Source organism: Coloeus monedula (genome assembly GCF_965178545.1).
Source record: "Coloeus monedula genome assembly, chromosome: 3".
Classification (NCBI taxonomy): Eukaryota; Metazoa; Chordata; class Aves; order Passeriformes; family Corvidae; genus Coloeus; species Coloeus monedula.
In genome coordinates this window covers 37457094-38033809 of record NC_138783.1, presented here as the reverse complement: position 1 = coordinate 38033809, position 576716 = coordinate 37457094, and the positions used below count along the sequence as shown (strand labels likewise).

Here is a 576716-nt window from a genome sequence, read left to right as displayed (position 1 = left end):
CACCATCCTTGGAGATACTAAAAACCTGACTTGGTGTTCTGAGAAACCTGAGACGTCCTTCTCACCTTTTGTCGTATGTTTGGTGCCAAGAAGAGACAAAAGTCTGTGTGTTACATTGTGTCTCTGAAGTAAACCCTAAATATTTCTGATGATGCCTGTGAGAGACTGAAAAGATTGATGTCTTGAGACATTTTAGGGTGCATGTGTGTGGGGGAAGGGGCCTTGCCTGGTGAGGCAATGAACCCCCCAACCCTCCCCCACCCCTAGAGCCTGTATCCCAGCCTGGCAGTGGCTCCCAATCCCTGGCACACTGGAGGCAGTGCTCCATACCCCACCTCTGGAGCCTCTACCACAGCTCCTGAGTGGCCACGATTGGAATTCCCACCTGGGGCAAGTGCCCAGAAAAGCAAAAGGCTATTTGACGTGGAACATGCACCTAGCACATGTCTTAACCCTACCTCCTTTTGGTATTATTATCTATCAGCTGAACACCACTGAAAACCAGGAGTTGGTAGCTATGTGTGTCCTTTTCTGAATTTTTTTTGTCTGTCTCTTTCTTCTTCTTATAACTCCATTTTCTTGGAATTTTCGAGTAACTTAGTATTGAACAGGCTTAGAGTTTGCTAAGCTGAATGGGCTAAATTAATGCTTTGAGAAGTGTTTTATGTTGATTGAATGCTGCTCTAAAACTTTTGCCAAAGTTCTCTGGTTTTCTGAAGTTGCCAGTAAAGATTTCCTTGTTGTTTTTACCTCTTGAGAATATCTTGTCAGTATTTCTCCCATGTGTTTAACTCAGAGTACATGAAAAACTAAGCCCTTTTCAAAGTCTCATCGAGTGAGGGTTTTTTTGGACCTTACAATGCCAAGCTCTGGCATGTGATATCTGCTGTTTCAGTGGGTGCCATCATATCAAGTATCACAACTGTTTCGTATTACTTATTGACAAGGGACCTAAGTAAATGACTGGGATTTGATTTTCAAAGGTTAGATTCCCCTTGACAAGAGGGGATGCAACCAGCCCTCACATTGCAGCCTATAGCTTTGGAAATCCATGTTAACTTTCTAGTTTTGCAACAACTTTGCACCACTTCGAACAAAAAGCTTGCTTTGTCCTGACCTCTGATGTAAGGCCCCAAAAATTGGCTTTCCTGGGCCCTTTCCCCAAGTAGAACTTCCCTGTTATCTGGCCACTCAGGAGCTGGGTTAGGGACTCCAGGGTTGAGGTGTGGAGCATTGCTTTTGGTGTGCCAGGGATTGGTGGCCACTGTGGGGCTGGGATACAGACCCAGGAGAGTGGGGTGTGCAGGGCAGGGCGTTGCCTCCCCAGATCAAGGCTCAACCTGCCCCTTCCTGCACACACCCACCCCTGAAATGTTTCAAGCCAGGAATACTTCAGTGTCTTACACCTGGTTCCCCTTTTTAAAAGAGGAATTATAATGCCATTTTTCTTCTACCTGCTGTCAGCCTTCAGACGTGCGTTTTGTAGGTCAGGCTGTGCTGTGTGTGCGTCACTCTGAGCACAACAGGGTTCCGTGCTCTCTCACAGTCAACAGCCTCTGAGCAACCCAAGTTGTGAGTTAATTAAAAAGGAAAGGCTGCACAGTCCTCTGAGTGAACAAAACTTGCAGTGGGGCCTTGGCTAATCTGAAAGCACCAGGGATGCTTTTTCCTGTAAGAGGAATCAAGACTCCCGTCTTTCTGTCTTTTATTTTATCTGACTTCCATAAACTGCTTACTTCCCAATGCTTTAGTTTTTAAAAGTGGATATAGTGCTTTCTAGTTTTGCCTTTTCAGCACACTGTCATTACTGAAGAATAAGTATGCAAGGTACAGCAGAGCAACTCTTGCTCCATAGGTAATGGGCAAAGAGCTATCACAGATGAAACTGACTTTATTCAACCTGGAAACATAATCAATGTATATAACTAAAGGAGTGAAGGTTATTAGTTTTTTTTATTAGTTTGCTACATGATTTGAACACTTCGTAGAATCACAGAATTGTAGAAAGGCTTGGGTTGAAAGAGACCTTAGATATAATCCAGTTCCAATCCTCCTGTCATGGGCAGAGACACCCTCCACTAGACCAGGTTTCTCAAGGCCGCATCCAACGTAGCCTTGAATACTTCCAAAGACGGGGCATCCACAGCTTTTCTAAGCAACCTGCTTTAGTGCTTCACAACCCTCTGAGTAAAGAATTTCTTCCTAACATCCAATCTAAATCTCTCCTCTTTTAGTTTCAAACTGTTCCCCCTTGTCCTATCACTATCTGCCTGTGTAAAAAGTCACTCTCCCTCATTTTTATAAGCCCCCATTAGTACTCCAGGATAGTTAGTGCTGTGCATTTACAATCAAATTTTTAAAGTTCAAAGCTAGAATTTTCAAAAATACTTCTTCACCTTGCTTGTACCAGACTAAGGAGTTTTCCACTGCCTTAATTCAAATCCACATTAGACTAAAACATCTCAACCTTTCAAAAACCAAAATTATCTGAAGACTCTTTTACCAGTTCTGTTGCTGACTGAATGATGGCAACAAAAACAACAAATGGTTAGAATCTAGTGAGTGTTGTAGGGTCTACATGGGAGGGCTTCTCACCACCAGTTCTAAAAAAGTCTTCAAACATATCACAGGGAAAAACTCCCAACTTATTTTAAGACCACATATGGCATATGAGAAGGCATGTGGGATAAGTTCCATTTGGAACCAAATCTGTCAAGGTATGTTGAAGACAACAAGATGGGCTTCTTCAAGTACATCAATAGCAAAAGGAAACTACAGAAAATGTGGGCCTGCTGCTGGGTGAGGTGGGTGCCCTGGTGACAATGGCTACAGAGAAGGCAGTTACTGAGTGCCTTTGATTCAGTTTTTACTGCTAAGGCCAGCCCTCTGCAATTCCAGACCCTGAAGGCAAGAAAGTCTGAAGAAAAGAAGACTTTCACTTAGTGGAGAAGGATTGGCTTTAAGATCATTTAGGCAAAACTGACCTCACAAATCCATGGGTCCCAATGGGATGCACCCATGAATTCTGAGGGAGCTGGCAGATGTTACTGCTGTGCCAATCTCCATCATCTTTGAGAGGTCATGGAGGAGAGTAGTCTGAGGACTGAAGGAAAGCTAGTATCACTCCAGTCTTCAAAAAAGGCAAGAAGGAGGACCCAGGAAACTGGGTAAGAAAACAGTGGGTTTAACAGAGTAGGCGCTTGTGAAGTAATGTGAGGAATCTGTACTTACACTAACTCAACCTGCTCAGAGCTGTTGAAAATGTCATTAAAAGGATTATTCTCTAAATTTCAATCATGCCTCTCACTTTTTGATAGTTAGGAGTGAAAAGAACATTCTTTGGATGATCACAACCATCTTTATAGTAACTAGTGACAGCATTCATTGTTGGCAGTCTAAGAGTGTGATCAGATATAAAAGGTAAGATAAGGGAACTGCTTTGAAATAAGAGGTGTAAGCAAGTACTGGAGATATAATATGAAACCAGTGAGCAATTTATAATGCAATGTACAGTGTGGTAAAATTTTTGTTGCATTCTGAGCTGTTACAGGAGAGACACCTTGTTTTCTAAAATTAAACTGACAGTTTATTATATAGTGAGATGTTTCTCAAGATTATGTGAGTGGTTCTGATGTTTCCAGCTATAGACAGCCACAGATGCCTGACTGTATCTCCTGCCCTTTGCATGACTCTTGGTTCCAGTCAGATTGCTGCAGTTACTGTTACTTTCTCTTCCAACGTTGGTTTTATTGTGTTGTGGAAGGCATTTTCGCCCAATTTTCATGGCCTTTCAGTTTAATTTCAGGTCAATGCATATTCAATTCTGATAGCCTACTAAAATCAATAAGCTTACTATCTTGTTTTGATAAGACAAAAATCTGTGGAAGAAAAAATGTAAGCATTGTAAGTGACTATTCTCAGCTCCTTTTCTCAGAAATTATTTTAACAGGGAGCCCTGTAGCATAAGACTCTTATTGCTGTGTGTACTACTACATGCTCTCTGGATGTGACTAGATCCCTTGAGCACCATGACAACTGATAAACAAAACCTGGTAAAGGCTAAGCAATCACAAAAATAAGACATGTTTCAAAGCTGGTTAGGATGATACCAACAAAAGGATATAAATGATGGGCTGAAAATGTAGTTTATTTTTGTGCTTTGTTTTGCTGTAATGACTCACAAACACTTATCACCTCTGTATAAGAACAGGAAATGGAGAAGAGCCGTCATTGTTCCACACCTGGCTGCGGCTTCTCTTCCTCAGTTTAGCAAGTGTGTCCAGCTCAGGTGTGCAATCCTTGAGAGTCTGTGTTGGGAGGAAATGGTTACAACTGCGAGATTTGGCTAATAGGAGGGAATAGTTTCCCTCAAATTGATCTTGCAGCTGGAAATGATGAAATGTTAGTGTGGGAAAATTCCATTTATTATGCCTTATGTTGTTTATCGTCTGCCTGTTTTGAGAAGTAGAATTCCTGTGGAGAGGTAACACACTCTCAGACACATGTGGAAGACTTTTGTTATAGCAAGGCAGGTGAGCCCCCACCCTTGCTGTTGGGTAGGATGAACTGAGCCAAAATGAGCCTGTGTTGCCTGTGTGTTGCTAGTGACGTAGTGAAATAAATCTAGTCTTTGCATTTCAGCTGTGGTTTGATTGCTGCCCTTGGTTACCTGTATGTGTCAATTCCCGCAGGCTGGGAAGTTCAGAGCCATGACATCTTGAAGCTTTGCAACCTGGTGTCTCAGCAAGAACAGGCCTTCTGACCAACTGTACATTTATTCTTAGAACCTGGTTCAAGACCTGAGCTCTGTCTTTAACTTGGTGCCAGAGAGGCAAACAAGAGCTGTGACTCTTTTCTTTTCAATTACAGCACTAACAGTTCAGTCTGAAAGTACATCACTTGATTACATCCTTTTGTCCATAAATATTCTTTGTATCCATTGTGCTCATTTGTGAGCCAAGACTTGTTTTACAGTGTTCCGGAAGCTTTATATACACTGTGGTCTGAACCAAACCATAACAATCGTGATTTATAGCCTAATGTCTCCCATAAAAAGTTGGACAGTGAAAAAGAGAAATATTCAATGTAGATGGAAGATCTCACCCCACACCTTTCTCACTGGTGAGAAATTACTGCAAGTGAGAAACTGAGTTGACCTAATTTGCTTCAATGATAGTGATCTGCTACCTCCTTACTGAGAGCGCCTCTAGATAATTAGGGTAAAATGAGACTTTTTATCCTGGCAGATAGTTTGAAAGTCTTCCTGGTATTTAATATTTAGCATCTAAACAAAGCAGAACAGAAGTACACAAGCAGAGCTCTACCGAACAAGGATTTTGTTGTGTCAGAGGCATTATGGAATAAATTTGTCATTAGTAAAGTCCAGAAACTGAAGCATTAGAGAGAATTTCCATGAGTTTCAGTGGTGTATTGAAATTTGCTGTATTTTATTGCAATACCAAAAGTTTTTTACTGAAAAAAAAAAAAAAAAAAAAGGAGAAGGCACACCTTTAATGATCACCTAGTTCAACACCCATGGTTTGGGCTGTACTCTAAGCTTAGTTTTTCTTGCATTAAATTTTTTCTTTATTTTCGTCAAATTCTTCAAGTAAAATGGAAATTTAACTTGTACCTTTACCCAAGTCTGAGTCCAAGACATTTGGAAACTGTGAAGATGTTCCAATAGCATATAATTATATTTACCTGCTTTTGCACTTCCTATCATCAAGCAGAAGTGCCTGGTTGGAGGACAAATTGCCACAAACCCCAAGCACTCCAGTCTGCCTGGAAGGCACCTGGAAGGGTTTTAGTCTTCTTGCTATGACTCCAAACTCCAATTATCCTTTTTCAAGTTCCTACCCCTGAAGAAGGAGACTAAAACCAGATTGTTCTGTGTGATTTCATAGTACATCTGTAACCTGTGCGTGTCCAGAGCCTTGTAGAGCTTCACTGGAATCATTCTTCACTGAGATACCAATGCTGACTCTGAACCTTTATTTGCCAGCAGAAGTACTTGTGGAACTGAAGTCTAATCTAATTAATTAGGCACAATCTACCTTCTCTTAGGTAGTAGATCTCTTTTAGTCTCAGTTGTACTGAACTAATTCTGCCAAGGAGCAATTACATGGACAGTTATGCCGTTGGATGTGAAGAGCAATGACCAGCCTTTGGGCACAGGCCAAGGAAAGAAAAATTTTCATCAGCCACAACCAAAGACAGGATATGTGACACTAATCTTGTGGTATTTTGAATAGAGGTCATGAACCCAGACATTTGTGGAAAAGAGCCTACTATTGAGTGCACAGCAAGATTTCAGATTAACTTCGAGCTATAAATACTGAAAAGTCAGGAATGAGTGGTTGTCAGGATTTGATCTAGTCTAACAGGTAGATGAAAGGGAGAAGATGAGTGATATAAACCTCATGCTCAACTTCAAGACAGTTCCCTTCTCCATAAGAGTGGAGATATTTCCCTTGGTTATTTTGGGAACCATTCTTTTTTCTTCTTTAAAGAGCTGACATTGTATTAAATTATGTGTCAAGTCCTCCACAGATCAGTTCTACCCACTACTGACAACCAAGCTGAATTTATTAAGCTTTTAGCCTGTGCTGTGTTTCTTAATGTTGGGAATTGTTTGTCTTTTGGATGTGAGTTTTCAACCGGAGGTCTCTGCATCTCTAGATCCTAAAGACCTATAAATGGCCCAAGAAAGTAAGTCAGGTGTCACTTAGCTGAGTCAAGCCCATCATTTTGTTGGAAAATGATTTAGAGGTTTGAGATTCTATAGTAAGAAAAAGAAAACCCACTGACATGCTTTAGTTACATTAGACATTAGTATTATTGTAAATTAATTTAATTAATGTCTTTAATTGCTTTAAGTCATTCACTTATTAAATGTAGTTCCTGGACTGCTAGGTGTTTGTATTGAAGATGTTTGTATAAAACAAAGCTGACAAAGCACTCATTATCTGAAGCTTTGCAAGAAAAATGGTGTTTTAGGAATATGAAAGAAGTTGAAAACCATGTCAAAGAGATCCTTAGTTTTGAGGGATGTATAGACCACACTCAAAACTAACTCTCATGTGGCCTGTGGAATTACCCTTTGCTTTCCAAATCTCCATGAACCACTACAATACACCAGTGTAAATGTGAGGTTTCCCTCTTTGGTATCAATTTTTCCTTACTGATGTTGCAAAGCTTTAAAAAACTAAATATTTTTCTTGATTTTTGCATGTCAGCTGCCTACCTGATTTAGCTTGATTCCTTGCTAGATTCCCCACAGAAAATCTTCCTTATTCTGGGGTAGAGCAGCCCCTCTGAGTCAGTAGGGAGAGGCAGCAGGGAGCGCTGCCCACGACTCCACACACAGTATGATTCAGATCTTTGTGGGGGTGTCTCTAAATGCTGTGTAAAAGGCTCTTGCCTCCATCATGATGACATAATACAGGGTTTTAACTTACCGACTGTAGATGTGCTCTTTTTGTTTCCAAACGAATAGTGAACAGACTGCAGATACTATAAATATTCTATGTAGTTTCTTAATAAACCCAAATGGCTGTAAATAAAAAAGGACCTTTCTGAATTAGTGAGTAAATAGTAATTTCTCAAAGCTCTTTTGCTCCAGAAGACCTCAATTACAACTTCAGAGTATGTCAGAAAACATTTAATCACCTTCTAGAGGATTCTGTGATTCTGCTTATATTGACTACACCTCCCTATTATTCCTCTGCAAAACCTACCCTTTTGATGAGTTATCATCTTGGTTTTGTTTCTGGTTTTGATAAAAAAACCCCAAACAACTCTAGGAGGAGTCTTGCTGCCTGTCCACCGGTCCTTCTTTCTGAGCAGAAAATTTGCTGTTCCTTCACTCCTTGTTTTCAGGGCTAGGAATGGTGCTGACACTTCAGTGGGATAAGATCTGACATCATCTGAAGTCACTAGCAATAGGTTTAAGTTATAAATGAAGACATCTAAATGAAAATTATCATTTATGGGCCGAGTGTCTAAGCTCTCATCTATGACAGATCCACTCATAGAACCCATGTGGCATTGAAAGCAAATTTTCTGACCAGACACAAGAGGTCCAACTGACCAGGCTATGCAAAGGCATTTTAAATGGTCTGAAATACCCTAGGGCTTCTCCAGAAATCCGCACATTTCCCACAGGTCCTTGGTCATACATGCCTTAAAATATAGCCTCGGATATCTCAGGTATGATCCCACTACTGTTTGTATGTTATGGATTTATATGAACATGATTCTAGATTTACCTATTTCCTTAAAATTTCGTCTGTGGAGGAAAACTGAACCCAATATTCCTTATCCAGTACACTAAGAGCCTGTTAAAATGAAGGACTACAGGGAACCAAAATTAAGCTAAAATTAGTGATTCTACTCTCTGCAACATGAGGACTTGAGTCTAGAACCTCATTGAGGAGCTTAAAAATGTGGCCCTGTAGCACCTAGGAGGTGCCACCAGGAAATCTGTGGGACCCTACACACCCATGTGTGTGTGCTAGGTGGCTTAATATGCCTGATATGTAGCTTAATCCACTAGCAAAAAGACATTGACATGACAGCCTTACACACAGGAGTCAGGCCAATCTAAACCCGTGCTGTGTTCTTGGATGTTCCAGAATCCAGACTCTTAGATGAAGAATGTGTAGTGTGTGCAACCATTGTGCCCTTGTAGCTGATCCCTGAATACAGGGAGAAATGCAGAGTACATTTAGATAGTCTATACGTACATCTCTTGCTCTTTCTTCCTACTCCAGGAAAAGAGGGTTGAAATTGTGTGGCTGCACTGATTGACAGAAAGAGTAAATAATGGACAGAATTGGCAGCTGTTTTGGGTTTTTTTTTTAAATTTATTTTTTTTATCTCCTGAAGGTTTTTGCTTGATTTCACTCTGGTCAAGAGGATTCCTTCTCATTTTGCCAAGACGTGAAATCCCAGGGTGTTTTTACTTACCTTTTATTTACTTAATATATAAACTTGTGGCAGATCAGATGCCATTCAGTAGCCACCTATGATGAAAAATGAAATCTGTAATGCAGAGACTCCCTCCTACACCAAAAGGCAGCATCCCTATTATCATTGGCAGTTTGAACCTAACTGGGGCTGTACATGTATGTCTTGCATAAATACATCAATTATACAGATGGCTGCTGCAGCATGGGATGAGGCTTCTATCTTGTTTTGTGGCAGCATGGGGGATTTAAATGGTCTCTTCCAAGTGCCTTTAAATGCTATGCAGCCTGAGAATGGCTGTCCTCTATTTCAGTGCAGCTATTCGGTTAACAATTCAGGTATGTTTTCTTCTGCTGGAACCCTTGCCTTGCTCTTTTCTCTCTGTAATTATGGAGACTTGTATCTATATAATCTAGAGGAAATGTCATTCCAACATGAAAACCTTCATTGTGGAGTCTGGAAATCATGCAGCAGTTTAGCAGTTTGAAGTTTAGAAAATAGCACATTAACATTTAAAAGAAGTGTTAAAATAATAGGCTGCTGCTGAAGTTCAAAGCTGAGGACGTGAATTTTTTTACAAAGGGCACTTTGCATCTTCAAAGAAAGAATCATGGGCTTTTGAAAACCCTAAGTTAAATCTTGCAGGCAGTGCCAATCCAGTAAACATAAATGAAAAGGGCCATGAGAAGAATTACAGAGGCTCCATAGCAAGCTATGCAATAGTTGCCTGGAATGAGAGCATCTGGAAAAAGAGGTCTCTTAGGCTTAGTTTACTCATCCTTTCAAAATCAGCTAATTTAACACTTGGGTGGCCAGGGAATCCTCAGTAAAATCCGAAACATTTGTCTCTACATGAAGAAAGAGCCATTATCCTTCCAGCAGCTATGGTCTCTGAAGAACCATAGGAAGTGATTCAGCCCTTATTGCTGTCACGTCTCATAGAGCAGAGAAGAAATATGGATGCTACGAGCAATATTTTATCATGTTTTCCTAAAGATCACTTGGGTGCTTGCTTCTTCTTTTCCTGCTGCTTCACACTGTAGAAAAAGAGGTCTACCAGTATGTCTAAAGGGAAAAGAAACTAGACATAAAGATGAGGTGGTAAAAAAACCTGCCTTCCAAGTGTTTTCTTCTAAGACATTCTCAAAAAGAAAATTTCTTTATTTTTAAATACTTTGTGTTGCAGTTTATCCAATTAAAACTGTGAAGACACTGCTTAAATGCAACAGATAAGTGAGCTGGGAGCCACTTGGAAACTAGGAATGTGTTAACTACTTGTGGCCTAATGAGAGACTGTGCTTACTGCTTACCCTCCAAAAGTACACAAATCTTTTACAATACAGAATTCCTAATGAAATAATGAATCTCTAAATACAAAGAAAGGCCTTTAAAATTAAAGGAACATATTTTTAATACATATGCTGGTTTTTAAAATATAAATAGGCAGTGATGTTTGGGGAAGAATAAAATAAACTTCTTCCCATGTACTTCTGATGAGAGATAAAACATTTTACAGTGTCATTTGTGTGACAGAACTGTTCACCTGTGTATCCCATTACTGCCAATTCAAGTGAACGTTTTACCATAAGTTCAAGAAAATAATTATAGGATGGAGTGGAAATTTCAAGTAAATTTTCCCCCTTTGTGGAACAAACTGAAGGTTGGTATGTCTTGATTTCTTAAGTATATCCCTCCTAAAGGATCACAGTGGGTTTGGAACTTAATAAATAAGTTTAATCCCATCCTGCTTGTGCAGTCTTTCATGGCATAACAACTCCAGGGAGTTGTATGTGTATGTGTGGTATTGCATGTTCACATAAATCTGTAGCTGCTATTTTTTACCTGTTCTTACAAATATGCTGCCACCATACCAAACTCTCACAGCACCTGTGCGTGCTGGGTCTCCCTTCACCCACACGTATGGGCACTACAGAACTGGTAAGGAGCAGAGATCCCAAAAGGATTCAGGTTCCATTGGATCGTAAGGAATTAGGAACCACGCATTGCGGAGCCACGGTCCTCTCTTCAGCTGCTTCAGCAAGGCCCATAAATGCTGAGGCTATGGAGTGCCCCCAGGGTTTGGGTGGGAAAAAAGCCCAGGACCTCAGTGGAGCAAATCCAGGAAGCCAGAACTGAAAGAACTGACAGAAGTGCTGGCTTCTTGTCCTTACCTCGAAGTCATGAGGTGGTGTGTTCTAAACTGGGAATACTAATATTTGCAAGACATCAGACCAAACCTCTCTACTTTGAGTCTTCCATGGAGCCATGAAAAATACTGCAGATTTTAGCTCTGTATCATTAAACTATAAAGCATCCCATACAAACTACTTAAAAGAAATATCATCTAGGACAAAAGAGAAGCAATATAGAATCACAGAGTAGTCTGTGAAGTGGAAGTGACCTTAAAGATCATCTCATTCCAAAATACTCCCATTTTATTGATTGTGTCTAGCCCTTGTGGTTTTATCACTAGTCTCATGATAGCTAGGTGTTTTCTTTAGCATATAGTCTTATGATACAAGTGCTAGTGGCAGCATTAGAGCAGGAGGAGGGCAAATATTACTGGCAGAGTCATGGAGGAATCCTGAGCCTACTGAACCATTTTCAGAGAACCTGGTTTTGCAGATGCCTGCCTGTGTCCCAGAGGAGGGTGTGAGAAGTTCATCGGTGCCTGTATTTGCATATGTGTTGGGAACTGATGTCCTTTCCAGAGGTCATTATTCTGACGAGCAGAAATACTTTCTTTGTTTGACAATTTGCATCACAGCAAAGCACCACAAATTCATCCTCACAACTAGTATAGTCTGGCTTTTTACTTGAATCTCTATTCTTTAAGGCAGTATGATTTGTAGTGCCAGCAAGTCTGTTGGATCAAGAGAAAAAAAACCAAGGTAGAAAATCTGCTTACCCGGGTTTAATTTTCAGGAAGTCATGTAGGACACGTTATGCTCCAGAGATTCCTACTGCTCTGGAGAGTGTTCAGTGTATGCAAGCAATTACAGGCATGGTGTGTGACATCTAGGAGGTTCTCATACCATGGATTGGATTATATGACTGTAGAGATGCCTTTCATGACTTTTATTCATATTCATTCCATGAATAAAAAGTATGAGATGTTTAAAATACCTTCTAGTTAGAGACAGCTTTTCTGAAAGGAATTTGAGTAAGAAAGACACATTATTTAAGAAGATCAACAACAAAAAAAGATGTGGTGTCTGCATATTGGCCCACTTGCTGTGTACTGGCCTAAGGACAGACAGAATGGATCATGATTTGTATGCATGTTCTTTGGTGATTCCTGCAACTTCAGATGCCATTCATTAACAAGCTATGAAGAAGACCTCATTGTTTCTGATACCTTTTTAACATAATTATATGTAGTTGAGAGAGCCACATTCAAATTTACTGTAAAATTCCTTCTTAGTTCCAAGAAAATGAGCACATAAGGGAGAATCTAACAGAATAAAAAGGACATGGGATGATAGCCTTGTTGTAACAAAGCCCTCTGAGGTGGCATAGGTGAGGGGCACAGAACTAAATGCATCAGTAGCACATCAAATTCTTTCAAATAACACCACTTTTCATTCATAGGTTTCAGTTCAATTCATGCACTTTTTTGCATTGAAAAAGTTAAGATGATGGCAGAAGTTGTTCAATAAGCAAGTGTTTCTTCTGGAGGGTCAGCCAGAGAATGAATCAGAGCATAAAACTCTAGAATCTATATACCTTTCCCCCCAAAAATTGGTACTTGAGGCCACCTAGTTCCTTGCATGTGGTGCTTTTGAGAGGTGGTCTCTGTATACGGGACATGATCATGTTGTTTGAGGATTATTTGTGGGTTTGGTTTTTTTTAATTGTTCTCCACACAAACTCTATATGCAGAAAGTGCTTTAATACAGGTGACTTGAATGCCCTACCAATTTATGATCTACAGCAGAACAGGCTATTAGAGCCATTGTATTCACTTTTTCTATGTCTAATCCAAGAGTATCCAGATCAATCCCTGCAGTAGGTTTTTTGATAGTTTATATCTGCAGATTGTATAAAATACTCTAAAATACTGAATATCTACTTGAAATTTAGCAGCAGAACGGCTTTCATGGTGTTGCAGTGACACCCAATTTAAGAAGAGTGCTACTTCAGGGCAAAGGGAAAAAATCTTTTATGTACTATGTTTAAGGATGTAATCTCACCTTAAATTCCAATTTCCTGCTGTGCTATTGTGTAAAGTGCTTAGACTAAATCTAATTAATCCTTGCAGGAACCTAGTTCTATGAACATAAAATTTTCATTAATTTCCAGTGAAATAGCAATTGAAACATGACAAAAAGACTTCCATTGATTAAATAGTGAATTAGGGTTTACTATTTGAAAAGAATTGGAATCACTAGCTCTTAAATTTATGGATTATAATTTATAAACTAAGGCATGTAGGATTGGTGAATACATTAAAACATGAAAAAACTAGCTTAAATTTTGAAGTTATATATATTACATATACTTTTAAATATTTCTGGTTCATTGCCATTTAAACAAAGTGAATTATAAAGGAAACAGAAAATAGGTTTGCAGTATTTCCTCTCACTAAGCAACTTTTAACAAATATACTGTAACACTAAGAGAGGCACAACTACTTGAACTAGACTTATGAAATGGACTTTCAAAAAAATTCTGCTTGAGAGTAGTGAAAAAATGCAGAATAACATTTTCCTTTTTAAAAAATATGTTTTAGAAGTCCCTAGATTGCTACTGAAATACAGGAGGAAAAAAAATCCCAAAGCCTGTTTTATCTTTTTGATTGATTGATTCCTTCACAAAAATATGTCCTTCTCAACTTGCTCTAGCATTTGATCAAAATGTCATTGTTCAGGAATATTAAATGATATGCCAGTACAGTCTCTCTCACCCTGGGCTGTGCATTCAGTCTGGATCATCGAGATTAGCTTGCACCAGCTCACCTTAAGTCACACAAAATAGCACCTACTTCTCCCAGCCACAATCTCAGGCTGCTGCAAACGGAACGGAAAGGAAAAGGCTTCTTCAGGCTCTGAAGGCAAAGAGATTGAAATTGAATTTGTGCAGTGATCACCTTCACACAGCATGTAAAGACCAGAAGTGAGCAAGGTGAAGGGCAGCAAGGACAGTATCTATGAAAACATTGGTATTAAAGGAAGAGTAAAAACTCTGGGTGCCCACTTTTCAGTGGGGCAGGGAATTTAGTGAGAAATTCTAAGGAAAAGACTGATTCACTCATTGCAGTTTTCATCTCAGTTTTTTCATTGGAAGGCTTGTCCTCAAGGCTCCCAGGTCCCTGAGCCTTCTAGCAAGATCCGTGGGAGCAAACCAGTACCCACAGAAGAGGAAGGAAGTTAGGCATCATTTAAATCTCCTGTGCATACATGAGTCCATAGAACCAGATGGGATGCATTTAAGCTTGCTAGTGATATTGTGATGCCCCACTGCATCATTTGTGAGATGCCATGGCAACTGCGGAGGCTCCTCAGATCTGGAAAAAGGCAGATGTCACATTGTTTTTAAGAAGGGCAAAAAGATGCATTCAGGGGACTACAGACTAATCAGCTTCACCTCAGTCTCCAGGAAGATGATGGGGCAAATCCACTCAAAATTAATTTCTAAACACAAAAATAGACAAGAAGGAGATTAACAGCAGCCAGCACAGGTTTATCATAGAATCATAGAACCACAGTGTGTCCTGGGTTGGAAGGGACCTTAAAGATCATCTAGTTTCAACTCCACTGGGACGCCTTCCAGCCTTCCACTCAAAACCCCATCCAACCTGGCCTTGATCACCTCCAGGGATGGGGCATTCACAGCTTCTCTGGGCAACCTGTTCTAGTGCCTCATCACTCTCACAGTAAAGATTTTTTTCCTAGTATCCAACCTAAACCTACTCTCTTTCAATTTGAACCCGTTCCCCCTCCTGCTGTCACTGCACGCCCTCGTAAATAGTCTTGCCCCATCTTCTCTGTAGGTTCCCTCAATGTACAGGAAGGCCACAATGAGGACTTTTCTTTCCCAGGCTTTACCTGTTTTTCTAGGTTTACCAAGTGGAAATCATACCTGATCTTCCTCACTGCCTTCTGCGATGAGGTGATGGGTGCTGTGGCCAAGAGAAAGCAAGTGGATGTTGTGCACATCGATTTTAATGACGTCTTTGACACTATCTCCCACAACCTCCTTATCATTGAATTTGGAAGATAAGGGCTGTATAAGACAAAATGATGGGTGGGGAATTGGCTCAACTGGTGGAACCAAAGAGCTGTGATTAGTGGTGCAATTTCCAGCTAATGGTCAGTAACTAATGGGGTCCCTCAGTGGGCAATAATGGGACCAATCCTGCTTAAAGTATTCACTAACAACCCAGGTGATGGGACAGAGTGCATCCTTAGTAAGTTTGTGGACAACACCAAGTTGGAGAAAGCAGTCAATGTCCTGAAGGGCAGGGCTGCCACCTGGAGGGACCTGGACAAGCTGAAGATATGGGTTACAAGGAACATCCTGAAGCTCCATAAGAGAAAGATACCGCATGTAGGATGGAATAACACCATGTAACACTACAAGCTGGGGCTCAACCATTTTGGAAGCAGCTCTGGAAAAAGGGTTGTGGGGCTCCTTTGTGAACAAGAAGCTCACCATGAGCCAGGAGCATGTGTTTGCAGCAGGTGGCTGCATTAGGAAAAGGGTCACCAGAAGGGCAAAGGAAGTGATCCATGTTTCTCAGTGATTTTAAGACCACATCTGGAACAGTGTGTCCTCTTTTGGACTCTAAAGTGTAAGATTGGTATTGATATACTGCAGTGTGTCCAGCAGAGACCGCCAAGCTCGTTAAAGGACATTGAACACAGGCAATATGAGAAAAGCCTGAGAAAGCTGGGTTTGCTCAGCTTGGAGAAGAGAAGCTGAAGGGCAGACAGTGCTTCTGTCCACATCTAGCTGATCAGAAGATGATAGAGCTAGAGTCTTCTTGAGGGCACACAGTGATAGGACAGGAGGCAATGGGTGCAAGTTTGCAAGGTGGGAGATTACAAATAGATATTAGGGCAAAAATATCCCGTGGGGATGATCAAATACTGATGCGGGATGTCCAGAGAGGTTGTGTAGTCTCCATCCTTGGACATGTTCAGAATTGACTGGGCGCGGACCTTAACAACTTGATCAGTTTAGATCTGTTTTGAGCAGGGAATAGGACAGTTTGAATTTTGGAGATCTCTCCCAACCTAAGACATGATTCTGGTATTCTGACAGTATTCTTGAGATTGTGAGGGAAAATTTCTATCTCCTGGTGTGCTGATTGCCACAGAGATATGAACATTGCAAGCCAGAAAGTCTCTTAACAATGGTTTTGAGGTGTGTTTTCTTTTTTTTAATTTTTTTCCTTTTAGGTAATAACTATTTGTAACTAGAAAAAGTACTGACATTGAAAGTAAGAGAGTTGGTTCTTCCTGGAAAAACTTTTCTGTCAGTTATAGAGACTGCTAAAGACTCCTCAGTCACATAAATTGTTAAGGCTGGGGAAACAAGGCTGCACCAAGATGATCCTGACATAAAAAATGGAAAAAAAAAAGCAGCATGAAAAAGACGTGCTAATGCAGTGAAGAGTCAAAAAATAGAGTCCTGGAAGTTTGCTGTCAGCAGAAGATTAGGAGGTGACAGTGACAGTATCTGCTAGAGGAACCACATTTCTATTAGCAATAGTTCAGGCCTTATCCTCCCATAAACCATCGTGGACATCAGCAGGTTTCCAGTGCTTCCTGGGCCTGGCATATTCTTGCACTGGTTCTATGTTCAGAGTAGTCAGGCAAGCTCTGTTTTGTGGGCAAAATAAAAAGCATTTAAATTCACAATTGTGCATCTTCCACATTTTGCCCTCACACCATCCTGTGTATATTTCAGTGTCCTATGGAGACTTCTGAAAATTAGGAGTGCATGTTTCTAGAGTAGAGTATCTTTTGCCTTGGAACAGGACTGTATAATTTAGCTTTTGCAAAGCCTTTTCGATTTTTCTTCCCAGGATGTAATGGTTACACTTACGCTAAATACAGGCAAAGTGGTTATTTGCCACGAGCAACTTAAAAGAATGATCACATGAATTGCTTTCACAGGCTTTTTTTGTTTCTTCTTTTTTTTCTTTCTTGAACAAAACCTCACTGTTCATTAGTTTGCAAATAAAACACAGCTGGCATGAACAGACCTCACTTATGATTGCCTGTACTATCAGTTCACATGCATTTAGTTGATTTTATCAAATGACTGTAGGTAAAGGGAACCTCAGTAGGTTTACAGAAGAGTAAAATTAGTTGCTATGTATTTCAGACATAAAATACGATTTTTTTAAAATGCCGGTTTTGTGGCCAGCTCTACTTTGCTCTTCCAAAGAAGAATTCTCCTTTTATACAGCAGTTTCAAGGCTACGTTCTGCAGCCACTGAACTATTTTGAGTTTTGCCTGCACAATGTCATGAGATTAACTTGTTCTGTGGGTGAAACCCAGTAGCATTCCATAGGACCTTCCCAGCTATGCACAAGGACTAAAACCCCCAGGGCTGAACACAAGAGTCTCTACAGTTAGTGAATGGGACAGCTCCACCTCTGTGACCGAGTCCAGGGGGTCACACAGTGCATCACGTTCTTTGTCGGTTCAGCCTCCAACTCCAGTTGTTAAATTAGGAGTATCCAATTTTTCACAGCTAATTCATGTTCTTAACTCGGTGTAATTTTATGCCACAAAAATGTTTATAAATATAGACTGAAAAAACAATCTCATTAGTCAGATGAAGGTGCTACTAACAAGACAATGAACAGGAATCAGTTGTGTGTTCTGCAGCTGACATTTATAGTGGTCTCACTGCATGCTCATTGTAACTTGAGGTAAAATACAGATTTATTATTATAGATAATAATGATGTGCAAGATCCAGTTAAACTAGCAACATATCAATAGATGACTGAAAATAAATTGTCTTCCTCATTTTCCATTAAATCTGTAAACATCTTTAAGTGCAACAAATTGTTCAGATGACCAAAATCGTGTTATATACATATTAAGAAATATATACAATCTTCCATATATATTTATTCATTGGCAAATTCCCAGACTTGTGCAATTCATTAAAATACAATTGGGAAATTAAAGCAAAAATTTTTGTCTAAGTATTTTCTTGAAGAAGTGGAGAGACAGAAACGCACTTCTGCCTCTGAGAATGAGCAAGGCAGAATTATTTCATTCAGTCAATAATTTAGTGAGAAATCTCATCAAACAGTTATAGGACTGTACCTTTAGTTTTAATTCTTCTTTGAGAGTGACATTTTCATTTGTACAGAAAGACAGGATAAGACTAATGCATTGTTTCAGTCTCATTTAGACATTACCACACCTCCACTTCTCTCTTTACTGAAACAGAATTTACAACTGGTCTTCACCCATCTATGCGAGAGTAAGCTATTTTCTAATCTGAGTTCTACTGTAAGAACAATTCTAGAATACATTTACTTCTTTTAATCAATAGAAAAGACAACACTTTTTAATCAAGATAACACTAAAAGTTTGAAAACACTCCACATTTTCTGGAAACAGACTTTGTCCCTGAGGCCCTAGTTTTTCCTTCACTAGTTACCTTGTGCAGAGCACAGGATGTACCTGACTTTATTCCTCTTTTTTCTTAAAGTGCCTATATCAGATATGCTGGTGTAAATACTTTTATACAACAAAAGTATTAATTTCCTCAAAGATGCATGAATCTGTTCAGAGCTGATATGTTCTTCCTGACTACACTTTCAAATCACACTATAACCATATCACCTCTCTTGACGGTGCATTTATAAAGTTTTCCTTCAAACTTAATTTGAGAGAAAATAGATTTTGAATTAGAGTATGAAAAGGGAGAAAATTAATTTAAGGCTTCTGATGTAGGTAGAAATATACATTCCTACACGAAGACTTTTCACCATTGAGAGCTGCATTTAGTCATCTAAATTAATATAATTTTTATGCATTTGAATGACTTTCAGGAAAATTTTTTAATTTTATGGATTTGATTGATTTCCACATCAGCTCAAATGCAATGCTTTGTAGTAATACATGGATAAAAATTATTTTAATAGGTGTGAGTTATTGTCCATACATCAGGACTCAACAAGTACCAGTACCTGGCACAATAATAGCTCCATTGACTTTGCAACCACCATGCACTGCAGAGTCCCTTTCAGGTAATGCTGTGGTGGTAAAATCCACACCTAATAGTTTAGCACTGTTCCAAAAATCTTCCATCATTTGTGAGGAAGGATCCAATTCTGGAACACTTCTCTCTGTGACAGTGGTGAAACACTGGCACAGGTTGCCTGGAGAGGTGGATGCTCCATCCCTGGCAATGTTCGAGGCCAGGCTGGATGGGGCTTTGAGCAACCTGGTCTAGTGGAAGGTGTCCCTGACCAGGTCAGAGCAGTTGAAATTAGATGATCTTTATGGTCCCTTCCAACCCAGGCCATTCCATGATTCTGTGATTCTATTCAATTACTTGTGTGAGCTTCATTGGGAACATATGAGAACAAGGATTCTTAAAGTGATATTTAGTTTTTAAAGAGCAGATATAATTTGTAAAATGACTTTATACAAATTCCAAGTCTTCTCATGAGTATCAAGAGTGATAGCAGCTCATTTTTATGGCCAAAGAAATGGTTCCAACATTTAAATTTATTTTATGAAGCTAAACCAATAATTTTTGGACTCTATTCTGACTCATTCCAGCAAGTGATAAACCAAGATCTATCAATTTACTTCTAATAATAGTTTATCTATTAGTCAGACAACAAATTTTGACTTTCAAGTCACAATTTTGAGTACTCAGAGAAGCCAGAAAAAGTAGGATTGTCAAGGAATCAAATTTTATATCCTTTCCTACAAGTTTCAGAGACTCTTGAAACTCCTTATTTACTCTGAGGGAAATTTTACATGTGGATATAAATGTATATTGATTTTGTGTTCCATATCTTGCTGTGGAAGTCAGGAAGAATGACAACACATATCAAAATTGTTTCAGACTTACAAACTTATGTTTCAGGTAAAACCTACCTATTAATGATTGCTACTTTTAGCCACAATGTTTTTATTTTCTGCTACCAGGTTATATTTGTCCCATCTCTTTATTACCTCTACGAACAAAGTTTTCAGCTTCTTATCAGCCTACTACTGTATGAGTCTGAGGGTACTGAACTTCTGAGATTTTCCAAAATCATGTGAAGAACATGAAAGCAGCTAAAATAATTATCACATTTGTTGCTTTGCTGTACTTTACATAGGCTTATGGTGAGCAGATAGAACATTTAAAATACTGTGGTTCTTTGATATTTTTCTATCACTCTAGCAACATAAGGGTGATGTTTAATACATCTTCATGGCTTCAGAAGCAGTATATTTGCTGTAAAAATTAATATTACTACAGAAATATTTTTCATAATAGCCAGATCAGGAAACCCAAACTGGAATGTAACAGCAACCTGAATTCTTCATTGTCCCATTTCAATACCTGACATGGATTTACCAGAGACCTAGCTCCTCTACACTGAACAGCACTGCTAAGAAATGCTAAGAGTAATGTGCATTTCAAGTCTAATGTTAAAATAAGCTCATTGACTCTGTACTTGCACCCAGATCCTTAGTCTGATTTAGAGATAGTACAACCATGTTGTGTAAATCACTGTAATGCTCTGTAGTACAACCCAAAGTGTAATCTGATCTGCACAGTCACTGTTACGATGTCTTACCTGGAAAAACGGAAATCCAGTTGGAATTTGAGCTGAGTTTTAAAATAAAGTGGAAAATAATATTTTTATTTTATGAACTGCAAATATGAAGTGTAGGTACACTATTTATGGAATTAATATCACCTGCCTTTGCCTGAAGTGAGCTACCTGATCTCTGTTACAGTCAGTGAAGGTACAGTCACTGAGTTCTGTTGATCAGCTCCCCTGACCAATAAAGATGTCTCTTTCAAAAGAAAAGGAATAATTTCCTAGAACTCTATGGACTACTGTGGGTATTTAGAAAATTGATTGTGTGCAAACATCTACACTGGATTCGCCCCAAATTAGGCAAAATAAATCCCTCTCTAGCTATCCAAAATTAGATCTTTGAACTAGTGATCAAAGCTGCTTCTAAAGTCAGTGAAAGGAGACAAGCACCTCCATAAAGCAATTAATCTTATCCTTGGACATGTGTTTATCATCACATATGGAAGGAAACATATCTCCACTATAGGGAACCTTGAAGGTTGTCTTAGGTTAGACGCCAGCAGTGGGTTTTGTTCGAGATTAGATGTAGACGTGAGTCAAGTATATCAGCTACCATTACAGTCAAAAGGGCTCCTTCTTTTGGTTTAGCATCATTTGAGATGATCTAGGATATCCTGTTTAGTGTCCAGTTGCCACTCCAGATGATCACAGGTCATATGCTATAATCTCCAGTCTGTTGCAAATGTGTAAGGTGTGCTAAAGTGCATCAAATGACATTTTATATAGATATTTTGTTAAATAAATGAGGTTCAATGAATATTCAATCTTTTCTAAAGCAAGAATATTGTGTAAAGTAAATCTGTGAGAAATCAACCAATTGTATTACATTATGTACCTTAAAATTGACCACAAAAGATGAACAGAGTAGACATACTGTATTCCCATTCTCAATGTAGGTGAGTATGAAAAACCTGTGAGGAAAGTCTCTAATGTTAATATTTGCTTTTACACAAATATTCTTCTCTCTGGTTTACAAATTTGATTCAAAGACACCATTACAGTCAGTACACCAGTACATCCACAGAAATGCAATGTTTGGCTTATGTGTGGAAAATAGAGTGTCTGTCTCACCCTCTGTTCAGATACAGAAGGGAGGAAAATACCACTCCAGAGCCTTGATGAGCTGCTGTACACATAGACTCACTACATCTTCTAAGAAATGAATCCTGATCTTGTATAAAGAATGCAAAACTCTCACTGAAGTAAAAAAATACCTCATTCATATGTCTGGAAGCCGGATTCAGCTCTCAGAACTAAAACAGCTTGCACCCACCTGCTGCTTTAATTCTGAAACATATTTTCAATTGATATCTTGTATAAATCATGAATCAAGAGCAATGTGCTTTACTATGAAGACAGTATTCCAGTCATGAAGTGTGATCCAAGTGGGAACTCCCAAAATTAAGCAGGAATGACTGAACATTATGTCTATGATCTTGGTTTTCTCCATGACAAACTCTTGCATTGACTATTACACATTTACAAGGTGTCAGTTTTCATTTGGTTATTGTTGTTTAAAGCAGGAGAAGGCTTGCTCTTCTGGCCATCGGTTCCTCCTTTGGATGTGTCCTGGAAGAAAAGCCTTGGCATCCACAGTGACATTAAAATTCGTTTATATTCATTCCGAAAATTCTGGTTAAGAAGACCATATATTATTGCATTAAGGCAGCTGTTGAAATAGGCCATTAAGTAGCTTATAATGAATAGCCATTCAGGAACTTTTGGTGCCATTTCCGTAGGATCAATGGCTACAGCCAGTCCAATGAAGTTTAGAGGTGCCCAGCAAAAGGCAAAAATCACAAAAACCACAAACATAGTAAGAAAGTTTCTGAAGTCACTTGGCTTCAATCTTGGCTTTGTTTCTGACTTGACTCGTCTTCTGACTTGAAGCACTAAAACCCAAATTCGAAGGTAGCAGAAGCTGACAATGGTGATAGGGACAATGAAGTGAATGACCACAACAGCTATCGTATAGTAGGAGCTTGCAGTCTGGACAAACGTGCACGAATAGATGCGTGGATCATACTTCAAAGAGCCAACAAAAAAATTTGGCACAGTTGCAATCACTGTTAAAATCCAGACTAAGGAGACATACAGCATTGTGTTCCAACAGCTGTACACTTTGTCATAGGCAAAACTATGACATATGTAGCAATATCTGTTTATTGCAATTGCAGTGATGTTGAAAATGGAGCCTATTACACTCAGTCCCATCACAAAGCCACTCGCTTTGCAGTGCGTTTCACCCAGTGTCCATCCATTGTGGAAAATAGCTAAGAGCACCAGTGGGTATGGATACAAGGCCACCACCAGATCAGCCAAAGCTAGGCTCACCACAAATGCATTACCTGGAGGGAAAGAAAAATACATAGACATAAGTCTGAAAGCAAGCATAGCTGTGAACAAGAAGAAAAATGTTACATTATTTTGGGTGTCTGCAATGCTAAACTATTGATGATGTCAGCAAGCAGCAGATATATAGGACCAATAGGGAAATGATTTTACAATGTAACTTAGAACACCATAGAAATATCTGTAGAAACATGTTATTTCAAATCTGTTGGTAACTGGATTATAACGTCCTTGCTCTTTTTGTCTTTAATAAACATAGCCATCAGTGAGCCATTACATAAGCGCATGTTGGTTTAAGTGTAGCTAACTCCACAGCTGGATTGAATAAAATGAAAATGAAAAAAACATCTAAATTGTGCCAGGTAGGTAAGCCATTGTGTCATTCTAACCTATCACTGGAATGCTAATGGGCTTGACAACTATCAAGGAGAAGGATATACAGAGACTAGGTCAATAGCTATTGGAAGGATGTGTTGTTTTATGCATACTCTAAATTGCTACAAAATACTCTGTAGTATAGATATTTTCTGCATGAATGGCCTACCCATACTGCAGTTATTTTCTCATTGGATTGTCTAAGCAAGAGTGAATTGCCTTCACCAACCTCCACAGAAAGGCGTATTTAATTAAACAAAGAAAACTTCCATGCATGCAACAGAAAGTATTCAAATTTTCTGCTGATGACATTATGGGAATATAGGTGATATGTTTAAGCCATATTGTCTCTCTTTAAACAGTGTCCTTTTCATTAGTTTGAAATTTCTAATATTGTATCTAAGGGTATTTTTATAAAACAGTGAGATAATAAACTACATTCCTGAAAAAATGTTCTTTAAGAACTTCACTCTAGAAGATAGAGATACTAACTTTGAATTCTTGGCATTTAGGTAGTATAAAATGTATATAGTTTGTATGGTTTTGTATATGGCTTTCATACTCTTTTTTTTTTTCCTGAAAGTCCTTCACAGCATGAACCAATATGCAAAAAATCCAAGCAATTTTAAAAATTGTGCATGGAACATCATTATTTTTTTGAAAAGAGCAGTTAGATGCTCCATTCTACAAATTCTGAGCTTACTAGTCCTCAACTAACAAAGCAGTTCTCCACACCATTTTAAGAATGGCATTAACTGGAAGTCATAAAAGCAACAACCATATAGAAATATACTCATCAAACATGACAGAATTTCACCTCTGCTCTGTTTTCTCCACCTGCTTTACATCTGTAGCTTCCTGAATTAAGGAATGGGGAGGTATCTATCTCCCATACACTTTAGGGGACTACCATGCTCATCAGAATTTGCACAACAGCGAGTAAACTTAATGGAAAGCAGGATTTTCCATCTGTACCTGCAGGAATATTGGCTCATCTCAAGAGTGGTGCACAACTTATTTTAGATGGCTCCTTTTTATATATTTAGTAGCCTGTTTTATATATTTTTAAAAGCTTCACAAGTGTTTCCATAGCTGCAGCTTTATGATTTGTGAGGAAAGACTGAACAAATTAGGGAGACAATTGAGTGGGACATGATAACTTCAAATAAGCAAAGCAGGAAGGATGTAACCTGTTCCCATGACTGTTGTGAATCCAAACAAACTTCAGTCACAACAAGGAAGTTTCAAAGTAGGTGGCAAGAAATAGATTTTAATGGAAAGAAGAAGGAAGTGTTGGAACACCTTGCTTTGAGTCTGCCATTGAAGGTTGTAAGAAAACATGAAACAAGTATGTGTCAATACTGGCCTAGACAAAGATGATCCCTTTGTACAGGAAGGATGAGATGACTGTGAAGGCCTCTTCTAGACATATGGTAAACAGACAAAAAACCAAAACTAACAAAAGAACAGGGGCATCTTTATCAGAATGTATTTACATCATAGCAACAAGCATTTCTCTTGTGTTTTGTCATCACTGCTGTATCTGACATTTGAAGATAGAGAAGTCAGAAGCAGGAAGGAAGGAAGGAAGGAATTCGGAAGGAAGGAAGGAATTCGGAAGGAAGGAAGGAATTCGGAAGGAAGGAAGGAAGGAAGGAAGGAAGGAAGGAAGGAAGGAAGGAAGGAAGGAAGGAAGGAAGGAAGGAAGGAAGGAAGGAAGGAAGGAATTCGGAAGGAAGGAATTCGGAAGGAAGGAAGGAATTCGGAAGGAAGGAATTCGGAAGGAAGGAAGGAAGGAATTTGGAAGGAATTCGGAAGGAAGGAAGGAAGGAATTCGGAAGGAAGGAAGGAATTCGGAAGGAAGGAAGGAAGGAATTTGGAAGGAAGGAATTCGGAAGGAAGGAAGGAAGGAATTCGGAAGGAAGGAAGGAATTCGGAAGGAAGGAAGGAATTCGGAAGGAAGGAATTCGGAAGGAAGGAAGGAAGGAAGGAAGGAAGGAAGGAAGGAAGGAAGGAAGGAAGGAAGGAAAAGGAAGGAAGGAAGGAAAAGGAAGGAAGGAAGGAAAAGGAAGGAAGGAAGGAAGGAAGGAAAAGGAAGGAAAAAAGACTTTTTTGTGTTTTAGAAGGCCTTTTGGAGAAAAAGAGAATTTAGTCTGGGGTGTGTTCACTAAGATTAATCTAAACTCTAAGGCCTCCCAGCATCAGCTTCTACCTGAAATGTAATTGTTCAGTTGAAATAGAGTGGGCATTCAGCTCTTTCAATCATATTTGGAAATTTACTGTAAAGTACATTTAGCGAGATATTTTCAAAGTTTTGAATGCAATTTACGACTTGAAAATTCTAGGTGAAATGAATAAATAGAGTTAGCAAGGAACTTGTCAAAAACTTAATTTACTAGTTTACACCTCAGAAGAAAAATGGTCCAATATCTATAAAGGCCTCAGGTGATTTGTCACTTCTATAGCTGTTTACAGGGTTGAATGTTCCCACTGTGTACTGCAAAGTAAGGTCCAGTGGTATTTTTCTGTCTTTGTGCATGACTGCAGAATTAAGTTTAATGTTTATTATGGCAATGAATAATCTACAGAAGTAGAGAGAAACTTTCCTAATTCATAAAACATAAATAATTCACATTTTGAGAAACCAAAAGTCTTAGACATCTTTTATGCGCTTGGAGAAAATTAATGTTCCTTGATACACCTAACCCAGAGCTTTTAGAGTGGCCTAAATTACATTCATAATATAACTAAAGAGGTAACTTTTTGCTGCTTGTAACAAAATAAAAAGCACAGAATTCTCATCTAGCTGGAATTATCATCATTGCTTCTGGAATTTACTTGATGGACTTTGTTCCTAGATTTCAGTTTCATAAGAGAAAGAGATATATTCATTTGTAAGAAAAACATTTGCTCACTGGAATGGAAAGACCCCTTAATTACAAGCAGTAGCTACTAAAAGCCAGATGTCTTGCCAGGTATTCAAAAAGATCCACATCTGTGCTGTTTTAAACACTGGTAGTTGTATGCATAAAAAAGAAAATAAGTTCTGATATTTGCTTTGCATGCAACAGAACTAGATCAATATTTCATGAAACATTCCTGCTTATTGGTTTTCTTACTACAACTAACAGGAGAAAGAGAACTGCCACACCCTCTTGCAATCTTGATATGACTTGATGTTGTAAGAATTTACTCTCAGAAAAAATTTTTGGTAAGGCCAAAACTTTTAAGGGCTAAGCATCTGCCTTCTGAAAAGACAACTGACTTCTAATGTTTCTACCAAAACCAGAAGCAATTTCAATCAGCAACTATTTTTTAAAGGGTTTTTTTCTGTCTTTGGTTTGAAACTGGTGAAAATGTTTAATTATACATCATAGTGTTGTTTGGGGTTTTTTTTAGGTGGTGTTTTGGTTGTTACACATTTGTTTAACAAGTTGTTCTACATTGCACTCAGACATCGCCCTCTTCGATCTATGGCACCAGCAGCAGGTGGAGCAGAGAATTAAGTCTTTCACACACTGACATTTGAATTCCCTGTGACAGTACAAGCCAAGACCTAGGGTAAGCTTTGATTTACTGAGACATGGTAATTTGGTATAATGTTCAACAGAGTGTTGCTAACAGAAGGTGTAACATAATGCTCCAAACAAATGCCAGATGGGTGTTTGTTTTCTTTGAATATGACAGTTTAAAAGCAGTGATATGCTCTTTTGTAGTTATGTTTCATGATTTCAGATATTAGCAAGGTATACTGCAAACTTTGATGTAAGGGAAAGGGACAGGCAATAGATTTCCACCAGAACAGCATATTTTAGAGACTCTAGCAAAAAATATAGCATAAAAAATGAATCAAAGCTGGTCTTTGGTTTATGGAACATCCAGGTTATTTCTTTTTTAGGAAATGTGTGTTGTATGAAACAGTTCAGAATAATTGGTCACTGTAATTATCCTCTTACATGTACAAAGAAAAACCCATCACTGGGAGTAGAATCATAAAATCATTCCAATAGTAAAGGACCTTCAGGATCATTAAGTCCAACAGTTAACCCAGCACTGCCAAGTCCACCACTAGCCCACCTTCCTCAGTACCACATCCACACCTCTCTTAAATACCTCCAGGGATGGTGATTCCACCAGGGCTTCCAGTGCTTCACAACCATTCAATGAAGAAATGTTTCCAAATATTTAATCTAAACCCGCCTTGACGTAACTTGAGTCCATTTTACTCTTGTCCCTTCACTTGTTACCTGGGAGGAGAGACCAACCCCTGCCTGGCTACAACCTCCTTTCAGGTAGTTTTAGAGAGCAATAAGGTGCCCCTGAGCCTACTTTTCTCCAGGTTAAACACCCCCAGCTCCCTCAGCTGCCTCTTTCCCCAGCTCTGTTACCCTTCTCTGGACATGTTCCAGCACCTCAGTGTCTTTCTTGTAGTGAGGGGCGCAGAATTGAATATGGGATTCACCAGTGCTGAGTACAGGGGGACAGTCACTGTCTTGGTCCTGCTGGCCACACTATTGCTGACACAGGCCAGGATGCCATCACCTGGGCACACGCTGGATCGTGTTCAGCTGCTGTCACCAGCACCCCCAGGGCCTTTTCCATCAGACAGCTTCCCAACCCCTGCCCCAGCCTGTAGCGCTGCCTGGGGTTGTTGTGACCCCAAGGACAGGACCCAGCACTTGCCTTGTTGAATCTCAGACAGCTGGCTTCAGTCCATCAATCCAGCCTGTCCAGATCCCTCTGCAGGGCCTTCCTGCCTTCCAGCAGATCAATACTCCTGCCCAACTTGGTGTTGCCTGCAAACTGACTGAGGGGTGCACTTGATCCTCTTGTCCAGATCACTAATAAAGATATTAAACAGGACTGACCTGAAGAAGAATGCAGGACTCACAAGAACAGAAGCTTAGCATGTTAAAAGGACCCTGAGATTGTGGCTTAATGACTTGCAGACTCCTGGACTGGAACAGACCTGTGTTCTTGGCCCTACATCTGAAACTATGAGTTAGTGCTGGAAGCTACACTTGCAGGAACTGAATTTTAGGCTTATTAGGCAGAGCCCTCAGGTGTTGACACAGACTTACTGAAAAGAGGTACCTAAGTTGCACTGTTGTTTTTAAGATCATTATTTTGGCATGGTTGGCCTCTAGGTATGAGTGTAACCCAAAACAAAACCTCCACTTTTCCTGCGTGCTCACTCTTCTTCTTCCTCTGGTTAAATATGGGAACGCCAGTTCTTGCTGCGACATTGCTGCCTTGGGTTTCCTAACAGACTACAGGTGCAAAAGGCTGTGCTGTTAAAAGCTTAGTAAAAAGGCCTGAGGTTTGTAACCCCTGGGTGTGCAGTTTTGCTCGCCTGTGGCTTCCTCTAGTGCCGGTGGGGACGGTGGTGACTCTCTGTTGCCACCTAGTGCAGGAGCCACAGCAGAGACAACACACTGCATCGTCTGGCAGGGCAGGAGGAGAACCCCAGCGGCTGGTTCTTGCAAAGCAAAACGCTGATCGTTAATCAGATACTACATTTATGGGGTGATAAATACTTTTCTGGGCTTCAGATACTTTCTGAGATTGCAGGAACCTTTCCAGTACTGGGTATTTTCACAGAGAAAAGGGGAAGCAGAAGAGGCAAGACAGGCTCTACTACTAGAAATTTCACAGTTGCCTAGTGGTTATACTTCCACGGTGTAAGAGCCCTTCTTTGAAAAAGGCTTGAGCTTATGTCTCCCATAGTCCCCAGAGAGTGCCCTACTCACCAGCCCTGCTGCTCTTCTGGGGTTAGCGTGCTTGTCTCTTTCTAGGTTATGTTCAAGAATTTCAGCCTAGAATCAGAATACACAGATTATCACTTGTATTGTAGAGTGCTCTTTATCAGTATGCTCATAAAAAAAAAAAGTAAAAAGTCCTTCTCATGACTTAACAGCTGAGAAACTGAGATAGACAGGTGCAGGAACTCTCCAAGACACTGATTAGGAAGAATACTCGAGGTTCATGAACCTTGCTCTTATTTTTCTCTATTAGAGAATACCACCACTGTTAGGCATACTCTGGGAAAAGTGGCACTTTTCCGGTCCAGCTTTCTTCTCCCAAATGACATCGTAGTGGCACACTGATGCTGAGGGATGGAGCCAATAGAACAGCTAGAGCTATGAAGCAAAGCTAATTTTATTAAAAGCAAACAAAAGGGGGTGGTTGCTGCACTAGGTAGTAAATCCTTAACAGATAATGCAGATGTAAAAATTTTACTTGTGTTCAAGGGAAGACTGGAAAAGTACTTGTAAGAGACATAGTTTGAAGATTACTTAACAGACATACCATGCTAGGTTTGGGAAATCCTCTCAGCTGGAAGGAATCACAAGTTTTAAGAATACAGAAGTATCATACAGGGTTGCTCTGTTCTCTTTTTCTCCTCAGTGCCTGCTTCCATCTACAGTTAAAGACAAAGTATGAGTCTAGCTATGCCTTTTTCTGTGTCCACCCATCTGAAACTGAGCTGCATTTTGCAGCAGGCTCAGGGAAGATCCCTTATATCCATGCCCTAACAGTGAAGTCAGGCTCTTGCCTTGAGGATAATCTAGGATGGAAAAGGCCCATGTTGTTGCTGAGAGAATCACAGACTTTGTAGAATCATAGAATGGTTTGAGTTGGAAGGGACCTTAAACATCATCTCATTCCAACCCCCCCTCCCATGGGCAGGGACATCTTCCACTGGATCAGGTTGCTCAGTGTCCCATCCAGCCTGGCCCTGAACACTTCCAGGCACTGGGCATCCACATTTTCTCTGGGCAACCTGTGCCAGTGCCTCACCACCTTCACAGCAAAGAATCTCTTACTAATATCTAATCTAAGTCTACCCTCTTTTGTTTAAAGTCTCCCCTTTTTCAGTTTAGATGTCTCTCTCTAGGCACTTTTGCTTTTCATGTGGGGAGCAAAGCCAAGACATTCACTCTGAGGGCTTAGCACTATGGGCTATGGGCACCAGTGGCAACCCAGCCTCAGACCCTCCAGTTGCTGAGCACAATCGCTAAATAACAACAAAAACAGACTGTTTTTTCACTGGTTCATGAAAGAAGTCGTGTTTTCTGTATCTGCCAGTACATATCGGCTTAATTTTCTTCTCTTGAAGTAATCACAGCTGTTGATTGCTTCAACTAAGAAAGAATAGGAACCCTACTTGTACAACTGCAAGTATGAAAACGCATTTACTGCTGACAAAGGGGCTAATATGAAAAGCTGTAAAATACAACAGGTGCAATCTAGTTAGATCCTATAAAGAGCTTGGCAACCTATAATTTATAGTAACTTTTTTTTCAGCACTATATTGCATGTCATAGAAAAAAAGGTGAAATATGTAGCATTTTATAGGATGTTACTTTGTTAAAGAAACAAACAAAAACCCTACCCCAAAACTTGTTCCAGATTGACTATAAAAGACTGAAGTGTGGAAGAAAACAAAGTAAGGATATTTCACTTCTGAAAACTCTGGAAAAAACTTTATTATGCCCTGACAGATTTTAATTTCTATTGTATGAAAGGCTAGTTCATTCCATCACCTTCATTATTACTTTCATCTTTGTTACTGTCTAGAAACTGAATTTTTTCGAAGGCAATTATGGTTTGTTTTTTTTTTTTTCTTTGTTACTGCAACAAAACGTTGCTCAAGTCCTTAGAATAACTTAACTTCCACCTTCTTTTAGAAAGGAAGGCAGGAAATTGAAAAATGAAAATAACTTTGTTCAAACTAAAACCATGTTTTATTTTGTTAAGCTGTTTGGTTTGTGTTTTGTTTTATTTTAATATTTTCTAGCCGATTAGTTGAATTTAAAAATCCCAAATAAACAAACAAATCTCAAACATTAAATAATTCTATTTTAAAATGTAAGGCTTAAGATATTACTGAAGATACTCAGGCTATCAGGCTGGTATATGAAGTGAATAAAATTGGGGACTACTGGAGACTATAGGACACAGCACCATTTTGCCAGGAGATTTGATTAGCCATGATAAGGTGCACCCTGTAGTTTTGCCCTGTAAACCAATGTAAACAGCCCAGAACTTCTAAATGTGAGTGTAGATGTTGGGATCTCCACTTACAGAACCGAAGTCATGCCAGTGGCAATTTCCACAGTGGTTTGCTCAGCTGCTCCGGAGGGCTGCAGGTGAAGAACTTGCAGCATGGGACAGCTACAGAGACAAATACGTGCAGAGCATGTACCTGTCAGCTGGTTCCATCAGCAAAAAGAAACCAAACCTAAGCCCATTCTTGCTGCTATGTACTTTTAAGTGTTCCCGTGTTCAACTTCCAGACACAGTGGGGGATCCCAGAGTTTTATAAAATAGGATCTGATACACGGCAGTAAATAGAGTACACAGGAACACCTAATTGGAGAGCACTTATGTTGACAAGTTGCCAATGCTTCTAACAACCTATGGAGTCCCTTCATTATGATCTTCTTTTCTTCTCCTTTTTCCTGTTTCAGCAAGTAAGAAAATAGATGACACTTGACGAAAATGGCCGTTATAACCTTTCAGTAAGGAAAAGTCTTACCCTTTTTGTTCTGAGCTTTTGGAAGGCCTCATCACTGTACATGCATAGGGAGATGAACATCTTCAGAAGCTGTTGTCAGTCTCTGGCATCTGCTTCTTTTGGAAACAAGGTCTTAAAGCAAAGTACAGTGACATGATTCATCTTATAATGATACTCATAGGTTTGTAAACAGCATGTGAACAGATGAATAAATAAAATGCTTTTACAGAAGATGATTGTGTATTCTCTTCTGAAGCATTAGCTGCTTTGTGCTCCAACTCAATACAGACAAAGTGAGTAATGATCATTTGCTGAATCAAGGTCTTTTCTGAGAGCCAGTAGAAGCCTTGAAAAATCATAAGACAAAAACTGCTGTGGCTGGGGCTGCAAGTCATGATATTGTTGAGATAGGTAAATGAAGGGTGGTAGGCATGCAACCAATATAGCCATAGAATCATGGAAGTTGGAATTGATCTCTGGAATTCATCTAGTCCAACCCTCCCACTCAAAGAGGGATAGACTATAGTGGGTTGTTCAGGACCATGTCCAGTCAGCCTTTCACTGTCTACAGCCACAGAGACTCAACAAGCACTCAGGGTGACCTGTTCCAGTAAGGAATGAGTATACAGGATATTTACTGTTTCACTAGGGAATAGAGGCAAGATGCTGTCAATTTTGCAACCAATGAGGGGTCTACTTGATCTACTAAATAGCAGAGGGTACCTAAGATCATACCTGTTACTATGCATGCAGAGACCAGACATGGTGAGTAACAGTGAGCTAGATTTGCTTGGTCAGAAGAAGAGGCACCAGTGCAGATTAGAGTTGATGGGGCTTTGTTTTATTTATCCTTCTGCCTTCAGATTCCTTGTGGCAGCAGAACTGAACAATCTTTGACTGGACATAATGGCCTGAGCCAAACAGAGAACCTGGACCAAGAAACATTTCCAGACCAGTAAATCTAGAGACTGGTAAAGGTACAGAACTCCAGAGGGGTGGAGCATGGAGTGTGGTAAGGGCTGCACAGAAAGAGGCAGGAGGCACCAGCTCCCAGCAATTTTTGGAAAGCAATTCCCATTGGCTTTAGCAAGGCTAGAATGTTCCTCCTTATCTAGATACTCACATACTAGGTTCAGCTTACCCCTGTTGCAGAATCCTGTTCCACATGCTACTTTGATGACCTTTGACTGCAACTAGCCTTTCAGACCACCCCCTTGTGACAGCTCTAGCTGGTACCCCAGTGAGTGACCTGGTGGCCTGTAACCCAGAAAGAGAGCTCTGGGTGACTTCTGTCTGCCTAACCTCCTGAGTCACACCTCTTTGACTGCGTGAATACACTTGCAAACTGGACCAAACCAATATAATCTTTACTAGATCAGGCTCAAATGGAAATCACTATATATACTACACGAGAATGTTTGAAGGTGTTTGAAGGTCACCTGCTTCACTATTTTGTTTGGTCTCCATAAGCAGGGCAGATATTCTTCCTTCATCTTTAACCAGGAAACTGACTGTACAGCAAGTTTTACAGTCTTTATGGTCCTAGACTACCAGGTGTTTCTTAAGAGTCACTAAAGAGGATTGCATTGTTTTCAGATTATCTAGCTAAAGGCATAATTACAAGGCCTCAAATTAGTTAATTTTTATTCTACTTTGAAACAATGGATGTCCAGTGCTGCAACTGGACTCTGGATTGTGTAGTTGGTGTTTCGTACCCAGGAATCATAAGTAAAATCTTATAACCTTTCAACCCACTTACCAGTAAATAATTTTTTCTAGGCAAATCAGTGTGATCAAACCATCTTTTTACAAGGCTTGCCTCAACATCTAATTAACATGTTACACATTTTGTTCTAATGACTGCAAAAGGAAGAATAAAAAAAGAAAGGAAAGTCTTGCTTAACATGAAAACTGATTCAGAAAGTAATCTTTTGTTAGGCTCTAACCCCACCTATGAATCTAATAACAAGTACTTTTGCAGTCACTTTAAAAATATCACAGGTAGACTTTTTGTCCTTGAGTAGGAGTGCTCTAAATTTCCACAGCACAACACTCACTTTCTGACACTGTATTTGCCAGTAAAACACCTGGAACATAATGGTGTACTATCTGACTTGTGGCAGGAAAGTTTGAATTTTAAATATTCTTTCTGTCATGATCTCTAACATAACAAGACAAAGGCATATAAAGATACCCGTCACCTATTAATCAAATATTTTTTCCTCTGTAACAATCCAAAAATTACACCCTGTGCATTCCATAAGTAACAACTTATTTCAAACAAGCTGGTTGGAATGTTTAGTCTCTTGAACATATTCCCAAGCGTCTTAAGAACCATAAGTGGCAGTTTACAGAAAGAAGGGATGAGGTAACTCCCAGTTGGCACATAGTGACTATGCCACTTGTATGTCTTTATTTGTCTTGAAGAAAAGCAGCATGCTTTAATATAACAGCCTTTTATTTGTCAGTAGAAAACCCAAATAGAGTTGACTGCAGAGATTGAAGACTCTGGCTCCTGTCAGCTGACTACTTCTGAGAACATATTTTCAAAGTCCTAAAGATTACATCTCCAATGAACTTCACCACGGACAGGATCTGCACAGAATGGGCATCTTGACTAGACACTTTTTTTCTTTAAACTATGTGGATGATATTCAATAAGTAGGACATAAAAATACCTAGATTGATTATTATTACATATATTCATAGGTGACAGACATCTCACAAAAGTTTCTTTTCCCTATTTGCACTCAAATGAAATGGTGTGAAGACTTGAATCATTTGGAAAAATGGAACTGGCTTTAGAATGAGAGGACACTGAGAATTTCAGGCAGTGTTAGAGCAAATCATAAAGACATGAGGATGCCACTTATCGGTTCCTGTCTTCTTTGCAGTGATATATTTTACAATTTGCTGCTAGTTCTAAACTTAGAATTAGTTAATGTAATTATATTTGCAAGGCTGAGGTACCAAGCGGATATTTTTCCTGTTAGACTGTTAGCTTCAGTAGCTGCATGTGATACCTTCTGACAACAGTTGTTGCCTACGTTGTGCAAATATGGCAATGTAAACCAACAGGTAAGCAGATGTTGTTCTATAGCAGAAAGATGACAGTGTTTATGGAAGTACCATATAAACTATTATAATCTTCATAAGGTATTTAAACATTGAAACTGATCCAAGCCCATAAAAAACAGCTGAAAAAATTATTGAGTCTGTCAGAAGGGTTATGTTTTTTCTGCAGACATAATTTAAGCAGCATTTATTAAACAGTGTAATCAAATACCTCTATAATTAATAAATAATTCAAAAAGAATTCCAGCAATCAAGATTCTAGTAATTTGATTAACATGTTTAGGCTGTTGTTATCTGTTTTCATGTCGAGACATAGCTATCCCATATGGAGCTGAAATGTCAGGAAAATGCTGACTCTCTGATATAGATCAGTCCTTATCAGTTTGGAGATGAAAAGTAAACCAGAAGATTCCAAAGCAGCTACTGTTCTTAGGGAGGACACACCACAATGTTGCACCCACAGTGATTTAGACAAGTTTCTGTGGGCTTTTGCTGTCAGGAAGTCTGTTTTATGCCCATATCAAGGTGGAAGGTTAAAAAGCAGAACAACTGCTCAGATTGATTTTTAGGAAGACAAAAATTGCCATAGCATTACCTCCTTTCTGCAAATGAAAAAAAATGGTTTTGTTTTATCAGCTCAGAATAACATAGCTGTTCTCATATTTATTCTTGGGAACAAGGCTATGTACCTGACAGTCTGACCCAAGGTACCAGTATGGGCTTGTAAAGGATAACTTCTAAGAAGCTAAAATCTGAAGCATATCTGAAGGCAGTGGTATTCATAATAGATCTGAATTGGAGTAGGAGTAGAATTTACTCCTAGAGGCAGAGAATAGGTTGTCACCAGTTTAATGGAGTGAGTGTAGTCTCCTATAACATCCTCAAGACAATGATTCAAGTCATCTGGTGAATATATATCTGCTAAGAATAGATGAAAAAATTAGTCTTTTAAAATGAGCTGTCCTAGCACTCTGTGGGGAGGTTTGGTCTCTTAGCTCTTGGCTGATTGTGCCAAAGAGCACCACGAATCCTTGAATTGCTTCTGCTGGTCCATCCAAGAATAGAGCTTTACCGCAGAGAGGTCATTCCTCATGCAGTCAGTGAGTCTTGCAAAAGGAATGTCAGTCCAGAGTCCAGGAGAGAGCTGGCAGGAAAGGGAGTGCTCCTAAGACACGTCGGAACTGCCATAATACAGCTGCTAAGAGCTCCTTCTAATTTCCTGTATCTGAGAGTACATTTGCATTGGTTATTTCAAGGAGATGAAGGGAAACTTATTCATACTTTGAGTTGAAAAAAAAGAAAAAAAAAGCTGTGTGACTGTATTAGACTTGGCCCTATGGAGAGCCTGAGTACAGTGTTGCAAGAAAAGCACTGCACTAACAGCATCCTTTGGTTTTCCTTTCCTTGAAACATTGAGTGGACTTGTGCCAAATGAAATACACAATGTAAATACACCCTTAGATACTTTTTTGCAGGTTCAAGAAAACATACCTCTGCAGCTCAACTGAATCCTTATCATTCTATTTTCTCTAAAGATAATCACACCAATACTTCCGCTTACTAAGTGGGATAGGACTTACTATTACATCCTAAAATAAAAGTATCTTGCAGCTGATCTTGGCAATAAACTTCCTATTTGCTTATCAATAAATTGAATACTTATTGTACAGGATAAAAGTAAATGATAATTTAGAGCAATGATAATTTGGCAATATGGCATTGCCAAGTGCTTCAAAGGAGGATACAAAATACCCTATGGCTGCAGAATAACCTGCCTCAGGTTAAAATTTTATCCTGAACAGGATTCCCTGATATGCAGATTGATAGAGAAGTTATTTTTCTAATTTATGATGTTTCTGTACTCCCAAATACTTCTTTCAATCCCTCTAGGCTCATAATCACCTCACAAACTTTCTACTTCTGAAAACTAAATACTTTTTAAGAATTTTAGTACTTTAAAATTTTGTGTCCTCTAGATTTTTTCTCATCTAGAACAATCTTAGGTTTCCACTTTTCACTTTTTCTAAATTTACCTGCAAGATTTATCTGCATTGTTAAAGTAATTTTCCTATTTTGCAAAAACTGATACTGGCTTTTCACTTTGCTCTTCTACTTTTGGATTATTTACAGGTTAACAAAATTTAAAATTATTATTTCACGTCTTTGAAGACTTATTTTCTCATTTGGTTACTGTCTGAATGAAGTCCCAAAGAAAAGAGAATGGAATTGGTGATGAACTTATTCTGTTTCCTCTCCAAGAAGAGAATAGAAGCATAATTACAAGTATGAGATGAGTCACAGGCACATGACTGAATAGTTCTAGAAGTTATATAGAAAGATTTGGAGTATTGATCATTTGGAGGTATTTTCTGAGAAGAGGTTTCATATCTTCACGGACAGACTTCACCTAAGCATATGGGATACCAGCTTGCAATCCAAGCTGGCAGAATGAATAAGAAGAACTTAAAATTAAGAGATGGGAAGAGAGCTTGAGAAAAAAATCATACTGTTTCTTTATTTAACACCCAGGGCAAGGGGATTTTGGCTTCAGGAAGGTGGTGGCAACAAATATAGAAAATAGGAGCTCAAACATTGTGGAGTTCAACTGGAGTGGTAATATAAAAAGCAGTAGAGCCAGTTAAAGGATGCCAGGAACCTATGCAATAAAATAGGGGATCCAAAACCAGTAAGAAATAAAAATAAAACTTTATAGAAACAATTCTGTTAGAATGGAATTGCACCAGTGATTGGAGAAGAGAAATACTAACAAAAAGGTCTATTGTCTTCATAAAAAAAAGAGGAAATGAAGAGAGAAATTGAGAGAGAGAGAGAGAGAAAGGATATCCTGGTAAAAGCCAAAATTACATTGGGGAGGAGTTCTAAAGACAATGTGCAGTGAAGAATGCAGAAACCCGCAGCAGGATGAGAACGCCTCTCTTTTAGCAGGAAAACACGAATGGAGCCAATTTAACATCAGGACAATGCAGGTCCTCATATGTAAAGGGGAAAATAAGCACAGAGCAGCTGAGTTCTGGACATACACCCAGCAGATTTCAATTCAGAGTCTGTTTGCCAATATACCCCAGCCTTTGTTTTCATGAAGAACAAAGACATCCCTGAAGAGCCTGCCATAGAAAATAAGGTTGTGTTGAAAGCAGATGAGATTATTTTGGTTAAATTAAATGGAAGAATAAACAAAGCAGACATCACTAAGAAGGGGGCTTGCACATTTTGATAAATAAAAGAAGCTAATTAGGAAAGTGAAATCAGCTGTATTGAGGAGCTTAGGGACTTGAATGTGGAGGAAGGCTGGCATTTCTTCATATTAAAGGTACAGAAATATTCTCTGTAACTTGCATCAAAAAGGGGAAAAAAAACATAACAAAAAGTTCCAGGTCTAGATGGAGAAAAAGTTGTCTCAGTAAGGATACTGGGGGCAAGAAATGAGGCTAGAAGTACAGGATGTATCCACCAAAGAAAAATGCTAGACAAAGCAAAAATGGATTAAATGGGAACTGACAAACCCCCTAAACTTCACTGACTTTGCAAAGACTTCTAAAATGGCTAAAATGCCCTTTCAGCACAGTAACAAAAGAGAAAAGGAAAGATAAGTTACTGGGGAAGGGGGACCCTGAAAATCAAGTTAAAATAGCTCTGGTTTGAAGAAAGATTTTGGTAGACCTTTTAATAAGGACAATAGTGGTGGTCTTGGGGACAAGGCAGGTGAGGAATTAGCATATCTACAATAAAGCAAATATATCAGAGAGATTGAATATACTTGATGGCAGGAATTTTTTAACATCTGTTATCTCAGAGACAGTGTCGTGTTCAGAAAGTACTGAGAGCTACATGTGGGACCTGTAAAAAGGGGCTGAAATGTTCTCTAGTCCTCACTGCCAGTAGGGAAGTGCAGATTTCTCTCAGGCTTGAGTGATTTGATTTCTCTCAGAGCTTGGCTCCCACATGCATCCCAAAGAGCAGTGTTGCCATGACTCACTTGCAGCTGTGGTTCTCTCACACTTTACTACCCATTTCCTCCTCCTTTGCTCTGGTGCTGCACAAATGCTGTTTCTTTTTGCATGAATGGTGCTCCCAGTAAGTCAGAAAAGCAATTAGGGAGTAATGAGAACAGTAAAACAGTGTTGCCACCTCTGGAAGATTCATTTGTCTACCATAGAGTATGTGCTAACATGGCACCTGTATTCAAGGTGGGAAATTGTTGAAAAGGAAGAATGAATCAAGAAATCTTTGGGCTCTTAATCTCATCTTAATTGTAGGCAAGGCTGGAGAGACAAGCTCAGAGGGATACGAAAATTAAACATGCAGATACAGACAAATGGAATAAAAGTCAATGTGAGCTTACACAAAGTGGCTGTACCAACTAATCAGATCATCTTAATTTAATAAAAGTTGGGCTTGGATTTTCTGGACCTGGGAGGTTGCTCTAAACGGATCTAGCCTTGGAATCACCAGGGTACCACTTACAGTTTGCTGCTACCACTGCCTGGATGATGATGAAAGAAAATTGTTGGACCAGAGGGAGATAACCTACATTGAACTAATTTTGTCTGTTTCAGAAGTATTATGTCACAAAACACAAAGAGAACTAATGAAATTTTGTGATAATACGAAGTTGAGAGCATACACTGATACTGGGAAATGTCAAGATCTTTTTTTGCTTGAGGACTAAAAGAGCAGAAAGTAGATAGAGTATAATAACAGGAGGTATGAGGTCAGGTACTGAAGGAATAATTGTGTAACAAAAGAAAAAGAAGAGCTGCATCAGCAAGTGACTGCACCAAGAACAGCCATCTATATGATGCTACCACATAAAAGGGAAATGTGGCTTCAAGGCATACCAGGTCTATTTTGTCCACCCAGGAAAGGACAGAACAGAATAGAATGTTAATACTTTCTTGAAAGTATTGGTGGTACTTCACCTGCATTACTGTGAACAGGTCAGTTTTCTGTTTAAGACAGATTAATTTGGTTTGGATAAGTGATCTGGAAGGCCTAAAAACCCAGGGAAATGAAGAGCACACCTACTTAGAGGAAACTAAAAGCATTTTACTTGTTTACTATGGCAAAAAAAGGTTGAGGGGTAAATATGTGTTTACTCTCCATTAATATTGCACAGAAGTTCTCAACAGGTGAAGAAATGATCCATTCACATTAGATGACAATTGTAATTCTACAAATAAAAATATCCACTCTAAGTTAGCAACTAAAAATCACAGTTAAAGTAAAGTAGAAATGAGTTTGAGTCATGGTAAGAGATGGAAGAGTTTTATTTTAAGTGTTGGGTTCAATGAACTTTTGCGAATGCTGAAGCTCTGTTCCCATCAGTTTCTCAGCATTGAGCACCTTCAAGCTGAATGTGGGAGGGAATGTGAAGGCCAAACACACACAGTCCCAGAGCTAAGAATTCCACAGATCCAGGTTTCAAGAAGACAGGAGTACAAAAGCTGAAACTATCAGAGAGGGATCTCATGCTCTGCTCATCTAAATATGTTCTTGTCAGCATCACTGCTGTTATTAAAGGACAATTTTGCCAAGCAGTTTCAGAAACGGGTTTCTCCAGTGTAGTTTTGTAAGAGATGGATTCCATCACAGGAGACAACTGTCCTGTGTCCCACTGGACAGGAATAATAATAGGGGAAGAATAAAGGAGGGAAAGAGAACTGGTGTGGCCAAAGAGACGAAGAATAACTGAAAACGGCATTTAGCAGTGGGGATAACTTACCTTCAGCTATATCACAGAAATGTGGATTGAAGGCTATAGAAAGGGAAAGAGCATGGAAAAACACTACGAGGCTTGCTTACATTGCTGAACATGTTTATTTAGTAGACAGATGAGTACCAAAATTATAATTCTACATGCAGGATTATTTTGTACAGGTGCACATATGAGAAGCATTGTCCAGCTCTAGAGCCACATACACATTAGACAGAACTAAACATGCAAATACACCAATGTTCTTACAGGTAAAAGAAATATGAGTTTTGATTTCATTTGTGTTGCAACAGCACCTTGATATTCAAATGGAAATCAGAGTCTCATTGTGCTGTGTTAGCTGTTATATATAGAAAAGAAAATAGTGGAGAGGATGAGGAGGGCTGACAAAATGCACTAAAAATACCACTTTCCACTAATGCATTCTTTGGAATTGCACCAAGGTTAATATTAATATTCTGCCAAAAGTCAAAGGGTCCCAAGTCTTCATTACTCTTTGAAATGATACTGAGTTAATGTGCCTAATTCTCACTTCTCACTGATTTTATGCTGGCTTTAGTGCCAGTGAAGTATAAACAGTTTGCCTTATCTCCATTGTCTGGGAGATGCCTTGCTGGTTCCCATCTTCTGGAGTGCTTCCTACCAGGTTCTTATCGCAGCCCATAATGTTATGTTTACAGCTATGGCTATACAAAAGTATCTTTAAAATTCTTAAAAGCATCTAGTGGTTTTGATTTACTTGATGCACCTTCAGGATACTTGATCATCCAGCAGTGGTTGTTGAGCACATGTAAACTTCACCGCTTCAAAAATTCAGCAATTTAAAAGCTGTCTTCAACTGGCTATGTTTAATTGGAAACACACAAAATCAATAATTGTTTTTGAAAATTCAGAACACATTTGACGTTTCAAAGAGAAAGACAAGCTAATTTAATTTTATTATTTCCACATACAAAGTTTTATTTATTTTTGTAGTGTGTTAGATGAAATTACCCTCCTCCCAAATTAGAACTGATAAAAGCATTAATTTCTGTAAATTAAATCACTTTGAAAGATCAGAAGTTGCTCAGCCTCTCACAGAAAGACTGGATGCAGTTATGTAAGACAAGCATGTTGATTCATACCAATTATGCTATGCATTACTTGGAAGAGTGTTCACAGATTTTCCCCAAAACCAAATTTAAACATGGGAAAGAGGCTTCTGGATGATCTGAAACAATCATTCTGTTGTAAGGCTGGCAAAATTCCCATGTTTGAGGAGTGAAGGAGCAATGTCCAGAAACACCAGTCTTAGCCATTCCTTATTTCTCTCCTGCTGAACATAATATGTGTCAGCCCAAAGGCTAATGGGTCATCTTATTTCATTCCATTCTTGCACCTCCCATTATATAACAGTATTAGAATAGATTTTCTTTTGGTCATGCTTTAATTTTAAGGAGAGTGATGCATAATTACATTGTTTCCACTTATCAGCTCTCTCTGTAAAGTCTAGAACAGAATAGTGCTGAAAAATCCTGGAAAAACTGCTAAAGTCCTGCTTTACTTTCTGAAGGTAAGATTACTTCTTGTGCTACAGAAGTGGGTAGAGCTGGTTAATTTATTTCTTTTACACCTATGACTTATTTGAAGTCCCAAACTCTCATCCAAAAAAAATCTCTCATTAGCTTCTTCAAAGGGAACTGAGTGCTCATGATACTATAGCTCTTCCTTTTTCCTTCAATCATCTGGATGTCTGCCTGTCATAACCTTCCCCCTAACTTCATCTTTTTCTTCTCTGACAAGGTCTAATTCCTTTCATGCCATTTTTCCTCATCATTTCACTTTCTACCACATTCATTCCCCTTGCAAGTACAAATGCGTCGTTTCTTGTTTGCTCAGAAAGGAAAACTGCAAGTTCACCTGTTTTTCCGTCTTCTTTCCTTGTCAGAGGCTAAGGGCTCCCAAGTATTGCCTTAACTCTCCACCATTTTCCCATCCCCTCTATCACTCCGCCCACATCAGTTTTTAGTCCTCTTCCACTCTGCTTCCTCCTTAAGAAATTTTACCTGAAAATACTTCTGTGGATATTTACCAAACTATGCCCTTTCAGTTTCACCTCTAAGAGCCATCTCTCCCTGATGTAAAACTAAGAACTGGCAATTTAAAAGGTATTTAACCTTATGAAGATTATGCAGAAGGAATTCCCTGCTATTCTTCACAGTACTTATCAAAGATAAAGAGATTGTTGGGACAGGGTCAGTGACATCACATTAAGGATGATCCTAGAAGGAGAACAATTAGCAGGTATTTGGACTAGACGTTTGCCTTTTTTTTTTTGGTTTTGTTTTCTGAACAGTCCTAGGGTGCCACTAAGTACTTTGATCAGTATCTTGAAACTTACTCTTCCAGGCATCACTCTCTTCCAGTCCACACCCTCTCCTTCGCTGTAGTTTGGGCGAAGGGAACGTTTCAGAAGAGAGCCCCTCTCTTCCTCCCCCCGGAAAGGATTTGATGCCGCGGGCCGGCCGCCCTCTCCAGCAAGAGCCTGTTCCTTCGGGCACTTCCGCCCCGGAGCCCATGCTCTAATCCCTGGGGAGCACTCCTTCCCCCGGCGCCGAGCGGGCCGGGGAGCGCCGGTGAGTCACGGCGTGTCCCGCGGGACTCCCTGCCCCGCCGTGGCGCTGCGCCCAGTCCAGCCCAGCTCAGCCCGGCTCCGCTCGCCCGGGGCAGCGCCCGGCGCTGCTCGGCGGCCGCGGTCCCGCTCGGGGCACGCAGGGCTCCGGCTCCGGGTCGCGCCGGCACTACCGGCCTCGGTACGGCTCTGCCTCTCTCGGCTTGCCCAAGCACAAGCGCAAGGACCAGCAGCTGCCTCCCTAAGTCTTCCCTCGCTTAGCCAAAGCACCCTTCCAGACAGTCTCAAGTTCGGGGCTGCTCGGTGGGATGTGATCGCTCCGCCCCAGGTAAACAGGATTTGCCGGCATCCCCCGCCTGCAGTTAGACGTGCAGCGACTGGGGAGCGCCAAGACTTATCCTCCATAAACTGCTTTTGCCCCTAAGTAAGATTTAACTTAAAGCAAGCGCGAACGAGCGCCTACTCCCCGTCAGCAGGATTTCCAGTCACCGCACGTGAGACACGACAGCGCTTGGGAAGAGACACTGGTTTAAAAAAAAAAAAAAACACAAACCAACACCCCCTCCACCCCGGGGAGAAACAAATCAGCGGCTTGTCCCTCCTTCCCCGCGGCAAGGGAGCACCCGCTGACACAGAGGACCGATGGCAGAGCCCTCTAGTTCCGAGTGCGGAGGACGTAGTGCTTCGGACTTCTGCCAGCTCCCGGCAAAGTTTGGTTACCCCGACCTGCGTGCGCATGGCAAAACGAGGGCACTCGTGTCTCGAAGGAATGAGCAGTTCCGGGAACAGCTAGGTACTATGAGAACTGTAGTAGATACACCACAATTTCGGGGGTAGCACTTTATACCGCACCGACACCCAGCATCCAGCCGAGTGCAGGTGTGCCCAGCTCTGCGCATCAGGAAACATCCCCCGGCTCCGTCGACGGGGAGAGGAGCAGCGGGTGTAGGATCCGCACGCAGCGAGACATGCGCGAATCAGGGAAGTTGGCCAGGAGGCAAATCCGCGAAGTTGGTGCTTAACTACAGAGTTTTGTAGCTTGAAACACGTGAAACGAGCCCGGAAGAGGTGAGGAGAGAAAGCCAGCAAGTTTAGCAAGTAAAGGCTGCAGAGCAACATTCTAGCACACACAAGGAGAAACCTTAGACACGATTCAAAGAAAACACCCCACTTTTATTTGTTGCGTTCTGGTTGAAGCACATGCGGTGAGGAGACAAGAAGACGATTTCGTGAAAGCCTACCGTGCACTCTGATGCAGGCTCCAGAGAGCTGGCTGAGCCGCTTCCCCACGCATGCACAGCACCGCATCTTTAGGACTCTTGAGCAAGTTTTAAAAGCTTCTCCTTCATTCCTCCGACCGCTTTCGACACGCTTTTTGTCTCCGGTATTTTAAGCAGATGGCACCGATTCCCCTCCTCGGGAGCTCCATAGACACCAGATAATGCCTCATTAGGAACCACTCCACGACCTGCATTCCCGGACGGAGCGCAGGACGGAGCCCGAGGGGAGCGCGGGGGGTGACTGAGAGCCTGGGGGTCCCTGCACACACTACAGGGCAACAGATGGGGCTCTGGTGCCCCGCCTTCAGCGGGCGACCCGCCCGGAATTGACGAGCAGGCTGGACTCCTCAGGACAGCTGGAAGCTAGGACCAGGATGTCCGCAGGACTCCGGGCGCTCGCCACTCCCTGCCGCCGCCGGGACAGGGTGCGGGGACCAAGCCCTTACCTGAGTTCCGAAGCTTGCGGTTCTTGAAGACGGAGAGGATGACCAGGAGGTTGCCCAGGATGTCCACCACGGTGGTGAAGATCAGCACGCTGGACAGCACCGGCACCACCCAGGCGGGCCGCGGGACGCCCGCCGCTGCCGCCTCCCGCTCCGCCAAGCCGAGGCGGCCGCGCCCACCCGGGTCACAGCAGTTCCTCAGGGAGCCGTTCTCCAGCATCGCGGCCACCCCGTCCCGGCGCCTCCCCGCGGTGACCGGCGGCGGCCCCGCGGACTGACCGCGCGGGCGGGCGGGAACGGCTTTAAGGGGCGCGCCGGGCGCTGCTCCACCGGGAGGGGCGGGGATGGGGCGGGGTCAGAGCCCCCTTCCCTTTCCCGGGCGGTGGGGGAAGCCCGGGGGCGGGCACGGCTCCGCCTGCCGAAGGAGGGAGGGAGGGAGGGGGTGGCCGGCGGGAGCGGCGGAGCGAAACGGGGAGCGGTGGGGGCTGCTGGGGCGGGGACAGGGGCAGCGGCAGCGGCAGCGCCAGAGGCAGCGCCAGCATCCACGGGCAGCGGAGGCGGCCGTGCTCGGCCATCCCCGGTGACAGCTTGCGTGGCCGGAGAGCCGCGGGGACAGGAGAGGGCGGCGGAGAAGCCCCTGTCCCGAAGCGCTGCTTCCGCCGCCGGGCTCAGCCGCGAACATCCTTCATCCGCCGCGGGGAGAGCGCTTGTTTGGGGGTTGTCTGTGTATTGGTTCTGGGGGGTTGGTCTGGTTGTTTTTCCCCTGCCCCGCGGCTCGGACCGCGGTGTTCCCGGCAGCGCAAGGCCAGCGCTCCCCCCTCCTCTCTCGCCGCCAGGCACGCCGTGCGCCCAGACGGGTGTTCCTGGCACATTCCTCCCGTCGGTCTGGCAGCAGATCTGAAGGGGTTGTACACTGCCTTCACCGTGGCCTTGTGCCTTGTGTTTGAGCACAGCGGTCTGTCAGGTCGAGACTAAGGGCAGCGCCCGTGGGGCGATAATTGCGAGCGCCACGGGCCGGACGTGCCCGCGCCGATGTCGGCTTCGGAAGCTGGGCGCGTTTCGCGGGATTTTCCTTTCGAGCTGTAGGGCAGACAGAAGGGCATCGACGGGCTTCACTCTGAAATTACGCTTGAAACATATAGTTTCCTTTGGACCCTCAAAGTGACAGATACCATATGCTCATTTGCGTTAAATAAATAAGCGAGATGCGTGCGACAGAGGAGGGCACAGCCCGCGTGTCGCCGTGCCTGGCTGCCGGCGTGGCTCAGCCGCCACGTGCCGCTGGCAGTGTGACACCGGGCTCACACAGCGGGTGCCGGCAATTAGGGCTTCTCTCAGCAGACGTAACTCGGGAGGGTTTTGTGCCCTACTTCACATTATTTTCAGGCCATCCAGGCCACATTGTAACGTTGTCCTGCTTTCAGAGGAAGGTATGCCCCTCAGTTTTTCAGGAATTAAATCCTGAAGTAACCTGCCTTGTGGTGTTAGTTTGGAAAAACAGGACAAGTTTCTGTATTTTCTAACGGCAAATAACTTTTTGTGGAACATTGCTTCTTTGAGACTTACGTCTACACAAATGTAATCAAAATGTAATCTACTGGTGTAATCAAGATGCTAAAAGTTACTGTGTGGACTTCTTTTCTTGTCAAATTAGAAATAGTTTATTGTTGTCCATTTTAAATGCCTAGTAAATTTAGACATACCAAAGTAGTCCTGGTTGGAATGAACATAGAATCGTGCATGTGGATTTTTGCACTAGTCATACTTACACCGATTGAAAAAAAGAAAACAACCCTTCAGATGCTGTCTGTTTAATGTAGGCAATATGTAAGGCATCCTGATCCTTTTCAAACTAGAGATGGAGTTATCACAGCTTCATGGCTTGAACCAAAGAATAACCTTTTTTTGAGAATTATCATTCCTGAATAGTTATTTTGCAGTTCTGCCATAGGAAAGTAATAATTGCACACTTGACAGGACAGGCTCATTCTTGATAGAAGCAAAAATTAACTTGATTTTCTTTTTCCTTCTCCAGAAGTTTAAAAGGTAGCTGATCCAAGGAAATGCCTATTTTCTGTATTCATCAGTGCTAAGGAGGATTTTTCATTAGTGAATAATGATCTACCTTTAAGAATAGCTTTTGCGTTACAGTGTTTCCCTTTATCTGCCCCTGTTCCAATTTCCTCTTTCAGAAAGTCATTATCCTCACTGCCCATTATCTATGTACTGCTCTAGACTTATGGACTTGTTATGGAAAACTTACACATATTACCATTTATTTTCATGCCTGAGACTTTTTCTAGGCATCTTTCCAGAATCTGTGTAAGTGCTTTCAGGAGAACTGTACCATTTTTTTGTCTGTCATTACTACAGGATTTATCTTTAACTGTTTGTCAAAAGCTTAAACTGTCCCTGAGCATAAATGTGGCTTTTCAAGGTAGGCTTTGCTCCTGGCATTATCCAGGTTTGCAGTTTGTCGCCACAAGAGGAACAGTGTATTTCTCCCTGTCACACACAATTGTTATGTATCATCGCTCACTGTGTTTTATAACTCCCCAAAGTGTGCCAAGTGATTTAGAGAAAAATTAGAAAGCTATGGCCTGAGCTTGGCCTGAAGTATGAGCCTGCTACAAAATGTGAAACAGAGTAAGTGTTGCTGGCTTTGGAACGAGTCTGACTTCTGTGGCTGCACTGGCATTTGATAGTAGAAAAACAAGCAGGTAGGATAAAAATGGTACCTTTCCTGCCTCAGCAACCCATGAAGAGCATGCTCTTCATCTGCTCTGAATTCCCACTCTCTTCATTTGTATCAGGAACATAGTTTTGAATTATTATTTAGAGTTGTCTGTAAAAGGATAAATTATACATATTAATCTTATTTGCTTTGTAAAATGATTGATTAAGCTGCATTAAACGATCTGTGGATGATCTTACTCAGCTTTTTAGAAACCTTATTTCAAATCAACCAGGTTCTTTTTGAAAATGAAATGGATTTTTCAGCCTATTGATTGTAGCAGTTAATATGAAATAACTCATGGTTGCAGAAAGCTGTTCATCTCAAGGAAAGAGACATATTCTTCACAGTTGGATTTTTAAGACCTTTATATTTTTACATTTGGGGAAATTTTCTTCTGTGTCTAGGAAAATTAACTGTGTCTTGTTTTCCTTTTTGAAAGCAATCTAAAGTTTTCTAAAGGCAAACTCTGTTTGTGTTGCAGGGTAGGACCAGGAATTGCCTGAATGGTGGAACAATCAAATATTCCATGCATTGCTCTGCTGCCTGAGGCTGAACTCTCGTTTGTCTTTTTCTTTTTTCTTTTCATTCTGAAGACAAATGACTGCTTCCTAGAGATACATTCAAGCACTTTGTTTTTGTGATTTGTTGATTTGACTTTCTGAATCTGTAATTGGTCACAGAAGTCAAAAACTTTCATCAACACAAGTGAAATTTCAGGACAGAGGATCCTTTTGGCAAAATCTTTTGAATTTCAGGTGTTACACAGAAGAATAAACTGTATTTCTTCTATGTTTGTTATATCAGCACACATTTCTACCAGACCAAGGGGCACTTGGACCTAGAACACACAGTCTCCAAATAGTGTTTCTACTTCTAACTATCTCAGTTTGAGTTGACTGTTCTCACAGTGTACACTGTGTCAGCGGCTTGAGTCTGGACTTTTATACCTCTTCCATTTTTATACAATTTGGGGTATTTTTATATAAGTCTCTCTATAGTTTTCAGTCAGCCCGAGCCCACTGTTTAAATAAAAGTCTGTTTTCTTGTCCACTGTTGTCATGAGCCTGTGCAAGAAAGGTGTATCTTCTCTAATTAATAAGGGTCTTTCTTTTCTGTAGGAACAGAAGATTCACTGATTAATATTTTCTGGTCTGGGTTTCATCTTTTCCCATGCAATGTTAATACTTTTAATGTAGCAATCAAAGCCTTACTTAGAGGAACGTTATTTTGTCCATAATTTTCCAACCCCCTTTTTAACCTGCTGGAAACTGCCCATAAAATAGGATCTGCCATCCCAGTCTCAACAATTTATTGGTGTTTTAGTCACACTGAATTTCCATAGCACATAACAGGATCCTTTTGCTGTGAATTTTCAATAAAAAGAGTCACCCATTTTTGAAGCTTTAATCAATAGATTGGATAAAATAAAGATGTTAAGTGGGAAGGGATTTAGGTTGAGTACCTCACAACCTAAGAGAGAGAGAGAAATTGAGACCTGCTTCCGAAGGACTGTGAGCATTCATTGCACTGTGATCATTGGATGGGTGTGGGAAGTCGGTGGAAAAGATAACCTTGTGCATGTGTTTCTGCCAAAACTGGAGAGGAGCTTTGAGGACTAGCTTAGACCAGATATTGCGGTGTGAGGTGATTAAAGGGAACTCTTGCCTGGGGAGGATTACTCCAAGGGTCATGGCAGGACTAAAACTACACGTCAGATCTCTTGATTTGGATTCAGTGTCAAATTTCAAAACATTTCAAAGCCATCCTATCTCTAAACATGCCCTCCTATTCCACCTTCCCCCTTCTTTAGTGTAAGTAGATGTATGTATATATGTACTTTATATACAATGTATGTACACACACATGCTCTGTGTACATCACAAGCTGCTGTTGCTGTTCCTCTCCTGGGACTGTTCTGCCAATATGTGTTGCGCTTTTATGGAATAAACTGATTTTCATTCATGACCTCAACTAATATTTGAACTTACATTTTTCAGAGGTGAAAGGCTAATTCCCTAATCCTGCATAACCCTATGACTAATCCTTTTTAAGATGAAAACCAGAGCCAGAAGAACATAATTGGTTTATATTATTAGAGAGAGCTACCACAATCCCTATGTTTATGTAGCATTCAGGTGCTGTTATCTCTGTCCTTCAGCTTGTTTTTTGCAAGCAGCTGCTAGTTTTGTCACAGCCAGAAGGCCTAGATGGGCTGGGGAGGGAGTGATGCACTGGCAATCAGGAGGCTCTGAAGTCCTGGTGGTGACTGTCCCATGAATCTGTCATGGGACTAGGGCTAACTAACTTTGTTTCTTTGCCTCTTTTGTCACATTAAAATGGGGCTAAGGAAAGTCTGTTATGCACTTCTTGGAAGGGAATTGAGAGTGAAATTTGTCAACGTTTTAAAATAAATTTAATTTTGCTATGCAGCTTATTGTCTTTTGTTTAAGTTAATGCAAAGCTGTCACGAATGGTCTAAGCTGCATAAAAACAAGCCCGTAGCTCTCTGCCAATACCAGCAGTAGCAGATGGTCTGCCTCACAGGGTTGACCATGCATTCGACATGAGCTGAAATTTGAAACCAAGGAATAATATGGTTTGGTGAATCAAATGAGTTCAAAACTTAAATACAATTTTTTTATAAAGATAGAGGTCAGGTTTCATTCTTCAGCACCAGTTTCCACCAGTGTTGTCCCCAAGACAATATGAACTGTGCTGTCTTCAGCTTTCTCATGGTGTCCAATTGTCAACTGAGATGTGAAGTATCACCTGAGATCAGTCAGGTGGCTGATTCAATATACACAAAACACAGTTACAACTGACTTTTTCCCAAAGGAGTGGAAGTCTGGCTCTTCTACCCAGTTCTCGATTTTCACAAAATGTCTGGAAGTAAAACAACCTCAAAGTTCGAGGCCAGGACTCAAAACTGGTGCAATTTAGCAAAAGTTTAAAAGTTGTTGTGAGGGGCTAAGAATGGGCCAGATATGTTAATAGAAGGGCTGATTATCTTAAGTCCAATTTTCATGGGAAGTTTAAGATACAGTGGTTCTGTAATAGGACACTTCCATCAAGACTACCAAGAGCTGTATCCACTAGATGTTCCTCTTACATTTGTTCTTCTGTGCCAGGGAAATAAGAACTGGGACTGGAGTGGAACATGATGGACCCCTGGAAATAAAATATGAGTCAGGCTTGGTGATTGCTTGATTAGAATATATAATTTTCTGATAACCACTATCAAGCCAACCAAATAATGTCCTGAGCTGAATTTGTTTTCCCACTATTACCTATGATTCATAGGTAGTGGTTGACCCTGGCTGGATGCCAGACACCCACCAGAGCCTCTCTATCACTCCCCTCCACAGCTGAACAGGATAGAGAAAATATAATGAAGGGTTCATGAGTTGAGGTAAGAACCAAGAGAGATCACTAGCCAATTACCATCACAGGAAAGACAGACTCAAATTTGGGATGTTATCTGGATTTATAGCTAAGAAAATCAGAGCAGAATAATGATAAGTAAAAACAGACCTTAAAACACCTTTCCCCCACCCTGGGATCCTTCCCAGCTCTACCTTCTGCCCCCACAGCAGCTCAGGGAGACAGGGAATGGGGGTAATGGTCATTTCATCATACATTGTTTGTGCCCCTGCTCAGGGAGAGGAGTTTTTCCCCTGCTCCAGCATGGGGTCCTTTCCACTGGAGACAGTTCTCCATCAACTTCTCCAGTGTGAGTCCAGCCAACAGACAACAGTTCTCCACAGACTGTTGCAATGTGGATCACTCTTCCACGGGGTGCAGTCCTCCAAGAACAGACTGCTCCAGTACGAGTTCCCCACAGGGTACAAGTCCTACCGGGAAACCTCCTCCAGCATGGGCTCCTCTCTCCGTGGGTCTGCAGGTCCCTGCCAGGAGCCTTCTCTGCCACAGGTCTTCCATGGGTTCGCAGCCTCCTCTCAGGCATCCGTCCTCTCCAGCGTGGGGTCCAGCTCCTCCAGGGGCTGCATCCCTGTGGACCTCCATGGGCTGCAGGGGCACAGCTGCCACACCATGGGCTGCACCACGGTCTGCAGGGGAATCTCATCTCTGGTTCCTGGAGCACCTCCTTCCCTCCTTCTCCACTGACTTCGGATTTTGCAGGGCTTTTCCTCTTATGTTCTTGCCCCGCTCTTCACTGGCCACAATTACATCTGTGCAATAACTTTTTTTTCCTTCTTAAATATGTTATCATAGAGGTCTTACCATCGTTTCTAATTGGCCAAGCCCTGGCCAGTGGCATATCCATCTTGGAGTTGGCTGGCATTGGCTCTGCTGGATATACAGGAACTTCCAGCACCTTCTCACGGAAGCTGCCCCTGTAGCCCCCTACTACCAAAAGGTGGCTATGCAAACCCAGTGCAGCAAGAGTCTGGCCCTTTGACTTTGATGATCAACAGGACCACCAGTGAGTCAGCAGTAGCAGATTTTGTGGTGCCATTCAGTTGCAATGTAAGATGGATCATGTCTCCCAGGACGGGGAGACAGAACAATAGATCATGGCGTAAATTGAAATTTACTGTCTGGATTCATTGCTTTGCCTGAATAACAAAAGCTGACCCACTGAATAATCTACCACCCAAGGTATAGCTGCTGTTCAGGGGCAATGCTATGTGTCTGTCTTCAGTGGCAAAGAACGTAAAGGCTAAACACCAGTTACTCTAGTAGTGTTTAGGAGGGAAACATTATTGTAACAGATGAAGTGATGCAGTGCTCTTGTGATGGCTTTCCTTCCAGGTGAGTTTCATCTATTAAAGTTATTGAGGTGGTTTTATGTGTATTAAATAACTCACTGCACTAGAGTCTTCTTCTACTTAATGTTGAAAATATACACCTAGTTTAGGATTTTATTGTGTCAGTTTCAGAATGAATTCAAAAGAATTTCCAACTGCTTTTTCATCTGGGTGATAAGTAATAATCATGCTTTTCTTCTGGCAGTCTACTAGCACAAAGGACAAAATCACATAGGACAAAGCTATATTTATAGTAAATGTTAACTATTCATGCATTGACTGGAATTCATTAACTGTACAAAATGCCTGGAGGTATGTTTGTAGAAGTAGCTCAGAATTGTTTTAGCTCAGTATGATTATTAGCTCAAACAATAAGAAAGTAAATACTGTTGGAGTTGGTATGGCTGGCATGAAGGATATGACTGAAAGCAGAACAATAAATGAAGAATTCAGGAAGCAAATTGGAACATGCTGTGTTGGCATTATGTTTAAAACTAACATAAAGGAAAGAAGCGTATCTAGCTTTATGAAGTGAAACTTGGCTCGCAGTAGAGGAGGGCTGCATGGTTTACAAGGAAATGGTACGGGCCATGGATGAAAATTTGGAAAGGAAAACATGACAAAAATGGCCGTTTTTTTTCTCATTTTGAATTTTAATTAGTACATTACTGAAAACAGGATACTTGAAAAATGCACTGTATCATAAGGGGCTAGGCAATTCAAACTCTCATACTTTCAAGCTTTCACAGAAGGGAGGGGAAACAAAAACCAGCTCCAATTTTTAAAGTTAAGGTCTCTAAGGTAGGATATAAAGAACAAGAGAATATATAGTATTTTCCACTAAAAATCTTAGAGGGGCCACATTAAAAAACCCACCAGTACACTACTGAGATATGCAAATTGACAATACACCATTCTTTTGTCAGGAGAAGCCTAATAATCATTTCAACACCCGTTGGTGTGGGCAAAACTTGATCCACATATGGAACATATCTGTCCCTTAGACATAGTAAGTGGTCATCCAAAACTGTGTCGTAGGGTGGCACAAAGAGGGCTGAATTCAGATTTTACCAACACTGATTTTGCTATTTGTCTGAGACGTGACTTCGCAACCTTAAGCTGCAATTTCCTGGATTTTTTTATATGTCATGTTCTAGATGTTTTTTTTAAGAAAAAGCCACAAAAATTGAATACTCTGTTATTCAGACTACTGACCTTCCTATGGGCTGCCACTGATAATGAACATTATATATTTAAATCTTCTCTAGAGCTCTCTTCAAATTGATCACATGACAATTTGTTGTAATTCTCTTTTTTTTCATCAACATTACATTAGTCTGAGGCTATTGACTTTCTCCCTTGCTGCTGATCCCTTTTTCTCTCCCCAGGTACCTCTCTGTACCTCATTATCTCACCTTACTGCTTTGCTCACTTTTCATTTCTGAAAGTCTAGCCTAGGCTTCTCGAGCAGCCTGGCCCCTGTACCAGCATTTGCCAGCCAGATTGTCCTAACTGACCAGCTCCTCTATGTCCTTCTGACTTTCATTGGATTGATTTTTGTCCTCCCCAGACTAAGTGAAGGAAAATTCCTTGGTGTGCTCTAATGGTGTTTGCATGGTTTGAGGGAAATGAGAACTTAGGGGTCTTTTTTTGTTTGTTTCCAGTCATAAACCCAGTCCAGTCACTCTCAGGACAGAGGTTTCAGGGGAGACTTTGGGAACCAGCTTTCTAATGAACCATGAAAAATCAGGTCAGTGTGAGCAGTATGGAGGGGATGAAATACATTCAACCACTCTGCTAAGGGGGCATTCACAATAGTCACTGAGTGGAGAGAGAAGAACCTCTGCATGTTTGGGGGGATTCCCCCAAATGGGATTCCCCCGTTTTAGCCAGCATTAGAACTTGAGAAGAGCTCATACATCTTCAAGGAGAATAGAAGCTACGGACAGGACTGCCCTGTAACTTTGGAGATGACATGACATTAGCCTAAAATTTGGGTCCAAGCAGCTCAGTTCCATAGGATGAATCAGCAACAGGGGGGCATGGTGGGGTTTGGATATCTTCTGAGGGTCTGTAGCAGAAGGGTTGGCGAGGTTTGAGATTACTTGCCTGTATCTTCTGGGAAAAGGAGGTTGAAGAGAATAGCAGCTCCAGAGCATTCTCTCCCAAGTGTCTGCCTAACCACAATGTGTGTGATTTGCAGTCTTAGATCCATATATGTGCATGTCATTCTGCTTTGTCATTGTAAATTTTTTTTTTTCTTTTTTGGCCACCTTTTGGGACAAACTGGACCTTTTTTTTCAGTCGGTTTTTTACTAGCTATGATTACCATTTCTTGGCATCACAGTCCTTCTGTCTCTATATTTATAGTAGAGTTTCTTCATTCCCGAATTTGTGTCTCAATGTTTGAAGAAGCTTTCGTAATTTTACAGGAATTTCCTTTATTAAAACCTTTCCAATCTTGTTTTCTTTTTTTTTTTCTTTTTCTTATTCCACGCTAGCATAATTTTAGAAAGCTGTTTCAAAGACTTCCTCAGAGGCCCTTGAAATTACAAGCATTTTCCTGTCTTTTCCCCTGTGTTTGAAACATGATGGCTCACACTGTTATATAAGTTCCCTGTTTCAGTCAGGGCTTTTACGACTGTGGAGACTACATTTTTTCAGAGACCATGGGACCAGGTAGGTGAAGCTGGAGGAGGATAGTCTAATGGGTCTAGTAAAATGGCAGCATTTATATCACCTTGTGCAGTCCTAACTAAAACTGAGTCACGGTAACATGACCAAGCAATGAAAAGAAAAACTAATTGGAAAGGCTAAGGAGCATGCTGGAAGACCATAGAATAGTTTGGGTTGGATGGTGGTAAACTTCCCAGTCTGACCATTCATGAGACTCTCTGGAAGTCACACTCCCAATGCCAGAGACTGGGATCGAAGCCCCTTCACAGCAGGCAGCTCCAGTGACCCATGGGACCTCACTTGACTCCAGACACACCCCACGCTCACACACAGGCAGATCAGGTTTCCTTACCCTGGACTTCAACCCCAGATTTGACCTCAGGTTTTACATAGCAGAGTCTTAGATGTCTTGTTCCATAAAGCAATTTATTCATGGCGCAGTAATACAGAAACAACCCTAGCTGATGCCATCGAGAAGGGATCCCAAACAAAGGAACCCCTGGGGCATTTATACCCTCACAGTCCAAGCCCATGAAAGTCTCAGCTCTTCCTCCAGATCCTTAAGCTCCTGCTGTATCACTGAGTGTCTGGTCACCTGACTGGGCCACAGGTCCCCACATCTTTTGTTATGCAATTGTCAGGAGTTCATGGCTTGGGCCTAAAATGTCTGTCCCCATCTTCCTTGTAGGTTCACTTTAAGTATTGAAAGACTGCAGTAAGGTCTTCCTGGAACCTTCTCTTCTCCTGGCTGAACCATCTCAGCTCTCTCAGCCTGTCTTCATAAGAGACGTGCTCCAGGCCTCTGACCATCTTTATGGCTCTCCTCTGGACTTGCTCCAAGAGGCCCACGTCCTTCTTGTGTTGGGACCCCAGAGCTGGACACAGCACTCCAAGTTGGGCCTCATGAGGGCAGAGCAGAGGGGCAGAATCCCCTCCCTTGCCTTGCTGGCCATGCTGCTTTGATACAGCCCAGGATATAAGTGGCTTTCTGTGCTGCCAGCTCATGTCCAGCCTGCCATCCACCAACACCTCTAGGTCTAAGATATGCTCTTATTCTCTGATATAAAATCGTCTTGTCTTCCATGAGACTGGAAAGGCTTCAGAAGAAAGGAAAAATTAGCCTAACACTGTTGTGTCATAGGACTCTCCTGGTTTTGTAACTCCTACAGAAGCACTGCCATTTATAATGCCCACAGGAATACACCAATACTTCTATGTTGCCATGAGGTTTTGGCACTTGAGTAATAGTGCCTGTGAGCCTTAATCTTCACTTTGCTAGTTCTGCCTACTTGTACTTCTGGTACTGCTATCTCACGTCAGATAGCATGTTTAAAGCAGAATTGTTAAGAATTTTAGTTGTTTAGGGGAAAAAAACCTCAAACGTTAGACTGAAATAAAGTATGTGCCTCCAAAATTTGTTTGTGTCAGTAAAGCCTTTCTGAAATTCATGTTTATATAGAGCAAAGGTTTTACTGGGATGAAGTTCGCACTAATAGTTTTTAATATTGAGACTCTAAATCATTGTACATGAGGTCAGGATCAGGACAGGGCAATGGAGGATCTTCTTCAAGGCTTTCACTTTTTCCCAATTGGTTTTGTGATGTGAGAACTTGCAAAGGTCTAAGGGCAGCCCACTGATATCTTCTAGTACTGGTACCAGCCTGCTAAGCTTTGAATTCCTATATTCCACACAATTTACACAGGCACCAAAATCACCCAGATCATTCTTCAGGCATGAAGTCCAACTCAGCTCACCTTCTAAATACCCTTAGCATTTTTGGCAATTGATTAAAATTCACCCCAAAAGTTTAATGGCCTATTATAATGCACATTTGCAATAATTTCATTCATAAATGTTATTTTTAAAGGTATATAGTAAGAGATAACATCCTTCCATAGAATTTACTAAAAATTCACATACATACATATTGTAAAGTAGCTTGTGGTAGTTTGGGCACAAAACACACACGAAGACCATTGCAGCCTGCATAGAGAGTTACAGATTAATTTGATATGGATGGCACAATTTCAGAGTCACTCTTGACCACTTTTTGAGCAAAAAGCTGTTATCTTCCTAAGTGTAATGTCTATCTTGCCCTGATGTTTGCTGTCTTCCTTCTGTAGAGACTATCCAGATAATTCCATCTTGTTCCACCCCAGGTTCATGATTTTATTCTTAGTCGTTTTAAAAAGCCTACACAAGCAGCACTACACAAACATGCAGTCTTTTAAAATGCAACCCTTACATTTGTGTACCTACCTTTGCTTTTCAGCACTTGGAATAGTACGTTCTATAAACAGACAAAGTCATATCCATGTGCATTTTTATATTACATACACACTTTTATGAGTTGGTGATGTATTGATCATATTCATATGAATAGATTAAGATATGTCCTCCATCAGTGAGAAAACTAGACAAGGCAATTGACCTATAAAAGCATTATATCTATCCCATTTCAGGTATGATAATAAAATAAAGTTAAAATCAAGTGAAACGAAGTCAAGGAACTTATAATTAAATACATTTGTAGTGTTCGAATAGATTCCTTTTCTGCTCTACCACTGGCAGATGAAGCAGAAAGGATTGTTATTAATAGTTATCCAAGTTACTCCAGCTTAAAGATTCTTATTAATAGTTATCCGAGTTACTCCAGTTTAAGGGTTGTCATTAATAGTTATCCGAGTTACTCCAGCTTAAGGGTTGTTATTAATAGTTATCCAAGTTACTCCAGTTTAAGTACCTCTCCCCATAGGATTTCCTAGTGATCTTAAAGGCCTGATTAACTGCATGTTTGTTTTTTTATTTCACATAATTCATCAGCTAATATGGCTATACTATTGTTTTTAAGTACACATTTAATTTTCATTATCCATTTCTTATCTATTATTTATAACTGATAAGTTTGTTTTATCTTAAATTAGCAGTACTTACATATGCATAGGCTTCGATCACCTTTGCCTTCCTTTCGTTTAGTTGTTTTGGTTGGTACATTTCATTTTGTTTTGTTTTTTCATTTCCTTCTCTGTACTCTGAAAAAAATATTGGTTTTCACATGTCACCTAAAATCAGACATTATAGTGTTAACTTCAATATTCAAGAGCTAGATCTCTCCAAGTTCAATGAAATAGGTGATCCCTCTTATCTCTCTCCCACTGACGGGTCACACCTAATTCACTGTACTTGCAACTGTTAATTATTTACATGTGTTACTTTGTCCTTTTTATTTTTCCCTCGATTTTGTAGCCAATGGAACCCCCCCTTCTAGGTTTCTTTCATGCACCTCCTCACATGCCTCACTGAATTTAACAATATTCTCTGTGAATTTGAATGGCTCATTTTCATTCTAATTGTATGCCATTTTCTTGTCTTGTTCTGCAGTTTTATACACTAGCTACTCTAGCAATTAGGTACTCTTTTGTATGTGGCTCTCTTTTTCTTTCAAAACTTTTCAGAATGAATGTTAGAGGAGTCTCGGAGCTGATGCTGCCTTTTCTTTTCTTGTTTTCTACTTCTGGGATTAGTACCATATTTGGCTCTCCTATTCATACAATGCCTCACTCTTATCCCTCTTTCTTAAGTCCAATTGCTGCAGGTCATCATTAGTAAATGATAAAGCCCTGACTCATTCTTGTGTTTATTATCTCTTTGAGCCTTTTGTTCACCTCTCAACATTTTTCTTGCTTATTCAAATCTCTGTGTTAATTCAGCCAAAGAAATGGTTTCCAGTCTGATTCAGTACTTGCTGCTGCTCTAGTTGGGTTCCCCTGCTGCTAATCCAATGGTTCTCCCTCATTTGATCCATCACTCCACGAAGGTATGCCTGTTTAAGAGCACTGTCATTTTTCTAACTGGTTTAATTTGCCTGGAATTTCAGTTCCTTGCAATAGCAATTTGCTTTCCCATCTCCAACCCTTCCCATTTACTACAATATTGTTGCTTAAAAGAGCTGTTGGTTTCCTCTGCATGTCTGTCAGAGATGGGTTTGGAATAACGAACAGTGTGGTGAATAACAATGCAGCCGTGGTGAGTTCCTCTCCAGTTTTCCCAGCACAGTTATTATTATCAGTCCCTACTCTGGTTTGGTCTGGATCACTCTGTCTCTCTTCATCCTGGTGTTTCAGGTGTCCTAAAGAGCTGTAGCAAACCCATTTTGACTTTGAAACTGTGCTGATGGGGCGGCTGTGTGTTCCACTCATCCTTTAAGGTCAGCCCTGGCAGGAGAATAGTAGGGGTCAGCAGCCTGTCTGATTCCAGAATTAAAACCTGCACCTCTGATACTGTCTTTTGGTTTTCTCTCATTCTGCTGCCTCTCACTCAACATTCTAGATTTACTTAGCCACCTTACACCATTTGAGTTTACAGGATAAAGAAACAGCCTTCTGCTTTTCACAGCCACACTCCTATCTGCTAAATCTGACACTTTCCAATTTGGCAAATTCTTCCAAATTGAAGCCTGTTGTTCTAAAACAGCTCCTCAGACCAGGGTCATTTGAGTGCACTTGAGCAGTTGCTACCAAGCATCCGGGAAGTGGCGGCATCCTCACAATCACATTCCAGTCCAATATTACAGGGATGCTCTCAATCCTAGATGCACGTGCAACATTCAGTAGTGCAGCAGCTTTGGGTGGATGTTTGGTCCTGCCCAAACATTGTCTCACAGCCAGGACTGGCAACTGCTGCTCTCTTCTACTGGTGCCTTCTCAGTCACTTGGACTTAAGTTTTGCCTTGAAAAATACATCCCATCAGAAACAGGCTGAGTGGCAGAAGGTCTGCAAAGAGGAGCTAGCATCTGATCTCAGAGGAGGGATGTAAATATGAGCAAAGTTGCTGTTTCTGTCTTCATCCGGTTGCTGACATGCTTCTTTCCTCTCAGTGTGGCCAGCAGTGGGAGGTGAGAAGGGCTTGGGGAGAGTTCCTCAAGTTTTGGGAGTGTAACTGATCGGTTATAAATTGAGTGCTTTCACACGTTAATATTTATGCAGTGTGTCCACAAACAGCAAAGGAGGGTTAAGTTGTATTTTAGTGCAATGCAGATACAAAGAGGTGTTGTAAGACTTCAGTGGCACAGCTAATATGAAAAAGTGATTTTTTTTTTTGTTTGATCAGTATTCAAGGGAGTATCAACATATAAAATCTTTAAGTTTTCATGAATGGCTGAAGGTACATTAGTTCCTTCATCAGTTTCACAGCCTGTTGCAGACAGATTTTAATGAAACTGCTTACTGTGCTATTAATTATTAAACGAGACCATATTACCCCTAATGGGCTTGAACCACCACTAAGAATGTTTTAGCTTTGATTTTGACCATACTAATAATAGTCTCACCTGTCTTGTTGCATGGTACTATTACTCTAATGTTTTACTTTCTGACTACTCTAGAAGCTGAACTTACTTTGGTGACATAATGGTAGGATATATACAGGTTGCAACACAGTTTTGATCTAGATTCCCTTTCCAAGTTCCATTATACCAAATCCATTAAGTGCTTACATGGGCTGTAAAAATAACTATCAGAAAAAAACAGAGGTGCCATATTTCTGTCTCAGTGGCTCAGCAGCAGATCTACTGAGTTCACAAAAAAAAAAAAAATCTATTTTTTAGTCCTGCAAACTAGGTTTCATCTTTGATAGTCAGCAAGGCTCTTGACTTTACAGTTATCAGCACTGCTAATAAAGAAAACTCATTGAAATTATCATTACCATGCTGTGTTCTTTTCACTGCATCTAAAATTGCTCTGACAGCCCCCTGTCTCCCCATAAAGACATTTCTGAAATTATTTGAGACCATGATTAGCCAGGACAAACCTTACCTTGATTTCCAGAACCCCTGTTGAATAAACAGGATTCACAGTTAAAAAATCCTGTAGTTTTTAAAGTCTGGAATTAAGCAATAACAAAGAAAAAATGCAGAACTTCAGTCACCTTCCAGATTTCTTTACTACTTAAGTTAATTTAGCACCAGTTATAATCTGGAAAAGAAGTATTTATGTTTGGATATGATTTAGACTGTGACTGAATACCTTGGCAAGAAGTAAATGGTCCTCTTTCTGGTGATCTTAAACCCTCCTAGAAGAGACATGATATCCATATGCTGGCTTGCTCTTTCATATATGCTTTAATAAGATAAAAAGATTTTTAAAAAATAATTTAATTACCTTTAGGCAAGAGATCAGTATTGTCACTGGCAGAGTTCATGCAATTCACCTATTTAATCACAACCATTTTCACAAACTGACAGACCTACATGTAGCAGGTGTACAGGGAGTACACTCCCTATATATTAGCTGTCGAGTTTAGACAGCAGCTAGATCAGAAGGAAAAAAAATTAATTCCTGTTTCTTCAGAAGCATCTCTTCCTTTCCACAAAATGGCTATGAGGATGGATCCCGAAAGGCAATGATTTTTTATTTTTTTAATTAAAAAAAATATTTTTAAAGGGCACTACGGAGAGTTTGTTACTGCTTGTGGACTCTTCTCCAGCTTTAGTTTTTTGAGTATACAATAAAAAGATAACAAGGGTACTGTAGGGCTTGTGTTAAATTCTCTCTGTGAACTGGCGAATAACTCCCTGTGCTCTGAGCTCTGAGTTCTGTTATTCTGGTCTGCTCCCAGCATTGCAGCACACAGCAGTCCAAAAACTCCACCATCTAATATGATTTTGCAGGTTTTGTTAGTGTACACAATACAGCTTCAAGGTTTTCCAAAAACTGTGTGAAACCAAGTAGATAAAAATTTCCCCTCTGTAGGATTGCTGACTGTGGACGTAAAACTGCTCTCAAGGTCTCCTGAAAATGGATAGGCCATAGCTGTGGTTTCATTGCAAAGGGTTCAAGCAGCTGTTAGCTCTGCTTTATCACCACATGATATATCATGCTGCTCTGGGCATTTATTTTTCCTGTATCCACCACACACAGTGTGCCTGCAACTTTTCCTTGTCAGGCAGAATTAAGTTCAGAGGTGCTCTTGAAGCTAGCAAGCTATTTTACATGCCAGGAAATTGGAGTCTAATAAATTGGTGTAATTTACACAAGAAAGCAAGAGTGATGAGAGGTGTCAGAAAAAGTAGCCAACAGGGAAGTACATGAAAATAATTCAAGACTGCAACAAGACCAAAAAGTTGACTTTACCAATGTTCTGTTTAACACCCACCACAGGGTTTTTTTGAACCAGTTTTATTTTCATCTGGCAGCAAGCCAATAACTTATGCTGTATGGGCTCTTCATTGCTTTGGAAGACTGAGCTGGAGTCTCATTGACCTGATCAGTCAGTGAGGAAACAATGGAATTTTAATTATTGACTCTTCAGTGCTGATAAAATGAGTAGAGGAATAGAGAGCAAGGGTGATATCTGGATTCCAGATCTGTGGTTGTTGGTAGTTACACAAGTAATATTTTAACTTCTAAAATAGCACTGCCTTGTTATCTGCGAAATCCTGTTTTATCTTTCTTCCCTTTTATTACACGAAGTTTGTCATTCTTCTTGCACCTTTAGGGTATTGCATAATGATGTTGCTTCTGTATATTTCATCTCCTCGATTGTTAAGTTGTGCTTTTTCTAGTTGCATAGCAGAGCTGTTTGGAAAGTTCTGCTTCTCCTGCCCTGCGAATGCTTTTCTGAGCTTACCTACCAGTCTGCACATCTCTTTTCATTCAAGTACTTCCCTAAAAGTTACTTCCATTCTTACAAATAGTCAACCAACTACCACTGAGTGGGAGACACTAGACAGTCACTCCACACAATAAAAATATTTGAATATGCAAAAAATTGTTTTAGTAATTTTCCTCCTAGAATAGATGTCTCCCTTTCCTTATTGTCTAACCTTTTATCCCTTTAGAGGAATAGTTGAGATTACTTCTGTTCAGAGATTTATTTCTTTCCATGGAATTTTCCAGAGATTGTTGGAAAATCAAAAATATGAATAATCGATAATGCTGGGAATGTGATAATACTGAAAATGGAAGTAGGAAAACCCCCAAAGTCAGACAAAAATAATCTCATTTTTATATCACTATAGTCACATTTTAATAGCTCATGTCACACGCAACACCTACTTTTAAGAGTCCTCATATTTCCTCCATTATCCTAGCTTTTCATTACAGCTTTTCAAATTTAAATTCATATTTGGACATGAATAGCAAGTGTATACAGCATTCTGGGTGAGTCATATCTTACGCAATGCTTCATGCTCCATATGGGAAACTCCTGTACTGATTTACTGCAGGATAACCTTTTTCACTTTGGTGGCTTATGCTTATCCTGAAGAATAATCAGTGTCATCTCTTTCATTTGCTTCCAATTGACGACTTTTCATCTTTCAGACAAAATTCTCATTAGTTGATTGGTACCCAGAGTACCATTTTTCACCGTTCAATGCTCAACATATTTTGCTTACCAAACCACCCAGTTCTTTATCTGTACCTTGGTATTTTCTATGCTGCTAATACCAGCTAAATTTGTGACTATGTCAGTGAATTTATCCTCTGTTTCCAGTTTGTCTTCCTTCAAGAATGTTTGTTGTCACTCATTCCTTTGCCAACATGCAGTTTTTATGCCTCACTTGCAATACAACTTATAGGCCACTAGAAAGGCATGAGGTTATGAAAGTCTCCACTTCCAAATCCAGCAGCTGGCAAAAGTTCAACATGACTGCAGAAAAGAATGGATGGCTTGACACAGTCCAGAAAATGTGAGGCAAAGAGCCAAAGACTTCTTGCATGGAGTCTGAACCGCTGCTGTAATATGCATCGGCTCATTGCAGGAGTGACTCATCTGAAACCAAAGATGGTCACCTTATGTAGTAATGTGATGGAAGAGCTCAAATGTAACACTGTTCCCTGAACAGAAGATTACAGTGAACTGGACACCCCAACCATCCCCAAGGAAACCTCAGGAGCAGTGACTGTTAGCTTGATAGTGTCTTACCACCGGAGAAGTGACTGGAGAAGAAACATCAGTAGAAGGTGCAAAGCTATGGTGGTGTTGAAGAAAGGCTTTCAATACTCTCTTCTGTAACATTGTCATAGAGAGGGGTTAGATCAGCAGATAATACAGTAGGTAGAAACCTGGAGAACAGCTGAGTGCAGAGGATTGTGATCATGGCAGGAAGTCTAGTTGAAGGCCAATAACTAATGATGCATCCCAGGGGTCAACACTGGACCAGTTTTATTCAACAATTTTATTAATTGACTGGATGGTGGGACAGAATGTACCCTTAAAATTCTGCTGATGACACAGAACTGGGAGGAGTAGCTGATATGCCAGAGGGTTGTGCTGCCACCCAGAGGCATCTGGATGGTCATGAGAAGTGGTCTGACAGGAACCTCATGAAATTCAATTAAGAGAAGTGCAAAGTCCTGCACCTGAAGAGGAAAAACCCCAGGAACCTATATATATATATATATATATATATGTATATCATACTTCCAGCTGGGAAGAAGCTTGGCAGAAAGGCTGAACTCCAGGTTGAATGTGGGCCAGCAATGGGCCCTTGCTGCAAAAGCAGCCAACTGCATCCTGGGCTGCATTAGCGAATGCATTGAGGGAGAGGAAGGTGATCCTTTCCCTCAGCACTGGTCGGGCCATATCTGAGTGCTGTGTTTAGTGCTGGGCTGCTCAGTACAGGAAAGACATGGACACACTGGAGAGAGTCCAGTCAAGGGATGATGAAGGGACTGGAGCATCCCTTCAGAAGAAGAGAAGGTTTAGAGGGATCTCACCAATATCAATAAATAGCTGAAGAGAGGGAACAAAAAGGATGGAGCCAGGCTCTTTTCAGTAGTGCCCAGTGCCAGGACCAGAGGCAATGGGCACAAAGAGAAAGACAGGAAGTACCTTCTGAACACCAGGAAACATTTCTCTCCTATGATGATGACTGAGCACTGGAACAGGCTGCCCAGAGAAGTTGTGGAGTCCAAGCATGTGGTTTGTTGAAAGTTTTCAAGAGTCAGTGGGATAAAGGTCTGAACAACCTGGTCTGATCCTTCTGTGAGCAAGATGTTGGGCTAGAGGCCTCCTGAGGTCCCTTTCAACCTGAATTATTTTATGAGGCTCTCATATATTTATCTTCTATGATTATTCTAGTATTATCCTGGAGATAGTACTCTGATTTGTTACTCTAGCCCATGGCTACTTTCCCAGTAATGTAAATTTTTCAAGTACAAAAATGCACCCATGATTAGTTCATTGCAGAATCAGGACAGCAATGGGCATAAGAGCCCATACATATAACATAGTTGCATGCTGTTTCATATCTCTCCTATGTTTTTCAGATTTCAAATGATGCATCTGATTGCCAGCAACAAACTCAAAATCTGTGAAAAAGAAAAGTGAGACTGCCTTTTTATTGTTTCATTATCTGCATTAAGAAAAATAAGTTTCATTAGAATTTTGTTTTCAGTTGAGGAGAGCTGAGTGTGTCTCTCTCTTGCTTGGTACACCAGAACTAATGCAGCTAGTTAGAAAAAGAAGGTGTTTTGCCCAGATACTATCCTGTCATCCCAATAGGGGGAGCAACTCTGCTAAGCAAGGAAGTGCCATTATTATATATCTTCTTGTCTGACCTTGGTTACATTTTAAGCATTCTAGAGTCAAGAAATGCATTTCGGCTTGCTAATTTCTCATTGTGATAACAAGGCCAGATTTCCTTTTGAAAGGGAAGGATAATCTCTTTGCTTGCTACCTTTGTTGTGCATTTTCGCCATGGTTGTAGTGAAAAAAAAGGGAACATTGAAGAGGTATATGCAAGTGATACAGTAGAAATGATGGAGGTATGCAGTGCTTCATTTGAGTCAATGCAAAAAAGGCAATGTCAGCCATCACCAGGTACTTAAATTAATTTTAATGACAATATAGAGGTGCAGAGCCAGATAGAGCAGAGAAGCATTAAAGGCGTTTAGATAAGTTAGATGGATTCAATTTGTTCAGACCTACTGAAGTTCACTCTAAAGTCATTAAAGAATTTAACCATTAAAAATTGCCTGCAAGAATTTCTGTAAGTGAAGAGATCCCAGCAGACTTCAGAGAGCAAAATTTAAAATCAACAAGATTAAATTCAATACAGGTAATCATGGAGAATGACTTTTAGCAATAGGAAATCAAATGCACAAACCTAAAAATGATGAGTAACCCAGATGAAGAGATGCGGAAAAAGGATTTAGGGGTGCAATAAATCTGAAACCAACCAAACAAGTTATCATGTCAAAGAAATTGAGGCACAGTGCAATGTTTTATCCAGAAATACAGGTTGTGTTGTGCATTAATAGAAGAGGAAATGATAACACAGAGTTGGGGCTTTTTTCCCATCTACTAAGTACTTAGCTAAGGTAAGCCTTACTAAAATGCTTCTTATAGTTTGAGCATCGTGTTTAAAATGTACACAAATTCTGATTGCTCTCAGAGCTCTTTCCAAGAATAATTAAACAATTAGATAACATGACTTATGAGGAACATCTGAAGAAATTGGATATGTTTAATCTAGAAAAAGAAAACGTGAGACAAAGTATAGAGACAGCATTCTGGTTGTAACAAATTGCTATAAAATAGACAATGAGCAATTGTTCTCCACATGTGCTATGATTGGAGGAGACAGAAGTAATCTGATTTATTACAGTAAAGAAAAATGGGTTCTTATTTTAAGAAAAGATTTTATTTGGGGCTTGGAGACAGATTTCTGTGTGGAGGTAATGAAAAATCTAGATTGAGGAAGGTAAACCAAGCTCAGACTGGAGGCTTAAGGTTTGCTACCAGAGAGCTAGGTAAGGCAAGGTAGCAACAAGGCAAATTTGTACTCTAAAACAGAATTTCTGGAGGCTCTTGACTGTAAATCAAAGGAGGTCATAACTCATTCATGCCCTCCCACAGACACGCCTGTAAAATGTGCAATTACTTATTCATGCGCCTGGCAATGCTGATGTTGAAGAGAGTGACTGAATAAGGAATGACAAGCTGTGTGAAACATGAAGCCTGAAATTGAACGGAATGTATATTGAACAGTGAACGGACAGCAAATGGAAATGCAGACTGCGAGATCCCTTCCAACATAAAATAGAAATATATTCACATCACTAGTGCTTTTTTCTGCATTATAATTATGTTCTCATTTTGTTCCATTACCTGTTTGCATCAGACCAATGCCTGCCTATGAAAGCCAGTAAGGGTGAAATGTTACTGTCAAGGAGGTTTATGTGACAAAAGATGTCTGGATTTATGGAGGAAAGGAGGGATCTAGGAGCAGAGAAAGAAGAAACAGGCTCTCTATCTACCCAAGTGTCCTGGGGTGACTGTATGATACTGTATTCTCTAACCAAGTTAACTGGGTTTGGTAATAACAGATCAGCAGGTGTTGGAAAAGATAATTAAGATATGAAGTTTACAGTACTGTGAAATATTCTATAAGGATGGATAATTGTATTAGAAAAACACCTCTGATGCTCAGTGGGGAGCAGCTCCCTGCCTGAAGAGTCTCCAGGAGTATGAAATACAGTATATAAGTACATCTAATAAATAACAAATACCAATCAGCTCAAACCTTGATTTGCCTGACATCCCTGTGAGTCAGGTATGCAGGTCACATGTGCATAATGGATTTAGTTACTGCTTGAAGAACTGGCAAAGTTTGTGGAATCTTGCCTATATGTTCAAAGGAAATTTCCTTCTGAGTTTATGTGTCTGTAAATATCCATGTGTTTATGCATACATTTTCTTTGACAAGTAGACTACATTAAAAACTATTGTAAAGAGCAGGGAATAAGAGTGTGTCATTTAACATCTCTTTACATTAAAAAAAGTAATGAAACATCCAAGTTACTCATTTAAAGAAAAGTATATCACTGTTTATCTTCATGTATTGCAGAACATAGTGCCTTCATGAACCAAATAATTTTATCAGTGAATTCATGAAATAGTTTATACTGTTAAAGGAAAGCATGTCTTTAAAATGAAGTGGGTTTTTTTCTTCCTCATTTTTCTCTTATAACAGTTGTATCGACACATTCCTTCAGAGGAAAATAGTTCATGGATTATTTCTTAATTAATAGGGCAAGAAAAGCGAAGAAGGAGGGTTTACAGCAGGCCAGTGGATCTGTATGTCCCAAAGCCTATCTATCAACATCAACGTGTGTGAATGCCCCTGCAAACAGAAAGGATGACCAGTAAATCTAAGGTCAGCATGAGTAATTTTTTTCCTGAAGGATTAGTTTCTGGACTCACAGTTAAGCCGAGGAGCAGAATGATTCTTCAGTTTCATCACATTCTTTTCCATCTGCTTTAACCTAAATACAGGTAACTGGTGGCAGGCTGCACACAAACACAGGGAATAAGCCAGAAGGCATTTGTGTTAATTCAGCACTCTTCGTCATGCTAATTCTTTGATGCCTCAAGTGGCTGTTCTTCCAGAATATCTGCCAGGTGATGTGGAGTATTTATGAATATTTGAAGAAGGTTTCTTGCTCATTGTAATTATGCTGATGCTAAACAGCAGAGAGAAGCAGATCAGTTTGCTGTATCATCACTGTGCTGTCACATTGTCATGCAAAGGCCACCAGGGTCTGTTGAACGCGTCAGCATTTAGGGTAGTTTAAGACATGCAACATAGTTCTTCTTCTTAGAAATTAAAATTCTGGAGGAAATAGGTATGTAAGATGCAATCTCACTGTGAAACTCCCCCCAAAAAATTATCTCTATTTTTATTTATTAATTTCTACTGTTTTTGTTGACCCTTTACTTGAGGGCAGCAGGGATCAATATAATGAAAATAGGATAAAGCTTAAGAGAACTGTGTAATTCTATATATCTAAATTTTTAGAATTCATTCTTTAGCATAGCAGGCAAGTGTCTTCTGTATTGAAAACTAGGTGTCAGAGAAACTTAGGGCTGATTCATCTGACTGTGATATTTTCAACTACTGCTGAACTACTTGTTCCCAATCCCAGTAACAGTAAATTAGTGAAGCAGGTGAGATGATTTTTCTGATAAAATTGCAGTGGTGGTTTTCTTCTGAAATAGGTATTTAATAAAGCTCAAGTGAACCACATCTGAAGAGTGCATTCACCAAAGACATCTACAGTAGAGTTGCATTAAATCTTTGATGGCCTCCTTCACGCCCACATGCTTGTTCTGGCTGGGTGCAAGAATTGTCCTGGGCACAACACAGACCTTTAAAGAAGCAGATAAGGGAAGTAGATTGGCTTTCTAATAATAATTACATTGCAGAATTTCCTAAATTTAATGATATGCATTAAAGATATGGTGGTTTGAAACTGTTTGTACAGGTACTAGATATGAAACCCGGAATAACTAGTCTCTAATAGGGCAGAATGCAGAGTGAAGAACATTTTGCCTAGATTGACATCTACACTTGCAAAACTGGTTTCTCTCTTGAAAGGAAGCCTAGTCTCACTATCTCTAAAGTAAGGCAAGATTAGGCTGGCTCAGAGAGTGCGAAGACACTATTGCTAATTTGTAAGACCTCTTGGACTGCAAAGATTAAATTCCGGTTAGATAAGGCAGACATGAAACAGAAAAGGTGAGAAGGTGGCCAGGCTGAGGGGGAAAGCAAATATCCAATCTGTGGGAAAAAGATGCATCTACCTTTGCTAGCTCAGATCAGTGCTCCAGCTGCAGCCCTCCATGACCTGCTGACACAGCAGCCACCACCAAGAAGGCTTTTTTGTACTTCTTTCTGGAGATGTATTGTACCAAACATATCTGCTTCATAATGCAGCATGTGACAAATACAGTCTTCACTTTTTTTTTCCTATGAAAGAAAACAGCAACACAGCTCTGCATAGTTCAGCTCTTTCCCATTTCAGAGACCACAGCCACAGTCTCAAACTTAGAGTGTCTTAGGCAGGCTGATAGCTTGTGCTCTTACGTTCTGGCACAAGCGCCTGCTCACACAAGGGTTGTTTGTTTCTATAAAATCTCTCCAGGGGCTCTTGGGGTTTTTGATGATGTATTTTGTAGACTAGAAGAGAAGTTTTAACAAAGATTATGGCCAGTGCTCAAATGCTGATCAGTACGCATACATGGGCTATATTTTTGTATAGAAACACAGAACTGGGGTCATCAAATCAAATCAAACCCAGTCCTTTGTAACTGAGGTCAACCATGTAACTTTTGTCAAACACACAAGATCCCAGATCCCACAACACCCCTTTGGTCCACAGTATTCCTCTGCCATACTGCAAATATCCTTTAGTAGACCAGCTGCCCAGAAAAAAAATGCGATATGTCCAGGATGATTCACCAGAACTGGAAGAGTTTGTCAATGTATACCTGACATAAATCAGTAAGCATTTTCACCATGGTCCATGGGATTTTGGAGCCAGAGCCCCAGTAACATTTATGCCTTCAAATGATGATGAGAGAAATCTCATGCACAACATAGCTTGGTTTATCACAAATATGACTAAACTGAAGTCCATCCTGTCAAATTATAGTTATAACTGAAGCTGTATGGAAAGTAAAAAGTCATTTTCTTCGATGACTTGCTAATTAACCAAGCTGACAGATATGTATCACAGGGAAGAGGGTGTCTGACTGGCAATTTGTCCTCAACAAACAGAACTGTTTCTCACTCTTGTTTTTCTTTTCTATTTTTCTTTTCATAGCTTCTAATAGAAATTAGTTTTATAGTCAGAACTGCAGTTAAACAATGCAGTTTGCATCAGATAGTGATAAAAGTTTATGTAATGTCTTCACCATGTTCTAATGACTCATATAGGTGTTAATGATGAGCAAGACACGACTCAAGATCACTAGGTCTCTGGGTTCATGTATTTCATGTTCTATTTCCCAGACTGTCAGTGAGAGTGTTACCATGCACTGCAATCACCACTGCTCATTACACTGAGTGTCACTGCTTCTCATTACACTGTATAATGGGCACTAGTTTAATCTCATTGTGTCCCCCACACAGATACTTGTTGCTTTCTCTTGCTTGAAGCATCATTGACTGTCTCAGGTCATCCCACATTTTCCTGAAACTGGCTGATCTCATCTGTGGCACCTGAGTACATGAAGCTTGGTGAAGTATGCACCAGAGTTAAGACAAAGGATTCAGTTTGAAATTAATTTCTTTAAACTAGGGTGTGGATGTCTATATGTTAGCTGTGTGTCTAGGCTATAATTATAGTCTGGAGAGCTCTAGGGTTCCTTTCAGCTAACTGCAGTTCAGTACATAGTGTTAATGTGACATCCTTGAGGCTGCCCAGAATCTCTGCTCAGGGCTGGCAGAAGTGACAATGGTCATACAGCAAACCTGTGCCCTTTTGGCATTGCACCTCCAAGTAACAACCCCATACCACCTCAAATAATACTAGAAACATCTGCCTAGGCAGGTAAGTCCTATTCATTACAGTCAAGGGAGCCTGGACAGAATGATTCACTTCATCTTAAAGCAGGCATGTAGAGGTTGGTCGTTCAGGAAGCTCTACTGACTAGGACTTCAATTCAGGTTTTGGAAGACAGCTCACTGCCTCTGAGTATCTAAGGTATGCTGGCTTGGCACCAGCTACAAGTCCAGAACAGGACAGCTTTTACACAGGTTCTGTGTTGCATTAGCAAATCCCACACAGGTGCCTTAAATAACACGGGGTATCTGCAACAGCACTAGAGCTTCGTGTTTATACAAAAAACATGAGGCATGGAAGCCCAAATACTGTGAAGGAAGCTTAATTTGTGTGCAGAGATGCACAGAAGTGTCTAAGAGTAAAAGTCAGCCTGTAATTGCTCTCACCCAAAAGTGGTGGGTTGACCCTAGCTGGACACCAGGTGCCCACCAAAGCCACTCCATCACTGCCCTCCTCAGCTGGGCAGGGGAGAGAAAACAGAATGAAAGGCTCTTGGGTTGAGATACTGGCAAGCAAAGAGAACTCACACATTATTGGCATAGACAATACAGATCTGACATGGGGAAATTAGTTTAATTTATTGCCAATCAAATCAGAGCAGGATAATGAGGAATAAAACCAAATCTTAAAATCATTTTCCCCTCACCCCTCCCTCCTTCCTGGTCTCAACTTCTCCCCCAATTTCTCTACCTTCTCCCTGACAGTGGTGCAGGGGGCTGGGGAATATGGTTGCAGTCAGTTCATTACACATTATCTCTGCTGCTCCTTCCTCCTCAGGCGAAGAACTCTGCACACTCATTGCCTTCTCCAGTGTGTGGTCCTTCCCATGGGAGACAGTCATTCACTAATGTCTTCAATGTGAGTCCTTCCCACTGGCTGCAGCTCTTCACAAACTGCTGCAGTGTGGGTCCCTTCTATGGGGCACACTCCTTCAGAACAGGTTGCTCCAGTGTGGGTCCCCAATGGAGTCACAAGTTCTACCAGCAAACCTGCTCCAGTGTGAGCTCCTCTCTCCATGGGGCCAGGAGACTGCTTCCCTAGGCTTTCCGGCATTTTGAAAATCTACACTGTTGCAGAGGTTTTAAAGGCATTTAGCACTTTGAATTCAGAACAGCAGGAGCTGCTGTGAACTCATAATAAGACTCAGAGCTATGAGATGATCCACTCCACTTATTTAATTTATATTATCTAAAAAGGAATGCTAGATTCTTTGCTGGCATAATTTGTTGCATCTTAATTGACTTATATATGACTGGTGGGTTTTGGTTTGTACTGGTTAGGATTAGAGTATGTGAGTCTCAGTTCTAGAGAACTTGAATAAACAGAAATTAAATAATAACCTCACAATCTCTACTGATTTTTGTAGGAACTGGAGCAAGGACTTAACTCTTGGACTTGGCAAGATCAATTCTGAAATGAAATTAAGGTGAAACTGAAATAAAATATCTATATTGAAGACCTTTTCTATTCTAGGTCTCAATTCTATTCTAAATTGTGACAAAATCTTTCATTTAAGCAATGAATTTGTCGAGGAAACTGAACATGAGAATGGACTGGGCCAATCACTCACTGAGATCACTATTGTAGCTAGGCACCAAAAGGTAGCCAGGTGTTGTGTGCTCTGGACTCTATTAAGGGGAGCTGCAGATGGTTCTCAGTCTCAGCATTTAATTAGTTATGAGATCATTAAATGAATGTAACTCATAGAAATGTTCTGTGTTGAATCATGCATGATCAACTGGGAGTAGGATGCACAGAGAGTGATATGTTCTTAGGCCCCATAGGAGAAAATTAGCAAGTTATTAATGCTAAAATTTAAAATAGAGGTTGATCTGACCTTTGGAAAAAAATGTTCCTGGTGCAGAACTTTTCTAAACTTGAGGTATATTAAGGCACAGATGTTTCCTAACAGCTCATTAAACTGAAGTGTATCTGTTGTCTCTTTTTGAACCTGCAGATTTACAGAAAATTGTATTAACCAGCTTCATAATTGACAAGTGAACATCTTTTTCATAAGATGTCTTTCAAATTAAATATGAAAGGAATTGGCCTGGGTTACAAAAAACCTGAATTCAATATGAGGTTTTTTCCCATAGGTTGCTTTTAATCAGGCCTCAAGTTATGCGTAATACTTCATGGCTGATTCTTTACTTCTGTAATTCCATCAAAGTCAGACACTGTCAACTTACACAAGTGCAGCTCAGACAGCAGTCAGATGTTTCAAAAATTATTTCTAAATGGTGGGTCTTTTATTCATGTGCATGTCCTTTTCCTTTTTATGACATAAGTACTGGGTTTGTTCCTCTCCATTTTCAGGGAAAATGGGATGAGGGAAGACAGGCTGTGCATAATTTCTGGTGTGAAGTCCACCAGGCCTTGCCAAGTCAAATTCACTATTTAATGTGTCCTTTCTGCTTTCTAGCCAAATCCTTATCTTGTTGAAATTCACATGGATTGTTAGCACGCTTTCTCTTCCCAAACAAAAATTTAAGAAACTACTGAATACTTCAGCCTTCTTTGCATCATCTACTATATGATCTGCAAATAATATTGAGTCTTACTAGACCTGTGCTCTCCTTAGTTTTTTGCATTTCAAATATATTTGTAGGAAACTCTTTTTTTAATTGATTTTATATGATTTACTAAGTGAAACTATTTTTTTCCAGCTTTGGTTTTTTACTCAGAATAGCTTATGTAATTCTTTATCCCTTGTCATCATCATGCTCTGCAGATCCACTTGATATGAATCTCTACTGAATTTCAAGTTTTTAAAGACCTCTAATGCAATCATAACAATCTCTGTATTTTCCTTCTTCAATAGGATGGTTTGCTGTGGTACATCTATCTCAGTAACTCCTGCCTTTGATATTACTCTTGGATGACCCCAGAGAGTCGTACCTCATAGCTTCTAGAGTTTGACACAAACTGAAGTTTTTGTTGATTGCATGAAAACATGACAGCAGCAGAAGATTCACAAAATCATTCTGGTTGGTAGGGTCCCAGACATCACTAGTCCAACCTCTGCCTAAAGAAGGGTCAGCTAGGAGATCAGACCAAGTAATTTCAGTTACTCACGGTTTTGTCCAGCTGGACCCTGAAAAACCTTCAAGGATAAAAATTCCACAGCCTTTATGGACCAGCTTTTCCAGTACCTGTCTGTCCAGATGGTGAAAAAGTTCTTATATACAAGTGGAATCTTTCTTCTTACAGTTTATGACCATGGTTACGTGTCCTCATGCCATATACAACTGTCAAGAACTTGGCTCCATCTTCTTGAAAACCTACCCATAGGTACTGGAAGGCTACCATAAGGTCCCCCTGAAGCTGTTTTTTCTCCATTCTGAACAAGCCCAGCTTCCTCAGTGTCTCCTCACAGGATAAGTGCCCCATCTACTCTGCTCTCATGAGATCCCACCTCGATACTGAGTCCAGCTTTGGGGTCCCCAGCACAGGAAGAATATTGACCTATTAGAGCAAGTTCAGAGGAGGGTCACCAAGCTGCTTAGAGGGATGGAGCACCTCTCCAGTATGGAAGAGCTGAGACAATTGGGATTGTTCAGCCTGGAGAAGAGAAGGCTTTGGGGTGACCTAACTGTGGCCTCCCAGTACCTGAAGGAAACCTACAAGAAAGATGGAGAGATACTTCTTCTCAAGAGCATTTAGTGACAGGACAAGGGGGAATGGCTTTAAACTGCAAGAGAGCAGATTTGGATTAGATATTACAAGGAAATTCTTTACTGTGTGGGTAGTGAGTCACTACTACAGGATGCTCAGAAAAGCTGTAGATATCTTATCCCTGAAAGTGTTCAAGGCCAGGCTGTATGTGGCTCTGAGCAACCTGATCTAGTGGAAGGTGTCCCTACCCAAGGCAGGGAAGTTGGAATGACATGATCTCTAAGGTCTCTTCCAACCCAGGACATTCTAGGGCTCTATAATTCTAGGATCTCCTGAGTATTTTGGTCCTATGAGGTACTTGAATCAGTTTATCTACATCTCTGTTTAGACACCCTGAACAACTTCTCTCCTCAATACTGTCTCCCATGGAATACCATCTCTGACCTGCCTGAGCAGCCTGAGGTCTACTGACCAGAACTCCTGGCTGTGTCCTCTGCTCCTTGCTTTTCTCAGTCCCTCAAGCCCTTGAAGGACACTATTTCATTAACACTAGAGCTAAGATTGTCACCAGTTCTTCCTTGATAGTGAATAGCAGATGCAAGTGTTCATCATCTCTTCCAGAGACATGGAATCCTGCGCAATCTTCTGGATTGCTTGAATCTGTTGTATCTTTTCCACTGTGTGTCAAGAAGATTAAAGATACCGTTGAAAATCCCCAACAACAACAACAAAAAAGTTCAAAAAAAACCTAACCCCCAAAATCCTCTCTGATCCACAGACATCTTCAGTTGGTTTCAGAGTTCTTCCATGGTTGTAATGGTGCTGACACAAACCAAATTTCTGTCGTTTATTTAGTGATAAGCACCACCAAAAGGCCCCAACAATTACAGTTAGGTTTATTACAGTTTATATGCAGTTTACATGCTCTTTACATGTAAGCATTTTGGCCTAAGTGTGTAAAAATAATATTTACAGATTTTAGCTCATCTAAATGTCATATCATTTTGTTATGCCTAAATAAAGAGTGATTGCATAGATTAGAACCCGGTTATTTAAAGAAAATCTTGTTCAGCATTGGGTTCTCTGAACATTCCCCTTACTGTTTCTCTGCTCTCAGTGGATAACAGCAATGCCTTTTTTGACAGCGTAACATATGGGCATTCTGTGGAGTTCCTGGAAGGAGACAACCAGACAGATGACTAAGTACGGGCTTTCCCAGATGCTTGTATTTGAAACTGTAAAAAGGACAGCACCAGACAGAATCACTTGCCTGTGTGAACACACAAGTGCCATGAGCCAATGCAGCTAAATTAGAGTGTTCACACAGAGACAGGCATACTTCTCTAGTGACTTGTCCTCTATAAATACCCCAGGTGGCATCTGAAGTTCAACTTACCACAGGCTGTCTTTTGCTTGATGACAGTCAAAGTCCTTATGCAATCACAGGATCACAGGATAACTCACGTTGGAAGGGAAATCAGGAAGACTCTTGTATGCAGTCTGTCATATCAGCATAAAATGTATTTTAAAGCAGCATACAAATCCATCATTAGACAATGCAGTCAGGCTTGGGTGAAGGCAGAGGGTAAGTTGGTGACTCCTTGCCATGTAAACAGGAAAAATCTGACACCAGGCACATGAATAACTTCTCTCTCCCAGTAGAATGTCCCTGGGTTTTCCCTTTCTGTATTCCACAATGAACTTAATTCTAAAACCTAAATCTTTAGAGAAATAGATGGGATAATTCCTGTACTCATCAAAATCTTCCTTGAAAATCTGAGCTCCGAAGTTTGGTTTGATAGCTGTTTCGTATTATATTATATTATATTATATTATATTATATTATATTATATTTTGTAAATCCCAGGGGCAGTTAGATGTAAGATCTGTACCAGAATTATGACTGAGTCTTCTGTAGTGGAAGATCAACAATGACCAAAATTAGCGTGGATTTACATTCAAGATTTTGAGTCGAAATTATTTTCTGTTCCTTTACAGCTGGTGGGAATGTCTAGTACAAGAGAGCATCAAGAGTCTGTTTACACCTCCACATCTCCTTTAAGTGAAAGTTTGGTGAGGAGAGATTAAAGGCTGTGGTCAGCACTGGGAGGGCACAGGGAGCACCTCCTGGGCTAGAGGAAGCAGCTTTGGGAGAACAAGAACCAGGCAGTCCAGATTGCTAGAGGAGTCCTGGTGTTCATGCCTACTCAGTGGTCATCTTCAGACCTTTGCCATGGGTAGTGCTCATGCATCAATGTGTAAGGCTCTTTGGGGAGTCCTCCAGGCTGTGGAGTGATCTCCGATCAGAGCAAATGGCTTTTGGAAGCACTGCTGCCTTTTCTGCTGTCACTGAAAGGAGTATTTCTGCGGCCAGGCATTCTCCAATAAAGCATTCAGCAACACACAGCACTGAACAACACACTCTACAACAAACTCTGCACACCTCAGCTGTTGGAATTGCCTTGGGTGGGAAGGAACTAAGAAATAAGGCTGATGAGCATAAAGTAAAAATCTGTCAAGAAGGAAGGACTGAAATAGGATTTGTATTTCTCCATGTTTATTTTTTTCAGCATAGTAATTGTGTACTCAAAATAAAAATAAATAAAAAGTTATAAATAAAAAGCTATAAATAAAATGTAGTAAAAATGTAATTAATATTAATTTAGTAATTATTTTAACATAATGCAATAAAACGTTTTGCTGTTTTATTTTGAAATTGCAGCATATTTGTTAGATTACTTGGTGTTCTGAAGAGAAGTGGTATGTGAATATACTCTTTGGTTCTGTGTTAGCTTTTAATGCCCTATTTGGATAATTAAATTGACAACAGCTTAAATGGTGCCACATTAAATCTTGCCTGGTTAAAACAGCCATTAGGTTGTTAGAGAGCTTTCTTGTGACCTGTGTCAACCTAATGTTAGCACACCTGAAGGCTTAGCTTCCAATTTAACCCATCTCAACACCGCACTTCAGGACCTGCCTATCCTATATCCTGTGGGGGCTGAAATCACAAAGTGGGGCCCTCATTGTCTCTGGACTTCTCCCTGAAAGATAAGACGAAATACTAGTAGCCTACAACTGGCCTTATGAAACTTGGAAACACACCCAAAACACAGATAAATGTCTGAAATCTCTGAGAGCTAAGCATTGTCTGATGAACTGAAAAGAAGGTATCCAGGTATTTTCACTTTGAATAGTACCTCTGTCCATACTTCTAAATTATTTTCTAGTGACCTCAGACTGCCTGTTATTATTCCTCTTTTTTTTTTTTTTTTTTTTTTTTTAACTGGATGTGTCGTAAAGCATTGCTGGTGTCTTTTTCTGCATCTTAATACCCCTGCCTTTTTACGATGGGAATGGTAAAATGTGGACTAAGGCTTCCCCACTGCAGTGAAAAACTTTATGGAACAGAGGCAGTTTAGAAGTATCTCCTCCAAGAAAGTGTAGGATTCTTATGAGGCCCAGAGTAGCTGGAGCAGAGACGTGGCATACATGGAAAAGTATAGTGTATGTTTCTAAACCAATAGATACAGCTTTACAATGTGTCAGCATTAACTCCAGGACTAAAGAGGATTTTAGTCATGTTTGGCCTTTCTATGATCAAAATAGCTAGTTCTCCTAAAGTCTGAGATGCTTGTATAGTACTAGTAAAACTATTACATGTTCCAGAAGAGTAGCTAAAAACAGTGATTATCTTGTCAGAAGTAAAGGTTTCAGAGAAATGAGTGCCAGTATATATTGATTCTGATGGAAAATATCTAAAATCTACCATGCAATTCCTACAACAACAGGCAGTTCGGAAGAAAGGCATCATCAGCTTATGACTCATCAGTGTCCTTTGAGAGGTCAGAGAGTGTGGGACATAACTGTCTGTGGGCTTTGTTTCTTCTTGGCAGCAATGGAGCCACAGAACATGGTCAGCTGATGCAAAACCACAAATAATCTCCCAGACTTTATTAACAATTGCATAATACAAAGAGACAATGTCAGTATAGATGAAAACCCACTAAAACCTGGAAGAGGCAGATCATCAAAGCTGGCACACAAATGTGCCCGTAGCTTTCTGCACCAGCTTGATTTGCTGTGTTTCATTAGTATTACAGCACTTTCAAAAGGGAACATGCTGATGAATATCTGGACAATGGAGCAGATTTTATGGCTCTGTTGATATGCTAATTGTAGGACAGATATGCCAAGAAAGTAAAAAAGTGATGATGAACATTTACCACTTGTCTAAAAGTATGCATGCAGCCAAAGTGGTCTGAAGTATCTTAGGTAAAGGACATAATTTATAAATTTATTTGGTAAATGTTGAGAACATGATTGATGCTGTCAACTTGACCAAACACCCTGCAAAATCTTTTGGCTTCAAAGAGCAGTTCTGTTAATGATCTTTCTCAGTGTCACTTTACTGAGCTCAGTGAGTCTATCTGGAATCCCCCATTTGAACATGACACATTTTTTATTCTCTAGCAGTCTTTCACACAATACCACCCTGCAATGGGAAGGCCACAAATCAAGCATCAGTAGCTATCTCCATTTTCTTCAAATCACTACCTGAAATGCAGGAGACTCACATGAACTATAAGCTCAGGAAATAATTTTGGGTGATTAATTTTACAGAATGTTGTTGCAATTAACATCTATCACATCCTAGTGATAAAGCTGCCAGGACTGAGCTGAACATTTGACAGCTTTGCAGATTGTCATGTTGGCTTTATGATTAATGGGCAAAGAAAAGTCCACGAAGATCCAATTGAGTCGGCATAAAGAAAATAGCATTAGAGACATCTTTATGAACTTCTAGTATGTTCTCAGCATGAAGAGTCCTTAAGTGATATACAAATTTTCTGCACAAGTAGAAAATAAATTCAGTCTGAGGAAAAAAGCTACAACTTTTTCAACTTTTTTTCTGAATTACTTAAAGTACTTAATCATTATGTTAAAAAAAAGCTTCGGAAAAACTTGGTTTCCTTTTAAGACTTGGTACTAGCTATCAAAATTTTTGGTCCTGATACGATATAAGATTGCTATTACAGAAATTATACTATAGTTAACACTTTTTCCCTAGATTTTCTCTGTTGTATTTTTTTAGGGGTTGTTTTGTTTGGTTTTTGTTTTTGTTGTTGTGGTTTTTGGAGTTTTTTTTGGTGGTGTTTTTTGGGTTTTGGCTTTTTTTTTGTTAGTTTGGTTTTGATTGGTTTTCTTGGGTTTTTTGGGGGGGTTTTTTTGGGGGGGGTTTTGTTTTGGTGGTTTTTTTTGGTTATTTTTGTTTGTTTGTTTTGTTGCTGTTGTTTTGGTTTTGTTGCTGTTGTTGTCTGGGGGGGTGTGTTAAATTCTATTTCCCTTCTGATGATATCTGAAGTGACTGGAATCTGCATCCAGACTTTTATGAGACTAAATGTTCAGTTTTATTTTTACTATTGCCCAAAACTTGATACGGAGGCTTAGGGCCCCTGAGATCTATGTGAAATTCTGCCCAGATTGATACAACATGACAAGAAAAACCGTGAGAAAAGGGGAAAGTCCGGTAAATCACATCCCTCTAAAGAAGGATGGAGTCAATTAAAGATTGACCAATTTTATATTACATGAGTAGCCAGCAGGATGAATGACTGCATTGTAATATTTTTTGTACGCCGTCCTGACTGTTTTCTAGCCCTATGGTTATCTTGCAAATGCTCCTGGTCTGTCAAGGCAGGACTTATCTGACCACCTGCAGGTGTTTGCATTGCAGGCCCTCACATCTGAGTTAGTCACCCTGATTCCCCTCTATAGTCATGATTCACCTTACTCTGGTTTGATGTCTGTAAGGTGGGTCATGTGAATGCTTCTGGGGAAACACCTGGAAATGCCTCTCCATTGCCAGCTGAGATGTGAGTGTCTCTAGCTGGATAAGATTTATGTTAAACAGGCTCCTAGATGTAGTACAGGGTCAGATCCAGAACCAGGACTCCATAGCTATTAGTTAATCAGTACTAGAAATTAGTTATCAGGGTTATACAATATCCCTAAGAAGTTTAGGCTTATTTTAATGCTTGAAGCACTCAGTCAGTATTCCTTTTACATACCCACAGTATTAGGTCATATCTATGGTCTCTGGGGTTTTTGCTGACCACAGGCTGCAAAAATCTCTGCTTATAATTTTAAAGGTGTCTAGGAGAGATTCCAGGCCTCGTCTTCCTGAACGAGATCATTCTACATTGGACTGTATTCTCTTCTTCCTTCTTAAGAGGACCCTGTCCCAGTTTAAATTTCTAATTGCAGGATTACTACTGTAAGCCAGCGGTGTCCCTTCAAACATAAATCCGAAAATACTGAGCAGTCTGTATGAAGTTATATGACTGCAGCCTGACTAGATTATACACGAACACATCTTTGTGTGTGTATGGATTTATGACATGCTCAGCCTTATTATGTGAACTTTGCAGCTGAAGGGAGGGGATTCTGCTCTTTTAACCCACTCTCCGGGTAAGACCCCACCTGGAGTACTGGGCCCAGCTCTGGAGCCATCAGTACAGGAAGGACATGGACCTGTTGGAGTGAGTCCAGAGGAGGGCCATGATCAGAGGGCTGGAGTATCTCTGCTATGAAGACAGGCTGAGAGAGCTGGAGTTGTTCAGCCTGGAGAAGAGAAGGCTCCAGGGGACCTTATAGAACATTCCAGTACCTAACGGGGGCTACGAGGGCATGTAGTGATAGGACAAGGTAGAACAGCCTCAAATTGAAAGAGCATAGGTTTAGACAAGATAAAAGAAAATAAAAATTACCGTGACAGCATTGCAGCACTGGAACAGGTTGTCCAGAGAAGTTGTGGATGTTCCATCTCTGAAGGTGTTCAAGGTCAGGTTGGATGGGGCTTTGAGCAACGTGATATAGGGGAAGGTGCCCTTGCCCCTGACGTAGGAATTGGAAACTTAATGGTCTTTAAGATCCCTTCCAACTAAAGCTATTACATGACTCTGTGAACGTGAAAATTTTTGTCCCCATTGAATGAAAAAGCAATTTTCAGCTGTACAATGCTTTCTGTAGTAATTTTTCTCTCTTTCTCTTTGTTGTCATACCCAGTGAGCAAAAGAAATAAAAAAACCCTGAAGATTTCCTGATAACTGGGGTAACAAAATTGTTATGTTATTTTAATAATAGGAGGAAATTGCAAGAGTCTTTCAGCAGAAGTTGATAGAAGTGCAATTAGGAAGGAAAGTGTTTAATTTCCCCATTATATCAAATTTTTATGTTCTGCTTCCCCCTTTAATTTAAGGAGCAGAACCATGACATCATGATAAAAGTAGAGAATGTTTCAGCAAAGAATCATATGGAGGTTTTTTATTCATCATGTGTCCTAAATGAGGAATAAAAAAAAATATTATACTTCACATCTCCAAAAATCTGAGAAATATTTCTCAAGCTGCATGCTGTGGTTACTTGGGAAGCATTATCCAGCTGACCACAAGCCATGGTGCTGTCCTAAGTTAGGGTAGGGTTGTGTGTGAGCATGCATACTTCCTCAATCTAGCTGTCCAAGGGTCCAATGTTTGCAGGAGATTAGAAATTGGATTTGGAAGACTGGGCAGCTTGGTGGACTGCCTGGTCCATCCCCATCCAAGCCCAAAAAGGTGATTCTAGTAACTTCTGTGCGTTACAAATATTTGTAGGTATCTCATCCTATAAAAGCTTGGAGAACTCTTGAACAGTGGACTTACTGAATGCGAGCCACCTAAATCAGTTGTGCTCTTCAGCTGCTCATGGTGCTGCACTCATAGTACCATGATAGCTCTACTTCTGATTTGCTAATGAATGTTCCCCACAGTGACACCAATAAAGGCCAGCTATTACTATCCTCATTTGTATTTGGGGAAATGCAATATAGAAACTAAGTAGGATGCACATCCAGAGGCAGAAATCGACACGTAGGTGTTTGGAGATGAGACAAGAGTCTGAGCTCCCACAGCAATCAAAGAAGAACAGAGAACAGTGAAAATCACCCAACAGCAGGCATCTCTAAAGTGCTCAGTAGCTTACATTCACTGTACTGCTCATGCACTGATTAATACCAATATTAGTAGTAGTAGTTCATCCATTGGCTAAAATGGAAACTTAGACACTGAAAACAGTTCAGTTATTTCAACATGGGTGTCTGGGGCTGTCTGAGACATCTTTGACATCCAGATGCTTTGCCAAAAGTACATGGGCTCTACATATCAATTCTGTGCAAATGTGTCAGCTCCCCCACAGCATCTCAGCTTGTCAAGACTCATACCTGGGGTGGAAGGGTCAGGGCTATCAGAAGTAGGTTGGGCATGTCATTTGGATGTTGGAAATACAATCACTGCAAACTGATGCATTTGTTTATAGAAGGGTCCACTTGCATTACAAATCAATTTGGCTCCCTTAACACCAACTTGTGGCCCTTGAGATGCTGTAAAGGCTGCCTTACTGGTGGTCACAAGCCTTTTCTAGGTGCTGTGACAGCCTTGGGTGTCTGTACCAGGCACCATGGCACACCCTAAATGACATTAGATGTTTCTGTGTGGGCAATTGAATCAAGCCTTTCTTGTTTACCAAGACACTGGTTTGTCCTTCTTGTTGATATAACACACTGGCAAACATATATTGTGTGGGCTTATGGCCAGATGCCTGAGGTCCCTCTGCAATCTTCACGCTCATTAAATATAATTTTAGTTTTTCTACTTTAGATATTAAATAATAGCACATTTGAATTGGTAATGGTTTTAAACAGAGGCATTTCAATCAGAAGCAGCAAGCCTGCACTTTCTTTCCTTTTTCTTTTTTTCTGGCTGATGCATTTATACAGAACTGAGTTGGTTGAGCAGAACAGAAGTAACTTCTTTGTGTTTGTGAAATGTCAGTGTGACATCCTGAGCATGGGCTATTGGAATCTCAGGAGAAGCTGAGTGCAGTGAGTAACTTTATTTTGTCCAGAAGTGGAGCTGCAGCCATTGGTGAGATGTGTATGACGCACTATTGACATGCCTTACTTGCGTGCTTTCGTGTGTGATGGGGCAAAAATGACTCACTACTGTGTGGGCTGGCTATCAGCTCAGCTGAGCTTTCTAACTTCAATGCGACTTTGTAATTGACTCTGACAAGTCCATATCTATCTTTTATATAATATTTTATAACACTACACCCTAAGGTCAAAATAAAGTTCTGCTCCTCTTTTTTAACCTTCTTTCACAGAACATGAAAAAAAAAAAAAAAAGGACTAAACCAGCTGGAGCTAAGTATTATTTAGGTGAATGTACTGTAAAGTAACATTTTTTGTCTTTGTTGACAAATAAACTCAGTAACAAATGAAATAATAAACTCTGCAAATGTCAGAAGACCCTCACTGCTTGTTAGGGAATATAAAGCTGGTCAAATGTTATTCCTGGAGTGGGTGGTAGGTGCTTTTATTGCTAGCTAGAGAAGTCACTGTGAATTTGATTGTGAAACAACCAAAGCCAGCCTTCACCGTTCTGCAGTGCAGGGTTGCCCTTATGTTATGGAGTACCACAGCTACAAAGAATGCTAATGTTTAGAGGTAGGGAGCAAAAAAAGACATAATGACTTTGAAATAAAATCTTCTTTATTCATAGAATCACAGATTGGCTTAGGTTGGAAGGGACCTTAAAGACCATCTTGTTACAGCCCCCCTGCCATGGGCAGGGACACCTTCCAATATACCACATTGCTCAAAGCCCCATGCAAGCTGGTCCTGGACACTGCCAAGGACTGGGCATCCACAACTTCTCTGGGCAACCTGTGCCAGTGGCTCCTGCCCTGACAGCAAAGAATTCCTTCCCTGTATCTGATCTAAACCTACCCTCTTTCAGTTTAAAGTAATTCCCCTTTGTCCTATCACTACATATCCCTCTAAAAGCTCTCTCTCCAGGTCTCCTGTAGCCTACTTTTAGGGCTAGAAGGTCCTAATGTCTCAGAGACTTCTCCAGACTTAACAACCCAAACACTGTCAGTCTGTCTCCATAGAAGAGATGCTCCAGCCTCCTGATGATTTCCATGACCCTCTTCTGGTCTCACTCCAACAGGTCCATGTCTTTCCTGTACTAAGGGTCTTCAGAACATTTTAGGGTGGGGTCTCATCAGAGAAGAGCAGAGGAGCAGAATCACCTCTCGACCTCTTGTCCACACTGCTTTTGATACAGAGCAGGATACATCTGGCTTTCTGGGCTGCAAGCACACATGGATATGGGAAAGTGTGGATATGTCACTTGAGGACATGGTTGAGTGGTGGACATGATTGTGGTGCTAGGTTGATGCTTGGACTTGATGACGTTAGAGGTCTTTTCCTTCCTTAACCATTCTGTGATTCTGTTGTTGTCAAGTTGTGTTGAGCTGCTCATCAACAGACACTCTAAGGTCCTTGTCCTCAGGGCTGCTCTCAGTCCATTCTCTGCTCAGCCTGTGTTTGCGCTTGGGATTACTCTGACCCAGGTGCTGAACCTTGCACTTGTTGAACTTCATGAGATTTGCACAGGCCCACCTCTCAAGCCTGTCCAGATCCCTCTGGGTGGCATCACTTCCCTCCAGCACTGCACAACACAGCTTGGTGTTTTTGGCAAAGCTGCTGAAGTTGCCCTCAATCCACAATTCATATTGGTGACATAGATGTTAAACAGCACAGCCCTAGTACCAAACCCTGAGAAATGTCACACAACACTTGTCTTTCCTTGTGGACATTGAGTCACTGACTGCAAAACTTTTGAGTGTGACCACCCAGCGAATTCCTTAATCCACTGAGTGGTCCACCTGTCAAATCCATGTTTCTCCAGTTTAGAGACAAGGATGTCATGTGGGGCAGTGTAAAATGCTAATGCTGTAACTCACTGCTGAAGGCCACCAGATTTTTCAGGCATCATTTGCCCTTAGTAAAGCCATATTGGCTGTCACAAATTGCCTCCTTATTTTCCATGTGTCTTAGCATAGTTTCCAGGAGGATGTGCTCCATGATCTTGCTGGGCATCAAGGTGAGACTGACTGGCCTGTCAATAGAAAAATGGAAGCTGTGTTTCCCCTTTTCCAGTCAGTGGGAACTTCAGCAGACTGCCACAACTTCCCAAACATGACAGATAGTGCTTAGCCACTTCCTCCACCAGTTCCCTCAGGACCTCTGGATGCATTTCATCAGGTCACACGGACTTGTGCCCCTTCAGGTTCTGTAGATGTTCTCGAACCTGATCTCCTGCAGTGCATGGTTTTTCACAGTCCTTGATTTTGCTTTCTATGACTTGAACTGTGGCTGGAACACTTGCTGGTTTGAGGCAAAAAATTCCTTGATTTCCTTAGCCATTTCCATATCCTCAGTAACCAGGTCTCTCATTTCCTTCTGGAGAGGGTGCACATTTTCCCTACTCTTTCTTCTATCTCTCACATACCTGTAGAAGCTTTTCTTATTGCTCTTGATGTCCCTGGCCAGGTTTAATTCTCTCAGTGTTTTAGCTTTCCTAATCTGACCCCTGGATGCTCACACAATCTCTGGGACAATTCTTCCAAGGCTACCTGTCCTTCCTGCCATCCATCCTCTGTGGGCTTCCTTTTTTGTTTGAATTTGTCTGCGAGCTCCTTCTTCATGCACACAGATCTCCTGGCATTTTTGCATGATTTCCTCTTTATTGGGATGCATCATTCCTGACCTTAGAGGAGGTGATCCTTGAATATTTCTTGGGCTCATCTTCTCTTGAGTGCTTTGACCCTGAAGACACATAAGTCTGCTCTTCTGACGTCTAGGACAGTGACCTGGCTTTGTGCCCTCCTCACTACCCTAAGGATCTTGAACTCCACCATTTCACGATCACTGCAGCCAAAGCTGCCCTTGAGCTCCACATTGCCTCCCAGGCCCTCCTTGTTGGTGAAAACAAGGTTCAGCATAGCATCAGGGAACAAGGTCCAGCATAACACCTCTCCTCGTTGGTTCCCATATTAATTGGAGAAGGAAGTTATCATCAACATATTCCAGAAACCTCTTGGATTGCTTGTGCCCTGATGTGCTAAGGACGTCAGATGCCCAGACTCTTGAGACACTGTTCATCTATTTAACTTTACCTATCTTGGTCTTGAGTGTGTCATTCAGGACAGTCCTCTAGTCATCTATTATCCTTTGGCAAAGAGAGTGACCAACATCATACCTCACAGTTGATTAGTTTCTATTTAGACATCTCTTTCAGAATAGGATGAACTCTCCTCTGGAGATGCTGGTTTCTCTTTTACTACTTTAGTTTGGGACTTAGCTTTTAGAATGAGTAAAGTTAGAGAAGGTAAATCCCATCATTAGGTGCTATTTTGAGGAGGCAGGTAGGTACTAGCTTTTTCGGGTATGTTTGTGCAGTGACTGGCCACTGGTTTTTACAAGCAGACCATGGTTTATGATGGAAATTCTCCAGTGCTACTGCAATACCTTCCAGCTTTTAAGAAACCTTACTAATGTCATTGGGTATTATTGTAGTTCAGTTCTTTGGGCTGATATTAAGTACTGTCTAGCCCAAAATGAGGATGTGTATAGATCAGAAAGATGAAAGATCAGACTGAAATAATGAAGATGCATACATGTTATTTGTTGCAAGATAGATTGATAGATAGACAGATAGAGAATGGACAATAAAAGAGGCAATTTTTTGTTTTATCTCTACGTATTTATCATGTCTCAGATACTGCAGCTCAAAAAAAGAGAACACATTTAAAAAGTGACGTGGTAACATCTGAAAATTGTGCCTGAGAAAGTGAAGACAGAATTGGATTCAGTGAGACCAGAAGTATGAATGAGGAGAAGGAAACAGATCTGCTTCTGGGAGTATCCCAGTGGCTTGGTTGAAGACTAACACGGTGTCATGCAGGCACTGAAATCATAAAGCTTTTTTATTGTGACTGTGTAGCTAAAGTAACAGAAAGCTTGAGACTGTGACTGATAAATAGCTGGGTAATGAAAGAGTTGCCTGCAGCCCATTAAAGAAATGATGAAAGACTGAAGCTTGCCACAAGGTTTCTGCAACCTGACATAGATGAGGTGGTGAAGACTGGGAGATATCCTGATCAGACTAACAGATAACTAGTGAAAACTGAACACATGGATCTTGCATGCATATGTAGCTTGGGGCTAAAGATATTCACCAATTAAAAATGGTGTGATGAAAGATGGTAAGGGAAGATGGAAAATGCGTGAGATAAGTACAGGGAGCAATGTAAGTGGCTGGGAATGTGCCAAAGATCATGCAAAGTTATTGCACCAGCATTAGTGGGAGGTGAGAAGAGGACCACAGGAGCTAGAATAAAGGCATCAGACCAGTAAGACAGTGCAAACATAGGGGCAGGATGGGAAGGCAATGAGGGAGTATGGCTTTTAATTCAGCAGAAGGGAACTGCAATGCAAAGAAAGTGAGCAGCCGTATGTGCTGGAGAGTTTATCAGCTTTGGGGCTTACTGTACCTTCCCATCTGTACATTACCGTCTGTGCACTTTAGGTGGTCTAATTCTGCTAAGAGTCAGGATGATCTAACAGGATGGGAAGGAGCATGGAAAAGGACATCGAAGGGTTGGTGATACTAGTGAGTCAGAGGGAGAAATTAAAAGTTTCATCTGCAAGATAAAAAGAAGACAGGACAGTTTTGAACAAGAACTTTGAATTCTGATGAGAGTGGAGCAGGGAAAATGATGTAGTGCAGTCCACAGGCTCCATGATGATAGAACACATGGTAGGGAGCATGAAAAATCTTATGTTCACGTGAACACAAGCTGCTTGCCCTCTCCCCTCCCCTCCCCTCTGCTCCCCTTCCATCCCATCCCCAACCTTTTCATCTAGCTTCCAAACACAAATCCCTAGCCACTGCTTCCCACCCATTTCTTGACCTATTTGCTTTGTCTGAACACACAGATGGTATTTATTCTTAACTGTGTGGGAAGACAGCTCTAACCACACAACCCTTTCTCAGGGTTTACTAGGTTTACCCAACTTGAAGTGGTAATTGACCTGCCACAGCTTTTCAGAACTTCTCCCATGGGAAATGGGGATTTCTGGTTACTTCTTAGGCCCCTTAAGTGGTTTGCTCAGGGCTCCAAACATCCCTGCAGGCCTGTGAGTTGTTGTGCTGACACCAGTGAGGAGCATGAGACAAGCTTGAAGATCTTCCCGCTTGAACAGACCTTGAACAGATCTTCAGGATCTTGAACAGAGCACCTAGAACTATAATTCTATATATGGTACGTATGAAAATTACATCATTCCTTGGCCAAAGTGTTCTAGTATTTTGTTGATTTTTCTAACTGTATCAAAAGGGTGGGAAGACAAATTTGTGATGGATGAGGTCTTTTGCTAAAGTAGCTCCCATAATATGAAGCTGCCTACCCTTGACCGACTTCTCCTTCTTGGGGCAAAAAGTTTGCTGTTGGTTAAAATTTACAATTTCTTCTAGTTAATTTCACAAACTTCTAATTACAGACAGAGATTTTACAGTCTTTTAAGAAACCTTATTTTATGGACTACTTCATAATATAAACCATCTCTCCACAGTGATAGACACAGAAAGTCTGTAATTTGAATATTTGATGTGTTAATACTGTCTTTGGATGAATTTTAAATCTCAAGTTGATTACAGTCATCCTTCCCATAGGGCAATAAAAGCACTGTTCCACTTTTTAATACATCTGCTAATCAAACACTAAATATTCCCTCCAAACAAATCAGTGAGGCTCAGGAGAACATTAGAGTAGGCAGTCCAAGGGGTATTTAAAACATCAGATGACTGTATGAGATAAGAAGGCCTGTGTAGGCTGACAAGTTTAATAAGCACTGCAATATTTAGTAAGTCTCTTTCCTTAATAGCAGTTTTTCTAATGGAATAAGGTATCCAGGAAAGTCTGTCATTACTTTGAAGTACACATTTATTTTAATCTAATTCCACCCAGTTGCGTGTTCTACTCAGAGTGGTCTGAAAATCCACTCTCTTATGAGATGCCTCTTTCTGAACATTTCAGCATTTTCATTGTGGCTGCTCATGGTCTACTACAATACCAAAGCTCTTTCCAAACCTGAGAGGAACTTGATTTTTTTCATACATATGAATAAATATGCCTACATGGATTTGACTATAATTAAAATGTCCTACAAATGTCCTTGCACTTTTCTATTGATTTTAAATATACATTAAGATAATGGCTGTCCAGGAAAATGTAGGACAAGTTTTCAGCTTGACTTTGTCTGAAGTCTAACTTCAGTATGACTAAAGCAGAAAAGAGGAAAAAGTAATGACTCTTGTAGTCTTTTCCCTACTTTTCATGCAGTATGTAAACCTACATATATTTTCCATCTTTAAAAAATCAAAAAGTCAAGGAGTAACTTGCAGTATGTATGTAGTTTGCAGAAGAAATACTTGGAAAGAGGAACTTCTGTGCTAACCCCAAAATTTGACACAAATCATTAAAATTAAAATTTTTGTTAACAGTGTGTCTCAAGCTACTTAGCCACTTCTCAGAAAAGAGTGATGAAGAAAGCAAATAGTAATAATGCTGACAGGGTTTTCAAAAAATCTATTTGTAACAAATTTCAGTGAAAAGTAAGTACAACACTTCCTCCCTTCCCTTCCTTTCCCTTCCCTTCCCTTCCTTTCCCTTCCCTTCCCTTCCCTTCCTTTCCCTTCCCTTCCTTTCCCTTCCCTTCCCTTCCCTTCCCTTCCCTTCCCTTCCCTTCCCTTCCCTTCCCTTCCCTTCCCTTCCCTTCCCTTCCCTTCCCTTCCCTTCCCTTCCCTTCCCTTCCCTTCCCTTCCCTTCCCTTCCCTTCCCTTCCCTTCCCTTCCCTTCCCTTCCCTTCCCTTCCCTTCCCTTCCCTTCCCTTCCCTTCCCTTCCCTTCCCTTCCCTTCCCTTCCCTTCCCTTCCCTTTCTTGATGTAATTGAGATGAAATATTTGGTTTCTTTGGCCTGTTCTCTTCTGCAAAATGGTGTACTTCAGACTTCAGGGAGTTACTGAGGATTTTCTGATTAACATGACAGTGAAAGAAACATCAGGAACTAAGTAAAGGGTTTGAAAAATGTCCACAGGCAGGACTATTCTTCATCATGTACAAGATGGTAAATTATCCTTTGCCAGTGTCTTGGTAGTGCTCACTGTCCCAGCCCACTCAGTGCTGGCCAGTGTCGGAGACAGGATGATGGACTTCTCAGCATGTTCATTTCCATTAGCCCAGTTTACTGGGGATCTCAGGTCATTGTTTCCAGTCTCCTTCCTCACTTTGATTCCACAGGGCTGGGATGGAGCTTGTGGTAACGAGCCTTGAAGCTAGTGGTAGTGAAGAAAAAAGGAAAAATGTGGGTGATTTTATATCCAAATCGGCTTCAGAATACAGAGCAAAACCAGTTGGTTTGCAAGGACGAAAGTAAAGGTAGGATCAGGGATTTCACAAAACCAGAGAATTTTCTGAGTTGGAAGTGACCCAGAAGGATGACAGAGTCCAGCTCTTAAGTGAAGGGGCCATGCAGGGGTCAAACACACAATCATCTCTAGCTTTTTCTACTTTTTGCCACTACTAGCACCCAAAATCTTGTTTATGAGCGAAGAGAAAGCACATCTTTTATCAATATATGTATATCCAATTATTTAATTTTAGTATACTCAAAGACTTATTCTAATCATTGTTAGTCCAGATAGAATCCACACATGGTAGCTTTTCCATCATTCCATGTCTTGAAGTCAAAGTTGCATAATCTTCTCTAAATATTCTACAGGAAGGAAAAAGAAGGAGGTAAGACCTAATGCCAAAATGACATGGTAAAACCATAGAAGTTTCAGTTCTTCAGGAAGGCAAAGAAAACTGTCAGTCAAAAGTGTGCTCCCCCCAAAAGCAGGAGCAGCTGTTAGGCATTTGTGGTGAGTGGAAGGTGTCCTCAGTAGCAGTCTAATGAGGACTCCTGCACATCCCCTCTCCTCAGAGATGAAATGGGATGGGCATACAGAGCCTTACAGACAGCTTTCATCTCCTTGTGTCTCCCTTAAAATGCCAATATGCCTGAGTACCCATCTCATATCCTGACCATTTCTCCTCCCCTCTAACTTGAACTCCATCTTCATCACTTTCTGCTTTACTTGCCTCACCTTTCAAAGAGGGATCCTATATTCTATCCTAAACCTTACTGCCCCTCTCCCCGAACAGCTGTGATCTCTGTCCCAGCTGGAGCAAAAACTGCTGCCCACCAGCATCCCCACAGTAGCTCTTCACGTGAAAAGCCTCCCTACCAGCTTTCCAGGGATAGGACTTCCTTCCTGCCATCAGAAAAACAATTTCTATCTGTGTCATTTGAGGCTTGGATGAGGCCCTGGATATTCCATTTAGTCACTACTACTGATATTTAGAGATACTGTATGTGTTAACCTGCTCTGTCACCACTTCCTATATACCCTTTAATACTTGTGTGGGACTATAACACTGTTGTCTTTAAGAGGAGATCATGAGGCAATGGGAGAGGCCATATGATGTTCAGGTTCAGCTGTAACTTGCTTATACAGATTTCCTGGTACTCCAGCAGTTTGTCAGATTTAATTTTTAGAAATGCAGTGCATTTCAAATAAATACAAATTTCAAACCTAGCAGCACAGAGCAAAATTTCCAATACATGAGAATATCTATGGAATGCAATAAGCTAAGTTAGATTTTATTATTATTACTATTATTATTATAATTATTATTATTATTATAAATTGCTCTGACGTGGAGAGAAAGGAGCTTAGAGGATAGTAGTTTTATAAAGAAAAAAAGTGACAAAATTTTGCACTGAAGAAAAGAGAAGGAAATTATTTTCCTTCTAGAAATAATGTAATTGACACAGAGTGTACACTTTTCACTGTTTTTTAAGCAATGTATTTTTTATTCCCTTGATTATTCCTCCTCCATCTTTCCCATGCATCCAGGATGTTTGATAGGTCCCTGTGAGTAGTAAAATCACACATTAATTCTGCGGACTTACCTATCCTTAGTCAATCAGGCATGAGTCCTAGAATTTCTGAGCAATACATTTTCCCAGATCAGATAGCATTTTCTCTGTTCTCTTCCAATTTGGACTCATTTCCAAATTATCCTCTGCCACTGCTAAGAATCTCACTTGAGTGAGATCTGACACTTTAGGCCTCAATGTTTCAGAGATGAACTCACAGCTGGTATAAATCTAGAAGCTTATTCTGTTTATGAACAAGTTTCTGCGCAACAAATGTCTGCAATAGCAGCAAACTAAACCAGGGACTAAATGTCTCTACTGCTGCCATATTCACACTGGTATGAAGGGGGTGCAACAAATGAAACATTAACCTCACCCTAACCAGTTTATATCTGTCAGCTTAGCCAAAGTAGCTCATATAACTATCAGTGTGGTACAAACTCTATTCAAACAGATCAGGCTAAACTTCAACACAAGTTGTTTCTTAACTACCATGTAATCCATCCACACTGTGTCATTCAAATTATTTGTGCACAGGCACACCAGATGATTATGATGAAGCTTCTCTCAACAGTCATGGGTTTTGCTCTTTTATTTAAAATCCTAGGCCTTGGAGCCAGATGAATGCCATGGAATCTTAGTTTCTTCATCAGAAATCTTAAGGGTGAAAAAAGCAAGAAAGCAAACAAAAATCCTTAATACAAAACCTAATTATTTTCAAAAGTAAGAAAGTAATTAAAAAAAATTTGAATATATTGTTCGTAGATGTAAAGATTTTCATCCATTCTCAAAACTTCAGGATGCTTTAATTAGATGTCACCCTGATGTCTTATCTCCATGGCTTTTTGTAGTTTGAAAAACTGTAAAATCAAAACAGCAAAAAAAATTTATGTGACAGATACTAATCCCATCACTCAGGTACATTGGGTCTATTTATGCCTCTCTATTCATGCAAGCTGATCACACCCAGAAGCAAACACTAAAGGAATCATATTACCAGTAATATAGAGCAGTTTGGGTTGGAAGGGACCTTAAAGACCATCTTGTTCCAACTCCCCTGCCGTGGGCAGGGACACCTTCCATTAGACCAGGTTGCTCAGAGCCCCATCCAACCTGGCCTTGAGCATTTCCAGGGATGGGGCATCTGCAACTTCTCTGGACAACCTGTGCCAGTGCCTTGCTAGTGCTTTTGCCCTAGGAAAAACCTGCTCTCCCGCAGAACAAAGACTTGTCAGAGGAAAGGAATTTGAACTAAGCCTGGAAGAAACATGCTAGATGCAATAGCTCCCCTCAGAGCTTTTCAGTGTGCACTGGATAGAAGCTCAGATTGCTCATTTCGTGCATATTTTCCTGCAAAATCTTTGTCAGAACTGCACAGGAAGCTTAACTTAACATCCTTAGATGGAGGAGGAATAATCAAGCTTAATCGAAGAGATTCCCTGTTAAGGGATAATCTTCTTCACAAAGTGTAACGTTGCGATGTACTTTATGGTCTCTGCCCATTCTTATTCTTTCCCTGCCAACAATTCCTTCAGCACAGCTATAAATCCCATTAGGTGAGGTCACCAGCTTGAATGAAGAAAAACGTGTTCTTATGTACATTTTCCGGTGTCACCCCAGACAATGCATTTTTATGGTAGGCATTTGGGTGATCCTCAGGAACAGAAACCATGTCAGTTATAAATACTTTTGGAAAAAAACCAAACCTGTCAGACCATTACAGGCAACAGAGTTGTACTCAACTGTTACTGCAGAACTATCAGGCAGCCATCAGTTGCTGTTGCTAAAATTCAACCCATTGGTCACTTTGCTGATAATCTTTGGAGCTAGAAGTAAATCTTGAGCGGGTGCCACATGAAGAAAGGTAAAACATTAGTGTTAACGTTCTTATTTTCTGGAAGGAATGTACCTGGTAAATTATGGGCAAACAAATAATTTTCACTGAAAGAAATGGCACTTGTTTCTTTAAAAATATCAGAGAGACTTTACTTAAAAGTACCCTTTTAAAATGTAATACCACTTGCCCTACTTTCCCCTCCTTCTGACAAAACTGATGAAATAGAACATACCTGAATCGTCACTCTTTGAAAAATGACACCTTTAACTTTTTTGCACTGTTGCTATTTGCAGTATCCAGCTTCAGATTGTTCCTGTCTTTTGAAAACAACATGCAGCTGGAAACCTCCTTCCAATTCATTTAGTAGTGAGGCCAGCTTTTGGTTTTAATAATTATTATTGACAAGGTTTAAGAGTTTGTTCTGCATAAATGCCTTTGGATCTTTTTTCACCGCTTCTGTAGAAAGTTGTCTAAGACAATAAATGCTTGTTACATTGAAATACCAGTGCATTCTGTAAGCCCTTATGATTCTTTTCTCCTGTACTTTTATGCTGCATGTCTGGGTGCACTGCTGCCAACAGTGCATTTAATACATAGCAGTTTCATGCTCCTTTTTTCTTGGAAATTGTTCATTATGTGCTTGTGTTACTTCCCTTCTTTGATGGAGTTCCACAAGAAACTTTCCTAGAACCAGAAGACAAAAGCAGAGGAACTCTCTAAGGTTTCACAACAGCAGAAACTTTCCAAGAAAAATTAGCAGTCACATGTCAAATAGGAAAATTACATTCCCTTTGATTCTAGTCACGTTTGTTTGCTAATCCATTTCTTTTCTGATATTCCAATCTTCTGGGCAGAATAAAAACCAGCCTTTTAAAAATTCTTCACGTGAGAAAAAGGTGTTCTATTTGTCCTTGTGGATAAATGAGTTCTCCCTACTGTGAATTTTTCTTTTGATCAGCTTTGCTGCAAGATGATTAACACTCATTTTTGGGCTAGTAACATGTTTCCAGTATACCAGTTTCAGTGTCTGGAGCCTCGTCATCCTGTAAGTCTGGAGAGTGCTCTGCATGCTGAATTAGAGAGGCTGAGTTGCTGAAGGGGACATGTTATATTTGTTAGAAGCTGAAAATGTCAGGCTATTGTCCTGGAAACGGATACTTTCAATATAGAAACATCACTTTGGAGGAGGGTTTTTGCATCCTTTTTAAGCTTAAATTCTTGTGTTAATTTAAAATGGAGGCATCTAATTACAGGTCTGAGAAGGCACAAAGTTTGAATATCTTAAGCATGAAAAAATCTGTAAAACATTTAAAATAATTTTTCTGTAACCTATGTAGCATATGTGTAACAGCTAAATTTATTTGGCAGGCTGAGATTTGCTTCATAGGCTTCAAAACTTTGTTTCCAAAACATTTGAACTTAACATCTCTCAGTGTATGCTTATTTGGCAAAATTTCTGAAAACTTCAGCTATCATCTATCATGACAAAATTCTAACCTTGCCTAACATAGATGAAGTTCTTCATGCAAAGAAGTCAAGAAAAGAAGACCCAAAACAAAGAGAAGCAAATACACTGGAAGATATTTTCAAATGACATTTATGTATGGTATTCACTTCATTGTGATTGTTTTAGGTAAAAACCAGCAATTGTCCACACAGAAGGTAATGTAGAGAATGTCTGATACTAAGAGTAAAACTGTCATATAAGTAATTTGCTTTCAAAATCATGCATGACAGGCTTTTTTTAAAAATCAGGACAACTCTGAAATTCAGTTGGTTATTATTTTAATATTTTTCTATTTTTAATTCTACTTAAAACTAGAATAAAACATGTTCACCTTTATGTATTTAATACATGAGCGACTCAAGCCCTGAGGAAAGTGCTAATTACACCTAGCCACATCACATTGTGGGGAAAGTAGATACTCTTGGAGCTTAAACTGAGATTTATGCCTTTATAAACATAAGGTTTACATCATACATAAGATTAGATACATCTTGGACATTCCTATTATTAAAAAATCTGCAAAACAATCCTGGCTATCTGTATGCAGGACAACCTCATTAACGACATCCCATGGAAGAGAAGCACTGCAATTGAAAGGATGTCACTCCAAATGAATTTTCCCAGCAGAAGCTACTGCTGAATCATCTTATTTCCTGTATATTGAAACAAATTGAAAGCAAGGACCTTCCTAGTCACAACATGCTACTGGAAATTCAGTATTAGAAGCTATTCTATGCTTTAAAGGCACAAGTAGTGAAAGATGCCTTAACTGCAGATACTGCATGTGCTGCTCCCTTTTCAGGTGAGATATACAGGAAGGCAAGAAAGTGTTCAGATAGATACAGTCTTTTGGAACTCAAGTGCATTAAAATGCTCAGAGTCTGGAAGAGCATTTTGAGATATACCTTCAGGTAACCTAAGGCAGAAACTGGGAGTTTGCTGAATTAAACATTTGTCAAGAAACCAAAGTTGTAAAGCCAGCTCTGCTATCCTCATTATGTGTGGGATGTGTGGATCTTGGAGCATAACTGGCTTTCAGCAAGCTGCAGTGTGGCTCTCTCCAAGTGCTGTGCTGGGAAGCTGTCCAAGGGATATTGACTTCTGGATTTCTGGATCCAGGAAATAGTACTGTCAAGTCCTGAGGGTAAAATTAATCCTTATTTAATTAAGAATTTTGATTAACTGAGTTTGGGTAAACAGGATGGTAAAGTAACCAAAATATTTTGAAAGCAAAATATAAGAACTGAAAGGCAGGTCCCCTGCCAGCTACTTGTCAGTAAAGATACACTCTTAGTCTCTCTGCTCTTGCAGCTTCTGGGGATTAAAATGCAGCCTCCTGGCTGCAAAGGGATCAGTGTGAGCAGAGATGGGAGAACACTTTGGTAGAGCTTGTGCAAGGCAGCTGTCAGCAGTGTTTCATAGCATTAGCTGTGCTACCAACTATGTTAGAAGAAAAAGAATGAACCTTCATACTGGGTCTGCTGAGATGAAGTTAATTTTCATAGCAGCCTGGAGGACACTGTTTTGGATCTGTGGTCAAATCAGTGTTGATAACATATTTTAGCTATTGCTGAAACGTGTTTGTCCAGTGCCAAGGCCTTTTCTTTTTCCTACTCTCCCCTCCCCAGTAGGTTGGCAGTGGACAAGAAGTTGGGAGAAGACACAACCAGGACAGCTGACCCAAGCCAGCCAAAGGGCTGTTCTAACCCTATGTTGACATGCTCAGCTATGAAAGCTCAGAGAAAGACAAAGAAAATGGGATGTCTGACATTTGTCTTCCCAAGTAACCATTGCAGACAATGAAGCTCTGCCTTCTAGAGATGGCTGAACATTCTCCTGGTGATGAGAAGTAGTGAATCAATCCTTTTTTTTGTTTGTTTTGCTTGCACGTACTGCCTTGCTTTGTACTTATTAAACTGTCTTTATCTCAGTCCATGAGGTGTTTTTGCTTTTGTTCTTCTGACTTTCTCTCCTATCCCTCTTGGGACGCAACAGGGTGGAGCTTACCTGCTAGCTGGGGTCAACCCACCACAATCTTGCAACAAGGCCCTAACAAGTTCTTCTCTCTGCCTCTCCCTCCAAACCTTCACCCTTAAACATTTTTCCCTTTCAACTCATACAAAACATGTCCAAGAGATACTCAGTAATGGACCAAAAGAAGAAACATGTAAGTATGCAGTTGAGTACTTATAATTCAGGCGCACAGCTGTGAGGTCACATGCAAAGGAGGCACTCAGAAATTAAGGCTGGCATCTTTTGAGTGAGCTGCTCCTTTCATTCTGATTTGTCCAAATGTTATTTAACACATGTGATGTAACTGCTCTGATTGTGTGACTGACCTCTTTGGAACGCTGTGCCAAAGGCTGTCCTCAGTGGTAGCCATGCAACCGCATTGATTTCCGTGTGATCGCACAGGCATGTTTGCAGACACAAGATCACCTCAGCGGCGTGCCCTCCTCCACTGCAGAATCACCCACTGTTTAGGTCTCATTTTTGTCATCAGAGCTGGTTGCTGCTTGCATAACTAATGTGTCAGTGTATGAGTGATTCTGTTCTCCAGTCTGTACAAAGGCATGTTGTCCTTTGTCCATACCAGGTCATCCCAGGAGAGCTTCCTCCTAAAATCCTTTGCCTTCTCACTCATTAGCTTATCAGAATCCTCTTTACAAATCATCCAATAAAATTTGATTATTTTACTTTACAACAAAAAATAATTAACTTAAAATGGAAATTATTTAGAAATGTTTTGAGGCACTACCAAAGTTCTTTGACAGAAATTTTTGTAGGAGGTTAGTGTTCAGATCATTCTGAACTGTCTTGCTCCACAGATAGATAGAAAGGCCCTATATGCAAATGTGGGCTGAACAGGCCCCTGATCCAAAACCATATTGATTCTTAAGGAGGGTGGCAAAGGTCCCTGCTCCAGGAAAAAAACCATGCATTTATTCCCACAGAGGATTGAACAGACCCCCACGCCACAGACAGCAAGATGCTTTGTACTAACACAGACTGAATAGGCCCCTGTCCTAAGGAGGGACACATAATGCGTCCAGCTCTGGAGTCCTCAGCACAGGAAAGACCTGGATCTGTTACAGGAGGTCCAGAGGAGGGTCACAAAGATCATGAGAGAGCTGGCCTACCTCTCCTGTGAAAAAAGGCTATTAGAGCTGCGGTTGTTCAGCCTGGAGAAGAGAAGGCTCCAGGGATGCGTTCTAACAGCCTTCTAGTACCTAAAGAGGGGCCTACAGGAAAGATGGGGACAGACTTTTTAACAGGGTGATAGGACAAGAGGTAATGTTTTTAATCTGAAAGAGGCTAGATTTAGACAAGATGCAAGAAAAATGAGAGTGGTGAGGCACTGGAACAGGTTTCTCAGAGAGATGGCAGATGCCCCATTCCTGGAAACATTCAAGATTGGGCTGGATGGGGCTCTGAGCAACCTGCTCTAGTGAAAGGTGTCTCTGCCCATGGCAGTGGGTTTGGACTAGATGACTTTTAATGGTTCCTTCTAATTCTCTGCATTCCTAGGAGTGGCTAAACAGGCCTGTGCTCACAGGACTGACACACACCAGTTTTTCAGGAGGGTTAGAGAGGCCCTCACCATCAGTTATAGTTATCACAGTATGTCACCACTCTCAGACTGTGTCTCTTCCTTTGTCTGAAATTCCCTGCTCCTTTGCAAGTAATTTGTACCATTACTATACATAGCCATCTCCTCAAAATGTCTTTTCAAAATATACCTGAATGTCTTATGCTCAGTCCAGAAATGAAGGACAGTTTTATAAATACCTTGATTTCTTCCGCAATTATCTGTCACTGTATGCCCTCAGCAGCTTTAGTGACCCCTTGGAAGCAGAAGGATAAATAACAGCAGTGAGGAGAAAAGTTTAATAAATACCCATTAGCATCTAGCATCCACCTTACAACCCATGAGACACAATTTAAATGATGGATGCTTCTACCTTGGTCCTCATGGCCAGGCTTCTTACTCACCCAGCTATGCAGAACAGCAGGGATCAGTGTTGCCAGGGAGCCAGTTAACAGTGTCTTGATACACTCACAGCCCAGGACATAGAGTGCAGCAGGCTGCAGGCTGCTTTAATAAACTCACAGCACATTGCACCTACACAAGAGCAGCTGCTCCAGTCCCTTGTCAGCCCTGCCAATTTACTCCAGTAGGTATCAGGATCCGGAGAGTACTGGCACTGGCAGTGCTGACTGCATGCATCAGAGCAACCAGCACCAGACTCACGGCCTATTTCCTGAGAGGAGCTATGTGATCCTCTGTACAATGAGGTGTTAAAGATGAGATATATATAATTTTGTCACTATGTCATCAAATTACTTTGATGGGATTTAAATGTTTTTTTGACTGGCATCCTGCCTGCAGGATTTCTCAAGGGCATTTTCTTCCGTTCTTTGCCCCTTTATGGTCAAGATGGGTTTTCCACATGCTACTTGAGTCCTGAAGAAATTAGACATTGATTTTCAGTGGAAGTTGCTGTTGCCTAGGCCCAAGTCACCTGTTCTCAGAGAACAAAGTGAACTAACACCTATGTAAGAGTGTTGGAATAAGGGAAATAAGCTTCCATGGGAAGCAGAGGACAAAAATAATAATTCCATTTGGTTCACTTTCCAAAAAGGCTTGATGTTTTAAATCAATTCAATGAACTTCAACTGTTTGAAATATGGATATATACTCTTAGTAAAACACACTTGTTAGATACCAAATTAGGTGTCTATCATTTCACTTTTCAGAGGACCATTGGTGTCTCACTGAGACTGGACATGTCACTTTTAGGAAGTAGCTGTAAGATGGAAAGAAACCTTTTCTTGGAGGAAAATAACACCAGAATAAGGTTAAAGAACCTGCTCTAGGCTGAGTTAGAAAGACAAATCTTATAAGGTAAAGGTCAGGTAGCAGATACTGTCTGTGTTTCCCTCAAACTATGCTTAGCATCTGTGGATAATAGGCAACAAAAGTCCAAACTGCTCCAAGCTAATTTATGTCAACAAATGAAGCATAGGCATCCAGCACACGACCCAGATGAACCAGCTCTCCAAGGATAGTGCTCAGAGCTAGTTACTGGCTCCTGCCCTCAGCGTTCACCAACCAAGGAATGAACTGCTGTCCTTTGTCTCTCCCTCTCCATCATCAGAGATTACAATTCGCTCCTTTCTGTAGATTTACACTGTAATAAAACTGCCTGCCCTTAGAAGTGTTAAATAATCCTGATCATAAATTCTAAGAGAGGTATTTTCCAAAACCAAGATAATTTGTCAGAAATAGGAATGAATAGGTGGGGATGGGTTGAGGATGGGAACCACCTGAGCCGGGTGCAGTAAATAGAATAGGCTTTCCTCTGTGCTCTAGTCTTTTTCCTCGAACTGAGACCTTGCCAGAGTGAACAGCTGCATTTATGTAAGAACACAGTCCTGTTTAGGATGCTGAGGTGGAGTATTTTCCTAGAATAAATAAAAAAGAAAAAAAAAGCCTGAACTTTATTTGCTATCCATGCTTCATGTATAAGAACAGCAAAAATAAAGGCTCCTGTCCCTGAACAGGAATTTGCAAGACCAAGACCAAAGTAATCTTGGGAGGTGCATTTCACATGGCTGTCATTCCATTGCCTGAATAGCTGTTCGGGGACTTATTAGTCACAACAGACTATTCTGTTTGTCTTCCAGTTCCTCCATTAGAAGAGCATGAGTCTTATGTGAGGCTTATGTCATATTTGCTGTGTTGGTGCAGATATGCTGTAACCCTGATATTCTATGTTCAATTTATTAGTAAGGTGAAAATAAAGTATGAGTCACCAATGTGTACTTGCAGCCCAGAAATCCAATTGTATACTGGACTGCATAAAAAGGATTGTGACCAGCAATCTAGAGAGGGGATTCTGCCCCTCTACTTGGCTCTTGTGAGACCTCACCTGAGTGCTGTGTCCAGTTCTGGGGCCCCCAGCATAAAAAAGACATGGGGTTGTTAGAGCAGGTCTAGAGAGGAGCCACGAAAATGGTTAGAGAACTGGAGCACCCCTCTTGTGGAGATAGGCTGAGAAAGCTGGGGTTGTTCAGTGTGGAGAAGAGAAGGGAGCCTATAAGAAAGAGGGAGAGAGACTTTTCACAAGGGTATGCAGTGACAGGACAAGGGATTTTAAACTGAAAGAGAATAAATATACACTGGATATGAGAATTTTTTTAATGAGGGTAGTGAGATACTGGCACAGGTTGTCCACAGAAGTTGTGGATGCCCCATCCATAGAAATATTCAAATCCAGGTTGGATGAGGCTTAGAGCAACCTGCTCTAGTGGAAGATGTTACTAGCCATGGCACTGGATTTGGACTAGATGATCTTCAATGTTACCTTCCAACACAAACCATTCTATGATTCTATGATACTGTCTAGTTCACTTCCCTTTAGGCAATTAATCCTGTCTCCAGTCCAGCTCCTTATATTTTATGGGGGAAGTGGCTTAACCATAATTTGAGTTTTGGTAGAGGTAGGAGCACTTTAAAGGTAAAAGGAAAATGCAGATTTGAGGACATATGAAAGGACAAGAATATTTATGAATGATGTTTTCTGTGGATGCATATGATGTGGCTTCAAACTCAAGTTAAGCAGATCCTGTCCTGCATATGGCACAGTTCAGCTGCCCTTCCATTCAATGCAACTCCTTGTGGAAGTGCCACAATTTACCCCAGAGGAAAACTAGCATGCAGCTACATCTGCCCAATCCATGGGGCAGTAAGTTGTGACTCAGAGGCAAGAAAAAACGACTAGAGAAGAAATCTATCATCTTATCTATAACCTTGGATAAAAATCTGTGCTAGATTTCTTTACATAAGCTCACAAACTAGAAATCCTTTATCCTGAAGATGGACTTACTTGAATGCTGCCACTGCATTTAAGAAAAAGGCTTACCAATGATCTAATGGAAAGGGGGAATCAATTTGTAGTTTACAATGAGAGAAAGCTCTTTATTTTCTGTCTCAAGGCCAATAGAGCAGTTCGTAGAGCAAACCCTTATACCTCTCAAGCTCTATCACACAGGCATTTTACTGCTATTCATTACACGTAAATGTCTCTTTGTCCCAACACAAACTTGCAGCTGTCAACACAGCCAACACTAACTACCAGGAAATGAATCTGTCTGAGAAGGAAATGTTGCAAGCTATCAAGTCCCCACAATGTGCTAAAACATCCGTAGAGGCAGGCTGCCAGGAGTTTATTATAAACTATGGGCCATATGTTCTTTTTGGCTTCCATAGTTTTGAGCAAGGAAATGTGTCATCAAATAATCCCGAAGGGAGGGGAGAATGAACTGTGCAAGGGAAGAATCGTAATGATACTTCACTGGGATGGTACCCCAACGTCTGCTTTCCTGAAGAGTGTGAAGGCTTAAAAGACCAATAGAGATATAAAAAGGGGCTTGTTACTAGAGTGTGGATAGGAATAAACTTGGCAGGAACTCCACCATATGGCAACCTCAGGAGATGTGATGGGTGTCTGAGGAAAACCTGCTATATCATTCATGCTGGTTCAAGAGACAATAACTTTCTAATGTATGTATTGCTCCTGACTCTAGTCAAGAGAAGTATGTCAAGGCATGTATGTATGACAAACTCAAGATGAAGCAGACAGGTGACCCTACCATACAGGTTTGCTGACCATGCTGTTAAACTAGCTCCACATACATGCAGAGTAGATATGATAAGTGTTGAAAAAGAAATGATTCTGGTAAAATAGATCCACATAGATAGGAGACTGAACTGAGGCTAAATCAATCTTTACCATCTCACGCTGGTAACATTTCTTTACAGGCTAATATTTTTTATGTTAATACCAGACAGTGCAGGTATCACTGCCTCTTCCACCCCAAGTCCTGCTGTTGCAGAATACTGAACTCCATGGGTTGTGGCATATTTTTCTTCATTTACCTGACAGCTGATATCACTGGTACCCAGAATTACTCTCACAGTTCAGTGCAATGCCCTTTAGAGCTTGAAAACAGTTTGACAAGCAGACACTAAGAGTGAATCAGCAGTGCCTCAGGTGAGGCGACCAATGAAAACAGAGATTGTGGGACATGGTAGGAAGCTCCAAGCATATGCTTCAAGCATAGGCAAGGTGAGGACAGAAGCTGAGTGTGTTCTTGCAAAGATGAGGTTGGCCAATTGATGACAAAACAGAAGCACACTTATGAAAGACAAATAAACCAAAACATATTTCACTGAAGCATGACTTAACTAAAAGGAGGTAGATTTAGACTAGATATAAGAAACAAACTTTTTGCAACAAGGGTGGTGAAACACTGGAACAGATTGCTCAGAGGTGCCCTGTCCCTGGAAACATTCAAGGTCAGGCTGGATGGGGTTTTGGGCAACTTGATCTAGTTGAAGATGTTCCTGCTCACTGCAGGTAGTTTGGACTAGATGACCTTTAAAGGTCCCTTCTAACCCCAATTATTTCATGATTCTGTGATTCTGTCTGATTCTCATTTTTTCTTAGCTGCTTCATAGACTTGTGCTCTAGGAGGAGTCTTGGCTGACAGAGCAGAGGGAACAGATTCCACAGCACCTCCTCCTCTGGGGTCAGTTAAGTTAATTTTCCACAAATTGAATGTGTTTTGTTCACAGCAGTAATTAGTAAGCAATCCTTCTGTCTTCGTATTGATCCACATGCTTTTTTATTCCTGTTCTTCTTATTTTTTTACTGTTTTCCGCTTCTGTCCTAGGGAGGAGGGAAGTGAGCAAGCAGCTGGGGGGGAGTTAAGCATTAGCCATGGCCAGCCCACCACAATTTAGCATCCCTACATGGCATACACATGACAGTCTTAACCGATTGTGTATTTTTTCTTCCATATTTTGCTGTCCCAGCTTTCATCATTTTTGGAGTCTCTGCTGACTTTTAGGCACTTAAAATTTTGTCGAACCAAAGACCTGATCTGAAACCCACAGTTCTATGTGTTTACCTCTGACATTTTGGAATAAATATCAGCAGTCCTAATTTAAAAAAAAAAAAAACCTGTTTATTATAAGCACTCTTAGAAATTAATTAATTAAGAACATTCAGCAATTCTGTGCTTTGAGAAAGTACCTATAATTCAGCTGATGGTCTCATAACACTGTTGTGCTTTTTGAAATCTCTCTAAATATCTCTTCAACTTTGCCCAGTTAAAATAGTATTGGACTTTCAGCTTTTGTGTGTGCTGTAGAGACCAGGGTAAGGGATTGCAGTTCATTTCATTGGTATTTGCATGATCAATCTCCTTGATGTGACCAAGACTTCCCTTGTCCTCTGGAGCACATACAGAAGGCACAGATACAGTGTTATGCCAGGGCCTTGAAGGAGCATGTACACCTTGTAGTCAGGTATTGTTTGAGCTTATAAGGTTCCTCTTTCCTGCACATGAAAACCATGTATAAGTGCTTTGGGAGACAGTTCAACAAGATGCTTTTATTTCAAACTTAAATGCCTTAAGTATCTTCTAACTAGGCATGACTATGCTAGGAAATTCCTTTCTGTGTCTTGACTCCCAATATGCTCTGCCTCAGAAGTGTGTTACTTCTTTGTTTTTCTGTATTGGAACGAATAGAATCAACATGGTGCAGCTGTGACAGTGACTCAGCAGAATAGCTGTGAATCTTCATGTGCATGACATTCTGTGACAAAAAGAATCTCACATTTTGAAGATTTAAAATGTCTTAGTTTCATTAATTTTTTTCTCAAGGGGAGCTAAAGTTATTTTGAATAGGAGACAGTAAAACTGAAATTCTACTACACCAATCTGTCAAGATGGTAAACATGGAAATTATATCAAGAATAAGTTACACTTCAAATTTTATTGAATTCATAATTATTTTCATACATCCCAGGCAAGACTTAGGAGTTTCTAAAGCAAGGCTTAAATGTGAAACATATGGCAGATGAAGTGATGCTAATAACAATGGGGACTAATGAGAAGAGAAATGTTTTGTTAACAAGTGTATCTTACTTTGTAGATTTTTCCTCAGGATTAAGGAATAAACTTGGAATTTGAGATATGGAGGAGCAAAATGATATAAATCTTTCAGCATCTGAGTATTTAACCTCTAAAAGCCCCAGGTGAATGGACTGCCTTTTACATTTACTAGGAAAAAATGGAATCAATGATTGATGGAATTATCGGTTCTGGTTGGACTTTTTGTTTGTTTGTTTGCTTGTTTTTTTGGGTTGTTTCATTTCCTTTTCAGAGTGTCTTAAGAATTCTACAAGCCTGACAAAACCAGTAAGATTTGCCTGCTTGAAAATACGCGTCCAAAGTGGCTTTAGGTGGTTAAGTTTTCATCTGCAGCTCTGTCTTTCTGCCTCTACAGCAATGTACAAGGGTTTCTAGATGTTTAACAGGCCTCTTTCACTTATGTTCCCTCATATCACCTCAAAGAAAGATATACAACCTCCACTTGACTCTGTTGCACCAAAGTTCCCCATCTGCAGATATTTAACTTCCATACTAACTGTGGCAGAGCGAAAAGACAGCCTGCAAACAAGCTCTGATACAAATGCATTCTGACTTTGAGTTAGCCAATAATCTATGCTGAAAGAAAGAGGCACTAGCAAGAAGAGGTGTTTTCCCAGACCTTTTAGGTTACCATATTGTGGCTGATGGGGCTTTAGCATCTGGAGAGGGACTAGGCTAAGGATGGAATATATCATTAGGTTGGGAAGGGGCAGCAGTGACAATTCAGCTTGGGAAGCAGAACACAGTGGATAGCTGCCATGTGCAAAACCTGAGGGTTTTCAGCTGTTATGTGTACCCTAATCTTCTCTATCTCTGATGTTCCCGGGACTGCTTTCTGGGATGAGGACTGATGGGCACAACCACTGCCTATCTTTCAAAAAATTTGAGATGATCCTGAGCCCCTGCTGAGGCCAGTACCCAGATCGGTTATTGGCTAAGAGAGTGCTCATTGGTCTTGCCCAGAGCTTCCACAGTCCAAAGGTCCAGGGCCCCGTAATGTTCCTATCTATCGTTTGGGTCATTATAAGTAGACTTAGCCAGTGAGCTCACTTTTGGGAGTGCCCTTGCCTTTCACCACTTTACTTTCTGCCTTTGATAACTTCTGAACTCCTGTTCACACTCCTACTTCTTAGGCTTCGTGGGCAAACTGCATCAAACTGCAGGATAAAGACAAACACCATCCAATACTCGTGTGACTCCTTTAGAAAAGTGTACCTCTGAATAGTCCAACCAAAGCCAACATTGTCCCTGCTTGCCAGTATCCCAAGTTCCTTTCAGCACCAACTATCTAGTCAATGGTTTCTGAATTTCTGGAGTACCTCATCAATATTTGTCAACTTACATTTCTTGTACCTTTGATATTCTATTCCATCATGAACTTCAACTTTATCCTCATTAAGTGCAAAGTCCTTCACCTGGGGGGGAAAAACTCCATGCACCAGTATATGCTGGAAAGCTTCTTGGCAGGAAAAGACCTAGGAGTGGACACCAAGCTGAAAACAAGCCAGCAATATGTCCTTGCTGCAAAGAAGGCAGATGGAATCCTGGGTTGCATTAGGCCAAGAATTGTCAGCCTGTTGGTCTCCTCTGCTCAGCCCCACCTGCAGCATTGTGTCCAGTTCTGAGCTCCTCAGTTCTAGAGAGTCAGGGACACACTGGATAAAGTTGAACAAGGGGCTACAAAGATGATTAAGGGGCCGGAGCACCTCACATATAATGAAAGACTGAGAGAGCTGGAACAGTCAAGCCTGAAGAAGAGAAGGCTCAAGGGATACCTTAAAGGAAGGTGCAAGGAGAGCAGAGACAGGATCTTTTCGGTACTGCCCGCTGATCAGAAGCAATTGGCAGAAGCCAAAACATAGCAGGTTCCCTCTGAATATCAGGAAACACTTTTTTTATTGTGACATAACTGAGCATTGACAGATTGCCCAGTGAGGAATCTCCATCCCTGGAATTTTTCAGAAGCTCACTGTACATGGACTTGGGGAACTAGGTGTAGTTAGTGCCACTGTAGTGTGGGGGTTGGACCAGATGATCTCCAGAGATCCCTTCCAGTCTCAGCTATTCTCTGATTCTGCAAACATGTGGAAGCCTTTCCTTCAAAGTGCTACTATATAAAGGCCCCACGGAGTTGCTGCCTATGGACACATGTGGCAAATTCCTGGTTATTTGTAGCAAATTATCATCATATCATAGTGATTTTTTCCAGACTCAAAGGCTCCATCCACAGTGAAAAAAACTCTGTTTTCTGAAAGACTGTATTTTAGCTGCCCAGAGGAGGATTAATCACAGTGTTAGTCTTATCCTGTAGCGAAAAATCCGCTTTCCATCTCCTAGTGACATTCAGTTGAGATTTAGGCACTGAAAACTAGTTATAGGGTAGGTATTTAAAATACTTCCACAGACAATGGAGACCTGAATCCTCATTCAGTTGCCTCAACACAGTGTGTAATGTCATTGGGATTTCCTGGGAAAAACACCTGCATAGGGCTGGCTACCATGATAAAGAGCCTATAGGAAACCCGTATCTTTTCAAAGAGGTTGTTGGAGGCTCAAATGGGTCTGCACATGTCTGGGTATATGAATCCCTACACTAATCAGTACAATCAAGAGTAGAGTAGAAGGCAGCTTGGTAGAGATCAGCCACTAGGAGTGGGGTCCAGGTATCCACATCTAGTCTGAGTGCCTGTAGCTAGTCCCAGCAGCACTGTACTCACAATGTGTTCATGGGGCTGGTAGCTCTGTCATGGTACCTAGAGCATACCTACATACTCCTGAAAGGCTACCTAAAGACCACGAAGAGTATCCTGGCTTATATACCTTGATTTACTGGCACCTGACAAAATAGTGAGGGCAGTTAAATTTCTGACTGAAAGTGATGGCATTGCAATGAAATGCAGTTTGGGGCAGGTCCACGTACCTTTATGAGGGCTCTGTTAATAAGGATATATCCTAGTTTAGGGAACAACAGTTTTCAGGATTCAGAGGTGGCACAGCTTGTTATACCTGCTCATTGCAAATGTGTGGATAAGAGCATTCTTGAATTACAAATTCATCTTCCAAAAGGTGAAGAACTGACTCTGTGTATCCTCACAGTGAAAGCTGAGCACAGGCCGAAGCAAAAGCATTTGGTTTGTGTGGGAGGAAACCTAGGCCAGTGATACAGAATTACCTCCCACACTTTGGCTGGTATGTGTCACACTTTGAAAAGGGTATTAAACATTAGATGAGACAACAGGGAAACTTTCAGTCAACTGGCATTTTGTTCTGCTCTGTCTGCACCCCCTACACTTCTCTGAATGCCATTCCAGTATTTCCCTTTTGGCAAAATTCTAAGTTTGTTAAATCTACCATTGATCCAGTGAAGTTCCTGCAGGTCTCCTTGTTCTGCAGGTGACACCTGGATCTCTCTGTCAGGGTCTTGTGAGGGCACTTCTCTCCCCATTCCATCAGCTTCCTTCCAACACCTGGCCTTCATCTTACCATGAGCAATCTAGGTGCTGTCCCATGTGTATGCCAAGATCCTGTGATTGCAAGCTTTGCTTACGGATGCAGGAGAGCTCAGCCTTGAAAGTGTGGTCTGTAAGGTGCAGAGGGTAAGGACATATGACATGTTCTACCTTGTCCTATTGTCCATCTGACCTAATCCTGCATATCAAGAGAGCATGTGAGCCTGGCCTGTGCAGTCAGTGGTTTAAGGGTATTGGTGATAAATCTTTGTGTTGTCCTTTTACTATCTCTTAATGTACTTGCTTTCCAAAGACCTTACCTATTAGCCTTTTGGACCTGCCATATTTCTACCTGTATATGCATATGGATACATACGCATGAAATCTAAGGGCGGAATAATTTTCAGGTCAGCTAGTCCACTAAAGATAAAAAAGCAACCCAATTCCTTCACCTCCTTGTTAAGTCCAAGTATGTATATTACAACAAGCTATTTCATTGCTCAGAAAAAAAATCCCCATATCCCATCCCACAAGGATAAAATAAACATACCCATCCTCCTTACAACAAATTCTGTAAGCCCACATCAGAATACTGACCACACTATATGGTTTTCCTTTCCTGGCTTTGGCTGGTCCTCGGTTTTTAAGAGAAAACCAATATAAAAGAAATCTAGGCCTTCCAAAGGAAAGTACTACTGGGGTAAAAATAATTTATGCTAGTGCAACTGAAAACAAAATTTGTCCCATTTTTATCCTTTTTCTCCCATCATCCTCCCACTTCTGTGTTTCATTTATCCTCTCCCTCCTGCTGCAAGGTTTTCCTTAAATCATATCTTCCCTCAAGGCTTTGCTATGTGTGTTTTCCAAAAACATTTTGTGTTTGAATTCCTCTGGTGGATTATAATTGTCTGAATGAGGTAGCACATTTATCAGGACCCAGACCCTGTCTTTTAACTTGGAGTGGAGAACTCGGAAAATTTACAACACTATGGAATTATTTACAAGTTTAAGCTCTGTGCCTTTTTTTCCCCTCTGATAAATATGATTTTTGTTCTCATTAATGATCATGGCAGCATGTCACATTTATAAGCTGTTATTGTACCTTCTGATTACAGCAGCACCTCTAAGCCATGGATCTGAAAAAGGTTTGCAGTCTCGTCATACTCCATTTAAGAGACAGGTAGTTTATTATTGCTTTCTGAAAGACACTGAACTTCAGTGGTTTACTTAAGATTTGTCAACAACCAGGCTAAAACCTAACCCAAACATCCCTTGTTTCTTTATGAACAACTTTTAGTGAGATTCAGCTCAGAAGTAATTTTAGGATTGGGATGTGCTCTTGAATGTAGAGAGATGCTGAGTTAGACCAAGCCTAGTATTTATATAATAGAAGTCAGGTCAAATGAATCATAGCGTTGGTTGCCATGTCATTACAGAAACTTGGGAAGTTTCTTAAGGCAGAAAGAAGACTGAAAAAGGATTTGGTTGTGCTTCTCTTGACAAAGTGTTCCAAGTCAGAGGACCGGTGCTGCATTGCTAGCATGCCCACAGGCTGGGCTGGGGCTGTCTGCTGCCCAGGAGCAGCACACGGCCTGACTGCCTCCTGTTAGACCAGCTGAGCACGACTGCTTCAGCTTTGCTGCCCTCTGCCCTGCACAGACCTCCAACTGTGCCCCCAGAACTCCCCTCTCAGGGTGTGCATAGCAAACCGTGGGCTTCACACTGTGAAAACATCTTCCTACTGGGCTAAGACCCACAGCCTCACATTTGCTATGGATCTGAACAGGGGAAAACCGCAGGTGAACTGAGTAGGAATTATGGCTTAGGGTCTTCAAGGGACTCATCACGTTGAACTTGGAAGAGACCCAGCGCCTAGGGCTGTGTAGCCTTTCTCCCTGGCTTCATGGCAAGATACTCTCTCAGCAGGATGCTTCCTCAGTTTTGTATAGCAAGGCAGATGTGTTATATGATGTAGTCAGACAAGAGTATATAAGCAAAGCACAGAATTTTGTGTATTGATTTACACATCCTGAACATTGCAGCTCTTTAGAGAATGGCCACATAAAGATTACTCAACCCAGGTCTGCTCTGCTCTAAAGCTGCTGAAAATGACCAATATTTAATCAACTCAGACAGTAAAACTAATGGGATGAGAAGAAAAATATTATCACATTTTTAGAAGAATAAGGATGTGCTATTTGAACTTAAATACTGTACTTTCATGCTTTCTGAGCTTTTCCTGCAATTTAAAAGACATTTTCAGCCTGTGCAAATGTGATGTGGATACTTAACTAAGAGTAGAACCCTCAACAGTTTGAACTGAGATAGTACCAGCTAAGACAGTTGCCTTAAGCAACTAAATGTTGTATGAATCTAGTCCAAGAAACACAAAAAAATAATCAAATTTTGACTGAAATTGTCTGGACTGATAACTCACTAAATGGCATTTCATATTGTTAGGTCAGCATCAGCTGCATGGCAAGTGAAATTGCAGGGTTCTTTTGAAATCGTATTAATGAATAAATGAAGGATGTTCTTATCTCACGCATGAATGGTAATTTCATGGTGAGGAAAAATAGTATATCATGTCCCTCTGCCTCACACTGCTGGCTAATCAGTCCTGATGATACTGGGGATTCCCATGCACTGAAGTGCAACCAGCAGCAGATGAACTTAAATGGAAGGACAGGATCTGGATTATTTCAGAAGGATTTCCCTTTTCAGCTAGATGTCATCATTACTGAAATTCAGAGAGGTCAAATCTTGTTTTCTGATGAGCTAAATGCTGATTGCTGCAGTTGTCCCAGCAGCACAAAACTGTCCAGGCCCATACTTTGCTCCACATGGGATATGACTGAACGACAGCCTCAATAAACTGTTAATGTATTCACTCTCCAGACAGGTCAAATCGTAACTAATCTCATGCTTGCTGCTGTTACTTTGACAGCTAACTCATTGTGGACCATGCAGCTATAATTTGATCTGATAACTACCATACAGAGGAGGTGATAAAGGCATGCAGCGAGTCACAGGAGCTGTGAAAGGAAGGGGTCAGGCTGAACAGGCCCTTCTTTGAGAAGGGTGGACCCCATCACAGGAAGGGCTTCTGTGCACAGGGGTTGCTGTGGGCAGTGGGGTAGCTGAGGACAGATATGGCAGCCTAACATTGTCTGCAGTCCCAGGATCCTGGCTTTGCAGTGAGTGTCAGCCAACCCTCCAGACGTCCAAACTCGTCTAATGAATGAGGTGTTCCAAGGCAGCTCTGCTGATGGATCTAGACTCAAAATAAAACATTTCTTTGTCAGGCAAAGTTTCATTACACCCATGGCAGCACTCCCACCACAGTTTTTAGTTTGGAGATCTTTTCTACAAAGGCAGACTTGCCAGTGTGTTTTCTGCAGCATTTCTTCTCTCTGGCAGAGACATAAAGATCTTCAGGAGGCATTTTTTTATTTGTTCCCACTGGTGAATACCCTTTTGTGCATAAAACACCTTCTCTTTTTATGTAATTTTGCTATTAATACTGTGGTTGTAATTATGCTTTTAGTAAATTTTTATTTCAACTCATAATCCCTCATTTATTGTCCCTTCCTTACTGAAAGAGGAGGGGGAAGGGGAGTGACTTATTTGGAGCTTAATTTCATTGCTGGGGCTAAACCCAGCACATTTAATTGATGCCCAACATCAAGGGCTCGACAGAGAAGTTGAAATAATATTTTGATGGAAGTATTTGTGTACTGCATACAGAACTCTCGGTTTACAGTGCTCGATCTGTTCATGTGGGTGTGGTACCTAGCCCAGTATATCTTCCTGTATGTGCTCCTCCTGATAATATTTGTCAGGGTAGGGAGAGGGAGTAGGATTGCTTTGGTGATGTACTGTGACCTCAGTTTATGACATGATAACGACAAGGACAATAAGGGTCATTTGGGATGTGAATTTGGTGTTGTTCGCCTGTCCTGGCCTTGGCTGCTGCCTCTGGCAGTTCATTAATAATAGTACCCAGCTGATGGGGGGAACAGGAGAGGATGACTTTTCCCAGCCTTTTACCCTCTTATCCTCATTCAGGTCTGCTACAACAGTTTTTGAGAATTTTGAATTCCCTTTGGTTGTTAAGGACAGCATATCCTTGCTGCTAAATTGGCAGTGTCTCTGTATGGTCTACACTGTGTTAAGAGTCAGGACAGAGATTTCTAGGGAATTTGTCCAGAGACCTGTCACAGGGGTGGATTGCCCTGAGTAGCATGAAATATGAGAGAAAATGGGCCTGCTTTTGAAGAAGTATTCTGCTCCAATGATTTGGAAGTTGATCCCTGAACAAATACAGGACCCTGATAAAATGGCAGAATGTTTGAAAGAAAATGCTGTGGCAGTTCCAGAGAGGAATGAAGATGTGCTGGGCCCTGGCTACTGCCTACCACATGCTGTTTCTTACTGTACCGCAGCTTCAGGGGAGGGGAAGGAAAGCAGACCGACAGGCACAATGGCCACTGACACTGCAGCTGAACCAGAGGGACAACCCATGCCAGTAGCAGCTGCCCCTGTTAAGGAGAAGTACAAGACCAAATCAATTCTCATAGGGGGTGATGAAGAGGAAGCAGGATCTTCAAAACCAGTCAAAGAAACGGGACCAGTGATAATCACCTGATCCCTATCCCTGAGGGAGCCCCTATTGAGCTGGCTGCTCTGATGCTGGGACATTGTGGCCAATGGTGTGGCACTAGATAGTAGTGAAGCCAAACAACTGGGATCCCTCTCCCGGGATGCTGGTATTGACCAAGGAATCAGGAAAAGACCAGAAACTTGCAGCCTCTCTAGACAATTCTTGTCAAGTGTGAGGGAAAGATATCCATGCAAAGATGAGTTTTAGTGCGCCACAAAGGGTGGAACAACATGGCACAAGGTGTCTGGTACCTGAGAGAATCAGCTGTGCTGGAGATAATATTTTCAGATAATGAGCAATTCCCTAATAATCCAGACAGCATCCAGTGCACATAAAACATGACGCAGAAATTCGTATGGAATGAACCAGTGTCATATCACTGGGAGTGATATCATTGAAGGAGGGAGAACCAAAAGTGGAAACTTTGGTTGGCACGCTCCCGATATAAGAAGAAACTATCTCTGCCCCGTGAAGGGCCTGCATCTCTTTTGTGGAAAGACTGATCAAGAATTTCCAGAATTTAAAAGAGGAAATTAAAGAGAGCCACAAGAAACTTAGAGACGAGATTAAAGAGGAAATTTTCCATGCTCCACCAGTACAGACCAGAGCCTCTGCTATCAAAAGCAGGTGCCTCCCCATTCAAGAGAAGGGGTACACTCCCCGAGGTAACCTGTGGTTTTACCTATATGAACGCAGAGAACACACGAGGAAGTGGGATGAAAATGCACCTCTGCCCTAGCAGCCTGGGTTGAGAAGAAGAATGACTGCCATTGTAGTGCACAAGGCTCCTCTTATTTTCTGAGAAGTTAACAATGAAAAAATTGAACAGTACATGCAATAACAGACTCTCCTTCTCCCTGCCCTTGATACGATCTGGCAGTCTAGGAAGGCACTGATGGAACAGGTTATGTTATTGCCAATGGATTTCCCCCATGCATTGGATCTGGAATCTGAGATAAAGGATTTTCCTGAAGCATAGGAATTCAGGGCTGGGATTAGATACTGAGGATACAGACTGTACTTGAGGGGACCAAACCTTGACCAAGGCTGCAAACTGACTCTCATGACACTGAAACCCACAGGTTTGATGTGAATTCTTTATTGGCTGCAAAACTTCCCTAAAGAAGGCAGGACAAATAATGAAGTAGCTCATGGTGGCTAATGAGCCCTCATGTCCCAAACCACCAGATGCTGCCATTCACTGGATATTGGAAAGGCAAGGCGTGGGAGTAGAGAATATTTCATGGTAAAGCAGCAAGTGAATTTTCCAGTCTTTCTTCACTGCCACAGGTGGGTCACAGATCCAGTGTGCCGCATCAGATGATGAGAATTGCTTATCTCCTCACTTTCTCTGGTCAACACTTATCTTTCCTATAATTTCCGAGACATGGCAATGGTCAAAACGGGTTTAAAACAGCAAAGCAAAGTTTGATTACAGGAGTCTGCACTCGGGTTTAACACGTCGCCTTGTTCCAGGAGAAAGCCACAGCGCTGGGCTGCAGGACACATCTCAGCATGTTTCCTGCAATTAGGGAAAGAGCTGTACCGAGCCGCTGAGGATCAGCAGGGCTCTGCCCTCGCTTTGCTGCTGCTCCCAGGAAGAGCAATGCTAATGTTCTGAGGCCACCTACTGTTTGCTTTCAACACCTACATGTCAATGTGTAGGATGCTGTCCAAGAGAGCAAGCTTATCCTAATGACCAGAAAGTATAGTCCTTAAGCACGTCAAGATACATCAGAAACAGTACTTGCTCTATTTTAATTGCACTGCTTTATAAGTATAATCATCCGCAGCTCGTTAAGATGATTTTTCAAGGAAAATAAATATTACGATCTTGATCATTTTTTACTTTATTAATACCCTCTGCAATCTCTCTCTGTAAGAATACCCTTAAAAGTGCCAAACCCTCCCAGAGCTTCCACTTTCAAGTGCTCAGGAGGAGTCTGGATGCACAGAATGAAATCCTAGCTTCACTGACTCACAAGCAATTATTCCCTTTTGCATGAATAGAGCTAAGTTAGGGTTTTTCTCTCTCTCAGTTCATCATAATAGGAATTTGCTGATCCCATGCTGTTAAATCCATCTGCTGCCTCAAGCTTTGACTTGAAGCACAATGAATAAAAGAAGGAGAGCAAAAAGGAGGAGGAGAATCAGAAACTGTTATCCACAATATACCCTAGACTGAAAGCCTCAAGCTGAGCCCATGGAGGCCAGCTACTGCTGTACAAATGGAAAGAAAGCTGAAACGCCAGGCACTACAATCTCCTGCCTATTACTAATAGCAGGATTCAGTTGACTCTAATACACAGGGACTCCCTTCCATTTACACATTCATTACACATTCTCAGATGCTATTTAGGCATTGACTCCCAGTTCATGTTGTAACACAGGTCCCACTTCTCTTCCTGTTAAATGGGGTCAGCTGGGTGCTTAGTCCTCTTCTTTTAGTCTCATCTAATGTGCAGTGACACATTCAGGCCTGTTCACACCAGTATCTCTCACCAACATTTGGCTTGTAAAGGCTTCAATGCATCAATGCATCAATCAATCAATCAATCATCAATCAGTCAAAGCATCAATGGCTTACTCTTTTTTGTCAATTCTGCTCCACTAAAGCTCCCTTCTATTTAAACCACATTCTCCAGAGACCTTTAGGAATACATTTTCCCAAATTTCTCTCTCCTCTGTTAGCTGTACCTTGGTTGGATAGCAGGTCCCGCTGTGCAGAAGCACTGCTGCTGGGTGCAGTCTCCAGATCCTAACAGAGAAGTTACCTAGCAGGTTCTGCGGACTTCCAATCACGTATTTCCAAGGAAAATGAAACAACTTGGAGCATGTATAATCTCATATACTTTTTAACACATTTAAAATATTGTAGATAGAGGAAAATATATGGAAAAATATTATTTTAAACCTCATTGTAATAAATAACAATGTTTGACGAAGTCCAAGTAAGTCACTTTCAGAGACTGAAGATCCTAAATTCTTTATTGGTTTCTTCACTCGTTGTTAAAACAGACCTTAATATTATGACTTAAGAGTCAGTGGTACATGAGTGGCTGGGAAATTTGCATTTCCTTTCCTCACCATCAATGCAAGATAATTAGAAGTGGCTTGCCCTTTAATTAAAAATATTACAACTTTCTTCCCTAAATTCACCTTGGAGGTTTACAGGACCATGCTGAATTTAGAAAATGAAATAATTTCTGAAACAGCTACATGCTACCTGGATACCAGCTACCATGACCTGATTATTCTGGATTTGTAAAGACAGAGATGGTCCCAACTGTAAGACATATATTTTCTGTTTTTTAGTGGACATAGTTTTCAGTCTAAGAAAAATTATCAGTAAAATAGAACAGGAGAACAGTGTAGCCATGAGAAAGCAGATGAAATGGGAGTATTAGATTAGACTTACACTGTAGAATGAGGCAGGGCTCAGAGGTGGCATAGAAAATGACAGCTTGGTGGCTTAGGCAGTGTGCTCTTCAGTGGTGGGCACCAAATTGAATATGCCTTAGTGGCTGTGTATAACAAATCATCAGCATTAACAGTGTAGCAGACAGGAGCCCTTAAGCAAACAGGATAGTAAAATCCCACAGTGTTGGGCCCAAGTCCCTTCTTCAGCAGAGGAAAGAGGTCAGCCAGTGGACTGGCAAAAAATAAAAACGTGAAAGTAGGGAAATAGCACTATGTAAAATATAAAAAAATGCATAAAACTAAAGAAATGAAAGGGGGGAAATATAATAGTGCTAGCAGTAATGAAACTCTAGCAATAGCAAAGTCCTATTGTTAGGTGATAGAATGTAAAGCTGATGTACTGAAGGTTACATATATGGAAGGAAATGTTAAGAATATTTCCATTCTAATCCAGGTTTCCATTCTAATGCTAAAGATAGTGATATCTCTAACTCTTTAGAGCATTTAGCTTGCTTTGGCATTCCTCTTAAAAGTCAGTACTGTACTGCAGAACATGAACTGTGTGGATTAGGCCTTTGGTAGGTGAGGTTACATATGTGCTATCTTTTCAGAGTCAACACACTTGAAACTGCTAGAGAACATTTCACTCACTTACCCACTTCTGTGTAGCCACTGTGAAGCCACAGAGCCTCTAACATGGAGCGTGTGAGCCTGGTGTCCAGTGTCCACACTGCTTCAAGGCAGTCTGAGAGGAAGCTGTCTACCCAATTCATGCATCTTGGCAGCAAAGAATGTGGGACCCCTATAGGAAGGACTAGCAATAAGCCCCAAGATTTATTTTATGACTGTCCTTGATAGAGATCCAAGCAGGAAGGCAGATCACAGTTCAGAATCAGAAAGGAGGGAGTCCCGTACACAGTGTAAAGCTGTTAAATGTAACATGAATCACACCTCAAACTTGAATGACTGATCCTATCAAGTATAAGCCCATTAGGAGTTTAAGGCATTGAATTGCTTCATTCAGTCTCTCACTCTATTGCAGATCAAACTATAGACCAACACAGTCGCCACAACAAACAGGAATGTGCAGACAGAACGACTGATCAGGGTTGCTTAGTATTCTTAGTCCATCCAAGCTGTGTTTTAATACAGCCAACAACAAAGTTACACATGTAAATACCAGTACGAGGTGGTAACACCATGTAGAGAACACACAGCATGGCAAAGTAACTCCTAAGCAGCAGCAGTTGTGAAGCAATTTCCTGACTGTGTTGAACAAACAGATGTGGTGGTAAAAAGAACTAGTATTACTGAATCTGTAATCAGGACAGTAATTGGTAAACGTTGTAAGACTGCTCTTTTCATTGTGTATTTGGGATAAATAAACCCAGCACTGGAGTACTGCATCCTTTCAGGAGTGCTTAATAATATCTGTAGATGATCAATAGAGAGCCACATAAATATTTGAGGGCTGAAGGAAATTCTTGTCTGGGACCAAATTAATGAGCTTAGTGTTTTTAGTTTGTTAGAACAAAACCTTACAAATTACTTGTTTTCAGTCTATAAGACCAGTACTTAGTGTGCTCTCATGACACAGAGGAATGCTGGAATTTAAAGAATTAGAGAGAAAGAACTAAGAATCAATACTAGAAGATAGAAATAACCATTTGCAATTAAGAAATTAGGCAGAACTTTTTCTATTGTAAGCAATTGACAAAAGGAACAAGACAGCAAGGGAAGGAATGGGACCTCTGTTCTCTGATATCTTCCTTTTTGGGCTAGAAGTCAGTCTGGAAGGTTTCCTTTAGTTTGGCACAAGGCCTGTCTGTGCATACCTGGGTGAAATGCAGTGGCCTGTGTTGCGCAGGGCTCAGTGTATCGCTGAGTATTTTACCTTATATGCCTACAGCTGTGTCTTCTCTTGCCTCTGTCTCCAGCTTGCCTGCATAAACACTGAGCATAGGAAACCTGGGCACTATTATCTATTATCACTGTTTATCTTGTCCACAGGCTCTCTCCTTGGGTACAGGCTGCAGTGATCTCTTCAAGCACTAGCACACAGCTAACAGATAAGCTCTCTCTTGTCTTATGCTGATCCCACATGCTACTTTCACATGCTACCAATGTACTGTGCAGGCAGCACTGCAGACCTAAAGGGAAACAAAACTGTTGTGAATGCACATGAGTTTGCAAAAGAATAGAATAGAATAGAATAGAATAGAATAGAATAGAATAGGCAAATTTAGTTGGAAGGACCTACAAAAATCATCTAGTCCTTGTGCCTGACTAATTTAGTTGAAAAACTATGTCCAAATGGTTCTTAAACACTGACAGGCTTGGGGAATGGACCACCTCTTCAGAAAGTGTGTTCCAGTGTGTGATGACCCTCTCATAAAGAAATGCTTCCTCATATCCAGTCTAAATCTCCCCTGGTGCAGCATTGAACCATCCCTATTCATCTTATCTCTGGATGATATAAGGAGGAAGACATAAGCATGTGTCTCTCTGTTACTGCGGGGATTACTGTAACATGCATATATCAAACCAGGAGTCCTGAGGAAAGGAAGTATGTATGGACAGATTCGTGGTAGATGTTTCAGAGATGTTTATTTCTCCAGCCGCATGGCCAGGGCTCTCCTCAGGAACTGCGCAGTCACGGGACCCCAGGGTCCTTGGCCACCCTTGGGAACACAAACCAACCAATGGGAAATGAGGCTGACCAGAGGCAGGGAGACCCCGTGGTTCCCCCCCAGGGCCCCTCTGCCAGGGCTCCATGGCAGGGGAAGAGACCCCAACATCTCTCCACTTCCCCTCCTCCAGAAGCTATAGAGAGCAAAAAGTTGCCCATCATCCTCTTTTCCTCTAAACTAGACAAGCCCAAGGATCTTAGCAGCCCTGCATAGGACATTCCTTTCAGCCCTTCCACCAGCTTCCTTGCCATCCTCTGGGTGTGTTTAAGGACCTGCATATCCTTCTGAGCTCTCAGCTCAGCACTGCACACAGCACTCAAGGGGAGAGGATACCAGTGCTGTATACAGCAGGACAATCACCTCTTCTGGCCAGCTGGTAATGTTGTGTCTGACAGACCCCAGGACAGGGTTTGCTCTCTTGGCTGCCAGGGCTCACTGCAGGCTCACACTGAGCTGCCGCCAACCAGCCCCCCAGATCCCTATCTGCAGGACTGCTCTCCCCAGTCAGGTCTTCTGCACCACTTACTTGACTTAACGACACACTGGAATTGCCTGCTCCTGATCTTATAAAAGATTGTTCTTAAAGACTGACCAGCCTTGGAAAGTGAAAATACTTTGCTAAATATCTTTGTGAATATCTCAAAGCTTGTGCTTCTGAAGGCCGGGGTAGAAACTTTGCTGTCCTTTATTCTTATTTCACTGAAAATTTTAAACTCAACCCTTTTGTCATCACTGTGGCCAATACAGTCTCCTGCCATCACATCAACCACATCACCACTAACTGTAAGGACTGTGCAATCAAACCTCTCCCTTACATACAGTGTCACACCTGCTATCTTGCCTCTACTCTGGGACTGGAGAGGACCCTCTCTCTTCTCCAATAGGATGAGAATTTCCCCAGTTTTCTTTATCCTGCTAGCCCCAGAAGGAAGGTAGGGAGAAGGTTACACCCAGTGTACTTATTTAAATGCTTATACAAATATAACAAAAATTATGTGTACATACAGCCACATAATTCAAGTACATGTGACACAGAAGGTCCAAATAAACTGTAATACATGCAGTTTTATTAACAGTCAAAATTTCTAATTAACCCAAGTGTAAATCATAAAGTTCTGTAATTGTGAGTTCCATGCCTTGAAAGTCACCTGGAGATTCATGGATATTGTCAAGTTATGCGAAGTTTGCAAGACTTATGGACATAGGAACAACTGATGTCAATGAGCGATATCTGGCATCTCCTTGTAATTAATACTCCCCAGTCACTAGCAGTAGCAAAACCACCATCAAGATTGACATTTTGTTCAACCAATATCCAAAAAATTTTTACCTATGGTTATTGCATCTACAGAACAAATCATGTACAGAACTAACCATGTGCACTATGCATTTACTATTTTACTCAAGACATTGCCAAACTAAGGGGAAAAAACCAAAAATTAAATATTAGTTTATAATTTACCGTGCCCTAATTGATTTTTGTCAGTGTTTTAGTCTCTACTATAGTAAGTCTCAAGTTAAAAGTAACTCTCAATGCCAGTTCTTCCCCAAGGAGGAATACGGGTTAGGAACTTCACTTGTTTCTCAATCAATTTTCTCCTTTTTCAGAGCATTCCCTAGGAAGCATTCAAAGACTGTGTGCTTGCATATGCACACTGTGGTCTTTCAGTATAAAAAGGGGGCTTGTAAGAAAGATGGAGACTTTTCACCATGGCCTGCAGTGACATTACAAGGGGCAACATTTTTAAATTGAAAGGGGATGGAGTTAGACTGGACATCAGAAAAAAATATTTTTACATTGAGGGTGATGTGACGCTGGAACTGGTTGTCCAGAGTTATGAATGCCACATCACTGGAGGTGTTCTCGGTGAAGTTGAATGGGCTTTAAGCAACCTGGTCTAGTGAAAGATGCCCCTTCCCATGGCAGGATGGGTGGAACTAGATGATATTTAAGGTCACTTTTAACTCAAACCATTTCACAATTCTTTGATTCTGATGCAAAGGTGGGAAAGAATATGAGGACATAATGATCTGTATGTGTGAATAAGTTGATAAAAGCACTCACCTGGGGAAGTGGTTGAATCACCATCCCTGGAGGTATTTAAAAGACATGTAGATGTGACACTTATGGGCATGGTTTAGTGGTGGATTTGTCAGTGCTATCTATATGGTTGGATTCAATGATTTTAAAGGTCTTTTCCAAACTAAATGTTTCTATGAGCTATGATTCTCTATATGCAGAATAAAAAGAGAGTGATGCATTACTTATCCTCTGAGGAAAGGACAGTTTCTATAAATGTGGGAGTGGTTATGTGTGACTCATTAATTCATCACTCCCTTTAGTTGTCTTGCAAGTTTATATCAACTTGAAAGTCATGTCCTTTTTTTTAGTGTGACAAAATTCCCTTTGAGACGAGTTGGTCCATTTGTATTCCATGGTGATCATTATAGCAATTTCTTGCCTGCTGCTAGTATTTTAACACAGAAGGCCCAAACTGCTAGCAGTTGCATCCTGGGCAAGTCCTTTGTCTGCAGTAAAATAAGATTGCATGGACTATTAATTAGTGCAAAAATTGTCCAACTTCTGTATTGTTTTGGGAGCATGCACCAATACAAGAAAAAAAAGCAGTTATTTGATAGAACAACCACCTGGACACCTTAACAGCAATATGAACACAACAAACCACTTGAAAAATCAGTGTCCTTGAATTTTCTTTCACAATTGAAAATGTCATTTTAAGTGTCATGATTCATAGCTACTCAAATTCTGTACTTTACAAAGAGCATTTATACATTAACTTGTAATACAGGTTGTTAAAAATGAAGAAGTAGTGCTTAGGGTTTGTTTTTATTAGGATAGATCACACTAATTAGCCCTGGTATGGAGGGGAGGAGAAGTTTCTCTTGAATGCTCTACTCTGCAGTGCATTATTAATTTTCTCATTCATTCCTTTTTAGCTCATTAGCTTTTAAATGTTATAGCCTAATGCTGAGGGGAGGTTGCAAGTGTCTGCTCCCTCTGCCACCCATTTCAAGCCATCTCACAATCACTGTCATTATGGTTAATTTATATTGCAGTGGTACCCAATCCAGGGTAGGGATGCTACCATCACAGCTTGTGGTGATGACAAGATGGAACTCTTAAAGAATTCTTTCTGTATTGCTTTAGAACATTTTAGGCTTAAACTGAATTAAAGAATGAATTAAAACTCAAGTAATTCTCCCTTTTTCAAAGAAAACTTATTTAGCAGATAGGACTAAGCATTATTCTTTGTAGGCAGCCAGCTCAAGAAGGAAGATTATCAAAATACTAATGCAAGAATTGTGGACTGACATCCGCAATACCAGATATCCTTTCAGGACCTTTGAGCTGCCAGCTTAATTTTTCAGGATATACCTTTGACGAAGGAATTACTGAGCTCACACTTCTAGAAGAGATCTTCCATATGAGATTGTACAAAACTTTATGGCCTGAGGCTGTAAATAATTAATTTACACTATTTTTTTAAAAAATGCACCATGCAATGAATGTCATAGAGCTCTAGTCAACTGACCTACGATATCTTAGGTATAATTGTTCAATGTACCTGTAAGTCTTCCTTTGTCAGTGGTGACTCTGTTAGGTACACTGCAGAAAGCAGCTCCTTCCAACACTGCGCTAAGGAATAAAAGTACCAGGAGTTGGTGTTTTTAGGAGGCAACTGAAATATGTGAGTTGTCTGAGAGCACTGTGACCCTGCTTTTATGTGTTAGAGTGTACTACTGAAAGGATTATATGGAGTGAGAAGGGATTATTTTCAAGCAGGTATGGTTTCTCCCACACTGTGAAAAACATATGACTCACTTTGTGCTAATCACACAGTATTTCTGTAGCAGTACGTGATAGCAATTTCTTCAGTTCTTGTCAGTAATTTACCTTCCTAATAAGGTGGAACTGCTGAAAGGGAACCAAGAATCAATAGATGTTGAAAGTCAGTGAAATCTGAAATGTGAACCTAATGATGAATCTCTTTAGCTTTACACTTTCTCCCATGCTTCTCCCACCCCTTCAAATCCCTTTTAAAATCTCCAATTATTTTAGTCCCTGCTTAGTACAGGTCTCAGAGGAGCATCTCTGCCACATCTACCTTGCTTGCAAAGCACATGGGAAACAACTATGCAAAGCATGGCTCTACCCCTAATAATGTGTGAGATAAGTTCTGGATAGACATCACTGCGCTGAATGTCCTGCACAGCACAGAAACATTTTTCCCATCAAGACATACCCTTTGCATGCACTATATCACACTGTTAAGGAAGAAAGCTTATTTCAGGTCTTGCCAAAATCTATGCAAAGTCACAAAAAGTTTACATTATTTGAAAAAATGTACGGCAAAGGTCTGATGCTTTTCTGGTCTTTACCTTTCACTCCTTTTCATGTCTTCACAATAGCATTGCCACCATCAAATGCCCTTTTTCCATGTTGTTTTTTGCCTAAAAATTAGTATGTTTATAAAATAGCTTATCTCCTGCTTTCCTGATCCCGAACATCATGTTTGAAATCCACTCTACATGCCATACTGCACAAGTTGACACAAAATCTGCTCTCTATCCCTTTTACCCCAAACTGAAAGCTTTGTAACCACTCCTTTGGAGAACTGATGATACAGGTCCTGAGTCTGATTGCACCAGCTGGAAGCACAGTGGCCTGGAGGGCTAGAGCATTGCATTTCAGATCTGTATCCCTGTTGGAAACAAATCTACAAGTCTGGATTGTGGGTCTGTTGCTGGAGACTTTCCTTACAGTTTTATAAACTGTACCTATTCATTGTGATCCTCTCTTTTAATCTACAGCTGCTTCATCCTGATGGATGAGTCTTGCACAGAGCTGTTTGCACCAAATATAACAGCTGATTGCTGCCAAAAAGGAGTCCCAGTTCTCCCTCCTTGGATCACATTTTTGCTCTTATCTTCTGCCAGCCTCTTCTGTTGTTCTTTAAGCTTTTAATCACCCAGTAAAAATGGGGGATATTCTTCTGCTATCTTAGCAAGCCAGGTGGATCACAGTATGCTCCAGTGAGCAGACTGACATTGCGCTCATTCACAAGAGTGAGTGCATGGTTTGGAGGAGACAAGGGAGGAGCCTTACTGCTTTATTTGATGGATGGGATTGAATCAACTTTGATATCTGCTGGATGCATTGACGGTGGTTTATGGTCTATCACAGGCGCACCTTATCACATGCCTTCGAGTCCACTGGCTGGAAATAAATGACAGTCAGTCACTAGTTCTCTATGGACACATCCTCACTGGGACCTGGAATGCAATGCAGAGATACAAAGCTGGTTAACACCTGAGGCAGTAAAGCTACATGATGTGGTACAAAGACTTCATTAGTAACAGCACAGCCCTGCTTCTACCATGCTGTGTACAGGGCAGGGTTCCTTGCTTCTTTAGACTGACAGCACATCTGTTTGGAAAGCAACTGGCCCCAAACAACACAGCTGCAGAGGGAACAACTGCCACAGATGTACCAGGTCTGGACAAATCCTCATGGACAATTAGGTGACACTTGGAGAAGAAAACACTATACCTATTAAAATGTTTCAAGTAAAAAAGTGTTCTTTCATTTAAAAGTTACTTTGTTAACACAATTCGTGAATAATAATTGTTCTCTTGCATTGAAATGATTTTGTCTCTTTGTTGTGATAATAATTTTAGTGAATTTCACTCTAGCCTATTAGAAATTAAAAGTTTTCTGCCTCCAGAAATTAAAAGTTCAGAAGGTTCATTTGAGAAATGCAGAGTGCTAGAATAAAAAAATGACCATGACTTCATACTGTTGCCACTGCTACTCTTTATAATAAATGGAAAAAAAAAAATCACCATTTTACTTGCAAGTTTGAGCAGTGGAGGCATTTTTGTATCAGCAGCTAATTTAATAGGTTATAAAGGAATTATAAAGGTTCTAAAGGAGCTGGACTTGATGATCCTGATGGACCCCTTCTGACTCAGTACATTCTATGATTCTATGATAAAGGATATTGATGAGAAAAAGACCTGCAAGTTGTATGTTTCTGAACTCTCTTCCAGATCAGAAAGCTTCTTAGTCCTAAATGTTCTATTATTCCCTTCCTGGAAATATCAGCTTTGTTTCTGAGTCAGCCAAGACCACCCAGGCTGATTTAATCCCCAACCCAATGCATCTCACTGACAATTTCCACAGAGCGGAAGGAGGTCAGGCTCTTTCATCGGGCCAATTACTGCATCCCCAGGTGCAGGATTTGGAGGTGAGAGCTCATCTCAAAATCAACAGTCTGGATGGTTCTCTTCATTACACAAAAAGTAAACCACATCCAGCCTAGTATTTATAATATAATTGTTGTGGTTTAAAGCAAGCTGGCAACTAAGCCCCACAGAACTATTCGCATTTCCATGACATTGGCATGAATTCTTCCCTTTTCCCTCTGCCCTCAAATCAGTAATCATTTTGATGTGTTTGTTTGTTTGTTTGGGGTTTTTGTGAGTGTTTTTTGTTTGGTTTGGTTTTTTGGTTTTATTTTTGCTTGTTTGTTTTTTTGATTGTTTTGGGGTTTTTTTTTCAGAAACAAATCGCTGAATTAAAGCAAACAGGGAAAAGATATACTTCTTGGCTGGAGAGTCAAGTTTACATAACACATTTCTTCTCAAGCTTTTCTTTTATTGTGTTTAAGAGTCATTAAATAATTTTCCAGCATATCCTGTCTGACTCTTATCCATTAGCAGTAATTCCCAACCATGTCTTTTTTTCTCTTGATTTAGAAAGAAGGAAAGTCTATAAAAGAAAGAAACTCTGCCTTTGTAACAGACATGGAAATTTCTGGGTTGTACAGCTGACTGGGCATTTAAGAGGTCTGGCTCATCTTGCTTGTGACCTGTGTCTTAGTAGTGTTAATTGATGAACAACCTGATAAAGAACTAGGCATGAAAATCCCTCCTTCTCCTTTTCGTTCAAGCTCTTTCCTACAATTTTTCTTCTTTTATCTTCTGTTATATGGAAGCCTCCTCAGAGATAAACACTCTGAGTCAAGGTTCATGTTAGTCATCACATTAGCCACTCTACATGGAGTAGTGGAAGTGGAAAAAGAAAAATGGGAGAGAAGACTTGAGAAACTGGAGCAGAAGGTAGAAACCCCAAAGCACCTCAAACACTCCAGAAATCCTGCCAACTTGAAACATCGGTGGCAAGGATTTTGTGTATTCATGAATGCAAATGGACCTTCTGGAAAGGAAGACACACCAAAGGTAGCAATTTTTATTTTAATATTAATGGATTGGACACACTAGGCTTAATAGCTATATTTAAATGAAGAAGAGTAAGACAGCTAGACAGTCACAGACATTTGAAAACTACTGTGCTTTGAAAAGAATGATGCATTTGAAAGGCATCAACTTGATATGAGAAGCTGAAAGAAAGGAAGGGACTGCTGCATCATTTATAACAGATTTGAGATTGCAGAGCTGAATATGCAGTTTTGGAGGGTTTGCAGAATCTGAGTCCAGATGGGATATGAGGGACTCAAAGGAGAAACAGAACTGCTAAGGCTCCTTTTTTAAGTTGAGGAAAAGCAATCAGATTTTGTCAGGCTGCAGAAAATAACTGTTCAGAAGGAAAACAGAATAGTGCATAGTGGACTGCAAGATCAGCAAGATCCTAGAGACTGTGAAAACGAAAACCAAAATCACATATCCTGAGAAAGGATTTTAAAAGTACAAGTCGAATATATTTGCATGATAAAAAAGAAATGAGAATTTATTTTGAGGATAGTCACCATGCCTCTGAGAAGCAGCTATTTTGCAAAAGCCTTCAAAAAAAGGATGTACTTAAAGAAGAATATTTCCAGTTGACTTAGAGAATCAGTAATCTTTGTGAGAGCTGGTCAAGATACAGGTGCTTCCAGTGCATAGATATTACTTTGAGGGCAAATGCAACTCTCACAAACAGGCTACTGGGGCTCTAATACATGGCATACTGTACAGAGACAACTGTATCTGTTGGAACAAAGAGGTGAACTTCAGATCTTACAAGAGGGAATAATTCTTTGAAGTTCTTTCTGAAAACAGATTACCTTCCGTTTAGGGGGAACACAGCCCACATCAGGGTTAGGGACAGTCTCACCTAACTTGAGGTGTCTGCGGCGCATGTATCTACACCTGACCTGCCCCATTGGGCCCTCTTCTGTGAAATGGAGAGGAAGAAGGACTTTTGTAATTCAACCAATTCACTTATGTGTCTGCACCAGGACACACTGATTTTTGTCCTTGAATTGTCCATTCCTCTCTGCCTGTTTGGACATTGGAGGAGGGTGGCTGGCTCAAGTATAAGCACGTGAAGTCTGATAAATCCCACTGAAGGTATCAATGACAGGGATTGTTCTTTAGAAGCACTGAAGCCCAGAAGGTTTCAATCACCCTGTCTTCTCTATTATCAGCTTACAGTCCCATACAAATATGTTTTAAGGGAAACATTACATTTTATGTCAACCTTGTTTTTATCCACAGAGGGAAAAAATAGTATATCCGTATCCAAAAATAATGATGGGTTAAACAGGCCGTTTTCTGTATGAATATACATTTACTAACAATGGAGACAAGGGCTACCACTTCTGTTAATGAGATGATCATCACAGTCAAATTACTGTATTTCCTTGTATTTCCTAGGAAGGTTAGATTTGCAGTTTAGGAAAACAGAGTTTTTGTGCATGGGAGGGCACAGTGGAGCTGCTTCTTGCAGGATGCTTTGCATTTTTCAGGGTAAAGCTGACAAACAAGGATTTATTGTATATCATTGGAAAAGATGAGTTTTCCTTACATCGATGAATTGATAAATCTCTTTCTGGTAACAGGGGATAATGAATCACCACATAAAGAGCAGAATCAGCCATTTTGTAGTCTGTCATGTTTTTGAGAAAAATGGTATTTTTCTGCCCCCAGTAAGAATCTTGCAATTATCTTTTCTACGACTGTCTGTCCCCAGAACTGCACAAATTTTGAACATGCTGGGTACAAAACTAGAATTGTCCTTTCGTGTGCGAATCCTTTCAGCAAAGATACTTTTGTGGATATTACTGCCCAGACATACAGATAGACACCATCATTCTACAAAGGTCTCCTTCATTTACCATGTATTTAGAGGCGTACAAGTGGGAAGGACGGATATCAGCTCTATTGTTCCATTCTGCAAGGCTTGAAAAAGCTGTGCTTGAAAATGGCTCTAAGCCCAGACTGGCAGGTAAATTTCGCCTAGCAAACAGCTGTGGTGGTGTCAGGACTTACCGTATTCTTTGAGGGTGTCTAACAGCTCCTTCCCCATTGGAGTGGGTGGCACTGGCTGTGTGCCTCAGTTCCCAGTGTGCATGCCATGACTGTGGGCCAGCAGGGGAGTCAGGGGCCTGGGCTCTGCTCTGCTTGTTGTTCATCAGGGCCAGCAAGTACCAGCAGAAAGGTTGAGCAGGCAACTGGAGACATCAGCAGCCCCACAGCAAAATTCACATAAAGCTATATAAAAGCCCTAGGCCGTGTCTGTGTAAGAACCAGGACTAATGTTGGTTGGAGGGGTCTCTGCAGGTGTCTTCTCCAACCTCCTCCTTGAAGATCACCAGCATTAAAGCAGTGTGGCTTTACTAGCTGACTTGAAAATCTTAGAATGGATAATTTTCTTGGACAACTGTTTCCAGTGCTGATGAAAAAATTAATGTCTAACCTGAACTGCCCATATCCTGGTCTGTGACTGTTGCTAATTTTTATATATTCTCTTACTGCTGTTGCTGAAAGGAATTTCTGCCTCCCCTTCAAGTCCTATAGACTGCAGTTAGGTCTCTGTTCAACCTCCTCTTCACAGTACCAAACAATCCCAGCTCCCTTAATGTCTCCTTGTTGGAATTCTAGGTACTGACCGTAGGTACAGCCATCCTTTGGACTCTTTCCAGTTTCTCCACAACCCTCTTGGTCTGGAAGACCCAAAACCAGACTGAGTTTTGCAAGGTGTGGTTTCACCAGGGCCAAGGAGATGAGGCTACTTGCCTTTTTCCTGTAGGCCTTGCTCCTCCATGTATGACACTGTTCTGCAGTTTGTCTTATTTGTGAGGAGAGCACACTTTAGGTTGATATTGAGCCTTGTGTCCATCGTAACTCTCAGGTCCTGTTCAACACTGAGCCAGTCTGTTTCCCACGTGTATTCATGTTTGTAACAGTAGAGTTACTCTGCCCCAGACGGAATGCTTGGTATTTCTTGCTGAACTTCTTGAAATTTCTATTGGTCCCATTCCTGAATTTAACAAGGTCCCCTTGAATTAAATCTCTCCTGCTTTGCATATCAAGTGCCTCCAATTTAACTTAATCCACAAATTTGCTGAGGCTTTGTCCTGCCTCATTGCCTGGGTAACTGATGAAGATAATCAACCCCTGACATATTTCATCCATAACTGGTTTCCCACTGGGCACTGAGCCACTGATTACTGCCCTCTGATTCTGGCAGTCCAGCCCATTTTTAACACATCTAATAACCTGTCCATCCGGCCTGTGGTTTGGATCAGTCCCAATAAGCACTCTTCCCTTCAATGCCCCGGCAGGGCCTGGCAGACACAGCAAGTTGTGGACCATTCCCAAAAGGCCCTCTGGGCAGGAAACAACTGCATGCTAGTTGGACATAACATTAGATATTCACAGTTTTAGTTTGTTATTCAAAAGGAGAAACTGTCTCATAAAATAATGGATGCTATAGTTGGGTTTTAATTGAAGGCAATTTTAAAGCAGCAAATTGTCTTTTTACTAAATATTGCATTCAAGCATGGAAGTCAAGAAGGTTCATATGAGATCAGATTAAAAATTTTCAGGGGTTCCCTGAAAAGAGTTTATTCTTTCCCAAGAGCCTTTCTTGTAACTATTCGGGGCTTATTTCTCCAAAAAGACCCAGAGTAAGGAGACATCAGGTATCTCTTTGTTCCTTGATATGACAGCTTATAAATCTATTCTATAGAGAAGGGATAATCCAAGTGTTAAGAAGCTGCTGTTTCTGTCTCAAAAATGTTTTGCCATGTGGTAAACAATAACTAGATTTAAATTTGAATGATAATTCAAGAGATAACACTTTCTTTGGGAGCAGGAATTATGAAAATATTTTGGTATAAGTATTTTCAATTATCTAGGAGGTTTTAGCCACATTTTAATCCTAATTTTAATTTTTAATAATATTTAATATCAAATGAAACCTCTAAAGAAAAAAATATTTTTGCCTGAAGAAAACCAAATCCAACAACATTGAAATTGGATTTTTGGACAGATTAACATTATCTATATCTTCTTCTACAAGAAAAAAAGTTCGGCCTCACTGGAAGGGCACTTATTGAGAAAAATGTAATAATTTTTCTGGCAATTTCTATTTGCTTTCATGAACAAAGAACTATGTATTTTCTCTAACATTAACCATTTCAGTTGTGTTGGTAGAGAGAATGGAGTGATGCTAAGCAGAGAAAGACCTGGCTAGCCTAACTTCCCCATCAGTGTCTTAGGAATCAGCATCTGGAGATTTTGGCTCAGTCCCAAGTAGGAAAGTAAAGAAAGCAAAGATGCAAAATCATTGAAATTTATGATAAAATTGTTATTGTATGTCTGCACAGCATCATGTCCACAGAAGTTTACCCTCAGCAGGGTCTTGAAGCAGAACTCTGATAATAAAAAATAATAATTCACTGGAAAGGAAGGAAAGCAGAAATGCAAAATTTGAGACTATGGGTATTTTTCTTGCTCTGCTACACCAGTGGAGACGATTACCTGCTGTGTATATTTTCAGGGGATAAAACCTAACAGTATTCAGACAAAAATATCTAAAATGTAAAGGGTAAGTAAACCTTGTGCTGGGTAACAGCACATTTCAAAACATACGGATGACTTTGGCGTGTCTGAGGGAGAGCTAGTGCATTTAAATGGAAAGGCTTTCATCTCAAACCTGTCTTTTCAATGACTGAACTGTTCATAAACATTTGGACTTGCTTTGAAACGGATGTGTTTTTTACAAAGGGGTTCATCAAAGGACGGCGTGTACCTGTGCATTTTTGTCTCCCGCACAAGAGTTTCAATCCATAGCAGTTGCTCCAGTTTGGGTAAACTATCTGAAAGTGAATCAGTGCAAATGTGGTGCACTCACAACTGCTCCAGGCTAAGCAGTCACATGGGAATAGCTATTTTGGCATAACGATTCTGGAAAAAATTATCTGCATGAAGATATTTACTTGGGAGTAAGTATTGAAGCATGAAATAGATGCTGTCCTTTACCTTCATAACATATATTATTCTGTCTTAATTGCTAGATGTAGCTGGGTACACTATAAAAATCTCATTTTCCATCCAAAGATTAAATATAGGGTGGAGACGCCATAACAGGGTTAGTGAGAAAAGCAAAGCTTTCACTAAAAACTGAGCTGCTGCATCAGGTGCATCATGTGTTAGCTCACACATACGATGGTGAGTAACCCTTTGAAATCCTTGCAGAGCCTCACCTCTGTTTTTAGTCACTGCATGATCTTCACCTTTTTTGCTTTGAACTTTCTAGTTGTCTGGGCAGCAATATCATCCCCTTTTGAAGTATGTGCTACAGTATTAGGGTAGAGCTCCAAAGTGCTTTTCACATCTTCAGAGTGGCCAATAAAAGTGTTTGGGATTCTTTTGGCTTTTTTTTATCTTGCTTTTTTTTAATCCCAAACCAAAGCATGCCATAGTCCCAGTTCCTCCTCATCCTTTATAGCTCTGCTGGCACAACAGTGAGGAAGGGGAATTATGATGGCCAGAAAACTGCACCATGAGTGAGAGTAGGTTTGAAATTAATAGGAGCACTCATTTTAACCCCTAAAAATCTTTTAAATAATTTAGCCTCTTTGTTCAAGGAATATCCATGTTCCATACACTGCAGATCCTACATGGCTCATTGCTTTTTAGCCCGAGAATGAAAATGGCCTCACCAATAGAAAGTTATATTGATTTTATTAGAATGTTATTCAAGAACATTAGAAAATATTAATGTCTTTTTATAGTTCTGCTTTTTAAGACATTTTCTATTTTATGTAACAAGGATCATTAACAGTAAGAGAACAGTTCTGTTTTCTTGTGCATGTTATTAAACATGTCATAATATTTCAGGTATAATACACAGAACATTGAAATGAAAAACCTCACCTTTAAAAGCTCTTTTTACCCTCATCATTATACATGTCCAAATTCTATACTCTTACTTTCAATAAATATGAATTGAAAATATTATTCTGGAAGCTGCACGGTTAAGAATAATGGAGAAGTTTACATAGCAATATACTGCTTGCCAGGAATAAGGATACCAGCACTAGTCCCTGTATGTTAGTGATAAAATAAAATAGGAATACTAATGTAGACTTATGCTAAAATAAAATGTGCCACCAGACATTATGCATCACAGGAGATAAGCCTGTTTTCCACTCTTCCAGACTGTTGTTAATCTCATCTTACAGGACTAGCACATTTCTCCTCATCTTTCCTTGCACTTACCACAGAGGTCATACTCTATTACGTTGTTCATTCAAGCAAGAGTGGTAGATGTCAGAGGGGTGTTTAAGGCTAGGAAGGGGTCTAAACAGAGGTAAGTGGACATTATGATCAGAAGCATCCTGCTCTAGGCACACACGTAACAGCCCATCACTCCTCTGTGTGAGTAAAAGAACCATAATTGGCCGCCCTTTATGTAATGGACTGTTTTCATTCTGCCTTCAGCCGCAGAGACATTAATTTGCTAAAGCTGCAGTGATTCAGCAGAGCTTTGCACTTAGGTGAGACTGAAGTATTCTAGAGGCTGTGATCTCCAGGAAGCGTATTGCCTCTCCATTTTCCCTTATTAGGCATGCAGAAGTCATATGCATATTATTATCCCTTCATTCCCTCCCCACCACTGTCTTCTTCTCATACTGCCTTGAAGTTTGTTCCAGTCTTGTGATGCATTCAGCAGGTCTCTGTACAGGTGCATGTGTCATCATCGGGAGACCCAGTTGTCCTATGGCTTGGGAGAACAGCACTGTAGTAAACCCCTAAAGGATGCAGGTTTTTGAAACTGTGCCCCAGGAACCTGTGAAGAGACCAGTGCATGACTCTGAGCCTTCAGAAAAAAGGGGAGCTGGAGGTTAAAGAGAAATATAGTTTGGGGAGACAACTCTGTTACAGGAAGAACAGTCAGAAAGGGACTGCAGTGAGAAATAGGAGCTGATACCTCATAGAAAACTGATTGTTAGTCCTTGCTGTAGCCAAGGTCAAAACCACAACCTGTTTCACCAAGGCAATCAGTAGAAGGGCTTTTTTCCCTGCTTTGATGTCTGTTGAATTCAACAGTAGAAGCTTAAAACCTGGTTTGTTATCACTCATCCCCATGTTACCCTTCTCCTGGTTCAATGCAATTGCCTCACTCCAGAAGTCCCTCCCTGCCCAGCCAGCCTGGAAGCACAGCACCCCACACCTGTGTAATGTGTGAGGGGCCAGCCCCAACACCCTGTTCAGCAGCTGAGATGCCTTTCCCAGCTCCTTTAACCATGCACGTGATTTTTCAGCACAGCTGTGTGCATTTGGCTCTTTTCTTCCAGGTGAGTGGGTTTTTGTACATGATCAGGAGGTGACTTGACCTTTGATAAAGAGATCTGAACACTGTGTTTGCCAGCGGTTCACAGGGTGACACACATGGTATTTTTAGTCTGTGCTACGTCCGGTTTCTTTCTGTCCATGTGTACATAAAAGAAGGAGAACTCATGGATTTGATGGATGTGCTTGATAATTCTTTTCAACCAGAACACGCCAATGTAGATATGTATTAAAAACAAACAACACCCCCCTCCCCAGCCCCTACTGGTAAACACACCTCCATGTCTACATTGTTCCCATTGCCAAGACCCAGTGCTTCCAGGGTGCTGGCAGTCTGTGCAGGAGGAGGCTCCACACCCCAGCTTTCTTTTGTCACAGGTTCATGGCCTGCAGATACTGCTGGCAGGTTCTCAGGGTTTGGATTGGCTTTCTCTTAGGCACTGGAAACAGCAGCAGCTGCTGAGTGCTGAGCATTGCTGATAAAATCGTCAAACTTGCTAGCATTTTGGTAAATAATGCTCTTGCTGGAGACAATCTAACACACGGAGAGAAACCTGGTTTGCAGATGCAATCCATCCTTCCCAGCAGAGGGCACAGAAGGCAGGACATGCAGTGGACTGGATACTAGAAGGGCTTTTGGGATGCCCTTGTCAGGGAAAGGACTACAGACTGTATTAGCCCCAGGGTGGGACACCAAGAACCCTTTTGGGAAAGTCAACACATTGCTGATGGGCACCTTCATGTCTCAGTGCAATTGTGTCATGAACACCAAAGGAGAACGAGGGCCAACAGAATCCACGTTTAAAAGAAGAGGGCAGCAAAGAAAGTAGAGTGTTGGACACAAGGAAAAGAGAACAAGTGAGGCCTGGGAAAAGAAGGAATGTATAGGGAAATGGAGATAATGACCCAAGCAGCCATATCACTGTTTACTTCTATCCCCTTAGTCATATGCCCTGCCTCTTTACCAGCCATTTTTCCTCATTTTGGATCTTCAAAGACCTCTGGCTAGGGCATCACCAAATAGGATGAAAGAAAAAACTTATCCAATACCAATTCAATGTGAATAAGCAGACACTTCTTTATTGGGGGTGCCAGGGACACAGGAGAGAGCTCCTCTGAAATGTGTCCCACTCAACAAAAAACCCCACCCCTTTTACATACTTTTTCTGCTAAATCATTGTTACCTAAGTTCTTTTACACACTATGCATACTATGCCCGCTCTTAAATTTAATCTTTACATTGATTGGTTCCAATAGTTAATAACTTCATCAATATTCACATCCTAAAACAGTCATTGACTATTTATGCTGAGGTCTACTCTTCAGAATCCTTGATATTAAAATCAAGATCGGATGCGTAGAGGGTTTCCAAGCAGCGTAATTGGTGAGTGTGATTGTCTCCACAGTTTCTTGACCAAAACATGAGGGTCGAGTAACTTCTTGGTGAGGTTTCTATGGTTACACAGCACTCCTTATATTTCTATACCTTATACCTCACAATTTTCTACTTAGAATTATAGCTAACCCTTTAATATGATTTAATTGATTATTTGATCAAAATATTCATAACCAGGGGATTAGGAAAATCATGGTGAATCCATTAATCCAGGGGAAGGTTTTTCCTCTATGTTTTTTATTACTTTTGGTATCAAAAGAAAGCCTTCACCAGAAGATTAAAGTGTTAGTTTAATGACATAAGAAGAGACTCCTATTGGAAAATAGAATTTGATAAGGAACTGATGCTCTAACAAGTCTGTGAGATGCTGACAACAGTATTGCTTAAGGCACTTCTATAAACAATGTGCTGATAAAGTTCTCACTCGCCTGGTGAACTGGACTAAAAGTCTATCTAAAAAGACAGGCTTCTAAGACTTTACATTAAAAGTTAACTGCAATTTTCCACTCCTTGAGCCCACATGGAAAAAGAAAAGCAGGACAAGACAAGATTTAGGATTTATTCCTTGCGTCCACAGGTTGTCCCTAAATGTAATGCTTTCAGAGGTCTGCTCAAAAGGCATATTGGGAAGCCTGACTTGGAGGCATTCATGGAAGCCCTGCATGAGCAGTGATCTACCACAGCCTTTTTCTATAAGAAATTACTAATGAGAATGGAGTTTCTACTGTGAGGGACACACAGGGCCTCTCTCTCGGCCCAAGTGAAGCAGCTTATGTGCTCTTTCCTGTTGAGGATTCCTTTATCAGGGAGTCTCGGAGTTGGAAGTTCACCTGTGCAGTTGACAGACTGTTCTTTCTTAGTTCTTCCTGCATATGCCATGCCCTGGGGCTGTAGCAAAGATCTGTAGTCCTTACACAGGACAGGCAGCACAGGCAGGGGTACTTAGCATTCGGCTCTTCGCCTTGGCTTAGTTTCTTCTGCTGGAATCTTATGATGGATCACTAAGTACTTGTGACCCATCCATATCCTGCTTAGGATCTCTCAGCTTGTGCATACTTGGTGGTCCTTCATGCCTGTGTTTCTATTTTGCTTTTGTGATGAGTCTTGGAAATGTATTTGGGCAACATACAAAGCCAGCTTTGTGTTGTGACATGAATGAGGATTTGACTGTTCATTGTATGAAAATTGCATCCATAGCATAAAGTCCAAGCTGCCAGGACAGACCACAGACAATGTGTTTAAAAGTGATATATTTTTCTGCTTCCAGGTGGAGGGAATGAATTTCTCATTATTTCAGGTTCCCCCAAGAAATGGGAAAGACAAATGTCATTTACAGTAATAATAGGAATTTAATACAGGAGTAAACAAAATGGTTGTTTTTTTCTTCAAGGAGTAATTTCATCCTGCCAGAGGGACTAAACTGGTATTCTGGGAGATCCTTTGCTTGTCTATCATAAACAGCATTAATCTGTGTATGTCTTCTTGTCTGCTGCAATCACCCCATGGGTTATGTGCTTGAATATAGGGTTGTATCTTGAACCAAATGCCTGTCTATTATGGAAGCCTCTGGAGAGAGAGTTCTCTGTTAAGAAGTGCCACTGTAGTACATTTATTTTTCTTTCCACCATGTTATTTAATAGACCTTTAGTAATTGTAACTGCCCAATGCAGATTTACTGTTTGACAAGCCATGATCTGGTGGTAACTAAGTGGTGATGACTAAGTGTCCATTTCTAAGGAGAATGCACAAATTCATTCCAAGAAACCTGAGCTTGTTATTCTGAAAACGGCACAGACAAAGACACTTTGGTTCCTGAAACATTTTGCTCCTTTCCCTGCGATGGCCCCTTTGATACCCTCCAGTAACTTCTCATTCTCCCAAGGGTGATTATCAGTGTACAAACAGGAGTTGCAGTTTGTGCAGTTTGCTGTGAATATAAGGCATAGTTTTATTTCTCTCTGAGACCTGATAGCTATGGCAGATCAGGGTACCAACAAAATGCTATGGGAATTTTTCACCTCCTTATTAGTATATATGTGATATTGAAGTCAATCACAGCATTATCTTAATTTATTCCATCTTTGATTTACTTACAGAGCACTTTCCAGCAGACAGGGAAGGCCTTGGTGATGAACTGCTATTGCCACCCCCAGGGCAATAGCCTGGAAACCTACTCAAACAGAGACCCCACAAGTTTTACTAGCGGATTTTCTTCAATGTGGTGGTTTGCTTTGGTTTGGATCCCAGTGTTTTGCTGCTTCTGTCTCTTCTTCTTGTCCAGTGTGTGGTGAGGAAGCGGATTGGTTTATCGAGAATTGCCATTATTTTTCTGTGACATCCCACACTGAGATGGTTTATTTTCCCTACTGGAGTAGTCCTGAGTTAGTGGAGGGCATTTAGCCTTAATGTTTTCCAGGTCACAGACTTGGTTTATTTAGTAAAAGTGAATGTTTTCCCCATTTGTTGGGTTACTCTGTGCAGCAGGTGAAACACCTCTGAGTCATTCATACCTTTTAATATAAAATATATTCAGACAGTATCTTTCAAACAAGTCTTGGCAGTCTCTTGGCAGTTTAGTTGTAGAGGAGCCAAAATTCTCAGTGTGCTTTGATAGATTTTGTGTTCTATTTTTCCTACACATAGCTGTTCCAGTTTAGGCATTTAGGGGCAGGTGCTCTGTAGCTGGAAGAAGAGACATCCCTGTAAGCCTTCTGCCTGAGCCTCTGTGTGGCAAGACTAAATCCAGGTTATTTAATATTCTGCTGTGGGTATGTGATCGTGCAACCTCCTGTTGTCTGACTCACCCTTTGCCTGGATGATGTTGTCCAAGAACCTTGTGAAAGTTTCTGCCTTTTCCTCTTACCCCATAACAAATCAGAGCAACAAATCTTACATTTAGAACTTTCTAGTTGGGGATTTTCCTTCTTGTTTCCAGTGTTATTTCAAGTTGGTGCAAGTCATCATCATTTTTATTAAATCTAGAATAGAAGCTGATTTCCTGGCATAGTTACTTTTCTTTCCATGCTTTCCCACTCCTTTCTGCCTTCTTCCCTGCCTGCCATCCCACCCAATACATTTAGGCTCTAATTTCACACATACACTTCCGACATCAAGTCGAGAGAGTCTTCTTTCACTACGTATTCGACATTCTTCCATTAAGTGCTCCCTGAAAGTAGAGTTTTTGTTTCCTCTTAGCAGTTTCCTTAGAGAGAAATGGGTATGAGATGGATGTGCAAGTACCACCTAAGAGAAGAAATGAGAATTTTGTCTGACTGTAGTGCCAGCATTACTCTTTGAGGGGTCAAAATGGCATCTAAGTGGTTCAGTTCAGCCATGAGTATATACTGCTATACTGTAAAACTCCTAGTTTTACATCTATGAGTCAACAATCAGCTGTAAGCCACCTGTTGTGTCTGCATTCTGAATGACATATATCTGCATATTTGCTCTTCCTTCCCTTCCCCCCTCATGAGTACTGCAGAAGTACAAGCCTGTATTAACAATGTCAGCTTCAGTTCAGTTTTTCAGCTGTCTCTGTCAAACATTTTGGATTTGGGGTTCATATTCTTTAAAAATAATTAGCAATTGCTGAAGCTCATCTGTTTCTCATCAAGGAAGGATGGTGAGGTAACTGAAGGGTCTCAGTTTATGATCTTCTCATAAACAAACTTGAAAAAGAAAGATTCTTGGTTTGTTTTTAAATAAGCAGGATCCACTGACACAAAATCTTTAAACATCCTTATATTTTAGAATATAGTGTGCTGCCACGAGAAAAAAAACAATGAAGTGCATCCCTGCCTCCAGGTAGTCGTTGCATATAATGATTCATCTACTTAAATGTCAAAGCAGATGCTTGAAATCAGACTCTACTTGAATGCGGAGGAGTGGCCTTCTTGTACCCATCCCCAATAGCAGTGACTGGATATGGTAGTTGCAGTGTCTAAAATTTCACTTTGCTTTTTTTCTTTTCTGTCTCATGTTCCATCCTTTTATTTCTCTTAATGTGGAACCTAAGGGGCCTCACAGGGAAATAGTCTTATCCTAGACAACAAAGAAATCAGAAGTTTGTGCTGAATCCACAATTTTAGGAAAAACTTGAAGTGAGATTATAGACAACTGGCCTCCTAAACAATGCTTCACTTTTTTATTTTTAAGAAATCCTCAGGTTTAAAATTTTTTTTTTTTCTTGCTTGATGATCATAGGTACTTAGCACTTGTCACTCATACATGAGACATCAGAAAAAGATGTGAGATTGCAGTTAATTTTGTTCTTGTTTATCAAGAACAGTTGACTATAAATAGCATTTATTTCAGGTTTAGCCCTGTACCTCTTTGAAAAACTTACATGAAATTCAGCAACAGCTTAAACATCATTATTGGGTGATGACAGACACTTGCATTCATGTAAACACAGAGAAGATTTGTTCCCTTAGGAGTGGATAAAGAGGAAATACACACTCTTTTCTTCTCTCCTTGACCCATCTGTAAACAAGAAAAGTGTAAAAGGGAAGTAGGAGCAGTTTCCAGACCTAAATACCTGTGGTAGCTAACTTGGCTATTGCACTATTCAAAAATCCAGAGTGCCAAAGGGAAGCACTTAGCTAACCTGTACACTCACTGAAAACATTCTGGTACTTCTTAAGAGTGAGTTAAAGCATTCTCTCCACTGACTAAACAAGGTGCCTCAGTACTTCATACATCTACAGACTGGTTCATAACATCTTGACACTGAGCAACAAAAATACCAAGAACCAAGAAGCAAGAAAAACTAACCACAGAGTATGCCTTAAAATGGGCCTGAATTGGACCTGCTTTATGGGCATTGCTGATTACAATGGGAACAATGACACCTTTCAGAGATTGTTAACAAAAGAGGCGAAGGGAGGGGCAACGATGCAGCAGTGTAATAAGCAGAACTGTCCTCAATACTGATGGAGTCCTGGGGAACCCCGCTTGTGACCAGCCACCAGATGGATGTAGCTTCAGCTACCACCACTCTCTGGGCTCCAAAATCCAGCCGGTTTTTTACCCAGCAAAGAGTGCGCCTGTCCAAGCCATGAGCAGCCAGTTTCTCCAGGACAATGCTACTAGGGACATTGTCAAAGACTGTAATAAAGTCTAGGTAGACAACATCCACAGCATTTCCCTCATTCACTAGGCAGGTCACGCTGTCATAGAAGGAAGGAGATCAGATTGGTTTGCTGCATACGATGTGCAGAAGTCCCACTCCATGCAAAAATATAACCTGTTCCCAGGGATTGAGATTGCCACTGCCACACTCACAGTGTAAAGGCTAGAAACACAATATTCACTGGTTTGATGTCATAGCTATGAATTATGAATATTTCTTAGTCATCGCCTCCAGATTGGAATGCTAGTAAGGAAGTGCAATTTGTCCTATTCATTTACTGTGGGTGTTAATACAGAAAGGCCTTTTAACACATTTTTAGCTATCAATGCAGAGAAGATTTTCATCCATAAGCAGAAATCTTTTAAATTCCTTACTATGCTTTAAGCAGCTATTATGATGGTTTTAGTTTCTTTAAAAAAAACAATCATTTTGGCTGCCTGTGTTTAGGATGCCTCACTTTAAGTCTGATTTTCTGAGCTCTCAGCATGGGCTGAAAGCTTTTGTAACCACACTATGCCTCAGAGGTAGCTTCAGAAAGTCTGAAGAATAATCTGCACACAGATTTTTCTGGTCACACAGGTAGCTACTGGACAGGTACAGCTCATGGGCTCAGGGTATCAAGCAGCAAACCAAGCCCCTAAGCTCAGGGGTTTTTTGAGGTGTTTGGTTTTTTTTCCAGTGGCAGTTAAGTATTTGCATGCAGTTTTAACTAGCCTGGTCTCTAAAGGCACATGGTATTCCAAATCTCGATGTACATGCTTGTTTGCATGTATATATGTTTATGTGTGTGTGGATGCAGATAACACATGCAGGTGCTTTCTGTACAGCTTCCAGTATCTGATCCCTTTTCCCTGAATAACAAGAGCTTCAGGAAGCCAGACATCCACTGCTGAGTGCCTGGTTCAGACCCACCTTGCTGTGTATCTGTTGCTCAGTGGCCTGATGTTTCCTTTCTTCCTTCAAAAAAACAATCCCTTCTCTTTGCACAAGTGCATATAGCTGACATCCAGCCCCCTCAATGACCTGGTGTTTCTGCAGCTCTGACAGCTGCTCTTGAATCCATTTAACCAGTGAAAGCTGTAATTTATTCTGGCAGCATGCCAACCAGGTCAGTCACACCCAGGAACTGTATGTCTGAACTTCAGATGAACCTTTCCCAAGAACATGATGGCAGATGAAGACAGTAATGGAAATTAATGTAAATGAACATCAATACAAACAGTTTTACAGGGCCTAATAGTCAGATCAGAGCTGATCACCCAGACAGTTGTTAAACACCCTAAAACACTTAGTTGAACACTGAGCGTATCAGCCTCTCATTCCAAGAGCATGGTTCAAAAATAGGGTTGGGATTTCAACTGTAGTAATGTAATTAATCTTGTGCGAGACAAATGTCATATGACAGAAGGTAACCTGAAGTCAGATCACTTAGCTAAACCAAAAAGCTGGTGCTTCTTAAAGAGAAATTGATACAAATTAAGTGAATACTGCCAACTTATATTATAAAGGAGTACTGAGTTTTGTGCTCCATAACATAGCAAACTTAGAGTGTAAGAACACAGGGTGACACTAACAGCCCATATATCCTGTCTATGAAGGTAACTAGCACAATATGCTTAGAGAAAGAACATAAGAAATAGGATAACTCAAAGTATGTAGCGATCCTTACTAGTAAAGAGGACTGGGGAACTCTCCTAGGAAATACCTGAACCAGAGTTTTCCTTTAAACAATTTCAGTTAAATAACCATCAAGGGATCTGTAAAACATTTGCTTTATAAACTTCATATGATTCTGTTTCTACTGTAAGCACCAATTGCATTTTAGACTCCATAACTTTTTAAATCAAACTTTTCTCAAGTTACTCTATATAAAGTACTGCTTTCCATTTGTTTCAAAATCATTGCTTAAGAATTTCATGGAGTCCCTCTAATTCTGTCTTAGGAAAAGCAGTGAATAATTGTTTCCTAGGCATGTTATCTGTACAAGTGTTCCATGTTTCTAGTGTTTCCAGGTCTTTATCATAAAACATTTTGGTATTTCTCTCTAAGATGCAATATCTTAAAATACACCTTCCTGTATGGTGGAATACTGCTATTGATGTCCTTTTCTGCCCTTTCTGCAGTTCAGCTATGGCCTATGTGAGATAGAAGACCACAAAAACACACAAGGGTGCTTTATTGATTTAGAAAGAAGTATATTTTTACCTGTATTTTCAATTGCTTCCCTAATAATTCCCAATACAAATTGCTTTGGAACAACATCTAAGCATTAAGTTGATGTTCTCAGAAGAAACCTCATTTTCACAATGACTCCTGACAATGACTCCAAGATTTATTTTCTGAATAAAAATGCATCATTAGAACCCACTATACACAATTAGAGTTATTTTTTGCAATGCGCAGTACCTTTCATTTATCAACATAAAATTTGATCTGACATTTCTGCAAGTGTTTGTAGTCATCTAAAATTTTGACTATCCTGAATAATTTTATATTATTTGCACACTTTGGTACAACACTTTTGTGAATAATTTGTGAATATGTTTAACTGCCCAGATTCTATCACAGAGCCTTCTAAAATTAATTTTTAACTCCGTGATATTAAAACTCATGGCCTCTTATCTTTTATTTCTGATGTTTTAACCAGGTTTTCTCCTGAGGGATCTGGCTTTGCACATTAGCTTAATTTCTTTGATGATTTTTTTCTTGTAGGACCACACCGGAAGTTTTTAAAAGACACTAGGTACAGCACATTCACCAGATACTTGTTACAACATCCTCACTGACTTCTCCAAAGAATTCAAGTAGATTTGTGACAAATTACTTCTACCAACCAAATCGATGCCAACTCTCCTCTAATTCTTTTCTCTGTCACTGTTTTGAGTTATTTGCTTAATGCAGTGGTCAATCTTATGGGCCTGTAGTTACCTGGAGCTAACTATCAAATTTGGCATCATACTTGCTGTCTTCCATTTCCCTGGTGTTGTTATTAACTAAAGCAATAAGCTCATCACTTAGAAGTGCAGCAAATCTGTAACTGTAGAACTCCTGGGGAAATTCTAGGAAATTCAGATATCAATTCACAATTGGGCAATCCTGGCCCACTACAAAACATGTTTACCTTTACAGGAAACAAATTTTCACTTATTGACCTTATCTAGGGTCAGGAGAAATCTCTTCAAGAAACCTGAGATGTTTAAAGCCCTGATTAAATGTGTAGTTTCACCCCATGGTTTGGTTTGTGTGCTTTCAATAAAGTGGTACAAAGGAACTTGAGTTTTAATCCATGTTCCTATTAGTATTTTGTTCCTAAGTTCCTGTTGTAAATAGATGGAGTTGGATAATTGAGAGTTAAGTATTTCCATACTGAGCTAAATTCTAATTATCCCTTATACTGTAAGTGCTCCGTTTATTTTGGGAGACAATGGTACGTAACTTAGCAAAAGGGCAGCAAAATTATTGCAATATTAATAAAAATGCATCACAACAGTTGTGGAATAAACTATTAGGCTTTAAATCGGAGAACTAATTATAGGCCTATTATCCAATATGGCTACAGCTGCTCTGTGTATTTATACACACAATTGCTTTCACATATACACCAGGAGGACTAGAACGAAATAAAATCCATTAAAAAAATGGGAGTTGGAGTAAAAGCAAAGATTTCATTTCCATACCAAGAAAAATGGAACCAGGCAGCTGTTCAGTTATTTTGGATTCTTGTTCTTGTTCTTGCTTGAAAATGATTAAAAGATATTAAGAGCACCAAAATGACATGTCAAGATAATAAACAAGGTTTTCTTGGTGATCAGCATCTGTCATCAGAACTCCTATTGCTCTCAGTAGTATTTCTCTTCTTAACAGAAATTGCTCCTTCCAATAAAGATTACATTTTATTTTCAGTTTCACATACTTCTTTTTTTTTTCTTTTTCCCTGAATATTGAACTTTTGCATTGCAAAACTCTATATATTCAAAGAGGAAAATAAGAAAAATGATTGGTAATAAGGGATCTCACGAACTGTCCACTTTAACTGAATGAAAATCCAAAGCCCATGTGTGCAAAATGTTTATAGGTTTTCAGGAAATCACTACCAGTATAGTTATGAAGACCATGTTGGTCTGGCATCCAAGTTCCTTCATTTCTGTTGTGGCCATGCACAAACATTTCTGTCACACTTCTCTTCTCCAATGTGATATTCAATTGCATTCTAACCTAATTCACAAATTATGTTTTCAAATGCCGCTTATTTACGGCTCATGTTGCACTTTGAATTGGGGTAGTTTCTGTGAGCACTAGAGGGTGCTTTAGCCACTCTAATCTGCTTTCAGAGAAAGTTAAAAAAACCCAAAACTACAGTAACTTCTTTGAGGAGTAACATTTTTATGTTACAGGCAGGAATTGGGAGAGGGCAAAAGATGAAAAGCACCTGTACAGCCAGCAGCAGTTCCATAATCAGCCCCACTGCAGAGTTATCCAGCTTTTGCTTGCACTGCATTCTCAGGACAGAGGCTTTGCCACCCCATGCTTTAGGAAATAATCCAACATATTCATCTGGAATAACAAGCCACATGATCTCCTCAGGCAAAAAGAGTGTAGGGAGGAGGAATGCCTCTGCTTATCACAGTCACCACAGGCATGCTGGCTCCTGATAGCACCATCTTATCACATCCGGAGCAGCATCTCCCAGGCAATTTGCTCCTCTCTGTGCCCAGACAATCAAAGTAGCTTAGCTTTGAAAATAGTTTATAGGACAAAAGCAGGTGTCCTGGGATCCTGCCCTGAGAGAAAGCCATGCTATAATTGACACCATGAGTCTGAAGACTAGAAGAATCCACTTGGTGTGAGCAACAGCAATGAGATTGCAATAGGTGGTGGTGCAGAGGCTGTTCGTTAGAGGGACCTGCACAGATGGAAGCACGTGGGAGGGAACCAGGCATCAGAAAGCAAAGGAAAGGGCATATACAGGCAGTTGGCCGCTGAGACAACTTCTGTTTGAGCATTGGGCCCACACCAACGCCAGCATCACTACCCTGGTTGTTACAGAGCAGCCCCCACTACTGTGAGTCACCCAGGTCATGCCCAGAATCTCCAACCAGCCAAAACACTGCAGAGAAAACAGCTTCTTCAACTTGACTCTTGTTTCCTCCTTGAGCTTTATTTTAGTTAAAGCTCCCTTTTTATACACAGCCTCAATGTGGTTTCCCTGAGCTAATTTCTCTATGCATCTTGTTCTACTTTGTGGATATATTCTTCTGCCTCTTCATCCAGACAGGAAAGCAAAGGTTAGAAAAAGGACAACAATTCAAATACACACTGATGAAAGGACCAGCCTTTCAGGAAAAAAAGATACAAGAATATTGATACAGCAAGAACAAAAACACTCAAGTAAGCATGGAGATATCTGACTGCTGGACAGAACAGACATCTGCCTTGCTGCTCCCCTGGCTGGTGGAGACTTGCTGTTTGCCTGTCAGGTTGCTCAGTGCTCTAGCTAGCAGGAAATTATGAAAGTTCAGTGATTTCCTGACAAATAAGGAAAGAAGTAGGAGTACCATTTGCTCATCTTTGGCCTTTGATGTGATTCTATTACATGGAGGAGAATTCAGAAGGGCTCTAAATCAATAGGGAGAAGGATACTTTTAATTGTCACTGAGGCAGCTAACCAACAGAACAACATTTCATGGGAGACATTGTTTTGACTGGGATAAGTTTGAGATGATTAAATCAATGTACGTTATTTCAGTGCTGCCCTTCACATACCAGGAACTTGACTACGCTTTTGTAAGAGTTTTAAATTACGATACATTGCTTCCCAACTGGAAAGGGGTGTTGACAACATTCTGGAAGACAGCTGAAAGGTCAGCTGAGATATGCTGACATGGTTACAGTCAATTATAGAGCATTAACTTAAAATACACAGCTTGGATTTTGTTCAGTTTCTCAGGACCATCACAGAACCAGGATGTGTATCTCTGCATTATCTGCAAGACTTCAAATGCTTATCAAGACACGCATGCTAAATGATCCTCTCCCAAATCCTGAAAACTCATATTAACACTGAGTTCTTCAAGAAGCAAACCCTTAAATTCAGTGAAACATATGTCCCTAACTTGCCGTAGCCCTATGCAAAACTCAGTCACTGGCTTCTGCTGTTGAGGACCAGGTGGCTGTGGCAGTGTCTTTGTAAGAACTCACACAGCAGTTACTGCAGTAGTCCTGTGGGATGCAGCAGGAACACCCGACACAGAGGTTTTCCCTATAATAAATCTCAAGAGGTCATTGTTGTATCACTACAATACATACTCTAATTTGGTGACCTAGCTGAAAGCCCTGAAAGCCCCTACAACTGTTGTCTTGTGTGCTGCCAAAAGTGTATCCACTATCCTTTCTAATCTATCTGTGCAGGAACATGGAAGATCTCTTTCAGTTATTTAAAACATTTGTAGTTTGAGTTTCTAGTGAGTGCTTTTGACAATTTGAAGTTTTTCTCTTTTGCTTAGTTTCTCTAAGCAATGAGTAATTCCCCTTCGCATGATAAACTCTATTGTCCCCTAAAATTAGTCCCCTGTGAAGAAACCACGTCAAAGCAGTGATCTAATGTCAAAAACACCTCTGGCTCTTGAAATCAGAGCAAACAAGAAAGAAGGAAAAGAAAAAGAAAAATTAAAAACAACTTCATTGGCAATTTGGAAGAAAATTTATTTCTTCCTACAGAGTGTATGATGAGTAATTCCTTTGCAAATGCTAAATTCCCTCAGAAAGTGTTCTGGAGTAATATTGTTGAAGTCTCATGCTTTCAGTATTGCAGTCAAAAAAATGAAATGGTCCCTTGATTAAAAATATGACTTAGGAAAGAAAAGAAGCAGGCATTAAAATAAGAAATAAATACTGAAAATGATGGATTAGTGCCTATAAATCACCCATCTCTCCCTCAGTGGTTCCTAGCAAAGTTCAGCTGCAGACCTGGCTGACGAGGGCAGGAGTGCTGCCATGGTGCTCCACAAGGCAGACATACTCCAATACTCCAGGAGGTTTCCAAACAGGATCTGCTCAACACCAAGGGGAATTTTGTATCTGTCAGACTTTTAATTTCTTATCTACATGAATAATAATTTCTTTTTAATCACAGAAGGAATTAATTTTGACCACATTGACTGGCTTTTTGTTTACCACAGACCAAACAGCTTTCCTGGGTATACTGTCAGTTCTGTAACTTCAACCTGAACGACAGCTTATCTTTCAGAGATACAGATGGAGGCCTGTTTAAGAACAGACAGATTTGAGATCAGAGTGATCTTAAGATGTCTAGTGATGGGCATTCAATCCAAGCTCTAAGTGAGTAATTTCTCGATGTCAGTTCCCTGCCTTGCTACAGAACTAGCCTGAGATAGACAAAACTTTGTTTTCTCTAGTAATTTTTAACAATCTTTTGATAGCTAAATAAATGAGTCACTGCAAAGTTTGGACCTCAACTCTTATTTCAGTTTTGCGGATTTTCTGAATGCTTTCCAGCTTCTCAACATTCCTTTTTGTGATTTGAATGAGTCTTAGTAAAGCTGGAAATATAATCTGCCTACTATCAGTCTTATGCAGCCAAAGATTGCTTCTCAGCCATAGATCAAACTCCTACCATCACACCTAAAGCACTTATTCAAAGCATTGTCTACTACACTATTTCTGAGTTTAGTTCACTGAGACACAATACCAATTCACAGGTGGTAAAAAATCATGCTCAAACGCATTTAAGGAAATGCACCAGCTGCAAGGGTTAAGACACATGAGAAAAGACAATAAGGAAGGACGTTGTTGGGAAAATGGCTGGAAATGCTCTTGGAAAGAGGTGCTCCATGCCAGAGAACGTACACCTGAGGGGACTGCAGCTGTGGTGACTCATGTGGGGGGTATGATCCCCTCTGAGGAATTGTGGGCAGGGAGAACCCTGCGGGACTGCATCTTGTAAAACAGCTTTTTCCCTAGCTTTTTGTGCAATTTGTGGTGTTTTTCTCTTCTTTTCTTACCTAGCTATCTGAATAATCAACAGTTATTGTTAAAAAGCAATGAATTATACTAAATAAAATCCCTTAAGTAGAGACTGATTTGAATATGACAACCTCTTTTGTATCACCAGCTGGAGCAATGCTGGCCTCTGTGTTCTCTGGACTCTCACTTGGGAGTGCTGCTCCCACACCTACCTATGTCCAGCCCAAGGGAACAACATGACAGGGGGTCAGATGCTGTAGTTTCTTTGAAGAGGGTAACTAAACCACAGCCTCCAACACTCCAACTCACCAGGCCTTTGAGTACTTTTAAGAGGAATTATTATGTTCTTCTGAACTTTTTTCAGTTTGCTATTACTCATAATCAATTTTTCTTTAAATGGCCTAAATTCATCACGGAACATAACAATCAAAAGACATCAACTAGCCTTACCTCTGGCGTAGGAAAAATGACACCATTTTCCACAATGAGAGGGCTGTGCAGCACAGACAAAGCCAGGCACTCGGCAGTGTCACAGTGCTGTATTTTCCTGCAATCTTAAAACACGGCTGTTCTCCTGGCACCTCTTGCTCTGACTCTGCTGCGAGCTGAAGAAATCCTGCATCTCCTGTAGACCAGCGGAAAAAGTAACATTCCTAAACATTTTCAGGTTTTCAAGGGATGGAAGGAGGAAAAGTGGGTTTGTGGCCAACCTGGCTAATCCTGGGTGTTGAGTAGGTCTCCCTGCCTCACCAGCTGCACTGATGCACAGCTTGAGCGTTGCTGGTTCCATGAGGCTACGTGTGGGTGCGTTAAAAAACAGACAGTAGGACAGCACGTGATAGTGAAACTTTGAAATGGAAAAAGGCCTTAATCAGAGCATTGTCCTCTTGCTTCAGGAGTAACTTTTTTTTCCCCTGTAGAGTAACATGGTTTTGAGGTTTGCATTAATTAATCAGTACTATTAAAAATTAACACTAAGCAGGGATTATCTAAAGTGATTTTTCCTAAAAAGACCTACTAAATTAGATTTACATTTACAATAATTAATGAAAGGCAAATAATATCTATACATAGCAATGGAGAAATTTCAGTAGAATAGAAAACATTTTATTTCTTAGGACACAAAGCACAGAAATAGATAGAATCACAGAAGGTAAGTTGAAACCCTTAAATTCTCCCCATATGTCATATATTCCAGGCCCTGGTCCTCTTAATGGCTCTCTCCTGACCTCTCTCCAGTTTGCTTTATCTCTTTCTCTCTCTTGTAGCAGTAAATGTTAAACATTTATATTAAATTAAATATTAAAGCAATTAGATTTTAATTAAATATTAAAGCAATTATATGAAACAACAATAGGAAATTATGCCCTGGAGGCAGAATCCATAGGATCCAAATAGAAGTTCATGGGTGAGATGATTATTATCTGGAATCCTTAATGGCCACTGAAGACAAATAATCTGTTCTCAGAAGGTGTCCTAAAGTCAATATTAACATTAATTTAGATGACTTTACATCCTAGATCTCTTCACTGAACATAAAATATCCAAGGATGACTGGCTCAGAGGGAAGCACTGCCACTGCAGATGTCTGAGGGTAGATGACAAAAATCCTTCCCCCATGGTTGTATTTTGGTCTGAGCTGGGAAGCAAACACAAGGCACAGTTTTGGACTGGAAGCTCTGAAGGCAGCAGCTCCAGTGCTCCAGGTATTAATCTTTGACCTCAAGATGCACAGAAACTGTTAACTCTACTTTGCTTTTGGAAGGATGGAGAATGACATGAACTTGTTCTCCTTGCAACACACCAATTCACAACTAACTTTAAGTAGCATGTTTAAGTTTTCCTAGCAAACAGTTCTGAGGAGAAATCTTCCCTGTTTATATTAGGGCAGTGTTAATGCCTCAACAGCTGGATTGCAAACATCCCATTCTCAGGGAGACCTCCAAAGTTACTGAAGACAACTGGAATGACCTAGCAGACTTAACAAAATCAGCATATCACCTTTTATGTGGAATAAGGCTTAAATACTCATGATGCTTGAATCCTCACACATTGTTCTGTACAGATATGATCGCTTTCTATCATTGTGTTAACACTTAATGCATTTAATTTTCTGTTATTTGAAATACATGCCTGAAAGTGACTTAAAAAAATTATCTTCATATTTCTTTTTCTTTTTTTTTTAATATATATTTGCCATATAAATGATCTTACAAACACTGCCATGTAACTGCTCAGTAGGCAGCTGTTCTCTCTGCTTGGCCTGTTTACAGCAGCATTTTTCTGTAGAGGGCAATCTGTGACATGTCTGAGCAAGCCAAGAACTAGCCAAGTGGGACAGCTGGAATTGGCATCTGTGGTTTTTTGTACTTTCTGTCGTCACTGGGCAATAGCTTCAGAGTAGCAGTGTCCACCGAGCTCCACGGATTCACCCTGGCTTTTAACGCCCAGCTCCTGTGGCAGGTGCCGGTGGCTATCCAATGGCTCCTGGAAGCTCAGGTTATGTGTGCTGCAGAACATTATTCCAAAGGTACTGGAAGCTATAAGTCACATGAAAGCAGTGGCAGACTTACAACTCACACGCTTGTGAATAAAGACTCCCTTAACTGGCTTGCACTTGATCATCCCTGGCCATACCTCCCTGATAAACAAACATGGAATCACAGAATCATAGAATGGTTTGGGCCTGAGGGACCTTAAATATCATCTAGTTCCAACCCTTTGTCATGGGCAGGGACACCCTCCACTATCCCAGGTTGCTCCAAGCACCGTCCAATCTGGGCTTGGATATTTCCAGGGATGGGGCAGCCACAGCTTCTCCGGGCAACCTGTGCAAGTGCTTCAACACTCTGACAGTAAGTTTCTTCTGTGGCAGTGGCCTAAGAGACACTGTAGGGTTTCCCTGCCACGGCTGGTCACCACATCTTTAGGTGTCTGGTCATTAAGTCCCATAAGGAGCCCTAGTGGATAACATCTCCTCCACACCAGAACCAGGGGTATGGTTTCAGGTGCTGGAAGGAAGAAATTTAAGTAGTCTCTGGAAGCCTAGAAAAGCAAGTTTAAGTGGGTATATGAGCTAAATATATGCACAGAAAGACCCTCGGTACCGCTGGGGAGAACATACATGTGAAGAAGTTAAATTAAGAGAGGAAGAACTTGACATTCACCTGCTGTTACAATTTCCTTGCCTGTTCTCCTATGAAACCACGCATTTCTCTCCACAGCCAGGAGTCCTTCCTGCAACAGGCTGATGTGCCTTCTGGAAAATGCTTTCTTCTTTGTGCCTGTGACTGCTGGCTGAGAAGAGGTAGGGGGTTTCTAAATTGCTTTCTTTGAACATTAGAGGAAGTCACAGTCATTGCACTGATGTTTTGTCCCCCATTGCATGACAGGGTGGGGGGAGGGAGAACAAAAGCTGCAAGCAGGAAAGGTTTTACCAGCAGGGAAAAGTCTGTCTTTGATCTGAAAATGAAGATGCTTTGTAAGTGCTCAGATAGGAAGGATTGTCTCCTTCATGTCCACCTGACTGACCCCAACAATACTACGAAAGCCCTTCAAGTTTTTCTGAAAAGCTGTAAATGCCACAGCCAGACATCCATCTCTGATTTTCACGTTGTTTTGCACTACAGGTTTTTCTGTGCAAATAAAGGAAAAGGTTCTGTGTGAAAAACCTCAGGTCCATTGAAATCACTAGAGCTGTCATTTTAGTGTCTGCTCCTTTTCATGCTTTCTCATGAGGCGTTCCCCCCTTAGTTTTTAGACCACAAAGGCTTCTGGTGCTGTGTGACTTCATGCACCAGCAGCACTGCAGTGTTAACAAGGGGAGGGGTTCCACTGTGACCGATTGGATACGCTGCATGTTTACAAAACCTGCTACCAAACCACATGGAAGGAAGAAATAACTTATTTTTGGTTGATGTTAAGGGGACAATCAGTGGTGCTAGTTCTATTTTTGACATAACACTTAGGTGCATTTTGACCTGTTTGCCATCTCAGTTCTCATCTTTTCCATCCTAATAGAAATACTGATGTCATTTCATATGTCTAGCTTTGAACATTAAACTGAAGCAAGAATTTTACATCATGTAGTCGTGGATGTTCTCTAAACTATACTCACTTTCTCTTATAATGCTCTGCTCCATCTCACTATGACAGTGAGCCTCGCTGAACTGCCAGGCTACTTCTGCTGCCACAAGTATTTCCCTGAGATTGTGTCAAGATCTCTTGGTAATGGTGGAAAAGAAAAAAAAGAGCTCCTCTACAAGTAGAAATAGAAATAGAAAATTAAATAGGAAACTGGCTAAAATAAGGTAGTCTTCCATGCTAGGAAAAGAAGAAAAGGGTATTCTTGAGGGAAGAGACACTTCCAATGTTGATTTGGTATTTTTCCTTTCCATAGCTTAAACTTCTGTTTTGAAGATTGCTGAGAAAGGGGTATTTGTGTGCTCACTAGGGGTGACTGAAACACTGCTCTGAGTCCTAGCTCTAATGGGGCACACACTGCAGGCAGCATCCCTCCTCCCCAGCAGCATGAGGGGCGCTCTTGGCTGTGGCATGGCAGGGTGTTCAAAAAGCTCAGGAAGGACCATCTCCCCTTCTTCCTACACTGAGCTTCTGAAGCCATACTTCAGTCCAATCCAAGGCAGCTTAGGCTGTGGAGCTGGACAGGTGTGATGAAGAAGGAATAAATGGGGTATCCCTGAATGCAACCCCCAGCCAGACTGAGTATCATGCCCAGCACAATGACATCTCTTTCCAAGGGGCAGTGCTAACACATAAACTTGACCTTCTCCCAGCTGGTTCCACCTGCCAGTGCCATGATGCTGGAGCACAGAGATGCCCATGACAGGCACATTGTGGAGTGGGATGCTGCTTTACACACCCACTCCTTGTATTCCCACTAAGCAACCAGCACAGGACAGCTGGATTGTCCCCTGAAATTGTCTCAGTTGATGGAGCTCACTGTCTAGATGGCTACACAATGCGATGATGCCTTTTGCATTCTTTGAGGATGTGGATTTAATTAGGGAACTGCCTTAGCTTACATACATCAGCTGAACAACTCTTGGCAAGAGTGCTCTGCAGTGCAGGTAGGGGCCTCTATGCAGGAATTTCCATGTAATAATGAAATTAATTTAAAGACTCCAAAAAAGTAGTATTTTCTGCAACACAAAGAAGCAATGAAATCCTACATTCCTTGAAGAACTGGTGTATCTTATCTTGTTCCCTCCTTTGAAAGTAGGAGAAAAATCAAGAAGCAGTCAACACAGCTGGGCTTTTCTTTTTGTTTACTTGGAAAACTTGTTTTAACCATCAACTTTAGCAAATTTTGGCAGTTACAAACCTGTACACTTTTTTTTGTTGTTTTGTTTTTATAGCAAAAGAACACAAGACAATACTGCCAACAGCAATTATGAAGGAACAATTAGTTTTCAGATGAAGAACTATACCCACTCAAAGTGATAAACCTTCCCTTTTGCATAAGGTTGAATTTGTTGTCATTGGAAAAATGACATTTCTTAATACCTACTTGAAATGGAATAAAAATCATATCTCTAGGTTTTTTGTGCAAAACATACTCATTTAAAAAAGTCAATAAAAAAATCTTAAAACCAGAAAGAAGTTAAACAAAAAGAGCTGAACCCAAAAGAAAGTTACAGTACATTTTGAAATGATTAAAAAGTTTTTAGATCTAAAATGTTTTTGGTTTTTTTTCTGTTATCTTAGAAGTTTAAACCAACTTTGATGACTCTTCAGAATTATATCAAACAAACAAATAAACAAAAGAAATTAAAGCAACCTGATTGGCATCAAATATCTACAAAAGCCTGGTAATTTGAAACCATTATATACATTATTTTATAAACTTCTTTTTAAACACCAAAACATACATCTTTTACAAACCAGCCTGCTTGAGACAGGTAAAATTTACAAGACAATCTTTTCCAATACAGTGCTTTAAAGAGAACTGCTTTCACTCCTAAACATCTTTGTCATCTCCTGAAAAGCGGCAGTATGGGCTCATTGCATTGCTGATTAATAGCGTTTCAGGTATTCCTATGACAAAAGAATGCTACAGTTCTGAGGGCTCCAATCTCTTTCCATAATACAGTTCAAGTGCACTCTTAACACTGGTAAAGATTCCTTATGGCCTTTGTGTTAATACGACATATTTGCAATTATTGCTTTTCATTATTACATAACGAAATGAATTTAGTTTCATTTCCTCCCCATCCGCCCATCCCTTGGATGATGCAGCTAATTTACTAACTGAATGGCCCTTCTGATAATGGAGATGTTAAATGCCAAGTTCATGAAACACAGGCTAAAAACCATGGGTAATGGGCAATGGTCTAAATTTCTAAGGCTCAAATCACAGTTTGGTGTATTGAGAGGAACAGAGATGCAAACAGGCAAAAAGCACAGTTTTTACCGCATGGTAAATGATGGTAAACTGTCAGGGAATGAAGCTGAAGATGTAATTCTCTTGTTGGAAACCAATGAAATGCCCATTATTACTGAGTGAATAGCTCCAAACATTATCTACAAAGCACAGATGTACTTTCATACTGGTTCTGAAGAGCTGGCCTCCTCCATTATTAGGATGTTTCCTTTTCAAATGAAGCTTAGCAGAACTGGTCCAGGGCACCTAAAACTCCCATTAATGCAGTTACTATTCCCTGTAAGGATATACTTACTATAGCATCCATTTAGCTTTTTCAAGCAGGAGCTAGATGAGGAGTAAAGTGGGTTCTTAGCCATTTGTCCTGTCCAGCCCACATTTTTCTTTATGATGGAATTTATTGGAGACAAGCGGAACAACTTTTATGTCATATTCTCAAAATTTCTCTGCTGCCTGGATCACAGAGACAACAGGCTGCTGCCTCCCTATTGATCAGCATTTCGTGATATGCTTGTATTCACTGTGCTGCAGCTGCACTGAGTTTCTGACTAGAGAGGGTACTGATACATCAAGGCTCTCACTACTTCAGACTACACTAGAGAATTTAGAAAACATGAGAAAAAATTCCAAAGACCAAAATTTACATTCTTAGTGGGACATGCAGAGCGGGAGAGCCTGCTTGACAGATGGAGCACACAATTTTCAGATTCAGGAAAACAGTGGCAGTGAAAAGCCTTTGACTCCTTCCAGCTGTTTACTGGAACTATAGGTTAAAGAACCCCATGGCATAGTTCAGGATCAAAGACATCACTGAGCTTAAGGAAAAGAGCTTGATTGACAGGAAATCACAATTCTGTAGTGAATCTCTGTGTTCCAAAGTCCTCCTGGTTGCCTTCATATGCTGTATCCTATAGGAGGGTCCAAGAGGAAGGCAACTTTATGGTGGTCTTCTAGTGGGGTTGTCCATTTTGTCCCATGGGAAGGAAACGTTTCTGCAGCTCCACGGTGTCACATTTAGCCCTTTACTCTGCTTTAAGATACTGGTCAAGGACAGCAACTACATCCAGTATCTACAGTTTTGGGGGGGGGGGGAGGTTTGCCCTTCTTTTTTTTTTTTTGAATGTTTATAATACAAAGGCAAAATAATTAACATACTTAAGAAAGGTACGTAAGCCTAATTTTTTCTTTTGCACAAGGCCACTTAATGTGGTATTGGCAGCAAAAATCATGTTGTAGTCACAGTAAGGCTCTTTCCATTGCCAGAGTTATTAAAAAGGCTGGCACTGTGCATGACATTCTCAACTTAATCAAAATGCAGAGAACAAGCACCCTTTTACTTAGTCTCATACACTCCCGGCAAAGTTTGTGATTCCTGATATAAATGTGCATTTGTATTTTAACAAGTTGCTTTTTCTTTTGCTGCTTCTTTCCAAAAAGCAAAAACTTTCTTGATCCTAAGTTATAAGCCAGTGATACTCAAAAGGACTTCATTAAGCCTATGAGATCATCTGCTACAGATGATTATGAGAGAAAACACCGTGTAGTGGAGCCATCTGCAGGGATATAGTTTGAAATACAAACACACAGGATAAGCAGAGATGTGAGGGGTAGCTCTTGAAGAACCAGGGACCTGGGAATGACAGCAGCAGTGATACAAAAATCATCATATGGCAGAAAAAGGAAATATATATTGGAAGTACTAATATGAACAGTAACTCTTACATTATGTTATGAATGTGTTCTTATGTTCCAGATTAGAAGCTTGTGACTTGTTTGTGTGGAGTAGTAATTAAAAGGAAAATAAAACGGCTTGGTTTAACAAGAGATGATAACATGAGAATCACTCCCTAAGAGGTATTTCACCTTTAGATCTGCATTTGGGTCTTATAATTATCAAAAAGAGCCTGAACAAAACCAGAAAGGCCACAGAAGTACCAATATTCACAGAGGGGAATCTGAAGATGGATTTGGAGGGGAGGAGATATTGAGGTATAGAAATCATGAACAGGACAGAGAAGGCTGAATGGGTGATCCTTGGCACCTTCCCAACAGCACTTTAATAAGTAGGTGTTCAGTGAAATGAAATGGCAACAACATCAAACAGAAAAAGTACTATACATTGTATTTATGCATATTTTACTAGTAAAACTCACTACCAACAATATATTACTGAGGCAACAAGCTTGGTAAGAAACATTGATTTTTTTTTTTGTATGGCAATCACTAGGCTCCCATCATGCTGTCCCTTGTGACACTTTTGATATGTCCCAGTAAAAGTTTGATATTGGTGTCTCAGGCTAACGCAAGAACTTTCACTACTGAAGACAGGTGACAAGTACACCTAATAACTAGCTGGGGGCTCAAACAGAATTAATTGCACAATGGATAAAAATGTCTCAAACCAAAACTGAGTAGGAGCAAACCTCATGTAAACTGCAGCCCAATGCTAAGAGAGCATCACATTCTCAGAAGGTCATACAAGCTTTAAAAGTGCGGCTAAATTTGCAGAATTGCTTTGCCAACTCTGATGCTCCTAACTCTTGAAGAGACATCAATCTAATTGCATTTCCTTTCCTGTAACATAGACTTCATGAACAATATGAGTTATCCTCTTTCCGTAACTCTAGGCTTGCCAAACCATTTTATGGCCTTCTGGCAAATCCCTCAGTTCCTTGCAATCACAATACAAATTTCCATATTTTTTTCTTCTTAAAAACACAGAAGTAATATCAGGGGAAAGGGTTTGAAACGCACCATGAGCACATTCAGAATATATCACTGTTACAGAAGCATGTTTACTTAGAGAAGACCAAGTGACATTCATAAATTCAATGGACAGGACCTATTTGCAGACAAGTACTTGATAATACTTGTATGTGCAGTACATTCTTTCTAGAAGTTCACTCATTTTATTCATACATCTGCATAATGAGCTGTTTTCTACTGAAGAATTGCTGTATCATCCCAAAGAAAATATCCACACCTATCTTTCACAGCTATATGAGCTATTGGAGGGGAGCAGCAACACACTGTACCTACTCCAAGAATTCTAGAAATCCTGTTTTATTAAAAGTGTTACAAACTGCAGTTATTTAAATTACATTCTATTAATAATTTCCTTGTGTTGGGGAAAATTTCTGAATAAACCCTTTCTGTATGTCAAGAAATGGCCCACAATTTAATTTCGTGTGAAACTCACGTCAGTCAAGAACATGCCCTGGCATACAACTGCTGAAACTATCCAGTTAAGGTGATTGACCAAGGGACACGACGTGGAAAGCAGCACAGAAAACCTGCTAATGAATCTGTTCATGTATCACAATGATTTAGGTATTCAATAGCTTCTCAGAATGACAGAATTATGCCATGGAAGGAATGGATGACAACCCAGCAGTAATGCAGGCGTGTAGACTCACATTCACTGGTAAGTTACAAAGACACTGTAAAATGCAGTGGTAAAAACATCTTCAGAGCACTGAGAAACAGGTGTGTATATTCGGCTTTAATACATTGAATGAAAACCCCGTATTTCCAGATTGCACTTGACTGCTCAGGCCAAATCAGTGTCAATGGCCATTTACTCCAATCAGGCTGAGGGAAGCATAAAAACATACAGATGCCGTGGTTTTCTTCATACCACAACAATATTCTGAAGTTGGCAAACTACCTTTGGATGTCCTCAAATCCTACAAAATGATGCACCCAGTAGAAAATCTAGGGACAGACCTTTGGCCACAGTCCATGCATGCAGCTCCACTGACTGAGTCAGTCTACAGAACCTGAGAACTCAACCCGTGAACTCCAGGGATGGACATTTGCCAAAAGATGTTATACTAACGACATGAGGTTACAGCAGCCTCATATGTAACTTAATTGCAACTAATTTTACTGCAGTAACTGCAGCATGAGGACTGCTGTTAAAGAGCTGATTACCCAAGCAAGAAATTTCCAAAAATTGATCAGTTGTGTCGGTTACCCCATGTTTTCAGATCCATGTTCACGTTGCATACATGTCAAATGAGGGTGTGCATACACCAATGGGGCAACACCAGGCCACTCCTGAGCCAAACCCTGACATTTTGGGAAGACCTCATGGGTGAAGCTATGCACATGCACCTGACATTAGGCTTTAAAAATGACAACCAAAGTAAGCCAATTTGGAGCAAATATAAACTGCATGTATGTGTCTTGCTCTGCACAAAGTAGAATGAAATGCTATGTAATAAACAAAGTATAGATAAATATTTATGGACAAGTAACTGATCACTTGTCTTTGATAGGTCTATTTGTAAATGTTGCTTTTTTTAGCCATCTGATGTGTTGCATGCAGCAGCCCCTGCAATCAATTGCTTTCACTCTTTGCTGACATAAAATTTCATGCAACAGTGCATCCTAGAATGATTCATACCAGTTCCTTAATACTGTGGGGAGATCATAACACTGTAACACTTTTAATAACAGAATGCCAAAAAAACCCCCAAAACAACCCGACTTTGTGAGAGAGAAAGAAATTATTTAGCAGTTATTTTTTCCCCCGCCTCAAAAGCTGAGTTTTACTCTTGGTAATAAATAGAAGGTACACACTCTCCAGATTGTCTGTAACAATTTTGTGATGTATAATACTCAACACAATTGGTCTCTTTGTGTCTGCACATACAGTATCATTTCTGAACAAGTTAATAATGGGTTATACTGTACTTTTCTTTGCCCAATATATATAGATACACCTTCAGCAAAATTTCTTCTCAATATTTATACTATTAATTGGACCAATGACAAAATTAAAAAAAGAAGAGGAAGAGGAAGAAGAGAGGAGCTTCCTTTACACTTGTGTCTGATGCTGGGTCTCCACAAATGGAATGTGAACATTTTCTAGGTTGAGTTCCTCCACGCTTTCAAAGTCACTCATGGCTACTTCGGAGTCATCAAAGCCGCAGCCGGCTGAGACATCAGAGGAGGAGGCGTCTAGAGAGTTGTGCAAGGATAAGGGCATCTTACCTGCACTAACATTTTCTGTGTTCTGGCTTGGGCCAACAGCAAAAGTACTAAATTCGTTCCCAGTTTGAGATCCTGTGGCATCTGTCTCATTGGGGAACTGGTGAGGAGGGAGGTATTGGCTCGGGTGGAAGTGCGGCCGTCTCCTGCAGTCAGGGCTGAGAGTACTTGCCATTGAGACTGGCTGCGAGGGAGGGAGGGTTTCATATTGGTCTGGGTAATCCTCTGGAAGAGGAGGTGGTAACTGGTCCTGGCTCAAAAACTCCTCTTCGTGAGGGGGAGGGTAGTCGCTGTCGATGTCGTAGCCACCAAGGTAGTAATCTGTTTCCAGTTCTCTGGTACTGCCGTGATGAGCCGAGCCTCCATCTGTCGTCTCAAAATTGGGCACCTCCTCGATGTCGGACAAGCGGGCACTTGGCATCCAGTCAGAGGTATCCCAATGATACGCTGCAGCAGGGAAGAGAACCACAGTGCTCTGTTAGGATGAGACCACGGAGGAGAGCAGGGTGTCCTGCATGCACTCGCCCGAGTCCTCACAGCACATTCAAATCACAGCATGCGCCACAGGCCACAGACACAGGTCAGCCATGCTCTGACCAGAGGGGTAGAGGGGGACAATAAATTGCATGATGATGCTAATGCAAACAAGCAAAGAAACGAAACACTGCCACTCTCAGAAATTTTGCTTTTTAAGATGCTACTGGGTTATATTAGAAACTATGAGTCCAAGAAATCAAAATGTCTCAATTACTGCATTTAATAGTTATTTGAAAAAAATATTTAAATGCAGTCAGCATGCTTATGGCATCTCATCTCATCTCCCCTTCCACCTCTAATGACTTCAAGAAAGAAAGTGTGCAAGCAAATAATCTGATTGAGTGAAAACTGAATTTTGAAACAAAAAAAGTGGCTGACCATTCTCATGCAGCTTTTGAACCCGACAAAATTCAAACAAAAGAGTACATGTGATGCAGTTAAAGAAAAAAAGATCAAGTCAGTGCTCTGCCCACCCCGGCCCAGTCCTACAGGCAGAAGGTGTCCCAGAAAAATCACCTCTGTTGTAGTTCTGTCCTTGATCCATTACAGACACTGTCAGACACAAAGTGAAAAGCAAAAACTGGTAACTTGGAGCTTGTCACCAGCATTGTATTACAAAATACAAAACTGCATGCATATTTCTAAAGTACAGCTGTCTCGGTGTCAGTAGGATTTTTAATTGTTCTTTATTTTAACATACAAGATAAGCTTGCCTGTCAAATGCAGACATACATAAAGAAATGTTTATGTCGTCTATTATTTTCCTTTTCTATCATAATTATTTACCCTCACTGAACAGATACGGATTACATTAGAGCTGTAATTCTTAACACAGAAAAAGGCCATCCACCATCTATATGGTTTATAATTGCAAAGTACATTTTTCTCTCACTTGTTCACTTTGAAACAGAAAAATAAGAATCTACCATTCTCAGGGCCGGTTCAAACAAATCTGGGCCCACCTGGGCTCAGATACCATGGTGATGGGCACGGTATAAGAACCTGAATAGAATAGAATACAAAGCCATTTAATGGGGCTATCAGCTACAATGCTCCGCAACCCCATACCCACCTCCCACCTGCACTGCCATGCTAGCCGGTGGGGAGGGAGGCATTCCAGTATGGAGAGGGTGCAGGGGTGGGGGAGAGAGCAAGGAAAGAGGTTTTATGTGAGACAAGAGCGGGGAATAAGCTGCAGCGTTTTCTAGATGGAGATGCTCTTGTTCAGCCGCATGTTATTGGGCTTCATGCAAGAAGTCATCGGGCAAAGTCTCTGGATGACATTGCTGGAGGAGGTCTGGCAGCAGAAATAGACCTTTATGGCATCACAGCTCATAACCTCTGCGGCTCAGACACAGGTGAGAGCAGAGACGACTTCTCCAGCCCTTCACCTACTAAGACCACACTTGCCCTTGCTCATCACCACATGGTGCACGTGGTGATGGTGATTTCTTCCTTAGCTCAGTAGCCAGGCAGGAGCTCTCCACCTGCTCTGCCATCCTGGAGCGAGGAGGGCTGGGGCTACTGCAGGTTTAGCAGCAGTGTCTGAACCGGCCCTAACCTCTCTTCTGCACTTCTCTCTTTGTACAGTAGATTTTGCTGTGTTTGGGTCAGCGTGATGGCATTGCACCCGAGATGAGTCAGGTTCCTCTGAGTTGTGTGGATCAAGATTCAGGAGAACCTCACTAATTTGCTGACTTGCACAACCCCAGGCAGGTCCCTGGGGTAGGACCCCCATCCTCCTGTGAGTCTGCGGCAGTGATTCTGCCCAGACCTCCATTGTGGCTAATTATTCACCACTTCCATCAGCTCTGCTGCAGAGCACCCAAGAATCCTAAGTCTCATATAAGGAACTGGGAATTGGGCAAAGTATTTTCAGTGACAGGCTCTTGAAACTGCTGCCAGACAGGCTTTTTCTGACCTGTAAAGGATGATAACAACCCAGCGTGTTTGCTTAAGCTTTCCCTTAGGAAGACAAGGTCATTTACAGTGCCTGTGGTTTCTTTTCAAGGTTGTTGTTTTTTTTGGTTTTTTTTTTTTTTTTTGAGTGGGACTTTCTATTGAATTAACCTTGGCTAGTTAATTTTTTTTTGATACTGAGAAGAATGGCACTCTTACACTTCAGGAAATCAATAAATGTGCTATGGACAAATACTGAAGAGGTATCACTAGCTAGGAGTTAAAGTGTTTTTCAAAATTACTGTGACACTGGCTCAAGAAAAAAATCAGTAGTTTCACAAAAATAATTTACTTAATCATCTTTAAGCATTATGCAGACTAGATTAACTGAAGTACTCAAATTCTGTCTCAAGTTTGCTAAGGACAGAGGAAATTTCTGACTTGTGGATAACCTGAGTTGATGTTGAGTTGACATTTGCCCAAGGGTAGGAAAAATACTGTAAAATAAATAGAAGTAATGTTTATCTATGATAACACGACATTTCCTCAGTGCTTTATGGAAAAAAGAAAATAGTGATATCCCCGCATTACAGGTTCACTTATAACATGATATGCCTGAGGTTACCCAGGAGGTCAGTGGAAGAGGTGAGTGTTGGCCCCTTGGAGCACATTGCCATGCTCTATTCCATGGGCACATCAACCCCACGGGAGAGTCACAGCATCCATGGAGCTGTGCCCACACATCTGCTGTTTGGCAGGGGTACCTGGGGGAAACCAGCCACCAGCCAAGCACCTCCATATGATACTACTGGAGTACATAACCCAGTTCTGCTGCAGCATGAGATACTTTACAGACTTCCTGTGTCACCTTCTGTGTCCCAGTCTCTGCAGCCAGGATGATCTCAATGATATGGCTCCATTTTATCAGTCTATTATTTTCTCTGAAGACAATGAGAATAAACAAGCAGAAATATTGACTTGAACAGAAGAGGATGAAGGCTTGACACCTTTTCTACCACCTCCAGTTTCACACAGATATTTTGTGGTACAGTCCTCTGGCATTTTCATGTTTGTTGGTGAACATGATGATCTGCAAAACCCAATCCCTGCCACAGGATTGCTGGTCAGTGTAGATTAGTGAGGTTCTGCTGGAATGTTTCACAATGAAAATAGGAAGCATTGTTGTATAACAAGAAAGAAAAAATTTAAATACCTTCATTTTCTATAGTGTCAACTACATTGTTGACAAGCTGTATGACAGTCACTATGGAAGCTTGCAGGGGAGGGAAAGCAGAAAATAAAGGGAGGGGAAGGACAGCTTCAGGTTAGTATTTAAAACACACATCATATGTTACCACAATAAATTCTCTCAAAAGACAGAACTGACATTGAAAAAAAAAAAAAAAAAGACTGCTGACCAATGCATGATTTATGCAGTGGGTTGCAGGACATTTCATTTCAGATAATCCCATATATCTTCGGAGTGGTGATAAATTCCAAACCAGCATTTCCAGAAAGGCACATGGGATGATGTGTATCACCTCATAAATTCAAGCAGACTGGTCAGCTGATTCAATTAACCAAAGCAGTATCTTGTCTACCTGACACTAATTTCTAATTCATTCTTGCTTAGAGGTCTCCAGAGATGGTGCCATGTGCTCCAAGGATCATTATCTTTTAGACCATCACACCATCAGAAACGGTGTTAAGCTCAATATATTTCCTAAGAGGAATGTTTTACTTATTTACTGTCTGTGCCATGCCATGTAATACCTCAGGGAGGTTAAGCAGCACAGCTATAATTAGGAGGGCATATCCATGTAGCTGTGGTTCAAATTTTGACCTGTGTTTGACAGAAGAGTTTCACAAATGCTTTGTGTGCTCTCTGCAGATGTTGTACGAAAACATACTTTTCCCTTAAAATAATTAATACAGACTGTGCAGTTGTTTAATGTAGAGGCCTATAAGGTGTGGTGCTCTAGATGATCTGCATTTTGCACCACCTAACACCCCTGCCTCTGAGGACATGAAGTAAAACCCACCAAAACCAAAGGGAAAGCTCTGGATGAGTTGGCACTGGATTCATCCCTCTTCCTTTGTCTTTAGTTATGAGAAAACCATTTACTTTGGAGCAGGCTAAGAAGGGGACCAGAAATGTGGGGCAAAACATACTTTTTTTTGTTTCACACAGCCAACAGACTGAGAGGTCACAAGAAATGTGTTTACAGTGCAGACATGTGTTGAATATTTTCACATCTTTGCTAAATTTTGGGCATGGGAACAGGGATATCATCCAATTTCCTCAGTTTTTGTGAGGGCTTAGCAAAAAGAGCCTTGATAAACCAAAGGACCCATGTTCTGTGTCTACGATCAGCATATTAATGCCACTAACAGCATTGGTAACGATACAAAGCAGACTTGTACTGGCTAATGCATAATAAACATTATAGAAAAATAAGGGACTCCATGTAATTAGTGCTGCATGGCTGGGAAAAAAGATGGAGGGCAGCTGGAAACTCTTGGAGGACAAAAACTGAGAGTGAAAAACAGAAGGTCAAAAACCAGGGCCAGCACAATTTTCCTTGCAACTAAGGGTTGGCTCTGGTGGGAGCTGTGCAGAGAACATTCACAAAAAGGAGGGAACCCCACCCCATACAGCTGAGTGCAAGTCAATGTTCAAATACAGCATTGCTCAGATTTTTGCTTTTGGACAACAAGAATTACTGCTAACTACTCATAGTAAGACTAGTGGGGGGCTGAGCAATTTTAGTGAAGGAGAAATAAGGTGGGGGTAAAAATATGTAGCTTCAAAAACGTCCCCCATGTGAGTTTCCATGGTCAGACAAGCCCTATTGACCCAGCAAAAGAAGGGTCCAAGAGCCCTGGAGAGGGTGAGTGGAGGCTGCCTGCCTGACACAAACTGAAGAGGATGGGGCTGTCTGCACCTTCAACGGGATTCATCCCAGTGCTCCACTGCTGCAAGATAGGTTTCCCCAGTCAGATGCTGCTACCCAGCTTCACAAGTCAGTGTCAGCACAGCCATTTGTACATCTGTGTGACACAAGCCTGTCCCCTCTGCTAGCCTTTTGAGAACCCAGCAGCATTGCTCTTGGCTTTGGAGGAAGGGGTTTGAAGAAGGAGCCACTGTACTATCTCCCCCAAAGAGCATGGATGCTGAACTGCATTTCTTGTGGTTTCACTGACAACCTTCTAACCTTCACAGGTATGTGAAGTATAAAGAATTAAAACGACAAGAAGAGCAAGGATTTATGGCTTCAGGAGGCATATCCATTAGCCCTTAAGTACAGGCATGTATGCATATGCTTACTTATGCCTGACTTTGCCTTTTAGGCTCTTTCACTGCAAACCTTCCCTGCTGCAAACCAGAGTACATGGTCTTGCATCGATCTCCGCAAATGACTCAGAAGATTTAAGTTTCTTCCCTCCTTCTCCCTGAAGATAGGGATTTGTTTGAACCCCAAACTAGAAATGTTACCTCTAAAGGCCGTATTTTAAATGCAGCTTTCACAAAAAATGAGTGGGCACAGAAGGTCCAATCCAGCTTCTGTGGGTACTGTGTCACTGATTTCAATGGAGACAGGATCAGGAGTTTGAAATGTCTAATTAGAATTTGGGAGATATAAAAAGTAACAATGTACAAGAAAGGACCACTTGAGTAATTATCCCAAAGGTAGCTATATTGTAAATACATATCCTAAAAATAAAAATCCTAATATCCTAAAAAAAAAAATCCTAATATCCTAAAAATAAAAAAAGGCTAAAGGGTTTTGTGTTTTTTTTTTTTTTTTTTTTTTTTTGTTCAGGGGCAGAAAAGCATTGAGAAGCCTGACAAAAATAATTGTAATGCTTCAGCCAAAGGAACTGCAAGTGTACTGCTATCAGTGCTTTTTCCAGCATTTCAGAGTTCCTAGAGAACAGCTGCATGTCATGACTGAGGAACTGAATCTCCAGACAGTTCATTAACTGGTGGCTGAGGAAACCAAGTATGATTTCTTTGTGCTAGTCTTCTGTGTGTCTGAATAAGGCTTCCCTGACATCCACCATCCCTCCCCAGCAGAAACATCTTGACTTTTCTCAGACCTAGCGCTCAACATATATGGGCCACAGGAACAAAGGTTTGCTCTGACTTTGTGGGCCTCTTTGGGGGTGTGTATGGCTCTGCCCAAGTCACCTCCTGAGATAATAACGCAGGACATGAGAGGCAGGCACTGAGTATGCACCAAACAAGGATTTAATGGTGCTCTATTGTTTGCTGAGCTGTGATTGCCAGGGAGGAAGCCAAGACACTGGGGACAGGCTCATCCTCTCATTGCTGAGGCTGAGCACCAGCAGAATTTTGTTGGGACCATGAATGAGACCTGGCAAATAGCACAGAAATCGCTTTTATTTGACTGGTGAAATAGGAAAGTCATGCTCTTCCAAAACGGAAAATTATATAAATTCTACAGTTTCACTTGTGACCTATTAGTCAACTTACATTTGGCAATGTGACTCTGCTGTATCATACCTCTAATTCCATGTAAAGCTTGGTCCTGATACAACAGCCGCAAGCATCAAGATTTTTATTACGTTCCTATAATTTCGTAAGTGGAACACAAAGTGAGGGTTTAAACCCATGACTTTCTTACTTTTGGCATCATTAAAGGGTTTGAAGATGTCACATAGATGTTTTAATAATATGAGAAAGAGAGATAAATAGCTTTTCCCCGAACATAATAAAGATGAAATTATTTCTTACCATTATCATCACCGGAATCAGACTGGAAGGAGCTGAGGGACTGTACTTCAGAGTTGCTGCCTTTATTACTTCCTGAAAAACAGGTCACTTCTTCAGCGTCATCAACCCCTTTACCTTCATTGACAGCAAAAACAAAGCAAAATGGTACTCTCTAGGTATGCACATTTATCTATTTATACCATGGACACATTTAAATCCTGCCTTCTATTATTTTAGTCAGAATAAAATTATTTCCTTCACACAGAGGACGTGACCTATTCGTCAAGAAGGCAGTCGGTGAAAACACCTAGACTTTTGAAGTGTTTGAATCCCAAAGAGTCTTTCAAGTGGCTGACAACACTGCAATCAAGGAAGAAACATCTGTATTTAATACTGCCTTTTTAGATGACATATAGTCTCAACAGCAAAGAAAATGATGACTTAAGGAATGTGGTATAAAACAGCTTATACAAGAGATTACAGTTACATTTATCTTTACTGTTCATTTTCTAATTTGAGAGCCTCATTAAAGGCTCATTCAATGCTCAGTAAAGTTACTGTGCATCTTGTTATTCTTATCAGTGGCCCTTGGATGAGATTCTCATAACTCCATCACCGACATATAATAAATTATGCTTCAATTTACACTGCTTTTCATCAGGGACGTTCAGTCTTTACAACTCTACTGTTTAGAAATGTAACTGCAACCTATGGTATAAATTCTCCTGTAATTAAACACATATGAATAAACACATTCAACTACGCATTATATGAGCAAAAATAATCAGGAACACAAAAAGTTATCCTCCACTATAAGTACTAAGCCAATTACAAATGAAGAAGCTCAGGTGCTACCAACATGGAAGTACAGCTCTCTACTTGCCAGCTGTAGGTATTTCTACCCAGCACGGCACACCTCCATACGGTAAGAGCTGATATGCTCCTGCTGAGCAGCAGGGTATGGAGCTAATGGAGTGAGTGCTGCAGTAACAAAGCTGCACTGCTTCCCACTCCTTGACAGCTGAGGTCTGTCTCTGCAGTATGGCCTCATGGTGTGCAGAAATTCATACTGGTACCAGCAGTGGCACAAACACACAGGAGAATACAGAACAGAGCATGTGTGGGGGCTGGCGTGCTGATGCTTTCCATCAGCATAACTATATTTAAGGGTTTAAAAGGTCAGACACAACACATCCCTGAAATACAGCCCAAATATATAAAAATTAATTCCATTTTTCACTACAAGACCCTAGCCAGTGTGTTGTCTCAGATGAAAATGTGCCAATCAGGGAAAAGGCATACAATCAGAAACTCCGTAAGGTTTGAAAAGACCTCCAAGCTCATCAAGCCCAATCTTTGACTGAACGTCACTATGCCAACCAAACCACAGCACTAAGTGTCATGTCCAATTGTTTCTTGAACACTTCCAGGGATGGTGACTTCACTGTTGCCCTGGGTAGCCCGCTCCAAGGCTTAACCACCCTTTCAGAGCAAAAATTCTTCCTGATGTCCATTCTGAACCTCCCCTGGCACAGCATGATGCTGTCCTCTTGACCTGTTGCCAGTTGCGTGGGAGAAGAGGCTGACCCCCGTCTTGGTGCAACCTCCTGAAAGGCAGTGCCAGATTCCTCTCTCTATTCCTCAGTTCCTATTGCTTTCAACTACAGGTCTATGAAAGTTTCTGGATTGTGTAGTTTTATGTGACAGCTTTGGATAAAGCTGTGTTGCAATAGGGTTGAAGATCATAGAATCATAGAACAGTTTGGGCTGGAAGGGACCTTAACGATCATTTGGTTCCAATTTTCCTGCCATGGGCAGGGAACCTTTCACTAGACCAGGTTGCTCAGAGCCCCATCCAACCTGGCCTTGAACACTTCCAGGGATGGGGCATCCACCCCTTCTGTGAGCAACCTGTTACAGTGCCTCACCACCCTCACAGTAAAGAGTTTCTTCCTAATAACTAATCTAAACCTACCCTTCTTCAGCTTAAGGCCATTCATCATTACAGGCCCTTGTGAAATGTCCCTCTCCAGTCTTCTTGTAAGCCCTTTCCAACAGGTACTGGAAGATGCATTAGGAAAAACTCCTAAGAGAACACATCTTTAAAAAAAATCATATTTGGTGAAGCAAACATATGACATGCTCTGACCTGCAAGGATAGATGATGCAGGGCCTTAACTCTATCCCAGAAAACTGGTATTCCCTGACATGACAGAAGATGTGAAGTTTGCTGCATCTCCAGCAACTCCTTCAGGAATGGAGGGAGTACTGTGTTATCAGGTGAGAAACCATTCACAGCACAAATAGGGTAAGTGTGGGGATTGAAAATTATGTGATGACTGATACTGAATGCAGAGGGGAATGCAATGGCCCAAAAAGGTGATCCCATATATCAAGCAGTACGTGATTTTCTGTTTCACTTCACAGACACTGAAAGTAGAGAATATTAGTTCATTTGTCCCTGATGCAAAACAGGATTTCTTCTTGCAGAAGGTTTAAGTATTTTTAACTCCCTTGGGAAACAAACAGCCTGAACCTAACAGAGCTTATATTTGAGAATTCTGTCCCAAACTGTTTTTTTTCCAATAGAAAGATGATTGCATTGTATCACTTGAAGAATGCTCAGACCACTTACTCGTATGTGCTTTCAGAACAAGTGAAATAAATGCATTTAGTCATACTTAATGCATAGAAATAGAGGTCTTGTATGCCTGGTTTAATTATAAACTTTCAGAATTAAACCAGATCACTTCTTGGAGAAATGTAACAATTGACATATGTTAGGCTGGAGCATTAAGAGTACCTGTGCCACTGTACTTGCTGCACCCTGAAAGCAACCCTTACCGATGGCAGGGAAGAACGAGACCGGCACACAGTGCTACTTACTTTCCGTCCCAGCATCCCACGTGCTCTTTCTGATGGAGTCACAGTCGGAGCGACAGGGAGACACAGCAGGCAAGTTTGGAGCTACACTGCACACCACCACCCCCCTCCTGGCTGTCAGTATTCGGGGGGACTCAGGATGAAACGTTGTCATCTCCTGGTGCTCAACACCAAGCCCATCCACTATCTTGTCCAGGTTATTCCGTGAGTCACTCTGGAAGCACGGGGTATAGGCCATTGGCCTCACAGGCACCTGTGGAGGCCCAACCTCTTGGTAGATGTTTCTGCTGTCTCCACTGTTCCTGATGTTCTTGAATTGAATGCCATTGCTCTTGTTGAGCAGGGCCGCAGTAGCCGGATCCTGTACGAGGGTGATGTTGTTGCGGGAATAGTTCTTCCTGAAAACTTTCTTGCGAAAAATGATGAAAAGAACGATTAGCACAAATATGACAAATAGGACCACGGCTATTCCTATCAGCTCCTCCTTGCCAACATAGGAATGCCCAGCTTGTATATTGGGAACCACCACGGGGCGAAGACCACAGTATTGACCCACGTAGCCAGGGGTGCAGTTACACAGAAATGAACCAAAGATGTTGACACAGGAGCCACCATTTTCACATTCTTCTCTTTCACACTCGTTGATGTCTTCTTCACACCTTAAAAGAAGAAAACGAGAGTCTGGAATCTGGAGAACATCTAGCAAGCAGTCCAGCCTGTGCATGATGCCTTAACTTGTCAAAGAGGTGCCATTAGTTAACACCTTGTGGTACTTTGCAAATTATCTTATTATTTCATATTGTTTAATGGCATTTATTTTTTTCTACAGCTATTCCATGGTTTTTTTAAAGACAATAAAATGGAAATATCAAGAGGGAAGTAAGAGTTTAAAACACCTGATAGATACCAAGAAGGGAATAAATCGTCTGATAGGAAAAGGTTCCCTGACCTTAATGAGGCTTACTGAATGTAACAGAGAATCTTTTTTTTTTATATTGTTTTTGGACTACCCCATGGGTTTCAATACAAAATATTAGAGGAGGATTCAAGGAGAAGATTGTTGAGAAAAAAGATAGTAAAAAAATCAGAGTATTTATGGAAGAGAAGAGAAGAGAAGAAGAGAAGAGAAGAAGAGAAGAGAAGAGAAGAGAAGAGAAGAGAAGAGAAGAGAAGAGAAGAGAAGGATATATTGACTACGTAAAATTATTTAGGTCTGGAGATAAAATAAACAAATATTAGAGAGGTGGAGGAAAAAAAAGAACAGGAACCATAAAGAGAGAGGAGAATTGGAAAGAATCAGAGGTAGCAAAATGCAGAGGAAAAAATACAAACAGTAGACAAACCAGATGAGAAAAAAAGCATGTTGATGGGCAGGTCATGATTTTCTATGTCTACACCAAGTATATGATCAAGGTAGGGATTTTAAAAAATGACTGCAATAAATTAGCCTTTTATGTCAGGGATAAGGTGACCAAATAATTGATCCATTTTCAAAACAAAGATTACACAGCAGCTTCCACAGGTTTTACAAGATAAAAAGCTGGCAACACTTAGACAGGTATTTCTCAGAGAAAACTGTATCGAGATAACATCCTGAATCAACAATTTAGGAGGGTGAGTTCAGAAAAAACATTTCTGAGCATGAAAGACTCAGATTTGAGAAATCAAAGGGATTTCTCAGCTGTCATTAGCTTAGACTTGGAATAAGTGCTGAGGTTGGGGGTTTTTTTTTTGCAAGGTGAACCATAGCTTTTGGGTACAAAATGCCTGATCAAAAAACCCACCATCACTGAGCCAAAAAGCTCCCAATGCCCACCTGGGGAGGGACACTTACGTTACTCCTGTCAGGCCATTTTTGCAGTTGCAGATGAAAGCATTGCCGATGGGATCACATGAGCCTCCATTCCGGCAAGGATTTGGGAAGCAGGCTGTGATCTCTGACTCACAATTCCTTCCTGTAAACTGGGAGAGGCAATTGCAATGGTACCCTGGGAGGTGAGGGACAGAGAGAGGGAAATTAGACTCCTACCACTGAGTCTGTCTAAAAGCAAGAGGAGCCATTTGGCTGCTTTACACTGAAAAGTAAATTGTACTGTGGGGGCCAGGGGATGCTTACACTCATTCTGGTCTGTCCATGTGGTCCACACTAATGCTAGTCAAGAGTTTGTTTATCTGAGATGCCCAGACAATCAGAGCTCATGTCTACAACCAGGGACCAGAAGACTTGCTGCAGCCCAGACCATCCTAATTGTCATGATTCAGGTAAGAATAAACATTATCCATGAACATCTTTTGTAACAAGAAATATTCTAGATCAAGGATGTATTTCCCAACATTTTTGAAAAAGTTTGCTGATAGCGGCAGTCTATTCTCCTTTGGGGCCTCGCTGAGGAACAAATACATCAGCTGAGAGCTTTTCCACCTCTGCCCTTTACAAGGACGACACAGTGGGGATGTGACAGTAATAAAACACCAGTTTTATAAAGTGCATCATCAAGGCAGAAACTATAAACTTCAAAATACCAGCTGACCTGGGCAATACCAGCCCTAATCAGAGCTGATTATGTGTGTGCTATCAAATTCTGATTAATCACTGACTGCAATACATCAGACATAACAACACTCAAGTGGAGGGGGACCCTGTCAGGGATTGAAGTCCCATTTCTGTTTTTTGCCAACACAGGAGCAGAATCAAAAGAAAAAAAAAAAAAAAAAAAAAAAAAAAAAAAAAAAAAAAAAGTTTTAAATACATCAGTTCACCCTGCCAAGTATCAAATGACAAATTTCTTTTTTCCTTCTCTCCTTGCGATTTCATATGGCATAGTGCCATTAATAAAAGCCTTATTTAAGGTCACAAAGAAATCCTGTGAGGCAGTGCATCACTTAAGGTTGTGAACTGGATATGGAAATCTGAGTGCTTTTTTGCTTGAAAAGAGCACAGAACATGTAGGCTGTGAAAACCATGAGATGATCCTTGGAAAAAGAAGACTCCTAAGTTAGAGTTGTCAAGCTAGCAAATTTTCCTGGACGTCTGTAAAAAAACTTTGGCCGATCTTTTAAAAAGCTCTTTACACAATCCAAATGTCCTAAACAGATGTGCAGTCAAGGTTCAAGATCCAGTTATGGGGTTCACATAGTTACTGAATGTAGCACATTAAGCAACCGAAACAAGGAACCTTCCTGCCATTAATACAGCTGCAGTTAGAGCTGAAATGGTTGAGCACAACTCAATTCAGCATCAAAATTATTGGCAATCAAGCTGATGTAGTGGAAGTATCATCTGTCAGTGGTGAGCCTTTAAAACATATTTTTAAAAACTTTCTATATCTATACATATGGAAAAAAACCCCAAACAATTGTTTTAAAAGTTACTCTTTCTGCAAACATGGCAGGAATTTCCAGCACAGTTACAAGGAAAAGAATTTCATGGAAACAATACGGAAAAGCCCAGTGGAGGCATAAAGAAAAAGCAATTCTGCATCTAGACTCCCACATCTTTTATGTCCTATACGGTTCAATTCACCTTGTTCAGTTACTCTAATTGAATTCTTTCATGAGGACAGGCTTTTCAGAATAAACTTGGAACCAGACTTGCTGGCATACTCCGTTAAGAGTCCAATACTATTTAATTGAAGATAAATGAAATAGATAATCAAATATCATGCTGTTTCACTGTCCTACTACAAGGGAGACAGATACACTGATCTTTCCAAGGTTACAGAGTTAAGAAGATAAATAATTCAACTTTTGGGCTTCCCAGAAAGCACGTTTAGTCAGCATCAGCAGGATGGGATTATTTCTTTTTGTGTCTTAAAAATATCTCACTCAGACAATGTGAACAGCTTTCTGGACCTATAGAGATCTGGGTCTGAAGAATTACACACCTGTGACTGTAGGTAGAATTCACAGCCATGAATAAATAAAGCTGTTTCAGGGCTCCCTTTTTATGACTGAACAGTGACATCTATAGTCCAAAAATTTACAGTAATGTTTTATATGTTTTTTACAGTCCAAATGAGTTTAAATGAAAGGAGAATGTTCAATTCAAATATAAACCATTTTATTCATAATCAATTCTGTTGCCTTATATAACAACAGATTATATGTGTTATCTGGTATTTTATAAACATTCATAACTCTAAAGTGATGCTAAAAGCCAAGTTTCTGTTGTTTTTTAACTAAGTTCTTAGGTGCCAATCATTTGTAGGACAAAGCCTTTAAACCACTTACATGTCCTCATGTTTGTTTCAGCTAAGTTCTAGGTTCTCATTCTGTAACATATTTCTACGTTTGTTCATTGTAGAAAACTTGAGAAGTATTGATTTGATTTAAAAAGACACTTTTACCACCAACAATAAAAGGAACATGGATTTATGCATTTTATCCTAAGACGAGATGAAATTGAATGCACCAGATGGGTCAGAGCCCTGTCCAGCAGTGGACAAACAGGACCAAAATAGAAGTCCGCTTCTGAAAGCCTACGTTTTTCACCAAATTTGATTTAATGATGGTGGAACGCACATCAGATGTTAGAAGACTACAGTATTCACTATAGATTCTAAGTATCAAAGGTAGAAATAAAAAAGGCACTAAAACAAGACAGTGTTAAATTACCATATTTATTACTGGTGTTTCCTCTTGTTGGATTCCCTGCCATACACCTGCCAAGTCCAAGCCACTGGCAAAAGACACGGGACACACATGCTCAGAGCTGCAGAGCATTCACCCGGGAGGTCTCCAACACAGCAAAGCATATGTCAAAATTCATGGAGTAGGGAAGAGAAGAGCTGATATGATGGCTCAGTAGACAGCATATAGCAGCTCAGCCAGAAGACCAGCCAGACCTTTAATCCTTCTCCAAACCTCTCAGCAGAGGCTGTAATTTTGCCTGCTACTGCACACTTTAGCCACATGGCTGTGGACAAAGGTAAATTGTAAAGAAAACCCTTCTGGCAGGGAGTGCATCTTGGGTCCAATAAAGAATTTTTATTATGCTTTTAATTTAATATCCTGGTAATGTACCATCCATTTCTTCCCTCCTGGTTAGAACAACAAGCAAACTTCTCACATTCAAGCATGAGAAAAGGCTCAGTGCCCTGTTCTCTCACCAAGGGATGAAAAAACTCTTTTAAAAAATGTAGGGCTTGATCCTGTTTAAAATGAAAGCACTGAAGTCTTAGAAATTCATCACTATTTAAGATGATACAGCCCATCTGAGTTTCCTCCAAGAGGAATGAATATTTCATTCCCAGAAATGTTGATCTGCATTCTCCAAGGCAGCAAATTTTGTGATGTCACCACAGTATTTCTTCAGAGGAAATCAGTGGAAAAAGATAGGAAAATCTGGAAAATGCCTCTGCAATGCTTCTAGGGTGGGACCACAACATTCTCAGCATGTGCCATAGCAGCATGTACCAACAGCTGACCTAAGAGCAACAACAAGCTATGAGCAACAATACAGCCTTTTTAGGTTGTATCTACATTAACAAGTCCTGCAGAGCAGCATCAGTGGGTCTGCGGAGCCGAAGAGCTGGTGCTGAGGACCCAGCATCCTCAGTGCATGCAGCTCAGGACTTTGGGACCAGCTGTCTTCCAACTCAGCCTGGTCCTGCCCTCCGAGACCTTGCCTCTCCACAGTGGGAAGTGAAGCACAGGGAGAGATGATGATCAGAAGATTCGCATCAAAGGTCATTCACGACCTAAAACATTTTGTAGACATAGGTCTACACATTGTCTTGGGCTTACTGGTTGTTTTATAAGGCTTCTCTCATGCTCCTCCACCCGTCTGAGTACTGAGTAAACTATGAAATTAAATCTTACCTTCTCACTGTGACTCAAACAGTTCCTCTCACTGCTCTCTTGGCATGTCCCTATCCAGAAGAAAAGGTATTTTTCATCCCAGACCTTACTGAAGAGCAACATGCAGTAAGCCAGGACACTACACAGGCTCCCTGCCTATACCTATGCTTACTTGGCACTTAAGAAGCCGAGGCAGTGGCACAAGGCAGGCACGGTGCCACCAGCAGATGGGGTGTCGTTATGTAGCAAACATCTCTGCTGGTAGTGTTCCAGCCTGAGCATCTGAATGTCTGTCTATCCTAAGGTTTACTTGGCTTTATTAAAGAGGATGCTCCGAACTGCTGCCAATTTTTTTTTTTTTTCTGAACATGTGCATGCTCCTGTTTCTATTTATCCCATGCAAGAGAGGCTGGCTTTTATCTGTTAACGTGCTTTGGCTTTTCCATTGTGTAGTTTCTCTCCTTGCTGTGCAGCTAGACCTGACAAACTCCACATCCAGAAACAGCCCTGCCTTTGGCATTGACCACACAGTGTTACATAGCAAGCTAACTGATGAGAAATACTGAAGGTGAAGAGGACCTCTCCCAGCATTTGTATTTTGGTAGGTCTATAGGCAAACCAGGCCACCTTCAAGAAGTGTGTGTTCTTCAGCCATACACAGTCCTGCCACTCCAGATTTAATTTATCTGTCTTCAAACAGCTGATTGCCTCTTGCCACTTGTTGGTATGAAAATGAACCTCAGTCTTTGCTGAACCAGTGCTTTCTATGACAGGATTGGCATGGATGTGCTTTGAAAGTGTGAATTTAAAACCAGATGCCTATAATCATAGCTATAAAAAGATTAAACACCAACAAAATTTCTGAAAAGCTTTCAAAAATTAATTGATGTGCATTTGGTATACTCACGTCACAGTATGTTGGGTTGTTTGTGTGTGTGAAAAAGCAAGATCAAGAACATTAGTAAGACCAGGCCAGTTCCATGGTATTATTACACTAATTTTTCCCTTATTTATTTCTTATGAACTACCTGATCATCAAAACCAGCCGTGCTGCCAACAGCATTTAAAACATGTATTAACCCACCACCCAAGTGCCATGTTGTATTTTCTCCTCCCTTTGGATTATAACTCTGTTCATGAAAAAAGAAAAAAAAGAATAGAAGAAAAAGTGAAGAGTGGGGAAAGCAATGGCTTTGAGTCCTCATGCTCTGCCCACTGAGTCCTTGACTCAGTAGATACTTCCACTCAAATGCTTCACGTTCAAATAAAATCGCCTACTCATATAAGCCATTTACTTTAATCAAAGCCAGATGTATATAGGACTGATCAAATTAAAAGGAAGTAACTATACTTATAATTGCAGGCTTTACAAGCATGAGGTTTCTTTCTGTGGTTGAAAACCTTGGTGCAGTCTTGGCATGTGATTACAATAAATCTTTCTATTGCTGAGATTGCTCATGCTGTTACTCATGCAGATAAACATACATTTACTACTGGCAGCCCTGGAAGTGCCACACTATTATTAAGGTTGTGTGACATTTCCCATTTTAAGACCTCATATTCAGCAGCTTTCAGCTTAACCACACTTTAAACACTTGGTTGAATTTTCTTGGGAAATTTCAGTTTGAAGAGCCAAGCTGTTTCTGAAAGTCACGCTGTTTGTCAGGTTTCAAAATGCTAACTTTCTTTAAAAATAGCTTTACTGACCCATACTTATGGATAGGGACTGAAAAGTCTGGAAGAATGTGGCCTACACTTCAGGGCTGTGGTTTCCACTGTCTTCCAGTAAAATTATTCTAAAACTGAATATGTATCTTTCTGCTACGAGTCTCCTGAGCTGTCAGACCGAGTGAGTTCTCATCTGCCAGCCCTATTTAAACATGCACTGGATCTCCCCATGGGGCCTCTGGATGCGCAGTCCCTCCTCTTGAACCACTGGCATCACTGGGCAACCACTGCTGCCATGAGAGCAGAGGTTCCTGTCATGGTCGCTTTCTGCTGCTCAGAAACCAGAGTCTGAAAGCAGAGAGTCTTTTCAGTACTCTTGGAGTTCTCACCTGTGCTGTCTGTGTTCTCTTGCACAGGCTGACATCCCCATTCTGCCCTGCTCCATATGCAGAGAGGTCAGGCAGAAAGAGCCAGCGCGGGTTAGCTTAGCCCTGTGCCACCCCTGCCCTGCAGCAGGCGCTTCGAAGCCGCTGGGAATGCATCCATCCAAACCATAACAGCAGCAGCACGGACACATACATGATGCATATGCTAATGCAGACAGAGCACTGCCTTAGCAATTCCCCACACAAGGCCACGATGTGACCCTATTCCCATAACCACAAGATGAAGAAAAAGGTAATCGAGGTATTTATTAATGGCAAGCAGGGCAGCAGGCACTTCTACTGAAAGGAAGATTTCACAACAGGAACACTGTTATAGAGGTTTGTGTCGTAGATGTTCGATTTATGCAAATTATATGTAAATTAGACATGGCCTCTTTAACTTCTGGTATGTAGCCAGCAACTCTTTCATGTTATAATGTTGCGTAACCTTTGCTTGACTGTTTTCTTCTTAAGGTAGCTATAAATCTCAGCTTTCTTTTTTTCTCTCCTAATTTTCTTGTAAAACACAGTAGGTTGTCCATAACAAAAAGGATGTTAATAGTATATGAAATCTGCTTTGTAAAATTTAAATTAGTGGATGTATTTATTAAAACAAATCTTATGCCAAGTACTCTCTGTTTAGGAAAAGGAACGTTATTCTCCACAAACTTAAAAAGGATGATAATATCATAGAAAATACTAGTCAAGAGATCCTGATGCTACTGAATGCCCTGCAATTGGGAAAAGGACCTTTGCATTGTGTATTTTTGCATTCTTCCCCTCACCAAAAGAGAAAAAAACTGCTGTTTTCATTCTAAGAAAATTCTTTAAAAAATGAACAGGGTTTTTTTTCCATTTTAAATGGAAGTCAGCTTCTCACATCTATGTCAGCAAGTGCAATGCTTGATGGTTCTTAAATGCACATTACCATTTGTAGCTCTGCATCTAGGATTTGCAATGCTGTTGGACTCCTGTGCTTTTAAATTTAATTACATGGCCTTTCTGCATATGGAGGACACTAACAACAGAATTGCTTTGCCTAGTGGAAGCACAAATGCCCATGCCTTCTCCTTATGGGCTGGGCTGTAGAACCACCGACATACAGTCAGGGCCCACTGCACTGGAATTATGGCTTTATAACAATCCTTTATTTACACACACTGCTGAGACAGTAAAAACACCAAACAGATTTTTTGACGGCAGGCAGCCAAAACATCCCTGCAGGGCACATGCCCCTTGCCGAGGCAGGAACCAGGCAAGTTAAATCAGTTCTGGGACTGCTTTCCAGCAGAGAATTTTGTTGACATGAAAATGGTATTTGCCATTCCAGTAATAAGATGGGTCCAAACTTCAGTGCCACTTCTCCCCTACCCTGTGTCTCCCCTCAGTTTGAATTGGCATGCACATGGAGCTGGGAAAAAAAAGAATTACTGTAAAGAGTTTTGTTAGAAAGGTTTCAATTTACTCATCATGAGATTGCTGAGCAATACTGTAAGTAGACTCACAATAGAAGGAGCTGTTCTCATGTTTCCTAGGATGTGAGGCGAATGGTTAACCCCATTTAGTAAGTATGGACTCTGAATCAAAGCCATCACACATATGTTCCTGTACATCCTATCGCCATATTTCCTGGAATTTCAGTAATCATCCTTAGCAATTCTTCCAGTGGTTGCAGCATCGTTCTGTTTCAGGAAGATTTTCTTTTGCCCTTGTTGTGCAGCCCTCCTTTTCTCTCCTTCTCTTGGTAAATAAAGACACTTAAGGACAAACACACACGCAGCAACATTTCTCCTCATGCCCCACAGCACATCCTGGATTGCCAGGGCTGTGCTTCATTCCTCCCAACTGTCCTCCCATCTCTTTCCATCAACAACAAAGCCGACAGCATCCCTGATGCATCATTTGTGATAGCATGGGAAAAGAGGTGGCTGAATCAAAGCCAAAGATCCAGAGGGGATGCTAGCTGAGACAGCCCAGCAAGGACAAATCCACATTGTCAGGACTTACTTTATAAGGGTGGGGCTATACAATTGAGAAACTTATCACAGTTTTGCTCTAATCTCTCCACATGTCGGTCTTGAACCGATCAGAAGTTTAGGTTTAGAAAATCTGCACGGTGGAGGGGACCCAGAAAGGAAATATGAGAGCCAATCTTGAACTAATGAAAAACAGAAATAATAAGTATGGATGCAAGGGAACTGCATGGATACATTAAAGCAGAAAGCCCTGGGACAGTGGTTAAATGCTCCATAAAACAAGAGTTTAGCGGGAACTTTCCTAGGGAACCATGACCAAAACCCACTGACAGTAAGTGGATGGAAAGCTCTGAACTTGCAGAAAACCTCTCTGTTGAGCACCCTCCTTTTCAGAGGAAGTTTTATTCTGCCAGAAAAGGTGTGCAATGCTGCACGCTAATATAGTATGGGCAACTGGAAGGGAAACTCCTACACTGCAGAGAGAGAACTGCCTGAGAGGGAATGTTTTACCTATGTGCCATTTGCTTTTCTCTTGCTAACGTGCTGACTGTTCTGGTAACTTGTGCACTGCAGTAAGTCACTGGTATCAAATCACACAAACCACCACATAACCACTGGATAGGAAACTCCAACACAAGCACAGTTTAAATCAATGCTCTATAAAATTTGGATAATATTACTTAGACCTTAGAGCACTCAGGCCTCCAAGAAAGCTGTAAAATACAGTTCAGGAGGGGTTTATAATGGGCCCAACTTGCTATTTTCAATGCAGACATGTAATCAAATTACTCACTTATAAAAGGACGAAGGTGTTTGTGGACAGCTCAGTAATTATTTGTGACAGCTTTGGAAACAGAGTAAGGCAACACCGCTGTTGCCTCTGTGATGGACGTTTGAAATCACCATCTTTGTGTACAGCCCTCAGTGCTGTAAGGATGCTGTAAATGGATCCTGAAAAATCCAGCTGAACATTACAGTAATTGTAATTCTATTGGTTTCTATAGAAATAGGATTATCCTAACAGCCAATAAATCAATTTCCTCCTGGAACACTAATGCAATAAGAAGGGGCACCATTTCACTGTTATTTATAGAGCAAACAGCTTTTACCCAATTTGCAATACCTATCAGAGTTTTATAGAGTTCATGAGATTTTTCAAGCATGTTGCTGCATAAAACCATCTCTGGCAATAAATTACAGAGGGAAATGGGGAGGGGGAAGCCCACAAAGTAATGAAAACATTTACCACCAGATGGCACGGCAGTACAGGTGCCGCCGTTCTGGCAGGGATGTCTCTCACAGGCATCGGGATAAAGGACGCAGCCAAGTTTCAATTCCGTCAGGCCAACCACTTCTGCGAAGCTGCTGCGCTTGTTCTGGAGGGGCAGCTCATTGTTATTTAGGACTACTGAGTCCAGGCAGCCCTGGAAGCCGCTCAGGACCTGCGTTGTCCTCTTGTCAGTCAGGCTGCGGATGTTATCCACTTGGACCTGGGCGCCGAAGTAGACAGAGCTGTCTGTGCTGAGCGTCTGGAAGTAGAGGGGGGCCTTGCGGCGCTCCACGTAGCTGTCGTCCAGGGACAAGCTCGTGAAATTGCGGTTCAGCTCCAGGAAGACCGAATGCCAGCTTCCATCATTAACGGCCCTGCCAGAAATTCCCAGGATTCCTGGGCCACTTCCGCAATCCAACTGGAACCAGAGTTTGCCATCGACAATCTGCAGGAGGAAAACAGAAATCAAACCGCTTCAGGCACTTAGCTGTCTCAGAATATGCTCTCGCAGAGAATCTGGAAGCACAGAGAACTTCTAGACAGTCTCTGCACACTGTTAAAGCTGCTCTCCCACATGACACTAAAATAGCAAAAAACTGTGCCTTTATCATCAGCAAAAAAAATATAAAGTGGAAAATATCAGCTTACTTTGCATTTGCCCAAAGCCAACTACTGCAGGAAAACTGAAAATATAGAAAATCATATGAGTGCAGAACACAGGCAAAACCTGGGATAATTATATGTTTTATTGAACAGGATATGGACTTGAGGACCCTTATTCTGCTCTTGAACAGCTGTGTCTTTCTCAGCAAGTCCAAGAGCTTTGATTCTGCTCCCAGTGGTTGACGTCACCAAAAGGACAGTCAGGGCACAGGATCACCTCTCAGTCTTTGAGAGGCTTGTGGCGAAGTCAATGGTCACGCTTTCAGCTGGTGATGTTAGGTACTCTGATCATGCAAACATCCTGTGCTTCTGTAACCTTTAAGAGCATCTCAATGAGGTGTGGAGTTGTCCCTAAACATCCTAAGTTCAGCTTCTCTAATTACAACAGTAAGATACTGGTTGACCAAAAGTCAGTTATTTCCCAAAGATGCTACACAACCTGCTCTGTGTATACCTCATAGATGACATAAGATGGGTCTTACTTTCCTTTCTTTCCTTGTATTTATGCTGAGCTCATGGACTTAGAGAGTTTGTAGGGGATTTCTCACTCTCCCTCCTTTCCCTCACCCATCCCAAGTCCTCACAAAGGGAAAATCTGTGCTACTCTGCTGGTGCAGGCAAAGTGAGGGAATAGGTAGGAAGCGCTGCTTTCCTGATTAGCATTTTACCCAAAGATTTTAGGTTTCTCTAACAGATGGCAAGTAAGTTTAAAATGGCTGACAAGGTTGGAAATAACTTCTTATGACACATTAATTGGATTCAAGTTCTCTGAAAGCTCTTGCAAGTATTTTACCTTTATGTCATGCTCTAGGAAGCTCTAGGAAGTATTTATTTCTGCAAATCCCATTTCAAGACAGTTCTGTCACATTATTTATCCCCCTGAAAAGTTCAGATGCTGTGTCATTTTTCATCCTTCCAGGCAGCTCACATTGTCCTCTCACTGGTGTATCTGTTACAGAGTCTGACTGCTCCCCCCAGTGAGAGCAGAGTTGCCACAGCTGTAAATGCAAGAGCCCCACAGAGCTTTGGTGGCCTGCTGAACCGGCATGGTGAATGCAGATGTGAGGACGCTGCAGTGCGCGCATCTGCCTTTGGCCATTTTTGGCCATTTCTAGCATGAATAGTCTTGTTAGCTAGAGACATCCCTTGGCATGTGACTGCATGCTCAAACTCTTTCTCAGCCAGGCTCCCTGATGTGGCTTGAAGGTAAATGGGAAACTCTTAATCTACAGGAGCAGATTGTGCTGTTGTGTCATTATCAGCATTTTATGTCCTTGGAGGCTGACAAAACTACCTGGAGAAAAGCTAAGGGTAAAATCTTGAGATGGGTAGATCCCTGGATTTCCTCCTCCTTTGCAAATGCTTGGTTTCTTGACTGGCTGAATCTGAACTGGACCTCAAGCCAAGACACACTGGGCAATCAGGGTATAAACCACACCCCTCCTCTGCTCGGCAATTGCTTGGCAGTGAGGACACAGAGGTGCTAAGCATGGAGCAAGCTCCCTGTAGATTCCATCTGCCCACTTAGTCTGCATGGTATGAAGGGCTGTAGAGAAATGAATACACACGTAGAAGGAGCCAAGGGAAGGAGCTAGAATTAGCCCCTGCTATGAACAACTGGCTGTTCTGAAGTCCCTGATCTGTAGGCTATAATGAAACTGAGAAGAAATCAGATCTATGACTGCAAATACATGCTTAAGGGATGGATGTTGCTTGGTACTCCTACAGCGCAATCAAATAAGGCTAATGGATGTGTAGAATAATGAATCTGGATCATTTTTCACTAAAAACCATTTTCTTACAGGAATCAAAATTCAGCCGTAAACAGTTTCTGTAGATTGAAATTGGGTCTGTTAAAGCATACTCTCAGGAGGAATCCTGGTAAACAAGATGCCCTGATAAGCAGAGAATTTTTTCTCTCCAGAGATGGAGCAATAGTTTCTTTCCCCCATGTGCAACAAAATAGTCCAAAAACCCTGAAGGTGCTGCTCAGAAAGTGTGGTCTGTCTCACCAGGAATACAAATCAAACAGAAGAATGCATGCCAACATATTACACTTTGAAAAACAGCCATCATTGGATAAGCAGATAACTCGCTGCTTACTCAAAAGGCTTTTTCCTATGGAAACTCTTCTACTGATTGTGTATAATATACATATACCTCCCCTATGACTACTTATGCCCTGAAGGACCTACGGCCTGCATGTCTATTACTCTTACTCACAGAACATGTTTTTCCAATTATCTTTATAAATACAACACCACATTTGAGCACCTGGGATAAATATTACACCATTTGTATACAGGAAACTATGATCTAAAAGATTTGCCATTAAAATATGTTTTATACATCTTTCTCATCCACTTTTATTTCTTTTTACCAGCAGATGATCTGACATACACAGTAAATATATATTGTCTGAAGGGTTAAGTTTCCTTCCTGTTATTGAAGAAACACGAGTAACCTCTACCTAGAGTGAAAGACGGAAAGGATGGTCTGATGCTTACAGTACTAGCCTAAGACATGACAGATCTGCATGGGAATCCACACCCTGCAACATTCTTCCTCTGAGATCTCAAGCAAGCCATTAGTTTCAGGTCTCCAGCAGTAAAAGAAGGGTAACGTCATTTCCCTACCTCACACCACTGCTTTATGGATACATACATTAAAGACTGTGTGACATGCCCAGATACCCCTAGCAATGGGACCATGAAAGTACTTTCATTAATCAGATGGTCACAGCCTTGCTGTAGAGGGGCTGGGAGGAAATATTCATCCCCCTATGGACCTCAAGGAGGAGTAGGATGAATAGGAAGAACTGGCAAGGAGTAGATGCTGCAAAGGGCTCCACTCTTTACTACTTAGCAGCTAGACTGGCCGGGCAGGGAGGAGAAGGTTCTTCCACTTAACAGGTAAAATTGCTGTCCCCACTCCTAAGAGCAGAGAATTCAACCATCATTCAGCAATTAATCCCTGGTGTTCCTGTGATTCCTTGTAACCACTGAGATGTCAGGGTCACTGCTCAATCCTCAGAGAGGGTTTTTTGATTATAGCCTGGACCTCGGTACCAAGAAAAGCTGAACTTCAAGCTAACTTAGGGACATTCAAGCAAAAAGTATGGACGTCCAATGAATATCCAGGCTCTTGTCCAGGCTCAGCAGTTACCCAGACATTAACCTCAGTGGGATGATGGCTGGTCTAGTTGAGAGTCGGTAGCATCAGACTGTCAGTCCAGCACTGAATGTGTGGCATTGCTTTTTTTATCCATCTCTGTAGTGCAAGACAGCAGAGAGCCTGAGTTGTTCCATCTCACAGCAGAGACATGCAAACTGTGCAGCCCCTCACCAGTGCAGCCCATGGCATCAGCAGAGACCCTCTGCACCATGAAAGCAGAGAGACACTGCTTCATCCTAGCTGGGCAGAAAATTCCCACAAAGCTTCCACTTCCCAGAGTTTTCTAGGCTCAGTTATAACAACAATGACAGGGAGGTTAATGTAAACTTAAGCATATATGCCACAGGATTTCTCACCTGTAGAGAAGTAAAAAGAACAGAGAAGACTCCAAAAGCTGATGCAATCTGCTACATTTCAACAATTTCATTCAGTGAGCAGAATGGAGCCAAACACACACTGTAAATTATATTAGAGTATTAGTCTGGCTAAGATGTTTGGCTAACATCCATATTTGTGTATCAACACAGGTAATAAAATGATCAAATGGTTCTTCTGAGACCACCTCTAGCTCGCACAGTCCATCTGCAGTCAAACACCATGGATACAGCATGCTGCCTCCTAATCTATCTGGGGAAATATTTCGTTAGCCGAATTGCATTTCACGTCAGTTTGTGTAAAATGGTGTATTTAATTAAAATATTACTTGTTTCAACTACAGCCACAACTGGGATAATATCCAAGCTTCAGTCTTATCCAGCATAAACCATGCAGCAGTAATGCATTAAAATGTATAATACGTACTTCACTAAACCACACAAAGTTACCATTAAGTGTGTGGACAGAAGAACATATGCCTGCCTTTTACCATTTAGCAGCTGTATTTACGGCATGCTGGGAAAGTCTTTCTTTACCTATCTTTAATCCTTAAAATTTCACAAAATGAGATGAATCTCCATTATATTCCTTGGAGGAAAAAAAAAAATTTGAATTCTCTTCTGCAATAGCCTTGTAATGCTTTAAGTGGTTAAATCTTACTTTTCCCAGTTGGCTGCTACATAGGTAAAAAGGAAATGGTGATACTGTTTTTGGGACACGCAATCTTTCCTAAGGAAAAAAAACCCAGCATTGACCTGCATCTCATTTTGCTCCAATTGTCTTAAAAGCAAGAGTGTGCAGCAAAAAAAAAAGGCCAACCTCTCAAAATCGATGGATGAGTTGCTTTATTTGAAACAGCTGAATAAAAACCACCCTTATTTTATTATATCAATACAGTGTAGCTGGTAGGCTTGCAGCAAAGTACTAGACAAGCAGTTTGCTCTGCGGAATTGATTATTCATCCAGGAAGGACACTGTGTTACGGTTATGAAATATTTCCATCTCTGAAGTTATTGTGAATGTGTGAGCTCCTAAAATTAAGCTGGTCATTTAAACACCGAAAAGCATATTGCAGCATTAATGTTTAAACAGACTGCAATGGTAGAGACTTGCTTCAAAACAATCAATGCCACTGTATGCCCCAACAGCACAGGTGTTTTTTCTGCCTGTCTTCCCATCGGTTCATAACTTGTGGGTCTAAATTTCTTCTACCTCCGCCTTCATTTGAAGCTCAGTGATGGTGCTGGGCCCTCTGGTGCTAATCCAGCACATACTTAAGTAGATGCTTAAAATTAAGGTATGTGAATAGTTCCAATTGCTTTCAAATACAGGAAGTTAAGCAAGTGATTAAGTGCTTTGCTGGACTGATGCCAGAGTGCTCAAAAGAACACAGGATTTCTTCCTTTATCCTCTATTTGGAAAGCTTCTCCTCATGTTTAATTTAATTGAAAGCAATGCTCAAATGATAACAACTTCACATTTATAGACCTCTAATTAATCTGCTTAACAGCCTCATTTCTGAGCGCCTCCTTACATCCCACCATATGTACCTGGTTAAAGCAAAAAAAAGGAAACCTTACTTCTGGTTTACTAATGAAAAAAAAGTGTGTTTAGAAAGTCCAAGTGTAACTGACTTGAAAACACCTGAGTCAGGGATCCCCAAAGTGCAGTCCATGAGTCAGCTGCCATCCCTGAAGAGACCTGATAGGGCTGAATCCCTTGAGCATGATGCCATTTGTCTGCCACAGAGCACTTTTGTGAGAACTTAGCCTGATACTCCTGGCTAACAGACCTTCACAAACTAAACTCTGACAATTCCTGATCTTTAAAGTGGTACCATTTCTTAAAAAACTACGCTGCATATAATGATTTTGCTTCCTTTAAACCCCATGCATGCAGAAGCCCAGGGCCAGACCTGGGAAAAGGACATACACACTGCAACAGTGAATCCTGCCCTACTTAAAAGCTGAGCATGAGGCTTTGAGAAGGTAATTCCCTATGTCCTCCCCTGCTCAATGCATAGGAGAAAGCAGAGGCTTTGCATCCATATACGACCCCGGACCTCACTCATTGGATACGTGAGGTAGCAGCCGCATCTGAAGCTCTACTTTCTCTTTCTTTGTTTCTTAGACCTAGGAAGCAAAACAGCTTGACATGGAGGTTGCTCACTGAGATTGGAGCACAATAACCACCACTCTTGTTGCTGTTCCTTGAAGTATTATTTTTAACTCAGCATCTTTCAAAGCAAAATAATTAGGTGATTATGTGAAGTGGTGACTGAAAACATGATTCCTACCTCACAAGTGAAAACTCAATTCAGGTGATTGCAATGAGGGGTTCCCTTACTGGATTGGTTTTGTTTGTTTGTTTTAATTTGGTTTTGGGGTTTTTATTTATTGGGTTTTCTTTGTGTGTTTGCCTTTTTTTTTTTTTTTTTGTAGCAACAGTAGTAGCATCAACGTTTCTATTTTGGTGGCAAAATTTCCCTGCTTCAACTGGAGATTTCCACTCAGTTGTCTATGATCTGGATATGCTGTGCTCCTTAATGATGAGAGCTTTATATACAAAACTCTACCAAAATGAATTCTCCTATCACCATTCTAACTCCAATTCAGGCCACCTCTGTATTATCTCCTATTGTTTTCAGCTGGCACCTTCCACCAGGGCCATTTGTTTTTTTCCTAGGTATTTTTTGAAATTACAAAATTGCAAAAATTACCTACTTACATATGCTAAGAGCAAGCATGATGAAGACTTCAAAGAAGGTCTTCCAACCTGCAGGTTTGGTTGGTTTTTCTTTAAACAAAAAAATATGTTTGAAAGTTCAAACTGCATTTCTACGCATCTCAAAGCAGAGGTTAATTGTCTTGTACAAATCTGAATAATGCCTACAATTCCTGGTGAATGACAGACAGTACTCTTGCTCATGAAAGAAATACTTCAGTCTAACAGCTGTAAAATTATTTGTTGCCCATTAATAACTCATCTAGCCACTTGAACATTACCTATGCATTCAGCCAAAAGTACCCTAAAGATTGCAAATACAGACACAAAACGCTCTGTGCCATTTCTCCCACTGCTGAATTATAGAACGTGGCTGAGTTACAGATGTCAGTGTTTTCATTTTGTACCTTAGAGGCTATAGCAGAAATACTATATGTGCAGGCTCTTGGATGAGCCTAGTACTCCCTTTCCATCCAGCTTTTATTTGCCATTCCACAGAAACCAAAAAAAAGAATAAAACTGCATGGAGAGCTTATCAATTAAGTATTGATTTGGTATCAATCTCCATTGACCCCATGACTCTCTCAACAAAGAATCTTAATCCACAGAGTGCCGAGACCTTCACATTCAGTAGGAGACATGTTCTAAGCAGTTGGTTCCTGGAATTAAATTGCTAACAGTGAGGGCATATCCTCTAACCACAGACAGGACAGAAGGGAAGAACAGCAATTTCAGCAGGCTTCGTTTTGACTACATAGTCATATAAATGGCCAAATCTTGCATCTCGTGCAGACTGGCTCCTGCACACAGACACACATAATGTGCTTATAATGAACAGCACCCAGTGGGGAATTTTCCAAGTAAAGTACCACTAACAAGCTGCTTTTCTGATTGTTGTTGTTGCTGCTGTTGTTGAAATTGTTTTTCCCTGTTAGAATCAGACTTCATCTTCTCAATCTACAGCTGAAATGAGAACAGCATTCCCCAAATCAAGAGCCAAGAGAAAATACAAAATCAAGAAAAACAACTGCAGAAAAGATAAGTTATTTTAATTACCTTCAGAATTATACAGGGATTTGCTCTGGTGTACATTATAATCCCATTGCTTTGCAGGGTTCGCAGACGGAGAGCCAACTTGAATTCCTCTTTCTTGCTATTTTCAGAAACACGGTATTTAATGTAGCTATTCCCAGCAAAGCTAAGGGAAGTGTGGCCTGAAACAACCATTTTGAAAAGACACATGTGCTTTTAGTGATACATGAAGTAACTCCTCAACTGTTAAATAATTGAAGAATTTATAAAGGTAATGAGAATGACTAGGAAGAAATAAATAAACCCCATCTTTGATGAGAGAAAAAAAGCTGTCATCTACTACAAAATATTTCTGCATTTCCTTTTTTTAACTATTTTTCAGGGCACAGAGGAAAGTTCTATTTCTCCATACTTAAAAAACAAAGAGGTTTCTCCAAGTATTCAGCATATTTCAGCTTATACACTCCTGGAGGCACCAGTCTTCCCTCACTGGTAACAGAGAGAGTCAAAAATGACCACACCTGTACATAAGGCAGTTGAGTTATGGGTGTAAAATTACATGTGGGCAGATGTCAGCCAAACCCTTACAGTGAGTTCCCGGCAACCAGTGCCCAGGACCACAGTCCAGTATCTGCTGTGCTTTCATCAGGCAAACAGCACAAATCCTCTGCCCTGCAGCCTGGGATTCCCTGAAGTCAACAGAAAGCACTACTTCACTGGCCATCCATCCACCTGGCTCTTCATATCCCACGGAAGAACACAGATGCAGAGAACTAACAAATGTCCTCAAACTTTCTTTTTTGGGATAGTGTAGTGTTTTCATTAATAAAGGTTGGAATTTTGGTAATCTAAATAATAAGCAGAGGAATTAATTACAGAGCTTTGCCCATGGCAGGAAAACATCTGGCATAACATTCTCTAGGAGAAATCCTGTTTTCTCAGCAGCCTGTTTTACTGAGCTGGTATTCAAGCAAGCCAGTGGGAATTTCCAAACAGAAACTGGATCAGAGTCTACATACAGCCCCATAGCTATAAAGACAAGTATTTACAGGGCTTATAAACAGACACACCAAGTGCCCGTGCTGAGATGGGTTAAGCAGTGCATTTTCTGTTGACTTCACTGGCACCTCTGCCTACAAAATGAGAATGGCAGCACTTTATTGTGCAAGTATATCCCCCTTTATGGCTGTGACATGCACCTGAACATTCGCCAAGCTTTCCTGGTGGGCACTGGCAGATGAACGGTCTCCGGTTGGCTTCATACCCCACACACTGCATGTCCCCTGGACACGGCTTCTCCAGGCAGGGATCGTTGGACCCTGGGCAGAGTCCTCCTGCAATAAGGTAAAATACTGTCAGGGATCCACAGTGTAAAGCATGATCTGCTGAAATAAAAGACTAATGAAAGACAATTATTGATCGCACACTTCAGTACTGGAAAAAAACCCAAACAATAATAATAATACAATAATAATAACAACAATATTAATTTTATACTGTTATTAACAATAACAGTAATATTTTTAATAAAAATAATAATTGTTAATAATAATAACAACAAAAAAGCCCCAACAAACCTTCATAGAAAGGAACAGCTTTTGGACAAGTACACAGCAGAACTGCAATCGTTCTTTTTCAAAGACTGCCCTTAGCCCCATGAGAACATACTATAAAAACGAACTATTATGAGCAGTAACTGGTTTATAATCAGTATTATAACTCTCAGGCCATTTATTTTCCCACAAAGCTTCCTGCACAGGGGCTTTAGAGATATGAGGAAAAAAAATCCCTTGAAGCTATACACTCCTTTTGCCCCAGCACATCCACAAGAAGCTAAGTTAAGGAGGTAGAAATGGTCACAGCACCAAGCCTGCCAGAGCTCAAGAAGCATTTGGATAATGCTCTCAGGCACATGGTGGGATTCTTGGTGGTCCTGCGCAGGGCCAGAAGCTGGACTTCGACGATCCTTGTGGGTCTCTTCCAGCCCAGGATATTCTATGATTCTAAGCCATGCCTGGGCTACAGTGTGACACCCGGACTTTTCAACATCATGCTACACAGGACACACTGCCAGCTTGGTCACACAGCACAGGCAAACTTGCCATTTCCTTATGCTCCTCCTGACATTTCTGAGATCTCACATCCTATCCAGCTTGCCCAGGCTACCAAAACCTGCCATCCTTTCTTCTAATCTGCAGGGACAGAACTATACTGACTTTTAAATTTGCTTAAAATACTTGAGTGACACAATTATATGTGCGTTTTTCAAAACCACCTAAATTCTTTACATCTATCAAACTGAGCATGTCAAGGACTTACTTTAAAGCCTGCCATGTTAAAAGAATTTTTTGCATTTTGTGGGGTTTGGCTAAAAATTCTATATAACTTCTAAAAGTTATATGGAAAGTTAAAATCTGTTTCGATTGCCCTAAACTTAAAAAGATTTGCACACACTGCCTATAATAATACAAAACACGATAAAACTACTGCTGCTTAATATATGAATTTTCAGCAAATGTGACTTCCACAATAGCTAGCCTCTTCTTGGTTGCAATAAAGTACTTGGGAGATGCAGGGTCAGTTTCTACATTTGGGCATTTGTGTATGGCTGGAATGAAAGTAGACTTCAAGTGCAGGAAAAAAAGGCACTCCTGCCCTTGCTTTTGTTGATTTGCAGCTGCAGCATGAGTGGAGGGAAAGACAATAGCTGGAAATGTGCAGACACCTCTTCTTTTGTTTATCAAATTAATTTATTTAAGACATGCAGGTAATCAATTTAATGATCAAAAGCACCTTCCTACCCATCACTTTCTGAATATTGGCAGCTCTTTTATATTTCAGGATCTATGCTGTAGGATCCTTACCATATTAAAAAACTGGTTTATATTTGAGCACGTTGTTTTATTTACAGTTTATAAAGGAAAGAACCTGTCATGGAGTACATCTCTGAAAGTAATGAAATCTTATTGCCTTCACACTTTTGTACAAGCCAAGCAGGGCTCATAGTAAGCATAGCTGAAATTACCTGACACTCTAAGTATTTTCAGGGAAAAGAAAAATTACTACTGTAGCTTTCAAAGTGGACATGGACTGACTACAAATATGGCAATTACTGTAAATGTCTTCCTTGATGTACAGCACAGTCAATTTAATGTTTAACATCCTCCCCTCCTTTATCAAACATTTGTTTGAGAGGTCTATGCAATGAAAGATTTACAGTACTGCCTGTAGCACTGTTAGAAAATGATGCATGGCAATCTTTATTAATCACATTAGTAGGTAACATTAACAGGAATAACAGCTACAATACACAGCTACACTTTCAGCCTTACAGAATCAAGAAACAAATGTCATTTAACAGGGTTCTGCACTACAGAATTATATTTAATTTAAATGTAAGATCTGTAGAATTTAACAGAGAATATAATGTTTTCTACACTTTGATTTCTTTGTTTAAGAATAAAACTCCACACTTCTAAGAATTCAATGGTAAATAACAATTATTTCTGAAATTGTAACAGGTTGTTAAAAATTCTGCAGGCTGCTTTGTATTTTCACCTTGGTTGTTTTAGCTACTTTAACTCACTCTTATGTGACAAATACACAGCATTCTGGTGTCTGCAGAGTATATATCTTCTTTGAACAAACTTGAACCTTTTGTGAGGCTGCAATTCAAGTGAGCCTCTGTGCAGCTGACAGACATACCATTTGGACTAAAGCCCCACAGCTCATGAGAGCGCAGCAGAAAGAGGCACTGAGATTTCCAAATGCGGCTCTGCAAATTTTCACATCCCCTAGCCTATGACTGTATCTTTGACATGAAGCAATAAAGGAACAGCTTACTTTGTTATCCATCTCTGCCAGGTTTTTTATCTGATTCAAACTCTGATTTGTACTTTAGAGCCATCCTTCCACATTCAAAAAATAGATGGAAAAGATCTAATGTACTCAGTGCAACTGTGGAGATAACGGTTTATCCTGAATGGCCAAGAATAGTCCTTTTGGTAAACTACAAGAAAACCAACTCTTTATTCATCCTGCTGCAGCAGGATTTCATAGCTGTCACAAAACTTTAAAATATCCAGACTTGGGAGAAGTGCTTTATGCCTGTCTGTATGGTTATAAGTACATAAGCTACAAATCTGCATTATCGCATTGCCCCAGCTAACACGCATTTTCAGGCTGATTTCACAACTATGTGGAGCAAAATTGTAAAATTGTTCAAGGTTACGTTGTCCACATCAAAGATTTACAGCCTGAGTTTAAATAAAATTATTCTAATGTTGCATTTCCACTCCAAAGAGCAGTCTATTTTCCATCCAATAAAAGATTCAAGAAGTATTGGTTTGAATTATCTTTTTTTTCTAGGCAGGTCCAGACAATCCACAGCATTCTACTGAAACTCACATTAGTATTAATAAAACTGTTCTCTACAAGGTATCACAGAAACACACGAGCTAGCATCAACCAGTGCGTGGCAGCAAAAGGTGGAATAGACCCACTTGATTTTGACAGATCATCTTCAGTTTAATTCTCTAAAAGAAGATAAAAGTATTTCAATCTTTTAACCAATATACTGAGGAAGAAAACACTGTTCCATTGCAAGATGAGAGATTTATTTAATTCCTATTCCTTCAAAAAAGCAGCACTCATAGGACTGTAAATATATTTTGAAAATTGAGTGCTTCAACAGTTTTAACTTAAGCCTTGTGGTATTAGGTGGTTTTCTATCAGCCCATTCTTCTCAATCTGTATGAGTATTAAAAAGACTCTGTTTCTCTTACTTGTAGAAGAAAGCTTGAAAGGAGGGAGATTCCTGAAGGCCAGAGTTGTAGGAAGCTTGTAAAGCAAACCCCAAATTGCTACTTCAAATAATAATTAGTTTACTAGGGAGAGAAGACTGGCAACTCATGATCTGCAATCTGTTTTAATTTTTGGAGCACAGTGACCAGGTATTGTAGACAGTGATTATTCCATGCATGTCAGTGCAGACACTATGGAATTGTTTCTGCACAAGCCAGCAATAGGTTTCAGTTGGTTCAGGTGCCCCTGGAGAACTTTGTGTCACACTGCACTTCCCAGGGAAACAGATTCTCTCTGAGTTTTAGAATAACAAGACATTTGAACTCTTTCATGCACTCCTTGATCCCAGCTTCCATTAGGGCTCCTTAAGTGATAGACAGCAACTCCCACTTACCCTGGTTCCACAGTCATGCCCCCACTTCATGCTTCAGCTCTCCCACATTTTATATGAGCTTGTGCATTCTCAGCATGGGCTTTACTACTGGAGATAGTCACAGTGAGAAAACCTTCCTTAGACAAGTGTGACATCAAAAAGACTACGGCCAGATCTAACAAAGTTATATGCAGTTCTTTGTTCCCAAACACACACCTTTTTCTTCAGTTTTCCAGGAGAATTCCAGGCTCATTAATATGTATGTGTGTGCTTCCTGAATATGGGAAGAGCAGTGCTGTACACATAAGAACTGGGTTACTGATGCCCAGTCCACCCAAGACTCTTCTGGATGCAGTGTGTGCTCTGTGGAGCTGAGGCCAAAAACCATCTCTGAAGAATAGGTCCTATATTAATAGCAGATCCTCACAGTCTATGATCTCCTTTTGTCAGAGCATCCACAAAATACTAGAACGGGCTTCATAAAGTTTGAATTATCTTGTTTCATGAGAAAGTGGTCCAAGACTGCTATTCTCTTGATTAAATAACATGGATGTGTCTGCACTTTCGCTGAACACTCCTGGGTCTATTAGAAAAATTCTTTCAAACTATTAGGCCAGAACCATATTAAACACTTGAAATGGAATTCATCTCATCTAACTTTAGGGCATGATTCATCTGACTGATTTTAGACATCTAGGGAGAGATGTATCACATTATTAAAAAATACCTCATTCTTCCCACTATCTGCAAATAGGGCCTGGAGTGACCAGCACAGATATAGATATATGCCCATATTTGTCAAGATTATTTCAATCCAGCCTTCTCCCATGAACATATTAATGTAACACCACTTTTTTAAGACTGTAATGCAGAACAACTCCACAGCAAAGTAGTCCCAACAAAACCTGTGGCGTCCCTGCACCTTTGTCTCAATACAAAAGAATTACTCTGCATCATGAAAAAAATATGGACTAGATTTTTGCCTCAGAAAAATGAGAATGCCATGAGAACTATTTTACAGGAATATACTTATTCAATTCCTCCTACTTTTATTTCCCCCAGCACTGACAGATCTTTGCAATACCCCATGCCATGTGATGGGAGATTGGTAACCACATAGCCCCTATGATCACGCTGACACAAACCCCAGTTTGTGACAATATCTTTCATACAAACACAAACAGATGAACCAAAAATCTAAGGAGACAGTCTGTTATTGGAAAACTCTTTAGTTCAATTTTATTGATCTAAAAGCTGATTGATGCACATGAACTTTTGAACTTATCCTTCCAGAGCTGAGCTGCTGAACCTCCGAAGTTCACCCACTGCCTGCTTTACAGTCTCCCTGCATTTTCACATTAGATAACTCTGTTTGCTCACAAAGGTAATCTAGGTAAGTTATGCACAGCTGGCATGCATAAATTGTGCATATCTGTGACATCTGCCAGTGGGAAAAACACTCCAAGTATGATACATATTTCAAGAATGAGTGAATTAGTTCAAACTCAAGCTTTCTGGCCATAATTGAATCAGATCTCTGGAAACAAATGCAATATTTTAATGGCTTTTTCATAATTCAAGCTATTAATATTTACTGGATGTGGAACTCTCTTAGCAACAAAGGAAGTATAATACTTTTATTACACTACTAATATCTAGCTAATGCTGTCTCATTAAACGAGCCTAAATAAATCTGTGCACTTTTTCCTGACTTGCCGCATTTGTGCATTTATTTACATGAACTATTGATCTAAGAAGTATTTGCATTTTCCTAACTCTTTTACTCTAGTCTTTAGCTTTCATGAAAGCCAAACTACCCATACATTCTCTAACTAATAATCTCTCACCAGTCTATGTTGTCTTCTATGTGACAAAACACACTGTGTTTACCTAAATACCAAGGTATCTTCTGTGGCTCCTTTAATTAAAAACAGTAGAAGATGATGAAGCATTAACCAACGAGGAGAAGGTCCAAAGCATGAATTTTTGCTTCCCACCAAGGTGTCTTATTTCCGTGCAAGTAACAGGCACCAAGGTGTTCACCTCTTTGGCAGCTATACCTAACTCCGCAGCTCTAGACATTTTTTTACTACAGGTTGGATGGCAGGCTGGCTGTGCTTAACCCCACCCCAAATCATGTGGATCCCCCTTGGGAAATCAGCACATAGTGGCTCTAACAGGAGCAGTGGGAATGCCTTCAGCTTTTCAGCAGGACCAGGACAAGCTGCCTGTTGCTAACATTCCCACACAGCAGTCTTCAAGGCCATGATAAATGGCTCAGAGGCTGGGGACCACAGCCGCTCTCAGAACCACACTGCGTTTCCAGCAGCCTGTCATCCATTTTGAAGATTGACTGGTACATGACAGAAAAATTTGGAAATCACTGTCCCAGCTGAATTTCTGTGCTTCCATTGCAAACTTGCTGTGCCAGGAGAGCTGCTGGGTCAGAACTGTACTGCATTGCAAAGTCCCCTTTTTTGGAGTTAAACTAAGGGATTATGAGGCACAGGGAATAATACATCATTATTGACTTTAATAGGTAGTGAAATGAAATGATAAACAGTGAAAATTTTGGCTGCCAAAAACCCAATTTCTGACTGTGAGGACTATCCCCATGGAGATGAAGATTTGTGATTTCTTGATACAAAAAGTGAGACTAAGCTATAACTTAGAGAATATAAAAAAGTTTTGCAGACAGTATTCCTGCACTGGCTCCTGGACCTGGCTGAAGGATATTGCAGCATTGTCTCTTTTAAACCTGTGAAAATCCTTTATTTCAGAGCCTTTCATGTGTAACAAAATGCTGACTTTTGTTATAATAGATATGTCTATTTGAAACTTATAGCACTATTACATAAAAAGTGGCCAGATAGTCTGCTCTTGAATGTATCTCAGATAGAGAACCATGGTATTTTTTCAGAATTGAGCTTCTATGGCATTATTATCCATGTGCTGCAGGAAAAAAAAAAGATTTCTGGTTAAGTTTTATGCAATTTATGCCTGTTTTCATCCCCATTGAGGTCAGTGGTAAGGTAAAACATGAAGCCCTGCTGACTGCTGCAGAAACAAAGGTTGGTTATTGAGGGATATGGCTGCTGAATTCTTGTACTGCTCTGTGTGTGTGTGCATGTGTGCTTAAGATGAGGGAGACTTAGATGTACAGATTTTACAGTAGCTTTTTTCTCTGCTCTTATATGAAGTGGAATGAGGAGCAAATAGCCTGGCAAACAAAAGAAATAGAGCCAGTATTATAAATGCCTGAGGCCTTAAAATCCAAGTGCAGAATCATACAGAAGATTGGCTCTCTAGTCTATTTGTCGTATGTTCATGTGAAATCTCTGCCAAAATGTGGAGCAGCCTGAAACCCACCCTACCCCCTACAGTAGCATTAAAGGTCAGGAACAGCACTTGCTAATATAATACTTCATTGGTTTCCATGGCTCTCTGCAACAACAGGACTGGAAAAGGCCTTTCCACCTGCTCGGCTTAGGTCAGAGGTGCTATTCCTTGGAGACTGCTGGTGCATTGCTGCAGACCAGGCTGCTCTGCTGTAGTCACAATCCAGTTTATTCCATCAACTGTTTGGGAAACTACATCCCTCTCTCTCCTCTTCCTTCCTCTCCCACTCCTCCCCCACCCCTGGAAGCTGGCTGATGGCTCTGATTACGGAGCCTCCAGGAAAGCAGTCTTTGTCGTAAAAGGCCAAAGTTCATAAACTTCCATTTACATCAGTAAACACGAACAATTCTTCCCGAGCCTGAGAAATCAATTCCCACAACGCATCAGCCAGTCATGCTTTAGTGGACTGAATTGAAATGCCCCTTCTAATCTGCATAAGAGGAATAAAATGGATCCTATTGCATAATGTGCCATGATGGGAGGGGAAGAGGGAGCAGTACTCACCATTGCACATGCAGCGCACATTCCTGTAGAAGCGGGGACACACAAAACTAATTCGTGCTGTGCTGTAAGTCATCAGGGAATGTGAATCAATAGACAGGCTTTGCTCACAGTGCTGCTCCTGACAATCCAGTCCAGAGCAATTCTTCTCCAGGATAGCAGAAATACGAATCACATTTTCCAAGTGTCTCCTCGCATTGGTAAGCTTCTGAATCAAATAGGCAGGCTTATAGAAACCACCGCTGTGCATCTGAACAGCAAACAGCATGTCAAGCTGGCTGCTGCCTGCCACCGGCTGAATGCTGATGATGTGGAGGCTGTCCTGCTTCTGGGAGAGCACCGCGTTGCGCAGGGTGCGCCGGAACCCGTGCATGTGCAGACCCACGAAGTCTTCTGGGGAAACGTTCTCAAAGCGGATGGTCACCGCGTTCTGCAGCATTTCTTGTAGCAGCTGCTCAACGTGGACCACAACATCGATGGGCACCTGGAACCGACCATCGCTGACAGAGACATTCAGGACGTACTTGCCGTTATCCAGCCCTCCAAGGGCAATGATCTTCCCGTCATGGCTGTTGACCTTGAACAAACTTTTCTGCTCTGATTTCAGCGTGTATGTGAGGACATCGTACACATCCTGATCTGTGGCATGAATTTTCCCAATGACTCCCCCAGGAAAATCATCTTCCATGGTGACAATGAAAATCTCCAGTGGAATGGCAGTCGGTTTGTGAATGCTCTCTTCAATAACCCTCACCTGTATGTAGGTGTGGGAAACCTGCTGAGGCTTCCCAGAGTCCTTTGCCTAATGTAATTTAGAAAAAATAAAAAAATAAATCAAAAAAACCCCCACGCATAGAACACAGCCTACAACCTTAACTTCTTGCTATGTATATTCTCATAACATCAGTAGTTCTGAAAAGAAATTCTCAAAAGAATTTCTCAAATGCATTTGCAAAATACATGTGTAAAGAAGTGTCTCAGCCATTTCTAGCGGTGGAACTTACAAGCTCTTTAGGGGAAGCACAGATCTCTAAGTGGATTGCAGAGAGAAATGTGTCAGTAGAATGTCTCATTACTCAAACTGAAATCTTCCCAGGATCCCACAGCTATCACTTGTCATCTTCATAACAGAGAATATACCAACAATGTGGTATATTCCGCACTGAACAGAGTTTGGGCTCACTTCTACCCTGGAAAAGAGCCTGAAATACCAGCTTTCTGCATTGCTTGGTGTGCTCCAAAGCACTCCAGACTGTTAGCTTGTGTGGATGTTAGGGAGTTCAGCATTTTTCTACAGCATTTTGTACTTCCTTACCTGAAGCAATCAAGAAACATGCTTGACATAAATGAAATTTATCATCCTCCAAAAATGAAATAGGTGCTTGTGTTGTTACTAATGACAAAATACGAGAGCAGAACTGCACTTGGACAGATGACTGTATGACCCAGAGCAGCTATTATAGCATCATTTGCACTTTTTTCATAGAGAGCAAAAGAGCAAGTATGACAAAAAACCCAAGGCCATCTTGACAGAAAGGTGTGCAAACTTGAATCAGTGTCCTTTTCTACAGTAAGAAAAATGTTTTATTGTAGCCCCTATTAAGATATACTGCTCCACACATTTATTTGCTCCAGAGAATAACAGAAGACTAAACTGCCACTGGGAAGAGATGTAGCACATGTTCAAAGATCTTTGTATTTGGACATGGGGTGCAAAATTTACAAGCTGAAGAAAAAAATGGCAAGATGACAACAGTAATATGGATATTACTAGGCATAGATTAGTAATCCTAAGACACTCTTAAATTCATTCATCTTCACTCCTAAAAGAGCTGGGTGGAATATTTAAAAATATATATATTTTATATATTTTTATATATATATATATGCAGACAGATACCCATGCACATGCCGAAGAGATTACGTCTCATTTCACTTTCTATTTTAACATTAATTCTTAATAAACCTAATACAGAGGTTATATAGTAGGATATAGTGGATAGTGGAAAGAGATATAGTGGAAATACAGTGAAAAAGAGAAAGGAGCACTCTGGCTCCTTTCTGGATGGAAAGAAACTATTCTATGGTCTATATACAACAGGAAACTATAAAATATGTTTTCACTGCAGAAATCCCTAAAGAAAGTAATACTGGGAGGAATTATGCCTCCACAATCCAACAGCGTGGTTTTCTGAGCATGTTGGTGCATCTCAGGCATGGTGGTCTGTCTAATATTTCATTGATATGAAATACGTGGATCTCTAAGCTAGAGGATGCTGCTCAAATTTAACTCTCATGCCCAGTTTTGGCTACACGAAAACTCTGGCTAGCAAATTACCCTGAAAGCAGGGTATTTCATGATTAAGGCATGGTAAGAAAGAAAATGTGACCATTTTTTATTTTCCTACAGGGCTAAAAAAATAGGTTTCAAGGATATTAAATGGCAAACTTGTAAAACTTTTGATCTGAACTGTTAATTAGCATCAGACCTTGTATTTTTTGAGTCATAACCAACAACTGCAACTAAGGATGCTGCTGCTGTGAATGGCATTAAATGTGCTTGTAAAGGAACAGATAGGCTGTGTTTAGAGATATCAACCCCAGCAAAGCAAGTGGAGGAATTTGAGACATAGCTTATGGGACCATGACTCATTTCAGAGAAGAGGTTGATTCCCCAGACTTGCATATTTACTGAACCCTAATACATCTTCTCTGGCAGGCCTGAGAAATGTGGACAAATTACTTTTGGATTTACAGGTTTTGGCAATCAAAATTACCCTGGTTACAAAGCTTCTCAACAATTATTCTAAAGCTAAGTTTGAGCCGGACTTCTATTGCATGTCTTATTTTGACATTCTTTAAAAGCTAAGTTGACCTTGGAAATGCGATTTCATGAATTCTTGGAAGGCTTCCAAAAATTTATGATTAAATTTATGACTTAAAAGCAGAAACGATTTTCCTTCCTAGAACAGTATTTTTCAGTCACTTGTTCTGGGGTGTATTTATATGTATATAATGCATTTTTGCTCATTTTCCTTCCTTAGCTACAGAAAAAAAATGATGAAAATCTTAAACCATAACAGTTGCTGCTCAGAAAATTCATTTCATGCCAAGGAAACTGGAAAGGTGGCTGGCTACCTATTTATATTTATATGAAACCAGGTTTAAGAACATCAAAGAAAATATTCCGTATTGTGCATTTGCAAACTGGAATGTGTGGTATTTACTTGCAGAATCCAGTCCATCAAAACCAAGCCATACAGGCAAAGTACAGGTTACCTACCACTAAGAAGTTTTTTTGTTTCAGTGTAGATGTAAAAATGAAGCCTTACCTGCACGCAGAGCACATACTCAGTTGAGACCATGTGCTTGAAGATGACTGCAGACCTCAAAACGCCGTGAGGGTCCAGTGTAAACTCCTCCTCTTCATTGCCAGTGAGGATGGTGAAGGTAAAAGGGGGGCCATTGTGAAAAGAGTCTTTGTCTGTCACTACCAGCTGCAAAATGCTTGTGCCCACTGGTTTATTTTCCTTTACACATATACACAGCGTATAAAGAAAAGGATTAAAATGATACATATTGCAATCAGAAAATACCACATTTTGCTATTGAGAATATTCAACTGAATGCTCTCTGCCCAAGCTGGCATTTCACAAGCTGTGGTTTTTTGACACGGCTTAAGCCCCATGGACCGGCGGCAGAGATGAAGGTACCTGCCACACCTCCAGGGCCTGCTGAGCTCTGTCTGATACTCTGTCTGATCAGGACTGACTAAAGTCAAGACTCACAGCCAGAGCAAGGGGTAAAGAAGTGTGAACTTATCCCAGAGCAGACATTTTGAGGTTAGAGTACCTGGTGCAGCAGGGATGAATGTTAAAACGCGTGACAGATGCTGTGGTTAAGGAGCCTCAGCAAACAGAAACTTACCAAAAGACTCAAGAAAGATTTGTTTATACTTTCCTTTAGATAAGATCACTTGATACATGTTTTGCAGATAGATCATCAAGAGGTACTTAACTAAAACCAAATGCCCGTGCATTTTAAAAGTCAGAGAAGTTTTTGATGTGCAGGATAAACTTACTTGAATTACAGCTGTGTAGTTAGCTGGAGTAAACACAGGGCTGTTATCGTTCACATCAGAAATGTCCACATTGACCGTCACAGATGAAGACAAAGGAGGGGTGCCACTATCTCTTGCCTGGACAACTAATGAATAACCAGATATCTGCAAAAAGGTGAAAACACTAAATCATTATGAAGGCAGTCCTAAATTTTAACCCAGCTTCTTTACATTCAATGCACCCCCCCTTCCATATTCTAAGGAAGGCTGTTTGGCCTCATTACCTTACGACCCTTAGTATATAACATTATCCTGTTTATCGTGATACTGCACCTCAACTTCTGTTTTATAATGCTACCAATAAACACAACAGCTTCATTGTATCAAAATAACTGTATCAGATAAAGCAGTCCTGAAACGAAGGGGCAGACAGAAAATAAATGACAGATAATATCTGAACTCAGCTATTAGTACTGTAAGCTTACATTTTCATCTCTCCTAGGTGTCAGCTGCGAAATGTGACCTGATTCTATTTATCTTGCAGTTGGTTTCCAAGATATTATATAAATTGCTTATTAGAGCCAGCGTCAGTTTGACACATACTTTTTCTAACACAGTGATGGAGAGCCAAGAAAACGTTCACAGGCAGTTGGCTTAAACACACTTGAAAACATTTGGGAGTACGAGGGACAAAAGTCTCTGTAGCAACATAATATTATCTACCATTCTGCAGAAGATAAGTAGGCTTGAGTCTACTTGTTTGCAACAGACACAAACAACTCAGTGCAGTGCAGGCAGTTCAGCGCATCATCCATGGGCCCTCTACACACATATGTGCCCGTGTGTGAGGTGTGAGCATATGTGACAACTTGCAAAAGCTCTGTCTATGCACAGTTTATGGATGACAGTTGGATTTTCCGAACTGCATCCTTATGTTGGCTTCCTTAGGTCTTAAAACTGCTTTTTACTGTATATTGCTCCTTGCTCCACAGGGAAAGCTGCTGACATGTCTGCCCCTGAATCCTCCCACAGGGGAGCAAGCGAAGGGCAAAACATGCCAGATACAACACTCTGCTGCACCCTCTCAGTGCAGGGCTGGAAAGGGGAAAAGCAAGGTCCTGCTGAGAGGAACAAGATATTGTTAAAGGGGCGTTTTTTGGAAGGGTGTGGGTGGGAATGAAATCCAAATACATTTGAAAAATAACACCTTTTTTGTGGTAGGGAGGAGCTCAGATGGAGCACACAAAATAAGGGGGCTCGTCTGGGATGTGGGACCAATACAAAGCAAAAGAGAGTATGTTTTTGGGGGGGTTGTATGGGGGAGATAGACTGTCATTTGGTGGGGTCATAGTGACACCAGAGGGAAGAGGAATCCTGAACCGTGGAAAGTCAAGAAACTTGAGGAAGAGAACTAATCTTTTCTTTTTAACTGTAATTTCCACTGCTAGCTGAAGACAAGACAGAGAGCTTTGTAGAATCTTTCCCTTTTTTTTTTTTTGGGTGTTTGCTTTCATTTCAATGAATCCCAGAAAGGCAGATGGCAAAAGTCATGGTCTCTATGTGATTATGGCTCTGGAAATAAGTTTCCTTAAACCACTGAAATCTGGGAGTCAGCACTGCCTTTGGGGATCTACAGCAGATGTGGCATAATAAATAACTTTCCCTGAAGGGGTCAGAAACACCTGTGTCTAGGAAATGTGCCAAGGAAGCAAAAAAAAAAAAGACAATATCGCAGCTTATTTTAACTGAGGGAAACTTTGGAAAATGCAGACCTAACACAGCTGGCATTACACTTGCACACGCTTGTGAGGGTGTGTGTGTCTGAATGCAGCCGTACCTGAGTGCACTTCAGAAACTAAAGAAAAGTCATATTAAGAAACTCAGCCTGTACTTTTATTGCAGCCAATTTGTAACATGTACAGCCATTGTTACTCCCCTGTTCTAGACAGTCTGTGGTGAAGCCATTCTACTATCAAACACAAACAATTTAATCCTGCCTTTGTGATAATACAGAAGGGGGTTTTTCCCAATGTTTTAAGAAGCAGGTCTGCTTCCAGTAAAGAACTTCTCTAGCTGAGCCCATATTCTGAAGGCAGCAGTCTGCTTCCCCAGTTTTGTGGGTGCATTGCTGGGAGGCAGGAGGCAGGGATTTCCTTATGTGTAGCCATGGATTTCTGAAGCCGTGTAGCACTCTCCTGCCCTGCTAGTAGCACAGGCAACTGCATTTGTTTGTTTTTTTTTCCCAAAAGCTGCTAATTGCTAGCTATACCAAAATGGTGATAAATAATCCTGAATGAATAATGGAGTGAGCAAACAAAGCAGCAGAATCTGTTTAATGAAGGAAGCACTCTTTCACTTTTGGTACAGCCTGGCTACTTCATAACATCCCCTCCCCAGTGACATGTTTTGCAGAGTGCTAATTAATGGCTGAGGCCTCAGCTCGGTGCTCGGTGCCACAATCTGGAGGATTTTGTAAGCACTCTGTTGCACACACAGCTGCACGTGTGTGCTTGCACGCACAGGGGAGAGCAGGCAGCTCATTAACACAGCAGCAGCTCCCGTCGGCACCATGGGAGAAATCCAGTGCTGCTTCTCTCCCCTGATCTGACCCCAGCTGCTGTGTGGGTGCAGGGTGGGAGTAGCAGCAGAGCAGTTGGCTTGTAGATAGGATTGGGAACAGGGCTAGCATGGAAAGAAGTGGGGAAACATTTGAAAAACGTGTTGGAGAATCTTAGGCTGTAGAGTATAAAATGAGACTGATGCACATCTGTAACTCATTGCAAGTTAAGAAGTCCCACATGTCTTACCCTTTCTCTATCCAATTTCTTTTTAACCTTCACGAGTCCCAAAACAGGATCAACCGAAAATTCATTGTCTTGATCCCCATTCACTATGGAAAAATGAATCTGGCCATTGGGAGGACTGTCCAGATCTTCTGCTATCAACTTTTTTTGAGAGAAGAATAAAATATTAGCAAAGCAAATATTAAGTGATCTGTATGATACATTAATTGCTCAACACTCCAAAAAGTAAATTTCATTTTCCATCAGACCAGTTACACCTGAACTGCACACCTCTACAGCATCAATCCAATAGGGTTTTGTTAGGAGGTTTCGCTTGGGCCTTTTCAAAATTCTAGTCTGAAAACATACAGAATATTTTAATATTCCATCACTTTCTCTCTGGATCCTCAAGTTGCAAGATGAGAAGACTGTGAGGTTTGGGGATGGCACACTGCATGCCAGACTATACAAATACTATGTATTTGGAGCTCTGAGCAACCTGGTGCAGTGAAAGGTGTCCCTGCCCACAGCAGGGGGGTTGGAACTAGATGATCTTTAAGATCTCATCCAACCCTATGACTCTCTGACTATTTCACTGAAAAGTTGAATTCTGCCTTTCTATTAAAACCTGTTTTTTTCTAGCTGACTCATGAAATGCAACACCTTAAATAGGCCATCGCTCTTTGACAGCATAACAGGGTGTAGCGGGTTCAGTTTGTAAAAAGAAATAGTCAGTACCACTACTACTTTCTTTTGGGGAGAAACTGACAGCAGCTTGGAGAGCAGTAGCAGACGCAGAGTATTGGCTAGAAAATGGTTTGGGGGATTCAAGACATAGAAATGATCATTATTAGCCAGTGCTGCATTTTGTCAGGGGCAGAGGGCTTCATCACACCTAAATGCCACCCAGGGCCCCACTCACCATGACCACGGAGTCCCCAATGGCTGCGTCCTCGCTGATGACGGCGCTGTAGACAGCCTGGCTGAACGTGGGCGCGTTGTCATTGACGTCCGTCACATTCACGTTCACCGTCGTAACCGCGCTCAGGGCTGGAGTGCCTCCATCCTTTGCTTCCACTACTAAGTAGAAGTCCTTGCACGATTCGAAATCCAAAGTTTCAAAAATGGAAATCACTCCTTTGAAGCAAAGGAGGGAATGTCAACAGCCAGCAAAAACCAAAACATGCCGTGGAGTAAGGGATTTGACTGTAGTAAACAGTACAGCATGCTATTTATCACCATGGCACACATAACAACACTAACTGCAAGACTGCCCAATCCAATAAAAATGTTTATTCGGGTTTCTACTGCTGTCGTTTGATTAAAGAATGATGCCAATTGCACTCTGCAGAAAGGACCTTTACAAGGCATGAAGCAATGAATGGTTCCTCATGAAAATAGCTTCCATTATATGAGTATCATAGATGAAGAAGTGGGAGCCATATCCACCAATTTACCATTTCATTCACAGAGCCTGTGGGAGAACTGGATGCTGACTCTGGAAATCAGCCCTGACAAGTCAACAGAAATTCACTCCCACACAATTAACTTCTCATGAATTAAATACAAATGAATGGGATATGAATACCTTTGAGAAATCAGTTGTCTATCATTTAAGTGATTAAACAGAGATCTCCCCACTCAACTAGGTTTATAAATTTTGTGTTACTTCACCACACAACCAAAATTAAAATTCTCTGTAACTTGATTGACTCCATGCACCCAGACTCCCTCTAGGATAGAAATGATCTGATTTCTAGTGTTCTTATAAACCTCCAACAATCAGTTTCCTAACCTTCTTAGGAAATGTATTTCAGGACTTTATAATCATGACAGGTAGGAATTCCTTCCTATCATTTAAGCAAAATAATTAAAACGTAATTTAAGCCCATTCGCAACTTCTTTTCTTATGACTGGGCACGGAGTACAGTTTATTCCCCTCTTCTTCACAGCTACTTTCTACAGGCAGGAAAACTAACAGGATGTCTACTTTCTACAGGCAGGAAAACTAACAGGATGTCTTCTCTTTTCTAGCTTAAACAGCCTTAATTCCTTCAGTCTTTTCTCGTAAGTCACATTTTACAGACCTCAAGTCATTCATTCCTCTTAATCTTGTTTGGGCTCTTTCCAAACGAATTCTACCTTTCAGCATGACTTGCTGAAAGCAGGAGCCCTGAAGAGAAGCTTCCAAGTGGCTAGCAGAGAGTTCCCACTGATAAATGGTGTGAAGGACATTATTTTTCAACCTCTGATCAGGCATGCTACATCTCCACTCTGCTGTCTAGAAACTGAGCTCCTGCCTCTAAACTGATAATAATGGAGCTGTCACACATTAGTGAATAATATATAGTTTTAGTTTTGTTTTTTTTTTTTCCCCTGTGTGATTAAGCTTCATTATGGGTTTTTATTGATTTATTTCCTTGGCTTCATTGTCAAATGTGAAGTTAAGTATCACTGCCTAGGCGTATTTATGTTTAAATTTTGCTAGCACTAATCAACATGATGAAGATGACAGACAACACACAGTTATGTTAAGTCCCTCACATGAGAGGCAGCAGTCCCTGCAGAGTGGAGAGCCATTTTTGCACACAATTATAAAAATGACACAATGCATAATTTTGAGATTTTTCCTGTTACTGAGCTGCACTCGAACAAGTGTTTCAAAATCAAGACTGCTTTGCTCTCAGACTCTGGTGGCAGATTTGTACTGGGCATCCTGAATGCTATGAGAATAAGGGAATCCATTACAGGAAGCAGAGAAGAATGCTTACTGTTGATGGAATAAAAACTCAGTGAGGATAAAAAATATATTCCACTAAGGTAATTCAGAGAAAATGAAACATTTACACCAAATATGACAGCTTTGCTTGGTATTTCTTAAAGAGAAGCAGTGGTGTATTTCTAAAATTTGTGATGTATAACCAAAAAGACAGCCCAGGCCATGGCTGAAGTCAAAAAGACAAATCAGAGCAACCTAAGTCAAGGAAGCTGCATAAATGGCAATCACGTGTTACGACTGAATTGGTCCTAACAGGTCCTGGTAGCACTGTTTGATGCTTTCTAAGGGGCAGACAGTTGAGGCTGTACTGAGCTGCTAAGCAAATAAACATTGCAAGTGTTCAGAAGTGTTTTGCACAGTTTGGTTAATAGGTTGTCACACCTATATTGGCTTCAACAGACTTACTTATGGAGAAAAGTATTCTCCACTTGAGCTGGGGCAGCCGAGTGTGACCATAATTGACATCACTCTCCAACCTAAAATTTCTTTTTAACCTGGTAGTTAATTACACAATGACAAGCTGTGAGTCTCTGGCCTTGGGAACCTTTTGGTCCAAGAGCCTTCCCCAAAGCATGCATGTTTTTCTGATGCTTTCATTTAGCACTGCAAGTAATAGCCACTTTACAAACCTGTTTTTGAGTTAATCCTGAACTTCCCTTTCTCATTCCCTGACCTGATGAGATAGGCAATCTCAGCATTTGTACCAATGTCTTGGCTTGTAGCAAAAACGGAGAGGACCTCGGTGCCAGGTGAGGTGTCTTCAGGTACTGTCACAAGATAATCTCTTCTTTCAAACACAGGGGGGTTGTCATTAATGTCTAGCACTGTAATGGTAACAGTGGCAAACGAGGATAAGGTCAGCACAATGCTTTGATCTGAAGCCTTTACAGTGATGTTATAGGAAGACTGAAGCTCTCTATCAAGTGGATGCTCCAAAATAATGATTCCTGATGACCGGTCAACTGAGAAGTAACCATCTGCAGAGTCTGACAAGGAATAGGTGACTTTTCTGTTCACGCCTGAAAAAGAAGCAAATGGGAAAATGATAACGTGAAATAAAAGAAAAATCTCTTCCCATCTAATGGAAACCCTAAGCAAAATCTGCTATCACACTGAGTATTTCCAGTGGGGGTAGAGGTAGGAGTGCCTGTGGTACAATATTGCTGAAAGTTTGGGAGATCAGGACATGCTCTTCTCACATGACAAATCCCTATGGATAAGTTCCTTCCCTCATCATGATACTTTTTAAAAAAGATTTCTTTGCAGAACTGCTGTGTATTGAAACTCGAAAGCAGAATCCAGATATGGTCCTTGTCCAGAACAGCTTATAATTGAATTAGATGAGACAGGCAGAATGCTGAAATTGGAAATGCCTCAGAGCACATCTTGAAGGAATAGAAATGTACATAAGGGGAAAATAAACCCACAGAAATACATCAGGTGGCACAGAATGTACTTGCTACCTGTGCTGCCATGATTCCACTGCTGAACAGAAAAATATTATCATAAAATGATACCTGTTAAACAAAAGCTGCATCAAAAAACTCCTGCCAGAATACGAACATTTTAAAAAGGAAAGTCCCTCAGTCCCCCAACCTGAGAGCAAAAATTGAGTTGTACAAAGATATCCCAAGTTTTTAAAATCCTGCCCATCTTTCCCAATATAAAGCACTTATCCACCCGACTGCTGAATATGCAGATCCATGCTAAGGTTGTTGTCAGTAATAAGGCCTGAGGGGATGGTACTGACTTGGTTTCTGCACTACTGTGGGATAGCCATTTCAAATCTAATTAAAAGTGAACACAGATATAAGCTAATTCAACTCCCTTGATGCTAGTTGATTTTGTGATTTTGTCCTGGGTGCTTCAGTAAGAGATTATAACTAAAACACAAAGATCCACTAAAATGGAGAGTCTCTGTTTTTAACATCTCTCACTTGAGCATTTGCTGTTGTTTTTGTTGGAGAACAGACTTTACAAGTCTGACATTAATCATATGAACAAGAGCTACCAATCCCTCCTAGGCATATTTTGTTAATTTAAAAATTGTGACAGTATTATTCTGCTTTCCAGCAGCAAAGCATTGTAGAAATGTCTGATCAAAAGCAGCACAAATCACACTTGTTTTCTGCTTGATGTAGCAGGAGTTGAGCATCCACACAAGGGGGAGCTGGGAGACTCTTTGTTCAATCACACACACATAAAAGCTAGAGCAATTACAAAGTCCCAGTCCCTGCTTGAAGGGCATTAGGAATTACTTTTTGGCTCTTCAGAGAATAAAGTTTTTATGCAGTGCTTGAGATACCAGAGTGTATTTAAAAGGTTCAGATGTCTTTAAAATACGGAACAAATTAAATGGCAATATTGCAATGAACCAGGCTGTTAGGTTTCTTGTGTTACTTTGTTTTGGTTTTTTAATCACAGCAGAGCCTCTCTATCCACTATGGTATCACAAATGTGAAAAATAAAAAGTCAAAGAAGTTCAGCAAAACAGCAAGGCAGTCAAGGAGGTGACTCTTGTCTTACAGATGCGGAACTGAGCTCTGCCCATGAACTTGCTGGAGATTCCTTCATGCTGAAACACATAGGCTCTGAATACCCTACAGCTCCTGCAGAGCACATTTAACCCTTTCCCTTAGTCTCTTGATACACACATCCAAACACTCTGTCAGCTGACAGTCAACTCAACTAACAAACATGAAAAAGGAGTAAAGCCCTCTAGAAAGTGGAAGATTTTCAGGGTCTGAATGGTTGGAGGTGTCTACATTTCCAGCTGGGGAGGCTCTCCTTCAGCTAGACATCCTCCATGAACTTCCACTTACAAAAAAAGGACAGACCCGACTATAACAATTAATGAGCTAGTAATTACAGATGATCCTCAGGGATGCTGGAAAATGGGATTTTTTTCCCCCCGATTCAGAGCATGCAGTTGAACACCCAACTTACACAAGTTTTAACTGTAAAACTATTTAGTATTCTGCACCAGCCGCTCTGCCAGTTTCTAAGCAGTATTAAACACTTCCCTGAGGCAGGGGCCTTAACACACACCTTCTACACATCTGTGACTGCAGGAGAGCTTTAGCCCGGTTTGCACTTTTCTCTGGCACAAACTCCCCATTTGATACTCACTACAGCACACCTGGGCACAACACAGAAGATTCAGATACCACAGTCTTTAAGGGCACAAATAGCTAGAAAGGAGATGGCCAACCCAAGACTTGTGCCTTGAAACACCACCAAACTTCAGCAAGGGTATCTTGCAATGGGGAATGGGGAGAGAGAATTTGGTGCATGTGACACCACGGATGGTGAGTTTATGTACAGGATGTGATAACTCCAGTAAATGCAACCTAACATATAATCCAGCCCCTCTTCTTGTATTCTACTTCCTAAAAGTGATGTCCATGAATTAACAAAATATTAATAATGTTTTTGCAAGTTACTTCCAGTGATCCTACAATGGAGAAAAATCAGATATAGATTATGGTGTTCTGGTTGCTCACTCTAATATATGAGATTCTAAGGCAGACACAGAGAAAGTAAAATCTTGAAGGTAACTGCTCTTATTTTTGCTTCCTGGAAAATGAGAGAGGAATACAGAAGTTCCAGAGATGTATGTTATCTTGTACCAGTCTGGTATGATGAAGAGAACAATCTTATTTTTCCCACGGGATGTGAAAGAAAAGCTCTTACAGGTGAAAGCGCCATTTTATGCAAGGAGAGACAGATGATCACGTCAGAAGATCTGAGCTGGGATACAGGTACCAACCTTTGGTGGCTTTTGGCCCAAATGCTGAAAGGAGAAAAAAAGAAGGAGAAATACAGAGGGAGATCTTAGCGCCATGCTGACCCTCTCACAGAGTGTTTTGAGGGGTGGAATTAAATACTTGCTTCTTAGGGGTAAAATCAGTGAAAAACTGCGGCAGAAACAGTACTTTGAAGAAAGTGTTGAGTTACATCAATAGCTGTTTCCACTCAGCTTTCTGACCCAAGGCTGGAAGAGAAATGGGCATGAGGCAAAGGGGAAGTAGGAAGCTATTTCTACTGAAATTCAAAATTCTTAAGTCCAGAGGCTACCCTCTCCTGACACACCAGCGTGTGTCAGTGGCATCGCCGCCACAGAGGTGATGGTAAATTCTGCTGTGACTATAGAAGAGATGCCTTCTGTGGAAACAACTGCTTCAATGCCATGGTTCTTGCACTGGTAAAGACAGCAATCCTCCCACACTGCTTGCCTACAGCTGTTGGGGGATTAATGTTTGCAAACTGTGTTGTGTCAACTCACTTACTCAAACTTCTCAGATTTCTAAGGTGCCAATCATGAACATGAGATATTTGAAGACAGAAAGCCTTTGCAGGAATCACTATTACAATACGAGGATTGCAGTACATTTTTTTTTAATAAATGAATAAGGTAGCAAATTTTCTATTTAGACTTGTATTAGCATATGATAGAATATTGCCCTTTGCCAAATCTCTAGTGTGAAGAGCTTGTGAAACATACACCCGCCTAGTACCTCAAATGCCATTCTTCAAATAGGCTTTTATTCTTGGCTTCTTCAGTACTAAAACAAAGGAGCACGCACTGAATGTCACATCATGACAGCTCCTATGTCATTACTACTTTAAATAGCATCAGGAATATATAATAACTTCACTTCATAATTCAAAAATATCAATATCCTTCTTGTATAAAGCACAGAAGCACAGAATCATTCAGGTTGGAAAGGACCTTTGAGATCATCGATTAGCCCAGCACTGTCAAGCTCACCACTAAACCACATCCCTGACTGTCACATCTGCACGTTTTAAATACTTTGCAAGACTGTAACTCAACCACTTCCTTGGGCAGCCTGTTCCAGTGCTTGACAATGCTTTCAGAGAAGAAATTTTTCCTACTCTCCAGTCTAAACCTCCCATGGCTTAACTTGCTGCCATTCCTATTGTCCTATTGCTTGTTACTTTAGAAAAGAGGTTTCCTACTTCACTACAACCTTCCTTTAAGCTGCTGTAGAGAGAGAGAGAAGGTCCCCCCTGAGCCTCCCTTTCTCCAGAATAAACACCTCCAGCTCCCTCAGCTATTCCTCACAGGACTTGTGCTCCAGACCCTTCCCCAGCTCTGTTGCCCTTCTCTGGACACGCTCCAGCCCCTCAATGTCTTTCCTGTAGTGAGGGGCCCAGAACTGAACACAGGATTTGAGGTGCAACTCAACTGAAAATTGTGGAGTTATAACACATTTTGATCCAGACTGACACCAATTAAAAGGCTGAGCATTAACACAACACACATAATCCCCAAATGACAGTAAGTTTCTGCAGTGGGCAATACCTTTATGCATCACACATAAAGTAAAAGTTACACATATTAAAGGCCACATATAGTGTTTCTCCTTCCTGTTTTAATCTGCCACCCTGAACTCATTATTTAATGTGTTTCTCCAAGTACAGCTAGACCACTCATTTTTGTTTATGTCTGAAAAATTATGATTAACTTTGTCATCTGCTCATTTTCATCTTGAAAACCTATGCAAAGAAAAGTAATAGCAAGTATTAAAAATAAACAAACAAGATGTAGACCAGAAAGCAAGCTGTAAAAAATTTATTTTTCATTTTAGCAGTATTTGCAAACATACAAAGCAAGCTATCTGATTATTGTGCTTCCTCTTGCCTCTTTTATGGTGTGATGATTAACACAGGTGTGTACCTATGACCTTTCCTGACTACCCAAATGTTAACCACAAGGCCAATTACTAGAAGATAAAAGTCCACAACTTTGTTAACAGCAAACAACACAAAAGATGAATTCTAAACCAGATTTTATAGTACTCTACTCCATCATTTTGAGATGAAAGAGAAATCTTGCCTGAAGTACCTTGTTGAACTGTAGAAGAATATATAGCCCCATAGGGAAGATATTTCAAGTGATTTTTACAACTTAAGCAGACAACGTGGCTGAGCTCAATCCATAACACCGCTACCAAGAGAGGCTTTCACTGGTTTTCCCTTTTCTGAGGGGAAAAAAGTAGCCTTAATACCAAAGGCCTTTATTCACACCACTGCTCCAATGGAGTCAGGGTACTATGGGATGAGGGCAGGGCAGAGCTGAAGATAATCAACCCCTTACTGAAGGGAAATACTGGACAGAAATGGGAGGCATAAACTGTTGGCAGTGTGATACCATCCGTGGGTGTCTCAAACCCTGCTTCCCATTTCAGCTGGGTCAGGTGGGAGGTAGGGACTTGGATGGTTGGCTCACCCTCTGTCTCCTTCCTATCAGACATTTACATTTCCCTGGGTACTGGCCTACATCACTTGACATGTATACTTGTTTTCTTCAGTGCTCCCGAGTCAATTTTCCTGAAGTCGGGATTTTGGCTATACCTGATTTAGGGTTACACATTGCAGCTGGCAAAATAGAGAAACATAACCAGAAGCAGTGGAATGCAAGTGTAGAGACAGATAAAAACCATATATACATATATAAAAGCATGACTAGAACTATCAAGGCTGAAAAAGACCTCTAAGATCATTGAGTCCAACTGTCGACCCAGCTCGAAACCGTGTCCTCAAGCAGCGCATCCACGCACATTTCGAACATTTCTAGGGGTAATAATTCCACCCTGGATAGACTATTCTAAAGTCTGTCAAGAAATTTTTCCTAATATCCTATCTAAACCTTTCCTGGCAAAACTTAAGGCCATTTCTTCTTGTCCTTTCACTTGCTGCCTGGGAGATGAGATCAACCCTACCTCACTACAAGCTCCTTTCAGGTAGCTGTTATGAGCAGGAAGGTCCCCTCTCAGTCTCCTTTTCTCCAGGCTAAAGAACTCCAGCTCCCCCAGCCACTCCTCATCAGACTTGTGCTCAAATAGTTTGTATTATATATATATACATACACACCATATTTATATAAACAGTTGTGCTCAAATTTGCCTCTGTGTATATATATATATACATAAACATGCCCACATACATATGTATGTTTCAGTGATCCAGTTTAAATACAGGGTTTATTCAGTCAACATAATCCAAGAGGTACAGTTTTTCATCTAGTTCTTTGCCTCTATGTTTTTACCAATGTCCTGTAAATCTCAAAAATTAAAGAAACTACTAGAAATGAGAGACTGTAAAGACAGCTGGAATCTCGAGAGGTCATCTAATTTATCCCTGCACAAAGACAAGATGGATGCAATTTATCCCCAAACACAGGCCTATCCTTTGATCAGGAACTTGCATAACCTCCCTGGATAACACACCTCAGTGCCTCTTTTCTTACAACTAAAAATCTTGTTCTGACTTTTTACCAAGATTGAATAAAATTAATAAAAGACAAGGGGAAAAAAGAAAGAACAAGGGTCAACTTCCTTCCTCAGAGCTACTTACCTGACAGCTAAAGACTGTTATACTTTATCATCTCAACTTTTTTTTCCCTGGCAGGCCCTCTCAACTGTTTCCTGACTTTTCTTCCAGACTTGTGATCTTTTTTGTCAATCTCGTACATCTTCCTGGAAGATGTAGCCCACATCTTCTTGGAAGTGCTGTACCCAAAACAGCACAGCCTTTCAGGGCAGGATTTGCCAACACCAAATAAACAGAAAGAACTACTTCTATTTTCCAGCATTACTCTGGTTTACCCAACTCATTTGTATTTGCCTTTCTACACTATTAGGAAAGTATAAATACCTTCAGCCCATGGGTCACAGTGATACAACTGCATCTCTGCAGTTCTGCTGCCCAGTCAGTCACTACCCAAACACCACCAGTGCGCTTGGTTTTCTTGCCTAAACACAGGATGTCATTTATCTTGATGACATGCACTGGGTTTTTCCATACTCCTTATCCAACTGTTAAACACCACAACTGCAGCTTCGACACTATCCAGGGAAACTTGCAGCACCACTCTGCTTTCTGACATTTAGCAATACAGTCCTTACGCCTACTTATGTGTTCAGGAATCAAAATAGGAGCCATGCTGCACCCAGCAGCTTTTGTAACTTATCCCTCCAGTGTAATGGTTATGACAAACTCCCCTGATAACAGTTTGGTGCAGACCATGTTTCCCTGGCTTGCACATAAAAATATTGTGCAGTACAATGTCAAATAAACTCACTAAACCTAAGCCATTAACACCCATAATATTTATTTCTATATGGCCTCCTCACATGCTGCAGAAGGAAATGAGATTGGTTTGATGGCTGCCGGTTGCTGAGCACAAACTAGCTTTTAGTCATCTTGATACACACATCTCATTATTTTAATGCAAGGAGGGTGACTGCATTCCCCTGACTACCTACCAGAAGCTTTAAAAATCTGGCCCTCTGAGGGATTCAACAGGGTCATGCTGAATGTTTTGATAGAGGTTTTCTATCAAAATCCCCAGGTTTATTTACCTCCTAACAATAAGTCAGTCTAAACTGCAAAGAGCCTATTATTTTTTTACACAACAAACACCTTTCCAGAGAGAAGGAGTACAAGGGTACATCATCATGGACTATTACTATTCATTGAATAAGCTCTGAGGAACAGAGCCCAGAAGCAAGTCACTCACTAGGCTATAGAGCAATGCTCACTCATGCCTTTTGTGTGGGTTTTCTTTTTTTTTTCTTTGTTTGTTTTGTTTTGTTTTTTGGTTGATTGGTTGGTTGGTTTTTTCTTTGTGGCTGATTCCTGAATTCTTTCTGAAAACAGCTTCAGTGCCAGTGGAAAGGCTTCCCTACTTCACCTACAGCCCTTACTTCATGCAATGAGGTTTTGGATTGCTAGAGTAAAAGGGATTAATAATTCATATCTCCTTCATATCCTGCATTAGAGCCCTAACCCTGGTACTATTTTAAAAGTCTGTGAGGCAACGATGTGGGTGAAGATATAGGAAGCACCATGTATATTTTAAAGAGACTGAGTCATCCTCTGTAAAGGATCTTGTAATATTTATCTTACAAAAACTCAGACAATACCCAAAAATGCCATCTAGCTGGCCTCATTGCCGAAGTTAACTACCTATTGGCTGCTGAGTTTTAGTAAATCTTCCGTCCTATTATCTCTGTTATTCATATTTTGATCCCTGCTTTCGTCTTTTTCAGATCCTGAATGCCCCAGAAGTTTTAGATCCCGTTTAAGGGATATGCCCAACATTAACAAACACGCAAAGCAAAGGTTTGCTGTGTACTGCGTTTGCCAGAAAATGCCAAAATCAGTATCTGCTTTAGCATTTCTATTATTTTGTTACTCACCATTACACATCATTCAGAGAGCTGTCCTCCAATCAAGCTATGACTGTCTTGCACTTCTCTCTGACGTTTTTGCAACCTCACCCAGCAACACTTTACATTTCCCCAAGCCCAGCTGTGAGGCAGCTGTGACTGCAATAGGCTCAGTTGCCCTAATTCCTTCAAGACCAAAGCCCACCATTGATAAGGCTGAAGTCTGTACTCTAGTTCCATGCATGTATTCTTGAAAGTGGTGACCCATTGAACAGCCTGAGTGATTTTTTTCTGTGCTGGGCTCACCAGCATCTTGATGCCGCTTTCTGAAAACCAGTGATAAACCTCAGAGAACTATCGATATTCCCTGGTTGCTATTTCTGATAGATACCTCATTTTTATTGCTTTAGCTCTTTCTCCTTTTTTTCTCATTGACACCAAGAGAGGACAGGAAGAAAAAGAAGATAAAATATGCTTGCTTCCCCATCCTCTTGGAGGTAGGTACACTCTTAAGCTGGACTGGCTGAAACCTGAAGGAGAAGTCATATTACCATTCTTCCCTAGAAAAGACATTTCTTATTTCCTGTGCACTTGACTTGTGAGCACACATGGTAGGGGCTTGGGCTTTTTTGGACAAAGCAAATATTTATTGAAACATCAAAATCAGTGAGGTCAAACCTTGCAGGAAAAATATCAGTTTTGTTACAGATTTCTTTGAAATCCAAGATAAAATTTTCCATCAGAAGCTGAAAGAAAATGTCACTCCTGTCACCCCAGTTTGCCAGTTTCCCCATCTATTCTTGGTGGAGAAGTTTGGGTTTCAGAAGCAGAAGTCTCCTCCTAAGAAGGTCAAACAACTTCCCCCAGAAAGGCTGAGTCTCTTCTGCTGAGGCTTTTCCACCTTTTGCGAAAAGGTGAATAATTAGCTCCCCGCACCAAGAATCAGACTGATTAGAGACTTGATTGATTTAAACTCTCCAGATTAAACACAAATACACTAATCAGGTGACAACAGTGTTGTTATCAGGGGGCCGGGGGTGGGCAACCCGGTGTGCCACGACCTTCCTAGAGAGAGCATCCTGCAAAGAACAGCTCTTCCAGGGGTGCTGACTGGCTTCCCTGGGCAACAAGTGATTTCAGGAAGTCTAGTGATTTCTCAGCTACAAGTGATTCCAGCTCCTGTGATTCAGCCCTTCGTGAAATCACCCAAGGCAAACTTGGGGACAGAGAGACAGGAGCCTCGCATAGCAGTTCCACAGAGGTAGCTTTTATTGTCCAGCAGCCCCTGTGAAGGGAAGGCCAGGGACAAAGGCTCCCTACTGAGGGGCAGAAACAGGGGGCTTTTATGGGAAAGGCAGGGGGTGGGGTAGAAACCAATTAACCAGCCGGTACAGGCTACTACCATATAGAAACGAGGCATGCTGGGAGTGGTTCACTTTGTCACCATGACCCAGAGGAAGGCTGCTTATCTCTAGGGAAGGTCGTCTTGCCCTGAGGCCTCTCTCCTCCAAGGGAGTGCAGAGGGCTCTTGTGCCAAGGGCTCACAGCCCTCCACACAACAGAGTCCTTCTCATAAACCCTGGTCCAAATAATATTTAACTCTATACAACTGCTTAAAGAACACAATCAAACTCAACCACAACTAAGCCATATAACCTGGCTGTATAAACATATCTCTGGGCGGGTCTCAGATCCTACCCTGGCTTCCTGAATTAGGTTTTCAACACCCATTTTTTCTCCCACACCCACCTAAGTACCAAAGCTTCAAATGCTAAGAACAAAGAACAGAAATCCAGGCTCACCATTCAAATCTACTGACCCCCAAACTACCTGGATGTTTCTTTCAGAATTGGTGAATAAACCTTATACCATTCTGCTCATGAGGCTACAAGCCCCACAGAAGCTGGGACACATTTAAAACTCCGGGCAACCTACACACAAAAGCAAGAAAACACTTTGAATAAAGTAGCACACTGCTTATTGTTTTTCTAGGTTGCATTACTCAGTGCTATTAAATCTGCTGTAAGATATGGGAGGGTATTTCCCCAAACTACACTTTCTTTTAACGTACAACAGATCATGGTGAGGATGTTACGCTGTTTTCTGTATTCACAATGCAGGTCTCTGGTTATTCCCAGAGGACCTCCAGGATGCTCACGCTGCACAGCACTCAATCCTTGGAGAACAGCATTCTCTATCCTTGGAGGTAGCCAAAAGTCATCTGGACTGAGTCCTAGATAACCTGCTGTAGGTGTCCCTGCTTGAGCGGGGTGGTTGGACAAGATGCCTGCTATTCAAGGAAGAAGCAGATCAGTCTCATCAGTGACTCTGCGAAGCTCCTAGATTTGCCCTCCCAAACCAAAACATGGATACCAGATGGCTCTAGCAGAATGCACGTTACCACAGCTCCTGCGTGATGCATGGGCATGGGACCTAGGCTGGGGAAGGGCTTTGGGGGTGAGGGGCAGCTGAACACAGAGCAGGGCAGTCAGCACACTGCCATGAACTCTGCAACCACATAAAGGCCACTCCTGCCAATTTTTTACCTACATGCCTGTGTTCTCCTGCCTGTTGGCTGCACGCAATATAAGCAAGGTGCTGGCTTCAAGATTGCCCAGTCCATCTGTACTGGCTGGTTGTGCAGGGAATGAGGAAGATCTGCCTGATGACTACCAGTCATGGCTTTAAACATAGGCTAACGCAGTGGCAGGCAAGACAGAGCTGCCTGACAAGGCTATTCCCATTTTGAGCAGCATTAGAACCTCATACTCATCATAAACCCAGAAAAAAAAAAAAAATCAATCGGTCAGTGAAATCACTAAACTGACTACAGATCTGGATGGCTGATCTGATGCCCCAGTGGTGATGAAGAAGACTGCAGAAGGATGGATAATGCACTGTTCATTTTTAGTGCAGCAAGTGCTCATGCCTTTGGTAGACTACACCATCAATCATCCTGGAAACAGGCCTGAGCACGGAGGTCATTCACAAAGCACAGCATCTGCAAGTGAGGCAGGATTTAACCATCGCTTAAAGCACTGCTGAGCTTGGATGAGGCTGTCATTCATTCTTGCACTGTGTGAGCGAGGCCACAACTCACTGTGCATGCAGAAAAGACAAGCAGCACTGGAAATGAGTATGTGCCTGCACCTCAGGTTTGGGCTCCACGTTTATTCTGAAGTTTATCAAATTTTTAACATCATACTTGCCACAAAGTCCCATGTAGTTTTCCTCAGAGTTGCTGCCCTAGCACGACCCTAATTCCTTTGAAACAGGGTGATATTGTAGTTGTCTGATGGGTTTGTTCAGGTAATTAAACCTCGGAATTCACTCCAGCTCTTCTTGTGCCTTAATTTGAACAAAATGGAGTGATTTTAGCACTTTGCTTTGGAGACAGTGGGAGGTGAAAAATTCACTGCTTCCTGTGAACCTCTTGAAAAAATGTAAAACCAGCATTTTGCTTTCATTTCTTAGTTTGAACATTTCCAAACCTGCTGGTGGTGAGTAAGTAGCAAATACCATATTGTGGAAATATCAAAAATTTCCAATCGCAGCAGTATGGGAGAAAGGATTGTTTTCAATTAAAACTACTAAAATATTCTAACAAAAAGACTTATGTATATTCTCTCTTCTTCAGGAGACCATGTAATTTAAGATCCCCAGCTGTATGTAGAGGTTATGGAAAATAAACTTGTGTGCTACTAAACAGTTAAAGCTGTTTTCTTCTGTTAAACACTGTGAAGAAGAATCACAATTCTCCCTCAGTGTGTCCAGCTGGTACAATTCTCCCTCAGTGTGTCCAGTTTCTAAGTATGTATCCAAATTATAAATATATTAAACAGAAATTTATCGTTCAGTCCTGTAATTTCACAGGATATTATGAGATCAGAAACTTCAACACATATCAAAGGCACAAGGCACATATAACACTATTTTTCTCTTAACTGGAAATTGTTGTAATTATCCAACAGTGCCCAACCACAGTATTTTCAGGATTCTGTTAAACTGTGTTTAGTTGTGGACCACGAAGGGACTTCTCTCAAGTTTTCTCTCAATGGCTTCAATATTCATGCTCCTGTCCTTATACTACATGGCCCTTCAAGCCCAAAGCAGAGCAGGCAAATTCTGACTGCAAGATGTTTCCTAGATGTTAAAAATTTATTTGTATAATGATTACTGCCTCCACTGATCTTTTCAGGATAACATTGCAAACCGCCTTAGAGGAATATCACAGCCCATCAGGAATATCAATAATATATTTTTCTCTCATGGGAACATTACTCTACCTGAACTCATTCATTATCTAGCAATAGGGAATCAGTGATTTTAGTAGGGACTAACAGAACAGTAATTAGAACAAAATCCAGTTTTAGGGACTTTTAAAAAGACACTAATGATACAATGTATGGTTTGATTTTCAGGTCTAAGCATTAAGGAAGTACACAGCCCCTTCTCATTCATGTGCATCCCTCCATTTAACTTCTCTAGTTTCAGAAGGAAGGTACAGCAACTAGCTCATGGTTTGTGGTTTTTTTTTTTCTTTACTAACCATCTTATTATGTAAAGTTGGTGCTAGCAAGAACTTTTATTGACAACTTTTTATTTTAATTGTGTCCCCTCTCTTCTTGAATGTCATCTCACCTACAAGAAAAATGGTAATTAATACAACAGTGGAAAATAACAACACTGTCTCTTCAGATGGTTCAGTAGTTTACCACCAGTAATTGGCTTTTCACTGCAGGACAGTATCATAATTTTAATAGTGAGTTTTCAACCACGGCATATAATGCAGCTCTTCATAGATATATTAATGAATGTTTGCTTCTCCTTTATGAATTCCTGTATATCCAAACTATCAGCCTCACGAATAACTGAGACTTCCAGCATGCACTGTACTTGGAAAAAAAAAAAAATTTTTTTTCATTGAATGAAAGATCTGCTTATTACGTGAAACTACTCAGGCCACTGCTTTTACAAAACATCTCCAAAACACAGGAAGAAAAAAAAAAAAAACACACTAAGGGATTTATTTATTTCAACTCAAGTGAATGACCTAAAAAATTTTCTAATATTCAGTAGGTTTTACTGCTGTATTATGCAAAAAGACCCCCCCTTTAAATATTTATAATTGGGCCCAGATTTCAAGGCTAAGATATTCATATAATAAACTATTACACTTTCAAAGAATGTGCAGTTAAATAACCAGAACATTTATAATGTACATTCCCAGTGTACAATAGTTTTATGCTAAAGTAACCAGCTGGAACAAATGGGAGCTATTGCAGTATAAAACTCTAGAAAAGCTGTGATTAATCAGGTATAGGTCCCTGTGGCATGTAACTATATTATTTGCATAAATAGAGGCATGGGTATTGAAAATCATGGCTCAAGAAAAGAGGTGAGACCACTGAAAGAAGGAAGAAAGTCACAATTTAGCCCCCAAACGATCATTTTCCCCTAAACATAGCTACTGCTGATCAAGAGAAGACTACATGCTTCTGTGGCTGCTGCAATGCTTCTCTATTTGTAACACCATTATGTCAAGCTCAGACACAGTCATTTTGATGTAAAGAAAGAGAAAGAAATGGGGAGGATAAAGAAGCAGGAGGAGGAGAAAATGAAATTTAGCAACAGTAAAATGAATCTGCATAGTAATTCCAACAACCCATGGAGTTTTCATGAACATCAATTATTTTTTGCAATGCTGTCCACTTACCGACATCAGGATCAGTTGCTTGGACTCTTGTTAGCAAAGCTTTAGTGGCTGTGTTCTCATAAACACAAGCTGTGTAGTGGTCAGATGAAAACACTGGTGGATTATCATTAACATCTTCTAAAATAAGATGGATTTCTGACTGGCAAAACCTGCCACCACCATCAGTGGCTCGGGCAACCAAGTTGTATGCAGGGATTTTCTCTCGGTCGAGAGGGGCCAAAGATTTCAGCTCACCTGAAATTGTTTAAAAGCAGCAGCTATCATTATTACTGCAGCAACATCACTAATTGTAGACAGCCTAAGTGTCTCAAAATCATGTGTTTCCCGGAAATAGGAAAGAGAAACAAAACCAACATTGCTTATTCCAATGAATGGATTAAAAACTCACAGTAGCATCAGTTTCCCTTCCTCTTTACCCAAAAAAGTGAGGTGCCATATGAGTGCAGGGATGACAAGCCATTCATGGTGGCTTTACAGCAGCCTACAGCTTTACCCGTATGAATGCCACCATGTTTTTCCAAGTCTTTCTGTCACTCTCAAGATTTATAGACTCCTAGACACAGAAACACATCCTTTTTAGCAGTACCTGCTGTGATATGACAAAGGGGAATGATTTTAAATTAAAAGAGGGTAGATTTAGATTAGATATAAGGAAAAAAATTTTTATGATTAGGGTGGTGAAAAACTGGCACAGGTTGCCCAAGAAAACTTTTAACTGGATGGGTCTCTGACCAACATGATCTATTTGAAGATGACTCTGCATATGGCAAGAGGGTTGGCCTAGATGACCATCAAAGTTCTCTTCCAGCCCAAAATATCCTGTGGTTCTATGATAAATCTCTGATCTAACTTGAAGTCTGCAGGGAAACAAAAGGATCAATATCCATTGTTCTAGTTATAACAACCAACTTGACCAACAAAGACATCGCTCTTTCTCCCTCCACCATTCAAATGCTCACCCACACCTGCCAAAACTGGAACAACCACCTGAAAGCCAAGTGTAACCTAAGTAAGGAAACCAGCACTCAGATGTTGAGGGATTAAGGCTATTCAGAAACATCTGGTTGTCATCTTACCATTTTCTGGATCTAAGAAAAACTTATTGTTCCCAGAACCATAAAGAGAATAGCGAATTTCACCATTGGACCCAATGTCAGCATCTTTAGCGCTGATTTTAAGAATTACTTTGTTTGATGGAATGTCTTCAGGAAACAATGCTGTGTATGCAACCTAGAGTCAAAAACAAGACAGGTAAGCTATGCTGTAGTGGTATTTTACAGTCTTTGTACAACCTTTTTTTAAAAACTACTTGTAGTGCATCTTTCTATATAGGAAACAATTTTCCTTTACACAACACATTCCTAGAAATTCAAATCACTGTTAAGCTTTGAGGTGTCACAGAAACAATGCCAAATTATGACTCTGAATAGAGCTCATCTTAGGTGTTTAATGTGATACGATTTTGTATCTTCTATTTATTCCTTGACACCCATGAAATGAAAATTTTGACGAGTGTGCTAACAGAAACAACTGTTTTTATCACCTCATCCAGCAGTTTTGAGGAAAATACAGATTGTGATTCCCCAGAGTGGTAGAACAGTTCTTGCAATGACAGTAATCCATCAGTGAGTGATAATGTAACGAAGGGAATTACACGAGTATATGCATGCACACACACACACAAATATATAGTTATTTTCTGTGAGTAGTACCAGTAAGGAACTCTGGGTTTTATCATGTCTTTTCTTTCACACAGACCTTTCTATTGCACTAACATCAATTCCCCAGATTGCCTTTCCACAGAATACACGACAGCTAGCACTCTGAAAGCTGTGGTCAGGCCACACTGAATGCATTCCCGACAACAGGACAGCAAGCTACATTCTTCTGCCTTTTCCACTGGATGTCTGGCATCTGGAAAGTGGAGGAAAGCTGGACTTAAACTAGACTGATGACATTTCCACTTGGGTTGTGAAGGGAGACCACCTTCTTTTCTGCTGGGAAGGAGTAGCTGCCCAACGCCACCTCACAACGCATCATTTGTTGTAAAGCCAACTAAGGCCACTGTATACAAGACTCCTTTGCAAGCTTTGTAAGATCCTTCAATCTTGGCTTCACAGGAATGCTTTATCCTATTTCTCTCCCAGATCACTGCACGTTCTTCAACTAAGACCATAAGGATGTAAATCAGCATTGCCTACGAATACTTTGGATACTTGCACACAGCAAGAGACACCCATAGGGAAAGCATCACTCCCAACACAGCGGCCGATTGCTGTGGGTGGTGTTAACTCACCTGTTCACAAACTGGATTATTATCATTAACATCAGTGACAGTCACTTCCACAGCAGCCTGGGTCACAAAGAGGCCATCTGTGGCAGTGATGTTCAGATAATAAATGTCTTGCTCTTCCCGATCCAGAGGCCTTTTAACATAAACCTTCCACTCATTCTGAACCAGTCCCAGAGCGAACTTCCCTTTGGGATTCCCTCCTGCAACAAGACAAGCAACACACAATGAGCTGTGGTGTCCCTTCAGAGTTCCCACTGGGTTTAAACACAGAGACACATTGCAGAGGACCTGAACTAAGCAGCCATATTTTCTTTCACAGCCTTTGGTGCTTCCAAACTTGCAGACTCAGGAAATCTGTAATGAAATTACACTCCCTGTGTTTACTGCCCCCTGAATGCCCTGTATGAAAGTGAACCGATAACTTTCAGTGGAAAAAAAATCCATTTAGCAGAGCTGAAGATGATCTCTTGTTCAGTTCCCCGTAAGGGTAATCAAATTCACACTGTGAACAATCAATAGTCCTCTTGGGCTGGTACAATTGTCTTTCCACTTACTCTCGGGAGAGGATGTAATACACCGTAGCTCTTGTTACCAAGACAAGTTCATTAGCTGTTGATTATGCAATCAAGGACTGGAAGTGGGTTCTATTAAGAAATCCTCTAATGAAAGCTTTATCGTACAGCTGCGCCATTCTTGCGCTTATTAAAATTCTAGTTTTTAAAACAGTTTATACGACACAGGGAGACACATTAGTATTAAATAGTCCTAACAAGAGGTCATTTGAGGAACAGTTGGAAGATAAGCAGTGCAAATAAACCAAATGCATCCAAGAGTGAAAGCTGGTGAAAGGCGTGCAGGAGATAAAGCAGAAGAGTTTTTTACCGTGCCATAACAGTGACACTGAAACCGGCAATGTTGCTCTTCCACATCATTAAATTGCCTGGTTACAAAAAGAGGCTGGGAAAGTTTTGGTCCACATCGTCCTCAGGAGAGAAGGAAGGAAGAAAGGAAGGAAGGAAGGACGGACATGTCACATGCAGAAGCATGCCATAATTAAGGTAGGCACAGTCATTAATGCTTCCAACAGTATTTACTCTTTTATCGGAAATGGTACAGTCTCCTGCCTGGTACATGAAGAGAACACCTTCAATCACTTTTCTCTGAGTCTGATACAAACCTCCAGTCAAACCAGACAGTAAAATCTTTTAAACCAATGTTATGACTTAACTGTGCTAGTCAGCTCAGACCCACACAGCTGCTTGCTCATTTCCTCCCCAGTGTAAGAAAACTCATGGGACAAAGACAGTTTAATGGGTAAAGCAAAAGCTCTGTGTATAAGAAAAAAAAAAAAAAAGGAATTCATGGCAGGTGTTCAGGCATCTCCAGGAACGCAGGGCTGTGTCACCCTGAAAGTTACTTGGGAAAAAAAATGCCATTAACTCTGAACATCTCCCTTCCTCCTTCTTCCCTCAGCTTTTATATGCCGAGCATGATGCCATATGGTGTGGAATATCCCTGTGGTCAGCTGGGATCAGCTGTCCCAGCTGTGTCTCCTCCCAACTCCTTGTGCACCTCCAGCCTCCTCACTGGTGGGGTGGGATGAGGAGCAGAAAAGGCCTTGACTCTGTGTAAGCTCTGCTCAGCAGTGACTGAAACATCCCTGTGACATCACAAATCCAAATCATGGCTTCATAGCAGATTCTACTAAGAAAATTAATTCTACCCCAGACAAAGCCAGTAAAGCAAACTACCCAGTCTTCTGTGCCCAGCTTGGTCTGCAAAAACATATCTGCACATTTAAAAATTTAGGATAGAGCACTGTAGTCACAGCAAACTCCTGTGCTACAGAAACTGAGTGAGGACATATTAAAAAGCACCATAATGCTCCACTGAGTTAACTGTAACGGCAGCTAACGCACTACTATCCCTTTGCCCACCATATTAAGCTTTCTCCTATGCTCTCCTTACAGGAATTCAATTTCAGAACTACTTTCGATGTTGCTCGTGTTCAAAAGTATTAAACCATTAAGGGAATGCTTATTCTTTCTTGTTACACATTCAAGAATGTCAAACATGCTAGTGTGCATTTGCTTACAAATTAATCAGGGTTCTGACATGTGTCATGGGATCTGTACAAGCTGGACGGAAAGACCAGGTTCTTGAACATTCCCCTCTAGTATTGGCACTGAATGATTGCATAAGTAAGCAGTAAAAAAAAAAAAAAATCCAAGGCTCAATTTATTTGTGTTGACTGTTGTCAGGCAATTAGTGTCTCTGATGTTGCTTCTGTTGTCACAATTCTGTCAGTTCTCAGGGACTTTTTTGGCAAAATAACAATGCAGAGGAGGTCTGAACTGGAAGCTGAGCTTAAAGCCAACCAGAAAAGCCTAATGTCACTCCAAATTAAAAAATATATAAAAATGAAACATCTTGGTGCAATTCGACAGTAAAGATGAACACACCGTCCAACCAGGATCCATTACAATTGCCATAAGGGATGTTTCTCATTTGTGGGGACAGAATTTGGCCTGCAATCCCCTCAAATGTCAAAGGCGGTCCATGCAGCTTTGGAAAGCTTTCCTTGCTAATGCCTAATGCAAAAATGTTAAAAGAACATAAAAGTAGGGAGAAAAGATCTGCTGAGTAATGTACATCTGATTGTAAAGACAAATTTGCAGCTTGGAATTTTGGACAAAGGTTTTCTGCAGCTCTCCTTTTACCTGGTGCTGCTGCAGGAGCAACCTTAAGACAACTGGATCAATTGGGCTGTTGGCTAAGTAAGAACTCTCGTGCTGTCTCTCTCGCACTGAGCGATCTGTTAACTGATGTTCAGAGTGTGAGACAAGCGACTCTGCAAAATAGAGCAGCAATTGATTATCTTCTATTAGTGCATGGACATGGATGTGAAGAATTTGAAGGTATGTGTTGTGTAAATTTGTCGGATCATTCAGAATCCATCCATGAAAGTATACGGCAATTAGAGGATGGAATAGCTAAACTTGGAGAAGAAAGTGGATCTTTGCCGAACAATTTGTTCAATTGGTTTGACCTTACACCCTTATGGAGAAACATTTTCAAGATAGGTTTGTATGTATTGATTATTGTTGTAGTTCTTTTAGTATGTGTGCCTTGTATACTTCCTTGTGCTGGATGAGCCGTGGACAAAGCTGTCAAAGAAGTGTTTTTGCTTCAAACAGGAGGGGGAGATGTGGGAACCTAGAATGCAGAGAATATTTCTCTGACTGTTTTGAAAGGTTTTACCCCCCTGGACAGTACTGGTTTTGACCTTTGTCCATGGGAAAATTTGCCTAGCCTCTGGGAAGAATTTGAATCTACAATGGTGTGAATTAGGTGATAGAATACTATGTGAGATTATCACAGGCTGAAAAATTTAGAGTTTTTAGGTCTATTTGCATAGTAAATAGATAGAAGTAGAAAACCCCAAAATGGAGGATACGTTGTAGTTAAAAGCTTCTTTCTCCTTCTTCACTAACTCCATATTTTGCAGCAAAAGTGGTTTGGGATGATTGGATACAGAATTCCGCAGTTCCTGTCTACGTGATTTAGGAACTTGTTGGACGTTGGTAAAAAAGTGAAAATATCTTGTGTTTTAAGTTTTCATTGGGTAATTTGCCTTTAAAAAGGCTGTGAGATCTTGATAAGTTGTCTTCTTGCTGCATTCTCTGCTCTGTGCTATGTCTAGGCCATGCCAGTGGCTTGTACTCCTTAGATAAGAATTAATAAACACCTATCTGGAGACTGAGAAGCATGAAGTCCCATTCACCTCCTTTTTTCTCCTGGCAAAAATCTGAACATCTCCCCCATCAGGGAAGACAACAATTAATGACGTGGACAGCGTTACATTCCATACCTTCTTTCTACATCAAAAAGCAGAAAAGAGGTCACAGGTTCTAATCTATGCCTTGTTCATTAGCTACCAGTGACAAGATAGACTGGTTTCTATTTAATATGAAAACTAAGTCAGTTGAGTCAGGCTGAGCAAATCTTTCTTGTTAAGAGTCACCATTTGTGCTAGCTGTGACTGTGCCAAAAAAGCAAGTTGTAATGAATAAGATTTCCAGAAAATTAGTCAGATAGGCATTATAATTATAAAAGGCTTTTGAATCATACAGAGCACTAAATTAATGTATCAGATACAGATATTCTCTGTTGATAGAAAACCATCCTTTTTGATCAGAAAACCAAGCAGTTTTCCCACTGGTTTCTATGACAGTCTGGAATAATCACCAGAGGACACATTGTTTAATCTGTTGTTGTCATATAAACACACATTTCTTCTAAAGAGGGTTACACAGAGTGTTGATGTGTACTACTGGCCAGATCTGAATACAATCCAAGGAAATGAGAATCTGCCCACTGACTTGAGTCTGAATGTGACTTCAAAGAAGGCAGACCCCTGCTGATTGACACTAATTTCCCTCTATTCAGTTCAATGCCAGCAGAAAAAAAGCTTAACTCTCCTTCATAAAACGCTGTAATCTCGTCATAGTGAGTTTAATGTTGTAAACCATTAATAAAAATAGACTTATATATTCTTAATTTGCTTCATGATATTAATCAGGGCTTTTCTTCATATTACTCCTTTTGCAAAAGGAAATGATTAACTGTCCTGACCAACAGGAAGCAACACACTCAAGGTATGGACATCCCATTGCAAAGAAAAGAGGAAAGGTAAAATCTAATTAAAATTAGCTGGTGGCTTTTATGGTTAGCAGTAACACTACCGTGGAGCAATTTTAAAATTATTGTTGCTTTGTTGCAAATGGAACAGCTTTAAAATCATACCTAGGAATTTGGGGAATATGTATAAAGAAATGGTCCTTGGGATGTCTTTTCTTCCCTTTTACTCCAGCAGAAAAGAATCAATCTGAATGACCAAGAAACCTGTGCAATAAGCAGGAGAAGTGGTTTATCTGCATGTCTTTTTCACTAGCACTTTTTTTTTTTTTTTTTTAACTTATCAGGACTGGCTCTATACTTTATTGATGGAAGGCAAAGGTGGACTATAACGTGTAAGAAAAATAATGAGATATAAAACTAAAATACCATCAAGGAAATATTCTTAAAAATGGAAAGGCAAAAAAATCCACACTGTGGCCCAGGAAACCATTTCCTACTACTTATACATATGTCTTGATGCAGATCTCATTCTGCAGTGATTAATTAACTTTTTCACTAATATATGCAAGCAGATTCAGTTTCCTAGGGGCATTCTAATTAATTAGTTTTTCACTCTGAATAATGTAGCTTTTCTAAACGGAAGCCTCCTGACTACATGTATTAATGGATTCTTTAAAATCTTTTGGCAGTTTTCTTATGTTCTACTTTGAATGTCACAACAGTGAAGTGCTAGCTACAAAAAACACTCCAGTAACTTTTTAGAAAGGCTTTGAGGCTAAAAGAATCAGCAGTATCTTTTATCTTTTGTTACTTGGAAGTTTAAATAATGCTCTCCCTCCCTCCCTCCCTAGTCAGCAAATAGTACAAAGCCAAATCAAGCTCAAGTTTAAGTAAAGAAAGAAAACAGCCAGATACAAATGAAATGCAGAGACACAGTGATCCAAAATAAACAAATCCTGACACACATCATTACTAAAGCACACACAGAGACCATTATAGCAGCTAAAAGGGAATGGAAAACTAGAAGCCAACAGCATCAGTTTTCACTGCAATGCCCCCATCTGGGAGGGGGAACTGAATATTTACTAACTCATTTATTTAGCTTCTGTCTTACATTTATGCATTTATTTAGGTACTTTTAATTCCCCGTTAGAACTCTAGGCATTTGCATCACACAAAATCAATAGGTTTATCCTCCACTCCCAGTTTAAGACACTGCATGTTTACTGAGCTTCTGAAATGGCAAATCCAATCCTCTTAGCTTTACTACCATAAAATTGCAATGGCAACACAAGGCCTTCCCAAATGCTGAAAATCCACTTCTCCACAACTCCAGTATCTCAAATATATGACAAAAACTAACAAAAGCCACACCTTTGCTCATACTGGGCTATCAACCCAGCAAATAACCTACTCTATACAATACCACTTCTTTCTTCCAAAACACACTGTCCATCTTCCTTGTATTCAGCTGAACCAAGCTTAAAGACAATTGACTCCCTAGCTTTATGTGCCTGATGAAGCCTGATTAACCTCACTGAGGAACACAAAACACTTTACCATACCAATGTCTTGGCAGCTGACATTTTTCTGGTGGCTTTTCATGGTTTGCCACTCTTAAAACTCAGTAATATCTGGCTGGGTGTAGGTTGGCTGGACACCAGAAGAGCCCTGGTTTTAGGCAAACTGCCTCAAATGACATAGGCAATGACCTCAAATGAGCCTTCAAAGAAAACTACTGTGCTTCCTAAGTGCATTTGTGCCATCTGCACTTCCTATTGATTTTCTATTAAGATTTATGTTTAGTGCTTTTGCTTTGTGAACATCTACAGCTGCTATTGAACTACAAGAAACAAAGGGTAAGTGCAAAATTTTTTTCCCTCACCATCAAATGCAAATGAAAGTGGATTTGAAAATGGCAACTACTTGCCGGTAATCATGGAAAAAATCATAAACTGAAGGAATCCAAGCAGAATATTTATTTATCCACCAGAATGTATCTACCCCTTTTCAAGATTGACCAGAAGACTGCAACAGGCACTTGTATTTCTCAAAAGAGCACAAAGGACTCTTCAGTGATCACATCTGACCCAGAATGTTTATTTATCTTATCTTATCTTCTAAATGATGATTTCTTCCATCTGTCTTCTGTGTGCTACTTTTCTCCAGATGCATTTTCACAAAGCTGTTTTTTGGTGGATCCAAATGACAGTCTCATAATTTGTTTTCTTCTTCCCTTTTGTTAATTTACCATTTTTTCCTCAGAGTTTACTGTATTCAAAGAAGTTTTTATGAATCAAAATGCTTCCAGAAAGCCACAGCTTTTGAATAACCATCTAGATAATCTGATTCCATGAAATACTCAAGAGCACTTCCTCAGATCAACTTGAGGTAAAGTGTGAATAGACTATTTTGTGAGTGAAACTGTATTTTAACATGTTTTGACAATTTAATCAAAAGAACCTAATTTCTTCTTGTGCATTTCCCAAGCTCAAATGATATATTCAAATGAAGTGGAGTTTCTGAGACCATGTGCTTTAGTAACTGTACAGTAGGAATTAAAGAAAGTTTCAGGCTTTGACATCTAATGTTTTCAGAAGCTAATAGAACAGCAAAATATCTGTCATATTTGAACTGTGATACAAACTAAGGTACATAATTATCTGTAATTTTTGAGTCACATCTGACAGTTGTTATTCAAAAGTCCAGTTTTTGCTAAATTAACAGCACAGGTATGTGAAGAAAAAACACTATGTAACTAAAGGCATAATTCATTATAAAAGATGACTGCCAGACTTCAGAACAAAGCCAATGATCACAGTGCACTAACATATATTTGTTACAAACATAAGGGTTTTCATTTCCCGTAGTACTTCCTACACTGGAATTCCCAAACTCCTTCAAATATCCCAAAATCTCTGGTATGAGGCACTACTTATTTACTTTTACGTATGTGGGAACTAGGTCACCAACAGCTAAAGCACCTGACCCAAAGCCTCTAAATCCTGACAATTTCCCCACAGGACTACTTTTGCCCCCACTTCTAATACCCTACAGCACATTGCACTGTAAACACATAGTCTTTGCAAACCTTTAAAGTGAATGAAAAATTGCAAGTTACAATTAATCAACGAATTCCTGGTTGCTTTGAAAATGATGCTACTTCTGATGTGCAACACAGGCAGTCTGTGCCTAACTGGAGTGTCACACCTCTCCCTACACACTATCCCACAGCCATTTTCATTTTGATAGCTAACAAAGGGGTAGGAGCCTTGCCCTCCAGAGCAAAATACACAAACTATTTTCCCATTAGTTAAGTCATTTTTGCCGACAGCCTGCTTCCTATATGTGGTCTTATATATGTCAAATCCCATCCAGTGAGAAAAATGCGAATTTTTCCAATAATTTGGTTATTACTAGGTAGTTAATACTAGCTCTTGAATTGCTAAGGTTGGGGGGAGTGACAAAATTGTTCCCTAACAAAATCTATTGGACAATGCAAGATGGAGGCAGAAAAATAACTGCAGCACTCATCACTCATAACATACTTACACAAAAGCCAGGCTGAATCTAGGAGAAAAGAATGATAATAAATATTACACAATAGGAAAGAGCAACGTTACTATGCTTTGAAAAATGTGTGAGTAATGTAATCAAAATTGCCTTATGCTGTATGTAACAATGCATGGCAGCTAACCAGTGCTTCTAAGTATATTACTATTTTCCTGGCCAGAAATCTGTGCTGGTAAGAAATGGCATCCTCTCACTCCATAATGTAAAATCAATCCATGTCACCCTCACTCCCCATTCCAAACAGTGGTATTTTGAAGTGGCTCAAGCATCTACTTTCCTATCTCAAAAAGAAAAACATTATTTCCAAAAAAATTTAAATGCTTGGAAATACAGGGATTTTCTCTGTAAGAACAAAATTTTCCTTTTCCCTTGTTTGAGACATTAAGTCATGATGGTTTCCAAGCTGACATATCAATGATGATGGGTTGATGGTTACGCTACATTGCACTGCAGCAAATCAGGAAACATTCATCTCAGAAAAATGAGAGAGTAACGCAGACACAAAGACACACACACACATTCCTCTCCCTCTTTTCAGCTTTGCTGCAAATTCTGTCAAAAAAAAAAAAAAAAAGAATGTAATTGACTCATTCACAGTGATAATTCAGCTGAAACCCTGCTAAACATTAACCTAGAACTGGACACATGTACAGTTCTTCAGTAAGCTGGTTATGGGAGGAAAGTATGCAAGCTGTTTCTTACCTGTAATATGGTAGCTAACCTGCCGATTGACATCAGACGTGTCTTCATCCCAGGTGCTAAGAACAGCTACAACTTCCCCTGGAGGGTCACTCTCCTTCACTGATCCTCTGTACACCTCGTGCTCAAAGACAGGTGCATTATCGTTGATATCTGTCACAGTAACTGAGACCAAGGTGGTTGAGGACAAGGACAAAGCTTCCCCCAAATCTGAGGCCACCACTGCAAATGTGAAAGCAGAATCCTTCTCATGGTCCAGATCCTTCAGTGTACTGATCCAGCCACTGTTGCTATCAATGGTGAATGCTTCTGTGATCTTCTCCAGTTCTGATTCCAGTGCAAGTGTGTATGTGACCTGCCCGTTCGCACTTGAATCTGCATCAACCGCTTTAACTTGCATAAGTTTTGTTCCCATAGGCATCCCTTCCATTATTATAGCATCATAGCTAGCTGTTTCAAACACAGGCTTGTTGTCATTAACATCCAACACCTTTACCTCCACATCCACAGTCAACACGATGTCTACTTTGTCTAACTGAATCGTGGCTGCAACTTTGAAGTGAAAAACGGGATTTGTTTCATGGTCAAGTCTCTTATCCAATTTTATGAGGCCTGTGTCTTTCTCTATGATGAAAACCCCATCTTTGTTGTTTTCAGGTAGCTTACCATTAACCATGCTATACAAAGCACCCTGATTGGGCAAAACATGCAGAATGTCAATAGTACTGCCTATGAGGGTGTCTTCTGCCACTGTGAAAGAATACTGGGGTTGAGAAAAAGAAGGCAAAATGGTTTCCGGTGGTAAAACATGGATGTAGACAGGAATGAGGGAATGCTTTACAGGAATGCCACCATCAACTGCTTTGACATAGAATGACAGAACTGTGTTTTTCCGCTGGTTAAAGCTACCCTTGGTGACCATCCATCCATTATCTGGATCTATTTCAAGCAGATCAGGTACTGAAACAGAGGCTTCACTATACAGAGAATAGGTAATTCTGGAATTGGCTCCATCATCTGCATCTACTGCTTGCACTTGGGTCACCAAGTAACCTTTCCCAACATCTGCTTTGACACTTGCTCTGTATTCAACTGTCATAAATTCGGGAGCATTGTCATTCTCATCCACTACTATCACTCTCACAGTGCAAAATGTAGTCCTGCCACCTCCATCGAGGGCTCTCAAGAATATATTGATATCACTTTCCAGCGGGTTCTCACGGTCCAACCTCTCAGTTGTCAGAATCTGCCCATTGCCATCAATCAAAAATCGGTCCTTGGCGAAGTCATTTATTATGGAGTAGCTGATCTGGCCATATACACCTGAATCCCCATCTGTTGCCTTCACATGGATTACCTTTGTTCCAGGAGCAGTGTTTTCTCTAACCTCTGCAACATAAATGCTCTGTGAAAACACAGGGCTGTAGAGGTTGGCCCCAAGGATCTGTATGTGCACCTGAGCTGTGCTGGTGAACAGCCCGTCTGACACAGACACATTTAGGCTGTACATGGGCTCCATCCTCTGCTTGCGATGGTTGGAAAGAGTGATAACACCGCTCTTGCTGTCCATGATAAAACTGGTCCGATCATTTCCTGATAGGATGCTGTACTCCAGTCTGTCAAAATCAGAGCTGTCGGCATCAGAAGCTTGGACACAAGTCACAAAATGACCCCGAGGTGCCAGTTCACTCACATACGACTCATATATTAGCTGGTTAAAAACTGGAGGGTTGTCATTCATATCTGTTATTGAGATACTAACGAGAACCTCACTGCTCAGTGGTGGGAAGCCATTATCAGTTGCTCTGACTTTCAAGCTGCACTGCTGTATGAGTTCATGATCCAGCATCCGGGCTGTCAAAATTAGGCCACTGCTGCTGTCTATATGGAAATAGTCAGTGCTGTTAAAGGTGTCCTGGACTATCTGATACTGTACAATCTTGTTATTGTCAGAGTCGGCATCAGTAGCAACAACCTGCAGTACAGGAGTCCCAATCAAAGAAGCTTCAGACAGAGTAGCATTATAAGCTGACTGATCAAAAACTGGAGGATTATCATTAACATCATTAATGATCAAGTCCACAGTTACCTCAGCACGAGCGCCAGTGAGGGCATCGCTGGCTCGCACCACCAGCTTGAAAAGGGAATTTATTTCATAGTCCAATGGGCTGATGACACTCAGAACTCCAGTATCAAAGTCGATATTAAACTGGTTGTAGGGATCTCCATCGACAATGATATAAATGATACCCTGGCCTTCAGGACTGGTTGCATTTATGCTTAAAATTGGCGTGTGCATTTCTACATCTTCATTCACGGAAGCTGTATAGAAGGGCTTGTCAAACACAGGCATTGCTTTGTTAACAATAGTAATGGGGAGCTCTACCAATGCAGACAACGATGGGTTACCACCATCTTTGGCAAGAATGACAACTAAGTACTCTATATTAGACAAATCAGAATTAAAGGCTTCTTTTAAAGTGACACTACCAGATCCTCTATCAATTTCAAAATGTCCGTAGTCTTCCTTCAGCAGGTATGACACCTCACCATTGTCACCCTTGTCTTTATCAACAGCTGTCACTCGATAGATCAGGGTACCAGGTTCAGCATCAACCTGCACAGCAGCATAGTATGGAAGTCCTACAAACACTGGGGCATTGTCATTTATGTCCTCAATGTAAACTCTCACCACGACTCGAGCGACACGGAGGTGATCTAGCTCTCGGCTTGCTTCCACCACCAGCTCATACAGCTCCTGTTCCTCTCGGTCAAAGGGGATGCCAGTGGTCTGAATGACTCCTGAGGTGGATTTGATTTTAAATTTGTTTCCAGGGTTTAATATGCTGTATTTCAAAGGCTCATTGAGGCGGTTGCCAACAGCATTCACCACAGCGATCTTTGTGATATTGGTGCTGTTTTCTGAGATAGAAGTGGAATAAAAATTTTGTGTGAAATGGAGTCCACTATCCATGGCTTCTTTTACCATTATTGTGACCATAGCAGTGCTATAAAATTTCCCGTCAGATACTCTTACTATTAGCATATAATGGTCTTTGGAGAGACTATTGTTTTTAATGGTGAGTACCCCTGTGCTTGAGTCAATTAAAAAATGGTCCATATTGCCTTCAATTATACTAAATGTTAGTTCAGGAGGAATCTCTGAATCTGGGTCTGAAGCTTTGACTTTGAGAACCTCAACACCAATATACGTGGGCAGGAGCAAGACTGTCTCAAATACGGCCTGGCTGAAGACTGGTGGGTTGTCATTGACATCAGTAACCTCAATGGTCACTTCAACTGGGCTCTCTGCTGTAAGCTGGGGATTTCCACTGTCTCTAACATGAACATGGAAATGGAAGTGGGCTATTGTTTCATGATCTAAATTTGCAATTGTTCTGATTGCACCTGTGCTGGAATCTACTGTGAAATACTTTTTTGCAGTCGATTCAACAATCTGGTAGACAAGCAAAGCGTTCTGGTTGCTGTCAGCATCGGTGGCACGTATGACGAGGGGACTGTTATTCGCACTCCGGACCACGCTGTTCACAGGAGCAGCTTCACTTATGCTGCCCGAGTACTGAGAGAAGAGAAAAACTGGTGGGTTATCATTTTCATCAACAATCTGAATGTTCACAGTGGCATTTGATGCCATGCCTGCCATGTTTGTTGCCTGTATGATGAGCTGATAGGAGGAAGCACGTTCATAATCAAGGGCCTTTTGACTGGTGATCACTCCAGAATATGGGTTTATGGTGAAGACTCCATCAACATTGCCATCTTTAACCTCATACACTAATGTGGACTGACTGATTGCAGAGAGAGAAATGACGGAAGTACCAATATCCATATTTTCATTAACCTCTGCTTGGTATTCCTTTAGAGTAAACTTAGGGTGGGAGTTATCTGCCATTGTCACAGATATCCGCACAATTGCTGTTGCAGACAGAGCTGGAGAACCTTGATCAGTCACTTTGACTGACAAAACAAACTGTCCCATTGTGGTTAAGTCTGGCTCCTTGAGTAACGTAATGATGCCTAAAACTGGTTCAATCTTGAATGTGTTTCCCGTGTTTCCTAAAACACAAATATTGGAACGAGATTAGAAATGAAATATGACTCACTTGATAACAACTTAAACCAGGAGCAATAAGCTGCATTTTTAAAGGAAGTTACTAAAAAAAACCCCAAAAAATCCCCAACACATAAGTATTCTGAAGGCCCTTCCAGCCTTTCTTTCTGCCAGTCAGAGAGCTCAGTAGATGGTGTAGGTATTCAAAGCATCAGAAACTCAAGTGTTGCTACCTCTATCTTGATTCTCAGTACCAGCATCTGAGCAAGACCTGCATGTACAGTACTCCTACTGAAGTAAGGAAAAGCATCCCTAAGTTATAGAAATTAGTCAAATACATGTACACCTAAGGCAAAGAAATGAGATCAGAGGCTAACAAGCCAATTACATGACTAATGGATAACAACTCAGGCTCCTAATTGAATGGGATATTAAGAAACCATACAGGAGATTACAATAGTTCAAGACTCAAAGAACTGAATATATAAAGGTTAATAAAGTGGCATTTAGAAAAAATAAAACAGAGCAAATAGCATAGAAAAGAGATTCAAGTGTCTTGTGGCCCAAAGGTTTATCATATGATCTCTGAGGAGGATGAATCCAGATGAATGAGATTTAGTAGAAAATGTCATGAAATGCCTGTTAAAACATGAAAGCACAGACATCATTCACTGCATAAAGGTGAAAACAGTAAGTTTGGATCAGAGAACTTTTGGGGGGCCTTTATTTCTTTCTGGTCTTTTTGCCAATCTCTTCTTCAGCAAGACAGGTTCGAAACTTTCTATATGTATTCTTACCCTGTAATTAGAGATCACCTTTAATTAGCAATCCATAATTTTCTGTTTTATTTGAGTGCTTGCTTAAAATATAGGATGCTTCATATGTATATGGCACATAGAAGCATACAGACTCTATTTCTGAATTTGATTCTAAAAGCAAACAACATATACTGAGTTACAGTGATTTCAATCATTATAACATGCTCCCTCTATTTCAATTCACATCTTAAAACCTAGAACTGCTTCCAATCTACAGTCAAGCATCCATCCAAGTCTTGGAGAGAAATATATCTCAGGTGATAGAGATTTTATTTTTAATAGTGACTGTTACAGGTGCTGTGCAGAGCAATACATGTGTAAATTGTAGTTGGAATGCCAAATACATGGAATACTAAATGAAGTGAGGTAATGAGAACTATTTTTAAGATACAATTCACTATCTGTTGTAAATTCTGGAGGCTAATTTAAGCTACATACTACTCTATGTAGTTCAATACTGGTAGTGGCTTTCTATTTATATCCTTCCTTTCAGATCAGTAAAGTTTACTCTGCTGGCTAAACCAAAAATTGCGCTATTCACCCAGGAGCTAAGAGTCTTCCAGAGCTACAAAGTCTCATAAAAATCACAGTATCTGCCACATTTCCAGACACTACAAATGCTGCTGCAGTTATTTTGTCAGTGCTTGCTAATACAAATAATTTTGAGCCACTGACTGCCTCCTGCAAGGCCAGAGCTGGTTCTTCTACTTTAGGAATTTCTTATGAAATTACACATAAACTACTTTTTTTTTACCAATTGCTCTCTTCAGAGCAATGTAAGATGAGGTGAGTAATTCCCCTGAATGAAAGAGTGGTGCACAATCTGAATTCTGCCGTTAAAATCAATACCCTCAACTGCAGATTTTATGGATCTTAGAAACTACAGCAAGACAATACTGAATTTTGAGGCATCTGAGATTGGGACATCTGTGGATAATGAAACTGGAGGAGTGTGAGGCTTACAGTAAATGGAAGTCTGAGGTCTGACATTGCAGGGAGAGCTCATGATGAAACAGAAACAGGCTGTAATGAAAAAGAGAGTCTCTAGAAATAATCTAATAGCTAAAGCATCTTTTCTAATCATAATATTTTTCTGTCTGCATCACATCTGATTCTATTACCAGTGTAATGGGAACCATACTCCTAAGATGTCAGGATGCTCTTTACATTGTGGTGGCACCTCTAGATGATTGGGAGCCCATAATAGTAATAAGGTGTCAAGAAAAAGCTGGGAATAGTCTTGAAAAACTTTGCCCCAGGAACCTGATCTAGTCTGCTCAGAGTTTGTTCCACAAGGCACAGCATTGTCCTGTCTGGACATGTGTAAGACTGCCCCTAATCTAAGTTAAAAGCCACTGGAGAATACTGAGAAATAACTGCTAAGACCAAACGCAGTGCACAAAGGAAATATTTGGTTTGGAGTGCTAACATCTTCCTCGCTCCAAGTTCAACACTTTCAGCTGCAAAAGACTTCACCTTCTGGTTTGCTGAAGGTAATCTCCTTCCACAGAGCATACACGATAATGAGAGAAAAATGGTTCCTTGGGTCTTCTCTAAACTTCAGGTTTAATTTAAGGTGTGAGCTTGTTATATGAAGCTAAATCAGTATGAGATGGTGCAGATATTCTTATTTCATTGCTTATTTGTCATTTAGCCTGTTCCTAATTGACATAAGCTATCCTAGCTAGTAACAAGTCTTTATAATAATACAGGGATAAATAATGATCCAGTAGGATAGGAGCCTAATGGTGGGAAAGGCTTGTGATCTGCCTAATATGGGGACAATCTGAAGTACCTGCGACTTTTTTTTACAGCAATATAAGTTTCAAGTTTTGCTATTATTACAGTGGAAAGATTCATATTAGGAATAAAACCCCCTAAGTAGAAATGAAACATTACAAAATTCAAAGGCTATAAATTTCTAATTGTTTCTCTCTTTTTCCAGTTACCCCCCTTATATATCTGCCAATGGTTTATCTCAAAGATAATTCTTAACTTCAGATTCATCTGACTCAGAGAAACATACATTCACTTGCACATGTGTCAGAGATAATGCAAATGCTTTACTACTGTGGTATGTTCTGTGATGGCTTTGATCCAATGGCTTAAGAGGTAACAGGCTCTGTAGCCATCTCGTGAATAAGAATCAGTCACAGAATAACAGAATGGTTGGGCTTGAAAGGGACCACTGGAGAGCATCTGGTCCAACTTCCCTGCTAAAGCAGGTTCACCTACGGCAGGTTGCACAGGATCCTGTGGGGTTCTGAATGTCTCCAGAAAAGGAGACTCCATAACCATTCTTGGGCAACCTGTTCCAGAATGAGTTTGTTCTGACAGGTTTTGGGTATAGTAGCTTCAAAACAAAATTTAAAAAAACCCCAACAAAACAACAAGAAGGTGTCTCCTTTGCCCATCTGTAGAGCAGAAAGTAGACCAAAGAAGCTGAATCGTGTGTCAAGACAGATCACCATCACAGCACTGTTCTGTGTCTGGCATGATCCGTGATATTTCACTTTTGGCCTCTGTCCTAACCTGCTTCAATAGTATAGGTGAGCTCTGCATTTTCTCCTTTGTCTTTGTCCAGAGCCGTGACCTGCAACACTGCTGATCCAACTGCTGCTGATTCAAACACCGAGGCTTCGTACAATGGGCTGGTGAAGTAGGGACTGTGGTCATTGGAGTCTTCCACATTTATGATGGCTCTGGCCAGGTTTCGTCTATAAGGGAATTCTTGATCTCGGACCTACAGAACAAGTGCATAACACACAACTTCATAGTCGTCTAGTAAAACTTCACAAATAGTACTCACCTGAGTGTGGAAACTACTTTCAGTTCTATTTAATACAAAGCAATAAAAAAATCCATTTGTCCCAAAGAACACTGAAATACATTCACACACAAGATGGCAAATAGTAAAATTAAAGAAACAGGAAAGATCTTAGGGACTTTTTTTTTTAATTGTGAAGAAATGCATTGCAACTACCCATCATGACATGAATTTTTGAAGTGGCAACCACAAGAGATTTTAAATTTGGGTTGAGGTTCGCAAGAAATACTTTTTTTTTTAAAATACTTGCTGAATGCTCATGTCTTTATCTTGCCATTGCCTGCTTTACAGCATATAGCATGTCAGTCTAGTGCTTGTAGCTGCTAATTGACTACTTCACGACTATAAATGTACATACCTTTTTGAAGATGATGATACCAATAGTGAACAGAGTAGGAATTACCTTATGAAGTGCTTGCTGATAACTGCTAACAGAGGTTTAAGTTACCACACCTGTCTCAACCCCACACAAAATACCTCAGCACTGCTTCACTGATAATCCTGCCACCACTATCCCCAAAAGTTTGGTTCTTCTTAAAGAGAGGAAAAGACCTATTGTAATAGGTGGAGATCAAAACCAAGCACCACGGAATTACCTCTGTCAGCCATGTGTTTCTGTGATTCAGTTCATAGCTATTTCTTGGTCTGCTTACCAAAGGACTTGCAACATTTCGTTTTGCGAGCAGAGACCACACTCAGCTGCTGCTTGCTGCATCTCACAGCAGCTTTCTGCTACCTAGGGTGCCCTGCCAAAGATGCCCCTGTACCTAATATACCATGAGTAGCTCCTTAGAAGGCCTCTGCTACAGAAGTCTCAAGTGGTGAAAAAAAATAGTGGACTACAATGTTTAAACTAACAAAGATTTTCTTCCCTTTTAATTAAAAAAAAAATTATATGTCTATGATATACAATCTCCACTTGAAAACAGACAGATTTATGTTCTATAGCTTAGGCACACCAAGCAAAAATTGGTAATTAACTTTTTTATGTATACCCCAAGATTTGGAAATGTAGATAAAAGAAAGCTATTTTGTATATCAACAGTTTATGTACTGAAATAAGTCCATAAAAGTAAGCTATAAATGAGGTTTGTATTCAGAAAGGCTGTAGCGTTCTCTATGGCAAGAAAGCAGTTATCTCCCTGTGAATAACTTCTCAAATAACTTTCAGCCTCAGCTCAGGAACTCCGAAAATTACCTTGAGGGAGACGACCAGATGCCAAGAGATTAAATAATTTCCCGCTTGCTCTGCCTTGAGATAGCGAATCATATCACATTCCATACAATGAGTTCACAATAAAGTTTCCCAAAAAGCCGAAATAAAAATTGTGAAATAAATACGCAGCAGGGCAGGCAAGATTAAATTAGTGACTACTTATTGCACTGAGTCCTTTGCTCACACAAACACTACGCCATGCATGTACCTGAAGCAGCCATGACTGTGTCCTGACCCAAAGGAATAGTGCATTCTTACCATGACATTAAGGATGTGCTTATCTTGAGCTTCATGGTCTAATCTCTCAGCCGTATAGAGAACCCCGGTGTTGGGATCAATTCTGAATTTTCTCATGCTGACTGTATCGATGCTGCTGTGAATAGTGTAGCTCAGCTTATGCTTTTCATCTCTGTCTATAGCTTCAATTTGCAGAATTTCAGTATCAGGGAGGATGTCCTCTGAAATGGTGACATCGTAACTTGGCTGAGAGAATTCTGGGCCATTATCATTGTTATCCAACACTTTGATAAGAACCTACAGTTAATAAAAAAAAATCGAAGTTATTGAAGTCTAGTCAGACTACTGAATAAGCACCTTGAGAAATGCAATTTACTTTGGATGGCTGAAGATGTTATGCTGCTGCATGGTGGGACTGAGAAACATTATTTAATATTAAATGCTTACTTTTCAGATCAAAAGAAATAGAAAGGATTTGACTTTGGAAGTAAAATGTTCCTAACTGTAAGGCCTAATCAGAACCTGATAAAGAAGTTCATATTTTCAGTATGTATAGACTGGAAAATATTTCTACAGTGGTCAAAAGGAAAGGTTTTGTCCTTCCTTGTAACTGCTTTGGTTACAAGAGACTTCTAGAGCTATTATGTAATTTGCTTTCCCCTTCACTATTAATAAGACTATAAAAGAATCCTTAAATCTGCTTTTATACAATCAAGATTCAGCTGAACCCGGTGTCTTCTGCCCAGTATATTGCATTGGGGCTTAGTGGCAATGTCAAATTGGGACAGCATTGGAGACGTCAAGTTGTTCTGACACCTCAGACTGCTCTTACACCACTTGAGGTGGGCACAGGAGACACAACCTCAGTACCATGCAAGCCTACCCCACACAGATCAATACGTACCACCAAGGACAGGTGATCTAAGGGTACTGGTGAAAGAGAAGGATTATTTTTTTTGTTACACCCTTGCTTTTCCTTTGCCAGTGATGGCTGTCTTTATTGCCAGCTAATTCACTTCCCCTCCAACACCTACTTGCCTCCTTTCTGTTGCAGTTTATGAATGGTAGGATGCTAAAAATGTGAAAGAATGCTGTATTCAAATGAATGTGTGCTTCACATCTGTCTTTAAAACCTCAGTATTGATCCTTAAGGAAACTTGGAGAGGGGAAAAACAGGCCAGTGTGCTGCTCTTGCTGCCTATTACACCCATTTCAATGTATCGCAAGCTGACTCTGATAACTAATAAGAATCACTATATTCCAAGCTTTGCCTTTCACAAATTACATTATGCATGTGTCACTCTGATGACATTTTGTGGGTTTTGCCATTGGAGAAGTCACTCCCTGAGGAAAATGTGCTTTCTAGACTTTGCATGCCATAGACTGCCGTGGACAGTGTGGCAGCAAAAGCCCTGACAAACTGTGTAACACTGAAAGCTGAAATGTGAAGAGTTGACTCTTTTTCAGCACTAGAAACAAAAAGTATCTTTTGCAGAATATGCCTGTGAAAGCACACATCTAATTTTACAGTAAGTGAAACAGAACAAGCTTTTTATTCAAAGGCTTTTAAATAAGAAATAGTCCAATTAGTGACTCAGGAAAGGCATGAAAAGGACTCTTTGGTCAGACTAGGAGACTGGACCCATCACTCATGATATTTTCTTTGTTGCTTTGAAAAGTACTTAGCTCTTTTTAAAGCAAGTATTTTATTATTTTGCTTGATCAAGCCCTGTTCACCCATACTTTCTTAACAGAAGAAAAATGCAGCTATACTTTTACTGCAATATTGCACAAACAGATGTTGGCCTCAGAGAGAAATGAAACTTTAGATTTCCATGATATGTGGAAGGGTTTGCAGAATACATTACCAGGAGGAACATGAGCAGTTGTAAGAAGCAGTTGTAATGAACTAGCCTGGGAACTGTTTAAAAGACAGCTGAAATAAAATGCTCTGTAAGTTAAATGGCATAAGACTTGCATTCCATACAATTTCATTTTCACCAGATTATGGCACGCCAGAGCGAAGCAGGGCGAAGCCTATATTAAGTTATGCTTCAGCTTGGACAGATAGCAATAAAACTGGGGGAAATACACATTGCTGGGCCTATAATAATGATGAAGAGTTACTTAGCTTTTTATACTTTTATTGTTGCTATAATTTATCAAGGCATGTTTCTGATCTGACTGAGGACAAAAAGAAACCCAAACCTACATCTTACAAATATCTGAAGAAACTAGTTGTAACATATGAAAGAAAGCCTGAGGAGAAGATTAAAGACTTGACCTCTAATCTAATGGGATGCACAGCCAGTGCTGAACCACATTTTTTAGTGTAAGGAAGAGACAAAGAAGCAATAGGAGTTGGGGATAATCAGTGTCTAATACTTATAGATATCTTTCTTGAGCAGTTTTGATACTCGATCCTTGACAGGTACCACTGTAACATGACTGGATTATTTTACTGCTGCACTGTTAACACAGATAATTTATTTTTCTTTTACTTCATGGCCAAAAACTTTCTCATGTATCATTTTAGACAGCCCAACAGAGAAGTAAAAACTTTTCAAATGGATTGAAAACACCAAGAGGATTTTACTCTGCTGATGCTAGTAGAGCACAGCCTACCTTGAACAAGTATGCTTCCATGTGAGGGACAGGCCTGTATCTGTGAATTTATTTTTAAAATTGGGTGTGGAAGCTGAAACTGTTCTGGAAGACAAAAAAATAAATCTACAGAAGCACACTAATGTTTCTTAAAAGTACTGCTACAGAAGTGACATGCTATGTTGTTTGCATGGTATATAATCACCCCAGAGCAGGGATTCACTTCCTATAACATCTAATGCATTTTGGGATCACTGGCAAACTGAGAAAGCAGAGGAGGGCATAAAGGTTTATCCATCCCAAAGCTTGCACTATGACTGTCCAAACCACAGCTTCATGATTTTTGCCTTCACTAGACTGCACAAACTACACAGGGTGGGACTGGATCAGCATCAGAGACCAAGGGTAACCCATGAGACTGTGGAAATTACAGCACAGATTCACAGAGCAGAGTTTCTTCCCACTGAAAAAGGTGTAAGGTATTGCCATGACACACTTATGGACATGATCGTGCTTGGGGAGTGCAAGGCATGGAGAGGGGAAAAGATAAAAAAATTGAGGACCTCATGCACTGCGATCATCAAACTTACAGGGAGCTATGCACTTAAAATTGCTTTGATCATTGCCACAAAAAACCTTATTTTTCCTTTTTTTTCATTTTCTCTCTTTCACTTTACATCTACTGTAAAACTGATTAAGTGCCTATTTAAGTGGCAGGCATCTTCCTCCCTAGAGATGACAGTATTTTAATGATTTGTCAAGTGATCCACATTGAAATACACATTATTTATTACATACTTTGCACTTCAACAGCCACTTCCATCTGGAGATGGAAGACGGTGGGTTAGAGATGCTAATGAATAAAGAAGTCATTATTAATTCACAATTTCTTCTATTTAAGCAGTTAAGAGCATTTCTAATTTTTGTCAGCTGTCCCTCAAAATTCCCGAGAGTCATATGTAATTTTAACATTTCTCTCCTTTAATAGAGGGGGGTGTATTTTCCTTGCAACAAAAGAAAGTTAGGTTATATATGGGAATACTGATTATACAGAGCTCTGTTAAACCTATACACGGAACTCTTTAATCTTCTTAAAAATTGAACTATCTTGGGAGGTACTTGAAACAAAACCAGGTAAAAGAAAATAGAGTTTAAGTCCCATTTTAAATAGGTACTAGTCCCTCAGTTCTTACATTTTTATAGAGCAAGTGACTGTTGTCCCCATATTTTGCCCAAGAAAACAATGCCTTGCAGCAAGGTTACCAAAACCATGGGTGAAGTGCAGTGGTAAAGCTGGGGAAGGTGTTTTAAGGTTATTTTTGAGCCACATCCCTTTTATTAGGTCACTTTAAAATGCCATCCTTCTTATGCAGATTTCCTGCTCAAGCAGGATAACTTCTAGTAAGATGTTACTTGAAAAGAGGGACCCTTTTCTTCAATAAAGGAAAATGTGACACTGACATGAACACCAGGTTCATAGAAAACCTGATCCTACAAACATACGTGAAGTTGAGTAAACTGAGTGCTGCCAGATTGTTAATATGAGGAAAGTTTCTCAAATTCATGTAATGGCTGCCAACTTTAGGCATAAAGTATTGGTTCTACTGGCAAATTTCCTACTGACTTCAAAAGGGTCAGCAGAAGAGTCCCTGAAGTATTATGCTTTAGCCAGCTGGTAGCACATCTTTCACCTCAAATCAAGTGTTATACTACTGAAGTGACTCAAAGACTCCCAGTGTCTGTGTAATTTAATATTTTCTCCATATTTATTTCCAAATGGAAGATATGACAAGAATGAGCTGTGTGGCATAAATATCCTTTATTACTGCATAGGTGCCTGGGGTGTTAAGCTGTGACAATACCCATTGTGTGGAATCAAAGCCAGGCTTTAAAAGTTTCCCAACACATCTCCAAGAAGTGACGAATGGAAATGTTTACTATTTGTTGGCTGCTAAGCAGGGATTCCTCTTCGCTGAGGACTGTTCAAGATTACTGACCGAACTACTCTTCATTGACAAACATTAGTTGCAAGTCTTTTTTCCACGCTCATAAAGCAAACATGCAGCAAACCAGTCTCTGCCTGGTTCTTCTTGAAAGCCCGTATCTTTTCCAGAGCATTGTGGGCTTCAGAAAGGCAGGCTTGCCTCCTTCTGTGTCCATTGTGTGGAGTCTAATTTATAGTCTGAACAAGCGCTTCGCTATAAAAGACTTGCTTTTCCCTGCTCACTTCCTATTTCCCACAGTTAAAGCAAGTTTCAAATAAAGGAATCATGGGCCTCCAAGATTACAAATTAGGCAAAGTAACACTCAGAGCATTAGCAAAGACTTTGTACTCAAAATGGTAAGTGAAAGGCCTAGAGAAATACAATCAAATCAAAGCAGGACAAAACCTAATGCAGGAAGTCTCTCCAAAGCTGTTTTTAATGTTGCCCATAACAAATACCTTTGGTTTAGACACAGACGTATTTGAGTGAAAACTGGGTAAATGCCAGCAGCTGCTTTACAGACATTTGAAGCTGGAAGAATCTGCTTGGCTAATTGCTTGGTCTGGGCACAGTGTTGTAGTACAACCTATTAAGTGCCTGAATTATTTAAACTCAGGTTACAATTCTGTACAGGTTTTGAAACCTATTTTGATTTAATACTGCTTTCAATAGTGTTACCACATAGCTTTATTTTCTACTCCCTGACAAGTTTTTCTTTCCTCCAAACCCCAACCTTAACACAAAAATTCAGTTTCCCTACCAGCCTCAGTGGCCAGTCATTTATACTTTACTGCATTCTTTGTGTTATGTTAAAATTGAAGGAAAAATCTTTGCTTCAATGCAGTGCTGAGATTGCTGAATGTGATAGAAAAAAAAAAATTAAGGATTGGACACATTATAGTTTGGAGGAAATGTTCAACAGAGCAAAAGTGAAAAACTGAATTGAATCCCCATGTCTCTTTTTCTGCCCTAGAAGAATCCACAGCCCAGACAGAACTACTTCTGGAGGGCTCTAATGTCTGCTCTACATTTTGGCCATGGTCCTCTAAGAAGAGCTTTTCACCATTCATTTAAAGAGAACCACCTGCACACAGGGTGGCTGATCACCTCCTCTTAAGAAAATGTTGTAAATAAAAGGTCATCTCTGAAAGGTGAGACAGAAACTCAGAGTTTAAAGTCAATCCTCAGCACAAGAACAAATGCAAGTCCAAAACCTTCTGCAGGGAGAGACAGAAAGGGGCATGGAGCAGTAACTTTTTCTGCCTGCTCTTCCAGTCCAGTTGGCTCCAGCAGAAGGTATTGTAAGTGAACATGTATTGAACTGCAAAAGCTTTTCACAGGGAATTGCATGTTACCCTCCGAGTGCCCACTCTGCAGAGAAATAGGTGGTTTTGCAACAAGTGAAACGGAGGCTCTTTTCGTCTCCTAGATTGGAAGCAACAGCCTTCGTGCTCTAGCACATCTTTTCTACAGAAGTTAGGATGATGAGAAAGAAGGAGAAGGTAGGAAAATAAGCAAGGAGTAAAACCATATTTTTCACATAGTAACATCATTCCAGAGGTTGTTCTTAGAAAAACGTAATTATCTGCTAGGACAACATTCTCAATAACAGTGAAATGTTATAATAACTTACATGGTAGTTCAATGATTCCCCCCTGTACTCTGCTCCTGTGGGTATTTTAGCAAAACTCTAGAGTATGCACTACAAATAAATAAATAAATGCTATTCTATTCCTCTGCTGTGCTTGTATGTAAAAGATCTGAGTTGTTCAGTAAAAAAAAGGGGTTTGGGATAAACCTGACTCATGACCAGGAGAATTCCTAATGTTGCACACTCAGTTAGTCAAAATTGTGGCAGGAGTAGGCATTTAGATGCCATTACAATGATTCCTTGTTGGGAGAGACCTCTCTGCTCAAGCAAGGGCACAAGACCCCTTTGCAGCCCAAAGGGAGGTGATTGCTGTGGCAAGGAGCAGAGTCACTGCACAGAGCTGCTGTCCTGGCTCTCTCCCCAGCACACGGGATACAGAAGCCCTCATCCCTCTGCAAGGCAAACAGCTCGCCTGGCAGCTGCAGGAATTGTGTTTCGTGGGAATTTAGAGCAAACGTATGCCTTCAGCCTTTAATAAATGACTGTGTGGCCTCAAGCAATGATGGATAAAAGAAAGGGAAAAAGCAAAAGCTCTCCCTGGCTAAGTCAGGAGACTTAGCCATACTAGAAGTTAATTACCATAACTGAAGTTTTATACCCACACTTCAAATATATAAATCAAACAAGTCAACATTTCTTCGTATTTTGCCTTCTCCATCCCTTCTCATCCCAACTGCTGCCTGGATGGTTCAGGCTTAGGTGGATGGGCAGCATGGTGAGTGGCAGTGGCTCAACAAGTCCTGGCACTTTGGTGTTCACTTTGGAGACTGTATTTCTTTTGGAAACCTTGATCATGCCCAAAACAAGTAGGCTTTTGGTTACACAGAAAGTTTGTAACTTATTTTTTGTTAATACTCCGTATGTTCTTTTTGCCTCTTTTCATAACAGTGAAACCATTATTACAACAGATGCAACTTTTAAATCAAAATGCTTTCCTTCCTCTCATAGTACAGTAATGAACCATGTGCACAGGAAGGCATGAAGGAAGTGAACAGTTCATCGGAGTTTAAGGCATGCAGGAACATTGCTGAAGAAACTTCACCAAGTCCATGACAGGGATCATGTTACCCAAACAAAAATCTTTGGCATTTTTATGCTGTATTTTACCACCTCCAACTGTGTAACAGACAAAAGGTCAGGAAGAGATAAAGGAAAACAGCTGGGGTGGAATAAAAAGCAAGAGTGCTCCATTGCACATGGTGATCATCAGCTGCTTCATAATAAACCATCATTCAAAATTGCTTTCTATTTGCTTCATCTTCGACTGTATCTTCCTGCAGCTACAGTTGAAAATGTAAGTGGTACTGTGTACACGGAACAAAATTCTTAAAATGTTGCTTTACCAAAGCTCAGAATAAGGCCACTGAGAGCCATCAGTAGATGACCTATTCCATGACATTTTTTAATTAAAGCTATCAGTTTTACTTTTTATTTATTTATTATTTTTCTAAAAGGCAATTAAGATGAAGAAGGTAACCAAAGGCTCCAAAGTACACCCAAAAATACAGTAGGAAAGTTTTGCAAAATGGAGCAATAAATAGGCAGGCCATAATTCTGGCAGTTTTGAGATAATAATCACTTTTGAAATCTCTATTGTGAAGACCAAAATAAACACATGCTCGGATACCCTGGCCACAATTAAATAATTAAACAGTATTCACACAGAGAGAAGAAGGTGGGGGAAGGAAGGGTCTGAACCCACCAGTGATCATTCCTGCTGTACTACTGCAATCTGAAACTATCTTACATTCCCAAATGGGTCACATCACTGTTAAAAAGAATGCTCAGGCCTCTTTTAGAATGCAACAGCTTTACTGAAATATGTTTTTACCATATGTTTTAATTAAAAATGTAGGCGTTTCATCCAAATAGGTTTTGAGGACTGTTACGTGGGTCAATTTATTAAATCAAAAGCAGCAGAAACAATGAACGCAACGTCCATAAGAAGAGAAATTACTTTTATCCAGCATGGTTGAAATTCCCTAAGCTTTTTAATATTTTTTTGGCTGAAATGTTTGCAAGAAACAAAAAATAAATAAACATTAGGCATTCAACACCATCTGAAATGTGGACTAAGAATGCAGTCAAGATTTAAAAACACAGCATAACAAAAAGACTACTCAAGAGTTGAAGAAAATGCCTTATGGAAAGGGAACATAAAGAGGTCAGTCATTCTCCTTTGCTTGTCTACCGGAAGACTGGGAGGTGATTTGAGTATTGTGAGTGCCTTCCTGGGGAGAAAATAGTGGTTTTTAAAGAGTTCCTTAATTGAGCAGAGAAAGGCGTAAAAGGGAACATGGGCCAGATATAATCAAGCTTAAAGTCAGGGATGTTTTTAGCAGAGATGCAATTAATTCTGAAACTAACAGAGAAAAACAGTGCATTTCCTATCACCTGACTTACTATCAACTGATGTTTTCTTACCAAGGTGGATTATTGGCAGAAATTATCAGATATTTTAGGGCTGGTTGTAAACAGAAATTCAGATTGAGAAAGCACTCAATGATTTAACAATTTCTTAGGAAAGCTGGTGTTGTGGCTCAGTGAATACAGATTTACATCCAAAGCATTTGAGCAAAAAGGCAAGGTACAACAGAAGCATCTGTGTGTGCAGGCATATATGTAAACATAAAAAATGTTCAGGTCTTCCTTCTGCATTATAAAGAAGCAAGTAACACCACAAACCTATGTTTTTTTCATTTCCCCTTGGGAGTAACTCAGATGTAGAATTTCAGGCCCTGAGTAATCCACAGCCCACAACTCCACCTCATATCGAAGCATTTCACTGTTTGAAGTCTTCCTGGTGCCACCTGGACCTCAGAGTGCCCGTCCCTGTGCCATGACCCAGTTCCAGACTGGTTCCCACTGAACAGATACCCAGGCTCTGCGTCAGGGTCTCTCCTGCAAGGATGTGTCAGAGCCAGCTTTACCCCAGCCCTTCACATTTGTCTGACCCAACTTTTAATAGATGAAAGGCACCGAGCCTGATAAGCAAGCCTGGTTTTAAAAGGTTCAGTGGGGCTGTTTCACAGAAGACAATGTACTCGTAGGCAGTGACACTAAAAGAGGGATTCTTTGAATTTTAAGTTTTGCCTCTGAACAATTTATTTTCTGAACAATTGATCCTGTGTCCCACATTTGGGTCTTTGGAGGATGAGAGGTATAAACTCCATTTAACACAATCAATAGCAATATTCCCCAACACCATGGAAGCACTATTGTATTTTGGACCATTATGGGGCGACACAATTGTCAAAATCTAGGCTTTGCTGCCTGTGATAGGGACTCCCTCAGCTGGAGGAAGGCAAATTACTTTCATGTGAGCAGGAAGAGAATAAAAGGAGAAATCACGCTTTGAAACATTCAACAGCCGATTCTTTACAGCCAGATGGAAAGGCTCTGAAAAATATCCCCTCCATTAGTTATTGGTGGTCTCAAAGGATGAGGTTTCACTTGAATGGAAAAATTATTAATTTTTATAGCATATACATTCCAGTAACAAATGGATAACTTGCCAAGAAAGGAATGTGGTATTCTACCTGAGTTGAGGCAATGTTTGTTCCATCGGTGACCTCCACAGTCATATTATACATTGACCTCTGCTCTGCATCCAGGGGCTTTGCAATGACAATAGTGCCCGCTCCCTTGTCCGCGTCGAAAGAACTATCGTAATTCCCTCCTAATTGTTGCACAAAAACACAATCAAATTAGCCATCTCTGGAGAACTTCCATTGCAAATATTCCTATAAGTGGGCATATCTGTTTCGTGTCATCCATCTTAACGGCCTGCCTTAGCATACACAGTACGTCTAGTGAGACTTCTTTGTTCATAACTCATTTATATTTCAAAGCACAGTTTGTATATTGAAAAGCAGATATCATTAAAATGCATTGCCAAAAAGAAAGAATAAAAATCTAGCAGTAGATTTAAGTAAAACATAGCTGAATCTATAAAAAGAATCAAATGGCTATAAGCCCCTAAGATGTGTGCCCTTGTGGTTTGAATAATGAACAAGAATAATTATCTTTTTGTATAAAAGTAATTTCAAGAAGGTTTTATTCTATAAATTTTATTTTCAGGAAATTCTCACTGATGCTTCTGGGTGCAAATACCATCATCTGCATTTTTAAAAACTACAATTATAATAAATTTTAAAAATGCAAATAGAGATTTGTTATGTTAATACCAAGGACAATGATAATTACTGGCAGCAAAGGTCAAATCCTGCTAGTCTTTTAGGAATTATTCAAATAGATCTGACAGGATACACATCCTAAATTCCCTTCAATAAAAAAAAACCCTCACAAAGCACTGTTCTAACATTAACATACCCTTTCCCTGTCACTCACTGAATGATGCAGCAGTGGGAAAACCCTGCTGAGTATTGAGAGGAAGAAAGAAAAGAAAAAGAAAAAAATCTATTAAAAAGTAAAAGAAAGCTATAAATAATATAATCTCAAATATAATTTGAGATTGAAGGGTTATAAGATTTGTCAGCCACAGCTACAGTTTATAAACTTGAACCACTCATTATTTTCAAAAGCAAAGCACACACTCCCTGCTGATAAGCTGTTTTCTTACTCACTCGTTTATAAAGTGTAATTTAGTATTAGCTGAGTCCAAAATTTTTGGAGGCTAGGGACAGGGAGAGGTGGGACACAACACTGCTGACAAACAAACTCTTAAGGTATATTCATCACACAGCAACTCAGTGCCACTAGCTACATTCTCTGACAACCCGGTTCTACAGAGAGGAAAAGCCCTTCAAACCCCACCGGTTATGAGACTCGTGTAACAGCTGCTCAAAGCTCTTGAGATAAGGTCCACAGGTAGAAAAATATCCATCCCACTGACTTAGCTCAGGTGCAATATATATAAAGAGAGATACATGTGAATGGCTGCTAGTTTCACAAAATGGCTCTCAAAATTTTAGGGCTGGGGACTGAGTAGAGAAGGGGAGAGTCCTCCGTGCTCTCCCATCTGCATGGTTTGCTGACCAGGAACTGACATTATTCTCAGAAGCAGTCATGCATTTAGTGAGAGAAGAAGGTTTTGGCATTTGAAGAAGTTGAAGATTAGGGGGAAACACAGCAAAATCACAGCCCCTGAATTCCTTAATGTGAAGGAACCCTCACTTCTACCTCTTGCACAGGCTATGGCAAAGAAAGGGTAAGATGGAAGAAGCACTGCTCTGTCCATTTTTGCCTTGAAAGACATTCAGGGATGAGTAGAAGAAAATGGGAAGAAGAATAAGAATGCAGTTGACTGCTGCAGAGGAAAGGCAGAATTGGTGATCTTCTGCCCACTGAAATGATCCAAATCCAGTAATTTCAGATGTGCCATCAGACTTCCACAAGTTGAATAGAGGTATGTACATATATATAGGTCTAAGCCTAATAGATGAAGTTGTGGTTTTCCAGGAAAGCACTGCCACTGGATCTGTTGTCATTTATGGTGAATAGAAACATTGCTTATTTCTTACCCTCATTCTGCAAGCTGTCCTTGATATTTAAGCAACAGCAAGGTATTTGAACATGGATTATATCTTCGATGCTCTTTTTTTTCTTTAAAAAAAAAGTTAGTATGGAAGAAAAATTAATGTTTTAAATTGAATTACTTGAGAAAAATTGCACCATGAAAACCTTCTTTGAAGAAAAGAGCTTGAGATTCATGCAAGGAAATCTCAGCTGAAATGAAACTAGCCTTGGGACAGTAGGCACTTTACAAAGAGAATGTTTCATACTGATAACCATGAAAACAAAGTGAAAGTCTATACTTTGAGATGCTTAATAACCATCTTAATGAACAATCAAAAATTATATGCTATCAACTGGCACACACTTCCAAAAAAACCTGCCTTTAAAACTTCCAAGAAGTAACATGGAAGGATCGGCAACAAATGTTTTAAATGACCTTCTGCTGGCTCAGAGCTGGGTTTTCAGGGCACCACATAGTCTACTGCAAATAGACCAACTTCTTCAAGACATTTCCATTAAGTGAAGTATATACTCTTCCCCTAAAATAAGAACTGAATCCATCATGTGAATTTTTTACACATTATTCACATCTTCCAAGTTGGTCTAGTGACAAACAAATTAATCTTGGTGCCAGCTACCCCAGCCTTCACCTGTAAGTAACCAGGAAATACAGTTCCTTCTACATTGAATCGTTTTCTATTAAACAAGGGAGAAATTGCATCAAACACTGAGGCAGAAATGGATCAGAGAACATCCTGCTGTGAGATTTGTTATTATAATCTATTTTGGAGTGAAGCCCTGAATTATTCATGATTCAGTCTTCTACATTTTAACAGACCATGGTCAGAAGAACCACCATGCAGATGGATGAACTTCTGGGAATACTGCCTGAGATATTGGATCCTGCCTCTCATCTGCAGTACTAGAGGCAGTCTGCAAATTGCTCCTCAGCCTTCATATACACTCAAAACAGGTCGTCGTATGATAAATGCTTTTGAAGCTGCACTAAACACTGAAGAATTAATGAATTACATATAAATGCTACAAAAGTTAAACATTAAGAGTCTTACAGATGTGTTAAGTCTATGCAAGGTCTACTATGAAGCACCCAGAGAAGCATCCACCACAATCATCTCTGAAAGATGGGTGCTGGAGTTGCACAAAGAGAGAGGTACCATTCTTGTGTAAAAACAAATGAATCTTTTCATTACTCTTGCAGCTAGGAACTCCACATGAAACCATTTCCTTCCTAAGGTGCCCCTGTAGAGGTTGGAGGGCTGAGGGCCTAGGAGGTAACAGCTGAGAAAGTGTCGGCTTCTGGGATACTGGAGGCTGTTTTTGAAAGCCTGATGCTGTGTCTGTACCAACCCTTTTGAAGTGAGCTTGTCTGCAGTGCCGCAAGATCCCACAGAGTCAGTTTTAACAATTTTACTATTGTCCATTTAACAGTTTCTTTGATCACAATCTTCGGCTAAGATGATGGCATTTTGTTCAGCTGCTCAGTTTTATTAATGTGCATTTTCATTACTTATTCCACTTTCCATCATTTGGCACATGCTTTCCTTTTCATTGTCTACTAAACCCTGCTTTCAGATACAAGATATGTAGAAGCTGTCTTTGCTAATGTGCTTGCAATTGCATTAGGAAAGAAATATCCCAAATTAAGATAATACATTGTGAATTCCTCAGGCACTTTGGGAAAATCAGTGACAAAGAAAGCAAGATGATTGAACTGACAATTTGGCTAGACAGGTTGTCCTGAGAAAGCATTTTAATACTGAATAGCCCCAGAGAGACGTGGATTGGCTGTTGTCTACGGTATCATTTCAGGCTAAAATGTAAAGCTGATACGTCTTCAATACAGATGAAAGACTTCCTTAAATAATCTGATTAGACTGAAGCACTCTGAGTAGGATTTCATGAAAAGTCCACATCTACTTTAAATGCCATCTTTGGATGAGAAGACTTACCAGGTTGGAATGATAAAAACTCATCCAGAAAGTACTTTTTCTCTCTAATTTATTGTTAAGATTCCCAAAGTGACCTAGCAAAGATACTTGTATCTACACTTTGGACTCCTGAAGTTAAGTGAGATGATTTCCACCCTTACTTTCTTGAGGTTGATCTTAATGCTTTTGCATAAGCCCTGGAAGCATTAAATTTTTAGAACTAGTAATTTTTTATGTCATCTAAAAGTGTGTTTTTAGTTTATATAGGATTTTCCAATTCCAGCTGTTATCAGGACAGCTCTAGAAACAGCCCCTGGTACAAAAGATCTTATTAGCTGGCTCTCACTACAACTTTCTAGAACAGCCCTGATTTTCAGTTTAACAGATGGTATAGCACAGTTAAGAAGGAGATCTCAGGAAACTGAACTGAGACACACCTGGGCCAAAGGACTCTAAATTGTGTTCTTGGAATCGAGTTGGTTACATTCTCTGGCTGAATCCAGAGCGTTACCTTCGTTCTTAGCTTATTTCTTGGCTTCATAGTCACCATGAACCATTTTCCTTCTGACAAAAGTCCCGTATGCTTTGGAAAGAATTAATTTTCCTTCTTACAAAAAAGATACCTAAAAAACCCTAAACCACTGAACCTTGCGAGGCTAACAAGAGAGGTGCAATGGACAGGCCAAGGACAACTTGAACTATCAAGAAGGATTTCTGGGGGTCAGCAGAAGAATTTGCCTAAGGCAAGGCACAATCCAGATCTTGCACTCCCACAGGATGTGGGCTCTGCATCTCTGTCCCCTTCTAATTTCAGTGTTGGGGTTTTTAATTTTCAAGCATATTCTTCTTATATTGCAATTTGATGCAAGCAGTTAATTTTTTTGGTAGAGCTTTTCCTAGATGTGGTTCCTTTTTGGTAAGATGCTGAGCCTCCCTATGTTCCTATCAGTTGCTGATACACAGTTTAAGATGGGATCATGCTGCTGGGAAAAAGCATTTTTTCCTCTGAGAAGAAAACATGTCAGCAAATCTGGAGGTTTTGTAGGCAAATGAGTCCCAGATGAAAATCTTTTCCCACATTTTCCAGTGGGATGATCAAAAAGGCTGGGACTGAATCCCATCTCAGAAGTATCTGATGACTGTAGAGAACCAGACTTGTTCAGTCTTAGATGGAAAGATGGATCACACAATTCTGGAGGACACATCCCCAGTTCAAACACTGGCAGGAGTCTTCCCTCACTGGTAGATAGCAAACAGCACACAGTGTTCCATGCTCAAACTTAACAGAGCCAGCATATATGGACATCCTCACACAGAGTCTCATTTGTCCATGCCATGACGGACAAATGGAAGAAAGAAAAACAGGAGATTATCTGAGTTAGAGAACAGTCCTCTAAACCACATTTTCTCAATGCAGAGAAGATTCTTAGTTGTCTTGTCCCAAAGAAAGCTGACAACAATGAACAATGATGATAAATTGGGCCTATTGCTACAATTCTCACATTGCTCAGAGAAGAAAATCAGAGCAAAATGCAGGAAACTAATTCACCCTGAAACTCAGAGGGGAGGCTAAAGTACCTCTAGGATTTTCAGAAAAAAGAAGCAAAGCCAAAATTTTCATTTATTTTGTTTTCAAAGAAGATTAAATAACTTAATGACTGTCTCAAGAAATAAAAATTCAATTACAGATTTTGTTAATCATAATAAATATTAGTAAAATAACATGCAAATATGAAAATATGTATTCTTTTATGTACTATATCATGCTAAGAAGAAAGTAATTCAGACTCCGAATTTTAGATAAAACTACTGTAAAGACAGTCAAAGCCTTGAGTTTGCTGCTAAAAAGCTGAAAGCAAGGGCATAAGAAGCAAAAAAGAAATCAGGAAGGTATTTTAGATAGTTCTCAGAGAAGATTATTCAAAGAAGGCTAGGGAGCTACATGTTTTTGACATTAATGAAAACTTGCAGCACTATGAATTAAATGTATAATTAACTAAAATTGATAGATAATAAAAAAGCCATTTAAGCGCTCTTGGTAAAAAGTTCTGATATGCTTTCAAAGCTTGGCTGCTCTTATAAAGGCACAGGCTGGGGGAGGAAGGAAAGATAGAGGGAGGACTGTTTGGAAAACCAGAGAGATGTTGTGCAACATGCTACTTAAGCAGAAACTAGCACCATGCAGCTTAGCTCCAGTGTTAAAGTAGTCATCCCACCATTCCCACCAGTTACAAAGGAAAAAACAGAAAGGACTCAATTTACCTGGTACAAATAAAGGTCTCTGACTTATCTTGGAGTTCCCATTGAAAATTAGTTTCTCATTAATGACTGAATAAATTTAATATCACTGATACAACTTACGTTTATGTGTTTCACATTGTGGGATCTGCATGAATTGGGAATGGCATTGAATGCAGTCTGAAAACAGAAACCAGGTATGACATCTCAACTGTTTCAAAGAAACAAACAATCATCCGAGGATCCTGTTCCTCCCTAGTCCACCAGTGGAAGATCACCTTCCTGCCTGTGAGGCATCTTCCTCGCTTGGAGCTGATCAACTCAAGAACTTAAACAGCTACTTGAAGTATGTATAATTTAGGTGCAAAGTTAGGCAGACAGAATACTTTATAGCCAAACTTTATCTGCTCTCCCTCTCTTTTTTTTTAGCTGGGAGAAAGTGCATGTTATGCATTGAAAAAGAGATCCTCCGGAATTCCAGTGCCCATTTAGTTTGAAAAGGTCATAAAGATAAAGGTCAAGCTGCAAACTCTATATTAAACCATGCCTCTACATAAGCCTTCAGGGGTTTTGTTGACATTACTGTGAACTATGCACAGAGGTACAGAATCACAAAATACCAGATGGAACAGGATCAGGTCTGGTTTTACAGCAGCACAGAAACCATCCCTTGCATCAGCAGTCCCATACAGCTTTCTCTATACGACAGTTAACTTCTACAAATACCCCCTGTGTCTTTCATTGGGCTTTTCCACACCAGACCTCAGTGTTGATGATATTTAGGAACAGTGAGAAGAAGTGGGGTTTGACACTGTCTAAAGGCAGCAACAGTGATCTAAATACACAGTGTTCTGTCTGTAAAACTCTCAGGATGGGTTTTGCTTTGCTCCTTGCATGCCAAGTGTCTGGAACAACAGGCTCTTCTGCATGCCCAGAATTGCTGGCTATTCCTGTTGCAGAAATGGGTGCTGTTGGGAGTGCTATTATTTGTAACAGCAGCAATATTTAATGAAAACATTCATATGGTAACAGAACCAAACTGGACGGTCAGGGTCACTGATTTCTCATTAAATCTAGGAAAGCTCTGTCTCAGTGACCCTCTGCAGTGATGCAGTATCTTGCAACGTCAGAAGCTACAGCCGAGAGGGAAATCATTAGAATTGTTTAAATCTTCTAAACCATTTGAACTAGTTTAGTCATAAAGGCCACATTAAATGACAAAGGCTAAAATTTCCTAATGTTCTCCCTATCATCTCTGTCTGGTGGGCAAAAATCAAATATCATTATAAGGTGTTGATTGATTGAAAGTGACTCTAATAAGGAAAAAGAACGTAGCAGAAGAGCAGGGGCTTCTCTGAGGGCAGAATTTTAATGAGAGTTGGTCAAGTTGCCATGGAAAGGACCAAAAGAAGTCCAGCAAAAGGTTCAAATAGGAAAAAAACCTGTCAATAACATCAAAAAAGATGGATTTGTCCTGGGAGGAAAGGGTCAGTGAGAACGGGAATGAAAATGTAAACATTAGCTAATAAACTGCACGTAGCATGCTGAAGCAACTGAGGAAATGGCAGGAAAACTGTAGGAAACATATGCTGTCCTCCCCCAGGGACTAGCAGGAACCCTAGAACATGATAGTAGCTTTGGGTTTAATTTTAATATGATTGGCACATCAGAAACCGTGCCACAAAGAGGAAATGTTGCTGCTTCTGTCTTTTATCTGCACAAATTGGCAATAAAAGGTGGATGAAAACAACTCTGACAGACCCTTTCTCCTGTGGTCCCTGTCCTTCCCGTCGGCTAAACCCATTTGCAAATAACTAGGCTGAAATGAGAGCCAGGCTCAATCCCTGTAAATAAAGACTGCTGATGAACACTTTTTGCTAAGTCCATGGCAAAGGCTTTTTGTTTCTCTAATCTTTCATATAGCATTTGCTTTAGAACCCTTCATTTAAAAATACTCCACTTTGTCCAGATGCACTGTTTTACATCCAAAGGTATGCAAACATTACGTACAAGCATCTGCAAATATTAAGAAGCACAATAATTTTGCAGGGGAAATTCTCACTTTTGAGATGTTAAATGAGTTATTTTAAATGACATTAACTGAATCAGCAGCAGAAGTGGGAAAGAAATGCTTAGGAACATTGACTCCCATTTCTTTACTGCAACCAAGCAAGACCCTTTGCTCCCTGTTGTTTTGGCAGCTAAAGGCATTTCCCTGTGATTTCAAGACTTCTACGGCTTCTCCTCCTTTTTACTAAGGATACTTTTCCCTCCCGATTTTTATAAGAAATTTTATGTAAGGCAATTTTGTGGTTGAAATCTCACATCAAAACACATTTCTCTGTTTCAGCTTGCATTCAAGACAAACTTTTGGTGGCTCCATTTGTAACCCATATGTTGAGGCATCCCATTCTGTTTCACAGTTAAATGGATGGCACTGGACTGTGAAAAGTTTGAATTAATTATTTGTGATAAACTGTGGAAAATCCGTGAATAAAATGATAATAATTGGACACAAATACGGTAAAAGCTGTCACAGAAAGAAATGCAGCACATCCATGTGTCGCATCGCATCCTGTCACAGGCACTTATGAAAGATGTAATATAAATTGTCTCAAAAAACTTGCAAAAATAAAAGGCAGCCTGGATAGTTGTATTTTAGCAAATGTGTTTGCACTAAGGGTACCTTCTGTTGAACAGTTCTGCCCACAAGCTGTCTGTAGAATATAGAACATCTCTCGAGCATGCTTGCCACCTTGAAGCAGGGCAGTCGGAAGCAGAAAAAAAAGAACAGAATGCAGAAAAAAAGGTGAAGAAAGAGAGAAATGAGGGACAGCAAGTCTAAGTACCATAAATACATTTAGAAATGAGATTAGCAAAGTATGACAATAGAATTTAAATGACAGACAACATTAAGATTGCAGTAAATAACATAGTATGAAAAAAAACCAATTCAGCCATACAGCGCTCTTTTTTAAGCTTAGCTAAGGAGTCATAACAAAAGCAGGAATATTATTACTACTATTATTGTTATCACTATATTAAAACAGCATTTTCATTTCATCATTAGGAAAATGGCTTTAATTGGGAGGGCAGGTGGGGAGACAGTTCACGGTTAGTTTTCTTGCTGTCAAAACCACACGTCCATATGCTTTGCTTCTGAGGCATCCTCCTTGCACCACTGGCTCCCAACTTACCCACGATATCGAACCAGAGAGGGATGTTCGAGGGCTGCACAGAGACCACCCCGACCATCTCGGTCACTTTGTCACTCTCCATGACGGTGAAGTTGTAAAAGGGTTCATCGAACGTCAGGGGCATGGGTGAGGGCGCAGGCTTTTTTATCCACTCAATGTGGAGACGTGCAGTTGAAGATTTTTGGGGCCGACCATTGTCCACTGCTTTTATCTGGCAGGCACAAAGGAAAGAGGGCTCAGGCTGAGCATCCCAGCTTGGCAGTTCAGACCTAATTCTATTGCAGTGTGATGACTGCTTGGAAAATGCCCTTTGGAATAGTGTATGTAAAATCCCATGAAAAAAGAGGAAGATAAGCACATATTTCTCAGTTCTCACTTCTTTTTTTTTTTTTTTTTTTTTTTGCACAGTGCTTTGACTTTTCCCTGAAAAAGCTGATTTTAAACTGAAATGTTTTGTTTAAGAAATACTGGTGGGAGGCCTCCTGCAGACGCAATTCAAACACTCCCCACACAGATCCTCCTCTCCAGAACCAGCTTCCCTCTCTGATTTCATCTTGCACCCAGCTCCCTCTTGCAGCAAAGCTGGAAGTTTTGTAAGGGCCCTGTGTGAGACCATGTATTTGCAAAACATGCTCACCCAGGGCATGTTTGACTGCTTTCAGGTGGCATGTGTGTTGCAGATAAGTATTCTTTATATTGCCTTCCTCTGGATCTTTAATTGAATTAAATAAATTTCAGGTAATTTCCCTCATTCTCCATAATAAATCAAATTTAAAATTTTGCCATATTTTCTTTTTTTTCTCCTGTCATGTTCATTAAGAGTTGCTTTGCTTGGTGCTAATTCTTTTTATTATAAAGTCCTCCAGAAAGATGGATAGACTTGATATTTGTGTGGCAAGCTTTATGGATTTAACATAGCAAAGACAAGATGAGCAGCAACAAACAGTGGGCTTAAGAAAAGGCTGAATGCAGGTTACAAAATGGGTGCTTTGGTGGATAACATCAATGTTAACCGAAGAGCTTTTCTTGTTTTTAAAAAAGGTAAAGTTTCTGGCTATACAGGACCACTGGTGTAAATATGCCGTTATATTACCTTTTAAAAACGGGAAATAATTTTTTTTCTGAAATATCATGCCCTATTTCTTCCTCTGGAAATGTGTTAAGTGGGTTTGATGCTAACACTCATCACCTTGCTCCATTCCAGGCAGGCAGGCCCTTTGTGAAAAGATGCTGAGGGTGTGATGAGCAGTTTCTAGGTAGAAAATCTTCAGTTGGTGCATTGTAAGAAGGCTCAGATCTCAGACATGACTTTGAGGTCTCTGGAGGGAAAAGTACTCACTCACTAGAAGGCTGCTCTACTCTGATTCCTAGGTATTTCTCAACATTTTGTTATTTATTAGTTTTCCAGCATTATGAAGGTAACCTGCTTCTGTAAGAGATATCACTTCCAGATGTCAGACCATGGACCTCTGTCATTTTTATTTCAACTCCTTAACTACAACTCGGCTTATTTCTGTAGATGAAGAGAACACATTCCAGTCTTATACGGCTTTATATCTGCCTAACCATATTTTAGTCTCCCTTTCTTTGACTTTCACTCTATGGTTAGAGTTCTGAAAAAAGAGTTTTGACTGAGATTTCTTTTAACTGAAATTGCTCCCACAACACAGAGTACACAATACTCCTCCTCTGTTAGGTGCAGCCACCTAACTGGGACAGTAGGTGCCCTCTGTAAGGGCAAACACTTGTGTCCACACAAGAAGTAAATACCCATTTGTAGCTGTATGTGCCCACGCCATCCAGATACAACTCTGGGAGCAGACAAATGCTTGGTCTTCATTTCTGCATATTCAAGGGAATGGCTTATGCTAACAATTTGCAGGCTGACTTAACACTCAGAGAATACATCATGACCTGCAAAAGCATGAATGACCTCTCAGAATCAATTTTTTGGCAGTAGTTCTATATGAACACTAGACTTCGTAATTTAGGTCTTACATAAAGGGCATACAGTAAACACAGTCATATATCCCTCTTTATACAGGAGGGCCTGTTTCTTAAAAAAAAAAAGTCAGTCAAATCATGGGTTTGTATGTCAGTGAAAGAGTGCTTACTGTTAAGATGTCATAACTCCCCGCTGTGAACTGCTTTCTGGAAGAAACCATCCCTGTTTTGGGATCAATGAAAAACTTCCCATCATCGTTCCCATCCACAATGCTGTATGAGATTTCTGCATTAGGGCCTTCATCTTTGTCAAAAGCAAAAGCTCTGTAGATTGGCTCCCCTCTTTTCTTACGGTCCCTCTCCGGCAGCTTGATCTGATAGACTTTCTCTGGAAACTGTGGTTTGTTATCATTCTCATCCAGAACCTGGATCACCACCCAAACGGAGGATTGCTTGGGAGATGTGCCCCCATCTGAGACGGTTACCTGAAAAACAGCAGTACAAGTTATTGTCAACAGCTACAGTGGGACTTCATGAATTGGAGAAAAACATAAAACAAAAGCAAACACCTTGCCCTCCCCGAAGCTAACCTGCTAACATGTATGTACATGACACATGATCACTACAGACATGCTTAGTGCTTAAATCAATTTGTCCACAACGGCAAACCCAGGAATCCAGAAGATTTTTTACTTCTGAGCTGAACATGGAATAAGGAAGCTGCAGGCTAGGAGGCTATTTCTCAAAACATAAAACCCTTTAATCTCAGATTCTGCAAGTTTATCTCAGATGAGAGAACTGGAATTAACCCATTAATCAGGATCCCTGCATTTTTTGCATACATATTTTAAAGTTTCTTCTATTGCGGAAAGAATTTGAAAGATGCATTTCTTCCTAAACCCTGAAAGAACCTCTGTCATTTTTCTCCCATTAATTATTTGGAATTTCTTAAACAACAAAAGGATTTCTGTCAGTTCTTTTCATTCATTACCCAAGATGTGACAGCTCATTAATTCCAAACCTGCTTTATAAGATTGTAAGGAGCACAGAGAGGCAGGTAACAAAAAATTTCTGCTGCATTGTGTAGAGTGCACTGTGCTGCCAGAAACACATAAGAAATAAAATCTTTGAGATGAAAGTTAATTAGTAATTTAGCTGCAACTTAAACAGAATTACTAATAATTTTCAATCTGAAACACTATGAAAATGAAATGATTCAAGATCAACAAGCCCTCAAGAGATTTAATAATAGGCTTTCAAAATGAAATCAATATGTTTCAAACTTCTCCCTCAATATTTCGATCACATTTTTAATGAGAAAGAAATAAGGCAGAAAGTTATTTCTGTTTGCATGAAAGAAGTTCAAATTTCATTTTCAGCTACATATGGTAACATGCCAAATCCCACAGTAGCAATTTCTGATGATAGTGAGCCAAGATATTACATACCCTTCCCTGCTCATACTGATCACTGCACATTGATTGGTTTGCTGGTAATTTCTTGAGGTTTTTATTTTCCTTAAAAGTTTCTGTGCTCCCTTGCAAACCCTATAGTCCTGATGTCCAATCCTTAGGCAAAGCAAAATTTTCTGGGAATAATACCCCTTGGCATTGTGCCATCCTTGTGTAAAGAAGTCTAAACTTAGGGTAACACCAGTTTAACACTGGCATCAGCAGAAAAAACATACTTTCCATGAGAAAGGTAAAAGACATTATCCCTTTCCTGTATTTAACCATATGTTTAAAAACTGATGCAGTGGAAGGAAGCAGACTGACAGCCTCAGAGACTGAAACAGCTCATTTACAGAAAAGTGAGTGGTATGGCAACATATAGTGGCAATGCAAATTCCCCAGAACAGCCGAGGACTCATTTGGAGAGCAGAGCCTGTCCTCCCAATAACATGTACCAGTCTCAGGCCTCTTTCTCTCAAGACTGGAGTAGAGTCTCCTAAGTGCTGGGTAGCTTTGGCAATCAGCAGTTGTTGGGATCACCACTCCTGTGATGGGGACAACTGTTTCGCAGAGTGCTGGATGGGGATCAGACCCGTTGTGCAAAGCCACTGTCCTGTGGTGACACAAACTGAACCCACTACAGCCACCAATGTGACATCTGCCAGTCACAAGCACAGGGGTGTGGGAAGAGGACCCACAACATTACCAGTGTGCTCAGCCGTCCAGTTCCCACTACCAACACTTTCCAAAACAGCATTTTTAATGCTGAAAGGCTGTACACAAGTCTGTGAACCTGCCTTTCCACTTGGTGAGAGCCACATCACCAGGGACCTCAGCCTCTCCACTTCACTTATGTTCCCCTCTATTTCCGTTCTACTCCATTGCAACTGGCCAAGCACTTGGCCAGACCACAGGTTAACAAAGGAAAACCTTTTTTGGGTTTCTCCAGAGATAAAATAATCAATGATGACAAGCAGTACAGGCTGTATTGCATAGAAACAATCAAGAGAAACACTAATCCAAACTCAAAAAATATCAACAAAATGCTTTCTTAGGGGGTAATGTTCTTGCATTAAAAAATATTATCAAGATTCTGGAAACTCTTCTTCTCTGAACAAATACAACTTGTTTGGTTTTTTTAAAAGACATTTTCTTCAACCCACTAGCAGCAATCTACAAAAAAGGTGTGTGCTTGAGATAGTTTACAACCAATGACAATAAAATCTATGAAAACTGCAGCAGTATAAACAGTCAAGCAATTATGATGAAAAACCCTACTAAGTCAAAGAACTGCTCAAGAAGTGAAGCATCCTCCTGTCTTACCAGTACAGTCTCACAGTTTGTGAGGTTGCTGCTGAAATCCTGACTAACATGGACTTGTGGCAGTAAATATTTGAATCCATTTACTTGTTTTTGTAAGCCCAAACCTGGGGGAAATCTATTCAATAACAGAAAAGCTGCACTGAAAATATTTGCTGCCAGCTAACAGAAAAGAGTAACAGCTATAACAGAAAATGACAGCTAATTAATAAAAATTAACAAAGAATGCCAGAAGTTAGTAAATTCTACTTGGGCTAAAACTTTACATCCCCGGAGAGGAAGATGCTAGGTACCAGCTAAGCCTTTTCCTCTGGGTGACACTCAGAACTTTGCAAAATTACAGGATGCAGCTCCACTCAAAAAGCACTGAGTGCCAGACACAGGAGCTGAAGTTCTCTCTTTGCAGGCATGTAAACTAATTAAGCCTCCCTCACACCAGTGATGTGATTATTTCCCTAACTGTAAATCTGCACCCTGGCTGACCCCTCGTCTGTGCTCTATCATCCTGACCCCAGCCTGGCTATTCAGGTTCCAGCCATAAACAAGGCAAAAGAGCTGCAAAAATTTCCTCTGCCCCTACAGAAAAAAAACCCCACTATGACAACACATTAAAACAAACCAACAAATTGCTGCCAATACAGAACTGTTCCCAGACAAAAACGGAGAGAACTGGAGAGGTCATTCAGCACATCACTCTGCAAATCCCATTTGCACCAGGACACAGTATCACACCAGCACTTAGGGGCCCCTCTAACCAAGGCAATTTCAATTCAAACAGTACCACAGCTCTTAGCAAAATCCTTGAACAGCTGGAAATTACAGTAAAAAGTAACCAAGGAGGGGAGGGAGGTTAGGATATTCATAGGACAAAGCTAATTTACAGCTGCTATCTCTGGAAATGCAAAAGGCAGATGTGCAAGGTACAGGAGAGCTTGTAGGAGAGAAGCTGTAATTTAGGACCAGTGAGGTTCTTTTGTTTAGAAACCTGCATATAGCATGGTAGGCAAAAGAAACAGAGAAGAAAGGTAATACAGATGAATGACATCTGTCATTTATCTGTCAGTCTGAGACAGACTGTCTCAATACATGCTTGTCAGGATGTGCCATTAAAAACCCAACAAGAGGTGACTCTCACAGTAATCAATGTGGGAAAAGGGTAAGGACAAAATCACGGCTTTCCCAGTAGAGATGAGGAATGGCTGCTTGGCCAGCATGTGCTTTCCTAAATGGTGAACACCTTCTCCTGTCTGTGTGATGAGTCTGGTGTCCGGATCCAACTGCTGCAGACAAGCTGCTGCTTGACCATGTGCAGCTGAGGTGGACCAGGCCAGCTACTGTCCGCTCTACTCCACTGGTTAGATAGTGCTGCTCATGCTGTGTCAGGACAGCCTAAACAGAGGATACAACCTCCCAAAGCAGGGATACAGCCATGAAAGCAGCTGAATTTGGACTCTGACTAATCAGACAAAGGACTGGCCTATTCAGCAAGGGTGGAAAGTCTTAAAAGGAATGTGATTACATATTTAATAGGGCCTGAATGCAACAGACAACAAAAATAATACGAACTATTATATTTTCACAGTGAAATCCTAAGCATCGCTGCTGTTTTCCCACAACCTACAGACAGTTCTACTACAATTTTCTCCATAAAATAAACATTTTCTGTCAGGAACCTGTATTTACCCATTGGCTTTAATGCTTATGAGTTTACCCAAATATGTCTGTCAATACACATATAGGTATTGGTTACCTGGGAATTTCTTTGCTGAAGTTAACAACAGTCACACCTCCCTTACAATGTTTCCTTCAGCTGGATGGACCAAATTCCCTATACTTCTATCAGTTATGTATTTTTTGAGAAAAATGCACTACACAATATCTCCTTCTGCAAAGTATGATGAATTCAGTGTAATAACAGAACTTCCTCTTCAAGTAAAATAAGTTTCCACTTCTTCTGCAGGATCTGCTTCATTAGGTTTGGTCTACAGACATTAACACTCCCTTTCCTACAGGACTGAGAGATATTCATGTTTATGTTCAAGTCCACAGAACAACTACAAAGAGATTCCCATAGCAGTGGACCTTCTCAGTGAAAATGAAGATTGACACTGACTATTAACGTAGAACAGTTGGAATGTTAGATGTGAGAATTTCTTCTTTTTGTGACCAAGGAGAAGGCATGGAGGAGACATCTACTGTGAAGGTATTGCGTGAAACACAGCATCCAGCCTAGCAGACCTCAGCGATGGTGACAAATGGAACTTTGCCGTGAGACAGTCACTCCTCCTATGAGTCGGACTGTGATACCTTTCTGAATGCAAATACAACTGTGAGGACCACCCTCCTGAATTAAGAGTCTCATTAACAAAAGCTCATGACTTCCAAGGTAATTATTAACTCAGCTGGAGGGAGTAGCTAACAGGGATGTTACTTCAACAAGTACAAGACAATTAGCAGGTGTTTAAGGTGAATCATCAAGATTTGAGAAGAACAAGTATCTTCTTCCATAACATTCTTTGGCAGGAGGAAGTACTCAGCCTACCCAATTTTTAAGTTATGAGAAGCTGCCACATTACTGTCATTAGCATAGCAAAAAGCTGAAGATGTCATAATTTCTTATTTTTTTAGTGTGATAACTGCTTAATGCAAAAATAAGTGAGCTGAGATGCTTGTGCCTCATCAAAGGAGCATGCATAACAAGGTTTTCAGGTAAAGTCTCTCCCATCCCCCAACAAGAAATGCTAATTTTGCTTCAGAAAACCTCAGAAAAGAGAATCTGCTTGAGTTACTGAAGACAGAAAAATGATCAAAGGGAGTGGGAGAGTTGAGGCATACCCCTGCTGTTAGTGACTAATGGGTTTGTTTCTTCTGCCAATGTGTAAAAGAGCTGCAATACCTATTGTAAGTCTCTGGAATTCAGCCCAAGTAGGAGAAGTGAAAGATTATAAAGGAGAACTCATCGAGGGATGAATAGAACCTTAAAGTCAAATGCAGTGAATTACTATCTCTGCCTACTTCAGAGAGAGACTAAATTCGTGGCTAAATTCTTACAAGGAAATATTTTTCTGAAATGCGTGCTGTTAGTGAACTACATGTCAGATTATTGCTACAAAGTGAAGGCAGTGTAGCTCAAAGATATATAGAATACAAGAGAAAAATAAATGTACAATGGGGTTTTTCTTTAGTTCAAAACAAATACTGAGTTAGCTGTAGCAAACCAGACACCTTCTCTTTCTAATCCTTTATCTAGCAACTGTGGGAAAGAAATGGGTAGTGTTTATTTCACATATTCTAATAGGATGTGGTGCTGTCCCAAAAGATCAATTACACTTCTTGTCCAAAAGAGTTCCAATCATATCAATATGATCCAGCTTTCCTTATTTGCTTTATGATGTGCTAATCTGAGAAATCTTGTTTTCAAATGTAAAAGAATTTAATACATCCACTCCAGCCAGGTATGAGAAATAAATAGTTGAGAGTACATTTTAAATAGAGATTATTACTGACATAAACACTCTAGGTGTTTGATTAGGAATGTCAATGGCTTCCAGCCACACTCAAGCTAGAAAACGATGCATAATGGTCTGTTGAACCATTTGAGAATTAACGATGACATCAGGTAATTTCAGCACTGTATTGCCAAAAGACAGGAAGAAAGGAAGGAAGGAAGGCTTTTTCATTTGGAGTTAAATGCTCCCTGTAGTATTTGCAAACCTAAATATTAGAAGAGTGTACTGAAGAAAGCCTTAGAGGCTTCAAATCTTAACTTTTGTCAGACTCAGAGTGCTGAGACCAGTAGATGGTAATCAAAGGACCCGGCAGAATGAAATATCAGAATGGGTGACTTAAAAATGTTACTACTACTTCTACTACATTTATCCTATGTCACACTTTATTCTACAAGTTTTTTGAAAACAGAAACTGTAAACAAGTCTCTGAAAAGAAACGAAAGACTTGTATTTCAGCTTTAATAGCAATAAAAGGAAGAATCTGCATAGCTCTTGATGGTGACTCTCTAAAAGAAAGAGAGCAATTTTCCACAGGCATTGCTTTTAAAGTTCATTACTGTTTAGAGATCCTGGTGATCTTTGTGCATCAGGCTTTCTTTACAGTGTTCTTCAGTCAATACATGCTAAGTGCGGAACCTACCATTTACTCCATCAGATTCCCAGGACAATAGAGCAGCCTGTCATGTGTTAAAGGAAACTCCTTCAGGCAATCTCAGAAAGCACCTTCCCCTTCCTCTGCCTGAGTAGAAAGAAAACTATAATCCTCAGGAATGTCAAGCTCATATAATTTGCTTTTGATGAAGTGTAGATTAAACTTGGTCCAGAAGTGACTCAAAGCCAGTCACTTTCCAGAAGTCCAGAAGCACCTCTTACTTCCACTGGTGGAGTTAAATACAGAAAAGCTTTTCCTCTATTGCCTAACTGTAGTATACAGTCACATAAGATCCAGAATTTTCCTTCCTCTGGTAAAGAAAAGCATTGCTCAACTAGGACTTTTTCAGACCTCCTAAGTGATAACAGCAGTTTGAAACTGCACGTATCATATCCCATGCTAGGAAGTTTGCAAAGTTTGCAACAAGAAGATTGGAAAATCTGAGATAATCACAGTAAGAACATCAACCTCAGTCTCCAAACAATTGTAAAGGTCTTCTGAGTACATTATGAGCTTCCTCTCTTTGCTCATGAGGCTACAGTAATGAGTCTTGCTAAATATATAATGAAGAAAAAATTGGAAAGCAGAAGGATACACTCCAAGCTGTCTCCTGATAATACCTGTCCAAGGACATTTACCCACCTTCAGACTGACACCTTACAAACAAGATAAAGTATGATATGCAATTGCTTAAAAATAATTTTTTTAGGCATATGAAACCTCTTGAGGAACAACCTATCACTAAACAGGAGTATAACTACCATCACAGCCCCTAAACGAGAAAGAAGATAAAAGCTGCTTATTGATCTTCACAGTAAACTTTGAAGAAGGTGTTTAGCTCCTGCTGACAGTGAAGATTACAATCTGAGAGTTTTGTGAACAGAAAATGAATAGTCAAATGTGAGAATATTTCACTTCAAGCAGATTTAAATAACATAAAGCTTGCAAATCAAGATATGCATGCAGTTTAATGTTAGTAGTACTCTCTTGTGTCAATTCTAATCTGATTCATACCTGAATTTCTACTTCAGCCGTTGGTAGATTCTGCTTTTCTTGTGATTAGAAACACCTGTGATTAAATATTGATAAGTTCCCCTCTATCAGATCTACCTTTACAGATAATGCCCTTCTGCAAAAATCTTATCTTAGCACTCAGGAAATACAGTAGCTCTGAGTTTTTGTGCTTCAAAAGAGGTGTGCATCAACTTCTAAGATCACCACACAGCTGTTTTCTCAAAGATTCAATAACTCTTCATTTTCTATCCACAAAAGTCACTTGATTCACATCTTCACTATAAGCAGGAACCAAACACCTTCTTCAGTTTCTCCAAAATGATGAAGATTGTTATACATCTCCAAACTTCCATTTTTGCATACTAGGCCAGCCAGTATGTGTAACCACGCAAGAAAAACATTCTGGCTATTAATAAAGACACAATATGTTATCCATGCTTCCAAGGTATTTTCCTAGTATTAATAATTCATGTTATGTTTTAACCATCAACAGACATGCCCTACTCAAAAAATATGTGCAGATTTAATGCCAGAATTTAATCAAGCTATATTACTAGTCACCATGGAGTTAATTAATCAACAGTATTTACTTTATATCCTTGTTTGGGTGTGCAGCTGTCTCACTTTGCAGCACAGGACACCAGATATCAAAACTGACAGGGAATTAACTCCCAACTCTTTTAGCAGAAACTCAAATGCAGAGCAGGTGTGTGGCAATAGCCCTCCATCTATCTGGCAGTAAGTCAGCAGCACTGCCTCATGCTAATGTGGCACAAGCTGTTGGAGGTCCTCTAAGAAAAGGTATAGTGTGAAAGGGCTTGCTCTGCACACCCTTAAAAATATTGTGGCAGGAGCTTCTGTTACAACAAAGCAATAACTTCAACTAAAACTTTCAAAGGAAATAATCATCTTGTGTCCTAAACTATAATATAAAAACCTACTTCTAAACAATTTTTGTCATGTTGATGGCCACTACCTTCTGATGTTGGATGAAACACCCTCAGGTGAGACTCTGCGATGGTCAATCTTAAAACAATATTGCTGTTACTGAGGAGGTAAAATGTTTATTTGGCCAGCAAGGAGATGAAAGATACACGCTGTAGTTCCTTAGATTTGTTTACTTTATAGGTACACTGCATCCAAATTCTATGCTGCTATATAAAGCAGAACCAGGGATTTTCACAAGAAAGATAACACTTTCTTTTTTTTTTTCCCCCAAGCACCACTTGGTTGTGCCAACAGGGGATGACACCACCTTGTCTCTGGCAGAAAGGCAGATTAAGATGCATCCAGCCCCGTCCCCAGCCCCTCCTCCAGCCATTTGTTCTTCCCCTGCTGCCCGTTTGCAGCCACCTCCACCTGCCAATAAACTGTTTGTGCATCTGTGCTACGAACAGGGCTAATGAAATAATCAGGGTTTAAAACGAACCGCTGAAAGAAAACAAAATCCCCCAAAAGGCAGATGGTCAGTGAGTGATGGCAATGACAGAGCAAAAGGAAGAGAGGCATGCCAGCTCCCCAACTCAGGCTGGGGCAAGTTTACTGAGATGTTTGGCCATTGAAGGAATGTGCATTGTGCAACTACAATTTTGGTGATGAATTCTGCAATTTCACTACAGATGGAAACTTAGTCTCCACTCCCATGCTGCCCCCCAATCTCCCCCAAAATTATCTTTGAACTCATCACTTACCAACAAGCCTTTGATCAATAGCAAAGCAGGCAAAGCCCGAACCATTAACATTAACGTAAAAGACTTTGTGTCCCATCAGTAACGCCGAAAACACCCAGTTTTCATCTTACACTGTTTTTCCACAATATGCAAGAAATGAGTGCCCTCCATCCACACACAGAGGTAAAACATTTCAAAGGCAGCTTTACAGCTGACAGGCTGATGAGTAGCCTCTGACATTTAAATGCAATTTAGCTTTTTCACAGTAAAAAATGAAGCTTCCACAGTTTTATGTTCACAATAAAGCTTACTGGTTAGAAAACTGATGAATAAAAAATTGATTTCGTACCTGGGTAGAAAGCATATAAATCAGACTTTTAAGTGATACAGGCTGTTCCCAGCTTTTGAATATCCTGTAGAGATATTCTGAATTTGCAAAGAGCAAAAATGTTTAGGCCTCAGAAATTTATCTGACTTTACTGAAGAGTCACTCAGGAAAATTGCAGTGATTGTTTTCATTAATCAAAAAGGAAAAAAAAACGAAGATATGATTTTTTTTTTGTGATATTCAAGTTATTCGATAGTCATTTCTTTGGTTATCAATGAGGTGCAAACTAAAATTTTAATCAACTTAGAGGACAATATCATAGCAATTATTCATGCATATTTGAATAAAGTAATTTTTGGAGTCAGATGAGGATTCCACCCTAAAATACCTTACAAAATAGAATAAAAATTCTCAGAAAATCAATATGAAAAGGAATTAAAATAAGGTGAAGGAGATAAGCATGAATAAGGAGTCTGGTTGTTGGGGTTCTTCCCAAGGCACATTTTTTAATGACAATATCATCCCTTTTTTGTCAGACCAGGTTAAAGTAAATCACATCAATAATTGCTTTGATTTTAGTAATAAAATGTTCTACTTGAATTCTTGAGGCCTACTTCACAACTTTCTGTTACAAATCAATTTTGGACAGATAACAGGCATTAATTGGGCCATATTTAATCACACTTTCATCTAATAGGCAACACAGACAGGCCTTATTATCTCAATCTCAGTTTTTCTTTGATTTTACATGTCCTGTAAATATCTACTACCCAATTCATATTGACATGGGGTCAATTTTACAAGCTGGTTGAGAATCAATCAGCATGGGGAAAAGAATTAAGATTCCAAATTTTGAAGTAAAACTCATATTCTTGGACCAATCACCGTTTTCACTTTTCCCACAATGATTTCCAGCTTGGAAAACTCAACCTGGAAAATGGGCTCAGGTGTTCTGTCCAGTACAAAAGACATGAAACTGAAGTTCAGGTAAGTGTTCTGGTGATAAAGGATGAGCGCCACCATCCCCTTCCCTGATGGGTGCACTAGGACTCTGTGTTCACCACACACAGCACAAACCTTGCTCTTTTTCACAAGACAAGAGTGACAAGAGTAACCCTCTTCTTCACATACTTGGTTTAGTTTTCTCAGCTCTGCTGAATCTCTAAAAACCTCCACAAACACCTGAGAATAGTCTCAGCCTCCCTAGTCAAGCCATGGACAGCAGGGTACACCGATACTTGCACAACTGGAGACACACAGGGCAACTCTAGAGACAAATATTACCCTGCTGAACTGAGCTCATGTTGTCTGAGCAGCCAAATAATTACAGACACCTTCTTGGTAGAGAAGTACTTGCTCAGCAGTCCCTCAGACTTGGAAATCAATGGGAATTTTCCCATTGACTTTGGTGAGAACAGGGTGGCATCCAGAGCTCAACAACCTAATTACAGGAGTTGCATTTCTCATTAAGCTTTTGCCCAGCCCTGGGTTTCAGTTGCATGAGTACCTGGAAGCTGTGAGCCTTCAGGTAAAGGGTGGGGAAGGTGTGCACCCCTGCAGCATCACCACTGTATGCCTGATAACTCACTGGGAATAATCTTATTTAGTACCCACGCAAGTGTCAGATTTTCTGTTTGCTTTAAAGAAACAGCAATTTCACATGCAATTATTTTCTTCAGCATGATTTTTTATCCCTGTTGGTTCAATCTGTTACACACATAGCCAGTGATCCTGTGAACAGCGATGTATACGAATCGTTTTCAGAATGTGTCAAGACCATGCTGCCAACATAAATAAGTAGGTGTGTGTATGGGAACAAAGTCATTTTGGGGTAACGACACAACAAGAAAAGCCATCCCCAAGTTTTAATATCCCAAATGTGTTGGGAAAAAAAAAATCCTGTCCCAAAACCTTGATTTCCCAGAGTAACACTTGGAACGCATTAAAATGTTCAGGTTATTAATATTAATTAATCAATTAATACTATTATAATTAATTAATTGCATAGTGCCTGGAGTCCTGGAAAGGGATCTTTATGTGCTAGAATAATAATAAGATGGTATTATACTCCTGCAGTGCAGGAGGAATTTTAAAAGATCACAACTTTTAAAACATTCTTAGTACTTTGATTCTTCTGCAGAATTAGTCTTTAACGTGCATTTGGATTTTGTAGCCACAGGATGGCATTCACTGCTGTGCAAAGGGTCAGTAAAATGTAAAATGTGAATAGAGCTTAGGAAGCATACTTTCTATCTGAGGAAAGGAAATATTTAATGAAAAATGATTAATATAAATTTACTGCTTTCTACTGATGACAACCATTGATTCAAGAATGTAATGAAGAAATCTTAACATGCATACCCCTTAAGGTTCATGTTCTTACTGCATGGGCATCACAGCCCTAAACAGATAGATATCTTGCCTGACTCCAGTAAGCTGGGACACTCTTAAAAATACAGAGCAGCAATTCCAGCTCAGGATACCAGCAACTGCATAAAGCGCTTCAGTTTCACTTCCATGGTTTACGGAGTCAAAGTCACTCTTTATTGGATTTATATAGGCTCATAATTTACTGTTTATTTTCCCATTAGGGCAGTGTATGGGGTAGGTGTTGACACATAGCATACCAACGGAGGACAGCTGGACAGAACGAATGGCCAAGGTGACCGATAATTGGACTGCAAATGTCAAAGAGTGGGGTTGAAATACAGGTATATCAACCCACACATACTTTTCCCAGTTGTGAAATGAAAGTTAAGAGCAGGGGCCATCAGCTACTAGTAGTTAAAATTTAAAGAATTGGGTCTGAAGTCAGTGGCAAGCAGCACCCAATTAACGGCAGTAGAGGCGTCTAAAGCGACTGGTGAAATGACTGGATTTAGAGTGATGAGCAGGAATGTCAGATGGAGAGACAACCAAGTAAAGCTATTAACCTTTGTGAGATTGCCCCGCCAGTAATGTGGTCTGGGGGACAATAAAACACTGCATGAGACAATATGCCCAATTTGGTAGTTGCAGGACTGATATATGGGAGAAGGTGGCAAATTTCCCTGGATTCATTTTATGGGCCTCCAATTAGCCCTCACTCGGTGAAGGGAGGGAGAGGAGGAAGCAGAAAGGGTCCCTCTAATGAGTTGCTTTGTTGGTTTGTAGCAGAAAAGATTGAAAAAGTAAAGTTTTAGGAGCTGCTTTGCTTTTGAGATTGTCTCAGGAGGTGTTAAAGGGGCAGGGTACTTTGTTGGAAATAGGCGTGAGAAAGCTCCTGATTTCTGGGAGGTCTTGAACAGCACAAGTACACCCTGTCAGGACCAGTGCAGGAGGTGTGATCCCTCGGCACAGGCGAATCAGATATGCCAGCCCCATGCACTAATCCCTACGGTTAGATGCTGGGTCACTACTGTGGATGATCGCTCACCATGTGGAGCCCTGGCTGACACTACCTAGAGATGCTGCCACTGCTCCCTTTGAGAAATTCCATACTAAATATAAACAAACTTGTTCTCCAAAAGTGCATCCAGTTCGAGACATGGAGTATTAGGAGCAGATCTAATCCACAGATTACTAATATGACAAAACATCTAAAACTGATTTACAGGCTTAGTGAGGCAAAGGCAGCTTGTCAGTCAAGTGAAGCTCAAGGTGCAATTCCTGATTTGCTTTGTAAGTGTGGTGAATGGGTGCTGAATAACCTCTAGAAAATAGGGCACAAATATGTAATTTATTCAGCTACTACTTTTTAGGCATTCAAGGGCTAGTGTAGTGTACTGCACTCCAGAGAAATCAGGGGTATGTCTCAAGTTAGGAAGCCATGAGGTAGCTCTCAGCTGTAGCTTGGAGGAGAGGGAAGGGACATCAAATTAGCTCTGCAAGAACTGAACGAGGAACTGGAAACACAGCCCACAACTCTGAGTTGGGTAATTTGCTTTGTCAGGAAGCAGGATAAATGACTGCCTCATGCTGAGCACTGTGCTGCAGCAGCAAGGATTTCTTTTGGGACCTGAGCAGCTTGCTGGAAGTTGGGCATCCCATCACCACTGTGATCCATCATCAGGCACCCTCCCAGGGCTGCAGAAATAACATATCTTCTACACAATTCAGACTTCTTTTTATTAAAAAAGCCACAGCTTTCAATTGATACTTTCACACTGAGAGCCGGATATTATGAGGATTGAATGCCTGAAGAGAAGGCATTCAAAGAAAGTATTATTTTACTTTTTAAATGTCATTCCCCGTCTGAGGTGCTGCAGTGAAGACTTCACTCAGGCAGTACTTAGCGGATTGCAACAAAAATAGTGAAAGATCCTTAACTGTATATATACTTGGTAAATGCCAGTGAAAAAGACAGAACAGGCTTTAGTATTCAATTCCATCCCACAAACATATGTCCAAAGCTACACAGAGTGAGTTTGTGCAGGTCCATTTGAACAACAGGGTTTTGGTGAGGAGGATAAGGAGTAAATGCAAATTAACCTCACATGTCAGCTAATATTTTGATTCCTTCTGCTACAAATTATGGTCTATTGAGACCAAGCTAACACACATCTCTCACTGCCTTCTGTCCCTCTCAGTCAACAGAAATCATGCCATTTTGGCATACTTGGATGTATCAGATAATAAAGCATTATCTCTGCTTAGCTAAAATGTGTGGTCTAAAATAAATGATTTTGCAGAAATTTTCTAAGTGTTTTTTAAACTGTGGTCAAGTGTTGGGGTTTTAAAAAAGTGTGGCAATGTAAAACCATGTGTTTATATTCTCCCTGGTTTTTTGTTTTTCAAGAAAGTCTTTAAAATAACTGTCTGAGGGTTAAGAACACTTGTTTTAGTTCATACAACACTTTAAAAATTATCTGGACAGATAGTGGAAGGAAACAAGATTCAAAGAGAAAACCAGATATATTAGAGAATCTGGAAGAAAATATTAAGTTATTCACTGGTATCTGGATTAAAGAGAACATGCTGGGTCTCATAAAAGTTGAAGCTATAAATTGACAGACTGCTATTAGCAATATTTGTATTTTTTACTTTCCCAGGGAATGTGAGAAAAAATAACTCATTATTTTGATTCTGACATTTTTGCACTCAAGTGCTCATGTTAATCCTTGCTTTCGAATATTTAGAATATTCCTTGCCAAAGAAAGTATTATTTTTTGCCAAACCATAAAATGTACTCTAGGACTGCTATGATAACATTTTCAATGTCTCTGTATCATGAGAGATTAGCAAACAGCAATATTACATTTGAGAATGATGAGATTAATCTGTTTCTTGACAACTGAAATTTGTTAGGCTGTGAAAAGAGAATTACTGGTTTTGAGAGCAGATTTCTTTGCACTTGATGCTTCAGGGCCTTTGTACTTTTCTGTTTAAATCATATCTTCATAAAAAGAAAAATAACTGTTTGGTCTCTGATTATTATCAAGCTGAAGTCAGATAAGAAAAACATTAGGATTCTTATGTTCCGTGCTAACATATTTAGAGAGAAAAAACGTGTCAATTATGCTTAGTAAACTGATTCTCAACCCGATTAGAGGTTTTCTTATCTCTAGGTATCTAGTAAATACCTTAATTTGTGTCATGTTACAAATTATGCTGAGAACTCCAATCTTATTTGAGCACATTTCACACAATGATGCACATCTGCCATAACAAATTTTTTTGAAAATGAAAAAAAAAAAACCCAAACCCGACAATTTTTGCAAACTACCATGATTTTGCTTGACATTTTTCTATCCTGTCCAGTGTATCTTTCTTGCTCAACATGAATGTTTAAGGATTATATGGTGGAGGGACAGTGTGGAGATGTGGGAAAGATCTGAAAGATCAGAAAAAGAGGGAAAACACAGTTTATTGAAGGACATTACAGGCTGCAGGGAGAAGACTGTGAGATGCGATGAGGCTCAAAGAAAATGCTGTGTATTCACTGTATATTGGGAAAAAGCTCTCACCAAGTGCACGGACTGGTGGGGGCAGTTCTGTGGAATGCTGAGTTTTTAATGTATCACCAGTACTGGAAATTATAAACCTCTGAATAATAAGAGCACTAAGAAGGGAAACACACACACACAAACACACAAAACAAACAAACAAACAAAAAAATCAGGGCACAGAGCATTGACAAAACCCAGATGATGTTACTCTAGACTGACAGTTTGACTCAATGGATCAGACCTCCTCAAGAATAAAGATCATCTTCACTGTCATGGTAAAAAGGCAGCTGTAGGGAAAATAGTAAAATCTAAAAGAACTTGCAAAAGGAAAAGAGCTGTTCCAGTTATTCCCTTGTGGAGAGGCTGCCTGTAAGCCAAAGAGCTCACAAGTGAAGATGATCTGGGGAAGGGACAGCTTAAGCAGTGGGTGTCCTGGGAACCATCTCCAGTCAGACTCCATGGTCACTGCAACAGCCTGTGATCAAAGAGCATGCGGGAAACCAACCCAAAGGCCACTCAGGACAAAGGAACTGCTTTGTTTAGTGCTGGGATCCCTACATGATGTATTGCCAGGTGGTTGGATTTGGTGCGTGTAAATGACGGTGACAAGAGAAGCTGCTGGCAAAAAAATCCCAGAATCAACTTTTTTTAGCAATAACACGCCTGAATTTGGAACAGCTGAGTACAGATCACCCTGGGAGAGAGAACAAATGGATGCAAATCTTGTTTAAGGGCATTTTTCTAAATGATGGATTAATTAAAAGGCATGCTAGGATTTCCTATGCCCAGAAAGAATTTTAGTACAGATGCAGTGCATTCCTAACTGAGGAAGAAGATGCTCCCCTGCCTTAAACGCAACTCTCGGCTTGGTCTTAGCTTTGAAGGTAGAAAAATGAGACCTCTGGAAAACGTGTGTGTGTGCATGCATGTTTGTGTGCTCAAACACTACAGACATGAATTAACAGTCTGGCAGCTGATGGGTATTACACATGGTACAAACACCATGATATAGCACCAAAGCAGACATGCTTCACATAACACAAAGGCTCTGTATATCTAAAATAGATTCAAATCATGTGAAAGATTTCCTGTGGCTTCTGCAGAAGATTAAAACATTGGTACATTCATAAAAAAATGTGAAGATTTAGCAAAGCAGTGCACCCTGCACAATGACTCTTTGTTTCACCAAGCACGGAGCCTGGCAAAAGAGACACCCTGAAAGAGTATATCCAACCAATTTGGGCCTGGTAGGTGGGCTTCAGCTCATAAAAAAGGGAGCTACAGATCTTAAGAAACATACAATGAAGAAAAAACCTGTTAGCCCTGAGCTAATCTGTGAACTAATCCCTCAGTGAGAAAGCAACATTAGACCAAACTTCTAAATCCTGACTGAAAAGAAAAGCTCGATATAGATTAACCACAGAACTTGCCTGCACAAGCTTAGCATGAGGAATGATTTATAAAACAAGAAGGAAGACCACTAATACATCCCTCTCTGTTTTCAACAGCATTTAACACATGGATGAAGACCAAATTTTCGAAGCATCCAATAATATTTGATGTTTTAATAATACTTTTCCACCCATTTGCATTGAACTAATGCTCTGCCATCTCATAGTTCTGCAAACAGAAGAGAGAGGAATATTTTGAGTACATTTTAAATTGCTTTTCTCTCATGTATTCACCCACCCATTTCCAACACACCTGGGGAAATGCAGCCATGGGCACCAATGTCGAATTCTTTTATCCTTGGATTATTAGGGATAAATTTAGGAAAATCATTGCTACTGAAGCCAGACTAAGCACACCACTCAGGATAAGCAAAGGAACTGAGCTAGCCCCCAGCATAACACTTTCCCCTCTCCACAAAGACATCATGTATGTCTTAATATAATGATAGTTAATCCTAAGGTAACTTTCTTGCACTACTCCATGATGCTGAGTCCAGTGAGATTTTAATTAGGGCCAGAGGGTCAAGGAAGTGCTGATACACTCTAGGTTCCCAGCAGATACTCAGAACCTTGCAGGGTGGCTGACAGCAGGCTGGATTTCCTTCCTGGCACAATTGCCTCTTGTCTGTTATGCCTTTAAATCATTTGGAAAATGCCTGATAAGACAACACACAAAATCTATATGCTGAATATCTCCTTCCATGCTTCCATGCTATGAGATGCTTAGAGCCAAGACCTGCTGCTAGAATGCTGTGGGTCAACAAGGAAAATTCTAAAAGAGGTATTTGATGCCCAGCATGAAAAAGCCAACAGAGCTGTGCTTTGCGGATATTGATTTCTACATTTCATGATCCAACAGTTCAGGTCAGTGATTCATGAAATCTGTAAAACAAGCTCCCTCCCTCTGCAAATGTCAGATATATGCAAATCATGCCTTGACTAAGGCAAAGCTCTAGGCAATCAGAAATGTGATTTTTCTAATAAGACACAACCACCATGGTAGACAGCAGTGTGTGAACCAAAGCCCTAGCCCTGGATGACTCTGATCTTGCCACGCTCTTCAAAACATGAACCTGAAGGACCATCTGCAAAATCATCTGTATTTTTATACTGGGACAGATTTTCATCTAAATAGGTAATCGGTTTTTTATCCTGCATCATAATACCAATTGTTCCCTGCCCATTTCTAGCAGACTCACTGTCCAGTGAAACATGATTTTGTAAAAAATATATTTGGGGCAGTATTCCACTGTACGTGGTGAATCTCTCATCATATATCGATGAACTGGTAAAATCAAATCTTTTCCATGACCTGAGGAGGGAATAAATAATATATGAGCTGTGCTTTCTTATTTTAATACGAAGTAAGTTAACACAAGCTTACATTACATCTATAGAAGGTCTGTAAGCTATCTGGCTCATTCCTGTAATCATCAAGCATTCATAACAGAACCCACAGTTTTGCATACTGAGTTATGAAGATATTTTACTTAGGCAGCTCATTAAAGACAGAAAAGAGGACTGCTTTTCTTCATTACTACTGGTATTCCAAATCAATACAACAGATTAACCAAACAAGTGTGAGATTTTTAATGCTGGACTGAAATCCTGCCATGTAAGAACTTCCAAACAGTATCAGATTAGCTGGATGGCTTAAACACTCTCCAAGAGAAGCCAGAAACAGATACTATGATATAAATGATGCATTAATTTAACTGTCAGTACCGTATTTGTCCTTGACATCATCCTGTTGTTAGCATGTGCAAAACATTTTTAAGACAATCAGACTAATATTGAGAAAGTTAAAAGAATGAGATTAATATTATCTAAAAAAAAAAAAGAGTGAAATCAGCCATTAGCATAAGGCAAAAAAGTAAACAAACAGCCTCAGGGTTGACTTAAAAGTTTACAAATTTTATGGAAATGTCACAGACATTCTTTGCACATCCAGTCTCTGGAGGCTACTGGTATTACATTGAATACCTGAAATGAACTGAGGGTCACTGCCAGTATTTGATATACTCAGACCCATTCTTGCCCTTCTCCTTTGGTATATATACAGTGCCATCAGAATTGTGGGCACATTTTCCAATGGCTACCTGAATTTAACATGGAATACCAAGGACTTTAAACACATAATTCTTTTTTTTTTTCTCCAATCCAACCTTAATTTGCCCCATTATTAAAATTTATAAATAGATGATTTTTTAAAAAATTTAATAACAAAACAGAATTAAGATTCCGCACGCATGAAGAAAAGTGTTATTAAATTCAGTTTTCTCAATGCTTAGGCTCTGTCACTTGTGTTACTTTTCAAGATGTTATCCAAAATAATGGAAAATTTGGGAGCTATTGAAATTTGCAATAATAAAAGAGAGTAATCTGTAAAAACATGATACCTTAATTATTTTGCTGTTTAAAATTTCTGTTCATATCTCTTGCACAGAGACCACTTCCTTTACAACAGAATTAGTAATATTTTCAGTGATGCACTTGAAAATTCTTCATCTTATCAGATCACATGAATTAGAGACAACAGTCTACATGAGGAGACCACTTATCACTGCAGAGAGATGAATCCCACCAGGACTTTTCCCATATTTTGCTGTGTAAGACTTTCTGCCCAAATACACATGAGAAGCAGTGTGCAATGTCATATGGAAACCTGCCTCTGAAAGATAGTTTTAACCTCCAGTCACCTCCTGTCTTTGGAAAGTTGTTGGCTGATTCTGAAAACAGCAGCCGAAGAACACAGGGTGCAGGATGGAAACCTGCATCATGAGGTGAGCGAGCTCAGCTTGGGCTTCCTAAGCGCAGACCTCACGTCTCTGCTAGATCTGCCACCACACTGGCCAGGTGGATTTCCCCTCTGCTGATAGCCCCCTGGAGAGGTAATATGAGATGAACACATTTTTGATTTTCTTTAGAACTCTTTGTTTTCTTCCCTTTCTTTCCTCCCCACCCTCCTTCTCTCCTTTTCCCCTTTCTTTCATTTTTTCCTTTTCTTTTTTCTGCTTAACTTTGAAGCTGACATTAAAGTTCAGTGTGTCACCATTTGAAGATGACATTGATACATCTTTCATTGTCTTTTTAGAAAGCTGCCTCCATAAACCAACTGTTCAACTAGAAATACTTCCAAGTGTTTTAGAAATAATTAAAATAGTTCTCTCAATTCGAGCAAGCACAACCAGTAATACTTTTCAAACTCAAGATGGAAAAGAAGAGGCTGTTTACCTATTTTTTAAACTGCCCTTGCATTTTCTTATAGGCTTCAGTGTTAAAAAAGGGAAAGGCATGTGCCTTTGGAGCCATTTAAACCTCAGACAAAATGTTCAATCAGACACACTGCCTCATTTTTACACCATCACCAGCATGTCACTGAGAAAAAATGCAGCTTTCTCTGCCAAATGTGGGCAATGCTAAAGAACCATGAAACAAATGCTTACACAGACTTGTAATCCAGGATTTAAGCAATCAGTGTGCTGTAGAGCACTATTCAGCTACACAAACCCAATGAACTTCAGCTTTAGTACTTCTCTTGTAAAAATATACATGAGCATATTGCCACACAGCTGCCTATATTCTTCAGAAAATGTTGCAGTTTCTCACAAAGGACCACGGACTTCAGGCATCGCCACTAGCAAAGGCTACAGCCCAACTGAGAAGGCTCAACAGCAAAATGAAGTTAAATTTGTTAAGTTCTTGTGTGGGAGATGCTGGAGAACACGGGCTGGTCCAATGCTGAACCACCACTGTGGTGTTTGTGGGAAGAAGTGAGAGGTAGTGCTATTTTTAAATGCCACTTTGAGAGTTTTTAAACTCCTTCTCCGCTGCAAACCGTGGCCATAAACTTTCCGGCAGCAACTTCCCCTGTGATATTCTGGACCAAATTCCAAGTGGAATAAAATTATAATCCCTCTATCAACATTCCCCTCACATTTACAACTCCCATTAAATGAGTGGAAATTTGAATTCTTTTTAGAAGGCTCCAATTACAGCAGATTATCATGTTTCCCTCTAATTACTGAATATAAATACATACCATGTAACACAGTTTATTGTACCCTTAGTGTACTTACAGTAAATAGAAACCAATATGCTTTATTCAGCCCATGTATTTTGATACTCACATCAGATTTAGAAATTTGTCTTCATTACAACCCCTTGCACTGTTACTGCCATCCTTCTCAGTGCTGTGCCTATTGCTGTGCTTGAGCTGTGCAGCAGGAAGATTGATGAAGCTTGTGTATACTGATTTGTGACAAAAGCAGGGCACTTGAGAGGCACTGTTACCATTCTGATAGCACTAAGTTCGCTAAAAATTAGCTGCACTAAGCCAATACTCTGCTACCGCTTCTCCTCCTCTTCAATTAGGGTACATGACTTGGACCTTTAAAGGCTAAGGCTGCTGTAACATTATTTTTAAACCTATTGCCTTCCGTTTGTCACTTCTGAAGAGATTTAAAGTTCTGACCATGCTTATTAAAAGCTACTTTTATTCTTTAGAGACACTTTGAATAGACAAGTTTTTCACCATGACAAATGTTAAAAGATATTTTCTGAATGAATCTACAGTGGCAAATTTAAATAGCTATTTTAGTGTTTTGAAGGAACAGATACTATGGATACAATTTTCAAAATTGGCTAAATGTCTGAAGAGCCCACACCACATGTGCTCATCAGGGAGAGACTAAACAGCCTCAGCACTTTAAAAGCACCCACTTATATTCCATTATCAAGAGGATGGAGAGGTCATCTCTTGCTACAGACAATTCATCCCTTCAATCATGAAGTTTTAAAGACTTGCTAGAATTGCACACTGAAGCCTGTAACTCTTCTGGCCCATTCTTTTGCTAAACACAGGTCTTGACACAGCAATTCCCAACAAGTTGAACTGCTCAGTGGTGGGTGCATTTTGCAGATGCTTTCTGTGCTGGAAGCATAAGTAATAAAGCCTCTGCAACAGAGTGTTTAGAAACTGTTCAGGGTAAGAAAAACGTGCTCAGATCCACTTTCTGGGCTAAATGTGCAACTCAATGAACTGTAGCCTGGATTCAACAATCCTCCCCCATGATGTTGCACATATACACTGGAAAGCAGACCAGGAACTATTCATGTTCTGGACATCTCAGAATCAGCTGACAACACAAAAGGTTGCAGATCCTGCATGAAATGGTTTAATTTTTATGCTTGTTATTGGACCTCCACCACTCCCGCAGCTGTTTGCATAAAATCACATAGCAAAATCACCAGAGTTTGTAAAACTGTCTACCAGCATTAGGAGGCATCTACAAAAACTGTGGGCAGAAAAAACCAGCCAGACTGGTTTTGTGTTTTTTTTTCCATAGCTCAAACTCCACTGACATTATCCACTTCTAGCTTCTTCTTTTTAGTAAATTAGTGTAATACAAGAAAAGAAAGTGAAGTGTTTACATGTGTCTACATTTACATAAAAATTATTAGAAGACAACACATATCCAGAAGATGGAGGAAGTAAAAGAAGGAAAGAAGAGGATAATGTATTCAATTATTGAAAGAAAATAAAGCCAAATCATCTGAGACTTGCACCTCATTGGAAAGACATCATTATTCTTGTTCACTTGCAAAGCAAGCAGGTAGCTCTCAGGATTACCTTTCCTCTTTCAGATTGTTATTTAAATACTTCATCCCAACTACAAAATCTTTGAGAACGTCTGTGAAATGGAACAACTGCTTTTGTCTTGCTTCCTGTAAGAAAGTAATGTCATCAAGTGGTCATTTTCCTCCTATTTCAGGCAGATCTATTCCATTAATAAGAATCCACTAAAGCAAGAGACCACCCTGTACAAAATTCAGTGACGTCCAATTTAAACCACAGCAGCAAAATTCTACCTGATAACAAGCACAGAATACAAGTTGCAGCTTTGCAAGGCATTATAAATGTCTCAGAAAAGAATTAGGCCCTCAACTTGAGAGCTTAAAAAAATAAGCATCGACAATGCCACAACCAATGAAAAACCTGGGAGAAGCAATTATTTTTTTTCCCCTCCTTCCAAAATTCCAAAACAAACAAACAAAAAATGAAACAAACAATACCCAAACAAGATCACCAAAGCAAACAGAAAATCTCAATGATTATAAATGGGAGTCAATTTCTGACTTCTTCATGCATCTTTTGGCTCAGGTTCTAGACATGTTTCTGCACTCCTTCTGGAACATACTCTTTAGTAAGTGGAAGTCCTGTGACAGCAGCCTGAGGTACCATTAAAAAAATCCATGTGGACACAGGTCCATACATCTAAAGGAGAAAGGAAGAAGAAATGCACATCTGACCTGGGCCTCAGTACTTACTTTGCAACAGAATTCTTGTGCAACTTACAAGGAGAGTCACTTAGATTCACCTTTCCTAAGCATGGCAGCCTTAAAAATACACATCCTGTCATCGCTGGTAATTCATGTTTCCTCTGGCACGGACAGGGGCAGGCAGCTCGGGAAGAGCAACTCTAAGCCATCACAGGCGACGTTCTGGAGATAAGCACTGGCACTACACACAACTACAGTGACTAACATCTGCTATCTTATTTCACTTCATTTTCCCAACAGCTTCGGTGAAAGAGGTGGAAATGATGTTAATAACGAAATTTGCTAAGTAAATACTGGCAGGAACTTATAGGGTATAGTGTTTCCATCAAAGACAGTCTTATTAAGAACAATTAAAAAATTGTATCTAGGAAAGGTCTGTCAGTGCCTCACACACACACTGGGCCAAGGGGGGCAAGGGTTGCTAGGTCAAGTACTAATCAGAGCTTTTCAAAGAGAGCCAAGTTTGCGCTCCTTTACACCAGACAGGCTCCTGGAAGAAGGGTATGAAATGAAGCCGGAAGGGAAACACTGTATTACTGGGAAACCACGGCTCTCTAGGCAATTAAGGCCTCCCCAGGGGGTTAATTACACAGAGACAGACAGGCATTTTAGAAAACTTTCTCAGTTTGCCACAAGAACAAGCACAGCTTGACCAGCCGGGCTCTGGATCGCAGCCTGCGCACGGATGTGCAGCAGGAACGCACCTCCCAGGAGGCAGCGATGGGCAGTGTTTCAGCAGCAGCTCAAAGGGGCAATTTGACCACCAGGCTGTGTCTCCACCAGAGTCCAACTCCCCTTCCCACTCACTGTTCCCAGGTGGGCTTCACAATGTGGTCTTCTCCGCACTTCTACAGGACACCTTGCTTCCGTGTTTCTCTTCTCCGTAGCCTGCCCTCCACTTCACTCCCCATTCACAACCCTTCAAGCAGTGTATCACACAAATTTCCCTCTACTGCATCTTCAGCCCTCAAAATCTTGCAGATTGTTATTTTTTCAAGCAAGATACAATTCAGGGGAAAGAATATATTAACTCGTATTGATGACCAAAGCTGAATTCTATAAGTAACTAATTTTTTTCTTTTTGCTATTAATAGTAGCACTCCCCCATCCTTTGGAAAATGTGTATTTGGCATGTTTCACTGAGATCTCTGAGGCAAACAGATAAATCACAGAATTACAGAATCACAGAATGGTTGATGTTGGAAGGGAACTGTGGAGCTCATCTAGTCCAACCCCTGCTAAAGCATGTTCATCTAGAGCTGGCTGTGTAGGATCACATCCAGGCAGGTTTTGAGTATCTCCAGAGAGACTCCACAACCTCTCTGTGCAACCTGTTCTAGTGGTTTGTCACCCTCAGAGAAAATAAGTTTTTCCTCATATTCAGATGGAACTTCCTGTGTTTTCATTTTGTGCTAACTTGTTGTTCACCAGGATTACCTGGTCCTTCTCTGCAGAGCAAAGGAGACTTAAAGACCCCAAATTCTCATCAATAGACATACTTCAAAATCAATGTCCATTTCATTCCATTTGTGATCTTCACTGACAGTATAAACTGGAAAGCTTGAAGTTACTAGAACACATGATTACTTTATGAACTTTACAACTCAATAAATCCTAAAAAGGGAAAAATCCTTGTATTTCCCTCCATTTATTTATGACATGGAATGTATAAGAATCTACAGTGAATTATCAAGAAAAAACCCCAATTCAAACTTGCACAGTAATAATCAACCCCTCTCTCCTGTGTTCTGCACTAATCAAAATAATTTGGGATTTCTAGCAAATAAAAAACCTAATGAAAATATATGCAAATATATGCAAATATATATTGTACTACATTTTGCTGTCAGACAGTGATTGCATTAGGAATTACTGTGTCCAGATGTTTTTAGCTTGTATGGATTTGGAGAGAATTTCCTAAAATACATAGTAGGGATGATTGATTATGTGGAACAATATGATTCTTTTTACTTGTACCAATGGGAATCAAGAATTCCTTACTCCACAAACAGACAAAAGAACAGAGACAAGAAACTTTTACCCAAAGGAAAAAAAAAAAACACAGCATGGTGTACAGCAATGTTAAAGAAAACACGTGGCAAAGCCAGTAGTTTACAAGTGTATCACTCCATATCCGACACACGTGAGCTACTTGTAAAGCGAAACATTCATCACAAGGGCCAAGGGAATGGTTTAGATACTCTTGTGTAAAAGGCAATTTTTAACTTGAAAATTGTTGTTAATAGTCCCAACTAGCGAAAGCTAAAAAAAATCATTGATTCTGATAATGCAGTGAACGTGAAAAGGTCAAAGTTTGCTTTCATCCAAATTATCAGTTTGCATATTAGATCCAAGATGCAAAACTTTAAACCTGTTTAACCTGAGAGACTAAAAATCCTGGCAGGGTTGGGGTCATTCCGCCTGCTCTTTAAAAAAACATTTTGCTCTGGATATTCTAACTTTCTGTCACGAACAAAATTTAAGAGCTACAATAAAAGACTTAACTGAAGTAGATTAGAGGTGGAAAAAACCTGTTCAATTTTTGTTCAGCTTTTTCCTGCTCTTGAGAATTAAAAAATGTTTTATTTCTTCTGTACAAACAGGCAATTCCCAGCTTTGTGTGAGACTTATAAATTAAGGGAAGGGAGAATACCACTCTCCTGGAACAGGAAGAAGTGATTTTAAACTACAAAAATCAGCTAACCTGTTAACATATATTTCCACTTAAACATACCTCTAAAAAATGTTCTGCTTGCTGCTCCCGATCCAATTTTCTTGACGTTGTGGTAATCAGACCTGTGAAAAAAGGATGATATTTGATTGTGAATACCCATTGAAAAATATGTATCTTTATCAACCTGAATACAAATGAATTTTTAAAACACTCAAAGGGAAAAAATCTATTTGAAGCTATATCAGACACAGATTTCTTGACATCTGTCAAGCATTTTATTTCTCAGTCCAACCATTATCACTTTCTGACCAGCAATGAATCTTTAAAGAAAAATGCTGTGAGAAAAGTAACTGAGAAACAGTTAACTGTGTGTCTACAGTTAACATGCTACATTTATTACAGTGAATGAAAAAAATTCACTGAAGAATCGCTATTTGTCTTATGATTAAGAGTTTCAATGAATCATTTGCATTTGACTGAAATTCTTCTATAAAAAACCTCATTAAAGATTTCAGAGTTCTCAAACAATTAATGGGATAGGATGCTGATTATTTCCACGCCAAGAATACTTGACAAAGAAGGTTATTTCTATAATAACTACTTGTATACATAATGATTTCCAAATGTAATCATTCTAATGCATTAAAGGTTTTGTACTACAATTTCATCAATTTGTTCCATGCTCAAATTGAGTCTTTAAAATAATGTACTCTTTTGCATGAGGATGATCAAGATATCTTTCATTTTAAGCAATGTACTTTCATGAATGATTAAACTCCTGTGAGATTTATACCAAGGAAAAGAAAAGGAAACACTTCCAAAGTTCCCTCAAGAAAAATGATGCATATCTTCTAGGAACATAGCTTAGTTTTTTATTTTGTTCTTACTAGAGATTTAAAGGGCAGATTTGGAGTTTCCCTCATACAAAACATTTCTTTGGATAGGAAAATGCATCATGTGCTTGTTTTTTGACAGACCAACTTTTCCTAGAGATAAAGCTGATTTTGGAGACGATGTCCATGGGCCAAGTTGTTCTCAAGAATTTGTCATCTTTAAGATTACCAAGGGAAACAAGAAAATAAATTCTCCCTGGATGAACTACTCTACATATTGAATTTATCAGACTAGCCAAGCATCTAAACAAAAATCCACGATGACCCTGAATTCTTAAAAAAACCTATCAGCAACATCTTACATCTACGTAAGACTTCTAGTCCCAGAAGGCTTCTACAGCTACAGCTCCTCATATGCTATCACCTTCTCCTTGGAGGAATCTCTTCACCTATTTTGGTGAAAAGGGGAGAAATATTACTTGAAGTAATGTGATGAAATGAACAAAGGGAAGTGGACTCTGCTTCCAGGATTCCAGACTCGTTACAAGATGTATCAGACCACAGAAGTGACACCCAAGGGGAGGTCACAGAAATTAGAGTGCATCATTACAATTACATGGAATAACCTGGTGCTGGGAAAAAGCTGAAAAAACAAAACTGGTATTGCCTGCATCAAGCAGTTGTAAGTATTCAAAACTGTTACACCATATGGGAGACATCTATCTACTCACTGCATGAGTTTAAACAGAAATGACAGCACAGATGATAAACTGGTGTCATTCACACAAGATCTCCCCATGTCTAAAAAGAACAAAAAGATACAGGCAAGAAATTCCTAATTATGAAAGAAGTTCAGCCCCAATAAATTGATAAAGTGAAGATTTCAAATTTGAAATATCCCCATTCATCACATGCATAGTCACTATGGATATTTATCAAGCACAACCTAATCACAGTAAGGAATATCCTAAGTTTTATAGAATCTTCCACTTCATTGCTAATTTGCCATTGTGAACTCTACCTACTGTCCTCTCAAACAAGAGATCTCTAGCTGTAAATTATAGAAAGTCTCTGTCCTCATCAACTTCTTCAGGCAGAGAAATTCACATTCTTTTTTAAGACCAAGAGCTAACATTTGCAACTGAGTACCATGAACTCTTAGAATGAATAGTACTTGTCTTTCACCGGTAAAACTAAAACTACTACTGCTGCTCGTTCTCACAAAACTACTGTTACCACAAAGGAGGCTTTTTGTTTCCCTTTGTTTAATGTAGAGCCTTTTTGACTGCACTAATTGTCAGAGTGCCTTCAGACCTGAATTTTCTTCTAAAAGAGGTATATGAATACATAGCAAGTCTCTACAACAGAACTGCCTGTATTTTAAATGTAGCAGATCTCAGAAGATTTATCACTCAGATTCCACAGCCAATCCTAAGGGCAGGGAGCAGACCATCACCATCAGTTCTGCAGACCTGATCGTGAAGTATGTTGATTGTGAACCATCACAACTGCTTGTTTTTGCTTTAAGACAGCTCTACATGCAACGCCCATTCTGGGCAGTTTCATCAGGCTGTTCAATTAATGTGTAGGAATAACTGTTCCTATGTGTGTGCAGTTATGAGGCCTTTAGTTTCCTCTCCTGTTCTCTGTTCTCACACATTCCTGAAGTCAGGGACAGATCATGCTGTCCAACACTACAGCTCAAAATATGACTACACATAAAAACAGGTCTTAATTACATGGTATTAATATTTATTTAATTATTTTAATGTATTGCCATGGATATGAATCTGGTTCTTCCACATTACAAAACCGTATTTCAAGAAATTATGAAGAGTAGTCATCAAAACTGAAAAAATAAGTATGACGGTTATGTCGAACACTACCAACAGCTTTACCAGCCCAGTCTCAAAGAAATTAATTTCCTGAGTTTTATGAAAACCCTACTGTGTTTCTCCCTCCTGTATTCACTACTCCATGCCACAGATACATAATAATAGCAATATTTAGCAGAATGCAGAACTTCAGTTTCAAGACATTGGGGCAACCGAGAGAAACTTGACTTTGTACAAGAGACCATATCTCAGTTTTAGTTCTTATCTAACTGTATTGAATTGTCACACTCTGCTATGGTGTAAAGGCATTATCTACAGAAAGCAACTCACAGAGAAAAATAAACCCAAGGAAATTATGTTAGGCTGCACTCCTAGTTATGATAGAAAGTCACAAGGGGACAATGATAGGAAATGACCCTTCCCTTTTTTCCTATCTTCAGTATGTGCTGCAGCCCTTACAGACACAGCCATATGGACAACTCTCCAAAGCCAGCTTGGAAATACAGCATGCATTTATCCAAAAAAAGTCAAACCCACTAACAAGTTGCAGAAGTTCTTGCACACCTCTCAAATGGTTTCTCTCAAATTTCCAGGGAAACATCATGGTCTTGCTAAGGGCAGTAGATATTTATAACTGTGATCTTTAAGAACATCCACAAAAGTGAAGAGGAATACTGTATTCAATATAGAAGTTATTTACAGTAAAACCATCCAATAACAAACGAAGTTATGTCACTCTCCTCACAGAATGTCATACTTTGCTTTGACTTTGTGAGTTAAAACATCTCGCTCTTCATCCTGGCACATGCAGTCCTCAGACCATATAAACAAGTTGTTTTGTTAAACTCTAAAACATTGCTTGACCCAGTATTTCAGCTTGGAGATAATTTGCTATATAAAACCTTGGAGGTCTTACACACCATGCTTTTCTATGATACCTGTCACTTTTGCTGTTGGAGTATTTTTCCCATCTTAACAAATAAACAATTATTGTTCTACTCCTGTTACAGAGTTTGGAAATGCTGGAAGGTGAACAAGTTCACTCTACACAACATGTCCCATAATACTGCAGGACATAGTCACAAGTCCCAGCTGACACCGACTTGGCAACACCCCTCCAAAACCTCACTATACACTGGATAAGATCATCACTGTCTCCCAAATCATTCCTCTGTAAAAGGAAATTCAGCATGTAGATGGAGAAGAAATGGCAATGTTTTTCATCTCATCACTTTATAATGTGGATGGAACAACCAGAGATGTACGGTGGGCAACAAGGCAGATCTGCCTTAGTGCTCAGATGCAGTCTTAGTGACACAGAAGAAAGAACAGGACCAACACAAAAATCCTGACAATTTAGTCAATACATCAGCCTATACAATCTTCAGCCAATGCATCACCTTGCAAACAAATCACCAGTTAAAAGGGGTCAGATGTGTGATTGAGACATTTGAGCAACACTTAGCACTGATGCTTAGGATAATGCTTTTAGCACATTGCAATGTGCTGAAGAAAGGAGAAGGCCATCAGAAACAAATCAAAACCCACCTGAGTTACCTTGCACTTGCAATTAGTGAAGCCTGAAGTTACTGGAGTGCAAATGAAGAAATGTAACTTAATAGCAAACAGTGATAGGTCTAATGTCATAGGGGTAATGCCAGGCATGTGTGTGGATGAATACACGTGTGTGTCTGGATCACTGAACATGACATAAAATCAGGAATAGTTACAAATTCAACAGCATGACTAATGCTTTATAATTTTTTAGATTGTTTTTTGTAGAATTTGATGATGATCAAAGTGAAGGATTTAATCCATGCTCTGCCTTCAGTTAGCTCTCGTTTCACAGAAGGGTGCTCACAGAAATAAAACCTCTGCCTGCCTGTGTGTGCTGAAGTAGACAGACAGTGCTATACAAATACATATATACTGCATGTACAGTCAAATATTAGATTATGGATATGCATGTGTGTGACATTTTGCATCTACCCCATAAACTGAATATTAAAAGTTATCCTAAAACGCACATATTTACAGAGGTATATTTAGCTCTAAGGTTTACTGATATTCATTCTTTCCATATATATGCGTTATTTGAAGTGGTTTTGTTGGAAACAAATTAATTCATTAATTCAAATTTCTTCTGTGGACTTGGCCACAGAAGAAAAATTCATAAGGGGCTGTTAAGTGCAAAGGCTATGGCAGAGGAAATCTTGAAGCACTGGAGAGCTTGAACAGTATTACACAAAGGGAAAAACTGCTCTGGGTTTGCTTCTTCTGATGCTTATTCTCTACACATCCAGAACAGCCCACGGCTGTAGGTGCGATAGTAACTAAACTGACCCTTGACTTAGAAGAAATTCACATATTTTCAGTACTACAGCACTTAGGGACCAAAAATTAGGTTTCCACAGGCTATTTTTGGACACAGATTGAATTTCCCTAATATGGCTGTGAAGCCAAGTAGAGTTCAATAGCCTTCTCCTTATGAAATGAAATTATTTTCATTCAACCTGTGGACGGATAACCTTACCTGAGCTGTTTCCTGAAGTACTGCATAAAAGATAACAGAATCTGGTATGGAGAGACTGCATATTTTACTGCTATCTCTGGAAGTGCTGCAAATTTTATAGTATAAAGAATTTTTTTTTTTTTAAAGTAATTCTGAAGTACTCCTTTATTGATTTCTCATTCTCAAACTTTGTTTAGGTGAAATATGAAAAAAGTGTAAGACAGGTAACAAGCAGGCTAAAGTAAAAGAAGCCAAATAAATTTTTTTTTTGTTTTAAGCTGAAGGCTGAGTGTCCTCATAGAGATATGAAGCTGAGACAGAAAGCAACGTCATCCCCTTCCCTGGCAAAAGATTAATAGGATACAATCTACTACACGTTTTACTGTCCATTATTAATTTTTTTCCCCTGCTCTGCATATCCATAAAAAACATTTTATTAAGAAAATGCAAGTGGGGGATGGATGGGTTGGAAGCCTAACAAGGGACTTCAGGTTATTATGCAGGGTTTAAACACAACCTCAGAACGTGCTGCCTGGCTCCAAGTCATAGCAGTACATGCTTTACACCATTCCCACTCGCAGTGCAGTCGGGATCTTTGCCTGGGACTCCCAGGCAGCACAGGGCCACACCTGTCCCATGCACACACACACAGAGACGGTCTGGATGGATTAGCCGAAAGGAAATCTTCCTCATCTGAAAGATTTCCAGACCCTAGGTGATGAGGGAAACCTTCTCCTCATTCAGATATTGATCCTCATCTTCAAAGAGAACAATTTTGAAATGAAAAGAAGAATATGAAATTAGACACCTTTCTCCACTGAGTTCTTGTGCCCTGTGAGATGCTCTGAGCATCCTGCAGCACTGCTCCTATCCTGTTACAGTCCAAAGTGGATGTGCTTCCCAGTCTGCCTTTTTCAAATACTGTAAGGAACAGGAATACAGAAAGAAAACCTCCAGAATATATCAAAGGAAACATTCTGTAGAGTTAACCTTGAAAGTTCTGCTTGGAAAAATAATGCCTTGGGATTGCTTGCTGGAAGTAAAGGCCTTTTAACCCAACCAGTTAAACAGACAAAAGGAATAAGTAAAACAAACACTGTTTTTCCAAAAATGTTCCATAAATTCAGTGACTGGTTATACACACTGCTCATTCACCAAAGCCCCAGGGCTGAATTGGGAGAAATTCATATGGGAGTTTTCGGGTTTACTAGAAATCGAAAATATTTATTAACATTACACACAAAGGTATGAACACAGCCTCTCCACGCATCTATGAACACAGAAGAGAGTACGCAGCTGCTGAGAAATACAGCCATCAGCTGTCAAATGTCCCACTATTCTTTGAAAGTAAATTTAAGTCTTTAGATGGATAAAAAAAAAAGGAGCCACAATAAATAGCATTAGGATTTGCACTATATATTCAGGAATGTAAAACTATCGCGTATTTCTAACCATAGAAATGTTGAAATGAATAGCAATAACCAGGGTAATTCTATTATCCACAGGCAGCGAGAGGCATTGTAAACACTCTAACAGCACATTCATCTCCTGCAATAAATTAGGGATCGACAAAGCAAAATTGAATTTCAAAGATAAATGACAGAAAACGACGTACATTTTACTTGGAGATGTAAACAAACATATCATTTTATATAATTACACATGTAAACCTCTAATTTAGAAAGACTGTATTCTGATCTAAATGAATGATACTTCATTGAACAAGAAAGAGAACCCACCAGGCGAGCCTGTGCAATTACGTGGAGGACTGCTGCTTTATTGTTTTTCCTGAGGTGACAATGGGAGTGGAACGACCTTTTTGAAACAAGCTAGGTATAAAAAATGATTGCTTTTTAAAAACAGTTACATTTTCTAATGCATGGTTATGTCTGGGAAAAAAAAAAACAGGAGAAGCTGAAGCAAAATCTTTTTGTTCTTCTTTCATTGTCCCTTCTGTCTCTCGTTAAAGAGTTCCGTCAGCTTATTGCTGAAAATATCAAAACTCTGAACAAAATGCACAGCAAACATTCACTTTAATGAAGATTTTGGATTACGCTTTCCTTTAAAGGCAGATCCTGGCTTTTTTTGTTCCTAGAATATGTTTAAAGTGACAATATGGTGTGCCAGTCTGTTCCGCCTGTAAAACAGGGGACTTTAGAGGGACTCCCTTTCATTCTTTAAAACTCAGCCAGTGCAGTCCTCAGGAACTGCAGGCAAAGCCACTACACTTTTCTAAATGTTCTTCACTTGTGGAGTGCCCAGGTTTTGTGTTCTGTATATTTCTCCTGGAAGGTTATTTGCGAACACGACTGTTGAATATCCTGGTTTCCAGACTGCATTTATGAACAATTTGCAGCTTCATTTTGGTCAACTAAACAAGACAAGCTGTATTGGCTCCCTCTCACCTAATGAATTTGCCATTACCTTCCCTGCATTACAGTTCCAGCCTTCCTTCCTCCTAAGCCTGATGGATGGAGAACACTGTGCTCCAGATAACGTCTATACAGCCACACTAAAGCAGCCTAACTACTGATTCCCGTGGATTCATCTAGCAGGGAGCAGCAATCTAGTACTAATCCTCAAATACACTGTTTAGTTTACTTCATTAATGAATTTCTACTCTTCAAACTCCCAGAGATCCTTTTGTCTGTTTTTTTTTTCCTTTTCCCCAAACCCTACGGTTTGGATGATGCCTTCCAGCTCTGGATGAGAGCAAACTGCCTCTCTTGATGCCAGCACCACTGAAGAAACCACCATATAAGATCATTTGTCTAGCCAATACTTGACATAATCTGTTAATGTATGCCCTTCAGCATGCAAATTCCTTACTCAAGACTCATCATTTTTATTTCCTCTTTAGCCAGGCCCATATGCAGTATCAATTCAACAATTAATCTCCAAGTCCTCGTGCCTCATAAATTCTACAGTGCAACCGTATCAAATGCATTACTGAAGTCCACGTAGATGACATACAAAGTATTTCTTAGAACACCATTTATCTTGTCCATGACATCAAGATAGGCTGATACAATTTACTTCTAATAAACCCATGACCACTGTTACCCTGCTTTCTATTTATTTTCATGTTTTTAATTATTCTGTCCTTCAAAATATGTTTGAAAGCCTTGCAGTTGACAGAGGTCAGACAAATAGTTCTGTGACTGCAAGGCTTATTTCTTCACCCTGTCTTCCTGCTCTTTGCTGCTGAAATTTTATTTGTTATCTCTGAGCTGCATGGCTTAAATCTCAGATTTTATAATACCCCTCAGTAGTTACTTGTTACAGGAGTTGCATTTAAAGTGCCAATTCTTTCACATTTCTGGAGCAGAAATTATCATAGTTATTCTTACTTGACATAAGAGTGATAGCAGTGAGGTATGTTTGGCCAGGAAGAAGCCAAATCCAAATTTGCTTTGGACAGCAGGATAAGGTCTGCAAAGGTTGCCGTACCAAACCACAGTCACCACCTGACTGTGGTCACTTTGGACTGGAAATAGCTTCAGGCATCTCAGTGATGTGCTCCTTGAAAACTCATGTGGGATGAAACTCAAAGTGCAACCCAAAATGCTTGCCCTCTAAAATAATCCCTCAGGACCTACCCTTAAGATTGCAGACACAGTCTGCAGTCCACAGCTGCAATATTTAAATGGTAATATTCAATGTGCCCAAGCTGCTCTGGCCTCTGTAGCACAACTGATGAGCAATTTCTCGGCGCTGTCATCGTTGCCTGAGTCATCTCTTGGGGCTGTGATGCTCTGGAACAACTGAGCAAATGCCCTTGAGGGACTCTCCCACACGGGCTTAGCGCTTCTAAAACACTTCACAGAGAATGCTTTGTAGGATAAGAACGTTTTCAAGTTTAAATCCTTTATTTAGGCTCAAACAAATATGTAAGAATAGAAATAGCACTCCTATCTTCTTTTGCTTTCTTCCCTTCAGAAGTGCAGGGCCACCTAAAAACCTAATTGCTAATACGATGCCTCAGCACAGATTTTAACATCTCCCTACATTGCTTCCATTTTCAGGAAGAAATTACAGAATTCTATTTGGGTTATAATTAGCATATCATTATTAGTGGCAGGAATAGCTATAAATATCTCTAACTGGTGGCTAGCTTAGTAACCAGCACACATCATCATTAAACAATTTTCTTTAATTTTTTTGTGCACAAAGGCCTTGTAATTCTGCAAAAGCAACGACTGATCCTAACTAGACTCTGGATATAATTTATGCTAATTAATTTCACTGTTTGCAGGAATGAAGACTTACATAATATCTGTGGCAGGGGTGGTGGTGTTACTTTCAGTGGAAAGGGTCTATGCAAATACTCTGCACCTTGGGTGTGGATACATCATGAATTCTTGTTCGATCTCTTTCTCTGGCATATTATGACAAAAGAGGGAAAAAAGAATAATAAAAAAGTCTCCAATGTATGCTTTGTATAAGATAGGCCACAGCATGATGAATTCCTGGTATTTTCCCTTCTCAGTTGTGGAGGAGGTGTGGAGGGTGTGCAGGGCACAGCTGTCAGTTTCTCCCCCTAATCTACACACCCTCATTACCTTTTAAAGAGAAGTGATTTTGCATTCTTCCCTCAACCAAGCGCTGTTCTTGACAACGGAAAAATAACACCAGCTTTTTCCCCAAATGTGTTAAGAACCAAAAGGTGCTGATTTCTCATGACCATCAATTGTCTCCAGCTCAGTAAAGCCACAGTGCTGGAAGAGTGGTGCCTTGTGCTCCCTGCAGATTCCCCAGGTCAAGTCAATCTCATCTTCATCTCTAATAAGAAAATGATTCATCGGCAAGGTGATCTTGCTGATTTGGAGGCAGAACACAGAGCTGGGGAAAGAAGCTTCACAGAGAAGATATATGGCCCTCTTTCATGACATGCAACTCGCACTCAGCACTGTCAAGATCTGCTGCCCTTCCCACGGTGGTCTCCTGCCTGAGAAACCATACTGAGACACCTCTGTTAGATTTCCTGCTCACCCTCTGTCTTGGTCTGTAACCCTATATGGCACATTTTCTGTCTCTGTGCTTCAGTTTGCCCTCCCATAAAACTGGGATAATGGATATGTTTCTTTGTAAAGTGCATTGTGACCTAGAAGGAAGAAAGTTATTTCTGTAAGATATTATTAACTAACAATATCATAAAGCTCAGCTACAACAGCACTAAGCATTTTCTAAAATTTGCCCTTCTTTTGCTTCTCTGAGCATGGATTTATAAACTGTTATCAAAGGGTAAAATACAGTATTAGGTGTGGCCCCCACATCATTGGCTCAGCACATAATAAACAGCAAAAATGCACAGCAAAACTAGAACAGGAACAGTAGCTGCTTTTCTCTGTGAAGCCAGCCCAGTGCCCCAGCCTTGTGAAACAGCTTAGTCCTCTGCGTAAATCCAAGTCTTCTTAGATGCCTCCCTCTTGCACAGGTCCCTTTTAAAAATATGATGGATATGGATGAAACAGGAATGGAAACGTGTATGTGTGAAAGCACTGAAAGACACTACAGTCAGGTTTAAAGGAATGGTCTATACTGCTAAGCCAAGGAGACATCTGGGGAACATACTGTTTTCATCTGGGCACACAGCTCTGATAAGGTCCCAGCATTGACCTGTCACAGCATGAGATCTCTGGTTTGGTAACAGAAGGAGGGCACAAAGCACATCACCTATACTATCATGGTAAGAAAAGGACAGATGATGGCATTAAAGAGATCCAAGATGAGACAAAGAGAGTCAGCAATGAGTTACAGAAACAGAAATAAAGAAATTTGCAATGCAAAACTAACTGTTAATTCCTGAATGTTTATAAGACCTGTTCAAAAAAACCCCAACTTGTTCTGTTCCTTGCCAGTGAAGAAGAACCCAAGAGACAGAGTGAGGACTTCAGTTTTCCATGAGAGTCATCTTGGCCACAGCACTTGGATACATGTGCCTTGGTGTGCACAGTATGACAGTGTAAGAAAAAACAAGTTCCAGATCAAGTTGAATAAAATAAAATGTCCCTCTCCCTTCACAAGGTCTCACACTGAGTTTTGTTACAATTAATTGTGACACTCTTGTTTCAGCTAGTTTTAATCTAGGCAGCTTCTCACTGAAATGGATGCCATGTTTAACTATCCTGCTGACCACAAGCTGAGGAGAACCATAAGGATAATACATACACCCATTGTGAAACCTATTCTGTGCTAACCTATCATGACTCAAAAGCTGGTTGTTATTGCACTACTGGATACAAAGGCTCCGAGGCAGAGTGGGATGCTTGGTGTGCTCATTTGCATCTCATTACCCAGCATGCTCTTCCTCCTCGGTGCTATTTTCATAGTGGCATTGTTGTCCGAGCCCTGGGAACAAGTGAAAAGATTTGGTGACTTTGGATGCATGCAGTTCTTTTCTACTTGCTTTGCTCTCCCTTTATAATGAAAGGCTTTGCAAAGTGGTGGAAATGAATTGATTTTCCATTTTTAAGGCCGTATGGGTGTGGGTTTGTTTTTTTTGGTTTTGTTTTTGTTTTTTTTTTCCCAGTAGTTTAAGCTATCAGGAGCAAATCTTGAATAACAAATAAGATTACAGAAATGTGAGCCTAATGTTCCTCTCTATGAGGCACTCAAGCATGAAGGTTTTGATCGAAGAGTAAGAAATGAGATTTAACTTCCTTCTGATTTAAGTTTCATTTGTTCAAAGAACCTGTTTCAGCAAAATGTGATTGCAAGCTCATTATTCAGTGAAGGGCAAATATCTTAAATCGCAATCTAGTAAGATCATCAGCTTTTTCTGTGTTACAAGCCTCAGTGAAGAGAACTGAACATACTGGCTTCTGTCATTGTCTACATCTGAGACTGTGATGATTTCACTTCGTCCAATTCATTTCAAAAGCTGTAGCTTCCAATTAAATGTATAAGTTGTCAGCCAGAGTAAGTGTCTATCATTTGAGCCAGATCAGTTTTGGTTTCTGGCAGTTTTACTGCATCAAAGGGTTGATTTACAGATCAGTTACATTTTATTCAGTACTGAAGGGAATAAAACTGCCTCAAACATGGGACTCAAAACAACACTAAGTTACCTGTTTTCCATAGTTTTCAGTATGTTTTAACGAACTGGAAATAAAAATTCCTCAGTGACTCCATAGTTTTCAACATGCACTTCAAAATAATTAAAAAAAAAAAAAACTTCAGACAAATCTAAGAACCTTAACATCATGTTCTTTAACAACATCTAGCACACAAAGATTACATTGTACCCTATAATTGTCAACGAATTCAGCACCAAAAGCTTGTGTGAGGTATGAGGTCAGCTCCTCCTCAGGTTAAACAGATTTCTCCTATTTTACAGATAAGGAATCTTAGCTATTAAATTGTGTGTTGAAGACTGGTGCTGGGCACAGCAGAAGAACACTGAAAACACTTCAGTCTCTCAGGTTCATGTTTTAAGAATCTGAGCAATTTTGAGAGTCATTCTTGAAATAAAAAATGGGTAAATATAGGTAAAAATAAAGCACTTGACATAGAGTCTCTGTGCAAGGAAAAACTATTAGTTTTGGGTTTTTTAAGACTCAGTAGTTCCTTAGAATATGCAAAGCATTTGCTCCTTGGGCTTCTTGTGGCAGGAGGCTGAGTGGCATTTCACAGCAGGATCCTGTGACGATGCTTTGAAGTGTTTGTGCTGTATAACCCTTGATGAATCAATTAGGCCTCCTCACTCACCCAAACTATTCTTTTTAGTTGCAGTATTGTTTTTACAGCAACAGCACAGCCCTAAATCTAGAAACTGGTCCAGTAGGATCCAAAAGGATCAGGTTATAACTGCTGTAAGTAGTGTTTGATGAAACTAAAACACTCAGAAGTAAAAGGTAAATGGATTAGGTTTTTAAAACATTTAAGATGGAGGAAATCACTACCAGGTAGCTTCTAAACAGTATCTACCCTTTATCTATTGAGGCACACTGAGCTAACAGCCACTGTGTGGGGAATCATGGAGACACGCAGGAGTTGGGAACAGACTGGAGACGGCTTGGCAGCTGGGATGGGGCTGCATTAGAGTTGGGAGAGCCACAGATCCAATCCCACAAACAAAATCCTGCTATTTTCAAAAGGGCCATGATATCTGGTAACAGTGACTGAGTGTGCTGCTGAGGACCTGGGCAATCCGGGTGGCTACTTCGAAGAGTGGTGATGGTGGTTCAAAACCAGGAGTGCACAGAGAGCTACAAAGGCCTTTTCTCTTCCAGAAGAATTGCTTGTATGAGCAGACAGAAATGAATCAAGGTAGCCACAGTGTGAAGTAGCAACATAATCAACAAAAGTTCATTAAAAAGTGGAATGAGCAAACAGTCCATTAAAAGTTCACTAAGACACCCAATGGCCCAAAATAATTTTGCTTTGTCAGTTAGAGGACAGAGGCACAAAAAAGTGAGAGTAAAAGCAATTTTAGTACATGGATTTTTCCAAGAGTCAGTAATATTTCTTCAGCCACATCACCAAAACCTCTCTTAAAGCCAAGGGCCAGCACAGGTGCCATGGAGCAGAACTGGCCCCTGGTTAACCAGGACAGGTAAGACCCACTGCACTTGCATCCCACCCAGCTGACAAACATCTTTGTACAGTCAAAGCAGAGAAGCAGGCACATCTTAAGCATGATTTATATGGGTTTTTTTAGATATCCAAGCTAAGAGGAGATAAAATGTAATTTAGAAGTCTCTCTCTCTCTCTCTCCAGTCACTATAAAGGCAGTTCACAGATGGTGCAGATCACTACAGTTTGGTAGGGGGAGTCACAGCCTCTAAGCCCTAAAATAAAAACCCTATGAGGCAGGTGAGGGAGACAAAATGGGATTGCCTCCTACCCCCATAGGTACTACTGGATTTGGGGCTGTCAGTGTGGTTTTATGGCATGAATTAGAGCAGTCCCAGAAAAAAGGGAAGCAGCTCTCCACCTCTTATTTTAAGCTACATCACTCTCTTTCCCATCATTGATATTTCTCCGGGAGGGCCTGCTGGCTGGCTGTTTCCCTGTCTCTGTGCAGGAAGGGACCACTCCCATCCCGTGGCTCAGATGGTTCCGTCATCCTCCAGCCACTGCAGTTCAAGGAGGGAAGGCAGCACCTGCGACCCCTATTTCTGCCGCCACCATAAATTCAACTTTCCATTAAATTTTTATTTCTAGGTCAAGACAAGAATGATAGACTAAAAACAAAAATAGCTGAGCATTCAGTATGGAAGCTGCTGCAGCACAGCACTTCCAGCCTGCCAGACCCCAGACAGCCTCCAAGTATGCCAGTTATTGATTTTCGTACCAAAACATTTACACTGGCACAACCCCCAGTGAGTGCAATTACATGGGTATAAAGGTGCTTTATACTAGCATAGATTATGAGATAAACAAGCTCATTTATACCGCTGTAACTGCATTCACTTCAGGGTATTTGTACTGCTTTAATGATACCAGTGTAGTTAAAGCAATACAATTTGTGTCTACAGACAAGACCTCAGCCTGATGGTAATTAACACGGGCATTTCCAGCCACCCTGAGCAGCTGAGGTTAGTGTTAGAAATAGCGACTGACCCATAACAATCTGCAACGGCATCAGAAACCTCTATAAAACAGCTCCACCTTCAATTGCTTTTTTCCACATTTGCAGGAAGGATGTTTATTGTGCCCCTTTTACCAGGCGGCCCCAAGAGCTAAAAGTTGCTTGTGGCCACTTTTCTCTCACGTCTGGACAGCAAAACAACAAAAAATAATCAATTCACCCAGTGGCATTTTGCTGTGAAATAGCGAAGCCAGCACAAAAACGCTGACAGAAGCGGCGGTTAACCCTGCGCTACCCTCATTGTTCCTTATTCACCAGCTCCGAGTACTGGAGCAGCCCGCGGAGCACGGGAGAGAGGGCTCTGCCATCTGTTGCTAGGGCTGACATCACCCTTGTTTGCTCAGGCATTGCTCCTCGGAGCTGTGCTTGCATCATTAATCAGCACCAGCCCTGTGCTGGCCCATTCAGCAGCACCTCGGCTGTCAGCTCTGGAGAACCTCACTGCAAAAAGGAGCTGCCAAAGTGCTTGGCCTCACTCGGAGAGAGGTTTGGATACATCAAGATTGCTTTAGACAGAGTATTTTATTTGTCAACTCATCCTGGGAGAAAGTGCACCCTGCACAGTACACAACTTGACAAAGGGAGGAAAAACAATCCCAGAAAACCACCCCCATCTCCCATAAGCACTCTCCACAGGTTAAACTTCACTCCAAGCCACAAAAAAACAAATTGCTCTTTCCCTGAAACCAGGTTTGCCAAGAGGCTGCTGAAACCATCAAAGTGATAATGGATACACATCACTTTATTTTTTTTTCCTGGATAATACCAGCACAATCTCACAGGAAACAATAAGAAATTCCTTAACCAGAAAAAAATAAAAAAATGGGCTGCCAATGCAGACAGGGAGCAATGCTGACATTGGACAATTGGGGAACAGAGGCACAGAGGGGCTCTTAGTGACTTCCTCAAGGTCAAACACATAGAAATGCACAAGCAAGGAAAGACTGAAGCACTGACTACAAATACTGCAACAGCACAGATAACAACTAGACACATGGACTCCTCATTTCCAACCATCTTCTATTTCCCCAAATGTCCAAGTGGGCCATGCAATAGGATAAACAAAAGGCATGTCATGTTGGAAATACATAGGGCATGGATATGGAAAATGCTGAACAGAACTGACATATACTGAACAGGTTTCTGGAAATATGCAAAAGTCCGTGAGGAATTGTTTCAGGTTTTTTCTTGGGGAAGAAGAAAACACAAATTCAAGTTTCTTTTACAGGCAGCAGAACTGTTTGAAAAATTAGTAATTCTTTAAACGTGAAACATCAGATTAGAGTCATCTTGAGACTAAGACACTTGAATTTAGGTGTCTGCATGTGATGTAGAGAGCTCATGAGTGCATGTTCCTACACATAAGCATCTAGGGCTTTGGGTACATCTGGCTCCCAGCCATAGCACCCGCAGGACTTCTCATTTAGCACTCCATGCCCACATATGGAGTGCTTTTTTCCCAGCTGGAGGGATAAAAAGAGAATGTTACTTTTCATACATGCTCCTGCAACACAGTGATGGGGACAAATAATTTAAAGAACAATTTAGGTTCCTACTTCCAGTGATTTTAATTTAATTTTTGTCTTATATGGCTTTTTCCCAGACCCTACCTGGCATCAAGCTAATTCATACCTTCCTAGACTGCTCACCACTAGTGATAGACTCACTCCCAAGTGATTTTGACAAAATTGGGCATCAAAGGAAATGCTTTTCTCACTTTCCAGCAGTTGTGAGGGTTGTTTTTTTTGTTAAAAAAACCAACCAAAACCCACCCACACCTTTTCATTACAGTGTTTTTAATTTCAATATTTTTTCTCTAAAACTAGGAGTTTGGATATGAGGATCCCACTGTGCTGTCTAATGGTCTCTCTTCATGCCTGGTCTCTCTTCATGAGTCCAAGTTCTCACAGGATCTCAAAGAGACAAAACCTATTGCTCAGAGGAAGCTGTCTCAGTGGGCTGTCCATCCCAGGGGAGTGAAAGCTGTAGTAAAGGCATTTAGACTGCTGTTCTCAAAAAGAACAAAGAGATATTTTAAATTTTTATTTTGACCCCCCAAAAAAACCAAACTTGTATTTTTTAATGGAAATAAACCCCAAACCACTCAGTCTCTCCGGCACTTTATACAGTGATATATTGGACCATGCTCTCAGGCACATGGTGTGATTCTTGGGGGTGTCCTGTGCAGGACCAGGAGCTGGATTTCAGTGACCCTTGTGGGTCCATTCCAACTGTGAATCTGTGATTCTATGTAACTTTGAGGCATGTCACCAACTGAAAATCCTCCTTGCAGAAGTGGTTTCTTGGCTGATAATATTTGGTTTCTGTAGTACTGTCATCCTCTGACAAATAGGTCCAACCTGGAAGGACTAAGAAGTCAAGTCAGACCCCAGCTAGCCCTTGAATGAGTGTGTGCTCAGGGCTGCAAGCAGATGTATCTATTTTCTTGCTTTTCTCAATACTCAGCCACCCATGACAGCAGCTTCTGAGCACCAAGAGCTCAATTTTTCTCTGTCCTCTTATCCTAAGGGAGGAAGCAAAGGATTGGCATTGGACAAGGGCCTGCAAGAGGATACTGTGTCTCCATTCTTGCTCCGCACTGCCATTACCACAGGAATGATACCAGCAGAATATATAACCTTAAATGGAGCTGTTTGAAAGCTCTGCATTAAAACATCTAAGGGTGAAAAAAATCACACCTTTCCAGTAATTTCTTGAGAGCTACATCATGGCAACAGCATGCTGTCACAGGAACAGTATTAATATTTCAGCTGATATGATTCCAAACACCACAGAGAACAAAAGTCATCTTGTCTGGTTTTGGCTAAGTAAATCTGGGTGTCCTGCCTAAGCCTGTAATCCAGGTTTCTGCTTTAAGAGACACAGGAGGGCCTGCTGGGCAGCCTGGATTGCCTCCTCTTTCCAGTACCTACAGATCAGTCTGCATGCCTGGCTAAGCACAGAAGCCTAATTCTGAAACGACACTAATTAAATAAGGGAAGACTGAGGGGAGACCTTGTGGCAATCTACAACTTCCGCACCAGGGGAAGCAAAAGGCAGGCACTGATCTCCTCCCTCTGGTGCCCAGTGACGGGACCCAAGGGAATGGCCTGAAGTTATCTCAGTCACAGCACCAGCCTGGCAGAGCTCAAGAAGTGTTTGGACAATGCTCTCAGGCACATAGTGTGACTCGTGAAGTGTCCTGTGCAGGGCCAGGAGTTGGACTCAATGATCCTTTGTGAGTCCTTTGCAACTCAGGATGTTCTGTGATTAATCCCATCCTTCAGTGTCAGCTGCACCACCACAAAAGCTGTCCTCATCACTCTTTGCTCTCCCCTCTCCCCCCTTGCCCATTCCATATATTTAGTAGGCACCCTGGGCAGCAGCACGGTGGTATTCAGAGATCTTGGCTTCCTTTGGCAATTTAGTACCAAGTTTTAGCTGTTTATACAGGAAGACTTAATGAGTACAGTTACTTGTGTGAAAACACAAGCATCTGTGGTTGTGATTATGGCTAAATTCAGCCTGCAACCTCAGCTGTCAATAGTTTATTATCTTTTAAAAAATATAATAAAACTAAATCACATCCTCTAATTATAAAGGGACCATTTTGAGAAGCCTGAAAGAGGTGACCTGCACCTTCTGGGCGGGAGTGCACTTGCTGTGCGACCTTCCAGTCACCCGAAGCCTAATGAAGCAGAAATAATTGGGAAATTCCCTCCGATGTCACCTCTAAGATTGCGCTTGCTGCTTCTCAAGGCTGTCATCGCGCTGCCGCCTGCTCGCAGTAATCGCTGCTGGCACAGGACGTGCTCGTACCACGCTCCATTATTAGCAAGCTGTCAGACACCGGCGCAGCAGAGCCCCCGTGCCAACACACAGAGAGTTATAGGGGTAATAATGTTGTTTGTTAGGTAAAAATAACCGAACTCTCAGTGTAAAAATTAAACCACAACACAAAACTCTAGTCTGCGGTTGAATCCTGCTTTCTTTCTTTCCCAGTGCCAAGCTCAGGAACGGGTTTATGAGGTGGGTGCAAGCTGATGTTGAAGAGCAGCAATTTATTTCTCAGAGTTCTCTCTGCAAGCCTACAACGGTTGCTAGGGGCAAGTACTTGCTATGTTATAATGGCTTTTTATAGGCCAGATAGTGCCTGTAAACCAAGCCCTGAGTAAGGACTTGAACACAACCTCCACCCCAGGGAGACCAGCTCCAGGAGGCATCCTGGCTCAGACACATACTCCTGGGTCCCACTTACCCTCATACTTCCCTGTCATGTCCCCACGGCAGTCACCCACCATGGACCCACGACAGTAACACATCCTGGCACAGCTCCCTCTGCCCTGGCTCCCTGGGAAGCCCAGAGGCAGGAGGAGAAGAACACCACACAGTCCTCATCCCCCTGCTCCCAGCACAGGAATGGAACAGTGAGCAGTGACCCTCTGAGCGCTACACCCTGTGTTTGGAGCAGCTGAAAAAGGACCAGGGGGATTCACACTCTCCTGTAAAAAATATCCATCAAAAGTCCAAGTCCAGCTGTCAAACAGTTAATTCCTTTATACTATCTTCCCCTACATAAGGAACAGCCTCTCAGTTCAGTTTTCAACCTAACACCTCATTCAAATCTCTCCTGGAGCCCATAAAAAAACCTGTGAAAGGCAGTAAAAATTTCAGGAAGAACAAGTCCAAGTTCCTTCCCTCTAACCAGCTCCTCAACATACACTCTTTTCCGCTTCTCCTGTTTCAGTTGTAAACTCAGGATACAGGAATACGATCAATTTGCAGCAATGTCGATTGTTCAAGTATCACAAAGACAACAGGATATTAAAACAATTTACAACTAAGTTGAAACACTTAGCAGCTGACCTCCTCTCTGTGCCCATGATACCAATAACCAAAATTTCCTCTTCTAGAACAACTGTAGTTTAGGAGCTTGGATCCTGTACCTCAATGCATGTAGCATGGGATGGCATTTTTCCAAAGGATATGCACTATATTAAATGGAAATAAAATATGACCGTATACTTCTTATCCTCTCCAAATGACTGAATTTAAGATTCATTTACAGACACAACTTAGAAAACTGGACAAAATCTGTGTCATTTCCAGCAAAAACTGAGAAACAGGTGCTTGGTCTGTTCCTTGGGGTGTCCCATGCAGGGCCAGGAGTTGGACGTCCAACTCAGCACATTCTATGATTCTATGATATTTTTCTGAAACATTTTTTCTTGCTTATACAAACAGTTAATACCTGATCTGAAAGCAGCATTTAAATCATCATCATTTTTTAAACTGGCACTTCGGAGAATAGTTTCACACATTGCCATCCTGATACTGAAGACCTATTTTACTAATATGAGCAAAGGCTGGGTAGATGCTGGATCCATGGTAATGGTATTTCCTGTCCCCAAAACATAGCTGAGAAAGAATACGGTGAACAGTATAGTGGACTTAGGAGTTTTGGCTCTCTCATATCAACTCACTAGCTACTTGGCAAAGGGATAAATGATCAGTCACTTTCATCCATTCTGTCAAATCTCATCATGTTTCTTAGCATAGGAGTAAGAATTGATGTGCTGCTAATGTTTCTACCTTCGCAAATCAGAGCCAAAGACTAAGAGGAGTAATCACCAATAACCAGGGCTTGCACCTGCTGAGCTGCTCCATTCTCTTCCACATCTGTACAAGATCCACAGAAATATCTAGGTCAAATTATTGCTAGAAACCAGAAAAGGCTGCAGCCTTGAATGGCAGCAGTGCACTGGAATGCTGGCAATGTCTCTCTCTGAGCCAGCTTACCAAGCAAACAAGCTTGCACCTGAAAGAATTGTAAGTAACTGATGTTAAGGTTCAGCAGGGCAATTACAGTTATTGTGCTCTTAAGCATAAGCGTAAAAACAGTATTTCAACAACTACTTTTAATTTTCAGATGTAATAATCTGGGGTGCCACAATTGAAGGTACCTTAAAAACGTTTTTAGAAGACTGAAAAACTACATCTTCTAATCAGATCACTTTTTCATTTTGGGTGCCCCTAAGCTGAAGTAACTGAAGTTCCTAACAAACTGTTTTCATAATTGGTCTGAATTAAACTAATGCCTTTAAAATAAGGAGAGAAAATACTTCTGTGTTAATATGTGGCACATGGGCGCAACTCTTAGGAATCAGTCCTATCTGCTAAACTCCTCTTTTCATGATGAGCTCTGGTACAGATTTTACTATATTCAGTGTCCCTCCTATCAATCACTGAATGTAAATTTGTGCTTTCTGTTTGACGACTTGATGACCTTAGAGGTCTTCTCCAGCCTGAATGATTCTGTGATTCTATGCTTTGTCAGCACATGGTTACACCTCTGGCTGCATATCACTGGCTCATAGGGAAGGACTATTCACAGCTGAAAACCATGTACTGCAGCAGAGCAGGCTTAGAGCTTGAGTCACTTCTTCACACCCAGTGCTTGGGAATGCTGCTGTGAGAGATCCAGGCAGAAGTGTCCAGCTCTGAGGGCAGTGGAAAAAAGAAATCCACCAGGAGATAAAAAAAGTTGAAGGTTCCTGAGTCATCTTTATGCATATTGAGGCAATATGAGAATCTGGCTACTGCTGCTCTTTAGACAACCTGGGGAGCATGTAAAATGGGGCAGAGTGGAGCAGAAAAGGTTCAACTATTGCTCCTCTTTGGGTAGAAAAGCAGGGGAATCCAGACAGGAAATATATGAACGTATCTGTGTACACATACAAAGAATGAATGCAAGAACAGAGCTCGTAGGCTACAACCTTTATAGGGCTTGTGGGGAATATATCAGGCTTCTCTGTTGAACAAGAATGGGAGGAAAGCAAGAAGCAGTGATCATGGTGGCCTCTCTACATGTGAGGCAGCTGATGGGTGAGACAGACCTGTCTGACTCTCCTGTTAAGAAAATTTTACAAACATCTGTACCTGATACACTTGTCAGAACATGATGACTCCAGATAGTCAGGGATCAGGCTGACAACTGCATCAGTTTGTCTTTCGCTTGGGTAGCTCCAAGGAGTAATCAAAGCTGCTGTCAACTAGAAGCCATTATTTAAATTTGGGGATCAAGCATAACTCTTCTCAGTAATTCCACAAACACCCTGTTCGGTGCCTGTTTGTAAACAAGATCTTTTCTCAGCATAAATTTATCTGAGATTTGCACTTGTGCTTATCCACCTGGTCTTATGGGATAATTCTTGGGCATCTTTTTTCTCCTTATTCCTAATGCATTCTTGGCTTATTCAGTTAAGTTGAGCAGTGTATCAATTTATTTTGCCCTTACAAATAAGCATTACAGAAATCTACTTCTTCCTTTGCAGATGCTAAGCTGTCCCTTTAATAGACAAGAAGATCATGAAAAATCCCTGTGCTGTTACTGTATCTTCACATGTATACTGTTAACAGCAAAGTTAGGAGGTCAATGTGTCATTTTGACAGTACTGGTTTTTAGTGGACAGTATCACTGTGTCTCATCATCTCTTTTCCTACTAAACCACTGGACTATCAAGGAGAGTTACCAAAAGTCTATCCTCAACCCAGAGAAGACAACTTTCCACATCTGTGGATAAGATGCAGTTTACATTGAAGATAGGAACGGCACACGTAAAGTACAATTAACTACCAACACTTTGAAGACACCACAGCAGCCATTCAGTGAAATATAACACCCATGATGGACCAACAGGGAGATTTACACAAGTTTGACTTTGAGCATCTGTATCTACACATCTTGTTTTTCAGTTTTTGCACAGAGTATTTTTCTTCTCTCTCACACACACATTAGGATGTAAAAAAGTGAGTTACCTGTAGCTACATCGACCAATTTTTTTTGGTTTTTCAGGAGGACATAAAGTAATTTATGCTTGCACCTATGAAAGTGAAGGATCTGTCATGGTCAGACAACACAGCTAGCAATCAGTAGCTCACTAGATCTCTATTAAAAGTTGTAATTATATTTGCATCTGCCTGGACAGTAGGGAAAAGGTGGAGAGAAGCAAAAAGGCAAACTGATAACAGCCTGAGTTATAGCAATTGTGCAGGTCTTCCCTTCTGCAACCCTGTAGGGGTGGCTCTGTCCCAGAGACACTGAGATCTAAAAAGAACCACAGAATCACAGAATTGTTTGGGTTGGAAGGGACCTTAAAGAACATCTAGCTCCAAGCCCCCTGCCTCGGACAGGAACACCTTCTACTAGACCAGGCTGCTCAAAGCCCCATCCAGCCTGGCCTTGAACACTTTCAGGGATGGGGACTGTGAACCTATCTTTACAAAAGGGACAAAACCAGGGGTTACGAGGCACTACTCTCTTCCTTGCTCTGAAGATCTCTTAATGCTTGCATAATACACTGCAAGCAATCTTTATTGATCCAGGTTCAAAACATGAGATGCAAGTTTGAGAAAACTGTAGGGGAGTCAGCATATCTCAAGACTGGACTCTGAGGCATCAAATATAAATGCAGTAAATCTGGTAATAAAAACACTGGAAAAGTGAATGGATAAAAAAGTTAGTTTCAATTTGTTAGGTTTTGGAGGGAAAACATTCAGTAAGATTTACTGTGTGGCAATGTAACTGAAGTCAACAGCCCACATTCTCCAATTTTACACTACCCTAGCTCTGCTGACTCCTCTGTGGCCACTTCCCATTCATGGTATTGTAATTTGGATGAGAATTAGACCAAGCACCCTCATGAAATTTTAATTAAACACTCAGCACAAGTGCTCAAGAACATTTTTAAAACTGCAGCAAGTGGAAGCAAGTACATAGAGTAACCGGCTGGGAATGCTGCTGCAACGCTGTGAGAGAGACACTGTGCTAAGCCTGCTTTTGAAAGGCTGAAGCAGCCCCAAAGAATACATCAGTGACACAGAAAATTACCAAACATTTATAAATAATACAGTATGCTCAAACCTATCACACTGCAAACAAAACAGATCAGCAAGCTATCGAGCAGCTGATGAGAGAGGAAGAAACAAAGTCAGCCAGCCTGAAGTCAGCCAACTGATGACAACTGGTGCTAGCAACAGGGCAGGTGAACTGAGGTTTTAACAAGGGCTGTAGCAAGGGGGCTGCGATGGTGCGAGGTGCCTTCATGGTCCTGACTCTTCTTATAACTGCTTCAGGCTCCCAAAGCTACAGCCATGGCTGACACCCCTCAGCCGCCGGCAATTTCTGTGAGAAAAATCGAGAGAGAAGGAGTGGGGTACGAGGAGTGAAAGGAAAAGTGTGATGCCAGAGATTATCCCCAGCAGCAGAGTGGAAGTGACATTGAAAGCAAGCTTCACAGACAAAAGACAAATGCAGTCAAGAAATCTTAAGTACTATTAAAAGGCTCTGCAAACGGATACGCCTATTGTGAGAAGCAGCGTAATTGGCTCTCTTTAAGTCTGAATGTCACTCAAAGAATTTAGCAAGATGTAATAAACTACATCTGCAAGGAGATTCTTTTCCTGAACCATCACTGAACAGTAATGTTAGATAATAGGTCATAATGCTACAACTGAGTGCTCTTGTCATGCAGAAATTTAGGTAAATTCACACTGCTTTATTTACAGGATTTGACCGCCAGGGTCAAATCATCACATCAAATCAAAATTGGTAATGAAATTTAATGGATTCTAGCTATAGTAACAAAACCACGACGTAAAATCCACCACCCTTCTCCTGCTGACATACAAGTGTCACAGGCAGACTGATGTTCACTCATAATGTACCCTTAGTTCAGCCTTTTTTTCTGAGGTAACAAGATGACAAGATTGTACTGCCTGATAAAAGCCCATTATCACTTTTGCACTGCCTGGTAAAAGCCCTCAATTATATTTATAAGGTGATTTCAACAAAAATTAACAGAAGAGTAGAGGTCTCAATTATACTAATTTGACACAACTTGTTACAGATTTCAGAAAAACCCCCGCTGTAGACAGGGGAGGCACAGCAAGCTGAGGCCAGTGGTGGTGGATCGACCCATGTCAGTAGGTCGAAGCCTCAGTACCAAGGGATACCAGCAGGGATGGCCAGTCCTGAGCTCCCAACTACCTGGGGTGTGAACCAAACCTTACATCCCCCCTCCTCAGAGAACACCCAGCTCAAACCCCAGGGCATGTGTGTGGAACCACAATGAAACAAACTATCTGGTTCCTGCTGCTGGTACTGCACCAAAGCAAAACAAAGTATCTAAAAATTTATTGGCGCTGAGAGAAAGCTTAAACCGGATCACCAGTCTTTGGTGGAGCTCTTTGGTGGAGAATCTCACCTTGGATATTCTCCAGTTTACATTGGCTGTGTTAATTCAATTGTGGTTCATCAAGAAACACCAGGGCTGCCTCAGTAGTAGAGAAGAGCATTTGAACATGCCCTCCCAGGTAAATGCTCACAGCCCTGTAACAGAAAGTCGCATTTTCTCTTGCTCCCCCTGCAAAGCTTGCTGTGCTTTACTCCTCTGCTTCCATTACAGAAAATCATTCATCCTCTTTCTGCACTGAGAATCAGCATAAAAGAAAAGGGTACTGAAGGTATCATTACAGTGCATCTAACCTAGTACACTCATCTGGAAGAGGAGAAATGCCATCCTGAATCTTTGGGATGAGAGAACCTTAAGCTTCCTGGGTAGTGTGCTATAGTTACTACACTATTTCATTGAAGACAGAGCCCCTCCACTCTTCTTACACCCATCTTCTAAAATAGCCTGGCAATGACAAGGTGCAGGCTGCCCAACCCATCTAGTAGGCTTTCCTTATGCACACAGAAACCTTCCTGGATCAAGCTCATCCAGTTTATATGTGAATTACAGTCCAGGCTGATCAGTCCTGTGTAGACCACAGTGGACCCCAGCACAGGGTGAGTGTTCCCTATTAACACAAATGAGCTGAAAAACTGAAGAGACATCAGGGTTGTGTGCAAGTAATTATGGTTTTGGGACTGCAATATTGGATTTATGTCTTTAAATTCTAAGTCTCATTTTACGCAAACGATGTCTTCTAGATCTGGCCCCTGGTGACTACTTAGCTGAAGTAGATTTCCTGTTGCCTAAGACTATAATAATGATGTTTCACCAGAGTAACCACCCAAGTGTCCCCTTACAGCCTTTGGAACCCGGCTTCAGAAATGCTGAATTTTTAGAGGTCCATATTCGGTTAAGCAAATCCCATCCCAGGTGTTAATTTCACCCGCAAAAAACCAAAACTAAACTATATTTTCTGTGGCCCGGAGGAAGCGCACACACATCTGGGGGTTATATTGAGAGGGAAACAGATGCTGGATGCTTGGATGCTTGCTGGGAGAGCTGGAATGACCACAGGAGGAGGAAGGGGACAGCAAAAGGGAGGTTTTGCCACACAGTCTGAATGCTCTTTCCACGCCACAGCCTAGCCTCAGGCACACTGCACGTACTGTGCTCGCCCGTGCACACCACGGGTCCAAGGATCGCACATGCACAACTCTACTGCCAAGGCTAATCCCAAGCAATTTCCTACAGACAGCTATAACACTCAAACAAGATGATTCCACAAAGATCTCCAAAGCAATTTTAGGAGTAAGACAGTGCCATTTTTTTTCCTGACAGTCTATATTAGAAAGCAAACTCACCCTTTGTGGCTCCTCCCGTACATCTTAACCTTTTCGATGCCACAGAAGGTGACAGGGCTGCATGAACTCTAGGTTTGAGAATTTACATGCTTCTGTGCCCTAAAATTGTTATTTTCCCCAGCTACAGCCTCTACCTACAGACTCTGGGTGACCTCCAGAAGCTGTCTGTTTTGTACTTGTCCTTTACAAAAACATAGTGACACAAAAGGCGGTGTGAGCAGGGTTCAATGGCTGGAAGATCTGGCTCATGGTTTTGCATGGAGAGAGTAGATGGTTCTCACACGAAAACAGGAGATTAGACATGAAATTTTAGGACATTCAGTGGCATTTACTTAAAGAACACTGTCTACTTTAAACCTGGTCCCTGTAAAAAAAGAAAAAGAAAAAAAAAATAGCTCGTAGCTACTATACAAAGCCTGCCATCAGTATGTCTCAAAGCAGTTAAAGAAAAGAAAATAAACAATACACCCACCTAAGACTTCCTCCAAAACATACTAATTTTCTAGTCATGTTTTACTTAAGTACAAATGAACTCCTATGCAGATACAGATCTTTACCTTCTTTACCCAAACCCAAGTTTCATGCTATGGGTTCATAAAGGTTCCTTCAACCCAGTCTAAAACAGAGTTGTCCTGCAGGGATAGTGATGGATAGGGCTTTTGAGGACAGGCAGAACCAGATACCATGGCCAGAGAAGGCTCATCCTCCTCGGTATGGAGCTGAGAGGCTGATGGTACACAAAGTGTATGAGGCTGGACACCAGGATTGCACAGGGTATGATAGGGCAGATGGGCGAAGCCTTGCACAAGCAGAGTGACATTCACGGTATCCACACAGGCCAGGCTTTCTGAGACAAAAGACCATGGAAGCATGGAAAAATAATGGAAAATACAGGGCATAGGTATACAACAGTCCTGCTCAAACTGCTTGTAGAGCTGTGCCTTTCCTATTCTGTCCTTTCAAAACAGAAAGCTCACACAGGCCTGAGTGTGGTTAAAGATTCTGTGCACTGTTAAATGAGATTATGCAGTAACAAGGAAACAGACTCTAAAGCACTAGAGATGTAAATTCCAAACTTCACAGGTAACAGAAAAATATTTGGAAAGAAAATCCTGTCCCTTGAACAAAGAGAAGTAAAGACAGCTGGCATCAAGTAGTACTTTACACCAGATTCAATTTTAGGACAGTTTGTTACTTTAAACACATAATACTTGTCAGATTTCAAGATCTGGACTGATGCAGGGCCCCGGACAACACTTAGGTGGTCAATTGAATAGGAGGTATCTGGAATGAAGAGAATTAGGACTGGATTAAAACACTTCTAATTTCAGTGAAATAGATCCTAAACTTCATGATAAGTGTCTGATTTGCACTTGGACTTGCACAGGCAGATCCCTGAAGCCTGCATGGGTCCCTGAGCAGCACCAGCAGGACTGACTACTTAGCCCTTGTTTGACTGAGGAGAGCTGTCAGAAGGCATCAAATCAGTGACAATTTTCATAAATAGGGAATTGATTAAAATTCTTCACAAGAATTTTCCTCTTAGAGAAAAGCTCAGAGAACCCACAAGATGCCACAGAAAGCAGCTGGCAGCGTCTCTCTCTGTATCTCTGGTACATCACTCAGACTGAACCACGTTCAACACTTCCCTAAGGCTTGGAGCCAGTCCTTCCTCCCAGTGTTTTGCAGGGCCTGACTAGCACTTTCCACAGGGTCTGTGGCCACTTCTTCTACAGCACAGCACCCGTCTGCAGCCTGGGAGAGGTCCTGCTGGGACATCCTGGCTGCTTCGGCTCATGGGATGCAGGTATGGAGAGCCATCCCATATAGTACAGAAGGGACTAAACACGTAACTCCACAGTGGCAATGAGGGACTCCTACAAGGCCACACATGGACTTCGTGTTGGAGCAAAAACACAGGCAGCTCTGGACAGCAAGCTCTACACCTGGAACAAAGGCATCGGAATTAGTCCCTATAGTGCTGTGAAATTACTACGTCATGGCCTGATAAAGCCTTATCATCATATTCACAAATTATTTTTGAACCCCCAGAACGCTGGAAAAAGCAGATGGAACAATTTAGATTAAATCACAATCAAACTCATTTTAGAACACTGACCCATTTGTAGTGTAAATGGTTGAAGTCCAGATTGCTTCGCTGCACTCCTAGAGTCAGACAATGTCTTCAAATGCAGGAGAAAACCCCAAACCCATCAACAACCAAAAAAGCATTTACAGGTTATTCCCTAACCATGGCTAGATGTATTGCATCATAAAATGTCAACATCAAAACAATATAGAAAAAATAATTACAGACAGTGTTAGTGTTGTAAGCTGATAAGGACCAGATGGTCTTTTGTATTTATGGTTTGCCTTGTGCATACAAATGCTTTTGGGATCTAATTAGCCTTCTACAAAACTCAAACTGGGTAATTACTATCATTATCCCCTTTTCAAATAAATCTGAAGTCTAAACTGCAATTAAGTTTTTTATCTTACAATTCGTATCCACGTATTTTAAGGATTGTTCTTTGCTATCTTTTCAAAATTCTTCTTCCAGTGATTGACATAAATAAAATGGAAGAGCTTAAAATAACTTTTAAAAGGATGATTTTGTACAAAGAAGAGTTTTTGGTTAGTGGAGTTAAAGCCCTCCTGAGAAACGTCACATTTGTAGTGAAAAGGTTGCTTATTTCCCAACCACTTAACCCTGGCACCTTCACGGTTGTTGCGTGTCCCACATTCCTACTGACAGCAATCATTAAAAACAAAGAGCGGGGCACAACTGGCAGAGCTGCTGACAGACATGTGTAAGGAGGTGCATAACTCCTCCTGTACATACAATAATCATCTTTCATATGACACGAAGTGGCAGTCATTCTAATTAACTTTGAACTTAGGCAACACATAGGCTGATGATGGGCTATGAAAGGGTAGTGGTGCAAATAATAAGCAAGAATGTAATTTTTATTGGTTTCTTGCCCTCAGGACAGCTCATCACATGACACAGGTAGCATGCTGCAGGAAACCATGACACTATAATAACGCACACCATTGAATTTGCTTAATGGGGAATTAATCAAAATCTGTCAAAAAATAGATAGCAGATGAGATTACAGTGTTATGAGCTAATCTTCTTCCACCCTCATCCCCGACAAATGATTATAGGTTACAGAACTGCACTGCCATTTCCTCTTGCAATAAAGAAAGTTCTGAGTTAAAAACACTAAAACACTAAAAACCCAAAAACCTCCACCACAATTCTGGCAACTAAGGGAGGACATAGTAGCTAGTCAAATTTTTGATGCAAATTCCTATTTTCCTGATGAAGTATTTTATTTTACTGCTTCTGTGAAGATCAATAATAGAGTATCAAAAGCAGTATTAAAATCAGAGTAAATGCTGTTTCAATCTGGATTGGCTTTCTGATATTAGTAACAGTGATTTCTCCAGATAAATTCTGCAAACATTATCTTCTTTATCATGTGAACTGAGTAGAAAAAACACACTTAAATTTGACTGTTCTGTGAGGAAGGATTTAAGCATTTTTAACCCCCGACACTATGCCAGGTGTTTCAGACATAGGACTGCAGCAAGTAATTCAGGCTGGAAGGGATCTCAGAAAATCCATTTTGCCACATTCACCACGGGACAGCTCATCCTCTTCATCTTCAATGCATGCTTTTGTGCAAACCACGGTGAATTTTTATTAAACTATTTTTTTGCAACACCAAACACTGAAGCATTGAACTCAGCAGATAAGCGCAGGCTCCTGTGCTGATACAGTGAGATTCCCAATACTCCTGCTCCATTTCCACTCAGACAAGTTCCCATCAGTGCCTGCATTCCTAAGCCCACATCTGTCGCGTGAGGAGGAAAGAGTTTCACGCCTGGCTGAGTTTGATGCAACTCAAAATAGTCACCTGCTTGTCTATCAGCTCATTTAACTGCAGCAGTGATGGGTGAGGGTGCTTCTAGCTTGCCTAAGTGCCCGGGCAAGGACAGGCAAGTGTGGCCATCTTGCCTCTCCCACCTCCTCATTCAGAGATTAATTTCATCTGCTAACATATGCAAAATTGAAATTCAACTCTTCCCTTCTCCTGCTCAGTAAGGACAGCAGATCTGAATCCAGGCCAGAAGGAATATTGCAGTTACCTGTCAGGAGTTTTCTGATACATCCCCTCCTAGTGCATATGTTTCATTAGCAAAGAAATAATTGTATGTTCATGGGAGCAGGGACAGAAAAATAGATTTCTCTTTTCCCAGATGACTGCCTGTATCACCTGGCTACTGAGTCACTGTCACTGTCACTCTTTGTGGCCTAATTCTGTAATGATTTCCATGACAACAGAGCTATTTGCAATTTGAATATTGTGGAGTCTGAAAAAAAAAATTTACAGATAAAAATGCAAATAAATATCACAGATAATAGCAAAAGAAAAAATGAAAAAACCAGCCACTACCCAGGAAGTAATCCCCGTCTCTGACTTCAGCAGACAATTTCTCTGTGTTTTCAGGTAGCAACAAAAACTGTTTATGGGCATCATTAATTTTTTTTTCTGCCATAGTGAAATAAATACATGCTTAGTTGCTGATTTCCCAATCTTCACTTAACACAAAAAACCCCAAACCATAACAAAACATTCTGGCAGACCTTCATCTTTCCCTAGATGATACATCTGTTAAACAGACAGGCCCTGTCTTGGAATGTTCTATTTCTTTGTAATGATTATAGGGTCAGAGAAATTTAGTATAATTCAGGTTTTAAGGGACATGTGAAGGACATATAGAGCATTTCACTGCAAAAATCAGGAGGAAAAGATCAGGTGGCTCAAGGACTGGCTGAATTTCAAGTATCTCCAAAGATGAAAACTCCATAACCTTTCAGAGCACCTGTTCCAGCATCTGAGCATCCTCAGAGCGAAAAAGTCTTTTCTGATTTGCATCTGAAATTTCCTGTATTGCAACCTGTAAGCCTGGAGTGACGAGGATAGGTAGACTGCAGATGTCTAAGAGCAGGGGAAGTGAATGCTACTCTAATCATTCTTCCATAGGCAGAGCAAACAATATTCCTTCCTGACTGTCATGACCTCCCAATAACATGTCCAGCACCTGCAGGAGCTATAATCTCAAAAACCAAGTTTCCTGGTATCTTGGCATTGCAAATCAACACAAACCCAACACAGGATTGTGTTGTGGTTGTTTTGTGGTTTGTGGGGTTTTTTTTAAATTCTCCTGTCCTTTTCCCCCCCATTCTTCTAGTCTCATCCTTTACCTTTACAGTGCTACACTACAATCTCACACTTCTTTTGGCCATGGGAACCAGTGAAAGAAAAGTGGTGAGAAAGAGGTACACAGCCTTGTGAAGGGCTTGCCAGACTTCTACTTGTGAGAGTCATGAGTGGCAGACTGCTTAATCCTGTCCTTGTTCTACAGTAAGAGGATGGGACTAACTGGATGAGGGCTGACTGATACAAACGTATGTATCCCTGAGTTCACATGTAAGCCTCTATAATTCCTCCACGGGAATCTGTAAAGCTGGACTTCTTCTTCATGCCTTCCTGCATACCTCCAGAGATATCCACCTGTTACACTGATGGAGTGATGACTGTTTATCAGAGGAGGGAGATGAGCCAGACAATGCGGCAAGCAAATCAGAAAACTCGTCTTGTGCCACAGTGGTGGAATATAAAAGTCAAGGGAGGGAGGGCTTACAATGTAAAACCAATACATCCTTGGTGGTGTGATCTGCTTATAGAGTCAACTCTTAAGTGGAAGGAGGGCCCATAGCCAAGAGTCATTTTAAGGCAAAGGATGTCTCCAGAGCCAGAACACAACAAAGGGTGAGCTGGTGGCAGACAGGCTCAAAGGCTCAGGAACCTTTCTTTCAGAGGGCTCCCACGGCTTCTGTGGGAGGTGCTCAAATCTGCAGGAGTTATCAGCATCACAGGGAGAGCCTGGAATACCCATTTTTGTAGGCAATGCCAATGGAATAGAATGTAGAGTTTCCAACTAGATTTGGAAAGATGGGGTTAGCGTGGTTAATGTTTCTGGACCATCATGAAACCTTAGCAGTGCAATTGCAGCTGCATCATTTGTGACCAGAGTTCTGCGAAATGAAGTGACACCTCCAGATCCATCAATACTGATGGAAAAATGCACGGAGAAGCCTACCAGTATGGAACACCAATATTCACAGCGCAAGGCTGCAAAGCCAAGCTCATCTCAGGCAATTGTCACTCTGAAACTATGCCTTGGATTTCAGTACAAGTTAGTGCCACCCCAAGTTACTGCATGCAGCTCAGTGCTCTGCTACAGGAGCAGAGGGTGACTCCACTAGGAAAACTAGAATCAGCTCTCAACAGGCTCTTTTCTGAAAAAAAAGTGGACAAAAAACACAGACAGTACAATTCCCACAAAGGAGTCCATGGACATGGACTCATAAACCTCTTATCACGGTGAGTTGAGGAGAACCACGATAGTGACCAAAGGAGTGCTTGAATCAGTCAGGAGTAGATGAAGGCATCCTTATTTACAGAAGCACCTTGGTACCTGGTGGAAACAAATCACATCTGAACTGACACTGACCTAAAGTGGCCCAGCTTCATGCATGAGTTGGGCTAGATGACCTTCTGGTTCCCTTTCAATCTAAGCTTTTCTGTGATTCCATAGATGAAAACAAATAAAAAGAAGAGATGAAAAGAACAGAAAGGAACTCATCCACGGGACACAGACAGGCTGTGAATGCTCTCTCTCTCAAGAAACAGAGCTGGAGAGAGCAGGAATTACGCAGTATCATTCATGCCCCTTTGCATGGGGTCCTTAAAGCATCTAGATAGACACGAGAGACAGATACACTATGGGAAACAGTCTTGGCACTTGCGTGCTGGGTGCGTGGAGGTCTGCAGTGCAGCGTGCACACAGGCACTTTTAAGGATAACTATATTTTATTCCCCTACATAAAACTCAATTGTCCCAATAATGGCATGGCTTGCAGCCAACAGTACTGTTGTGTTTTGCTCCAAACAGTAATTGAGTTGACAGTCCATTTTTTCAGTGGAGGCTGAAATATCAAATTTGATCAGATATTAGTACTGATGCTGCTGCATTTTGCCAGCTTGACAGTTTTTCTGGATGACAGGGGGATTTGTGATCACAGCACCATGACTTGAGAGCCACAGCTGTGGCAGGAAATTGCCTTGGTCATGGATTTGGAAACATGTGCTGCAGAATATAATACAGTGCAAGAGTGGGAAAATGGGTCAAACAGACAGAACTCAGACCCATGAGTGACAGGTGACTCTGAATTCACTGAGTTACTGAAAATGCTGTGGTTTGAGATGCCTTTCCTGCAACTTTCCAATCAAAATCCTGCCTCTTCTGGACTTTGAATAAATTTCTAACAAGAGGGAAACACAACACAGATAATGAAAATTACAATATGTGTCTTTTCTGCAGCTCTGTTAAAGTTGAAGTTGGTGATTATATTTAAACCTTTGCAGCCATTGGTTTTCAGATTTTTTTTCAAGCTTTTATTCAGGGAAACACACTGTGCATATGGTTTTGTCACCTTGTTTTCAAGAACATGCTTAGCTTTAGAAGTATGCTTAAATGCCTTCTCAAACTGCTTTGTGATATGTGCCTTAATGTGGGCTGGCATAAGTGCTTAGCCACGTAGCAGCTCACCCAAAAAGTTCTTACTACCCATATGGCTCATTACACCTCTCTCCTGCAATCTCTGCTGGATGCCAAATGGCTCCTGTGAGAACCTTAAGCAGTGGTACTCGACCTTCTAATGCCACGTGCAGTTGGTATTGCTGGGGAAGCCACCCTTCTTCCCCTTGATAAAAGCCAATCACACTCTTCTGATGCAGTGATGGTGAACTAAATTACTCAGCATAAAACCTTCATGAGCTGCAAAGAATGCAGGCAGGTAGGGAGCTCCTAAATATGTGCATCTTAATGATACTTCCTGAATTGTGAAATGCAGCTTTGCCCATCAGAAGGTACACCTGCTGACATGCTGTGAACCTCAGGCAAACCCCATTCCCAAAGAACTGAGAGTTAAGTGAATACATTATGTGTGCCTGTCATTCTTTCCCAATAACGTTTTTTTTTTTCTCTCTTAGCTGATTTTAACCTTCATTTGACAGGAAGAGAGAATTCTCTATCCAAGTTCCTGAGAGCCTGATAAAAACAAGCAGCTGACTGAAGGACGGAGGGCCATTTTATTGCCTCCCTCTGCTCAAGCTGTAGCATGACTTCAGCAGACTTAGTGGGGATCAGAGAATCCACATGTCCAAAAATTTAATTATGAATGGAGGAGTCATAGATAAAAAGCAACTCATCAAGCCCCAGCAACACCAGATTATTTTTTTCTCTGATGACCATGGTATGCACAATCATGTTTTATGTACCTGCTGCATCCTTGATCCTCTTGTGTTTTTTAACCTTTTTGGCTGGTATTAACTAAGCATGGCAGAGGGGCAGCTAGAAATAGGAGAAAAATACCCAAGAATTCCTTTCAGTTCACTTCCAAAATCCTATCAATTAATTTCCACAGTTCTATGTAGGAGCCTATGTGTCACTGTCAGAATACTCTGAGAATGGAAAAGTGTAAGAGTGGAACTTCAGAGACGTATAGAGAGAGAAGAGAAAATGCTGTTTTCCAACCTTCAATTTAAAAGAATTTTTAGATGTTTTAAAGTATGATTTTAATGAGGAGAACCACCTCCCCCAGTTGTGGATCCCCCCTGTACCTAACCTTTTTGAAGAAATCTCCTCTAAGAAGCAAGTTCCCAGATGATGTTTGTAGGTTATGGCCCTTTCTGGAGTGGAAATGTATTTAAGCCTGCAATCCAGGAAGAGGCCCCTGGCCAAACCCCCAGCATGTGCTCTTGATTCTGGCACACAGCCAAGTCAGCAGCTCTTCCCAGGTACTTAAACACTCTCTATGTCTTGTTACAGTGCCCAAATCATTCAAACACAGGAGTGCAGCAAGGTGCAGTTTGCAATACTCCCCTCAACCTCAAAGTATTTGCCCCCATAGCCTAACAAACTGATCAGATGTAAGAAGAATCTTAAACTGATTTTAAACAGGAAAAATGAACACAAAATCCTTTTCCTTCTGTCAACACTAAGGGATAAACTTAATGTATGCCCTACTGGCTCCTGTAGTTCTTAAGGAAAAAACTGGGTTTGCATTCCAGACAATGGTGTATTCACAAACATTCACTCCAAGAGATCTCTTTGGAGAAGAGATGATGACACAGTTATTTTGCTTTGTTTTCCAAGCTGATTTGCTTCAGAGAAATGACAGAGAGATAAACTCAGTAGAGTTTCCACAGGACTTTGAGCTCGAGAGGAGACAGGGAGGCCAAGTTGTGCATCAAATGGAGCATGCTGCTAATCCAAAACTACCAGTGCTGGCTTTCCAGTGCTTCAGAGCAGGTGCTTCTTAACAAATCAGAAATGACAGATTTAGTGCAAATTTAAAGGGAGTAGAGTATTGATACAGGAGCCAGGGCACGACCTAAGCTTTTGTACCGATACAAATGCTTTGGTTCAGTCCCTGCTCCCTACACACAACATATCCCACTTTTTCATTTCTGCCTGGCCAAGGGGTCCTTGACATCTCAATACAAGATACTTGATGTTATACGACTGTGTCAACTCTCCCGGCTTTTTCATCCATATGTCAATCTACCACTTGTCTACTTACTCCAGTTTCCCTTGGAACTCAAAATTAGGGCTAAGGTCAGAGCTTTGGCAGGCAGAAATCAGCTCAGCTTCAGTGAAATCTCGCATCAAACCAAGCTGTAATACAGCAAATCAACTACATAGCTCTGGTCAGAAGGGGAGCATCTCTAATCTTCCTCTTCACTCAGCCCATACCCCCTTCCAAATGTTACAAGCTTGATGGCATCTGTTACCACCGGTCGGAGAGCAGTTTTATTTCTATCCTCCAGTTAGACTCTGGTTTTATATTTTATGACCATCCACACCCTGTCAACAACCACCCCCATTTCAGAATTGGACCTGGAACATTAACTGGAAGGACGAGGCTGCCTGTGCGTGTTCCCTACCCACAGACTGTCTCTCTTGAAGACCAGCTCTCCCGACGGAAGCAGGAGGTGTCCCTTGAGTTGAAGCCAAAAGACAAAAAGAGGACTAGTGCTACACAAACCTCTCCAAACATTTTCCACTAAAAATGCCTGGCAATATGCAGTGAAGCCCAGAACAGTGAAGTAGCACTGTGTGCTTCGAGCATGAAAGTATAATGTGAGAAGACTTTCAACCGGGAATTGTCTAAGACAGAACCAGGGGCTGCCAAAGAATTTTAGCTCCTAGTGGTCCTACTCTTCATGACAGTGCCATCTAAAGCGAACATCTGTACTTTATTAGATTATACTGTAATCTGTGTGCAACAACTCTAAGGCAATAGACCTTGGTATTTGAAAGTGCTCCAAACATGAATGCATACAACCACGGGTAGCCTGCTACTCAGAGCATGTTGTCTGCACTCCAGCTTCAGGAGCTTTCAATCTGTTAAAATACCACAGAATGTATGTCAATATATCCATGGAAAGGGGCCATAATCCTTTCTATTACCCTTCCTGCTTCATTGCCAGTCACTTTTGGAGCCAGGGAAGGACATTTCTTTGAACATTTGTGTTTCACCGTGCCTTCATTTCCATCAAGACCCCCATAACACATATTGCAGTCTGTTGCAGGCTTCTTTATGCCCTGAGGGAAGAGAGGGGTGCGAGCTGTTCAAATCCAAATCCTCGAATAAACATGATGCAGCCTCAGCAACTGAGGCCCTGCTGCCAGTGGGAAAGCTATTGCACACCCAGCACCATTGGCTGTGGGAGGTTTGGGCAGTAATGAAACCCTGTGTGTAATGCTGCTGGAGGAGCCTGTCTGGATTTAGCACAGTGAGAGCCACTGACTAACCTGGGACACAGCTTGGTGTGTCCTGCCTTCCCAGGATGGTTCCTGGGAAGGCAGGAGAGCTGGGTTAGAGACCTTTGCAGGCACAGGAGGGAACTGAACCTGGTTCTCCCTCTGGGAGGATTTTCTTAAGCGTCAATGAATCATGCTGCACAGGGATGATACTGTCATCTCCTTCTTGCAACTGTTTTTGTTGCCAGTCAGTTCATCCCAAACTCACCTTCCTGCAATCCTGGAAAAGGTAGGGTTCAAACTTCCACGCACAGACAGAAGCCCCATGGCCCAGCCAGAGCCCTATTGATAAATGTTGGTGCTTGTATCACATCTCAAGTTTTGCAACAATAATTAGCTGTATGAGCTATATGTGACTCCAAACCTTATAAGACCTTGTCTGGTCTTGAACATGTTTTAGCTTGGTGTTTGCTGTTCCTACAAAAGTCAAGAAATTTTTGTTGCTGGCTCTACAATCAGATGCCTACTGCCTCACTTGAACAGCTGTAAAGTGAAATTTGCCTGTGTTTATTTGCCTGTTGACTGCCTCATTGTTCTGAAGTTGTTTTAGTTGCATCACCACCTAATTTACTAATTTGCCTTTACTTACTTCAGTTCTGCTTAGCATTGTGCAACTGCAGATTCTTTTCCTGCTCTAAAAGAGGAAACACGTTTTATACAGCAGACTAGCAAAAGTAAGTAACTGTGGCTCAAGGAACCTTGTGAATCAACAGGAAGCACAACCTATGAACTACTGTGACGCTGAACTATGGAGAAAAAATAATTTTGAGTGAACTAAAAACTCAGGAGAAGGAAATCTCCATCATCAACATCACACTCCTCTCGCAAAGAGCATGTGATGCTGACAGCTCCATCTACTAATTAGAGAATGGAAATGTAAAATCGGACAGATACTTAGGAACATAATTTTACTGCACTACTAATGATCCTTTACAGAAATTTGGTGATCTCGATTCTTGTTATAATTGGTCTAATGAAAAGCAGCTGTTGTTGCATTTGATTACACTGAAAAGACAGTAATTAAAATAAAAAAAATTCGGAGACTTGCATTCTTGTATTAGATGCGTTCTTTTGGTTGCCCATAATTTGTATCAACACATTTGGAATTCTATATGTAAAAATATGCATGTGCATATATACACATACAGTGATTTACAGAATACTTTTATTACACAGGAGTGCAGCTGTGGAAACTATCACAAGGTTGATTCACGAATTTAAAGTAAATCAGACCAAGTGAATTGCTGGAAGATCTGTATGCTGCTATGAACAGCCATAGATAAAGTGCATGAAATATCTGTGAAAGTGATCCCACAAATCCCAGAGTAAATATATTTTATTTAAGTGGACTATAAGGAATTCTATTTTTTCCATTGCTTAAAAATATTTCACTATAATTTGCGTTGCCAAGATCACATCTCCTTCTTAGAAGAGATAATACAGGACAAAGCAGACAGCAAAAGCTTCTTTATAGAAAAAAGGGATCAAGCCAATCAGTTCAGTGCTGTTCTGAAAAACAGCTAAGCTCTGAATCTAGACCTCACCCTACCCAAAATATCTAAACTAAAATTCTGTTACAACATTTATGTTACTTACAAGAGTCACAACCAAAGGGATGCTAGTTAAATGAAAAATCTGAATGCAATTTTCAGTGCTGACCCTTTCAGTGCTCTTAATTTTTAGTGCCACATCAATCTCACTCTCATCGTAACTATTATCATCAAGCAAAGATGAACACCCTTTATCAGCAATCAAAAGAGGCTTCTGAGGGTTGCCAGCAAAGAACTGTTAAGGGAAAACTTTCCCAATTAATAGGCTATTTTCCTTTTCCTCCTGAAGTCAAAAGGTTATAAGATTTCCTTTAAAAAATAGATTAAGGTAAAAGGAAGTCTTTGTGATTATGGGACAAATTTCATTTGAGATGAGGTCAATGAGTGCCTTCTCAATTCATTATTAGGCTGTGCAGCAGAGGACCGGATGGTCAGCCCCCAGGTCTAGCAACAATCATCTATCACAAGGTAAAATCAAGTCTTTCATTTCCCCTGCTGTTTCATGTTGTTCAGAGGGCAACGTAACAACAGTACAATCCTCTGCAGGTTTGTTCTTGGCCACCTCTTGCCCTGGTAAGTGATTACTAAAATTATTATAGAGATACTCTGCTGAAGTTATTCAGGCTGGTAAAGTGCGCCCATTTAACCAATGCTTTAATCACCAGCTGCTACCCACACTGCTGCTATCAACTCACTGCAGCTTTATCTAAAGTGAAGAAAACCATCAGCTTGCTCCTGCTCTGGAAACAGTAATAGGAATGAGCAGCACAGGACTGGCTGAGCTAAACACTAGCTCTGCTTTTATGAAGATAACCATGTCAAGGGCTGGATAGAAAGCAACAAGCTTTCAGGGACTGGACAAATCACTCCAAAATGCTTCACTGTAAAAAATCCTTTAAAATACGTACCAGCCAAACTCATGACATGGCAGGGACATAGTTATGGAGCAATACCAAAGTCATGATCTATGCAGACATAAGGGTGAGCTGAAATCCTAAACCACTGGAGTCATTTAACAGTATATGGTACAGCTGGTTTATTACAGCCTCTTTCTTTGTGAGTACTGCTTCCTATTTTATTTATATCCTGATCACTATTACATCTGTTGTTTCAAGCATGCATCTGATTTTCTGCTTCCAGTCCTATACCATCTATTTTTCACACATTTTTTTCCCCAAGGAGGGGGAATCATTCCTCCGCTGACTAATTAAGAAAACTCATATCCACATATAAATCTAATGCTCCATATAGCTGCCAAATAATGTGCAATCGGCATTTTCATCTTTTAATTTATGATATCTGACTAGTGCCCTGAGCAATTCTTAACTCCACCACCTTTACTTTAACAGGGATGAGCACCAGATGTTCCTGAAGAAGTTACAAGAAGACATCGAAATATATACCCTGTGCACTGTGGAAGTTTCTTCACGCCTCCCTCCCAATTAAGGGCTGGCTCTGAAGCATGAGGGTTTATAATTCTTGGGTATTTTTCTCCTTTTCCTACCTAGGACAACTGGATATTCTCGTTAGCTGGTTTCCTATCAAGTTCCATACCTTAAGGCCACAAGCAGCACAGGCTCATTATCTCGCATTACTTTTAATTCTGATTGTTCAGTCCTTGAAAAAATGAACAGCAAAAGCTTCTAAATGCCTCAGTGACATGAGATTCACTAAGGGTGCTTCTCATGGGAAATAAAGCCACCTTTTCCACAAGGAATAAAGTACCAAAAGTGGAATAAAGCTTACCATGATCAGTGAACATGCACTACATGCCATACACATGCTTTTACATTCTTAAGTTTTACACTAAACATTTATTATGTGGATACAACTTATCCTACATCCCTGCTGAAGGTATTTCAAGATCACTTAAAGCCCTAACAGCTTTAGTTTCTTCTTTTTCTAGTTTTGCAAGCAAAGCAGCAATTTAAGTCCACATAACAGACACAACAGATTTGTATTAAAAATGTGACTTGACTTGAACACAAAAACAAGGAGCCTTTTGACAAGCTCGCTCTTACAGACTGATGAATATACTGTACCTAACAGTGATTAAATATTTAATACTATAGACTATTCACAGTTCACTTATAAAAAGACGCTGACAACTCTGAGCGAACTGTGAAAAGCACAGTGAAGAATTCTGCTGATGAACTACATTTTCAAAGGCAACAGTTATTCTTCTATTTTCCTAACCAACTAGGTTAGCATTAAGAAACTGCTTATTGTGACTTCAACAATACCCTCCTGCGGTTTCATCCTCACGTGCCTTCATAAACTGTGTGCCTGTGACTGTGCAATCCCAAGTACTGCAGTGGCAACAAAGAATCACAGACATCTGAGCAAAAAGCAGCAGACAATTTGGTGCAGACAAGGCCTACAAAGAGTATTTGTTCAGAGTAGCCTTAGCTCACATATATCCAAACACAGTATGAGTTCCTTTCACTGTTATAGCTCCAAATTAAACGACAAATAAGACACCGGGAGAGGAAGCTGGAAATGACACAGGCAGAAAGAAAGGGCTTGGGATCAAGAGAAAGAAGAAAGCTGTGCCTCAGAGAATATCCAAAGTGAAACTGAACAGTCAAGATGTTTGAGAAGAAGAGAGCTAGAAAGGGAGCCCAAATGAGATGCTGGACTGCAATGACAAGGCTGGCATCCGATGGTTCATGACAGACAGAGGGCAGGAGCCCTCAAACCAAACACACACACACCTACAGTGCAGATCTCTACAGCTTAGCAACCCCACATAAGTTTGCAGTCAATGAGGAATATTCTCCTACAGATGACTCAGTTGGGTCTTGTTTGTTCTTAGTATGCATTTAGGGATTCCTGGGGAACAAGATCAAATGTAAATACCACTACTACTACTACTCAAAAACTAGGTGACATCAATTCTGCCATGGGCTCAGCAACGTAGCTGTTTCGAAAATAGATGCCTGGGAAGTTGTTGGATACAAAATTTGGAAATTTGGAAACTCTTTTTCCAACTAGGAGCAATTTTTAGGAAACGTCAGTGAACTCTAAAATTTAAGAGGTCTCATCGTTTGTGTTCAGTGGAAGTTACAGTTGCAGATTCCTATTAAATAAAATTCCTAGGAGTAATAAGAATGTTCATGTTGATCAAGAAAATATAAACCAAAACTTTAATGTGATAAAGCAAAATGAATCCAACTGCTAATACAAATCTACAAACACCTGCTAAGAGCACAACCTTACCACAAGGCATGACTACATGAAACGCAGATTTGATAATTTTTGCTGTTATTGTCCTGGACATACAGCCTGGATATAATGACTTGAATACTGTAATGTTTCAGTGCCTTCAAACCACCGACCTGATTTACCTTGTCACATGCCTCATTCCATTGCAGTTAAAACTCTGAGCTGTGAACGCTGTCATAACAAACTTGTCACCTGTAACTGCTTGAGAGCTGTATCAAAATGGGGCATCAAACCTTCTCTTGAGCCCAAAATTAATTTATATCCAAACTAAGACCAAGGGCAGATGAAAACAAAGTCAACATCTGGAAAATGGCAGGGACTAAAGTTTGTGCTCCCAGCAGGACCTGGATGGAAACTGAGGCTTGCAGACCAGACAATGAGGTGGAAGACTGCTCAAGCAGCTGAACTCAATCTAACACCAGTCAGCCTCAAACAAATTCCGACCACAGTGTCTACACAAGGCAACCAAACTGATCCAGGATCCCTACAAAAGGGCCAAGACTGCAGCAAAACATTACATGATGTGTAAGCCCCTAAGCTATGAAAATCCTGGTGCAGTAGGGATCCAAGCAGGGATTCCTTGAGACCAGGTCCAAGGGTTTCACTCCCACTCAAGCCTCTCGTATGGCTTGTGTTACCTTCAGTAATGCAAAACAGCCACTGAGGACAAGAAACTTGTCATCTGGGACTGGCCACACCACTTTAGTTTTATAGTGATGCTGAAACTACCCTACTTCTTGAGTAAAAAACCCCCTCATGTAAATGCAAGTCAGCATTTTAGTAAACTATCTGTGCCGCAGAACACACATCCTTACAGAAGAATGATGAGAAGATTTTATTTTAGGGATTGTGAAAAGTTATGTTACTTAAATCAGCAACTTTCCAGATCTAACCATCAGTACTGGGGAGGAAAAGGCCATACTAGAGAGATATAGTTTTATTTATATAATTCAACTATATATTTATGCAAAAACAGCAAACAAAAATAAGGTAACAATAAATACATAAATATCTGAACAAAGCTGCCACTGTCAATCTTGAACATTGTTTTTAAATTCTAGCCATGGGCACTTCAGCACAAACACAGAAACATCACTGATTATAAAATCAGAGAGGGATTCCCAGGAATAAAGGCAAATTTAATAATGCACTTGAGTATTAACTTCTATCAAGAATAGAACCAGCAAATTTAATACTTATGGGATCAGTTGCATGAATGCTTATTACCGTATCCCAGAGCTGTAGGGAGGAGGAGAGAGAAGATCTAGCAGGCAGGAATTGTGCAGCAAGATTGATTTATTTAATTATTTTACAAACTCTTTTATAGACTTTTTTCTTCATAGTCTAATTGGACAAAGGACCAGCCACCCCCTGAGTAGATTGGCTAAAATCCTAAAACATCCATTGTCAAAATATTTTCCTACTGTACCATAAACAAAGCTCTGCAAGGTCACAGGTGTTCATAGTTTAGAGAACTTCTGCAAATATCCTCGTGTGAGAGAAAAGTATCTCAAGGGCTTAGAAAGGAGCAAGAAAAATTCTTGCTAGCAGCAATATTGTATCCACAACTGCTGATACTCAGTTGCCTGCAAATGTTCCATGCTTGGGAGTATTTGTTATTTACTGATCTCTAGTTTTAGTATTTAACAATGAAAGGCTCGCTAGCTGTGTAGGAGTTATTAATTTATATGCTGCATTTCAGAATGTCTGGAGTCACTTCTTACAACTGAAAGAATTAAAGATGTCCAATTTGCTGGGCCTGGTAGAAATACAAGAGATTCCAGGGTCTGGCAACAAGCAAGTCAGTAGCAAAGCAGTTTTCTTTCAGCAGGTTTTAGAGATGTTGACAAGACCGGATTCTCTTTCTTTTAAGTCTTCCCAGGAGCTCCTTTACTAATGAAAATGGCCATTTCTCTTTGGAAATCTCTAGGGTCTTTCTCAAGAACTATTAATATCACCTTTAAGAACTCCCCATTCCAGTAACTCTTGTCTCTGAAAAGTCACAGATTCAGATATTCATCAAAACAGTCATTGTGCAAACACACCACTTATGACACAGCTTAGGTCAGGTACTGTCTCAGTCCTTACTGAAAATCCTTACTGAAATCCTCTTCCCAAGCACCAGGCAGAGTAAAAAGCCTTCCACCTGTATCAGTTTGGGGGTTGATTTGCATGCTGTCTTAGTCTACAGAGCCTGGAGAAAGGGATAGATAGATAGATAGATAGATAGATAGATAGATAGATAGATAGATAGATAGATAGATAGATAATAGACAGACAGGCAGCCCTGATCTCACATTTGAAAAGTTCATCACTGCCTCTTAAAACACACCTTACAATGACCTCCTTTATATTACACATTTCATTGCTCAGACACCCACGTCCAGAGCAAACAGTATGTTCAGAGCAACCCATTAATTAAAAAATTTAATAAGAGAATATGAATACAGTACCAGAAGGACTTTAGGAAGTTTTGTCCATCTCGGGGCCCCCAAAGATGGATCAGCAATATCTAATCCTTTCCCAACAGATATTCTCTTTACTACCCTTACTACTCCAAATATTCTCTTACTACTCTACTAGTCCTGAGGATATTTCATGGCACTTCACATTTCATCACTGAAATGGACAGCTTAGCTGTCCTTATGGTTAAAACGTTTCCCCTAAAGTTTAGCCTCATAACCATGACACTTGCTGAGAAAATGAGCCTGACATTCTCTTTTGATCACAAGTCCAATGAAAAGGTGTCACATAAAAATCGATGTAAGAAAATCCCTTGGAAGCCCCCAGCCTGAATATCAACTAAAAGAGAAGAGCAGGAGTGATAGGAGCTGTTGAGGCAGAGCACACTTACAGACGGGGCAGCAGCATCACCATCTGCTGGAAGAAGCGAATTTAGCTAATATACCAGTTGCCACCAAAGGAGGAGTGAGAAATGCCTTTGGCAGATATGCAACGTAACGAGAGGAACACAGAGATACCACACGCTGCCCAGTTCACAACAAGTGAAAAATCAAGGGGCTTTCCCATGCCACGGAGCAGAATGAATCTACCCTGACAGTCTAAAGTAGTTTCAGAAGTTTTATCTATTAACCACAGTTTAGATTGAAAGCCCAGCCTTTTTAAGATTTGCCTCCATTCTGGTAGAGGTCATCTGCTGTGATGGAGGATTCCTGATCTCCTTTGCCCAAGCAGAGCTGGAGCAAACCTCCCTCACTGAGATGGAAGGTCAGCTCCAAGGGATCAAGCTAGCAGGCATGCCTGTGCTTTGGGATCCGCCCATCCGCTTGTGAGGAGCCAAGACCAAAGGGAGTATGAAAAGCTGATAATTGTCTCGGGAACAGATTGGGCTCCTCACGAAGAGGAATTTCACACTTCTCCACAGGCACCGCCTGGTCAGATGGTGCTTCTTTGTGCTGTCTGTGTGTGGCCAGGCAGTGAACGCTCACAGGTTCTTGCTAATATCTGTTCTACCCCTCACAACTGCTGTAATAGCTCCAGGGGCCCTGCAAGAGTGGGAACAGGAGGCGTCCATGCACAGCCGGACGTGGGACACCCTACAGCAGAGCTCTGGTGCTACTGCAGGAGTGCAAGGCTGCATGGTACTCTCTGCAGGGATTCACAGCATCACTGGTGACTTCAAAGAACACCAGGGAGATAGCAGTGTCCCAGGGCATTTGGCTGCTAGATTTCACAGGAACAGACTGGCTCCCAGTGCTGCCAGTTGAGCCTTCCTGAGGACTCACGCTGACAGGGCAATGGAGGCAAATTTCTACTGTGCTGACTTCAGTAGCCTGTGGTGTCAGTTTTGGTGGTGAGCCCAGGCTTGGAAAGGTGTTGAAGATGGTTACCACATGAATTAATGTCACCTTTCACCACTGATGAATGGTGTTGAGAGGTGTAGCAAGAGGAAAGCCTGCCGACATTACACAGCAACAGCTACTGGGGCTCCAGAAGACACTTTCTGTTGGGTTTATCAGTAAAGAAAGCTGGGAATTAAGGGTAGGATGTAAATCACCCAAAGTCATTCATGTGACACTGCTCATCTCTCATCTGCAATTCATATTTTTGAGCCTTTTCAAAGCTGTTCTCAGGGAACCCCTGCACTGAGCACCAATGACAATAAGCCAGGAAGGAATATATTTTATCTGCAGGACAACCTGTGTAATTTATCCCAGTGCAGAAGTGGTGACAAGGTCTTTTGGCTGCTGTGGAGGTATGGAGGGTGACTGCTGGTTTGTGTGCTAACGAGCAGTGCAGGGAGGTTGTCATCACCGATGATTTTACAGTAAAGAAACCACTGTGTGATAGCTCTGGGGGAAAATAAAAAAGTACTTCTGGCTTTGTGACACTGGAGATGGCCCTGGTGTCTCCTGCATAGTCCTGCCAATGCAGTGTAGGTTTGCAGCATCGTCTCTCGCATGCTCTGGTGAACTGCCCAAACCCACAGCCCCACCCAGCTCCAAACCAAGCCCTAATACTTCTCTTCTGACAACCCATTTTCTATCACAGTTGTTTTCCTACTCTTAGCAGGGAAGTGTGAGTCAAGGAGTCCATTCCCGCCCTTGAGATCTACCTATGACATTGTATTTAAAATATCTCTGTGGTATTGAAAAGCTGTAGCTATCAGCAGCCCACATTCTGCAGTCTGCTGAAAGCTGCCTTTGCACTTCACCAATATTTGATATGGGAGTTATTTTTAAGACACATTTGTTTCTTGATGTAAGAAAAGACCAAACCCGCACCACTTAATGCCTCCTCAGAGCCCATAAGCAAAAGCTATTATCAGCGTGTGCCTGAAATTGCTACTTTTTATTAAGCTGGCATGTCACATCCAAAGGAATTGCAGTGAGCAGTCTGCCTCATGGATGTTACTACCGTGGAATCACAAGCATGAGTATGGGCCCGCTCCACACACTGCTAGGAAAGGAAGACTGATCAGATTTCAAATCTAATAAAAGGTGGGAGACTGAACTCCTCTTACGGCTAATTGCAAAATGGTGCTGATTGAGGAACAAGTACTGAAGTTTCCAGTCCTGAGACTGTTATAAACATGAAATTAAACCTCTATTTATAGAAAACAATAACATCATCATCACCTTGATGTGCTCTGTTATTGTCCAAGAAATAATGTCATGTAAATCAAAATGAAGTCCCATGCCGTATACATTTGAGGTGATACCTCTACATCCATATTGTCAACTGTTGTTGGTGCTACCCTTTTGTGACCTGTACTGTCACAGTCTCCTGAGCTGGACTGGACTGAATGGTTGCTCTGAGAGCAGGGGTGAGATGTGACAGCACCCAGAAGTGCGTCACTAACACTGTGGTGGCTTACAGTGATGCTACATGCCTGTGGCCTTGTTTTGCATATTTAGCAGCTCCCATCTAGATCCAGGAGTAGCAGAACCAGGTGTTTTGACTTCAGTGCATGAGTTGGCATCAAGTGCACAAGACTTCACCATTAAGCACCAAGGAACACCTTTGAAAATGCGGATTTTAGGCTTTCCTGAGATTTCTACTCACTATCCCCTTAGCTGAGCATAGGAATGCACTGCAAAAGACAAACCTCTCCTGAGGAGGTATCATGATTTTTCAAATTAATACTCTGCCTTGTTCAGAAGGCTGTCTGCTGGTCACTGTAACATGACAACACCTTACAATACTGAGTATGCTATAGTAAACAGGATGCCAAATGATCATCTTCTGATTTCAATCATGTTCAGTATTAATCTCTACCGATATTACCGCCTTCATATAGTACAAGCATGTATTGTTACCCTAATCACACCAAGGAACCAGTGATTTCAGTGTCCCCACACATCTGGGAAAGAGATTTCAAGACTGGAAAAAAACAGAGGACTAAATGATCTATCAGCTGGAAAGGAGAAACTCAAAAATGCAGTTGTTTATACAATCAAGTAATATCAAATATCTGCTACAGAGGAAACTTTCTTAGATGTGGTAAGACTGATCCAGCCTTTCCAGAGCAGGTCCCTAGAAGGTGGGGTAACTTCAGCAGTGCTAGAAAGCTGAGGTTTCAGCTCTTTCAATGGCCATTTACAGGCTGCTCAGCACTGTTGAAAACTGAACCTGGTGTCCACCGACTGATAGAAGGGCCTACCAGTGGGACTACTGGCTTCCCCATCATTTTTCATAGAAATAAATAAACCTCCAACCCCAAACCTTTGCCCAGAAGTTCTTCCTATGAAAAGGAAAAATGTCAAAGACTTTCCAACAACCACTTAGGTCTTTGGCTTGTGAAGGGGTTTCAACAGAAATTATGGGGGCACCTACAATGGTGGTACCTGCAATGGCATCAGATTTGGAAAGTGATGACCAAGACCTGCTATAGCTCAGGAGTGCCAGACAACAGTTACTTACACAACCCAGGACAATCAGTGGGTGCAGTACCTGAGGGAAGCTTTCAGAGCCCTGGTTTGAACACAGCCCTCAGCATAAACCTGTGGATCAGCAGCCTCACTCAACAGACTACTTGAATTTTTAATCATTCTCTTGAATTTAGACATCAGAGCAGGTGACTGAGTTTGACACAGTAAATCAGCTGAATATGAGCTATGTAATTGCTTCTGACTTTACACAGAAAAAGCTTGGATAATGTTGAGAAGGGTATCAGAGACATTTGAATAATGTTGTGCTAAAGCAAGTCAAGCTCGTAAGCAAGAGAAAACAACGCTCAGAAAAAGGAAAATGTGTAATGGTGTCAGGAGGAACCTCTTCAGAGAGTTCACCAAGTCCCATTTGATTCAGAAGCCATTACCCTGCATCTGTATGTTAACGAAGCAGTTGTTCCAGTGCTAATTGCTGCTCCAACAAATTGCATTTTGCAATTACAATTTTATTATCAGATTTATCACTGCAAACTGAAATAGATGTATTTCAATTTTAGAAAGACAACAGAATGGTGCCAGTCTTCCAGAAAGGCAAAAATCAGAGTCTGTAATTCCAAGGCTTTATGAGTTCTTCAGAAGCTGAGCAGACATCTAGGTACATGTGTTTCCTGCGAATGTCTGCTTCCACAAGGATGCCTAGATTAGCCTCTTTTAATTGGGTTGCCTGGATAAAATCCAGGCATTTTAAGCCTTATCTAGGCATTTAGGTAAATGGCTTGATTTTTAGAAATGCTAATACAAACCCCATATCCATTTCAGTTTGGTAGTCTTGGACATTTGAGGCCAGAAAGTGAATTAATCTTTAAGCAGAATTACAGTTTTCTTAGAGAGTCCTCTACCATAAGGCTCTACAATCAGTGAGGTAACTAGACTTTCAAATTAAAATTAACAGACTTTTAATACTGAATTAATCACTACTTTAGAAATATGAGACCTGAAGGACCTTTTAGTAAGTGTACATGCCAAAGTTTCTGCGATGGCCCACCATAGCTGGAAGGACACTTGTCTGGTTACTATTTCTAAATGTAGTGTCTGACAGAAAGACAAAGAATACTCTGTTAACCACAGCAGAAGTGTAAGTTTGGTTTTCTTGGACAGGAGGTAGAGGCTTCACAAGCCTTTGTCCAGTTCATGCAAGTGCTGTGGTTTGCAAGGAGCTCCGATGAAGATAGCGTAAGAGCTGTGCTGGACAAGAACACATTCACAGCTTTGCTGCACTGGAGAAAGCTGTGCAGGGATACTTGGGACCGTGAGGAGTCTCATGGAGCAAAAAGTAAGAAGACTAAAGCATTAGGCAGCAAAAAATATGATTTTGACAGCTTCATAGACTCAGACATGGTTTTGGGAGGATAACATACCTAACACTCTGAGGTGGTCTCAGGAGGAGAGGAGAAGAAAATTTCTAAGACATCTATTTTTTCTACTGCACAAAAGAAACTGTGCTTTATAAACATGTCCCTAGCTTGCAGAGATGGCATAGAAAATTCATGCAATACAGGGGAGTGATACCAAGCATTCTGTTCTTTTGTTGTGTACTATAAGCATTTTTCTAAATATTGCTACCAGGCCCTAAAATTGTATCTTCACTCGGCTGAATGAGTAACTGTATTTACTCTTCAGAGGAAAGTCGAATGACTACCACAAAAATAAAGCAATTATTATCCTTGCAGGAAGATCTGAAAAACAATACCCAGTCCAGAAGTGGGGTGCAAACAAAACTAATTTCAAGGACACATTTGATTCACTCTACTCCTTACAGCAAACACCTCTCTGAGAGGGCAAAAGCAACCACCAATAATACTACTCTATTTTCACTGCTGCACTGCTACTAGAACTACAGTAAGGGCAGCCGGTGCCAGACAACTGCCCCTCTACCATCAGTGATTAGGAAAGATTTTGGCTGTATTTAGAAATGTAGAATCACTTAGGACCTCTAAGATCATCAAGTTCAACTGTTAACCCCGCACTGTCAAGTCCACCACTAAACCACGTCCCCAAATATCACATCTACATGTCTTTTAAATAAAAGCAGAACTGTTAATTTTCCTATTATTTGCTTTTTTCTTATTCTTTTTATGAACACAGAATGCATTTTGCATTTTTACATTTCAAAACACTCAGTTTTCTAAAAAGGTTATGGTAGCTTTTTAGAAGCTGGAAATAACTCTGACAGCAAATTTATAACTGGAGAACTAACTGCTTTAAATACAAACAGGGCAATAACCATCCATCAAGCATCAGCTTAGAGTAATGGATTACAGAGAAGAGCCACTTTAGTTAATCAGGTTGGACTTTGCAATACTTCTGTGTTCCATAAATAATATTCTAACAGGAGCTTTACTGTTGGAGACCACTTTGAGCAAATGGTGGAAATGAGTCTGTCCTTTTCCAAAAAGTATTAAATGAGAAGACACACTGATGGCTATCTCTGCCCTTTGAAGCAAACTATTAGAAAATTAATCTTGTTGAAGATGACCTAAACCAGCCCTAGAAAAAACCTAGCAGCTTCAAAATCATATACTGACAGTCTGAAATAGCAAGGCTAAAAGGGGTAAGTCATAGACATGCAAATGTGGTTATTTTCTGTACTTAAAAAAAAGGAAAAAAATCCCACACTAAAACTTTCAAGGTCTCAGAGACAATGACTTGGAAATACAACATTTACCAAGGAACTTTGCTGGAATCTATGAGAGATATGACTACGTGGTCATGTAAGAACAGCATGCCAGGGTCCTTTTATGTATTTCATTTCACCAAAAATTGCCTCTAATGCATCACATTAAAGTGAAGTGTGGGAAGGCTGACAATTTCCTAGACACTCTAGAAAGTAAGTTTTCCTAAACAGGTACAACCTTTGACTCCCTAGGGATATTTTCTTGAGCTTCCTTTAAGAAGTCTATCAATAATGTAGCAACAGCAATAAGGTAAAATGACAAATCCATTTATGGCAGAGGAATCCAGAAAGCTTTGAAACAACATACAGACCTGACACCTACAAGCATGTCCTTCAGGAAGAAAGGAGCCTGTTACGATGATCAGAACCTCAGTGTCACTCAATGGGATGTGTACATTGTACCAAAGAGGCGCTCCCTGATGGGTAGCTACCACAGCACTGAAGGCTGTAGGCAATTAGCAAAGCAGCACATCGTGCAAGACAAAATCCTGTCTAAAGTGATTTAGCAAATTTCTACTGTTTCAGAAAGTGGTAATGGAGTGTAATGGCTACATATATCAGATGGGGTCTCAGTCATTAAGATCTCATTCCAAGAGAAGAAAACACAATAAAATGGGTAGTCTTTCATTCACGTAACAGGCAAGGATAAACACTGAGGTGATTCTGCCAGGATTTACGTCTGTGGTTCCAGGAAATCAAGGGACTTTTGGTTTGATGCTTAAGGTTAACAATCTATCTCATCTGGCTATTCATGTATCATCTTTCATCTTGAAGTATTCTGTAGCACTTAAAAAATAATATACAAATCAGAATCTCTACTCACAGGCGCATTCATTTCTACTCTTCACATTTTAAGAGCTCCTAGCACATGCAACAGATAAGTAATGGGCACAAGCAACTTGAGGTTTTAAGGCCAGCACAGCTCAGTTTCTGCCACTGGTACCATTAAATAAACATATAGATATCCAAGCTCCTCCACTAACATGCAAACAAAACTCCGTCTGGCTCTTGAGTTTCTGCAGCTTTCTTTCTCTTGCTTGAACTGCAGTCTATAATAAAAATAGAAACACACTGAGATTAGGCATGAATAAAAAGACAATCCTTGATGAAAAAGCAGGGTGAATACATACATTCCTGTCCACTGTTCTTGAATGCTGAACATTAGCCACTGCCACAGAAAAAATGCCGGCTACTCTGATAGATCTATTATGAAAGCAACTGAGGTTGCATGGAAAAGTCCATGATGAAAGGTTTGAACCAATAGTAAAGCAGGATTTAAAAAAATCCCAATCCCTCTCTTCTATGCAACTGGTTCCTACTTCACAAACTAATGCTTTTGTGATCTCTGTTGGGAGTGAGCCCCAAGGACTGCTAAATATCCACAACCAAAAGCCATGAGGGCGTATATCTTTTATAACAAATGAGCCTTGCATTCCAAAGTACATACATTTTTAATTTAAGTAACCCATATAATGAAATCCTTCATTATTTTTTCTCTCAGTTTACCTGCTTTGCTGGATATTATCTCCCTCATATCATTTTTAAAGACAGCAACGGTGTTACTTGAAAGAAATGAATGGTTGACTCAGAGTAATCTGGTATTATACTTCCAACAATGACCAGTGCTGCATGCTTCTCATGGAGATGCAAGGCACCTGTAGATGGAAGACTTGTCTCCATGCAGGACAATAGTGTTTTTAACTTTATATCAGAAGAATGGAATTATTTTCTGTTCTAAAGCATAAAACCTGGTATCACTTATAATTTAAACTATCACTATAATTTAAACTATAAAATTTAATTTAAAAAAACCTTTAATATTTAAACTTTAAAATTATATCACTTATAAAATAACAACAAATACCCTTTTTTTTTTTAATGGTTCTGCTTTACATCACCAGAATTTCTGAACATGGCTCCAGGAAAATCTAGTACATTAAGGATGTATGAGAGGATATACAAGTTCTTTAGGCGAAGGAGAATGACACAGTGCCTTTTGACCCTAATACAAAAATCCTTTAAAGTGTAGGTCAGTCACTTGGTTAATTTAGGGACACTGACAATATGGTATTTGTTCTTTGAGCTCCAGGTCTTTGGATTTGCTTTCTTTTTCCTTTAAAAAGTCCCCTTTCCTTGAGGAGACTCCATTTAGTACTCAGGCTCAATCCCACTAAAAGACTTCTGGGATCAATCTCCAGCCATTCTATGAAACTGCCCCACATAATTATAATACGTGATGAGAGGACAACGTTCTGAACATTCTTAACCCCGGGAGTGCCATTTCTGCCCTTTGAAACAGAAGTACAAAGAGAAGAGGACAGTGCATTTTACATTCCCCTTTGCATTACACATCACCAAATTTACTTATCAGAAGAATTATGAATGTTTCAAAAAGGAAAAAATAACCTTCGATGTTTGAGTGAACAAAATCTGCACATTTTCCCCCTCTTTAAAATCAGTTAGAGAGCTTCTCATATTTATTCTTTCAGGCTTTAGGCAAATGATATTCAAAAAACCTGAAGATTTCATTATGATCTCTTGTATTTTCAGTAATGGTCCGATGGAGATTAACCTCCAGGTTACAGTGAAAGCTTTCATGCCTTGTGTTTGCCATGACTACAAGTACTCTCCAGCTGCACAGGACAATTCCCTTAAATGAAACTGAAAAGTTCACACAAAAGTCTTATCATACAGTCAGACCATACCATACTAAGCCACGCTTAACCTGAGACAGACAGACAGACAGCCCTAGGCAAGGTCAGTGCAATCAAAATTACTGCACTTCACAGATTTACCACTGAGTCACCATGTGCATGCTCCCACCCTGCTGCAAATGCAAAGGAAATCATGTGAACTTTAAACTGCCCTCGTGGTGTTTTTTGCACTATCATCAGTCAAGAGCATCTGATGTCCACCACCATGGTCTGCTGATGAGAGAATTCCTTAAGCACAGCAGCTCCAGTATTTACATCTATCCGTGTCATCCTCCTCCAAGTGCTGGCAAGAGTTGTCAAGGAAGATGTCACTGCAGTGCAGAAGGACAAGTAAAAAAAAAAAGACATTTCAGACAAAAAAAAAGAAATCAACACGTAGGTTCCATAAAGAGGCCAAATGAAACAATAATTAGGCAACTGGTGATACCAATGTACTTTGTTTAAGCAGAGGGAGAAAACAAAATTCTTGAAGTAGTGAAGACAAGAGGACTCCCAAATTTAATTGTGGTTTACTAGAGCCAGTTCTGTGATTCTGGAATAGGAAATGACATCTCCGGACTTGGATTGCAAGTCTCCAAACTGCACAATAGGATATAAATAAAAGCGACTTAAATCACCCGTTTTAATCATGATTTAAATCAGCAAGCAGGAAACATTAATTTAAATAATCAATTCTAATCTTGCTTTGCAGCTGTACTTTTTAGTTATTTCCCTAAAGTAAGTTTCAGTCCAATGGTTGGTAATCATTAAAACACACTGAATTGTGACTAAACTGTAACTGTACGCTAAATTGGAAACCTTTTTTTTAACCAGGACAGTATGTTAAATCTGCACACACTTTAAAGAAGTTCTATGCTTTCCTATGGTACATTTGTGGTTTTCTTTTCCTAGATTACTTTTATTACTTCATTTTATATTTTATATTTTACTCCTGCATCAAATTGCCCTGGGAGGCTAACTAGAATTCAATTACAAAGTTCATAAATAATATTTTTAAAATTACGTATTACTTACTATGAAATGATAGATTAAGTATAGGAAAAATGGTAGCTGATTTATTAAATTAATGAAATGCTAGTCAGAGAACTGAACTGCTGATTTCTAGTCACTATGTGAAAACTGCAGATTTTGTGATCTTCCCAGTGTCTGAGCAAGAGGCACATCACAAGTTTTGGTAGATTTGGGATGGATGAACTAATTTGGTTTTCTACTAAATTTATGCAAGAATCACATTTCTAAAGGTCTGCTACCATACAAATATCACTGGATTGCTCTAGGAGACAGTAAGAAGAAACTGGCAGTGAGTACGGCATATGAACAGATTCATTATTCCAGAAACAGTTGGCCTTTTGTGATTGTGCTTCTACATAAGGCATAGATAAGATACTGGCTCTTAGGCATTTGTGAAGAGGGATGTTAAAGAACATCACATAAATTTATTACTCATCTTACAAGAAGCTGGCTGAATCCATACTGTATTGAATATCACTAGATCAGTTTCACGGATTATAAATAGATTGGGATCACGCTGAACCTTAGAGTGACACTGTGTATAAAATATATTACTTGCACAAATTTATTCTTGCTTGCACTCCGTGTACCTTTGTTCAAAGACAGCCTCAGCCAGGAACAAGTACCTCCCCAATACAGGACGAGATGCAGCCCAAGGGACCCTCCCAGCCTCCTCCACTGTGCAGCAAAGGGCTGTGCTGAGGCACAAAACATCCTCCTAATGGCCAGACAGCATCAACACGCAAATGCAGCCATTTAAAATGCAAATGTCATTAATTTTAATTAATGATGCACCATACTTCCGTTTGAATATTTACCATTTGAGCTCAATGTACTTAGTATTTTATGCCCCTGCTCTGAGCACTCAGCAAATACAAGCAGTGAAACATGTGAAGGGGCACAAAGGTTACACAGGCTTGCTTAAAACGTGCTACTGAACAAATGTGACATAATTATTGCTACCAAAAGAATTAACTACTTTACTATGAAAAAAAAAAAAAGCCCATTTTCTTTGACACATTAGTTTTATGGTGGAAATTTCAAGTGCCTGCTTTTTTTTTCCCACATGTATGCATAAGGTATTTACTGCATTATGCAATGGGTGAGGATTCAAAACAGCTCTACAGTCATTTGTGAGAGAAGATACAAACTACACATTATCTTTAGCTTCTGCAGAGGATATGACAGATGTGAGGAAAAGAACAACAACAAACCAACGGGATTTAACAACCTCATGTTTCATGAGAGATGGATTCTCCTTCAAGTTTGGAATTGTGCTGCAAAAACCCAACCAAACAAAATAAAGCACAGTTGCAGAGTGTCACCTCAAAATAAGGATTTCATATAGTTTTCTGCCTACTAAGGTATTAATTAGGTGTGTGCAAAACCAATGCAATTAGAAGCAGTCTCTGGGGCTTTTAAACATGATCCCATGGTGTAAGGGCTCTTTGGAGAAAGTAACACATGGTGCTCAGGAACACATCTCATAATTATAACAGTAGAATATCATAATTGTACACATTCTGAAAGGGAGTGGTAATTGCCACCTCTCATTCTGGAGAGGGACTACTTGACTTTTTTAATTGTGTTGGATCTAAACGTCTGTGTGGGTTGCAAACCATAAACCACAAGAAAAATGGTAGGATGCTAGAACACTGCTTCTGCTTTTAGGATCTTAACATCAGCACCTTGTTTATTTTCAGCTCAGAATGTGGTCAAATAAACCAGAAGGGATTGGTTCCGCTAATTCAGAAGCCATTCTCAGGATGGCAGTTCTGAGTTTTAATAAAGCAAAATATTCAAGTTACACTTATCTTGAGTTATTAACTATACTTAGCAATGTTCTTTTTTATCTGCACTTTCTATAGAACACTCTGCATTATTAATGGAATAGAAAATTCTATTTATAATATAAGGTACTGACAATATGGAGGGCTTTTTGCACACAGAAATCTGCCAAAGCACACATTATTCCCATTTTTTCTCAGGCACTTTCCAATTTTTCTTTTTACCTTACAAAGGTAAGGTAAGGTTCTCTCTCACAGACACACACACACACATATGGCCAACAGGACCAGGGCAGCGATTGTTCCCTTCCACTCTGCTGAGGCCACACCTTGAATCCTGTGTTCAGCTCTGGGCCCCTCAGTTCAGGAAGGCCATTGAGGGGCTGGAGCGTGTCCAGAGAAGGGCAACGGAGCTGGGGAAGGGCCTGGAGCACAAGTCTGAAGAGGAGTGGCTGAGGGAGCTGGGGGTGTTTATCCTGGAGAGAAGAAGGTTGAGGAGGGACCTTATTGTTCTCTACAAGTCCCTGAAAGGGATGTAGGCAGGAGTGGGTCAGTCTCTTCTCCAAAGTAAAAAGCAGGAGTAAATTGCCCTCACCTTGCTCTCACACCTGAGAGGAGCAAGTGATGCCCATTACAGTTGCTCACCACTTGATGACCAACACCCAGCCTGCTCCCAAGCAGTGGTTGGCACCTACTGGCCAACTTCCCCCAGTTTATAAACAAAGCATGACTGTCCGTGGCAAGGAATATTCCCTCAGCCAGCTCAGGCCAGCTCTCCTGGCTGTACTCTTTCCCAGCTCTTGCGCACCTCCTTGCTGGCAGAGCACAGGATACTAAAAGTCCTTGACTTAGGGTATGCACTGCTCAGCAACGACTTAATCATCAATGTGTAATCAACATTATTCTTATACTAAATCCAAAATGCAGCACTGTAACAGCTACTAAGATGAAAATTATCCCAGCTGAAACCAGGGCAGAAATCAAAGTAAAAAGTGAGACCTTGAGGTCCTGTCTTCCAGTAGATGGGTAAGACAATTCAAAGAACTTCTCTCTGTCCATCCCAACTTTTGCAGTTGATAAATATATTCTGGGTTGGAAGAGTAGTCTTCTTTAAAAATAAGTAAATCAATCAAAAAGTTTGTGACATTAAGGCTTGTAGAAAACATACCATGCACAACAGTGGGAAAAGCTATAAACACCACTTCTGGTTCACTGCCTTTGAAAGTAAATGCATTAGTAAATTTTGGTTCAAACAGTCCAATAGCATTAGCACAGAAAAAGATGCTGTAGGTGAAAAGACTTCCCTTAAATCAGAACCCAAAGCAAATCTAAAATAATTCCACCATGTATCTACCTTGTTAAAATACAGTCTCAGAGATGTCTCTGTCTTGCATGGATGCCCAATTTTATTTAAAGAAAAAATAAAGATGCTTAACCTTCAAGTGGAATGTATAAGGAACAAGTAAAGTGACTTAATGGCAAAATACATTGTCTATCTTGTCTTGCACTGAAAAAGTGACTGGAATTCTTAATGAAGTTCAGCACACCTCTCTCTTTCATATGCTCAAAATGCCCTACTTTCCTCATGGTGCCGCCTGCACTAGAAATGTCACCCATACAACCCAGCTTCTTGCACCCAGCACTCTGCACTCCTTTCCAAAAAAACTTATCTACAGCAACAGACACTGCTTTATTCACCTGGATGTTTTTACTGCATCCTTCTCTCCTTCATCTTCATGCAAACTTCAGATGAGAATAATGCACATTTGTACTTTGTTCCAATGTACATGTCTCACCAGGAGTTGCTGGTATTTTCTATGAGCTGGCACCTGGGTAATATTTTGGAAGCCTCAGGCAAACTATCTCTTAGATTTAGACATTCCTTTTATATTGAAGATGTGCCTCTCCTTGAACAGCTCAATAACTGCAGTATAAAGTGTTTCTTCAGTTGTTGCCTCATAACAATAAAAGTAAAAATAGAGAACCTAGATAAACGTAAGAAGAGGGATTAAAATAAGAACAAATAAGAAAAGGTGTGCTATGCCTTTTGTGTATGGCAGTGAATTCAGAGTATGGAGTCTCTTTCTCCACATAGAAATAATCCACTATAGCGAGGTCTTACTGAACAATGAATTTTACAAAGCTGCTGTCACAAAGTACAACTACAAGTGTAAAACTTGTTGTCTTGTCACATTTTGGCACCAGACTACCAGGCTACCTTTAATATAAAACAATTCTAACCTTTCATCTCATGCTTGCAAAAATCTTTTTTTTTTTTCCCCTGGTAACATTAAATTAAATAGTTTTAATATATAACACATGTTTCATGCATGCTGTATTTTCTGCATTGGTTCTCATCTGCATCTGTATCCAGAGTCTTAGCACTTCAGAACTGAAGGGCTACATATTTAGTTCGCTGTGTAAAAGCACTCACCTAGAAAGTTTGCTCTCCAAACCCAGATGGCCACAGAGCTACAGCATACACTGAAAAAAGGCAGCAAATAGGAAAAGTACTGGGTATGTTGTGACACAATGATCTTTTTGAGTGCCAGCGGTTGGAGCTGATGATCTTAAAGGTCTTTTCCAAGTTAAAAAATTCTACGAATTCTCTGATGTTGCTGACTTTTCACAAAATCAATGAAATGCCTCATCTTCTCTCATTCAGATTTTGCTACAGAATGCTGAACAAACTCTGGTTTGTTAAAGAACTCTAAAGTTTACACTGGGTGTCGAAGGACTGCCCAGAAATAAATTATTTTTAATTAAAGAGTCCTACAAATTGAGTTCCCCTTCTGTTATTTGGAATAAAAGAGGGGAAATGCTTTGACACCTCCAACCCCCTCTACACATATACCATCTCTTTTGCAACAAAGAACATGGACTACCTACTTTTTATGACTGCTAGTACTGCAATGATCTTCATGTCCAGATGACTTAGCAGAAAAATACTCTAAAACATAAAGTGGAGGAAAACAAAGGAGGCATGCTCTTTGTGGTGTGTGCATGTGTGGCAAGGCACCACACTGACAGCCACAGCCGCAGCCTGTGCTGTGAACCTCCTTCACCTTGCTGCTGAGACATTAATCAAGCTCTGCTCCTCTGCAAGGACTTCAGGATGTTTTGGTCAATGTCAGTGCTGGGAAAATGAGAAGTTTGCCCTTTTGTCAAACTTGCCTAGAGAGACATCTTCACCAATTATATCCAGGGCTGTTCAGAAGAAAGCTCAAACTGTACATGATTTGTACAAAGCTACTTGACAGCATAAAAAATGACCAATAACTCAGAGTTCCCTTCCCTGTGGTTTACTGTCTCTTTATATCTTGTTCAAAAGTACTTATGCAAAGCTGTAGTGTTCATCATTAATCCACCTCCTAACAAGTTACTGTGGCACTGAACAAAGCTACCCAGCATGCTCTGAAGCTGTGCACTTTATTCTTTATAACCCCAGAAGTAATTCTGATCAATAGGAGTATGATGCTGGGACTCCGGGCCTAGGAAGTCATTTTAGGTTTTAAAAACATGAAAGGTTCTTAGCATGCCAAGGCAGAACAGGTGAAAACCACAAAGGACATTGCTCCACTGTTATCAGCACTGCTAGCCTGGAGAATTTAGGAACTATGAGGTTACTCTAATCAGAATGAGGTTTATAAACAAATGAGACAGGGTGGGCAGATAAGCTGTCTTCTCCCTGTGAATGATTTCTGATTAGTCTCCTGGACCTCACAACATGAAGTTCAGCAGATGTTTCCCATCCCATTTTTCAGGCTCTTCTCCACCACTAACTTCCTTCTGCACCAGAGTGGGGGTGAACTGAGCCTGGGGTGGATCTCTTACACTGTGTCCACTACAAGATCACAGTGCTGGTAAGTGAGTGCGACCGTGCTGTTTGCGTATGGTTTGGAAGATAAAAAGCTTCCTCTCATCTCCTATAATGAGCCTTACCCATCATCAGGTCTTCCCACCCACACCCCATCCCCTGGCCTCGTCCCATGCCTGTGCACGCAGCCAAAGCTGAGGCACTTGCTGTGTGGTATTTCTGAAAATGTTAAGCTGTATTTTCAGCAGCCTGAGGAACAGTAGTTTTTGCAGTGTTTGGCTTTCAGCCTATCCCTTATGCCTCCAGAGCTGTATTTATTCAGGCTCTGAAGTGTCCCTCATGGCTGTAGGTAAGTGCTGGCTGGTTGGATGAGCTTTAGCAGGGTATGGTTTAAAATTCTGACACACACTTCATGTGAGAGTGGCAGAAGGTACATTAATGAAATTATGTGACTATAGCCCATAAGTGAAGATGGCAAATGTAACATGAAGCTGTTTGTTTTGTTGTTAGAAAACCACACTGAGATGCCTGACAAAGCTGAGGCTGAGATGCAAGACAAGTGCCAAGCAGGACTGAAGTCGGATATAGGGTGCCTCCTTGGGCTGCTACAAAGATTCTCCTTTGTTAGGCAAGTCCCCACTGTGGAGACCTCAGGAAATTCAGACAAAGGCTGAAGCCAACATGATCTACAAGAGTGCTAGCAGCACAGACCCCTGGAGAAGCCCACCGCCTATTTATACACTGACAGCTGCAGCAGAGGCAGAGCAGACTGAACAGTTGCAGACTCAGGAAAACCACACACCCTCATTTCAGGAGACCATTGTGATACACAAGTTGTACAGCCCTTTTTGTTCACCTTTAAAGAAAGAGCTTAAACTAATCAATCTGTTCTTAGAGACGGCTAAGTGCTCCTCTTCAATGACTGCTGAATAGCGAGCACTTGCCAGAGCCCAGAGCATCTGAGGAGAAAAAAATATTGAGACCCTGATTTAAAAAATGCCTGGCAATTTTATCTGCTTCAATACCCTAGTGGTGTATGTTTGCAGTTGATTAGTCATTACAGATCACTTTTCAGCCCACATGGCAACAGTTGTTTTTTTTTTTCTTTAACTGAGAACAAGGCAAATCAGTCCCAAATGGTGAAACTGAACTCTTAAGTTTTTGACGTCCTTACAAATATGAAACTTTCTGTTTACTTGTAAAAAATACAGCAATATATATTTAGACTATTATGACAAAAATTAGAGGTGGTGATTAAAATGGCACTTTAAAATTCTGTTAGTATTTTTTTAACACTCAGGAAAAAGAAAAAAAAAACCAATAAAGGACCAACTAAAAACCCCACCAATTCCTGTAACTATATTCCTCTCAAGTTTTGAAATCTTATCATTATGCAGTGTCAGAAGAATACTGGACACTGTCTTCTGACAGACAATTAAATAATAACCAGATTGTTATGTAAATGAAACCTTGGTAAGTCTCACTCAACCATTTTTCTTCTCTGTAACCTCTTCAGAAAGATGCCGGCTCCATTCTACATTTTTCATTAACACACCAAATCACATGAGGTTGAAAAGGTTAAAGATGTTTAATTGTTACTAGATGATAATCAGCCAGAAATTATATTCAAGCATGTAGCTGTCTGGGAAAGATGTTGTATTTTCAGACACATCCCTCCTAATTCTTCCTTTCCCTTTGGAATTTATCATTAAATGGCATTTATCTGTCTCACATGACACATACGGTCAGGAATCAATCTGAAAAACCAAATCTGAAAGCTCCTTGCCATTTCTCATTTTCTGTGATCAAATAAGGGAAGAAACCTGCATGACTTAGATGGCAGAGACCAGCTTTTCTGTTTACATCGTCTATACTATGACAGCCCTTGGAGGCCCTAAATGTGGACCAAGACTAATTGTTCCAGACCCAGGGCAGGCAAAAATTGAAAACAAGCTGGATGCCAAAATATATATATAATTTCACACCTCTCTTTAATCTCTCTTTACTGAAAGTGCTGTTAAACTGGGGCTAGAAAGGAAAAGGAAGGAAGAGCAAAGGGATTTCTCATGCTACTTGTCCTGTGATGCCCAGAAGTGGTGGGAGATGGGGGAAAGAAGGAGGACAATAGAGGTAAAGTTTTGGCAATTCCTACCTCAAAATCTCTCCCTCCTTTTTATCTTCTCCTGGTCTGGAGCCACATATCCTACCTACCATGCTGGTAGTGAGTTTCCAAACAGCGAAATTATTCTCTAGAACCTTCAAAGACCCACTCACACCCTCCAGCTAAAGTCAGAATGGGAAGATCTGCCCTCTGGAGAGGTTTCTCTCTGTGCTTTCATTACAGAGGCATTCTGAAGAGGTTTTTTTAATGCTTCTGGTTTATATATGCTCTAATGCAACTTGAGAATTGAACAGTGTATTAATATTTCTTATATAGAACAAGTATGTATCTTATTGGAAATGTTAAATGGATTGGTTAATGCATTTTTGAAAGGTATTTAAATGCTGTGGCATTAAAGATTTATGTAAAAATCTGAATACAGAACAAACTGCAAGATGCTATAGTACAGACACTTCAGTAATTCAGGCACCAATTTAAGTGGCTAATGGTATTTTTCTATAACTCTATGTCTGCCTTTGTTAACAACAAAAAAAAAGAGATAATAGGCACAAGAGCACAATAGCCTTGAAAGTGGCAAAATACATAAAAGGTCACAGAACTGGATGGAAAAAGGATGTTTTGAAATTTCCTATTCTCCAGATACTGAGCAGTACTGCAACATCTGCAAAACCCTGTGACTGGGCATGAGCTTGGGTCCTTGGGCAGACTGGCAGGGGCACAGAGGGGGGAAGGCTTGGGAGCTGGCACAGCACCCACATGGCACATCCCCATAGAGAGAAGGAGGTGGCAGTTCAGCTGCCAGTACCAGGAAATCTGTCCTGCGGGTCTGGGCCCTGGGGAGGCAATGAAATCCCCATGTTCCCTTTAAAATCAGGGGAAATGACTGGTTGCCTCAAACTACAACAGCTCTTTCTGGTGTTGAAGCCTATGGCAGCAGGCATTGCTTTGTTCTCAAAAGCCAGCAGACCAAACTGCAAGAGGTGATCACCAGCTAAGAGCGAAGTCACAGAGAAACCTTGTGAAAGCAATCACAAAAATCTCTATCTGGAGTCAGGTGCAGGGATAACCCAAATAGCATCACAGCAGCCTCTTGGCACGGAGCAATGAGACCATGCAATGGTGGAAACCAGAAGAGAAGGACAGGTGCCCCGTAGCAAATCCCCTTGTCCCAAACCAGGAAGCTCCAAATGCAAAGATCTCAGTGAGAACAGAGGATGTGTGGGAACAACCTGTGTAGCTGTGTCCTGCCACAGAGCCAGGGACTGGAAGATCACCATGCTGCACTGTGAGCTCCCCAAAACCTGCCAAAGATGGAGCAGCAGCAATGCCAAGTGTGACTTTGGGAGTTGACTTTGGTGATGGAGAACATTTCCACTGAATGCAGATTGTGCTTCCATGAAAGCCAGTGCTGCAGCACACTACATCCTTCTAAACAGTATTATTAAACTACCATAATAATCACCCTGCTCTTCAATCCAAGGTTTCAAAGCACATTACAGGCAGTAATGAAATAACTCACACAAGAGCACTGTGTGGAAGAAGGGAATCATTACTGCTGCTGCTCGCAGTCATAAAGCCGTGCCTTCAGACACAGGATTTCATTGCAAGGACCAAGCACACAAGCGTCTCCACATACTTCACTGCCAGTTATGGGTCCTGTCAAGGATTTGTCATTGCTTTCCTGATGCTCCGTATTTTAGCCAAAGTCTTGAGACTCTTGTTAATTACAAGAGACTCAGCTTTCATTTACAAGAAACAAAATGAAAACAATCCCCAGAAAAAAGCTGTATTTGTGGATCTGAAGATTGAAATCTGTTCAGTCTACCCTAAACCAGAAGGCAAATGAAAACAACAAAAATGTATTTTGTTTTTGTGCTTCAGAAACTCCCATTCCCTTGGGGAGATACAATTCCTTCTTGGGGGCTGAATCAGGCTTTCTGTCTCTGTGTGGGCACAGTCCCACACTGATGGCATGAAGTCAGCTGTCTGGGGCAAAGTCCTGACCTCTGTGCAGGGGAAGCTGCTCCAAGAGACATTTCCAGATTGTGCACGAGCCTTATGGCAGAGTTAAGGAGGGAATCCAGGTCTTAATTACCGACATTTCAAGTTAAGAAGGAATTGTTAATACACAAGTGAGTTAACTGCCATTCTGCTAGAGCAAACACCATGCAACATCTTGTGGTTCTGACTTGTAGCTGGAGTTCAGAGGAGCCAAGTTCTAACTCATGACTCTCCCCCCACTTTCTCTCATTAACTAAAGCCACCCCCTCACCCATGATAGCTTGTTTTTGAAGAATACAACTCCCTATGATTTATTACATTGGCTTCTGTGCCATTAGAAAGGTTTTGCTGGTGGGTAAGGAAGCAAGCACCATCCTGTTCATAGGACAGAGCCCATGGACTGGATGGGAGAGCAACAAGGGACAGCATGGACGCCAGTGCCTGCCACTTCGGTGAGAAAACATGATTGCAGCGTTCAGGTGATGGTTCACACTGGACCTCTTATATTCTGTGTTATACAAGGCTGCTCATCATCTGCAGCTGATAAACCCACACCTGTCAGGCTCACAGTGTGCATAAAGCTATGATCAGTGAGAGGAGAGTGGAACCAAACTGTAGTTTATAAGACCATCTGCTGTACATTCTGGAAATATCAGAACTTGGGTCTACATTTTTTTTTTTTTCTTTAAACATATACTGTGATGTTCAGAAAGCTTACATCTGTCCAGGTTCCTTACCTCAAAAACGCTTCCTACATATTTAGAGGCAACAGCAAATTTTCCATATTTTGATACCAAAGGAAGCATTAAAGGGGATAACAGCCCCCCAAGCAAAAAACTATTCATCTCTAGCTGTAACAACACTGGAGTAATTTGTCCTTGAAGAAGGGGGAAATAGCCACGGTGGATGACAAATAGCTAAGCCATATGCATTCACTTCCTATCTACAACAGAAAGAAATTAGGCATCTATCAGCTTACTGTGGGAGCCAGTGCCATGAGCAATAATTTTTGTGAACAATAACCTGGCACACCTTCTTTGCTGCATTGGCAGCTGCTGCTGCTCATGTCGAGAAGGTCCTTGGAGCTACTTCATACCCCCCTCTGCACCTGACCCTGGCTTTTCCTGCGTGTTTCAGACTTGAGCCAGGAGGACTTTGGAAGTCACCTTTGGACTGTGACCACAAATGGCTTTATGGAGGCAGAACAGCCTGCGTTTCTCTACATGTAAGTCAATGACAATATGGCACCAATTAAAACAGTGCTTCTTTTCCTCTCTGCATTAAAAACTATACTGTCTTTAATTAATTAATAATTGGATTAATGCATATAAGTACCTGTACAGGGAGAAATTACTAGGGAGTAAAAGGTTTTTTATTCCAGCAGAGAAAAGTACCGTGAAATCTAATGGTGGAGAGAAGAGGCAGACAAATTCAATGAAAAATAAACCAGACATTTCAAAGAATACAAGAGATAAGCATCAGGGAAAAAAAAAAAAGGTCTTGTAGGCTTTAAATCGGTACCTTCCTGGAATATGGGCTTTAGTCAAACACCTCAGTGCAGGAGTAATTAGGTGATTTTCTACCATGTCTACTATGAAGGGGTCAGAGCAGGTGATATAATACCCTTCCAACCTTAAGACTGTGAATCTGTTCATTCACTATCCTATCACACTGCAAAAACTGCAAAACCTCTGCTTCCATCTCTAAACCAGAAAATATCACAAGTAGGAAAAATAGAGGATCTCTCATGCACTATGCTGGGAGGTCTAGTAGAAAATCACTTACATCAACAAATAAATACAGAGAATTGCGTTACAATAGTGAATAGAACAATAGCATGAAAATCTGTAATACAATATAGTAAAAAAAAAGGAAAATAACTATCTTAATTTAATATTTTTTTTACCTAAAGGTAATGTACATACTTAAACCCAGTAAACTTTTGAGGGGCAGAGATTTGAATTTTTCTTTCTATGTTAAATTATAATCCCTTTAAATGGAGGAGATACATATGGGGGGAAGGGGTATTTCATACTCATGACATGATTTGTGGTCAATATGCTGAAAGGCAATGGAAATCAGCCCCAACTGCCATCTTAGATGAGAATTTGTCTCTAATAATTTCAAATGAACCTGGCTAAATATATTTTCTCATTTCACACTCAGACAGTCACTAAGGGTTCAAACCCACACCCATCTGCAGCAATGGCAAGAATCCCATTGACTTCACTGAGAGGAGGATGAAACTCTTTCCTTGAAGGTGTTATATTTATAGCCTATTTCTTCCAAAGTATTCCTGAGACAAAAGAGTGGGGTTTGTTGGGGTTTCTATTAATTATTAAACTAATAGAGAAAATGAAGTTGGGGTTCTTCTACACCAGCTCTGATGTAGACAGCCTGGTCCATGTGCCACGTGCACAGCACCAAAGCATTCAACCCAGGAGCGACGTTAGGAAATCACAACAAAATCTGGGAAGAATGTATTTGCAAAGGCATCTAAAATGGATTCTAAAAAGCCACTTCTAAAAATCATTTCCAGGCACTTTGGGTGATTTCACTGGGGGTCGCTCTGTCATCTATCCCACAAATCAGTTTCGACCGAATGAAAGATTGCAACACAATTCAACGTGGGAAAAGGATAAACTCTAAAGTAATAAAATCAGACTGTTACTCATTTAGAGTACTTTCACATCCTGACAGTTCCACAATTTCTGAGAAAGATTTATCTTGTCCTAACAAAATAATTTCTCAAGTGCCGTGACCTCTAGCAAAGGCAGGGCTGGGGACTGGGTGCCAGGTGGGTGGGAGTCAGCACCCTGAGTTTCACACCACCAGTAGCATGGACACCATGATGCAGGGGGGATGTCTCTCTTTGGAGGCTGGGAAAAGTGATCCTGCGGTGATTCTGAAACCACATGAGCATGGAAAAACTATCAAATCCGAACAACTCAGTCTTATCTTAGGGGAAAAAAGTACACATAACTTGCAATTGGAACTCAATGAATATTTTTGGCAAAGACTCGCTTATGAAGGGCACTTCATGGACTCTATAAATAATTTCTAAGGCACTCACAGTTTTATTTATACCTTTTCTCTTTTTAAAGGTAACTGAATATTCAAATGCACGTTTGTATTTTAAGTGTAATTTCTAATTACATGCACAATTGCTAATCCATCTGTTTACTACATACTGTAAATGCCTGTCATTCTATATGCTTGAATAATTATTGAAAATTAAATATTGTAAACAGTCAAATTAATTTCTCTCAGCATACCAAATTGCAAGAAGGCTGCAAGATGATAAAATATTACATGCCCCCAGAAATGGAACAAGTCGCTCCTACCCCACACCTCACTGAATGCGCTTATTGATGTTTTGCAACAGATAGGAAACTTTTAATCCAAAAATTTGTAACAAGAGTCTGAAAAGCTCCATTTCACCTTACTATCAGTGAGAAAGTGATTAAAAGGAATATGGTCTGCTATGTATCAAGCTGTTACAGAATGAGAAAATCATGTTTCTTATGTGAGACAAGTTGGTGTTAATGTTTTCTTATTTTAATCCTGTTAGAATCAATATAGGAATATATATAACAAGTTTTTTCTTTTGTTGATTTATTTATAATGTTTTACAGCAATAATGGTATTCAAGAAGCCCAGAGGACAAAAACATGGGACAACACTGTATTTGAATATATATTATCCGTTACCAGAAGAGATATGGCCTCTCCTCCCAGCTTTTTGTGCAAAACCGAGCTGTGCCATAAAACCCCCTCTACTGATATGGTAATTTTTGTCTTAAACTGTGTTCATCATGCATTACTAGGTTTTCAGTACAGATCAGATAATCTGTTTTGTGCTCCTGGATAATAATAGTCAGGGAATTTCACTGCTTGGCCCCTGTGTCTGGACCATAACCTTGGAATAGCACCTTTACAGCTGCAACTATGCTGAGCCAGAAAAATAGGACTATTTCTAGTCTGAATTTCTCTGAGGTCACTGTCTTTTTTGCCTTTTATCTGTTAGATGAAAGAAAACCTTTGTCAGAAATCCTGTCCCTATGTAGGCATACACAAACCATGAAGCCACAACCTCTTAAATTTTTCTTGACAAATTACACACAGTGAATTTCTTCAGCTCCCCATGATATGGTAGTGTAAATTTAAGGTTTAAAAAAGGGAATGTGAGAACCCCAGTGATGTGACCCTTTTAAGTTGATGGACTGACACAGGATCCAGTCATGCTCGAAAAGAGATGAGAATCTTGCTCTGAATGTCTGACTCTGTCATTTAACATTGAGTCCCTCTGTCCACACAGGTGGACAGGTGAAGAAAATGTAGGATTTTAACTCTGGCACACCTGTCTATATGCACATCGTTACCAACGAGAAATGAAGCACTCAGAGGCCTTCCTGGATCCTACCCTGGCTGTACACAGCAAGTGTCTCTATAAATCCCTGCAACAAAACCCCTGGAGCTCCAGTGTAGGAGGAAGGGATGGGGATGCTCCATTAAGTATTTTATTTTTTAACTATGGTGAGGACAGTAGCCAGCTTTTCCAGAATATAAAGGAATTTCACCTTTCAGGAGCACAGCTGGACATCACGTTTGAACCTTCCGGGAGCCTCTGCCCTCAAGTCCAACTCAAAGAGCAGTTAAGCCCTTCTCCTGTAAGACTGCCACTGTCTTTCTTTTCTCATGAAAACTGAGAACAGGGAAAAAGATCTCCAAACTTATACATATGCCAATAAGGAAAAAAGAAAACATCCACTTTGAATGTTTTTTGCTGACAAATTCTTTAATTAAAAAAAAAAAAAAAAGGCAAAAAACCCGAAGCAAAACAAAATCCAAAAAAGAAAGAAAGAACAAGAAAAAAGCCCAAACCAAAACCCACCAAACCCAACCCCTTGCAATTTGTGCTAAATTTTGGAAGAAAAAAAAATTAAAAATTGTACCTATATATACACACCTCAGAGAGACGAAGGGAAATCTCTCCACAGATACAGACGCAGAAAATATATATATCCTTTATCCTATTTGGATCAAATCCCTTGCAGCCCCTCCCTGCAAGCTCTGCAAGAGGCTGGGAGCTGCAGCCACAGGACGAAGCCCCTGGCACACAAGGGCACGGTGGCACCTTGCCAGCACGTGTCCAAACTGCCCACTGCTCCGTTTTCTAAAAGCCTGGTCTCCACTCCTCCGCACACCAAGAGTGCCCAGCAACAAACTTAGCACTGATCAATACCGCCTTGGTTTTTCTGACGCATCTCCATCTGCTTTTCCCCATCTGTTGTCTCAGGCTCCCCCGAAACTGAGAGCTTTTTCGGCGTAGCAACCATCTTTTACTCCACTTATCCTGCCAAGCACGGCGGGGTGCTGCCTCATGCTGCAGCTACGAAGGTGCCACAATATTGCAAATAAATACTAAAAAAAAAAAAAGTCACCCTTTCAGCTTACCAAAAGGCAGCACAGGTTTTGCTTTTCCTGACTGAGTTCTTAGCTATGAATTATTTTTAATTATTAAATAATTAAAATAAAAGCACTGAAGAAAATCCACAAAAAACACACACTTGTAAAAAAAACAAAAAAGAAAAAAAAAAAAGGAACAAAACCACAAAAACAAACGCAATCTGAACCCCCACAATCCTTCTTACTTTTCTTGCAGGATTCAATGTGCAGAAATTAAGGTATCTTGAAGATATGATTCTGGGTTGTTTTGCTCTTCCCAAAGGAACTATTAGAGGTGGGGATGAGCATTCATGATGACAAAAGCCAAGTCCATACACATATATGGGTGAAACAGTTTTGGACATGCAATATTTTCCGTGTGATGCAACTGTCTTTATACAGTCAGTTCAACAAAACATGTATTAGTTTCTTCATGTTTTCATCTCCTTTCCTCATGTTTATTTATAAGCAAAAATAATTTCTCTCCACATAGGAATTTTTTTCTTCTCTGACGTTTTTTCTTCCCATTAAATCTTAATTACTTTCTCAGTACTGCATTTCTGCTGTTAATAAGGCAGCCTGGTAAAGAGGTTAGGCTGATGCCTTGCGGGGTGTTTGTAAAATCCCAGCTATTTTGCACAATGACTTCAAGCAGAAAGTAGAAACAGAAGTTTTGGAGGTGGAGAGGAAACCTCCTCCTGCAGACTGAATACAATAAGAAGTCCTTGAGATCCTCCCTGCTCAACACCAGGTAGCACGGAGAGATGCACCGATAGATTGGAGCTAAGCTTGGGAGTGGGACATGAAGCCCCCTCATCCAGCTGACCAAACAATGGCTGTATCCAAATCCTGCCTATTGGCTTCTCTGATGCTGAGCTGTCCATCCTCCTTAAAGGACTCTGTTCTCTGCAAGTGAACCCAACCCAAGCCGAGGGGTTTTCTCACACAATAATGCAGGGCACGGACATATTATTGAGTCAAAGCTGCAGGTCACCCCAGTAGACTAGTCAAGTTAATTCTTAAGCATGTGTTTGCCTTATTTTTTTCCATTTAATGCATAGCATTCCCTTAATCAATTTGGATTACATTAAGTGTTACAAGAAAGAAATAAAATATCTGAGAGAAATCCCCTAAGAAATTACAGACTCACATGAAAAATATCTCAGCATCATGCATATCTAAGCTGTTAATATAGTCTAAAATTTTTCCATCCATGCAGCTACTTTGGGTAATCTTGTGTGTGTTTATTCTCTGTTTAATTAATCTAATTCACACCTACTCAACAAATTAAATTTAGCAGCAATTATTCTTTGCGTCATTTGCAGTGCGTTCCCAGGTCGTGTCTCAAGAACTGCCTCAAACACAGAATAATAAGGATAAAGAAAAAATTCTCCATCCCTGTTTGCTTCTCCTCAAGGATCTATTTGAGTAGGCTTACAGCATTTCTTCAAAGATTTAAAAAAACTCATCTTGTTCTCCTATTAACAAAAATAACTTCAACATCTTTGAGCAATGACAGCACCTTTCCATAATAATATCTTCTTAAGGATACGATGGTCAAATTCTCAGGTGGCACAAACCACATAATTCAGCTGAAGATGTAGCACCACAAGCACTTGTGCTTCTTTAAGCAACTTTTGTTTTAATACTGCACACTTTATTACATAGAGTCTGTGATTAAAGTGAAGGTCAGAAAATACAAGCATATGGTGAATGGAAGCAAAATTAATTATAGCCAAAATATTCTCTTGCAGAGCAGACTTACATTTATCTTTTGGGTATTGTGGCTACATTAAAAAAAATGTTCATGTGCACTGCTGTTTATACACTGTTGGTAAGTTAAAATTCAAGAAATAATACTTAGTTTTCAAACCAAATCCCTTTAAGAGCTGCAAAGCTACTTGCTAATTACCATATAAATAGATCACTGCAGCACAGATTCCTTGCACGCAACTCATCCGACACAAACATTAAATTTCTCTTAGAAGGCAACAAACCCACAGTATGTCATGACATTGACTCATACACACAGGAAGCAACGAGGAAACGTTCTTGCATAGAAAGTACAAGTAAATGAAAGATCATGATTATTGGGGGTACTGGGGGACTTCTAGAGCTCTGGGTTTGCTTCCTTGCTCCATGACAGCACCACACTAGGCTGATGGAGAAGAGGGTTGCTTCATACACTCAAAAGAGAAGAGTCAACTCAGCCCTCAGATGCCCAGGTTCCAACAGAGCCATCTGAGACTCCTTGTCCCTGTGCAAACTGTAATTCTTTCTCTCTTGTGGGCAACCCAGGCTTGCCTTTGGGCAGGAGAGAAAGAAAGGTGAGGAAGGGACTGAAAGGCAGGGACAGGAAATGGTGGGCTAGTTGGAAACAGGATAGGAAATACATTCTGCTGGGGCTCCAACATGCCCAGGTAACTTCTGCGCACACAGTAGAAAACACTGGTGCCAGGGCAGCCTTGGATTTAGCAGGGCAGGATGGGCTGGACCCATGCCACAAGGCTTTGCATTACATGTGGCCATTGGCTTTGAAGGCAAATTAAAACCCAATTTTTACTGCTGGCATTGGATGAGTAAGCTGCTTCCTTTGCATCAGTTCCCTCCTTGTAAAAAAGTAAAAATGGTCCTATTCTACCTTACCAAACAGCATGAAGGACTTAGCTGCCACAGAGGGAGAAATCAAGTAGGTACAACAAGCAATGAAGTAGAGGCATAGTAGAATCCACATGACAACCAATGTAAAAACAAGGTTACAAGAGCATGGTCCCATGTAAAGAGGGTTTTTTAAACTCTAACTTCAGAGCTCTTAGAGCTCTGTAGAAAGCTGTGTATAATGTGAAAGCTGTGATTAGGGGGCTCTTCTGATATTTAACCCCCAGATTCTGCTTTATTTTTACACATGTATGTCTTTGGTTAAATTAAGCTCTGTGCATGCAGACATATGGCAGCACGATCTGTACAATTACACAGATAAGGTCACATACTTAACTGGCAACAACACTAATTTCAAAGAAGTTGTGTCAGTCTTCCCAGGAAAAGAAAAACACTCTCATTAACATAAGGGGAAGGGGAAAGGAGGGGAGAGTAATTTCACAGAAAATAATTATCTTTGTTATAACAGCTTAACTCTGATGGAAACAGAGAGTTGGAAAAAAAAAGGGGAAATAACACAATCCACTGTTAAGCTTAATTTTTGAACAGACTAGTTCAGCTGAACTGTGAGGTGATGAGGCTTCGGGAGTTTAATAGGTGCTGACACAACCTCCTATGTTGGAAGACAAAGAAGAAATAATAGTTGGTGATTACTGACATCGTTATGGCCTATGCAAACACACCTGCCTTCCCAGTTGCCTTCTCTTTTTATTTCCATTTCTGAGCTACGTTATTTTTTTTAATATCCACATGCAGCACAGGTCAATCTAATTCTCCAAACAGGAAATATCACTGCTTGTACCAAGGATCAGATGTTAACTAAAAGTAAACCAGAACCACATTCCTTGCCTCTAACTTCCAGTCCATAAAGAGATTTTAGAAATTGCTCACACAACAAGGTGAAACACTATTCAAGCCACGAGTAGTGCCTGTTCTAAGAAGACAATGTGACTATTCACTGCAACTGAGCAAAAGGGGGAAAAGCTGATTTAATGTTGTCTGCTTGGGATTTGCAGCATCCAACACCACAGACACCAGTAATAACTTTGACTGTCGAGCAAAAGATAAACACAAGTTGCTTGATTGATTAAAAAGAAGTAGGAAATAAAAAGGAAAAAAGAAACCCATCATCTACCCCCATCCGAAGCTTTCACCTCCTCTGGGCTAACAGCACAGCTTTATTTTCCTCCCTGGCAGCTCCCTCTCCAGACTCCTACCCCTGCATGAACTCCAAGCTTACAGGCTCCACACCTCAGTATCCCTAACTCACCATCCTAATTCCTCCTGCCAGAGTTCAGATTTGGACCACAAGCAATTACTGTAATTCAGGGACATTTGCTGGTATTATCATATCAATGTATGGCAGGATATGACAAGTATCCGTAGCATATGCATTGTGCCTACATTTAACAGGGCTGTTACTCAGTACTTGTGGTAGAATTTCACCCAGTAAGCTCAACTGTCCTTCTGACATTGATAAGAATACTAACAAGAGAATTTGGCTACCTGGAAGTGAATGGAACAGCCCTAACTACAAATTACTGAAGGAATAGTACAGCATCTTAAAAAGGTAGGTGATTTCTTGATCAGTTCTGCCTAGCCATGACTTCTGGAAATTTACAAATACAGAAACTGACCTGACAAGGTAGAAAAATGAGTTTCACAGCTAAGCTGATAGACAAAGCTGCTTCTGAATAGGCAGAAGGTATGCTCTGTTGATGTTTTTGAAAAGAATAAGTGACTGATGTAATACACAACTGTTGGGGAAGATGAAACAGGAAAGCCTTATAAATATGATTGCCTGACAAAAGATTTTGGGAATATGAAAACTATAAGTGACATCGAAATGAAAGCCACCTTTGAGATACCAAATCTTAGTTACTGAACACCTGGAAAACAATGGTATGGCCAACTGAAGGTAATCCCCTCTTGATTGAACAATACCCTCTGCTTGCAGGCAGGTCCAAGGGTCAGAGCAGACCCTACTAGCTCAGCAGAAGGGGTCCAAAGAGTAGTTTTTAGAAGTTAAGATGTAACACTCTATGGTAATATAAGAACTCTTATAGGCTGTATGTAAATGCTATAGGATTTGTATCTTGTATTAGATTGGTTAGTGACAATTAGAATATTCAGTACAGAAGATGATTTATTGTATTGTAACCAGGACTTCAGACACTCTTACTATACTCTACACACATTCTCTCTCACTACTTCTTCACCCTCATTCCTCTCTCTCCCCCTCTCTCTCTTTACTTACCCACTTACTCTCTTGCTCTCTTGGGCCTGCTCAGAGCTGCCAGCTGCAGCTCTAAGCAGTGCCCCTGTACCCACGCCCTTTGCAATAAACCGCATGTTCCAAGATCTGACTACAGAGATCTCTCGTCACCGTGCCGACCGTCCGAACTCGCACCGAGCACCCCCCAGACAGAGTTCCCGCACACAACAACATAGATTTATGAGATTAGTGGCAAAATTGTTGCTGTTCCAGAATTGGTGCTGGGGCAGGAAAGGAGGGAGCTGTCTGGTTACTGGGCAGCAAATTCTTCCATCAGAAAAAGCTGTCCCACTGGGCCTTGACATGTTTATGCCCTTCAGAAATAAGTCTCTACTGAAGGAAATAGGGAGTTCATATTAAAAACTGGTGCTGCATTGAATAAGTGAGAACACAATTGTTCAGTCAAGGCAATGGGAACACTCCTTAAACTTCTTACTGTGAAAGAGATCTAAAAAAAGTCATCATGGACATCTAAAAAAAGGTTAAAATTTCTATAAGACAAGTATAAAACGGCTGATTACAAAGAAATGGCATTTATAAGAAATACTGTATCTTTAAATGCCATTTTAAAAGACGCACTTGATACCAGAGACATCCAGCAATCTCAACCATATTCAGTGCCTCATGAATAAAAACCCACTGCTAGCAGAAATCAGGTCTGTTCAAGAGAAATCATAAAACTGGATTTATTATTTTATTAAAAGCAGCATTACTGTAGCTGCAACTGAGGTGACACAGCTCACACCTTTATCCCCTCCACAGATAACATATACAGATAGAGAAGGGAATCGCTACCAGGGAGGAAGGGAAGAGGAAAGAGTCATGCTGGCTGAGCCCAAATTTTGTCATTTTCAGCGGAACCAGTGGCCTGGCCATTAGACAATACTTAGTCTAAAATCTTCTTCATCCTACCATTTTGGAAGTGATGCTCCTCTTTTTATTTCATGCCTATGAATCATGACTGTGAATGCATGTCTGTTAATGCCAGGATGCCTGAAAAATCGATAGCTTGCATTCCCAGAGCGTATTTGATCTGCAAACTGTCTACTGTGAATTAATTTACAGGACAATCACACAAGGCAAGAAAATACTTCCACTTACAAAAAACCAAAAGAAAAAAAGAAAAGAAAAGAAAAGAAAAACCTTGAGGTGAGGTGACCCACTCAAAGTCAAAAGAAGAGTTCATGTCCCTGCTGTGCTGCAGCTCAGGATCTAATTGAAAATTTACTCTGGGGAATAAACGTGCCCTGGCAAGCAGATGGACTTGATTTACATCCTCCTCCCTGGTTTTTTTCTTCTCCTCTTTTTTCTTAATAACTACTATTATTATTGTTATTATGACAAACTCCTTAAGGGAGGAACTTTGTCTAATATGCTATACAGTGCCTGGCACACTTATCGGTCCCACTGTGATTAAGCACATAACTCCAACATCCATGGTCCTTTGGTTTTCCAGCTGTTAACCCTGGGCTCCAACCACTGAAAATATGGTGTCTAGTAAAGAATAAGCCATGCCAAAGCAGAAATTAAAAGCTTTTAGAATGCTCCAAAGCTCAATTTTTAACAGTGAGTGTATTACAAAGAAGTCATTAAGAGCCACGCTTTTAAATAATAGAGAAGTGAAAGCAAAGAAAGTAGATCATTTAGCGTGTGTTGATACAACATAAATTACAGAGAATGGAAGCCAGCTAATGTGGTAGGGGAATTACATTGTAAGAATCTGTATTAGTTATGGTCACATATCAGTGATGGGCTGGACTCTGCAACTGTTGGCGAACTCAGCATTTGTACAAACAGCGTTAAAGAGCACAGAAGGAAAGGGAGACCAATTCCTCAAATTCACCATTGAATGGAGAGCCCCACAATGAATGTCTTTTCCCTCTGCAAGATCCTGTCTGCTCTTGGACAGGGAAAGGACACTTACAGGCTGAATAGCATTGAGCTATTTGTGCTATGACATGATTTGCAGAGCTGATTTTCATCATACACATGAGCTGCCAAAAAGGGCTCTATGGCCAACACATGTGAGGGAGACACCCTTCAGAAGGAGCACCCAGTGGGAAGGAGATGACCAGCAACGCTATCAAAATTCAAAATACATTTTCTGATTTGATCATTATAGCAACTAAAGCATATCCTGGAGAAAGAGTGCAGGTTAGACTAAAAACTCCAAAAAAGCTAATGGCCTTAATTTAGAAGATATGGAAGATCTTATTTCAGAGGAAGCTTATCAAGAGTTAGCAGCATGGATGGAGCAGCCAGGACAGGCGAGTGCCCCTTGACCACGAGAACAGGCTGAGAAACCCAGAAACCCTCCAGGACCACTGGGAAACCCTCCAGAGCTGCCCAGAGCAATCCCCTCCTCAAAGTCTGCTCTAACAGCAGCTATAATATTTAAGGATAATAGATAGATAATGAGAGATAATAGATAAGGATAATGATAGAAGGATAATCCCTGCTGCATCCCTGGAAATGTTCATGGCCCGGCTGCATGGGCTTCTGAGCAACTGGTCTAGTGGAAAATGTGCCTGCCCATGGCAGATGGGTTGGAACTAGATGGTCTTTAATATCCCTTCTAACCCAAACCATTCAGTGATTCTGTGATTTCTGGGCTGAAAAGAGGCACTGGGTACCCAGCAGCTGTACTGCTGTCAGCCATCAGGATGTGGAGCAGCAGCAGCAGACCACTGGATTTGTCTCGGTCTGTGAGAGCAAAGATTTCTTGGGACAAACCAAAGAGAAGTGGCTATAAAAATCAGGATGTATGACAGGAGGGTGAAGCACTATTTGAGTATGGCAGAGCAAATGTGGCTTTCAGACCCAGCAGGATTCTACGCCAGCTGGCTTTGTGAGTACAAAAGAAAGCAAAGCCCAGCCTACTAAGAAGAGTAGCATTCATACCAATTAAATTCTGACACTCACTAACCCTGTATTAGCTTCTATAAATATTAATACTACTTCAGCATGAAAATATCCAGAGTCTTTACAAATCTAGGTGCAGATGTGACAGTTCAGAGACAACTTCCAGAGGCAGAGTATTGCTGCTCTGCAAAGATTAACTGACCTATATGCACTATTTCTAAACCTTCTAGTGCATCCTGCCTTCACCACTGCAGCAAATACTATTTCAGGGGTGCCAGGGGTCTCCCTCTGTTTAAATGGTGCCAGCAAAAGGCTAAGCAAGGTGTAAGCAGATTTTCCAGACACACAAGCATAATTTTAGAGTAACTTAATTAGTAACAATGTGCACAAGAGTGAAATTTGGTCTGTTGTCGAGTTAAAGAATCTCTTAAGTAATCTACATAAGACTGAAGAGAAGCTTACTGGGTTTGTTCAAAATATGTTAACACTAAACAAAATAATGCAATGGTTTGAATTAAAATTCGTTTTTTCCAAAGCTCAGAAACATAATAAATCAATGCAGTAAATTACCCCTGTGCTGTGAAATTAACACCCATATACATGAAATAAAAATAAGAATTTACAGCTCTAATCAATCAATTTTTTTTATTAACTCCATCTTCTGTTTTATTTACCTTCTTCCATATGCCTCTCACCCCGAAGTAACTGGCTCGGCTCAGGCCAAATGTGGCACTCCTGGGAGCTGGTCAGCCCCAGGCTGCTCCGGCAGCAGCTCTGCTGTCCTCCCCATCTCACACCACCCACAAAGGAGCACAGTCCTGTGACCCTGTGCTCTGCCAAAGCAACCCTAAGCCCTCCCAAGCACACAAGTCAAGCTATGAGGAAAAGCCCTGGCTCTCCCAGCAGCCACACCAGGGTTTGGGTTGACTCACAGCTGCTCAAGATGCTGAGCTCCAGGAATGCCTCCATTGCTGCTGCGTGTATACACAGCTGGGAAACAAATGCCCAGGGGAATGCCTTTCCCTGTAGTCATGTAACCCCTAGAGTCACCTCAACTCTTTGGAAAAACATGTTTCCTACCCTCCTCCCAAAACTGTACTTTGCAATATATTCCTCTTGCCCACTATAAAGGAAAATCCCAGCTTGCTCTGTTGGACCTGCTACACTCAGGCTGCAGAGTCCACTAGTTTGCAGAACAAGGCTGCCTTGTTCTCCAGAGTGAATGATTTATGGTTTCACAAGTGCTCATGTGCTACATTATTCACTTAGTACTTGTACCTAGGAATATCAGCTCATGAGATAAAAGGGCGTACCGAGGCGCAAACTGCTGCTTGGCTGTATTTTAATAAAAATATCAAGGTGAGAAAAAAAAAGGCCTTAATGGGAGGTTGCCCACACTGCCTTTCCAATTCTGACACACAGGGGTGGGCTGCTCATGTTCCTGTCCTCTTCCCTGGAGTACCCATATAAACCCCAAGCCTGAAGAGGAGGGCCCTTGTCACCATGTACTTGTGCCCCCGCAACAGAGTCAGCCCCCAGCAAGAACATGAGCTGCCCAGGGTGACTTCAATGCCCAAATCTTGCTATCAGTGGCTTTTTAGCAGCTCTTCATTCCTGCAGGAGCAACTCTTCATTTCTCTAAAACCCACAGAGCAAGCTGCAGGTAATAATCCTGAAAGGTCTGAAGACTGCCTTCAAACAGATCCAAATGCACGCGATACATTTGCAGTTTGACTGCCTAAAATAGCCACTGTGAGCTGTGCCAGTCTATAAAAATGTAGGAAGTGACAACTTGTCTATTAAGAGGTTTCTCCTGTCTACAGATACAGCACACAAGGAGTAATGTTGCTTCTGCTATCCAGATAATCAATCAAGAGTGTGAGAATTGGCTGCAATTATGATCCTGAATTAGAACCAGGAACAAAACCTGGACTCCCCACATCCCTGCTCGATCAGACATGTAGTGGTCCCTGTGCCTCCACAAACCTGGCTGACCTGCATGAGCTACAAAGCAGCTGAAAGAGAGCTCCAGAGGAAGGCAAACACAGTCACTGCTGACCTCCAAAGACAACTGAGAACATCCCTATGCTCCAGCAAACTCCCCATCTCTTCTGCTGCTTCCCACTAAAAGATGCAAAGAATGCAGGATGCTGCCTTCGTGTTGCCTCTCAGCAATGGATTACTCATAAGAGTAAGATGTCAGTTTGCTGGCAGTGTTTAAACTTCCAAAGTGACACAGAAAATAAAAGATCCCCTTTCTCAAATGACTGTTCTCCCCGGACAGCAGGAGCATGCTCATTCAGCCCACGTATGCAGCAATCGCAGCATATTTGGGTTCACATTAAACCTTTTCATCTTGATTATACAGCATGCTGTCGCATTTAGGGCTGCTGTACGACACTCTACGTGAGTTACTGCTGTGCTGGATCCCAGCAAGCGTGCAGGGCTGGCACGCTACAAACCTCTTGTGTGTGTGCAGAAGTCTCCTGTACAAAACAACTGGAGTGTAAATTACTGTCTTAGAGATAACTAGTGCACTGCAGGGAGATGGCTGAAAGGAGCCTTGTCAAAGACCCCCAGGGGCACTCTCTAGGAAAATCCATTATGCTTTTATTTCTTGGACATCAGCATCCCATCAGGAGAAAGCCTTCTCATGTCAAGGCCTGGCACTTCCCTTTGGGAAAAGGGATCTCTGCACACACACTCTCTGTCAGCCTCATCGTTTTCAAAACAAACTCAAAGAGGCCACCTTGCCCAGTTCTCACTGCCCTGCAATTGGCACTGAATTGGATAGAAGGGGATGATTTATCCTCTCTATGACAAATCACAGCCAGTCACCAGCAAGGATGCTCACCGAGTGTAAGGGGGGTCCTTTGGGAGCTGCCCAAGCAGCAAAGTTACTCATCCTGAAGCCTTTAAGTTCTCAGCCAGAAATTTCCACCGTGCAAATGAAGATTAACCAGTGTCAGTGTTAACTGTGAGAATAAGATTTCACTGCTTGGAAAAAGTATCCCTGCCTGCTCTCCAGAGAGACAAAGAGCCAACCCACAGGGTGTGCCACCAGCCTAGGGTGCTACAGGGCTGCCACATGCCCGGCTCCTTGTCATGGGCTCACCCTGGCAGATAAGCAGGGCTGTGCTGAGCAGATTGCTCTGAGGGAGGAGCCGATGGAAGGGAAGCACAAGCATTAAACACTGTGAGTCCTAACTCTGCTACTTTGCCCAGATGGGATTTATGGGGTGGGGAGGGGGAGAAGGGATGCAGATGGAGGAGCATCTTCGGCCATTCCAAGTGTTAAAAATAAGTGAGATATGTGCCTTAGGGCTCAGCAGATTGAACACAGTGATTATACATTCTCCATAATTCTTCACCTGGGCTTATGCCTGAGAAGATCCTGACCCCTTCTTATGTCACACATTCCAATCGGATTGCCCAACCAAATGTTGAAAACCTATTTAATGAACATCATTTCCATACAGAAAATTTAAAATGTTCCCTCTCACGTCTATTCCTTCTAGTTTTTTTTAGCTGTTTAGAAATTTGCTGCAGATATAAATAAACCTTTGGGAAAAAAAAAAATCAAAACCCCAGAACAAAACTAGGAGCATAACAACCAGAAGGAGCACTATGTGAATTCTCTGAACTGCCTTCATAAAGATCAGCATATTGCTCTGAAAGACCCCCTTGACTCTCTAGCTGCAGATCATGCTGCAGGGTCCCCACAAGCCCAATGAGTGAGAAAAGCTGGGTACATGCTGGAGTGAGGAACACCTGCTGCCAAGCAGAAGTAGGCACCCAGCAGAGCATCCATGACCTCAGGCTACATCTCCTGGGGCAATTTCTTCATCAACCTCATTCAGCAAAGGCACCTAGGGTACAGACATGTGCAGAGCTGCTCTGCATGGGTGCCATGCTCCATTGCCAGCCAACAACAGTATTTTAACTTAAAACAATCACCATCTCTGCCACAATGCACCCACAGGCTACATCTCCAGCTGTTACAAATCAATACAATCACATGGATTTTTTTTTAAAGGCCAGAGGGACTTTTAGGTCATCTAAACTGTCTTTTTGTATAAAGCAAACTCTAGAATTAAATCCACCTACTTTGGATGCCTGACTACATGTGTTGGACAGCCGTCATGCCACCCACTTCAGTGGTGCTACACCAGCTTATAAAGAATGAAACACTGCTCTGTAACCTGCAACAGCTTGAATCTGCCTCCTAGCATTGCTCTGCAGACTCAGTGCAGCAGTCTCATCCCTAGAAACACAGGGAAGAGGCAACAGCCAGCAGCAATTCAGTGACCCAGGGCAGAGTGATTGCTGCAGCAGCACATCTGCAGCGCATCATCTGCCAGCACGTTCGCACACCGATGCAAAGCAGAATGCTTTAGACATGTACAAGATGCTTTAGTCACATTGGCAACCAGAAAACAGAGGTACGGAAAGCAAGGCAACACCAGTGCACCCTGAAGGGTTGAAAGCTGATAAATATGTCAATTGCATTTTCCCACTGGCCTGAGGCAACAGGGTTTTGTTACCTGTTTTGGGATTGATTACAAAGAAGTTCTGGGGATTTCCACTTGTAATCCGGTAAGTCAGTTTTTCATTAGTGCTGGAGTCAGGGTCCTGGGCTTGGATCTGAATGACAGATACATCCTTTGGGGAGTTTTCCATGACGACTGGATAATAGATAGGCTCGGAGGTGAGAGGGGCATTGTCATTCACGTCCTCCACTTCAATGTAGGCTTCAATGGTAGTGTAGAGTGGGACGACACCATGGTCAGTTGCATACACCGTCAACCAGTAGGATTTGGTCGTCTCCCGGTCAAGAATATCAGCTGTGTAGATAACTCCTGCAGAAAAACAGCAGGCAGAGGATGTCAGGAATAGGATCAATAAAACATCATATCTACTTTCATTTGGCTGTACTACAGAAATGTGTTCAGCATACAACAAATGCTCCACCTGTAGAAAAATTCAAGTTGTGCAACAAATGAAAACAGAAGCCTGAGTTCAGGAATTACTTTGTGAACCCAGCTCAAAATCTCAATCCGTTGTCCAAGAAACTGAGTAGGAGGGAAAGTAAAAAGATGGCTCTTCATACATGTCCTAATGCCACAGACATTTCTTTGCTAGAACTGCAGTTGGCAGAGTAACAGAAGAAACACCATCATTTTCTGCTTTGTGATGCAAACTTGTATAAACCTTGGTAGACAGAGATACAACCATTGACAATGAATTGCACAAAAAAGGTGGCTTTTCTTTTCAAGTTCCTGCCTGTGCCCTTGCTCAAGAAGAAAACCTGGAAGGGAATTTAAAATTAATCCATCCAAGTCCAGAAAACAGACGGTAAATTTAAAATTGAGCTCACTCATAGCAAAATCCCAGATAACAAGCACTCAAAAGCTCACACAGTAGCCCTTAAACAATAAGTATATCCTCTTTTATCACAGAGGAAGGAAGGGCTTGGCCACTTTACCTACTGGTGTTAAGAAAACATCAGTTGGTTTCCTACCTGGTCCTAAGAAACACAGGAGAAAGCGTGTTTGTGTATAACAGAGCTACAGAGAATGATCAAGGTACCACTCCCATGCTTGAACAGTCCTACCATGAAGGACTTCCACCCACCTCATTTCTGCCTTCAAGTGCTTTAGAAATCCATCTTCCCCCTGACACGAACACCTGGCTTGTCTCTGGTTGGAACCAGACAACTTTTCAGGTCCCGTCTAAACCAAACCATTCTGCAATTCTATGATAAAGCAGAAACTCATTCTGCCACTCTAAGACTTGCTTGTACTGATGTAATCCAAACCTTCACCGGCTTAAGCACTGACTGTGGTGCACAGAGGACCAAATACAATAGTACCACATGCAAAATTGCACCAGCATCAAAATAAGCAAACACACTTCCTCACCACTTTATGACTCATATATCAAGAATATTTTCCTCTCCTAATACAGCATTGTTAAATCTTGAGAGACACACTCTAATGCAGTGGACCTCAAGTTTAAGAAACATTTAAAGGACAGTTTGCAAACCATCGAATCACGTCATTAGAAGATGGAAAATGATGGAGAAATTGCAGGGCAAAACAGGAACACAAGAATCCTGAATTTAGTCTCAGATGTGTTTGATACTATTTAGAACAAAGTTACCAGTTAATCACACAGGACAGAGGTGCTCTAAGGTCAGCACTAACAAAAGAGCTGTGTGTCTTTTTGGCTTCTGGGGCTTTTTTTTTTATGGATCCAACTGCACTGTTTCCATGACAGCTTGAAGTCTTGGAGAAGTTTTCAAGGTAGCACAGAACCCAACCACACAGGCACAGAGATGGCACATGTATTTGCTCTTGTCTTACAGGATTTCTTTTATTTTCTTTATATTACTATTTTTTTTTTTTAATTTTGGATTTTCGTTTTTATGTCTTTTAATGCTAGTTTGAACTGACAAGTATAGTCCTAACATTTGATCAGCCATATAAGAGAAGAAGGGGAAAGGAGCAGCACTGATTCTGGTCATGTAAGGGCTTAGGTCTTTTCGTAGTAACCTTAGATCCAAGTCCCTCTCACTCAGATGTATTATTCACCCACCATAGGTGAGCAGGGCAGCACTGGAGGACAAAGGAAGAGTGTATTCTAAATATTCTTGTTGGCAGCAGCCTGTGCTATGTAATGAGTTTCTGCAGAAACATGAGTGAAATATATGGTGAACTGTGATGAAAAAAGCCTACAAGTCCAGAAGAGAAATTACACTGCAGGGATGAGAAGAGCCCATGACAACCCATAGAAATAAATAAATAAATAAATAAATAAAATCCACATAGGAAAGAACAATGAAAAAAAAAGATGAATATTAGTGACCCTAGAGATGATGATTTATTCAGAAGACAAGAAGACTTATTTCAGATCTTTAAACAAAATTTGAAATAGGTAGGTTTCTTCCCCAGAGAGAGCACAGAAGGTTTTAGCAGATTAACCTATGTTTATGAAGCTGAATTTCACTGATACTGAGGTGATAATAAATCTATCTTCTGAGTCATGCCTTCATTTTATAACTCCTGGCAACAGTTACTTTTCATTTCTGTATTTCAGAAGGAAAGGATCATTTAACAAGCATTAGCTACTGCCAACAGGTCTGCTACACTGGTTCTTACTTTTACTTTTGATTTATTGTAAGGTCCCAGACACAATTAATTCCTTTCCCTCAATAAGTCTTGTCATTTCACCTGTCAACATCACACAGCAGCTTGATAAATAAGATGGATTTTGTTCACTTTCAGGTCTTCCACATGGAAAGCCTTCTGTCACCCTTGGGAACACCTTCTGCCATGCTCCTGAACGTTCAGCACAAAATGCCTCTTTGCTGTACACCCACACACAGGTGTAAAGGTTAGCACCCACAAGAATACACAAGCTGCCCCAATATTTAATGAATCTCTCCACACAGGTATGGATGACATCCTTCCCAAGAGACATCAAATGCCATCCTCGTATGAGGAGTTAACCCTGGACACTAATGATGACACTTGGTTATCAATACTGCCGCTTCATCACTTCGGCATGAATGGAAAGAGCCTGATAGAGCTGGCATCAGGAGCTGCAAAATATGCCCTGGGGCAGTCCACAGATAGGCTCTCACTCATTTTAGCTGAGTGAAAGGAGGGGGAGATCCTTGAATAAAATCACAACGAATTCAGAAAACACATCATTTACTTCAATGTTCATAGATATTGACAAATACTACAGAAAGACAGAATTTGGTTTTCAAGATCAGGAGAGCAGAAGGGAGGAGAGGCCTCTGGGAGCAGCTCTAAGGGCTTTTCTTGGACAGATTTTGTGGTGCACTCTTTCCAGCTGCTTGCTAATTAGAAGAGAAATGCGAACAAAGTAATGACGTCTGAACTAAACAAATCAAGAAGTAAGAAGAAACACCAGCAAAAATCATTAAAATTTCAAAGGGACTAAAAACCAAAAAGTTCCAGGATTTTGCAGACACATTTCTGAACAAGACAGATAAAACAGATGTTCTCATCCACTGGGATGCTACACCATGGAGGCACTACTGCATTTTTACATGAGACAGCTGAAATCCAGCCACACAGTCTGTGAGCCAGCTCTTTATGTTGCCCTCGGCCAGATTTTGCAGTATCCCTGAAAGCCTAGATCCAGCACCACCTAAGGTCCAGGGAATCCTCAGAAATAAAGCCAGCCAACAATCCAAAAAGCAGTGCCACTGATATGCTTGCCACTGCATTCCTCCAAGTACATATGCCCCATGCAATTTGCCAAATACCCCGTGCATTACGAGTACTGTAAGTGAAAAATAACAACAGAGTGCATTAGTTGTTGATTAAAATCCTCAGCACATTTATATGTAAATTAAGTGCAGCCCTTGGGCTCGGCAATGTGCCAGCAATGTGAAGGTTGTGTGCTTGTTTCTCTTTAAGGCTTGTTTCCCCTCTTTCCCTGAGAAAATAATGGGGTAATGTTTTCTGTATGGCTCCTGCAATTGGACACAATGAGACACTGCATTATGAAGGACAAAGGCAAAAAAAAAAAAAAAAAGGGGAGTAAGAAACTAGTGACTATTAAAAGTGGATGAAGAATCAGCAGACTGGATTTCCCTCTTCCCTCTCCCAGTGATTTGCTGTACATCTGTCACCAGACCACTTCAAGTGATGTGGTCCACTCAAAAAATATCTGAAAGTCATGTATTTACTATCATGATGAGAAACCTGAGAGGCTCTTAAAACAATAAGGGTTTGGAGAAAAGCATTATTTCTTTCATCGCCTCTTTTTTGCCCCCTGTTTGTTTACTTTACATGTTTGACAGTACTGTGTATATAGGTAGTGTGATGGATGGACCTGCCACAGCTCTTTAAGAGAATGTTTACTGGAGCTGTCAGCCTGGCTGTTTACATAGGTGCCCATCACCATGGATATCTGCTACACACATACGTTCCTCCTAAAAGTCAGATCATCCTTCATGAATACCCTCAATAGCACTAACATTGAAAGGAGTTCAGTTCTGTTTAGTTTTTTCAAAGCAAGATGAAAAGACAACTTGGTGGTCTGTAAGAAGCTGTGCATGGAAAAGTCAGAAGAGAGTAACAAAGCTCTTTAATCTAGCTGAGAAAAGCAAACTGAGGTCTGATGGCTGGAAGTCAATGGCAGAAAAAGCAGAGTGCAAATATTCAACAAGGAGGATATCTGGCAGGAGCAACTGCTTGTCAGGGACAGGCCAGAATCTCCCATCATTTGGCACCTTGGTACTGGGAGAAGACAATACAACCTATTCTTCTACCCAAGTTATTGGCCTAGCTGCAAAAACTAATGTAGCATGTGATTTTGCTGAGTGACTCGGTAGCCCATGTTATAGAAGTTGCCAGTAGAACGATGAACGAGATATGGGGAAAGAAGACTGACTAGGAAGTATCTGCTACTCTTCCAAAAACTATCATACAGTAATACTACAGAAAAATACTTAATTCTCTCTTTTTCAAAATACTGCAGTGGTTTTGCAGGGGACATGTTGCATCAGCTCAGTTAGCAACTGAGAAGAGCCTCAGTGACAAAAGACATTCCTTATTCTCCTCAACCCTTTTCAGGAGTATGAGCTAATTGCACAAATGTGCACCTCAGACTGGGAAATCAGGAAAGGTTAGATAAGGTGAATGGCCCACATATTTCCAGAGTCTGGCCCAGGAGTGGCCATAGAGGTGGGCAGGAGGAGTGGGAGGCAGCAAAGGCAGAACATGCCCTCATCACAAGCTGCAGCACAGGATGAAAGTGACACTACAGTAACGCACTCCCAGATACTCCCAGCTGCCAGAGTGCAACACGCCCATTCCCACCCAAAGCCAGTTCCTTGCTAGTGCAAATGCAAGGTTTAGTGGTTAAAGTCACTACAAAAATATATAACCTTCAGGGTGACTGAAGGACTAAGGGTAATGCATGCACCCTCCAGACCCCAGCAAACTCACTCAATATGTCCAAGGGCCACGTCAGCTTCTGCCATGAAATGCTAGAAAAGCACATTTCCAGAGCCCCCATCTGCCTCTCCTTCCTCCAGCTTCCAAACAAAGGGATTCAGTGCAAACCAGATACAAAGCAGCAGCTGGTTTGTCCCCAAATTAAAATGACAGAAATGAGGCCATGAGGAAAGCCAACTAACAGTGAAACACTCAGGGCTGTTATATCCCTCAAAGGAAGAAACAGAAAAATCACTGCTTCCAAAATGCTACTAATTATTCATGATCCTTTATCAAAGACTCTGTGAGTCTCCTGGCAGTAAACACAACACCTTGGCTGTCACCAATCCATCAGCCAAAGGTCCTCGTTTACATTGCCTTGCTGGGAAAAAAGTAATAAATAAAAGTAACTTGAGAAGAAAACAGTTGAATAATGAGTTTTTAAAATTTTTTTCTGTCTAAAATACAGAGGGGGGAGAAAGAACTTACATACCTCATCTGGCTGCACCAAGATGAAGGTTTTACATCTGCCTACCCATGCTTCTAGCCCCAAAATCTGGCTGGATCCTGCCCCCACACATCGGCACACAGGGGAGCAATGGAAAGATTTGTGAGCGTAAATGCAAATGTCAGAGCTAATTCAGATTCCTTGCATTAAGCAGAAATGTGATTTTTGAAGGACACTTAGCAGAGGGCTATTGTAGGCAGGAAAAGTATAAAAAATATTGCAAGCCCATTATTCATCAAACCAGTGAATGTAAAATCAACCAAAATGTCATAATTTGTAGACAGGAATTTCACAACCAATTAAGGAAGAATATTTATGATTTTAAGAACACCAACATTATATCTAACTCTTTTTTTTTTTTTTTAAATTTACGTCCTTCACATAGAACACTTCTGTGTGCAAAAAGCAGAGTGAATACATCTTTTGGGAGATATTTTATTCATTATTTCCATTAAAGGGTAAACTGTAAATAGAACCCAAAGGATTAAACAGTTTTAGCATAATGAAGACGTGAACCTCAGCGCCAATGCCAGACCGATTCAGCACACTGGGGCCACCGAAGCTGGTGGGAATCAGAATAAACCACAGATTATATTCCCCCCTTTTTAAAGTCTTCTCAAGCCATAAATAACCAGGGCCAGTTCTGAATGTGGGCAGCGGTATCCCATCAGCCACAAACTCAACCGGAGCATGAAGGAGACCTATCGCTCATGCCCCCCGCCGCTCGCAGCCGGCACCTTTGAAAATCTGCCTCCTTACTCTGGTGATTAAACGCTATTTCAGCGCCTTCATTTAAGGCCCCCCATTGTGCAAAGTGTGCCCTCCTGTTTTTATGTTATTGCACAAATTTTGTAGGCTTTACTGCATATTAAAACACAAACTCAATTCCTACTGAAGCAAGAAGAAAAATCTCCACTGACTTAAATGGAGATTAGATCATGCCCAGGAACGAGTCCAAAACCAATATTAACTTTGTGAGGCTATACATACCTACAACTTCCTAATATTCTTATGTCTGGTTCAAATACAAAACATATATAACAAACCACTCTTGTCAGACAATGAAAGACAGGTTACATTCCTGTCTAGGGCTTAACTTCTAATTTTCTCTTTTTTACTTACGTTTTGGATGTACAAATTTACTGTTACCTCAAAGTGCAGTTTCTGTGGTGAATATCATGTCTGAGTTCTCAGAGCAGTAAAAGAAAATTAGAAAGCCAATCCTCAGCAATGCTATTTACAACAACTCCAAATTAGTCTGCAAATAAACCTTTTACCACGATATTACACAAAACATGGTGAACATCACAACCAGCCAGAATCTGTTCAACAAACTAAAGGCAATAGTTAAGTTCAGGTCTGGCCACTGCCCTCTCAAACAAAAACAATTATTTAAGAATGTAGTTGAATTTTTAATAGTCATATATGAATATATTAATATTTATGAATTCATTAGTATTTATATTTTACATAGATATTTATATAGGAATGATGTGATTCCAAGGGTGAATGTTGCATACTGAATTGGCAGTGCCACCCACCATAAGGACTGAATTTTTTCTGGAGTCAGATCACATCTTCCCAGGTGTCCCAAGGCTGACACCAGGGTTGGGGGACTGCTGCCACGAGAGCAAACTTCCAGTGAAGCAGCACCTTAATGGCACCAACATAGGGGCACATCTCAGATTAAGTGCTTGACCTTCCAGGCTATTTATATTTTGAGTGTTGAGGAGAGATTCTTCCCTCTTTACCTTGAAATGACTTAAATTCAATGCTGGTTTCCTTTGCTTGCTTTATTTGAGGCCAGGGGGGAAGGCTTACAACTTCACATCAAAATGAGCTATCACTTAAATATGACATCTTCAAGGTCACTTACACATCAATTTCAGAGCAATTTTCCAAACATATCATCAAGACACTGAACCAGAGGCTTAGTCAAATAAATTCTCTATCTTCTTCCACTTATGAATTAAATGAAATAAGATGTGCCAACGTTTTTACCTGACTAGGCTTTATTACCATTTTTGTATCTTCCATCACATCCCTCTACTTATTTAAAGAAATATCCATATTCATCTTGCTTTAATATCTTTTTCTTGGGGAAAAAAGAAAAATCTTATATGGATAAACAAAAATTACAGAATGGACAACTCCAGAAGGAACAAATTGCCTTCAAAAGCACAAATAAAGGAAGGAAACCTCTCACTTACGAATAATCTCTGTCAAAGCTTAAGACACTCCATCACTGCCAGACAATGCAATAAAACTCAGCAGTAAAACCAGGCTGAGAGGAGTCATGAAGCCCCACTGATGACTAAACTGCTGCCACATTCTGTTCCCTACTTGCTACAAGTGCTTGAGAACAACGGGGCAAACCGTGATGCTGCTCTGACAAATGGGATGTGTTGCCACCCCGCATGGCTTGAGCCATATTGTTCACCTTCTAGGAATATGGACTGCCACTGGCATCCCTTCAATGGTGGTCGATCCACCTTTCTCTTTGGTCTCAGAGGCACAGTAAAATATGATGCCTGTGTACTGAGTGAACTTCGTGCTATTCTCTGGATACGCACAGGCTCAACTTTTCAGCCGAAGGGGCAAGAAAAACCAGTGAAAAGTGCAATTGTGTGACTGTGGCAGGTGTCATGTAAAACTCAGACACCTCAAACTTTGAAAAAAACTTGCAGGAAGATCTACTGTGGGAATACACTCTCAATGTAACTCAGAAGAACAACAATTGATGGTATAATTTCACTCTAGTGACTATGGGTTTTTTTCCTTTTTTTTTAAGCATTCATGGGTACTGCATTTCTAGCCACACATGTATTACAAACTGGGAACTCTTCATTACTATAGCCTCTCTGCATGCATTTTTCCCTCTGGATCTGTTTGTCCCTACAGCAAATGACAAGTTCTGCCTTATTTTCTGAGCATTGCTGGGATTTCAAAACCCTTGCATGCCTTGTGCCCACCTTCACAGCCTTCCCAACCAAACCAAATGTGGGGATGGTACCAGCAGAAATCCTCACATTGCTAGCACCAAATGTTAACTCTCAATAATAATCTGTTTGAATGGAGGCGTTTTTTTCCTCAAAGGGTCTGGCTAATGCCCAGAGTAACCCAGATTTTTCACACATCCTCTTTAGCAGATTAATAAAGAGATCAAAGTCCGACCCATGTGTCCTCTGCCTGGAGGACTGAGAAGCTATTTTAAAAAGAAGGGTTTGCTCCTGGTTATTTTAGAAATAAGATCATAAGTGCTGCAAAGCTGAAGCAGAAAGAAAAGATGAATAAAAAAGGCAAAGGATGCTCAAAAGGATTCTGATAAAAGTCCTGGCAAGAGACTTATGTGCAGGGTCCTCTTCCTTTACACAAAGATCTGCATCTTTTGTACTCCCTACTGTACAAGACATTGCTTTGGGAGCCCTTCTGCAAAATCTGTGCCAATCTGCTTCAGGTGCTCTGTACCAATGGTGAGGGAGGTGGAGGGAAGAAGAGGCAGCTCTGCAGGGGAGCCTGGCTGCTGTGGGAGGTTGCTCCAGAGAGCAAATGATCCTGCATACTGAGCAGTGCTGGCCCAGGATGGTTGACCAAAGCAGACAAGGAATATTCCAGCTAGGAAATGTCTTCCTCTTTTCAGTTATATATATTATACTGAAAACAGAGTATGTATATCTTGCTGGAAAAAGAGTCATCTTCCCATTCACTTCCCCGCTCTGTCCTTCTTGCTTGTTTCTTTTGGCCTGCAGCAAATGAGCAACCCTATGAAAAAAGTAGTAACATTACCCTGGAGTCTGCCTTTATCTCTCTATCCAAACATTAACACAGAGGAGCAGTCAAAAAGGAAAGAAAGAGTACCTCTGAAATGGGTTAACAGCCATGCTGCCCCTGAACATGAGCGCTGCAGGAAAGAGGAGTGCGATGCAGAAAGCCAGCACAGGAGCATCATTTAACCTGCCCATGTTTCCTCTTCTCAGACATACCATGCCTGACTCTAGAGTCTGTTTTACAAAACATGTCAAAAAATTGGAGAAGATGAACAAAAGAAGGCTCCAAAACCAGTCTGAGGAGCAGAGACAATGATTTACGGTAAGGGAGTTTAAGATTTCAATCTCCTAAGCTTATTAAAAAGAAGATGAAGAGGCAACTTGATTAGAAAAATCCATGTAAGGTTCATGGGGAAATATTACTGAGAAGCAAAGGGCTCTTTAATCTAACAAAATAAGGTGGAGCAACATCTAATGATTGGAAACTGAAGCCAGGAAAAATAAAATTAGCAATCAGCTTGATACCCTTTTTTTTTTTTTTTTTAAGCAGATGATTAATTCCTGGAATAATCTCAGACATCTGCAAATGAGAGCTACAAACTGTTGAGGGAGAAACACTTCATGGCAAATGTATGCTATACTTTAGTTAGAGAAGGATCATTTAGTAAAGATGTATAAAAGTGATATATAATATATAATATCGGTCTATATAATAGACAGATAGATATAAAAGGGATGAGATCAAATTACCTGTTTTTTTCTTGTTTTAAGCACTACAGATCTGTGAACACTGTCCAGCTGTTTTCTCCAAAGAGCTTGGTAAAGAGGAGGTTCACCGGGTGATGCTGGGCTCCTGCAGTGCTCCCAACATGCCCAGCTCCACTCCCAAGGTCATTTTATGTTGTCCCAAAAGCTTCATTGCCATCCCCACAGTGGGGAGAAAACACATCTAATGAAAAAGAGAAGTTCCTGGTATCTTCTTGCTTCATGTAGGAGGGCATGCAAGAAACTGAAGAGCCTGTTCTAGAGACATGCATTGGAAGCAGCACATGGGCTGGATGGGACCATCGGTGAGCCTGGAGCAATGCCCACTGCTCCTGCCCAGGCAGAGCACCAGGTGGGATGTACTGCAGGGGTGGCAGACAGGGAGCAGCCTGGTCTCAGACTAGAAGATGGTCCCAGACAGCTAACTTTGTGGCTTTGTAATAACAATCAATTGTCCCTTTGTTTCTCTGAGAGAAATTTCCAGCGGTAAGGGCAGTATGTACTTCACCAATATTGCAGCAGAACTTTCCTGTTTTTCAAAGGCACTTTGCGTTTCACTGTGAAATGCAGACTGGATGCACTGATACCTGAAGTTTTATCGAGACCCATTTGCAGGACTTTCCTCAGGTCCATAAAAGGAAAGTTTTTTCTCTGTATCACATCGGTTTTGTTTACCAGAGGCGAAGGTAAGCATGTGAAGACAACAACAACAACAACAAAAAACCAAACAAAAAACAAAAACAAAAAACCCCCAAAAAACCCAAAAACAAAACCAAAAAAAAACCAAACCAAAACAAAACAAAAAGAAAACAAAAAAAAAAGGTGACTTGTTTTGGATCAGTACTACTACTTTAAATTGCCTGGAAGCAAAGCACTTAATTTTTTCTTAAGTATGCTTTTAGGTGTACTCTATCCTCTCTTCCCTAGAGACGCTGAAGAAAAGACTCACCACCTTTCATGCTTCTTATCGAGAGGGTGTAAAAACACCTCAAGCTGCTGCTTCTGCCCTGGGCAGATGTTTCAGTGACTGCAGCAGAAAAAAATTCAAGAGGGTTTCCTGGAGGCCAAAGTTTTGTTCAGATCAGCAGCCAACATTAAGATTAGGAACATTTCTTGTGTTGGCCTCAGAAAGGACAGGAGTTCTGTCTCCCTTGTTGAACATACACAAGAATGTCTCCACTAGCACTTCTAAGAACAAGGACAGTTCTAACACCCCAGACCTATTTCACTAATGGGGAACTAACCTCCACAAAGCAGTCCCCATGAGACACCTTTTGCATAGGTGCTGAGCCTCTGCAGGGAAACCACACAGGCAACATGTTTTCACTCACACTGTCTTTCTGGATTTAAGCGAGTAGGGCCACAGCCCCCTGTGGATGGCTGGTAACTGATAGCTGAAAAGCTGATACCCACGAATTCATACCGAAACCTACCTTCCTTAAAAGTTTGAGGGCTTTTTTTTGTTTGTTTTGTTTTGTTTTTAAATGGTGTTATTTTGTGTGGAAGATGGTAAGATGTTCCCACAATTCTCTTGAAGCTCCTTTTCTGACTTTCCATCAAGTACCCCACCAGCATACACCTTTCCCCAAAAACTCTCACCAGTCTTCAAAGACTTCTCATAATTAGGCTGATTCTCTCTTAGTATGGAATAAATATCCACAAAAATTGCCAAGTATTGTATGGAAGGCACCTCACCTACAGCCCTATCTGTGACTGCAAAAAGTGAAATAACTAGGATTCATTTCCATGTTGGATTTTTTCCAAATCCCCTTGAGCAACCTCGCGGTACCTCCACAGGAAAAACTGCACATGATCATTGAGATAGTCAAAAATTTAATTTTCTACCTTTCATACAGGAAATGGAGCTGGGTTTATAACGTCAAACCTAGCGCAGACCCTGCACAAGCAGACCATAATTACACTTCTGTTTCACTCTCCATATTTTGTGTGATAATAAATCCAAGGTTCAAAGAGTATATGGGGAATATGCCCGAGTATGCTGGTGGAAAGCACTGGGTTTTAATCTTGGAGAAGCACTAGTTTTATATTTATCTTCAAAAATCTTCCACAGGTAGGATATTCTTCTTTGGACAAGGGAACAGAAGGGAGAAGAAAGCTGAGATACACAAGGGACTGTGGCAAGTAAGAGCAGTACAATAAAAGCCTTGACTCAGACAACTCTATCGTGATCACTGGGAACAGTGCCAGTGACTCTGTGGGTGCTTCCTTTTGGCTCTGAAGAGAGAGAAGCAAATAAATGTGCTCTGGCTGCTCCACTCCAAAGTATAACCTTCCATGTAAGACATAAAGGTCAGCTCTTATCCCACCACTAGAGTCTTCCAAAGTCATGACACTTTCTACCAGCTTTACCTGTTCACGGTTCCAGGAGATGTTATGGCTCTACTCACATCACTGGGAAGCAAAGTGGGCAGCCTGGCACTAAAGGGGTGCCGAGACTTCAGCATTCACCCAGATGTTCCCTTGCTATTCAGGGCAAGGCTCAGATGCAATCTGTAGGAGTAAGTACTGCCTTCCCCAGCTGGTGTATATGTACATGCACATAAACTGCAGCAGCTCAATTTTAAAGTGTTTTATGATGAGGCAAACTAAGCTCCCTAAAGAGGCAGGGAAAGTGAGCGTCCTGATAAAGTAAATAATGAAATGTTGCAGTACCAATATACACTGTGTGATCCCCTGAGGGAAACCACAAGCATGAACCCTAATGAAATAAGACACAGAAAATAAGGGCTTTGCTGTGGACACAACACTTTTGTGCTCATTATGCACCACAGTGACTTCTATCACTTTATCACACTTAATCATCATGGTATGTATGATATGTATAAAAACACATGTACATATACACCCACAGACAGATATATTTCAAAAGAGGGGAAAAGGAAAGGCGATTTATTTTATTTTCTATAATGGCCAGACATAAATGCATAGTATGGTTTCTCTGCATGGACTGCCTTGCAGATCTATCACTGTATGTGGTTAAATCTATAATCGTAAGCTTTCATAAACAGCATTTGAATCTGCACTTGTGAATATTTCAGCTTTTAAAAATCTACTTGTATTTCATGCTTTAAGTTTTTAAAGACTCCGTAATATCAGTGTGGGCTTTGCCTAGGGCTAATTGATAGGCTGAAGTTACAGAAAGTCTTTTTGTCTATTTATACACAATTTTGAAATAGAGATTATATTTTCACTGTTTGAAATGCATCAGTTTTAGCAAATCATAAAATGGAATGTAATTATTTATTTATAATGCAACTTTGCTGACTGTGAAAGCAATAAACCCTATCAAACAAAACCCAGGAAATTATCCCTGATCCAAGAGCGGAAGCATGGCTCCCTCTAATTGAGTTTCCTTTGCTCTTATCTTCTCAAGATCCCTTAGATTGTTTTCCAATTTTCATTTCCATTTCTTCCATTAAATGCTTCTAACCCGTGACCTCCATTTACTGCCATCCATTTATCTTCCATTCTTAATTGAGATGTAACATGTCCACTTGTCCAGTGCTGAGCACTAAAACTCTGACAGCACGCTTGATAGGTACTGGCTTCTTCAGGAAAGCTTACTTGGGAAAGTGCAGATAAAACTTGATTCTTGAACAGGTAAATCTGTTCCATTAAACTTGAGTTTACTTTATAAACATACTGTGGTGAGGACCAAAACCCCAATAACAAATAACAATATCTTTGGGTTTATTTGCTTTTACTGCTACAGGATGGAATTATATTTGTCTTGACCCTGGGAGGGTAAAGGGTGACAGGGCCAGTGGGAAGAAAACATATAAGGCAGCTTTCAGCAGTCAGTCATTTTTTACTTTCAAACAGTTTTAAATGTGATGGTTTGCAATCAAACGCTCTCCCTCAAGACCCAGTGTAGAGGAATTTTTGAAGGATGGCATTCTTTAGAAAATAGTTAAGACTTTAGACAACATCACTTCAGGAGCTCTTGACACACATTAATAAACTACCAGCAGCCAGGTGCTTCTGCACCTATTTTACAGAGGAGTAAGCTCAGCATCAGTCAGAAATACAACTGAAGGGAAAGAGTAAAGCTCCAGCTACCAAGCAGTCATCATAATCTTACAGAGCATTGCTAAACTAAAGCAGGAGAGAACCAAACAGCCATATCTTAGCCTTTTGGAGCAGTAAAGTAAAATTAATACAGCACCCCAGGCTACTATTAAATTGTAAAATGTAAGAAAACATACTGTGGTCAGGCATTCAACCTCTCAAAATAAATAGATGAATCACTTCATACTTAATTCTAAGCGATTAAATGTTTGCACCAGTGATACTAAGTAAAACACAAATTCGCTGGGATGCTGAAGGCAAACAAGAGGAAAATTTGTCATTCAAAACCATCATACCAGGGACTAGGCTGGAAAGCTCCATTGCCAAAATGCCTGAGTGGAGCATACTCCTATTTCAGACTCCAGAGGCACAAACTGCAAATGGTGCTGACATACCCAGATGTCTTTAATTCCAGGTCAAGGCTTGGTACTGACTGATAGTGGTGCCAGTCAGGCCAGGAGCAGGCTAACTGGACAGCACTAGGCTGGCTGTGCCCGAAGGCTGCCCAGCAGCAGCACAGCCATGCTGCTGCGTGAGTGAGTGCCAGGCACCTCCCCCAACACTGCTATGTACAAGTGTCACTTACACACAGAACAACAAGCAGGTATCTACATGGCTCCCAGCTGAGCAGAATATTAAACTTTATATTACAGCCATTTATAGGCTGCACAGTATGCTGGAATCACTCCTGCTGTCTCCTTGTATCTGGATGTCTGATGGCCACAATGAATCCCACCTCAAGACTATGTCACCCACTGCCTGTATGCCCAAAGTGACTCTCCTTATGTCTGGATAGCTGCTGTCACAGGAACAAGTTGGCTGAAAGGATCTCTGTTAGCTGGAACTGTAACCATGCCACTGAAAGGCAGCACAGACTTTCCCCTAATTCAATTTGTAATGACAAGAGGAACCGTGCTATCAAGGTTTCTGATCCCGAATGCTGCCAGAGAAGATCCTGGGAAGACACAAAAGCATTACTCTGGCCAGTCAGTAAGTTTAAAGCAATGTACTGAGTGGCAAACCAAGGTCTAAAGGAATGGTCCTTGCAAGAGACTTGAAGGCACAACCTGGAAGTAAAGCAGAGGCTGAGAATGAGGAAAGACTGTTGATGCTCATTGCAGAAGGCACCGCTTTGAGGACAAAATGAGAGGGGAAGCAGCAATGGCATTGCAACGACATTGGCATTCCCAGCATGAGCGTGCCTCTACTCACTCACAACCAAACAAGCATCTGGTGCCACCTAATTAAAACACCAGTTCCAGGATGTGACATACAGCACCATGAATCAAATGAAACATCTGCTAATTCTTACAACAGCCAGACAAAACAAGCCTAAAAAAGGCAAAACAAACACGCACACACATTACTAACTTTGGCACTGACATCCCGACTGAACATCCGAACCGTATAAAATTCCCACATTATTAACCAGTGCATCTTCAGTTTAACTGATTGACTGTGCATATTTACTACAACACATGTTCAGCTGCTCAGTGGGCGAAACTGGATCGAGTTTTACAGAAGTGGGCAAACACGCCTCACCGCACAGCATTGCTCTGTGCAGGGGAAGCCTCCCTCGAGCTCGTGCATTCTAATGGTGCAGGCTATTAACTCAGGTGATTAAAGGACTAGGGACTGCAGAAATCTCAATACATGCATGGCCTATTATAGCACAATGCAGGGAGTGTTTTCCCCAGTGACAAACAGATGCTTTGTTTTTATTTCTGCTATAAATAATTCTGGGGGTTTTTAATAGGTATACATAATCAGGCATTTACATGGTTTCCAGCAGAGAAGCAATATTAAGCTACTATGTTACAGCCATTCATAAACTGAATACAATGCTGAAATTACTTTTTATTGTCATTATTATCCAACAATCTCTACAATATGCGTTGTTACCGCAGCAGCAAAATGATTAGATTCTGAGAATTGCTGGAAGTCTGTAAGTAACACCATGGAGGTGAACCCTTAGCAAAATCAAGTATTTAAGAAGAACTTTAATCTTTTCAGATGGTCTCATTTTCTCAACACTGTGGTCTCCTGAAAACAGAGCAGGGACACAGTTCATTGACTCAGTTCTGTCATCTTTTACAGCATTTTTTACACCAGCAACATTTCATGTAGACAGTTTAACCCTACCAGTGAGTGTAACCAACATATGTGTGATAACATTTTTTGAAGTGCTCCACCTCAATACTGCAATAGATCTCATTAGCAATTTTGTTTATCCTTGCCTTCTCTCTTGCACAAACTTGTTGTCCATCTTGCTTGGAACTTGTCTTTTTTCCTAATTCTCTACTGTAAGACTTTGCAAGCAGAGGCTGTGTTTAACCTGAACGAACCCTCCAGAATAGAACGTCACTTTTGTGCCCGGTTACTGATTTTCAAGCAGCATTTTGTATGAAAGAAGCAATCAGAAACCAAGTGAGAGGACAAAAGACATTCTGCATCGACTCCAGAGAATATTGGGCCAATCTGGCACTAAGGATGGAGATACACGAAGGCATCTGGAAGTGCTGCAGAAGGAAAATCTTACAGTAACCCCTAATGACCTATTTATTCTCAGTGAAAGAAAAAGAGACAGGTTTTGCTTCCTCCCCCACACCCCCATAACGAAAGAAATAGGAATTTCATGAAGGGATAATACACAAGCTGATTGCAGCAACTTGCAAATGTACTAGCAGGGGGTGTCTGGGAATAGACACCAATTTTCATTCCAATCGGAATGGAAATTTCTGTATTAATGGGTATTATTTCTGATCAGCCAGCATGGAAGGAGAAGCTGGTGCAATAAAAAACGTGAAATTTCTACGTGATTGGGACCAGGAAGAGAGAAGGAAAGCAACTGAGGCTGCAGCCTTGCTAAATGCTAAGATGAAGGGGATATGGAGAAGATGCAGCTGCCAAGGCAGTCGCTGAACAACACACTTCTGAGATAAGAGACACCAGCCATTCTTCGAAGTAATTGTAGCTGCCAAGAGCTATAGAGAAAAGAGTGAATTGAAGGGGATAGAGGGGTCAACCACAGTGAATATGAAAACAAGTCAAGGCCAAGGACAGGCATGACGCTTTGGGATTTGGCCAGGAGGTGATAATTTGTGGGTTTAGTCAACTGCAATCTCAGTGGAGTAGAGAGGGCAAAAACTCTCTGAAAGAGAGAGTTGGCAGTGGGAAGATGAAGGCAGCCAGAATACAGAGGAGGAATAAGGAGCTTGGGTAGGAGAGAAAAGACGAAGGGGCGCCTGGCAGCAGCAGATATGCTTGGAGAATTGTGGGGTTTTCCCTGTGCAGGGACACAAAGTTGAAGGGATGCCAAGAAAGAAAACAGGGTTAAGTGAGGTGGCACGAAGAACAGTGAATAAAAGTCGCTAGGGATTGAAGGAGGAGCAAGTCAAGAGCAGGAAGAATGAGGTTTTTCCATTGTGGGTCTCACATGAAAGAGCCAAAAAAAAAAAAGGATTTCTATCCCAAAGCAGCAGCGGTTGCTGCTCCTTGGTCATGAGGAAGAGCTGTGCCCTCCCACTGCATCCTCCACTGCTGGTCCTCTGACACCTGTGTGTGCCTGCAGTTTGAGAAAAGGGATATCAGAGTCTCCCAAAGAGAAATGGCATCCTTTTCACATCTTCTGTTATAAATACAAACTAGATTTATATAGCATCTGGGTTAAACAAGGTACAGTATACTCTTATCTCCCTATCCTTTCTAGTTTAAGCTCTGTCAGGCTGTAAGAAGCAATGACTTCGATCTGCTTTCATCTGCGCTTACTACACACACAGAGGCGTAACACGTACCAGTCCTGAGAAGTCTATTTACCTCATCTTCCATTAAGACCACAGCAATAACCTTTAAGCAAATGTTGCATGAAATTACAACGCCATTCACATCAATGCTGAATCTCTCATGCCTCTGAAAAAAATCCAGATCTCACCCTCCAGTTTTAAAAGTCTCCTGGAAGGACAGCTATAAAACTTCTCCACTGGTCATATCATCATATATGTGTCAACAAAATCAACCTTTTCTAGTGGATATATTTATTATCAACTTTGGGATACAATTTCTTATGCTATTTACAGAATAGAAAAATACGTCCTCACAGTTTATAGGAGAAAAAGAGTGTTAGGATTAGACAAGGACAACACCACTGCAACCACAATTACAACAAAGCTGCACTTACTGACCACAGCAACAAAGGAAGAGTTGGAGGGAAATTCTGTGTAATATTTTATATCCGGAACTAATTAAAGATCTCATTCCCCAAACAGCCAGATAGCAAACATAAGCAGTGCCTCCAGATGAAGGATTCCTGTTTTGATGGTTACTGTAATGAGCATATTCCCAAAGGAGAGAGCCAATAAAAAGCATCTCCTATCTGGAGGATGCTGAATGGAAGTTGGACTTTTCTTAATTTTACTGCAATTCCTTATTGCATCATATCAGCCTCCACCAAAGGTCTCAGTTCAATTTTTCTGTAATGAATTTGGAGACTCAAAAGAAAAATTCCACCCCATCTTAACCAGCTAAATTTCTCTCCTTGACTTACAGCTGACAATGATTACGAGTAAAACACCATTTTTACATCACTCTATGCAGTTTTAATTAAAATTTATTAACTCGAGAGAAACAATCTCCTTATCACCAACAGACATTTAGAACAAAAATGCCTTTTATTGGGTTATTAAACTGTTTCAGACAGAACCATCTCTACAGCACACTGTAGCTCAGCTGTCTAGTGGCAAATTACACTGATCTTTTCCCCTGCCCCCACCTTTCTTTTCACTTGCAGTGTGCCTCAGACAAAACAAAACAAAACCAAAAAAACAAAAAAACCTCACACTACTTTCTTCAGCAAAATTTTGTACCTACACTGATAAAAAACCCCCTATGTACCTTGACCACTTCTTGTAATTAAAAAAAGCAAATAACAGGGGGCCAGGCTGTGATGCACCAACCCCCGGATCATGTGTGCTTTCTAAGGATCTTTGGAGTCACTTACAGAAATGATAGCTGCAGCTAAGATAGTCAGAGCAAGAGCCCATAAAAGTAAAAACTTTTTTTGAAAAGTACTTTTAGAAATGGAGAATATTTAAAATGCCAGTGAGTATTATGACAGGGGGTTAGGTAATAGGGAATGATTAAAGGAGTTGGAAAAGTAAGCTGTAAACCAGGAGAACACCAAAGTCCAAACAGGAAGAGATGAACACATTGGGCAGATTGGCAAGATGTTACTTGAGACGAGGGCTGAAGGGAAGAGTTATTAGTGACCTGACTAGTACCTTCAGTGACAAGGAAGAGACAGAAGAAACGAAGAAAATCCCTCACCTATTTGAGGGACTTGAAGGGATGTGCTAGATGTGTGATTACAAATGAAACTCAACCCAGTGTAAGAGTGAAGTAAAGTATTGCCACCAGAGCAGGAATCAGACAGAAAAGAGAGACATGATGGGGGAGGAGGACAAAAAAATAACAGAGATTTAGATGGAAGAAGAGAGCTGTGGGACCAAAGGTTGGTCAGCCAGAAGAGGCAGGATGTGACACAGTTAAAATTATGAATAAAACAGAATCAGCAGCGCTATCAGCAGAGTAACTCTTAAAATATGATTTTACATGTGGAGTTCACTCATAATGTCACTCTTGTACTGGATGGAGAGGAATGGGGACCACAGACAGAGAGAAATATAACCATCATGACCACTTACATATTTCTTTCCTTAAGGAGTAAAACTGAAAAAAAAAAAAAAGGTAGAATTGCCAGAGAAGCAATGAGAAGGTTTTTCTCTTTGGGGCAGAGGAGACACCGAGTACTGGATAAAGCACAGATAAGCACAAAAAAGGAGAGGCTTCCCAAAGGGGGAAGGCTCACTGGGCTGAAGTGTTAAGATTATCAAGGAAAGCAGAGCCAGGAATCAAATTGCTTCGGTGAGAGAGAGAGAACGTTCAAGGTGAGAGACAATACACTGGAATTTACTGTGGCAGACTGAGCGGAGTGGGATCATTTACGTGAGCTTTGAAAAACACTACAAACACAGCAAGCAATTACACCACAATAAATAAACCAGCAGCACATGTGCAAATGAGACATCTAGCACAGTGTGCACAGCAGATACAGCAATCTCCAGGAGAGTCGATATTTGAGGGGCCCCGAGGGTGCGACAGGGAAGCTGGCCCCAGCACAGGCAGAGCGAAGCATGTGCTGTCCTGCATAGCCCTTCCTCTGCTAACCTGCTGCATGCAGATAAAAGTGTCAGGTGCCTAAAGTGGGAACAAAAAAGCATGTTTTCAATTCTCTTTCTCACTGCCTTGAAGATAGCTGGCAAAGTTATGCAAACACTTAGTGCAGGTTGCTGATCATAAAAATCAATCCACTTCTGTTTAATGGGATTTAGCAATTAGTCACATCCTGGTTCCAGTAATTTTGCATGGCTTTCTAACCATCTCTCAAACATTATTGTAAAAGCACAAATATCTTCAATATCATAAACTTTCCTCCTGCAATGTGGTCCTTGTCCCACTTACCATAGCTAGGATAGACCCAAGATGGCCTCTGCTCTATTCATGGATTCCTGCCTATGTATGTGCTACCAGCCACAGTAAAACATCTCTGAGTTTGGTCTCATGGAATATGGCTATTTTTATACATTATTTAATATTACCAGCTCTTAACTGGCCTTTTCAGCTCGACTAAAAGCCCCCACAACACTCCTGGCAATCTCACCACCTGCTGTGGCTGGCAGCACTGCACAACACACTAACCCAGGCCTCACCTCTTCCACCAAGAGCACACTTCTTGCCTGGATGGGTTAAAAGTTGATAAAAACAACCAGGTCATCCTATTTCAGTAAAACCTAGGCACAAACCCATAGCAACACGAGACAAAAAACTGCCATCTGTATCTCTACCTAGAGTTCTGGAGGTCTCAGATCAGGGCTGAAGTTGAGGATGATCCCAGGCACTCGGACAAAATTTCCCAGTGAGAAGATGAAGTTTAGAGAATTAATAATTATTAATAATACTTATTTTATTCAGAATCTATAATTTTAAATCCTTTTTTTCAGGACTGGTCATGGAATGCAAACTGAAAGCATTCTTAACTTCATGGCTTCCCTGGAAATTGTTAAACAAGTCTGAAAACCTCTTTTATTTCCCTACTCATTTAAGGCTCTTCTTCAGTGTCTGGGAGATAAAACAGGACAGGTTTATGCCTAGCTGAAAAGAAATCACGTTGGACTGAAAAGGTGGAGTCAAAGTCAATCCCTGAACCCCTCCCTGCCCCTCTCCAAGCCCTGGCTGAATTGCAGCTGTCCGGTTGCGCTGGAGCCTTTGGCAAACGATGGCCTGTTGGAGTCAGGTGCGCAGCACTCCGCCCTCACTGCCTGCCTCCCAGCAGCATCTCCTCCTAATGGCCTGCAGTTTATACCTGCACAAAGCACCTACCCACACAGCATTTCTGGGACTCCCACACTGCATGCTGCACTGCAAGGTGTTTCTAGAAATCCCGTCTCCTAAATTAATAGCACAAGCGAGTGTTTGGCATAAACAGGACATCTTCTACCTACTTTTTGCCCCCCTACAATGAGGCTGGTGGGGAGGGCCTATCTTCTCAGATGTAAAGCTTATGTGCAGCTTCACTGAGTGAGCTAGAGAAAAGCCTCGGTCTTCTTTACTCACAACCATCACTACTTTGTCAAACTGTCTGTCCCGACTGAAAACAATCCTCATATTGATTGGCACTGGGATGGAGCTTAAGACTGGCAGGAGGATAAGCACTTCCCCACCTTAAGCTCAGTGATTTTGACAAAGAAATGTGCTTGGACAGCTATGAGTCTCCTTTTACAAAGTCAGTTTTCAGAATAAAATAACCCAGTAAAGGCTTTTCACTGACAGTCACAAATAATTCCAGCAGCATAGTTATAAAGTGTCTAAAAGATGTTTTAACCTGTCTTGAAAAACCTGTATGACATCTTTGGCTGTCATGAGAAGGAGGAGGAAGAAAAACATAGTTACAAGCATGAGGGGTTACTCTTGGAAACTGGAATAGCAGGCAGCCTAAAAAAGATATACAGAAAAAAATAAGAAAAACAAAAAAGCCCACAGCTCTGAGAGCCTGTCATGATGAGTCCCTGAAGCAGAGGCTACAGCAACAGGATTCTCCAACCCAGAACCTGGGTGCTACTCATCGTCCCTAGGACAGACAAATGCCACAAGAAAAGAGGTGCTCATGTCCCCACATCAGCCACACGTAGCTGTCGAGAAGTGACCACAGTATTAAACTTTTCTAACCTGAATACAGCTGGGGGAGGCATGCTATGGAGTGAACTGAAAATGAGCCAGGCAGTCCTGAAAATAGTAGTTTTAACCTTTCATTAATCAACCCCTCAGCTCTTCCAGCTGTTAAAACCTCTCCCAGTACAGTCTTGTCTTCTTCACCCCTTCAAAACACACGTCTCCACGCTGACCACTAACATGCCACAGCCACCAAGCTGCACTGAGCCTGGGACACAAAACACAACCGTTCAAATCACAAACATACACAGAGCCTGCACTCAGGCTTATCATCATTACTTAATCACATGTTAAACAAGCTAAGAATTAACAGTTAACACATGAAAAAAGTTGGCTTTCCATCAAAAGCAATTATAATTAATTCCTAAGAAACGTATTTCTGGATGCCAAATCAGATGGAGGAATCAACTGGGGGATAGATACGTTCCTTCCATAGCTCCACTCGAAATTCTAATTAAGAACAGAAATACAAAAGTGGTTGTGGTGGAAAGGTTAATAGAAGAGGAGGAATCTCTAGAGACACCATGCCAGATACTCAGTCTCTCTTTTTGGCTCTTCCACATTTTCCCCTTAATAGACAGTCCCTAGATACACAGATATGCAAACACACACAAACATACCCCGCCACATGGATATTTTAGCAAAAATAAGATGACCACAAAATCATGTGCTCTGCCATACTAGAGATCTTGTGGACAAAGTGGCTTTGAAATCATGGGCTCTGCTTTAGTCAAAAATCAGCTGCGTCAGAAAAGTTGAGCTGCTGGGAAAAGGAGAGGAAGGAGAGATCTGTAACTCTGAGGATGCTGAGTGTGCAACCTACTCCCTAAACAACAGCGGCACTGAACAATTACAGCTCAGACAATAGGAAGACGGTGTGCACTTCAGAAGAGCTTTTCAGCTAAAAAGCCCCTTTCTTTTGCACAGATTCTGCTGAAATATTCATAAGATAAAGAGAACCTGCACAGAAGAACGAGCTTTCTCAATGAAACCATCCCCCAACTGGGAGCAAAATTAAGAGGTAAGTGCTTCCAGCAATGTTTTTCAAAGCTAATGGTCTCCCAACAAGGATGCAGGAAGAAAGCTCGAGATATGGGAGAGGAGAAGACTTCCCTGACCTCCTTAAGACCTGTTACCTTATCAAAAGTTTCAAGAGCGAGCTGGATGTCCCCAGTTTGCAATTCCTGGCTAGGTTTGCAATAAACCTGACTGCTATACCTCTGAGCTATGAACTACCCCATGTATTTGAAGTGCAGGTATTCCAAATACTGAGAAAAACATTTTCAATATCACTGCTGTGAAAACCTGGGATTGCTCACCATGAGTAAAACCAGCCATTTTTGGTAAACGCATTTTTGAGGACAACAGAAAGAGGTTTGGGGAAAAACTACCAGAAAGATTTTTTTTTTTTTTTTTTTTTTTCATTTTCATTTTTCAACCACTTCTCCCATTCCTCAATGATGCAGAAGACAGGGAGGAAGTCAAGCATCCAAACCAACCTCTACTGCCATCTCCCAAGTCCTTGTGCATATGCTGCACAGTAGGGAATTCTGAGGGAAGACAAAGCTTATTAAGACCTATGAAACATCGTTCTGTGAGAAGGAATCATAGGACCATGGTATTTTATTTTTACTTCCACTTAAAAAGTCTTCCTCTGAGATAGAATATTCTCCAAAAAATCACCCCACCGTGGTCACTTGGACACACCCATGAATGGTGCAGTGGTCACCCAACATTAAATTAATTCTTAACAAAAACCTCTTGTTTAATGTTCCTCTTTTGATGACTCAAATGTCATTCATCTGGAAATAAAGCAGCACAAAAGTCCCACTGCCTATGATTTCCATAAATATTTAGGCTGCTTAACCAAAGTACTGTGCATAAAGGTATCTTCAGGATTATTCTATACTTGTCATCTTATCAGAAGAAATTCTTCCCTTCCTATTATTTATCTTACATAAAGTGAGCCTTAGTGCTGGGTAGTTTTTTGATATTTTAAGATTAATTTATTGGAAATTCTCTTTCTGCATCAAGATTAATTTAAGACCACTAAAACTGATAAACTGTTGTTACTGGCCTCAATCCACACCACCTTTTAAATCTTTGTATTTTCATTCTAGGGCTCTGATGAAAGATTCATTCCACATACCTCAAGTAATCTTTACTTTCTCCTCTCTCTCCTACACACCACACTTTTCCAGTATAATCCATTTTATGCCTTCAGTTATAAATACATAGTTCTGTCTACCTGGCACTTCAGATAGCAGACATCCCCATATAGCACAGTCTGCCTAGACCGTGTTTGATGTCAATCACCAGGACCTGCTCTCTTACTGATGCTGGTCATCTCACCCTTGGTGTAAAACAGGGTGATGAAGTATTTCCATATTCAAGGCAGAAAGACAGAAATCACAATTCCATCAGGTTTCCACACCTCAGTAAAACACCATAAATAAAACATTACAAATCTAGCAGTTTGGGTATCAAACCCAGTAAAAACTGACATCCAGAAGAAATGGATAAATTTTACGCAAATTGAGGTTATTTCATGCTTTACTTCTACTATTTCAACTAACTGAAACTGGTAAGCCAAGTGATAAATAGAGAACTGGCTGCCGCAGAAAGCTATGAAACCTGGTGGAGGGCTTTTGTAAAACTATATTTTCAACTAAATGATTCTTTTTTTTCTTTTTAAATTAAAAATCTCATCACTCTGGAGAATTTCTGATGCCACAGGAAATAACAATCTGCAAACAAAAAGTCTGCCCAACTTGCAATACACACACACACACTGGTGCATGGAAATCAACACAGTTACACACAGAGTTTTAACTTCATTGGGTGTATAGTTGAACTAAAGCACACACAGGCACGTAATGTCACACCACACAGGCACTAAACCTAAACTAATATTTAGCATCCTATGATGTAGGGCAACACAAATCAGGTCACAAAGGTTGAAACTGCCTAATACAATATTTATACCAATCAACTTTATTTTTTATAACATCTTACAAGACATAAAATACTTTAGAGGGTTAAATAATAAATGATAGGAGAGAAATGAGAGGCAGAACATTGTAAGGACTTAAATTTATATCATCTGATGAAATATAAACCAACATGAACTCATTGAAGGAGGAAGATACAAAGAAGCTGGCCCAGATAGGGAAACCTGCAGAGGCCCTTTAGTGTTAATAGAGCTCGTTTCTTTGTTTTTTATCTTGAATCTTATTTTCATTCTATGATAATACTTTATTCAGAGGCCAGCTAAGGGGTAAGAGCTTTGTCAAAGGACAGCATTTATTAAGATATTATCAAATACTCTCCTATTCATGTTCTGTGGTGTTTTCAAATCTTGCCTCAAATTTTGTGCTTTTTAAAGAAGCTTTGCAGCTGGCAGGTTGTTTGCTCACTGTCAGTGCACACAATGGAGAACAACGGCACAGAGGCACCTCCCAGACCTTACTGCAGAATGGTGGCTCAGACACACTTATAGCTATCATCATGACATAATTTATTATTGTAGCATTGGCACTATGTTATTGATTATTTTTTTTTTTTTTTAGTATTATATAATTGCTTATACTGCTGTATCATTGCCACCTGGGCTGGCAGGATCACATGCTCCAGTGATGCCAAAATACCACTCCCACAGTCTCCCTTTCACTGACAAGCAAACTCCAAAAAACATTGTCACCAGGTCCAGTGAATTACTGTGTTACGATTATCACCAAATACCAGGTTTCCTACCTGTTAGAGTATCAGACTTCTCAGTGAAGCCTCAACAGGCTGGTTACACCACTCCTGCTGTGCCACCACATGCAGCACTCACAAGGCGATACTGCATAAATAACAAGTATTTTCTTAACTGGGTCTTTCAATTATTTAGAGATACTCGGCGAATGCATTGCTAACAGCTGTTTTATTACAGATTTCATGGTACCATACACCTGGTGCTAATGCTTCAGCATGTCTAAATGGTTTTCTAAAGATTACACAATCAAACATCGTAAGATAAAATCGCTGTAATTGGAGCCCTCATCAAAGAAGAAATTACCGTTACACTTTACAAACCGAACACACGACTTCCCAAGGCTGAGCAAAAGGTAATATTATGATGGCCACAGAGCTAAAAGATCTCGCCTAACCCTGCCCCAAATACAGGGATCCCATTTCTTGCTGTGATTCTGTAACAGGCTTACAGGGTCCACCTGATAATACGGAACATAAAACCCATCTCTGATGCACCTACTTGATTTTAAGCTAAATAAATATTCCAGCTTAATATCCAAAGCAGATTATCGCAAATACTGTGTCACAGACCCCTTTTGCTTTTCTGGAGGAACTCTAAAGACTCAAAATTTATTAGTGACCTTACAGTCATACCTTAAAAACTGATTTTCTCAGCAGTGGTACTATGCTGAAAGCAATTATTCCAATCCCTAAATACTACAGAAATAAGTGAATATTTTTTAGATGCTGAGTATCAAATCGATGCCAGATAACTCTTAGTTTAACACAGGTGTTTTCAATAAAACAAGCTGGATAAAAGTAATGCAACACAGACTTGCTGAATCTAGTGATGGCTTTGGGGAATTTGCTGTTAAAACAGCACACAGGAATTGCACGTGTATCTCTAGGTTTATAATCTGCCTGGAAATCCGTGAACAGGAAGAGAACTTTTAACTATGTTAATTTTTGCATGTATTTGAATGCTGCAGGATCACCTGACTGTGATTTGCACAGAAATGGCATCTCTGCAGGTGTTTAGGTGTGCAAATATCCATATTGGGAGAAATCTTAGGTTAACTGAAATTAATACCAACCTTGCCACTAACTTCAACTGTGATTCTGAACACAAATAGATTATGTTAGATGAGATCACATTAGATCACAGCAGATCAAAGACAACTCTGAGCTGAATAAAACAGAACTGATGGGCAAAGCTGTGGACATGCAGCCACGTGGGCAGCTTCTCCTGAGCTCTGAAATCCCACAGCATCAACTGGGAAAGTTGCCATACTCCTCAATTAATTCCTAGGAAAAAGACCATGATATTGGTCAATAAGCAGCCTCCTCCCAAGGGTCATTTCACAGGGGACCTGCAGAGTGAAGCAGCCACCTCACTGCACACCTTTTCACCACCACCGAGATTAAACACAGAGTTTTTGAAGCTGGTGTGAGTGAAACTGAATACCCACTGGCTTCTTGGAGCAGCTCAGTAACACTGACTGAATTAAAAGAAAAGTTATTCTGATTAACCTCCCTCTGTTGTCCTCTCTTTGGGGAGTCGTGCACCCACTCCAAAAGGCTGGAAATACACTGTTTTTATTAAATCACATTCAATTACAATGGTATTTATTAAAACCAATAACTGCAACTGGTAAGAATCCCCCTGTGCTTGTTTCTACGTATTTAAATTAAGTTAAATGCACAATAAACTTTGCATTGTTTCAATTTACATGACCCCTGAGTCTTTAGACATCCTGTAGGCAAAATTCACAGACTTATAAACTTCTATTAAACATGAACACATGGTGGACTCGGCATCCTGTGCTGTTTCTGCTCTTACTGAAGGATTATGAAGTGCCTTGCTGCTGCTAAATCCACTAAAGCAGCCTTACACCAAGCCAAAATCCTCTTTCATCCCAAGGAAAGGTGCTTTACTTCCAGCAACAGCTCTAGTGCAACAGTGACAGTCCCACCACTGAGATGTTTGTTTTCTCTATGTCCTGGCACATGCCACTGGACCTGCATTTTACATAGCAGATATGCCAATGTTCTGGTATCTGGGCCACTACACAATTCACAAACCTCAGAATCCACCAGGGACATGGACTTGCACAGGCCCAGTAACATGAGAAAGTCTCCTTACAGAAAGATATCCCCTCAGCTGCAGTTGAGGAGGTGTTTCCCATGGCTGCTTTCCAGTACTGTCTTACTGAAGGCTCCCAGCGTGGTACCCAGGCTCCCTCACCCACCCAACAAATTGCTTGTATTCAAGGAGAGATTCCTTGCCTTCATGTGGCAACCACTCTCAGTCCTGTGTGAGCCACTGCTCTGCATCAGCTTTCCCTGCATTTGCATTCAGGATAGAAGCAAATCATTGAATTTCTCTGGCCAATTCTTGTAGCTCTTCTTTCTGCCCTTCCCTTTTCTAGTCTCACTCCAGGGTTCAAGTCAATATCACATTCAGACAAATACCTATTTTCATTCCATTCCCTTAGTAATTCTGCCTATAACATATTTCTCATGGTCAGAGTTTCCCATAGTCACTTTTTCAGCATTTTACATATCTTTCACAGGAGAAGTGCCACTTAGTTTCCCTGAACTAGTTTGAGTCCTGAACTGAAAGCAAAGACTTAGCTACACAATGTAACATCTTCCCTGTACAATAGACAGTTCATACAGTATTTTCTGAGAACTCACAAATAGGGTCATTTGTCATTTTGTGAACAAAAATGTGAAAACGCATTGGTAGCAACCTTTCTCAGGCACTACTCTGAACCATATCTTCATCCCTCAGGCACAACTTAAGAGGAAAATGTAATCTAAAAGACCAATTTAATCTGTTTCAAGACTAAAAAGAATGAAACCCTATTATTCACTCACAATAATTATATAGCTATTACATGACCTCAGCATAGAACAAAGTCAAGATTCTTTGGGTGAACTGACTGTTCATTTCCATTCCTGAACATGTTTGATTTATTTTAACATTAACTTTAATTCTAGATACATTGCATCTATTAGGTATATTTCAGAATATTTGCAGTATTCCTGTAATGTGCCCAGCCCTAAATTGCTTTCAGATACTCTTAATCCTTACCTGCATTTTAATAAAACTTTAATTTTGTATTATGTTTTGAATTATCCCTTTGCAGAACACAAAAGAAATTCAAGTTTATTTTGACTCTGTGACTCTGAGGAAACATTTATTAGAAGTTGAAACACTGTTCAATGTGCCCGTTCATGCCTATGTTGCTTTCCTAAGTCCCCACCTCACTTCAGCAGCTTAAGAGCACGTAACCAAACTGTTTTCTTCTTCTGAAACCTCTGCTGTTCCTGCTTATGCCTTCTGCTTGATATGCAATTTTCCCTCTTCTCCTAATATATAAAACCTTGTAAAAACTCATTCTACTTCCAGCAACTGAACTGAACACCACAGTATTTGTGCAATACACCGGTAAAGAAAGAAAAACACTATTTATTCAGTCATCTACATGATCGCCTGTAGTACCTGGATTCGTCACTAATGGGCTCTCCCCAAGTGCTGATTAAGTCACATAGTGCTTATCTTCTGACAGCAGGCATTACATGGTAAAACTCAAGGAAGGAAAATAATAATCTTAGCCCATCTCACAAGAATTTTAAAAAGTCCTTGCCATTAATCACTACACTGCTTTCAACAAACTTTATCTGGCATCAAGACAAATCACCAAAGCCAGAGCCTGTATCAATATTAAAAAGAAAAGACTATAGGAAATTTCCCAAAAGAAATCTGGTGCAAAGACATAAAGCTCAGATTCTACTTATCAATTTTGACATTTTTTTTTTCTCCAGACAAATAGTATCATAACCATGAACTGTGTGTAACAGATGCGGGTTATCCACAGAAAATGGCACACAATAATAGCTTTTAAGGTAAAAAGGAATCATGAGATCACATAATCTAACCTCTCGTGTAACACAGACAACATCATTTCATTCATCTGAGCCTTGACTGGACTTCAAAATTTGTGCTGTGCTGTTTATATACTTGCTTAAGGCTTATTTTCCTGAGGACATGGGTAGCTGGGTGTAGGTTTTGAAGTGTTGGCTCTGACATTCAACTGCAATGTATCTGACTGCAACCTTCCCTCTCTGGGGTCTCTCCCCTCTTTCTGTGCTGCACTGAAGAGTCTCATAGCACCTGGCACTGTCTCTGGATTAAAGCTTCTATCACGCCAATCAATACTTCACCTGTTTCGATAACTAAGCAGAAGAAATTCTATGATTTTAAGACTTCTCACTGAAAAACAGTCTCCATTACTTCCATGACTCCAGTCATTTTCCTGTTTCCTTGCCAGCTTTTCTGACTCAGATGGGGGCACAGATATCCCCTCCAATCCTTGTGGACCATGTAAGAAGTCACTGAACTTTCTTTTTTCTCTTGTTTCTTTATGCTGTCAAAGACAAATTATTTCATTAAGGTTTCAACCAACCCAAAACTTAAAACATTCAGCTCTGAACAATATAAACTAGTCAGAATGTAAGTATAGGTCTAGAGAAACAAAATGTGGGCTTAAACTTCTGTGACAGCTTGTGCCAAAAAGGCTGAACTATATCCACATGCCCAACACCACACTGGATGCTACCAGCATTCACGCTTGTGAACGTCACTATCCTGTTTGAGTCTTAATCATCAACCAACCAACTGCAGTGCTCAGCAGCTATGAAACCCATGGGAAGACAAAGGAAAGTGTGCTGCTGTCAATTGCTTTGTTTGATGTCAATGTTGAATCCTGTAACAATAACTGTCAGTAGAGAAGGATGGTGAACAACAAAGGTAAATTTATACTTACGGCGTGATGCTTCCTTTTAAGCTGTAAAGGTAGTAATTATACATGCATCTTATTTCATATAGTCTTAGTAGTCTGGGGCATTGATTTTCTGGCCCTCTGCTACTGAAATCTCTTCACACTGCCATCTGCTTCCTGAAGTCCATCTCCCCCCTGCTCTGGACTGAGCAATTGACTCCGGCTCTGGCAGGCCTTACTTTTCAGACAAAATCCAAACCAAAACAACCAAAACAATCCCTGGCTAGCCATAATGCTGAGGTGAGGAAAAACCATCTGCAAGCTTAAAAAAGCCCATGCACACGTACACACACAGATAAAACAAAGAAACTATTTGAAAGCAATAATGAGAACAGTTTTTACTGAAGTCAGAAAAAAGCGTGGGATAGGTTTGGAAGAACCAACAGCAAAGGAAAAAATATCCTCTTAATTTTTTTCTTTTGATACCTTAGCTTCAAATACATATTTCTTATGTATTTATAAGAAACAGGGTGGGTAGCAGTTGCTAGCTGCTGGGCAGAGCCATTAATCCAAGGGACTATACTGACATTAGAAGCAGCATTTTCCTTTGGTCTTACTTCCCAGGGGAGAGAAGGTGATGCTGCTCATTTAGCCTCCAATTGCTGGAGGGAAAGAAACTCAATGACTGGACCAAAAGCAAAGTTACTTTTGGGATCTTGCAGATGTCCATTTTTTAGCCCTTTTATTGAAATTTTTTTTGCAAAATTGGGGAAATTAGTGAATTTGATTATATGTATAGATTGACAAACATCATCTATGAACTGACACATTAACTGTGGAGACTCGTTTTAGTAAAACTGTAATAAATAATCATATCTGTTGAAGTCTGGATGTACTATACACAACTGTTTTGCTGTTTGCTCACCACCAGCCTGCTGTAACAGGGCAGTGGGGAAGAAAGCCCAACCTGCTCTGCAATCCCCCGGGGTTTTGGAGCACCAATCCCACATCCTGCCCTGGCTCACCCCATGATTTCCCAACCATGCAAAACCCAATTACTGCACTGTAAGAAACTCCCAGCTCTCCACACGTGGTTTTAAATTATCCTAGCACCCTCTGCAGAGACTTAGTTTTTTGTTTGGGATTTTTTTTTTTTTTTTATCTGAGTCAGTTTTCTGAACTGGAAGTCTACCATAAAAGACCATGAAGAGGACTTAGAAATACAGTCACGGATAATTTCCAGTGATTCACCTCATGTGAGATAAATGATTAATATTAGCCCAATTATATGTTACAAATTTTATCTTCCGCTTCTTTGCTTTGCCAAGGAAAGGCAGATGGTAACTCAGCCTACAACTAAGACATGAAAAAAGAAAAAAAACCCTTCAAGACAAGTAAGTGCAAACTGACCTACTTCCAAGTGAGAGTTTTAAAGAGTTCTGGGGTTTAATTACAGTTATATTAAAGCAATGCCTCCACAGAAACTTCCAAAAATATTAAAAAAGACTAATTTAAAAGCTCAGCAAAACAACAGGCACAAGAAGGTCTGGACTGAACCAAACCATGAGCTCATTTTTGCTGCTGCCTGGAGCCAGATGTAAGCCTATGGCATGAGAACAGGGAGACCTCCCCAGGCAGGCCTTACAAGCTTCTGGCAACCTAAATTAAGAGGATTCCTGAGCCATGAGGAATAATTGTTCCTCGGCTAGTAATAGCTCCACAAAGGCATTTCATCCATGTCTTTCTGTAGCCCTTTTGTGTGCCCATTCTGGCCCTAGCACGCAGAGCACCAAGGGGTGCAGAGCCATGCAATCCCAACACAGGGTGCTGGGGAAAATGAGGTCCCCCTTTTTTGCTCAGAACTTGCTGCCCGGTTATTTCGTCTGACACACCTGGACCTTTTATAGCAGGCATATCCATGAAAAATCACTTCTTTCTACCTGCTCTCTGCCCCTTGGAAATGGCTCTTCACACGCCACAGACCCTCTCCACTTAATTTCCTCTCACACAGAAGCCATTTGACGAACACGAGCGTCACTATCGCCTCGCTGCAGCTCCCCCGTGGCACATCCTTTTGATCCAGCGATGGGTGTATTTTTACATACATTTCTCATTTTTTCAGTCTCCATGCCTTGGCAAAGGGTGGTACTGATGACTCAGCCTCGCACGGTGCACACACAGACGTATGCATTTGCTCACATGCTACAGAAGGGGAATGTGCACTTCAAGTCCATTCACCACTAATGTAGAAGCTTTTGGCTGTGGGACTCTGCTCCTCCACACTTTGCCAAACTTAAATGACTCAGTATTTAAACTTTCATACGGGAGATCTGTGTCATCAAATTAATTACCATCACTCTTTATTGCAGGCCAGAGCAAAACCAGCTACCAGTTTTCTGACTGGAACACTTTGCTTTGTAAATTTGGTGAAGTGAGGCTATGTCTGGTCTCCTAGCTTTCATTTGTGCTTGACTCTTCAGGATGCTCTTGGTGTATGAGCTGCAGATCCAGGGTGAGATGTCCCTGTAGCTGCTGCTCTGGCTGCAGCAGTGCTGGTCACTGTGCAGGGGAGCAGTGGTATTTTTACATGGTATGTTAAGTGCTGTATGATCACATAATCATGGAATTATTTAGGTTGGAAAAGACTTCTAAGATTATTGGGTTGAACTGTTAACCCAGCACTGCCAAGTTACCAATAAACAATGTCCCCAAGAGTCACATCTACACATCTTTTGAATACCTCCAGGGATGGTAACTCAATCACTTCCTTGGGCAGTCTGCTCCAGTGCTAGATCAGGAAACGGAAAACTTGGGAGCACTGGATTGGGTAGAGATGGACTAGGACAGACAAATGAGATTGGGACAGTGAATGATTGTGGCAATCCCTTTTCCCGCACCTGAGACTAGAATATGGAAATGTCAGACTCATCACTTCAGAGTTTCTGCCAGTATCTGCAAAACCCACAGGCAGGCCTTACCCCCCTGCTAGTCCTGTGGGGTTTTCCAAGCATATGCAACAACAACAACAATCATCATCATCATCATCAGTGCTAAGAATTACAACTGCAAAGTCAAGCAGTCTAACCTAGAAAATACTAGAAGTTGTAATCATACAAAATTTAACTCATCCCCACTTCAAGCTTTTTATTTTCTTTTTTTTTTTTTTCCCCAGCAGTTTGTATCTTGTATTAGAGACCAGAAGTTACATCTGTTCCTTGACTTGGGTCCCAAAGTATCATCCCACCACAAACATACATGTTCCCCGACCATGTACAAACTCAGTTGAAATTACCAGCACAGAAGAAAATTATCACCTTGTTTACTGCCTAGCATATGAAGGCATCATGGCTCTTATTCCTACAAACAAAACAAAACAAAGCCAAGACAAACTAAACCAAAATCCCAGGAAGAACAACAGAAAAACCCAACAAACCCTTTAAATAGTGCCTCTGTGTGTGAAGTCACCAGTGTGGTGCTCTGCAAGGAGGGATGCATAGGAAAGGGGATAAGCATGCACACATGCACACACAGAGCTCTAGATAAAGGTTTGCACACAGGCTCAAGCTGAAGAAAAGGAAAGGTGGCCAGGAAAGCAACTCCTTACAAAACAAACCTTACCAGCAGCAATGCATCATTTCTCCCATAGCACTACAATTTTGTTGTTTCCTAAGTCCTGGGTTTTTTCATTTCTATTTTGAAACAGAGGGAAGAGATGAGGGGCCCTCTTCCATAAAATACTTCTGTGTACTATGTTAAGAAGCTCATCTGCACTTTAAAAATCCTGTTAGTGTTACTGGGTTTGTTTGAACTTTGTGGTGCAAAGCAAACAGGAGTCTCTCTAGACTTTCAAGACTCAAATATAATTCCATTAATTTTCAATTAGTAGTTGGTCCACGTACACGCAAAATAAATGATTTAGCACCTTAGTCCTGAGATACCAAAATCTAAATGGAGGGGTTTTTCTTCCTCTATTGTATCCTGTCTGCAAATATTAGTTACCATAACAGAATATCACGTAAATCAAATAACTGCCTCTTTTTCATAATCGTGCTGGCAGCTGCAGTGCCATGTTTCAATGGCTATCCACTGGAACTCATTAAGAAAGCATTATGTATGGTAAATTAAAATGCAGGGTCTATGATCTGCAGACAAAAGAATGACAAAGCTTATCAAATGTGTACTGTGGACTTCTCATTAACTCAGGGCTTTAAACAGCATTGTCCTCTCCAAGCAGGTTACTGTGCTCAAGCGTCTCTCTGTTTGCAATGAGCAGCCTGTATCTCATAGAAATTGCTCTGAAGAAAGTCTGTGTTCCTTATTCAAACTAAGATGAAATTTTGATTTGGATGAGATTGTACCCTGAGCCAGCTATTAGAAATGTCCATGCATGTGCAGAGCCCCAGCACATAGTCTCACTCAAGGCAGTGGGTGTCAAGTAGAGATGAGAAGCACTGGTGATGACTTGTTTTTGCAACCTCTTGTAACTTTGGGGAAGCAAGAACTGTGGCCTGGCAGCAAATGCAAGGACAGCTGAGAGACTGGTCCCACTGAAACCACCAGTAAACATCCAGCCCTGCAAACACCAAGGTCAGTGCAGAAGGAGGGGCAGGAGGTGCTCCAGGCACTGGAGCAGAGATTCCCCTGCAGCCCCTGGTGCAGCCCCTCATGAGGCAGCTGTGCCCCTGCAGCCCATGGAGGTGCAGGGTGGAGCAGAGACCCACCTGCAGCCCTTGGAGGATCCCATTCCAGAGCAGGGGGATGCCCAAAGGAGGTGACCCTGTGGGAAGCCCACTCTGGAGCAGGCTCCTGGCAGGACCTGTGGGACTTTGGAGAGAGGAGCCCATGCTGGAGCAGGTTTGCTGGCAGGACCTGTGATCCCATGGGGGATCAATGCTGGAGCAACCTGTTCCTGAAGGACTGCACCCCATGAAGGGACCCACGCTGGAGCAGTTCATGGAGAACTGCAGCCGATGGGCAGGACTCATATTGGATAAAGTCGTGGAGGACTGCCTCCAGTGGAAGAGACCCCAGGCTGAAGGAGGAACATGGGATGTGTCCTCCCTGAGGAGGAACAAGTGGCAGAAACAGTGTGTGATGAACTGACTGCAGCCCCCATTCCCCATCCCTCTGTGCCACTGGGAGTGAAGCTGAGTCCCGGAAGAAGGGAGAGGTGGAAGGAAGGTGTTTTAAGATTTCAGTTTCATTTACCATTATCCTACTCTGGTTTGATTGGTAATAAATTACATTAATTCCCCAAGCTTAGTCTGTTTCACCCATGATGGTAATGGTGAGTGATATCTCTCTGTCCTTATCTTGACCCACAGGAATTTTGTTGTATTTCCTCTCCCCTGTCCAGCTGAGGAAGGGAGTGATAGCACAGCTTTGGTGGGCATCTGGTGTCCAGGCAGCATCAGCCCACCAACAACTCCTGATTTTGTGTTACAGATCATTGTGTTTTACACTATAGATGGTGCACAAAGCAACTACACCTCACAACATGGTATGTTATTGTGAAAGAAACCTGAAATCCAAACAGCTGACACAAATTTTCACAAGTTTAACACAGGGATGCAAAGAGCATTTATCAGCGCATCTGACAGATGCATAGTTATCTTTGCCCATAAGCTTCGCCACAATACTGCAGGACTTGCACTGAACATGACAGTGAAGACAACACTGGTTGTCGCTTCAGTAAGCTCTGATTTCCCCGATGACCGCTATTCAAAGAACATCACTCACTCACCAGAAAATTAAAAAACACATCAACAAACTGCCCAGACCCTTGCAAGTGCTTAATTATCTACAGTCTCCTTAATACAAATTGGGGCATCGACATTGATGCTCCTTGACTCAGCTTCAGAAAGAGAAAGAAATAATTCATTAAAAACAGTCATTCAATATTCATCTGGGCTGCAAAATTCACAAGCAGAAAAATGTAAGGAAAGTGGTAGGGACAAAAAGGTTAATAGCTACTGTTTAAACACTAACAAATGAACATGTCTTAGACCTTAGTAATTGAAGGAGAAAATTACCTATTTTCAACTGATATTTCTATCTATTTTCAAAGCATCTAAGTAATTTCTTTTTGTTACTTTCCATTGTTAGGCACACTGACAGGCAGTGCTACATAAAATACAGCACAGCAGCAGGAGAAACAGCACATGGCAGTGTCATGTCTTAAAACAGCGCAAGACTGCGGCGCCTGTTCAGACGCCAACACAAACAGAGGTTTCCTGTTAGAGGCATCCACCGCAAGGACAGTGAAGCAATCTCCAGGAGTACCAGCTTCCAGCTCCGCCAGTCTTCACAAGCCCAGACAAGACACCAGCCGCACAACGGTACCCCTGTGGTTGTTCCATCCCATGTGCTGACGCCTCCCTCCTGCAGGCTCTGCACTGCAGGTAGGTCACCGGCCCATGGATCCAACTGGATGCCCACACCAAAGCAACCACCTGAGTTCTCCCTATTTTCTACTGCTGGCTCTTCAAAAGATCCTGACCAGGCCTGGTGCTGTTGAGAGCCACAGCCAGGTGTCCTCACATCAACCCAGTCTCTGTGCAACTCTGCTCACAGAGTGTCTTCACCCACAGGATGGACCTCCCAGAGCTTATGACACCAAACCTTCAGCAGTTAAAATAAGGAGATGGGAGCAAAATCCTGATTTATTTAAACTTGCTCCTAACTCCACGGTGTCAGTATTTAGCAAGAATTTCTGTTCAGTGTAAAGGCATCAGAGGCTTTCAGGTGGAGGATGCTGACCAGATGCTCCCTTGCCTCAGGCCTGCATAACACACAAGGTGTGGGAGATGGCATCTACACCTCACATAGACCTCAACTCTCCTGTATCACAGCCAACATTGTCCTTTAAAACAGCTATTAGGGACTTCCCAGAGCCTAACTTTTGTACAACTTTGCAGTACAGACAAAGACTGAATTTGAGCCTGTCAGCCCACCCCAGAGTAAAGGGCTTGGGTCAGACCACACTGGCTCTTCACATGTATTAGCTCCTGCTTCATTTTCAAAGAGAGATCTACAAAATCCATCTTCTAAGTGACATGTAAAACATGTATGATTTTTGCCCCTTCTTTTCCCTCACCTCTTGGCTGTCTTCTACTATGAGACTGAGAAAGTCTTTGTATTTGTTAATGTTTAAGTGAGATGTCAACATAGCTGGAGAAGGAAAAAGAAAATGAAGATTAAAGCCCACAACCTTTGCCAAATGAGTGAAGCTTATACAAGCATTATAGTTTTTGTCATGTGCACAAATGTGACTGGGGATATGGAGTTATTACTACCCTTCCTATATACTGGTAGGGCTGACACCTAGGAGGCCCCTTGGCCAACCTCTGAGTCTAAACAGGCTTTTGCATTTTCACAGGGCTAACCGGTAGTAATCATCCCCGTTACCATCCTGCTTGGCACTTCACTGGCATTTGATGTAGCAGACAACTCTTGTTTCCAAGGTTTCCAGTGGAGATGGTGTCCTGCTCCCTGCATCATCCAGCTGCACAGGAGCCTGGTCAGGCTGCTCCCTGGGGAGGACCAGAGGCTGCAAACAAGCAGCCCAAACATGACACACATTCCTGCCGCACTGCTCTTCCAAAGGTAAAAAAAGAGGAAAGAAACAGCTTTGGAAGAAGGGATGAGACGAACTCACGGACACTGTAAGACCTGTATTTTAAGATTTCACATACATTTTTCAAGTCTGTGCATTTGAAGACTTGGTTGGGTGCGTGCCTCCCCATGGACAGGGTGCTGCTGTTCAGTTCTGCTTCCCAGATGTACAGAACAGGGCCCCTATGGAGTTAATCATCAGGCAAAGGTTCAGCCGTCTTGACAGGGTAAATACTCAAAACAGTAAAAACATGTGATGGTTTTAGTCTGCATGGATCTCCTTGCAGGCCTGAGGAAGCCAAAGCTGGACTGAACTGAGCTGAGCCGTGCTATCAGACAATGACAACACTGCTGTGCCTGAGGCATTTTATTGGTTTACCAGTCATAGCAAGCAGGTTTCAAAAATAATCATATGTGGGCTTTGGTTTGTTTTTGCAAACATTTTGTTTTTTCTCGTGGGTGTCACTAGATGGCAGAGCCCATCACGAGGCTCCTACAGCTACATTCCTACAGCTTTCAATATTTGGATTCCAATTAAGCAGTACATTCCTGGGGTTTTCAGTGTCTCTCTCTGGGGTAATTATAAAATCAACGTCCTTTAAAACAAACAAAGAAAGCTTACAAGTTAACGATATGAATGACTGACCTCTCTTAATATACTCCATGTTTGGGATGATGACATAAATTTAACCTTTGACTTGAAATTTATTTAAAATACCATGCCTGAAAACTGAGTAGCCTCTGAGAAGGCACTATTTGGTGCTCTAACATCTAAATCTCTGTGACACTCTCTAGAGCAAAGGCAGCCAGAGAGATCAAGCTCCTCATGGTGGGAACCTACATTTCAAATGCAAGGCAAAACGTCCTAGCCTGGATGGTTAATCTGCAGTTCATTTATGCACTGAAGTTACTGACAGCAGAAGATGAAAAGGACAAGTCACAAGAAACACATAACCTGGGAAGCAACCTGCACAAATCCCAGCATGAAAAGCTGTGTCCTATTATTATTTAAACCATCTGGGCTGAAAACAGGCTTTAACAAACTCCTACTTCATTATGTTAGACTCATTTAAAATATTAATAATACAGAATCCACTTTGTCAAGAGACTGAACCACACTCTCAGCAACTGCTGGCATCTCCAGGGAACCCTCCATCACTTGGGGAAGGACCTTCACTGTGAGACTGAACATCTCCAACACAGGCCCACAACTGGCAGTCACCACAATTCAAACAGGCACACAGAGACACACAGGTCTGTGCCCTGGTTCTGGCCAGGACAGGGTTAATTGTTACAGTAGCCAGGAGGAGGCATGGCCAGGATGGAGAGGTTATTCTATACCACCCTACATCATTTTCCAGGGATGGGGGAAGGGCTCCCTTCTGGGTGGTGCAAAGTGGCAGAGGGAGCAGTCAGGCAGTGTTGAGGGGTTTCGACATGAACCATTTGCCTCTTTCTTTGTACCCTCTGTCATTAGAATTGTTGTTGCTACTGTTTTTTTTATCTCACTGCTGTTTCCAGTAAACTGCTCCTTTCTCAAGCCATGATCTTTGCCTTCTATGCTGCCAGTTCTCCTCCCCATCCCAACTCAGGGGAGGAAGAAGGGAAGGGGGTGTGAATGAGTGGTAGTGTGGCTTGGAGCGGTTTCAGTGCAAACTATAAATTGGAGAATACCATTCCTAAACATTCAGTGTGCCATTTCAATTTCATAAACAACAGTATGACATATATAGATAGATATATATACACATACACATGTAGAAGCAGAAGAAAACAGCTTAGCCACCAACTACTACCATGAGCAATGGATTGCTCAAAACCAGCAGAATCCAACTGCACACATCTCCAAGTTGTTTTATTTCTATTTTTCAGTAAAGGTTCCCCTTTACAATATAATTTACTGTAGGAAGCTATATATATCAACTGGTTTTTGAAGCTCTCAGAAAGGAAGACAGAGGCAATCTTTATGTCAGTCAGAGTTCAGATGGAAAATTTTGGCTTTTCCCAAAAAACCACAGAAACTAAAGTGTTTCATACAGTTTTGGAAAATCGTGGAAAATTTTCCTCCAGGAAATTAAATCACTGTAACACCTTCATCCTATTAGTCTACTTGCCAATTACTTCCTTCCCATTATTGTGATGCTCTTAGAGAAATGAACAAGCTGGAAAAATGACATGCACCCTCTATATGTGATAAGACTATCATTACCCTGCTCCTGACAAGCCAAGGCCCTCATGCTTCAACTGCTCCTTTTTTTTTATAAGTTCTACCCATGGGGACAGTCAAGCAGGCCAAACCCTCCTTGTTCACGGTGCTGCAGCTGGTGAAGGGGAACTGCAGGATTATGTCCTTCTTCCTACCCTAGGATGCTTAGGGCTGCTGCTGGGAAGGTTCTGCACACTGGGGTGTTCCCACATTGGAGGTTCTTCCTTCTCCCTAGCAAAAGCAAAAGGGTCCCAAGGAATCCAATTATCCCTTAAAACTCACCAATTTTAATTAATATCTCTGGTTTTAGTGAGAGTAGCACCATACTCAAATTCAGGGATTATAGATTCAGTCCTGAGGAACCCAGCAAAGCCACAACAGAAGCTCGAAGAGCTTCAAGAGACACTTGGGGTAGAAGATGCCTCTTTGAAGACCAATCCAATGTAGACACTTCCTATGTCTACATTGAAACCCTTCAGGATGTGAACAGACTTGTCTACTGGTCAGCATCAAGGGTGCCCATGCCAATACCTACAGGAAAAAAAGGCAATTTCAGGAAAAAACCAAGCCAGTTGTGTTACTGACTTGGTCTCTCCCTCTCCAGAAAACTGCTTTTCCAGAGTATTACTTTAGGGCTATTTACTCCTAAGTGATGGCTTTCAATTTAATTTACCCCAGAATTTATTTTGTTTTGAGGAAGGGCAGCACTGGTCACTAAATGCATCCACAGCTGTTGTCTGATTATCTCCTGGAGAGAATCATGTCTCTTTAACCTTTTTCTTCTTTTTTCTTATATTCGGCTCCTTCACAGGACTCATCAGAAAAGCCTCCTAGGGATAATTAAGTATGTAAAGCACCTTAGCTAACCAAAAATGAAAGAGCTCCTTGAATATGCACAATGCACAACCATAGGAGGAGTTTCAAAGGACAGGAAGACAGCTGACAGGGTCTTGAATTTGCATGTGCTGTGGCTACTAGGAAAAAAAAAACAAAACAACAAAACCCCAAGCACTTGAAAATGCATATTCACCATTAAACCTCACCAGAACAACAAGGAGCAGGAGCATTTTCTAACCAACACTGGGGGGAATGAGTGAATTTGAAATGTGAAATATGTGAAGTTATTAGCCTTTCATCTTTCAGCCTGCTAGCATGAACCCCAGGTTAGCAGCAACAGGAAACCGCTCTCACAGGGCACAGGTGGTAACACCAGCACAGGCCTAAGCTGAAAGAGTATAAAGAAACACTGTGCTTTCTGCAGGCTACCCTGTCATGCCCAATTTTTGTTAGGAAGCATTAAAAACATTTGTTCTGCATTGATGACAAGGGCCCATCTATAGGAGAGAAATTCTGTGAGCTGAAGTGTCCTTTTCATTTTGATTACAAATTTCCTTTTAAATATAAATGGAAGAACAGAAGGAAATTGCACACACAATGAAATGCCTAGAACCTGCACCCAGATACACTAAACTTCCATGCATTTTCTCAGCACATGCGTTTGTCACTCATTTCTGGGAATATTGCCTGCCATCCCCATTTCTAACATTTTAAGGAATTCTTTTACCACAAAAGCTTTCAAGAGACCTCATGCTATTCCTTGTGGCTTCTCCCTGCCAAGCCCCTTCCCCAGTCTCTCTCCAGTACCTGATCAGCCTGTTAGCTGTGCTTCCCAGACCCTTAAACCAGATTATTACACCTATGTTTAAAAAGAGTCTGTAAGTATTTTTATAGTAGAAGTAATATTTTTATACAGTCTTGATTTTAGTACTTGTATTAATGTGATACTCTCAGTAAGTAACACCTCCCAGTATTTGGAAGTGAGGATAATGGTATAAAGGTTATTGATAGCAGCAGAGTTCCTTCCTCCAGTGCACAGCTCTACATGGCCATGCATGGAAGCCTCTGAAATCTGCCATCAAACCCATGTCTCAGCTGCTCACCTGGCACAAGCATCTGTATAAATCTCCCTGGGGCTGATAAAGTAGGTTATTTAAGGATGTTAGGGGTTTTTTTCTGTTTTGCTTTTTTTTTTCTGCAGGTTTGGAGGCTATGTCAGGCTTGCAAGGCTTCACTGCTTTACAGGGAATGAGCCAAAAGCGCAGGCAGTGTCGGTATTATCCAAGCAGAGTGTAGCTGAGCACAAGCATGGCTTATGATGATAATGGCTCAGGTATCAGCATCTTGACAGGGGCTCAGATATCACTGTTTCCAATGGCATAATTTACCAGTTGCATATTGGTGTAGAAAAAGCTTGTTACTTTAAAGATTTCTTAGCAAGTGGCAAGACTTCTTTGTGAGCAGGAAGGAGGACTGTTGAAAGATGCTAATACACACACATTTCACATGATGTTAGAAACACAAAACAGCCCAGGTTGGAAGGACCTCAAAAGACCATCTGGTCCAGTCTTTCATGGGAGAGAGAGCTCAGCTGAAAAATGTGGTTTGAAATCTAATGTCATCCACAACCAGATAATCAGTTGTCCACATCCTTAAATTGCTGCACATTTAAGCACTATAAAAAATGTTGAGGACAGGCATAAGAACACTACTAATCATTTTTTAATTTACCTAATGATCATCCCTCTGATATACTCCTGCTGATACACTCATCCAGTAAAAATTAGCAAATGGCCACCTAAAACTTGCAAAACCCCAAAATATTAATTTCACTCAAATAAAAAGCCTCAATACAGAAAAAAAAGGATCAGAAGTATAAGCAAAACAGTGTGCCATCCTACCAGACTAGTAATAGATCTTTCCATGATTTTTAAATGGGATCAGACAAAGGAAAATTATTTGAAGGCTTAGAACACATTGTCTAATTTCATCCCCTAGAAGCATATTCAAGACCTACTTCTGGCTCTCCAAGCAACGTTGCTGCCTCCACCAACCTCAGGTCTGGACCTGCATGCCTTCAGCCATGCCAGTCCTTCATTGCCTCTGGAGGGCCCCTCTTAATTCTCAGTTGTTGCACAGGATCAGGAAGGCAGAGGAAGAGCCTGGGCTAATATACTCTTGCTAAAGTTTTCACATTTTCTTTGAGCTTGCAATTTAATTCAAATATGAAGATAGCAGAAAAAAGAAAACTCAGCAAACCACTTCTGCATCTCAAGTCTACTGAATTCAACACAAGTCTGTTTCTGGTGGGTTTTGACATAAGCTTGTCTATGGTTTTAACTCTCAGTTATATCCTCCAGTGGAGGATATCCTGGACTAACTCCTTCCTGTCCCTGCAGACCCACAGCTCCTCCTGTGCAGATGGTGGATGCTCCAGGCAGCCCTGGCCATATCCTGGCTGGAAGGGTCCAGGTGACACCCACAGCACCATTCCCTAATATTAAAAGTGAAGGACTTGATGAAGCCGTCTTTAATGAAGCTGTATTTAAATAGTATCATATGGCCTCTTCCTCTATTGTTCCAACTTTCTGTTATCTCACAAACACTGATGTTCACATGCTGGCAGTAATTTTAGAGATTTTGGGTTGTTTCATTTACCAAGACAGGACTTTCATTTAGTTTAACAAAGTTCAGCTGTACAAGGTGCCTGAGCATGTTGCCGGTGCCATAAGCATCTGCCTCAGAGGTTTTCACAGGTCAGCAGCAAATGCATTTCAGGAATTGCAGTTACTGGCATCATCTGACAAGCGCCCAACTGCTGGATGAAAAAAGGGAAAGGTCATTTTTAGGAATGAAAAACATTCCTTTGCATTAGTTTTTTCTAATGTTGTTGTAATGGCTCATAACCGTCATGTAAAATTAGGGCAGACAAATTACTCTTACAGGAAACCAATCCAGTTTTTACTGACAAGCTTCCACAGCTAGATAATTTTGAGGGTTATTACAGAGCACCATGCACTTCAACCCAAATCCCAGAACATTTGCAGAAAGAGCCATTAAAGCCAGTGGAGGTGCTTGGCCAGTTCAAGTCTCCATTCAGGTCTTTGCAAAGACCACCAACCTTTCTTCTCTCCACACCACCAGCCTGTGAAGCAAGACCTTCACCTAGTGCTAGGTGAGGCAAGGGAGCACCCTCCCAGTCACAGCTGAAATGAAGCTCGGCCAGACAGAAGCACATGCAACTCCCCAGCTTTGTTCATGGGGCACCTTCCCACGATGCCAGCTTACTAAGTGATGAGCCTGCAAGGCTGCTGGTCAGCTCTGATTTAAGGTTGAGGTGCAATCCCTGACTCATGTTCTACACTTTTAAGCATTGTTTACTGTCTCTGGGTGATGATTTACAGGGTTTGATTACCCATTTTTCAAAACAACCAGAAGTGAGATTAAAATGTTTTAGAGGCAACTGCTCATATTAATCTCTGCAGCAGGGGCTGGGAGCAGAGCTGTCACTCAGGGATGGGACAGCATCCTGGCTGCCAGCACTGCTACAAGGCTTGCTTAAAAGCAAATACCTTCTCATAAGATAGACTGGTGATGGGGAGAAGCACAGACAGGCAAAGAGGGTTTCTGAACCGTAGCCAACACACACACAACAGCAGTCAAAATTCACTGACCATCCTCCTCTGACTACATCTCAGAAAGGTTAAAAAAAAAAAAAAAAGAGCACTGTAACATTGCCAACACTTTGTGGGAGTATAGCACATGCATTTTAAATATCTGTATTTAAATCACCTGCTCCTTTGCACCTAACAGGGAGCAAAAACTAAAGCCCAGGCAGGAGTAATAAACTGGGTTGAAGGGAGTCACTTTGTTGAGGCCCCAAGAATGGGATGGAAACTCCAAATACGGAAGGCTGAGATGGCAACAGAAGCAAACAAGCAGTGGGCAACCTCTCTGTTCCCTCCCAGTCTGAGCCCTCTCTAGCCAAGACCGGCGAGAATTTATCTTACCTTTCCAGGGGGAAGAAACAGGAACAAAGAGGGAGAGAGAACATCAAAGTGACTCCTCATTAGAATTTAAACTACCCGATAATATCCTCTCCATAAGGGAGAAAATACATTAAGAAAACCCAAACAAACCCACCAATCTACAAGTCACTTTGCTATTTTCAAGGGGTTTTGCAAATACCTGAACAACCACAGTTATTAACAGCAGCTACATTTTTGTGCCTGATCCACAGAAGCAAGAAATGCAGAGAGAGAAGTTCAGTGTGCTGCACATCAAAACTATATAAATAAATCATAATTACAGACTGCTCTGTTCCATCACAAGGAGAGACAAACATTACTTTCTTTGCCAGTCTGCCCAACCCCCTGGCCTGCACCACCTTTTTTTTTCATTCCTGAAAATAAAAAAAAAAAAAGTAAAAACAAAAGCATTTACTGTAATAATTTACTGCTGAGGTCAAGAACACGCTCCAGGGGTGGTAGTGGCAAAGAGGAACTACAGTGGGAATACAAACAGATACTTTCCTCCTAAGCTGCTTTGATGTGCCATTCCTGGAAGACTGGCTTTCTTCCCTTTATAGCTTCGGGCCTGTGAAGACTTTACACTTTTTCTTTTCTTATTATTTTTTTTTCTTTTTTCTCCCAGATATCCTTAACACAGGACCTTTTCTCGACCTCACAGTAATAACAAACAGGAGATGAAAAATCTCTGTGCCACCTTATCTACGCCATCTGTAGAATTTAAGCTTTCATTTAAAAATAAAAAATTAAACTTCTAGCCTTTAAAGGTTGCAGAGATAACCTCTGTGTGAACTGATCCAAAGCCATCCTCTATTTCTATCCTCCTTTGTCAGACTTTCCTGAGGTCTGTAACTGCTCCCCATAATCAAATGGACTATTTGGGAAAAAACTATTTCACACATAATGTTGGCTTGTCTTTCCCAAGTGAAATACCATTGGTTTCTCACTGCTGATATGTACAGCTGATAAGCAGTAGTGAAGCACAGCTTCTGCTGTACTCTCCATGAATCCACAGCAACAAAACACGGACACCTATAACACATAGGTATCTAAGCTCCATGTTCATGAGCCTCATTAGAGTTCTTGGGTGGAATTCATCTTGCCAACCTGCCGGGCCAGCAGGCAGAGGCAGGCACTACTAGGTGTGACTCCTCAGACACATCACAGACACTGGCCTTAAGGTGAACTGCTCTCAGGCAGCCTAACTCTGAAGGGAAAAAATGGCCTTGGTGCTCACAGTTCCTACTAGAGACATGGCAGGGAAATTATTAGGGACAATAAAGGCAAAAATGACTGCCCCAGATGATGGAGGAGCCCTGCTGCAGAGATGAATTTTTTCCAAGTTCTCTGTTAATCATGCAGTGGAAAAATCTCTCCTCCCTTCAAACAGCTATCGCTGTGATCTTGACCACAGAAACAAGCCTCCCTGGCCAAACTGGTAGGCCTAAGCACTCGTCCATCATGTTCAGTTTTTTATCTCCAAATGAGGTCCCTCTTTCCCCAAGGAACAGAAAAGAAAAAAAAAACCTCAACCAAACAAAGAGAAAAATAGACAAAGAGAGACGCAGCACATCCCCAGTTAATTAGGTACTGATAAAGCAGTGATTCATCCATCCTGAACCTAGTGGACAAGTTTGAGGGAAGAAACACAGAACTGATTTTATTTATCAGCTGCACAGAAAGCCTCAAGTATTAAAACTTTCCTGAAGACTACACTAGTAATCTTCACTTTCATCAAGGGCAATAAAGGGTCAGGATGAGCAGGTGGAGTGAGAGTGTGTGTGTGTACATATATATATGCATTTCTTTTTCAAAATAACTATTTTTAGATTTTCCAAGCCATGGGACTATCACCTTCCATTGCAACCATTCTGGTACCTACTGACTTTCATTAGTAAGCAGCAGTCCTAATTCAAAGTAAAAGAATTCTCACAAGGACTTCCAGTCATTGGGTCTTGTAATGTGTTCATCAGGAGAACCACAAAAAATGCTGGCCTTCAATAACTGTTCTCTGTGTAACTACATGGAGGGATGAAGAAAGCAAACAATGTTTTCTTGGATAAAAGCAACCGTCGCTGCTGGGGCGGTCACAACACACACGGACAGTGCCTCTTTCAAGGGCCAAAAAGCCATTTATTAAACAAAGCAGCCTCTTTATACACCTTTTGTATGTTATCATTCGTGTTACAGATTCATTGGCTGCTAAACTACTACAACATACTACCATTGGCTACCTATAGCATAAGCATTCAAGCTCTCAGAAACATAACAGGTGTAGGTATGTTGCTGTTTTCTCCTTCTACTGTTTAACTTTCATGCTTCTGTTGATACTACATTCTCATGGGTAAAAGCTAATTGTTTTTCTTCTCATGGACTTTCCTCACAGTCCTCTAGCTGAAGTAACAGGCCTGAGCCATAATTTTACAAAGTAACAAGGCCTTCATTTTATAAGATTTTACTTAAATGCCACAAGCAACTACATTGCTTTCATATCTCTGGCAATGACTGAAGTCTCCTTTCGTCTCTGCTCAGTACCCCACTGCCAATATCAGAATATGACACCTTTATTTTGTTTTGTTCTGGCCAGTATTTTTTTTTATGCATCAGGAATTAGCTGCTTTTAACCCACACTGACAAATAGCCTCTTCATCTTTAGCACCCTCACCTATCTTTATCTCATCTGCAAAGATTTCATACCATTTTCTAGGTTGCTGCAAAAAATACTGAGCAGCATCAGGACAAGAACTGCTCCCAGGAGTATCTAGTGAGAAGTAACCTCCTCACTGATATCCTCTCCCTAACAATGACATTTTGACACACGTCATTAAACCAGTTTTTAATCCATGTAGGACGTACTGTTATGTCTGCACAAGTCAAAACAAAAGATCTGGTGGCACCAAGTCCAAAGCCTTGTAGAAATGCAAGTACACTGTGACAGCAGATTTTATGTTGGGAAATGTGTCTCTCAGTCCTGGATTGGCAGAAACCATCTTTACAGATATAGTAGCTTCATAATGAAGTGACATCAAAAACTTTTTGCTTTACTTAACAAAAGTGAAGAATGCAAGAAGATGCAGAAAATGAAGTAAAAACCCTCAAAACAGTGTCAAAAAAGTAGGTGTCAACAAATACAGGAGTGAAGAAGAGAATGTCAGCAAGTTCACAGTAGAATTGAGTATTTTATTCACAGAAAGAATACGAAAAAAATCCAGCATATTAATCTAAATTCCATTGTTTCCTAGACCAAAACTGCCTAAGCTACATGTGCTATCATGAAGCTGGAAGAATCACTGAGTAATATATTGTTTCCATTATTCAAAAAGATGAATAATGACCCTTTCAGGTTTTAAATTCCCTGTCTCTAACAGACAGAATAAACCTTGCCTACATCAGCAACAGTATGATGCAACTGGAGCATGTCTGTATGGCACAGTAATAGGTTCTGAGGAGCACAAAGCCATACTCTGTGCATCGGGGGTGTGCTCCAGCCTGCTCCCGTGGCTGCACACCCATGCCACTGGAGTGCACCAGGTGCTTATCTCCCAGTTCAGTTTTCCAAAAACGCAGCAAATTTGGGCCCTCTGAGACTTTTTCCCAATCTGGATCAAAGACCAGTAAGTGGGGATAAATGGATTTGCTTCCAAAAATCCCTCAATCCAAACATATCCACGCACACGCATAGATCTCAGTCTGCTGAAGGAGGGTGAAGTCTGGACGCAGAAGGTGAGCAGGGATCATTTAAAACGAGCAGAATGTTTTTAGGAGTCAGGAAAGCTGTATCTTTACCAGTGTGACATTTTGGGGCTGACTCCATACTGATAAAATTTAAAGCCATTAGTAACAGTTGTGAGCAGAGGAACATCATTACTAAGCTTATTGATAACAAAAATGCCTACAGGACACAACTGGCACTGGGTCCTACCACAACCACCACTGCAGGAATGGAGGGATGCTGACTCAAAGGGAGCAAACATCTTGGTGATCTACCCTCAGGATATTAAAATACAGATACCACTGCCTGGATCTGGGGGAATTACAGCTATTTTTGTGTCATGCACATCCCCCAGGATGTGCCCAAGCACTTACTCCCACAGCTCACCACCTCCTGTAACCACTGTGTAGGAGAGGAATGTGGTCTCACCACAGAGCCCTCAATGTGGATGAGAACAAAGCATAAGGCACTTGGACTCCCACTAAGTATCACAGTATTTCCAAATGCTTTTCCCCAGCTTTAAGCCAATTTTCTGAGCTTTGGCCAATATATTTGATTATTTCTAATTTTACCACAAACAAGAAAGGCATGATCCACAGACTGGGGTGCACCCGCCTCTCTTTTTTTTTTTTGGCTTTCAAAGCAGCCATTTTCTCCATTAGATCATATTTGTTTTCTTTAGACTTCAGAAATAAATAGCAGATGACATTATGCTGCAGTTACTGTATGTGTTTGCTTTATCCATTTTTGTATTTATTGAAATGACAATTTCCATGCATGAATTTTTCCCCAAATGATAACACCCTCCCTCACATGTTCCTATTTATTTTACACCCTGGAAATGATATTTCTGGAGGTAGCCCCATACGCTTCTCAACCACTGTAGCCAACTGTATATAATGCCCTTCCAGTACTAGGGGGGGTCTGCCCTTATTTTATCTTGTTTTAATTAAAAATCTTTTTGAATTTGAAACTCTTCCTTTAGCCATGTCCTCCTTAAGGAATGGAAAAGAAGCAGGTCTAGGTTAGTATAAGCTGAAATACTGTATTTAAACAATTCTCAAAGGATCCCACTGGAAAACAAAAGAAAACAACAAAACCCCCAAACAAACATAGCTCAGGCTTGCCCTGCTGCTAATGTTCTTTGCTGCTCTGTAACACAGCACACCCTAGAAATGGGCAAAAACACCCAAAACAAATCACAAGAAGCAAAAAATTCCATCACAGAACAACAGCCCTGAGAATCCTACCGATGAAAACAGGACCTGTTTTTTTTGCCCCAGCAGGTCTGAACGTTTTGACTCAAGGTCAAAAGCCTGGGAAGAACTGAGGTCCAACTGATGGGCAAAGCCTAGAGCAATTTCACAGCAGCCAAACACCCGTGTCCTGCAGGCCAGACAGTGTTGTGTGTGGTGGCGTGGTGGCAGCATCTTCTTCACCCACCTCCCCACCCAGCATCCTGCTCCTCAGAGCAGCCTCCAAGTCCTGGGTTTGTCCGTAGGGAAAAGAGGAAAATGTGTCCTCTTTTTCTCTGTAATGATAAAGCAGGATTGTACAGGGAGGAACCCAACACAGATGCCTCTCTTCCATCCTGCTTTTGCCCCACCAGCAGAGCAGATATGTCTACCATGAGAGTTAAATCAATGAGTGCTACAGAAAAAGCATTCTTGGGGCCCAGTCCAAGACTGCAGATTCAATTCCTCCAGGAATACAGGCATGGAGCAGACATGCATATTTAAAAACAAAAACCAAGAACTCTACCAAGCAAAACATCTCCCTGCACGCACACGCTGCTCCGTGCTGGCAGGGAATAAACCACAGAAGACAAATTCTGGCCATCCTGCTTAATGGCCAAGATGATAGTTATGAAAAGGGAGGCAGCTGAGCCAGATGATGCAATCCCACATTAGAGCATCATCCCTGAGGTCTAGTGCAAACACAGGAGGACTGCATCTCAGACATGTACTTGGATAGGAGGGAATGCACTGTCACTAGAGAAAACCTAAGGACATACAGTGGATAATATGCCATGGACCTGCACTTTCTGCAATACGTTTGCATGCTACCTGACCAGACCAATATCATCTCATAGGCAATGTATAGATTGAGTGGGTTGCAGGGGAGGGAAGGGTTTCACTCATTTTTCTTAGGATATCTAATTGCTTTTGGTGTTTAGAGAAATATAAATAGCTATATTATCACAAGGCAGAGATTAGATCTGAAACATCCCTTGGAATGTAAAAAACAGATTCTTAGAAAGCTTTTCTCTTTTGAAGCATGTGGAATAAAGGCCATTATTTGACACACTGCCCAAAGAAGGGGCATTTCATGGAGGAAAGATTCATGTAAGCATTCCTCTTTGAGAAAGCAAAGACAACGCTTTGTTCCTCAGGAAAAGAAACATATTACAATCTCATCTGGAGCAAGAGTGATTTCACTCTTTAATATTCATGTGAGAAGGCAAATAGTTCATCCTTTAAAGTTTGCTTGTATATCCATGTAATGAATGTCATGCTTCACAGAAAAAATGAGTTTGGTGATGATGCAATTTCTTTGTGTGCTAGTTTAAGTTCTCCTTTTTTTTAAAGAAAAACCCTAGAACACCAATAATAATATTCTGCTAAGTGATCAGTGATCCATTTAATATCAACTGTTACAGAATGTAGCAGCCTTAGGATGGGCTTGTTGAACTTAACAGGTTCAGTATCAAAGTCTCTGTTGATTTCTTTCTCAGTTCCTCTGGTGCATCTTGTAGCAGGAAAACTAGCAAGTTCTTAAGCACTTAAACTGTTTATCCCAGGGTGATGAGTCACACTAAACATACAGTGAAAGCCCTGATTAATATTTTCTTCAGAAAGCCTGACCAGTGGCATTAATAAGTCTTTTAAAACCTTGAGCACTGTGGATGCCCTCTCTCATCTCACTGGCAAAGCAATGTCATCCACAGTAAGAAGATGTCCAAACTCTGTTTTTAGAAGCAGGGAATCCCACTTGGACAGTGTGGCCAAGCCTGTCATGCGTGTGTGGGAGCAAAGGCAGACTGGAGCCTCCACAGCTGAATACTTACCAAAAAAAGCAAATTAACTCTGAGCTGCTGCACCTGAGATCAGCATCACAGCTGTTGACATCTTCTGCTCCCCTTCTTTCTGCCAATCCATACAATAAGAGAAGATCAATTCTGAAAGCTCATCAACCCCTACAATTATGACAAAATGTATCCAGGAGAAAGGCTGAATTTGCATGAGTATTCCCCAGGGAAGCTGATGTTTCATTGTCCCAGTCAATTGACTACAATGGAAACATCATCAAGCCTCAAGTGTACTCTTGTCCTGAGAAGGCTCTCATCTCCCTGGTACTAGAAGACCTTATGAAACCTAACCAGCACCACTGTGGTAAAAGAATGCTTTTATCCCTGTTCACAGAGAAAAGCACGAATCTGTGGAAATACTCCACACCAAACTGCGACTGAGATCAGGAGGAACTGCCTATATACTTTTCAGGGGATCTGAACCTACATATTTACTGAAAATCCTCCAATGTATCATTTTCAGGCAAGAAAGGGGACTTGAAGCCCCCACTCTGCAGCAGCTCATCCTTTCCAGAGGACCCACAGTCCCATGAGCAGGAGCCTGAAGGTGACTATCAGGGTGCAGTCCCCAGGTGCTGAGCACTGCTCACATCACCTCAATCTACCCCAATCTGTCCACAGATGCTCTCCACCATACCCATGAATTGTGAAAATGAGAGAGGCATCGAAGAGGCCTGTCACAGGCATGTCATCACCAAAGGCAGGGGTGTGTTAGGTCCACCCACTAGCTGAGCTGGAAGCTGCCTTATTTATTTGGAAGAACACATGACTGTCTTCCTTCCCCATGTGTAGGCTGGAGGACTTCAGATTGGAACAGTATTCCAACACCATGGAGGAGTGCAGGAGTCCAGAGCCACATGCAGGCAGTTTGCTTAGTTACCCCCAACTCAGTCCTGACCAGCCTTGCCAGGGCAGCACTTAGTTTAAAATCACTACAAGGTATAAACAGAAAATAAAGCCATGATGCTTCTAAGTTGAAACAGAGTTATTTACAACTGTCCATCAAGCACACCGAAAGCTGACAGGCAAAAATGGGTTTCTCAGTTCCTATGTGTGAGGCTCAAGTTCTGCCCAGTTCTTGTGCAATGCTATTTCCTTTAAGCTTTCACAAGCTAAGGATCACGAGATCCTTGTGTATAATCATGTACACCCAGGACACTTAAAGCACACGGAGAGCTGGACAGACACAGGTGGACAGTGAGGTTATGTCCCTCTCATCTTGGTTCACACTCCTTCAGCACCACAGCTCTATCTAGTGCTAAGAAGGACATGGTAGAAGAAAACTGAGCACAGAGATCTCTTCTTAATGCAGAAGTCTTAATAGTCTGTTCAACAGGTTTTGAGATGAAAACATGTATTTTTGAGGCAAACCCAGAAATATGAGACAGCACAACTAAAAACCCTTATGCGGCATGGGTTGCTTACTCCTACATTATCTGTTTACTTGTAATAACCAAGAAAAGATAAAAAAAAATCAAAGACCATGAACAAATAACTGTATATGGGTACCAAGATGCCTAAAAGTGCCATTAAGTCTGGATCCTGATCCGGCTTTCTTCATTTGCAGAAGGACCTGGCAGGTTATCAGCTCTCCATCAATAAAAAGTAACTGTTTATAGTGTACCTCTGTGGGACTGTCAGATCTCAGGCTTCCTCTAACCTGAAAATACCATCCGTATATAGCATGCAGTTAACTGAAATATCACATTATCAACTCTGTGTGATACCCAGACGGGATGCCAACACCGGTCTTGCAACCAATTTATGGAGTCCTCTAAGTTTCTGTTCCCAGTGGTGCTGGGAGACCTTTCAAACAAGGAGAAGTGCGGAAAGCACATTATTTTTACTGTGTAAATCCAATGATATAAAGCAGCATGATTGATGGAGCCATTATAAGACCAGCCCCCAAAAATATACTTGATGCTCTGCTTGTTTTTTCCTCTTTAAGTGAGCTGCAACAGACTATTCAGCTGGTATCTCACTCCCCCCTTCAATTTTCTTCTTTTTATTTTTTTTAAATCCCTTGGGGCAGAGCCAAGAATCTCAATGTGCCACAATAGCCACGTTTACTTCTTTCCAGCTCCTGCCTGTAGTATCATATCATATCAGCTCAACCTGGCATCAACATGGTGCTCTTCACTGACGAGCCCAGTAAGGAATCCAATCTGTTCCTCATTATGTGATGCTCGGGAGATACGAGAGGGTGGGAAAAAAAAACCAAAAAGGAGAGAAGGGGGAGCTAACCAGGGCAGCAGTGGACAGAATGAGAAATAGGAAGAGAGCAATGAATGACAAAAGCGTGAAGGAGGAACATGACACAGGGATGTAGAAAGAATGAAAAATAAAAAAGGTGAAGCAATGAGGGAATGGGACAGGTGGGAATAAGGAAAGCAACAAGACAGAGTCAGAGGAAGGGGAAGTGAGAAATCCTAAAGAAAACAAACACTCCTGGAACAGAATCCCATCGCTTCCTAAAGCACAGGCTTTCTGAATAATTCTTCCCAGAGGTTAATTCACTGATGGAATTGAAAAGAAACGAACAAAACCAACTTCCAAGGCTGGTGAAAAGTGTTCCCACACCAACCCACTACCAACTGACTGTGATTTCCTCTAATTGCAAGTGAATAATCAGGTTCCCCCCTGGGCAAAATGTTAGTGAAAAAAATAGAGCAGAGTGAGCAAGGCAACACCTGCTTAATGAGTGGATTTGCCTTTCCAGAAAGGCTGGTGTATTGGTGCGTTATGCAGAGTCACAGCAAAGTTAGGTGTGGGCGTGAGCTTACACAGTCTATTAAGCATAATTTAATTGCATTTAAATAATTAATAATGAAGCGTATTTTAATTGCATACAATTTCTTTGTTGCGCAATACTGTGCACCTTGCAAAGCCCAAGTCACAAACACTCAGCAATGCCAGGTCTCAGCATGCCCAGGCTGTCTGCAGTCACCTGTACCCATGCCTTTAGACCTGAGGTACAATTAGCCCAACACACACTATTACTTCCTCCACAGCCCTGACTCCCCCATGGGCCACAGAATGGGAACAGCTCCTGAAATACAACTGCTGTTCAATATACCTTTGCTATCCAGAGGGGCTTGGACATGCTGGAGAGGTGAGCCCATATGAACCTCATCAAGTTCAACATGGCCAAGCAGCTTTGAGGACAAGGACCTTTGGGTGCTGGTGGATGAGCAGCTCAACATGACCCGGCAATGGGCCCCCACAGTCCAGAAAGCCAACTGCATCCTGGGCTGGTGATTTCACCTTTCCTCCCTTCCAGTGAGACCCCATCTGGAGTGCTGTGTCCAGCTCTGGGGCCCCCCAACATAAAAAGAACATGGACCTGTTGGAGTGAGGCCAGAGGTGGCCATGAAGATGATAATTGGGCTGGGGCACCTCTCCTATGAAGACAGGCTGAGAGAGTTAGGGATGCTCAACTTGGAGAAGAAAAGGCTCCAGGGAGACCATATAGCACCTTCCAGTACCCAAGAGGCTACAAGAGAACTGGAGAGGGACTTCTCATAAGGGCATGTAGTGAAAAAATAAGAGGGAATGCCTTCCAATAACAAAAGGGCAGGTTTCAATTAGGTACCAGGAAGAAATTCTTTACTGTGAGGGTGGTGAGGCATTGGCACAGGTTGCACAGAGAAGCTGGGGATGCCCCATCCCTAGAAACTTTCAAGGCCAGGCTGGATGGGGCCCTGAGCAACCCGATCTAGTGAATGGCATCCCAGCTCACAGCAGAGGGGGAGGAACTAGATGATCTTTCAGCTCCATTCCAACCCAAACCATTCCCTGTATTTGCACATGACGTTTTGTGCCATCTAAAGGCAGAGGCAACAGATCTTGACTTTCTATGTAAACTGAGCTTAAACTGGCAGTCAGGTAAATCCATGCATGTGATCCCAAAAGCCTGCTCCCTGGTATTACCTAAACCTAGAGGTAGCTTCCAGGAGTTTCCTTCTCAGTCCCCCAACAAGGCTCCCCGCTCAGCATACGGATTCTATGATCATTCATTCTTTAGTCATAAACATTTTTCCCCCTCTTTTTTTGAGGGATGCATTAAGGGAATCCAGATGCTCCTTTTCATTTGTCTGCTGGAGTTCCATGCTTAGAACTAAGGCTTTATTTAGCTATAGAAAATATGTAAGTATGGCTCTTGTCCCCATGCTTTAAAGTCTCCCAAAGATTTCGAAAGCAGCTGCTTACTTGGTTTGCCTTATATGGTTTCCATGATGGTGTGATTAATATGGGTTCCCTTGGAACTGGCTCAGGTTGGTTTCCACATCTCACAGCCGATTAATCAAGAAGCAAAAGAAGCCCTTTCAGGCCAGAGGCTGATACAGAGTGCATGATAAGGGCACTGAGAGACGCCTGAGGCATCTGCATTACAGGGAAGCAGCTATTTCCTTCCTTTCAGAAACCATCACACTTATGCCTGCTATGCTCAGACACTGTGAGGCTCCAGGTCAACTGAATTGTATCAAAACCCACTAAAACAAACAAAAAAGGGGGTCTGTGCACCAATGTGCATGTACAAGGTAGCTAGAAGTCAAGGGAAGTGACATGATGGATAACTTGGGAAGAAGAACGGACAAGTGTTTGCTGCTAAATTCACAACACAAGCTCAGAAATTTCCATCAAATCATTTGACTCGATCTTTACATCACACATGTTCTAGCTACTCCCCCACAGTTCCCAGTACTTTCTGTTTCATTGAAGATCAGTTTTGCTGGACAAAAACAAGACTTAATTTGAAAACAGAAAGAAAAATCCAACATTTCCAAGGACAATGTGTTCCAATGGATTGTAACTCTGTTAAAAATGTATCTCACTTTCTGTGCAAATTTGTCTGCCCCAGCTTTTAGACACCCCTTTGTGTTCTCTTTCTTCACTAGGCTGAAGAGCCCTTTAGTGCTTAATGTTTTCTCTCCTTGAATGTACTTAATGCTTGCAGTGAAGAACTCACCATTTCAGACAATTTTCCTTTCCAAGCCTGTTATTTCAGAGTAACTGCATACCAAAGTTAAAAATCACAAAAAGAGTCTAGACTAGTGTATTCCCCCTGATAATATGCTTACTAAGCAGGATTACTGGCTAAAGCTCAACTTAGCTGGTCAACTGTATAATAATGTCTTGTTTATTTAATACTATTTCCAAAGGCTTTACAAATTGCTTGTATAAAGAAGTCTGCACGTCACCAAAATCGTCCTATTCTTCACCACAAACTGGTGGCTGGGTGAGCCTGAGCAATGCTCTGCAACAGGGAGTGAAGTGGCTCTACCCAACATGCTATGGACACCTATGTCTTGCTTTTCTACACTGCTTCCTGAATAGATGTTTACAATTACAAACTTACAATACTCCAGTGTAACAGCTATCCAAATCCAAGCTGGTGTTATGATCTTCATTCATATCACTCTACATGAGAAAGCATCTTGTTGATTGCCAGCTGCATTCAGTGCTACACAGAAATAACTGGTTTGTACTATGCAGGTGCATGAACAAACCCACACGTGTTAGCTGCTGGTACCAACACCTGGTGTTACGGTTGCCTGAAAATACCTTCCACAAACACTGTTTTTGATGGCTTACTTGCTACTCATCCAGACCGTAACCTGTAACTGCCTGAGATTTTCCAAGCCAGATTGCCTGCACCATGGTAAGTACCTTTGAAACTTACTGAAGACAGAACAATTCCTTTCTTATGACTCATAATAAATCAGAGCTGTCTGAAGATTTCTTCTGTCCATGTCTTTTGCAAGATGGACTTTGAATTGGCATGGGAGCAGCCTTCAAGTCCCAGTATTTTATTTCTTTTCTCTGTTAAATAATGCCCATTTTCTCTCCCGAATTACAAGCCTTCAAAAAACTGTCACTGACAAATAGTTGTTGCTCATTTCCTACAAGCTCAGAGCTGATCTGTGCTATGTCCCTGCAAACCAGATGCGATCCACTCCCTATCAGACAGGATGTCACATGCTATTGCTGTTACTGGCTGTATCAGGCCTTGCAACCTGTTTGTCCCAGAGATCAGTGCAGGCATTGTGCTTGTCAGTGCTCTCAGCAGTCTCCCAAGGCAGTAAGAAAAACTTTCAAAAAACATATAAAAATTCGAAAAAAATGAAACCAGCAAGTGAGGATGAGGAGAAGGGAAGAAAGGGGAGAATAAAGAGAAGAGGTTATGTCAAAGATGCTGAAGAGAAAAACCAGGGAATGAAAACCTGAGAAGCAGGAAGAGGAGATTTGGAACTGTAAGTAAAGGAGGAAGCTGGGATTCCCACAAAAACAAGAATATAGTTATCTGAACACTGGAGAAAATGAGACCCATGACTGAGAGCCAAAGAAGGGAAAGGATGCAGTTACAGGGTTCAGCAGGGAGGAACCTGGAAAACAACAAACACCCTGACAAGGAGGTTGAGGCTGAAATGAAAGGCTAAACAGTGGAAAGTATGGACAGCTAGGCTGGGGAGATGAGCCAGAAGAGAGGACACAGAAGACGAGAAGGGAGGAGGATAAAAAAAAGGACAGGCAGAAAAAGCCTGTGCCTAATAAGCTCTCATTCAAAGCACACAGTGAGAAAACAACTGCAAAATCCAATAGAAATGTGTGTTGCATCCATGCCTAATGATGGCTGATGCTAGACAGTCTGTTACTAAATGGAATTCCCATTTATCAATGCCAGGCCAGCGTATTTCCTTTACATTTATCTTTCCCAATCAAGGAAATCACACGCTGAAACAACAATCACCACTGTGTGTACCCAGGAGCAGCCCGAGCTCTTCTCCCAACTATCTCCTTGCCTGCAGGCAATGAGGCTGCTCTCAGATAAGACAGGACCACAGAGCTGTGAGGGCTTGTTTACCATGAGGATGCTCATGCCACCAGCTGCATGAGCTGGAAGGCAGGCAGGGCGGACAAAAGGGGTTAGGAGAGCAGAAGCTCAGCTGGAGGTTCCACGGGCAATTGCACCCCAACCCTTCTGTCACAGACATATTCTGAAACAAAGGCTGCATGGGCAGCTTCTACCTGCACACACCACACCTCCACCTACCCTGGCACCTCCAGATGTAATGGTCCTCAGCAGATCCAGCTGGCACCAGCTTTTCCCAGCACGTATCTGGTGCCTTCTAGAGGTACGTGTTCAGGCAAGTCATCTACAGAAAGATGCCTTTTGGGATGTTAATCATTCTCTATTCAAATGCTGCTCTACAAACTTCAGTTGGAGTATAGAAGAGAAAGAAGTTGAGCAGTCATTCAAAGCCCAAGCACCACCCAAGAAGGGAACAGAATAAGGTAATAGGTTTGCAGTAAAAGTGACTGCACAATCCTTTAATTTGAAACCAGGGGATACCACAGGGCACAAGAGAGGAAGGGCACCATGGGCAGCCTTCACCCTGCAACCAGTTAACTCTGAATGCTTGCATTCACTGCTTTATTAATCTTCTTTTAACATAACTGTTTGCAAAGAATAACCAAAGACACGGTTTGTTCTCTTAGTGACAGGCAACTTGATTCCTTTATGACTGTGACACCTTTCTTTGTATTTTTTTAAAACAAAATAATAAATGCATATCACTGGTTTGAAATTTACCTGCCCCAACGTAGATACAAGCTGTGTTTACTTTTACCATGAGACATTGTTTCCTAACAGGAAGGCAGAATTATCTGATAGAAAACACAATCAATGTAGCACAAACAAGTTATTAAACGGAGTCCAACAGGGCACATGATGAGCAATCCCAAAACCACAATTCAATGGGGTAAAACACCACCATGCAACTGAGCAAAATAACCTGCTTCCAAGGTTTAGAGACCGCGTGGGATAGAAATAATTTTAAATCAATTGAGTTACTGTTTCTTGGCAATTCGATAGAAAGGAGAAACAGTGTAATTGGCAATCAAGTACTCCTTTGGGAGCTTCCAAACAGCCAGCTGGATTTGTAAATGCATGTTAAACTGTCAGGGCCAAATCCAGCAAGGCGCTTAGAGCAGTGGGGTAAATTGCAAGCTGGGTGTAAGTTGTTCCAAACAGGGATGTAAGCAGTAAAACAGTACACTCGCATGTCAAAGGAGTGTTGCTTTTGTCCCTAAAAGTAAATACAAACCTGCCTTCACTCCCCTGCCAACACAGAGAGTTCTTTCAATGTAATCAAGCACAGATCTTCTCACGCTTTACTTGCTAAGCAGGAGCCAAATATAGCTCAGGGATGAATATGCAGTCTGCATGATTAATTAGCTGGTGTCTTTATCTAACTTTCCTTCAACCTTTATGCGCTTAATAATATCTATTTATTAAATCAATGAGCTTGTGTATAAAACTGAATCCATTAGTTTATTTTAAGTCACTATATATAGACAGGATTTCATTGCAGGAGCAAACACTATGGGTAAACTATTGGAGTCATCTGGATCCAGCACTCGGGAGGGAGGGGGGACACTGATGATGACCTCACCTCGAAGGGACAGTTATTAGAGTCCTTCAAGGATTGTTTCAGGGTTTGCTTTGAAAAGAACAGCATTCCAACTGAACTAATAATCTTCTTGCATTCCTTGAAATAATTTCCTTCTAGTAGTGACTGTCGTTATCTGAAAACTATGAAGTTTTCCTAATACCCCATGTTATGAAGGAAGATGAACTAGAAGTGACCTTTCTTGCTCACCAACCAGACTATTCAGATAAATAAATTCAATGAGAAATTATTTTCAAAGAGAGATATGCCTCTTGCCCATGACTGCATTTCTAAACCATCCAACCAATCAACCATCTTAGGTATTCCACTTGAGAGAGGTGGCACTGTGTCATGCAGAGGACTCTCTCTATTGCATTTACAGCAAGAGCCCAGATGACTACCTAAAAATACTCATCTAACTTCCAGATAGCTCAAGTCAGGTGAGAGGAATCCCACCTCACTCTGGCATGTCTCTGAAGAAATGGCTGACGTTCTGTAGAGCATCTCCAAAGAACTTCACTTCAGAATCATAGAACCGAGTCATATTCTGAGCTGGAAAGAATCCACAAGGACCACCGAGCCCAGCTTCTGATCCTGCATAGGACAGCCCAAAGAATCACACCACATGCCTGAGAGCATTGTCCAAATTCTTATTGAACTCTTTTAGGCTTGATACTGTGACCACTTCCCTGGGGAGCCTGTTCCAGTGACCAATCACCCTCCGCATAAAGAAGCATTTCCTAATATCCAACCCAGACCCTGCCCAACACAGCTTCATGCCATTCCCTCGGGTCCTATCACTAGTCAGCAGAGAGAAGGGATCAGTGCCTGTCCCTCTGCTTCTTCTTGTGAGGAACTTAGACTGATTTCTGACAAAAGCCCCACCTTTACATAGAATTTGTAAAAGTTTCTTCTGTCCTTTTTATCATATATGTCCTCCAACAGTATTGGAAAGGAGAGATGGTGCTGAATCCTAGTCCTATTGCTGTCCCCTGAGAGGTGCTTGAAATCATTCATAAAACCAGACCTTGTAGCTGCAGGGACAGGCGAGTTGCAAATACATCCTTCAAGGCTGCTGGGAGAGGCCAGGCCAGCACCTTCTAGATGTGGTGTCCCAGGCAGTCTCATATCCCACTAACTCCTGCACTGAACACAAGTTATTTCTGAGGGATTTGCAAGCCAATATGTGTTAAGTATGAGCAGTTTGTTGAATGACAACTACTTTGGGACTGGTGCTTTATAAGTAACACAAAAGGTGTGGAAGAATAAATTCTTCCCGTGGGAAGAATAATTGTATTTATATCATGATCCTTGCATTTCTCCCCCGGTAAAGAACAGACACTCCAAGATGTCAAATTTTCTCTGACCCATTAACATGCAGCCCTTCACATTAAACAAAGCAAACTGAAATTCTACAACTGCGTAGTAATTCCTGAGGGGGAGAAAAAATTAAAAGCAAAACCACAAAAAAATCCCACCAAAGCCCCCTCCTCAGGTTTCACATCCTCTGAGGAAGCAAAATCGTGATGTCTGTGTCGGTTCCAAAGGTACAAGGTGAAATCAGATGTCTCAAGGTGTAGCAATTCACCAACATGAAGATGGCCTTTTGTTATTCCTGAGACATTTCAGAATGACCACTCCATTCCGCATCTGGCCCGCGATTATTATCTGAATGCATGTCAAGGAAAGTGCTGCGACATCCACAACAAGGAAGTGTTTTAAAACTAAACCAGACTAAACAGTAGAAAATACAACAGCGAAGTAAAATACAGCACTGTTTCCCCAGAGATGGCTCTATTACAGCCTCCAGTAGTGCAAAGTACCAGAGGATTACTTCCTTCCTCCTGGTTGTGATTAAATGCTAATTTGGAAAAATGTACCATAAAAAACCCCAAACCTTAAGACTTGAGAAAAAACTTCAATGGTCTTAAACCCAAGGCCAAATCCCAGCACAATCGATACAAGCTACTGGCTTCCTTCATTTACACTTGCCGTTTTCATTTCGTCCTAGATTCACACCTTTTTCTAAGTTACTTTGTTGGCAAGCCTCCAAATTGTCCCTTCTGAGCCCGGAGCTGGCTGGAAGACCTCTGGCCGCACCTGCTGTACATCGCTGATCCTGTAGCTCAAAGGTCAGGTCAGTAAATCTCCCTTGGCATGCCAGGAGCAGGACTGCAGGAGCAGCACCCTGGGGCTCCCTGCTTTCTCACAGCAGGATCCACATGTCAGTGACCAGGAGCAGCCCAGCCAGCCCCCACTGCTGGGTGACCATTGCCATGACTCAACCAGGGACTTCAGAGGGATGCAGCCAACACACAGATGTTGGGATGTGTGCCCTGGCCTCCGTCGAGCAGGGTGTAAAGCAGCAGGTATTGGTGGTTTGGGATGAAAAGTAAGGAAATCCACTTCTTTCTCATATGAGGGACAGATATTTACTAAAGACAGAACTGCAGCATGCCACCAGGCAGTGGAGCTCTAGCATGGGTCTATCACAGAAACCTGAAACCCACAAGTCTCCTGAGATAAGGAGCAAGAGAAGAGCTCCCCAGAAGACATGGGAGGAGAAGGAGCGGGCTATGACAGTTTATTTTTGGCTATGACTAATACAACATTCAAAATACGTGCTTCCCACCCAACTTGAAAGGGAAAGAAAAGAAAAATCATTTATCTCTATTACCAACCCTAAATGCAGTACTTCACTAACTACAGTACTCTTTGACTAACACTGTGATTAAAAAGTATATAAAAAGGGCAGGGATTTTGCATTTGAACCTGAACAGCAGGGAAGAAAGTCATCCTATTTTCACTGTATAAAGATTAGGAAGCCTACTGTAAGGTAATCACTTCATTTCAATTTTAATTCCTGAAGAAAGCAGCCCCCTATGCATGCCTCCAAAACACAACTTTTTATCTTCTAACATTAAAATCCCAAGAATCCTGTTTCTGCAAATCTAAGAGATGACAATGTGAAATAGTCAAAGACTCTCCTCTCAGTATGGCAGCTACCTGCTCTCCATTTACTCACAGGAAGCTATCTTCAGTGGAGAAACTGGATATAGTTTGGAATTTTACTCCAAAACTGCCGTGCAATTGAATACACCTTTTTCCTTGTTTCTTTCTCTCTTCCCTGCCTTCTTTTTTTTCCTGCCTCCTAAAACTACTTTAGAATTGAGAAATTAAAACCATTAACAATTATAAGAATTTTCTACATTGAGAAACTCTGAATGAGAAATTCAGTTTCTCAGTTCATTGTAAAAGCTTAAAATTGTCTTAAAATCTAATGTTAACTACAATTTAAACACTGAACTGAATTAGTTGACAATCTTGACCTAAATTTCCTGGATTCTTAGTTTGTGAAAATGTTCAGTTTGGGCTTTTTGGATCATTTCAAGAAGGAAGAACCTTCAAAATATAGAAGATACTATGGATTAAACCAACTCCAACCAAGACAACACATCTGTGGATCCTAGTCCCTACATATTTGGAGAAAAAGTAAATGTAGATGACCAATATTTTTGTTAGGTGCTTGGCTTTCCACTTCTAGAAACTTCATCAGAGGGAAAAAAAAATAATCAAACCTACCAGAGCTCCCTCCCTTGTCTTACAGGATGTACCAGAGCTATCTCTGAACTAAGCCCTTCATTGTACAATGCCAAATGGACTGTGAAATTGTTTACCTTAATGGACAGTGCTACGTTCTCTTAGAAACAGAAAGAAATTTATGGAGTAATCTAAAGCAAAACCACTGGATTTTATTCCCTCACAGTGCAATTGCTTCTGCCACTTCTCTGCTCACATGGCCACTAACTCACCTGGGAAGGTGAAACTCCAGCAGTCACACCTGCGTCTCGGTCACACACAGGCAGCGCCGATGGGAACCACCATGCTCGGCGTGAGAGGAGCTCGCCACACCCTCAGCACTGACACCTACTAACATGGGCAACACATCCTGCTAAGCAGAATACTGGGAACAGCCTCTGCATTTTAATTTCTGAGTCAAGAATTGTCATTCTTCAGTGGCCACACAATCTTATATACTTAAATCTTCAACCATTAAGATAAAGCCCAAAGGCATGTAAACATAAAATGTAAAATAAGAACTGCAAAATCACTATGTTTTCATCTAAACAGGACCAGACCCAAAATATTTCCTGTTTACTGGCCTTCCTCAAGGATTATATATCAGTGGGTCCTTATAGAAACACATGGAATAATCTCCTCTTTTGAATTACTGTCTCCTGACAGCAGAAGTCAGACACTGGTCTAACCCAGAGACTAGGAAGCACAAGTAGGTGATGGCAGTGACAAATGGGGTTACAAGCCATCCAGACTTCAATCTCATTTGATGTTTAGATTATCACTGAAGTAACTCAAGGCCACAACAGAACATAGTTCAGAAACTGGATGAAACTCCGAAGCACAAGAACTAATATCCCTTTCAAAATTCTTAACATCAATAACAATAGATCTTCATGGCTTTCAAAAAATCTGGTTTAAAATACAGGATACCTTCTAATTACTTTTTGCAAGTTATCAAGCTAATATCAGACAGCAATGTTATCAGCCCTGGACTATAAATTAGTAACTGTTTCCACCAACAATGCCATAAGCTCTCATAAATTTCTTCAAATTTCTCTTCGGAAATTCTGCCAGAAGTAATCCTGTGACACAAGACTAGTACATGGTGTGCAAGCAGGAGACCTCCATAAATCCAAGCACCTCCCTTGAACCTCAGAGGTGCAGTAAATCTAAGTGCAAGGAGCTGCTGACCTGGTGTGGCCAACCCCACACATGAGCACAGACTGCAAGAACAACTCACTGAGAGCAGCCCTGTGGTGAATGATTTGGGGGTTCTTATGGATGAGAAGCTGGACATGAGCCAATGGTGCGCACTTGCAGCCCAGAAAGCCAACCTCGTTCTGGGCTGCATCCAAAGCAGTGTGGCCGGCAGGGTGAGAAAGCTGGGGTTGTTCAGCCTGGAGAAGAAAAGGCTCCAGGGAGAACTTCTAACAGCCTTCCAGTACCTAAAGAGGCTACAAAAGAGCTGGAGAACAACTTCTCATAAGGGCATGTAGTGAAAAAACAAAGGGGAATGACTTCCAATGGAAAAAGGGCAGGTTTTGATTAAATATTAGGAAGAAATTCTCTACTGTGAGGGTGGTGAGGCACTGGCACAGGTTGCACAGAGAAAATGTAGATGCCCCATCCCTGGAAGTGCTCAAGGCCAGACTGGATGGGGCCCTGAGCAACCTGATCTAGTGAATGGCATGCCAGCTCACGGCAGAGGGGTTGAAACTAAATGATCTTTCAGCTCCCTTCCCACCCAAACCATTCCCTGATTCTATGAATCTAAAGCTGCAAGCCGTGCTATCTGCATTCCTCTTTATTTCATTTTACTTTCTGAGGGAATGTAAGAGGGAAAGAAATTTGAAATTGCTAAAACTGCTATAAATACCAGATGGACAAAGTACGGCAAGCTGTAAAAAAAGATGAAGGGTAGAGAAAGAAAATGGGGAACACTCCAGGATAAAGGATTCTCAGATTCTCCATCTGCCCTGACTGTCCAACTTCACGGAAATAAAGGAACCCAGGAACCTCACAGCATGAAAAATAATTAAAATGGAGAACAGATGATTTTCAGTATAATGTAAATGCCACAAATTATACTCTCTAACTTCTGAATAAACAAGTTCAAATCCAAAGAAAATTAGAAGGGGAGAGTTAAAGCTCTCTGCTATTTATTCTCATATAATTTATACAAACAATTTACAGAACATATCCAAGCAGTCCTATAAGCTTCGCTTTTAAATCCATCTTCCTTTCAAATTAGAAGGAAATAACATACTTTGATTTCAAATGCATTTAAATTAGTGTCTTAACCTGAAATCTGCTATGGAAAAAAAAATGCAAGACCTTATCTTGAAATCTTTGGGAATAAAAGCTCCTTTGTTGAGCTCACAAAATTCAGACATGATTCTGGGTGAAAGAGAAGGAGAGAGAAATCATACTTCTCTTTTTCTATAATCTCAGAAATGTAAAACTATAGTCATGTTTTTCCAAGACTAACAATAAAACAAAGACGTCATAATGCATCTAAAATCGTGGCAAGGAAAAATACAGTGAAGAAGAAGAGCTGAAGTTCATTCAAATCAGATGGCAGCAGAACCAGGAGCAGAACAGGAAAGTTCACCAAACAATGGACATGGTGGGAGACACAGCTGACCCTCAATCACTCAGGGTTGACTGACCAATATGCATCATCCCTAAATCTCTCTCCATGTGTCCAAATGGTTAAGAAATTCTTGGATGATATTCCAGTTCCTCCCATCATTTTGCCAGCACATCAGCTCCATCACATGTACTGCCCATCCTGCCTCTACACGAGGGCTCAGCTGGACTCTGCTCCCTGGACATACTGCATTTTACCCACTTGATACGACTTGGCCACAGCTAAATAAACTGAGATTAACTAAAGCTGCAGATCACAGAGCCTACAAGCACAGATCAAACGGTTTCCAGGTCTGGTTTCCTAATGAAAAAGGCAGATGTTAACCAACAAAACTGGCATAATTTCCTGCAGTCCTGGAAACCAGTTTGTATTTTATTTAAGGGTACAACTTCTCTATAACTATTCTTACATGTCTACAAGTTCGGCATCTGGTCTGATAGACTCACTGTGCATTCAGAGCAGAGAAAAAGCCATTTCCAGATGGCAAACCATCCTCAGAAGAGCCTGTTACAGAGGAAGCTCAAGGGACTGGACACAACAGGCAATTTCTAGATTAATGATGTCAGGTGAATACGCGCTACACCATCTGATTGACAAAACAGAATGCCAGCAAGTGTACCAAATACATAACCCAGACTAGGATGAAAATAAACTTCCTTGGATGCACTCTGGCTCCCACAGTCAGGCAGAGCTGGGTCCCTCCTGATGCCTTAAGAAGCCACCTAAAAACTGAGACTAGACAAGAATAAGGGAACGAGGTATGTATTTATTTGAAGGACCTTCAAAGGTACCCCCTGGGGAGCCAGAGGCTACTGCCAAGATGGACCCCAACATGGATGACAGGTCAAAAGTTCTTCACACTTTGGTACGTTTGGTTCATTTGCATACCAGCATAAATTCCCCAATTAAAGCTTCAGTTGATGATGTAACTTCAATGATGTTACTTCCCCAAGCCTGCCCCCCCTTCAGAAGCTTTTGGTTTATACTTTTTGGGCTTAGGACGGTCTGGGTGTCCTTGGAGAGCAGGCCTGGAGAGGCTTTGTTATGTCTACCTAGCACGAGAGAGCAGAAGTTAACAGGCTACAAGAAACTTCAGAGTTACACACTAGGCAGTACAGGATTTGAAAAATATAAAAGTTAAAACCTAAGGCATCACTCCCACCCCATGGGGTTAAGACCAAGCTTGTACTCCACAGAGATGCTAATACCAGGTATCAGAAGCTTATGAGGGATAAAACCAAAGTGTGCTGACACTTACCCTCATACTACTAGAAGAAGTTTTCTAGTAAATATGACAACTATTTCAAGTAACATCTAATAACAAAGAATCCTTCTGCTGATTAACAATGAAAACTCTAATTAAAAGCATCACAAGTCACCTTTTCAGTTCAATGTTACCTTTGCAACCATGTCTGCTTTCCCTTTGCAATCATTACATTTCACAGCAATCACTGAAGGCAGTTTATTTCTATACGTAACTTAGGGAAACTGCCAGTTTGTGAAACAGGAAGTCCTCACACGTGGCATTGCTCTCACATCATAAAGTAATTGTACACATGCCATTTTATAAACACATTTTATTAGCTTGGCTAAAACAGTTTGGCTGCAGTGCTGACATTAAAATTGCTAGAAATTAATTTCAGAAGTGTCTGTCTTCATTTGTTTGAAAGTTACCTGGTTACTAACCATTTCTTCACTAAGCCTTCTATGCCACATACCTGCCTTCAACTCAACCTTTCCCTACAGTTCAGCTTTCATTAGTAACACGTTCAAGAACTGCATTGGTGAAAACAATTTTTAAATGGTTTTAATAAAAGTTAAAGTATTTTCTATGAGAGGTCCTGGCATTTTCTTGATTCACACTGGAAAAGGGGTCAGAAGTGGCAGGCAGGTACAGATGTAACCAGCGTTTTTGGAGAGCTTGGTCCAGGCTTCTGCTGCCCAGGGCGGCACCCAATGAAGAAAGGAGGATCAAGGAGGGCATTACATGCTCATAAAGTGAGCAAAAGGCAAAAGCAAAAGGCAGCGTAAGGAGTTGCCAGCCAAGAAAAAAACTCTACATGGGGTATGAACAGCCTCAAGTTGTCCTTCCCACCCATGCAGGAGCACGTAGGGAAGTACCAATGGGATCCAGGTCATTAAAGCAGGTGCTGGCGTGGCTGCCAGCTGAGAGCCTGCAGTGTTGGATCTGCATGGAGGCACCATGCTGAGCATTGCAACAGACTGTCCTCTAAAAAAATGAGGGGGGTGGAGGTTCTCTTTCAACTGAAGACAGCTCAAGTCCGAGGTTTGGTACTCATGGTGGATCTAGCAATGGCCAAATCAAAGCTTTACTTCAAACACAACTCAGTATGGTTTTCACAGTCTTTGCAGCATAGTTTAGGGGATTTGGACTGGATAGCTGGACAAGGTGAAGTAACTGGCTGGACTGCTGGACACAAATAACAGTGGTCTGTAGTTCCAAGTGTCCCTGGCTCATCCATGGGTTCATCATGACAAGGGATCCTAAAGGGTCAGGAGTGGAACTGTTGCTGTTCAGCTACAACCTGGGTGGTGGATAAAAACCAGCCTCACCCAGTTCACAAATGACACCAGTTTAGAAGGAACAATGGATATTGTGGAGAGCAGGGCTTCTCTTCAGAGGCACTGCAGTAAAATGGAAGATTGACTAACATGAAAATAGTTGACAAGAACCACCCAAAACTTCAATGAATAAAATCCTGCACTGGGATTTGCTATTCATCCACTGGAGCCCAGTGGGAGCAGGTCAGAGGAAAAAGTCATGGTGGTTCTGGTGGGCAACACAGAATGAGCCAGCAGTGTCTCCATGCAGTGAGGATGGACCTGCAGGCCATGTTTTAGACTCCTCAGTGCCAGTGCCCCTAATGACAAACTGATGTCTCTCCAGTAAGACTGTCAGAGGACCCAAGCATGCAGCGGATGAGAAGGGAACTGGGTCTGTATAGATTGGGAAGAAAATGTTAGTGAGGGCAGAGGGAAATCTCACTGCAGTCTTCCCACCTAAAGAGAGGCTCCAGAGAAGACAAAGCACAGAGAGGAAACCGTCACAAGTGGCAGCAAAATAAACCTCTGCTAGAACTAAGTGAAAACTCATTGCCAGACGTGTGGTTAAGGACTGGAAGAGACTTCCCAGGGACATTTGCTCAACCAATTTGGACAAGGTCTGCCTGGAGCAATTGGACCCAACACTAAGGGCAGATCAAGCTGCAGCAAGAAGATAGGCTAGAGGACCTCCCAGTCCAAAAGGTTCAGCAATTGTCTGATGTGCTTTGAAATACAGATGATTGTATTTTCTGAAAAATCAGACCACAGCATTTCTGTGTATTTCCTGCCTTAATTTCTCTGAGCCTCTGTTCCCCATTTGCAATGTGTTATTAACATTATTATTAAGGATAGTAAGTCCAAGACCAGATTCAGATTCTTAAACGTAGGTGTCTCGACGTGAGCCAAACACCTACGCTCCCCTCATGCTCAATGAACATCTGAAAAATCAGTTCCTTCCACACTGTCATTTAGTGCAATTTAAAGTTCCCCAGCATATTACCTGAGGCATCCTCAAGGGATGGACAGATATGACAGAAATTATGCACGGATTGATAATCCTCTGCAGTTCTAGCAGGACACTGGGTAGGCAGTGCTGGGACATACATAATGGCCCCGCTAGCCCTTCAGCTGGCCAAATGTAGGTTCACACTCAGAAACACCTGGCACCGTGCCCACAGGTCTCCACTTGCAAGTCTCAACTCCAGCTGAATCCCAACCATGATTTCCACAGCCAGTTAGAGTCGTCTTGAAAAAAAATTAAGATATAAGATACAGTGGGGAGTGAAGAGCATCAAAGGAATATGAGTTAAACATAATGCAATTTATCTTATGTAAAAATATGTTAAAAAACAGTGAATTTGGCCACAATAAAAAAAAGACAAGGGAAAACGAAAGTAATGAATAGTCCCCAAAATACTGTGCTTTGACTAATAAAGACCATGCAAAAATGCTACTGCTACCACTAATGATCGTATAATTAAAGAGTACCTGATAATGCAGAGAGTGGACAGACTAGATTCACACAGGTATTTCCCTAACTTGCAAGTTTTCTGACTTTGTCACTTAATCACATTCTTTTAATGCATTTTCAGTATGCAGTGTTCCAGGCACAGTCATGAGTATATGAATATTAAAGAATGAAGTTTTCAAAGACACTCAGTGTTGGATTAACATTTCTCTCCCTGAAGACCAGGGTAATTTCTTTATCTTTCTGACATCTTCCACCCCCTCCTCCCCTCCCCAGCTCGAGATTTATAATGTAATTTTATACAGCCTTACTTTTTCTTCTTGAAATCATTCTTGCTGCTTTATGAATTACATCCATAATATCATGTTCCAAATACCTATTTTAAGGAGTTTCTTTTGTCCTAGTAGTTCATACAAAAAATAGGTTGAGACTGGCAACACTCCAGTAAAATCCACATTCAGTTACTCAATTAAGAAAAGAGTGAATACTTTTGCATATGCACTAACCTAAAATATAAACTAGAACAAAACTGTGAAATAAAGCCATTTATTTGACAGCACCAATATAGTTTTCTACCACATGCCCTACAATGAAGGATTTCCTCAGGGTACAAAATAAAAGCGCTCAACCCTAAAAATTATAATTTGTCAGCACTTAAGTGTTTAAAAAAATTATTTTATTTCCTATCATATTAAATAACACAAATTGACAGCAACTCTATATGCTGAATGCATCTGGATGCATTGCCTGACTGTAAAGAATCAGCCATATAACGTAGCAGGAGACTGGTATTGTGCTCATTAGATCACTAAGCAGCAGCGCTTACAGAATATTTAACTACACTCTACAAAGATATTCAAATGTAGCTGTCAGAATGTACTTGGAAAATTTCCACCTAGTACAAAAATGCAAGAGATGAGAAATTATCTCCCTTAAAGGAAAAAGTTCAAGGTGAATGTTACCTGATTACCTCACTTTGTTATTAACTAAATTCAATAAAAATCCCAAATATGGCATGCCATCTTTTATTAGCATTTCTGCAGAAAAAAGAACTATGCTTACAATTTAACAAAATTTAGTCAGAATTAATGAAATATCAAAGAATAATAACACAGTGGAAGAAGAAGTTAAATTCAAAACATGACACTGAGGGGAGAAAATGTAGTACCTCCTAGAGAGATTTTAAAAAAAACCTAAGGAATATTATTACTATGCAATTTGCATATATTTATTTATACGTATATAAAATATGTGTGTATATATATATAACCCTATTACATACTCCGTATGTATTGTATGTTGTAGAAATAGCAATTTCTTTAAATGTGCTTAAGATATTTTAAGGGGGAAAATGTCCATGTAAGAGCAACATGACATCAGAAACATGATTCCTTACTCTGCTTTCCACCTCAACTAGATTTTTTTTCACCTCTTGCCATATGGTACAAAGGTTCATTTATTTGTAATATGAATTTGCCAAGAAATGGCCTGAACAGTATTTGTCTGTGAAGTCACTCCAGTTTCAGCATTCACATTAGCCTACCACCTAACCTACCATACCCTTCCAGCAGAGAAGACAGATCTGCTTTAGCATGGAAAATGGGCAGCATTGCCCCCATTCATTCGGGACATGAACAACGAAGATTTGCCCAGGGAACTTTTTATCTCTGTTGCTCTGCCAAACTTTCACCCCAAGACAGGTATAAGCACAGAAGTAGCTGTCTTCTTTCAACAATACAGAAATGAACACCATGAATATTCCATACAAATCTGTATTTCTGTGTCAGTGGAATTGTAATTAGTTGAAAATATTCTTTTAATCTCAAAATACTTCTTCTCCGAGAAGGTATATTCCCAGTCGAAAGAAGTTTCCATGGTAGAGCCTTCTAGCACTAGGACAAAAAAGGAAATCTCCAGGTATCTGAGCAGAAGTAGTAATACAGAAAGACTCACTTCATAGTTTAGCAAGAATTAAAGCCCACTTAATCAGAAAACATTGCTAAATCTGTGGCTTACCAGAAAGCTCTAATGGGTATTAATTGATGTCATCAGTACACAAGGAAGAATCCATTGGTGACCCAAATGTCATGAAAATCAGCATAATTACAGAGTTTATAGTTCAGGTGATTTTTTCATTAAATTAGGAGTTCAAAGTGTGACTAGAGTTTCACCATTTGATTAGCTTTATCTCATGGAGAGCATTTCCTTCCAGCTAAACCTAGAGAGCCGTGAGGAGAGTTAAAGATGTATGTGAGAACTGTTTAACATACAAAGGGCATTAAAAGTTGAAATAAAACATTTTTCAAGTTTAGGAACTGGTAGTCAACCAGAAGGTACCAAAAAGCTACAAAATTATACTACATTGCTGGAAAATAAGAAATAAGTAGCTCACACAGGGAGAATGGGACCCTTAAAGGACTAAGGAGACCATCAGGGGGAAACGATAGGAAACTCCACCCCATCCCTCCTCAGCGAATGAGACAGTGCTAGCCTTCAAAAAAGAGAAACCTCAGCAACTGTGATATTTGATTCAAAACATAAACATGCCTCAAGCTAAGAAGTTGTGAAAAATGTTCTCAGCAAGTTTATCCATGAGACAAATCCATCACTCCCGTGAAGCACAAAGCACTTGGGAGACAGAGAACTGTATTCCCTCATGGTGCAAGTAATTTGGGAGGCACCATGGTATTTACTTAGGGAATGACTAATTAAGTATGAAGATAAGGGAAAAAAAAAAAAGAGGGGGCCTCCTAATGTGAGAGAAATATAATAATTTTTAAAAATGCATGAATTGCAGCTAGAAACATAGTCTTAGGGAGAGGCCAGGCACACATCAGGATTCAGCTTCATCTCTCTGAATCAGTTTTGTGTTAAAAGGATTTATTTGTCACCACGCCAGACATGGGGACACCACTGAAGTAATGATGAGGGAGAAGGGGCCAAAGTGGCAAAAAGGACACCCTCCTTTATCAGTCCAGCATGCACTGTGGAAAAGAGGGGCAGTCTCTGGGCAGGAAGTCAGCCCCAAGATGGATGGTGAGAACGGAGAAGAAGGCTTCCTGTGACAGGGAGAGGAGAAGCACCCTGCATATTGACTGTGTTCAAAAATATTTGTAAGAAAAAGTGGTATGAATTTCAACCTGCTGTCCAAACACAGCCACACATCCCTGTACTAATAAAAATCTTCCAGAATAAATGTCCCCACACTTGGGACATTTAAAATGAGGGCCTAAGGTCATAATGCAAGGGGTCAGGAAGATCATTAAATTACCTGCAAGGTCAAGGTAATTACGATGACTGATACTTATGACTTCATCATGTACTCAAAAAAACTCAGGAACTGAATTGTTTCTGTTAAAAAAATACACCATCCAGCAGGCTTCTGTACACCCACACATGTACTTATCCAATGCACCACTACCCAAAAAGAACAAAAACATATTTTAACAAATCTTGCACAAAGTCAAAACATAATTACTTTTACAGACATGTTAGTCCACAAATCTGGTTTTTCATTCAGCTTAGACTGCTAGAATCTCTTATGGACATCTATTACAGAGATCTGCCAAATCCATAATTTGCTTCTTGACATTAAGTAATAAATACATAATGCAGGCACACATTTGTTCTTTTCAAAATTCAGCTGAAATCCATTTCTTTAGATAAGACCATAACCTGTCGAAGTCACCTTCCAAAATTCAGAAAATCCCCCTCCACTGAGGCATGCACTCCAATCTTCACATTCTGGCTCCTACTGGAAAGAGGAGCTACGTACATCCAAGCATTTGACATTAACATAGGAATTTATGACTGCTTTGAGTGCCATTGGCATGTGGAAGTGCCATTCATAAAGCAGACACTCATGGCAGGGCTCACTGTTCAGGCAGAACCAGAGGACATCAAGATCCGTAATTAAAATTTTCACATGGAAAACCCCACGCGGGCGGCTCCTAAGCCTGGACAATGTTTCACTTTAATCTGTTCAACCTTACATGATACTTATTAGCCTGCGTTAAATTAGTGGCAAACCTCGTATTTTGGAAACAGTTACATTCAAATTATCTTCTTAAATTGACTTCTAAGAAGGGACGTTGATGCTGAGACCAAAGTTCACATAAGAAAGTATCTGGCTCTGTATTGCTTAAAAGGGCTAATGTAGCTGGAAAGGGGTCTGTACTATGCAACACTTAAAAAACCTCCTGGATACCAGCCCTGCTGATTAGTGCTTCAATCTCATAGTCAAACGGAGGTCACTGCAGTAGGTGTTTTTCAAAGGAAATGATTAGGATGGAGAAGGATGTAGGGAGGATTTGCTAGAGATGAAAATAAATGACACTGGCCTTGCAATAAAAATTCTGAGTGCAGCAGGGAGGGGAAGATGTATCATCATTAGCTCATTTACCGGTTGTGAACTAGCAAGGGCTCATATCCATGAATCTTTTCATGCTGCATGCACAGTTTTAAGAAGGCAGCAAGCTCTAGCACGCACAAGTGAGATTGGACCCAGTGATCACACGAGTAATATGCACCCAGAGAGAAAAATAACAGCGTAAATTTTCTAGCTGGCATATTGCTGAAGTCTGTCGCACAGCAAGTGGTGCAAGAGCCACGGCAGACACCTCCAAAAATATAAGCTGTGCTCTGCTGGGCAAATTCTCCCAATGGAAGAGGAAGAGCTATTTGTCAGCTACTGCTGGGCAAAATTAGAATCACAGGATAGAATGGCTCGGATCAGAAGGCACCTTTAAGATGCTTCTTTAACTAAAGACCTACTTCCAACCCTCCCACCATGGGCAGGTGAATTGAGTTTGCATGGCCAGGTTTTGGTAGCTGGGTGGGCTACAGGAGTGGCTTCTGTGAGAAGGTGCCAGACACTTCCCCAAGTCCAGCAGAGCCAATGGCAGGCAGCTTCAAGACGGATGTGCCAGTAGCCAAGGCTGGGCCAATTAGAAATGGTGCTAACAGCTCTGATAACATACTGAAGAAGATGCAAAAATAAAAAGTACATTTTCTTGTTAGGTGATGTAAATTAAAATACTGGCATTTACGACAAGGCAAAGCTGACTGTTAACTTCTCCCTCCATGCTCAGTGACTTCTTGTCCTTAGGTATGAACAAGATTGTACTGGTGAAGAGGAGAAGACAGACCCAGCAGGATGGACCACTCTTGTGACTGGTTCACTGGATTTGAGTTCTGGAAATAGGCATTTGGATTTATAGAGGAATTTAAAAGCCTAAACCATACAAACAGAAGACTCTTCAACATTCAGAGGCTGCAAGCTGACTGCGAGCACATCTTTATTCTCACTGTTTTTTTATCTCTGGCTCAACTCTTCATCTACACAACTGTAGACTGAAACACTGCTTTCGTAATAAAGGGCTGAGTTTAGTAAAGTTAATCCCCTTCCAAAACACTCAGGCAGGTATTTAAATCCCACTGCCTTCATTGGGTTAAAAGCACTCTGCTAAATAAGAGGCCAGCGCTGGTGGCAGAGAAGAAAAATCCATGACGGATAGACAGAAAGAGAGGACATAGCAGGCTATGCACGAATTTGCTAGAGAAGGCTTTGGAAGGAAATAAAAGACAGAATTAAAAAATGGGAGAAAGCTTTCTACTTAATTGAAGACTAGAAAGAAGCAGAAATAGGAAATGCCACACAACTGAAGGTATGACAGGTTGACAGAAGAAGGCAGGAGATTACTTATAGTTTTACACAATTAAATTAATTCCTTTTAATCTTTTTATACATATTGTAAACAAGATCTCTCTATCCCATGAAAAATACCTTTTAAAGACTGGGTAAATACATAAACTAATCCTAAAATTCCAAAAATGCCAATTTTTTTTTTTTGAGAAAACAGAAGCCAAGCAGGGAAGAGCGCTATAAACAGTTCTGACCTTCAGAGAGCCTGGCTTTCTCTTCACTGATTCCAAAAAAGAAACACTGCTTAAAGAAGCAGCTAAAGAAAAAAAAAAAGGGTCATTTAAATGGAAATGGCTACACACCTCATTTGCAGTGACCAAGAGGATGCACCCTAAACATTCACAGTGTTACACAAAAGCAGAGAACTGGTACCAGCAACTCTCACTTTTTTTTTCTTTTTTTCTTTTTTTTTTTTTTTTTTTGGAAAACAGTTTGAAAAGCAGTCTAAAGCATCTAGCAAGACACACGAGTAAAAGGAATTTTGATGATGGCTCTGAGTTTACTACTGACAGTTACTTAATTGCTACCAGTCCTTCACTGTGCTGATTGCCAAACACCATAATTCCTACTGGCATCTTGTACTAGTGCCCCAGGTAAAATAGCAGCATTGTGCACTGGCATGGGGGAAGACCCAGTGGGTGCTTGCATGCCAGTTTTGGACATCATGGAGTGACCAAGGCCACCCTCAAGGCCCATCACTGCCACAGGGCTGTGGGTGCTTGGCACAAGCCAACTCGATGCTGATGGGCAAGTGACCTTGCCACCACCACGACACAGTCATTTGAATTGTGTCATTTCATTTTCAAAGACTGATTTTCTCCGAACAGAGTAATATCCCGATGTACAATACAAATAGGCTACATTATTTCCTTCTGTTCATTTTAAATACAGATATACAGGAATTTTGATTACAGCCTAAACTGTTCTTGTTTCACCCTAATATCAAGGGTACAACACATCATGCTCAGCAACATGGAAATCTCAGTTAACAACAAAATAGAAATGTTAATTCATCTAGGAACTGCTTCATGAGAACAGAGATATCCATCTATTGCTTACTGCCCCGTGCTCATTCAAGAGAGAAACCACATCTAAATAAATAACTAGAGATGAAAATGCCAATGCTGCCCCGAGTAAGGAGATCTGAAGGCAAATTGCAGGAAGCCTACAGGATAGAGATACTGCGTTAATGAGAAACGTGGTTTGGAGGATTCTGAGTTGAAGTTTCAGGACAATAAAACTCAAATTCAGCAGCTGCTGCCATGACATAACAACTGGCAAGACAAATACTTTTCTTTTATATACTTCTTTTTCATTAGTGGCACTATACATTTTGTTGCCATGACAACTGAATGTTTTCTGCCCATCTGTATGGTGACAGAACAGACGCATACATCTGTTCACAAATCTTGTTTTTAAAAGACAGATAATATTTTCCCAACTTCTGTATCTTTTTAAAGCACTCTTCAGAATGAAGGAGAATATTGCAGTTTCTCTAAAATAGTGGACCATAAATCACACCACTCAGGCAGTATCTTGCCCAGGAGACACTCTTAACATCACTCATTGCCACCTCAAATGAAAAAGTCAAAACAGAGGCTGGTGACGAGGACCAGGGAACATTACTTTCAGCATGACTTATTCCATGTTGCATTTGCTTATCACCATTAGCAATATCACTGCCTAGAGACCAACTTCCTTTCTGGCTGATTAGAAACACAAAGCCATTTTCACACAAAAAAAGACAATATTTGAATGATTAGGGATAGGGAAGTCTTTTTTTATTGTCTTGTAGTTTAATATCTCCTTAAAGTTTTTGTAATGTTTTCTATCCCAAAGCTTCCACATCTTTTCAACATGTAAGTCAATAAATAAATTAATTAACTTCAGTGACATCAAGCAACGCAACCAAGGCTGTAGCATCAATAACATTTCTGTTTGCCTAAAATTAGTTACCTCCATTAAATAAAAAGATTCTTTCCTGTATTACCTAGCCCTGTTCATACAGACAGGCCAGGCTGTGACACTGGCACATGAAATTATTCCCAATCAAGACAGATTCCTGAAATCTTTAAGAAGACTTCCAGTCCTGTGCTTAGCTCCAGCTAGTGAAAAAGTGAAAAAACCCACCCAACTGGTTCTGGAGTTAAAGCAGTGCAAGGCAGAGAAAACATGGGGTTTGACAGGGAATAGTTTGGAATTTAGACTGTACTGGGAAGAAAGACACTTCCACAAGAAAATAAAACCAGAAAAATCCAAGAAAAACAGAGAAGGTCAAGCATCCCATGAAAGAAAGGAGAGGACTGCAACTCTGCTTGCAGGGTAGAAAGCAAAAGTTTAATCGGAGTGGAAAAATCGGAGGAATATGAGATAGCAGAAAATCTACAACTACCACTTTCTATGCCACACAATGCAGCAAATGTTTTGGCAAGGCAGTGAAGCCATGGTAGACACGTCTTCCTTCAGCACATTTTTGAGCCAAAATACCACGTGCTTCAGGCAGCATTAATCTGCTTCCCCAGCTTCTGCATGCTGCCTCAAATTTCCTGGCCCCAAGCCCAAAAATGGGAATTAGTTGCTCAGATTAATTTCTGTCACTTCCGGTGAGCCTCGTACTGGATTTAAAACAAGGACACCGTGGCACTGCTCCTTATTGACATGGAAAATGCCCTAAGCAAGCAAATGAGAGCAGATGCCGGAACTGTTTATTTAGGTAAATAGAGAGAATCTTCAAATGAGCTTCTGCTGCACTTTGCTCTCATCTACAGCTTTCCCTCCTTGCTACGCTCACATTGCACCCATGGCATGGACACAAAACCTGCACATTTCCTGGCATGCTTTTCTGTCTACTGTCCTGCAACCGGGCATGCTGGGCTGGAGGTCCTCCTGCTTTCCGGGGGATAATATAGCACGAAAATTCTGGTTCTGGATAAAAGCACAGCCCCATCTTAGCCTGTGCCCTCAATAAATTATGTATGGTATCACAAAAAGTATTACCTATCTCAGGAACACTGAAGCAGCCTTTTCCCATGGCGCCTGAGAGCCAGAAGCATAATTCCAAAAAATTCTGAGTCCACCAAAATGGTTTCCCATTACATCTTAAAAGGAATGCTTTCACAAGGCAAAAATTCAACAGCTCCATCCATCTATGGCTATCCGCTCCACAACTGGGAAGAATGGCTAAAACCAGTATTTTAGCTTCATTTTTTACCCATTTAAAATGCTGCATCATAGGACTACTTGCAGCACGAAGTCACAGCCAGCCCCTTGGCCAGGTCAAAGAGACACAGCGATGATGACATGCAGGGAGCAACAGTAAGAATGTCTCACTTGATCCTGAAATTTATTTAGCATTGTTTCCACCCTACACTGCAGTGAGCCAGGCTTTGAAGCATCACTCACCCCTGGAAGGCTGAAAGAAATGACTGAGCAACCTGAGCATGTGGCTATTGCGTATGTCCAGTGCAGTCACTGTAACATTTCTACAGTTAATTATTTGGAATAAATGTACTGGCTGAAATAGGTCACTGTGATGCTACAGTTCTCCTGGGAGATTAGACTGGGAAGAAGTGACTCCTGAAGGGACTTCTCCGTTAATACCCTCCAAATACCAAGTGACTGCATTACCCAGTTGCTGCACTACATTTTGATACGTCTTTCCATCAAAATCACTCACAGCATTTTAAAACCATTAATCATGCAAGTATCACAACTGGCACAAAACTGCCTTTGACAATGTGATGATCATTAGACTTATTGTACAGACAGGTAAAGTGAGGCATGAAAAGGTTAGTTATATTGCCAGAGGGATTCTGTCTCTCTCCGTGACATGTAGCAAGCAGCTTTAGCCATCTGATAGTTGTTTTGACTTGTGATTTCAGCTCGAGGCTCAGGGACCCACACCATAAACACCACGTAGCAAATAAGCATCCTAATCAGCTAACACACCAAATCCCCCTGTTAGCACACATCTTGCTTGCTCCATCACAACTGCCTCTTCCACACCAAAGCCATGACAAAGCAGTAGCTCTCGCATGTTTTATTTCCAAGCCATTCCTCTATCCTGCTAAAATCACTAATGGTTTATCAGAATGACTCTCCACCAAGCAACTTCTACAAAACAGGGATTTCCAAATTTCCCATATCTACAAGTAAACGTCTAATATGTCTCAGCATGAATTTCAATGACACGAAGTACACCACTGCAGCTCTGTGCATGGATACTCTCAAACCCACAGGGCCACAAGCATCAAAAGGGCAATGCAATACGTTGCTTTGCACCCAATCTCCTCCTCTAGCTCCACCAAAATGGCTTGTGATTGCAAGGATCAGAGAGTTGATTTTCCCACTCTCTTCCTCAAAGAAAGTGAGTTCCTCTCTCATTGCTTCCTTGAGCTTGTTCACCAGTGGCTTTGGGAAAAAACAGAGCCACTGAGGGGATGCAGTAGGAAACAGCACTCAGGACCAGGAATGGGCTGCCTCCGTTGTGGTCAGAACAGATATATGCCAGGTATAAAGGAAGCTGACAATCACAGCCTTATTTTACTGAAAACATAGGATACTTCAGAAGCAATTCAAGTTGCAAAAGCTTGCTGTTAGTTTTCTTGCATGATTGATTGGGAGTTTTTTGTGTATACATCAGCCCTTTAGCAACCCTACTGATAAGACTGGATCCAGCTGACCAGGGAAAGGGAATCCATGGTCCCTTTACCAGAGGTTCCCACCCCCTCCAGGGACTTGCCAGGAGAGTCCAAACCCTCTTGTCCAAGCGGACTGGATTACAATTGACAGTGTGACCACACAGTTACTTCTGACCACATCCAATGTCTAGATAGAGCTTCCAACTGTTATCAGATGAGTTTTAATTTGTGGGTACAGAGAACGAAAAACAGATTTTCTGAGAATTAGCTGGATTTTATCTTTGCCAGTGACAGATTAATGTTCATTATGAGAGATTAGGCAATTAAAGGAAATCCCCATGCAAGAGCAGAAGCATATGCAAAAAGTTTTAAACACTGGCATGTTTACACAAAGACAACAGGAACCCTTCTGTGCTCCTAACAATACAGGAATAGAGCACTTTGCAATGTAGCAATGGCTACAGCCATTGGTGCAACATCCACCATCTGAATGGTTTTTTCCACTTGCAGCATCAACAAATTCAATCTTTATAGTTGAGAAAATTCCAACATTATTTAGATATTACCCTCCATTTTTAGAGACGCTACTATGGGTTTTGACAATAAATTGATGGAGGGACAAACTTTAGAATCAGCAGTCCTAAATTCATTAGGTCACATTTATTTAACAGATTTTGCTATTTACCCTTTAGCCAGCACAGTGAAATGCCAGTCCTGGCCCTGACTCATAAACAGCTCCCATCTCCTCTAGAAACGTCACTATCAGCACAATCTTCCTTTTTTGATTATTTTGCTTGTCTCCAGCATGACACTCTGTACCTCAGAAGCAGCTTGCTGCCCACACTGAACTACTGCCCACACTGAATGTTCCAAAAAGGAAGATAGCTCATTAAAGGCAGAGCCACACTGGGTTTCAAAGGAGCCACACACGCACAAAAAGCATCTCATCTCATTAGCAAATGGCTGGTGCAACTGCTCATCGTGGAGACGAAGACACACCACTAATTTGAGGTACAGAAGGCACGGAACAGACTGCCCTATCCTGGTACTGTGGGAGTGAAAACAGCACATTAAATGTTTGTTAGGTTTCCAATGGAAGCGGTACCAGTAGCTCACAGGGGCTCAATCTGCTGTTTTCAGGATTTCCTTAAAGAGAAGGATGAGGCCAATGTCTCTGAAGGGCAGTTCTGGGAGAGGGTAAAGTGAGGGAGGCCGCTCCATACTGGAAAGTATACCCCATACTGGGAAGGCCCCTGCAGCCACTCAGAGCACTCAGTGCCACCCAGAAGAATCAGCCCCAAAAGCCTGCTGAGGTTTCTCTCCCGCTGCCCATCCTGTGGGGAGCCCAGGGACTCTGGCTATCCCTGGATTAGCCCACGCTGCCGATGCTTGTGGCTATCCACTGCTCTTTCCCCCACAGCAAAGCAGAAGGTTATCACCCCAGGGGAAGCTGCATTAATCACTGATGTTGGCTTAGACTACAGCCTGCCATCATCAAAGAGTTCCTGCTAAACGATAATTAAAGCAAAGTAAAAAAACCAAAACGAAGTAACATATGCAGTGGAAGTAGAGCAGAGCGAACCAAACCAGTTCTTCCTTACAAACTATCTCAAAAAGAAATGGTAAAATCCAGTCCTTTTAAAACCAGCTCCAAGATCCTGTACAGTGTAAGAAGGGTGGTCTCACATGGAAAAACATGCTGGGAGTCAGAAGAATCTGTCCCATCCTCCACTATCTGCTGTGGCTAAGTACAGCTTCGTCATAGAGATGCCGAACACCTGAAGTTCCCACTGCTTTTAATGAAATTTCTGCATTGTCATTCCCCCACTTCTGAAAAAGAGAAAAAAATCTCAGAACTATTAACTTATCTGTACCTTTCAGTAAAATGGGAAAGTACATAAACATTGTACATCAAAGAGCTTCCTTCATTAAAATGTGGAAAATAATTTGTGTACTTTAGATGAAAGGCGTTCTGGGACTGTGAAGTATTCTGGAAAATTTAATTAAATCCCATAGTTATTCTCTTGTAAAATAAAGGTTTTTGGGGAGAAAAAAATTAACCGATTCACAGTAACGGTTTGTTATCTTCTTTTTGCCAAATCTTTACCTTATAAACTGAACCACTGGTGAGAAGCAAAACCATTTTTAATGACCTATGTGTAAAGTTACATTTCCAGAACGCAAACTCTCAGTAAAACTTTCAAATGAAGATGGAAAATCCCCAAATAAAGACGCATATAATTCATTATGGGCTACAAAGATCTAAAATCAGAAATTAATTTGCTATGCGTATTTTAGCAAAACTGAAAGCCCAAAGGCTTCAGCTGTGAAAGACAGGCAGACCTTGTCATCACACTGTGGAAGCAGAGAACTTTTGAAACCATGTACAATGAGATTACTCTCACCTTTCCAGTCCATCACCTTGAAGAACTGTTGCTCATACATGTACAGTGAGCGCATTTTGCTCAAGTCCAAGATGACAATATCATCAAAGTAATTGAAAAGCACTTCCTAAGAGAAGTAGCTACAGGCTGCCTCCCTCTCAAGGGGGGCTGTGGTAACCAGACTGTCTCCAGTGGGTAACAGCTGCGAAGTTGAGACATCTAAGAGCAAAAAATCAATGCATGTATCTCAATGGAGGGGTGGGTGAGTGCCACAGCATGTCCTGATATCCCCAATCGTTTAGGTGGGGGATGTGCTGGTGTGTCCCACAGCTGTCTGCATGGAGGAAACAAAGCACAGTCCTACACCTTCACATACTTCCCACTCTGATGGAATACTGCAGCAACACTTGTGACAAACTTCTTGCCACACCTGAATGGATCTTCCCTTTTTGTTGACTGTGGACAAAATGACCAGGTCAATGCCAGTGGACAACTTCACTCTGAGATACACAGAAATGTGTTAGTGCAAACACCTAATGAGAACCAACTGCTAAGAAAACCCCCTCACTCTGTTTGGCTTTTTCTCAGTTATTTCTTACTGGCAACACTTCAATGCTAATAAGACACCATAAGTGTATAAAATGCAATAAAGATGTTTACATTAAACAGCAGACTACAGATTAAAAGAATCTGTTCCATGAGCTATAGAAGCTCATCTCCAAACATCTATTTTCAGGTAAACATGTATGTGTGAATTCAAAGAGATCTGACACTGGAAGGGCTTTTTAATTTTATTTTATTTTTACCTTGTTGGCAAACACCTAACAAGTTCCAAGACTTGAACACTGAAATTAGCCAAACAGCCTTAAAATATGACACAATTTTTTAGCAATGAGAGCAATGAAAGCTTGGAAAAGCTTTCCAAGCAACTGCCTGATTAACCATTACTTGTAGTGCTTGAACTGCAAACAGCTTCATAAAAAGTACCCTTTAATCCAGCTTCCAAGGTAAATCCTTGAGCCTACATGTGTATTCAAGCAGCGGAAGAGATATGTGATCAGTCCAGTGTTATCACACCAAACCAGCCCCACAAATTCCTGATTAACTCTGTCCAGTTCTACTGTTCCCAAGAAAGCCACACAACCTGATGCAAGGTCAGACAGCAAAATATGTCCTCAATTTTATTGGCCAGTGGAGATTTCTCTCTCTTGGACTTGTTACAGGAAAGGATTAGGCACTACAACAAAATGGCTCCATGTAGTATTAGACATTGTCCAAGCATCCTCCTCTTTATATCCCTGGAAGAGAGAAGTGCTCATATTGCCCTCCATACGCTTGTAAGCTTGTGGTTTTGCATGAACATCACTTCTCAATGCCCTTCGCTTCCACTGGTGCTTTGGAACAGCTAAAATGGATTTTTCTCCAGTTTCTTCTGAACTACCATGAACTGCTGGTCATGGTCTGAAGTGATGCCAGGATAAAGCTGGTGCTCATGTGCTCAGAATGAACACCAGACACTGGAAGTCAATTTTCCTCTAATATCATATAACTCAGTGCCTTGTGGCTTGGTCCCTTTGCTGGCATCTTGGAGATAAGCTTTCTGCAGGAGCACCTGGGTGTAATTTAACGGATGATGATGCACAAACTAATTCTGGGATTATACACTAAGGGAGAGGATAACAGAAACATATAATACAAAATGCTCTTGGAAACATCTCTGAAGGGTAATAAAGGTGACAGGAGGAAATACAGACTACACATTTCTTTATTAGTAAATAAATTACTCGGAGATTGAGACAAAATGTCCTATCGCCAGGAGCATCCTGAATAATAAAGGAGATTCTCTAAAACATTTTCCAAAGAAGGGAAAGCATGCAAATTACAGCTAGCTGTAAAAATTGTATGTTGTGAGCTGTTTTATGGGGTATAAAGTCTAGAGGATTGAACAGCTTGAATGGAGAAATTCTGCATGACTGGCCTCACTTAGGAAACTTTGAAAGTATGTCAGAATGATACTCAGAGCCTTTTAAAGTAAATATTTTCATACGCTTAAGCATTGTTTTAGGGTTCATATTATTAAAAAGAAGTTAAATAAACTTGCTCCAGTGAAACTAAGACAAGCCTTGTTCTTTACTAATTTACATCTAGAAATGACAGGGAAATTATCAACACACAGACACAGAATTTGTTTAAAAATTATTGGTTTTCTACCACAACTAATTTTAAAGAAAAAGAAAAATGTTAGTGATTGTTGTCCTAAAAGTGGAAATCTTATACGAAGGAACACTTTCACTGTTAAAAGCTGCCAGAGATAACTCACAGAACAATGATAACACAGTACCACAGGCTCAGAAATAGTGGCTCTCAGGAATGCTTTATTCCTGCCTGACACAGATGCAGGCTGACAGACCAGATTTTGGCCAGCACGGTGCTCTGTGATCCATCTGGCACACTCCTTCCCAAAGAGGCTGCTCAGGAGAGACACCATGGACGGGCTGAGAGCTGATGATCTTGTCATGAATGCCTGCTGCAAGTGCAGCAATTCTCTTTCCCAAGCTACCTCCCAGCAACACCCACTGGCACTTCTCTTGTGGTATGACCTGAAGTTACTTTGAAAACTGGATTTAGAAGCCTGGTATAATTAAGTGGCTCCCAAATACTGGCTCTGGGTAATGAAATTTGCCTGCTCTCTCCAGGAAGATGAAGAACATCCGTAATACTAATGTCTCAAAACTCCATAGTGAATTCAATTCTGCCAGTGAGTCCACCCAGATCCACCCACCAGCTGCTACATGCCTCCATAAAATTAAGCAAGTGAGAGGGAGAAAAACACGTTATTACAAAAGATTTTCATTTTACTTTATTTTGTTTCAAGGAAACGCTAACAGTGGTCCCACAAAAATATTTATCGAACCACTCAAATTGCAGTAAATGGAAGTATCCTTCAACCTGCATACACAATAACTGAAAACTATTTTAGAAGACAGGGACAAGATGCAAGGAGTCTGAAGCAAAAGTCCTTTCTGCCAAATAGATGGAACAGTGCAGGCAGGTCTGGTTTTCTTTAAACGATATCATCTGGTGTTCCTAGTTTCCATTATTAGTTGTTTGAAGCCATGATTAAGGTTTTCCAGCATCAACTGCCTTCTCTAGCCACAGTTTGTCAGGAATTTCTACCACTTTTGAGATAGTCAAAGAGAAGATCAGACCACTATCCTTAGCACCATAAATAAACCCATGGAGTCTGTAATAATTTGAATTCTACCTCCATTTAAGAGTACCTTTAAGTTTTCTGCACTGTGAAAGACAGGACTGGCTTCCTAATGTGCATTTCAGGGCTGAAACACCTAAAGATAACAAGTTAACAGGGTCATCTACAGCTTGCATTCTTATCGGAGGTCCTTTACAGGGTTAGAAATTAGTGTCAGCTAATGCTTAAATTTAAAGTTCTAATGAAAGTCAGGTGAGTGAGGCTCCGGAACAACCCTAGGAAATAAAGTTAGTAAGCTTTGAAAGCATTCCTTAAGTCCGTGCTCACGGGCTTTGCAAGTACGCTAAAGATCCCATAAGCATTTTATTAATACCACTGTTTTATCTTCATGTTCAATTTCAGTGGGACTCAAGATGTTTCTATGCTTTCCCAATAACTAGTAAAAAACTTGTTGCTTCCTTTTTCCCACCTGTGCAGTGGAGTTCACAATTCCTGGCATGTCAGGATGCTGCCACACCAACTCTGACAAACCCTACAGAAGCCTCTGCAGCAGAAGATGCTGAGTGTGTCTCATCTCTTTGCTCTAGAACTCACTTTGATCATTTGCTATTGGCAGTACATCCACAGGTAGCATAGGGATAAAATAGAAACTCTTTGAGTTCCAGGCTGCTACATTAACATGTAGAAACAGATGCCAGACTAAAAAGTGGAGCTAGCGTAAAAATGCAGTTTAGCTGAATCACAAATCACTGAAAAATGAGAAGGAAGATTCCAGCATTTAGGCCTGATCTCATCTAACTCAACATTTCAAGAAGTCAAGAACTCCCACTAGTTGTTCAAATCTCCACTGTGGCCAGAAAAGAGGTTCTGATAGATGGTATTTAGTCTCCCAAGGCAGGTGATACCATAAATCCATACACATTTGTTGGACTCACCACCAGCTCCCAAGAAAACAAAAATACACCACTTTGCTGCGGTGCCAGCACTATGAGGGTGAACACACCAGAGCTAAGAAAATCCAGGTTTTTAATAAAGCAGCGTAGGACCTCTGACAGAGAACATTTCCACAAGAGTAGTTGTAACTATTAGAGCTAACCTATGATGGAAACTCAGAGCACACTCTCATCCCACAAAAATTTTTACCACGTCTGCTCATTTCGTGTTAAAACAATCTGGAGATATAAGAGTGGGTTTTACACAATTTTCTTCTAAGGAACTGCAATTAGCAGACTGGCAAAGAGAGTGGAGGTGCACACCAGGCAGGAAGCAGTATTAAAGACGAAGAAATGACTCCAGTTTCTCTGTAGCACCAGAGTTGCACATGAGGAAGGGTCTCACTTCTACAAGTAAGATCAAAATATCAGATATTGACCAATTTCCCTAATACCCAATCTAAACCTCTCCTCGCCATTTCTTCTTGTCCTGCCACTTGTTATCTGGAGAACAGACTAACCCACACCTCACTACAACCTCCTTTCAGGCAGCAGTAGAGAGCAAGATCTCCCCTGAACCTTGTTTTTTCCAGATGCACCTATATACATCTACAGTGGAAGAAAAAGAAGCCACCATGACAACAAATGTGCAGCTGCATGGTGCAGTGCGTATCCATCAGGAAGGCCTGCTTCTCCTTGGGTATCCTGGCATCATTTCAACTCCTCAGTATCAATGTGCCTCACGGAGCAAAAGCACATCTCACTCAACACACAGGGCAACACCATTAACATGTAGTATTTCAGAAAAATAAAAATAATGCACTCCAGCAGAATTTTGCTGAAAGCACAGACTTGCTTGCAGTCTAGCCTGCTCACATATCGGGATGAATTTGGCCCACTTTATGTTCTAATGATTGTAATGGATGCTGCAGTCATCTTTTCATTAAGGCAGCAGCCAAAAATATTGATTTGTTGTACTTTGCACTCCTGCTTACCTTCACAAATTTCAGGAGAGACGGTACAGAAGCCAATAGAGTTGGTCAGTTTAAAAGTGACAAATGAACTGTGCTGAAAGTAAATAAACAGCTATCTCTTTATAAATTAATTCAATATGTGACTTAAGTCCTTTTCTACAGCTAGAAAGCTGATTCATCATTCAGCAGCATTTAAGTTGCCACCAGTTCAACAGCAGAGTATTAATGTTGCATTCTATTTGACACAGAGGGTCAAATTCTGCATTCAGCTTACAACAGCACGACCCAGAGTAACCCTGAAGCCCTGCCCTCCACATCGCCCTGTCTGCAGCTCTGCACCCGAAGTGCTCTTCAAATTGCTTTCAAGAAGGCTTACGTGGTATTGAACATTTGGGGAAATCAGAACAAGAATCCTAAATCTTTTTATCTGCTGAATTATCAAGTCTCTTCTGGAATGATTAAGTGAAATAGCACAGGCTGGTTTATATTCATGAAACACTCATGAAAGAGTAAAAGGCAGAAAAATCTTTGCATCTTGAGAGATTTGGGGCTTTCTTTTTTTGCCTCCACAAAATATATTTCAATTCTGGAAATAAAGTAAGTATATTTAATGTGGAATATTCAGTACAATTTCCTCTCACGTTAAAACATGATTTGTGCTTAACTGAACAAGGGACCTAACTTATTCTAAGCCATCACCTCTACTAGTGTAGCCACAGGGTAATAAAACGGTTATTTTACTTATGAGTGACACACACGGAGTTACTTTCCCTACCAGCTCATTTAAGTTCAATAAATGTTGAATGCTGAGATTTCTGTATCAATACTGCAGCATTTGGACCAACCTCCCAGTGCTTCATAAAGAACCCATTGAGATGAAGTTGATGCTACTCAAAAAGTAGGTAGGACAAAATTTTCAAATGAAGGAGCTTAATATTTAAATACATGTCCAAATGTCTAAATAATGTTCCCTGAATGCCTTCTGCTACTATGAGCACTGTAGGATATGCAAGTTCCTAACATTTCTGGAAATTAGACTAGGTGCCCTCTTGACTTCTGACACTCAAGTCTGATGTTTCTGGACATAAGGTTTTGACTGCAATCATCTGTGTACAGCTGTAGCAGCGAGACTGTAGCAAAAATAGAATAAAAATATTTTTCTCTGCTTATACTTAGATGAGAGCCATAGCATTTGTAATGTCGTCTGTTTTTCATAATGTTCAGTTTAGAAAGTTGACATTTGATTAAACAGTTTGAATTTGCCAAAACATACATTTTAATCTTATGTTTAATACCACATTCTCAATTAAAAGCTTCAGAAAAAGACATACAAATCACAGTAAACCCACAGACCTAACATATTTAGTACAATTTCTGAAACTGTTGACTAATATTTTCTAATTTCCTCACTACTTCTAGTGGTGCACAGCTGCACCATTACTCCCAACAACCATCAGACATTTAAACAGCCAGTTTTTAAGTGTTTTACTAAACACACTTTTATATTTAGTATTTTGAACATTTTCCAATAGGGTGGTGTGGTAGTTAAATTCAACATCTTAAAAACCTTCACTACATTAACAATGCTTTCTAACGTCAATGTTTATAATACTACTGCCACCAAAGGAAAGCTAGCACAGCTCATTCACAGTTATGAACATTTCCCTGGATTTCTACCTTTCACATAAGCACACCAACGCTGATGAACACCATGCTACAAGAAAGTGTATTACACAGGATGGTGTGTCATTCCAGAATAACTCCCATGAAAAATGATTCCCAACAACAAAAACAAGACCACAAATAGGTTTTAGGACAAAATAATCTGTTTCATGCTCCTTATTTCATTGGGTTTAACACTGGATTCAAGGTCATGAGTATTGTGACTCTGTGGAGGTGACCTGACTAATTTACAGTGATCAACAGATAATGCAGTGACTGTAAACAAGTCATTCTGTAACTATCGCTGCCTTCTAAATGGAGTCATCACATAGCTGCTGAAAAGAAATGTGTATTATTTCACATCCACAGAGTGATGAATGTAACCAGGTAATTAAATTATGTCATTGCTGTGCCTGGAAAACCCTTATTTATAATTCTGTCTTGCCTGTTAAGAAGAACTGAATTTCTTGTTAAGGGTAGAAAGCAATTATGTCTAAGCTTTGCTTGTGCAAAAAACCTCTATGAAGGAAAAGTTGGAAACAAAACTCACCAGTTTCTTCATCTATGCTGAATCTCCCCAGGCCACTGCCATCCCTTATGGAATACTGGATCTCCCCATCTCTTCCAGAGTCCTCATCTCGAGCAACAACTTGCAAAACACTTGTACCAATGCGGGAGTTTTCCTTTACAGATCCAATGACAGCAAAGTCAGGAAAATAGGGGGTATGAAGATTTTCGTTAACATCCACCACTTCAACTTCCACAAAAGAAAGAGAAGACAGAGAAACGGGGCGCCCCTTGTCCTTGGCACGCACGGTCAGGTTGTAGAACTGCTGCTTCTCGTAGTCGAGCTCCTTGTTCAGGCGGATGGCGCCGCTGGCTTTGTCGATCTCAAACCGCCCGTTGTAATCATTCACCAGCGAGTAGCGGACTTGGCCACCCAAGCCCAGGTCTGGATCATGAGTTTCCAGCCAAGCTATGACAGTGCCAACTGGCAGGTCCTCAAGGACCTTCACGTTGTAGCTGGATGGTATAAAGGCTGGAGAGCAATCATTAACATCATCCAAAAAAACCTTCAGAGGCACAACAGAAAACTGCTGATGGCCACTCTCTGCTCTGTCCCTAGCCTCAATCTTCAGAGTGTAGTTTGCTTTTGACTCCCGGTCCAGTTGATCTGCAACATACACCACTCCCGTGGAACTGTTGATACCAAATTGATGGGTGTCTGTCAGTACTGAGTAAGTCACTTCACCATTAGATCCTAGGTCTTTATCTCTGGCTTCTACCTGGATAATCTCTGTACCAAGACTTGTACTTTCTAAAATATTAACTGAGTAACTGTCCTGTAAAAAAACAGGCTTGTTATCATTTGCATCCTCCACAGTGACAGTCAGCAGTCTCCATGCAGATTTCTGTGGATTACCTAAATCATAAATTGTAATATTAAGGAGATAGAGCTCTGTTTTTTCACGGTCCAAGGGCATGAGAACACTAAGTATCCCCATCTCCATGTCAATGTTGAAACAACTATCTACATTACCATCAGAAATTGTATAAAGTACTCTTCCATTAAAGCCTGAGTCTGCATCATAGGCTTTTATCCTCAGGATGGTGGCACCAACTGGCAGATCCTCTGAAACCTTTACATCAGTAGGAAAGGATTTGTCAAAATGCGGTGCCTGCCTGTTGACTGAATAAAAATCAAGAAAACCATCTTCTAAATTCAGCTTCACATTTGCTTTTGCCTTTTTGAGCAATTTTTCTGCTAGTTTCTGAGCAACTCTAGTTTCTCTACAGCTAAAGGTCTTCGAAGACACTTTCCCATGAACTACTGAAATATTAACAAACATAGCATCAGCAAAGTTCTCTCCATCAGTTGCCGTTATCTTAAGGCCAAAACTGCTGTTCTTTATGCCGGAGTTAACAAGAGATTTTTTAAGCTGCAGGACACCAGAATCTGGATTTAAATAAAAAATGCCAAGTTCATTTCCAGAGATTATTTTGTACTTCACAAGCTCCAACTCATCTATGTCTATTGCAGAAACAGCAGTGATGTGACCACCAACAGGAAAATCAGACGAAATCACTCCCTGACAGGCCACTTTTTCAAAGAGGGGTTTGTTATCGTTGACATTGCCTATGTATATGGTGACATTCACCTCACTTTCATGGCGGTAGGGAGAACCCCAGTCGGAAGCTCTCACAATGAATCTGTAGCTTTCTGGTGACGACTCAAAGTCCAGTTCTTCAGATGTGCTGATGACACCTGTAAACTGGTTTATTGTAAATGGCAGTGAGTTCAGACTGGCAATACTGTACGTGATGTATCCATTTTCTCCCCTGTCTTCATCAACTGCTGACACTGCCAAAACGCTGGACCCCACTGGGACACTTTCATTGACAAATGAACTGTAGGAGAGCTGCTGGAACTCCGGAGTGTGATCGTTGGCATCTTCTAACCTGACAGTAACCTGTGCTTTTAAATCACCACCTTTGTTTGCATATACTTCTAATTTATAGAGGTCCTTCTCAATGATTTTCAAAGGACGAGCAGTAGTAATAAGGCCTGTGTTGGGATTGATCTTAAAATACTCAGCTTCCTCACCTGGAGATATTCTGTATTCCACACCCTGTGGCTCAGGCATCAACTTAACTACTGCAACCACCACACCAGGAGGTGAAAATTCACTGATCAAAACATCATATGCTTCCTTTTCAAACTTCAGGGGGATACTGTCCTTCTTGGGACTAGCAATGTGGACCAGTTTGACTGCAGAAAATTTCTGAGGAGATCCTTTGTCCTTAGCTTGGAGAGTCAGGTTATAACCATAGGGGAAGCTGTCCCAATCAATAGGCTTTCTTTCTTTGATTTTGTACTCATTCATCCATTTCCCTTCTTTAGTCAAAAAGAATTGCTCTAGTGAATCTCCAGCCACAATAGAAACAGATTCTATTTCTCCATTGGCTCCTTCATCTAGGTCATCAACGTTAACAACTGCATAGGTAGGTTCCTTGTCTGATGGGAAGGGAATATGGGTCACTACATTTATTGTTGGGGCATGTTCATTTATACGTTCAATGTGAACATAAAGCTTGGCAGTGCTGCTTACGCCATTGCTTCCATAAAGCTTCATCCCACGGTCCACTGCCAAAATCTCAAGGTCATATCTGTTTTTCTCATCATAATTTAACCGGCCACTTAAGGAGATAACACCACTTGTAGGATGAACTGAGAAGAGATCAACTTTATTTTTAAAGTAATAATAAAATTCACCATTGGACCCAATATCCGCATCTGTTGCGGTCACCTGTGCAATGCTAGTCCTTAAAGGAGTGCTTTCTGCTATCGTGACAGAGTACGTGGTTGGTGAAAACAAAGGTCTTAGGTCATTCATATCTAAAACCTGGATGTTCACTTTTGTCCACGCTTCCAAGTCCTCTCCTCTGACAGAACCTTTTACCATCAATAAATAATTGTCCTGGATTTCTCTGTTCAATATAGCAGAATTCCCACCTTTAGTCCTTATTCTGAGGAAGCAGAAGTCAGCAATGATGACTTCCTCTGCTTTAAAAAAGCCCTCATCATCACCAGACACTATCTTGTACTTGATATCCCATGAAAGGTCAGCCATGGTAATGCCCATCCTCGTCTGACTGTTGACATAGGTCCTGGCTGCAGAATTCTCATACACTGTGGCATTGTAAGTGGAATGTGTGAAGTGAAAGCCAAGTGGGGCAGTCCCATGAGCCACCTGGCAAATGGAGGCCAGGAGCTTGACAATCAGAAGGACAAGGCATGACGGAGGTAGCTGTGAGCCTGACCAGCGGCCCATATTCACGTCCATCACATCATCCTTTCACCCTGTGACAGAGAGAAAAAACAGGAAACAGTTGATGAAGAGATAAAAACTGTATCGTGAAGTGACACGTTGTCATGATTTAGCATAGCTTGGTTTTTAGTTAAGGAGAAATCCATCAAGGTTTGGCCCGTATCCTCCCATTCTCCACACCACTCAGGATTTTCCACACCCGGGTCAGGTGTCTCATCAGTCACCCTGGAAATCTGAGTTCTGATTCTATTTCTCCAAAATCCTTGTCTCACAGAGGAAAATAGATGTGAACTAAACCCCTACACATGTCAAAATTACTTACTATATTTCTAATCAAAAGTAAAATCTATGTAATATCGATTCACCATATTTTTAACAAAACAGGAAGAGAGAACACTATACACACACACATAAACAATCACACCAGCTCTGGGTATTTTCACACTTGTCTGAGTAGTATATACACATGTGCACATACGGGCACATATATATAGCTACATATATGCATGTATGTACACTTTTTTAATATAAAAGACCCTACCACATCCATACATGTGTACATAGTCCAGAATAATAATCACAGTGAAAAAAAATTAAAATCAGCCACACATATTTGTATCCGTTTATATAGAAGAATGAATCACATACAGAAATTTTTGGTTTTTACTTATCAGCAGCTCCAACTAAGCCTAAACTTGCTTGTTTTTAGAGCATATTGGAAAATTCATTTTCAGCCCCAATGTTTGGAAGAGAGACAGAATTTTCATATGTATGTAGCACCGTGATTAGTCAAATATTACCTTTTTTTTTTTTTTTGGTCAGTTAAGAATGATGAAATTCGAGCCAGCAAGAACAATAAAAAGTCATTATACAGTCATTACTTTAAATACAGATACGTTCAGAAAAGGCCAGGTGCCTCACTTCAAGAATCTAAATTGTGAGGTTAAGCAGAGACAGAGTAAGTGGAGGCACTGGCTGAAGGTTGCTGGAGGGTACTGCAGAAGCTGGTAGCCAAGTCCTGCTTATTGCTTCCCCCCTGAAAGCAGAGGAAAGGAGCCTGAGGAAACTAGGCAGGTGCTTACAGTAAGGTAGTGGGAATAAACGTCTCTGTTACAGAGTACATGCACTGCTACTTGTGAAAATCATAAAAATTGATTTTAAAAGGCAATCATTGAAAGACCCAATGCACATACACGTTGTTCTCATTGTCATTTAAAAGCTGCTTGAAAATGTAGCTTTCTCCAAGCTAGAATACAGGGAGGAAAAGGATAGGAAAAGTTGTCAATAATGACAGAGGTTAATTTAAACTTCCAACATGATTTCAACTTCCCTAAGGAGATCTATAAATTGCCTGCAAGTTTTGGAATATGAATTCACGTTAGTTATTACCTCCAATGTAACAGAGGGACTACTGCAGTTTCAGTACTAACAACAATATTTATCATACTGATATTGCAATGTCCACACACAACACTTAACTTCCTGATCCCAGTCTATAACCCATTGTTTAGCACACTGATCAATTTCATCAATTCTCCCAAGGCACTCATCTTTCAATACACTTATTTTCACATGCAGTTTTCCCCCTGCTTTGTTTCCTTCTTATTTTCTTCTTATTATACAAAAAAACAAAACAAAACAAAACAAAAAACAACCCACCAAAAAAAAGGAAAGAAACTCTTTAAAAAAGAGAATAAAAATATAAGATTATATCACCTTCTGGACCTGCATTCCCCAGCAACCAGAATATCATTTGTGGCAGTTCCTTTTCTGAATATGCCCACTCAATTATTGTGCATATACCATGTGAGTCCTACAATTAACATCTTGTTCCATACAGTTCATACATCAAATAAGCACAATTCTCCAGTGTGCTTTGGGTACATGAGGGAACAGGTCTCCCCATGCTCAGGTTGACCTCCAGGAGCCCCAGGATGGAATTTTTCTACTTCATCTAAGATTATTTTATTGTTGTTGCCATTTTGTTCACCTCAAAGATCAGCAGTGGCACCCTATTCTTCAGCACAACAAACATTCATCAATTTAATCCACCAGTATGAAAATATCAGTCACTTATTTTCATGGGGCCTCATGTGATCACTTTTGAGTACTGACATTAAAAGCTGTTGCTTCAGACTACTGTGGGAGATGATGCTAGTTGTATTTTATATATATACATATATATGTGTGTGTGTATGTATATATAGACATATATATATATATATACACAACATACAATAAACTGCCAAGGAAAAGCCAGCCAATGAAAGTGAGAAATTCTAATGAGACACAACTCATGAGAAAATAAAGGGCTCTTCTATGAGGTGCATTATTAAAACAATCAACAGACAATCACTGTATTGCTGCCTTTCATGAAGAGCATTTCAGCATCCTTTGTCTATACTACAATACCAGTCCCTCCCCCTGCTAAGAGAGAGAGAATTTTTGCTGGCTTACAAAAGATACTGATGTTATGTTTCATATGAGCACCTAGACTTCTTTCACCACAGTTCAGCAACTTCCTAGAAATTCATTTTCCTATCCTTTGGAGTAAGGAAATGAATTGTCTTATCCTGTTTATGTCTCATTTGGTGGTCTAGTTTCTCCTGTCCATGCCATAGCTCAGCATGAGCTGGTTTCTCTGCATCTTTCAGGGTTGTCAACATCAGGTTTTCAAGTCCAGCATAACTGGAAATCAGTTTTCCTGAGAACATCATCGCTACAAAAAAAATTATTCGAAACTTTACTTTCAGCCCTACCAAAGGTTACAGACTGCTGTGACAGAGAGGCAAAGTAGATATTTACAAAGCTCTGTGATTAAGGCAACCTAACGAAAAAGTTGTGTATATCCTAGGCAATATAACACAACAACCTTATGCTCCTATTCCATTTATCTTGTAATTTCTAGAGAAAGCCAAGGCTAAGACTGAATCTCAAACACACTGCGGCAAACCCAGTCATGTCAATAGTCTACAAAGTTTTAGAGGTTCAGTGCAATCAGTATCAGTCCTGAAACACTAAATTCCACCTGGAAGCAGCGTATGTATACATGTGTGTGTGTGTGCACGCGCTACTGAAAGCATGTTTTAGCTATGTGTACATATGTATACACAGACACACAGTTTGTGTATTTTTAGGCAGAATTTCATGGTTGGCACTGGAAAAATTGGACCTTCTTGTCAGGCAGCACTTTCAGAGTTCAATTTCATTTCACATGTGGTATGCAGAGTTGTAAAAAGCTCCTCATTGAAGTTATTCATCTATCCATATATTTATAGGGCTATCATCGTTATATTATATGAAAGTCCCAATGGATGAGCTATTAAGCTGCCACTTGGGCAACCCAAGAATGTTTTATTCATTTACCGAATTCCTTTCTTCTGGGATATTTATTTTTAAGGGCTCATAATACATACATACTTAACACACAGGAAATGTAATGAGATAGGTTACAGAAACAAAGTACAAAGCAACCCGCCGTAAATTAGGAGGCATTTCTTTAAAGGCACTTCTTGTCAAAAAATGTTATGGTTTCAAGTGAAGAGAAGGGTTGTGATTACTTTTGCTTGGTTTTAAAATGTTTAGGCAGGAACTACTAAAAAATAAAATCCCCTGGTACTGCCCAACATAGTTAGTATGAAAGAAAAAAAAAAGGAAAAAAGAAAGAAAATTAAGGGGAAAGGGAACTGGGAAAAGGCAAAAGCTTTCTGAGAGAAGAAAACTGCTCTACAACAGCAGCAGAGACTAAAAGGAAACAACTCCCTTCTAACTACCCAAGGAGGTGAAAAAATGACACATGTAGCAGTCCAGCATCTTTCCACTCTAGCTCTCATCAAGTATTCTGGCCTTGAAGTGGGAAGGAAAAAATGGAAAAATAGAACAGTGTGTTTTGATTTTTAAATACTCTTTAAAATAAACTTGAACATCATGGAGAACTCTATAATTTCAAATTCAGTTCATCATTCGAGTCATTTCCTGTTGCTCCTTGAACAAAGACTAACTATGTGACCCAAACCTTGCAGAATAGCTGCAAGGACCTGTAGGTGGCTGATGCTCCTTAGAGGAATGGAGAGAGGTATGATCATCATTCCTTTATCTCATCTTGGCTCTGGCAACCTCCAGTCTGGGCTGCATCCAAACATAACACCCCACCAGACAGAGACGGAAGACCAAAGTCCCAGGAACTGCCAGGATTCCTGCACACCAAGAATGTGGCTCTAACTCAACGAGCAGATAGGAAACAAGTGCTGTGTGTTCCTTGGTTTGACTCCTTCTCCCTAGGCTAATTTTTCTAATTCCAGAGATCTCTACACCATAAAATACTTGAAAAAGAAAACAGTGCATATGTCTCTTGGGTAAACAAGAGCCAAAAGGTCTTTTATAGAATATAAAGAATACAGCAGGCAAATTTCTTCAGCGAACAGGAGGAATAAGCTTTTAGCAGGGCACAGAAGGGATAACAGAAGAGCCTTCTCCTCTCTCCCTACTTTACCTCCAAGCCCAGTTATACCCTGCGAGCATGTTTCCAGTTGGCCATTAGGCAAATTAATTCAGGTGATGTGACTAGCTTATACAAAACAACCATTAAAGACTTTTTTACATGACCTTTGAAGACAGAAGAAACCCATCTGTGCTTTAACTTCCAGCTTCACTCAACGAAGGGTGAAGAACCCAATGGAGTTCTTACACGTAGGTCCTCTGGGCTATGAGGAGGAAAAAGCAGCTTCTCGACTTCAGATGACAAATTTCTGAGAGTCAAGGTATTTATGCACCAGTGTGTATGGGGAAAAAAAGGGATCAAGAAACCTTGACTTAAAGGTTTTCATGTTAATTAGTATTTCTCTTGGTGAAGCTCGGAAAGGAAAGGTATCTCCTCACACAGGACAGGACTGGTGACCTCATGGTATGGAAAAATACTACAGTTTGAAATTACTGTTGCTTCCTCGAGAGAGTTGTCACAATTCTCTTTCACATGGTAGCTATTTAAATTTTACTAAATAAGCAGCTTTAGAGTAAAAAAGGTATATGTGAAAATGTAAAGGTATTTTTAGGAAGCAGAAGAACAGTAACACCACATGCACATGAAGCATGAAGAGTATGTAGAGAAGTCATGCATTCACTGCAGGAACAGAAGCTCTTGATTTCTTTGGAAATGATCTTAATTTTACAAGGTAACTCCTTTCACTCAAACGTCAACATAACAACAGCCAATCCATTCTTGTGGTCTAGTCATCAAAGCACAAATCCCACAAGCTTGCCACACAGGCATGAAACCTCTTCTTCTCAATGTTCTTTTCTATCAACAACAGCAACTTGACTACACAAAAACTTCTGCATGACCAGGCCACGAGGATCTGCAAAATGGATAAAATGAAGATTGCAAAGCATTGTGATAGGTTTGCAGTTGTCACCTATGAAAGGCTTACATCAAGCTGCATTAGTGATAGAAAAAATTTGACAACAAATGTTTTGTCAATATTGCTACCAGGAGGTGAGAGCCCGTGTGCATCAGTACCCTCTCTTGGAAGCACAGAACCACTAAAAACTCTTCCGAACTCATGGAAATTAGTGTTTAGGCATATGGAAGATATCAGTCTAGGAGTTTAAAGACCAAGGTGCCATTCTTCCTGCAAAGCTCAAGCACAGAGTAGAGAGAGACATGGATTTTTTAACTCTCCTCTTATTACACAGGCAATGTTGTCAATTACACTAGCACGTTGTCAAATGAATACTAAGGGAAAAAAGCATGTTTAAACCACACTTTTCCCAGCCAGACAACTTCCTCGCACTCCACAGCAATTCGCCCAGTTAGGAAAGGCTAACAATTTACTGACCAGGAAAACAAATCAGAACACAGAGTAAGAATTTAGAACTTGTGCCATACAGAAATGAATTAAAGATGTGTGTTCAAATTTAGGCAGGAGGGGAAAAAAAACCTTACTGACACCAACAGATTTACAACAGGAGATATATTCATGGAGCTACCTGCTCCCTGATGAGCACGAAGATCTGCTTTTCCATATATATGATTATATCATGATGTGTTTATCCCCAGAAGAGAAGGTGAAGACAAAATGATCATTTCTGCAGAGCAAGCCCTTGCAAGAGACAGCGCTATAAATCCTAACCTTTCTCAGAGCTGCAAATCCTCCTGCTGCCTGCATGTCATTCCACACGGGAGACAGGCCGCTCAGCGTGTAGCAAGTGTAATTCAGGCCGTCCCTAGGAAGTGAAGATTTAGCCACCCAGCTGTATGTTATGAATAACTTTGTTTTGCTAGCAGGTGCTGGGGATTTTTCCATACAACACCAATTTTTGGCAAGTATCAGTTCATCAGCAAATGCTTCCACTAGCGAGCAGGAGCCAGGCATCATTTTTCTTCCTGAAGAGAGGGTGCAAAGGGTCTCCTGGACTCTCCCCTTGAGGATGAAACGTGGCTTGGGGAAATGGCAGGAGGAGGGGGTAGGAATAATTTGCTGCCATGTGAGATCTGTCAAAAGTGAATTCCTGGGAGCCACCTTACAAAGGATTTGAGCTTGTCCCTTGGTGGTCTGCCCCCAGGGAAACAAAGGCTGATAACCAGTTTTCATGCTTTGTGTGTCTCAAATCCCCCCTGGCTCCTGCGTCTTAGTCACTGTAAAATGGGGATGCTTTGGGGCAGTTTCAAAAAGAGCTAGTTATTTTCATGGGGACTTCCTTATGAAACACACTCAATAACATTATTTCTTGCTTATCTGGCCTTTTTTTTCCCCCTTATGTTTTACTCATAAATCTACTTTGACCCTCATCCAAAGAGCTCTAGCTTGAATGCTCTTTCAAGGTGCAATGTCAGCAGCAAAAATCCAGCACTGGTGAGTCCCACTCCTGTCACCACTGGTCTTTCCCTAGCTCTCCCTTCACCACCTTCATCCAAGTAACTTTGGATCCCCTCCAACCAACCAGCTTTTTACCAAGCTGCACCTCTGATCCTCAGGGGCAAGAGCTCTACTCGTACACCCAGAGGCTACTGAGGGTGGGGAGCAGGACCACAGCCTGCCATGGGGCACATTCCAGCTGCACACAGTGGGACTTGAGCAGAGATCTGACTGGGCTCTTTGCAACTCTGCCCTTACCATAATGCAAATAATAGTAATAATACAATTGAGACCAGATAGCCTTTTGTACAAAATCCTAGAGCAACCCAAATCTCAACATTTTTCAATACCTGGTGAAACACAACAATGGAACAAGCACTTTGTGAGCCGCAGCACTGATGTGAATGGGATGACCCCGCAGCTAAAAAAGCACATTCCACCTTTCCCACACAAGGCTCAGTTCCCACCATGAACTCTCTTCCATGGTTGTTTTCCTGAAAACTCACACCCGCTAGTCCCAACTGCTGCTGGTTGCTGCCTCCGGTCTGCTCTGTGTTTGGGATACTGCACATACTCCTTTTGACAGCTTTCACAGGCTTGTATAAACTATTTGGATATAGTTTATAGTAAGAAAGAAGTCCATGAGATTTACAACTACTGTTTCCAGGGCCATAATAGGTATGTAGGTATAAGGACTGCAGTAAGCTGTTACTCTCAGAGGAAAAAATTACTATATATCTCCCTCAGACACTGTGTGTGGGGAGGTAGGGCAGCTCAAATGGTCCAGACCTTTATATATGGGCAAATGAAGGAAGATTGAAAATAGAGATGCATATACAAAAGCTTCTTCACCGTTGACAGCTCCATGTAAAATGCACAACACAAAATGGAGATTAAGGAGAAAGACTGTCAGGTTGGACTAGGTGATATTTAAAGATCCCTCCCAATCCTAATTCTATGGTTCTGTGATTATGAGATGCCAAATCAAAATCATGATCGTCCAGTAAGGATTTTACAAAGAGACTGCAGGATAAAGTTTTTCACTCTGCACCAAAGAAGACATATGAATGTATCCAGGTGTCTTTAAGAAAATTAAACAAAACAATTAAACAGAACAATCACTTGAGAAATAGCTAGATCTTACTAGACATGAAGAAAGAAAATAAATTTCTTTATTGATGCTAGGAACTGGATTATTGGTTTTGCAATGCCATTTCTCTGTAAGATAGCTGTGACACACAGCAACAGAAAGAGATCATGATGGAAGTGGAAGGAGAAAATATTTTGATTGAGATTCTCAACAAGTTTGAGATTTGAGAACAAAACTTAGATTTAGCAATGAACATTTTTCCTTTACGGCAGGACAGGAATCTGCAGGGTGCTGGCACTTGCTGCTGTGTCACAGGCATAACATGGAGCTGCTTCTGGAGCAACACACTGGAGCTGTCTACAATCAACTAGAGATATCTACGTGGGTCTGGCTTCTAGGCACTGCAGAGCAGCCTCCTTTCTGAAAGCCAGCTCCCCAAAATCTGCCTCTCGGTGGCCCTCTAATGAAAAAGTGTCTCTGAAAACTTGGACAAACTGTAAGAGCCCACAACTATCCATAAAAAAAAAAAAAAAAGGAAAAAAAAAAACAAAGAAAAAGATTGTTGATAAATACAGTGGCTGCTCTCCAACTTTTTCTGCAAAACATCAGAAAGTTTGTTATTTGTTCAAACAGGCAGTATCTAGAGAGAGGGCTGTTGCCATTACTTTTTAAAATTACATTCAGCTCAGGCCATAGTAGTTGGTTAACCTGCCTAAGTAAGAAGCCATCCACAGCTGCATCAGGTCAAAGAAATCACACTTTCTCTCAGATAAGTGGAATACACACTGCAGACATCATGTGGGAAATAGAAAAGTAGATGGAGTCAGCCTTAAAGCTAACAGTTCTGAGAGAAACCTAGAAATTTCCTTCCAACTCATATGTTAAGGTTCAATCACTGCAAAGAGGTAAGCTCCCCAACAAAGCTGGCCTTGGACTGCTATATGCATTAGAAATGCCCAAAGCCATACAAGGTGCTAAATCCAATTATTTTGAAGGGGATATAATAATATACTATTTTCCATGCACACAAGGGAGTGCTTGTGGCACTCAGACAGACAGATCTGCCTTGGCTATGTGGAAGAACTTCTGGTACCACCTCTGGTGCCACCTCCACCAGTCGCCCCCACCCAGAGACCAGCCCCAAGGGAAAGGCACAGTACTGGAACTCTTCTGCACGCTGGACCTCACCTGCATTCAAACATTTCACCCATACTGAAACCACCTTTCTTCCCCCCTCCAGTGGTTGGTTCATGCACAGATATTTGAGGTGATAACCACTTTTTAGCTAACCACAGCTTCAGCTTTCCAACTCGGCCAGTTCAGTCACCATAGCTGGGAGTCCCTCAAAGCCAGTTGCGTGTTTGGAAAGGTTCAACTTTGCAGGCATGGCTCAATTAAAAGCTCCACAGAGCAGAGATCCCTATTTAAAGCTGAACTGTTCTCTTTTGTTTATTTATAGCAAAACCATTAATTGCTAATCACATATTTGTTTGCTGAAAAACCAACGCTCCAAAATAAACACCAAGTTTAAAGACTGTTCACAGAACACTGAACGGTATCAGGAACAGTGCTAAAAATGTAAATCAGAAACATCAAAATGCATCAAGACTTCAACTGGAGGAACAAACAACCCATTATTTCTGTGCCAGAAAAGAGGTTACCCATAAGCCACCAGTTACCCACAGAGTCATCTACAGTCCAGCAGTTATTTATGTCCTGAAGAATAACAGACATCATGGCAGAGTATCTGTTGAAAATATCTTCATGGCAATCAGGATATGTTAGATTAAATGAGGTATCTCTTAATGCAGATTTTTGATAACCACCTTGGAAAAGTGCCTTTAAAATATCTGGCATAAGAGGCAGAACCTCAGAAAAAGTATATTTTCATTTATGATCTAGTTTCAAATATCAAAATCATACAAAATTAAAAAAAGAAGAAAAAAGAAGTTTGGCTTTCTTTTAGCTCTCCTCACTAACAGAGCCCCACGCTTCCCTCTGGAGAAGCATGTTCCTCAAATATCTACAGGAGCACTGCATGGAAAGCCAAGGAAAACTAGCCATTCAGAGCTATGATCTCTGCCCTTTCTCTGTGAAAGGCACTTTACACAAGCACAACAGCCCAGGCTTCATGGAGAGCCTCACCACCAGTCACACTGGGAAGCAGGAACAAACTCCACTGCACACTGCTATCTACCTCCTGCAATTCCTGTGGGTACTGGACTTCTCTGAGGCATCCACACTCACTGGCTGTCACAAAAGCTTCGACTGCAAAGTGCCTCCACCTACCCTGACAGCACTGCCCTTGAGGTCCCTGATTTTTGTGCATAGTTGAAGGCCAGGTCAGTGCACACACTTAGCCCATTTCTAGATGAGGAAACAGGCACAGCAGCTCAAGCCCAATGCCCCAGGTTACACAGGAGACCCCTCCCACATACTCCAGCTCTCACTGCCTCGCTATGCTGCCCTTGGTACCTGCAAAATCTAGGGCAGGAAGGTTTCCCTACAAAGCAATACTCACCAGCATTTTTGGCCTAAATTTCCAGAACACAGGGTCATTCAGTTGTGTTCTCACCACCACTGCAGTGGCTACCATTCAAAACTCATCACAGGTCAGGAGTTTGAGTTTGGTCTTCAAAATCACATGTAGATCTCGGAAAGTTAAGTGGACACCGATCATGAAATAGAGACCAGTAAGGCAGGGGTAATAAGAACAACAGGGGTATATTAGTAACACTGACAACATTATCCACAGTGTTATGACTCCATTATGTTGTTGACAATGGCAGCCACCAGGAAGAATGGCCGCATCTCAATGCCTCACCCTTTTCTATTTGTTCTGCAGTCAGGATCACCTGCAGCCAAAGGCCAAGTTGCAAAGCCTGCGCTCTCAAATCCTGGGCATGCACACCAAACACTGGCTGGAGTAAATCCTCTAACCATGCAAGGCAAGGTCCCCCTAACCCTGCACTCATCAGGTCTGCCTCCCGTACATCAGTCTGCCGTCAGACTCCTTGGTCTGACTGCTCCCTGCCTCTTGGGAGCCCACACTGTAGTGGTGCCACACCAAGTCCCCGCAGATAAATCTTCTGAATAGAGCCACCCCATCCCTTAGACACTTTGACACGCAGAGGAGTTGGTAGCCAAGTGGCCACCTCACATCACATGCTGAACATTCAACCTAGTGCTTGCCAATAAATGGGGCAGGTCACATGTCCCCAAGCTGCTGATCCATGTTCCCAAAACACAGACAGTCACTTGTGGGGAGAGATAAGATGTGGTTATGTCAGTCACTGGCTCTACACCTTCAGTTTGTGCACCAGGAGGGGAGGACTCAGTGCTGGTAACACCACACCATCCCCACCTGTTCCCTCAAAACCCAGGCTGCTCCATCATTTCTGCCTCATCCCAAGGGTGCCATGATGGTGTGCAGCTGCCAGGAGATGCAGTAGGCAAAGGTACATGGATACTCCCTCTTAGAGCATCCCACAGAAGCAAGCTCAGGCCACATGTTCACCATTTTCTTACCATTTTTCTTCTGACAAGAGAAGGAAAGCTGCTCAGCTGAAATAAAAACGACTCCAGCCTAAGTAACAACACTTAACTCATGCCCAGTGAGGCTCACTGCTCCTGAATTTGAAACCTCCGTTTAAAATGAAGTTCCATATAACAAGGCATTACTTGCAAATAGCTCTTCCTCGGGCTTCACCACGCACTGACTGAAAGGCAGCTGCCATTTCAACCTGACCCCTGCAAATCTCCAGAAAGGTAAAAAACCAAAAGAAGCTGTTTCAGAGAGCATCAGGTCAAAGATCAAAATCATTGGAAGTAACTTAACCTGTTTCCTCTGTGTTTTAAGATAAAAGTATCTGATGGGGGAAGGGGGTAAAAGAGATATAGAATAGCAATGCAGGTATAAAATACCTACAAATCCACACAGAAGGGGGAAAAAAGCAGCATGCCTTGCCTGTGAAATTATTACGGCTAAGGACAAAATATCTGTGTATATAATACAGTTCTATACCACTTCGATAGGAAAAGACTGCCAATAACTTTTGGCATATGAAGGCTGCTGTGAGGACTTCAATAAAACTGAGTGTACTGTAAAAGAGCCTTCTCATATGCATCCCTAGAATTTATCTTCAAATACCACTTTATTAAATTCTGTATTCTCTGGCTTTTGGAAAAAAGCTTTTATTTTATTAAATGAACTACACAATATATTTTTTCTCTGAAGAAAAAGCATCAGTGGGAATATAAAGTAGTTTTTTTAACACTAAAAAATGCACGACGTTTTGAACTTGAAACCAGCTCGCAGTAAGTGAGCACACTTCTAGTTTGAGTGAGGGTGTACACACACACGTACAACCCATTTCATCACGCCCAGCTGCCCTCATACCTCACGTAATTACACAGCCTGTGACAGTTACAGACATTTCAGAGTTTAAATCCTTGTTGCTGTATATCTAAGGGATATCCCAATGAGGATATTCCAACGAGGTCTCAAAGAACATGAAAGCATTAATTCTTTTTTTGACATGCAAAAATATGGCTCCCAAGCAGACATTCCTCAAGTGCATATGAAAGCATCCTCTGCAGTCAGTGGAACAATCAGATGTGCTGAAAGCCGTGGAGGTGACACACACAGAGCTTCATGCTCAGGTGCAGGATCAGTGAAGGGCCACGACAGACAGTGCATCACCGTGTGAGCCTGGGCACCACAGCCTGAGGCTCCTACCAACTTCTTTGCAAGAGTTGCAGACACACTGCACAACTAAACCTAATTATATTCAGACATAATCCTTTCATGCCACAGCTTGGTGATCACTTTACAGCAGGATAAGCCACCGTGGCCACCAAAGCAGCTGTTCTAGGCTCAATCCCCCAGCTTTTTCCTGTTGGGTTTTTCTTGTGTTTTTATTTTTTGTAGTTTGTGTGTGTATCCACAGTATGGCATTGTTTTTGTTGTCGTTATTGTTGGTTTGGGTTTTGTTTATTTGTTTTTTGTTAATTTTGTTCTCAGTGGGTATTGAGCTGCCCTATTGCAAATATGCCTGTGAACAAAAGGGAGGGAGGGAGATGGGAACGGGTGCCTGGGGCAGGCAGGAGAGATCCTTTCCATGTCCATGGCAGCTCAAACTGTTTGTTAAACAACAGCCGGAGTTGAGACAACCAAGATGGTGTGTAAAGAGCAGAAAGTACCTTCGAGAAACATACTGAACACTATCAAAATACCCAAGCCTTAAACAGACACATGAAGTATTTAAATGCTTTCACACCCATAACAAATTTTGTTTACTGCCCAGCATTTAAACAGCTTTTTCTTTACTATTGTAAAATTGTTCCCAAACAGTGTGAATTTCATGTTACAATGAATAGTAGCACTCTAACCCCTATTTACAACTCATTCAGCAACATAACTCCAGAAATGGCACTCAGGATTTCCACACTTTAAGAAATAAAACCAGTTCTTGGCTCAAAAGAATTTGTGTGAATTAGCTGACAAGAATCACTTCCTTTTGTTCTTGCACTTTGATATAGAATATTAAAGGAAAAAGAGACTCACTAACCAAGTAATATGAAAAACTTTTATTAAAACCATTAGAACCACGACACGTTGTTAACGTCCCTCTCATAATTATATGCAAAATGTTCAGTATCCAAGGAAACACTGTAGTAATGAAGTTGGAGACTGCTGTATAAATGCACCTTCTAAATCACCACCAAAAATGTCTATTCCAGAGGGACTGGCCAGTTTATTAGTGTGTGACACCCTGATTGCTTAGACATGCTACAGCTTAAAAACAAAAAGCTAACAAGCTACTTTTACATAAAGGGCCCTTTTGTTTCCCATGTATGAACAGCCCCTTCTTAGCATCTAGTTACAGAGTTCCTCTGCAGAGCTGAAGATTTCTCTAAGCCCGTATTCACCTCCATGGGAGCTGTTCAGTAATGATGGACACTAATTAAACTGCATAACCAGCAACAAATGAGGCAGAGATGCTGTCCTTTGCTCCAAGTTCTCAGCAAACTGAAATGTGCAATAGGAGAAATACTGAAACTGTGCTCTTCTCTGAAGCCCATTGGTCTGACATCCACTTCATTAGCACCAAGCACTACCACATATCAATTCAAGCCCAGATTATTAAAATTAACTCAAAAATGAACACTCATTCTCCAATACCAACAGCTCATGCTCTGGGATGTTTCCTAGGAAGGCAGGCTACAGTAAGGAAGCCAATGCAAAATTAACTCCTGCTTTTTGGTGTTAGCACTCAGAGCATCATGCCAAACCCCTGGGTTTTGGGCTCAATTTCAGCAAGCATTCATTTATTCTCCTGATTTCTGTGGCAGCTTATTCCCCCCCAAGGACCACTGAATATAAAGCAGTTCCAGTGGGTTCAACCACTCTGTCACGCTGAGGATGAACTTTGGTATTCCTCCCTTCCAGTACGTCTGACAGTTTATAGGAGCACATACCTCAACATCCTTGCTTCTCCAGATGCCCCTGCAGTCTTTCTGTGTGACCTTTACATTCCTTTTTGGCTCATTCTTTTCCATGACTGACCGACAACACACACAGTAACAGAACTCTGTCACTATCCTGGATGCTTTCAGGGATGCTGATTTGGTAAAAGAGGTTCCAGCACCTTCGTGCTCCCTCCTCTTTTGTGCCTTGTCCCTTCAGTTTTAACAAACTTTACTCCTTTCCTGGTGTAACCCTTGTCATCTCTGTAAGATCTAAAGGCAATTTGTCTGCCCTGCTCTTTCCACCCACACTGCTTTGGGGCGGGGGGGAGGTCGGTCTTGTATCGTTTGAAGAACTTTCACATTTTCAGTATATTCTGTTACTTTTTTTTACACTTCCCCTCTTCTAGATTGTGTAGGGATGATCCCCATTTTTCCACCATGAACAGCGTCGTCTCCTGGAACACCTCACTGCTTTGTCTGCTGCTTTCTCTTCTCGAGCTCCAAAGCTCACTTTCACATACCACAATAAAGATCTTGCCCAATTAACCTTTTTAACTGGCTCCTATGGTTAAAATGCTTTCTAAAAAGGCTGTACAAGTTCAGGCCATAGCTTTCTCTCACTACTCCTTTTCTCTCTTTGTCAGTATATCCCAGTTGTACAGCATGTCCTAACGGGAATTTCTGCACTGTATTAGTATACCTACAAATCTGGCTTATAGCACCATAATTATCTGATTACAGACTAGCTAAACCCTTTATCTTCTAAAAGGCATTGCCTTGTACCCTTGTACTTTAAGCAGTTGTGCACTCAGAGCAGTTAAGTGAGTGAAATTTCTCATTTCTGCTCCATTTTACTGAATGGTCAGCTCATCCACTTCAGTAGCATTGGGTTTTTATTTTGCCTATGACCAACAGCCATGACAGCAGTAATGTAAAGAGTATCAAACCTTTCTCAAAAGGCACATCAAAGATGGAATAACTAGAAACACTATATGAAACACCATGAAGTCAGAACCCAGCAATGGTCACAACCTGTTAGTGTTGTGAGAGCTGGTGCACCTTTCTCAGGCCTGTTCTACTTAATGCAAAAATCCAATCAAGGCTGGTTAATTCAGAAAATTCCAGTCTGGAAGGGCATGAGGACATTTCAGCAACTTCCCAACATGATACTGCTTACGCAGACTCACCATGAACTCAGCAGCAAGGAAATGCTGAGGAGATTTGAACAAATTCAATCTCTAATAGGCAGGTGCTGGATGCAAAACTGCAAATATGAACTACCTCCACAAAATCCAGTGCCAAAAGGGTAGCTCTCCCAGCCAAGTCAACAGCACCCTCATTTTCAGAGGTACATGGCACCTACAGCTTGGTTCAATGGGAATGTCACTGTTCGCTACCATGGGAAACTTGAGCTCTCCACCTCTTCCTGTTTCAGTTTATTTATTGTGGTTTATGCTTATCTGTCTGCCATGAATGTCATGAGGTTTAACTAGTTTTGGTCTGCAAAACACACTGAGTTCCCCTGGAAAAGCTTTATATGCAATCACAGTAGGATCACTGCAAGATAATTTTCTTGGCATCCCCAGAGGATCACGCACAAGCAGCCAGAGGACAACTCCAAAGACAAAGTACTCAAAGCACTAAACTCTCAGCAATCCCCATCTGTAGCTTGAGGATCAGAAATTTCAGGGGCAGCATTTTGGTGCAACACATAACAAAACTGCTGTGGGAGTTACAAAAAAGTGCTGGCAAAAACATTATCAACAGCATCTTTCAGCATAAATAAACCAAGTAAAAAAAAAAAAAAAAAAAAACAAAAACTTAAAAAGGAAATATTAGGGGAAAAAATGGAAATCAGAAATACTAACAAAAGCACCATGTGGGTTTCTTAAATATCCCAAACAGCTTAAAGTTGCCCAGACTCCTGTATTCATTAACTGTTCAGGACACAGATTTATTTATTTATGGCTCAGAAAAGAATTTCCAGCTCAGAAGCTTTCCAAAGAACAACCCTCCCCAGTTCTTCATGGGCACCTCAGCCAACTTTCTCTGCCATTTCTTATTCTGATGCTAATGCAGTTCAAACAACCCAACCCCGCATTTTTTATCTATGCAATAAGCCTATCTTTAGGTCACTTGGTTGTGTCAGTTTAAATCACAACATTCCCACAGAGAAAAATCTGATCATTTTATTTACTTCTGGGGACAGAGAAGGCAGAAGAAAAAAAAAGCTCATTATAAAAACACTTTTTTTTTGTTTGTGGTGCCTAATTCAAGCCCCTCTGAAATCTGTGTGAATTTAAACAGCAGCTGAACCACAACAAACAACAAATTTTAATTAAGATTTGCTGTTACCTTCAAGACAAGGCACCCTGAAAAAACCTGACTATGCACAGGCCTATCAGATAATCATATAATATCATTAGGCCCTATCCAAAGTCTGCTGGAATAAAGGGCAAGATTCTATTGATCTCTGTGGGTTTCAGATCTCTCTCCTTTGTAAAATAAGGCTGGATTCTGCTACTCCAGTTTTCACAAGCATCCACACAGGAATATTCACAAGGCTTCTCACAAGAGGGAAAAACCGTGAAGACATCCATGAAAGGTACTGGATTTATTCCAGATGTGGAACTGTTTTTAATTAATTTGGAAGCATTTGAAGTATTCACTCATTAAATATGCTTTGCATTTTACACATGCACATAAGAGAGTAAGAAAACCCAAAACTGAAGCCAAAATCATAATGTCTTATTAAAAAGACTCTGACACCACTTCTAGCAAAATTAGGCTCATATGAAGACAAGAGTTACAGCACTGCCATAACACACCAACATCCAAAACATGCAGTTCCTGCACTGCCCATCCATCCCTAGGCAACCTCACCTTGACCTGCAGAACTCACTGGTTGGGAGCTCTCCTATCTCCACTCAGCCCTGCACCTCTCCACACAGGACACTTCCCACTGTGCCCATCCCCACCACACAGAGCAATCCTTTAAGTTCAGGATAACTTCTCTACAGAAGGATGAAACAACTTACAGTAAATCTATGTGCCAAATCTTCCCTACTGGTAAAAATCATAGGATATCATGAGTTGGAAGGGACCCACAGGAATCACTGAAGTCCACCTCCTGGTCCTGCACAAGATAGCCCTCCAAGAATCCAACCATGTGCCTGAGGGTGCTGCCCAAATGCTTGAACTCTGTCAGGGTGGTGCTGTGACCACTTCCCTGGGGAGCTTGTTCCAGTGCCCAGACACCCTCTGGGTGAAGAACCTTTTTCTGATATCCAACCTAAATCTCCCCTGACACAGCTTCAGGCCATTCCCTTGTGTCCTGCCACTGGGCACCAGAGAGAGGAGATCAGCGCCTGCCCCTCCTCTTCCTCTCGTAAGGATGCTGAAGACCACAATGAGATCTCCCCACAGTCTCCTCCAGGATGGAGCCAGGCAAGAGGGAGGTTGTGCACAGAGGCACGGGCAGGTCCACAGGCAGAAACTCCAGCACAGACGAAGCATGGGCACGTTTCTGCTCTGTCTAAACCTGTCTCAGGACACCACCCACCACAGCAGCGGGATGCTCCTTGAGAAGAGCACCGGTACCAGCTCACACCACGCCCCAGCGAGCCCCGCTGGGTGCTCCCGGCACGCAGGGGATGCAGGCTAGGCCAGCTGTGCCCACGCTCGGTGCAAACCCAGCCGTGGACAGCCGGCTCCCGGTGTTCCCCCGGCGGTGCCAGGCACCGGGATCAGCGGCTCTCGCCTCCCCTCTAGTGGCTGACCCGCCGCCGCTCCGGGTCCCGGCGCCAGCGCCACGGGCTGCACGGAGCGGGCGTCCTCCTGCCCTGGCACGGCCGCCGCAGCCTGGGCTCCTGCTCCTGGGCTCCGTGCCACGGCCGGACAGCAGTACTGCTGCACAGGGAGAACGCGCAGGGCAGGACTGCGCACATCTGGGCAGAAGCACAGCTCTCCTGCTTCCACGGAAGACTTTCAGTTTTGAGATGAGGTGAGTGAAATTGCCATACAATAGTGTGAAGAACTACAGCTAAGTTCAGAAGAGTTATATTTTTAATTATCTCTCTTAGACATCCAAAATAATAACGTATTTGGTGACAACAAAACTCTCAAACTTTTCCTGTCCTATCAGACAACAATGGTTCTGTCTCCAAGGGTCAAATTTAATTCTAGCGATCACCAAGCAGGTCAGTTTCTCAGTGATCACAATTCTACCAAGTGCTACCAAACTCTGTATGATGTTCTGTTCACAACCAGCAGAGAAACATTAAAAACCCCCAAAACTTCACACTTCTTCACAAGCCATAGCTTTTTTTTTTTTTTCCCCCTAAAAAAACCCCAAGCAAGAACATTCCAGTTTCTTTCCTTTGGTTGCCAGTGCTAAAATATGCTAACAGCATTAAGGCAAGGGACGACTTGAAGAGCTCGCAATCTGTATTCAGCATAATTAGCAGATGCCAATTTAACTTATTACTGCTTCTTATACTGCTTTCTATATTATAAAAAGGATGTCAATGAAAACCTGTTATCTAAATGACTGTTTTCTCAGTGCTGATATAAAGCAACAATAATGGGAAAATAAGAGCCACAGAGCATGTGTTAGGAAATATCTGATTTTGAAATAACATTATAAACAGCTACAGTAAAGAAAGAAATTAATTCCTGCAGACAGGAATTTTCTCTCTTCCTTCACACTTTGTATTTTTAGTCTGTTTTTAAAGTAATTACATATTTGGTGGCATTCCTGGTTATTCAAATAAGCAATGCAACATTTCTGGCAAAGCGACACCACTAAATCAGGTTGCTCAACTGTCTCAGCCACTTATGATTGCAAAGCATGAGAAATGAGCACCCTTAAGATGCATTTTCCATGCAGAGAACTAACAGCTAAAAAGTAAGAACACAAATAACACAGTTAGAGAAAGCAAAGCAAGCCCTACAATCAGCCCCTTCCAAAATGCCAAATAACAGGCGGTGTCACAGCTAAGGGGACAGTTACAGAGAGCACTTCTGCCTGCCTGCAAAGCAGAAACACATTAACACATTTTATAAAACAATGCCCTCTTGAACTAAGAGGCTGTTGAAAGATGTATCCACCACACACGCACAAAAAAGCAGCGCGCACCAAGGTTGTGGATTAAACAGGTTTCTAACACATAAATGACATAATGATCCAGTCCAGGCATCATTCACTGCTAATTCTGCTTGGTGAAGATGCCTTCCTGCTTACAGTTCTGCATATTACAAAGTAGAGCAAAAAAATATTTTAAACTATCTTCTGACTCCCAGGCTAAGTTGAAGAGCCTTGTAAGGCTATGCTTCCTCACAGCTTTAATCGATTTCAGCTATAACTTCATTTGCTATGCCTGACAGTGTAAACTTCACCATTCCCAAGAATTAAGAAGAAAATAACATTTCATACTCCCCCACAAGCAGCGTATGGAAAGCACAAAACAGAACCGCTGCACACATACCCCCCAATTAAACTGGTCTCTGTGGAAACTAATAACTTTCCACAGTATGCACTGTAATCCAAGTAATAATTTTAAACAGGCATAAGCTGCAGTGTGCTGAACTAAGGCATTCTTACCTTGTGAAGGGTGCTTGAAGACATTTAGTTACAGTAAGAGAGGAGAATGTGCATGTTGCCAAGTGTTTGCCATGCACCGGGGCTATGCCTTACCCCACATCTGCGCACGCACACACCAACTGGGTGCGTGTGCTCCCTAGGTAGAGAAAGAGCACCAGGAAAGATAAGTAGCAGCGATAATGCCCCAGCTTTATGTCTCAATCAGTAGCGAGCTAAGCTGGAGGAACCATTTGAGATGAAAAGGGAAACTATTCCAAGAAACAAGATCTTTTTTTCTCCTCTGGATGCAAAGAGCTTTGCTTGGGTGACCTATAATACCTTAATACAAAAATCTTCACAACCCACCTCCCTCCTGAGCCAGGGAGCTGCACATGTCAAATGACACCACACAAACAATGCACAAAGACTTTAACAAAAATACTAAAAAACCCCTTACCTTTTAGTCAGAATAAGTGACAGATAACAGTCATGAGAAACTCAGTTGGCACAGTTGCTGTACGTATTTCTCTGCGGACTTCTTTTTAGTGGTCCCAAAAGCACTGAACATAAAAAACCTCCAGCCTGCCTGCTTCATTCTTCAGCAACAGAGATACATGCTGTCACGGTAACGCAAAAAAAAAAGCAAAAGGAACTATAGATCTTAGTTTTTAAAGCCTTTGTGCTTGTAGGGAAGAAAAAGAGGGAGTAGGGAAAAGAAGAAACAGAGCAAACACTTTTTCTAAGAGAAATGTGGTCTTGGCTATGTAAGCAACCACAGCACAGAAACACAGAAACATGCAGTTTGAATTTCCCTGTTTGCAAGCTCCTTTGGAAAAATAAAAAAAAAAATCGGTCTTTAGGGGAAAAAAATCAAATGCATGGATGGGGGGAAGGGAGAGGAGGAGGGTACTGCTCCTATGTGACATACATATGGAATGAGCATTAGAACAATGCTGACAGGACAGCTAAGCAACTGCACTCTGGGGCAGCAGTTTTCAAAGCAGAGCTTTTGCAGCTTTGCAGAAAGGAGAGGAAAACAATTCAAATAATAACAAAAAAAAAAAGCCCTCCGCAGATGGGGGGGCGGGGGGGAAAGAAAAAGGAAAGAAAAAGAAAAGAAAGGAGCTGTTAATTCACGAGGAACTACCAGACTTAAAAAAAAAAAAAAGAAAAAGAAAAAAAAATAGTTGGCTAATTTCTGAAAGGGGGGCGGGTGGGAACCGCCGCGACTGCTTCCCAGCGATGCAAGCAGAAGCCTTGATGTCTAGTGCACTTACATTTTATGCTGCGCACAGTGGGTCCCCTCCTCCCTGCCTGCCTCCCTCCTTCTCTCCCTCCCTCCCTCCTTCCCTCCGCCCACCCTGCCTAGGAAGCTGTCTCTCCCAGGGGACAAGAATTCCAGTGGACCCAATTAACACTGTACTTTGCTGGCTCCTTGGTATGATCGATATTAAATAAGAGGAGTTTTAGCAGCATTGAAAAATAAAGCAGCCATGTAATGTGTGCCTGATGGAGACTGCATTTTTCTCCTACGTCTCTACTCCCCCAGTCTCGAAACAATCCAACGCAGCAGAAAAAAACAATTTCAAAAGCATGTGCCAGTACCAGTGATCCAAGCTGCATCAGATATTTGTTAGGAACTTGATGGGAGCCCTCGGCTGCTCATTTCACGAGCTTCGGCAGTACTTTAATAAAGTGGATTTACAAATCAATGGAAGGAATCCAAAGGTTCACAAACAGGCTCTTTCATCAGGTCCGCTGCCTGACTGTACAGGAAGTTTGCTGAAGGGGTCTGGGGACTGTTTCACTAGCACACTTGTTTTCAATGGACTCCCAACAACATGACTTGTTTGGTTTGGTGAAAGAAAGGCAGTAAGAGGTTCACTGCTTTAAGGGAATGCAGCCTAGTGTGTTTACTGCTTCATTCCTGAAGCACGTGTGACAAGGCATCCTACAAATTGCAAATTATTTTAATTTGAAGGGGGAAGTTGTTGGGAGGCAGTAACCTTCTTTGGTCCTGTTTTCCCTGATCTATCAATCACCGATTGCCATGTAAAAACAATCTACTCCAGGCTCTCTCTATAGAGGAAAAGCAATTACTAGCATTAACTCTTGCAGTTGCAAATTAATACAATACAGTCCACAACTGATGGAGTCTGCCTGCAAAGCCATTAATCTAAGAGTAAATGGGTGGTTTGCTTAAATCCAACTGGACTGAAATTCACAGGTTAAGTGCTCCCCTTTCCCTTTCCATAATTCTATATGAATTTGTAGAACTCAGTGGAAAGAAAAGAAAGCCATATTTATTTGCTGTGGCCAGTACAATTCCATGCTAACAGTATCCATCAGTGAAACTGACTACAATTACAGGGTCTCAGCACCAGTAGCTGCTTTTCCTTTTTTGTTTCTGGGGTGGCCATGATCTTCAAATTAAACCCAATAAATAGCACTGAGCAATATCCTTGATTGAGCAGCTGGGTTGACCACTGATTTGAATCCATTCTGTTAAATTAATGTTAGATTACATTTCCATACAAATAAGAGCAATTAAAAATACTCATAAAACCATGAGATCAAAGGCAGTGAAGAGTTAAATTAATTAACTCAAAAGGCCTCCAATTAAATAATGTTAAGGTTATGATTCTCCCTCTAGCTAACAGAGGGGAAAAAACCCAGCAGCAGGACAAATTTCTGTTAGTGACTACAAGCAGTAGATCCAAATATCACAGCATTTGTCACAAATTCTTTACGATGCCAAGTAACATCCTTCACAGTTAGATAAATGTGGGGCATGCCTAAATCCCAAGCAGTGGTCAACTATCCCAAGGGATATCACAAACCAAAGGTTTATTTACGTGGGAAGATCCAAAAGAGTGCAGCTACACTGCTTATAGACATGAAGGCATGTTTCTTGAGCTACAGTAATTCCAGGCTCATGTACTTGCACCTGTATTTGTGCTAAAGATACTGCACAAGTATCTTTTAGCTGATGCGGTTTTCTTGAGCAAAAAGGGAGAGGGAAGAAGTACCCCTGATTAACACAGCGCTAAGCAGGACAACACTGGGTCCAATTTCAAAGAGAGGAAAATAAAAAACCTTCACTGGAAATGACGGGATTTTATGTAGCTCATCACGCTTCCCAGTTGTTACTGATCCAGCACCACAGCACGGCAAACTGGATTTGAAATGAGATAGAGAGATCACTGGTAATACCAACCTGATAGTCCAGAGCCAGCAAAATCACATTTCTCTTTCAGTCCTCTAACCTAAATTAGCTAATTGGCTACAATGTCCCTGAAAGTGGCCTAAACCTTGCACACAACGCTTCTCTGGGCAAGGGGATCAAATCACTTGGCAATTGCTTTGGGACAACATCAGAGTGAATGAACACATACATACAGTCACCCTGGCAATCAAATTTTTTAAACAGAAGAACACTTTAATAAGGATATAATGCACTGAATCTATACTAGCTATGGAGGGCTAGTGGGTGGCTGCATTTTGGGAAAGGTTGAGGTTTACAGCCACAAAGGGGCACATAAGTGCTCTTGGAACCTACAAATGATCCTTCAGTTTGTCTGTCATCTCAACACTCCCAGGCACTGAGAATGTCTTTATTATCCCCATTTTGGAGATGATGATTTGATGACTGAAAGCCTAAATTGCCTCCCCAAGGAGATGCAAAATGTGTTGGAGAATAGCAGGAAACTGATTCCAGGCTTTTCAAGTCCCTTACTTGTGAAGACTGTTCTTGTTTCAAGCACAATCAACTGAATTTGACATTATTTTTAAAGTCAAGCTTTGTTCCTTAAAAAAATACCAGCACCATTCTAGACTACTCAAGTTTGAATCAAAGCAGTATTAATGGTATTTGAGGAGCATCTCTGCTCCTTAAAATTCTGCATGTGTATTCACTCTCAAGTTTTATTCCAAATAAAAATTCGCACTATTTTACTAGAAAATAATTTAAAGATTGTTCAACAATTACAATTACAGTCCCTGTTTGGTAGGACACTTCAAGTCAGTGGGGAGCTCAGTGAAAGGACACTTCATATGTGTGAAGAAAAAGGGATAGAAAACATTTCTCAAAATAAGCAAGTATTCCAGGATCAGACCCAGTTATTGGTCAATGTCCTCTTAAAGTAAAAAATCTTGAATGCCACAGTGAAGGTCCCGGTCCCTGGCTGCCAACAAAACAAGACCTTCTGTTGCTGGAGGCAGGGAAAGAGGGATGTGCCGCAGTCCTGACCCGGGCAAGAGACTCCTAGAAAGAGTCTGCCATGCACAGACATCCTGGTGAGCTGCCTGTTCTGCCTGGAGGCCTCCTTCTCTCGGGACAGCCTCTGCACACCCCACCTGACAGGGACAGTGCAGGGAGATCAGCATCACCCAACACACAGGCCGCCACCACCAGACATGGGACCCTGATAATCCCACAAACAGAATCCACAGAACAGGACATATTTAGCCTAAAATAATTAGGAGGAAGACGCACTGTTCTCAGAATCTGCTTTACTCACGTGAAAGGCAACTCCATGTAAGCTGTAAGGAATACCTAGCTGAAGCCCAAGATGGAAAGATGCATCAAAGAAAAAGAGTTGCTACCAAAAGAGAAAGAAGTCAGTATTACTACCTGAGGGCAGGAACTAGTGATTGCTAAGGGGGCAATGCTATGTGACCCAGAGGAAAAGCTATGAAAATTTCTCTCTTTTCTCCTTAGGAAACTATATTGGGAAGTGGCAGGATTTATAACTCTCTTTGGAGAACCATAACCTATCTGGGTACCCCCAAGAACATATGACCGAAATCACAAACATGGAAGATTAGCTACGTAAAGCTAAATGGTGTAACAGAATTTCTAACAGCTAATCCACTTTATTAAAGGCATCATCAACTCTGTTCATCATTATATAAGCCTCCCAATTCAACTGTTCTCAAAGACTACAGCCTTTGGCACTATTTAAAGTTGCTTACAGTTTCTTTCAAATATACTCATTTTGATTATTAAAAGGGAAATAAATTGGTAGGCTTTTCTCTCTTTATATCTGTTTTCATAAAGTACAAGAGATACTAGAAATTACAAAAGTAGAGAAAACATTTAACATTTAACACACCTCAGCTTCATAAAATCAATACTCAAAAACAGAAACAAGGCTGAACACGTGGTGATGTGGTCTTCGCTCAAGAATGTGAAAAAATGTCTGCAGATATTTTAAATATTTACCAAATGAAGGGGATGTATATCAGGTTGCAGAGCTCTGCATTAAACACACTTTCAAGAGATGATGATTCATGTTAATGTACACCAGTAGGGTTGGAGGTTTGCTTTGTTCTTTTTAATTTCTAATTACATTTTAGTATCAGAATAAACAAAGAACACATAAAGCCAGAAACTAAACCTAAACTAAAATAAAGGAAAAACAACCTTTTAAGGCACTTAACATCAGAGAAGGTTAGCCAGCCAATTACAATTTACAACCAGGCAGTAAACCATGGTGAGGTTCAGCTGACTAATGCTCTGCACCATTATGTAGCAAGTACCAAAGATAAAAGGCCAATTTCCTATTTGAAAATTGGGTTTCAGTAATGTGCAGCTGCCACTCTGTAGGGCTCGGTGATTACCTCCCTGACGGCATCCACCATGGAGGTCCAAAAATCCCAAATGGAGCTGCAGCGCCCACTGCATCCATCCCCTTCCATTCCCCAGCTCTTCAGAAGGTGTTCAGACATCCCAGAGAGGCGTGAGGGGCTCGCTGTAGTCTATGCCAAAGCAACCACGCTTTGGTGAACTGGGAATTGGGAAGTCTTGTTTACATCCTCACGATCCTAACAAACTCTCTAAAGGCACTTTATTCCAAGTGACAAACAATTTTGACTGGATCTAATTTTCACATTTTTAACGTCCTTATTCAGTGGGTCTGCAAAACAGACCCTCCTGGGGAAGGTGCTACAAAGTATAGTAGAACATAAACTTAGAAAACAAAAGTTATTTCTTACCACTCCCACCAGAGAGTCTCTTGCTCTGTACGAGGAGGGTGGTGAATGACACTGCACACAAACTCTGACTGCAGCACAGAAAAGCAAACCTAAATTAATTTTAAACAAGACTGAACAGCATTGCTGTTCGCAACAGTGAAGCTACAAATATCAGCACAGACCACATAAATCTTATCAGGGTCCAGGGGGCTCTGACCACAGACCAAACCATGATAAAGCATCTGTTACTGTGGCTTCATGGCAAACACAACCACTCAGGCAAGCCTGGTTAAAGCAGCTGGGACACTTTTCATGCTTCTGACCGTAGCATTAGAAAGATCTGTAATTTACTGGGGAGGGTGGAGCTCTTTCTAGAATGAACTGAAATAAAAAATTTAAAATTTAAAATAGCATTGGAATAAATTCATACTACTTAGCTGTAAGTGCTTGGTTGTGGTTCCCAAGGCAGCTACAGGTAGTGCTGTACAGCTCCTGGGGCATCTGCCTGCCCCACTGAGTACATGGTCAGCCTGGGATGCTGCTGCTGCCAGCTTGATGCAGCCCATCCTAGCAGGTATTTAGGGCTCCATGAGGTATGTCTCACCCCTACCCCTGATCCAGCTCACACTGAGCATGAACACAGGACAGAGCTCTTCTCAAGCAGTTTTTCTATAAAACACCTCCAACCACTTCTCCCAGCATAGACTGAGTTACCAGGCTTTGGTTCCTTCTCTGCAGCAAGGAAAACTTCCCCCACCACTCTGGCTTGGCAGCTTAGGGACAGAGCTGGCTCAAAAGCAGAGAGAGAGAGACATGCATCTTAACAGAGCCAAAAGAGCTTGCAGTGTTGGTTAGGGCATACCAGCCAAAATCTACTGAAGAAGCAACTACATGGCATAGGGGGAAGGGAGAATAAGTATGCATAAGAGCATTACAAATACCTAAGAAAATTGCTATGTAGCGGTCTGTGATTTCACCGAGAAGATTATATGATGGTATGGCTCTATTGCTAATTTTGGTTACTGATACATCAGGCCTTTCTATAGGATATTGGCATACAACATGGAATATATTTCAAGTGTCACTTCACTTGAATATGTATCTCCAACACATGCTAATAACAGTTCAAATGAAAAACTACACCACATCACAGATGCTCACATCTATTACCTTCGAAGACAGAAACTAACTGCTAAGCATCACTCCTCAGAAATGGAGAGAGAATGTGGGAAAAGAGATGGATAAATTTGGCAAGAGATCGCAAACGCCTAGGATTTCTGTCTCCCGCTCACTGCAAGCTTGCATCCTTTACTCCTTCTCCAGTTTTATTTTAGCAGCAACTTTTCTAAGCACCTTTTGCAAGCCAGCTCAAGAAAACATGAAGTGTTTTGGCACATCCCACCACCACAACCCTGTCACTGTGGTCAAGCAGTCAAAACCCTCATCAATGTATTTTCAGAATATGCGTTGCATCGGAGTAGTCAAAACCACTCCTTGTTATATGTGGACTCTCCTCTAAGAGTCTCCTTCTGGGAAGATTCTGGAAAGATACAACTTGTAGGGGATCTTCAGGCACACCAGGAGGGGGTGATTACTGAGCTTACCCTCCCATTTGAGGGGCATCCCTGAAGGTCAAGCTGTAGCTCAAGTATGTTAGTTCCAGATTAGTAGGTAAAAATACTATTTTCTCCTCTGATGCCTTGTTTTCCACTGGTCTGGTAATGATTTTCTCACCAAAGCTCTTCCCCACTCCTTTCCCCTCTTCCCCTGCCCACCTTCCCCCCAGAAATGCTTCATATTCTATGATTTGCCTATATAGGTCTCAGTTACCATTTAGAGAGGAAGAAGGAGAAAATAGAGAAATCACTCTGAAAGACCATCTATTTCTAACAGATTTCCAGCATGGCCAGGCTGATGTGCCCATTCTTAGGAGGGGTTGGATTAGTGTAATTGTCTTACAATTTTGACAGTTTCTGTCTTTCTCAGAACAAATGTTCTACAAGTAATGCCCTATTTCCTAAATGTCATCAAGTCACAATTTCCATCCATTTTGGGGAGGTCTTCTGAAGCGAAGTGCATGGGTCTTTAATGTAACTTGTGCCCAGGACTACTTCTTCAAAGGATACAAAGCTGGTTGCTATGGTTGCTGAAGGTTAAAACTCAGGGCTGATACCATTATCAAACCCAAGCACCAGCTGTGGGAATGAGTCCTGAAGCTTGTGGATGCTCCACAAAAGCAGCTTCAGGGCTAAGGTCCTGGAAAAGGGAGCTGGAAGTGAGCAGAAGAGAAAATGCAGCACCCTGTTAGAAAAAGGCAACGGGATGGTCTAACCTTGGTGGATTGGTAGAAGAGAGGAACATGCCACTAAAAAGAGGAAATAATAAAAGATCAGGTCTCCCCTTTCAACTTAGTTTCAACGTATGTGACTCCAAGTCTGGCACAGTAATAGATATGTATCAGCCCGCTGGTAATCCTGGAACTAAACGGCATTCACTAACATGGGCTTCAAATCCCAAAGGCAGGGAGGATGGTAACTCAGCAGGTACAGTCTGCTTTTCAAGGCAATCCTCAGCCAGCCCCAGGAGGACCTCCGAACTCTTGGTTTGCTATCTCCACCAAAGACGAAAAAACAAAGCCCAGAAGAATCCATTTTCCTTAGATTCTACACTATTGTCATGAGAAGAAAATTTGCAGCTTCATCTGTTTTCATAGCCTCTCATCAACTCCCTAAACCAACACAAGGAAGAGGGGAGAGGAGCAGGGGTGAATAAATTTATGTTGTCCTGGTTGCTGCTTTCCTAAGTCATTTTGAACTCATCCTTCCTCAGCAAGTAGAAAGGTCAAGAGCTGTGCTGGACATCCATGACAGGAGACTCAATGGGCAGAAGACAGAGCAGCACCATCTCCACCATGTGTGCCATGATTCCCTTGTGCCAGGGCTCAATGACCTCCACTCCAAAGCTCAGGTTGGGGTCTGTATCTTATGCACTGTATTAGAGTTCAAACCTAGACTTCACAGCTCCTAAACTTCTGATATTTTACACAGAATAAAAATGTCAGAGCAAAAGACATCCATGTCACTTGCACCGAGCCATCTCCCACCCCATCTGAAGGTAGTAACCTGAGCGAAAATGTGACAAAATCAGAACTGCAGCCCATAATATCCATCACTATACAAAAATGAGGGCAGAAAAAGAGAAATGGGATAAAATGCAGCATATGCTGTGAGGTTCAAGTTGTGGCAAACAATGGAGACAAAAGGTCAGGGTTCACCATATAGAAAGCAAAGACTTCAGTTTAATTGTTACTAAGCTATGTGGTACATGAATAATAGGGTTTATGGATGTTCCTGGCAGAGACAGAGGGAAACCCATCCTCTTGGGGCAGCTAAGTGCTTGACTTCTGTGTATTTTTATGTGTTTGTCAAACACTTAGACACTATAGGCACTTAGAATCCTTTAAATAAATAAAATGCATTGCGTTAGTTCAGTGCAAAAAAGCACTGTATCAATGCATGTTAACCACTTTCAATGGAAATTATAACAGGGTATGGGCATAAGTGCAGCCAAAAGAAAAGCTTAATAAAAATATAAGGTAGGAAGAAGAGATGGGAGGAAATGTAAGGCTGGCAAAATTGCAGCCTAAAAAGAATCAGAACAGTAGACCTGAGAATAGCTCAGATCATAAAACAGGGCAGGAGAGAAAGCACCTCCTGTTTTACTGCGATTGGGCCAGCTTACATTTCATTAGAGGGAATCCAGGATAGGCAATTGTGTAATCAAGAGCCAGACAGCTTTACTCATTTATAATTAATTCAGAGTACTTTGAAAGTGAGCTTAGAAAATAGCCAAGTGCTTCCCTTCAAGGAAACCTCTTGTAATGTTTCTGCAGGGCACTGCAAGCAAAGCAGAAGTTGTTCAGCTGAAGACAAAAGGTTTTCTCCTGACATAAATGAATAAAGTGTTACCACAGGCAGTGAAGCGGAGAACATGGCCCATCCTGAAGGAAAGCTTTCATCCAAGCCCTGTATTTTTACAGCAAGAAACACCATTCTGGACTGTTTTACACCATTTAAAGGGTCAAGAGAAGTCTCAATACATTATGGACTGAGATGCAAACTATTCAGTCTTCTATTTACTGTACATAGACAACTGTTCCCTTAGAGGCAAGCACGACTTTTGGCTCCAAAACCACAACCAGCACTTCCATCTACCCACAGCACTTGCCAGAAGAGTGGGCCTTAAACCCCAGCAGGGTTGCACTGTCCCCCACCCTTCCCACCACTCTGCGTTGACGGCAGAGCCCTGAACGCTGGCACTGCTTGTTTGTTCAGATCCTCAGGTATTCATTAGCTGTCCTCTGCCCACACAAATAATTCACAAAGTTAAATGCCGCCTTCCGTTTCGTGTAGTTACTAATTCATCCACACTTAGCCTCTCATCTGTAATTCACATTGACATTAATGAAGAGACAAATATGTGTGTAACAGAACAGAGGCAGTCCAAAATAAATGAGAAAAAATGTGGTCACCAGAAACCAATTATACATTCAAAACTGTATTGTGGAAATCACCGGAGTGTTGAAATCAAGTGAGAAGGAAACGTACCAAAACCACACACTTGGACTGGGGGAAGAAGGGGGGTGCAGGGATGAAGTTGCTAGCACATACAGTCAGTCTCAGCCTCATGGAAAAGAATATAAATATTTAGACATGAACAGACCTCTTAAAATACAGTTGCAGAGTCTGCTGGCACATGGACAAACATACAATAAGCCCACCAATGTGGAGACACAAATCAGGTAAATCAGACATGAAATTGGCAGGCAACATGTGCAAGATGCATTTTGTAAAGGCAAAAATGTGTTCACCACCAAATACAAAGATGATTTTCCAAGACAATCTGAAGCTGCACTGTAAAAGAAATAAATATTAAATATTTAAGGCTGTTCACCTAAATGCTATCAACTGAAGCAAATGGTGGCTTTTTCTTCCACCAGCACTCTTCTTACTACAACAAAAAAATGAAGGATTTAAAGAGAAATACTTGAACAGTCTTGCTACTTTGAAAGCTGAACATCTTCACAGATGGCTCTGAAAGAGTTAACTGCTTCAGAGCTCAGATATTCTCCTTCCCATGTCTCACGGTAAGTACTAGAAGATTTATGTGCAATGAATTTCCAATTACTGATCTGCACCAGCTGGGCTGTCAATCAGCCTGCCTATACAGTGCATGCCTTCACCTCACCATGTTCTCCTTGCATGTAGAAGCACACACAAAAGCATGTAATTCCTATATTCCTACCAACTGGAGTAGGTGAAATGCTGCTTTGGACTTTCCTTGCTACTCCAGTCTACAACAGGCATTATTTTCTCACCATGGTGTCCAGGAGAACAATTCCAGTCATGACTTTGAGACACCAAAGAGTATTTCAAAAGCGGAGTGACATTTCCTACCAAGGTTATTCCCATTAGCAGTCATTTGCAGGGAATGCAGGTTATGAGGGAAATCTGGGAGGGACACCCTAGGATCAGTACACAAAATTCTCCTACGCTAGTATATGAGGTCCAGACACAAAGGATTAAAGAAAAGGAAAAAAACTCACTAACCTATGGAAGTCTTTAATTATGATTTTGCCCAGATAAAAAAGTACAAAGTTTTCGTACAACTAGATACAGGAACTTCAGGATCTTCAAAAAGCTCATCAGATTCACCTAAACAGTATTATCTCCCAATAAATACTAAATTCCTTCATGGGCATCTCACAGTTTCAGCTCAGTATACATGAAAAGTTCATGAAAACAGGCATCCTACTCAAGGTCATCAACCAACCCATTTTAATGGATTATCATTTATTTCTTTAATACTTGGAGTCCTTCTTAGCACCACCACACATTCTTTACTTAATTTCTCAGCCATATGACTAAGGGAAATGCTTGAATCAATAAACCTTCGCAGAACAACAGTAAGCAATATAACCAGTGATTAAATCTTGGTTTTGATGTAGAATTCAGCCTGAAGAAGCATAATTAAAAAAAGAAAAACCTAACCACAAAGCTCAGAAAAAATATTTTCCTCTCCTGTTTTCTAAGATTTCACTAAGCCATATCCCTGAAATAAAAAAAAAAACAAAACAAAAACAAACCAAAACATCATAGACATGGCATCATCCTTGAGACTTTGCCTGTTACAACATGGTATTACCCCAGGCTGTTGTTTTTGCACCTGCATTTCACTTCCTAACCTGGGTTACAGAGAACATAATTCCTGAAAGGTTAATTAGCAGCTATGTAAACAGCAAATGCTCGCTATGTATCAGAGTGAGTGTGTTTCACTGCAAAGGCTGAGCATCCTGCGAAGGGCAGGACTTTGAGATACAGCACCAAGCCAGATCCTTTAGCAGGACCCGTAAGTTTTTTGTGCCCGTAGAGGCCTTACCAGAGCATTCTGGAAATTTTCATCCAGACTCGCCTGCCTATAAATAGAGCTGCAGCTCCCGGGGGCTGTGTGGCTGTGTGCTGCTGGTGTGCTCCGAGTTGCTAAGGAGATGGCAGAGCGAAGGCACAAACCGCGTGGGGAAACCGAGAGGAAAGCAGCACCGCTCCAGGGTCTGGCTGGGAGCCAGGGAGGTATCCTCCTGCGGCTATCCTCTGGATCAGAAGGGAAAAAAAGAAGAGAAAAAAAAACGGATGGAGCATCCCTCTCAGCCTGACACAGGCCAGATGCTGGGAACACCAGGGCAGGCATTCCCATCAGCGGACTCCTGAATAATTATAACAAACCATCAGCCTTCTGGGCTCTCGCAGCAATCCTGTTTCCTGAATCCAGACCTGGGTTCTTTATAACAGAGGAAAGTAATTATAGCTTGTATTACAAAGCTCCAACTAAAGGAAAAGGAATTTTTGAATCCTTTTATTATTTTGTATGTAGACTTGTAAACAAGACGGATAGGCCAAAAGTCAAGCTTTGAATTGTAGCTGTGGAACAAACTTCCTAAAGGAATTGAGACTAGGATGACTCCTCATACAGAGTTTTCAGATCTAAGACAATTCATTTATCTTTGACTAGAGGATGCCTGATTGGACATGGAGTCTGGCTCAAGACAATGAAGGAAGATAAGGGTCGTCCTGATTTAAAACTGGATGCAGATACTACTGTCCATTTTAGCTGGTGAAACTAATCCCCAAATAGGAGAGGACTCAAATCACTCCGATGGTAGCAAACATCAGCAAGACTGAGTGCACACCCTGACAAAAGGAGGTTTTGCATTTTCATCATGAATGGAATTACAACTTTACAGGCATGTATCAAGCTTACTTAAAGTTTGTGCAGAAGCAACTTTACAACTGCTTCTGGTGGACTGGAAAATTGCTCAAAGATAAAGGTAACTACAAGAAAAATTTAAGAGCAATTTCTAAGAACAAAACCCTTAGTAAAACAAAAATGACAAAGAAAGGTGTAGGAATTTCTCAAAAGAAATAGGCAAATACCAAAAGAGCCAAGGTTGTTCCTGCAAATGCAGCAGAAATGCTCTGTGGTGTTAGCTGTGGTTTCTCACAAGATCACTTAGTTGGGATAGAAAATTAAATGCTTTTGTTTGCCAAGACTCATCCATGGCTAAAATGATACATCTTAGCAGAACAAAGGCAGTCTCTCTTGCCAACAGTATAAGCTCACCTCTCACTGAACAAAACCAAGACTTAGCAGAAAAGGTGTCTTTTTCTTTGTGGTCACCACTGTTTCATGCCATGGAAGTATCAAAGTGTGTCTGACAGTTTCTCAATATTAGGTGAAAGAGAAAACTAAACCTTTTTTTCCCCCCAAGACAGCAGTGAAACCACACTAAGAATACTTGAAATAAAAAGCACGTAGAGCACGACTGATTTGAACTCTTACTGTCTTCCATCTTTCACAGACGCTAATGCTCTCAGTAACTCACTAGCAACAAACTGATGGAAAGAGAAGGAACATATGATCACGGCTTATTTCCCAGTGTACATATTTCTTAATATAGAAAAGTGTATGATAGATCTGCCACCATCTGATCTTGATTGTTGTAAAACCAGTCATTCTGCCTTCATCTGCCAAAGGAGTTTGAGAATTACTGGGGATATTTTTGGCAGTCTTAAGAACACAGAAGCACTAAGGCATATTCCCAGAGGACAGCTGAAAGTTTCTTAATAATTTCTATCTATTAAATGACACTTTTGCACATTACTTGAGGATTGTCCAGAGCAATTTTAAGTTAATTAAGGTAGAGGAAAGTGGGTAAAGAGGCTTCAGATCCTAGTGCTGTTACTGCCTTTCTTTTTTCCCCACAGAAGTTTTATTTTTTATGATACTCTTAAAAAATCAGAAATCTGATCTTGTATCTAGTAAACTTTATGACATAATACATCCACTGAAGAGGCAACTTATTATAAAGATCTTATAAAATATTATTTGGTCATAAATATAACCCTTAATGGGGTGGTGGGGGATCAACAACCCTCTCACACATAAAACCGGGGTGGAAGTGGTGAGAGTTCTTATTCAGTGATATACACTAGTTTTTGAAGACCTAACTTCACATTTTTATTTCTGGTAAAAAAATATTTCTGCCTTGATTCAGCCACATTCCCTATGAAAAAAATAATCCTAATTTTTTCAGGAAATTACAAGGATGAATGAGCCAACATAATTTAACAAAAAAAGTGGAATACAAATTATTTGTATGAGGAATATTATTATGGCCAAGATACAATGGGAACAAATGGAAACACAGGGAACTCTTTTTAAATATAAGAAAAAAACCACACAATCACTTTTCTACCAGGAGGGTGGTCAGGCATGGGCACAGGTTACCCAGAGAGATTCTGGAGTCTCCCTCCACGCAAATGTTCCAAGTTCAACTGCTCATGGCTGTGAGCAACCTGCTCTCACTCGCCCTGCTCTGAGCAGAGGCTTGGACTAGATGGCCTTCAGAGGGGCCTTCCCACCTCAGTCAGTCTGTGATTCTCCGACTATTAAGAATAAAGATCCAAATTTACCAATTGTGTTAAGGATGAATATCAAATTTAATCTAATCTCAACTATACAAATAAAGAATTTAATTTTGGAAACTTAAGCCATAAAACTGGTAATAAAATGTCATTTTAAATGAACAGTAGTCATAAGTAATCATATTTCACATTTGCTGGCCCACAGAAGAGTGTATACAAAAGGAAAATACCATTTCTTTTTACATACTTTATATTTCCAACACTTGAAGTGTTGTGCCAAGAAATTCTCAATTTTCCCATTAAAGGAACAGTTTTACAACATGGGTTCTGGATTTATCTCTTCACATTGCTATAATAGTGTTGATGGCTATGACCTCTTTTCCTGTCAATTTTCATTTCCATGAGCCATCTGATTGAGTGTCACACCTTCTTGTATTTCCCTTTATATTTTTTCCATTTCCCAAGCTTTAAACTCATGTGGAGTTATTCAAAACAAAAAAGCAAATAAACCACACAGCCCTTTGCAAGTGTAGGAGAGTTAGTAGCTATGAAAGCCTCTTCCAGCCAAGTCAGAAACGCATTTCACATCACTAAATCATGCTCTGTCCAGCACTGGCTGTGCAATCCTCCAGTTATTGCTTCGCCATCACTGCTAGAGTTGGAATTAAGTGGCATGAGCAGTTTTGCCATCAATGCCACACATTCAGCACAGGTAGATTCACAGCTCTCTCGGACAGGTCTCAGAGGGACAGAAAAAAGCTGCAGGAGCTCAACCTCTGCTATGAGCAGAAGGCTGGAGCATGGACAGGAAACCAAAATTTGAAAAGCTAAGCTGAACATAACCACTGAACAAGCAGTATCTAGGGGAACACAAATCTGGAAGATAAGAGCGAGCACAGCAAACACAATGGTGCAAGTCACTAGAGTGCAGTGTTAGCGAAGCCAAGTATTTAAGGGCCAGCAAATTAAACTCATAATCATCTGAATCCAGGTATTTCTACACTGCCAGACAAAGAAACTTCTCAGTTTCTTCCTTTAAAACACAGATGTTAAAAATAATAAAAAATGGTGAGCAGGGGTGGGGAAGTGTCCGGTTAAAACATACTCAAGAAAAAAACATCCTCACATACATTGTAGAAACTCTCAACTCTCACTGTGCTGGTTTACTCTGCACATTCCTCTCAGCCAGGCTTCTGGGAGAGGAGGGAACTGTGGACAGACTCAATACAACGTTTGGGTTTGTATGCATTAGCACTGTTAAAACATCCAAGCTGATCAGATTTAAAGGGTTTATTCCTCTGCTGAAGCAAAACCTTTCACTGGGTCAAAACTCAATAAAATTTGCATAAATGTGTGGATTCAAACAAGCCCGTTTGATAAAAAACCTACACTGAGAAGCCTGGGCTCCTTCTGAGCATTCACTGCCATCTCTCCAGAGGTTCGAGTTCCCTTTACTGCCCTGATGAAGAGGCAGGGGAAAACGGGAGCAGCAAATATCACTTGGCTGAAAATTGGCTCAGAGAGCTTTCAGAAGCTTATTGCTGTGAGTGCAAAGAGTTAAACTCCACAAGGCATGCTCTGATCTCACACATCAGTGAAAAAACAGGAGCAGCTTTACCCAAAGCAATGCTGCAAAATAAACACAAGGCTGAATCAGACCCATAAGCTCTTAAAGAGAACAGTGAGCTAGATATAGATATGAATTTCCCAAGGTGAACCACTTTTGTACCAATGCAAGCTCTGGACACTATTGTTTAACCTTCTTCGGGATTTAGGTTTGATTTCAGGCCAACACCAACCAGTTGGAACAGCCATACAAAGTAAAGCTGAAGAGTACTTAAAAGGGCTGAGAGAATCCACCTGAAACAAACATTTGGTCAAACCTTGGCAGGGCTGAAAAATAAAATTCCAGTCAGCACAGAGGAATCAACTTCAGTTACCTCTTAATGTTGAATTCATAACACTGAATTATCCACTTACCACCTGAAGTTGATGCAAGCTAAGAAATTAAATTATGAGACCTTATCAGTGCACCTTTCATTATCTGGGCTGGGGGAGGCGTGCAAGGGGGGGAGGGGAGCAGTGCTGCTATTTAAGCTACAAACAAAACTCTTAAAAATTTCTCACGGTATTAACACTGCCCATCTGCAGTCCCCACAGGGTTAAAGTCGGAGAGCTCAACCCTGCTTCTCAGTTTGGAGCCTGCTACCACTGTGACCAGCTGTTAGAGCTTAGGCACATCATCAGGAATTCAGTGACACAGCAAAGGTCTGAATGCACACATACATTTGTGACTCCCTGTAAGCTGAAAGCTGACCAAAAAATCATACCCATGACTAACAAGTCCCATCATGCCTCCTAAGCCACTTCAGTATAAAATTATATGAGAATACAACATTCATCAAAACCATTGCCTTTTCTTAGCACACTTTTTTGTTTAGGTCAAAGTGGGCATTTTATGCTTTTTATTTTGTTGAAAGTATTAAAGATATTCAACTGTGATAGAAACACGGCCACTTGCAAAACAGATCCTGTTCTGAACCTTGCAAATACAACTAATTTTGTTTCCTGCATTGCTCTAAGGGGTCAGAAAGAAATCAGAATTCAATCACTAGTGTGAGCAGTAGCACATTTCTCTCTCCAAAATAGCTGTTACCCAGGGACATAAGGCATGGCTCAACCACCCTGCTTGGTGAAGCGAGTCCATCTCCATGCACAAGGGCTGTGGTGGAGCTTCTTCAACCATCAGGTTTGGGAGAGGTGTGACAGGAAAGCGAGGGGAGAGAACTGTCAGGGGATGGAAACATGAATAAAGATTAGAATCAGGGAACTAATGCCAAGCAAGAGGCAAATATTTCCTTTTATTCCTCTCTTTTTCTTTATTTTAACTTTCAAAACACTGCCAAGAGAAGGAAGGGGAAGAAGTTAGTGAGCGTGACAGCATCACTGGAAGACGCAGACTGGGATACTGGCAGCTCAGACGTGCCAGGGCACAGCCCAGGCAGGGACACAGCAGTGGGTTGTGGTCCCAGCCACTGGCCATGCAGGAACACCATATAGGAGCTGACAGGGTTCCCTCGCAGAGCTGGGCCAGGCTACCCCACAAATGACAAACAAAATAGGGTTTAGGAAGTGAAAAGTGGGTCACAGCTACAGAGAGGAGGATGAGCCCAATGCAAGGGCTGTGTGCAGTGGGCAATGGAGAAGCAATCAGCAGGAACCTCAAGGCCTTTATTAGTGGTGCTATTATGCAAATTTGGCAGCACCCATCATCCTGTCAGTCTGGTAGCAGTGAGTTGCCCTGGGCGAATGCCATTAAGTGCCCCTTCCCCAGCCTACACTTCATAATTCCTGCTTTACCACAAAGGCCATGGTCCTCCTCTCCCAGCTCTGCCCTTCCTGCCCCAGCCTCCTGCGTGCCCCGTGCTGCCTGAGACCCCTCTGCACCAGAACCCCAGGCAATCTATTCCTTCCATGAGGGTCCATTTTCAATCCCACACCTCCACACATCCCTGGCACTGAGCAGCGGGGTGGCTTGGGGCAGGGGACATTTCGTCCCAACCATTTCCCCCCTGGGCTTTGCCACTTGCAAAGCCAAGGCACAGGGGCGCTGCAAGTATGGGCACATTTGATAAGGCTGAATGCTTTTTTAAGCATTCAGTTTTCCCCCCCAAGGCTGAGGTCCCCATATGCACCTGGGAAAAGGAAATGGGCACAACCAAGCTTCTGCAAGAAGCAGACCAGCATACACCTCTCACCTCTGGGAAGGACTCAAGCACTGAGGTGAGTGGAAGCAGTGCTGAGCACAACAGCCCTGGCCACACTGTGCATTCTCCCAGTCCCCCTCTCAGTTAACATTAAAATCTCCACAGGAAAAAAATCTGGACATTTTAAACAGTGCTTAAATGATTCTCTCCCCCAAAGAATTAAATTACCATTTATAGCCTGTTCTTCCTATTAAAAATTAATCAATTTATTCATCACTTCTAGGACTGAAACCTTTCATTTGTTTTACAATGAAGAAACCTTTGATCTGCAATTCTCCAAGGCTACCATTTTTTATTCTTTAGTTCTTCTCATTAAAAATAAAACACCTCTCTTCTCCAAAATGCCTTGATGGTACTCTCAAAATGCCCATTTTAACAATGAGAAACCTTTTATTATCCTTACCTTGTCACAGGCACTTTGGAAGTTTACATGAGGTTTTTGGAGGTGTTTTTTTTAATCATAACAATACTGCACTGGGGAAAAAAAAGAAAAAAAAAGAAAAAGAGGGTTTACATTCATGATCACCTTCTCTCAAAGACACAGAAGCAAATACCTAAAACAGAGTTTCACAATACTTCTTCACCTGGCATGCTGCTTTAGGCTAACCTGAAATGAGTTTGCCCTGAGCCTCCGCCAGCCTGTCTCCAAAGGGCAAGTCTTAAATGGAGCCTAAGCTGGAGCATGCATTAAGACTCAGAGGAACAAGCTGCAGAAGAACATTTGGAAACACTATTTTAGCATTTTTCCCCCTTGTCATCCTGTTTTCCACAGCTAGACACATCTTTCAGCAAAAGACACATCTTTCAGCAAAACAATGATCAGCGCTTGGGTGTGACTAGGACTACAGAAAGCAGATTTACCCTTACCCAAGCTGCTAAGTGTGTGTTTCACATCAGTGGCTTTCAGGGTGCTCCCACCAGAAGCAGGACAAAACGACCAAGTGCATTTGCCTTTCTGCACTCCTGCTCCAACTCGCATCTCACCTTCTGCAAGGACCACACACTTTGCACTGGTTTACTGCATAAGATCTTCTTCATTCGTTATTAGAAGCACAAAGGTTACACACTACTGATCAATAGAACAGGGCCAAGGAGCTTCCACCCAGCTTCAGGTTGTGTGGCACAGCATAGAAGCATTTTCTATACAGTTAAATCCTACTTTCTGCACACCTCTGTCATAGACGGCTGAAGAACAAGTTAAAGCTCCTAACAAAACTCCTAACAGACTCCTAACCCACCCTAAATCTGAGTTCAGCTCGGCTGCAATGCAGGATCAAACCCACAGCTGTCTTCTGAGGTCAAGGAAAACAAAAACCTAAACCACCCAATTCCCAACACTTGCCTTCAGCAACACCAAAGCAGAACAGCCAACTAACTTGGTAGAGAAACAATAATATACTCCACTACTGAAGCAGAGCATATCAGAGGATCAAAAACCACTTAGTGTGCAAGCCTCTGTTTAGTGCAATGTAAACTCTCCAGCTGCTAAAGGGAGAGAAAAGCCAGCTTTTGCCAGCAGACACATTTTTTTGGAGCCCCAGTTACGACCACAGGAAACTACCAAGTGTACCTGTGCTCCCTCCTCCTCATCACAACAGTTGTAGCTACGTTCATCAGGAGGGAGCAGAGGAAGAGCAGAGCCAGTAAGAAGCACAGAAATCCAGAAAACTACTCCATAAAATAGCACGTGGCTAAGTACAGCTAATTACAATTTTGTCACCAAATAAAAGATGGACCAAAAATAATAGTCTTGAAAATCACTTGCATATGCCAGAATATTTCCACTCTGCATAAATGGAATCCATTCAAATATTGTGAAAATGAATTCATCCCAAAAAAACATGACAGGCCTAACTGCATGTCACCAGATGTCACCCAGGCAATGATGAAGCCACTTGAGTATGCTCTTCACCAGCATTGCATAAGAGCCGTGAATGTCTGATGAGCCCCAGGAATACGGGTTTGCCAAGCACTTGTCAATCCCCAGCGCATGTTACTCCTCTTCAGCAATCCAATGCCGGCATCTTGTTCCTGTGTATATAAAAGCTTGCTCAGCGTGTTCAAATTGCTGCAATTCTGACAGTCTAATCATTTGGTGAAATGCTGCCATATTAACAGATAACAGCCTGCCCCCTCTGCAAACAGGAGGCTCCTACTCTGCATCACTCATTTCGAGGAAGATGATGGATGAAGGAATTACACACCTCCTGCTCCTCTTGGTGGGATAATAGTATCGATATTTAATGCCCACTAACCCCAAAGCAGTGCTCAAATACATGCTGGGGGGCTGTTTTTTAGGTGAAATAATACACACAGAGAGAGAAAAGCCATTATTCATGTTTTACGGAGTGCGTCACAAAGACGGAAAAGAACTTTATGTGACAAAGGAAACGTGTGGACTGAGATGGAAAACTGAATTCATCCCACCTAGTTGTAGTCCAAGTAACCATAATATTATTGAATTAGTGCTCTGTTAAAAATGAGTGGGGATCGGAGGTTCCCAAAGTGTGGTCTGCAGTTAACCTTTGCTCCATGAGTCACAGGAATGACTGACAGAGGTCAGGCCAAAGGTTTCTCTAACCCAAATACCACCTGATAGTGGTCCACAACAAAATGTGTATGGTGAAGTAAAACCAGGCAAAATCCACTGTATTAACTATAGACAGCAACAGAGCAATTTGCAGCTCCCACATTTCAGGAACTGGAGGGGATTTTTCTCTTTTTAAGAGCATCTCATGATTTCTCTTTCATAAATTTGTACAGATGCTGTCTGATGGCACGAAAACTTCTGACCTCCACAAGATCCAGTGGTAGGCAAACTGCACAGCTTCATTACACATCTCCAGCAGGTCACTTTAAGCCTGATGCCTCAGACTTAAAACAGCTGGGACAAAAAGCAAATAATCCTTCACTTTCCAGCTAAGCAAGTTTGCCTTTCTAATAATAGTTATTTTAGATCTCATTACTGTGCATACAAAGTTAAGGTTATTCTTTGCATAACTCTGCATTCAGGTCCACCCTGAGGAAAACACTAAATTTTTGCACCAAAATGCAGGAAAGTTTTAAGGCAGATGGTCTATTTTAAATGCTTTTTTGTAGTTTTGTTGGTTTCTTTTAGTATTAATGTCTTCCCCTTCCCACAGGGTCTGACCAGTCAGAAACAACTCCTATTACAGGAGTCTTGCAGCAGGCAAGGAAAACGGTTGATTTAAGCCAATGGTTCCCAAATGGTCTCTTCAAAGTGTGAACAACCTTCACCCCATGGCATTTCTTTCCACCGAAACCCCTCCAAGCAGTCTTCCCTTAAACAGGTGATCAACTCCATCCTCTTGTTCCTCTTTGCATTTTCTCCATGACCCCAATACCCACGTTAATGCTCACAATACTGTTGTCAAGTCCAAGGCCTCTCAAAGAGACCAGTAAAGGGAATGAATACCTTCACTATATCAACAATGCATTGATCAATGTATAAGCTGGTTTGTACAGGAAATAAACAACCTCCCTCCTGATCAAAGGTCCTGAACATGTAGCCTGACAGACTATAAGGAAGTGTTTTAAACACTGCAAGGCACTATGTTCGCATTTAATCTTTTCTTTTTTATTACTTTCCTTTTTTAAAAAAACCCTTTTCCCCAACCTGTCAGTGTTTGCTTTCCAATATTTGTTTATGCTATGTAAGCTGTAGGTTATTTCTGTAAGAGACCCTAATTTCCTCCTCTGCTGGGACTGTGGCGATAGCCCCAAGGAAGTTTACACTGAGAGAAGAGCATGACAGGCAGTGAATTAAGTGGTTCAGAAAGAGATACAATTAGCTTTCTCAGTGGAGGAAAATGAAGTTAAAAAAGAAATTCTTGGCAGTTCTACTCTCCTGTCTCTGTCTCAACTTCAGAAAATGGACATCAAAAGACAGTCAAAGAAAATAATCATCAATATTTGAATCTTGATAAGACATGTGATTTATTGACACAGGACTAATACCAAGATCTGTCCTTTTTTTTTTTTTTTTCTTTTTTGGTAGCTAATTCCTTTGCTGACTGAGTTCAATTCATTTGTTTCGACTAAATGTTTGCTTTTCAAGCTGCCCTAAAATTAGATGGCAGGAAGCCTAGAGCTCCTGTGTAGGCATCTTCCTTACCAACTCCTAAGCTGTGAAGCACAGAAATGGTGTGTTTGTTCCAGCGAAGAAAGCCTGGCCAACATTTCCACAAGACTTAGAGATGCTTTGAAACCCAGCATTGAAAGCTCCTGGACTGAGCAGGACTCATATGCCACAGGAAAAAATCCCAACCTAATGAAACAGTAATACCAGTATTGAGGAGACAGATCCTGAGAGGCGTTTGAGTCCTAATTTTTGAAAACGCCAGGTATTTCTACATCTGACGACTAACCTACTAAGCTGTTCCATCAGGCATTGGTGGAAGCACTTACTATTATTTTTAATACATGCTGCCTCCAAGCAGAGGCAAACAAAATAAAAAAAAAATGACAAGTGTCCCTTCAAAGGGAATGCCAGCTGATCTAAGAAAGCTGTAAGTATAGTTCAGACTTTGCACTATCAAATGCATGTGCACCTACAAAGAGAGTCAAAGCTTTACAATCACGCTATTCTTCAGTCCAACCATTTCTTTGCATTTAAAAATACACAGAATGCCAGGAACATTATTATTCTTTAATGGCACACTTTGGCCAGGAGAAACGAATGCAGGAAAAGGAAAGATACGAGTTGCTATTGAAAAATGAAGGCTTCTCATTAAAAGTTCTTAAAAGAAAAGTGGAGTAGTTAGGAGAAAGTATCCACTTTTAACTGTCTTCTCTTGTTCCTCCCCAACTGTGCTCTGGACCATGAAGATTGAGAAAGTATTAAGAAAGAATGCTTAATAAAAGGTGGATTTTTCTTAACAGCAGATTGCAAAAAGTGTAAAGGAAGCTTCATTTGATTAAAATAATAATGACATTTACCAAACCAGAGACTGTTTTTAACTAAGGAAGTCTACATGCAAACCAATGATTTTCACACTTTTGTGAACAGAAGGCTATTGTATGATAGATTATAAAAGACTGTGTTCAGCTGTCCTTGGGATTTACAAGGCGCTAATAATATCTCCCATAAATTGTTCACCACACCAGCAATACATTCAGATAAATGCCACCATGGTGGGTGAGCGATGCTACTCTGAGAGGGCTCAAAGTACCATGGAGTGAAAGCACAACCTTTTCACCATCTTCCTTGGTAATGTCATATCTGAAATAGGACAGGCATAAAACTCGGAGCCTGTTAGAAACAAAAGCATGACGTGTGGGACATCTACTTTATGAAGACTAAGCTGTGAAGAAACAGTAAGTTATTCCATAGTCCATCTGTTTTGAGCACCACAGAGTTCTGCACAACCAATAGTGGCAGTGTGCAGTACAAACCTCCCAGGACCGGTCCCAAACATTCCAGCGGACACGCCCAAAGCTGGACCTTGTAGCATTCTCTGGACTCTGCAAAAGGCAGCAGCTCTCAGCTTCCACTCAGTTTCTACTGGCACATGCAACCTCTAATTTAGGAAAAAAAGGCTACAGGGTGGCATACCCTCACTGAAAAAGTGCCAACACCAACTTTACAATAGCCCTTTTAAATTCCAGGATCTCTTCCAGCCAGTTTCATCTAACTTCCATTTAATTTTATTTCTACAGTCAACAGCCTCTTTGCTCAAAAACGTTTTAAGCCATTATTTCCTGAAGTGAAAGACAATGCATCATTATCCTATATCATAGGAAAACACAATGCAGTACTAGATCGATATCTCAGTCTGCTCAGCCAGCCACAAATCTTCCTGTGCTTCTCACTCAAATAGTGAAATACCTCATAGAATCACAGAACAGTTTGGTTTGGAAGGGATCTTAAAGATGCTCTAGTTCCAACCCACTCGCCATGGGCAGGGACACCTTCCACTAGACCAAGTTGTTTAAAGCCTCATTCAACCTGGCCTTGGTAGAGATACCTAGGGTTCTTCTCTTCCACAAAAAACTCTTGAACATTTCCTATCTTTCCCACTTAGTGGCTTTTTTCCTTGAAGTCAGTTGCCCATATTTGAGTGATGCATTTCCTCATCATCTATCACTTTCCCATCTGCAACTTACGCATTTTTATGAATTTAACTCTGATGAACAATAAATTCAGAGCCAGAAGAAACAGCAAGCAGTCATCATAAAAACTTGTTCAAATGCATCTGCCTTCGTTTTGGTACAAGAGCAGTCAAACATCTACTGCTCAGTGGGGATCCATCCTGTGTGCCAGCTGACATACCAGAGTGTCTCTGATGACGAGGCCAACAAGAACAAAATTTCATCTTTCCTTTACGAAAAGGATCTCAAACTTTTCTTCTGCTCCATGTGTCTCATGTTGGTCAGAACTGCTATCCCCTGGCAGCAACCTCGATCCAGTGCTTTCCCAATCAGACTTGAAGTGGCCACCAAGGACTGAGCTGCCCTACCCAGATGGTATCATTAACCTGACATCACAAACTGGTTGGGGATGCGCATCAGTCACAGATATTTATATACATTTTATATACAGTTTACTTGGAGAATGGGGCTCCTTTGGAAAGGAAAGGTACAGAGGACATTTCCTATCACTATTACAACAGTGTCTTAAAAACTGAAAACAGTGGTCACAAGATAAAATTCCTTACCAGTCTTACAAGTCTTCAACTATTGAACCTGTTTCATCTGTTTAAAAAAAAAAAAAAAAAAAAAAAAAAGAACTCCTCCAGATAAACTGTGATTGTTCTGTTTGGTTTCAAATAAAACCACATCTGGTTTCCAAGCACATGCATTTTTTTCTAATCTGAAAAGTTTTTCCAGTCCTGGACTTTGGTTGGTTGGTTGAGCTTGCTTTTTGCACAGCTATTTAAAAAACCATATAAACACAGGGAAAGGTTTACAAGGAATGAGAGAAAGCGGTATCCCAAGTCATCAGGTCATGAATCTTTCTACCACATAGTCCCAGTAAGGCATGGTCTTAGTGTATCTTCAGAGCTTCCCTACTGACTGCATATGACAAGTAGTCCTGGGGAGTTTATATCCAGAAATAATAAACAAACAAACAAACCCCAAACCACCCAAAAATACCCATTTGGTCTGGATACAATTATTAAAGGATTTTTAAGAGAATGGGACTATGGACTTAGAGAGGAGAGGGGAGGAAAGAAAAAATAGCAAGTAAAGACCTTCCTCCTCCTGGTAGCTCTCAGCCAGAGCTGTTCAGAGGGAAGGGCTCATGGACCAAAACTGCCAGCTGACAATGCCAAGCCCTCACTGTGGCCAGCATAGCCATGGCATATGGAACCCATCCATCTCTCATTAGGGACATTAGGGGGACTCACATCTGGACTGGAGAGGGTCACCCACACAAAATTTCCAGGCACTTGAAGAGGACAAGCTCCTCTTAACATTGTTAAAAAGCAGGAATGGCTCAGATGTCTCCCTCAACCTGCTGTGTGGGCTCTTGCTACTAACAGCAGTAGGCATGAAGAGAAGAGGAAAGTAGAAGAGGGGGTTTGTGGTCTCCGGTGGGAGGGTGTCAGTCACCTAAGAGACCCAGCACCTCTGCCATGCCTGTACGTCCTCACAGGCACAGGGCTCCCCAGACACCAGGGAGCTCCTGACAGGTTCCCAGCTCTGGGTAAGGTACAAAACCTTGGCTTGCTCTCAGAAAAATATCACTGTTCAGCATGGATTCGATGTAGTATGCATCCCCTGACTCCAGGGGAGCACATCAGGTGACAGGTCTCCTCAGGCGGTGGGTAAGGCTATGGGTGTGACCTGCCCCAGCCACGGCTGAGACCCGCCCTGGCGTTGCTGCACGTGCTCCCTCTGGATTCTGGAGACGGGAGTGAGAAAGAGACACAACTTCAGCAGTCAGGTCTTGATCCTGCTCACCAAGATGATCGTATTTCTCTTTGACCAAGACCCACCAGCCCAATTGTGTCTACGACTGCCTGGAAGAAGGTTACAGACAGGTGGAGGTCAGTCTTTTTTCCCAAGGAACAAGCGATAGGACAAGAGAAACTGGTCTCAAGTTGCATCAGGGAAGGTTTAGATCGGGTGTGAGGAAAAAAAATTTATTCACTTAAAAGGTTGTCAGGCATTGGAGCATGACCAAAAACACCACAAGAAAAATCCAGCAGTATCAGTAAAGAGTTTTACACCATGCAAATGATCAGGTTACTTTGTCTGCGAGTACCCATGGGGGCCTCCAGGAGCAGTGAGCACATCTGGAGCCTCCTGCCCTCTCCTCCTAGCTGCCCCTCACCAAACTCAGGCACTGCCAGCAACATAGCATGGGCTCCACAGCTGACTGGCACTTTCCCAGGAAGAAAACTTTCAGTTTGGTTTCAATTAAAAGAAGCTATTCTGAAGACAATTTAGTCCCGTTTCCAGACACAGTGATTTCCAGCTCCCCCTTTTAGAAAACTCCTCTCCAAATACAGCCAGTCTCTGGCCGCTCCACAAGCAGTGCTCTTTTTAGGCTGTGGAAGTTAATCAAGCTGCTCTTTATTTTTAGATTTTCTTCATATGACTTTACGCCACAAACTCTATTAACATTATGCCTTGGAACATCAGAGTTATTCACAGATCAATCAAACTGACAGAAAATGTTCCTCCTGCCTTGGGAGAACTGAACTCATCTGGCTTTTTAAGAGCAAAGCTAAGAGAAGAAAAAAAAAAATTTTAAAATATTCCTCACACCATAAATCAACCAATTGGACATCTTGCTATGAATGAAATTTCTCTGAGGAGGTGAGGAGAGAGGGAACAGAGCAGCATTTTTTTCCCCCCAGATGCCTGTGTGCACAGATTAAACACCCCTCTGCACAGAAGTTTGACTTCAGGGCAGTGCCCAGTGCAGGCTGGGGAGCAAGGACCCACCTCTGTATTTCCAGTCCATTTAAAAATATACTGTGTCTCACTCTTGTTTCCTTATTCTGTCTCTCTCAATACACCAGAGGGTATTGCAGCTGCAAGAAAACTCAACCCCTGATCTCACCCTGGCCTTATAGGAACCTTCTAATTCACCCAGCTCAGAACTGAAATACTCAGCCGATATGCTGTGACCTAGGGCTGCTGCAGGTAGGGTGACCCCTGTGGCAGGGACCAAGGAAGGACTGCAACACTACATTGCACTCCAGCCACCTGCCTAACCCATGCCTAATCAAACACTTCACTCTCCCCTTCCCCAAGCAGGATTAAGAGAGACTGAAAATAAAAAATACAGTCACTTCAAACCCTGTCTTTTCTGTTTAGTGTACCGAAGCCTGCTCTTGAAAGCACACCCCCTCCCCCTCTCCAAAACCAGAAAGAAGTCACAAATCAGCAGTGTGCCCTGTACAAGAAGTTGAATTGTATGTAGATTTCCTCACCAACACTCAAAAGTACTTGGTAAACTTCTGCAATGTAGATTTTTGTTGGCACTTGGAGGCACAGAGATAAACCATTAATCAGGAACCTAAAACACTGCATCTGTCAACTGATGGAAGGGTAAAAAACATGCCAACCTTGTAGATTCAAATTAAAGACTTAAGGTATGCTGTCAGCTAGTACCACCATTTCTGACTGGCAAATTCTGATCTGCTGCTGTTACCAGCAAAACCTTATTTATGGCAAAGGAACAAATGATACACTTCTTTTTCCCTCCATGTGCTTACACTGAGCACAGAAGCACAGCCAGAAACTCTCACGAGCCCCATGCAACTGCTCACAGTGCCACAGGCAGATGGGGAGAGACCCAAACCAGGGAGTGAAGTTCCGGCTCCACAGATATCAACAGCTGTAGTATCATCAGAGGTATGCAGGGACATGTTAGCAGCTACAGACGGTCTGCTCAGACCCAGCAATGCAAAGCCAGGCTGGGAGTAACAGGACACCTTTTCCCCCTTTCAAAGCAATAATCCATGGCTTACTTAATGTTCCTCTGTACATGTATTTCTCTACGTTCACTGGAAAGTACTGAGTACTTTCGCCTGCTTTGCGCCTTCAATGTGAGCCACCCAATAAGCTTGTGCTCTGCTACCATTAAAAAAAAAAAACAAACCTAAAACAAACAAGCCCCAAACACAAACCAGTAGAAGACAGTAAATATTAGAGACATTTCCCAACCCCTTGCTAAATTAATGCAGACTAAAATTACACAGAAGAAAAAGGATAGAAAAGTTTGGCTATGGAAACATTCCTCTGTTTGGAATTCCATGCACTGGCACGTAATTGGGTTAGTCTTAAGTCTGCAGGAACTTAAATAACAACTTTTGTAAAAGCTGCAAACTCCGGGAAAATTCTGTCACAGGGCAAAGCAATGTGACATTGTCCAACACTTCTCCTTTTTCACATTTATGAAGCAGGGGATCGCTCTAAAATATTTCACTGTGAGCAACTTTACAAGAAAAACCACAGCCCAGAACAATACAATCCTATTCCAAAGGTCTTTCAACTCATCTGTGAGCTATCCTCCAACCCATGGAAATGAACAAAAAAGCACCAAGCAATAAGCTGTATGTTTGCACAGGCAGCTCCTGGCAAAGCTCCAGGCGTGTGAGAGCTTCCACCCTCACTGCCCACACCATCCTGTCTGGGTCACCGGCAGGATCCTGCACACCAGCCGGTGTCATACCACTGACCAGTGCCACGCGCCGGGGCCTCAGGCAGCCCGTCTATCCTCCGTTCATATTTGCCACACAGAAGGAAGACCATTGTAACTTCTGGAAAATACAGAACTTCTATGGACAAAGCCCCATAGCTGCTGATGTGGGAAGGAAATCAAGGGAGGAAAAAAAAAAAGAAATGCAGCTAAAACTGTGTTTATGATTGAAAGACCAGAGGACACAAGTTTCTTCTCTGAATATTTTTTGTCCTATTACCAGTCATTAATTACTGGGTTTGCCATGTCAAAACAAACAGGGCTTTTGTTATGCTTTCTGAAGTGTTATATTTACACATCTTGGTTATATTTTTCTGGCTGCTCCTCTGATGCTTAAGGAATGATAAGGATTCCTTACTGCATTAAGGGGGTTTAAAATGCAGCGCACAGCCAAGCAATTTGGAAGCAATTGCTATGTTTCTAAAGTGAACTTTAATCTAGAAATGCTCATAAAAATCATATTACGGCAAACGGAAACAATAATGTTAATTAAATAATTTGCATTTACATAGCAATCGGTCCCGAGGGCCAAGCATATAGTAGCACAATTCACATGAAGTACACCACGTGCTCAGCAGCAACAGATTTTAAAGGTTTGACCTGAAGAAACCCAAGTGCATGCAACACCTGCTTTCCCTTGCACCTCCTGCCCTCAGCCCTTGCATAGCCAATGGCAGCCACGTTTTTGGCTGCCTCAAATTATATAGCAGGACTTTCATACTTGGTGGTTAGCCGTCTGAGACGCATCCACTCCTCTTGGTCGTTCTGTTTTGTTCTTCTAAGCCACAGTACACAAGTGGCAACAGGTTTCTGTTTAGCAAGATGCTCCTGCCAAGCACAAGCACCTTAGCTCGTCATGCCAGCTCCTGTTCAGCCAGCTGGGTGCAGGACAGCTCCTCTCCAGGAAACACAAACACAGACAGGACCATCCACCCTTAAGCCTTCTTTCCTTTCTTCAATACAAACAAAGGTATCTGTGGAGACACTTAACACCCACAGCCAGCTCTAATTCAATATTCCTGGTCAGAGAGGATTTGAACATGACAGATATAGAACTAACTGCATTACAAGAGAAATGAACTCCTTCCAAGATCCTGCTCATTTAAAGAGCAATGCCAAGCTCCTTATATTTTTGTGCGTCTCTTAACAATTTAGGAGAAGAATTTGCAGCGGCAAGAACCAGAAATTCCAAAAGCACACAATTGTTTTTAAATGACACTGTCAGATTTAAAAAAACCCCCCCATATATATATAGAGAGAGAGAGAGAGAAATAGAAATATATATATGTATGTATTACACACATACACTCTTTAAAAAAGCATAGACAACCCCATCTTCATTTGTGGTTTTTGTTAGATTTTCTGCAGCATTTATTAGCTCTGTCAGGAAAGCAGCATTAGCTAATTTCATTACTTGTTCTCAGCCAATTTGACTTTTTGGCTTCCTTCCTATGCCCTAACAGAGTTGCTCTGTTTCCAAAGAAGGAAAAACAGTCATTGCAATACTGGAGACCGGATAGCTTCCCCAAGTCCACTCTAGCTCCATGGGAGGAAAGCTCCAAGGCACTGCTGGGAGAACATATCCAGTCCTCACCTTCTTCTGGCTGCTATACAAACACCACAGGCACAGGGGTGCAAAATGAAACACCTGCAGCCTTTCCTCCTAAGCGGGCACTTGACACTGCATTAATGCAAAAGACTTCAGGTAGTGCCACACAGGAGTAGCTTTAATCTACATGACCCAGTGAAACGCCATTAAAACAAAAGGATGCATTAAGTAAGGCAGATCTTCATATGCCCAAAGATCCCAATGTTTTTTAACATGCCCCTTTAGCAGGCCTATCTTGCCTCTTCATTTCTGAAAAAAAAAAAAAAAAAAGACAAAAAACCCTTAAAAGAGAAAACCAAAAAAAGTCTAGTAAAAGGTAGGCCTAATCTAAGTCCCACAAGTTTCAGAGGGATTTGCATGTAGCCCAGTGCTGCCATAGCATTTTTCACATCTGTTGAGCATTAAAGGAAATAACCAAATCTTGAAATTAGAGTTGAGTGTTCCTTGTGGCAGTGCTGAGGAACTGAGACTTTTTCCTCGCCCCTTCATTTTCTTTCATCTTCAATTTTGTTTGCCACTGCCAACTTAACACACAGAAGTTAATTTCTTTCCTGACTTGAGGTATCACTAGGGGAATATTGAGTGTTACTGTGGTGGCTGGAAGTCATTACCTCTATACAAAAATTAACCTGTGGCACTAATCTCTTTACTTTTTTTCGCTTCTTTTTTTTTTTCATTTTTTATTTATACAAAAGCACCTGCCTTATTAATACTGGAGTTGAAGCAATTGCTAATGCAAATAACTGAAACTCTAACTACATTAAATATGCAAATGTAACCCCCTAAGCTTTTCCTTAAATCAATATAAATAAAATCTTGTTTCTTGAACTGCAAAAGTAAGAGTTATCCTAAAGCAATGTGGTGTAGACCAAGAAGAGAATGGTTTTCCATCCTACCCATCTTTACAACAAACTTTTCATATGAAATCAGGCCTCTTATTTAGGCCGGCCTAAAAGGAAAAAGGGTAACTAATATTTATATTTCAGACACGGGTATTAGAATAAACCCTTAAGGAAATTAATTAAATGGACTGAAAAAGAGGACATAATGGACAGCAAACAACTGAAGTTGTTGAATACACTGAATACAATGTTTATATAAACTTAAGACATTCAACCCATTAATCCTAATTTCTGAAACGAACTCTTCCATGCCCAAGTACATACCAGGTGTAAAAATGGAGGGGGAGAATCACCACCACTCCCAAAGACAGCTAATCAGAGTAATTTTATGTTTAACACTCTTCTTCCAGAAGTGTTACAAGTATGTCTACACTATTTTCCAAGACATTTGGTGCACACAAGCAGCAGGGAAATGAGCCTGTGCTGAGCTCCATGCTGCCATTGCTTGACTGCAGCTAGTTCTCAACGTATCATTTAAAGCAAGCTGTGTTTTCTACACTGCAGTGTATTTTGGGGACTGCTGTACTCCTACCAATGAGGTCACCCAGTAAAGAAATAAAACTTTCAGGCATGTGCTCATCCCAGAACTGTATAAAAAACTATCCACCTATTCTCCATTCAAAACCATTTAAACAGATAGTAGATTTAGATTAGACATTACAAGGAAATTATTTACTGTGCAGGTAGTGAGGCACTGGAACAGACTGTACATTGAAGATGTGGACACCTGTCCTGGGTTGCAGTGTATTCTATTACCATCCCCATCAGCCGTTGAAACCAGGTGGGGCAGTGTTTCCTTGCCTCCTCCCCCCAGACTGTCTTGCTGTTAATGGCCCATTATTGTCCTGCCGCATGACTCATAGATAACTCCCTCTGGACTATCATCTGTTAATGGGCCCAATCAACACCTGGCCTCATGACTCATTACCCCATTGTGAGATGCTCCACCCAGAGGGAGGAACCAAGCATCCCAGCATGGATATAAGCTGAGGCTGAACGCCAGAGACAAGGCCTTTCCACTGGATTTCCAGAGGACAGGAGCTACACAGCCACCACTGGACCTTCTGAGGAAGAGCAGACCCTCTTTTCTACAGGATCACCGCTTCAGAGGACTGCAGCCACCATTCTAGCAGACTGCTACCACCACCCTGCCTAACAGGGACTCAGGTTGTATCTTGACTCTGTCAGTTTGAACCAGTGTTTTCTTTTAGTTTTTTTTTCTTTCCTTTTCTTTAAACTTCCCCATTAAATTGTTATTCTGACTTGGTGCCTCACACTGGTTTGTTTTCAAACTAGTACAACACCCCATCCCTGGAACATTTGAGACTAGGTTGGATGAGGTCCTGAACAATCTGGTCTGGTGGAAGGTGTCCCTGCCCACAGTGAGAGACTGGGACTAGATAATCTTTCAGGTCCCTTCAAACCCAAACAATTATAGGATTCTGTGATTCTATGAAGTATGTTCAAACCAACACAAAGGAACGGAGCAGTTTTTAGCAGAGATGAATTACTCTCACTTAAAATCAACCCACATTAAGGCTTTTCCTGGGGAAGGGTCCCACCCTCATCAGGGAAAAGCAACCAGCACCTCAGCAAGGCAATGCACCCACCACAAAAAAGATGCCACAAAGGAATGGACAAAACACTGCTGGGTACCAACTTTCTTTCTCCTCAAGGGAGAGAGGGGAGGATGGTGTGCCTGGTTCATGCTGTGCTGCAATCTCATGAATACTGATGTTCAGCCAGATGAAGGCCAGCCTGCTGGACAGCCCACTCACTCCAGCAGCACAGCAGACAGCGGTACTTTCCACATAGCTAGTATTGATTCAGGTTAGAGAAATTAATCCCTGGGTCACTCAGGGGCAGCTAAATGTTTTCAAAAAAAGCCAGACATAATTAAAAGCATATCGGTGCAAGAACGTGAGGTGGGAAATTAAGAGTGTGTTTCTAACTGCTCTTGTGTATTTTGCTACGCTGAGATTAAAGGGCAGGTCACTCCCCTGCCAGCTTTCAGAGAGAGGGATATGTATTTACTAAGGAGTTACACAGAGCAAGTTACAGCTGGGAAAGTAACGCACTACCAGTCACCACCTTGACTTACCCCCTGGAAGCCTGAGAGTTCACCTGACACTTAGAAACTGCAACACACACATTTGTCAGCCCTGCACACCCTTCCCCTGCATCCTCCTTCACCGTTCACTGAGCTCACGGGCACAGACCTGCATGTACTCTTCTTTAACTGGGAACTCCTCCGGCCAGGGAGTGCATCCCTTTCCTCTGAGCACGGCAGGACTCACACCACCAGGAACAGTGCCCGAGACACAAGTTCAAGCGCAACCCAAAAGGACATCTCCACACCAGATCTGCAGGGAGACATGAGACTGCACCCCCAGGCAGCAGGTCAGGAGGAAGCTCTTCATCAAGTGCCAAGCAGAGATGGGGCTGTCAGGTCCTGTGGAGGGACAGGGCATTTTGGCCAGGGCTATTGGCAATGCTTCTGATCAACATCCTTCCCTCTGGTTTGGCATACAGCCAAAGGGAGCCTTCAGCAGCTCGCCATCACAAGCCTTCAACAGTCTGAAATGCTGTTCTCCTCTAACACAGTGGTGTTACTGTTATCACTCATAAATGAAAATCATCGGGCAACCATTCAATATATAGATTTTCTAATTTTTTTTCTTAATTTCACAGGACCAAGATCTCCCATATTCTATTTCAGCTAAAGTTCTGACTCATTCTGTGTCCTGGACATCTGTCCTGCAGCAGATGAGAAATCAAACATGGCAGCACCTAAGCAGCTTGAGGCTAGAGTCTGAACTTGAACCTCACTGCTCTCTTCTAAAACTATTTGCAAAGTGGCTTAACAAGTGGGAACTTTTTAATGTATTTAATTTTCTGCATCTTTTCCAACTCTACCTTTCTTCCAAAATATGATCCTTCGCAAAAACATCTAAAAAATCCCACCCTTTGATTTTCTGGGATAATACTGTAGTGAAAAAGTACAGTGTCAAAGTTGGAGGATACAAAAATTATACAGCTGACTCCCATGACTCTCCCTTTTCTGTAATAAACTACTACTGGACTCCCCTAAGATAACAAGACTGCTTTCCTCTCACTATTCAAACTGCTTAGTGCCCACCCACAAAACATGAATTAGATAACTCTTTACTAATGTTTTTGGCCTTTTTCACAGTGGTACAAAACCTAATGAATTCCAATGCATTTCTTAGGTTTCACCACTCAAGTTGCCATTAGCATAATTTTGATGATCACATACATTTTCTATCTATTTTTGCTAGATCAGGTCCAGTTATGGTGCTCATTACAGTCAATCTAAAGCAGAAAGGCTGCTATTCCTTGGACCCAGCAAATCTGTAAAATAAGTGAAGCAAGGACCACCATGAATGGTGGAGACGACAATTTTTATTGTGGGTTTACTTAGGGATGATGTTTAACCAACAAACAGTTTATTAACTCACAACTATTTTCAAAGGTATGGAAATTCAATTCCTCAGTAACTTCATTGCAATCTGTCATTCTTTATAATTTCAGAATAGGAGGCCATCAGATTCTACATAACCTATCCAAAAACTGTAGTGTAGGCTACAGCATCCATATTATGAAATTATACTTTTGACAGCTTACAGAAAGCTGGGATAAAGCCTCTGTCTTTTCCCCTCACTGGTTTTGGCACAAGCTGAAGATTTCTGACATTGGGCTTCAAAATGAAGCTGTCCTGTTCCGTATTTAGATAATGGAAGCCTCTATTCAGATGCCAAATCTGCAACATTAGGATCATCTCCGGCCTTCTCTGCTGCACAGGCTGTTTCTCTGGGTCTGTAACTACTGGTCCTTCTGTGCCTGTACATACCTGTGCAGCTCAACTGGCTTTGATTGGGAATGAGAGTTACACTCCACTGAAAACAAAACCACTCCCCTTCTCCCAGAAAAAGAAATAGAAGATTGCCCTCTGTTCAGAGCACAATCCAAGAGAACAAGAGACACAAGTGCACATTATGGGCTGAATCTACCTCAGAAGCATTACTGAAAGTTAAGGAAACCAAAAGAAGTCAAGCTTCGAGTTCTTAGCGCATCAGTACTTACAACTTCAGTGAAATGTATGCAATGCAGGATGGACTAACTTCCTCTTCTCTCTAAAAATGGCCTGCCAGTCTGATAAAAACAGGACTTATAATTCAGGTTTACCTTTCAGAACATGAAAATGGAAAAAATAAACACAAACACATCACAGACTGCCCTTCTCTTTCCAAAATCACATAGAGCTCCCTCCAGGCCACGGAAATAGCAGTTTACAAAGCCAGTGACCCCAACGCTGAGGAGCTCACAGGGAAGAACCTCTGAGACTCTTTCTGGATGCAAGAAGCACCAAACCAAAGTGATGCATAGGCCATGACTGAAGGAGTGCTATACTGCTTGCCACATGCAGCCTGTTTGCTCCTCCTACCCAAATGCCAGGGAAAAGTTGGTATACTCAGCTCTGACTCCCTGCAGAAAGTCAATGCTTTTACCTTGATGGCACCAAAACTCCACAGAGGAACCAACTGGAAGGCAATGATGGCTCAGAAACTAAAGAACTTGCAGTCTCCATTTAAGATAGAATCCCACTATCACTCAGAATTTCTGATGGCTTTATCAAATGTTCTCTGCAACTACCTGAAAGGATGTTGTACAAAGGTGAGGGCCAATCTTCTCTTTGATGTAACAAGGGATAAAAGAGAAAATGGCCTCAAGCTCCGGGGAGGTTAGATAGTAGGAAAAATTTCTCCACTGAAAGGGTGGAACAGGCTGTCCAGGGCAGTGGTGGAGTCACCATCCCCAAGGGATTTAACAGATGTGTAACTGTGGTGCTTAGGCACATGGTGAAGTGGCAAACATGGGTCAATGGTTGGACTCAATGATCTTAGAGGTCTTTTCCAACCTTAATGATTCTATGATTCTGTGATTCTATGAAATCATGCATAAAATGCAGCAGCTCCTGCCGGGAACAGAAAACACTGAGTTCAGAGCAAAGACTTGGGGTGTTCTGTGTTTTTTCCTTTTCAGCCTGGAGGCTCACAACATCATTTCTGTTGGGAAAGGCCATTGCCAAATGGTAGCTAAGCAACAGCTGAAAAGTTGTGGTGGTCAAAAACAGCCACAATGTTTTGTTTTGTTTAAATTAACCTTTTCATAAGTGATGGACAGTCCTCAGACCATCCTGTGACATCCCTCACAGGAAGCCAGTTAAGGGGATTTCTTTTTATTTCTTAAGTAGTTTGCATATTTGAGCCAAATGAACCTAGGAACTAATCTGGAAAAATACTGAATAAACATAGGAGAGGTAGTTGAATTGCTCCCTGGCACTGTTTTATATTACACTGAAAATTCCAACTTCCACAAGAAAATACTGAGAGGCCAGTGCTCAGAGGAGAACCTGATCTGTGCTCCCTTTTGTGCCACTCTGGAGTCCCCATCTGCTCCAGCCAGGGCAAGGAAAACCAGTCTGCCCACTTCTCACGCTGCACAGGTGGAGAGGTGTCCAGGGGCACCAGCCCCAAACCCTTCCACACCACGGAGCGCAGGTCAGTGTGGCTGGAGATCTCCACCCTGGAGATCCAACTGCCGATGTGTGAATGCAGATCTCAGTTCCAGCTGCACATCCAAGGGTTTGCCAAACAGTTCTCTAGTTATCTGTATAACAATTGCATTAACCCAGTCTTTGCAACACCCTGGTCAAGTTAAAGCCTCAAACTGTACAACTTTGTGTTACAGGGTTGGGTCCCCACTTTGTTTGCTTCCGCCCCAACCCTCAAATCACTGGCTACCTTAGCTTCAAAAGAAGGAGCAGGGGGTGTCCACTGACTGTGTAGTAACACTGCTGAAATGCAGGTGCTGCTATGTTGTCACTGCCTCTGGGGCTGGAAGGCCTTATATTGGTATCCTGAAGCACCTTCTGCAATTCAGGCACATAGAGATGAAGCACACACTTCAGCAGCCAAAAAAACTTTAACTGCCCCTTGTGCTTTACCTGTGCTTTAGCTCATCCACCTGAAGCACTTCCTCTTTGGCACATGGGTAGTCTGACCAATCTGCACAATGCTTGGTGCCCAGTCACACCAAAAACCTTTGGGGCCTACTGAAACAGTAGTAATGACAGCAGGCAAGTCAACCAAACCTTACAGCATCTCTTCCCCAGTCAACTCCCATGCCAGTCAGAGACAAAGGAAAGGGGTGAGAAACACATTCTGGCTTCTGGATCCTCAATGCCTTCAGCTCTCAGCACAGCCCTAGAGCCATATAAATAAATGCCAGCAGGGCAATCTGTGACCTACTTTCCCTCCCTCACACGGGGAACTGTGCCATTGTGAAACTGCCACTGAATTTCAACTTCACAACGATGACAGGAGAGATTTCAGGCAGCCACACGCTGTGTGACTAATGGTGACACAGTGGCTACTGCCCTGGCATCCACGTCTTCTGCCAGGGAGCCTCTGCTGTGCCAGGCTCCAGCTGCTGCAAGGGACCGAGGTACAGCCCTCCAGGGCAGCACGGCAGCAGCCCACCCACCTCCCCAAAACTGCGGTTTCTCCCTCTTTCCCCTCAGCAACTGTCTGGACAACTATCCCTAAGTGACTGCACTGAAGTTTCTTGCACACCGTCTCTGCCTTTGAAGACCTTTATGGTACTGAGACCATTGCTGCCTCCCTGCTGTCTGTCACAGAAATGACCGTGCCATCCCATTAAAGACACAACCAGCCCAGAGAGCCACCTGTATCCTGGACTGCATCAAAAGAAGCATGACCAGTAGGTTGACAGAGACAATTCTCCCCTTCTACTCTGCCCTTGTGAGACCTCACCTAAAGTACCTCATCCAGCTCTGGGATCTTCACCACAAGAAGGATATGGACCTGTTGAAGTGAGTACACAGGAGGGTCACAAAAATGATCAGAGGTCTGGAGCACTTCTGCTATGAAGACAGGCTTAGAGTTGGGATTGTTCAGCCTGGAAAAGAGAAGCCTGTGGTGAGACCTCACTGCAGACTTCCAATACCTAAAGGGGGCTTATAAAAAAGACAGAGAGTAACTTTGTACATGGATAGATAGTGATCAGACAAGGCAGAACTGTTTTACACTAAAAGAGGAGAGATTTGGGTTGTATCAGGTTGAGTTGGGAAGAAACTCTTTACCAGGAGAGCAGTGAAGCACTGGAACATGTTGGCCGGAGAAGCTGTGAACATTGTTGCTTAGCAGAGCTTTGAAATGACCTAGTGGGTGCCCAAGTATGGATTTGAGCCTAACATCAAGCACACAACTTTGACTAGGGGGGCTGAAAGCTCACATTAGGATCTCCAAACCAGCTGTGCAGACCCCACACCAGACAGCCAAGCCTCCTCCAGACAGCAGGAAGCTGGTCCTGCAACAGGAGCCCGCTGCGCCCACATCACCTCTAAGCAGGGCATTTTTGGGCTGAGCAGAGCATTTTTGGGCATGAATTGGGCACTGCTATCCCAGTGACACATCCTCCAGACCAGAGCAAGTCCACTGGCTGAAGAGGGCAAGCTCAGCCCATCTGCACAGACGTGCTCCTGCTACAACAGCTTCTGCATAGCAAAAATACCTGTCCTTTGTCCGGGCAGGTTTGAACTCAGGCTCACAGAGACCTGGCCATTTTCAGATTCCCGAATCTCGTTCATCTTTGGGAAGGATGAGCTGGCCAGGCAGCCTTTCCTGAGGGCTGATGACAGTATTTCCCTGCATTACCATTTACTACTTAGCCCTGCAGCCCAGGGGAAAATTTCAAGTCTACACAGATTAAAACTCAGGACAAATGGGTGTCTATTATGTTAACTCCAAGGCAAGCCTAATTCAGCACCTCCATATAATATTAAATTAAATGACAGGGGAATAAGAAGAGAAGTCTCCTCCCAGTCTTACAAGAATAGACTGATCTTTAGATGTTTTCTTTTCCCTCCTATGACTACAGAAAAAGAAACAGTCATAACTCCCACCAAACATTGCGCCTAACTATCCTGGTCCACATGCACTGAAAGCTATTTTAATATTTTGATAGTTTGATAGTACCCACTGAGGGTAGCAAAGTCCCTGAAGAACTCCTCCTCCACTTCCCGTATAGGGACGTGTTGAGCAATACTATCTTGGTATTCCACAATCCTTTTCTTAAAAAGAACACTATGTTATTAACATAATTATCTGATTAATCTTTCAGCCTCACTTTGCATTAAATAAGCACCTGGATGCAGAATGCTTTTTCCTCAAAGAGAGTGCACCTCAAGTGTTTATCCAGCACACTTAATGCAAGCGATACCACCAGCAGTCCATCTGGCGGTCAAGAAGGAAAGCAAACACTACTACTGAGCATGCTGGGTACAAGCAGGTATTAAAAAATACATCTAAGTAAAAACCACAATACTCATCTGTTTAAACTTACCACCTCCTCACGATGAGATAATTCCCATTTTATAACTATAAAAAAACTTTAAATGAATATATTGAAAACACACACACAAGTGATCTGAGTGCCTTACAGAATTTAAGGTCAAGAGCACACTGCTTGACTGCTCAGCTTAGGCCAAAGAGCTCCTGGATCTAGTGCACCATTTTGAACTGAACTACACCACCTCTCAGAGAGGCACTCAGTTGTGAAAGCAGCTGACAGCCATGCATAGCATTTCTGGATAAGCTCTTCCTAATCATTAATTGCACTCACTGTGAAAAGAAAAATTCAAGTGTGCCTTATTTCCTTCAGTGCTGCTTTCCAGAACACTGGGTCTCGTTACACCTCCACCTGATAGACTGAAGTACCACCTAGCCTCAGTAATCTTCTCCCTGTGCTGGTACAAACAGACAAATACCTTTTTCATTACTACTTCCAATTCCATCTGAGAGTGGGATGTAGGGTTGTGGTTTCTTTCGGTTTGTCTAAAAAACAACGCCTACTTTCTGGCTTGCAAGATTACAGGGTTTGGTCATCAGGTCCAATTTCCTTAAGCTCCCAACTCCCATTCACATACCTCCTCCAAATCTTTTGCTTTTAAATCATTTGCTCATAAATGCTGTAAACATATGAGATGTTGAGATGTTCCTCCCATTTTCTATGTAACAAAGGTGAGTGGAACATACACAGCAATCAGAAGGACATGTAGCAATGTCTGCTACTCACCTTTAATAAAATGCTGGGTTTTTAAAGGTCTTCAGAGAAGTGAAACCTCTGATACCTCAACTGAAAGATTTCCCTGAATCAATGGTCAGGATGAGGCCCTGATGCATTGTTTTACAACTGAATGTGAAGCTATTTAAAAAAAAATAAAAGCCAGTAAAACACAGGACAGCCAGAAAGTATACACATTCATTCTTCAAACTTCACTAACACAGGCTAGTTCAAGATAATTTCCTACCAGTGTACCAGAATCTTCTACTGTTCTCCACTCCTGGGTAAGGCTGCAAGGCAGCTCAAATGGCTCTTGGAACCTTAAAACAAGTCTGCTTTCCACTTTTAAAAGACAAAACAGTCGATATTTTAGAGAAGAAAGCTCATCTTGTTTCTCCTTTCACATCAACCAAGTGCAAAGGAACAAAATGAAGTGGGAGTTAAGTATCCTGCCACCAGGACAGGCATCACAGGGCACCCAGAGGACTCACATGCCTCTCCCCTCATACAATGCAGCATCCAATATCAACATTTTCTTTAATGACACACATAGGCCAGTGTCTGTATCTTTGGAGCAGAACACCCCCGTCACACATACAGGGGAAGAAAAAAAATTCAAATTGATTTTATTCCTGTGTTTACAAAGTAATATGCACCAGAGTAAAAGAAAAATGTTTCAGTTCTCCTGAAGCAACAATCTGCCCCTCCATCTTCAGTACTTCAAGCAAAACACACAAACAAAATCACATTCTCCATCTCGTACCTTGCTTTTGTTGCTGTTGTTGATAAGTTTCAGCAAAATCCCTTCAGGCACATCAGAATGCTGCAAAGGCATAATTAAACCTTCAACAACCATGAATGATATTACCTTTCACAACAGGAATGGGTAAGAAAGTCCGATACTTCCTATACTTCTGTAAGGACCAGATCTGCTAGGTGCAGCATGTGTCAGCCCCTCACTTGATCCTTCATTGTGTAACTGTGTAGCTAATGTGATTAATATTAAACATAAGAGACATAATGGAAACCTCCACATGACAGCAACACTGGGACAATGGTGAAACCCAAAAGATAGCCAAGGTGTGCTACCATCCATCCATAATTCTCCCATATTCCCTGCAGAAATCTCCCAAGGCTGGCAGAAGCTCCCTCTCGCCTCTAAGAGAGACTTCAAAGACAGAATCACGGTGTCAGTTTGTGTTGCCAGCATTGCACTGAGCTGCAGACTCAGTCTGAAGGCTTTTTGCTATTTTCTTCCCTCCTTCCCAAGTCCATTATCAGCTAAGGAGGATGGCCTCACCCAACACCCATGATCTTTTCTGCAGCCTGGGGAACCTGCCAGACACCTTTTCATCCAGCTAAAAATCCATCCTCAGCACCAGAAACATAGAAATACAAACCAAAGACAACCTATCATGCCTCTTTCCATGAGGTGATCCATAAACTTGCAAAACTTGAGAACTTGGTTTGTAATGAAATAAAACAGCAACGTGTCAGCCTGCTCAGTTGACAATTGCTCTGGCACATCTGTGCTGAAAAGATTCAGTTCACTTACTCAGAAGATTTCTCACCCCCTGACCAGTGGTGACTGATAGGCAATGCAAACATGCAGTCTGGTGCCCAAAATTTAAAATCCTTTCATTTTACTCACCTCCTTAGTAATTTTTTTGTTTTAAATGAATTCCTGAATCACAATCTCTCAGCATGTTAGTAAATTCCATCTGCATTTATCAAGATTCAGGCTTTAACCAAGATATTTAATATCTATGCCTATTTGTTACCATTTCTAGTGCTGAAATCCTTGTAGCCCTACATGCTTATTTGTCAGACCAGTTTAGTCAGCATGGTGGATATGAGGCACAAAGCACTTCAGGTTCATCTTAACATTAGAGAGAGCCTCTGTCCCACATAATCACTGCAGCACACAGGCACATCTTAAATGAAGGAAGACCTAGAGGCTGGAACTCGACATATCCCCAGCTTCCATTTATACTATCAACACAATCATCTGGTCACCTCTCCTCTTCTTTGACAGCTGTAATATCTGCAATTAAAATCTGAATCAGTGGGGACTATTTTAAGAACAAAGAAGGTATTTCAGCTCAGTAGAACGCTGCCAGATTGGGTAGGATATGCTACAACTGGCATTCCAGCTCATTAGAACAGCTTTGTCGTGGACTATTCGTTCTGAAAGCGTTCTGCAACTGTATATACACAACACAAGCACCACTCAGCACCAGCATTTGCTGAAATCCAGCCAGCTTCATGCTGCCCTTGCACATGAAGGAACTTGTCACAACAGCCCTTCGGGGTCAGATGAATGACTGAAGCCAAGGAGAATTCAAGGGAAGCACAATTCCTTGCTGAGGACTGGGAATGGCAATAACCTCCGCTTCTGCATGAGGCATCACAGGAACACTGTTGTAGTAACCAAACCAGCAAGGAATTTGTTCCATGCTGCAACTGGGAGTCACCCTATGAGGTTCTCCTGCTTCTGCTCCTTCTCCATGGCAGTGACAGCTACTACTTACCTCCTCAAGAACCCTATACACCACACGGAATCCCCATCAAAACTAAATCCCCCAAAAGAATAAAAGCAGAGAATCATTTAGGTTGGAAGAGATTTCTAAGATCATCATGTTCAACCATTAACTTTGAAACTCGCTTTAAATGTTATAGTACTTTTTTTCTGTAAGGATACTTGTAAATGTGGGGGAAAAAAAGTTTAGATCTCAGAAAAGATCCACAGTCTTGCTTGGAAATGCATCTGGAAGAATACATGTTCCACTCAGGAAGGGTGAAAACAGGTACATCCTGCGTGCTGAAGGAGTTTTGTGCAGTTGAGGAAAAAAGAAAAAAAATTTAGGCTTAGCTTCACTCCCTTTGGGTATCCTAGGCAGCTAGAGATCAGTATTTGCATTTATTTGCATATTCTACCTGTTTAGAGATGGGTTCTCATGGGGCCAGATGCAAAATGCCTACTACAGTGCCAGATTACGGTAGAGGTGTTTTTTAATAGTTTTCAAAAGGGGTGGGAAAAAAAATCAACAAAAAACACCCCAACCCTAGGGAAACTTGGATTCTTCTTTCATTTATTTTTTCAGCTCCTTTCATTTATTTTTTTCACCTTCCCTTTGCTGAGATTTATTTTAACAATATCCAGTTATTAAATGCACCAGATAGCAAGACAGGAGAGATAAGTTTGCCAGACATGACAGTGAAGCAAATTAAAATAGTGGAACTTGTCACTGCATGCCTAATGCCTGTGTAATGCCAACCCCTGTGCTGCTGTGATGGTACACTACTGAAGAACTAGATACAAGCACATCCCCATGAAATTTATCACAATGATTTGTTTTAATACATTGCAACCTTTAACTTCCCTTTACTGCACATTCTCCTAAAAAACCCCAATATTCCAACTTCCTCAAAAATGGATATTGCTAATATTGGATAGGTTGCTCAGACAAGTTCTGGATGTCCCATCCCTGGAAGTATTCAGGGCCAGGTTGCATAGAGCTCTGGGCACCCTGGTCCAGTGGAAGGTGTCCCTTGCCCATGGCACGAAGGGTTGGAACAAGAAGGTCTTTCAATGTTCCTCCTAAGGCAAGCTATTCTATGATTCTATCATATATTGAACTAGCACAATTGATCAAATAAATTGCCATTTTGAAAGTATAAAAAAATTGTGGAGCATCACACTGCTTATCCCCCTCACACAGCAAGTCATCACTTAATTAACAGAAGCCTGCAAGAGCTTCATCTGCCCTGTCACTGGGGCATGGTGGCACCCGAGAGGCATTTTGGAAGCTGAGAGATCCATGCCCTTTTGAACCAACAACGTTGTACTACCCTGAAGCTCCTAACATGGCACCAGATATGTCTGTTTAGGCAACACAACTCCAGCTTTCATGCCTATTTAAGCATTGCAGTGCTCAGTAAGCATTGCACCAGTTGGCTTTGGGCCTCAGTCATTTGCGTGCCCTCCAAAAGGAGCCCATGAATGCTGCCAGGACAATGGATACCAGTCAGAAGCTTTTAAAAGGAGTCGAGATGGAAGGGGAATACAGACTGCATCCAGACACTGTCAGCATCCAGACACTCTCAGAATGACAGACAGCTGATCAGATAATTCCTTAACCCAAAGGAAAATAAAATCCTCATGAATTTTCATAATGCATAAAGTCATTACAAAGAGCAAGGACGGGATAACGTGCTCTCTGCCAGTGTGGGAGTACTGTTTGGGTCCCCGTATTTGGCACCATCTCTGCACCCATCACTTGTCTTCCAGGAAGAGATTAAAAACTGAAGCTCTGAGAGCAAGCTTTCACTAGATTAGCTCACCAGTTCTCTTTTGCTTGCAGATCACATCAATTAAGCACAGAGCACAGACAAATGTACTGACCTGGTATGAGGACAGCCCAAGTTCAAGTCCCTGCACCACTTGATTCAAAGTAAGCAGGCTGAGAAAATGGGCTTGGATCAAAAAAGGCATCCAAATTGCAGTACCCTGACACTTTCTGGTTTTATGGAAAGGAAGGAAAGCAGAACACATTTGTACTGTTAGAAAGTAAAGTCTGATTTCAATCTTTGCAAGTTACTGAAAGCCCAACTGCATTTCTCCCATCAGCTTGACACTAGCTAGCAGAGTTAGCACAGGTAAGAGCACCTGGGACTAACCTGGTCCTGCCAAGTTGCCCACACTCACAATGCCCATATGTCTGTATAACCTTTTGCAGTTTCCTTTGCCTTTCACGTCCCTGACTGAGTAGTCACAGGGACTTTTTCATTGCTGGGTCAAACACTTCTCCAATTCTTTGCCAGCAAACTAGGAAATCCATTCACTCTTTCATGTATCCAGGGAAAAACGCAGGAAAGCTCTGGAGAGCCTACTGGTACTCCATGAAAAGTGGGAGGGTCACCAGCTTGAGTGAAAGCAGAACATGGGCACCAAGCCATCACCAGCACAGCCAGCTTGAAAACATCACTGCATGCAAGGAGGAGTTTTCTGTGTGGGCACAGGAGGAGTGAGACACAGGACTGCAAGCAAGCAGGAGGCAGAACAGACTCTGAAGTTAGGGATGTTACCAGTGAGCTGGGCCAACCTGCTGCTTCCCAGCAGTGGTCACGGAGAAGCTGCTTATGCTTGGTACTGCTGTGAGCCTCATCTCAGGACTAGAACTCAAACCCAGAAAACCTGATTCCAGTCCTCATCTCTACAGCAGCCATCTCTCTCGCAGAAGGACAAAAAATTGGCACCAATGATGCAACACTGACAACTAGAAAGCCACTAGAAATGCCAGCATCATCAGCCTAAATGCTCTCTGTTCATGGGCAATTTCTCAAAAAAAAGACTATCAGGAATCTTGTTTAAAGAATAAAACCAGCAAGAAACAGAAGTGGTTTGTTTGATTGTTTTTTTCCCCAAAGATATCCTTAGTTGATGTCAGGCAAATCTTACTGATGCCTTACCTCAAGGAGAAGCTTTCTCACCTTCAGTGCTATCTATCCCCACAGGTGGTGCTTGTAAGTGAGGAATTAAGGTCACAGTGGCAAGGTATAATATGCTGGTAACAGACTAGGCACTGTAACAGAGAATGCATAACGTAAAATGAAGAAAAACTCTTCTGCATTACCTCATTTGAAGTTTAATACTATAAGAATTTATTCTTAAGGATGCTATGGGTAAACTGGATTTCCCTGAATTGCCTGTGTGTAGTATCTCTTTACATGGAAGTTTTGAGCATCCTGGCTCATTGGCCCATCACCCTGTGGAGGTAAAACAAAAAAAAAAAAAACAGCTATTAATAATCAAGCAGACAGAACAGTCAGGGTGCAGAGAAGGAGAGGTACATCTTTAGAGACACAAGTTTACACTCCCCCAAAAGCCACATCCTGTCAATCCACCCAAAGCGATAACCACTCCATTCTCTGCATTCCATCCGATTCAGAAACTGGTGTTTTAGCTACACTTCACCAATGGACTAGAGAAGTTCAGATAGTTCTGAAACCTTTTGCTGCCTCATACAAACAGGAGCCAGCCCTTGCTATTCAAAGACAATACACCACACATTTTCATTCACTGGTGGCATGCGGAGAGTCACCAGGCACACCCTGAAAAAACTCATCAGGCTCCTTATCTCCCACAGTCTCGTCTGCTGGCTTCAGCTTCTCATAGAGAAAGGAAATAGTTAACTCTTGCATTTGTTCTTAGCAAGTGTTTTGGACTACACTTTGCTATGGCATGCCATAGCTGCCCTCTCCTCATCTCATTAAGGCTGTACTGATGTGCAACAGAGTGATGAAATAAGTCTTGCTTTACTTTCATTCAAGCTCAAATTTAAGGAGGTCACAATGGTTTCTCCAGCACAATCAGAAATGAAGAATAACTTAAAAACAAACCCAAAATGTTATTTCAGTTTTCCTCTCTTAAGTCTAGCACCATAGAGTAAAAATGTCTGGATCAGTTCCACAATGAAAATATGTAAATTAATTACCCTCTTATGTTGATTGATGCAAGTTATTTTGGTTGAAAACAATGCAAGTCACCCGCAGTTTACAAAACAATATGTCAATAAAATGAGCTAGACCTGCTGAAGAAAGTATTTGTTGTAGCCTAAAGCTATTTTTGCACATGCATAACCTTGAATTACAGTTTTTAGGAAAAAAAATACCACTTCCACGTTTGGATCAGCAACTAGTAAGTTGAAACCTGCTTTTCCTCACGTATTAATGAAGCTATTAATGTACCAGACGAAAATACATGTAAGAAGGTTACACAGAGCACATTATCACCCTTCATGGTCTCAGCAAATGAGAAGTGACAAAACCGAAAAATTTACAGAAAAAGCTTTTTTATCAAGGAAAACATGCTTCAAGGCATCGAGCGATACTCTCTCAGCAAGTTTTCTCTTCCTCCAACCCCCCCAGCATATTTGCATAAAGAAAGTAAAACTGTACAAACAAAATGTCACTACAGATGAAGCATCACTTTCCATCAGACCTCTAAAACACGTCACAGGACCTTCTGTAAGGGCCAGAGCTGCTTGGTGCTACAGCCTGACCTGTGACACCAACACCCACCCACCCTGGTCAAGAAGCAGGACACAAATCATGCTGGGGAGGGCAAGAGGGACCAGCAGAGGTGTTGGTAGAAAACAGGTTCAGGGTTGGAGACGATCAGGCAGTGATGGTTAAAGACACTTCACATAGTCTGAGGTGTGACTACAGCTATCCATAAGATGCCAATGGTTAGGACCTGCATGTACATCACCCTCCCAGGATGCCCAGCTTGGGGCATGCATCTCAAAGCCCTTACACAGCAATCCCATAAAAATTAAGGGACTTGCTGGTTTGTTCCTTTTAAGATTTGGGCAAACTAAAATGAGTCATAAGTACCAGAAATCTTCAAATATGCAAATATATACTGCAAGGAATCAAAACATTTACCCGACACCTGCTTGCTGGAGGATTTAACGCAGTCAACAAAATTTGCGGGTAACTCTGCTGAGTACCCAGCTTCTTGTCACCATCTCAGCTTTTGGGGATGAAGAATCTGGGATTCCTGTCAGAAAACTGTCTCCCACTCCTATCTATTTCTTGTGTTAACTTTCAAGAGCAAGATGGGAGAAAACTGTGAAGTTTCACATTCCTCCGCAATCCAAGTTGCTGGAGAAAGCTCACTTTGTCACCTCCTCCCTCCTCTCAAAGCTCTTCCTGAGCCAGAGCTATAGGAAATCTGCTTTTATTCACCTCCCTGAACTTGCAGCATCCTACATTACCACCTCTCTTGAGGATAACTCTGGTATCACTCAGTGCTGCTTGCTGCTCCCCAGAATGACACCAGCCACTAAGGGCAGCTCAGGGACAATCCCCACCAGCCGCAAAGCTCCCAGTATCAGCTGCAGAACAGACCGTGGGTCCTGCTAACTTCACTCTCCAGCTGCTAGGAGAAGTATTTCAGCTGCTGATCTGCATTACATGAAGTTGTTGCCCTAGAAACGTGATATTCCAAATTCAAGCTAAAAAAAAAAAAAGAAAACTGTTTTTGCAAAAACTTTGTACTTCTTGCTATACCTTTTCCCCCTCCCCCTATTTCTGAAAAGGCCTAAAACCCAGTAAATGCAAATAAAATCTCAGAAACACATGAAGAAGCCTTCCAATTAGAGACAGGGAGCAATTTCCAAGCACTAATATTACCTGCATCTTTTTGGACATCATATTGAGATTTGGCAAACTAAAACAGTTATTGCAATGGGGTTCTATTACTCAGGGCCAATTAACAGTGGATGTAAAAGTGAAATGAGATAAACACTACTTTATGCAAGCAGTCTTACTGAGTCTGTGACATTACCAAAGATCAAAAGAAGCATCTTAAGCAAGATATTCTCACTGCAAAATAAATAAATACATTTTAATGAGAAGGAAAATATCCTGTGTGTCGAGAATTAGCAACTTGAATGTGGAGCAAGACTCCCAGACTGCAATGGAAAGCAGACCTTAAAAACATCAGATTAACCAGAAGCTTGCAACAACAGCTCACCCTATCACTTCTTAAAGCTCAAAATACAGAAGGAAATGTAAACTAATACATATTCTATTTCTGCAGGATACCAATTTTCCCTACTCACCTCCTTACAGACGGATATTACTTCTCCATAGGTGTATTATCTCTCTCTATTTCTATTTCCCGAAAGTAATAAAAAGAATTGCATCAATCTGAGGCCAACATAGAAACAGGAAAAAAAGTCCCAAAAGTCACCTCCCTGCCTCCTCAAAAACTTAGACCAGATGTATCACACTGAAGATGCTATAACAGAAAATCCAAACTAAAAAAAAAAAAAAATGAAACAATCTGAAAATCTAAGTAGCTAAATAAACAAGAAATAGAGTAAGTAAATAAATCAGTTAGAAAATCTAAATAAAGAAAAACCCAATGGAAAAATTTAAAAGATGGATGTGACCTGGTTTTTCATGTCTTTTATAAAATAGGCAAAGAGAAACCTTCAATCTCTTAAAAATTCTTGAAAAATTAATTTCAAAGATGACTGAATAAGATCACAAATTATGGGTTATACCTTTACTGTACAAAAAGCAAGAGAGAATAAACAACCAAAATATATTCCAGAATTCTTTTCAACCACGGACTTGCTAAAGCTATGAAAGGCAAAACCATGCAACAATCACAGGAAAGAATACTCCATCTTAACTGCAACCTGAACTTGTATTAGAAACACCCATACTTCATCAATATAAAATCCACACCAAAGCATGTAATATACTGCTTCTTTATCTATTAAGTTGACTCCTCCTAAAGTGAAACAGAGTTCTGGAGCTGTGCTACAAAACCAGTGACATCACAGACTCCAGTTTCACATGCTTCGTTATCATGAACATGCCAAGTATTTTTCCCTTTCAATTTCAGGCTTAGATTTTATAGCAAAGGTAAAATTTCTCTCAGACAGCTACATCTCATACAAGAGATTTTATTAGGCCAGTTTTTCACTTGTATTTGCACACTACCACCTGAAATCCATAATTCTGAAAAAACATTAACTCCACACTTACAACCCAACAACCCAACAACCTGATGCAGGAATACCACGCCTAAAGAAACTCATGCCATGTTAGATGAGGGATGTTTCCAGTCGGATGGTACTGCCTCAGGCTGAAGACAAAGCACCAGTGAAGAGGGTACAGAGCAGAGAAGGAAAAAGTGCTTCCCTTTTATTGTAAATTCATTGTGATACTAACAAAGCCCCTGAGATACACAAATATGACACTCCAAAACATCAGGTTTACTTTGAGAGACAGTTGTGCAATGAGGCTGTTCTAAAATTCCTTGTAGGACAGACTGCACAAACAAGACCCCATGGCAGAGAGAGACTCCCACCTCCCTCTGGAGACAAAAGAGCCACATACACACCTCTAATAATTCCTTTAATTTATATCTTTCATTAATGCATCCTAAGCCTTCTATAGATTCATTCAATACTTTGAAGAAGACTGGACTTATCTTTTTGTCCCAGTCATTTGGCAGGTTTCACTTTCATTACTTCTGCAACTGATTCCACCATACAGCTGTGCATTAAATAAAGAATCATTTCTTCTCAGAAACTCCCCACTCCAAAATACAAACCTGTTATACACCAAGAAATTATTTTAATATCTCATATGCCTTTAGTACTGCATCACTAGTTTTAAAAACCTCTAGAAGACTCCAGAAATTGTTTGTGTAACTTCCTTATCCTGCAAAGTAACAGGATGACTCAGTTAATTTATTTACATTTTCTTTAATTTGGCATGCTAGCCCTCAGAGACATTACTTTGTTGTCATCTCCACTCAAATTCTGCCTTGTTAGCATCTAGAGAAATCAATGCCATGAAGCACTTCATTTTTATAACTTCATCTTCTTTCAACCTAGAGCTTCATTAATGTGGTAACTAAACAGGTACACAGCTTGCTGTCTCACTACATGTTAAGTAAATTTATACAAAAATAAAAAGAGAAAAATTAGATGAGGATGCTTTTAAATTCTGTGCATGCACACATTTTTTATTAAAGCATCTCATTCAAGTTTATGGAAGTTTTTTAAACCGTTTGGAAAATAACTGGCCGTTTCAAGGTGCAACAACCATATCACTTGTTCTTTTTCACCTTGCTGCCTAAACAATGGAAAAAAATTCTGGAAGAGCTGGAAAATGGGAGAAGTGTTCCTGAACAACTCTATTTGGGTGAAAATCCTTTTTTGTCACAGCCAAACCAACCAAAGAAACAGAAGTAAAAATTTAGAGGTTCCAAAGCATTTTCAGGACAATGGTTCATTCATGATTTCTCACCATATTTTCCACTGAAGCAGCAGATTTGGCTTCCCAGGGTGCTGGCAAGTGTCCTGCTGCAGCTTTGTACCCACCAGTCAGCCCCAGAGCATTCCCAGCTCAGCAGCACCAATGCATACCCCACCCATAGCTGTCATTGCACCAGCATCCCATCCCATTTCAATTCTTCCAGCTGTTTCAAGTTTCCTAGATTGAAATCTCATTATTTGAATCCCTCATTCAATAAACATCAGTTTGCATAAAGACAGGTTTGAAATTTTCCTTCCTTAAAAAAATTAAAATAAATAATGGTTAATATTAATAGACTTAATTCTGTTTTGTATTGGCATGTCCATATTCTGACCCATGAATTACTCCTCCATCATCCCCAGGATGTTTCCAAAAAAGGCTAAGTTATATGGTCTCATGCTCTTTCCTACTCTACCTTATGTGATCCCCAGATATACCATGACAATCACATCATCCTTACAATAACTTCAAACCTCAAGAGCCAGAACTACAACCATAATCACATAACTAAATAATGAGGCTTCCCAGTGCAAAATGGAAGCAAGAGAACATTCCCATTTTGCCTTGCCAAACTCCAGTCCTTCTTTCAGCAATCTCCTCATTATGTGCACAATAATTGGACTCTTACACTCATGCTCATTGGGGAGCGGGAATTGTGTCGTCACTTGCTCATCACGCAAATGGCTTTCTGAATCAGGGCACCTCGACTCCTGCACACCCCCTGTGACAGCAGCCCTGAGCAGGGGGTCCCACGGTCCCTCTGCCACCCACGCCGTGGCATGGTTTGCCTTGCATGGGACACACAAAGAGACAGCGCCTTGCACCAAGGTCAGCAATCACATGTGCAACACAATAATCTTGCATGGCCTCAATTAATCTCCTTTAGTCCCTCCATCCATAAAACCAAAGACAATGGCTTTCTGCAATTCTGACTATGTATCCAGTACTCCTTGTTTTATGCAACCAATCCCTGATTAAATTGCCATCTCAACACCCTCACTGTATGAGGACTGCAAGTCTGTTTAGGGTCCTTTTCAGCTCACTGACCTACTTGCCACCAAAAAGACAGGCATTAACAGAACTTCCTCTCTCTTTTAATTTCTGCTATCATCTTCTTTCTTACTGCTGCTTCCCAAATAGAGTTCCTGTAAATTAAGCTTGCTTACCTCTGTCAAGAACTTTTATCCAAAACTTTCACAGAACACAGTCCCCAAATGCTCTCAATAGCAGATATCTACAGAAAGCATATTAGCAATTTCTAACCATCCTGGGTCTTCAAATCAAGAGAAGCCTAGCAGTAACATAGTCTCTCTCATCTGTTTTCCTAAATACCTTTCTTTATTCTTTTCTCTCACCAATATAGTTCTCTAACAGACACTAGTGTGGTAGCACTACTGGAGGTCACTAAAGTCACCCAAGATGGTAAGTGGGAAATTTTTTTCATCCAATTCAGATGGCTAAAATTTATGAATCTAATCTAAACTAGTCAACTCCACTGCCATGGTAAACAATGTAAGCAGTATGAATCACCCACCCGGAGTGCCTGGCCAGATACATGGGAAGGAAGGAATGAAACCCACCTGGAAGTGCTTATCATTAACCATAGAGGGAGGCTTGTTACTAAGCTGGGGTGACCTTTCAGGCATGGAATTCCTTTATCTCTAGCTCTGCTGATGATAAGGAGGCCAGGAGACGGGTTGTCTTTGGTGGGGAGGGCATCAGTTCCCAGGACTCAGACAAACTGCAGCTCATGGGTGATATTTGACTACCTCAATATCTGAATCAGTGCTCTTTAGAGAAATACCACATAAGTACTTCGAAGCTGCTATTAAGCTGCTTTGAAGCTGAATCTCTTATAGGAAAGGGAAGAGCAGGAAGGAAACCTTAAGTTAAATCAACATGCACAGTGCTCTAACCAACATGAGTGACTTTTTTAGCACTGCAGTGCTAGGCCAAGCTTATGTGACTTCTTCCCCTTGGGCAGAATTGCTAAGCATAGTCTGCTGCTCATCAAAAATCTGAGGACACCTGGGTCCCAGATGTCACTCAACCTGTAGCACTTTGTGGCTGTGAAGAAAGTGAGTTCACCTGCCTCTGCCTTGATTCATTAATTTCTAAAATGGGAGCATGTCAGGATCCTGTCCTAACTGTCAAAACCTTTTTTATATGTATCAGTGAAATAAACTACATGTTTGTGGGCTGGAGCTGTGTCTCCACAGCGCAGACACAAGCCTCCAGATGGGACTGGCTGGGATGGCCAGTGAGACCATACCAGATAGCAGCAGCTCAGGGCTGCTTAGCAGCACTTTGACTTGTTATCAGTCATTCCTATCGAACTGCTCCATAATCTCCTCCTTCTAAAGGTTCATCTTATGCAACACTGAATACCGAGATATGGTAGATGTTTTCTGGGAACTCATTAGAGAAAGCAATCGCTAGAACAAATCAGGATCCTGTGTCTGTGCAGTACTACCACTACTGCAGGTGGAACACAGGTCTATCCATTTAAATGGGGTATGAGGGCCCGGCACTAATCCCTTCCTAGGAGACAGAGCTTTGGGACTTACTGCTAGGGGTGAGACAAGCTAACATCTGCACTGAAACCTTGACCCTCAGAGATTCTGTAGACTTGTATAATACAAGACAATGCAAGACCTGAAGGTAATAGGCAATAACAACTCTCTCCAAATGAATTTGGGAAATATTCTCTAATGTGTCAGTTTCAGGATTTCCACTTTTCCCTTCAGTTTCTTTTTTCAGTGGAAAAAACACTGGCACACAGGGACAAAGATGGTAAAATGGTTTCCTTGGAACAACTGTTGGTCTGCAGACTTATTTCTTCATTCTCTAACTATGAAGTGAGTATCTTGGGGCAGATTTGAAAGTCTGGATATTATAGAAGATGCCAAACGTTTATATGCTCATAATGCAGCCAGCAATGAAGTCTGCTCTATCTCAGGGTCCACACTCTTAGGGAGAAAAGAGTTACTGGTTTTGTAAATGGTGGCAAACCCCACACACCTCATTCCTGTTTTTGTCCCAATGACCTAATGTCAAAGTCAACTCAACAGTGGGCAGGGAAGAGATGTTAAGAGCTAAAAAAAGAATCAGTACAGGAAAGCAAGCTAGAAAAAGGTTTTTCTTTTAAATTAACAGACTGACTGATACCTTTAAAACCCACAGTCTGGTGTGTTTTTAGCTTAATAGTGTGGTTTTGTTTGGCTCATGATAAAATAACATTACTGCAAATGAAGTGCTCCTGCTGGCAGCAGCGAAAACGAGATGAGTTAGGTCTACAGCGTTTCAGCATCTAGATCTCAACAACCACCTGATTCCTCCAGCTGCACCTGGTGTCCACCTGCTGGAATAAGCAGGTTGAAGTACCTCCATTTGCAAGGGATGGCATGCAACTTTGCATGATGGTTGGTTTTAAAATCCTGCTCTGTTAACAGCAGGCACTCAGCAATCACTTTGCAAAGGGCTCTGCTCCCATCTCCACACATGACATGGGCTTCAGCCTTATTGTCATTGCCCAAAAGGAAGGAAGGAAAGAGCAAATCAACCAGTCACATCTCCCTCAGGAAACACATCCAGAATTAATCCAACTTTGCCATTTTCACAGACTATCAGCCCTAGGACTTCCTAGCAGGTATATGAAAAGCAGATACACCCAAAGACTTAATTTTTCCTTTGGATAGGAAACCTTGCACTGACTTTATTAAGGCATATTTGAGCAAATGCCATGCCACAGGCAGCTCTGGCTGTTTTGAAGGCTGTTTTGATAGACCTAGAGCTGAGTATTACTGCAGATAAAGCTATCCTAAAAATCCAGCCCTTAGCTGTCATTTCATTACGCTCAGAACTGTATAACCAAGAAAGGTTTTCAATTACAACCTGGGTTTACATTTTAAAATATTTGTTATAGTTAGCCCTGGATACTTTGGTGTGAAACTTTATCAACATGTTGATATATGCAGAGATTAAGTCATCCAGCCTCTACTGGCAGGGAAACGAACATTCACGAGAAATCACTGTTCCTTTCGTCCAAAATCCAAAGAACTAGTTTCTAATCTCAGTTTCACTGTGATGGATTGAAAATTACTCCAAAATTGCCAAGAACTACTTAACCAAGAGGACAGCAGAAACTAGGACTTCTGCTGACCTTCAGCAACAAATACAGTTACACTGTCAGTACAATAAAGACAGCCCACGCATAAAGTGCACCCTGAAGGTGGCCAATCCTATTATGAACAACTTTAAAACACGTAAGAGCAACATTATTTAAATCCGGTAAGGACGTACTACAATAACAGCCACAATCCTCAATGTACACACACACTGCACAAGAACTCCCACTCCACACAGGATAATGGCCTACATAATTTCTGCTTAATGACTCCTATTAGAGCCAGTGCATATCTCCATATAACCCCTGAAGGGCGTCTGCGAGGATGGCCATGAGCACAGCATGCTCTGTGGCTATGAAAAGCTCCCTGCCCAGCCTGCCTGCTGCACACAGCTGCTGTGCGAGCCCCAGCTGCCCAGGAGCACCATCCACCACCATGTGCACTTGGGTTCACCAGCTCAGGCTTCACCTCTGGCTGTAGTTCCTGGTGGCAACATATTAACAACCCTCAAGATGCAGTGTTGACATACACAACAGGACTACCAAAATGAGTAAGGATGCTCCTACAGCTCCAGCAACATAGCAATCAGGAGAAAAATTAATTTTGATGTGAACGGCTAAGCTCTCTTTTGCACTGGTACATGGAACTGGGGTGGTCTCACTGCGGCTGGGCACTGGGAGGAGAGCACACAGTAGATGGGAGAAAAGCAACAAAAGTGAGAAAGGCATATTATATGCACAGAAGATCACTGCAGGATGCTTCCTCTTCCCTCCTTTTGCCAAGACCCTCTTAATGTGGATGTGAGCCAGGCCAGTCCATGGGGCATACACTGTGACAGACTGTTACATTTGTAGGAGTCAGGGAATGCTAAACTCATTTCATGAAAGCTTAGGTTAAGGGGAACTTGTGCATCACAGCAATTGTGAAGCCAAAAGAAAACTCGGAAGAGTTAGTGAGAAAAGTAACATGAATTTCTTCAAAAAACACAATCCTTTAGCTCATCTGCCTATTGCAATAATGCCTTAGTCAACATTTCTGAGAACAGGTAGAAAAACTGTTTTTATTATTACCACCACCTTCATTTTTATATACAAAACAACAAACCAGTAACATAAGGGATGAAGCATTCCCAAAGTAACCAAATTTTGAGAAGTCAAATTTGATTCAATCCCAGCTAGATCCTTTGTACATCACTGTCTCCCAGAATCTATGTGCAGACACATTTCCCACTTGCACATAGTTAGCTAATGAAAAACTAAGTCTGAAAGCACATTTTAGGCTTGTCAATCTACGAACACCAAACAAAGACATCAGCTATGTTGTTCCAGCCATGCTGAAAATCTCAGGTACTTAAGACAGCTTAAAAAAAAAATAAATAAATAAACCAGGTAAAGGCTAATATAGCTGAAGTTCCCCATCCATCTTTCTCCTTCTCCCCATTCCCCAGCCAGATAGTTAGCATAGTCCAGGACCCCAAAACTTCCATGTTCCTTTACTCAGTCACCAACATCAGAAAACTACACCCTCCCACTGTTTCTCTTCCCTATCCTTAGCTCCTCCACATCCATTAACCCATGTCCAGACAGAGCAGTACATTCTACTCACTCCTTGCTTATCTTGAAATCTCTCCTCCCTTTCACTTTTCCCTTAGTCTTTCCATACGCACAATCTACACGTGAACAAGTCAGCTGTGGATCAACTGATACTCGTTAATGTTCAAGAATCATTTTAGCTGTCACTAAACCACTACAGAGAGAAACAGCTCTTGGAAGGGTGTTTCAGAATGCAGCTTCTGAAAACAGCTGAGGAAGCAGAGAGAAAGGAACAGAACTCTGTATCCTGCTGCTCTAACATAGTATGCAGGTCTTTTTGCATACAGCATGATAATCCACAGGGAATCACCACTGGCTTAACTTCCAGCAGGGCCCTTCAGGCTCTAGCTGTCAGTGTGATCTGCTAGTTTGCTCCAAAGCAGAACTCGAGCATGCACTGTGCAAGCTCAGAGGAGCAGGGCCCAGCATGAGTCCAGCTACACCTCACCGTGTAAATTCACCCAAAGACAAATCACAGCCAAACAGACGCATCACGGATTGGCAAGGGTCAATCCTCACAGCCCCGACAGCAGCATATGTGCCTCACCATTTACTCCTGACCTCAGGATATGGCTGCAAAAGCACACAGAAAATTGCTTATAGTCCAAATGATCTGAATCACACTGGTTTTTACTCATGCAGTAAACCACACCAAAGGAGCCTTGTGGGCATCTTTAAATACTCCCTGCACCAAACATGCTGGGTAAAGAACCTCCCAAACAGATGCTGCCGTGTGAAGCCGAGGGAAGCGAGCCAGCAGCCTGCACAGGGCAGGCTGGCAAAGCCTCATCCAATGCATCAAAGGTGATCCAAAGCTCACACATCATTTGGAGAGAACTGCGTTCACATGTGGAAGGTCAATAGTAAGACTTTAAAACCAGTCTGTTCCCCGAAGACTCACAAAAATCCCAGAATTATCCAGCCTCCTGGGTCCAGGCAAGTGGCAGAAGCGCCAAAAGGCTTTACCATCATGATGCCTCCAGCTATTCAATATCTGACAACATGGAAGGCTTTGGCTACCGGAAAGCAACATCTGCCTTTTCGCTCTGTTTGCATCCCAGCCCTGAATGAAAACCTCCAGCTTAAAATAACAATAGTAACAATTACTCCTGCTGTTTGTTGTTCCACCAAGTCCTCTAGCTTCTCTGCCAGAGGAACATTTCCTTCTGGATAGCACAGACTTTTTCCAGGTTTGGACAACTACAATAATATGGATACCCACTATCAAGGGCAAAACAAAAGCAACACTGATCTTTGGGTTGTTTTGTTTTTGTTTTTTTCAAAGTGAAAGAACAAAGAAAAAGGCTGGTCTTCTCTAAAGGAAACCAGCAATTATGCTTCCTTGAAAATCCTAACAGTGAATAGTGGTGTCTCAATTTTCACTAAAAAATATCACAGCAAGCCTCTGGAAAAAATGTCCATGTAAAACCTCAGCTCTGAGCTCTGAGAAAAAATTGACTACCTGTGTATCCATCACTGCACTACAGCAAAAAATCCATAAAGCTAGGTCATCCCAACACAAGCTAGCAACTCTACCTCACATGAAATCACACCACAAAGACGTAGCCATTGAAGCAGTGACTTCATGCACCTAAATGCAGCAAGAGCTGCCATTATCTAATTGCCAATTAGAGGATGAATGAAAGAATCTCAAACACCAGCTTTCAAAAAAACCAAAAAAACCAAACCTGAACAACCAACCTAACCAAACCCACTCCACCCATGCAAATCTCAAAATTATTAACTATTTATTTAAATATGGATGCATGGGCTCCTGGACAAACTCAAACACAAAAAGGAAGCTTCCAGAGCATGGCAGCAAGGATAGGCACCCTGAAAGGAATACAGTGAGATCGTCTGAGCAGATAGGCATGGGGTTACAAAAACCGAAGAACTGATAGAATTAAATCTGGCCAGGGACGTAAAGGGCAACAATAAAAGCTTCTCCAGGTACACCAGTGATAGAAGGAAGATTAGGAAATACGTGGGCCCTCTCCAGAAGGAAACAAAAGACCTGGTTACCTGGGATACAGAAATGACTGAGGTACTTATGACTTTTTTGCCACAGGTCTTCCCCTGTGAAGTGCTCCAGTCCCATCACCCAAGCCAGCGAAGGCAAAGTCAGGGACATGGAGAAGCAATAACCACCCACTGCAGGACATGATGTTCAAGAGTATCTATGGAACCTGAAGGGGGACAAGTCCATGGGATCCGATGAGCTGCATTTCCAGGTTCTGAGGGAGCTGGCTGAGGAGGTGGCTAAGCACTATCTATCATATTTGAGAAGTCATGGCAGGCCCGCAAAGTTCACACTGTGGCATTAAAAAGGGAAAAAAGGAAGATCCGGGGAACTACAGGCCAGTCAGTGTCACCTCTGTACCCAGCAAGATCACAGAGCATATGCTCCTCAAAACCATGCTAAGGCACATGGAAAATAGGGAGGTAATTTGTGACAGCCAACACAGCTTTACTAAGGGCAAACAATGCCTGACAAACCTGGTGGCCTTCTTCTTTGGGGACTGCACTGGTGAATGAGGGAAGAGCAACAGACATCATCTACCTGGACTTGTGCAAAGCACTTGATACTGTCCTGCACAACATCCTTATCTCTAAGCTGGAGAGACATGGATTTCATGAATGGACCACTTGGTGGATAAGGAATTTTCTGGTTAGTCAAACTCCAAGTGACATTCCTCAGGGGTAGGTACTGGGAGCAGAACTTTTTATAATTTCTGTCAGTAACATGGACAGTGGGATTGAGGGCACCCTCAGCAACTCTGCAGGTGACACCAAGCTGTGTGGTGCAGTTGAGATGCTGGAGAGAAAGGAGACCATCCAGAGGGATCTGAACAGGCTCAAGAAGTGTGACTGTGCAAACCTGATTAAGTTCAACAAGGCCAAGTGCAAGGCTCTGCACAGGGGTAGAGCAATCCCAAGCACAAATACAGGCTGAGCAGAGAATGGACTGAGAGCAGCCCTGGGGAGAAGGAGAACTTGGGAATGTTGGTGGATGAAAAACTGAACTTAAGCCAGAAATGTAAGCTGGCAGCCCAGAAAGCCAGCCATGTCCTAGACTGCATGAAAAGCAGCATGAAGAGCAGGTTGAAGGAGGTGATTCTGCCCCGCTGCTCCACTCACAAGACCCCACATAGACCACTGCACCCAGCCCCATGATCCTCAGCATAGGAAAGACATGGACCTGTTAGAGTCAGTCCAGAGGAGGGCCATGAAGATGATCAGAGGACTGGAACACCTCTCCTATGAAGACAGGCTGAGAGAATCGGGGCTGTTCAGCCTGGAGAAGAGAATGCACTGGGGAGATCTCCTAGCAGCCTTCCAGTACCTAAACTGAGCTTTTAAAAAAGCTGGAGAGGGAGTTCTCATTTTACAATGTAGTGATGGAATGAGGGGTAATGTCTTAAAACTGAAAGAGGTCAGGTTTAGATTAGGTATTAGGAAGAAATTACTTACTGTGAGGGTGGTGAGGCACTGAAACAGGTTACCCAGCAAAGTTGTGGCTACTCCATCCCTGGAAGTATTCAAGGCCAGGCTGGATAGGGCTTTGAGCAATGTGATCTAGTGAAATGTGTCCATGCCCATGGTAGGGAGGTTGGAGCTAGCTAATCTTTAAGGCCTCTTCCAACCCAAACCATTCTAGGATTCCATGAAATATGAGGAGTCATCAAAAAAATTCATGCTGTAGCAGATACAAAGGCATCCACTTAAGACTCTGGGTACCATGATTTGTTTAAGCAATGTGGGACACAATCATGTTTAATATCAAAAAGATACTAGTGCAACACATCTGATAGCAAAACTGATATTTATGCTGTCATTACATGGACTTATCACCAAATATAACCTGCACTATCATACAAAGTGCTCAGATAGTTCGAAGGGAAAAATAATACATGTTCAATGCTATTTAGGAATATTAATAAGCTCCTTTTTTTAAGATGTAAACATTAATAGCTGTTCTGAAGAGGGCTTACTTTTAACCTTTAACAACATTCAAGTGTCTGTAATTTTTATCAGATTGTTTGGGTTTTGATTGAGCTAAAGTCCTGAAGCTACAATTAAACTTGCAGCTACCTTCTCTCAATAGGCTTCCTGCAACAGCTGGAAGACTCTTTGAAGTCTGCAAAGACATGGAAGAAATGTTATTTATGGCTAGTTTGCACAGTGCAAGCAGAAACAAGTTGTGTTTCTGGTGCATTTCCAGTGCTGGTGACAGATCATTTCTCACCAGCACTACAGGAAGTCTTCAAAACTATTTTCCTCTCCCCAGATGCTCTACAGGACTAAGCTAAGAAGATGGAAATGCTGCAGGGCAGGATTTCAAGTGTTCCAAATGGCCCAAAAGCAGTTCTTACTACAATCACCATTAAATCCCACCACCAGCTCCACTGAAGACAGAAGTGGCCTAACTCAGCCTGTTCATGGCTACCTGCCTGGAAAGCCCACCACATCTCAGGATGGGCTGCTAAATCTACTTAAAAATTTTTTTAAATTTTAAAAATCAGGGATGCCTTTTAGAAGAAGGGCCAAATCAGTGTAGACAGTAGAGAAGGAAGAGGGATTTCAGTCCAGAAGAGCCACCCCACATATTGCCACATCTCTCTGACCAGCTTGGCAGCCAACGGATGGAGCTGTGGACTCTGCAGGAGCAGAGGGACAACACCACTGGGGCCCTGCAGCAGGGGCTGCACTGTGCTGGCACATGTGTAATGACCAAGCCAACACGCGCTGATGTCAGAGGAAGTTACACTCACACAGTGGAAGCCATACAATCAGTAGTGTCATCATCTAGGAGAAAGAAATAAAATATTGTTTTCTCCCAGGCAAAGCCACTGGCGTTTTTCATTTGTGTTAACTTGCTTTAAGTGCCTGCAGGGTCCATGCCTTTGATTTACTGTGGGTGACAGGCAGTACAGGCACAGACATGTTTAGGTATAATTATTATAGTAGCCAGGCTCATACACCAAGAACAGCAGCAAAATCAACAACAGCTCAATAAGACAATGGAGAATTTTCCAACACAAAACCCTACATCTCTCTACATCCCTGCAACCCTACTCAAAGTCTGCTCCTCTTTCAAGAAAAAAAAGAATGAAATCAGGAAGTTTTCATATCAGTGCTACTAATCCCACGCAACACCAATTTCACCCAAAAAACCCCTTGTAGTTTTCATAGAATCATAGAATCATTTACGTGGGAAAATATGTCTAAGATCATCCAGTCCAACCATTAACCCAGCACCACCAAGTCCACCACTAAACCACATCCCCAAGTGCCATATCTGCACATCCTTTAAATCACTCCGGGGATGGTGACGATTCCCTTGGAAGCCTCTTCCAATGCTCGACAGCCCTTTCCATTAAGAAGTTTTTCCTAATATCCAGTCTAAATATCCCCTGGCATCACCGGACACGATTTCCTCCCATCCTATGGCTTTCTACATTGTAGAAGAGACTGACCTCCACCTAGTTACACCCTCCTTTCAGGCAGTTGTACAGAGTGATAATGTCCCTCCTGAGCCTCCTTTTCCCCAGACTGAACACCCCCAGCTCTCTCAGCAGCTCCTCGTTGGACTTGTGCTCCAGACCCTTCCCCAGCTCCGGTGCCCTTCTCTGGACACGCTCCAGCCCCTCAATGTCTTTCTCGCAGTGAGGGGCCCAGAACTGGACACAGGATTGGAGGTGTGGCCTCACCAGTGCTGAGTACAGGGGGACAGTCACTGCCCTGATCCTGCTGGCCACACTATTGCTGATCCAGGCCAGGATGCCATTGGCCTCCTTGGCCACCTGGGCACACGCTGGCTCACATTCAGCTGCAGTTGACCAGCACCCCCAGGTCCTTTTCCACTGGGCGGCTTTCAAGCCACTCTTTCCCCAGCCTGCAGCACTGCACACGAAGTTAAGAAAAACAAGCAAGCTAAGAACAGCAACTCTCACACCACTACTTGATGCATATTCCAGTCCAGCACCCAGCAAGTCCTGCCTCCAGCTCAGCCCTTAAGTTCAAGCACTAAAGAGAATATAATACTTAGGGTTTAGACACAGAGCAAAGGATACAATTAACAGGTATCATCAACTCTTTGACTTGCACTTATGCCAAAAAAAACAACAAACCAAACCGCAAACCCAGAAGCTAGAAGTCCATGAAGATCCCAGAGCAGAGGTTTAAACGACAGCCCAGCAGGGTTTGCTCAGATCCCTCTTCACAGCACTGCCATCTTTTGCATCCTGACAGTACTAACAGTGCCCAAAACTTACTTGCCATTAATACACACATCTAGATGTTAACCATTCATATGACTTCAGGGTCTAATACAATGACTGTTACGATATCGGTAACTTTTTATACTGGGATGAAATGAGGCCTGTGCACTCGTATAAAGTAAGTAGGAATTAGTATTGTTTCATTTTGGATGCATAAATCCTCATAGCAAACAAGCTAAGAAATATTAACAAGGTATATTTATAACTGTTTAACATACTCTCTTTATTTAACTCTGTTAAAGTAAGGACATAAGGATGCACGTGCAAGACAGGCTACTCAGTTTCACATTAGTTTATATTTTCATTCCTTTTGTCATCATATAGGAGCAAAATACCTAAAAGTCTGGGGTGAATGCACGGTAGAAGAATGTACTGTAAAAGAAAACTGTCTGGACTGGAATTACAGACGTCACAGTGTTTCCACTGGAAAAAAAAAATTAAAAAATCAGACAGATTCAAATACCTCAATCCCAGTCAACGTTTTTGGTATATATTAACAAACCCTCTTCTACTCCACTGAATATAATAAACTGAAGCAACACATTCTTGTTGTAAAGATCAGTTTTATTACATGGCCATGACCTGGACCAGCTTTCAATCAACACTGATTAAATGCATATTCTGATATCCTGTCACATACACACCTTTCAAGTCATGGAAGAACATAGCAAACACTTCCCATTTGTCACTGTCATGTAACATAAAAATTTATCTAGATGCTGTATATATGAAGTGTCTCTGAGAATAACTCACTAGATAACATACACACGGGAAACTCACTCACTGTGCACAGGCTAAGTAGGGTTGAATTAATGAATGCACTGTTGCTTCACATATTGAATGTCTGTCACTAAACCGATAATTTGCAAATGCAGAAGCAGGGACTGGGAGATGCACTGGCTGCAGGCACTGACAGATCCCTCCTCTTCAGTTTCAAGAAGCTAACTGTGCTCCATTCAGAGCTCTTGATCCATGCTCCTGGGAATGACTCAGGACACAAGCAGCAAGACAGCCAGTGTGTGTCCACATTTGGGGTTTTGTTTCCACTCCTATCTGCCCTGATTTCCTTCCCAAGAATGCTGTGCTTGTGAAAGGCACAGCATGACATCCTAAGAGACTTCTATGTTCTCTGCCTAACAGATTCAGTCTGGGTGGCAGCAGAAAAGCAAAAGCTTCCCTAGAGAATACACCAGGATTACCAACAAGAAGGGAGAACTACTTCTGGATTGAAGCTTTGGCCCATTGTCATCTGTGGCAAAACTCCCACTGAAGTCAGCATAGCCAGGATTTCACCTCTGTCACATCAATTTTGAGTCCCTGCCCATTCTGCCTTGGAACTTCCAGCCATCACAGTAAGGGTCTTAACAATGCCAAGAGCTTTTGTGTTATGTACTGCATGCTAAAGTCATGAAACCCTTCACATAAGCAAGCAAATACTCATCAAACAGTTAGGAAATTTAAGACACTGCTGTACTGTAAGGGATTCAAACCTGAAGCCAGAAGCATGATGTTTCACACTGGCACACCATTCTAAAACAAACCTTATCCTAACCAACTTTCTGTCCTTCACAAAAACCTGCCTGTAAATACCAGCTGTATGACTGCAGTTGGCATGTGTCGGAAGACATTTTAGAACCCAGCACAGAAATATCTCTGTAGTGGAACAGCACCCACAAACTGCTCCTAACAAGCAATGGCTAAACATCCTAACTCCTTCCTAGTTGTTCATTTCATTCTATTTGACAGAATCCATCAGTCAGAGTACATCAGGTCACAGTAGTGCAACATGGTAGGAGCCATGACAATATAACCTGGTGGAACAGAAGGCCCTTGTGTGAGAAAAGGAGCAAGCCAGCATTTAGGGAAACTGGGGGGGCTATACGCCCTCCTTGTCCAGCACACAGGATAACAACACAGTAACATAACACACAGTTACGGAATCATCCTAGACACCATCGGCATGCAGGTATGGAGCACAGTCATTACAATGCCAACAGATGCTATGTAAAGAATCAAGCTTTAAAATAAACAGGAACAAAAGTAAATAAAACTATGATTTGCTGCATCAAGGCAAGCACAGCCAAACTGCTGATTTTCTACAACACTAGCACCACCAAAGGATCAGACAGAGGGATATCCATAGTTTGCAGTCCTGCAGTACATTGGCTCCTGTATGGCTCTCTCAACAAGACTCCAGTGTTTTTTGGAACACAACAATCACACCTGTAAGCTCTTTCTCAGTAGCTCCAAGAGCAAGCTAGATCCAGAGGGATCACTCCTTCTCTCCTTGCGCCCACCACCAAGTTCTCTCCAAGCAACGAAAGGAAATTTTTGTTCACATGAAGGAGCAGCCCTCCAAATGTCAGCAGGAAGAGACAGACAAGTACTAGCCAGGCTATTCTGCCTTGTTCTGCTTTCCCAGCTAATGCTTATACCCTTACACAACTGCTCCAGACCGGGAATGAGTCCTCAGTAAAAGCAGAGCATTCAGGCAGCAACTAGAATGGGGCAGCAACTCTCCTCTGCATTCCTCATAGTTCACCCTCTCCTGATTTTTAATTCCTTTTCTGAGAACTTAAACCAAATTTCATAAAGCATTTGCTAAATGAGAGATAAGTTAAAACACCTCTGCCTGTGAAGAGGACCTTTTCTTTCTTTCTGCTGGACAGAGGTTGGTTAAGAACACACGAATCCTGATCAAAAGATACATACACCTCTCTAAGCTGACAGCACTGCAAAGGGAAAGCAAATGAGTTCCAACAGAAGCACTACTTTCCTCGAGTCCCTTCCTTTTAATCAAACTTAATGTTTTAGTGCCTCTGCCGGGATGCCAGTGCTGACTTCCCTTTATGGCCCCTGTAGTTGTATTTATTTTAATTGAATCTAGACTAAGGACACTCGGCAACGCTTAATCCTCCCAACAACAAAGCAAGGGCACTAAACCACCATGAAAAATAGTAATAAAAAAAATTAAGAAAAGAAAAATTAAGAAAATGCACTGATGCATTCCTTGGGGCACCGCGGCTCCCTTTTCCCCCTGCAAATAATCCAGCGGGATTCAAAAAGTGGGCAGGAGAGGCTGGATTACTTCCTTTAATAGCAGAAGTTAGAGCTGGGAGAGCCACGTTTAACCCACCGCCAGCCGGAGCAGGTTCCCTTCCCAGGGATTCACACCCCAGGCACGTCCCAGCCCTTGCACACACACACACGGACAGACACACTGACACACGGTCCGAATTTCGGGGCGCGCAGAGGGCGGAGGGGATGGGGAGTCCGTAGCGAGCGGCCCCAGCAAAGCCCGGCAGGGACGAGGGGACACGGCTGCTGCCCCCACTGTCCCGGACAGAGCGCTCTCCCAGCTCCAGCCAGCTCCCCGGCGCCGGAGCCTGAGAACGGGGCGAGCCCTCCCTCCTAAAAACATGGAGGAAAAAATAGACGGACAAACAGATAGACAGACAGACAGATAGAAATACGAACAGGCAGGTCCTCCGGTAACACCCGTCTCTCCCCAGCCCAAGCAGCTGCAGCCAGTCCCCAGGCTCAGCCAAGAGCAACTGCAGCTGAAGAGCAGCGACAGACACGCACACCCCCTCGCCCTCGCTGCCACAAGGTAAAAAAAAAAATAAATAAATAAAAATTCAAAACCCAAAAAAGCTGCCGCCAACAAAAAACTACAAAATAAAAACACTTAAAAGGCAGCGAGGAAATTTTTAAAACATGAAAACCCAGCTCTTGCCCGCTTGCGAGCTAAACCCCAGCGCGAAGCGGGGAGCGCACCCGGGGCAGCCGCCCACTGCTGCACCTTGCAGGGCAGAGCAGGAGCGCGACCGGCCGCTGTCAGGGAGCGGTGCGGGGATGGGAGCGGGACACCAGCACAGTGCAGGGACGGTGCGCGGCCGAGTCCCCGCAGCAGAAGTTTCACCGAGTCGCGGCCGCAGCCCTCGGAGCCCCCGCGCACCGCCGAGTTTACCCGGCGGAAAGTTTCTCCACCATCGCCTCCGCGCCCCTCCCCGAGCCCCAGGCGGGTACGCACCGGCCGGTTCAGCTCCGGGCGCTGCCCCACCGCTTCCCACGCTGGGTCTCCATGCCGCCTTGGGCGCCGCCGGGCTGTGGCAAGGGGCGAGGAGAGACGGCAGTGGGGCGCTCCCCGCCCGGCGCCGCGCCGAGCTCAGCGCAGCCCAGCGCAGCCTGCCGGGAGCGCGGCCCGCGCCCGCCTCCCGCCCGCGGGGAGGGACCGGAGGGACCGCGCCGCCGCCGCCGCCGCCGCCGCCCGCCCCGGCCCCGGCCCCAGCCCCGGCCCCGCCCGCCGAGGGGTTCCCACCGCCCGGACCCGGCCCAGGGGAGGTCGAGGAGGCGCTCGTGGAACGTCTGTCCTACAGTGGCCTCGCCCAAGGTCATCCGCTCCCGGCAGGGCGTCGCGTCGCCCGGTGCCCCCCGCTGCCTTCAGGGGTCCCCGCTGCTCTCCTGCCGCCGGGCGGGCGGGCAGTGCCGGCTCTGCGCTCACCGGCTGCCGCCCCGTCCTTACCCGGCGCGGCTTCCCCTGCACCCCGAGCCCTGCCGGGAGCCGCGCCGGGCGGGCGGTAGCAGCCGGGTCCCCGCGCAGAGCAGCGCCCGCCCCGGACCCTCCCGCCCGCTACCCCCGGGTGGCCGCTGGCTGAGCCCGGGGACACGCTCCGGGGTGGCAGCCCGACCGCAACCTGCCTGCGAGCGCAGTTGGGCGGCTGAGCCAGGGGTCTGTGAGAGTCTGTGACACTGCTGCGAAAGCTACACCTGTCCAAAGAGCTGGTCCCTTTGGCTTTAGAAGGGAGGAGATATATCCAGTGCCTTCTGCGCTTGTGAACTTATATCCAAGTTCTCACTCTACCTATTTTAATAGGATGTTGTGGTGAGGCACCTGTTTTGATCACCTGTTCAGTTCGTTTCCTTCACTAGCGGTAGAGCCCAGGCCCCTGCCTGATCACGTATAGTCATTCAAGAGAGAAAGAGATCACTCTGACATCTTTTTTCCTTTTCTTTTTTTTTTTTTTAACGATGTCTACCTTTAGCTATTTTCTCCTCTGCAAGAGCTTTGAAATGCTGCTACTTTTGTTTGTTTTCTAGTCTGCTGTTCTCTCACTTTGTCCATGCCTCCCACTTGGCTGCAGGTCAAAACTGCTAAACCCAAGTACAGGTAAGAAGGTCCCTGTGAGGAGCGGCAGCATAGCGCCCATCACTGGTTCTATAAAACACTCGTGCCCCAGGCAATTTGCTGCTGTAATTTGATGTGAAGGTGAAAAAACAAGTAAGGAAACAAAACCAGCCAGCAGTTCCACACTAATCGCAGGGTCCAGGGTAATAACTACAAAACAGGAGGGCGTGGTCTGCTCTGTGTAAAAGGAGAAGGAAAATAAATAAAAAACCTGCCTGTAAAATTTAGCAGCTGAAATTAAAAGTTCTGCAATGGAAGCATGCACCAAAACCCATTAGCTTTGTCTAAAATCTACAATAGAGCTAATGATTTTACACCCACCACCTGGTTGCACTGGTCATGGAAGGCGATCTTGGTGCATTAAAAAGCTATTTAGAAGTCACAAGTTCAGAGCCTCACTGTGGCACTCACTAAATGAACACAGCAAGAAGATGTCCTATTCCAAAAGGCCCATAATCCGCATCAACAAGACAAATTTAGAGTGGGAGGAAAGTGTATTATGCTGCAGATGGCACTGAGAAAGAAACCGATTTGCCCAAGGTCATGCAGGAAGTCTGTGGCAGAGCCAAGAACTAAACAGAACTCTCCTGAAACCCCGACTAAAAATAGTGCTTGATAATTACACATGAACTCCAGAAAACACACATTACACAGATGATCATCTTTTGACCAGTATTTTGGAGTTATTGGGCTCCATTTCATTATAATTTTCAACTGCACTGATAACTGAATGGTCACTTTCTAAATTTAAACCACATTATTTGAAAGTCCTCTACCCAGAAATTCATACTGTGGAACAAAAGGCACTAACAGATAGCATCTGGGCCAACACAGATGCTTTCTGAGTGTGCCTGCTTTTGCTACCCCATTCCTCAAGCAGAACCAGAGGGTGTCCAGATCTTAGTCCTGGGAGGGGGAGATGATCTTGCTCCTCACAGTGTTTTCCTGAGGCTCTAAAGGGGCTGTGTTGTCCTTACCTACACTTTCCCTGGCAGAAGCATCCTGGATTTAATCCCATATGCCTCCAGCCCCTGTTTAGCCCCATTAAAATGTGCCCTGGCGTACAGCTTTTGTTTGCTCTTATGACAAACCTGTCTCATGTGTCAGAACGTGCCTTCCGTGTGTCCTCTTCCTATTTCAGCTCCCTCTTACTGGCTTTCTTAGCCAATGCAGAAGCATTTCTTGCAATGTAAAACCCACACAAGCAGAAAACAACAGTAACATAATGTGGCACCCTTCAGGCACCCTTAGTTGTCACTTTAGGAAAGTTATTTACACATATATTTAGTGGATTTTACAATGTATAAATGCTAGTATTAGCAGAAGCTGTTTTCCTAATTAATCAATCCTACCAGCATGGTAATGATTTCTGTTGTTCTTCTGGAGCTTCCTCCAGCAGGGAGTGAGCTCTGTTGATTAACAAGACCATTTTGCATGTATATAACATTTTTGTTCATCTATAACAATCTCATTATCTTTTTTTGTTTTTTTCCTCAAGGAGGTGAGCAGTTCTCAAATTATGCTTAAGGAATAACTAGGGCAGAAAGAATCGTATTGTCTCCCATATCACCATTTTATAGTTGTGTATCTGTCAGGTTCAGTAAAATCTACGTTATTGTGCAAGGTGATTCAGAGCAGGTTGAATAAGATGCCCCAAATCAAGAGCAAGACAGGGATGGCCAGGAGCATAGCTCCTACCTTCACACCTCAGAATAACTTGCTATTTTACAGCAGGTTTTTAAAGGTGAAGAGCTTCAAATGCTTGTTTAACATCTTTGTAGCTGGCAAGGATGGTAGAACTGAGGGCACCCTTGGCAAGTTTGCTGACAGCACCAAGCTTGTGATACAGTTGATATGCTGGAGGGAAGGGATGCCATCCAGGAGAACCTGGACAGGCTTGGGAGGTGGGCCTGTTGTGAACCCTATGAAGTGCAACAAGGCCAAGTGCAAGGTCCTGCACATCAGTCAGAGCAATCCCAAGCACAAATACAGGCTGGGCAGAGAATGGATTGAGGGCAGCCCTGAGGAGAAGAGCTTGGGAGTGTTGGTTGATCAGAAGCTCAACATGACCCAGCAATGTCCCAGCTGCATGAAAAGCAGCATGGCCAGCAGGTTGAGGGAGGGGATTCTCCCCCTTTACTCCACTCTTGTGAGACTCCACCTATAGCACTTCATCCAGCTCTGAGGCCCCAAAAATAAGAACAACATGGACTTGTTGTAGTGAGTCCAGAGAAGGGACACCAAGATCAGAGAGCTGGAGTACTTTTCCTGTGAAGACAGCTGAGAGAGTTGGGATTGTTCAGCCTGGCAAAGAGAAAGCCCTGGGGAAAGCTTATGGCAGCCTTTTAGTACTTAAAAGGGGCTGCAGGAAAGCTGAAGAAGGACTTTTTACAAGGGCATGTAGTGATAGGTGTGGGGTAATGGCTTTAACTTGAAAGAGGGCAGATTTATATTAGATATAAGGAAGAAACTCTTTTCTCTGAGAGCAGTGAGGCACTGGCACAGGTGCCCAGAGAAACTCTTTACTCTGAGGGCAGTGAGGCACTGGCACAGGCGCCCAGAGAAGTTCTGGATGTCTCTGAAAGTGTTCAAGAAAAGGTTGGATGAGGCTTTCAGCAACTTGTTCTGGTGGAATGTGCCCATGGCAGTGTTATTGGAACTAGATGATCTTTAAAGGTCCTTTCCAATCCAAAGCATTCAATAATTTAACATGATATTGGAAAGGTGGTGACAGTAGTATCAAGAACTGGAGGCTCAGTGGGAACCCCCTCACTCTCTACAACTACCTGAAAGGAGGTTGTGGTGAGGAGGGACCTGGTCTCTTTTATCATGAGAGGACTAGAGCAAATGGCCTTAAACTGAAACAGAGGAGGTTTAGATTTGATATTAGAAAAAAATTATTACTGTTAGGGCACCCAGGGAGGTGGTGGAGTCACCATCCAGGAGATGTTCAAAAGGCATCTGGATCTGGCACTGGGTGGTAGTTTAGTGATACAGGGGGTTACACCAGTAGTGCTGTGTTGACAGTTGGACTTGATGATCTTAAAGGTCTCTTCCAACTCTGACAATTTTCTGATTCTATGATTCTGTGTCTGATTAATAATGCCATCATGCTCTGCAGATAGAGACCAGGAAACAGCTTTTAGATTCTCATATCCTGAGTAGCCGGAATTTCTCCTCATTTTCCTGCCAGGACAATGAGATTCAAGAAGACAACAACAGAGTATTTCACATTCTCTTAACTCAGTAAATTGCATTGAAATTATCATAAATAATTCAGCTAGTAAAAATAAATATAAATCCAAGCAGAAAGGAAAGGTTTTTCCCAAAGATTCAAGGTTCAGGAGGCAGTAAGGCAAGTTTTGGACCTGATGTTAACTGAACCAGTACTGAGCTATTGAAGCTGAATCTCAGCATAATATCATAAATTATGAAACATTGACGTTTCACTTTGAATTAATGCAAAGGGCTATTTATACACTGTTTTAGAGACAGTTGCTTGGGCAAATTAATACACTTTTCCCATCACCAGGCCAAGTGTTAGCAACACTGCTGTTTTTCAAAGTATCAAACTATTTGCATATTGGAAGTGTTTTAATACAGTCTGTCCCCCAGGGCTGCTGTGTGAGTTACTTTGAAAAGGTAATCGGTCATAATTCACTGGCTCCTTAATCCATAATCTCACTTGATTCAGTATACTACCAGTGATTTTCAGTGTGAGAGGTTGCTTGTTTTCATTCAATTGCATTCTGTTTGAGAGCCACAGGCCACCAATGTGGGAAGAGGCATTCAATGGGCTACAACTGCCTTTCTGGGCTTGCTACCAATAAAAGGTCTGGATAGCAGATAGCAGTGGAAGAATGAGGCATGACCACATAGCAAAAATATTCCATATACTTTCCTGAATTTTGAGCTTTTAATGTGACTGCAGAGAAGGACACCATTTTTGTTCATATGTATTGACAATGCTTTTGTATTTTTTTTTTCCTTTTTTTGAAGGGTGAAAAGTACAACACTTTGAAGTTACTTTTTGTGAGATTGTTTTTTACAGATCAGTGTTCTAGTTGTCATTTCTGTAAAGTATTGGTTAAGAATGTGCTTTAATACCAAGTGGTTAGGCTTGCAAACAGTGCTTAAGTACTTCACTAGACTGGGGTTTAAAATAATTAAAACAATTACTTGAAATGTCATCCAAATTGTACAAAAATCATTAGTCACCTTTTGCAAATTCCGTGAGTTTCACGTCCACCATTATGAACAAGATACTATGGTATCTCCTACTCAGAGATTTTCCTTTATCTTACAGAGAAAATCTCCTGATTCAGAAGTGCCTCAAGACTGATGGGATCGAATCACAGTCCAGTACCCCGTAGGTGGGTTTCTCTCTGACTGTCTGATTCCCTGTACAGAAGCAGCCTCCTGGTCATACCAAGGACTTCACTACAAATTTCTTGCAGCCTTTTTGTCTCTTCTCACTTTTCCTGACAGTGAGTAGCACTAGCACAGTGTTAAGGAAGTTAACAAGTAGTGACAGTGCTCATAGACTTCTCTAGAAACATGATGTGGCAGCACAAGACAGCTTGATGGTGACGACAGCGGAAATTTGCTTCAAGGCCATTCTTCATGTTTCCTCAAGAAGCAACATTCCTGCACAAATGTTATTCAAGGGCATTGCATGGTACTGCTCTGCAGGAGGGTCAGCAACAGAGGATTTGCAGGAATAATTAAGGGGATAGGTACAGCACAAAGCTTATCACTAGCTTACGGTGCCATTCAGCCAGAAAGATCTGTTAATGCAGGAAAAACTGGATCAGGGTTTTGTTTGATATCTCTATCTCTTTTAGAGGCTGCAACGGGATCACACATCAAAAGATCCATTTTGACAGTGCATATTGAAGTATTGCCTTGTATTATGGCGGATTATGCCTTGCAGCACAAAGTTATTAGCATTTCTAGCAGCTGAATGTCAGAGGTTTGACTTAAACTCACAGAGTGAGATCATCCCATGTAGAAGGGAAACTTCCAATCTGGTGTGTCTGATTTTTCCATTTGAAAGATACAGCAATAACAGAATCATAGAATATCCTGAGTTGGAAGGGACCCACAGAGATCATTGAGCCCAGCTCCTGGCTGTGCATAGGACAACCCCAAGAATCACACCATGTGCCTGAGAGCATTGTCCAAACCCCTCTTGAACTCTGTCAGGCTTCGTGGTGGGACCACTTTTTTGGAGAGTCTATTTGTGAAGGACTGGGTTAGCTCTGACTGTTTAACTTTACTTAAAGTTTGCTTTTCTCTCTGCTCTAATTTGCTCATCCCAGCCGTAACCCAGTCTCATTCAAGCCCAGCTGTGCTTAGCGCTGTCTCAAAGAGCAATGCATCAAATCCACAGATTCCCTGCCCAGGGAACAGACCTGCCAGTCAAAGAGGGTTGCAATGTCATCAGTGTGCTGAAGGCAAATCACAGGAGGTGATGCTGGAACGCTTACCCTCCATCAGGGTAATAGTGCATTTGATGGCTTGATCTAACGTATCAAATCCTGCTCACAGAAAATTGAGAGCAGGTTTTGTGGCTTTTTTTATTTTATTTCAGTGAAACAGATCTGAGAGAGGAAGGAAGTGCTGTGTGGAGCCAGAAGTTTCCATTCGTCTCAGTTCTGGCAGCGAGTTTCCAGGTAGCTCTTGACCTTTACCTTAACCTCCTTGAGTTTGATTTCCCATTTTGAAAAATTAAATACAGAGTCACTAGAGATTATAAGAAAAGATACATTTTTGCAAGTTTACCAGGAAAATTGCAGTTTGAGTGCCTGTTTTACTACTTGTATCTTGCGAGATTTTAGAGAAATCATGGGTTGTCTCTGTGCCTCAGTTTTCTGTCTGTGATACAAACCCAGAAACACTTTTTGTCTGTCTTCTGTTTTTGGACAAATAAACATATATGTTGTCTTGTATTTTACAGTGATTTACCTTCTAGATGTCTGACTTTGACTAAGGTCCTTTAATTTTATTAACAGGTACAATAAATAGTTCTGAGATTTCTCCTTGGAGCACTCTGAGGTCAGTGGAAATGTGTACCACCAGAAGTATGTTATGTTAGTTAATGAAAGAGACAGAATTAAATGAAAGCAGCTTGATTTTATAAAAATTGTGAAAGGTTCTGCAACCAGACAGTAGAAAGCTATAAGGATCAGGATACCATGCAGCATTGAAGGAAGGACTGATCTTACCCACAATAGCTTTGCTCAGCTTTTACTGTTCCTTGTACAAAGAACTGACTCCAGTAAACATTCAAACATGTGCTTAACTTGATAGACATGAGTGGCTTTTTGACTTAAATTTAAATGCACATTTAAGCTTAGGCATGGCTGTTTGAGGGGTGGGGATTTAGTATGGGATTCCCTGATTCTTTGCACACATGATTTCATTAGGTGTTGTCTGTTTCTGTAGCACTGCCTTTGGGCATGAGCCAAGCCTGGTTGAAGTCAGGGGAATTTCTACAGATTTTGATGGCAGTTGGACTGGACCCTTTCTAGGAAATAAAAACAGATTTTGTGGAACATAAAAGCAAAAAAAATATCCTGCTAAATTTGTGGGGATGAAATAGTCATTTCCTGTTTTAGGACTAGAGACTTTATAAATCAAGCTTCTAACCAGAGAAAAATTTTACCAGCTGTACATTGAGCTGCTGAAAATAAAGAGGAAGTATAACACAGACTTAGCAAACCCTTAGTTTTAAGTGAGCAGAAGGAATTGCTTGGCTGTGCATAACAGTTCAGCAGGAGGTAATGATGATGTTTATTTGGGTTCACAGGTTCTTTTGCTGTTGTATGCTTTCATGGTACCTGCTTTTAAAAAAAATCTAGGAAGTGTATATTTACAAATGCCAGCTTATCTGTGGTTGCATGCCATAGCTGTCATCTCACATCAGGTGAGATGGCTTTCAGTTGCCATGCCAAGCAATCCTAGCTTAACTTGTATCACAGCTCCTGTTTCTGCTGTTGGCATCAGCTCATAATAGAGTTACAGGATTAAAAACTTGTCATTCCTAAAAGCCTTCTTGGTAATGAGCAGGGTACGAGATGTGAATTTGAGTCCTGTTCGATTGCATTGTTACTCTCCCTCTTTTGGTGGCCGCATTAATGACAGGTTGTCAGGTGCATTTTGTAATTCCAGTGCTGGCTTTGCATGCTGCCCTCTGCCCCCTGCTTCCAGCTGAATCATTCCTGAACTGCAATCCCTGGTGCTTGCACTCAGTGAGATAACAAACAAAAATGATGGAAAGCAAGGAGAAAAGAGATGATAAAAAAGAGGGGGGAAAAAACAGATAGTGGCTGGTCAAATGAGCACATCCAAAATGACAGTGTTGGATGACTTCAGTAAAGACAGGTAAGAATAGTCAGCTGTATCACAGGACACAAAGAGGAAACTAGAGACCGTAAAAGATTAAAGAACATTGGAAGTGAAAGGGTAAAATGTGATTAAAAGTCAATCAAGACAAATATAGCATTGTCATCTTGGGGTGTCACTGTTTTAAGTACTGCTACTTACTGCATGCTGCTGCCTCACAGCTCCTCAAAGTCCCCATCAGACCTGGGAAATGAGATGATCGAGCTTGGGAAGGATTCTGTTTTTTACTGGTACCATTTTCACAGTTTTCTGGAGATAGCTGCAAAGGTTGCTACTCGTCATACACCCAGAAGATTAGTTACTCTCTGGGGGTTAAGGGAAGATCCAAAGGAAGTACAAGGGCTGAAGATGTTTAATAGTGACTAGCTACAGATGATGCAAGTTTTGGAGGGCAGTTTGCGACAACTAGAAAGGGACCTGGTTAATTGTTGGCTCTTTAATACCCGCTGAAAATCGGGATGCTCTATCACTTCCTTCCATCTGGGAAACTGAATCATAGTTGCAACTCTTACCCTGGGGCCACAAGGGCAGAAATGGATTCTTTGGCTTCTATTAAGATGCAAATTGAGGTCTTTTCCACTTTAGAGAAGTGATGGTATCTCTTTGTAGAATGAATTCTTTGGTATCTAGTAAGTCTCTTTCAATCTTTTTCTCCTTTCTTGCAACATATTTTATAACTCTTACGGGAATTTAATATCTTATAGATCCCTATCCTTCTAAACAGGGATTGAGAAGTTTTGGGAGCAGACCGCCTGACAGAGGCAGTAAGGCACAGTGTGACTGAACAAAGCTTTGTCTCAGCAAACCAGTATGCAAGCACAGAAAGCAGAAGGGAGTATTTCATTGAGATGTGAAATGGGGAAACCCTTGGTGTGTTTGACTTTTGTGATTTGTACCTACTGCAAATAAGGCCCTTGAGTGATGTCACTTTGCTTTCTGTCCTTGGTGGCAAAATGGCTGTGATCTTCAGTTAGACCAACCTGGCCAAACCTATATTAAATGCAGCGTTACAACAGGCTCTGCATCATAAACTACACAAAACAGAAGCTCTTCCCTTTCCCCCCATCTAAATATGCTTCACCCAGCCACCCCTAAATAGACAACATACACCAAGACTCTTATCCCACCCAAAGGAGGTCCCATCCTCTTCCCTCACCAACCTCTTTTCAGACAAAAAGGTGCTTCAACCTGAGCAGGTTCTTAGACGAGCTTATGGCTATTTCTGTGTCATGGCAGAGGTAGCAACCCATGGGAATGCCATATCCTGAAATCAGCATGAGCTTCTTTGTTATATTTAGGAGGCTACCTTACAAAATAACTCCGTAATCTCAATTAAAGAATGTATTTTAATGCAAAAAAAAAAATCATCTTTCTAATAGCAAAATTTGAAGCCTTTTTAATGTCTTTGTTCCACTCTGCAGTTGGTCCATATATTCCACAACGCTTCTGAAGTCACTAGGGTGTGTGACATTCACACAATAAGGTTGTCAAGCCACTCTTATTTCATACATGTCAATTAGCTGCTGGGATTAACTACATACTACAGGGAGAAGCAGCACAAGGACAAAGTTAACATCAGTCTTGGGGCAAGAGAAAGGAGAGGAGAGGAGAGGAGAGGAGAGGAGAGGAGAGGAGAGGAGAGGAGAGGAGAGGAGAGGAGAGGAGAGGAGAGGAGAGGAGAGGAGAGGAGAGGAGAGGAGAGGAGAGGAGAGGAGAGGAGAGGAGAGGAGAGGAGAGGAGAGGAGAGGAGAGGAGAGGAGAGGAGAGGAGAGGAGAATTGAGAGGTACACTTAGGAGAGATCTGGGGAAAATGAGAAAGAAAAGAGCTAGAGGGGCATGTGTTGGGCTGCCTGGGGAATTAAGCTTCTGTGAGAGCTATGTTAAAAGGCTAAAACAAAGTAAAACATAACAGGAGTGTTTGAGGCACTTGAGGCCTGGCCCTCAAGAGGAGAGCTCAGCAGGTGGTTCAGAAAGCTGGAGGCTATTTGTAGGGTTGCGTGCATCCTAAATATTGGTAGTGCAGTGTTGTGATGTAAAGAAATCTCAACAGATTTTACTGGAATCCCAAGGCAAAAGCTGAGGCCGTATCTCTCTGTACTGCAGGATTCATCATACTGTTAGGTCCTCTTCACCATCTGAAATGCAGGAGCTTATTGTCCTTTCATCTGCTACTTGAAGGGCTTGAACAAAGCAAGGAAATGTCTTGAACTAGACTAATGAAAAGTTAAAAAAAAAAACCCTCTATATTTGTTTTATCAAGCATGAATTTCATGTGAGAATTCCTGAATTGGTCTTCACTGGAGATCAATCATTTGATAAAGTGAAGTGCCACACTTCAATTATGCATTGTGACAAGAACTGGGGTACTACTAGACTGGACCCAACCAGACCCCATCAAGATTCAACAACCTGGCTCTGAGCGTGACTGTCTCCTGATGTTTTGCAGACAGAGGCAAGAAACAGCCTAACAGATGATGAGGGAATAACTTGCAAACAGAAAGTTTCTTCTGGTTAACTCCAGAGAGCCATTGATTGGCTTCTGTCCCAAGGCATTACAGTTTATATCCCTAATATACTTTTATATTGCCTAATAAAACTGTTGGCTGTTGCCATTACGTGAGTAATGGACATTTATATAAAACTCTTTATGAGCTGTAGATGGGGATCATCTTCTTCACCACACACGTGAAGCCACCTCTGGAGTAAAATGCAGTAGGTGTTTAATAGCATTGGCTCTATGGATAAAATGCAGTTATATCAAAGAGGAAGAATGACTCCTCATCAAGTCAAGCATGCCTAAGAAATTTAGAAAATCAGATTTTGCTTCTCCTAGAAGAAATTAGGCCAAAACAGGGCCTTTCTGCCCTTCCTGGAAATCAGTAAGTCCAAGGAGTTTGGATTTCTGTTTGTACATTGCTTTTCTAGTCTAGCATGGAAGAGCTCCTTACCAAGCGTCATCTGCTGCAGTTTGAGAGGGACGGGAGATTCCAGCATCCCCTGAATTAATCCAAACATGTTTCTGCAGCAAGATTTAATGTAGAAAAAAGGGCCTGCTTGAACACTCTTGCCTTTTTAGTCATTTATTGTTTTTTACTCCTCATCAGTTGAAATAATTGTCTCTGTTTTTCTTTTAATTTGGCTTTTGTAGATCACAATAAATTATTCCTCTAGGAATGAAGAAAAATCATCACTGAAATTAAAAGTGATAGGGAATTGCCATTTCCTTTTACAGAGCCATGGTTCAAAACACAGAGTGAAGTATGGCTACAGAAGCTACGAAGTCCTTGGTCTTGGGAAGAGAAGGACTGTCCGAAAGAGATGCAAACAACAAAAATATTTTAAAAAAATCAATTCAGGCAATGTTTTCAATGAATCAACATAGCATTCAATACTGTGAGTAAAGAAAAATTTCTAGCTTGCTTGATTTACACAGTACATAACATTTGATGCAAAAATCTGTTTCAAAAATAAAGTATTTCTCCTGTCATTGCTTTTGTACACCTAATAGTATACAGCCCTGATGCTAAGATTTCTATCTTCAAAAGACAGGAGTTAGTTATAATCTCTCAAGGGCAAATATTCCCTTCCTGTATCATTTGGAAAACTGAGAATGGAGCTTACGTGGATTGCTGAGGGCTTCCTGTACCTGAGCTGGCATTAGAACAGGAGAGTCCTTGTCTCACAGGTTTTCCTTCTAAAATGGTAGCAGGAAGTTATGCCCATGCCATTAATTTCCCTGTCTTTCTTAAATACATGCCATCATTATAACATATCTTACCCATTTGAGTTAATCGGATATAAAACATTAACTTTTGTAAAGGTATTAAAGCTTCACCAAAGAGCACTCAGAGATATTACAGGGTAACATCAAAATTAACATGCAAGCAATTTAGTCCTTGAGTTTAAATGCCTTCAGCAAAGGATTAAGACTTTCCCATCACCACTCAAGCACTTCCTTACATAGTCCCTGCTTATCATGCTCCCCTCACTTACTGTGCTAGTCACCTTTTTAACATAAAAGTGATGCTGGGAGTCTTTCCTTTCATTCCTGATAGCTTCAGCATTCAATTAAAAAAATCAAGTGACAGTGTTTTTATCAATGTGTGTGTTATGCTTTTCTCTGGATATTACCTATAAAGTCCAGATGACTTAATGTCTGTGAAGCTTCACCCCGTTGAGGGCAAAGACTGAAAATAAATGCTCATATGAGGATTATTGGATGAGGAAGGCAGCGTTTGTTAATATGTCCCATTCAGGCCTAGTGAGGAAGCCTTGGATTGGCAATGAAATAGGATAAAAAAAGAGATTTTCCAGTTGGTAGAAGTGATAGTGCTGAGAAATGTGAGGGCGTTTTGGTTTGTAGCAAATAATCTCCTGTCCTCTTGCAGTGCAGCAGAAGGAAGTCCTCTACTGAGATTATAAGAGAGAGTGGAGGTGGAGGTGAACAGCAAGTGTACCCATGAACATGTTTCAGCCAGAGCAGTCAACAGCAATCAGCAGTCAATACAAGCTTGGTGTCTGCACCCATTCACCCATCATGCCCCTTTAGATACCAGAACATGTGTTTTTAAATTTTCACAGGTGACATTTCACGTGACATGTTGATCCAATTTGTCTGGACCTTTTTTATCAATCCCTTCCTGAGCCCTTGTTGGGCTTGTTTAGGCTTGATTTGGTTTGGTTTGGTTTTGTTAGGTTTTTTTTTTTAAGCAGCACTGCTTGTGTGGTGAATTTGTGGTGTGGGAGAAAGTTACATTTGCTGGAATCTCTAGTTTGTGCGACAAAGGGAAAATAAACTAGCTGAAGTGATCATCAGGTGCCAGAGTGACCTGGCTGGAAGCTAAGAGCACTCTGGCCTTAAAGAGACTCAGAGTACATACTAAAGTCTGGTCTTGGAGAGGCAACAAGAGTCTTTGTTTCGTTCTTCTGTGAGACCTTTAGGTTAGATTAGCATAGGCGGTGAGAGAGCATAGACTGGGAGCACTGAGATGGCAAGAGTACCAGGGAAGCTAGAGACTGGATTGGAACAAATAACAGGGAAGATGCAGTCAGGAATATAGTCCTGCATTTCACAGGAGAGGAGTGGCAATGATGTCATGGAAGGCGGAGAAAGAAAGGGAGAACGGATTCCGGAAGGCTGGAGCCACCTCAAGGACAAAGAACCTGTATAGTAGAGGAAATGAGATTTATTCAGTGCATGGACAGGCATGTTGATTGGGAAGAGCCCCATCACCTCACTGTTTGAACTGGACATCATCTACACCTACAAGTATTTGTTGAAATTTGTGCACCTCAAATTTGATCTGACTTTTATCCCTCATGTCTCTGATCACAGAGGAGGTGCACAAGTTTGTTAAACTGAGAGGGAGGGTCTTCTCACTTTCAAAAAGGGACATGCACTTGGTGGGTAGTCAAAGCTGGTGGCTCAGTGATGAGGCAGATACACAGTCTTGTCTGCACAGGGAGTGACAAAAGTGGCTCCATAACGTGGTTATTGCAGTTCTCTGTGGTTGGACAGATATCCTTGATGTATGGGAAGGGGCCTGGAGTTTGAGATTTGCCTACAGGAGAAATGCAAGTGGGGAAGCAGATTTGGAGAGACTACTTGCATCAGTGCTAGGTGTGTTTGTGCTGTTCCATCTTCCAAAACTATGTCAGTTAAAAAAAGGAACAAGAAAAAAGAAAAAAAAAAAAAGAAAAAAGAAAAAAGAAAAAGGAAAAAAGAAAAAAGAAAAAGGAAAAAAGAAAAAGGAAAAAAAAATTTGTGTACAGCAGCTAGAGTCCATGGTGGTATTCTCCAGTTTTGAGGCTGGTAGGCAGTTCTGTCTGCTTAATTTAGGCTTAAGAGGGACTTGCAGACCATCAGGGCACAAAGCTGGGGATGCCTCCAGGGGACAAGATGAGCTTGATGTCATTTGGGCTGCTACCAAGGGACGTCTGGTTTTTCTCTTGGGCTGTTCTTGTAAAGATTGTTGAAGCTAGAGTGGGGCAGGAATGTATATGGATACTTATTTCCCATTTCTCCCTCCTCAGGTGCCGTTCCAAGCTTCACAATGTCATAACAAAGTCAGATGATCTTCTGCTGTGGTGCTGACATCAATGTGTGGTGCTCACGTTTGCCCACAGCATCAGCAGCCTTTGGCCTGGCATTGGGCTTCAGTGTAGAGCATGTGGCATCCCTCCCTCAACGCTGGCTGGTGAGATCAGCTGGAGGAGTACTGCTCTGTCATGCTGGGCTGTCTCCAGACTATTCAGCTTTTTTTCTTTCTCAACCTTATAAAACTGGGAGGCTGCCACCAAGCTGTCTGTTGGCCTTTGATCCATGCTAACATTTAATCCGTGGCTCGAAGAAGGTACTTGGCCTGGGATGCGTAGTGTCAGGAACTCTCTGACAAGTTAGCAGTCTAGAGGACTGATTTCCAGTACTTGGGAACATTCCTGGCGCTATTTGTAAGCAGAAGTGTATATAAGCTTACAAGCATATGTGTAAGCATACTCTCTAACTACTGTTTTCCCACAAACCCTGTCATTTTTCAATGATCCTTCATTTATTCAATCCAGATAGAAGCTGGTTCCTTTGATTTACATTTTTTACACTCCTTCATGCTCCTGCATATTTTAAATCTGCAGAGAGTGTTTGTGAACTTCCAGTCTGATTGCCCACGTAACACTGCATTTCCCCATCAGTCGACAAAAGTGATAGTTAAATGGTTAAGGCGTTCCCTTTATAAGCAAACAACCTGTTCTTTTGGCGCTTTTTGGTGCACTTGGAAATGTTCACTGATAGATTTAAATTAGCAGGATACCACTTTGAATGCAACTACACCAGCTTTTAGTCTGCTTTCATTTTGAAACAGGGCTTCTGTGCTCATATTCTCTGTGCCTCTATCTGTCACTCTCTTCCCCTGGGTTTTTTTGGCTTGTGCAATTTCAATCACATTTAGCAATGGTCCCAAGGAGATTATTTTTTGACAAGTTCTAATATAACAGAAGGTGGATTGATGAGAGAGATGTTGTTAATATCCCTGGGATAAGGGCCACAACATGTGCTCAAGTGTTATTAAGGCACCAAGAGTACACCTGCAAGGCATAGATCCCTCAGAGACCAGGCTTCCTCAGTTTCACTGCCTGCTGATATTGCATGTTTTGTCCATATTTACCAATATGACCATAATATAGATCTCCAGGATTTTTTCCCAATTTATTTTCAAATTCATTCCCAATGGGGGTCCTTAATGAGTGGGATTTCTACTTTTTCTGCTTGCTCCTATGAAAATCTGAAGAAATTCCTGGATCTGATGCCAACAGGCCTTTTTCTTTGAAAAATTCCTATGATATGAATACAAAAGTAACACCACTAGGCCAGGAAAGCTCAAAACTTTGCTTTTCATGTGAATGAGTAAGAATCTTTCAGCAATTTTCAGCTTGAATGTCTATTCTGTTTATGGCTCACAGCAGAAGGAAAAGAAGGAAGTCATAAAAATATTTTTGGAGTTGAATTATAAATGGGAAAGATGTTCCAGAAATCACCTCTGCATCACTCGCAGTCTCTGGTGCTGGCATACTGCGCCTCAGGACTTGCTGCTGGGTTTTTGAACAAAAGCTGTAAACTGGAAAAATAAACCAGTTTGTGGCTCCAATTTTGTGATGTCTATGCACTGAACTGGATCCTATCAAGATGGAACAGCCTTCTTCTGTAGCAAGTGGCAGAATATGAAGCAGCTGGTAGCAGAAAAAAAAAAAAAGGCAGGAAAAAAAAAAGAAATTAGAAAAATCTCATGCAAACACTAGTGAATCATCCCCACAGGCTTTCCGCTTGCCCAGTATGCTTTCTGAGTGCCAAGACCAAGGAAAAGCACACCACTTTATTAAGGTAAGCTGCTTTCCAAAGTCAAGCCTGGCATCTCCAGGCTGTGTCTGAGAGAGCATGTTGCAGCTTTAACACACCATGAAGATGCCCAGATGATGGCAGGTGGGTTTTTTTTTGTTTGTTTGGGTTTTTTTATGAGAAGTACTACCGGATTGATAGCAGAGAGTTTACTGTCCTTCTCAGCCCTACTCCTGATGACAAGTGGCCTCCTTTTAGATTAACTCTATTGAGATCACCCTGCTGTTAGATTGTCAAGAGAGTCTCAGCATGGAGGAAAACCTTGTTTCATGGATTTCTTTCTTCCTGTGTATGTGTGACAGACGCTGTGAAAATTCACCCAAATAAATCTTCAAGATGTACCCCACAGGTTTCATAGCTGGCACACAGAGTAGCACTTGTGGGCTTTCAAGAGCTGTTTCACCTGTTTTGGGGCTAACAAGAAGATAAGGATTCATGTTCCAGGGCTGCCTGGAAGTGGTGTTGCTCTGGAAGGTGCATGCAATGTTGCTGTAAATCAGCTGCATCCAGGAGAGGAAAACTTTGGTTACAAACTGGATCTGGGAGCGCATGCTTGCTGTCAGACTGGAGACAGGCTGAACTCAAACCAGGTCAGAAAAGAATCATAGAATTTGGGTTGGGAGGGATCTTAAAGACCATCCAGTTTCATCCCCCTGCCATGGGCAGGAACACCTTCCACTAGACCAGGTTGCTGAGAGCCCCCTCCAGCCTGGAATTGAACACTTCTGGTGATGTGGCATCCACAGCCTCTATGGGCAACCTGTGCCAGTGCCTCACCACCCTCATGGTAAATGATTTCTTCCTAATGTGTAATCTAAACCTACTCTCTTTCAGTTTAAAACCATCCCCCCTTGTCCTGGCGCTGCCAGGACTATTTATGCTCTCATAAATAGTTCTTTCTTGTAGGCTCCCTTCAGGTGCTGAAAGGTCACAGTCAGGTCACTCTTTTCCAGGCTAAACAAGCCTAATTCTCTCAGCCTTTACACCTAGAAATTAGGTTGAATTTTTTGCCTTTTATCCTGGTGGAAATATCTGGAATGGGAAATGACCAAAGTTCGTCATCTGGCCAGTGCTGGGATCAGGATTGCTTGGGAAAAACTAGATTTCACAGGTGCTCTTTCTAAGGGCATGCAACTGGTTGCAAGTGCCAAAAGCACAAATGATGATAACTTCAAAAGGCATTCAGAAGGTTGAGTCAGATGGGAGTGTTTAACCCTTGGTTAACTAACTGGGTGGGCTATATTACCGCTCTTCAGAGCCTGTCCTATTTGTTGACTTGCTTCAGCTGCTTTGTGGAAGCAGTGGTGCAAAGTCTGGTCAAGCATCAACTCTGAAAGATGCTCCCTTTTGAAAGGCATCATGTCTGGTTAAAAAGGATGCATGTGTACTGTGTTTGAGAACCCCAGGGTTTATGCTGCTGGTGTGCAATGGTGATTGCAGTAGAGTTCAAAATGACAAGTTTCTCCACACAAAATAAAGGCTAAGAAAGTAAAGTTCAGTTTTTGGGACATGCCTTGTCAACAAATGTTACTCCAGGCATCAGAAACAGGTCTTGGTGATGATTGCCAGTACAGTATGAGTATGGGATGAAAGAAATAGCTTTCTGTTTGATACCACTGCAGCTTGCTGGTAAATACATCCTCAAGTTTCTGGAAATCAGCAGCTAATTATGCTGAAAAATCATGATTCTTTAAGAGTGTAAATATCTTTAAACAGCAATTAAAATAATTATAACTCAAAAGCTATGATGTATTTGTGAATAAGAGTCAACCTAGCTGGACAAGTACATGCTGCAAATTGAGGAAAATTAGTGGTTTATGTTTTGGAATAGTTTTTCTAGTACCAGTTTTGTTCACGGCTATGGATTGCCTCTTAAATGCCTGCCTCTTGACCGTGTTTAAGTGACCCATGTGAGCTGAGAGGGTCTTAGAGTATCCCTGTCCTTTGCAGCAAGGTGGGAAGCACAGCCTGTATTAATTTTCTCCATTTCCAAACAGAGCCCTCACACACGGGCACCAGTTATTAATTTTCTCTGTTACTGTTTCTTTTCTTCTTTGCCTCTGTTTCGTGAGTTCTTTTACTCAGAGTTCGAATTAAAATGCAGGAGACTGGGAGTTTATCTTTGGACTTAGATGTTTATTATATCTTATCTATAGCACAGCTGCACAGAATGTGCCTCCAAGTTAACAAGGCGGAAAATGGCCCCGAGTTCTAACTTCCAAGGCCTTTTAAGGTCCAAATCACCCAATTATGGAATGCCAAAAAATTTGTTTTTACTTAAAATATAAGAACAAACTATTCATGATCCACACTGCGGGTTTTTTGACCCAATACCAGAACACACAGATTTGTGAAGAAGGAAGGAAAAAAGAACAAATCCACACCACACCCCAAATCCTCCATATTGTTACATATATCCCAAAAACCTAATTTTTCTACATCTTTACATATTCTATCCAGTGATATAGCTTTTAATTACACAGCAACAACCTCATTGTTATCACACAATTTAGGAAGCCTTTCCCAAGGCTTCAGGTCAAATGCAGTGTGCTTCTGAGCATCGCTATCTGTCCTTTTTCTGTGATTCATGCTTGTATTTTGAGTTGCCATCCCTCCAACAGATTTTAACTATGTCACTGCTTTTGAGGAAAGTTTCTTCAAAAAGCATGGGTTTTTTGACTGTCAGATTCACTGAATTATTTTTTTGAGAGCTAGGCAGGCTTGAAATTAAAGCAACAAGCAATGAGTTAGCAGGATTAACCACTTAATTATGAAATTGTTTGCAGAAGGAAGAAACTCATGGAAGTTAGCCTGTGATTTTACTTAAATGCATGCTTGTCCTTAGCTCTTCCAGTGCCTCAGTGAGACGCTAGAATAGGAAGCTGCAACATCATTGAATTGTGCCGACCACTGTGCTGGCTTGGTTCAGGAGACATAAAGCTGCAATTTCCTGCTTCCTTGATTAAAGATAGTTTCTTCTTTGATTTTGTTGCATGTCTTACTCCTGACTTCTGTTTTTTTAAAGTAGGAATATAATATTAATATTTGTGCCAAATATGATCATGATGACTCATGGGCTATAGGACTGTGTTTCC

General features: G+C 41.2%; 2 protein-coding genes across 5 annotated transcripts; both read right to left on the bottom strand.

Moving 5' to 3' along the window:
- Nucleotides 1-22255: 22255 nt before the first annotated feature.
- On the bottom strand, nt 22256-45387 carry MTNR1B (melatonin receptor 1B; the record flags this gene model as incomplete). Its single annotated transcript, XM_082279329.1, has 2 exons — nt 22256-23124; nt 45171-45387. The coding sequence occupies 2 exons, from the start codon at nt 45385-45387 to the stop codon at nt 22256-22258; spliced, it is 1086 nt and encodes a 361-aa protein (XP_082135455.1).
- A 115776-nt stretch (nt 45388-161163) lies between these two features.
- Nucleotides 161164-469228, bottom strand: FAT3 (FAT atypical cadherin 3; the record flags this gene model as incomplete). 4 transcript variants are annotated; one of them, XM_082279046.1, is made up of 28 exons in its annotated part: nt 161164-161783; nt 162390-162425; nt 164986-165045; nt 168532-168645; nt 171397-172052; nt 173228-173381; nt 182508-182976; nt 190524-190681; nt 191699-191833; nt 199579-200377; nt 202908-203105; nt 203657-203800; nt 206443-206580; nt 207341-207555; nt 209827-210216; nt 224114-224347; nt 225190-225343; nt 226410-226606; nt 235323-239396; nt 242742-242952; nt 244511-244786; nt 254269-254408; nt 263081-263149; nt 263592-263802; nt 265706-266020; nt 291934-291995; nt 374310-374624; nt 465934-469228. In XM_082279046.1, the coding sequence occupies 28 exons, from the start codon at nt 469226-469228 to the stop codon at nt 161164-161166; spliced, it is 13839 nt and encodes a 4612-aa protein (XP_082135172.1). The 4 variants fall into 4 exon arrangements, with proteins under 4 accessions (XP_082135172.1, XP_082135173.1, XP_082135174.1 ...); XM_082279047.1 differs by lacking the exon at nt 263081-263149; XM_082279048.1 differs by lacking the exons at nt 162390-162425; nt 164986-165045.
- Nucleotides 469229-576716: the final 107488 nt, after the last annotated feature.